At 38.9% G+C, this 576,716-nt stretch overlaps 9 protein-coding genes, 1 non-coding gene and 1 pseudogene across 22 annotated transcripts; 5 read left to right on the top strand and 6 right to left on the bottom strand.

The window, feature by feature from the left end:
* The first annotated feature begins 24,470 nt into the window (after positions 1-24,470).
* Positions 24,471-121,239, top strand: LOC129762140 (J domain-containing protein). The gene is made up of 3 exons (XM_055760133.1): positions 24,471-25,161; positions 93,325-93,426; positions 119,636-121,239. Exons 1-3 carry the CDS (start codon positions 25,072-25,074, stop codon positions 119,972-119,974), a joined length of 531 nt encoding a protein of 176 aa, XP_055616108.1. The 5' UTR covers positions 24,471-25,071; the 3' UTR covers positions 119,975-121,239.
* On the bottom strand, positions 99,293-101,010 carry LOC129762137 (prolyl 4-hydroxylase subunit alpha-1-like). Its single transcript, XM_055760129.1, has 3 exons — positions 99,686-101,010; positions 99,467-99,632; positions 99,293-99,405 (listed from the first exon to the last, which is right to left on the bottom strand). The coding sequence occupies exons 1-3, from the start codon at positions 101,006-101,008 to the stop codon at positions 99,317-99,319; spliced, it is 1,578 nt and encodes a 525-aa protein (XP_055616104.1). The 5' UTR covers positions 101,009-101,010; the 3' UTR covers positions 99,293-99,316.
* Positions 121,240-147,809: 26,570 nt separating the features above from the next.
* Positions 147,810-169,525, bottom strand: LOC129762136 (prolyl 4-hydroxylase subunit alpha-1-like). Its single transcript, XM_055760128.1, has 7 exons — positions 169,034-169,525; positions 160,329-160,560; positions 159,724-160,211; positions 159,241-159,413; positions 158,631-159,182; positions 148,400-148,565; positions 147,810-148,342 (listed from the first exon to the last, which is right to left on the bottom strand). The coding sequence occupies exons 2-7, from the start codon at positions 160,532-160,534 to the stop codon at positions 148,260-148,262; spliced, it is 1,668 nt and encodes a 555-aa protein (XP_055616103.1). The 5' UTR covers positions 160,535-160,560; positions 169,034-169,525; the 3' UTR covers positions 147,810-148,259.
* A 9,634-nt stretch (positions 169,526-179,159) lies between these two features.
* Positions 179,160-191,011, top strand: LOC129762135 (neutral ceramidase-like). 3 transcript variants are annotated; one of them, XM_055760126.1, is made up of 4 exons: positions 179,160-179,380; positions 180,139-180,361; positions 180,421-181,281; positions 189,828-191,011. In XM_055760126.1, the coding sequence occupies exons 2-4, from the start codon at positions 180,209-180,211 to the stop codon at positions 190,932-190,934; spliced, it is 2,121 nt and encodes a 706-aa protein (XP_055616101.1). In that variant the 5' UTR covers positions 179,160-179,380; positions 180,139-180,208; the 3' UTR covers positions 190,935-191,011. The 3 variants fall into 3 exon arrangements, with proteins under 3 accessions (XP_055616101.1, XP_055616100.1, XP_055616102.1); XM_055760125.1 differs by lacking the exon at positions 179,160-179,380 and adding an exon at positions 179,480-179,914; XM_055760127.1 differs by lacking the exon at positions 179,160-179,380 and adding an exon at positions 179,484-179,914 and having other exon boundaries at positions 180,139-180,340.
* LOC129762139 (uncharacterized) lies at positions 186,109-187,543 on the top strand. Its single transcript, XM_055760131.1, has 3 exons — positions 186,109-186,279; positions 186,333-186,516; positions 186,583-187,543. Coding segments are annotated over exons 1-3 (774 nt in total). The 5' UTR covers positions 186,109-186,277; the 3' UTR covers positions 187,171-187,543.
* Positions 187,594-189,386, bottom strand: LOC129762138 (putative nuclease HARBI1). The gene is made up of 4 exons (XM_055760130.1): positions 189,029-189,386; positions 188,532-188,964; positions 188,324-188,468; positions 187,594-188,262 (listed from the first exon to the last, which is right to left on the bottom strand). Exons 1-4 carry the CDS (start codon positions 189,139-189,141, stop codon positions 188,003-188,005), a joined length of 951 nt encoding a protein of 316 aa, XP_055616105.1. The 5' UTR covers positions 189,142-189,386; the 3' UTR covers positions 187,594-188,002.
* A 311-nt stretch (positions 191,012-191,322) lies between the features above and the next one.
* LOC129776655 (neutral ceramidase) lies at positions 191,323-262,484 on the top strand. Of its 6 annotated transcripts, none has more exons than XM_055782432.1 (5): positions 191,323-191,758; positions 253,906-254,203; positions 254,279-255,136; positions 261,122-262,050; positions 262,116-262,484. In XM_055782432.1, the coding sequence occupies exons 2-5, from the start codon at positions 254,057-254,059 to the stop codon at positions 262,291-262,293; spliced, it is 2,112 nt and encodes a 703-aa protein (XP_055638407.1). In that variant the 5' UTR covers positions 191,323-191,758; positions 253,906-254,056; the 3' UTR covers positions 262,294-262,484. The 6 variants fall into 6 exon arrangements, with proteins under 6 accessions (XP_055638407.1, XP_055638399.1, XP_055638415.1 ...); XM_055782424.1 differs by lacking the exon at positions 191,323-191,758 and adding an exon at positions 209,917-210,102; XM_055782440.1 differs by lacking the exon at positions 191,323-191,758 and adding an exon at positions 227,437-227,951.
* A 2,713-nt stretch (positions 262,485-265,197) lies between these two features.
* Trnae-uuc (transfer RNA glutamic acid (anticodon UUC)) lies at positions 265,198-265,269 on the bottom strand. The gene has a single exon. It is a non-coding gene; the product is annotated as a tRNA-Glu (tRNA).
* Positions 265,270-269,992: 4,723 nt separating this feature from the next.
* LOC129762626 (protein lozenge) lies at positions 269,993-395,269 on the bottom strand. Of its 6 annotated transcripts, XM_055761076.1 has the most exons (8): positions 394,759-395,269; positions 372,062-372,106; positions 371,421-371,902; positions 355,499-355,738; positions 325,990-326,103; positions 302,574-302,798; positions 271,048-271,203; positions 269,993-270,986 (listed from the first exon to the last, which is right to left on the bottom strand). In XM_055761076.1, the coding sequence occupies exons 3-8, from the start codon at positions 371,668-371,670 to the stop codon at positions 270,385-270,387; spliced, it is 1,587 nt and encodes a 528-aa protein (XP_055617051.1). In that variant the 5' UTR covers positions 371,671-371,902; positions 372,062-372,106; positions 394,759-395,269; the 3' UTR covers positions 269,993-270,384. The 6 variants fall into 6 exon arrangements, with proteins under 6 accessions (XP_055617051.1, XP_055617050.1, XP_055617055.1 ...); XM_055761075.1 differs by having other exon boundaries at positions 371,421-372,106; XM_055761080.1 differs by having other exon boundaries at positions 269,993-270,974; positions 371,421-372,106.
* Positions 395,270-469,524: 74,255 nt separating this feature from the next.
* LOC129770832 (mitogen-activated protein kinase kinase kinase 7) lies at positions 469,525-575,721 on the bottom strand. Its single transcript, XM_055773940.1, has 8 exons — positions 575,306-575,721; positions 574,931-575,230; positions 574,368-574,874; positions 560,071-560,592; positions 559,949-560,009; positions 470,603-470,994; positions 470,153-470,263; positions 469,525-470,090 (listed from the first exon to the last, which is right to left on the bottom strand). The coding sequence occupies exons 1-8, from the start codon at positions 575,387-575,389 to the stop codon at positions 469,860-469,862; spliced, it is 2,208 nt and encodes a 735-aa protein (XP_055629915.1). The 5' UTR covers positions 575,390-575,721; the 3' UTR covers positions 469,525-469,859.
* On the top strand, positions 518,548-518,719 carry LOC129763834 (U4 spliceosomal RNA; annotated as a pseudogene).
* Positions 575,722-576,716: the final 995 nt, after the last annotated feature.

Raw genomic sequence — 576,716 nt, 5'->3', positions numbered from 1 at the left:
TTCGAGTTATAAGCATTCGAAATACGGGTAGGGCTAGCACACAAATCGGCAGAACAAATGTATGGGAAAAAAGGAAGTTCTTCCAGTTTTTATGAATTTAGACCGTTTAGAGATTAGCGAATTGTAATGTATAGCATATCACACAAATCTTAGAGAATGTTCGATTCGATGGTATGCAAATCATGAGAATTCGTTCACACTGAAAATAGTTATTAACGTTAACTTTATTTCATAATAACGTGACCTGTTTTCTGATTTGGCACCCTTCCTGAAAGACGTAGTTCTACGTCAAAATTTGTGCAACAGTTACCCGAATTCTATTCATCCGAATGTAACAAACACTTTCGACATTTTGGCTGTTTCGACACCTTTTATCCATTCCGGAAGAATGTCGGGAATGTGAATTGAACTCGTGAACTTTAGCGTGAGAGGAACAGATGCTACCACTGCGCCAGATCGCCTCCTCAATGTGACATGTATCCGAATGAACATTTAACCGAATGTAAGATGTGTTCAGTTATTGCCGAATTTACGATCGAATTGCAACCAGATGGCGCAGCAAGTAAAGTTATAATGTTTTGTTTTGACGTAGGACTACGTCTTTCATTTCTATACCGGGGTGTAAAATCAAAGTTTCGAAAACGAAAGCGTTACGCCGGAGACCGAGATTTTGAGCGTTAATAGCTCCTAAACAACTTAACGAAATGGTATGATAAACACTTCATTCGAAAGATAAAATGTCTACGCGTTCTATACTTGTTACTTTCTGATCTAAAAACTTGTTTCAATAGTCTTAAAATTGCTTTCAAAACAGGCTATTGAAATCACCAATCGGTATATAAGCGAGCGCCGCTCGGAAATCCACTCAGTTCTAATTGAACAGCGATTGGAGCATGTTGTCGCTGTTGTGGTGAAGCTCTTCGTTTATCATGAAAGCGCGGATGAACGGTGTCACCAAGAGCCTGTTTGTGCACCTTAGGCCAGAAGGGAATCCATCAGGAGGAGAGTGATGCCACAAACGGTTCCCCGGGAAGACCTCGAAGCAGCCGCTACACACACACACACACATACACGTGCGGAATTCTTTCCGTTTGGATGCCATTCAGCATCGAGAAAGATCCGGAAAATAATCTGGCAGTTCCTCTGGGAATTTAAAAATACATTCATGTGAAAGAGTTTATTTGAATGTTTTCTATTCATGTAACACTGTGACCAAATATGTTTCAATCAAGTGCTGTTAACAGATGGTTATCGAGTTAGCATTAACCACTGGTGGGCTTCCAGTATCGAGGAAAATGTGGAAATATCTAATCGTTACTGAAAATAATCTGCCAGTTCCTCTGGGAATTTTCAATATATATTCATGTGAAAGAGTTTATTTGAATGTTTTCTTTCCATGTAACACTGTGACCAAATACATTAGGTTTTGTGATTTTTCAATCAATCGCAATCAACAGGATAGCTTCTGAAGATTATTTTTCCCCATCAGTAGGATATTTCCGTATCCAATATTGTATGCGCCCGCAATCGATTCTTGCTCTGTCGCCGAAAGTTCCGAGCTCAGAGAGTTCATTCCCCTCTAGTTTGCCTTCCAAATTGCCATCGTAAACCACACCTTCTCTCGATTCAATCACACACAAAAAGCATACTTAAGCGATATTCTGGTGGTGAGACACATTCATTTTTCGTGAGGACATCGACAAGACAACATCGTTGCCTAACGTGCTGGAGGAGGTGGACGGCGAAGGATCGACACATACACGCGCAGAGTTCTTTCCGTTTGGATGCCATTCAGCATCGAGAAAGTTCCGGAAAGATCTAATCATTGCTGGGAAATAATCAGCCAGTTCCTCTGGGAATTTAAAAATACATTCATGTGAAAGAGTTTATTTGAATGTTTTCTATTCATGTAACACTGTGACCAAATATGTTTCAAGCAAGTGCTATTAACAGATGGTTATCGAATTAGCATTAATCACAGGTGGGCTTCCAGTATTGAGGAAAATGTGGAAATATCTAATTGTTACTGAAAATAATCTGCCAGTTCCTCTGGGAATTTAAAAATACATTCATGTGAAAGAGTTTATTTGAATGTTTTCTATTCATGTAACACTGTGACCAAATATTTTTCAATCAAGTACTATTAACAGGTGGTTATCGAGTTAGTATTAACCACTGGTGGGCTTCCAGTATCGAGGAAAATGTGGAAATATCTAATCGTTACTGAAAATAATCTGCCAGTTCCTCTGGGAATTTAAAATTACATTCATTTGAAAGAGTTTATTTTAATGTTTTCTATCCATAAAATATCCATATAATACATTTGGGTTTGTGATTTGTCAATCAAGTACAGTTAGCAGGTTAGCTTCTGAAGATTATTCTTCAGAACAAGGTTTTTCGTATCCTATATTGGATGCATAAAACCTTGTGCCTCCAACGTAACGCTCTCGTTTTCGAAGTCTCCCAAATATTCATTTATTCATTCATTCAGAATGGATTTAGATTCAACTTCAAACAAATGATCTCTAAATCAACGATAGTCCTACGTCACCCTTGCGGTTATACCATAGATATAACCCACTTCCTGTTTTTTTATATGAAATTCGTTTAAATTTGTTAGAAAAATTCGAATTTTCCGTCAAATTTCCCGGATTCAAGTATTCTTTCCACGCTAAAAAGGTTAGAAAATGATCATTTTACAATATGGTATTTATATTACGAGGAATGGCTTGTTATAAATATTGCCACTTTGATTTTTTCCAACTAAGTAAACGATGAGTAGCGTGTTTTGCGCTAAAAACACCGCAAATCCTTCTCATATCGGCCCCTACATAATCAATGATATCAGTCAATTTGATATTATATCGATCCCATCGCAATTATCCATAGTATCAATAACTGGTATGCATTATCAAACTTAAAATATTCGAAGATTGTCTATGACTTTGGTCAAATTGCGTGTTGAAACCATCGTGAATATACAAAACTCCAACTTTCTTACCATATACTTACGACATTTAATGGCTTAAATGAACCTAAGTTGAAATAAAATGAATATGAATATATATCTTGAACTTCATACAATTCAATGTTAGAAAATTCAGTAAAGTATAAATAGAAATTCGCAAAATTATTTACTATCTTTCCGCAAGCTTGTATATTGCTTAGATCGTTCCATCGATGTGAAGCTGAGCAAAATTTTTCATATCTTGTTGCACCCATTGACTTGTTCCAACTTTCTGATGTGGGCAGAGGCAACTGTCAGTGTACCGTGAATTCGTAATTTTTCGCTTGGGAAGTTCTATCTTTCTTCGCTCTTTCGCAAGTGATCCCGCGCTTCGCTCTGATTGGTTGGCGAAAAAAGTTCGCAAACATTCGCATGAATTTGTCTTCATTGTGAAGGATTGAAAAACAAGCTTTATTTCTATGCGCTGGAACGCCCCTAGCTGTCACATCGAAAAATTATTGACAGCGTTTTGATCCGTTTATTAAGTAGTGAAGTAGTGAAGCTGATCTCAATCGATCGGAGATAAAAGAGCAGTGTTATAACACGCGAGATTTTACTGCTTTTGCGAGATCCAAGTACCCGAATAAACAAATAAGAAAACGAATGAGAAAAAAATATTGTAAAAAATTTACATTCAATTTTGTTAATAATCAAAATAATAAATGAAAATCAGTTTAACAAAGAAGCTCTTTCGCCAAAGAAGGAACATCAGTCTGTGATTATTGAATTAAGGTATTTACATTTGATAAATCCAATTCAAATATTTTGAACAAAAAAACGCGAAAGAACTGCTAATGTTTGAAGAAGGAAAGAATAAAATACTATAAAATGTGATACAAATTCAAATATTTCATTTTTGACGTGGAACTACGTCTAACCGGAATTATGGGCGGTAAAATGAAAAACTAAACACAGAATATGCAAGAAAAAATGAAAGATTTCGAATGCTTATATCTCGAACATTTCTATTTTCTTAATAGATCGGAAAGATGTTTGCATCAATTGATAGAAAATATTTCTACGCATCTATCACAATTAATAAAATGTTATTTTCCTGAGATAAGCAATTGAATAACTGTAAAATGTCAAGTGTTATCTAAACACCCTGACTGCTCCGTTTTGATTGACCCGATTTCACAGCCATCAAATCCAAGGTGCCTGGGGAAATTTGTCTTTCTGGTCGCGTGGTTTATCGGGGTGTTGATGTTACATGGTTGGATAAAAAAAATTATATAGCCTAATTCTTAACTCTTTTTATCTTAAATAATTCGATACAAAATTACTCGATTATGATTTCAGATATTCGATTATTAGAATTAATCGAACGATTAACCGACGTCTAATCGCAAATACATGTAAGTTGAGGGAACTTTTGTTCCCGCCGAAATGTGTTCCCTGACACAGCCATCAATACCAAGCTGCCTTACATTACATGGCGTTTGTTCAAATTCTTTACTTACACGGCAAATATGTTGAATTCAATTGGATTCGATTTTTTTTTTCATTCAATCAACAATTTAATCAATACAATCAATATTTCTTGCATTCGTTCGATAACTCGCAAGTAGATCGGATAGGTTTTCGAAACGATCCAACAAAGGTGTTTTTTTCCACATCGAATCAGACTGTGTTTTTTTCATCGGTTGCGCTTGCGAGTAGAGCGAAGCTCAAAGTGGTGCGCGACCGAGACGCAGAGGATACAATTCAGACAGATTTATCACACACGCCACACAGCAGCGGCAAGTATAAGTTTATTTTTCTTTTGTCCTCCTATCATTCCTTCTACCATCTGTGCTCGATTTACACCATTGTTCATCTGTGTGTTTACCAAATCGGCAAACGTTGGCATTAGGGGTGTCTATTTTTTTTGGTTACATTACCGTTGAAATTTTATTGGAACTTTTTTTCATTTTAGAATTTATATAAATAAAATAAATTAATATAAATATTATCCGCAGCATAACCTTATAATATTTTTTTTTACTTATTCATTTTGATAATTATTATATTCTGTTCATATCGAACAGTTGGCCGATTTTTGTAATATGGCTGAGGTCGGAAAGGACCCCCCGTTGACGCAATTGAATATTTCTGATACCGAACCTCCTCCTGAAGAGCAGGAGGATGAAGCAGAAATTGAGGTAGAAAATTCTGTTTACGAAGTTGATAGTTCCGAAGATGAGGAAATCGACGAGAAACAGGATTTTCGTCCTAAAGAATACCCTGAAGGCTCTCCAATGGCCCATTCATTGTGTACTTTAGACGAAAATTCAAACCTCTCAATGTCATTCGTATCTCGAAGGAACTAACTCAACATTTTTCTGACGTTACCGAAATTACACGGATGGGGCCAGACAAACTACGAGTTGTCGTCTCAAGCAGGACCCAAGCGAACAAGATAACGCTCTGCGACCTCTTTGCGATTGAGTATCGTGTATACGTACCCTGTTGCAACGTCGAAATAGACGGCGTAATAACCGACAAGGGTTTGACCCGAAAAGAGATAATCGATGGTGTCGGTCGCTTCAAGAACTCCACACTAAAAACTGTGAAGATTCTTGCATGCGATCGACTGAAATCTATGTCACATAAAAATGACAAAAGAATTCTCAATCGGACAAACTCTTTTCGTGTGACTTTTGAGGGTTCCGCCCTTCCAAATTACGTTGCAATAGGGGCACTTCGTTTACCTGTTCGATTGTTTGTACCCCGGGTAATGAAATGCAACAAATGTATGCAACTCGGTCACACGGCCGCCTATTGTTGCAATAAAAAACGTTGCGCAGATTGTGGAGAGAGCCATGATGAGAATCCTTGCGCGAAAGAGCGCAAGTGTCTTCATTGCGGCGGGATTCCTCATGATCTTATTCAATGCCCTGTGTATAAACAACGAGGGGAAAAACTCAAGCGTTCCTTAAAGGAACGTTCCAAGCGGACTTTTGCAGAAATGCTTAAGAGTTCCGTGCCAACGACACAGGACAATCTCTACTCCATTCTGCAGAACGACGAACCTATTGCTGACGCTCCCAATGCCGGATGTTCCGGTACATCGCAGGGTGCCATCAGGAAAAGAAAAATTACTTCTTTTCCATCACTCCCCAGAAAGAATACCGAAATTTCCCAAGTTGGAATGAAGCCTCGAACTGAACGTGCCGAGAATAGGCCGAAGCAAGTACCTCCCGGTTTACGTGGTCATGCTACCAACCAGGGGTCCTCAGCACTTCCCGGATCAACAACGAACACGTCTGTTCCATTTTCGCGGTCGAAGCAACAGCCACTACCTGGCCTGCTTGCGCTTTCAGACCTTGTGGATAACATTTTAAATGCTTTAAATATAAATGATCCTCTTAAAAGCATAGTATTATGTTTGCTTCCGGTTGTAAGAACATTTTTGAAAGAAAAATGTGGCTTTTTAGCAGCGTTCATTTCCCTCGATGCCTAATTCAGCGCAAGAGGTCAAGGATTTGACCACTGTCATACAGTGGAATTGCAGAAGCATCATCCCTAAACTAGACCAATTTAAATTTTTAGTTCACAGTTCTAACTGTGATGTATTTTCTCTCTGTGAAACATGGCTTTGTTCAGCCGACGAGCTGAATTTTCACGATTTCAACATTATTCGACTAGATCGTAACGACTCGTTTGGTGGCGTACTATTGGGGATCAAAAAACGTCACTCCTTCTATAGAGTCACTATCCCATCGATTACAGGCATTGAAGTTGTCGCTTGCCAGATACAAATCAATGGCAAAGAACTCTGCATTGCTTCGATATATATTCCTCCCAGGACTACGGTAGGCCGCCATCAGTTCTTTGATATTATCGAGGCATTGCCGGAGCCGCGGTTAATCTTAGGTGACTTCAACTCCCATGGAACAGCATGGGGGTCACTCTACGATGACAACCGTGCCACGTTGATTTATGATCTGTGCGACAACTTCAACATGACAGTTTTAAATACTGGGGAAGCAACTAGGATAGCCAACCCTCCTGCACGGGCAAGCATGCTAGACATATCTCTCTGCTCTTCTTCATTATCCCTGGATTGCACGTGGAAGGTAATCCAAAATCCTCACGGTAGTGACCACCTGCCAATAATTTTATCGATCGCCAATAAATCAGGTTCTCGTGAGTCAGTCGATATTGCGTATGACCTCACGAAAAATATTGACTGGAGAAAATTTGCAGAAATAATATCTGAAGCAATCACTTCGATGCATGAACTTCCTCCCCTTGAAGAGTATAATTTTATATCAAGTTTGATTTACGATAGCGCACTTCAAGCTCAAAAGAAACGTGTACCGGCTACCACTTTCCGACGTCGTCCTCCATCACTTTGGTGGGACAAGGAATGTTCAAAGGTCTACCTTGAAAAATCATCCGCTTTCAAAAAATTCAGGAAAACTGGATTAGTGGAATGGTTTCGAAAGTACCAAGCTCTAGAAGCCAAACTGAAAGGTCTGATTAAAGCAAAAAAGCGTGGATATTGGCGAAAGTTCATCAGTGGTTTGTCAAGGGAGACCGCTATGAGCACTCTTTGGAATACGGCTAGGAGAATGCGTGGCTGGAACCATACAAATGAAAGTGAGGAATACTCTGACCGTTGGATTTTCAAATTTGCAAGAAAGGTTTGTCCCGATTCCGTTCCTGCACAAAGCGTCGTACGCGACATTCCGCTCCAATGCGACTATGAGAATTTTTCGATGGTAGAATTCTCAATTGCCCTCCTCTCATGTAACAATTCAGCTCCTGGGTCGGACAAGATTAAATTCAACTTGTTGAAGAATCTTCCCGACTTGGCGAAACAGCGTTTGCTGAACTTGTTCAACAAGTTTCTGGAGCTGAATATAGTCCCACATGACTGGAGGCAAGTGAGAGTGATAGCCATACGAAAACCCAACAAGCCGGCTTGCGATCACAACTCGTATAGGCCGATTGCAATGTTATCCTGTATTCGCAAATTGTTAGAGAAAATGATTCTACTTCGTTTGGACAAGTGGGTCGAAACGAACAATTTGCTGTCAAATACGCAGTTTGGCTTCCGCCGAGGTAAAGGGACGAACGATTGTCTCGCGCTGCTATCTTGTGAAATCCAAATCGCATTTGCTCGGCTCGGAACAAATGGCTTCCGTTTTCCTCGATATCAAAGGGGCATTTGATTCAGTTTCCATGGAAATTCTCTCAGAGAAACTTCATAATCGTGGACTTTCACCAATTCTGAATAATTTCCTGTACAATTTACTGTCAGAAAAGCACATGAATTTCTCTCATGGCAACTCAAAATCTTCTCGTTACAGTTTTATGGGCCTACCGCAAGGCTCCTGCCTAAGCCCCCTCTTGTACAGTTTTTACGTCAATGATATAGATGATTGTCTAACTAGAGACTGCACGCTGAGACAACTTGCAGACGATGGAGTTATTTCCATCACGGGTACTAATCCCGTCGTTCTGCAAAAGTCGTTGCAAGATACCCTGAACAATCTGTTCACGTGGGCCCTCAAGCTGGGTATCGAATTCTCTACGGAGAAAACTGAAATGGTCGTTTTTTCTAGGAAGCACGAACCCGCCCAATTCCAGCTTCACCTATCCGGCAAAACGATCAAGCACTCGATGTTTTTCAAATACCTTGGAGTATATTTTGACTCTAAATGTACCTGGGGAATACACATTGCGTATTTGAAACAGAAATGCCAGCAAAGAATCAATTTTCTCCAAACAATAACCGGAACATGGTGGGGTGCCCATCCAGGAGACCTCATTCAGTTGTACAAAACAACGATATTGTCAGTGTTAGAATATGGCAGTTTTTGCTTCCGATCAGCTGCCAGGATTCATATTCTCAAGCTGGAGAGGATACAATATCGTTGTTTGCGTATAGCCATGGGGTGTTTGCATTCGACACATACGATGAGTCTCGAAGTTTTGGCAGGAGTACCCCCGCTTACTCTTCGGTTCGCAGAATTATCCTACAGATTTCTCATCCGTTGCAAGATCATGAATCCATTGGTGATTGATAACTTCGAAAATCTACTACAACTGACTCCTCAGTCAAGTTTTATGTCTTTATACCATGAGTACCTTACACACGACGTGCACCCTTCACCAGGCATCTCCAACCAAGTTTGCTTCCCATACTTTTGCAATTCCTCTGTCATTTTTGATCTGTCCATGCGACAAAAAATCCATGGAATCCCAGATCACCTGCGCTCCAATGTTATTCCGTCGATATTTTCGGAAAAATATGGGAAAGTTGGATCTGATAAAATGTTCTTTACTGACGGTTCATTCATAAACGAGTCCACTGGCTTCGGCATCTTCAATGAAAATTCCAGTGCCTCTTTCAAACTCAAAGATCCTTGTTCCGTGTATGTCGCAGAAACGGGTGCGATATACTATGCTCTAGGGATCATTGAAACACTGCCCATCGACCATTATTTTATTTTTTCAGACAGTCTCAGCTCAATAGAGGTAATCCGCTCAATGAAAGTTGATAAACGCTCATCTTATTTCCTAACAAGAATAAGACATCTATTGAGTGTTTTGGTCGAAAAATTATTCAAGATTACCTTAGCATGGGTTCCCTCTCATTGCTCGATTCCGGGGAATGAGAAAGCGGACTCGCTAGCTAAGGTGGGCGCTTCAGAAGGCACACTTTTTGAAAGGCAAATTGCCTATAATGAATTTTTTCACATTCCTCGTCAGGACACACTCGTTAGTTGGCAGCGCATGTGGAGTGAAGATGAGTTCGGTCGTTGGTTACACACGATTATCCCTAAGGTCTCGACGAGTGCATGGTTCAAGGGATTGAATGTAGGTCGTGATTTCATTCGCGTGATATCTCGGCTTATGTCCAATCACTACAACCTAAACGCGCATCTCTATCGCATTGGGCTCGCAGCAAACAATCTTTGTGATTGTGGCGATGGCTACCACGACATCGAGCATGTTGTCTGGTCGTGTATCCGGTTCCATGCTGCTCGCTCTCAGCTCTCTAGAGCACTGAGAGCACAAGGCAGACAATCGGATATCCCCGTCCGGGATATCTTAGGTAGCCGGGATCCTGATCTTCTGCTTCATCTATACCTGTTCCTCAGAAACGCCGATGTCAACGTTTAATGATGTTTCCTTCGTTGTGTCCCCGTTTTATATCCCTCCTATCCGATCGATAAACTTTTACTTTGTCGCGGCAATATATACACACACTCTTTACAGATGCACGGGCCGAAGGTTGTGCAGTCCACTGATCATTCAACAAGAGCCAAAGGTTGTACCGCTCATGACAACTCTACACGAGCTGATGATTGCGCCGGTTAGTGACCATTCTATCCTGGATTTCTCGAGTCGAGAAAGACGCACCACGCTAGATATGGGGTACAGACTAGGGAGCGTTGCTGATTAATGGTCAGCTGCATCCCAATAGGAAGTAGCCCGTGTCGGGCACACGTACAGAGCATCGAAGACTGCAACATACCAATTATGAGAACACTTGTAATACTAACCTCGAGCCAACCGCGAGTAATCGGTTACATATTACTAACATAGTTGTAAGACAAAAATTGTCAAAATATTGGACTCCCGGCCCCGTCAGGCTAACGCCACATGTGCCTTAATAAAAAATTTATTTTGGGAAAAAAAATATTTTGGGAAAATATTTCTTGCCGATTTTTGACGTAGGACTACGTCTTTCATTTCTGTACCGGGGTGTAAGTTCAAAGTTTCGAAATCGAGAGAGTGACGCTGGACTGCAAGGTTTTGAACGTTCATACCTCTTTATCGGCTGAATGGACTGGCACAATAATCACTTCATCCAGAAGATAAAATGTCAACGTGTTATATGATTGTCACTTATTGGTCCAAAAAATCGTTTCAATAGCTTAAAAATTGTTTTGAAAGCAAGCTATTGAAGTCATAACAATCTAGCTCATTGATGATGACTGGTGATCGCAATGTGTTCCCGAACACGGACGCAAAATCTAGGCACCTGGAGAAACCGTCATAGCGAATTCATGCAAGCTGTGATTTTTTTTTCTCGCTTGCATTAGTGTTTGGGAAACCATGCAAGGCGTGAGTACTTTTACTCGCATCAGTTTCTGTTCTGCTTTCGCATGGGACAGCCATGAACAATTTTTTTGCGTGTGAATGCGTCCGAGCTTAGGAATATTCGCACCTATTTCCACATTCGACTTGATGTTCCCGTGATGCAATCCGATTGGCGATCTAACGTACAAATCTACACCTAGGCGGCGCTGCGGTGAGAGTGATGATGGTTTTAAATTTTGCCATGTGAGCTTATGGAAGGTTTGTAGTTCTTTCCATAAATTACAATGTTATAATCATAAAAGATTATTTGATTGCGATGAGTTTGTAAGAAATTTAATTCTGCGCAATTTTGTATATATCATGTTATTTATTTACCTCTTTCAGTAGTGGAAACTATAAAAATGTTGACAATGGTTGAATTAAAGAAGGAAATTCGAGAGCACAATCAAACACAAGTAGAAAAATGTACGATTCCTGCATGTGAAAACACCCTGGAAAGCCCGGAAGTAAAATATCCGTGATTTGTTTTTGAGTTTTAGGTTACATTAGCATCATTTTCTTAGTTCAATTGGCGATCTAACGCAAAACGTAAACGATCGGTGAGACATTGTTTTTGAACTAAGAAAATGATGCTAATGTAACCTAAAACTCAAAAACAAATCACGTATATTTTACTTCCGGGCTTTCCAAGGTAGTTCTCACATGCAGGAATCGTGCATTTTTCTACTTGTGTTTGATTGTGCTCTCGAATTTCCTTCTTTAATTCAACCATTGTCAACATTTTTATAGTTTTCACTACTGAAAGAGATAAATAAATAACATGTTATATATAAAATTGCGCAGAATTAAATTTCTTACAAACTCATCGCCATCAAATAATCTTTTATGATTATAACATTGTAATTTATGGAAAGAACTACAAACCTTCCATAAGCTCACATGGCGAAATTTAAAACCATCATCACTTTCACCGCAGCGCCGCCTAGGTGTAGATTTGTACGTTAGATCACCAATAGCATCAGTTTCTGTTATGCTTTCGCATGGAACAGACGTAAAAAAATGTTTGCGTGTGCAAGGTTATATAGACTTTATTTCGTTTTCACCATGAAATGGCGCCCTCAGTTTCTATCCTGCGCATGGAGTGATCATGAAAAATCTCGTGTTATTCTCACGAAAACAAAAATCAATCACGTATCAAATATCTTCAGTTGCTTTTACAAGGCTACTCAAATTTCATCGGTTCGTTTCGGGACCACCAACAAGTTCGAAAGAATTGAATTTTATGTTAATAACAATTCCACAATTCCAATATACTCATCAACCCACACACTAAAAAGAAAAACTTTCAGCAATCTTTCAAAATATTTATTCATTCATTAATAAAGAATTGATTAAGATGCAATTTCAATTGAATAATTACCGAGCCAACGGTAGTCCTACGTCTACCTTGCGGTTATATCACAGATATTACCCACTTCTTGTTTTTTTCACATTTTTAAGACATGTATGCTTTATAATTATTTATGGTTAAACCTGCTACACTATCGATTTTTTTTCCAATTTCCATATTAATTTATAACAGATCTCGTAGCCTTAAAGAGCAATACGAAAAGGAAATGAGAATGCATGCTTATTGTACCCACACTAATTTCCAAAATGAATTAGGGATGTTCCCGCATTATTTTAAAATTGCATCATTACAAATTTTCATTTTACTGCGTAATTTTGTTGTTTTCTCGTGTTGTATTGATTTAATCTTCATTTATCATCAGGAGATTCGACAAAACTCATAACTTGGTACGTCGAAATTTTTCCTCCTTGATTCGGGTAAATGTCGCGTTCGGATATTTGTTACATTTGGGTACCTGTGCTTCGGGTGATCGTGTTTCGGATAAATGTTACACAACCTCAGAAAGTACTTAAAATCATGTTGTCGAAACAGCAAATAAATCGCATAAAAAACTATGCTTGCAATGTTTTTGACGTAGGACTACGTCTTTCATTTCTATACCGGGGTGTAAAATCAAAGTTTCGAAAACGAAAGCGTTACGCGGGAGACCGAGATTTTGAGCGTTAATAGCTCCTAAACAACGGAACGAAATGGTATGATAAACACTTCATTCGAAAGATAAAATGTCTACGCGTTCTATACTTGTTACTTTTTGATCCAAAAACTTGTTTCAATAGTCTTAAAATTGCTTTCAAAACAGGCTATTGAAATCACCAATCGGTATATAAGCGAGCGCCGCTCGGAAATCCACTCAGTTCTAATTGAACAGCGATTGGAGCATGTTGTCGCTGTTGTGGTGAAGCTCTTCGTTTATCATGAAAGCGCGGATGAACGGTGTCACCAAGAGCCTGTTTGTGCACCCTAGGCCAGAAGGGAATCCATCAGGAGGAGAGTGATGCCACAAACGGTTCCCCGGGAAGACATCGCTACACACACATACACGCGCGGGATTCTTTTCGTTTGGATGCCATTCAGCATCGAGAAAGTTCCGGAAAGATCTAATCATTTCTGGAAAATAATCTGCCAGTTCCTCTGGGAATTTAAAAATACATTCATGTGAAAGAGTTTATTTTAATGTTTTCTAACCATATAACACAGCGATCAAATACATTTGATTTTGTAATTTTTCAATCAAGTGTAATTAGCAGGAAAGCTTCTGAAGATTATTCTTCCCCATCAGTAGGATATTTCCGTATCCAATATTGTATGCGTACGCAATCGATTATTGCTCAGTCGCCGAAAGTTTCGAGCTCAGAGAGTTCATTCCCCTCTAGTTTGCCTTCCAAATTGCCATCGTAAACCACACCTTCTCTCGGTTCAATCACACACAAAAAGCATACTTAAGCGATATTCTGGTGGTGAGACACATTCATTTTTCGTGAGGACATCGACAAGACAACATCGTTGCCTAACGTGCTGGAGGAGGTGGACGGCGAAGGATCGACAAATACACGCGCAGAATTCTTTCCGTTTGGATGCCATTCAGCATCGAGAAAGCTCCGGAAAGATCTAATCATTGCTGGAAAATAATCTGCCAGTTCCTCTGGAAATTTAAAAATACATTCATGTGAAAGAGTTTATTCGAATGTTTTCTATCCATGTAACACTGTGACCAAATATTTTTCAATCAAGTACTATTAACAGGTGTTTTTTTTTATCCAGTTCATTTATTTGTAAGGCTCAATCGCATAAGCTTTGCGGAGCCGCTAATTCAAGGTTTGTTTATACAAAGTTTCAACTAATTTCTATGTTTAGTAGGATTCGACCGAATACTCGCGGTTTACTCGAGGTTAAAAGGGCAACATTTTTGTGGGACGGGTCAGGTTGGAGATATGGATATGAGGTATCGTTGTCTCAACCGAGGGTTGCCGCACGCACTGTAGCATTGTGCATAATGACCAGGGATAGCATCTGGTGTTCGACTAGCTGTCGAGGGTGGGCGACGGTGAGATGGGAGGACAAGACAAACAAACTAATAACGAAAAAGAAAAACACAAAAGCATTAAATACTTATACTAGACCGTTTCACAAACATATAGATCAACTGCATATAGCAAATGTCGCGAGTTCCCAACACGTCTCTAACAGGAACATAGGGTTGTCTTCCTTGGGCCTCAAGGGCATTCAAAAGGTACTCTCTGGCTGCGTAATTATCCGTACATTGCCAAACTGCGTGATCGATGTCATCGTAACCGTTTCCACACCGACAGACGTTGCTTTGAACAAGATTTATTCTGTGGAGATGCACATCTAGCGAGTAGTGGTTGGACATAAGTCTACTCATTACACGAATGAAGTCACGACTTAAGTCCAAACCTTTGAACCACGCTCTCGAAGAAACCTTTGGAATAATTGAATATAACCACCGCCCAAGACTTCCAGTGTCCCAATCGGTTTGCCAACTCAAGAGGGAACTCTGACGCAGTAATTGGAAAAATTCATCGTATGAAATCTGTCTATCAAACAACTCGCCTTCCTGGGCACCCACCTTTGCGAGAGTGTCCGCCTTCTCATTGCCAGGAATTGAGCAATGAGAGGGGACCCAAACAAAGGTTAACTTATAAGATCTTTCGATCAGTGCACTCATCTGCTGTCTCACTTTTGTGAGGAAATAAGATGGGTGCCTACTAGTTTTCATCGACTGGAGAGCCTCAAGCGAACTGAGACTATCCGAGAAAATGAAGTAATGGTCTGCAGGCTTGTTGGAGATCATCCCCAATGCGAAGTCGATTGCTGCCAGCTCAGCAACATAAACGGAACAAGGTTCCTGCAGTTTACGGAAGGCGCTCGAATTTTCATTGAAAACACCGAAGCCAGTGGATCCATTGAGGCGAGACCCATCAGTGAAGTATCTTTTCATGCAATTGACTTTTTGGTACTTTCGGTTAAAAATACGGGGAATGAAAGTTGGTCGAAGCTGATCTGAAATCCCAATTATTGCTTGTTTCATCGACAGATCGTATTCAATTGAGGAACTGCTGATGGTGAAGTGAGCACGGTCTGGAGTAAACGATGGAAGACAAATATCTGATGAAATATAGTGATGATAAATTCTCATAAACCGAGATTGTATATTTAGATGAAGCATTTTATCAAAGTTTTCAATCACAAGTGTGTTCGTGATACCGCATTTCACCAGTATTCTGAGAGAAAGTTCCCAGAATCGGTTCTGTAGAGGAGTTACTCCTGCCAGAACCTCGAGACTCATGTTATGCGTTGAGTGCATACAGCCGAGAGCTAATTAACAGGTGGTTATCGAGTTAGTATTAACCACTGGTGGGCTTCCAGTATCGAGGAAAATGTGGAAATATCTAATCGTTACTGAAAATAATCTGCCAGTTCCTCTGGGAATTTCAAAATACATTCATGTGAAAGAGTTTATTTTAATGTTGTCTATCCATGTAACACTGTGACCAAATACATTTGGTTTTGTGATTTTTCAATCAATCGCAATTAACAGGATAGCTTCTGAGATTTTTCTTCCCCATCAGTAGGATATTTCCGTATCCAATATTGTATGCGCCCGCAATCGATTATTGCTCAGTCGCCGAAAGTTCCGAGCTCAGAGAGTTCATTCCCCTCTAGTTTGCCTTCCAAATTGCCATCGTAAACCACGCCTTCTCTCGATTGAATCACGCACAAAAAGCATACTTAAGCGATATTCTGGTGGTGAGACGCATTCATTTTTCGTGAGGACATCGACAAGACAACATCGATGCTGATGGTGCTTGGTGGACGGCGAAAGATCGAGATCTGCCCGCAAACAAACGCAAGCAGTTTGTTTGAAACTGTGAGGGAGCACAGAGAAGCCGATCCTTCAGGAGAAGAGAAGGTGACCATCGAAGCAGCCGCTACACACACACATACACGCACGGGATTCTTTCCGTTTGGATGCCATTCAGCATCGAGAAAGATCCGGAAAATAATCTGCCAGTTCCTCTGGGAATTTAAAAATACATTCATGTGAAAGAGTTTACTTGAGCTCGCGCAGTCCGAAGACATCGGTCGCAAATTTGTTCGCGTCTATACCGTTATCAGTTCGTGGCTGGTGAAGTTATTTCGCCCTAACGGGGTTCTCTTTATTGCGCGAGTGAGGAGAGCAGCAATCACTACCAGCGTGAGGAAGAAGTCCTCCACGGCGGACGCGGTGCGTGTGCCGTATCATCGCTGTGTGTGCTTTAGCATCGTCATCGATTCCATCATCGTGTTGTGGTGCGATATACCGTTGCATCTGTGCCGAGCGATTGCCACGCGGTTCGATTGAGACACCGCTTCATTTCATTCGCATTGGTGTGCGATTTAGGTATAATATATATTAGGTTTAGAAATACAAAAAAAATAAGAATTATATTATTTTATATCTGCCGTAATGGCAGAAGGTCATGTTGACATGGAGATTGAAACTACTGTTTCCTCCTCACTAGCTACAAAGGGGGCTGGGAAGTCGCTTAAACGCGTTCCCCCCTCAGAAGAGAAAGAGGTAATCTACCTTAACAAGCCCCCCTCAAGAAAATTGGCAAACTTTTCCTCTTCGCCCCCTCAATCTCCCGCTCCCGCTTCCGCTCTACTACCGAACTTGCCTCCCAGCCCTACTGATACCGCTCCCGTTCAACAATCGACCTCGTCCTCCCCCTCAGTTGTTTCCTCTCCTCGTGTCAAGGTCTATCCAGACGATGCACTTGGAGCTGGTCCATGGGTTGTTTTTTTCCGGCCTAAACCAAAAGGAAAGGCAATTAATGTCATTCAGGTTTCGAAAGATCTGGCAAGATTATATTCCTCCGTGGTCGAAATCTCTAAGGTTAGACCGAACAAACTGCGTGTTGTCGTGAGTGATCGGAAACACGCGAATGCAATTGTGATCGACGAGAGATTCTCCCTAGAGTATCGCGTCTACGTGCCCTCCCATGACGTAGAAATCTCGGGGGTGGTAACTGAAACTGGTCTGACGTGCGAAATGATAAAAGAAGGAGTTGGTAAATTTAAAAGACTCCCGTTGGTGGGTGTTAAAATTTTGGACAGCCGCCAACTAGGAAAAGTATCCCAAGAAGAGGGAAAAACTAAATTCACGCCGTCAGACTCGTTTCGAGTAACTTTTGCTGGTTCCGCTCTACCTGACTACGTCATGGTGGGCAAATTGAGATTGCCTGTGCGACTCTTCGTGCCAAAGCCCATGACTTGCCAAAAATGCAAGTCAGTTGGTCACACTTCAGATTATTGTGCCAACAAGGAGCGCTGTGCCAACAAGGAGCGCTGTGCCACTTGCGGAGAGCAACATGAGGGGAAATCCTGCAGTGCGACTGAGCATAAATGTCCATATTGCGGGGGATCCCCACACGAGCTCTCAGTTTGTGAAAATTACAAGAGTCGCTGGGAGAAACAGAAGCGCTCTTTGAAGGAACGCTCGAAACGCACTTTTGCGGATATTTTAAAGGGCGCTTCGCCACTGGCCCAACAACAACAACCAATCAACACACAAAATGTCTTCGCCACGTTGCCCGTTGACGAAATAGAAGCGGACACAGCTAACGGGGGCACACCGTTCATTTTCCAAGGGAATCCCCGGCGCAAAAATGTGACCACTCCCAAAGTTCAAGGACAAGCCCCTCCGGTGATACCCCCTGTTAGCATGCCTAAAAAATCGAGTGCAGCGGACAAGCAAAATTAGGTTCCTCCTGGTTTCCGTGGGAATAATTCACCTTCGAATGGCCCAGCACTCGAGGGGACATCAAAAACCCCAACTGTCCCTGTTTTTCCGTCCAGTTCAACTTCCCAATCGGGATTTATAAAGTTGTCTGACCTTTTGGACCAAATCTTCAAGTGTTTTAATGTTTCCGACTCCATCAGAACCATTGTCATTTCAATGCTTCCAGTATTAAAGACAATTTTGCAACAATTGATGCAAACATGGCCCCTCCTTGCAATGATTATCTCTCTTGATGTCTAATTTAAATAGAGAGGTCGGAGATATCACTGTTTTACAGTGGAATTGTCGTAGTCTTATCCCTAAATTGGATACATTCAAATTTTTAATTCATAAGTTCAATTGTGATGTTTTTGCTCTGTCCGAAACTTGGCTTTCTTCGCGAGATGATCTCTCTTTCCACAATTTTAATATCATACGCTTGGACCGTGATGACAGATACGGAGGGGTGCTATTGGGTATCAATAAGTGCCACTCATTTTTTCGAATTGACCTTCCACCTATTGGAGGGATCGAAGCTGTTGCTTGTCATGCAAACATCAGAGGCAAAGACCTCTGTATTGTCAGCTTGTATTGGCCTCCGAGAGCTGCGGTTAGCCGCAAGCAACTTGTTGACATGTGCTCACTCCTTCCTGAGCCACGATTGATCTTGGGAGACTTCAACTCTCACGGAACTGCCTGGGGGGAACAGTACGACGACAATCGTTCATTGTTGATATATGACCTTTGTAACAGCTTCAATATGACCGTTTTGAACACTGGGGAAACAACACGTGTACCTAAACCTCCTGCTAACCCAAGTGCTCTTGACCTCTCGCTTTGCTCGAATTCACTATCGTGAGATTGCAAGTGGAATGTAATCCAGGACCCCAACGGCAGTGACCACTTGCCAATCAAAATTTCCATCACCATTGGTTCGAATTCTTCTGAATCTATAAACATGGCATATGACCTCACAAGACACATTGACTGGAAAAAATATGCGGACGCAATTGCTCTAGCCATCAATTCCAGAGATGGTTTGCCTCCATTGGAGGAGTATAACTTCCTTTCTCGTTTGATATATGACAGCGCGGTTCGTGCTCAAACGAAACCCATCCCAGGCTCCACTTTTCGTCAAAGGCCTCCCAATCCATGGTGGGATAGCCAATGTTCCAAGCTTTAGCAGGATAAATCGAACGCATTTAAAGCTTTTCGGAAACGTGGAACCATTGAGAATTTTCAAACGTATTTGCACCTTGAAAATCAGTTCAAAAATTTGATCAAAGGGAAAAAACGTGCTTATTGGCGAAATTTCGTGGGAGGTTTGTCACGAGAAACGTCAATGAAAAAATTATGGGAAGTGGCTCGAAACATGAGAAATCGCTCTTGAACGAATGAAAGCGAAGAATATTCACATCGATGGATTTTTAATTTTGCACGGAAGGTTTGTCCCGATTCCGCTCCCGTGCAGAAAATTGTTCGAGATATACCACAAGATAGGTGCGATCTTGATTCTGAGTTTTCGATGGTAGAATTCTCTCTTGCTCTCCTTTCATGTAGCAATTCTGCTCCAGGAACGGATAGAATTAAGTTCAACTTGTTAAAAAACCTCCCTGATGTGGCGAAACATCGCTTGTTGAATTTATTCAATCGGTTTCTGGAGCATAATATTGTTCCAGATGATTGGAGACAAGTGCGAATTATAGCTATTCAAAAACCCGGAAAACCCGCGTCCGACTTCAATTCGTACCGCCCAATAGCAATGCTGTCTTGTATACGGAAATTGTTGGAGAAAATGATCTTGTTTCGCCTTGATCGATGGGTTGAAACGAATGGCCTACTCTCAGATACACAATATGGGTTCCGCAGGGGCAAGGGGACGAATGATTGTCTTGCGTTGCTTTCTTCAGAAATTCAAATGGCTTACGCCGAAAAAAAACAAATGGCTTCAGTATTCTTGGACATAAAGGGGGCCTTCGATTCTGTTTCAATAGAGGTTTTGTCAGACAAATTACACTCTCGGGGTCTGCCGCCTCTATTAAATAATATGTTATATAACTTGCTTTGTGAGAAACAGTTGAATTTTTCTCACGGGGATTCGACAGTAAATCGGGTCTCCTACATGGGACTCCCCCAGGGCTCATGTTTAAGCCCCCTTTTGTACAACTTCTATGTAAGCGACATCGACAATTGTCTTACACAAAATTGCAGCCTAAGACAACTTGCAGATGACGGAGTGGTGTCTGTCGTAGGATCAAACGAATCCGACCTGCAAGGACCCTTACAAGATACTTTGAACAATTTTTCAACCTGGGCCATTGGGCTAGGGATCGAATTCTCCACGGAGAAAACAGAGATGGTGGATTTTTCTAGGAAGCATAGACCAGCAAAACCAAAGCTTCAACTTTTGGGTAAACCGATCACTCATGCTATGTCATTCAAGTATCTTGGGGTCTGGTTCGACTCCAAATGTACTTGGGGGGCCCATATTAGGTATCTGAGTAAAAAATGTCAACAAAGAATAAACTTTCTCCGTACAATTACCGGCACCTGGTGGGGAGCCCATCCCGAAGATCTTATTATGTTGTATCGAACAACTATTCTCTCAGTGATGGAGTATGGCAGTTTCTGTTTTCAATCAGCTGCCAAAACACACCTCATTAAACTCGAGCGAATTCAGTATCTTTGTCTCCGTATTGCGTTGGGATGTATGCCCTCAACGCATACCATGAGTCTCGAGGTTTTGGCAGGCCTACTCCCACTAAAAGATCGCTTCAATTTATTATCTCTTCGGTTCCTCATCCGGTGTAAGGTTATGAACCCATTGGTGATCGGAAATTTTGAGCAGCTTATCGAGCTAAATTTTCATTCAGGATTCATGAGCTCATATCATGAATTCATCTCCATGCAGGTTGATCCTTCTTCGTATACTCCCAACCGTGTTTGTTTTCCTGACTACATCAATTCCTCTGTACATTTTGATCTGTCCATGAAGCAAGATATCCATGGATATTCAGATTACCAACGATCGAGGATCGCTCCAACGATCTTCGATGAAAAGTATGGGGGTATCAATTGTGATAATATGTACTTTACAGATGGGTCCACTATAAACGAGTCCACAGGATTTGGAGTGTTCAACGAATTTTTTAGCACCTCACACAGTCTTCAGAATCCTTGCTCAGTGTATATTGCTGAATTGGCAGCAATACACCGGGCGCTGGACAGCGTCGCCTCACGACCTGTTGAACACTATTACATTGTAACGGATAGTCTTAGCTCTGTCGAAGCTATCCGTTCAGTGGGGCCGGAAAAGCACTCGCCGTACTTCCTTGAGAGAATACGAGAAATTTTGAGTGCTTTATCCAGACGCTGTTATGTCATTACCTTTGTCTGGGTCCCTTCACATTGCTCAATTCCGGGTAACGAGAGGGCTGACTCATTGGCAAAGGTAGGTGCAATTGAAGGCGATATTTATCAGCGTCAAATCGCTTTCAATGAATTTTATTCTTTAGTCCGTAAAAATACCATCGCTAACTGGCAACGTAAATGGAACGAAGATGAATTGGGCCGGTGGTTTCACTCGATTATCCCTAAGGTTAGCCTCAAACCATGGTTCAAAAGTCTGGACTTAAGTCGGGACTTTATTCGCACCTTCTCTCGACTCATGTCCAATCACTGTTCGTTAGACGCGCTACTCTTTCGTTTTAATCTTGCCGATGGCAATATCTGTGCTTGTGGCCAAGGTTCCCACGACATCGAACACGTTGTTTGGTCGTGCGAGGAGTATCTTGTTGCCAGATCGAATTTAGAAAACTCTCTTCGGGCTAGAGGAAGGCAGCCCAATGTGCCGGTGAGAGATATGTTAGCTGGTTTAGACCTTGATTACATGTCCCAAATATATGTCTTCCTAAAAGCTATCAATCTTCGTGTGTGATTGTCCTTATATCCTCATATTCTCCTTTTCCTTTCCCTTCGCGAGAAATCAAATCCCTTCTTACTAACAATAGAATAAGGTGAAATGTAAATACATGTTAGATATAAGATAGGCTTAAGAATTGAGTATGATGAATGTGAGTGCGAATGTGAGTGTGAACATTGTCAACATATCCTTATATCCCATCCTTTTCCTGAAACAAAATGTCACCCTTCTAAACTCGAGCAAGCCGCGAGTAATCGGTTCTCTACTTCATTAACATTAGAATTAATAAAAAATGTTTATATATACTAGTAACTATACAAATAGGAGTTTGGCTCCTTTAAACTTATGTAACTGAGCCTGTAAAAATAAACGATTTAATAATAATAAAAAAAAAGAGTTTACTTGAATGTTTTCTATCCATGTAACACTGTGACCAAATATGTTTCAATCAAGGAAAATGTGGAAATATCTAATCGTTGCTGGAAAATAATCTGCCAGTTCCCCTTGGAATTGAAAATTACATTCAAGCGAAAGAGTTTATTTTAATGTTTTCTATCCATAAAATATCCATATAATACATTTGGGTTTGTGATTTGTCAATCAAGTACAGTTAGCAGGAAAGCTTCTGAAGATTATTCTTCAGAACAAGGTTTTTCGTATCCTATATTGGATACATGAAACCTTGTGCCTCCAACGTAACGCTCTCGTTTTCGAAGTCCCCCAAATATTCATTTATTCATTCATTCAGAATGGATTTAGATTCAACTTTAAACAAATGATCTCTAAATCAACGATAGTCCTACGTCACCCTTGCGGTTATACCATAGATATAACCCACTTCCTGTTTTTATTGTCAGAAGCTTCTCTTCGATTCATCACCAAGAAGCTTGGAATTGCAAATACAACCGTGTCTCATGTGAAGGGTCCGAAGCGGCTGAAGGGGCCACCCCACCACGAATGCGAGGTGTCAGGCTGCTTTGTCCCGGAGAGTATGTTTATGAAGTACAGAAGGCACCAAACCGGTAAGAGAAGCAAAATTCCACTGCAAAACCCGTACCTGGAGACTCTACACGTAGTTCCACATCAAATGGTGTTGCGTCGCGATGGAAAACGACATCTTCTTCAAGGTTGATTTCCATATAATTCCTGGATAGGAATATTATGTAGCAATGTCCAAATTTGAGGTTTCGAGGCATATAAAAAAGGCGATTTTTTCCAGGAAACTTTTGAGCTGCAAAGTGATTTAATATGGCAGTAGTTAGCGCGCTGGTATCCCTCATTCGGAACTATAAACGGTCAGATATACAGGCAAGAGTGTCTTCAGATGCGTCTTTTGCCATTTCTAAAGAAGCACGTGGGTTCAATTTTATTTTGGTACGCTCGAAACGTATTATTGAGAAAGAGTTGGAGTTGAAGAAAGCTTGAATGGATACCATTAAAAATGGATAATTTGTTGTCTAAAAATTTGAAGGGACCAATAATGAAATAAGTGCCGGTATTCTGAACTCGCATTTGGAAAACTGAATAAAATTGAAAGGCGAAAAATGACTAAAAAGGCGTAATTATTAGTGAGAATTTTTTTCGAATACACACTTAAATGAGACATTAACATGTTTGTTTCGATACATATTCGGTTTCAGCCACAGTAAATTCAGTATCCAACCGGATACTAAAAAATGACCTGAACCTCGTATTGAAAATCAGATAAGATTTGGTAAACAATATGCGAAGTTACATTGTACAGATACATGATTGTGCATTATAAATGATAGGCACAAAACCACTTACAATTTTGCTGACTCATAGTATCAGCAGATCGCGTCTCAGTCAGACGGGAATTAAATCAATCACTCCCCCACTAGATTGGTATTTCACAACGTTCATTGTTACTCAAAGCTCTACAAAATGTCGAAGATAACTCGGAAGAAAGCACCCCAAATGTAAATTTTCCCTGCTTAGAATGCATTTATTCATACCATACATAACGAATTTCCGCCTGAATGAGAACTTTCTGTGGCGAAAAATAGGTCAAACTTTCCCCCGGTGAAGAATGCAACGCCCAGCATCCTCCACAACTGGAGCATTCTCGCGCTTTCCCAGCATCCCATCATCCTGTTGCTTACCTGGTCCAAGGAAACTGGGAAACCTCTCACTGCCTCGCATTCTCGAACGGAGTCGACGTGAGTAAAGCTCAATGCAGCCGCTCTCGAACACAGAGAGAGAGATCGAATGGAGCAAATGGACGGGCTTCGGAGAGTTGAGTTTCACTTCACGACGTGGGGCGATAGGGGCGTGTGGATACCACGCCGAAAGCTCACCATCTCAGTCAGCCTTCGAACGTCGTCGCGTTTGCACAGCGGATTCCGGTTCTCCTAGCCAAGTCGAGGCAACACACAGCCAGAGAGAGAGAGGAAAGGCAAAATTGCAAAAATTCTCCAGAAGTGATCGGATAGTTTCACTTTGTGCCAAGGTCCCCCAGTGGTGTTTCGATTCGCACACCCTGGAAGCTTACTCTGATCGTCGATTCGCCTTCAGAATCGAAACGCACCGCGAGCCAGCGACCTTCCAGTTTGTGTGTTCGCTCGGTGAATACCTAGTTCCCCTGGTTCACAAGTTAGCCCCACTGTTGAGTGAGTGTGAGAGAGTTTACTTTATTGTTGCGTTGTGTATAAGCACTGTTTCGGGTCATCTGATTACCGGAGCTCTCGGGGAACACCCGTCGTCCCGATCGAGACGCTGTTCGAAAGTGTGCTGTTGGTTTGACCTGTGGTTGTCGACCAACCGATTGGGACTTACTTATCAGCGGAAGAGCTAAGTGTTGTTTTGGTTCGAGCCTCCCGAGTTTTTTTTGTTTACTTCGAACGCGTGTCAATCACATCTCAGTAAGTCACCAGCTTTATTAGGGCAAGATGAGCGGCGGAGTCGACGAGATTCTCACCTATAGACGCAATCCAGATGAGGATTTTTACGCGATGCTCAACTGCGACGAGAACTCGACGGTAAGTGACGGGTTCAGGGATGCTTTTTTGCGAGTTTAAGCGTGGATAATGTTGGGTGCTGTATGAGTGTGGGTGTGTGATCACGGAGCTCAGGAATTCCCCACTCGCGGAATAGCGCAAATTAGTTTCAGTGCATCGAATCAATATCTCCCCGTCATCATTTTTAATGAGTTCGTAAACAAAGAATATCTGAAGCAGCGCATTCACACCGTGGATTTGCTTATTTGATCTCGTATCACCGCATTTGAGTGTTCACACTGACGATTATAAAAGAATTTGCGTGTTATCTTCTATCGAAAACGATGAACAGATTACGAACTAAAGCCTTTGATTACTCGAAGTTTGTTGAATTTTTTTCCTATCTTTAAATATATTGCGTTTAAACACATTTTCCAGGGTGTTTCCAAGCGCGACAATCCCACCGACATACTCAAAGTGATGATTTCGACCTAGCCCATTAGATGGCTCTGTTTCAATTGAAACCAATGTTTGTTACACAATAATTCCATGAAAAAAAAGGTCCGATATAAGATTTTTTGGAAACCTGGCCTGGCTTTTTCATATAACATAGAAACAAAATCACGAAGGTATGCATTTACATCATCGGGATATTTTTTCCTTCCAATATTAAGTCATATGTTTTATTTAAAATAAACCATAAAAACTTTTTTTTTTGCAAAACATTGCATAAAAGTAAGTATAATGCGGGTACCCTAATTCATCAAGAAGTAGAGGCGAATGAACTGAAAAGTTTAAAGCCTCTTTAATCCAACATCATCATCATCAAGAAGTTCACTGGTATAGCTTTCTTTTGTTGTAACACGATGTAACATTGGTTAAACGATTCAAAAATTAGAAATTTTCAAAAATGAACATATTTTTCAGGGCACTCTAAATCATACGCTAGTAATTTTTTCATATAATTGCTGAATTAACATTAAAAATTGAAAGTTTTAACAGAGAGATATCGAATGGAGTAAAAATGACAAAATGACAAAATGACAAAATGACAAAATGAATACAGAATTGAAGTCAAAATCAAAAACATGAAAAATTAAGAAATCGAAAAGCTAAATTCAAAAATACCAAAATTCAAGGCGAAAATCCAAAAAAAAAAAATACAAAGATTTAACAAAATGGAAAAAAAACTAAAATTGTTGAGATAAAAAAATCGAAATATACGACAAAATGACAAATTAAAAAGTTGAAAAATAAAAAAAATTAAATAGAAAAATAAAAAAACTGAAAAAAAAATTAAATTTAAAAATCTCAATAATTAAATCTAAAACTAACAATTCAAAAAATTGTGAAACGGAAAAGTTTGAAAGAGCAAAAACTCGAAAGACAAAATGACAAAATAAATATTGAAATGAAGTTTTAGAATAACCAAAAACTTGAAAAATTGAGTAATCGAAAAGCGGAAAAATCAAAAACATGAAAATTCAAGGCGAAAATTCTAAAAATAAGAAAAATCTGAAATCGAAAAAAATAATTTGAGATAAAAAATCGAAAAATATGAAAAATGACGAATAAAAAATTTCGAAATAAAAAAATTAAAAATCGAAAAAAATAATTTTTGAAATAAAAATATTAAAACAGAAAAAAAACAAGAAAAACAAGAAATAAAAATTGAGAAATCGAAAAACTGAAAAGTAGAAAAATTGAAAAGTAAAAAAATCGAAATGGAGAAGTTGAAAGAGCGTGGAATCAGAGATATTAGAGACCGAAAAAGCGAATATTCAAAAGATTGAAAATTGAACAAATTCGAATGATTGAAGGAACGTAAAATAAAAAAAAAATCGAGAAATCCAGAAAAACGAAAAAGCAAAATATGAAAGATCAAAGTAAAAAACAAACGAATATTCAAAAGATCAAAAAGTAAACAATTAAAAAAGTAAAAATTCGAAAGATTGAAGGATCTAAAATAAAAAAAATAAAAAATAAAGAATTGAAAAATCTAAAATAACAAAAAAGAAAAAAATATGTGGGATCAAAGTAAAAGTTGAACAACTGAAAAAGCAAAAAATCAAAAGATTGAGAAATCTAAAAATCTGGAAACACTAAAAAGCAAAAATATGAAAGATCGAAGTATTACAAATAAAAAAATTGTGAAATTTAAATAGAAAAGTCGAAAAAACGAAAAAATAGTTTGATTAAACGAAGAATGCGTAACATCAAAAATTTTAAAGTTCGAAAAATAGAAAAATCTCAAATATTACATTTAAAAAAATAAAAATTCGATAGATCGAAAAACAGAAAATTGAAAAGTCAACAAATCAAGGAATGAAAAATAAAAAAATTATAAAATGAAAATAGAATCTCAAAATCGATTCTTTGAAAAAGTAAAAACTCAAAAGATCGATAGATTGAAAAATAAAATATCGGAGTTTATAATCGAACATTTAAATTGAAAAAGCAAAAATTAAAAAATCCAAAAATAAAAAAAAACTGGAATACAAAAATTGAAATAAACCATTTTTTTAAGATCAAAAATCAAAAGATATGACAAAATAACAAATTCAAAAAAAATAAAAAATAAAAAAAAGATAAAAATCGAAAATCTGAAAACCGAAAAGTAAAAAAAAATATACAATAGAAAAATGGAAGAAGCAAAAAATTGGATGATCGAAAAATCAAAAGTTCGAAAAATTCAGAAAAATAAGTGAAAAGTGAGAAAGCAAAAATTGAAATATCAAAAAATCTAAAAATTGAAAAATGGAAAAGTAAAAATATCGAAAAATTGAAAATACTAGAAAACAATGCATAAAAATCGACATTTAAAAATTTAAACAATAAAAATTTGAATATTTGAAATTGCGAAGCAAAAATTCAAAATTATTAAAATGTATTAAAATTGAAATAGAAAAAAATCCAAAAAATCCAAAAATAAAAAAATTTGATATAGGAATATCTAAAAAAATGATTTCTAAAGATTAAAAGCAAAAATATGACAAAATGACAAATTGAAAAAAAAATTAAGTTTAAAAAAAATCGGAAAAGTCGTAAAAAAGAAGAATTGCAAAGGCGGGAAAACAGAAGTTTAAAACTCTGAAAAAATTCAAAAGATCGAAAAAGCAAAAAATGCAAAAGAGTGAAGAGTCGACAAATGAAAAAAAATAGATCCAAAAAATCTAGAAAAACGGAAAAGCAAAAATTCTAAAGATCAAAGTATCGAAAAAAAAACAAAAAATTGCAAAATAGAGACATTTTAAATAGAAAAATCGAAATAGCGAAAAATCCGAAATACAAAAAATCAAAAAACGAATATTAAAAAAATATAAAAACGAAAAACACAAAAAATCAATAAATTGATTAAACAAAAAGGCGCGATATCAAAAACCTGATAAATCGAAGACAAAAAAATCTCAAATATAGACATTTCAGAAACGAAAATTTTATGGAACGGAAAACGAAAAACTGAAAAATCAACAAATAACAATAGTATAAATTCAGAAGATCAAGACATCGAAACAAAATGAAAAAATCTTGAAATCAAAAAAATTAAAAATTCCAAATAGAAAATAGAAGAAGTGAGACTCGAAAAAACTAAAAAATAACAAAATCAAGAAATTAAGAAAATAGAAAATTGAAAAAGTAAAAGATTTAAAATTTCAAAATTTGAACGTTTAAAAATTTAAACATTCAAAACTTTGAATATTTGAAATTGCGACGCTAAAAAACGAAAAATCGAAAAATCAAAAACTTGAAAAATATAAACATTTTAAATAGAAAAATTGGAAAAGTGAAAAATCAGAAATATAGAAAATCAAAAAGCGAATATTAAAAAAAATATATAAAAACGAAAAAAAAATATCAATTAATTGATTAAACAAAAAGGCGCGATATCAAAAATCTGATAAATCGAAGAATAGAAAAATCTCAAATATAAACATTTCAAAAGCGAAAATTTTATGGAACGAAAAACGAAAAAACTGAAAAACCAACAAATAACAATAATATAAATTCAAAAGATCAAGAGATACAAAAAAAGAAAAATCTTGAAATCAAATAATTTAAAAATTCCAAACAGAAAACAGAAAAAGTGAGACTTGAAAATAAAAAAAAATAACAAAATTAAGAAAAAAAAAATAGAAAAAGTCAAAAAATTGAAAATTTCAACATTTAAAAATTTGAATATTTGAAATTGCGAAGCTAAAAAAACGAAAAATAGAAAATCAAATAAAAAGATCAAAACATCAAATACCAAAAAATCGAATAATAAAAAAAAGGCGAATAATAAAAAAAATATTATTCGTCGCAAAATCGAAAATATTTGAATAAAAACAAAACAATAGAAAAAACAATAAATCAAAAAATTAATTAATCAATAAGATTAAAAAAATTTAAATAGAAAATCGGAAAAGCGAATATTTGAAAGATCAAAAGATTGATAAATCGAAAAATTTCAAATAGAAAATCGAAAAGCGAAAAATATGGAATAAAAAAATCGAAAAAGCGGAAATTCTAAAAATCTTAACACATTAAAGACCGTACGTTTTGGAGCAAGCTTGTACGCTTCATTTGTTCGGATGCTACGAATGAGATCGTTTTCTTCGGTGTGGATGAGACGAAGGCGAACCATCGGTAGGCCTTGTGAGATTCTTGGTAGACCATGGATTTAACCATCATGTGTAGAAAACACGCGTTATTTCGTGTTCCATCCGTAACAGACGGAACGCGAAACACGAGAAATCTCGTGAGCGGTCTGCAAAGTGTTAAAACGAAAAAAAAATCCAGAAATCGATTAATCGGAAAATCTCAAACAGCAGTCGAAATATCTAAAGATTGGAAACTCGATAAATCAGAAAAATATTAAAATCCAATCCACCAATCAATTTGGGCACGTTAAAAAAATCTATTTCAGTGTAGATAATTATTAAATTTTCGATAGTTAATGTAGGGCAATTCCACGCCAAATCAGCCTGCCTCTGACCAGACCTTCTCCATTTTTTTTTTTTGAAAATTGGTACTTATGATGGAAACAATCGTAATTTTCATCATCATTGGACCAATTTAAATTACGACTGAGTTTTTAAAAAGACTTAAGGGACGTAAGATGATGCTTGACCAAATTGTTGCAATTGAACTATCAAGGAAAAATTCACGGAAAACGATTTAGATGCAAGTCTTACTCAAAAATTGAATTTTGATATCTCAAAACCAGAAAGATGGGAAAATGATGCGGCTAGTACTCATTGTAGCAGTGAAATATCAAATTGAGACAAAAAGTCGGCGGATTTCATTGGAATTAATAATGCCAACAAAATTGGTAAAATTGCTGGCAAAATTTTGAGTCATCAGCATCTGTTACATGCGAATAAAGAGAAGATTATCAACTAAAAACCACTTTTAGAATGAAGAAGCTGGGTTTAGATTTTTGATCATGAAAAAAGCATTCGAAGTGATACTGGATTAGGTGCAGTTCAATTCCGTTGATTGCTGATTAACAACTATATGAGTAGTAACGAATTGAACCTCCAGCCAGCCGTGAATGAAATAATACACCATACTAAAACTGTTATCGCAGTTGTTGATACAGTTGTTTACAAACGTGAGTAAAGCAACTTATGCAAGACCCTTCAAACTAGTGGCAATGAATTTGAATGTATGAATGCAGTTATGCTGGTTATATATATATGCAAGTAAACACCTCGTTTGTGGATTGAACCATAACTATGATGATGCCCGCAGAAAACAGCAACTAGTTCAGAAATGGATAGTAATTTGAAATGTGAAATATATGAAATAAAAGAATTCACGTCTCACAAATAGCTTATGATCAGAGACAAAAATGCCATCCGCAATAAGTATGGAACTCGTTACTCGTTAGGGTCAAGTGTGTAACTATCGCTCCAACCATCATCCAGCTCCGCCGTGAGTCAGCAGTCCAGTGAACTTTCGCTCACCTTGGTTATCATACCTGCATACGCGCAGCACTAACAGGTGAAGGTGGCAGCATCGATTAGCTATTCTTAGACCATAAAACACAGTCAACGTCATCGATGCATTGCCGCCTAGCAGCTGACAGCTTTCCGTACGTTATTTACGCTATGCTTTTCAGGTTTCAGAGTGTGTAAAACTGTGCCGTCCGGTTCAATGGCGTGTGATATCGACCAAGGTGAAATGGTCTGAGAGTTGCGAAGTAAGGTATGGGTGAGCATGAACGTTTACGATCATGCTCACCAAAATACGCTGGAGTGATGAACCGGTTCACTGAGGAGTGAGTTTTTCCCGAAATTGCTCCATCTGTGGAAAACTTTTGGCAGTTCCATAAATAAATTGAACCCAATCGAGGGGAAGTTTAGATGATATCATCTCGGGTTTGAATATTTTATCACTCTCGGGGAAAATTATTTGATAACATCTATGAAGCGCGTGAGACATCCATGAAACCAGCCGATGGCACTAATTTCCCAGTAGATGTGCAAACCCCTTTCAAATTTCCATCGATGAACAGGATGGGAGGAGTGGTTAACATTTTGGCCGATCAAACAAATTTATCGCCCCTTTGAAGTGAGAGGAACTTTCCACCACAACCGTTTTATCGCTATTTCTGGAATTCCATCTCAATCATGCCCAAGTGGGCGGGGGAAGAAGGAGACCAGGAAAAGCCGCGCAATGCGAAGCATCAACTTTACAGTCGACTTCCTGAGCTTATCTTTTGCATGCCCAAGAATGGTGATTGAGGAATTGAGTGAATTTTTCACCCCACTAATCCGAGGGGATCGAGGGAAGTAAGCCACGGGGGAAAACAAACCATCATCAACAGCTTAACGTTTCTTTTGCCCTTTCCCTGTGTTTACAACTTTTCTGATGAAGGAGTTTTTGCCTGCGAGTGTTCATAAAGGACAGTGCTTCCGAATAATAATAAAACAAAAACAAAGCACAGCCAAGTCGTTATTTGGCGTGAGATTTCTTTCATCTTTGAACCATGACTTCGCTCCAACAAAAGACGCATCGAGATTGAATCCGAGTGAACGGTTTCCGCCTCGAAATATGATGACCCAAGTTTATTGGATTTGCTACGAGATGCCATTGTTCTGCTTGGGGGGGAAGTGACTTATGGTGGGCGTGAATAGCAGTTTTCGCACAGTCCCGGTATATTTCCAGAAACAACCATCGACCGAGATTGTGGACGGTTCATAATCTACCTTTGATTGGTCGTTAGCTGGGATAATTGGTGGCTTACACTGAATTAAGTTTATCGAGAGCCGAATGGAACGTGACTTGCTGCATCTTCCAACCGAAAGGTTTCGAGCGAAGGTGACGAATTATGAGCAATAGCTCCCAATTTTACCCTTTCCTTTACGGCGGTATCGGGACGACGAGAACACTTAGCTTTTTCATCCATTCACGAGCGCTTCCTTTTCTTCCTTTCACGAGCGCCGGATATTACTATTCCAGCGAAAAGGGACCAAATTGTTGTCTCCAATCAAAACCGTTCCACCCTACCGGTCCTCTGTTTGGCTTTATTCCAAAAATGTTTCGTCAAACGAAACATGGGACCCATTTCAAGGATTACAAAGAGTGGACATGTGAAAATCCTTGAGAAATGAGAAAGTTAACCTTTGCTTTCTCTATGTTGTTTCTTTCCACATTGACCATAACCTAAGACTGGGTCACCTTCTTCATCGATGACACTAACTTTCCTAGAGGAATAACGCCGTTATAAGTACTCAGTTGAGATTTCGATGCTAAATAAAACACTTTGAATGCATTTTGAGTAACCATTTCGAGAAAACGCGTGTATCTGTGCAAGTCGGAAGAAATTTTCTTGTCGAAAATCTTGAAAATTTTGATAAATTGAAATTTTCGTAATAAATTCAAGTTTTTGATTTTTTAGTCTTTAGAATTTTATTTTTTTTTAATTTTTCGAATGTTGGTTTCTCGATTTTTATATTTCAAATTTTTCTATTTTTTGTTTCTTTTTATTTTTTGAATGTTGATTTTTCGATTGTTCGATTTTTAGTTTTTCTTTATATGGCAGACTTATCTCACTTCTTAACTAGGCGAACCTAGCCAGAATTTTCACCTGCCCCCGGGCTTCTGAATGCCAAAGGGGGACTAGGCTCTGCGGAATGCACGTATCTGCATGCTCGTGCTGTTTCAGTCCTGACCGAGAAATTGTCGGACAATCGCGCAGGTGCTAAGGATGACCGACTTTTGGATGCCGGCCAATTCCTTCTCCATATTCAACACCTTTAGCGCTTCCAGAAGTGTCTTCGGGACAATTCCAGTTCCAGAGAGAACGACTGGAACAATTCTTGGGACCTCCCTTAGCCCCCACAGTTCCTTGAGCTCCACGGCCAATGGTCGGTACTTGCAGATTTTGCGACCGTGGGTCTCCTCCAGATTCTGGTTCAGTGGAATAGCGACATCGATGATGGTGACTTTGCGGTCGCTCTTGTCGTAAACCATTATATCTGGGCGGCTGTGGTGGATCGAGAGGTCGGTCAGAACAGTGCGATCCCAGTACAGCTTGAAACGGTCATTTTCCAGGACAGGTGCAGGCAGGTACCGGTAGTTTGGTACGTTGTCTTCCAGTAGAGCACATTGGAGCGCCAGATGTCGATGAACAATACGGGCCACGTTGTTGTGGCGCTCGGTGTAGGCTGCGTTGGCCAAAACGGGACAGCCTCCCATAATGTGCTCTATGTTTTCACCTGGTTGATGGCACATCCGGCAAATGTCATCAACGTCTTGATGCCAGACGTACCGCCTGCAGTTTCTCGTCGGCATTATCCTGTCCTGGATGGCTATCATGTCGGCTTCTACTACCGAAGAGAGTTCACCACGCGTTAGCCACAGATTAGATGCGGCCTTGTCGACGTGTGGCCGATCCAGTTGATGGGGGTGGGCACCATGCACTGCCTTCTGCTTCCAAGCTGCAATCTTCTCCTCCACTGTCTGCAGATTGCAGTTGGTACTCCGCTTGCGCCAAGTGCAGAGCGCTGTATCCTCTGTCGGCGGCGCAGACAGCCCGGTATAGCGCGTTTTGGTTGGCGCGTTCTGCGAAGTACTCGCGCAGTTGTCGTACCTGGGCAACACACAGTGCAGATATGTCGACTATTCCAAGTCCCCCTTCTTTGCGTGGCAGTGAAACTCTCTCCAGTGCCGATTGAGGATGGTGCATTCCGGCCTCTTTAAATGCTTTCCTCATCCTCCTCTCAAGGTCCTCTAGGTCAGTTTTGCTCCATTTGACTACACCAAAACTGAAGGTCAGCAGGGGAACCGCGAATGTGTTGATCGCGCGTACCTTGTTCCCCGCGTTGAGGAAAGTCCTCAGGACACAGTTCACTCGACTCAAGAACTTGTCTCGCAGCTCCGTCTTGATGTCGGAGTGGCGAATCCCGGTGAGCTGTCGGAATCCAAGATATTTATAGGATTCGCCACGAACCATGTCTCTTATGAACTCGCCGTCATAGACCTCGTAACCTCCGGATTCGGTAAGCTGCCCTTTCAGCATATGGACACAGCGGCACTTGTCAAGGCCGAACTCCATGCAGATGTCCCTGCTTATGTCTTCGACAACCCGGATAGCTACACCTAGACGCTGACGTGAATCAGCGTAGACCTTGAGATCATCCATGTAGAAGGTATGGGTCACTTCTTCGTGGGCGCCGTCGCCATACCTTATTTTATAGCCATGACCGTTTCTATTGAGCGTCCTACTGAGGGGGTTCAGTGCCAGACAAAACCAAAGCGGGCTGAAAGAGTCGCCTTGGAATATCCCCCTCTTTATCTGCAGCGTTCTAGACTGCAACACATTTTCCCCATCACTGAGGTGCAGAGACGTACTCCACTGCCTCATCGCATGCTGCAGGAACCTAACGACGATGGGATCAATTTTGTAGAGCTCCAATACCCGGACGAGAAACGAGTGAGGTATGGAGTCATAAGCCTTCCTGTAATCGATGTAGGCCATACTTAGGTTCCGCTGGTTATATACCGCCTGGCCGACTATGGCTGCGTCGATGATGGCCTGGTCTTTGCAGCCATGCGTATTTTTCATGCATCCTTTCTGCTCTTCTGCGATGATGTGATGCTGTTCGCAGTGAGCAGAAACTTTGGCGGTAATTATGCTGCTCAGTATTTTGTACAGACTCGATAGGCACGTTATCGGTCTGTACTTTGATGGGTTCAATGTGTTGCTGTCTTTCGGGAGGAGGAAGGTGACGCCACGGGTGGCGAATTGAGGAAGGTTGTGTGGGTCACGTAGCACCTTGTTGAAGCACTTAGCTATCTTTGGATGTGCGACGGTCAGCTTCTTGTGCCAAAAGTTCTGGACACCATCGGGGCCCGGTGCTGCCCAGTTCCTCAGGTACCGCGAGGCTTCGCGGACATCGTTCTCTTCGACGATGATAGCTGGCATCTCTCCAATTTCACCACAACTCTCTTCCTCCCGTCTTAACCACATTTGCCCGTCGCGATGTTCTACTGGGGTCTCCCAAATACCAGCCCAGAAGTTCGTCACATCGCTAATATCTGGCAAACCTTCGCGGTAGTCGGGCTTCTCGTCGCTAATGTGGTCGTAGAACGCTTTCTCGTTATCTCTGAACATCCGATTTTGTTCCTGGCGCTTTGCAGAGTCAGAGTAACGTTTCAGCCGTTTTGTAAGGACGCTCAATTGCTGTACCAGTGTGTCGAGTTTTTCCGTCAGCTGGTGAGCTCCCAGCTGGCGAAGTTCAGTAGGCCGCACGATCACAGCAACTTGGCGACATAATTTCACCGATCTGCTGCCTCTTTTGTACGCCATCAGTCTTCCAATTGCGGCGCGCTTGTTTAGGATCCGTTGCTCCAATCTCCTTCGCCATGGAGGCTCACGCCTTTCACGGAGATGTTGGAGCAGTCCGCCTCTTGGCCTAATACGGTATCCTAAACTTTTGGCGGTCGCCACAGCAGCACAGTAAACTTTCAGTTGCAGCTCCTCCATGTTCTCAGCATCAACCAAGTGCAGCGGAAGAACGTGCTCGTTCATGAGCTTTACTGCACTTGTCAGCCTGCGGGAATGCTGCAACTTCGGGATCCTGGGGCGCGACAAAGGGTCCGTGTCGCGGAACTGTGAGATCGCCTCGTCGTAATGGAAGACCAGATCGCGTAGTAGTTGTTGATCTTCCGGCTCAGAGGGTTGTTGTACTGTGGCCTCCACTGGTGCTGATTCGCGTGCCCCACTCGCGAATGAATTGCTCAGCCGTACTGAACTTCGTCTCGACACATCGCTTGCTCTGCTTGTTCTGGAGCTTAGTTCTCTCTGCACCTGCTGCTTGATCTCGTCGACTTGCGTTTGGGAGAGCATATTGTTGCGTACAATCGCTCTACGCCTCGCGTTCATCGCGTTTTGGTCAAGCCTCCCGACGAACTCTGGATACGCTTCCTCGAACATTGCGAGTATTCGAGGGCGACCGCTCATGTCCGTCTCCAAAGCAGTGCAGATGTAATAGGCGCGGATCACGAATTCGTTCATTTCGTGTGTCCACATGATCCGTCGCCTAGTAGTACCAACAAGTGTGGACGACTGTCGTCTGACAGTCGCAACACGCCTCGTAGGCGCAGCGTTTCGTTGGTGATGTCGATGGCTGCTGTTTCCGTGTGGCGGTAGCTCTTCGAGTTGAACCCGGCTGGTGGCCCGCTCTTGCACATCGCCCTCCAGCCGCTGGCCGCTCGCTCTTACGCCCGTTCCAGGACCAGCTCCAGTTCGGGGACCCTCCTCGGGTGATCGCATTCGTAGTATTCGTCTTGACCTTAGCTCCATTGTCTGGGTGTATCTCCTTTGCCCGGGAGACAGCGGGTTGGCAAGGCCTCCATGACCCGGGAGGCCTTCCCCGGGAGAGATATAGCGCTCTGACTCGCTCGCACCCCCTCACTTAGCCACTTTCGACACCCGTTCTCGGAGCCAAGACCAGGTGTGTGTTTCCAGTTCACGCCCGATCTAAAAATGTCGTCATATGATCTTCGTGGAGGCGTGAGATAGGAACATTTGAGACCAACAGGTAGGCTCCTACCCTAGTGTTGATCCCCATTTGAGAACCTAGCATTTTAGTTTTTCTAATTTTTCAATTATTTTATATCTCTGTTTTTTATTTTCCTATTTCCCCGTTATTTGTAATAATTTTTCGATATTTCCTCCCTCAAATTTAAAATCAATCAAATTCGATTTTAAAATTTTTCAATTTTCCCAATTTTTAGACTTTTTGCTTTGTTGATTATTAAATTTTCCGATTTTTTTTCGATTTCTCTATCGAATTGTTTCGAATTTTTGTATTTTCCGACTTTTGGATGTCTGAGTTTTTTAATTTTTTCATTTTCACATCATTTGATTTCGCTATTTCAAACTTTTTGATTTTTCGAATTTTTAATTTAAGTTCTTCGGTTTTTCTATTTTTGAATTTTTCTTTCGATTTTTCAAATTTTCGTTTTTCGTTTTTTTTTCAATTTGCGCCCTTTGAATTTTTGGATTTTCCGAATTGTGGGGTTCCAATTTGGATTTGAATTTTCCATTTTCATTCTATTTTTTATTAATTTTTTGATTCCGTGTTTCTTTTTACTCTCCGATTTTTTTATTTTGTTTCAAATTTTGGTATTTTCCGACTTTTGGATTTTTTAGTTTTTTGTGTTTTTAGATTATTTGAATTTAATAATTTTTCGATTTTCTTTAAGAGGTTTCATTTTTTCGGTAGTTTTATGTATCGATTTTTCGATTTCTGGATTTTTCCCTTTTTGGATTTTTTGATTCAACAATTTTTCAAATTTTCGTTTTTTCGATTTCGCTATTGCAAACTTTTTGATTTTTTGAATTTTTTATTTGCAATTTTTCCATTTCTTAATTTTTCGATTTTCCGATCCTTTGAATTTTGGAATTTCCGTTTTCTAGATTCTTCGATTTTTTAAAATATTGCGATCGAATTCTCCGAATTTTCGATTTTTTGATCTCCCGAATTTTTACCTTTTCGTTTTTCCGATTTTACTTTTTACCGATTTTTATTTTTATTATTTATCGAAGAATTGAACGATTTTTAGATTTTCCAATTTGTAGATTTTTTGCTTTGTTGACTTTTGATTTTTCCGATTTTTAGTTTATCTCTCGATATTTTTTTTTCAAATTTTTATGTTTTCCGACTTTTGGATTTTTATTTTTTTTTATTTTTGAACTTTGGGATTTTAAAATTTTTATTTTAAATTTCCCGATTTTTCAAGTTTATATAGTTTTCAGTATTTTTATTTTTCGAATCTTCCTTCTTTTTTCTTAAATTTTTTGTTTTTTTTTAATTTCGCTGTATCAAGTTTTTTGATTCTTGGAGTTTCCTATTTTCAATTCATCGATTTTTCATTTGATCTTTCGAATTTTTGTTTTCAAGATTTTTCGATTTTCTTTTATTTTTTATTCCCTGTGACCTTCAAACGAGGATTTTTGGATTTTCGGAATTTTAGAATTACAATTTGGATTTCAATCTTCCAATTTTTCGAACTTTCGATTTTTCAACGATCCTGTGTGCTTCTGTAGTCTCCGATTTTTCGATTTTCAAATTTTTCCTATTTTTTTTTGTTTTAATTTTTTTTATCAATTTTTCGATTTTTCAATTCTTCGATTTTTTTATTTTTTGATTCAAATCTCCGAATTTTTGTTTTCAAGATTTTTTGATTTTTTGTGGCCTTTAGGATTTTCAGAATTTCTGAATTCCAATGTGAATTTGAATCAATTTGTCGATTTCGTGTTTTATTTTATTCTCTGATTTTTCGATTTTTCCATCGTACGAATTTTAGCTCCTTCGCTCTTTCAATTTTAGTCAGCTTTTTTTACTCTCAGATCTTTCGAATTTTCGCTTTTTTGATCTTGCTATTTTATATTTTTCGATTTTTCGATTTTTTGCTTTTAGAATTTTCTTTATTTCGATTTACGGAAGAAATTCACTTGTCGAAATAAAATTTTCTTTATTTCTATTTTTCCATTTTATTTTTTTTCAATTTTCAGATTTTAGGATATTGCAGATATTTTTTAGATGTTTCGATTTTTCAATTATGATTTTTTGTTTCAATTTTACCGATTTTTGCTTTTTCGATTTTTCAATTTATCGATCATTCAAAATTGCTTTTCCCAATTTCCGATTTGATTCACTGACTTTTGAATTTTAGATTTTTTTTTCTTTTTTGTTTCATTGTTTTCTTGACTTTTTGATTTTTAGATATTTCGGATTTTTAAATTATTTTGATTTTTTTACTTTTGGGTTTTTTGTTATTTTAATTTTTTTGATTTTTTGATTTATAAATTTCTGTACTTCTTGATCTCTTAAATTTTCGATTTTACTGATTTGGATTTTTAATTTTTCAGATTTTACTTTTTTCTATTTTTAAAATTTTTTGATTTTTTCATTTTTATACTTACAGATTTTTCGAATTTTCGCTTTTTTGATCTTGCTATTTTATATTTATCGATTTTATATTTTCTATTTTGATTTTTGTTTATTTTTGAGATTAAGGATTTTCTGATTTTCCGATTTTCCAATTTTTGCTTTGTAGATTTTTCGTTTTTTCGGCCTTAGGATTTTCGGAATTTTGAGATTGCAATTTTTATTTCCCGATTTTCCTATCTGTCGAATTTTCGTGGTTTTTTTATATTTTTTCTATTCTTTAATTTTTCTATTGTTACATATTTCGATTTTTTGATCTCTCGAATTTTCACTTTTTCGCTCTTTTCGATTTTTCAATTTTAGATTTTTCGACATTGATTCTTTTCGATCTGTTGAATTGTTGCTTTTTTGATTTTGATATTTTAAATTTTTCGATTTTTCGAATTTTATTCGATTTTTAAATTTTTTTGATCTTTCGATTTTTTTCTTTTCGGATTTTTCTGTCTAAAATTGTCCGATTTTTAGATTTTTCAATTTTCCAATCCTGCAATCGTTGTAATTTTTGATTTTTCAATTTTTCGTTATTCTGAATTTTCCTGGATGTTTGAATTTTCAATTTACCGAATTCTTCTGAATTTCTTTAATTTTTTTGATTTTTCAATTTTTTTTTATGTGAGATATTTCAATTTTACTATTTAAGGTTTTTCGATTTTTTATTTATTATTTTTTTTTTTAATTTTACCAATTTTTGCTTTTTTGCTTTTTATATTTTAGATTTTGTTGTTTTCCGATTTTTCAATCTATCCATCTTTTAAATTTTCTTTTTCCATTTTTCAATATTTTGATTTTCCGACTTTTGAATTTTTTGGCATTCTCCTCGTTTTTGGATCATTCGAATTTTCTCTTTTTGATCCATTGATTTCTCGACTGTTAGATTTTTGGATTTTTAGATTTTTTTGTTATATTTTGATATTTTAATTTTTTTGTGTTTTGTTTTGATATTTAGATTTTTTGATTTTTCGATTTTGCTGTTTTAAGTTTTTTTGTATTACATTTTTTGTGTTTTCTTGAATTTTCAATTTTTAAGTTTTAATTTTTTTTCACTTTTTTCTTTTTTTTTGTTTCTTCGCTTTTTAAATTTGTCAGTTTTGTATTTTTCAATTATTTGGATTTTTCATCATTAGAAAAATTTCAAATTAGAAAATTTGAAAATGCAAATTTGCAAATTAAAAAATTTGAATGCATATTTGAAAATTTGAAACCTAAAATTTTACTACTTTCAAAACATAATAAATCCATAAATTAGAAAAATGATCTGAAAACTAAGAAAAATAAACAGATTCCGAAGTTGGAAAATCTAAAAATCCGACAATTCAAAAGTCGGACAATCAAAACATTGAAAAAAGCAGAAGCAAAAATTCAAAAGATCGTTTAAAAGTAACAAAATCAAAAAAGTGAAAATTCGAAAGATGGGAAAGTATAAAAATCTAAAAATCCAGAAATTTTAAATAGAAAAATTGAGAAGCGAAAAAGCGAAATTTAGTTAGATCAAAAAATCGATGCATTAATAAATCGAAGATCCGAAGAATAAAACAAATAAAAAATTTAAAAAGATAGGAACAAAATCGAAGAATTGCAAAATGAAATGAATAAAATGTTAATAAAACTAAATAAAGAGATCAAAAATGCTATAATGGAAAAAAAATTGAAAAATTGGAAAATCTCATATAGAAAAATTGAAAAAATCGAAATATCTAAAACAGGAAAATCTAAGAAATTTTAAATAAATCTAAAAATCAAAAAATCAAAGAATCGAAAAATAAAAAAACTCTGAAGAAAATACAATCTAAAAATCTAAAAATCTAAAAATCTAAAAAGCGAAAAAGCGAAATTTAGTTAGATCAAAAAATCGATGCATTAATAAATCGAAGATCCGAAGAATAAAACAAATAAAAAAATTTAAAAAATAGGAACAAAATCGAAGAATTGCAAAATGAAATGAATAAAATGTTAATAAAACTAAATAAAGAGATCAAAAATGCTATAATGGAAAAAAAATTGAAAAATTGGAAAATCTCATATAGAAAAATTGAAAAAATCGAAATATCTAAAACAGGAAAATCTAAGAAATTTTAAATAAATCTAAAAATCAAAAAATCAAAGAATCGAAAAATAAAAAAACTCTGAAGAAAATACAATCTAAAAATCTAAAAATCTAAAAATCTAAAAATCTAAAAATCTAAAAATCTAAAAATCTAAAAATCTAAAAATCTAAAAATCTAAAAATCTAAAAATCTAAAAACCTAAAAATCTAAAAATCTAAAAATCTAAAAATCTAAAAATCTTAAAATCTCAAAATCTAAAAATCTAAAAATCCAAAAATCTAAAAATCTAAAAATCTAAAAATCTAAAAATCTAAAAATCTAAAAATCTAAAAATCTAAAAATCTAAAAATCTAAATATCTAAAAATCTAAAAATCAAAAATCTAAAAATCAAAAAATCAAAGAATCGAAAAATAAAAAAACTCTGAAGTAAATACAATCTAAAAATCTAAAAATCTAAAAATCTAAAAATCTAAAAATCTAAAAATCTAAAAATCTAAAAATCTAAAAATCTAAAAATCTAAAAATCTAAAAATCTAAAAATCTAAAAATCTAAAAATCTAAAAATCTAAAAATCTAAAAATCTAAAAATCTAAAAATCTAAAAATCTAAAAATCTAAAAATCTAAAAATCTAAAAATCTAAGAATCTAAAAATCTAAAAATCTAAAAATCTAAAAATCTAAAAATATAAAAATCTAAAAATCTAAATATCTAAAAATCTAAAAATCTAAAATCTAAAAACCTTAAAATCTAAAAACCTAAAAATCTAAAAATTTAAAAATCTAAAAATCTAAAAATCTAAAAATCTAAAAATCTAAAAATCTAAAAATCTAAAAATCTAAAAATCTAAAAATCTAAAAATCTAAAAATCTAAAAATCTAAAAATCTAAAAATCTAAAAATCTAAAAATCTAAAAATCTAAAAATCTAAAAATCTAAAAATCTAAAAATCTAAAAATCTAAAAATCTAAAAATCTAAAAATCTAAAAATCTAAAAATCTAAAAATCTAAAAATCTAAAAATCTAAAAATCTAAAAATCTAAAAATCTAAAAATCTAAAAATCTAAAAATCTAAAAATCTAAAAATCTAAAAATCTAAAAATCTAAAAATCTAAAAATCTAAAAATCTAAAAATCTAAAAATCTAAAAATCTAAAAATCTAAAAATCTAAAAATCTAAAAATCTAAAAATCTAAAAATCTAAAAATCTAAAAATCTAAAAATCTAAAAATCTAAAAATCTAAAAATCTAAAAATCTAAAAATCTAAAAATCTAAAAATCTAAAAATCTAAAAATCTAAAAATCTAAAAATCTAAAAATCTAAAAATCTAAAAATCTAAAAATCTAAAAATCTAAAAATCTAAAAATCTAAAAATCTAAAAATCTAAAAATCTAAAATCTAAAAATCTAAAAATCTAAAAATCTAAAAATCTAAAAATCTAAAAATCTAAAGATCTAAAATCTAAAAATCAAAAAATCTAAAAATCTAAAAATCTAAAAATCTAAAAATCTAAAAATCTAAAAATCTAAAAATCTAAAAATCTAAAAATCTAAAAATCTAAAAATCTAAAAATCTAAAAATCTAAAAATCTAAAATCTAAAAATCTAAAAATCTAAAAATCTAAAATCTACAAACCTAAAAATCTAAAAATTTAAAAATCTAAAAATCTAAAAATCTAAAAATCTAAAAATCTAAAAATCTAAAAATCTAAAAATCTAAAAATCTAAAAATCTAAAAATCTAAAAATCTAAAAATCTAAAAATCTAAAATCTAAAAATCTAAAAATCTAAAAATCTAAAAATCTAAAAATCTAAAAATCTAAAAATCTAAAAATCTAAAAATCTAAAAATCTAAAAATCTAAAAATCTAAAAATCTAAAAATCTAAAAATCTAAAAATCTAAAAATCTAAAATCTAAAAATCTAAAAATCTAAAAATCTAAAAATCTAAAAATCTAAAAATCTAAAAATCTAAAAATCTGAAAATCTAAAAATCTAAAAATCTAAAAATCTAAAAATCTAAAAATCTAAAAATCTAAAAATCTAAAAATCTAAAAATCTAAAAATCTAAAAATCTAAAAATCTAAAAATCTAAAAATCTAAAAATCTAAAAATCTAAAAATCTAAAAATCTAAAAATCTAAAAATCTAAAAATCTAAAAATCTAAAAATCTAAAAATCTAAAAATCTAAAAATCTAAAAATCTAAAAATCTAAAAATCTAAAAATCTAAAAATCTAAAAATCTAAAATCTAAAAATCTAAAAATCTAAAAATCTAAAAATCTAAAAATCTAAAAATCTAAAATCTCAAAATCTAAAAATCTAAAAATCTAAAAATCTAAAAATCTAAAAATCTAAAAATCTAAAAATCTAAAAATCTAAAAATCTAAAAATCTAAAAATCTAAAAATCTAAAAATCTAAAAATCTAAAAATCTAAAAATCTAAAAATCTAAAAATCTAAAAATCTAAAAATCTAAAATCTAAAAATCTAAAAATCTAAAAATCTAAAAATCTAAAAATCTAAAATCTAAAAACCTAAAAATCTAAAAATTTAAAAATCTAAAAATCTAAAAATCTAAAAATCTAAAAATCTAAAAATCTAAAAATCTAAAAATCTAAAAATCTAAAAATCTAAAAATCTAAAAATCTAAAAATCTAAAAATCTAAAAATCTAAAAATCTAAAATCTAAAAATCTAAAAATCTAAAAATCTAAAAATCTAAAAATCTAAAAATCTAAAAATCTAAAAATCTAAAAATCTAAAAATCTAAAAATCTAAAAATCTAAAAATCTAAAAATCTAAAAATCTAAAAATCTAAAAATCTAAAAATCTAAAAATCTAAAAATCTAAAAATCTAAAAATCTAAAAATCTAAATATCTAAAAATCTAAAAATCTAAAAATCTAAAAATCTAAAAATCTAAAAATCTAAAAATCTAAAAATCTAAAATCTAAAAATCTAAAAATCTAAAAATCAAAAATCAAAAATCTAAAAACCTAAAAATCTAAAACCAAAAGTTTTAAATAGAAAATTAAAAAAAAAGGAAAATCGAAAGACCAAACAATCGAAAAAATGAATAAAATTCGAAACATAAAAAAATCAAAAATATCAAAATCGAAAATGCGAATGTTCATAATATCGAAAAGGATGAATGTCGAAAAATTCAAATATGAAAATCTAAAAAAGCGACCAAGCAAAAAATTCGATTATTTTTTTCAATTTTTTCATTTTTCGGCTTTACTTCCATTTCGAAGGAAGAATGTCGAGAGGGAGAATTGAACTCGTGATCTCTAGTGTGAAAGACACGGACGTTAACCACAAAGCCAGATCACCTTCTAGGCCCGGCTAATTTCATAAATGTACATGTACCTACTATTTCAACAATGATTCAAACAAATTTGGACAAGAAGCAAAGCATAACTTTTTCCCATTCAGCATGATATGTGCAAGTGTCTATTTTATTCACACCAGGCGACCACTTCAACCCCGCACTAGAACAATGTTAGATTTTACAACTTTTTTTTTCTTATAATGAAAAATGCACTATTTTCAATTCTTTTTTTAGTATAACAAGTATCACCCACTGAATGTTGTCTTCTCTGTCATTTTCATGATACACACATACAAACCATCCTTCGAATTGCTTTAAAAACAACATGCTGTCTAAACATTCCAGAACCGCCCACCTGCAAATTAGTTTTTTAACGAAATCCACTCATATTATTGAATTTGAGCTCGACTCTTAAGCGATTGTAGATTCTCAAGCACCTAGTCGTTACCATATGCTCACTAAGACGAACAGGTAGCAATACCTAGTGCGATTTTTGATGTAGAATCACTGTAAATAGACCCTCCCTCATTCCCTCTTCCAGGTGCACAAACTTGGAAAATTAAACATGCAAATGCTTTTTCGCTACTCGTCATTGAATTAATGAGGGCCCCGGAACTGGTCTTGCAAATTGCGAATAGCCGTTTTGCAATAAAAGCATAACAAACACTCGCAGCCCTCCTCTCACAATGCGTGCAAGTCTATAAAAGCCCCATTTTAGCTAACCCCAAATATATGTAGAGCCGGGATAACGCACCCTTGTAGTTGTTTATGTGCTTTCGTTACCGTATTCCCGGAGCCAAACCCACCTTGACACATCCACTTCTCGTTGGCGCTGTCAGAGCTGCACTAAGTAACAGATAATTGGATAGACAAAGTGTAAGCCACTTCAGAGGTCCCCCCTCTTCAGAATGTTTCCCGTCCTAATGAGTATGACTCGTCTCTGTCAATCTCATAATCCTTGATTTGATTTAGCATCACTCACTCTCACGGGCTCTCACGCCCCCCCCCCCATCTCCCGTGAGCTGTCTGCTCAACGTGACAAGGACGAATAACCTGGATGACGAAATTGATTACGGAGACGATGGCGATGAAACTTTCTCGCCATGCCCTGGAATAATAACTTTTTCATTACTCGAGAAACAAAAACTTACATGGATAACAGCGAAATAGAGGTAGAATGAGTCAAACCATGTCGCAGAGGAGAGGAGGATAGTGTCAGCCCGGTTACGATGTTAATTTCCTGCCCGTCCCAATTCTCCCTCATTTGTGTGGGCGTCACTCGAAAAATTGAAACAAGCACGGAAGCAGGCGGGCTCCGGTACAGAATATCATTGGACCCTGAAAGTGCTGAAAAGTTTTCCCTTGCTAGAATTTCCGCATCGCCTGTTGCTGCCTGGTGCTTCGATATGAGGCTGTACAAGAAGAGGTCTTCCCCGGTGTATCCCAGAAACGTCCCTCGTCTTCTGGTATCAAACCATCCATTAGTTTATGACTTGTGATGTCTCCTGGTTCCGACCTCCATCCCTGCCAGTCTGCGTCAGGGGGGGCGTCAGGCGTATATTGTTTCCTTTCCTGCCCAGAGGAAATTCAATTTGCAAGTTTGGTCCTCCTTTTTTGGGGGGGTGAGGTAAAACAGGACGATTGTTTTTCCAATTGACATCTGAATAACAAACAAGGTGTGATGTGAGAAAATTCATATTTGCGAAGAAAAAATCGATGATTGTTCAAGGTCGATCCACAGGTGTGTTGGCCCTCGATAAATACACATACCCATGGCGGAAATAGACATACAAAGCAACACCCGCAAATGTTCCACCCGCAATAATCGTAACAATAACAGTAAATGTTAATACTCCTTTAGCGCTCTGTTCCCGTTTAACGTTACACACGCCCACATATACTTGACACATGAGAGTCATGAAATGATGATAATAGAATCGTTGATGTTTTTCCTTGAACACAGTAGCACAAACCTTCCACGATGAGCTCGAATTTTAGTCCCATTTCTATCAGACACGTGCCACAAATATATATTTCCATTGATTTGATTTGTCGACAGTTTTTCAGTATTTCGATTGCCCTAAATTACTAACTGAATTGTGAAACAAGATAGGTGCGATCTTGATTCTCTTGCTCTCCTTCTATGTAACAATTCTGCTCCGGGATCGGATAGAATTAAGTACAACTTGTTGAAAAACCTCCCTGATGTGGCGAAACATCAATTGTTGAATTTATTCAATCGGTATCTGGAGCATAACATTGTTCCAGATGATTGGTGACAAGTACGAGCTATAGCTATTAAAAAAAACCCGGAAAAACCGCGTCCGATTTCAATTCGTACCGCCCAATAGCAATTCTGTCTTGTATACGGAAGTTGTTGGAGAAAATGATCTTGTTCCGCCTTGATCGATGGGTTGAAACGAATGGCCTACTCTCAGGAACACACTATGGGTTCCGCAGAGGCAAGGGGACGAATGATTGCCTTGCGTTTCTTTCTTCAGAAATTCACGCCAAAAAAAAAGACAAATGGCTTCAGTATTCTTGGACATGAAGGCGGCCTTTGATTCTGTTTCAATAGAGGTTTTGTCAGACAAATAACACTCTCAGGATCTGCCGCCTCTATTGAATAATATGTTATATAACTTGCTTTGTGAGAAACATTTGCACTTTTCTCACGGAGATTCGGCAGTAAGTCGGTTCTCTTACATGGGCCTCCCCTAGGGCTCATGTTTAAGCCCCCTTTTGTACAACTTCTATGTAAGCGATATTGACAATAGCCTTACAAAAAATTGCAGCTTAAGACAACTTGCAGATGATGGAGTGGTGTCTGTCGTAGGATCAAACGAATCCGACCTGCAAGAACCCTTACAAGATACTTTGAATAATTTTTTAACCTGGGCCATTGGGCTAGGTATCGAATTAACCACGGAGAAAACAGAGATGGTGGTTTTTTCTAGGAAGCATAAACCAGCAAAACCAAAGCTTCAACTTTTGGGTAAATCGATCACTCATGCTATGTCATTCAAGTATCTTGGGGTCTGGTTCGACTCCAAATGTACTTGGGGGGTCCATATTAAACAAAGAATAAACTTTCTCCGTACAATTACCGGCACCTGGTGGGGAGCCCATCCAGATCTTATAATGTTGTATCGAACAACTATTCTCTCAGTGATGGAGTATGGCAGTTTCTGTTTTCAATCAGCTGACAAAACTCAAACAGCAAAACTGACAGCTCATTAAACTCGAGCGAATTCAGTATCTTTGTCTCCGTATTGCGTTGGGATGTATGTCCTCAACGCATACCATGAGTCTCGAGGTTTTGGCAGGCGTACTCCCACTAAAAGATCGCTTCAATTTATTATCTCTTCGGTTCCTCATCCGGTGTAAGGTTATGAACTCATTGGTGATCGGAAATTTTGAGCAGCTTATCGAGCTAAATTTTCATTCTGGATTCATGAGCTCATATCATGAATTCAGCTCTATGCAGGTTGATCCTTCTTCGTATACTCCCAACCGTGTTTGTTTTCCTGACTACATCAGTTCCTCTGTACATTTTGATCTGTTCATGAAGGAGAAAATCCATGGAATTCCAGATTATCATCGATCGGGGATCATTCCTACGATCTTCAATGCAAAGTATGGGCGTATCAATTGTGATAATATGTACTTTACTGATGGGTCCTCTATGAATGATTCCACAGGATTTGGAGTGTTCAACGTATTTTTTAGCACCTCACACAGTCACAGTATCCTTGCTCAGTATATATTTCTGCATTGGCAGCGATATACTGAGCGCTGGACAGCGTCGCCTCACGACCTGTTGAGCACTATTACATTGTAACGGATAGTCTTAGCTCTGTCGAAACTATCCTTTCAGTGAGGCCGGAAAAGCACTCGCCGTACTTCCTTGAGAGAATACGAGAAATTTTGAGTGCTTTATCCAGACGCTGTTATGTCATTACCTTTGTCTGGGTCCCTTCACATTGCTCAATTCCGGGTAATGAGAGGGCTGACTCATTAGCAAAGGTAGGTGCAATTGAAGGCGATATTTATTAGCGTCAAATCGCCTTCAATGAATTTTATTCTTTAGTTCGCAAAAATACCATCGCCAACTGGCAACGCAAGTGGAATGAAGATGAATTGGGCCGGTGGTTTCACTCGATTATCCCTAAGGTTAGCCTCAAACCGTGGTTCAAAAGTCTGGAATTGAGCTGGGACTTTATTCGCACTTTCTCCCGACTCATGTCCAATCACTGTTCGTTAGATGCACTACTCTTCCGTTTCAATCTTGTCAGCAGCAATCTCTGCGTTTGTGGCCAGGGTTATCACGACATCGAGCCCGTTGTTTGGTCGTGCGAGGTGTATCTGGTCGCCCATTCGGTGATTCAATCATATACAAACACTCTTCACTTAACGGTATAGAAACCGACGCTAAGTATGCTTTCATTGAGTCTCCATTCCGGGTTTGAGAACAAAAGTTAAAAAAAAAACAGAACTGCAATACAGCTTCAAAACTTTCATTCACAACTCTCCCTCCGAAAGTCCAATGGTGCCTCAAAATACTGTGCTGTGCCGATGCCATTCCCATGCTACAGCATATGTTTACACTAAAATCATCTAGTTCTGACCTATTGATTGCAATCCCATGAACCCTCTTCAATTACATTTATTTTTCCTTGTCATAAGCCACCCGAAGTGACACACTCCTCTTCATCGAATCCATATATAATTTGTAACGTGAAAAGTCCCAAGCGCCGTTTTGCATTAGATACAGTTTTTTCTACGTGATTCCAAATATATATATATATATTTCATATTTTTCCATTTGTAGAGTCCGCTTAGTTTTTTATACAGTCTGTTAGTTCCAATACGAGAGTGCTCCCGTGGCCGAGCGGCTAGCGTCCCACATTATCATGTGGGAGGTTCGGGTTTGATTCCCGTTCTGTTCGGGGGTTTTTTCGTCAAAGAAACTTCTTCCGACTTGCACTGTGGTCGCGCGTATTCCAGAGTGTTCCACTCCAGAATACATTGAAGGCGTGTTATCCGGCATAGAAATCATAAGGTTCTACTAAAAAAAATTAGGTAAGTAATGCCTATGTTGAGAAGGAAAAAGTTCTACTGGGAACGTTAGTACCGTTCAAGAGGATCGTTCCAATATGTCCTCATTTTAATTTCATCTTGGTTCTGTATCACGCACTTGGGTGTGTACAATATTATTTGCAAGTCTTTTAGTACGTTGTTACAACTTTTCTTGAAAAGCTGCACGCTGCATAGTTGGAATATTACGCTTGATAACGCCAGAGCTATCGCGTTAATTCTCAATTTTTCGGAAATATTTTCAACTTTTGGTAATACATTCCGCAGGGTTTCGTTATGATTGCTCGCAATTTTAATTCTCGTCGACGTGATTTCTTTAGAACCTGCGCGTCTATGTTCATGACTCTCACGGATTTCGATTATTTCGCTAGCGTTTCTCGTTTTGTTCATCTCCAATACGCGTTCGAATTGGAGTTTTGGTACGTTGTACCATTCATTTAAAGGGTGTGTCGCATCAAATTGCATCACGGAAAAAACGCTATAGAAATTCGCCCAGTAGACCGATCCTTTTGAAAATTTTAGACAGTAAAATAAAAACTATTAAACAACTTTTGGCACTTTCTCATTTTATTCATACTTCGAGCCCAAGCCCGTATGCTCGCACCTTCCTCTTTACCCCGTCCATAAGGTTCTGTACAACGTCAGGTTGTAGTTTTTTTTGAACAGAAATCCATTTTCTCTTGAAGTCCGCCTCCGATTTGACAACTTTTGGGTTCTTCCGGAGGGCCTGCTTCTTCTTCTTCTTCTTCTTATATGGCACTAACGTTCCTAGAGGAACTCCGCCGTCTCAACGTATTATTACTTGCGTCATTTTCATTAGTACTTAGTTGAGATTTCTATGCCAAATAACACGCCATGAATGCATTCTGAGTGGCAAGCTCTAGAATATGCGTGACCACAGTGTAAGTCAGAGGAAATTTCTTTGAAGAAAAATTTCCCCGACCAGAACGGGAATCGAACCCGAACCCCCGGCATGTTAGGTTTGACGCTAACCACTCGGCCACGGGCCTGCTTCATAATCGCCCAATATTTCTCTATTGGGCGAAGCTCCGGCGCGTTGGGCGGGTTCATTTCCTTCGGCACGAAGGTGACCCCGTTGGCTTCGTACCACTCCAACACGTCCTTTGAATAGTGGCACGAAGCGAAGATGGAAGATGGTCGGGCCCTCGTGCTGCTTCAATAGTGGTAGTAAGCGCTTCTGTAGGCACTCCTTAAGGTAAACCAGCCCGTTTACCGTGCCGGTCATCACAAAGGGGGCGCTCTGCTTTCCGCAAGAGCAGATCGCTGCCACACCATGTACTTTTTGGCAAACTTGGATAGTTTCTGCTTGCGAATCTCCTCCGGAACGCTGAATTTGTCCTCTGCGGAAAAGAACAACAGGTCCGGCAGCTGACGAAAGTTCGCTTTGACGTAGGTTTCGTCGTCCATTACCGGGCAATGCGGCTTCGTCAGCATTTCGGTGTACAGCTTCCGCGCTCGCGTCTTCCCCACCATGTTTTGCCTTTCGTCGCGGTTAGGAGCCTTCTGAACCTTGTATGTACGCAGGCCCTCCCGCTGCTTAGTCCGCTGGACGAATGAACTTTACAAATTCAGCTTATTGGCGACATCCCGGACCGAACTTCTCGGATCACGTCTAAACTGCTTAACTACGCGCTTATGATTTTTTTCACTGACGGAGCATCCAGTTTTGCCGTTCTTCACCTTCCGGTCGATGGTTAGGTTCTCGAAGTATCGTTTTAGTACTCTGCTGACCGTGGATTGGACGATTCCCAGCATCTTACCGATGTCCCGATGTGACAACTCCGGATTCTCGAAATGAATGCACAGGATTAATTCACGACGACATTTTTCCAAATTTACGAAAAATTGAAAGTGAAGCATGGCCAACGTGATCTATACACTCTTATCTGATTATAAGCGAAAGCTGGAGATATAATTCCTAAAAATTAAATTTCTACAGCGTTTTTTCCGTGATGCAATTTGATGTGACACAATTTTAATTCAACTGCTTCGTACGCTTTGAGTTGATCAGGCTCATTGCTTTCTATAGAAGTGGTCCCTTGTTGTGTTTTATTTTTATTTTCGTTCAGTTTTTTGGTCATTCCTCTTGTTTGAACTGTTACGAGGGTCACTATTTATATTTCGGGAATAGGAACAAAAACAAATAGTTAAGCTGCGAATATATTTTTATTGTTTTTCAAAGTACTCGCCACGATGATCGATACACTTTTGCATGCGCTTAAACCAATTTTTAAAGCATTTATTCCAATCGACACGAGCCTTTTTTTTTTTGAGCGATTGTCAAATTATGTGGGATCCAACGTGAACATAATTTTCGCACAACTAAGTGTTCATGTAAAATCGCATATATGCTGGTGGAACTAATGCTTAGGGATGCCTCAATCTCACAATAGGTTACATGACGATCTTGCTTAATCATTTCGTGCACAGCATCGATGTTTTCTGGCACTACGGTCGATTTTGGACGACCTTCACGAAACTCGTCGGACAACGAACTACGACCACGATTGAATTCACTATACCAGCGATACACAGTGGTTTTTGATGGAGCTTCATCGCCAAAAGTCAAATTGAGTTTATTGACGCACTCTTGTTGTGATAATCCACGTCGAAAGTCGTAAAAAATCATCGCACGAAAATGTTCACGATTCAGTTCCATTTTTTTGCCGAGACCAAACTTTCAACTAAATATAAAATAAACAAATAGCGTCCGTATGACAAAATGTTCTGAGTACGTATATCGTCAAAAATGTCAGCCAGTCAGCTTAAAAATCCCCGCTCCGCTGCCGTAACGATCATTCTCATTCAAACCGTACACCACATCGGTTCGCATCACAACACATCAACAAACCAACCAAAGCAGCCATGTCTGGACATGGTAAAGGAGGAAAACTGAAGGGAAAGGCGAAATCCCGCTCGAACCGTGTTGATATGGAGTTCCCCGCAAAGGTAGCTAGGCCGAGCGCGTTAGTACCAGTGCACCAGTCCACCTAGCCGGCGTTATATAGTTTCGGCCGCCGAAGTGATCGAGTTAGCTGGCAAAGCTGCTCGCGACGATAAGAAAACCCGCATTCGGAACAGAACACATTCGGTTCGGTGGACATCAAGACAACAACAGGCAGTAGCAGCGAGTGGCGAGTGGCGAACGCAATCGCAAAACGGCATCAGGTAGCAGAAGAAAAAAGTTTGTTCTTTTTACAAACTGCTTTGGTGGCAAATCCAGAACAAGGCGGCATCGAGGGCGTTCGAAATGGTTTTTTTCAAAACCACGAGTACTAAGTTTTCTAAATTGGAACCATTCCATAAAACAAGGCGCTTTTCAGGGCCATTAAACCTTCCAAAAAAGAGTTTAGGAAATAAAGTTCAATGCGTTCTAAAACATTATCCAAAATAATAATAAAACACAAATTGATGTTTTCATAATTTGTTTGCCAGGATCTGATGAGTATGTGAATTTGGCAGTAGTTCTGAGCTTATTGATAGTTGGGGACTTTCAAGATTATTCAATTTTCACCAACTCTTAAATTGTTTCCAGATTGAAAGTACAGTAATTTACAATTAGTTCGACATTTAGCTGATTGGACGGACATGTAATGCGACTTATTTAGTTGGACATTTTTGTAAACATAGAGATCCAAATTATGACCGCACACTGAAAGTCGACACTGTACCACTGTCATCGCAAATGTTCAATTACAGGTTCAAATCGCCTCCAATGCGACACTGAGTGGCGCTTCGGTACGTTGCATTGAATGTAATTTACTGTAAAATATGTCAGAAGCTGGATGGGAAGAAATTTTCCAACTGTGAAAGCTGAGGCGAGTGGCAAATGCAATCGCTAAACAGAAAGGTTTAGCCGAACAAGATGGGGATATCGAGTGACAACAAAACAATAAACTCTTTAGATTAAAGATAATTTTGTGATCCTGAAAAGGACCCTTTTTAGCCTGCATGTGAATCCAACGAGCGAACAAATCGTAATGAATGTATTTTTTTGCCATCGCTCCCTTTTAACGCTCATTCGTTCGTCTCGTTGGACTCGCCCCTCTGGCTGAGTCTGCCGATTTGTCTCTATCCTGTGAGTGTGTACCGCTAGAGTATAAAACACGCGGACCCCAAAAAATATCTTATTTTCTTTCAAACCGTAAACCCGTGTGGTTGTACGGCATCGGCATCGTGGACGTAACAAAGGAGGACAAGTTAAGGGAAAGGCAAAGTCTCACTCGAACCGTGCAGGTCTCCAGTTCCCTGTTGGTCGCATTCACTGATTGCTCCGCAAGGGTAACTAGGCCGAACGGATTGGTGCCGGAGCACCAGTATACCTAACAGCGATTATAGAGTTTCGGCCGTCGGAGTGCTCGAGTTGGCTTGCAAAGCTGCTCACGACAATTAGAAAACCCGCATCAAGAACAGAGCAGGTTCGGTTCGGCGCTCATCAAGGCAACAATTAGTTTCACTGACAGAGAAACTGCTGGAAGAAGCAAAAATTCATTTCCATTTGAATGCGAAGACCGATGTCTTCATAGTCTCCTGATTATCCTCACTTGAATATGACTTTGCCGAGCCCTGGTAGTATTAATATTGAATGCAAATGCTACTGAATTTGAACATCATTCCAAAAGTCGGTAGAGTATTTATGTTGGGATCTAGCCAAAGAAACGATTAAAAAAAAATTGCGACGGAAGGCAAAAAAATGTTAATGGATATCTGTCGCAGTTTTTAGTTCAGATAGTCAAGCAAATGAGAAAGAGATCAGATTTAAATGATTCGGCCCCCCAAGGCTGTTGCAATGTTGAATATCACAAGCTCTTCCAATCTAACCAGTGTCAGTAGTATTGGAAGCTTTCCAGATTTTTACGATATTCAAGAGCAGGAGAACATATTCCATGAAATTGCTTCGGAAGAAAATTACAGTTACAGAAACGAACATTTGCAGGATTGGTGGACAAAAGTTGGATATATGAAAAGAATTGATGGTTCGTTTTGCGCTGGAATATTGTTCTCCTATTGATGCAAAGTTCAAATCAGCCCCGAGTGGCTAGTCTTTCCAAAATTTAGCCTAATCCATCCGATGAGGAACGTTATTAGTTCAGCTTCCTCATCGTGTCAAGGGTTTATATCACTGAATGAGATCAGCATGATATCATTCAGTGTATCATTGGACAATGATGGGAAAAGTTTCGAAAAGTTATTCATGTTGAATAACTGAATTCGCATGGGTAAACATTTTCATCGGTACATTCGTCCGTGTAATCATTTCGTTCCTCAGCCACGTGGAATTGTTCATCCAATGGAGCAGTAGAACAAAGTACCACCGTTAATCACATGTTACATTTTTCCTTCTCTCACATTTCCCGCCCCATAATCGTGTTCCTCGGCGAGCTCTTGGTCATTATTGGTTCCTCTAGGCGGCATCCGATGACGATGGCTGATCCGGCTGAGACTCACTTCATCTGCGTCCGAACACCGCGCACTCAGGTCGTCTCATTACGTATTCAAACATTATCCTCCATTTGCATAAATCCTGAGCGAGGACCAAAGCTCTCAAGGCCAGCTCCGAGGAAAGGTGCCGAGGAGGTGGGCGCTCGCCCCTTGTCGGGGGCTACGGCAGCGATGATAACCATGCTGATGATGGTGATGGTGCTATTTTCTCCGCATATGATTATCCCGCCCAGCATCCGTATTGCAGCTTGTAAATCTTCATCAATAGATCCTTTCGTTGGATGGGTTCGACCACAAATCCAGCACAGAGGGAAGTGATTGCGCCGTGTGCGCTGGTATGGTGTGAGCATTTGTGGATCCAAATTCCAGAAATGATTGTTGATTCTGATTTCATACTTACGTTTCTGAAATTCTCATTTGTGGGTTCGATATTTATAGTCCACCTCAAATTACACCTGTGGCTATGTGCTGATGCAACTTTGCTTCGAATTGCTACAGACCGTGCAAACTGTACCCGGTCTGAAGCAGTGAACAAAGGCACTCTCACCTGACCGAGAGCCAGGATTTGAAAAGCTGAAATAAGAACATTGCTGGATCCGTATAAAACTCGATTTGGTCGTATCTCCAATGCTTTAACCTATTCAGGCTTCAGTGTCTCGGACAGAGAAAATCTTCTCTGAAGTGTGGATGGCATCAACCCCTGCTTCGTTTTATGTTCTTCCCGCCGCATGGAGTCTATCGCCCCAAAAAAGGCAGAGTGCAGATTTGATCAAATAATAATCTTCAATTTCTATTCTGGCAGCAGATAGATTAATGTTACGAGTGGGGTGAAATTTAAATCTGTTTTTGCTCCCCCCGAAAAAAGAATCCACAGCAATTCTCAGTATTTAATAACAGCCCGGCCTGATGGGAAAACATGCCCCGCGGCGCAGAAAAAAAAAACAGATGTTACGTATCAAACAATAATTTTCAATTTAATGCTTCAATGACAATAATCCCTCGGCCAGTGGGTTGAGGCACAGAATTGACGAATTTACGTTGGATTTACAACCAGATGGCGCAGCGAGTAAAATGAGGATGTTTTGTTTTTTTGATATGAACTTCGTTCAAATTTTCTAGAAAAATCAGAATTTATCTTCAAATTTCCCGGTTTCATGTATTCTTTACACGCTGAAAAGGTCAGAAAATCATCATTTTACAATGTCCTATGTACATTACGAGGAATGGCTTGTTATAAGTATTGTAACTTTAATTTTTTTTCAACTAATTAAACGATGTATAGGGTGTTTTGCGCTAAAAATACTGCAAATCCTTCTCGTATCGGCCCCTACATAATCAATGATATCAGCCAATTTGATATGATATCGATTTCATCGCAATTATCCATAGTATCAATAACCGGTATGCATTATCAAACATAAAATATTCGAAGATTATCTATGACTTTGGTCAAATCGCGTGTTGAAACCATCGTAAATATAGAAAACTCCAACTTTCTTACCATATACTGACGACATTCAATAGCTGAAATGAATCTGAATTGAAATAAAATGAATAATCACCACCGAATCTTGCTTTTCAGTGCGTAAAATAAACAGACACCCTCATTTTTGTGGTTCTGAGCTCTAATGTAGATGTCGCATGAGCTGATTCAGCTTTGCGTAAATTCGTCAAATGAGGTAATGCTACACTCAGAGAAAAATTGCTACACGCAGTGTTCGAAATCAAAATTGGGATTATTTTGCATAAATTGCATTTTTGATTTTCAATACCCAGCAAAAAAGCCAAAGTGTTAAAACTCAAAGCATAGCTCAGTTGTTTTGATATGAGAAAAGGTTCACTTCAAGTCAAACATAAACAATAAAATTGAATTTAATTGGGACATGTGATTGATAATGAACAAAACGTCTCTTAACGATTAATGTCAATCGCATTGACATTATTTCTACAAGGTTTTTGAATTTATGTGGATCTGCAGATTGCACAAAAAAAATCAGTAATGAAAAACGCTGGTTTTCTTCGCACTGGTATCGATAATAGCCCAAGAATCTCAATTAGATTGGTGCTCTTCCGTGAGCTTCAAAATGGATAGGTTTTTATTTAAGGATACAAGGAATCCCTGCTTCGATGCAATTTTGACAACTTGGGAAAATGTCAACGTACAAAAGAAGGAGTATTCACATTTCTTTAGTTGCATGATTCATAAAATGCCATTTTTTTTTACTGTTCCACCCTTCATGTATGAAAAATTCAATGTTTTGTATATTTCCTAATTAATTCTAGTTTTCTCAGTGTTGTCCATGTTCATTACATAACCAAAATTTTCTCTTAAATTAATTTGAATATCATGTATGTTGCATTCAACGCAATATGCCATCAAGCTGAGACAAACAGTAGCAATCGCCACCCAACAAGTGGTATACATACAAGCACAATGGCCAGAAAAAACTCCACTTCTCGTTTGGTGGTCATCGGAGCAACATCGTTGCCGGCGAGCGTCGAGTGGTAATGGATTGTCTCTCTTAACACTTCACACTTCAGCGGTCCGCGAAATTTCTCGTTTTCGCGTTTTTTCTTTACGGACTTGTTTGAAATTAGCGGATAAAAGCTTTTGTTGCGTGCAAGTTTCTGTTCAACGTCTTGCGGGATTTAATGAATAACGAATTATTTCAGTTGAAATAAATTGTTGTTTATTTGTTTTGTTGTCAATTAGTCGCGGTACACCATAGTAGTTTCCATAGTTTCCAAGCCTATTGAGAATGGGGAAAAAAAAAGAAAAACTCATTTTTTCACTATAGCTCTTATAGTGAACCATATAGGAGAATTATCTTATTATTATCTGAAAAAAATCACACATATCTATAAAGGGCTTAGGAAAACATTGAAATTATGGTTATTAATCATTTTGAAATTATAGTTATAATAGAATTATAGTAGTACTGAATCTCTAAATCCTCAAAAAAAATTCAATATTCCAAGACTTTTTTTAGTTCTTCAAGTTTTTTGGAATTAATTTTTTGATTATATTTCCCGATATATCATAGTAAGATGCACTTTCAGTATTTTTTTCAATTTATTTTTATATTGAAGCTTTTGAGGATGGCGTGCTAAAAAGTGAAAGGTACGTTTTTCGTACATCCTATGGTGAATTACATAGGGATTCGAAAATAGTCAAAATTTTCTATACAATAGAAATTTTTACTTCCTTTTTACTTTTCACTTCCTTAGCCAGCCAGACCCTTTCCCCCGTACAACTCGTGAACGTTTTGACCAATAACTTTTCTCACACCCTTTTCGGACCAATGGAAATTTGGCTAAAGATAAATAAAAATATTCTTTATCGAATGAGTACTATATCGAAAATGTGTTCTTTAAATTAATTTATTTCACCCATACAAGTTGTACAGGTTTTAGCCTATAACTTTTCTTTTCCCTTTCTTGGCCCTTTTTCGACAATTGAAAATTTGACTAAAGATAGATAAACATATTCTCTATCGAATGAGTATTATATTTTCAAGATAATACTCATTCGATAGAGAATATTTTTATTTATCTTTAGCCAAATTTCCATTGGTCCGAAAAGGGTGTGAGAAAAGTTATTGGTCAAAACGTTCACGAGTTGTACGGGGGAAAGGGTCTGGCTGGCTAAGGAAGTGAAAAGTAAAAAGGAAGTAAAAATTTCTATTGTTTTGTGTTTTGCGTCCTTTCAAATAACTTTTTCCAATTTTCTTTGAATTTATTAATTTCTCCCACACAAGTTGTATAGGTTTTGGCTAATAACTTTTCATAGACCCTTTTCCGACCAATCAAAATTTGGCTGAAGATGAATAAAAATATTCTTTATCGAATGAGTACTATTTCGAGAATGTGTTTTCTTTTCATAACTTTTTTCAATTTCCTTTAAAATGATTAATTTCTCCCATACAACTTGGCCTATAACTTTTCTCAGACCTTTTTCCGATCAATAAAATTGTGCCTGGAAGATAGGTAAAATATTTCCCTATCGAATAACTTCGTGAACTCTATTCGAACAACTTTTTTTGATTTTCAAAATTCTGTATATTTTCCTATACTGACCCATGCTCACGTTTCAGTCTATAACTTTCCTCTGTCACGATCAAGAATAAAATGAATTATGTGGAAAGATGAATGATTCAGTTCCCTATCTAATGAGCATGATTTTGAAGGTTGTTACTTGATAAACAATCAATTTATTTCAACTGAAGTAATTCATTATTCATAAAATCCAGCAAGACGTTGAACAGAAATTTGCACGCAACAAAAACTTTTATCCGCTAACTTCACACATAGAGGCGAATGAACTGCAAAGTTCAAAGCCTCTTAAAAACTGGCAAGCAAAGCAAGCAACTTCATACAAGTCAAAACGTGTGGTCTCAGGCGTATGTCTAACAGATTTCTTCCCGGACCTTAAAGTGTTAAGACAGGTGCAGGAGGAGGGGTGATGGAGTAGTTTTTTTCCCATAAGGGCCTTCCTCAGGGCTAGAGACAAATGAACTGCAAGGGTTTAAAGTCTCTATAAACCATACAAGGAAGGAAGGAAGGAAAAATTCATTCGCATTCCAAACTCTGTCTACAATAGACGGAATTCCGTATGCGTGATAATGTTTGTACCATCGTACAAATAAGGTTCCGTTTCACCTGTGCATACCATTCCTTGGTTTCTTTGCATGTACACGAGCTATAATTCATATCATAATAAGCAGCGAGTAAAAGAGGCTGATTTCCTTAGTTTGGCAGTTGTACCATGACGAAGGGGCAGCGTATCCGTGGTTTGTCCCACGCAAAAAGACATTTCAATAGCTGTGGGAGTGTTTCGTTGGACCGAGTAAAGAAACGACAACTATCCGCGAAATTGGCCACAGGTCGTCCGAGGTCAACTCGGATTCCAAGGGTTAACGCTGCTATCAAATGGAAGATTCGAGCGAATCCAACGTGTTAAATGAGGAAAATGGCGCCTCATAAGTAACACGAGGTCAGCGACTTTACGGCATGAAAGATCGTAAAGGAGGATTGCGAGGCGGAGTCGAGAGTACGGAAAAAATTCACATGATTACCAACCTCAGTCGGGAACTACGAGCCAAGTGATGTAAAAAATCTTGAACTTCCTCAAGCGGAAAAAATCCGGTAATCCTCCAACATGGTTTGACATATTCTACGGGTGAGCTAGATTGTTTGTATATCGTACACGAAAGATACTCACACATTTATAGGACCTTTATAGCATACCTGGTAACTGTCTAAGTTCGTTGGTTTGAGAGACAAGAGACACATTGCAAATAAGCACGCATTAAGGTGAAGGTGGAAGCTAGCCATTGTAGTAGTATAGGTAAACCCACGTGTAAAAATGGGGTAATAGTGTTTGTGAGAGAAGAGCAAAGCACACGTAAATAGATCAATTCACTTATCAGACTGTGTGGCGTCTTTGAATACATTTACAAAAAAAACAATTCAATACTAAAGTAAAATGTATGAACGATATGTTCCGATGAACAATTGCAAATATAAATATATATAGAAGGTGTATTTGCATATGAAGTAAAATTCTGATTAAACGCGAGCGTAACATGAGCAAATTTATAACACATGCGAATTGGGGCTCTTTTATCCGTGGCAGTGTTCCGAGCTTTGCAATACAATTTTCTTACCCAATGTTAAAGTCGCTAAAACTTACATTATAGACCCATTAAACGCTAAAATAATAATTGTATTGATATCAACACAATTTTATTCTATTGATTTTCATGACATGAAACGCCATGACTCAGGAAAGGCTGTATGGCATCCGCCATGATTTTGGTGCGTACATCTTAAACGTCCGAGCGTACATCAAATTAGTTCGAAGTTCTGAAGTTTTTTCAATATTTCTCGATTTTAAAAGTTCTAAAAATCCTGAAAAGAGACAAAATCGCAAGTCGTGCCGACGGTAAACACGATAATGTACCACTTTTTCAGTGCAAGTAAGTTTTTATGTGGTTTCTTATCGATTTCATACTGAACAGGTTTTGCTTACTTCAGTTGTTACTACAAAATGTTGAAGTACCACGTCCCGCGATGCCGGAACAGAATAATTTCGAATGAGGTAAACTAATCGGAGATGTTTTCAGCTATCCCATGCATTCGCTCCATGGATCGGGAACGGGAACGACACTGCTTCAATATAACCTCTCAACACATTTGTTTATCGGATTGCATTATTTTTATAGTACAGGTGCGATAATTTTACAGTTTTAAATTTTAAAATAATTAAGTAAACTGCTATTTCATCATTTCGAAACATTTTTGGAGACAGTTCTTGTATTATAATTTGAAAAATTAAAAAAATGTTTAAATTTATATGGATCCGATCGATGGTTTATTACTATATCTTGCTTTTTTCCTTTGCCTACCACAACAGGCTTGAACAAAGCAGCGAGTAGACTACCTTCTTATTCCACGTACTTTGTTTCAAAACAGCGATCCGTGTTGACGGCATTGAGCTTCGTTTACTAATTTAGGGGAGCGTCAAAGAATAGCTGATTTTCAGTTGGAATGAACGTTTTCAAAATATAAAATTATGAATGAAAATGAGCTTTTCTGTATCAAATTAGTATTCTATTTAAATTAAAAACATTTTTGTTTGCAGGTGGGTAAAAAGTCTCATACGAAAATTGTTTATGAAGACAACTTTATTTTATAATGGAAAAAAATCAGTAACAATGTTGGAATTGTATAGCCATATGGTTGAATGAAAGTCAGAAATAGGTGTTTCAAGTTATTAAATAACATGATGCGAAAATTTTCATTCAAATTTCAAAATTTAAAAACCGGCTTCGTGTCTTCTAATCTGATAGAGATTACACTAACGAGTTTGGGACCCAAATGATGGCCCTAATTTGAAGTCGCCACCAGATATCGACACCTTGTCACTGTCATCGCGAATTACCAATTTACCACCATCTGACATATCGTGATGTCGATGATGTACTTTTTCAGCAGAGAGATAGTGAGATGGGCGGTGACGGTAGATAGAGTGAGATGGCGATAATCGTGCCATACGGCTGCTCAGTAATAACATTTTATTGAGTGGTTTTCATAGTTGTTTCGATGATGTTATCCGGCATCAGTGTCGAAATAATAACGATGCTTTCACCAATACAAACAAAACCATTGCCGAAAATTGAAAAATGAAAATTTAACTTTCATAGCTCTAGCTCGAGTATTCCGACGTTTTTCACTATACAGTGCGACAGCAGATGAAAATTCAATATCTTGTGAGTAATCGATTAGAGTTTGGTTGATATTACTTGATGGGAAGTGTGCAAAACGATAATTTTCTTCACACTGTTTCGCAAAATTATTGATTTTCGGGCGAAGGGTGTGGGAGGGAGATGAAAGAAATGAGCGCCATTGAGGCAGCCATTTGTGGCTAGCTTCCACCTTCACTTTAAAACGTTGAATTTTGGGAACGTGCGGGATAGATTCTTGACGCGCTTGTTCCGGTGACGCCATGATGTAAACAATTGCATTCTCGCTCAGAAAAAATGTGTGATTTTATACACTTATACACAAATACTGTGATTTTATGCACTCTAAACACAATTCAGTGGAATTTAGTGAAATAAATGACAGCATTTTTCGTTTAAGAGGCGACTTTTGACAGGTACATTGTGCTGTAAATCTCCCCGTGCATCGCAAGTCCCGAACGTCCTTTTTCGCTGATGGTTTGTCACAGAAGCAACTGCATTGGGAAGTTGGTGCGGGGGACGTTCAGTATCTGGTTCCCTGTCAGTCATAGCCATCCAGCATTTAGTACATCTCGTAGCCCATGAAGACGGCGACGTTTCACTTCACCGGAAAAATTCAATTCTCCTTCATGTTCAGCCTTAGTTTCTGGGTTGTGGCTTGCTGTTCCTATACGGCCGGCCTTGACTTACGTTTCCGCATGATGATGTCCATCTTCGCTAGGTATTTTTTCACTGTCTGACTAGACAAATCCCGGAACGATGTAGTCACCTTTTCCTCTGTCTTCTACTTTAGTTTTAGCTGCAGTTTACGATCGCGTAGAACCGTCGAACAACCGGAACGAGGCAATGCTCTCATTTTCTCATTTTCCGGAACGTTCAATGCTCTCATTTTCTCCAGCAGTGTTAGGATATTCTAGATACCGGAGAGGGCGTATCCGACGGGCTCAAAGTCCTTAACGATTCCCACTTTCTTCGGGATGGAGCTCCCAGTATGCACAAGCCATGGATCTCAGTTGATTTACTGTTTTCGATATCACTTCTGCAGTTCAACTGACAGCGCTGTCAAATTTTGTTTGAAAACACTCAAACAAAACTTCTCAAGCGAAAAAAATTGTAAGGGGTTGTATCTAGGACACGACCGCACATTACCGACGTGAACTACGCAATTATATTATGCAATCCACTTGTTTACCACTTCGAATATTATTTTAGAATGCATTAAAATTTTTGTAATAGATTATTTTCTTTGTTACAAATAAATTTGATGAACGTCCTTTTACGTTTGATACGATGCCTAGGACTACCAAAATATGCGAGCGGAAGAATTGTCAAACGATCATTGCATTTTACATTTCCCTCTGAAATTATTGCACATCTCATGTTTACGTAGTTCTCGAACCGCTAAAGTTCATTTAGAGACGTCGGTTAATCGTTCGATTAATTCAAGTAATCGAATATCTTCAATTTTAATCGAGTAATTTTGTATCGAATAATGAAAAATCAAAATATAAATACCTCGAATTATTATAAAAGTAATCACGATTAATGAATAAGGAATAATTTTTTCAAAAAAAAGACGGGTGGGTAATGTCGGGGACATAACCGGAGTGACGTAGGACTATACAAAGGGGACAGCTTTTGTTAAATATATATTTTAAATATATTGTTTTATTTTCTTCTCCTACGTGAATACCTACCTATCTACCTGAAAAATGGATTAGTTTACTATTTACTCTTTATGAACATGTTTTTTTTTTTTTTTATAAATTCGTTTATTTTTACAGGCTCAGTTGCATAAGTTTAAAGGAGCCGAAATCTTAAATATATTTTTAAAACTATATATATGAACAATTTTCTTAAATCTATGGTTAGTAATGTGGGAAACCGATTACTCGCGGTGAACTCGAGATTAGAAGGGTGACATATTTTTCTCAGGAAAAGGATGGGGTATAAGGAAATTATTACAATGTTGATAATCACACACACTCAATTCTTAAATCTATTCGTACATCTATTGTGAATTTACATTTCATTCTCCTGTTTATAGCAAGCGGACCAATTACTCATAAAGGAAGAAATGGAGGGTATAAGGATATAAGGATAATCACACACGAACATCGATAGATTTAAGGAAAATATATATTTGGGACATGTAATCAAGGTCTAACCGAGCCAACACATCTCTCACCGGCACATTGGGCTGCCTTCCTCTAGCCCGAAGGGAGTTCTCTAAATTCGATCTGGCAACAAGATACACCTCACACGACCAAACAACGTGTTCGATGTCGTGGTAGCCTCGGCCACAAACGCAGATATTGCTGCCGGCCAGATTGAAACGAAAGAGTAGCGCGTCTAACGAACAGTGATTGGACATGAGTCGGGAGAAGGTGCGAATAAAGTCCCGACTCAAGTCCAGACTTTTGAACCATGGTTTGAGGCTAACCTTAGGGATAATCGAGTGAAGCCACCGGCCCAATTCACCTTCGTTCCATTTGCGTTGCCAGTTAGCGATGGTATTTTTACGGACTAAAGAGTAAAATTCATTGAAGGCGATTTGACGCTGATAAATATCGCCTTCAATCGCACCTACCTTTGCTAATGAGTCAGCCCTCTCATTACCCGGAATTGAGCAATGAGAAGGGACCCACACAAAGGTAATGACATAACAGCGTCTGGATAAAGCACTCAAATTTTCTCGTATTCTCTCAAGGAAGTACGGCGAGTGCTTTTCCGGCCTCACTGAACGGATAGCTTCGACAGAGCTAAGACTATCCGTTACAATGTAATAGTGTTCAACAGGTCGTGAGGCGACGCTGTCCAGCGCCCAATGAATTGCTGCCAATTCAGCAATATACACTGAGCAAGGATTCTGAAGACTGTGTGAGGTGCTAAAAAATTCGTTGAACACTCCAAATCCTGTGGACTCGTTTATAGTGGACCCATCAGTAAAGTACATATTATCACAATTGATACCCCCATACTTTTCATCGAAGATCGTTGGAGCGATCCTCGATCGTTGGTAATCTGAATATCCATGGATATCTTGCTTCATGGACAGATCAAAATGCACAGAGGAATTGATGTAGTCAGGGAAACAAACACGGTTGGGAATATACGAAGAAGGATCAACCTGCATGGAGATGAATTCATGATATGAACTCATGAATCCGGAGTGAAAATTTAGCTCGATCAGCTGCTCAAAATTTCCGATCACCAATGGGTTCATGACCTTACACCGGATGAAGAACCGAAGAGATAATAAATTGAAGCGATCTTTTAGTGGGAGTAGGCCTGCCAAAACCTCGAGACTCATGGTATGCGTTGAGGGCATACATCCCAACGCGATACGGAGACAAAGATACTGAATTCGCTCGAGTTTAATGAGGTGTGTTTTGGCAGCTGATTGAAAGCAGAAACTGCCATACTCCATCACTGAGAGAATAGTTGTTCGATACAACATTATAAGATCTTCGGGATGGGCTCCCCACCAGGTGCCGGTAATTGTACGGAGAAAGTTTATTCTTTGTTGACATTTTTTACTCAGATACCTAATATGGGCCCCCCAAGTACATTTGGAGTCGAACCAGACCCCAAGATACTTGAATGACATAGCATGAGTGATCGGTTTACCCAAAAGTTGAAGCTTTGGTTTTGCTGGTCTATGCTTCCTAGAAAAAACCACCATCTCTGTTTTCTCCGTGGAGAATTCGATCCCTAGCCCAATGGCCCAGGTTGAAAAATTGTTCAAAGTATCTTGAAAGGGTCCTTGCAGGTCGGATTCGTTTGATCCTACGACAGACACCACTCCATCATCTGCAAGTTGTCTTAGGCTGCAATTTTGTGTAAGGCAATTGTCGATGTCGCTTACATAGAAGTTGTACAAAAGGGGGCTTAAACATGAGCCCTGGGGGAGTCCCATGTAAGAGACCCGACTTACTGCCGAATCTCCGTGAGAAAAGTTCAAATGCTTCTCACAAAGCAAGTTATATAAAATATTATTCAATAGAGGCGGAAGACCCCGAGAGTGTAATTTGTCTGACAAAACCTCTATTGAAACAGAATCAAAGGCCCCCTTTATGTCCAAGAATACTGAAGCCATTTGTTTTTTTTCGGCGTAAGCCATTTGAATTTCTGAAGAAAGCAACGCAAGACAATCATTCGTCCCCTTGCCCCTGCGGAACCCATATTGTGTATCTGAGAGTAGGCCATTCGTTTCAACCCATCGATCAAGGCGAAACAAGATCATTTTCTCCACCAATTTCCGTATACAAGACAGCATTGCTATTGGGCGGTACGAATTGAAGTCGGACGCGGGTTTTCCGGGTTTTTGAATAGCTATAACTCGTACTTGTCTCCAATCATCTGGAACAATATTATGCTCCAGAAACCGATTGAATAAATTCAACAAGCGATGTTTCGCCACATCAGGGAGGTTTTTCAGCAAGTTGAACTTAATTCTATCCGATCCCGGAGCAGAATTGTTACATGAAAGGAGAGCAAGAGAGAATTCTACCATCGAAAACTCGGAATCAAGATCGCACCTATCTTGTGGTATATCTCGAACAATTTTTTGCACAGGAGCGGAATCAGGACAAACCTTCCGTGCAAAATTAAAAATCCATCGATGTGAATATTCTTCGCTTTCATTCGTTGAAGAGCGATTTCTCATGTTTCGAGCCACTTTCCATAATTTTTTCATTGACGTTTCTCGTGACAAACCTCCCACGAAATTTCGCCAATAAGCACGTTTTTTCCCTTTGATTAAGTTTTTAAATTGATCTTCAAGGGCTAAATACGTTTGAAAATTTTCAGGGGTTCCACGTTTCCGAAAAGCTTTAAATGCATTCGATTTTTCTACATAAAGCTTGGAACATTGGCTATCCCACCATAGATTGGGAGGCCTTCGGGAAATGGTGGAACCTGGGATGGGTTTCGTTTGAGCGCGAACCGCGCTGTCATAGATCAAACGAGAAAGGAAGTTATACTCCTCCAATGGAGGTAAACCATCTCTGGAATTGATGGCTAGAGCAATCGCGTCCGCATATTTTTTCCAGTCAATGTGTCTTGTGAGGTCATATGCCATGTTTATAGATTCAGAAGAATTCGACCCAATGGTGATGGAAATTTTGATTGGCAAGTGATCACTACCGTTGGGGTCCTGGATTACATTCCACTTGCAATCTAACGATAGTGAATTCGAGCAAAGCGAGAGGTCAAGAGCACTTGGGTTAGCAGGAGGTTTAGGTACACGTGTTGTTTCCCCAGTGTTCAAAAGTGTTCCCCCAGTGTTCAAAAGTGTTCAATCCCTCCAATAGGTGGAAGGTCAATTCGAAAAAATGAGTGGCACTTATTGATCCCCAATAGGCAGCGAAGCGAAGACATTGTTTGCGGTTAAAGGTTGTTGCTGTTGGGCCAATGGAGAAGCGCCCTTTAAAATTTCCGCAAAAGTGCGCTTCGAGCGTTCCTTTAAAGAGCGCTTCTGCTTCTCCCAGCGACTCTTGTAAGTTTCACAAGCCGAGAGCACGTGCGGAGTTCCTCCGCAATATGGACACTTTTGCTCAATCGCACTGCAGGATTTGTCCACATGTTGCTCTCCGCAAGTGGCACAGCGCTCCTTGTTGGCGCAGTAAGCTGCTGTGTGACCAACTGACTTGCATTTCAGGCAAGTCATGGGCTTTGGCACGAAGAGTCGCAGCGGTAGCCTCAATTTGTCCACCATAACGTAGTCAGGGAGGGCGGAGCCAGCAAAAGTGACTCTAAACGAGTCGGACGGCGTAAATTTCGATTCTTTCCCTTCCTGGGAGACTTTGCCGAGTTGTCGGCATTCTAAGATTTTAACCTTAATCAAAGGCAGCTTTTTAAATCTGCCATCTCCTTCCATAATTGATTTGCACGTCAGACCCGTTTCGGTTATCACCCCCGAGATTTCTACGTCATGGGAAGGCACGTAGACACGATATTCCAGGGTAAACCTCTGGTCGACGACAATACCGTTTGCGTCTTTCCGATCAGCTACGACAACACGCAGTTTGGTCGGTCTAACCTTCGAAATTTCTGTCACGGAGGAGTATCTTGCCAGATCTTTCATGATCTGAATAACATTAAGTGCTTTTCCGTTTGGCTTAGGCCTGAAGAAAACAACCCACGGACCAGTTCCAGGTGCATCTTCAGGATAGACCTTGACACGTGGAGAGAAGACTACAGGACGAGAAGGAGATGACGAGGATTGAAGGGGATCGGGGACAACAGGATGGGGAGGCGAAATCTGAGCTGTTGTAGGAGCGAGGGGGGTTGGAGAGGAGGTATTTGCAGGTTTTTTAGAGGGGGGCTTGCTAGAGTTAGCAGACTCGTCCCCGGACGAAACATCCTCTGATGTAGGAACGCGTTTAAGTGTCTTCGCTGTTCCTTTATTAGAACTTTTTTCAACCAGAGGGGAGTCATCATCAGAGATCTCCATATCTGGAGATCCTCCCCCTCCTTCTGCCATTCTGTAATTCGTACTTATATTCTAATAATTTGTTTTTAATAATATTAATAATAATTAAAAAAAAAAATTAAAAAAAAAATAAATCTTATATCTTATTTATTTCTATTCACCACAATGCACCCCAGTGCTGATGAACTGGCAACCGCTGCTTGCTTCTCAATCGGAGCGCTTGAGCGCTCGGCACTATCACACACCACTAAGAAGTGATGCTCTCCTTCACACTGCTGTAAGTTAGCAGCGAATCGCGCTGGTATTGTGTGCGTGCAACTGACCACCGATGTCCGACTTCGACTGCGATGGCGACAAATCGGCGATAACTGAAAGCCGGCTGGCCTTGCCAGGCTTTGACGATTCAGCCTTTCTCACCAATTCCGAGTTCACACTGCGTTCCACGATATCTCGAACAATTGGAAAACGCGCGAAAAAAGCACACCCGGGCGACAAAAAAAAATAATAACAGCCAACGGTAACCGAAAACAATGCTTCAACGGAGACGCTCACAGCACACGACCGGTTACTCGAAGCTTATGCCGAAGAATGATTTATGAACATGTTGATGGTTCTGAAAAGAACCTTTGGTGTTGTGTTATTGTTATCACTCGATATCCCCATCTTGTTCGGTTAAACCTTCCTGTTTAGCTATTGCGTTTGCCACAGCTTTCACAGTTGGAAAATTTCTTCCCATCCAGCTTGTGACATATTGTACAGTAAATTACATTCAATGCGACGTGCCGAAGCACCACTCAGTGTCGCATTGGAGGCGATTTTAACCTGTAATTGAACATTTGCGATGACAGTGGTACAGTGTCGACTCTCAATGTGGGGTCATAATTTGGATCTCTATGTTTACGAAAATGTACAACTAAATATGTCACATTACATGTCCGTCCAATCAGCTAAATGTCGAACTAATTGTAAATTACTATACTTTTAATCTGGAAACAATTTAAGAATTGGTGAAAATTGAATAATCAGGAAAGTCCCCAACTATCAATAAGCTCAGAACAACCGCCAAATTCACATACTCATCAGATCCTGGCAAACAAATTATGAAAAAATCAATTTGTGTTTTATTATTATTTTGGATATTATTTTAGAATGCATTAAACTGTATTTCGTGAACTCTTTTTTGGAAAGTTTAATGGCCCTGATAAGCGCCGTGTTCTATGGAATGGTTCCAATTTAGAAAACTTAGTACTCGTGGTTTTGAAAAAAACCATTTCGAACGCCCTCGATGCCGCCTGGTTCTGGTTTTGCCACCGAAGCAGATTGTATAAAGGACAAACTTTTTTCTTCCGCTACCTGCTGTCGTTTTGCGATTTCGTTTGCCACTCGCCACTCGCTGCAACTGCCTGTTGTCTTGATCACCGAACCGAATGTGGTCTGTTCTGAATGTGGATTCTCTTATCGTCACGAGTAGCTCTGCCAGCTAACTCTTCGGTGGCCGATACTTTATAACGCCGGCTAGGTGGACTGGTGCACTGGTACTAACGCGCTCGGCCTAGCTACCCTTGCGGGGAACTCCAGACTAACACGGTTCGAGCGGGATTTTGCCTTTCCCTTCACTTTTCCTCCTTTGCCATATCCAACCATGGCTGCTTGTGTTGGTTTGTTGATGTGATGTGATGCGAAAAGATTTGGTGTACGGTTTGGATGAGAATGATCGTTACGGCAGCGGAGCGGGGATTTTTAAGCTGACTGGCTGGCTCGAGAATTACGCATGTGTGAGACTGCGACCAATGTTTCGTTCATTTTTTTTTCTTTTTCCTTTCCAATCATGCTTCAATCTATTTCGCTGCTGCTCTGATTGCCCGTTTTGGTCGGTACGATTTGAGGAGCACAAAATGGACCAATCAAAAATGGGCACATAGTGCATTTGGACAATGCTTGATATTTCACAATTATTCAATTATTTATCTCAAGAAAAATGAAATGTTATTCGTTATGATAGATGCGTAGATATATTTCCTATCAATTGATGCAAAAACCTTTGCGATCTATTGAGAAATGCTCGAGTTACAAGCGTTCCAAATCTTGCATTTTTTCCTACTTGTTCAGTGCCTAGATTTTCATTTCACCCCCTATATCTTCCGGTTAGACGTAGTCCTACGTCAAAATACAGTGCTAAAATTGTTGAACCGTCATGGTGTTTCGTCTGCAGGACTGCAGGTGTGAAATGCGGACTTGAAGAAGGTGGTCTCAGCTCCCGTTCTAAAATAGTAGTATTCAAATTCAGAGTGCCAAAGAAAATATACCATAGTAGTGGTCAATGATTCTATAAACATACTTCTTTTGAACTAGTAGCTATAGAGCAGAAATATTCAAAGAAATCAGCTATTTCAACAACATTCGAAGAACAGGTAATTTTGAACAGAAAAAAAAATTGTGCATCATTTTTATGGTGTGCTCTTTTCTCAATCGTCCTCAAAAAATCATGAAATGGTTAATTTATCAATATACTGGAAATCATTTCATTCAAAAACCATTATTCTGCACCATGTTTATTTCAAAATTATATTTAATGTAACTTTCAAAATTATGACTTCATATTTTTTTTTATTATAAACGTCTGTTCTTTTTGATTACTAGAAATAAATATTCGCTCGATTAATCGAATACTGAAACACAATTATTCGAATGAATCAAATATTTCCAAATGAACCCACGATTATTCGACAATCGAATAAGTGAAAAACTTAGACATATCTAAGTTCATTCACCTCTAGTATACGATTTTCCCAGGCTTCTCAGTTTAAAAGTACGTTATAGGGAGAAATATTCCGGTCTGCACAACGTGAAGCGAGTACAAAAGTACTCAACACCAAAAAATACCCCCGACATGCATGTATTTGCAAAGCGGATTCCGCCAGGCACATTATTTTGAAGTCCGTGTTAGGGAAACACAGCTCAGTGGAAAAAAAACACCTTCGACTTGCATGTTTTGACAAAGTGGATTCCCCCAGGCACATTGATTTAGAAGTCCGTGTTAGGGAAACAAAGCTCGGTGGGAACAAAAATACCCCCGACTTGCATGTATATTTGCACAGCGGGTTTCCACAGGTACATCGATTTTGACGTCTATGTTGGGGAAACCGTAAATCGGACCAATCAAAACTTGGCAGTTAGGGTGTTTAGATAACGCTTGACATTTTACAGTTATTCAATTGTTCATCTCATGAAAAATAACATTTTATTGATTGTGATAGACGCATAGAAATATTTCTTATCAATTGATGCAAACATCTTTCCGATCTGTTAAGAAATGTTCGAGTTATAAGCATTCGAAATACGGGTAGGGTTAGCACACAAATCGGCAGAACAAATGTATGGGAAAAAGGGAATTTCTTCCAGTTTTCATGAATTTAAACCGTTTAGATTAGCGAATTGTAATGTATAGCATATCAAACAAATCTTAGAGAATTTCCGATTCGATAGGTATGTAAATCATGAGAATTCGTTCACAGTGAAAATAGTTATTACCGTTAACTTTAATTCATAAAAACGTGACCTGTTTTCTGATTTGGCACCCTTCCTGAAAGACGTAGTTCTACGTCAAAATGAGAACATCCCTCCTTAAGCAATTTCCATGACGGTCCCTCGATTGCATGTCAAATCCCAATTCTGTATCTTTCTTTTATATCGACCACAATGGCCGAAGGGAGGTGCTTAACGTTTCATTGGATGTACCTCGAGCGGAACCGTTCGGATCGGATGCTGGCGATAAATTTATTGCCAAGCATGTGTTCCAAGAGAAACAGAGCGATAAAGTGGGGTGCTAGTATGAATATAAAAATTAATTCCGCTTTAAAGAGGATCACTTATTTCTCTTTCCCAGCAAATATTCTATCATCGTTTTTCACCATTTCACCTTCGCTTTTCACTTTACCAATAATTACTAGAAATATGCCATTCATTGTCTGCTTTTTTTACGCCAATCAACGAGAACATTCCAATCAAATCCAATGTGGGCGCGGAGGTTCGCACAAAACCAATTTTATAAATCAAATCCTCCCTCTTGTCCCATTTGTCCGGGCGTTGATTGCCGCAGAGGTAGATGTTTGTGTAAATCCGATCAGCCAAATCCGGCATTGATCCTCGTATTCGGGATATCGTATCGGGACGAATGCAACCTCACAAAATGGAGTTATCTCCGACATTTACCTTGATAATTATCAATTGATACAACAATTTGGCCTCGTGTTGGCGTTATCCGGCCAACCCTGATGGATAGCGCCACGTTCGCACGCCTGACAGCGTGCAATAAAATTTGGTCATCCTACCAGAATATGGTGGGGTGGGGTGTGGCACGGATCCACGTGCAAATATCCGCACACATGTATGTGCACTAGCGGACGCCATCGGATCGAAATATTTGAATAATTAATGAATTCACGCCCAGGTTTCCGCTTCGTTCCGCGAAGCAGTAAATGAATACCATTCTTTCCGTATCATTGGACAGGGTAATAAATATTTATTATCGCAATTTCCCGCGGCGAAATATTTTTTCATTTCGTTTCGCTGGCAGTTCCAATTTGCAATCCATCTCGAGCGAGATTCTTGAACTTCAATCATAACTGCAAAAAGCAAGGAAAAACAGCTCGCGCGAATGCCGAAATTAATTTAAATTTTTCATGATGTATTGACATAATTGAACGACTCACAAGAAGTGCTTTCCAATCGTGCTCTTCCTTTCACCATCACTTGAGAGGGACAAACAGGCCGCCAAGATTGGGACGCCAATCCGCCGTTCCCAAATTCAATTTCTCCAAGGTCAAACGGGGCTATCCCGTTGACGAGGGTAAGGTCACAATGCTCGATCCTGCCTTCCACGGATGGTAGTTATTTCGAGCAGGCAGCACAAACCGAACCCGCCGCCGCTCGTCATTTAATAACAGACCGAATCACACCTGCAAGCCCCATTTTCTGCGTTCGACACCGTGGGACCCATCTCTCGCATCAAATTAGAGGAATTACGGAGCATTTTTGATTCGACAGCATCTGGAGAATTTGACTTTTCCGCTCGGTGGAAGGGGAAGGATGGGTTGCGCTCATTTTTTTGCTGCCGGACTTTGATGGAGATGTATTGTGGATGACTCCAAGGGGTTGAAAATCACGATTTTGAGCTGTCTCAATTGGAAAAGATACTCAGCAAAATAGAGTGATTGATTTTGTCTATGTTTTGTAAAGTTTGATTTTTATGTGTCAAAAGTTTGACCATAGTAAGACAAGAAATCTCTCTCAGTATACTAATACTAGTAAACGTACAACGGAGACACAATGCATTTCCATGAAATTGTTAACATTAAATCTAAATTTTTATCAATATAAATTTCAATATCTGTGCGATTTAATTTCACGTTTGGACAGATAATTCGTTGAGAGAGATAGGAGGTGTCTTGTGTCAAAAGGACGTCCAAAAGAAATTCCAAGTTTCGACGTTCGACGATTGGAGCGAGATTTTCAAGATACATTCGATGGTCTACAAAAGTCACAAGAAGAAGAAAAGATGTTTCAATATTACAAGATTTCAATAGGTAAGGTCTTTCGGTAAATTGAAAAACAAAAATCAGTCACATCGCGAAAATTGTTCAAATTCATGCTCTTATTGCTTTGTAATTTTCCGATGGATTTAAAATATATTTGCTTCAATTATTTCGGGCACTCTCTAACAATCAATAAAAATGATGAAAAATATATATTACATGGAACTAACCATCAAACAATTGTAGAAAGCAAAACATTACTTGCAAGAAAATCTCGCGTTCTGATTGGTCGAGCACAAGCAACCATTCTACTTCAATACGAATATAATACTGTGCAATGATATCCAAAATTAATATACAACGAATAATCTAACGTAATCCGTCATCATCTGAGGTCGTATTGGACACAAACCTCCTGTAACTTTTTGGAAGAGAATGCATAAGGACGTAAAAGCATTTGTAAAATAATGCCTGATATGTCAACTGTCAAAAAAATCAAATTTCAAACTAACATCAATAATATATTTATTTTATCAGACATGACGGTTTCACAGTACACTCACAATAAATATTTATCCATTTTCTTTGACAACCTCATACATTACATTAGATCAGTGGCGTGGCGTGACCGGGTGACATCCGGGGTGGTTGTCCTAGGTGTCACCCCTCCAAATAAACATTGTGATCAAGTCAAGTTAATTTATCGAACGCGGAAACATCTTTATTCTAATATTGGATAAAACGGACAAGAAATCACAATATCTTCACGCGTCTAGTATTAACAACAGCAAATTTTCTGAAGACAGCATCATACCACATATATTCTCTCTTCTCAAAAAAAAAAAAGGAAAATTGAATAAAAAAAAACACGAAAACAACAAATGCATGTGGATTTTTTGTCAGTCTGTTTTCCTTCACAGAAAATATTTGAACCACCTTTGGGATTTATGAGCTAATTGATGACGTTTAACTAACAAAATATCGAGTCATGTTCTGTTCTCCATACGGTCGTCCTGATTCTTATTGTCGCGAGCAGCTTTGCCAGCTAACTCGATCACTTCGGCGGCCGAAACTATATAACGCCGGCTAGGTGGACTGCTGCACTGGTACTAACGCGCTCGGCCTAGCTACCCTTGCGGGGAATTCCAGATCAACACGGTTCGAGCGGGATTTTGCCTTTCCCTTCACTTTTCCTCATTTACCATGTCCAGACATGGCTGCTTGGATTGGTTTGTTGATGTATTGTGATGCGAACCGATGTGGTGTACGGTTTGAATGAGAATGATCGTTACGGCAGCGGAGCGGGGATTTTTAAGCTGACTGGCTGGCTCGAGAATTACGCATGTGTGAGACTGCGACCAGTGTTTCGTTCCAATCGTGCTTCATTCTATTTCGCTGCTGCTCTGGTTGCCCGTTTTGGTCGGTACGATTTGAGGAGCACAAAATGGACCAATCAAAAATGGGCACATAGTGTATTTTGACAATGCTTGATATTTCACAATTATTCAATTATTTATCTCCAGAAAAATGAAATGTTATTCGTTATGATAGATGCGTAGATATATTTCCTATCAATTGATGCAAAAACCTTTGCGATCTATTGAGAAATGCTCGAGTTATAAGCGTTCCAAATCTTGCATTTTTTCCTACTTGTTCAGTGCCTAGATTTCCATTTCACCCCCTATATCTTCCGGTTAGACGTAGTCGTACGTCAATAACTATAAGCCTTCCATAAACTCACATTGCAAAATTTAAAACCATCATCACTTTCACCGCAGCGCCGCCTAGGTGTAAATTTGTACATTAGATCGCCAATAATCATAAAAGATTATTTGATTATGATGTGTTTAGAAGAAATTTAATTCTGCGCAATTTTATATATAACATGTTATTTTCCTACCTCTTTCAGAAGTGAAAATAAGTGTATAAATGTTGACAACGGTTGAATCAAAAAAGGAAATATTAGAGCACAATCAAAAACAAGTTGAAAAATGCATGGTTCCTGCATGTGAGAACTACCTTGGAAAGCCCGGAAGTAAAATATACGTGATTTGTTTTTGAGTTTTAGGTTACATTAGCATCATTTTCTTAGTTCAAAAACAAAATCCAGATGTCTCACCGATCGTTTACGTTTTGCGTTAGGTCGCCAATAGTGGAGTCACCAAATGTATTTTGCAACATTTTCAACGTTTCGGCACAAGGAATTTCTTTTGCAACTCCAAATTTCACACAATATTTTGAACCAATAGAACTATCCATATCGAAAATCGCCGAGCAAAATAAAAAAGCTAACTTGTTCTTAATGACGCTTTAAACGAACTAAATGATAGATCACGCTCAAATTTGACATTAAAACCACTGATAGTAGTACCAACTTTAAAAAACCGAAATATGTTCAGCGGGAAGATTTTAAATTACATATTCCCGGATATATATTTGACAGAATGTTTATCGATCATTGTTAGGTCTCATCCGAGAATAATGTTAAAAGATGGACAATTTGAATAATTTCATCCAGCTTACATGAGGAGTAAAACATCACATTAAACACATTCAGTATTTAGGACCTTCTCCTTTCCACTCATTTTTTTTTGCAGCACCAAATCCCATTCCGTCCCGTTGTTATTCTTGTCCCGGTTACCCGGTATGGTCTTTTCCATCACGGTTTGATGAGGGGCCGATGCATGACAACAAAGGAAAAAACCGCTACCAATTGGGTGTGCTGTTACAGACCCTCGCCCTCCCCCTTTCCCCAGCAGTGACTGTCAGCGACAGTTAGCACTACAACGGACTACAACCTAGCAGCAGCCCTTCGGTCCCATATATGGTGGTTACATCTCGAGCAGTGGCCGGAAAATCGTTTTGCAGATTTGCTGTGGTTCAGTGGGTTGCACTAGCTTGGCTCGGATTTCATCCTGCCAACGCCGGGAGGCCCATCATTGTGTGTGCGTTTTTTTGACGTAGGACTACGTCTTTCATTTCTATATTCTATAATAACGAAAGCGTTACGCCGAAGACCGAGATTTTGAGCGTTAATAGCTCCTAAACAACTGAACGAAATGGTATGATAAACACTTCATTCGAAAGATAAAATGTCTACGCGTTCTATACTTGTTACTTTTTGATCCAAAAACTTGTTTCAATAGTCTTAAAATTGCTTTCAAAACAGGCTATTGAAATCACCAATCGGTATATAAGCGAGCGCCGCTCGGAAGTCCACTCAGTTCTAATTGAACAGCGATTGGAGCATGTTGACGCTGTTGTGGTGAAGCTCTTCGTTTATCATGAAAGCGCGGATAAACGGTGTCACCAAGGGCCTGTTTGTGCACCCTAGGCCAGAAGGGAATCCATCAGGAGGAGAGTGATGCCACAAACGGTTCCCCGGGAAGACATCGCTACACACACATACACGCGCGGAATTGTTTCCGTTTGGATGCCATTCAGCATTGAGAAAGTTCCGGAAAGATCTAATCATTTCTGGAAAATAATCTGCCAGTTCCTCTGGGAATTTAAAAATACATTCATGTGAAAGAGTTTATTTGAATGTTTTCTATCCATGTAACACTGTGACCAAATATTTTTCAATCAAGTACTATTAACAGGTGGTTATCGAGTTAGTATTAACCACTGGTGGGCTTCCAGTATCGAGGAAAATGTGGAAATATCTAATCGTTGTTGGAAAATAATCTGCCAGTTCCCCTTGGAATTGAAAATTACAGCGAAAATTTATTTTAATGTTTTCTATCCATAAAATATCCATATAATACATTTGGATTTGTGATTTGTCAATCAAGTACAGTTAGCAGGTTAGCTTCTGAAGATTATTCTTCAGAACAAGGTTTTTCGTATCCTATATTGGATGCATAAAACCTTGTGCCTCCAACGTAACGCTCTCGTTTTCGAAGTCCCCCAAATATTCATTTATTCATTCATTCAGAATGGATTTAGAATCAACTTCAAACAAATGATCTCTAAATCAACGATAGTCCTACGTCACCCTTGCGGTTATACCATAGATATAACCCACTTCCTGTTTTTTTGTGTTTGCTCGTCCTGAAGAGACATGAGCGATGAGAGATGCCACAGCTTCTAACTTTGTTGCAAAATCATGTCACAGACACGATTTGGGGTGGAATCGGACGGATGTGGTGAATTGTTGTTTGCTGAAATTTGTTTGAGTTGAGATTCGCATCAGGCAGGATACAACCCGATTCTGTCGTGTATGCAATATTCAACGGAACATGCGAGAGGTTCACGTAAAGTAATTTCTTTTTTATTTAGTTTCCTGACAAGAGTTTTCGACGCTCGTGTCAGGTGAAGTTTCTTTTCCCGTTTTCTTGCCAGAAAAAGTAAACAAACTTTTCCATCGAATCGTGAGAATGTTTCGAGCGGAAAATCGACAGGAAACATCTTGGAAGTAAAGGTAAGTTGTACCAAAGGCTTGTTGTTCCGACAGCGTCTTTCAATATCGCGTCTGCAATTCTATACAACGAGCGGAAATATTTGATTACGCGCCTTAACGGAAACGACACTGCGTTTGCAAGTTAGAAGCAATATTCCAACTCCATTACCGCGATGATATCCTCGTGGAGGATGACACAATTTGAATTTCTCACCCCCTTTTCAGCGTGGGCAGACAACGGACAACGTTTGCATAGCAATGGAAGGTGCCACAGTCACTTCAGTCCCGATGGTTATTATTAGCGAGCGATGTGTCCGTCCCGTTGCGTTGGTTGGTTCTCGGGAAACACATTCTCACTATTTTCCGCAAAGGTTGCACATCACCACGAAAGTGTTATCGCTGCGAAAACACTCGACTCTTCCACTCGCCATATTTCCATAATTCATCACAACTGTTGCACACGCGACATACGAACCGGATGGGGCCCAGCAATGGAAGCATTACTATTCATTCGGTGAAAGAACACAGTTTCACTCAATCCACCAAGCCCGGATATAGTTGCACACCCCACTCATTGGGGATCGCTCGTGGGCGAGGATCGGGCTCACGGACTGTTATCAGGGCGAAAGCCTTTCACAGAGAAAATTGAAATTTGTTCATCCGTAAGGGGGGCAAAATAAACTCTCGCAAAGCCGACTCATTCGAAAAAACAGGACTCTCCCTAACCCTTCTTCCTTGGCGCATTGAGTGAAAACGGAGAAAGAGTTATGATTTCAATTATTTTACTTTAATTAACATTCCGTCAGTGCAACTTATTTATGTTTTCCTGTTCTGGGCTCTGTGCAGCGAATGCCAGAACTGGATCTGGAGTATTGGTTGCACGAATGCTCCCAGGAGTTCTGAGTCCGCCAATTAGGTTGTGGCTTACTGAGCTAATTAACCGATTCGCTATGATGGTTCTGCGTTCGTTGGGTGGATAAAACAGAACTATGCTTGAAAATGGCACACATTTTTTGCTCCAGGATCTATTCTCATCGGATTTAGCAGACGCAGACGCCGGTTCAGGAGAATAAAATATTAATGGCGATTCCGTTGATTTGTTTTCGTGTTTTCAAGTTTTAAAAAACAACGCTTGGTTTTTTCTTAATCCTTTCGGTATTTTTCTGTTATCTAGAGTTTGCTTGCTACTAGTGATCCCCGATTTTTTAAATAAATCGTTCATCAGCTAATCGAATACTTTTCAGCAGTTTGTTATTCGATACGATTAATCGCCCCAAATAATCGATTAATCGATTAATCGTCGCACTGAGAGAACGAATTCGTTAGACTAATATTTCTTATTTGCTAGAAAGCCATCCGGAGCCGAAAAAGTGTTCATCCCGCCTGAAAATCAATTGAGGGGCTTAGAATGCAAGGGGTGTAAGTGACTTGATCGATTTCTCTTCATCAACTTTTTCTTTAGTTAATAACTCAATTGCAAAAACGATCCAATTTAAGTTTGCTATAGAATCTGATAGGTGAGGTTCTGACCTATCTTCCACATTGCCAAATACAGCTGGGAATGTATTTGAGGCTAAGCTATGACCAAAAGAGAGAGTCGATGTAGATGAATCGATCAAATCACTTACACCCCTTTCATTCTAAGCCCCTCAATTATTATCTTTTACGCTCCCCTAAACTCGTAAACGAAGCTTAATTTACCAGTTAGGGGTGCGTCAAAGATTATGATTGATTTTCAGGATAAAACTGCAGTGGCCGTACTTTTTTTTTCTCTGGGTTTGGATCGATTAATCGACGTAAATTATTCGTTCGCTTCGATTATTGGCAGCGCAGTATTCGTTCGATTAATATTCGATTTCTGTAGGAAGTATTCGATTAATCGATTAATCGAACGATTATCGGGGATCACTACTTGCTACTCAGGCGACTTGTCAAAAGTCTTATTCGATTCTTTATCCATTTCACTCCTGACCAGATTTTGTCATTTTCTTCTTCTTCTTCTTTTTGGCTTTAAGGTGAAGGTGGAAGCTAGCCATTGTAGTAGTATAGGAGTTAACAACAACATCTAAGCCAGGATAACCCAGCAACATAAACAACGAGCCACTCAACATCATCACTCCATTTCTTAATATAAACAGAAAACCGCTTAGCTAGCCGATGGATAAATAATGCCAAGAATCAATTAGTGAAATGATAAACAATCTCACGGTCATCGCGAAAGAATAAACAATCTCACGATCAGGATTAGACGCGAATATCGCGTATGAAATAATAAACAATCTCACGGTCATCGCGAAAGATAAACAATCCCACGATCAGGATTAGACACGAATATCGCGTCTTACTAAAATCTGTTATAAATATCAGGGCAAATGAATTGTAAGTTCAGTATTAGTCAGTATTAGTATTAAGATAGAAGTGAATAAACGCACAGTGGTGCAGTGAAAAGAAAGAAATTGTTTTTTTTAGTTAGTTTTAGAGTATAAGAATTAACTTAGGTAAACCCTCGTGTAAAAATGGGGTAATAGTGTTTGTGAGAGAAGGGCAAAGCACACGTAAATAGATCAATTCACTTATCAGACTGTGTGGCGCTTAATTGACACGAGTCTTTGAATACATTTGAAAAAAAAAACAAATAACAATTCAATACTAGAGTAAAATGTATGAACGATATGTTCCGATGAACAATTGCAAATATAAATATATATAGAAGGTGCATTTGCATATGATTCTGATTATACGCGAGCGTAACATGAGCAAATTTATAACACATGCGAATTGGGGCACTTTTGGTATGAACAAGTTCTTCCGCAGGGAGGGAGATGAAAGAAATGAGCGCCATTGTGGCAGCCATTTGTGGCTAGCTTCCACCTTCACCTTAACAGGGTTTAAACTTTTCAGTTCATTCGCCTCTATTGTCATTTTCGGAATGAAGAAATGTTTAATCATTCATTTCATTTCGACCATTGTCATTTCCGATTGTTTCATTTTAGTTTATCGTGCCGAAGTAAAATCGGTATATTACTTCAATACTTCTGTTACGTTAATTTATGCTGTTATTTCTTCTTATTATGAAAAGCAGAAACATTAATCATTAGCGATTGGATCTACTCGAATGTGCTCTATTCATTTTCATTGTCAAAGTGCTTCATTTTGAATGCGAAAGGACGCTTGCAGCTATTCCATACCAATTCATTCAATTTCACCAAAGTGGATCATCTTCCAGGAAATATAGAATCAATCAGGGCATACTATCATAAATAGTTGCTAATTCTATTAACCCTCTATGGCCGTGGAAACTAGACAACGAATATACTCCAACTTCAGAGGACATAATCCTTACATGAGGAAGAACACATATTTACCTTTGAAATTTTTTGACGTAGAACTACGTCTTTCATGAAGGGTGCCAAATCAGAAAACAGGTCTCTCAGTTTTTATGAAATAAAGTTACCGTTAATAACTATTTCCACTGTGAACGAATATTCATGATTTGCATACCAATCGAAACGGAAATTCTCTGAGATTTGTTTGATATGCTATACATTACAATTCGCTAAATTCTAAACGGTCTAAATTCATGAAAACTGGAAGAACTTTCTTTATCCCCATACATTTGTTCTGCCGATTTGTGTGCTATCCCTACCCGTATTTCGAATGCTTATAACTCTAACATTTCTTAACAGATCGGAAAGATGTTTGCATCAATTGATAGAAAATATTTCTACGCGTCTATCACAATTGATAAAATATTATTTTTCATAAGATGAACAATTGAATAACTGTAAAATGTCAAGCGTTATTTAAACGCCCTCACTGCCTTTGGTGTTGAGTGCTTTGCACTCGCTTGTCGTTATGCAGACCGGAATATGTTTCCCTAAAACGTACTTTAAAACTGAGAAGCCTGGAAAAATCGTCATTTCATATACAAGAGGTGAATGAACCTTCGCGGTTCGAGAACTACGTAAACATGTGAATTTTCTGCCGGCGCTCTAAAATCGTTGTTTTGTTACATAAAAATGACTCCAAAATTAATATTGTTCATTTTTAGCAGCCCAAAAAAAAAGTATTGCCAGATACCTTTAGAAGGTTTTGGCTAAGTAAAATGTTGAAATAATATTCCAAGTGCAGCGAAAAGAATATTTTTTTGTTGGTGGCAATATAGTTGCCAGTTCCCGTAAAAGAGTTAAACAACTCGCACATCATCCGCGGATTTACCGATGAGTTGTCATAAACAGGCAGCTCATTGAGGTCATTAAAAATCCGATGATTGTTGAACTTTCCAATAAACATGAGCGTAAGTTTGGGACTTCGATCCATGTTTGCAAATGATAATGTGATCTTATTCATTTTTGCCTAAGGAGCATTTAACGAGTCTGCCACCGATACGACTGGAAAAACTCATTCCCGGTTTATCACAAGTATACCCTACCGTTTGATACATTTGTCAACGTACTCACGACCATATTCACCCCCTCCAACCATTTGATAGTGAAACTTTTGAACCTGCACTTACAGTACCTTCGCGTTTTTTTTTTTTTGAAGGAAACAAGATGTATAGCACCTCGTCTACCTCCGGATGCTAGGCCTTTCCGAAACGTTTCCGTTTTGCTGCAATACAATTGGCGAATAAACTGACTGTTGAACGCGATCTTATGTTGTACTTCCGCATAATTGACTTCATTTCTTGATCCGCATCCTCATTTTTTTTTAAAACGGTGCATAGATCAACAGATCACTTCCGATTTCCCCTCAGAAAAGTCTTTTTGAACTTTCGAAGACATTTTCATTGAATACATTTCATATTAATGATAAACTCAAATCAATATATCATAAACAATGCAGTGCTACCAACATAGAACAATGAAACAAAGTATTGACGTCGTATTTTGAAACAACAATTTGCACCTTTATTCATCAATACAAGTGTACAGATATTTTGAAACATGCAAAACACGAGAAATTTTATGAAAATTCCAATACTCTAATTGGATCACAGGAACCTATACCGAGGTCACCAAATCACCTCTGTAAACCTGTAAGATTGATAGTATTATTGAATTAATTGTTCTTGGAACTCTAAGTATCGATTCTGTAGTGAATTTTGACATGTTGAAAATGTGTACGTTCCCACAATCCAGTCGACGAACAATATATTGACCTAACATGGAACGATCAACTTCGTGAGTTTTGCAAATGAGTGGCAAAACTAAATAGCTGAGCAGAATGGCTAATCTTTATCTGTAATAAAATGACAAAAATATGGGTGCGTTATATCTATGATATAACCGCAAGGTTGACGTCTTAGCTTCGTTAGGTTGACTATCTTAGCTTAGTAACCATTTGTATGTATTGATTGCAGTTTGCATGTATTTGCAATGGCGATTTCCCCAGACACCTTGGTTTAGAAGTCTTTATAGGTAATCAGATTTCAGTCGGAACAAAAATACTCCCGACCTGCATGAATTTGCAATCCCAATTTCCCTGGACACCTTGTTTCTGAAGCCTGTGTTGGGGAAACATATTTTAGTCGGAACAAATTGCCCTCGACTTGCATGTATTAGCAATGCCAATTTTCCCCCGCTCCATGGATTTGAAGTCTGTGGTAGGGAAACACATTTCAGTCGGAACAAAAATGCCCCCGAATTGCATGTATTTGCAATGCTAACTTTCCCACGCTCCTTGGACTTGAAGTCTGCGTTAGGGAAACGCATTTCGGTGGGAACAAAAGCTGCCCCTACTTTCATGTATTTGCAATGTCGATTTCGCCAATGCTGCTTGGTTTTGAAGTCTGTGTTAGGGAACATATTTCGGAGAGAACAAAAGTCCCCCTACTTTCATGTATTTTCAATTCCGATTTCCCCAACGCTGCTTGGTTTTGAAGTCTGTGTTGGGGAAACCGTAAATCGGGCCAATCAAAACGAGGCAGTTAGGGCGTTTAGATAACGCTTAACATTTTACAGTTATTCAATTATTTATCTAATGAAAAATGACATTTTATTAATTGCGGTAGATGCGTAGAAATATTCCCTATCAATTGATGCAAACATCTTTCCGATCCAGTAGAAAATGTTCGAGTTATAAGCATTCGAAATCTTGCATTTTTTCCTGCATGTTCAGTGTTTATGTTTTCATTATACCCCCCATATATTCCGGTTAGACGTAGTCCCACGTCAAAAAATTGTGAGGGGTTGTACCTAGGACACGACCGCATATTTTCGACGTAGCACAACGCAATTATATTATGCAATCCATTTGTTTATCACTTCGAATATTATTTTAGAATGCATCGTTTTTTTTGTAATAGATTATGTTTTTCGTTACAAATAAATTTGATGAACGTCCTTTTACGTTTGATATGATGCCTAGGACTACCAAAATATGTGAACGGAAGAATCGTCAAACGATCATTGTATTTTACATTTCCCTCTGAAATTATTGCACATCTCATGTTTACGTAGTTCTCGAACCGCGAAAGTTCATACACCCCTAGTATCTGAAATGACGATTTTCCCAGGCTTCTCAGTTTAAAAGTACGTTTTAGGGAAACATATTCCGGTCTGCACAACGACAAGCGAGTACAGAAGTATTCAACACCAATTAATACCCCCGACATGCATGTATTTGCAAAGCGGATTCCCCCAGGCACAACAATTTTGAAGTCCGTGTTAGGGAAACACAGCTCGGTGGGAACTTGCATGTATATTTGCAGAGCGGATTTCTACAGGTACGTCGATTTTGTAGTATGTATTGGGGGAACCGTAAATAGGGCTAATCAAAACGCTTGACATTTTACAGTTATTCAATTGTTCATATTATGAAAAATTATATTTTATTAATTGTGATAGACGCGTAGAAATATTCCCTATCAAATGATGCAAACATCTTTCCATTCTGTTAAGAAATTTTCGAGTTATAAACATTCGAAATACGGGTAGGGTTAGCGCACAAATTGGCAGAACAAATGTATGGGGAAAAAGGAAGTTCTTCCAATTTTCATGAATTTAAACCATTTAGAGATAAGCGAAATTTAATGTATAGCATACCAAACAAATCTTAGAGATTTTCCGATTCGATTGGTATGCAAGTCATGAGAATTCGTTCACAGTGAAAATAGTTATTAACGTTAACTTTATTTCATAAAAACGTGACCTGTTTTCTGATTTGGCACCTTTCCTGAAAGACGTAGTTCTACGTCAAAAGAACTATGTTTTTTTTCTTATTTCATTTCAATAACAAACCAATACAAACAAGAGGCGAGCAGTGCTGAAAGCAGCGCTGCAAGCAGGTCGACGCCTTGCACATGTTGGCAAGAAAGTGGCGTCAAGTTGTTCGATGAATGCATATTGAAGGTCGATAAATCGATTGCAAGGTGGCAGCATTTGAGGTCGATTGTTGACATTCCATCGACCCAATCTTGGCAGGCAAAACGGAATATGCGTAATCTCTGACGTCTTGTTATGCTGGAGATCGCCTGAAATTGAATGAAATAATTAATTAATAAATTAAGAATTTATTAATTTATTTATTGAGATGTAAAAATATAGGTTAAAATTGAACACGAAGAATCGAGAATGAAAAGCGGAAATGCAGTAACATTCGAACCGTAACCTGAACTCACCTGTCTTGTTAATCTCTCAAGGATTGTTTTGCTGAAGATTCCCTGAAATAAAATGAAATAATTAATGATAAAATTAGAAATTAATAGGAAGCAAAAACAAATTCTGTACTCACCAGTTGTATGATCTGTGGTTTTGTATGAAATGACAGTTCATCGTTGAAGAAAAAGCAACCACCAGTGATGCAGTTTCGTTTCATAAATTGTTCCTTATTTTCGACCAACAAAGAGCTTTACGGTCAATGTTAGATCGATGTTTTTTCGTCGATTGGATTGTGGGCAATAATCGAAGTGAACGAACAATTTACGTCGATTAATCGATCCAAACCGAGCGGCAAAAAATCCACTGCAGTTTTATCCTGAAATTCAATCATTATCTTTGACGCTACCCCTAAACTGATAAACGAGGTCCAATGCGGTCAACGAGAATCGGGCTTCGTTTACGAGTTTTGGGGAGCGTAAAAGATAATAATTAATTTTCAGGCGGAATGAACACTTTTTTGATTCCAGTTGACTTTCTAGCAAATGAGAAATATTAGTCTAACTTATTATTTTTCTCGGTGTGACGATGAGTCGATTAATCGATTATTGGCGATTAATCGTATCGAATTACAAACTGCTGAAAAGTATTCGTAAAGTAAGTAAGTAATTTCAAAAATCGGGGATCACTAACCACTCATATTGACAGTGCAGTGCTACCAAGATAATTGCTAGATCAACATGTCAAAAGGGTCTATCTCCTTTGATCGTTATTTACATCTCAAGTGGATTCATAAATCGAGGATTATAAACTTCACACAAAAAATTTGAAGTATTTTTTGGAACGTTTTAAATTTGGGATGAATTATTGCTGAGTTATACCTCATTTTAAAGCCAGAAGCAGCTACTTCTGAAATATAAAACGTACATATTTTGAACTTGATGTGTGTATGTGCACTAGCTCATAACTATTCGTCAGTCATTCTGACTCGCGTGTAGCAATTGGGGTAAAGGTGGAAAGAAGCCATTGTAGTAGTATAGGTAAAACCGCGTGTTTTCATGGGGTAATAGTGTTTGTGAGAGAAGAGCAAAGCACACCGTTTGTTTTGGTTTTGTTACGTAAATAGATCAATACACTTATCAGGCGCTTCACTGACACGAGTCCTAGCATATATTTGAAAAAAAAGTCACAGAAGGTTGTGTCCGAGACACGACCGCATAGTTGACGTAGGATTACGTTAGGCTATCTGTCGCATGCTGATTTTGGATGTTTGAAAAAATATATTGTTAAACTCTTTGATAATGATCTGATGGCCCTGAAAAGGGCCGTTTGGTTTGGTTGTTGTGTATTTTTTGTTCATATCACCAGTGTTACAATCGAGCTTTCGGTATCAGTGATAGAAAGTTGTTTCAGCTCCAAGGCACGTTTACGAGATTGGCGCTCATATTGCGTGAACATATATTTCGACATATTTACTTGCGTAAAACTTTATGGAGCAACAAAAACAACAATTCACTTCTGTTGTTTTTTTGGCAGCGGTAGATTTTTCGGAGCCGCTGCTGCTTATTTCTGTTTTTATTTTGGTGGTTTTCGTTGACACCATCACGTCGAGCTAAACGGCGAATAGCGAGTTTGATACACTGGATATTGTCATGTAAAACCTTGCGATACGCTTCGATCCTCTTTTGCCTTCCTTGCCGCATGAAGTCATGTTGGTTGATGTTGATCTGATGTGACCACACTTAAAACACTAAAAACATATATGTTTACCGATCTGAGCGTCGAACAAAATGAGAAACCTGACTGAGCAGCAGCATCAGCAGAAAGAGAGAACATGCCTGAAACTTTCTGCTCATGATGTTTGCTGATGCCATCAGTACTGGACCGATGCGGGACACAGCTCGATTGTTGATGTTAAGCCTCGATGTTTACCGCCGCTGCTGCTGCTACTGCCACTTAAGTTCGATATGAGACACAGCTCAATTGTTAGCCGCTCAGATTCGATGCTCGTCTTGAAGTTCACTGCTGCACTTTCACGATTCCAAGAAGCGTGTGCTCGCACTTCTGATGGAGAGAGCGTGCACGAAATGCTCCGCTCGCGATGCTTGCTGCTGCCACTAGTAGAGTAGTAGTAGTTTGCCGCTGCTTATACTGCCATAGAAGCTTGATGTGAGGCACAGCTAGCCTATTGACCACATAGCTGCGATGCTCGTCTATATATTAGCCGCGTCCACTGCTGCTGCTCTCCACTGTTGTCCGTTCCACGTCCGTTGTAAAAATGAATAAAATCCACGAACGCTCCATCCTTTTATATCATTTGGTATGTGTGAAGTAGGCGCCTCCTACTCGATTGTCATGCAGCTTGCCGCTGAACGAACGAATCGGGCGCGAAAAAGAAATGACGTCAATTTCGATCAATCAGGCCTAGGTATCTTCTGTTTGGATGGTGGTTGAGATTTTTTAATTGTTCGATTGTTAGTTACATGATATATATTATTTTATTCAATGTGAAAAATTATTATGGAGTGCCGACAACGTATGATGTAAACATCTCATCAATCCATCATGAAATGAATGAGTAACAAGCGTTTGAAATTGGACATTTTTCACGATGCGATCGATTTTCATTTTTCAATTTGTACCCCAATATGTTCCCGAAAGACGTAATCCTACGTCAAAAAAATAACAATAATAACAATTCAATACTGAAGTAAAATGTATGAACTATGTGTTCTGATGAACAATCTATATAAATAAAAATGTAAGGCAAAATCTGTTGGTTGGAAACCCCGAAAAAGGAATGGTCCGATTTTAGCCTCCTGTATTTTTTTGTATTCGTCTCTTCCAGTAGATCAATATAGAAAAAGAAGAGAAAAATCGGAAAATTTTCGGAAAATCCTGAAGGAAGGTCGGAAAATTCGGAAAATTGAATTCCCACATGTTCGAAAATTACATTATAATAAGCGTTGTTAGTCCATTCGATGTTTGCGCTATCGAAATTGATCTTTGTTCGTAAGTGGAAAACGATTTTCAGACGGAATAACGCATTCCTATATCTTCTATCTATATAAACAAAAATGGAAGGCCAAATGTGTTGGTGTGCCCTAGACCCTAGGAAGAAATGGTCCGATTTGAGCTGTCTTTATTTTGTAATATTCTCTGTATCAAACACGTATTCCATGCAACGGAGAAACATGTTATTTCCAAATGCTTGAAGAATCTTGAACGAGAATTGTGTCTGAAAATAATGTTATATTATAAAGACGAATTTTTGTAGAAGTACTAGACAATTTATAGTGAAAGGAAATTGTAAAGGGTCAAAGGGTAATTAATTAATGAAGAGTTCAGTGATTGGACTCATTAACGTTCACTTTGTAAGAAAACGTGGATGTTTGAAAGTATTCAAATCAAAAAATCTATTTTGGGCGGGACGAAGTTCGTCGGGTCAGCTAGTTGCAAAATTAAATATACAAAAATTCCATGCCGATATAGTGGTTCTCAGCTTTTAGTGAAAAGTGGTGATTTTGTTCTTTATCACGAAACAATCCCCGTATTTTTTATTTTTTCGTTAGGGTGACCATTTCCATTTTAGTGTGGGTCGAAAAATCAATTATTTCCAAAAATCACCAAAAATGACTTTTTCAAAAATTCATAACCATTGAACCGTTGTAGATGATCGACATATCAAATTGAAGCCAATGAGTTAGCCTTTTATAACCCAGCAAAAAAGGGTTTTGTTTTCGTAATTATTGATTGTAGGCGTTTTTTGTTGTTTTTTATGGCTTTGGACTAGAGGACGATATATATTAGGCTGTCAAAAAAGTCCTGCGGTATTTTTTTTGAATTTTCATTTGTTCATAAAATTAGTTACAATCATCTGTTTTAAGTCAAATATGCGCCGTTTTGTTCGATGACTTGTTCCCAACGAGATGCCAACTTCATAATACCCCTGTTATAGAAGCTCGCTTCCTTATTGGCAAAAAACTCGGATAGCCAATTTTCACAGGCCTCTTTTGTGGCTAACTTCTGACTACCTAGCTCGTTCGCCATGGACAAAAACAGATGGTAGTCACTTGGTGCAAGGTCCGGACTATACGGCGGATGCAAAAGAACCTCCCATCCGAGCTCCCGGAGCTTCTGGCGCGTCACCAAGGAAGTGTGTGGCCTGGCGTTGTCCTGATGGAAGACAATGCGGCCTCTGTTTATCAAAGATGGCCTCTTCTTCATGAGTGCTACCTTCAAACGGTCCAGTTGTTGGCAGTACAGGTCCGAATTGAGCGTTTGGCCATAGGGAAGCAGCTCATAATAGATTATTCCTTGACAATCCCACCAAACACACAGCAGAACCTTCCTGGCCGTTAATGAAGGCTTGGCCACCGCCCGAGCCGCTTCAGCGGGCTTCGACCACGACCGTTTGCGCTTCACGTTGTCGTAAGTGACCCACTTTTCATCGCCAGTCACCATCCGCTTCAGAAACGGGTCGATTTTGTTGCGATTCAGCAGCGATTCGCATGCGTCGATACGGTCAAAGATGTTTTTTTGCGTCAACGTGTGTGGCACCCATACATTGAGCTTCTTTGTGAATCCAAGCTTCTTCAAATGGTTAATAACGGTTTGATGACTTATCCCCAGCTCTTGGCCGATGCTACGGCTGCTACTATGCCGGTCTTTCTCGGCTAATTCAGCGATTTTGTCGCAATTTTCGACGACAGGCCTTCCGGAGCGTGGCGCATCTTCGACGACCTCTACACCAGAACGAAAACGTTGAAACCATCGTTGTGCGGTGGAAATGGAAACTGTATCGGGTCCATAAACTGCACAAATTTTATTGGCAGCTTGAGATGCATTTTTGCCTTTGTCATAGTAGTACTGTAAAATATGTCGGATTTTCTCTTTATTTTGCTCCATATTTGCGACACTATAACTCACTAACGACTTAACCAAACAAAACACTGTCAAGGACTGTATTATAGCGCGCCTTTATAAATACCTTTCCAACAAGCTATAGTATGACTCGATACAATGAATACAACTAGAACTACGCGCTTACAACGACACCTCGCGGAAATACCGCAGGACTTTTTTGACAGCCTAATATTTTTCTATATTTTTTCTTGAAAGCTGAGGATTTTTTACATAACATATCTCGATTTTTGAGATATGATTTTTTAAAGTTAGTTTCAAGTTTCAAAGAGCACTAGCTCGAGGTTTCCGATGTTTTTCATTATACATTGCGATGGCACATGAAAATTTAATACCTTGTGAGTAATCGATTAGAGTTTGGTTGATATCACTTCATGGAGAGTGTGCCAAAACGATCATTTTCTACATACTGTTTCGCAAAATTATTGAATTCTTTTGCATATCGGGCGAGGGGTGAGGGAGGGAGATGAAAGAAATGAGCGCCATTGTGGCAGCCATTTGTGGCTTCCTTCCACCTTCTCCTCAAGATTAATCATTACGTTCTCAACTTTTTGGAGGATTTCGAGCGAGAATCTAAGAATGAATATGAATCGGGTGTTGTAAAATGAGAATAAAATTAGAAGATGAGTAAATGTATTCCTATCACACTCTCGTGAAGCCAGAAACACATTGTTAAATTGAATCATTTTCACCATGGTTAATATCTATTTGTCTGTAGTGCTAGTGCAGCAAATGGAAATATAACTGATGTCTGTTCTGAGTTGAGTTTCATAATAACTGAATCGATCTCCTTGACGACTGTTTCAAATATCCACAGACAATGCTGGCATATTATCTACCGTTCTGAATCATATTTCGGATACTTTGTTCTAATACCTTCCAATTCATTAAGCATAATATGATATGATATATGATGATATAACTATAAAATTAATATCACAATTGCTTCTTTAGAGTAATCCCTTGGTTTCACTATCATTTCATATGAGAACTACATTTGAATTATAACATAATCGGCAAAAATATGACAACACTACTCATTATCGTTTGTATTGACGTTTGCTCAGCGTGAGCACGTAGAATTTACCCGTTCATCAATATTTAAATTTCTCCCGTGTTTCATTAGTTCTCATCATCGTTAACAGTTTACTGTGACAACTCTACACGAGCTGAAGATTGTACCGCCCAGTGACTATTCTACCCTGGATTCTTCGAGTCAAGAGATATGCACCACGATTGATATGAGGTACAGACTAAGGGGGCGTCGCTGATTAATGGTCAGTTGCACCCCAATAGGAAGTATCCCGTGTCGGCCACACAAACAGAGAGTCTGCAACATCCCAATTATGAGAATCTTTGTAATACTAACCTCGAGCCAACCGCGAGTAATCGGTTACATATTACTAACAAATTTGATTTAGTGTCCGTAGTTTGATTCTTATTCGCTTCATTTGAGAAGCGCTTTATTCGATGATTTTTTAATGTTAGGTACAAATAGGTACCAACGTAGAAAGCTTAAAAGCAAATTGAACTAATATGTTAAAAATATCAACCAAATAATCCCTGTGCAAAAAGTTTAGATCTGTTTCCTGTATCATATGCCTTAAGCGTCCGAAATATGATTTAGAACGGTATTCGTTTCCTTCGAAGTAATGTCTAATTGCCAATTCTTTCGCCTCATTTCCCACAGGTCGAGCAAATCCAGGCCGAGTACAAAGTGCTCGCACTGCAGTACCACCCGGATAAGAACGATGGCGACAAGGATGCTGAAGCCATGTTCCAGAAGTTAAAGGTAATGATAGTTACAAGTAGTAAACCAACACACACACACACACACACATCTGCCTGTGGCATCGTGCACAGCACGTGCCATGGATGGATGCGCCATGTCTGACAATCGACAGCAATATGCTGAAAATTTCCCTAAGGACCTCTCGGAACGGAAGGGGTGCGTGCCTGTCACGCGGTCGACACTAATTAAATTGCATTGCGGTGATAAATGTTGTGATCTCTGAACTTTCCGTTTGGTGGTTATTCTCTTTCGATGGCCACAGAAATAGAGCATACTTTTAATGTTTCTTTCGGAGAATAGAAAAAACAAACGCGCCACGCGGTTGGGGGTTCGACGTCCAATTAATAGCCAACCTCCCCCGGGGAATGATGAGCATTATCTTATCGATGGTTCAGATGTTTGTCCTGCCTCTAGCGATAAAATAATTATGTCCGTGTCGAGTTGATGAGCGAGAGCTATGTGTAGCCAATTGGCAGTTGCCATTTCTCATTGACTCGATGTCCACTGTTTTCCGTGTTATTTATTTACGCCTCTGGAAATACATCTTCCACGGACGTGGACAGGGTTTCGGAACAATTTTCCGACCGGATAATTTTCCATCGCCCACACATCGATGAAAGCTATTCCCAAAGGGAGGGGAAATGTTTGTTTAGGTTTTGGAGACGGTTTCGATATTCGTCTCGACGCAGGGAAATATTACCGCATGGAAGCGCCTGGTAGTATGCTATAAACGGTACGGCACGAAGCACTTGAATGCAAATTCGTATGCAATGAACTGTCGTCTTAAAGCTGGAAATAGGAGGGAGCTGCATAAGTTGAATAAAACGGATCCTTCCTTGGCTCGGAAGTCTTCTATTCCTACACCAGAAAGTACATACACAAAGGGATCCAAAGTAAGAACCATATTCTATTCCGGTATGAATTGGCTCACAAGAACACACAGAAATCGCACACCCAGCACACGAAGCAGAACCCGTTCTCTGCTGGGAATGATGAGGAGAATACCCCACGCTCCCATCGCAAACGCCACAAAACGCCTTTCCTTGGCAACCCATTCACATACCTGATTTGTTCATGACTTGAGATGTCCCTCTCCTCACTGCAAATTACACATGCGATCATGAGCTCACTCTTTGTTTGCTGCTACATACACAGGCAGGAGTTTTCCAGTGAAAGATACACAATCCTCTAGAAGATTAAACATGGGTGGATAAACGTCCACGCGTACGAACCACGATTAATACATTGTAGCATGTTTCTGAATTCCCAGAAATCAAGAAAACTGTCATCATTGGCCTCACAAAAGATGTACACCCCAGGGGGTGTGTGGGTGTGGGCTCTTATTTTTAGCATAAAAGATTCAATAGAGCAGGAGCCTCCGCGTGAGAGATGGAGAAGCACACAGTTCAAACAGGATTCGTCTCGACGTTTTATTCGAGCCTAATTCAGCGAAAATGCACAAACATCACACTGTAATATTCGGAGGGTGGAAATCCATACGAACCATTCACTATGATTCTACGTGTTGAACTTCGTTTAGTCAATTAACTGATTTGATTTGATTTGATCGCACAGATATAGTACATTGATTTGCCGAAAAGTGACAGTAAGGGGTCGGTCATCATTACTGGCATCATCACTCGGTAGACACTGGTGGAGTGAATAAACAATACCCAACAACCAAACAAAACAGCCCATTCCAGAGCCACCAAATCATTATCAAAGAGTTTAACGATGTAATTCTTATAACGTATCCAAAATCAACAGATAGTCTAACGGAATCCTACGCCAACTAGGCGGTCGTGGCTCGGACACAACCCTCCTGTGACTTTTTTTTATAACATGAAAGTGAGCGCTCAACTTTGTATTTTTGACAGAGACAGTTTTGTCTATAATATCTCCCACATATTGTTTTGAATAAATATCTCCCACAAAGTTGTTTTTAACGCTTTCTATCTAAGTTGCATTAGGGTAACTATGAAAAAGCGAGTTTTTTTACTCTAACTTTTATATCTAAAATTCTACATCAAAATTGTCTTCGAACGACTTTTAGAGCTTATCAATACCAACACTTTGCGAAGCAGAATTTGTCAATATCTTAATCCTGCTCAATGTTATTGATCTGTTTTCATCCAAAAACCTATGATATCAATTTTAATTTACTCAAACACAAAAAATAACATAGTTTTGAAATTCACATATTAATAGAGTGGAAGCTGTTCTTTCAAATTCCATCAACAAACATTTTTTATGTTCGCCCAGAAAGAATGACAAACAAATGAAAAGAGCATGTTTTTTTGCGAAGAAATATCAATAACTTTGAGTAAAGTTGAGATACTGACAAGTTCTGCATCGCAAAATGTTTGGATTAGTTAGCTGTAAAAGTCTTTCGAAGACAGTTTGCATGTAGAATTTTAAATATAAAAATTGGGGTAAAACATTTTTTTCATGGTCACCCTAACGCAATTTAAAAAAAGCGCTATATCGGTTATTTCAAGAGATAGAAAAAAAACTTTGTTCTAAACAGATGTATCAAATAACTGGGGCTACAACATTGTCGAACTATGTTTTGCTCTATTTATAAAGATAAGAAACTTATATTTTTTATTTCATCGAAAATTTACGTCACCCTTTTTTAATAACATAAAAATGAGCGCTCTTTTGGCGATCTAACGTACAAATCTACACCTAGGCGGCGCTGCGGTGAAAGTGATGATGGTTTTAAATTTTGCCATGTGAGCTTATGGAAGGTTTGTAGTTCTTTCCATAAATTACAAAGTTATAATCATGAAAGATTAAAGGGTGTGTCACATCAAATTGCATCACGGAAAAAACGCTGTAGAAATTCGCCCAGTAAATAGACCGATCCTTTTGAAAATTTTAGACAGTAAAATAAAAACTATTAAACAACTTTTGGCATTTTCTTTTTATTCATACTTCGAGCCCAAGCCCGTATGCTCGCACCTTCCTCTTTACCCCGTCCATAAGGTTCTGTACGTTTTTTTTGTAGTTTTTTTTTTTTAACAGAAATCCATTTTCTCTTGAAGTCCGCCTCCGATTTGACAACTTTTGGGTTCTTCCGGAGGGCCTGCTTCATAATCACCCAATATTTCTCTATTGGGCGAAGCTCCGGCGCATTGGGCGGGTTCATTTCCTTTGGCACGAAGGTGACCCCGTTGGCTTCGTACCACTCCAACACGTCCTTTGAATAGTGGCACGAAGCGAGATCCGGCCAGAAGATGGTCGGGCCCTCGTGCTGCTTCAGTTGTGGTAGTAAGCGCTTCTGTAGGCACTCCTTAAGGTAAACCTGCCCGTTTACCGTGCCGGTCATCACGAAGGGGTCGCTCCGCTTTCCGCAAGAGCAGATCGCTGCCACACCATGTACTTTTTGGCAAACTTGGATAGTTTCTGCTTGCGAATCTCCTCCGGAACGCTGAATTTGTCCTCTGCGGAGTAGAACAACAGGCCCGGCAGCTGACGAAAGTCCGCTTTGACGTAGGTTTCGTCGTCCATTACCAGGCAATGCAGCTTCGTCAGCATTTCGGTGTACAGCTTCCGGGCTCGCGTCTTCCCCACCATGTTTTGCCTTTCGTCGCGGTTAGGAGCCTTCTGAACCTTGTATGTACGCAGGCCCTCCAGCTGCTTGGTCCGCTGGACGAATGAACTTGACAAATTCAGCTTATTGGCGACATCCCGGACCGAACTTCTCGGATCACGTCTAAACTGCTTAACTACGCGCTTGTGATCTTTTTCACTGACGGAGCATCCATTTTTCCCGTTCTTCACCTTCCGGTCGATGGTTAGGTTCTCGAAGTATCGTTTTAGTACTCTGCTGACCGTGGATTGAACGATTCCCAGCATCTTACCGATGTCCCGATGTGACAACTCCGGATTCTCGAAATGAATGCACAGGATTAATTCACGACGCTCTTTTTCGTTCGACGACATTTTTCCAAATTTACGAAAAATTGACAGTGAAGCATGGCCAACGTGATCTATACACTCTTATCTGATTATAAGCGGAAGCTGAAGATATAATTCCTAAAAATTAAATTTCTACAGCGTTTTTTCCGTGATGCAATTTGATGTGACACACCCTTTATGAACTAATCGGTGGCTTATGGTTATTTTTTACAGTTACAGTATCGGGGATATTTTTTTATAATGTATGAGTTGAACAATATCGACGAAAAAACGAGTCGCAGAAAGTTCCTAAATATACTTTTATATTATCTTTTATGCCCCATAAAAAACAGGCATTAAGTTTTTGTTAACCAAGAACACGAAAACAAAGAATATTAGAAATATGAAAACTTGAAATTCCAGAACCTTTATCATCTGGTAACTATCTAGAAGGTCGTTATATATTCTTCTCTTCGAAAAAAGAACCGAAAAACACGCTACGCTTGTCTCGAGCATGCAGTTATGGTATGTTCTGATTCTTACACCAATAAAATCTAAATCGATAAATACGTTTTAATGTTATTTCATAGCTCTTTATACTTTCATGAACTATATTCAGTTGCTTACTTTCAATTAATAACAGGAAAAAAGTCAAATTTCGTTATTTGTGTTGGAGTACCAAAAGTTACTCTGTTTTAAGGAGGCTAAATTAGATAACTATTAAAGCCGAATGAAAATGAAGAAAACTTATTTTCTGGAGTTTTTTCATTCAATTATACCCTCTTCTCCAGATAAATGCCAACAAAGCCTATAAAATATACAATAGCAATTTTATAGAGAAGTTCAACTTTCGGTCTGTGACACCGTGCGCGAGTATACGTGTTATGATTTTGCATGCGAGTACAGGAGGGTTAATAACTCAGCGGTAAAAGCATTTCCTAATCTGTTCGACGATCAGAAGTATAGAAGGGAAAACTGGTGCAAAATCTGTCTGCAAGGCCGTGGTTATCGAAAGAGAAAGTCACTGAAGAGAATCGCTCAAAACAGATTGGTCCTGTGGGAAAGTTGAGTTTTAAATCCTTTTTCACAAGTGGTACACGATCGAGCGGTGATCACCTTCTTTAGGTAGTCGATGAACTTACGCTACGTTTTTGCTGAAAAACACATTCTCCATTTTAACTATACAAATAAAAGTTACTCACGAAGATATGTTTTGTAAAATAACTGAATGTTATCAAGTAGTCTCATAACTAAGACAACAGTAGCAGACGCGCCAGTGATGACTACTGTAGCCCGAAACTAGGTTAAGGTCCTTATAAGTAGATGCAATTGTGGCTAATTTTATTGTGATAACATTTCCTTCATATAGAGAATTGCTTCACTTTCAGCGATATTTATATTGTGGAATAACACGAGCAATTCAACATGCTTTTCATCTTATCGCAAAGCTACATTCACCTGCGCTCCGGCACAATCGGGGAAATTTCTGTGAACTTTATGTGGCATGCGAAATAAGTGTCTCGCTCAAGCAGTGCCCCTCAGAATTTTCCATCGCAACTCCCAAAGCTGCAGTTGGGGAAACATCCTTCACGTCCTAATCCGTATGCTCTCTTCTTTTGCCAAATCCCATTCACGGGCGGACGGATACAAGATGTGTTTGAACTTTTCGAAGTAAAACAAGATAACTTCAGCGTTGGTTCAGTTTTCATCCCCGGCCCGTAAATCCAACTTTTCTTCTTTATAGTTAAATTTTTTGACTCAGAGGGAGAAACAAAACAATAAGAAAAAAACAGATTTGCCGGCAGCGAAGTGTCCGGATTGAATAGGATTCAATTTTCTGTTTTGTTGGGGGAGGTTTCTCGAGAAATACGCAATTTAACGAAGTTGACGCTCTGAAAATTGTTTGTTGTCTGGAGGGGTCGATTGGCTGTCTTTTATACAAATACATAAAATAAATAATAATCGGATCTGTTTATTGGAGCGTTTGTTACTTGGAATCGTTGCTTGTGCTGCCCGAAGACAGCTCGCATGGTCTCAAAAACTCCTGATGAAATTCGCGAACCCATTTGTTGGCCACTAAAAGTAACGAACAAGGAATTTTTACTCATGTCAATACCGATGGAACGCAATGCCGTACCCCATTTGGATCCCTGAAGCACCGGACAGGCTCCGTGTAGTGTCCGATCGTCCCCGGTTCCGTTGTGGTGCAAATTGTACCAGAAGATGGCCGACCCCTTCTTCGGAAACACACCAACTCCGAGTCGTGGAAATACTGTCGCTCCTCCCTGCTCCACATCGGACAGCTGAAACAGCGAACAATGGAGTCTCGGAACTCCTAAGATGCAATGTTACTTACATAGAACATCAATGTTGCGATACGATTGCCCATCCCCATATATCCTTCCGTCTTCTCCTGGGTCCAATCGTAGTGAGGCAGGTAGTGTCCCCCGATTCCATAGTTATTCACCTGCAGCTCCTCGGCGGCTCTCATATTCAAACCACTCATATCTGCCGCCCGAAGGGTCAACCTCTGGACAACAGGATGGTCGTAATCTTTGAGCCAACTATTCTGGCTAGTGCGGCTTGTGGAGATCTCTCTCGACTCGGGTCCTTCGCCAACCATCGATCGCTTGAGCAGAGGTTTACCCATCACGATCAGCTGTTTGATTTCCCCGTCGGATACCACATCGTGATACAACACGATCAACGGATCCAAACTCAGTTCCTCTAATTTGAAGGGGGCAATCCGGATGAAGGGACTTTTACTGCGCTCATACCGACAACGTAGCATTGAAGATTCGGCTACGGGACGCTGATGTTCACCACGACACAGTGGTTTGTACAGAGACCATTCAGGTTTGACAGATCTCGGGGCCGGTCCGTGGACCTCGACATACTTCAACCAGTTTTCGATGGTCTCCTTTCGCTTCAGACCTTCCTCATGGGTAGGGTCTAATTTAAGCAACTGTTTAACAACACTCAGAGCCTCTTCGTAATTGCCATCCATGAAGATCGTGTATGAAAGATAGGCCAATATCTCGGATTTACTTACGCCGGAAGTATCCCCCAGTGTCCAGCGGCGAAGTGCCTCCCTTAGCCACGAAGTGGCGTACACAATCCCTTCATCCTTGCTAAGTGCTGCGCCAATCTTGTAACACTCTTCAGCCGTTAGCTCTCTGCTTACGGTACGGCCACGAATTTTCCCCCCAGCCAGTTCGGCTGTATCCAGCTGGTACGTCTCCTGCAATCGTCCGAGCGCCTCCACCACCCCGTTGTAATCCGCGTCGCTGGGAACCATTGACGAATCATCGATCAACTGCACACCCAACCCCATCTGCATTAGCTCGTCAAGCTTTCGATAGTGCACCAGAAAACGCCTCGTCAGCAGAAAGGCGTTGATCGGATTCGACACGTAGCCAACTTTATCGGCTAAAGCTTCTCCGATATCGACCATCAGCTTCTCCTTCTGACGTCGAAGGAATCGAATCTTCTCCTCGGCCAACCGGATGTACTTGTCGAGCCGCTGCAAAATGTGCTGCTCACTTTCGACCAGATACGCCATATTAGTCACGGAGGTGTAAAACTCGCTGTGGCCACTTTTCGCCGGGGTTGCTCCGACCAGCAGAAGCCAGCAACTTCCAAGCAGCAGGAATGACGCGGAACCACGAACGGCAACCATTGTGGAACGTTTCTTTCGGTAGACTGAAAAGCTATCGTCGCATCGTCGACTCGACATCGTGAGTAGGTCAGTAGTGGTAGCCAACAGGGGACTTATCGGAAAGATTCGCCGACGGCGATAAGTCGCAGGAAGGCTTGAGGCTGCCAGCAGCGGTCTTGTCGCTTTCAAATTTTGACAAACCATTGAACACACTTGTCAATTAAAAGGTCATCGATAATGACGAATTTCGGCGTTCGCACTCTCGATAAGATGCGCTTGGAAAGTGGCGCATCAGATAAGATAGCCGAACCCCGAGCGGTATCGTGGTATTCGGAGGGGCATACAACGTTCGTCACTTACCGGTATTATTTTTTGGTCTGAAAAACTCGCAAAGAAATCTCTCGACATATCTCATAAACATTCTCTTGTTAAGAAGTATTCGTTATGTTTCACGAGCATATATGTGTTCAATCGGAGGAAAGACAACTCGACTATTCATAATTTTGTAATCATCAATGCGCGGTTGTTTTGAGAACTGATAACTGTTGATAACTGTTATTTTTAAATCTTGAGTAGAAAATCGAAATCCGATATTGGTATCAGATAAAACTCTCGTAATCCTCGATTACATATATGAGCCTTACCGCAGAGATAACACTATGTAAGCAGAAAAGCTGCAGAACTAGGAATACCATCCGTTCTGATTTAGCAGGACATTTCCTAATTTATAGTTAATATATTAACACTAAACCTTTCAATTGCATTTTCTTAGGTTTTGACGTCTATTTGTACCAGTATGTGAGCATGAATACAACACTTCTAGTATGTTGCATAGTTATTCACTTGTTATTTTAGCACAATGGAATCACAAAGAAATGCAATAAGCATCAACACTTCCCAAGTGGAATATTCAGATACATAGCTTGTATTCAGAAGTAGCCTCACTTCATTGAACACTGATGAAACTGTTGGTTGAACCATCCCAAATAAAAAGTTTCCTCTTTTATTACATTAATTTGGTACGACCAGAAGTCAGAAGGTTCAAAACGGCCGCTAATTATGAAGCTGTAGGAATAGTAGTGCTTCTGAAAGTTGGTTGGAACACGGTTGTATCCGAAATATTTTCAAATGCTTCTCGACTAAGCCTTGAATACTACCGAAATATTAAACCAAAAAAATAAACAAACAAATTCACTCATTTTCATTCAGCGATAGAGGGTTCCTGTTATTCCTCAGCTCCCACCTCTGTGGAATAAGCGTACATTTCGCAACCTTTTCTTCCTAATCACAATTCTAATATAATATCAAATTGAATTTGTTTTTCGGGCTTTTTTATCTTTGCAATAGCTGTGAACTTTGCTTTGTTTACGAACCCAAAAATTTGACATTTCTCTTCGAGACAAAGGGCCTGGCCGGGTAAGGGAGTAAAAAGTGCCCCCAAACCAAATCACTAGCTGTATGGCAAATATTGTAAAGGATATTAAATAAGAAATTTTGGTGGTTTATTTGAACCCCTATGTGGTTTGACGTAGGATCTATAGTGAAAACGTACTTTTTCGTTTATTTCACGCCATCCTCAATAGATCCGAGATAAAAATTTGAAAAAAATACTGAATGTACATCTTACCACGGTGTATCAAGAAAAATTATCAAAAAAAAATTTCATCAAAAACTTTAGTACTAAAAAAATATTTAAATTCTGAAAAAAAAAAATTGGGATTTAGAGATTCAGTACTGCTCTAATTCATATTTAAATGTGCTCTTACGGCTTTTCTAGATTGATAAATATCTTCAAACTGTTTTTTTTTCAAATATCTAATAATAAAAAAAAATAAAAAAAAAATACACAGTACAAAAAAATGTTATAGATTTTCTGGCATTTCGAAATTTTGAGAAAAAAATAACTTTGAGACCCACTCCTGCTCAAATGTTGAGACCCACTCCTGCTCAAATGTAGTTGTTTAGTTGCTAATCTTGTTGTTGTTAGTGAAAAAAGGAAATATGTATATGAAAATATGTATAATCATTCCATAACGGTTCCTTAACCCATAAATGATTTAAATTAACGAAAATTGGAAGAATACACATTTTCCTATTGTGATTCCGTGGCCGAGTATGCATCAGCGAGAAACAATATTCAAATATCACTGCTAATCAAAAGAGCGTAAATCGGTCGCTTGAAATGCAAATGCAGCATTCGCTCTACGGGCAATATGGATAAAGCAAGTATTGCAACATAGGCCCCGCCGTATTCTATTCAGCAAGTATAAACAAGACATTCGCGATTCAAAATTAAAGTATTCACAGTTCATTAGTCATCTGGCTATCAGACTACAGCGAGTCTTTCGAAATGACCTTTTTTTAAGGTCGAATGTTTAGTTTAGTGTTCCAAATTGGTCCTTCTCAAGGATAGAGGCGAATGAATTGACGAATTTAAAGCCTCTATAATCCAAAACATCATCATAATCATAATTCAAGTCGTCTCGCTCTAGTCTTCCTAATGCTGATGCCACACAAACATTTCACTCGATTTAAGATGAAGGCGGAAGCAAACCTTTGTAGTAGTATACGTAAAACCACGTGTAAAAATGGGGTAATAGTGTTTGTGAGAGAAGAGCAATTTGTTTCGTTTGTTTTGATCTTTGTATGTAAATACATCAATTCACTTATCAGACAGTGTGGCGCCTCACTGACACGAGTCTTAGAATACATTTGAAAAAAATAACAATTCAATACTGAAGTTAAATGTATGAACAATTGCAAATAAAAATTTATGTATAGAATATGTATTTGCATATGAAGTAAAATTCTGAGCGTAATATGAGCAAATTTATAGCACAATCGAATTGGGGCTCTTTTGTTATCAACAAGTTCTGAACCTTGTATGTACGCAGGCCCTCCGCTGGACGAATGAACTTGACAAATTCTTGACAAAATCTTGACAACATCCCGGACCGAACTTCTCGGATCACGTCTAAACTGCTTAACTACGCGCTTGTGATCTTTTTCACTGACGGAGCATCCATTTTTGCCGTTCTCTACCTTCCGGTCGATGGTTAGGTTCTCGAAGTATCGTTTTAGTACTCTGCTGACCGTGGATTGGACGATTCCCAGCATCTTACCGATGTCTCGATGTGACTACTCCGGATTCTCGAAATGAGTGCGCAGGATTAATTCACGACGCTCTTTTTCGTTCGACGACATTTTTCCAAATTTACGAAAAATTGACAGTGAAACATGGCCAACGTGATCCATACACTCTTATCTGATTATAAGCGAAAGCTGAAGATATAATTCCTAAAAATTAAATTTCTACAGCGTTTTTTCCGTGATGCAATTTGATGTGACACACCCTTTATTCATGGTTGACATGGTGACATGGTTGTATAACATTAATAGCACACACAATTCGCGTTCATAGTTCTTTAGTCAACACAAACCTCAACTTCGTCAATGAATATTTCAATTGGACTAACAGCGAACGATCTCTCGAGTTTTGCGTTTAGCAACACATTTGGCGATTCATTTTTATTTAAATACACTCGACAAAAAAATTAGAGGAACAGAGTGTGAAGTCGAATTTTTGTTTGTGATTTTTGTAACACTGTAACTTCGAGAAAAATCAATGTAACGAAAATGGGATATTCATCATTTTAAAGCTTAAACTTTGGAAAATTATGCGGACAAATTTTCGACTTGGCGGAAAAAATCAAAAATCAAATCAAAAAAGATTTTTTGGACTAACACAATTTTTTGTCCACTAAGTCAATGGCAAATCCAAATCCAACACATCTTGCCGAGTGTAAATGATGAGTTATTTTGGAAACGTCAGGAAATGTATGTCATTGTCATTCAGTAATTATTTTCATTCAAAATATATGAATCTGTATCTGCCTTCGGGCGGATCAATATGATAGTATATCTTTCTTTCACGCCAACTTCAAGATTTCATAAATGTGGACCCTGTACCTTCAAAAACGCTTCTTCTTCTTCGGTTCTTTTTCAGAGGCTTTCAACATTGGCAGGGATCCTCGTATATTTTCGCGGGTGATTTTTATTTTGATAATATAATAAGTGCAAAAATCGGGAGAAATCAGGATCATTTCAGTAAAATCAGGATATCAGGGAACGTATGAAAAAGTTGGTTGGCGTTGCTGCGAACTTGATGTTCATTCATCATCCAGTAAATAAAAACTACTATGAAATTCAAATACTTCTCAACCATAAACGCAAGCCCAAGCTCTCCCTGAAAATAAACGTTTTGATCATAACCTCTCGGTACAATTCGGGGAGCAAACACCACCTAAGGCCGATAAATTTAAGCAAATCTACCATTCATCAAGTCATCATCCAATTGCCATGACAGTTTCTTGTCGAAGACCTTTTTGTGGACTATTTTCGATAACCGGCGTATTGACACTATATTTAAACACTAATTAAGAAGCACCAGAAAACAAGTTGCCGATACTCAATGAAAATATTTTTTTCAAATACTCCGTCCGCACTTGAAGCATAAATCCCTGGAAACCGTGAAATTACGTTTATAATGAGTTCACCCACATTAGTCTACTTTACTGTTCCGTGGACGTTACTGGCGGAAACGGAACGCAGAAATATTTCCAAGGTGATTGCAGTTTGCAAATTTAACCCTCATGGTGGGGGGGGGGGGAGAGTGCATGCATATGCGAACATATTCATATGGGGAGAATTGAGAGCGTTGTTTTCCAAACTACCTATGTCACGCCGGTGCTCATCCACGTCTCTTCCGGAAGGTTAAAGATTGTCCTTCCGGAAAACGTAAGCTCTCAAGGGTAAGTGGTGTGAGCAGTGAGCAGTATGGAACAGAATGTGTGTACGATTTGTTCAACAATTAGCTGAGTGACACAATACGGAATCAGGGTTGGTCTGTTGCAAGGGGAGGCTATTTGGAATATAATTCTTCATTCTCATACTGTATCAAACTGAACCACTTTATTTCGATGTAGTATTGTGTTACATGTAAGGCCCCTGAATGATGGAAAACAGGATGCGAAACATCCACTTCATCCATGTTGACGTAAGAAATTTGTGCTATTTTTACCGTCGGAAACATTTCACAAATCATTCCGATTGTGCTGCCTGCAATGTACCTTTTCCGTCCAAAAAGAGCACGTTTTTCCACTCATGAAACCGAGGAGTGACGGGGAATTAAAGCGATTCCACTTTGGCGGTCGCTCCGTCAAGTTGGGCTTCTCAAGATTCCCGTTGTTATTCATCATCCTTTTACGTGAGATTATTGCTCGCAGTTGTGTTTCCATTGTGGTGCGTCTCAATGTCCGGTAGATTATGTGCATAGTTTTGTATGAAGTGTTCAAATGTATATATTTTATATAAAATGTGTTTCAGTTATAGCGAATTCGTTTTCGTTCAGTTTCAACCCCAGTGTCACACTAACTGCTATCAAAACGTTTTTTTATTCACTCAGTTTCAACCTAGTTTCGCACTAGGTTCGCCCTGAAAGCTTTTGGTTTCGCACTTAGATGTTTCACGGGTTGGCACTCGAGTTCACCAATACAACTATACTGAACTGTCAACTTCCGAGTATTGTTTTGGAAAATCTAAAAATAAAGACTATGAAAATGAAAAACCTGCTGCTTTTGCTTTTGTATTATTTGAATCGTAATCCAATTCGGAATCTGATTTTGATGAGTATATGATGAGCCTACGCAGCCTATTCAGATGGAATTAACATGCTTTTTGCAAAAACATATTGAACAAAAACTGTGTCTGATGATTATATATTATAATAGTGATTATTTGGGGAACAAACAGGAAATGCATCGACAAATGGTTAAGTGAGTGCCAGGACTAAAGGGTGTGTCACATCAAATTGCATCACGGAAAAAACGCTGTAGAAATTTATTTTTTAGGAATTATATCTTCAGCTTTCGCTTATAATCAGATAAGAGTGTATAGATCACGTTGGCCATGCTTCACTGTCAATTTTTCGTAAATTTGGAAAAATGTCGTCGAACGAAAAAGAGCGTCGTGAATTAATCCTGTGCACTCATTTCGAGAATCCGGAGTTGTCACATCGGGACATCGGTAAGATGCTGGGAATCGTCCAATCCACGGTCAGCAGAGTACTAAAACGATACTTCGAGAACCTAACCATCGACCGGAAGGTGAAGAACGGCAAAAATGGATGCTCCGTCAGTGAAAAGGATCACAAGCGCGTAGTTAAGCAGTTTAGACGTGATCCGAGAAGTTCGGTCCGGGATGTCGCCAATAAGCTGAATTTGTCAAGTTCATTCGTCCAGCGGACCAAGCAGCGGGAGGGCCTGCGTACATACAAGGTTCAGAAGGCTCCTAACCGCGACGAAAGGCAAAACATGGTGGGGAAGACGCGAGCCCGGAAGCTGTACACCGAAATGCTGACGAAGCCGCATTGCCTGGTAATGGACGACGAAACCTACGTCAAAGCGGACTTTCGTCAGCTACCGGGCCTGTTGTTCTTCTCCGCAGAGGACAAATTCAGCGTTCCGGAGGAGATTCGCAAGCAGAAACTATCCAAGTTTGCCAAAAAGTAAATGGTGTGGCAAGCGATCTGCTCTTGCGGAAAGCTGAGCGCCCCCTTCGTGATGACCGGCACGGTAAACGGGCAGGTTTACCTTAAGGAGTGCCTACAGAAGCGCTTACTACCACTATTGAAGCAGCACGAGGGCCCGACCATCTTCTGGCCGGATCTCGTTTCGTGCCACTATTCAGATGACGTGTTGGAGTGGTACGAAGCCAACGGGGTCACCTTCGTGCCAAAGGAAATGAACCCGCCCAATGCGCCGGAGCTTCGCCCAATAGAGAAATATTGGGCGATTATGAAGCAGGCCCTCCGGAAGAACCCAAAAGTTGTCAAATCGGAGGCGGACTTCAAGAGAAAATGGATTTCTGTTCAAAAAAAACTACAACCTGACGTTGTACAGAACCTTATGGACGGGGTAAAGAGGAAGGTGCGAGCATACGGGCTTGGGCTCGAAGTATGAATAAAAAGAAAATGCCAAAAGTTGTTTAATAGTTTTTATTTTACTGTCTAAAATTTTCAAAAGGATCGGTCTACTGGGCGAATTTCTACAGCGGTTTTTTCGTGATGCAATTTGATGTGACACACCCTTTACATGTGTTAGGTAATCAAACAATATGAAGTAGAAATTTTCATTCAAACTTTTATATTTTTACACTGCACTTGGCCCTTCTGATCTGATAGAGAATAATTTACCTCCCAAGCACTAATATCGCCACCAGACGTCGACACTGTACATTTGTCGTCGCAAATATAAACAAATCACCAACAAACCACCGCATTCGTGAAATTGAAAACTTTTTTTTGTTTATTACAGTGTCAGTTTGGCACTAACACAGTTTTAAAAACGAATTCGCTATTGACTAATTTACGTTAGATTTACGTAAATTAGATGTTAGATGGCGCAGCGAGTAAAGTGATGATGTTTTGTTTTTTGACGTGGGACTACGTCTTTCATTTCTATACCGGGGTGTAAAATCAAAGTTTCGAAAACGAAAGCGTTACGCCGGAGACCGAGATGTTGAGCCTTAATTGCTCTTAAACAACTGAACGAAATGGTATGATAAACACTTCATTCGAAAGATAAAATGTCTACGCGTTATATACTTGTTACTTTTTCATCCAAAAACTTGTTTCAATGGCCTTAAAATTGTTTTCAAAACAGGCTATTGAAATCACCAATCGGTATATAAGCGAGCGCCGCTCGTAAACCCACTCAGTTATAATTGAACAGCAATTGGAGAATGTTGTCGCTGTTGTGGTGAAGTCATTCATCATGAAAGCGCTGATGAACGGTGTCACCAAGAGTCTGTGTGTGCACCTTAGGCCAGAAGGGAATCTATCAGGAGGAGAGCGATGCCACGGTTCCGCTTGAAACATCGGAGCAGCCGCCACGCACACACATACACGCGCGGAACTCTCTTTGCTATCATCGTTGCTGAAAAATAATCTGCCAGTTCCCCTGGGAATTGAAAAATACATTCATGCGAAAGAGTTTATTTTAATGTTTTCTATCCATATAACACTGCAACCGAATACATTTGGTTTTGTGATTTTTCAATCAATCGCAATTAACAGGAATGCTTCTGAATATTATTTTTCCCTAATATTGGATGCATAACATGAAAAACGGAAAATGTTTCACATCGCGAAAATCATGTAATTTCCGAGCGATTATTTGCTTTCTACTCATATAATGCTGCAACCAAATACATTTCGTTTTGGATTTTTCAATCAAGTGCGATCAACGTAAGACCACGTCTTTCGGCAATTTATTAGAGGTGCAGTGAATCTTAAGGAATTCCCGCTCTACGCGCACTGGCGCACGCGCACTCAACAATTTCTCAAACGAGAAATGGGTGTTGTGAGAAAGGATTAGCGAACACAATAACGACAAACGGGAGAAAGAGATGTTTGGAGGTTGAAGGAAATTGGCAGAAAACATCTTCATTTTATCTTTCGAATAATGTGATTATCATTGTACTTCCTTTTGCCCTAAAGAGATTAATAACGCTCAAAGGAGGAATCGAATCCTCCGAGGAAATACCCAGCGCAAATCAGAATCGACTATGCATTGCGCCATTAGTACACAAATAATTTTATAATGCAGTTTCATCAAAGTGATTTCTTCGATATGCGGAAATATTCAATGATGTATTGAATATTTGAATATATGTATTTCATATTCTTCACTATCAAATCCATATCCATGGCACCTATCGGTATCGAATTGTCATCGACACCACGATTTTCGCTAAATGCTCCTTTCAGTTCGACCTGCAAAATTTTTTCCTGAACTCTAATCAATCAAATTTGGAGCCCTGAAAAGGGCTGTTGATTATATGCTAAGCTAATAGCACGCTCTCCAAACGCTGCAAAGGTAGCTTACGTGAAGTTCCCGGTCGATAGCGATGTGACTTCTTCACACTTCCTGCGGCTGGTGCGCTTATCCGAGCTGCTTTCGTGGTGCCTTACCACCGAAAGACTAACGAGCTGTCTACTTAGTCCCGATGACACGAGTCCTCAGGGTGCGAGAGTAGAGTAAGAAATGAACGAAAGCAAAGGAAGCGTGATATTATATACCATAAGAGAATTGAATGTAAATGTATGTCTTATGAATTGAATGTAAATGTATGCCGAACTGAATATTTTTCAGTCGAGTTATCCCTCTTTTACAGTAATGCTTTTGAATCCGGACACTTTGCGTTACATTCAATATCATACCGCAGCCACAACATTTTGTGCATGTTGAATTAATGCGATTGATTAGTAACTATCAAGCATCTATCAGTAACTATATTAGTAACTATTAATCGCATAAATTCAACATGAAAAAATGGTATGGCTGTGGTATGATATTGAATGTAATGCAAAGTGTCCGGATTCAAAAGCATTACTGTAAAAGAGGGATAACTCGACTGAAAAATATTCAGTTCGGCTTGCAAAAACGAAATTAATTGGAAGAGTACAGCATAATGCATAGACGTGAGTATGAGCTTCCCCATCTCACATTCCAATAAGATTAATGGGTTTCCTAGTGGGCGCGCTACATACGGATACGAATGATTTCAATAATCTTTTTTCGAAGTTATTATTAAGCTTTTGAAACAATTTTTCGAGTCAATAAATAGCAATCATATAACTCTTGGACATTTTATCTTTTGTATGAAATGATTATCATACTGTTCCGTTAATCCGTAGCAGAATGAATCACGGTTAAAGAAGGAATGGATTTTCGAGGAAAATCTGGAAAAATCTAATCGTTGCTGAAAAATAATCTTCCAGTTCCCCTGGGAATTGGAAAATACATTCATGTGAAAGAGTTTATTTTAATGTTTTCTAACCAAATAACACAGCGACCAAATACATTTGATTTTGTGTTTTGTCAATCAAGTGCAGTTAGCAGGAAAGCTTCTGAAGATTATTCTTCAGAACAAGGTTTTTTGTATCCAATATTGGATGCATAAAACCTTGTGCCTCCAACGTAACGCTCTCGTTTTCAAAGTCCCCCAAATATTCATTTACTTATTCATTCAGAATGGATTTAGATTCAACTTCAAACAAATGATCTCTAAACCAACGATAGTCCTACGTCACCCTTGCGGTTGTACCATAGATATAACCCGTAGATAATCTTCAAAAATTTTAAGCTTGCTAATGAATACCGGTTATTGATACTATGGATAATTGCAATGAAATCGATATCATCTCAAATTGGTTGATATAATTGATTATGTAGGGGCCGATACGAGAAGGATTTGCAGTATTTTTAGCGCATAACACGCTACCCATCGTTTACTGAGTTGAAAAAAATTAAAGTTACAATACTTATAACAAGCCATTCCTCGTAATATACATAGCACATTGTAAAATGATGATTTTCTAACCTTTTCAGCGTGGAAAGAATAAATAAAACCGGGAAATTTGAGGATAAATTCTGATTTGTCTATAAAATTTAAACGAATTTCATACCAAAAAAAAACAAAACATCCTCATTTTACTCGCTGCGCCATCTGGTTGTAAATCCAACATAAATTCGTCAATTAGAGTTTGGACGCTTATTTTCATTCACTACAGTGCCCCTAGTTGTCACATCGAGAAACTATGACAGCGTTTTGATCCGGATGGTTTGTTTATTCAGTAGTGAAAATTACTGAAATTCCCAAAATCGACTGTAAATACCGTACTCATTCGTTAACGGGAGACCCTTACGTTGGTCGGGCGAAACAGTTTTGCCATCACCACCATTACAACACTGTTTACTGGAACGATTGCATGAAAACGATAAGTGACGGTTTTCAGTATTTTTCGCAGAACGGCAACCGAAAATTCGAAATCGTTTGCTGGCGGCAACTATAGCAATCGCAATGGAACGAATTTTCAGCTCAGTTTCCGATCGAAGAACACAGCTCTTATTTTTGGAAAATTTCTTCCCATCCGGAATTCGTGAAAAGTGACCTCAATCACATCAACACCTCAAAACGATCCAAAATAAACACAAGCTCTCCCCAAGCAAACAAAAATCAGTTTACTTTTCTTATTATTTCGGATATTACTTTAGAACGCATTGAAATGTTGCATTGAATTGTGTTATAAAACCGTTTAAAAATAAATGTTGAAATGAATTTATTCTTGTTCTCGCGATGTCGAAATGTGTGTTCTTATTTTGCCAATGCACAGGCAATTTTGCATCTGTTTCATACCTGGATCGATTAGACGAAAGCGATGAGTGACGATTGTCCGTTTGATGGCGGACAAATTAAAACAGTTACCCACTGCTGATGATGATGTTCGTGGTTATGCTGGAATGGAGCCCTTAGAGTCTCCGCAGGCTGCAGATCTTCTATCGGCTAATAGTTTGATCGGTTTCCTAATCAGTATGAACTCAGTTTCCAGAAAGCAACTGCGAAATTTATCGGATCTGACTGGTGGTAGATTCTGCTGTTTCTTTGGTTGATTAACATAATAACATCAATTTATAATTATTTCTAAAAGGCGCATCAATAATTAATTTAGAATGCGCAAACTGGGTCGAATAGTTGGAAAACAAAAAGTGCTTCAAAATTGTATATTTGATCACACGCTTAATAAAATAATTCATTTTCAGTCTAGTTACGGGGAAAAGATTCTTCCTTTTTATCAATCATTTGTGATGGAATACCAGATTCGAGCGCTGCAAGAAGATTTTAAATTTTCTTGATCGCAAAAACCCGGTAATCTTGTTCACAGAGGAGGTAGCATCAGTTGGTACAAAAATGGACCCGGTATTTATTCCAGAAGGCGATAAAGTGCCCACGGAAGTGTATATCGGTAGTAAATTCGTACATCCATGGGTCACGAAGAAAAATGAATCTAATATGTGGTCTATTCATTCACAGAGAAGATTGGAGGAACCTTTGTCGTTTTTGGTCAAAAGATGTGTGGCCCCCATCCAGTCCAGATCTGAATCCTTTAGATTATTCCATATGGCGCTTCATGAAGGCAAAGGCCTGTGCTAAGCGCCACTCGAACACGACTGCTATAAAGCAAACTATACCACGAGCCTGGTGGGAAATTGATTCAGAGAATGTTATCAGACCTTGTAGATCGTTCCGGAAGCATATTAAAACAGTTATTGCTAATGAAGGAAACCCACTCGATGATTAACTTAGTTTTAAGCCCAGTACTAAGTCTATTAGAGGAATAAAGGAGAAAAACAACTAGAGAAATATGCTAAACAATAAGGACACAAATCTTGTGTATTGTTCTCGCGAGAACAAGAATGAACCATGAATCAACCAAATTCGGCTGCTTCTATTAAACTACGCAAATGTTTTGAATTATGGAATTATGGATTTCTCAGTTCATGAAAAGGCCTTGAAAAAGACCAATTTGGAAAACTAAACTAAACTCTCGGCCTCAAGAAAGGCAATTTGCCGTCATTTCATTTTAAATCGTTATAGTAGTAGCTTTGATCCTTTTCGCAAAACATTAGACCCGCATTTTCTTTGATTTCTTCAATGGGGTGCTCATTTTCATTCTAGGGTGGACCAAAAATCAAAATTTATACAAATGAAACACAAAATTCTGCATTTCTCGAGAATTAATCAAGCAAATGAAACCAAATTTGGCATATGGAGGTTTAGGGTACAATAAATGTTTATATGGTGGTTAGACACTCCACCCCCTCTTTAAGGTGGGGGGGGGCTGCCATACAAATGAAACAAAAATTTCTGCATTACTCGAGAACTATTTAAGCAAATGGAATTTGGCATGTGGAGGTTTTAGGGTACAATAAATATTTCTATGGTGGTTGGATACTCCTCCCCTCTTTCTGCCTTACAAATGAACACAAATTTCTGCATTACTCGAGAATTTATCAAGCAAATAAAACGAAATTTGGCCTGTGGAGGTTTCAGGATGCAATAAATGCAGTCTTCCATGTTTCACAAAAAACACTACGTCCGGGATAAACATGTCCACGCTGCTGTTCGCAGTTTTGTGTTTGAATACAAACATGATTTTATCGTACCTATGTTTGAAAATGTGACATGTTTGTATTCGTAGTATGTTTGGACATACGATGTTTAATCCTAATGTTTCACATGATGTTCGAACATGGTGTACAGTTTCTCTTGCATTTTCACCCCAAGCACCGGCAGTGCGTAGAATGTAGAAAAAGCGAATCGGACACCACACCACCACCACTCAACGCGTGGTGTGTTGGTATGTTGACATGGAAAAAATGCTCACTAGCGAAAACCATGTTCGAATTCAAACAAAAACATGGAATTTTCACATCGCGTGGACATGTGAAAGTGTTTTTCGGAAGACTGAATAAATGTATCTATGGTAGATCGACACTCCATTCCCCCTCTCTAAAGGGAGGCTTCCATACAAATGAAACACAAATTTCTACATAATTCGAAAACTATTCAAACAAATGGAGCCAAATTTGGGATGTGAGGGTTTTCGGATACGAAAAATGTTTCTATGATGGTATGACACCACTTTCTTCTCTGGAAAGAAGAGGGGATCTCATAAAAATAATGCACATATTTCAATCAAAAAACAGGAAGTGGGTTATATCTATGGTATAACCGCAAGGGTGACGTAGGACTATCGTTGATTTAGAGATCATTTGTATGAAGTTGAATCTGAATTCATTCTGAATGAATGAATATTTGGAGAACATCGAAAACGAGAGCGTTACGTTGGAGGCACAAGGTTATATGCATCCAATATTGGATACGGAAATATCCTACTGATGGGGAAGAATAATCTTCAGAAGCTATCCTGTTGATTGCGATTGATTGAAAAATCACAAAACCTAATGTATTTGGTCACAGTGCTACATGGATAGAAAACATTAAAATAAACTCTTTCATATGAATGTAATTTTAAATTTCCAGAGGAACTGGCAGATTATTTTCAGTAACGATTAGATATTTCCACATTTTCCTCGATACTGGAAGCCCACCAGTGGTTAATGCTAACTCGATAACCATCTGTTAATAGCACTTGATTGAAACATATTTGGTCACAGTGTTACATGGATAGAAAACATTCAAATAAACTCTTTCACATGAATGTATTTTTAAATTCCTAGAGGAACTGGCAGATTATTTTCCGGATCTTTCTCGATCCAAACGGAAAGAATTCCGTGCGTGTATGTGTGTGTGTGTGTGTGTAGCGGCTGCTTCGAGATCTTCCCGGGGAACCGTTTGTAGCATCACTCTCCTCCTGATGGATTCCCTTCTGGCCTAAGGTGCACAAACAGGCTCTTGGTGACACCGTTCATCCGCGCTTTCATGATAAATGAAGAGCTTCACCACAACAGCGACAACATGCTCCAATCGCTGTTCAATTAGAACTGAGTGGATTTCCGAGCGGCGCTCGCTTATATACCGATTGGTGATTTCAATAGCCTATTTTGAAAGCAAATTTAAGACTATTGAAAGAAGTTTTTGTATCAGAAAGTAACAAGTATAGAACGCGTAGACATTTTATCTTTCGAATGAAGTGTTTATCATACCATTTCGTTCAGTTGTTTAGGAGCTATTAACACTCAAAATCTCGGTCTCCGGCGTAACGCTTTCGTTTTCGAAACTTTGATTTTACACCCCGGTATAGAAATGAAAGACGTAGTCCTACGTCAAAAATTCCAACCAAACATGACAATTGAAAATTTTCGGAAAACTCTGAAGGAAAATGGAAAATTTCGAAAAATTCAATTCGCATGTGTTCTACAATTAAATATTGACAATTGTTGTTAGTCCATTTGATGTTTGCGGTAACGAAATTGATCTTCGTTCGAAAGTGGAAATGTATTTTAATGCGATAAAACGCACTCATATATCGTCTTCTATCCATATACAAAAATGGATCACCGAATGTGTTGATAAGAGCAAAACTCGAGAAAGGAATTGTCCGATTTAGAGCTGTCTTCATTCTATCATATTTTCTGTATCAAGCATTTATTCCATGTAACGAAGAAACATGTTATTTGCAAGTGAATGAAAAATTTTGCACGAGACTTGTGTCTGAAAATAATCTGATATTGTATTGTCGAGTTTTGGTAGAAGTATTAAAATTTTATAGTAAAAAATCAAATATACTGACGTCACGATTTGAGAAATAGTCATCAATAGCCATTTTTCCTGTATTATAGTAATTTTCAACACTTTTGGCTGGTTTGTCACTTTTGCTTCCATTTTCGTAAGAATGTGGGGAGTGAGAATTGAACTCGGGACCTTTAGCGTGAGAGGTATGGACGTTACCATTACGCCAGATCGCCTCCACAAACTCCACAATCTTCATTACCTTTTGACGTAGGATTACGTCTTTCGGGAACATATTGGGGTACAAATTGAAAATCGAAAATCGAGCACATCGTGAAAATTGTCCAATTTCAAACGCTTGTTGCTCAGTCATTTCATGATGGATTGATGAAATTTTTGCGTCAATCGATGTTGGCACTCCATAACAATTTTCACTTTGAATAAAATAATATATGAAACTAACTATCGAACAATTGATAAATCTCAACCCCTATCCTAACGGAAATACCCTCTTTTGATTGGTCGAAATTGACGACACATACGGCGGTTCCCTAACAGAGACATCAAAACCAAGCAGCCTGAGAGAAAACGGCATTGCAAATACATGAAATAAGGGGGAGATTTTGCTCCTACCGAAAAGTGTTCCCTAACAGAGACATCAAAACCAAGGTGCCAGGTTGAACTCGGCATTGCAAATATAGTCGGGGGCATTTTTATATTGCAAGTAAGCTGTGTAGTATTCGAGCAGCAATTAAAACACTTGATAACTTTTATAAAATCGAGTTATATTTTTCCGACCCTTTCCATCCACGTGTGTTCACTTCTCTCCCTGTCTGTCAATCTGCTTTCTTTCTACTTCTGCCCAAACAGCATTCTATCCTGTCATACAATGCCACGAGGGGCCCGATACTACAATCCCCCTTTTATTTAATTTTTTTTTATTTTCAATGCGGTACGTAATCTTGAAATTTTGTTGGTTCTTTCCTGCTTCTCTCAAAATTATGCTCCCCGTCGACAGGTACACTGACAATTTCCGTTTGTTCCATCTCTGGGCGTGAATCACCAGTTTCAGAATTCACCGGCTGGACTTCTTCAGGTAGATGTTCATCTTGCAGCTTCTTCAAGATCGCTATGTTTCGTCTATACTCCTTACCGCTCTCCTTTGATCGAATAGTAACGTTTGCACCGCTTCTTCTGATTACTATAAATTCCTCTGGTAAAAAGTCCGTGCTCAGCTTGTTATCTTTCCAAAATCTCTTTACAAGTACCAGGTCTCCAACCACGATATCGTTCTGACGAGCACGTCGTTTCTTGTCCGCGTAAACTCTCCCTTTCTCTTTCCTCAGCCGATCACAGTCAGTTGCCTCCTCATCAAAATGGACTTCACGAGGAACCTGTGGAAGTTTGCTACGAATCCTTCTTCCGAACATCAACTCAGACGGCGAACGGCCAGTAGTACGATGCGGAGTTGCATGATACGATAAGATATATTGATCAAGAATTTTTCTCCAATCTTGTCCTAATTCTTGTGCGATTTTCAGTCTCTTCAATATAGAACGATTTTGCCTTTCAACCTCTCCGTTTTGCTGTGGCCAGTACGGAATTGTATTAACCAGACGAATAGCCATGTCATCACAAAACTTTTTGAATTCTTCACAAGCTACGTTCAACTGCGGACCATTATCTGCTCGCAAAGTCATTGGTACGCCAAACCGACGGAAAACCCTTGATAATTGCATAATAGTTTCTTTAGCAGTAATTTGTGCCATTTCACAAACCTCAATAAAGCGGCTGTAATAATCCACTATGACAAGAATCCATCTTAGGCCACCATACAGCGCTGCGAAGATGAGACTTCATCATGCTCATCCCAACATGACCTTCATGGGCTACCAGCAGTACCTTGTTGCACAAGGCAGCCGGAATCACAATCCTATCCGTTCTCAGAAGAACATCACCACATCTACATAGTTCGCTGGCAACAACCCGAAAAGATATTGGTAGCTCGTCAACATGATCGTTTTCTAAACACTCAATTATCTTCCGTATTTCCGAATCTTGCTGTGAAGTTGTAACAATTTCGTCCCAATTTAATGCAGTCGTCGTTGCTGCTGCTAACGCTACTTGCTTGATAATCAACTCCTCTGAAGGATCGAATGGTACAGCACTGAGCGTACCTAGACGCGACAAAACATCTGCTACATTCTTTTCGCTTGGAATGTAGATCACTTTGAAGTCAAAAGCTTGTAGTCGTAAGACCCATCTCTCTATTCTGGCACAGGGTCTGGAACGTACGGTGAATAAATATTCCAAAGCCTTGCAGTCGGTTAGTATATCAAATTCACTTCCATACAAATAAACGTCGAATCGCTCAACGCTCCATACAATCGCCAGAGCCTCCTTTTCAGTCTGACAGTATTTCTTTTCGGTGTCCGTTAACGATTTGGATGCACAGTTTACGATTCTGCTGCTCCCTGAAGCATCTGTTTGCAACAGTAATGCACCGAGTCCAGTCGGACTGGCGTCTGCCATTATAGATGTTCGGTCCTCTTTATTGAAAAATCCTAATTTTTGTGCTCTTGACATTTGCTCTTTAATATGCTCGAATGATCGATAGTCCCAAAAAACCAAAAAACTGCGAGTTTCCGCCTCATTTTCTGGACGTCGAAAAGATAAAATAGCGTCAATCTTGTCAGTAATCGGGAATATACCATCAGCAGAAATCGTGTGGCTAAGGAATTCAATTTTGTCCACACGGAAAACACACTTGTCCCAATTTAACTCCACATCCCATCCTCGTCGCCAATTGTAGTATTCGAGCAGCAATTAAAACACTTGATAACTTTTATAAAATCGAGTTATATTTTTCCGACCCTTTCCATCCACGTGTGTTCACTTCTCTCCCTGTCTCTCAATCTGCTTTCTTTCTGCTTCTGCCCTATCAGCATTCTATCCTGTCATACAATGCCACGAGGGGCCCGATACTACAAGGTGAGTGGTGAGTTGAGGTGGTAGAGTGAACAAACAATGCCGAACAACCAAACAAAACGGCCCTTTTCAGGACCACCAAATCATAATCAAAGAGTTTACCGATGTAATTTTTCCAACATATCCAAAATCAACAGATAGCCCAACGGAATCCTACGTCAACTATGCGATCGTGTCTCGGACACAACCCTCCTGTGACTTTTTCCAGGACATTGAATAAAAACGTATCAAATGTTTGAGAATACTTGTCGATACTTAGGTGGAAATAACGATGGACGGTGTCCCATTAGTGAATGAACCTGCATTTATGATTGAATCTGTGCTTGAATTTGATATAATGTAAATTCTAGTTGCTGCGACATTATTTGGGCAGCCAACAAAAAAACAAAACCTATATTGGAAAGCATAAATTACAATTGCTTACACAGTTTGATTCTTGTGAAAATTATTGCTGTAGACCCTTTTTCTCCATACTTATTACATAAGTTCACAATCCTACAAATCTAAAAAATCGCTAACCAGTTTTCCTCCATTTTTCTCCTCTCGTCCATCCAACCCCACCAGGAAGCCAAGGAGATCCTGTGCGACCCGGAGAAGCGCGCCAACTACGACAAGTGGCGTGGCAGCGGCATCCACATCAGCTACAAGAACTGGGTCGGCATGAAGGAACACGTCCAGCAGAGCATGCACTGGGCCACACCGAAAACCAAGGACCGTATGCTGCCGGAATCGGGCGGTGCGGGTGCGGGTGCCGGCAGCGGCCTGAGCGCCGCCCAGCCAAACCCGGCCCACCGACGGGCGTCGGAGGGAGGCGCTGCGCTGTACTACGGCGGTCGGAAGGGCGAATGGGGCTCGGAGAATCCGAGCGAGGTGGTCAACAAGTTTCGTAATTACGAAATTTAAACTGCTGCTGCTGCTGTTGCTGGTTAAAAATTCCTTATGTTAAAGTTTTTGTTGGTTACGTTAGGGACGAACTTCGGGGGCTTTTAGGCCAGCGCCGGATGGCCAATAAATCCACTGTGCTCCTTTTTACCGCGGTCCGATCGATGGACTGGAAGGCTCCGACGGTTCGAACGTTATTTTGTTCGACTTCTGTGGCAGCCACAATTACTGTGTAGCAGCTGTTGACCCTCATTTCCGCAGATGTGGACCCCTTTTTGACCCGTATGGGGTTGTTAAATCAAAATAACATTGTAATGGACGATCATATTTATTATCAGTATATGAAGCATTTTCCACTCTAGCCGATAAAAAAATGTTTGCTGTTTGATGAACTGTTGTGTCACGTTATTTATAAATCATAAGCATAAGCAGAAACTTATTTAGCAATGTTGACAAGAATAATAACGATCTATGTTGATGTATGTATGTGACAACCCCGAAACAATTAGATGTGTTGATATTTATTATGTAAAACAGAAATCTCTAATAGCATATTTCATATAGTCAATTTATGTTTGTTGTGAGAGAAAAAAAGAAGAAGCTGAAAAACAAGCGACAAAAGAGAGTAATAATTTCCATATGGACGCAGAGATGAATCGCGGAACTTCCATCTCATTGCGGGAGAAAGCAAATAGCTTAGATATAAGAATCAAAATCAGACTTAAATAAATAAACAATCGTTTGTAGTGACACAACCAGTATACATGTGAAACGCTAGTGAAAAAAAAAGATGAAAAAACTCTAAAAAGATAGCTCATAGTGTTGACTGGCGTTTTTTATATAAGTAGACTATTTTACCCCCTCACAACCAGTGGTTAGGATTACGGAATCAAGAGAGCTTGAGATGTGCGGCGGCGGTAAGAGCGATCCTCAGTCCAGAAACATAGCATTACTTCTCCCAACAAATTTTACACGATGAGTTTTGTGTGAAGAGACAACCGACCTCCCACTGGATCCTTCCGAACTATGTGAAACGCCTTTGACTCTCCTACCTTTCCCCTTCTTCGGGGGGGTAAATTGTTTTATAGCAGATTTATATACATGTACACACAAACCCATCCACTAGCGGACAGGAAACTGAAACTGAAAGGTGTCTCTATTTCTACAAGATTGTATTGTATTTTCTCCTCTCTTTATAAATCATGTACCGGAAAAGCACTCTACCTGTAGCTGGAATCTTTTTTTATTGAATAAACTTTTTCAGATGTTACCATATACAAATCAAACAGCAGAAGACCACTTTTGAACAATACTAGAAAAGAAGCCAAACAAAACAAGCCATCTTCCCGCTCCCGATCACCATCCATCCCCCCGGTCACTGTTTCCATCGTTGCATCGTAGCAAAATAAATGAATATTTATGAAGCCCATGGTTTGGGGTGGGGATGAGAAGCAGAAGGAACAAACCAAGCGGAACTAATAGAAATATTGCTCCCCCCCTCCCCTGTGGGGTTGGCTGGAGTCGAGGGTGGAGCATCGTGGGAAAGTTTGTCTGTTGCCTCCAGATGTTTGCCGTGTGACCCAGTGGGAGTGGTAAAATTTTCCGTGCAAAGTGCACGGGTTGCACATTTAGCAAAATTGCAACAAAAGCATATTTACCCGCGCATTTGAACCGAACTTGTTGACAGGCGGAGAAGCACAATTTATCTGCTGTTAGGGTACGTTGTGGCTCCGAGGGGATTCTGGAGCTGAACACTGAGTTGAGCTACGGGAAAATTCCATAGAATCCTGAAAATAATGGTAAACTCAAGTCATAGATGTCAGCCCTCAGTAAGGATTGTTTATTTAACCCCGTTATCTATGGCGGAGCGCTGACAAACAAAAAATAGTCTTCGGTTAGGCCTCTTTTGGAACGCTACACAGATTTAGGCCTCGGGGGGGTCTCCGTAGCCACATTGGTTGCGCGTTCGCTTAGTAAGCGATCGATCGTGAGTTCAAAACTCAGGACCCCCTCATTGACCATCTTTGTGTTGTTACAGAATAGCTTCGTCCACGCAACAATCATCAGCGATGGAGATCGATCCACGGTCGAAATAAGATCGATTCATCCATACAACTGCTCTGCTCTGCAAGACACATCGGGCTGCTGTTCTATAAATAACTCAACAATGATCAATCAACTGTCTCCGCTGTCCGGTGGTCCAACTTGGATAATGGAAGAACAGACAGAATACTCTTACGCCTAAACGGCTACTGTGTAAATGTACCATATGTAATGGTATAGAAGGAATACTGGCGAACGGCAACTGTGTAATGTGCTAATTATAGATATGATAACCATGTGACATGTACACGATTAAAATTCGGCTCTGTTACAGCTGAAATGCTAATGAGCCTTAAATAAATAAATGGGATAAAAAAAAAAGATTTAGGCCTTAATTATCGTATTTTTTTAATAATTTTCATATTTTTCAACATTTAATCAATGGCTTTAGGGAGAATAAGTCATTGGAATGAGAGATAAATTCTTGCTTTAGACGAATGTTTGTTCCCTTGGAACTTTCTAGGATCAAATGGAGCTTCCGCAATAGTTCGTCTCACCTGGGGTGACATTGCGTATTTCGAAACGAGTAACTCGTTTCGAGATAATTCAAACTCGAGTCGAGTTGATTTTAGTATCTTTTTCGAGTTAATATTTTCAGTGTACTAGATTTCGAGCAAAATTTGTCTCGAAGAGAAATGTCACATTTTTGGGTTTGTAAACAAACCTCTACATCTATTTTAAATACCAATGCTGTTCCGGTAAAAATAAAAAATGCCCGGTCTCGATAGCGAATAGCTTCAAGCTAAAAAATACATTTATTTTTATTTATATCCATTTACTTTTATATGAATTACTTACAATTCGGTGCACTTCTAGGCAAATAAATCAAATTCAATAGTCTTTACAAATTTTAGATTTCAGTTGTTAACGCTTCTCTGTCACTATACAAAATTGTTTTATAAAGTGATTCTCTATAGACTCTTGTGCTTTAAACCATAATCTAATTAATTTCAGGCAAAGCTGCCAGAGTTTCAGTTCGTGTGGCGACATTCTCCCTCTCGTGGAACCCTCCTCGGGTCGGGGTTTCACCAGTTCTTGTTACTTCAATTACAGCCAATTTCGAAACGGGACGTCGGAAAACTCCTCCTGCTGTCTGTACAACAGCCTGCCGTACTATGCCATCCTTACCAGGAATCACTTCAAGAACGCGACCTCTTACCCATCCATTTCGTTTCGTGTCGTCAATGATAAGAACGAGATCGCCGTCCTCAACATTTTTAATCGGCTCGAACCACTTAGTGCGCTTTGTGAGAGTTGGTAAATATTCCCTTACCCAACGCTTCCAAAAATGGTCCAACTGTTTCTGTATAGCTATCCATGAACTCTTAAGGATTTTGCTACAGTTTCCATCGGTAGTTTTTTTTTTTATCCCAATTTTTTATTTAAGGCTCATTAGCATTTTAGCTGTAACAGAGCCGAATTTTTTAATCGTGTACATGTCACATGGTTATCATCTAGGTAGTGCGGACTGAATCAAAACGGCTGTCAAAAAAGATCCAATTGAAATGTCAAAAGAGATCCAACGATCAGGAGTGTTATTTTTCTTATGATAATCAACACTATGAAAGAGGTATTGTTGTCAAGGGCAAAAATAATTAAAATTATAAAATGAACGAACTACATTTTTCCGTTAATTGTTTAATTAACCATTGCATCTCTGAAAGAGCATCTCAGTCTTTCACTAAGCAACGCATTTTTAATGTCCCCTCTCTTTGACATAACGTTTTTCCGAACGAAATGAAAACAAACGAAGTCAAAGTCACGTAAATGTTTACTCCTGCGATTTGAAAATATTCGATAAAAAGTGGAAGGAAGAGATGCCAGATGATTTAAAAAAAAAGTCTGTAAAAATATGTGAATGTCTGTTAAAAATGTGGAAAAGTCTGTAAAAGTGTGCAGATCTATAGAAATGTCTTTTAACGTTAATTTTCACATATTCATTAATACTTTGTACATCGCGATGCACGTAAGATTGTATTTTGTATACATATACAGCCATTCCATGCCAAACCAATATAGTGGTTCTCAGATCTTCGTCAAAAGTGGTAATTTTGTTCTTTATCGCAAAACATTAAACTCGTGTTTTTTTTATTTTTTCATTGGGGTGCCCATTTCCATTTTTTCCACTTTTCCCAAAATGACTTTTTTCAAAAATTAAATCGGTTAAGTGGTTCGAAAGTTATAAATTTGATCGACATATCAAACACATATCAAATGTGATCGACATATCAAATTGAAGCCAATGAGCTTTAATTGAGAAATATTGAACTTGCAGATAATATGGATCCTATTTTCGTAATTATTGATTGTAGTCGTTTTTTAATGTTTTCATGGCTTTGGACTTGGGGGCGCTATATTTTTTTATATGTTTTCTTGAAAGCTGAGAGTTTTTTACATAAAATATCTCAATATCAGAGATGCTATTTTTTTCGTTTTTGAAATATTCAGAACGAATCGATGGTTCGAAAAACAATTTTCCCCATTTTTCCCACTACAAAAAGTCATAACTTATGAACTATTGGACCGATTCATATCATCGACATATCAAATTGAAGCTGACGAGTTATTTTTCTTTGAAAAAATATTACTTTTGAGAAAAATTTAATTTTTGTTTTTGTAATTATTGATTGAGTTAGTTTTTCATAGTTTTCTCGGTTAAAGATAGGAGCGCTCTATTTTTTCTTATATTTTTTTATGGAAAGCTGAGGATTATTTACCAAACATATCTCGATATCAGAGATGCTACAATTATCGTTTTTAAGTTATAATTTTGTAAATTTAACATGTTTTAAGTCTTCGATCAATATTCATATGTGACTAAACTAGACCTATGCTACTAGAATCCAATCTTCCCGCAAGTGTGATATTTTTCAAATTATGCTTATTGGCTTCAATTTAATATATCGATCATCTAAATCGGTTCAGTAGTTCAGACGTTATGATTTTTTGCGGAAAGTTATTTTTGGACAAAGGGGGAAAAATGATTTTTCGAACCACCGGTTAACTTTGAAAAAATCATATCTAAAAAACGAAGAAACAGCATCTCTGATATCGAGATATGATATGTAAAAAATCCTCAGCTTTCAAGAAAAAATATAAAAAAATATAGCGCCCTCTAGTCCAGAGTCATAAAAAAATAAAAAACGACTACAATCAATAATTACTAAAATATAATAATTTTTTCGCAAGTTAAATATTTTCCAATAAAAGGCTTTGTCATTAGTTTCAATTTTATATGTCGATCATCTAAATCGGTTCAGTGATTCAAAAGTTAATAATTTTCATTTGTCATTTTTGGGAAAATGTGAAAAGAAATTGATTTTTCGGACCACTTAATAACTTATGTGTTGTAAGTGTGTTTAAATATTTCAACGATCTACACATACATACGCGCTGTTAATTTTTATAAAAATCAGTATTTCTTCGTTGATATATTGGACATCCACCAAGGCTTGCGGTCTTTTCGTTGATGAAATTTATAAGAAAATGCAGTGTATATTTTCCATCCGCCATGCAAGGCTATACAAGTTTTAGATCACCACACGGCCATGAATCATGTCTGTGGTTACAATATCGAACAGTAACCCATATTTCGTCATAAGCAGACCCGAAAGCGAATGTAAGTTGTTGAAAATAGAATGAAAATTTTTATTCGATGTTGTTAAAATACTCAGAAGACATAGTCCTGACCCTAACTTAACTATTTTTCAATAAATCTCCTTGCATTTCAGCAAAACAATCTTATCTAGAACAGAATATAATTATCAGAGACAATTTTCGTTCAAGATTTTTCCTTACCTGCAGAGAATGAAATTTTTCATTAATTGTGAATAACCGTATACTCTCTTTCGTCTGCAATGATGTCAGGGCCAAAGTACTTATGTGTGTGAGTTCCAAACTAAACTATGGAAAAATGTCATATGGTGAGTGAAATATCTTTGATGTGATGAATAGAGCCTCTTATTTTTTCAAAAACCTGTGAAATATTGTTATATCCAAAAAGTCTACAACAAAAATAAGTGTTTTACAGATATGTCTGTAAATTTACAAACATGTTTGTAAATCTGGCATCCCTGGTGGTCTGAAAATTTATTGCAAGAAATCGCTTGAAAACATGCATGAATTTGCTTGAAAATGAAGTGGATTGAGTCCGCACCACTAGAGACGAATGAACTCTCAGAGTTTAAAGTCTCTCTAATTCAATACCTTCCTTCCTTCCGCACCACTTAGGTTATCATATATCTATAATTAGCACATTACACAGTTGCCATTCGCCAGTATTCCTTCTATACCATTACATATGGTACATTCACACAGTAGCCATTTAGGCGTAAGAGTATTCTGTCTGTTCTTCCATTATCCAGTTGGACCACCGGACAGCGGAGACAGTTGATTGATCATTGTTGAGTTATATATAGAACAGCAGCCCGATGTGTCTTGCAGAGCAGAGCAGTTGTATGGATGAATCGATCTTATTTCGACCGTGGATCGATCTCCATCGCTGATGATTGTTGCGTGGACGTAGCTATTCTGTAACAACACAAAGATGGTCAATGAGGGTCCTGAGTTTTGAACTCACGATCGATCGCTTACTAAGCGAACGCGCAACCAATGTGGCTACGGAGACCCCCTCCATCGGTAGTTCGCATTGGTTGACGTACACCCGATGAACTTCCCACCAAAAAATGATTTGGTGTGAGTGACTCTTGCTCATCTGAATCCAGCGGCAGATAGGTGAGCGGTCTGCTATTGACGATTGCCTCCGCTTCAATCAATAGAGTCAGAAGATCTTCGTCATTTAGTCTGCCATTATCGTATCCATCCTGTAGGGCCACGTGAGGTGCTCTTGGGGGAATGAATCGCCATGTCGTCGTTGAATTGGTATAAGTTTCCGCTAATCCTTCGTTGATCTGTTCCCGTAAAAGTCGTTCGGCTCCCTGGAAATTGGTCCCATTGTCGATAAATATTTCAATTGGGGAACCACGACGATCAATGAACCGTCTAACACATTTGATACACGAGGCAGTACTTAAACTAAATGCTACCTCCACATGCACCGCTCTGACGGTCAGATATGTGAAAAGGGCAACCCAGCGCTTAGCTTGGCTACGACCAACTTTCACTAGAAGTGGCCCAAAATAGTCCAAGCCGACGTAGCTAAACCGGCGCACATAGGAGGAAAGTCTGGCCTGGGGAAGTGGTGCCATTCTGGGAACTTTCGGAGATGTTCTTCGTATTTTACAGATCTGACAATCCCGCGAAACTTTCTTGACCAACGAACGAAGTTGAGGTACACAGAAGCGTTGCCGCGCCTCATTGACCACCGTTTCATTATTTCCATGGTGGTATTGCCGGTGGAGATGATCGATGAATAAAAATGTTAAACGATGGTTTTTGGGCAGGATTACAGGGTACTTTACGTCAAGCGCAGCATATCGTGCTGCTCCTATCCTACCGTCGACGCGCAGAATTTCATGTTCATCCAGCATCGGAGAATATTTGTATAAAGGACTACTCTTTTCCAGAGGAGTACATTTTTCTGCAGGCAGATGTTGATTTGCTCAAAGCGTAGCAACTTCGTCTGCGTAGTAGTCCCACTGAGCCGTTTTAAACAGCGTTCGTTCGGCCAGCAGGAACTCTTCTCGTGTTAGTGGACCTGACACGCGATTTTCTTGTGAAATTATTTTTACGAAATTGCTGGCTACACGGTGAACGTAGGCCATAGAACGCAGGACACGACTCCACCGAGAAAAGCGATTTATATCGATAACAGGTAAAGCGAAGTTTACTTTCCTATGAATGTGACACGCACGCAGCTCTTCGCGGTTTTCTTGTGGCGTTTTCCACTCTGGCCACTTATCTTCTGTATGATCCAAAAAAGCGGGACCGTTGTATCATGAACTGCGGTTATTGGTAAATGGATCGTCACCCCATCTGGTGGCTTCATCAGCAGGATTCAACTTTGAGGGTACCCAGCGCCACTCATCTCGGCTTGTCAATTCGAGAATTTCTCCCACTCTATAAGCAGCGAACTGACGGTATTTTCGGGGGTCAGCTCTGATCCAACTTAGTGCAGTGCTTGAATCGGACCAGAAATATCTTCTGGATATCTGATACGTATGGCCTTCGACGATATATTTTGCCAATCGCGCACCTTGTACACACCCTTGAAGCTCTAGACGGGGAATCGTCATCGGTTTCACTGGTGCTACCTTCGCTTTTGCCATGATCTGCGCGACTTCCACTGTGCCGCCAACTTGCTGGATTCTAAAGTACGACACGCATGCGTAAGCGAGCTCGCTCGCGTCTACAAAAATATGCAATTGTATGTCATGCAACTCTCCACAGCTTCTTCTTCTTCTTCAATGGCACTAACGTTCCTAGAGGAACTTCGCCGTCTCAACGTAGTATTACTTGCGTCATTTTTATTAGTACTTAGTTGAGATTTCTATGCCAAATAACACGCCTTGAATGCATTCTGAGTGGCAAGCTCTAGAATACGCGTGATCACAGTGCAAGTCGGAAGAAATTTCTTTGACGAAAAAATCCCCCGACCAGAACGGGAATCGAACCCGAACACCCGACATGTTAGTTATGACGCTAACCACTCGGCCAAGAGAGCACAAAAACCCCCGAAACAAAACTCTCCACAGCTAGTAGGAGGATAATAGCAGCGGGGGATGGTAATATTATTAATCTTGCTCTGAGCATGCGAGCCTCGACCCATTTTTGCCATTTATCAGGCAATTCGACGGGAATCTGCTGATCCCACTCGACTCCCGCTCGCCATACATCCTGTACGACCATTTTACCTTGGATTAAATATGGTGCAAGAACACCCAACGGATCGAAAAGCGTCATGACACAGCGTAGAATCTCTCGTTTAGTAGGTTTCCTTCCGCTTTCAATTAGTTCAGCTATATCGCATCGCATCGTGGTAGAAAAACGAAGTACGTCCGTTTTGGTGACCCACAGCATGCCCAACACACGCTCCGATTGATCTGTTCCGCTGTCCGAGTTGAGATCTTTCTCGACAGTTTCCACCTGTTCACCGAGGCCCTCTAGTACACTAGGTCGATCGGAGCACCAACTCCGTATGTCGAACCCACCGTGTTTGTGAATTGCTCGAACCTCCTTTGCAATCCGCAACGCCTCACATTCCTTCTGGAAGCTATCGAGGTAGTCGTCCACATAGTGGTTGAAAACGATTCCCTCTACCGCTCTTGGAAATTGATCTGCAAACTGCTGCGCGTTCCAATTTTTTACATATTGCGCGGTGGCCGGGGAGCTAGATGATCCAAATGTTGCCACATCCATTATATAGATGTCTGGAGGCTGCGATGGATCGGTCCGAAATATGAATCGTTGGGCGTGTCTATCTTCTGACCTGATTCCAATTTGATGAAACATCTCTCTTATGTCAGCGCTCACCGCCACCCGGAACTGGCGGAATCGGAAGAGCACTGATGGTAACGAAGCCAGTTGATCGGGCCCTTTTAGGAGGAACGTATTAAGGGAGAGACCATCCACTGAGGCTGAGGCGTCCCAAATCAGACGGATTTTATCCGGCTTTTTCGGGTTCACCACCACACCCAAAGGCAAGTACCACGTGCGACGGGGGTTTGCAGCCATCAACTCATCTTTTGTAGCGCGATGAGCGTAGCCCTTGATCAAATACTCGTCGATCTTTTTCATTAGCTTTTTTTTTCATATCAGGGTCTTTCGCCATTTTTCGTTCTAGGCACTCAAGCCGCCGGATAGCCATCGGTAGATTGTCTGGGAATTCAAAATCATCGTATTTGAAAATGAGTCCCGACTCGATGCGATCATCTACTCGCACGGTTGTCTTTTGGAGAATATCCATCGCTCGCTTCACATCTTTTGACACATTAGTTGTCTTTGGTTGAACACCCACGTCTTCAGTAGTGAAAAAGGCCTTCAGAGTCGAGCGATCATCGTTGCATTCGCATAGATGAAAATGACATAGAGCGTCTGGCGAACGTTTGCCACCATACAAGCACCACCCAAGCCTTGTCTTCACTGCGGTTGGTTCATCATATTCCCCCTCATGCGACTTCAATGGAACGGCAAGCCTGAGGTTGTCCAAACCAATCAAAAATTGCGGTTTCGCCTCGCTGTAACTTAACTGGCAGTCTCCGCAAATGCTGATATCTTTTCGTCAGTTGATTGAATTGTAGACTCTGGGTTGGCAAATCTAACGATTCGATAGTTCCCACGTCTGTTACTAAAAATCTCCTTTTTTCTCCTAAACCAGAAATATCAAACGAAACACGTCTGGAGTTTTTCTCCTGTCGCGACATGTTGGCCGTCCATTTCAAACGAAGTGGGTAATTATATCCGTCAACACCCAACTGCGTTGACAAGCTATCCTCGATCATGGTGAACGACGATCCTTCGTCTAAGAAGGCGAATGTGTCTATAGAAGTTGTCCCATTGTAAAGGGTAACCGGGAGTATTCGAAAGAAAAGAGTGGGTAACGTTTGATGAACGTGATGATCAACAGACTGCTCTTGCTTTGATGATATTGGTGATCTAGTAGTTGAATGTAGAAGAGGGTGATGTCGTGCCTGGCATCCGTCAGAGACGAATGAACTCTCAGAGTTTAAAGTCTCTCTAATTCAATACCTTCCTTCCTTCCTTCCCTGGCATCCGTCGATTTCACATCGCAACGTGCTGCGGCAAGCTCTCCGACCATGTGCAAATAAACAGGTTCGGCAGAGACTTAAGCACTGAACTTTCTTCCATCGATCATCGATTGATAACGATTTAAAGAACTTACATTCCCTTGCTTTGTGGCCTTCCTTCGCACACACTGAGCATTCCAGTTTTCTAGATCGTCCTCCTTTATAGGAGTCGGTTTCGTCGACTCTCTTATTTCTTTCGTTCGCGCTTGAGTCGGTGGTGTGTATCAAACTGCGATCTGGTTGCTTAGACTTTCCACGGCGATCCAAGCTCCCAGGTCCAGAATATGAGGAAACACTGTATGCGTCTACAACGGTTTCGTCCATAAAACTAGCGAAAGCCTTCAAATCAACGGTTTCTTTGTTTTCTTCTGAAACTTGCCCATTTCATACGATATTCTGCCGGCAACTTCGCCACCAGATCCTTCAAGAGACACGGATTGGACAGATGATCCAGCATGTCGGCCGCGATTCTATGGTCGCACAACGCCTGTACAGTCGTGCCGAATTCAATGATCGTTTCTAACCGATCGGCTTTTGGTGTTGATGACGATTTTACTTTTTCGATGAGTGACTCTATCAAGAGTTCCGATCGTCCATAGCGCATCCGCAAAGCCTCAATGACGTGAGGAACTGAACCTGGGAGAATCAGCCTGCTCCTTACAGATTCCCAAGCAGCCCCTTTGAGACAACGTTGCAGCCGGATCATATTTTCTCCTGCGCTGTACCCACATCTATCGATAGTGTAATTGTAATTACTTATAAACACGGGCCAATCAGCTGGATTGCCCGTGAAGGTTGGCAGGTTCCGTGGTAAAACCTGCCGTGCTGCTAGCTGATCTGGCGTCGGTCTAGAATGATAAACTTGTGGTAATATTGATAAATCATTTCTCTCACCGCGTGGGTATCTATTTAATGTTTGATACGAGGGCGCGCTAAGTCGCTGCTGTTCTGGTAGGATTGTATCACGAATCGGCACGTTGAGTAGCGGCATTGGATCTAGGCCTAGGGCGGGTCGCTGCTGCTTCAACGGAAATTTAGATTTTATGTTAAGTTCTTTTTCCAAGCGCACTTTCGGGCCTGGCTGCTTAACACCGTCTGATCCAGGTTCTCCTATACGATTTTTCCCTGGATTGACATCGTTCGTTCGTATTTTCGGAATGGCTCCTTTGTTCGTCGGTATCATTGTCGTTGGCAATTTATCCTCCGGTACCACCTGCAGTTCTTTCCGCTGGTCGCTCAGCTGTAGCGACATTAGTTGAGTTTGTCGTATCTCCAATGGTAATTGTCCTACGTTCAGTTTCGGTTTCGGATGTATCGATGACGTGTTCTGCTGGGATTCGTTTGCAATAATACAGTCTCCTCCAACCGCGCCTTCTTGTTCCACTTCCTTCCCTGGGTTAGACACATGGCTATTCTCATTGATCTGCTTCTCCATTGACTCTTCTATTCGCTCAGTTCCTGCTCCACCAACTCCGACGGATTTCTGCACCCACTCGTTCACCGCACTTTGCTGCTCCAGTCGGCTCATAGCATTACGTTGACTTCTGATACTCCGTGTTTCTTCTTCTTCTTCTTCCAACGTTTGTTCCATCAGGCGATACTTTTCCTCTATATATTTCTTCTCCAGTTGCAGTTCTAGCTCTTTTTTATCTAACTCCTTCTTTTCTGCCAAACGCTGTAAATTCAGCTCCGCGCGTGCCTTCCTGGTAGATGAAGAAATTGTCGACAACGACACTGGTGGCAACGATCGCAAGCCACAATATCATCGGCCGCGTTTGGTCTTTTACATTCTACACAGTAGAAAGATGTATAAGGATCGGATGTTTCATCGAGGTTAGGATTTTCGGCCATCGTTGCGAATTCTTGAAGAAATGTTCCGGTAAAAATAAAAAATGCCCGGTCTTGATAGCGAATAGCTTCAAGCTAAAAAATACATTTATTTTTATTTATATCCATTTACTTTTATATGAATTACTTACAATTCGGTGCACTTCTAGGCAAATAAATCAAATTCAATAGTCTTTACAAATTTTAGATTTCAGTTGTTAACGCTTCTCTGTCACTATACAAAATTGTTTTATAAAGTGATTCTCTATAGACTCTTGTGCTATAAACCATAATCTAATTAATTTCAGGCAAAGCTGCCAGAGTTTCAGTTCGTGTGGCGACAAATGCCGAAAAAACAAATTTAATTTGATATTATATTTGAATTGTGATTAAAAAGAGAAGATCGTGAATTTTTTTTTGACGACAGCGATAGTGAAGAAGAGAACTCGCCTATTCCACAGAGGCGGGAGTTGGGGCGATAACAGTGACTCTCTTTCGCTAAGTGAAAATGAGTTAATTTGTCTTATGAACGTTTCCGATATAAATGATAATAACTATTCTTTTGTTTCAAGGTTTCGGCAGTATATCAGACTTAGTCGAGCAGCATTTAAAAATATTTCGCATACAACCGTGTTCCAAACAACTTTCAAAAGTACTGCTATTCCTGCAGCTTTGAAATTAATGGACGTTTTGAATGTTCTGGCTTCTGGTCGTACTTAATTAATGTAATGAAGGAAAAAACTTTTTACTTTGTATGACTCAACCAACAGTTTCATCAGTGCTCGATTAAATGATACCACTTCTGGAAAAAAAAATTATGCGAAAAATAGATCGAATTGGATACAACATCGTTTAATGAAACAAAGCAATAGTTATTCGACAAATTCAATACCCTGTGTATTGATGGTACTTATATACCCATTGTAAGGCTTACGGAAAATAAATGTACTGCAAATGTGATGCTCGTTGAATTTCTTTGTGATTTCATAGTGCTGAAATAAAAGTATTGTATTTATACTCACATACTTGTACAAAAAGACGTCAAAACCAAAGGAAATGCAATTGAAATTCTCTTCAATGTAAGGTTTAGTATTAAAATGGACGTTTCACTAGCATTTTCCCATACGACGATGAACCATTTGTTGTCGAGACATTTGTTTTCGTTTCGAGTTAAAGAATGCTCGAACACATTGTTACATAATGTCAAACTTTGCTCGAAACTCTACTACTGCCTTATTCATTTCGCTCGTTTCGAGCTCGCTTCGAAATTCATAATGGCAAGAGTTGACGAAACGAACGAACATCACTCGTTTCGAAATGCGAAATGCCACCCCTGGTCTAAGCCTCGAGAACAAATGCATGCGGCTTCTTTCGAGACGAATTCGATCTTTTTGTTCTTGGGCTTGAATTATAACCACAACTTTTGAATGCATGCTGGTATCAGCTGCCTTTTTTTCTTCCCCTTTCAGATTTTTTTTTTTATATATGGTCAGACATTCTCCTAATAATTTCATCGCACACCGTAATCCTGATATAATTCAATAGCTCAGCTAGCTCACGAGCGGATAGCCCGAGGTTTCATTGGGAGCGTGCCAACTCGATTCAAGACGCACTAACGCCATTATATCAACCAATGAATTCTGCCCGACAAAAATAGAGTCATTCGCACTGCAAAGCTTAAAGCCTCTTTAAAACAAAGAACTGAACTGAACCTGACAAAAAAAAATGCCTACTGTGATTCTATACAATAATTCATGACCGTAATGCATCGAAATCCGGACATTTAGACATTTAGGTGATGTTACTTGAACTACTAAAAATAATGAAAAATTACTGTTCTCATAGAATTAGAAGGCATTCATGTAAGTTATGAATCACAAAATTCTACAAAATCATGTTATATTTGTTCAAAACTTGTAAATTTCTTCATTGTGCCGCAGTTTGAATTCCGGACATTTTTTTTCAAATCTCAATCAATAGTTATTGATATTTATAGAGCATACTAGTTGACCCGGCATACGTTGTTCTGCTATATAAATTATGTCTAGGTTTCGACGTTGTCATTCAATCGAGGGGTATTCACATCGATATTCTGAATTTGAAACACAGCCAAATTGCTTAAGTTATGTATGGACATGCGAAAGTATTTATTGCTCTCCACCGAACCACAAAACTCAACATTAATATGCGCATTAAATGTTTTGCTCAACTGGGGCGATCTTGACTGCGTTGTTGATATTTGTGGATGATTGATCACACCTTAGATATCCGCCTACGCTTTTGATCGTGTCGTTGGTGAAACACTCTGTACTTTTTCTATCATGCAAAGCGATAAAAGTTGTTACCACTACGCCAGAGCACCTCCACGGCCATGAACCTTGTTTGTGGTAACAATATCGAATCTCACAATTCGATCGAGCATTCTGAAATCCGTTCGACTCAAATTCAGTCGTTTGATGAAAATGTGACAACCTTGCTAGATCAAACGTCAAAATAATTCAGCCGCATTTTTGGAGCAATGTACTCTCTGTCAGAGTAGCAGACCGAAAGCAATTTTAAATAGTTGTATTTTTGAAAATTATTACGTGAAGTTATTTTAATATATAGAACACACTGTCCCTGATCCAAAATGAACCGAATTAACTTATTTTCCTATACATTTGCTTGCATTTCCGCCAAAACTTTCTCTATAGTAAAAAAAAACATTATCAGACTCTATTTTCGTTCAAAAATTTTCACCACCTGCAGAGAATGTGTCACTTTTGTACATAGAACACATAAGGAGCTGTCCACATACCACGTGGACAGAAAAAGTACGATTTCAGACACCCCCTCCCCCTCCGTGGACAAACATGGACATTTTCTATACCCCTCCCCCTATTGTCCATGTGGATATTTCTCCATTTCATGGAAAAAATTATCGTAAAAATAGTTGAATTGCGCTCAAATTTAAGTTTATGTTTGTTTCTATTCTCTATTCTATGTTTGAACAGTATAAACATGTGAATATAATTAAAGAGGCAATTTCCTCTCAATTTTTTGAACAGCTTTGGGGAACAACAACTCGGGAAGCTATTTGTATTGTTGTTTGTTTTCTTCCAAATTTCATTTACCATGTGATCACGTAATAAAACATAATATTTACATTGTCATCATTAAAACATCACATGTGAATCTAATCTCGGACATTTTCTATCATAAACCGGCACACGCTGGCTGAACTGTGAGTTTTCGATAAAATAAAGTGCTTCGTAAATGGAATACAGTGATTGAAAATCATAACATGTATAAGGATATAGACGTGATGTGTTGTGCTATGTAGTTTTGGCGAGTTTAAATCCAAAATTGCCGATCAAACTAATAGATGTAAGTCAGTGCCTAATAACTGATGCCGTTCATTTAGCTGATCCACAAATTCATCATCCCATTAAAACCAGTTTACTATTGCAAAATCTTTCCTCGCCTGGGCTTCAATAATAAGTCCCCGCGATTCATCCTCCAATGATTTGTCTTCGTTCAAATTGATAAATATTGAATAATATTGAATTGGAATAATCATGCCGATTTTTAAGAAAAAATCGAAAGGAAAATACAAAGGCGTACATCTTCTTTTTTTTCTATGTGCACCGTTTAGTTTCACAATCTTTCGTCATTCTTCATGCAACTTGCAGAATTCATCATCGCAGAACTTCTTTGATTTCTCGTCAAAAAACTGTGTCAAATGAGTAGAATTTCTTTTTTTTATCCCATTTGTTTATTTATTTAGGCCCATCAGCATTTTATCGTATACATTAGGGATTGCATTACCGTGCCAAAATTTCAATAACCGGTTATTCGGTAATGAAAATTTCATTACCGGTAAAACAATACATTGAAACAAAACCATTTTCTTGAAGAAACGGCTTTTATTGATAATGATTAGTTTACAATAAAACGTTTTACAGGATTTTCCAACTTAGTTTGTTCAAATTCAAATTCAAATTAATACTAAAGGACACAAATAATGTTAAGTTTGTCATCTTCTAATCTAAATCGCATCTCATTAGGGGAAATCAGGTTAAAACCGACCCCCTAAGGATTTCCATATATTTCCAATACTTCCCATGTTCCTCCGACTTCAAATCGTTGCAGAACCTCTCTTCAACTATACATGAACTATTCTACAGTATCTGTTGATTATTTTTTGAGAATTTTTGAATTTTGATAGAATACAAAAACTGGTGTTTTCAGGTGAAATAAATGAGAGTGCGGGTGAAATCGTCACCCTGTCGGGTTAAAACCTTTAGAGAAACGAATGTAAACATGTTACAATAAGCAGGTGATGGACAAATTGCTACTCCTGGTCCGGAGTAAACACGAGAGTTTTGATTCCAGCTTGGGTGAGCAACCACGGGGGTTGTGCCGGTGAGCTTTGAAGCTCTCCCAGGCTTTTTTTTTGTTGACAAACCCTATTCAACGTTGGTTTTGACTGTTTTATCAATCCTGTTCTGTACAAAAAGAGGGGGTCTTCGTAGCCACTTAGTTACGCGAAGAGCAGAATGAAGATAGCTGTTCTAGCATAAATTTCAATCCGACGTCAGTTTCATAAAGGGTGCAGTTCTTCCGGCCTAGCAGTTCTACAGTGACCAGAACTGGTTCGAGTGCATCAAGTATCGAGATCGAGCAGCTATTTCTGAACAGAAGTTCGGAGGTCGTAGAATCGGCGCAACACTGCCAGTTGGATTTCTCGACTTTATTTAGATTCTAGAGTAATATTTTAAAGCGGCATAAAAGCGAATATTATTTATGATGTAAAAATTAAAATTACCGAAATTACCGGTTATCGATTGTAAAATTACCGGTAATTCGGTAATGGAAAATGACCCGGTATTACCGGTAATACCGGTAACGGTAAACCAGTTAACAATCCCTAGTGAATATGTCACATCTTTTTGTCGAATCTATGCATAGCGCTTTACACAGTTACCATATTAGGCGTAAGAGTGTTCCTTTTATACCATTGCATATGGTACATTACACAATATCCATTGAGGCGTAAAAGTATTCCTTCTGTTCTTCTTTTGTCCAGCTAGACCACCGAACAGCGGAGACAGTTGATATGATCATTGTTGTGTTTTTAATAGAACAACAGCCCGATGTTTCTTACGAAGCAGAGCAGTTGTAAGGATGAATCGATCTTATTTGGACCGTGGATCGATCTCCATCGCTGATAATTGTTGCGTGGACGTAGTTATTCTATAACAGCACAAAGATGGTCAATGAGGGCTCTGAGTTTTGAACTCACGATCGATCGCTTACTAAGCGTATGCGCAACCAATGTGGCTACGGAGAACCCTTCGTGCGACTCGATGTTGTAGGTGAAATGGTTAACTTGGATGTTGACTTTAAGTTTTGCATAAGAAATCGTGTTTGGGATGAGGCACCTTGGTGGCTACGTCAACAAGCTTCCAGAATGCTAGGTCCGAAAATGCCTTAATAATGAACCGAACTCAATAACCATTTTTTGTGGCCGGATTTCGAGAATATAGGTACGGACGGTTTTTATTTCTGAAGGGAAAAAATAAAAACAGAGAAACAATCGATTTATTGCGCACGATTCTACCTGGTCCCATATTGTGGAGTCGGCCGTCGTCCGAGCATCACGGAGCCGTCGAAAGCACGTCTTACCTGTAGAACTGCTGATGAAAAGAAGGCAGAGCCAGAACGATGCAAGGGAGATGTAAGGCGTCGTTCGGTTGTGTGCTGCCTCGAGCATTGGTGTGTGACAACTTTCGTGCACACAGTTGAACTGATAGTAGACCCTCATCGGGTTGTCTTGCCTATGCCCCACACATATCAAAGTCATCCATTAGCCACCTAGATTCTGATATTTAATACAACTCCTTTTCTTGTCTGTATTGAGAGTAACTTCAACGCCAACCATTTCCAAATAGTTTGAATACGAACAAGATAGATAGTCCCCATGCCTCCACTTCGGGGACAAGAAGAAGAGGAGTCCACCGAGCGAGGTGATTGGACCAGGTGAAGCTAAACTTGGGAAGTATTGATGGAGGACTGCAGTCATGGACCGGGTTTACGATCATGGTTGAACAGCTGGTAGTAGCTCTTCGATTTAGTGCCGGGTTTGATGATTTTCCAATCTTCTGAGTCGTCCTGAGCATCTAAATGGGCGAAGTGTGTTCAATACTATGCGAATAAATTACTAATGGTGCTGATGATTTCATAATTACAATAATAATTACATATATAATATAATATATGTAATTATTATAAATATTATAATTACAATATTGTTCTGTGTGCACTGCCGTAACGCTTGCGTGACTATTTCTGGCTCCGTATTCAAAGTTGTTTTTCAACCTGTTTTATTACTTTGATAGAGCTGAATTTTGTCATTTTAGCTTACTGTGTTATCACTTATTGTAGTTGTTATTGTGCCAAGTGTATTGCATCAATTTATGCGTCTTCATTTGTGCACCTAAGTGCCTTTGTTTCCGTGTGTTTATTCAATCCATATCATCTGAGACTTTCCTACGCACTGTTTCTCTCGAAGTGCCATCTTTGTGCAAATACTGTAATCTTCGTTTCGCACCACAATCGCCTTTAGTTATTCTATTTGCGTACATTAAAGCTCGATCATGGACAAGAGCTGCTATGAATGCGCCGAACCAATCAAAAACCTTAATTTGATAAAATGCTATCTGTGCGATTCTGTTGCTCATATAAAATGCTTCGGCTGGATTCGTTCAAATCTCGATTTCGTCAACGGACAATCGAACTTATTATGGTTCTGCGCTGATTGCCGAAAATCTGTCGATCAAATGAAAAATCATGCTTCGCAAGATTTAAGCAATGCTGTAGTCTCTTCAGTATCTGATGTGATCAGTTGCTGCATGAATGGTATAAAAGATGAACTTGCGCAAACCAATGCATTCATGAAATCTGTTTCCGAAAAATTGTTGTCCGTTGCAACGCCTGCTATCTCATCAAATCATCGTACAAACAAACGTCCAAGAGTACGTTCACCGGATACTACACCGAAACAAGCGAAATCCAATAAAAATCTGTTTGGTGGTACCCTGTCATCTGATGAAGTTTCTGTTGCCATTGAAACTGTACCTAAACCAGTTGAAAAATTCTGGTTATACCTATCACGTATTGCCCCTCACGTTACCGAAGCTGAGGTTGCTACTCTTGTGGTGTCATGTCTGCCTGGTGCTCAGCCCATTGTTAAAAAATTAATTAAAAAAGACGCTGATCTGAAGTCGCTTGCCTTCGTGTCATTCAAAGTCGGTCTGGATTTGAATATGAAGGAACTCTCACTGGACCCTTCCACTTGGCCACAAGGAATTTATTTTCGAGCATTTGAAGAGCGAGGAACCGGTTTCCGGGATTTTTGGCTTCCCAGTGCAACGGTACTTCCACGAATCGACCTATCAACGCCTATTCTTTCATCACGTCAGCCAGCTCAAATTTGAATGATCATCCATCGGTGGACTCTGGGGGCCACCGGGCCCCCAATCCAGTTAAGTTGATGCCTTCTATAAATTTGCAAAAAGATCATTATGTCTCTTTCAGCCATAGCTCATCATTCGCTGACGTCGCTGGACGTCTGCCTCAGTCGAGCGTCCCTGCTCCTGAGCCTACGCTTTTCTATTACCAGAATACTCGAGGTCTTCGTAGTAAAATTTCGGAATTCAGACTGGCAGTATCGGAATCACCGTATGATTGTATCGTTCTCACCGAAACATGGCTTGACTCACAGATTATTTCTAACCAGCTGTTTGGTGAGGACTACACCGTCTTTCGTACTGATCGCAGTCCAGTTAACAGTAATAAGTCATCTGGCGGTGGCGTGCTCATAGCAGTTCGACGTTGTTTTTCGTCTGCTTTATTATTCAATGCTACGGATGAGTCACTTGAGCAACTATGGATATCTATTTGGAATGGAACCTCGAAGTTGGCGATTGGAGTTATTTATGTTCCACCTAACTTATACATTGAGACTGAAGTAATCGAACGTCATATATCGTCAACTATAAAAGCGAACGAGGCTCTGAACCCTGATGATGATCTGTTACTGTTTGGTGATTACAACCGCGCTGGTCTATCCTGGAAATTGAACGCAAACAACAGATATTTAGTGGTCAATACTCCGCATTCTCATGTTAATGCTGGCAGTTCCTGTCTTCTAGATGGCGTTGCTTTAAACGGTCTTCACCAAATCAATTCAGTGGTTAATCACAATGGTCGGCTCTTGGATCTTATTTTCGTCAATCATAGTGCTCTACAAGCTTGCTCAGTGACAACGGCACTTGATGTGCTGTGCAATATTGACTCTCATCATCCCCCCCCCCCTCATGGTTAGATACGACAAGCCTATCGGTGCTTTATTTAACGACGAATTTGATCCCAATACGTTTGACTTTCGGCGAGGCGATTATGATGCAATTAATACTGACCTTTACAATGCTGATTGGACATTTTTGACGAGCTGTTCTGATGCTGATGATGTAGTTGATAACTTCACCGCTATGATTCAAGAATTAATCTTTCGACATGTCCCTCGGGTTCGTCCACGCCGTAAACCTGTATGGGGAAATCAGGAACTTAGCCGTCTAAAACGCCGCAAAAATGCTTGCCTTCGCGCTTATCATTCAATCAGAAGTGCTTATAATTGTCACCTTTTCAAATTGGCTAGTCGGGAATATAAAACCCTCAACAAAGTGCTATACTTTAACTATGTGCGTAACACAGAACGTAATATTCATGGCAACCCTAAGCATTTTTGGCGATTTGTTAATAATAAACGCAATGAGAATGGCTTGCCGTCGACTATGTTCCTAAATGATGAAGTGGCGTCTTCCACCAGTAGTAAATGTGCTTTGTTTGCGAAATACTTTTTGAGTGTATTCAGCATGGAATCAATACCACCTGATAATGCTTTGCGTTACGTTGCTAGCGACGGATTTTCAGTCGGAACTCTTTCCGTTGTTGCAGAGGATGTTGATTGTGCGGTTTCCAAATTGAAACAATCTTATTGTCCTGGGCCTGATGGTATTCCTGCTGCTTTATTGAAAAAATGTTGTGAAACACTAAAATCTCCGATCGCTACAATATTCAACATATCTTTACGAAAGAACAAGTTTCCTGAAAGTTGGAAATCATCATTTATGTTCCCTGTGTTTAAAAAAGGAGATAAGCATAGTGTGGAGAACTATCGTGGAATCACTTCCCTGTGCGCTTGCTCTAAGGTGCTTGAGGCCATTGTTTATGATCATTTACTGTTTCGGGTGAAAAGCTACATTTCTACTGCACAACATGGGTTTTACCCTGGTCGATCAGTTTCAACAAATTTATTGGAATTTACATCGCTATGCTTGCGTACTATGGAACAGGGTAATCAGATCGACACTATTTATACCGATCTGAAAGCGGCATTTGATCGTGTTGATCATGGAATTTTGCTTGCCAAACTCAACAAATTAGGAGCATCATCTAGTTTGCTTTCGTGGCATGTTGAAATCTCTAATTAACATACTAGTGCTCTTTATTTATTTCTTCTTATTTGCCATTGCTTTATCCAATCCTAATGGCTAGTCGGTCCAATGCCAATGCCTCCACGAACCTGTGTTTGCCGGGGACTGTTATGAAGTGTGCTCTTCATCGTGGAAAATTATCTGTGTGTAGTGTCAATAGTCAGAGTCTTTGTGCTCGCAAGCTTTGTAAGTTAGATGAACTGAGACAAATACTTCACCTTGCTTCAGTCGATATCGTCTGTGTTAATGAGACCTGGCTCAATGAACGCATTGATGATTCTGTTTTAGGAATTGAGGGTTATAATATGATCAGGCATGACAGGAAAGGACGTCTAGGTGGCGGAATCATGATGTATATGAAAGCTGGACTGAGGTATAAAGTTATAGATGTTTCTATTTATCAACCTGGTATTCCGTGCTCTGAGTATGTAGCAGTCGAGATAACGTTGGGCAACGAGAAAATTTTTCTCTCTGCATTCTATAATCCACCAGAAGTAGATTGTGCTGACACAATTGATAAGTTGTTGTGTAACTATGGAACAAAATTCGAAAACGTACTCTTAGTAGGTGATTTCAACACGAATCTTCTTGACCACAATTCAACCAAGACATCTAGATTCAAATCTATCCTGTCTATCCACAAGATGTTGAGTTTAGGTTGCGAACCAACATTTTTCCATAAAAATGGCGCCTCCCAATTGGATCTTATGTTGGCTAACTGTTATTCCCGTTTGCTTCGCTTCAATCAAATCGACGTGCCTGTTTTCTCAAATCACGACTTAATTTTCGCATCACTTGATTTTGAAATATTACCAACTCCAAGACAAGTTGAATATCGAGACTATTATTCAATGGATGTAGATGGTATTTTTCAAGTCTTTCAATCTTTTGATTGGTTAAGTTTTTATCGATCAAATGATCCTAATGTATTGCTTAAGTTTTTCAACTCAAATATAAAATACTTGCACGATAATTTTGTACCTATTCGAACACTCATACCGGATCAAGCTAAAAACCCTTGGTTTAATGATCGCATCTGTAGATCCATCATTGATCGTGATCTGGCTTACAAAAAATGGAAAAATAGCAAAAATCCTAATGATCATAAAGTATTCAAAACACTTCGGAACAAAGTGACTCTGCTTATTCGTCAGGCGAAGGAAACGTTTTATGGTAGCCGGATTGACACCAATGTTCCTTCTAAACAATTATGGAAGAGATTGAAAATCTTAGGGCTAGGTGAATCTAAGAAATCACCTCCTGTGTCATTTGATTCAAATGAAATAAATGAAGTTTTCGTTAGCAATTTTTCTGAAAGATCAAGTTTTGTTCAAAATGACAACAATCAAGCTTTTATTGCACGAAATTCATTTTATTTCAATTTAATAAGCGAAATTGATGTCGTAATTGAACTATTCCACATGAAATCTAATGCAACAGGTCTTGATTCTCTTCCAATCAAATTTCTGAAGGCAATCAATCCACTTGTGATTAAACCCATAACCCACTTATTCAACTGCATCATAACAACAAGCATTTTTCCCGAGGGTTGGAAGAAGTCGAAAATAATTCCGATCAAAAAGAAAGCTAATTTGGACAGTATTCAGAACCTACGTCCAATAAGTATACTTTGTGCGTTATCTAAGGTATTCGAACGGATTGTCAAAAACCAAATCTGCACTTATATAAATCAAAATAATCTGTTAAGTTCAATTCAATCCGGATATCGTCCTAAACACAGTACAAAAACTGCTATGCTGAAGGTATTTGATGACATTGGGATGGTCTTGGATAAGGGACGACCAGTTGTTCTATTACTTCTGGATTTTTCTAAAGCCTTCGATACAATTTCCCACGAAATGCTTTGCAAAAAATTGGCTCAAAACTTCAATTTTTCTAACCATTCAACCACACTTATTCAATCATATTTAACAGATCGAACCCAGACAGTTTTATGTAATGGAGATTTTTCTAGATTCCTTCCTATATGCTCTGGAGTACCTCAGGGCTCAATTCTAGGACCAATATTGTTCTCCTTATATATTAACGATCTTCCTCAAGTGTTGAAATTTTGCAAAATTCACATCTTTGCGGACGATGTGCAAATTTACTATGATTGTCAGGATAATTCGGCAACAATGGTTTCAAAGAAAATCAACGATGATTTAGCCAGAATATATGCATGGTCGAACATGAATAAGCTTGTGTTGAATTTTAATAAAACCAATGCTTTATTCATAAACAACTCTCAAAATAACATCATACTAAAACCGACGTTGCAGTTTAACAACTCAACAATAGAATTTGTTGAAGATGGTGTCAGCCTTGGCATCACTATTCAATCCAACTTTAGTTTTGATAAATATATATTCAAACAATGTGGGAAAGTGTATGCTGGTCTTCGTACATTGTATGCTACTACATCTTTCCTCAGTGCGGATATGAAACTCAAGCTTTTCAAAAGTCTTGTATTACCTCATTTCATCGCTTGTGATTTCCTGCTTTCCGAATCATCAATGTACGCTCAATCGAGATTACAAATAGCATTGAATGCATGTGTACGATATGTATTCAACTTGAATAGATTTTCCAGGGTTTCTCATTTACAGTATCGTCTGCTTAATTGCCCATTTATAAAGTTTGCGCCTATGAGATGTTGCTTATTCTTATTTGATCTTGCGAGAACAAGCCATCCTGGCTATTTACACGAAAAATTAAATATTTTGAGAACCGCGCGCGCAAGGAAATATGTTATCCCTCGACACTCCACTTCCAAATACATTACCCAATAATCTTACTCTAATGAATTCGAAATTTGCATTTAAGAAGAAATGTTTAGAGCACTTTAACCGTTAAATTAGTAGAATTAGTCAAATTGAAATCATAAAAGTTATATTAGTCACGCACTGTTCTGTATACAAATCATTGTAGCATTTAAATGAGACCGAAGTCTCAAGTTACATAATACAAATTAAATAAATAAAAATAAAATAAGCACATATCTACGCGGTCGCAAAATTTCCGTGAGAGTGGGTTCCTCCCAATCGAGGTGGTTCCAGAATGGTTCCGGAGTACCGCAAGGTAGCATTTTAGGACCTTTGCTATTCTCGCTGTTCGTTAACGACATCACCCGACTATTGCCTCATGGAACAAAGTTATGCTACTCTGACTTCTGTTCTTAATAAACGGAAGGAGTTGGGATCTTTCTTGGGAACCGAAACGAGGAACTGGTCCTGTATTTTGTCGCGTAATTTTGGTTGGTAAGTATGCCTGGAACGCATTTTTTAATGAATGACTATTGTTTTAACTGTAGATGTGATAAATTTCTTCGAACAATGGAAATAAATTATAATAAATGGATTGAAGCACTGGATTGGATTATTTTTTCTTAAAGCTTTGCCACTTTCTTTTTTTTTGCTTGGGCTTAATGTTTTGCCCGGCACTGTATAGTATTGTTGGGTGGACGTATTTTTTCTCTGTTAACACACAAAGGTTAATTGAGGGTCCTGCGATTCGAACTAGCAAGCAACCATTTCGGTTACAAAGACCCAAAGGAAGCTGGTTGCTTGTTATTCTACTATATAGAATATCTTTTTGTTACAGAAAAGATTATTTTTCCGTTTATGATTTTTATTTTTGAAATATGCTTATTCCTCGCGGAAATCCTTCACTCCGTTTCTCTCAGCTTGGTGCCGAATTACACCCCAAACAGCTTCGAGATAACCATATTTTTCGATCCACTACATCCTTTTAAATGTTGTCGAAGTTGTCCACGATGTTAGATGTCAACTGTAGGTTATCAAATTAAGCGCGGCGCAATAAATACTTACAGTGATTGGCAAAATAAAGTGCCCTCGCAATTTTCTTCACTTTATTATTCTTTCTAATTGAAATGTGTTCACACATCGTAACCTTTTTTAAAATGTAATCTATTATGTTCTTTTTAAGTTCCATTAATGTTGCACTGATAAAAAAGAAAGTTTTTATCATAGGAAAAAAAATTGTGTTCCACAAAAACAGTGACAAAATAAAGTGTCCACTGTAAAATTCGACATATTTTCGATAAGTTTCTATCGTGGAATCCCTCGATTGTTTATGTTTTGAATATGTCGGCATTTAGAAACAACTCTAGAGCATTTATACACGTGTTCGCACCTGGTGAAGTCGAGAAAAATGGAGAACGTAATTATTTGAAAAACGATTCTCTTGTGCATCCGAAAATTGGTCGTTCGAGATGTCAAGAACGACGAATCGGACCGGGCGGTTGTCGAGAAATACGACATCATCAAGGCAGCGATCAGTAAAATTCTTATGAAACTGACGTTCGAATCGGTGGGGGCACTCAGCCAGAGGAAGGAAAAGCGAAACAAATGCCAGAACAGACAAGACGATCATCCGGGTGAAGTGAAGAAAAATCCAAAAGTTATCATCCGGCAGATCCAATATGAGCTTCAGCTTTTGGATTTCGCATCGAACTGTTCGTCGTCGCATCAAAACGCATGGATTCAGCAGCAGGTGTTGAAACGGCATTTCAATAGCAAGGCGAACAAGACCAAATGGATCAAACGGCGCCAAGGAGCATGCTGATTAGCTGCTGGAGTACTGGAAAACGGTACTGTGGACTATGAATCCAGATTCGAGCTTTTCAATCGAAAGGTGCGGGTTCGTGTGTGGTGCAAGTCGGGTCAAGAGCTGCAGTAGCGTTATTTCAAATCGATGGTTAAGCATGGTGGAGGCAACGTGATGGTGTGGGGGTGCTTTTCATGGGTTGAGGTGGGCAGCTTGATGAAGATTGACGACATCATGACGGCAAAGTCAAGATGGACCTTAAAGAGTGCTTCGTTTTTCAGCAGGATAACAATCCGAAGTACACGGCCATGGTAAGAAAGTCATTTTTCCGGTCTTATCACATGGAAAGTACTCATAGAGAGCATACAGAAGCGCTTACAGGTAATTTCAAGTTCAAACATAGCAATAATGGGTCAATCATACGAACGTTTTCCACCCCGACAAGTTAGTGTCAACGCACTCGATCTCATTCGCAGCAGTAGCGATCTTGTTGGAACTGGCACTATGTATTACGGAAGATTATTTTGATACTGGAACAGTGATATTGTACCAAACATGGTTCCTTCTGTTCTGCCATGTGCTTACAACATACATTTCCTCCTATTTTAAACACTTTTCTACCCTTCTCTTTTCCCCAACAATCAAATCCATCGTTCACAACCATGTCAAATCAGGGCTCGCGAGGGATAGGAACGGTCAGGATGGAAAAAAGTCTAGCTAGAACAAATTGAGAGCTTTTTTTCTCTAAACACTGAAATTACCAAAACGCTCAGCGTGATAGTTATTAAGGGAAACCCCAATGTAACGTTTACCAATTGATGTATACCTCTTCCAGCAAATGATGTGTAATGAACAGAGCTCAAGATGAAGAATTAATAAATCATATTAGATCAAATGATTAAAATGACAAAACTTTTGATGCAAACACACACGCATATATAAGATTAAATGTGATCAATTATACGATGAAAACCATACACACTTTCAACACCATTTTATCTAACAAGTTGATATATATGCAAACACTTTGAACAGAACAAATAAAGAGACAACAAACAACTTCTAATGGGCCGGCGTTTCTCTTCAACCCTAGGAATAATAGAGAACCTCTTTGGGTTGTTTATTTTTTCTGTACTCGGAACGGTTTTATTATTTACAAAGAGCCGCTTCTCTTGTGGGTGAGTGAAGCCGCGAAATTCACTAGCTTATGGCATACTGGTAATCATTTAAATGCATCTGGAAATTCTGTTAGTCTTAGCAGTCTAAACTAAAATTGTAAAGAAGAGAGAGCATAAAATATCCAAAATGAGAATAATTGAGTGAGAATTTTTGTGTTCAATTGGTTTTTTCCTATAAAAAATATACGTTTGTGTGTATATGTTGTATACGTATATGCTATGCCCTATTTGGTAGATAAAATCCAGATCCCGATCGCTCGGGATCGGGATCATTCAGTTATGGCCGCTCCTAGAAGTTTTGCCCTACTTCCTCTTCTTCCGCATCCGCCTCCGCCTCGAGCAGCGAGACGAGTTCCTCCAGTTCGTCCTCGTACACTATCCGCTGTCAGAATTCTTCCGGATGGTCCGGATAGAGTTCACAGGGCCGTAGGAATTCCTGTCCCCGCTCGTGGATCCATTTGTTGGAAACTATAAACTCAATAGTCGATTATTGACTCAGGAGGAAACGGAATTGCGATCACTTACCCCACTTGGTGCCCGTTAGGACGGGACAGGCGGCATGTCGAGTGGCATAGTCTCCGTTGCCAGATGCGTGCAGGTTGTACCAGAAAGCGGCCGTTCCTTTTTTGGGCCTGAGAGCCACCCGTATGCTGGGGAAGACGGTGGCGCCGCCTTGCGTTACGTCGCTCATCTGAGGAGAAAACGGCAGAGAAAAAGAGATAAGTGAGAGGTCTCAGCTTCAGAGTTAGAAAGGATGGCCAGCGAATGTGAATGCCAGTTCAGTCAACACTGTTTAAGGAAGTTTAGAATCCGCGTTCAAGGCATAGATTCCTAGGTAATGTTAGACGTTTCGCGACATCATTACCGAGGACGACAAACCAGACAAAGAGACGATGCTATATCTATGTTGCGTTCATCTTCCTTTTGGCGCGCTGTTGCTCATTTTTTGCCTATTACTTCGTTAATATGACGTCATCCGTGAAACCAACGTTCTTTACACTCCAGTGTTAACACAGCATCATTTATTTATTTTATTCATTTACAATGGTGCTACAAAATCCCTTGAAGTGACTGGATCACTTCTGGACTGGATTGTTCCGCCAATGCACTCGGTTCATAGCTGCAGTTCTAGAACTCCCGATTCTTGCCAAGTCCAGCTCCACATGCACCAACCCCATCACTCGCTGGAATCCTCTCTTTATTGTTCCTACCGGATTCGATGCGAACACCACCTTCCATGTCCACTGTCCATGCTTCGGGCCCATAGAGAACAACCGGTTGAATTAGGGATTTGTACACGGTACACTGCGTACGGAGTTTGTTGGACCTTAAGGATTTGCGGAGCCCATAGTACACGCGACTTCCATTGACTATGCGTCTTCAAATTTCACTGCTGTTGTTGTTATCAGTAGTTATCAACGAGCCACGGTAAACGGTAAACAAAACAGATACACTGACTAGACTTGTTGAAAATCGTGCCCGCATGTTGAAGCCTGCTCTCCGCATAACACCTTCCAGCGCCACGTTGAAGAGCAGACAGGAGAGTCCTTCGCCTTGTCGAAGTCCCCTGTGAGTGTCAAATGATTTCGACAGCTCACCTGAGATCCGCACACCGTTCATCGTTGCCTGAATCAGTTTAGTCAGCTTTCTTTCAACCGTGTTTGTCCATGATTCACCATAACTGTCGTCGGTTAATTGTATCAAATGCGGCCTTGACATCGATGAAGATGTGGTGCATAGGGACCTGATGCTCCAGCACTTTCGTAGGATCTGCCGCAATGTAAAAATCTGGTCATTGTCGAGCAACTGGGCATGAATCCGGCCTGAAAACTTTCCACAAATTTGTTTACTATTGACGATAGAAGGCGAAAGAGGATCTGAGACAAAATTTTGTACGCACCATTCAGTTTGTCACCCTTTTTATCTATGGGGCAGATTACCCCGTCCTTCCACTTCTCCTGTTCTGTGTCCCATATCCTGACTGTCAACCGGTGCATACACTCCACAAGTTTTCCCGGACCCCCTTGAAGAGCTATACTGCAAAGCCATCCTTAGCATCTGCTTGGTGGTTCTTTAGCTGATTAATGGCTTCCTTAATTTCACCCATCGTCGGGGATAGTTCGTCGTCGTTGTTCACTGCACCGGTGTAGTTCTCATCAACACCGTCTCAGTCCCCTGTCTGCACGTCGTAGTGCTGCCTGCACCTTTCGATCACCTCACATTCGTTCGCCAAGATGCCTCCTTCCTTGTTCCAGCACATTTCGGCCGCGGCATAAAGCCTATGTGCGAAGCGTTTAGAATCATGAAGAACTTCCACGATTCTCGAGAACGAGAAAGCATCACCATCTTTCTCTTCCAGGCGGCGTTTTGTTTTCTAAAGAGACGTGGTTTCTGTTTATGTCTTCAGGCTCTCAATATTTTCGAAAGATTTCGAGTACTCGCAAGAAATTTGAAAGACTTGCAGTTCCATGTCCCGAGTTTCCAATTTTTAGTCCGATAGTCCTGTCTCGAATTTCTTTGTGAATTTTCCTGTGCGTTTAATTTTTATTATATAATTTTTTATAAATGGCTTGTAGGAACTGTACCAACTTGTCTCACTGGAGAACCATCGTGCACAGCTCTATTTAGGGTCCGCATTGGCACGAGGACGGTGATCAGCCTGTAGTTTGTGGGTCAATAAAACAGTACACTCCGCGAATTACATACGTTTATTAGCTAAGTATACAAAATGGATGAACACACGTTTCTCGAAGCGTTTCTATCGGAATCATGAAGATTGCGGAACAAAAAGAAAATGACGGCAAGCAGTGCTGCCAGAACGACAATAACTACAGGCTGTTGGAAAGCCATAGATAAACAGATCGGCTACACTCCTCCTCTTTCCAAGCCTAGTTGATCTCGTAGTCGTTCGAAGGATGAACGAGATACAGCCTTCGTGAAGATGTCCGCCTTTTGTTGTTTCGATGGTATTTACCGTAGATCCACTGCCTTTACCCAAACTTTCTATCGAACATAATGGAACTTTACATCAACATGTTTTGTTCTTTTCGATTCCGGATTTTTGGACAATGTATTCCCTGGTTATCGCAGCAATGTATTCAGCTTCGGATGTAGACAGTGCAACAACACCTTGCTTTTTTATAGCTCAAGACACAGCATTTCCAAACACTTCGAACACATACCCTGTTGTCGAACATCAATCGCCCAAATCGTTGGCCCAGTCGGAATCCACGTAGCCCTCCAACGGATTTACATTTTCACGTTGAGGTTAATAGCATAACAAAGATCAGGTCTCGTTCTAAGCATGCGATACATTAAACATCCAATTGCTTGGCGATAATCAGCATTCTTGCTATTTCCTGTCACTTGATCCAATTTTGTTCCTGGTTCCACGGGTGTCGATTACACGATTCTATTCCTGGGCGCAGAAGAATACGTTCGGCAAAAGCTGTTTGATCAATTGTAACCCTGCCTTTCTGACTGTCAACGTTGATTCGCATACCCATGAAATGCTCGACCTGCTCTAGATCTTTCATTTTAAATTCTGACGATAATCCTCTCTTCAATTTTCCAATTTGGTCATCATCGCTTCCACAAGTAAGTAGATCATCCACGTACAAGAGAACGTAAACGATTGAGTTACAGGTTTTCTTCATGTACAAACAGTAGTCTGTAGTCGATCGATTGAATCCGGGGCTAACCAGAAAATCATGAAATGTGTTATTATTACACTTGGATGACTGCTTCAGTCCATAGAGAGATTTCTTAAGCTCAGCAACCTTTCCTGTGTCTACCTGCATTCCAGGAGGCGGTTTCATACAAATCGTTTCGTTTAATTTACCATAAAGAAACGCAGTGGTAACATCCATATGGTACAACTGGAACCCAAACTGCACTCCTGCTAGCAGATATTGAACTGTAGATAGTTTTGCAACAGGGGCGTAAGTTTCATGATAGTCGATACCCATTGTTTGCAAAAATCCTCGGGTAACGAGTCGCGCCTTGCATCGCTCGAGTGCTCCATTCTTGTTCAACTTTTTCTTAAACACCCACTTCGATGTTATTGACTTAACTCCTTTCGGATGGGGAAGCAATACACCATGTTTGATTCTCCCCCGACGCATCCAACTCGTCACGTACTGCTTGTCGCCAAACAGCAGAATCCGTAGGTCTATCAATATCTTCGTACGTATCAGGTACGTATCGTCAATGCCACTGGCATACAAGGAAGATGCATCTATTACAAAGTCATCGTGCCATACCGGAGGATGTCTTTCACGGGATGGACGCTGATTCTCTGCAGAACTCTCCTGCATTGAATTCTCTTCAAAGCCATGCAACGTGGATTCTCCTTCATCGATATGTATCTTCGGACAAGCTCAAACTTGCGTCACTCGGTTCAGCTCTCAACACCTCCTCGTTGTCATGCTCCGACACACAGGACATTTGCTCACTGAATTTCTACGCATACCATTTGTTGATTAGATAAAAATTGACAACCACTTGGTGCGATATCGCCTATTGATTGAACAACATGCGTTCGACGTACATGTCAAAATCGAAACTGAGTGCCTGACGTTCATCAAATCAAGCAGATCCACGGTTCGAGAAGTACGTACACTTGAGAGATGTCAACTTCAGAGGGAAATGCAAAATTAAATAATCGTTTGGTAATTCTTCCGTTCACATATTTTGTCCTAGGCATCATATCAAACGTAAAAGAACTGTCCTTAAAATTACTTGTTACGATGAACATAATCTATCACAATGCATGGATTGACCTTACATGGCATTAATTCAATCTCTTTATTCACAAAGCAAATATATTGTATTCGATTGAATTCGGAAATTGTTTCATTCAATCAAAAATTTAATCAATACAAACAAATGATTGCTAAGCTAAGGTAGTCCCACGTCAACCTTGCGGTTATATCATAGATATAACCTACCCATTTTTAATGTTACTTACGTCACTTCGTTTGTACACGTAGCTATGTGTGCGTGCAAATTGGCGTGTTAAGGTGAAGGTGGAAGGAAACGACAAATGGATGCCACAATGGCGCTCATTTCTTTCATCTCCCTCCTTCACCCCTCGCCGAAAATCAATAATTTTGCGAAGCAGTGTGAAGAAAATGATCGGTTTCGCACACTTCCCATCAAGTAATATCAACCAAACTCTAATCGATTACTCACAAGATATTAAATTTCCATATGCCGTCGCAATGTATAGTGAAAAACGTCGGAAAACTCGAGCTTGTGCTCTGAAAGTTAAATTTTGACGTAGGACTACGTCTTTGATTTCTATATAGGGGGATCACTCTACGAAAAAAGTAACGTTTATTAAGAGTTTTCAAATGCATATTACGCAGAATCGCTCTTACAATATATGTTATAATATATACCATTAGAATTTATCCAGCATTTTCATCGCCTGAGACATCAACAGTGGAAATAATAAAACAAGTGAGCAATTTAACAAATAAAAGAGGTATGTTTTGCGAGCGGATGCGAAGGTAAATCATGTATTATGCATTCTTTCTTCCAACTTCGTTCCCATGAATGTTGTATGTAACACAAAATTGCGTGCAATAATTCGTTCTATCTAACAAATTAGCAAGATGTTAAAGTAATCAGATTCAAGATTTCATGCATCACTCAAACTTCATGCAAGATTTCATCAAAGCAACGAAGAAAGTGTCACCCATACAGTGATCGTTCAATAATTAGGAGGAAGCAGCGATCATCATGCGAAGACTAATTGAGACCGGCATTACATCGCATCACAGAAATAAAACGAAATGAAAAAATAACCTTTTGCGGTCGTTTGTCTGCTCTCAGCCATAATTGCGAGGAATCATATTAAATATTTTATTCAACTATAGTTTACATTTTTTCTATGCGAATTTTAATGTCTACTGAACGATACTCGGTAAAAACAAAATATTAGGCTGTCAAAAAAGTCCTGCGGTATTTTTTTTTGAATTTTCATTTGTTCATAAAATTAGTTACAATCATCTGTTTTAAGTCAAATATGCGCCGTTTTGTTCGATGGCTTTTTCCCAACGAGATGCCAACTTCATAATACCCCTGTTATAGAAGCTCGCTTCCATATTGGCAAAAAACTCGGATAGCCAATTTTCACAGGCCTTTTTTGTGGCTAACTTCTGACTACCCAGCTCGTTCGCCATGGACAAAAACAGGTGGTAGTCACTTGGTGCAAGGTCCGGACTATACGGCGGATGCAAAAGAACCTCCCATCCGAGCTCCCGGAGCTTCTGGCGCGTCACCAAAGAAGTGTGTGGCCTGGCGTTGTCCTGATGGAAGACAATGCGGCCTCTGTTTATCAAAGATGGCCTCTTCTTCATGAGTGCTACCTTCAAGCGGTCCAGTTGTACAGGTCCGAATTGAGCGTTTGGCCATAGGGAAGCAGCTCATAATAGATTATTCCTTGACAATCCCACCAAACACACAGCAGAACCATCCTGGCCGTTAATGAGGGCTTGGCCACCGTCTGAGCCGCTTCAGCGGGCTTCGACCACGACCGTTTGCGCTTCACGTTGTCGTAAGTGACCCACTTTTCATCGCCAGTCACCATCCGCTTCAGAAACGGGTCGATTTTGTTGCGATTCAGCAGCGATTCGCATGCGTCGATACGGTCAAAGATGTTTTTTGCGTCAACGTGTGTGGCACCCATACATCGAGCTTCTTTGCGAATCCAAGCTTCTTCAAATGGTTAATAACGGTTTGATGACTTATCCCCAGCTCTTGGCCGATGCTACGGCTGCTACTATGCCGGTCTTTCTCGGCTAACTCAGCGATTTTGTCGCAATTTTCGACGACAGGCCTTCCGGAGCGTGGCGCATCTTTGACGACCTCTACACCAGAACGAAAACGTTGAAACCATCGTTGTGCGGTGGAAATGGAAACTGTATCGGGTCCATAAACTGCACAAATTTTATTGGCAGCTTGAGATGCATTTTTGCCTTTGTCATAGTAGTACTGTAAAATATGTCGGATTTTCTCTTTATTTTGCTCCATATTTGCGACACTATAACTCACGAACGACTTAAACAAAAAAACACTGTCAAGGACTATATTATAGCGCGCAAAAATACCTTTCCAACAAACTATAGTATGACTCGATACAATGAATACAACTAGAACTACGCGCTTACAACGACACCTCGTGGAAATACCGCAGGACTTTTTTAACAGCCTAATAGTATTAGTATGGAAAGATAAGAGGATTTTTTTCAAGGGAAATTAATTCCGACCGCAAAGGGTTAATATTCTTCATGACTCATATTCATAATTATGAATGACTTAATTCCTTTAAGGATAGATTGAGCAATAGAACCAATACGACTTGATTGTGATAGTATGTAAACGAACATTATTTCACCTACAAAGCTACTGCTCTCGATGCCTTAGAATAATATTAATAATAAGAATAAGACAATGGAAAAAATCACAATAGCATAGCTATCCATTGAAAATAAAACAGCTTCATGATTTCATGTGTATTTCACATCAAAATATCACGAAATCGTGAGTATTTTCAACTTGTTTTTTCGTTTCTTCCCCATTAATTTCATATTCAATGTAATTAATGACGATATAATTTTTTACCGATTCACATATACTTCATCTACCATTCCAAGCTGTTATGTGTCCCACTGATATTCCTTAATCATTTTCAATTAGACAGTTGAACAACCTGCCAGAAGGTTATTGTCTTTCTTTGTTCGTTATAAACCGTATGAGCACAAACAACGAACGGTTTTTCTCAGGGTTACTATTTAGAGTTTGAAAAAAAGTTAAACTAACAGATTTCTGAACAATGAAAAGAATTACATTTAAAATAACCAAGTGTTCTGAACAATCACAGTCCTATGTCAAACTTCCGTCCGTGCCCCTAGGCTCAGACCCTTCTACTTTTTGACGTAGGACTACGTCTAACCGGAAGATATAGGGGGTGAAATGGGAATCCAGGCACTGAACAAGTAGGAAAAAATGCAAGATTTGGAACGCTTATAACTCGAGAATTTCTCAATAGATCGCAAATGTTTTTGCATCAATTGATAGGAAATATATCTACGCATCTATCATAACGAATAACATTTCATTTTTCTTGAGATAAATAATTGAATAATTGTGAAATATCAAGCATTATCAAAATGCACTATGTGCCCATTTTTGATTGGTCCATTTTGTGTTCCTCAAATCGTACCGACCAAAACGGGCAACCAGAGCAGCAGCGAAATAGAATGAAGCACGATTGGAAAGGAGAAAGAAAAAAAATGAACGAAACATTGGTCGCAGTCTCACACATGCGTAATTCTCGAGCCAGCCAGTCAGCTTAAAAATCCCCGCTCCGCTGCCGTAACGATCATTCTTCGTGTGGACACCGACTGGACAACATCGTTGCTGGACGGCGAGGGATCGAGTGCCTTTCTCAAGGCAAGAGGGCGGAGGTGGTAGCGCTGGAGTAGAATAGAGTAGAGTTTTCAAAGGGCCTTTCTCAAGGCTAGAAACGAATGAACTGCAAAAGTTTAAAGTCTCTATAATACAATACCTTCCTTCCTTCCTTCCGTAACGATCATTCTCATTCAAACCGTACACCACATCGGTTCGCATCACAACACATCAACAAACCAACCCAAGAAGCCATGTCTGGACATGGTAAAGGAGGAAAAGTGAAGGGAAAGGCAAAATCCCGCTCGAACCGTGTTGATCTGGAGTTCCCCGCAAGGGTAGCTAGGCCGAGCGCGTTAGTACCAGTGCACCAGTCCACCTAGCCGGCGTTATATAGTTTCGGCCGCCGAAGTGATCGAGTTGGCTGGTAGAGCTGCTCGCGACGATAAGAAAAACCGCATTCAGAACAGAACACATAAGGACAACAACAGGCAGTTGCAGCGAGTGGCGAGTGGCAAACGCAATCGCAAAACGGCATCAGGTAGCAGAAGAAAAAAGTTTGTTCTTTATACAAACTGCTTTGGTGGCAAATCCAGAACAAAGCGGAATCGAGGACGTTCGAAATGGTTTTTTTCAAAACCACGAGTACTAAGTTTTCTAAATTGGAACCATTCCATAAAACAAGGCGCTTTTCAGGGCCATTAAACCATCCAAAAAAGAGTTTAGGAGATACAGTTCAATGCTTTCTAAAACATTATCCAAAATAATAATAAAACACAAATTGATTTTTTCATAATTTGTTTGCCAGGATCTGATGAGTATGTCAATTTGGTAGTTGTTCTGAGCTTATTGATAGTTGGGGACTTTCCTGATTATTCAATTTTCACCAATTCTTAAATTGTTTCCAGATTGAAAGTACAGTAATTTACAATTAGTTCGACATTTAGCTAATTAGACGGACATGTAATGCGACTTATTTAGTTGGACATTTTTGTAAACATTGAGATCCAAATTATGACCCCACATTGAAAGTCGACACTGTACCACTGTCATCGTAAATGTTCAATTACAGGTTGAAATCGCCTCCAATGCGACACTGAGTGGTGCTTCGGCACGTCGCATTAAATATAATTTACTGTAAAATATGTCACTAGCTGGATGGGAAGAAATTTTCCAACTGTGAAAGCTGTGGCGAATGGCAAATGCAATCGCTAAACAGAAAGGTTTAGCCGAACAAGATGGGGATATCGAGTGATAACAAAACAATAAACTCTTTAGATTGAAGATAATTTTGTGATCCTGAAAAGGACCCTTTTTTAGCCTGCATGTGAATCCAACGAGCGAACAAATCGTAATGAATGTATTTTTTTGCCATCGCTCCCTTTTAACTCATTCGTTCGTCTCGTTGGACTCGCCCCTCTGGCTGAGTCTGCCGATTTGTCTCTATCCTGTGAGTGTGTACCGCTAGAGTATAAAACACGCGGACCCCAAAAAAATATCTTATTTTCTTTCAAACCGTAAACCCGTGTGGTTGTACGGCATCGGCATCGTGGACGTAACAAAGGAGGACAAGTTAAGGGAAAGGCAAAGTCTCACTCGAACCGTGCAGGTCTCCAGTTCCCTGTTGGTCGCATTCACTGATTGCTCCGCAAGGGTAACTAGGCCGAACGGATTGGTGCCGGAGCACCAGTATACCTAACAGCGATTATAGAGTTTCGGCCGTCGGAGTGCTCGAGTTAGCTTGCAAAGTTGCTCACGACAATCAGAAAACCCGCATCAAGAACAGAGCAGCTTCGGTTCGGCGCTCATCAAGGCAACAATTAGTTTCAGTGAGTGGCAAAGTGTTTCTCCGGCACGTCGCAATCAATGTAATTGACTGAACAACATGTCACAAGCTAGATGGGAAGAAATTTTACTGTGAAAGCTGTGGCGAGTGGCAAACGCAATAGCTAAACAGGAAGGTTTAACCGAACAAGATGGGAATATCGAGTGATAACAAAAACACAACACCAAAGGTTCTTTTCAGAACCATCAACATATTCATAAAGAGTAAACAGTAAACTAATCCATTTTTCAGGTAGATAGGTAGGTATTCACGTATTCAAAATAAAACAATATATTTAAAATATATATTTAACAAAAGCTGTCCCATTTGTATAGTCCTACGTCACTCCGGTTATGTCCCCGACATTACCCACCCGTCTTTTTTATCTGGTTCTCGATGATTGTAAATCCCACGCGAGATAGAATCTTTTCATCCAGATTTAATCTGCTAACCAACAGACTTTTCACATTGGTTCAAAATCAACTTCTATAAAAGTTACATAGAATTCATACTCACATAAAACAACACCGTCGCGATCCGATTGCCCGTCCCGAGGCTCTTAAACGCATTGGTCTCCTCCCGCCGAGCGAAATCGAAGTGGGGCTCGTAGTGACCTCCGATACCATAATTTACCACCTGCAACTCTTCTGCCGTCGCCATGGTGAGCCCCGTCATATCCTGGACCCGCTGCCCGATTGCCCTGATGTACGGATGCTCATCGTCCTTTAGCCAGGCTGATTTACTAATCCTATAGTTGGCCACCTCCAACTCACCGGTCTTATAGTTCTGAACCGTCGCTCGCCTAAATCTTGGTTTCGCCAAACGCTTCACTAGCTCGATTTCGGCATCCGCCATGACATCGTGGTAGATGACAATGTACGGTCGCAGGTTCGCTTCCTCCAGCTTGAGGGGAGCAATCTTCAGGAACGGGGATTTATTCGTCACGTAACGGCACTTCAGCACCGACATATCCGCAGCCGTGCGGTTGACTTCCCCTCGGCACAGCTGCTCGTACAGCTTCCGCTCCGATGAGTCGTACACGCTGGGATTGGCTCCTTTGTTGATGTTCTGCAAAGTGAGAGTGACAATAATGAATTGTCTCCATTCTGACAACGAATCAACTTACAGTGGATGTGTCCACGGGAACATCCGGACTGCCATCGTCCCCACGGAGTGCCTTCTGGCGGGCATCTTTCTCGAGTTCTTTCTCATAGTAAACCTTATTCCCAACCGCGCGCTCGTGATCCGGTACCAGCTCGAGCAGCTCGTTGGTCATCAGAAGAGCCGTGTGGACATTCCCTGCAAAATACAAGCACCGTTGAGTCAAGTCTCGCACGTGAAATCATCAACAATCGATTGTGAGAACTTTATTGCGCAAAAATTGCACATTCTCGGCGTTTATGCATGCTCGCTACAAATAGAAAGGAGCAGCCTCACGTTCAAAGCTTGCACAATTTAGGCGCAGCCTTCGCTCTGCCTCCAATGGGCTCGGCGCGAATCAAACCATGTGGAAGCGATGTGTTTAGTTGGATTGAACTTTTCGATTATTATGTTTTGCCGTCGTTTTCGTTTTGCAGCGAAACGAAAAACAAACAGCCGTTCAACATACCTTGCTTAAAAGTGGAAAAGGCCAAATACTCCAACACATCTGCCTTCGTTGTGGTACGATTAACCTCATGCGAGAGACGATCCATCGCCTCCCGCATCCACAGCACGGTGTGGTAATAATCCCCATTGAGATACGTTTGCCTTCCCAGCTCGAAACAATCCCCAGCGGACATTTCGGTGCTGTACTGAACCCCATTCAACTCGCCACGCGCAAGCGATGCCGTCTCAAGATTGTAGGTATCCTGTAGCCTCATCAGCGCCACCGCCGCCCCGTTCAAATCCTCATCCGAGGGGAATTTCAGCCCGCTTCGGAAGTTGGTAACGTTCTCCAGAAAATCCGCCCCCACATCGCGCGACATCAGCTCCTCCATCTCGCGCCAATCGGTCGTCAGCCGTTTGGTTAGCAGGAATGCATTCACCGGGTTGGACAGATACCCGCTGACGTCTTTGGCCGCTTCCATGTGTTCCCGCTGATACTCGATGCTTTTGCTGAAACATATTGAAACAATTTGAATTGAACATGATCGTTTGAAGCATCCGCAACAGACCTTGGAGGTCTGTTGATATAAACAATAAACAACAATAAACAGCAACAACTAAACCTACTGTCTCAATCGCGTCAGCTTATATTCCTGGGCCTGGATGTAGCTTTCGAGATTCGCTATCAGGACGGCTTCCGTCTCCATGAGTTCCTCCATTTCGGCCAGCGCCGTAAACAGCTCGGAGCTGATCGAGCGAAATTTCACCATGGAGAGCAGCAGGGCCAGCAGGACCACTGGCAGGACGTGCGGCGATTGCGTAAAGTACCACATGATTGTAGATTAGTTTGTTATTTTTTCTGAAAAAAAAAGAAAATGAAATGAATTCCAATCTGGAAATACGATTTTCTGAATTGATAGAGATATTTGATCAATGGTCCTGCCTTTGTTTTATAACATTTAACTCTATTCTAAGCCACGAAAAATATCTAATTTGTAATCCAGCACTGACTGCAAGCATTGTAGCATTGAGTATTCTTACAAATCTCCTTAGCCGCTCTCTTGATCCCCGCTTTATTTGTCGGATTTTCATTCTTCAGACGGTATATAATTAAATAATTATTTTCGATTTTTTCTAATTTTTATTATTCTATTTTCAATTCATCAATTTTCCGCTTACCCAATTTCCCAATTTTTCGTTTTTTTTTAATTTTCGAGTTTCAATTTTTTGAAATTTCATAAAATTCGAGTTTTTAAATTCTCAAATTCGCGAATTTAAAAAAAAAATCAACTTTAGATATTTTTAATTTGCAATTTTTTAACTATCGAATTTCCGAATTTTTGAATTTTTTAGTTTTTAAGTGCCGAATTTTCTAATTTTCAAAATTTTAGAATTTTTCGATTTTTGGAAATTAAAATTTTTGGTTTTTAATTTTTTCAACTCTTCGATTTTCCGATTTCTGAGTTTCTCGGGTCTTTGAATTTTGAGTTTGATTTTTCGATTTTTTTTTTGTTATTCTGAGTAGCCGCCCGAGCGGTCTAAGGAACTTTCTTCCCTCTAATAAATAAAAACTACTTTTTCTATCTAGCTGTGAGCTCAGACTGTTGTTTATTTCTTCAATTTCTCTTAACGAAACATTCTTAATCTTAATCCCTACCGACTGAACTCCACAGGCGAAGTTTACTTATTCTAACCTATTTAACTCTCTGCCGCTCTTTGTAATGATTTATGGCATTTAACAATTGCATGGAAAATTCTGATTTTTTTATTAGTTTTTAAATTTGACAATTTAGTAATTTCAGAATTTGTAAATTTTGGAATTTTTGAATAGTTTAAAATTTTAATTTTTCATTGTTTTTCAAATTTTTGATTTCCGAACTACAAAAGTTCTAAAATTTCAAAAACCGCAAACATCAAACCATCAGATTTTTTGAATTTTTTAAATTTTCAAATTTTGGTTTTTTTTATTTTTCGCAATTCGAAAAAAAATCGAAAACTAAAAAAATTAAATTCAAAAGAAATCTAAAATTTCAATTATAAAATTCAAAACTTCTAAGATACTGAAGTTTAAATATTAAAAAAATTAAAAAATATAGATTTAAAAATTCTAAAATTAAAAATCGAAAATTTGAAAATTCAGATAACCAAAATATAGAAAAATAGGAACTCAAAAAATCGATTGATTATTCGAAAAATTGCAGAATAAAAAAAACAAAAAATTGAAAAATCAGGAAATCGCAAAATAAAAAAAGCGAAAGATCAAAAGCTCGAAAATTCAAAATATAGGAAAATTAAAAATAAATCTAAAACTAATCTAAACACAGGAAACCACAAATTCAGAAATAGAGAAATCAAAAATCAGAAAATTGATAAACTCGAAAAATTAAAACATTGAAAAAACAAAAATCCAGAAATCAGAAAACTAGAAAAGAACTTCTGTATTGTTCTTTTCTAGTTTTCTGATATCTGGATTTCTGGAAGTAAAAGAAAACAAAAAAAAGCAACAAAACAAAAAGAAAAGCAAAACAAAAAAAAATTAAAAATTTAAAAAAAAAAATCGAAAAATTTAACGATCCACAAATAAAATATTCTAAACTTTTAAAATTTCGAAAATAAAAATTTGAAAAAATCAAAAAATTCAAAACATCGAAAAATTTAGAAATAGAAAAAATTAAAAAATCAAAAGTTAAACAATAAAAAAATCGAAAATCCAACAAACCAAAAATTTCAAAATAGAAAATTCTAAAATAGAAAAAGCGGAAGAACAAAACATCAATAAGTCAAAAATTGCAACAAAAAAATCCAAAACCGGAAATTTAAAATTCCGGAAATTCGAAAATTTGAAAAAAAGAAACTAAATATAAAAAAAAAACAAAATTGAAAAATCGGCAAATCGAGAAAGCTGACATTTGAAAGATTGAAGTATCAAACACTTATTTCATAGATCATAGATTGTAGATTTTTCAATCTTTCACTTTCTTGATTTTGAATCTTTTTCGGTTTGTGGTTGTCGATTTTCGATATTCGATTTTTCCGATTTTTTGATCATTAAAACTTTGGACTTTTTGTTTTTATTTTTTTTCGATTCCTCGATTTTTCGATCTTTTACTTTTTCAATTCAGATGTTTTGATTTTGTGATCTCTCGATTTTCGATTTTTAATTTTTTTTAAATATTTTTTTTGCGTTTTAGAATTTTCCAAATTTTCCATTTTTCAATCGTGAAATTCTTCGACTTTTTTATTTTTTTTTAAATTTTCGATCTTCCGCTTTTTCTATTTCGATTTCTTTCTATTTTTGAATTTAAGAATTTTAAAATTCGGAAATTTTGAAATTCAAAAATTAAAAAAAAAATATAAATTTTCGAATTTGGAAGACCAAAAAAATCCGAAAAGCTAAAATTGGAAAAATCAAAAAATCAAATAATCGATACATCTAAAAAAAAGCAAAAAAGTGGAAATTTGAAAAATTGAAAATTCAAAATTGAATCGAAAAATCGAAAAATTCTTTAAAATAAAAATTAAAAAAATCAAGAAATCGATGAACAGCGAATAGAAAAAGATAAATATCAATAAATCTAGAAAAATATCGAATAATTTGACGATCGAAAAATCAAATCGAAAAATTGTAAAATTCAGAAATCAATTAACGGAAAATAGAAAAAGCGGAAGATTGAAAAATCAATAAAAATAAAATTAAAAAAAGAATAAATCGAAAATCGGAAAACCGAAAATTTTAAAATTCGGGTACTCGAAAACTAAAAAATTCAAAAAAACTGAAACTTAAAAATCGAAAAAATGGAAAATTTGAGGAATCGGAAAATCTAAAAAATCTAAAATATAAAAATCGAGAAACCTAACATTTGAAAGATCGAAAAACCAAACAATTCATTCTACAGATTATATTTAATAGATTTTACAATTGTTCAATTTCTCGGTACCTCGAATTTCAATTTTTGAATCTTTCTCGATTTTTCGATTCTCGGTTATCAATTTTTCGACATTTTAAATAATCGATCGTTAAATTTAGATTTTTTTTCCATTTTGCAATGTCTCGATTTTTAATTTTTCAATTTTGAAAAAAATGAAAAATAAAAAATCGAGACATTGCAAAATGAAAAAAAATTAAAATTTAACGATCGGTTTTAAATTTTTTAATTTTTTGAAAAAAATGATTTTTCGATCGTTCAATTTTTCATCATTTTTTCATTTCTCTATTTTTCGATCTTTCGCTTTTTCAGATTTCTCCGATTTTCCGATCCTTCGCTTTTTCTGATCTCTATTTTCTATTTATCGATTTTTGACGTACTACGTCTACGACTACGTTTAACCGGAAGATATAGGGGGTGAAATGGGAATCCAGGCACTGAACAAGTAGGAAAAAATGCAAGATTTGGAACGCTTATAACTCGAGCATTTCTCAATAGATCGCAAATGTTTTTGCATCAATTGATAGGAAATATATCTACGCATCTATCATAGCGAATAACATTTCATTTTTCTTAAGATAAATAATTGAATAATTGTGAAATATCAAGCATTATCAAAATGCACTATGTGCCCATTTTTGATTGGTTCATTTTGTGTTCCTCAAATCGTACCGACCAAAACGGGCAACCAGAGCAGCAGCGAAATAGAATGAAGCACGATTGGAAAGGAAAAAGAAAAAAATGAACGAAACATTGGTCGCAGTCTCACACATGCGTAATTCCCGAGCCAGCCAGTCAGCTTAAAAATCCCCGCTCCGCTGCCGTAACGATCATTCTTCGTGTGGACACCGACTGGACAACATCGTTGCTGGACGGCGAGGGATCAAGTGCCTTTCTCAAGGCAAGATGGCGGAGGTGGTAGCGCTGGAGTAGAATAGAGTAGAGTTTTCAAAGGGCCTTTCTCAAGGCTAGAAACGAATGAACTGCAAAAGTTTAAAGTCTCTATAATACAATACCTTCCTTCCTTCCTTCCGTAACGATCATTCTCATTCAAACCGTACACCACATCGGTTCGCATCACAACACATCAACAAACCAACCCAAGAAGCCATGTCTGGACATGGTAAAGGAGGAAAAGTGAAGGGAAAGGCAAAATCCCGCTCGAACCGTGTTGATCTGGAGTTCCCCGCAAGGGTAGCTAGGCCGAGCGCGTTAGTACCAGTGCACCAGTCCACCTAGCCGGCGTTATATAGTTTCGGCCGCCGAAGTGATCGAGTTGGCTGGTAGAGCTGCTCGCGACGATAAGAAAAACCGCATTCAGAACAGAACACATAAGGACAACAACAGGCAGTTGCAGCGAGTGGCGAGTGGCAAACGCAATCGCAAAACGGCATCAGGTAGCAGAAGAAAAAAGTTTGTTCTTTATACAAACTGCTTTGGTGGCAAATCCAGAACAAGGCGGCATCGAGGGCGTTCGAAATGGTTTTTTTTCAAAACCACGAGTACTAAGTTTTCTAAATTGGAACCATTCCATAAAACAAGGCGCTTTTCAGGGCCATTAAACCATCCAAAAAAGAGTTTAGGAGATACAGTTCAATGCTTTCTAAAACATTATCCAAAATAATAATAAAACACAAATTGATTTTTTCATAATTTGTTTGCCAGGATCTGATGAGTATGTCAATTTGGCAGTTGTTCTGAGCTTATTGATAGTTGGGGACTTTCCTGATTATTCAATTTTCACCAATTCTTAAATTGTTTCCAGATTGAAAGTACAGTAATTTACAATTAGTTCGACATTTAGCTAATTGGACGGACATGTAATGCGACTTATTTAGTTGGACATTTTTGTAAACATAGAGATTCAAATTATGACCCCACATTGAAAGTCGACACTGTACCACTGTCATCGTAAATGTTCAATTACAGGTTGAAATAGCCTCCAATGCGACACTGAGTGGTGCTTCGGCACGTCGCATTAAATATAATTTACTGTAAAATATGTCACTAGCTGGATGGGAAGAAATTTTCCAACTGTGAAAGCTGTGGCGAGTGGCAAATGCAATCGCTAAACAGAAAGGTTTAGCCGAACAAGATGGGGATATCGAGTGATAACAAAACAATAAACTCTTTAGATTGAAGATAATTTTGTGATCCTGAAAAGGACCCTTTTTTAGCCTGCATGTGAATCCAACGAGCGAACAAATCGTAATGAATGTATTTTTTTGCCATCGCTCCCTTTTAACGCTCATTCGTTCGTCTCGTTGGACTCGCCCCTCTGGCTGAGTCTGCCGATTTGTCTCTATCCTGTGAGTGTGTACCGCTAGAGTATAAAACACGCGGACCCCAAAAAATATCTTATTTTCTTTCAAACCGTAAACCCGTGTGGTTGTACGGCATCGGCATCGTGGACGTAACAAAGGAGGACAAGTTAAGGGAAAGGCAAAGCACTCGCCACAGCTTTCACAGTAAAAACGCAATAGCTAAACAGGAAGGTTTAACCGAACAAGATGGGAATATCGAGTGATAACAAAAACACAACACCAAAGGTTCTTTTCAGAACCATCAACATATTCATAAAGAGTAAACAGTAAACTAATCCATTTTTCAGGTAGATAGGTAGGTATTCACGTATTCAAAATAAAACAATATATTTAAAATATATATTTAACAAAAGCTGTCCCATTTGTCTAGTCCTACGTCACTCCGGTTATGTACCCGACATTACCCACCCGTCTTTTTTGAATTTTTAAGTTCATTTTTTTTTTTTTTTTTCGAGTATTTGATCTTCCGCTTTTTCTATTTCAGATTCTTCTATTTTGTGTTTTTGGATTTCAATTTTTTTTCATTTTTCAATTTTTCCATTTATCAATTTTTTGATTTTTTGATTGCGAATTGCGAATTTCTAGATCTTTCGAATTTTCGATAATTTTTTTTGTTATTCGATTTTCCGATCTTTTGCCTTTTTTTATTTTAGATTCTTACATTTCTTTATTTTTCGATCTTTCCATTTTTTGCTTCTCTTAATTATCATTTTTTTAAAAGTTTTTCAATTTCAAGTTTTCGATTTTCCGAATTTTTGAGTTTTGAATTTCAAAATTTACGAATTTTTCGATTTTTTAATTTTTTGATCCACCGCTGTTTTTGTTTTAGATTTTTCTATTTTTTATTGAAAACTTTTGGATTTTTCAAATTCACGATTTTTGTACTTCTCAATCTTTGATTTTCCGAATTTTTTTTTGTTTTTCCATTTCTCGATTTTTCAGAAATCAAAAAAGCTGATATTGGAAAGATAAAAAATAGAAAAAAAAACACAAAAACCAAAAAATCTAAATATCGAAAGTCTAAATATCGAAAAAATGAAGAATCCATGAATCAAAAAACAGAGAATAGAAAAATCTAAATTTTTCTATTTTCTGATTTAAAATTTCTGGATTTTTCGACTTTCCGTTTTTTTTATCTTTCGATTTTTCCATTTTACGATTCCTCGATTTCTCAAATTCTTAGTTTTTTGAACTTCCAAATTTTTCAATTTTAGATTTTTTTAAATTCTCGGCTTTTCTAATTTTCAAATGTTGGAATCCACGATTTTAATTTTTTTTTTGAATTTTAAATCTTCGAATTTTCAAGTTTCGATTTTTTTTTAATTTTCGATTTTTAAATTTTTTGATTTATCAATTTTTATATTTATCAATTTTTTGATCATTCGATTTTTACATTTTTTTAATTTCAGATATCTTGAATTTTAGAATTATTAATTTACGAACTTTTAAATTTTCGCATTTGAAAAATAAAAAAAAATCGAAGATTCAGAAATTCAAAAATTTCAAAATTTGAAATTTTAAAAAATCAAAAATTTAAACATTGAAAATTAAGAAGAAGAAAAAAATGATAATTCGGAATATGGAAGAATCGAATAGTCGTTGGTTGGACGCTCACAATGACAATCTCGAACTATTCGTTCTTAAGTTGACTGATAACTCGACATATCCCAAATTCGCAGTGATATCCTGTAACGATCTTGAGAACGTCTAACCTTCCCAATCATCATCATGATTGATCATGGTCTGGAAGTTTCAAAAACTGGAAAATGAATAACTAATTCTCACATTCCTGAAGATCGGAGGAAAAAATGAATTGGATTAAAATTATTCAAAATGTACAAACAAGTCGCAAAATGTTAACTGTACATTAAAATACGCAAACACTAGCTCCGAGGACAGAGTTCCTCAAACAATCTCAGTGCAACCGAAAGAAGAACCTCCGATAAATCGCGCTATTTATATCGAATAATTACGGTGTGAAAATGATATATTTGCGAACAATTGTAATCGCGATGTAGAAGCATTGAAAGACAACGATCATTGATACGCTTCTATTGTTGGCGGGCAAAAAATCTCTCTCATTACCGCGGCATCAATTCTTGCCATTTCAATTTTATTTCAATAGACGAATGCCTCCAAGATCGTCCATGACCTGTGCGTGATCGTCACTTCATTGATAGGGCGACAGCAGATAGCGAAAAAAAAACGCTGATGTTTTATTGAGGATTGAGATCCCAGCATCACATTTGCAATTGGTTCCCTTTCACCAACCTGAGATCGAAGGCAATAAACTAGATTCCCGAATCAATAACCTCTACCCGCAAACGTGATCTTCTCGGACTACGTGGCAGATGAAATTCTCGTCTATTCTACCATTTTCTCCCGCTTCTAATTTCTGGAGAATGTCGCGATCGCAGGTTTCTAATGCTTTTGCCACATTTTGTCCTCATCATCTACTTCTCACACTTCGTTCTTGGATGCTTTTGATTTCGTAAAGTTAGAACTGCGATAACCGCGCCGCGCAGTAATGCTTCTTCCGCCCGGGTCAGCTGGTAGTGTTAACAGCGATGGCATGGGAATGATTCCAAATTCCAGATGTAAGCATACATCTGGCGGAGCAGTTTAGAAGACCGGGCGGAGGAGCGATTGCTTGCGGCGGCGCAACTAACAATTATCGCCGTAATTATGGTTTCACTTCCATGAATGGCAATCTGATGTTGGTCTGGAATAGAATCGTGCGTTGAAGAAGACCGCGGCGCTTGCAATCGAACGTTATTATTACACTCAATTATTATTCTGTGCCTACAAACATACATAGTGTACAATTTGTTTCACTCAATGAACGCAAGTTGGTCACAGCATCCATTGTGGCACCCGGAAAGCGAATCTCGCTCACTAGAGAATCTGATTGCCGCGGCATGCATTGGCATTCAAATTTGTATTGTGTCATCAGTATTGTGTTAGTAGTAACGGTTTGGAACGAAAGAATTCTATGGTCCCGTTCCGTTATTCTACCGTTATAGAAACCTGTTTCCGATAACAAAAACCAGATATGATCTATTTATAGACTAATAATACTTACATTTCTATAGCTTTATGAATACTGCATAAAATTTGCATACACAGCACTGTTCCCGTTCACAAGAACTTTCGTTCTCTCGGATGATTTTTCTAGAGTCGTACCAACAGCATACACAGCTTCTGCGTAATATGAGATCACTGTTCATCAACACGATTCGAAGCCTCTGATGTGCTTCATTTTCTATGTGAATCAAACGAAGAATGACAAAGAAAACTAAAACACTTAATCGCTAGGACAGATACTTTTCCCGATTCCAAACTCTTCCAGAAGCAGCACTCCTTCTGGGTTTGTTTATCTCCGCACGAGACGAGAACAGTCCGATACACTGTGGTCACTAACCCGATGTCACTGGTGCGAGCGAGAGAGCACCGAAAATCGATAACGCATTGCTGCTGCTGCTGCTCTCAGAGGTTTGCTATTTATGAATGAACTGCCGGCTGCGCGCACAATTCACGACGTATCGCGACGGAGGATGGACTGCTAATGATTGAATGAACACGAGAGTTCTGCGCCGAAGCTGCCGGCGCGGTTGCCGGTTGTGTCGAGCGGATCGGGCGTGGGAACAGTGTGTGCAGATTGCATGTAAGTATCTGAAAGTAGAACCACGACTATTTTTAACCAGAAAATCTGAAAAAATCGTTTTCATGAAATAGTTCCAACAGTAATAAATCTATCTATCTATCTATCTAAACATTAGTTTGATACCATTATACATTACGATTTCTCGTTCCGTAAATAGTTCAACGAAACGAAAATCAATAGCATTCTCATTTGCTCTGTTCTTTCCTGAAAGACTCACCCATAGGGTCTGTCCACATACCACGTAGACGACTTTTGGGGGGGTAGGGGGTATGAAAATGTCCACGCTTCTCCACGGTGAGGAGGGGAGGGGGTATAGACTATGTCCACGTGGACACGAATAATATATGTCTTTTTACGTAGGACTACGTCTTTCATCTCTATACCGGGGTGTAAAATCGAAGTTTCGAAAACGAAAACGTTACGCCGGAGACCGAGATTTTGAGCGTTAATAGCTCCTAAACAGCTGAACGAAATGGTATGATAAACACTTCATTCGAAAGATAAAATGTGTACGCGTTATACACTTGTTACTTTTAGATCCAAAAACTTGTTTCAATAGCTTTAAAATTGCTTTCAAAACAGTTATAAATGAACAGCGATTGGAGCATGTTGTCGCTGTCGTGGTGAAGCTAACTTCGTTTATCATGAAAGCGCTGATGAACGGTGTCACCAAGAGCCCGTTTGTGCACCTTAGGCCAGAAGAGAATCCATCAGGAGGAGAGTGATACCACTGAAAAGGCGACCAAGAAAGTACCAGCATCGAAAATTGGTTCCGCTTGAGGCATCGGAGCAGCCGCCACAAACACACAAATACACGCGCGCAACTCTTTTCGTTTGCTGGTTATCGAGCAGAATCCAGAAAGATGTGATCGTTGCTGCAAAATAATCTGCCAGGTCCCCTTGGAATTGAAAATTACATTCAAGCGAAAGAGTTTATTCTAATGTTTTCTATCCATACTGATATTGATACTGATACTGCGACCAAATACATTAGGTTTTGTGATTTTTCAATTAAGTGCAGTTAGCAGGAAAGCTTCTGAAAATTATTCTTCCCCATCAGTAGAATATTTTCGTATCCTATATAGGATGTGCGCGCAACGGAAAATGTTTAGCATCGCGAAAATCATATCATTTTCAATCGGTTATTGCTCAGTCGCTGAAAGTTTCAAACTCAGAGAACTCATTCGCCTCTAGTTTGCCTTCCAAATTGCCATCGTAAACCACACCTTCTCTCGATTCAATCACGGACAAGAAGCATACTTAAGCGATATTCTGGTGGTGAAACGCATTCAGTATGTTTCGAACTGTGAGGGAGCGCAGAAGAGCCGATCTATGAGGAGGAGAAGAGAAGACGACCAAAAGAGTATCAGCATCGAAAATTGGTTCCGCTTGAGGCATCGGAGCAGCCGCCACAAACACACAAATACACGCGCGCAACTCTTTTCGTTTGCTGGTTATCGAGCAGAATCCAGAAAGATGTGATCGTTGCTGCAAAATAATCTGCCAGTTCCCCTTCGAATTGAAAATTACATTCAAGCGAAAGAGTTTATTCTAATGTTTTCTATCCATATAATACATTTGGTTTTGTGATTTGCAATCGAGTGCATTTAGCATAAAAGCTTCTGAAGATTATTCTTTTCCATCAGTAGAATATTTTCGTATCCAATATTGGATGCATAAAACCTTGTGCCTCCAACGTAATGCTCTCGTTTTCGTATTCATTCATTCAGGAAGGATTCAGATTCAACTTCAATCAAATGATCACTGAATTATCGATAGTCCTACGTCACCCTTGCGTTTATACCATAGATATAACCCACTTCCTGTTTTTTTTCAAATACAATCACCGATACATTCTAAATTAAATGAAAACTGTTCCGTATTCAAGACTTTAAAAACATTCTGCCAAACCTGAGAATTCCATATTTATCAATAAACGGATTGAGCTGCCTGCTTGATATATTTTTACTAATATCATTCCTCTTCATTGAAATACATATTCTGAAAATAACTCACGTAAACTGTGAAGGACCGAGCTATTTCCTATGATCCTATGACTTTTATAGATATGGGTTATGCATAAACGTTCATAGTCCAACACTATGAAAATTAAGCGATTCCATTATGGTTGAGTTTTCATGATATTAGGCATATGGATTTTTCATCAAATATAATTTTCTATAGATTTTTTTCTATCTCGAGCAAAGTTGGCCTTAGGATAATAATGCCTGTATAGTTTTTCATGCCGAATTACGTGTAAAATCAATTTTCTGTATTGTTTTCAAAGACTTGCAATTTTTCAAAGTATTGGAATTTCGTCGATTTCTAGGAATTAATATTTACATTTGCGTAAAATGATCTATGCACCACTAGTCGTCAAACTTCAATCAATTGACCTAGTATTCTAATATTTATTTTTCTGAAAAATTCGCATAGAATGCAGATGTAAAACATTTAATTTGATGGATTAAGGTACCTTTAAGAGGTGAAAATAAACTTGAAATTTTTCGTTTTATAATGGTTTTCATTAATTTTCTGCCAACAATACATGAGAAACTTGATTGCTTCTATCAACAAAATTGAATCTGTTTCCCGCAATTTTTTTTCATCTATCGAATGAATGCAAGTAAACCGTTCTAAATAGCGTACTTTTCAATTTAAGGCAAAAAATAGGTCTCAAGAAATGTTCAATAATTCTTTCTTCGTTCAGAATTGAGCTTGATTTCATAGTTGGGAATGCATGAATCGTGAGTTGTCGGATTCCATTTTCCCCACTTTGGAAGTCATCTAAACACTCAATGCAGAATGTTCGATATGGATTTGAATACCCTTAGAAAATTATCCGAAATATGGCTGAAAAGGTTTCGTATTGCGTTACCGACTAAAGATGAATCGGAAATACAGAGTGAAGATTAATCGACATTTGCAGTGATCGATCATATTCCGGAGTGGGCAAAGAACTGCACTCAATAAAAAAATAAAGGAGCAGCATGCGACATCGTAAATTGTGGGTGATTTTTGGAACGCTGTAACTCTGCCACGAAACAATGCATTTGTCCAAGAAATGACTGTATATTGTAATATTTTCAAGCTTTCACAACCGTCCATTTTCATCTTTCACAACTACGCGATCGTTATATCATGAAACATTCATAATCCAAAGTGAAAGGATAATTTTTCATTCGATCAAGTATATCTCTGTAGTGAAAAGTTCTGCTGAAATTTCAATTGAACCAAATATGAAACGAATCAATCAGGTTATTTGCATTATTACTGGCGAAGATGTTGATGGATTTCCAGATGGAATAAGTACTCTTCTGAAATAAAGCCGTGTACGTAAGTTGATTTCATGTATCAAATATGTACAATACGAACGAAAGTCACGTCACTGAAGTGATGTTCGTGATCAGTTTTTAATTGTTTTAATAAAAATAAGAAAAAATGTGCACGTGGACATACCATGATTTTTTACTCCCCCCTCCCTCTCCGTGCACAACCGTGGACATTTTCAGACACCTCTCCCTGTTGTCCACGTGGACATTTTTTCTTATTTTTTTAGAATAATTTAGGAAATGACATGATTGCGCATAAAATAAATTTTAATTCTATTTAAGTTTATTTTGTTTCAAATTTTACTAGATGTAACCTGCCACGCTTTGCTGTAGCACATTGAGGTTTTTTGACAGCGAAATGAGTAGCAAAACAAAGCATGTGTTTCATATGAGATTAATTTTGAAATACTTGTAATACTTCGTTTTTCTTTTATCTGCGAAGTTATAAAGCCTATCTGGTTTGCCAACACGGAAACGTGCAAAATACAGTTGAACAAGTTTTTGTAAGTTTCGAGTTTTTTTAACGAACAGAACAATTTTATATGCACAGATTATTTTTTTATCAATTAAAAATAATTTCAAGAAAAGATAAAGCGTTTTTGGTTTGCTTTCAAAGCTTCTATAGATTTTGAAAATGTATTCTCAACAACAATTCTATCAACCTGGTTATTTCGCTTCCATTTGATTCATATAAAGTTTTAGTAAATATATATATATATATATATATATATATATATATATATATATATATATATATATATATATATATATATTACAGAGGTATTCTCTATCGAATGAAAAGTTCTCCTTTAATTTTGAATTGAGAATATTTCATGAAATAATGAACGCATAGCAAATCGATAGTCAAATCTGCCCATCGCAAAATTAAAAGTATTTTATACAAGGTTCAATTGTTGCTTTGACGAATGCATTATTTTATAACAGAGCTACAACGTTGCAAAAATCACTCAAAACTTTCGATGTTGCATTTTGCTCCTCTATTTTTTTTTGTCGAGTGTAATTCTTTGCCCACTTTGGAATACGATCGGTCACAGGAAATGTCGGTTCATTTACACACTCGATTCACTTTTAGTCGCCAGCGTAATACGAAACCTTCTCCACAATAGTTCGGGGACTTTTCAGAGAGTACTAATAGCGTATTAAAATATTTTCAATATTTATTTTCAACTGCTCATTCACCATTCTGCATTGAGTGTCTAAGTAGCATTCTACGCAAAATTTCCTCATCTTTCGAATGAATAGTATAATTATTCTAAGTAGCGTGCTTTCTAAGTGAGAGTCTCAAGACATAAAATTAGGCCCAAGAAAAGTTCAACAATATCCTTGTTGAGAGTTGACCATATGCGTAGGATTTTTTCATCAAATATGATCCTCTATCGCCTCCTAAAATATTCCGAATCAGCTACCTAATTACATGTATATTTTTATCGGAACACTGGCTCAATTGTTTTAAGATGACGACTAGTGATGCATGGGTAATCTCATTCAAATGTAAATATTCTTTTCAATACTATGGAAAAATGATTTTACACGCAAATATGTATATTTTTTCAGACATTATTATCCTAAGACTTTGCAGACATTATTATCCTAAGACTAACTGTTCTCGAGATATTACAAAATGTTTAGAAAATTATTTTTGATTAAAAATCATTTACGCATGTCATCAAATCTCAACCATTATGGAATCGTTTAATTTTTATAGTTTTGGTATATGAGGATTAGGGTGGCAATGGATATGGTATGGAAAAAAAATCATCATCGAATTTCAAAAACCGACCATGTACAATATGTTTAATGGCCCAAAATAATGACCTGTGCAAAGTTTCAGCTCAATCGGACATGATTTAGGGGTGCCTCAAAGCGCTTTTTGATGCCAAATGACTTAAAAATGCATCGAACGTCGAGATCTGGTGTCATCTCGAAAAAAAAATTTTTTGACTGAAAATCGACCTTTTGGGACTGAGAATGCATGAAACGTCGAGATCTGATGTTATCTCAAAAAAAAAAAATTTTGGCCGAGAATCGACCCTCTGGGAATGCGAGCCTGAGAGGCAATGAAGGTAGTGAAAAGGAATCATCGAATTTAAACAACCGACAATGTACAATTTGTTTATTGGCCCAAAAAAATTACCTGTGCAAAATTTTAGCTCAATCGGACATGATTTAGGGATGCCTCAAAGCACTCAAATTTTTGATTTTTTGGCCACTCAGGCTAAGTCCCAAAAAATCTATTTTCGGCCAATTTTTTTGTTCGAGATAACACCAGATCTCGATGTTTTATACATTTTTAAGTAATTTAGCATCGAAAAAAAATTTCGATTTTTTAAATTTTCATTACTCCCGCCTTGGAAGATTTTCGAGGATCAAAACAGGAAGTGGGTTATATCTATGGTATAACCGCAAGGGTGACGTAGGACTATCGTTGATTTAGAGATCATTTGTTTGAAGTTGAATCTGAATTCATTCTGAATGAATGAATATTTGGGGGACTTCGAAAACGAGAGCGTTACGTTGGAGGCACAAGGTTTTATGCATGCAATATTGAATACGGAAATATCCTACTGATGGGGAAGAATATTGTTCAGAAGCTATCCTGTTAATTGCGATTGATTGAAAAATCACAAAACCAAATGTATTTGGTCACAGTGTAACATGGATAGAAAACATTAAAATAAACTCTTTCACATGAATGTATTTTTAAATTCCCAGAGGAACTGGCAGATTATTTTGCGGATCTTTCTCGATACTGAATGGCATCCAAACGGAAAGAATTCCGTGCGTGTATGTGTGTGTAGCGGCTACTTCGATGGTCACCTTCTCTTCTCCTGAAGGATCGGCTTCTCTGTGCTCCCTCACAGTTTCAAACAAACTGCTTGCGTTTCAGGGCAGATCTCGATCCTTCGCCGTCCAGCACCCTCAGCAACGATGTTGTCTTGTCGATGTCCTCACGAAAAATGAATGCGTCTCACCACCAGAATATCGCTTAAGTATGCTTTTTGTGCGTGATTGAATCGAGAGAAGGCGTGGTTTACGATGGCAATTTGGAAGGCAAACTAGAGGGGAATGAACTCTTTGAGCTCGGAACATTCGGCGACTGAGCAATAATCGATTGTGGGCGCATACAATATTGGATACGGAAATATCCTACTGATGGGGAAAAATAATCTTCAGAAGCTATCCTGTTAATTGCCATTGATTGAAAAATCACAAAACCAAATGTATTTGGTCACAGTGTTACATGGATAGAAAACATTAAAATAAACTCTTTCACATGAATGTATTTTTAAATTCCCAGAGGAACTGGCAGATTATTTTCAGTAACGATTAGATATTTCCACATTTTCCTCGATACTGGAAGCCCACCAGTGGTTTATGCTAACTCGATAACCATCTGTTAATAGTACTTGATTGAAACATATTTGATCACAGTGTTACATGGATAGAAAACATTCAAATAATCTCTTTCACATGAATGTATTTTTAAATTCCCAGAGGAACTGGCAGATTATTTTCCGGATCTTTCTCGATGCTGAATGGCATCCAAACGGAAAGAATTCCGCGCGTGTATGTGTGTGTGTGTGTGTGTAGCGGCTGCTTCGAGATCTTCCCGGGGAACCGTTTGTGGCATCACTCTCCTCCTGATGGATTCATGTCTAGCCTAAGGTGCACAAACAGGCTCTTGGTGACACCGTTCATCAGCGCTTTCATGATAAACGAAGAGCTTCACCACAACAGCGACAACATGCTCCAATCGCTGTTCAATTAGAACTGAGTGGATTTCCGAGCGGCGCTCGCTTATATACCGATTGGTGATTTCAATAGCCTGTTTTGAAAGCAATTTTAAGACTATTGAAACAAGTTTTTGGATCAGAAAGTAACAAGTATAGAACGCGTAGACATTTTATCTTTCGAATGAAGTGTTTATCATACCATTTCGTTCAGTTGTTTAGGAGCTATTAACGTTCAAAATCTCGGTCTCCAGCGTAACGCTTTCGTTTTCGAAACTTTGATTTTACACCCCGGTATAGAAATGAAAGACGTAGTCCTACGTCAAAAAAAAGGTGGGTTATATCTATGATATAACCGCAAGGTTGATGTGGGACTACCTTAGCTTAGCAATCATTTGTTTGTATTGTATTAAATTTTTGATGGAATGAAACAATCCCCGAATTCAATTGAATTCAATATAATTGCTTTGCGAGTAAAAAGATTGTATAATGCCATGTAAGGTCAATTCATATATTGTGATAGATAAAGTTCTTCTTTATAAGTAAATTTAATGACAGTCCTTTTACGTTTGGTATGATGCCTAGGACAAAATATGTGAACGGAAGAATTATCAAACGATTAATCTATTTTACGTTTCCTTCTGAAGTTTGCATCTTTCAAGTGTACGTACTTCTCTAACTGAGAATCTGCTTGATTTGATGAACTTCAGGCTTTCAGTTTCGATTTTGACATGTACGTCGAATGCATATTGCTTAATCAAAAGGCGTTATCGCAGCAAATGGTTAACAACATTTTGCCTAATCATCAAATGGTATGCACAGAAATTCAGTGAGCACAAGATGTGACGACATATCCTTCAATGCAATAATGAATAACCGAGCAAAAGCGTTGTGTTCGTACCCGCTTTTGTAATCAGTGTTAGGAAAACACTTTTCGGAGTGCAAAAAAAAAGCGTGTGCAGAACCACCCCCGGCTTGCATGAATCAACAACTTCAACTTCTACTTTATATACTATAGAGGCTTTAAACTTGCAAGTTCATTCGTTTCTAGTGTCTGTACGATTTTCCCTAAGTTTAGGAGACCATGTTAGGGAAACATATTCTAGTTTGCACAAAGGCAAGCAAGTATAAAAGTACTCGAAATTTGCATTTATTTGCAGAGCCGATTTTCCCAGACACCTCGGTTCTGAAGTCTGTGTTGGGGAAACACATTTGCAATGCCGATCTCTGCAACGCTCCTTGGTTTTGATGTCTGTGTTAGAGAACATACTTTGGTGAGAACAAAAGTCCCCACACTTTCATGTATTTGCAATGTCGATTTCCCCAAGGCTGATTGGTTTTGATGGCTGTGTTAGGGAAACTGTAGATCGGGCTAATCAAAATGAGGCAGTTAGGGCGTTTAGATAACGCTTAACATTTTACAGTTATTCAATTGTTTATCTAATGAAACATAATATTTCATTAATTGCGATAGAAGCGTAGAAATATTCCCTATCAATTGATGGAAACATCTTTCCGATCCAGTAAGATATGTTCGAGTTATAAGCATCCGGAATCTTTCATTTTTTCCTGCATGTTCCGTGTTTACGTTTTCATTTTGCCCCCCATATACTCCGGTTAGACGTAGTCCCACGTCAAAAAATCGAAACATTGGGCCCTTTGAGACACCCCTAAATCATGTCCGAGCTGTTCTTGGTCGGTTCTTTAATTCGACATTATTTTTTTTCCATACCTTCATTGCCTCTCAGGCTCTCAGTTCCAAAAGGTCGATTTTCGGCCATACATTTTTTTTCGAGATATCACCAGATCTCGAGAGTTTCATGCATTTTTAGGTCATTTGGCATCGACATTTTTTTTCGATTTTCCAATCTTTCTTTACTCCCCTTAGGAAGATTTTCGAGGATCAAAAAATCAAAACTTTAAGCGCTTTGAGGCACCCCTAAATCATGTCCGATTGAGCTGAAACTTTGCAAACGTCATTTTTTTTTGGCCAATGAACAAAATGTACATGGTCGGTTTTTGAAATTTATTTCAAATTTTTTTTTTACCATTTTCGCTGCCACCCTAGTGAGGATCTATGCATACCCCGTAACTATAAAAGTTCGATGATAGGAAATAGTTTGGTCATTCACGTCAGATACTTTTCGTATCTATCGTCAGTAGTTTTCGTATTCGCAGCTCATTTTTAGTCCTTTATTGCGTTATCCGCGATTTTCTTTATTCGCGGTGATCTTGCCAGACTATTCCGCGGAAAATCGGGGTTCTACTGTATTTGTTTCGTTATTATACAAATTGTGTATGGATACATTCAATGTATGAAACACACATGCTCATACGCGCATTCGCGTTACGCGTTGATTGGATACTTCACTAGCACTCCCTAGGTGGCAGCAGAGGTCCCGTCGAGGGCGGGATTTATCACGCCGGAAGGGAGAACAGTGAATCAAAACAGAACTGAAAGAAATGCGTGATGCTGATAGCATGACCGCCGTCCCGCATTGGAAAACTAACAACTTCAGGAGTGAGGCGCAATTGTGATAAGTGTAAAAAGTGTAAACAAAGAGCACTGGTGACCTATTCTGTGCCATCGACTCACATCAGATGGAGGTCACTTATGTAACACGGGTTGCTGCAGCTTTCTTCCTATCGTTGCTGGCCATGACGATATCCACAAGGTAAAGGTAGGTAAAAATCGTAGCCTTTCAATGTCAGTGTTATTTCCGCATTCGAAGCTCCCAATAATCCTGTAGCCATGATTCACGTTTGCTCAGAAAAGCGCTGCACACAATTTCACCCAAGCATGATTCGCGCGATCAAAGAACAGCGTCTAGAAGCGCACCGCTTACACAAAGAATCCACATCCGCTGGAGAACTAGCACAGCTTACAGGCGCACCCACACGCGTACACGCCTACGCGAGAACGCCTGGGGACGCACAGAGCGACTTCGAGAAAAAGGAATCAACCCCGCAGTTCAGCTGAGCGTTTCGATGACTCCGGACGACAAGTGCTTTTGCGCGAAAAGAAGCAGTGTTGAAAGAAAAAAGGGGTTTGTGTTTGTTGTGTGGGGTTTTGGGTGTCCCATTCGCTTGTTGATTGCAATCACCATCGTGTGATATTCGATATAAATCGTTAGTGAGAAGCTTCATCGGAGAAAGCACAACCGTTTTGTTTTGATTGGTGTTGGGGAGTGCAAATTACACATCGGACAGCATAAGTAAGTTTATGCAATTGAGTGATTTGCAAATTATTGCAAACATTTATCACATGGAGTGCAATCATTCATATATCGGACGAAATGCTTCGATTTTATCTAATCTGCAGCTTTGGTCGAATAATTTATTCCATCGGGATCGATTCGCCTTATCGGGCTAATTCGTTTTTGTTTTCTTTTAAAACCTAAAACTCTGCTCTCGTTCTCATTACCCGTTTCTGTGGCAGGCTACAGGAATCACGCTTGAATGATCGAAAGTGTTTACGGGTCGGGTCAACGCGCTGCTGACGGATCCAGATGACGCAGTTCGAGAAACTACGCCTGTTTCTAGCGGGTTTCCTTGTTTGCTCGACAAATCTAGCGGTAAATGCGTACCGAATCGGCGTGGGGCGAGCGGACTGCACCGGTCCACCTGTTGAGATAGGCTTCGTAAGTGTGCTTGCACTAGAAGTGATGTGTTTATTTATGCACGAAGCGTTTCAGCGTTAACAGAAGCACGTTGTTTTTAGATGGGCTACGCGGAATTCTCTCAGCGAGGTCACGGCATCCACTTGCGGCAGTACTCCAGGGCTTTTATCTTCGAGGATGACCTCGGCGAAAGGATCGTTTTCGTTAGTGCCGATGCGGGAATGATGGGTCATGCCGTGAAGCGTGACGTGGTGGATTTGCTGCAACGGAAATATGGAGACATGTATCGATTTGAGAATGTGGTGCTCAGTGGGACCCACAGCCACAGTGTGCCTTCGGGATTTCTGATGTCGTTCCTGTACGACATCGCATCGTTGGGTTTCGTACCGCAGAATTTTAACGCCCTGGTGGAAGGAATCACACTGAGTATTGTGAGAGCTCACGAAAGTGTGCGAGATGGGAGCGTATATGTGGACGAAACAGTGGTAAAGGATGCCAACATCAATCGGAGCCCTCGCGCCTACGAGAATAATCCAAAAGAGGAACGGGCGAACTACGTGGACAACACCGACAAGAAGTTGGTCCAACTAAAGCTAGTTGACACCAGCGGACGAATCATAGGAGCGATCAACTGGTTTGCTGTTCATCCCACGTCGATGAACAAAACGAACCGCTATCTATCCAGTGACAATGTTGGGTACGCCTCGTTACTGCTGGAGCAGGAAATGAATCCGGGCAGTCTGCCGGGACAAGGAGAGTTTGTGGGAGCCTTGGCCGCATCCAATTTGGGGGACGTTTCCCCCAATGTAATGGGACCGAGGTGCGAGAAAACCGGACTGCCATGTGATTCGCTTACATCATCCTGTCCGGATGGCACTGGAGCGTGCATTGCCTATGGTCCTGGACAGGACATGTTCGAGAGCACAAAAATTATTGCAAAAAGGATCTACACTGCCGCATCGGTAAGTTGATAGTTAAAATGTTTTAATGTTAAAATGTCTGCCATACACACGAACCACAAATTTCTGCACTACTCGAGAATTAATCAAGCAAATGAAACCAAATTAGGCATATGGCGATTTTAGGGTGCACTAAATGTTTCTATGGCGGTTAGATACTCCTCCCCTCTCTCTTAGGGGGTGAGGGGGGGGTGGTCTGCCATACAAATGAAACATAAATTTCTACATTACTAGAAAATTAATCAAGTAAATGAAACGAAATTTGGCATTTGAAGGTTTCAGGGTGCAATAAATGAAAGGTGGTTAGATACTCATCCCTCCTCTCTTAGGGGGGGGGGGGGGGGCTGGGGGGTCTACCAAATATGGAAAAGTTCATTCGCTCATTTCTCCACACCTGATTATAAATCACTTATGTATCTGCTTGGAATAATCATGGCGAAAAGAATGCAGCAAACAATCGTGAGATTGCGCGATGAATCATTTTTCACTCCCCAACCATCTTCATTCGGGACTGATAGAAAACATAACAAAACAAAGAGTGGAAAACACCATTCAATGAATCAATATTCCTTCGGAAGGATCGCACGAAACAAAATAACAAGTGAGTCAAAATAGATTGAATCTGCGTGTATATATTATTTTATTTTCCCTTGTACTCTTTTCCATGTCAGCATTCAAGTGCACATGAATCCACCGCTCACCAATAACTTGCGTTAATATGATCTTTTGCGTTGGTTTAGATTGTTTCATACTAGAAACAAGAAAATGTCATTGCAATAGTGCACAGGAAACAACTCGATTTCAACTATCTATCTATATTTTACTGCCGCGATTGAGGCTCAATGATTGCTATTTGAGTGAAAAACGAATGATTTAACAGAGACATTCGCTGGCTCAAGCAAAAGTTTCTAGTTTGATTCTATCACCATCATTCCGAGAGGCAAATGAGGGAATGCAAAAACTTCTGAGAATAGAAGAGCGGAATCGAGACAGTATTTTTACGTTCTAAACGAGAATAAACTTTGCGAAGAGTATAGGTGAATGTTTTCTGTCTCAAAAAAAGTGAGGTATAAACGGAGAATAGAAGGGTGAGTTTTATCTGTGAATGAGTGTTGTTGAACGAATTTCGATGCGATTTTGCCCATACCTGGGGGCTGCCATACAAATGAAACACAAATTTCTGCATTACTCGAGAATGAATCAAGCAAATGAAATTAAATAGAGCTGGTGGAGGTTTTATGGTGTAATAAATGATTCTATGGTGGTTAGATACTCCTCCCCCTCTCTTAGGGGGGGCTGCCATACAAATGAAACACAAATTTCTGCATTACTCGAGATTTAATCAAGCAAATGAAACTAAATTGAGCTGGTGGAGGTTTTATTTTTTTTAAATCGATATAGTGGTTCTCAGATTTTCGTCAAAAGTGGTAGTTTTGTTCTTTATCGCAAAACATTAGACCCGTATTTTTTTTATTTTTTTCTTAGGGTGACCATTTCCATTTAAAGGTGGTCCGAAAAATCAACTTTTTCCTCTTTTTCCAAAAATGACTTTTTTCAAAAAAACTTTTGAACTACTAGACCGATTCAGATGATCGACATATCAAATGAAAGCCTACCAGCTAGATTTTTTTGAAAAAAAAACACATTTGCCAATTATTGGATTATAATCACATACATCCAGCACGAAAACTGAAAACATGTTAACTTTGAAAAATCATAACTTAAAAACGAAAAATAACACCTCTCTGGTATTCGGATATATTATGGGAAAAAACTCAGTTTTCAGGAAAAAATATAAAAAAATATGGCGCCCTTGGTTCCGAAACGATGTAAGCTATAGAAAACAAATATAATCAATAATTACGAAAACAAAATCCATTTTTATTCAGAGTGTAATATTTTTTTCAAACAAGACTAGCTCATTGGCTTTAATTTGATATGTGGATCATCTGAATCGGTCCAGTAGATCAAAGGTTATGATTTTTCATAGTGGAAAGATGGGGAAAAAATGATTTTTCGGACCATCGATTAACTTTGAAAAACCATAACTCAAAAACGAAAAAAAAACGCCTTCCTGGTTTCGACATATGTAATGTGAAAAATCCTTAGCTTTCTAGAAAAAATATGAAAAAAATATAGCGCCTTTGGTCCCGAGACTATGAAAACAATAAAAAACGAATACAATCAAGAATAACGAGAGCAGAATTCATATTTTCTGCAGGTATAATATTTTTTCAAAAAATACCAGGTGATTGTCTTTAATTTGATATGGCGATCATCTGAAACTGTTTAGTAGTTCAAGAGTTACGAGTTTTTGAAAAAAGTCATTTTTGGCAAAAAAGTGAAGAAATGGTTTTTGACGTAGGACTACGTCTAACCGGAAGATATAGGGGGTGAAATGGAAATCTAGGCACTGAACAAGTAGGAAAAAATGCAAGATTTGGAACGCTCATAATTCGAGCATTTCTCAATAGATCGCAAAGGTTTTTGCATCAATTGATAGGAAATATATCTACGCATCTATCATAACGAATAACATTTCATTTTTCTTGAGATAAATAATTGAATAATTGTGAAATATCAAGCATTGTCAAAATGCACTATGTGCCCATTTTTTATTGGTCCATTTTGTGCTCCTCAAATCGTACCGACCAAAACGGGCAACCAGAGCAGCAGCGAAATAGAATGAAGCACGATTGGAAAGGAAAAAGAAAAAAATGAACGAAACATTGGTCGCAGTCTCACACATGCGTAATTCTCGAGCCAGCCAGTCAGCTTAAAAATCCCCGCTCCGCTGCCGTAACGATCATTCTCATTCAAACCGTACACCACATCGGTTCGCATCACAACACATCAACAAACCAACCCAAGCAGCCATGTCTGGACATGGTAAAGGAGGAAAAGTGAAGGGAAAGGCAAAATCCCGCTCGAACCGTGTTGATCTGGAGATCCCCGCAAGGGTAGCTAGGCCGAGCGCGTTAGTACCAGTGCAGCAGTCCACCTAGCCGGCGTTATATAGTTTCGGCCGCCGAAGTGATCGAGTTAGCTGGCAAAGCTGCTCGCGACGATAAGAAAACCCGCATTCGGAACAGAACACATTCGGTTCGGTGGACATCAAGACAACAGGCAGTTGCAGCGAGTGGCGAGTGGCAAACGCAATCGCAAAACGGCATCAGGTAGCAGAAGAAAAAAGTTTGTTCTTTATACAAACTGCTTTGATGGCAAATCCAGAACAAGGCGGCATCGAGGGCGTTCGAAATGGTTTTTTTCAAAACCACGAGTACTAAGTTTTGTAAATTGGAACCATTCCATAAAACAAGGCGCTTTTCAGGGCCATTAAACCTTCCAAAAAAGAGTTTAGGAAATACATTTCAATGCTTTCTAAAACAATATCCAAAATAATAATAAAACACAAATTGATTTTTTCATAATTTGTTTGCCAGGATATGATGAATATGTGAATTTGGCAGTTGTTCTGAGCTTATTGATTTTCACCAATTCCTCAATTGCTTCTAGATTGAAAGTACAGTAATTTACACTCATCTCGACATTTAGCTAATTGGACGGACCTGTAATGCGACATATTTAGTTGGACATTTTTGTAAACATAGAGTTCGGGGTCCAAATTATGACCCCACATTGAAAGTCGACACTGTACCACTGTCATCGCAAATGTTCAATTACAGGTTAAAATTACCTCCAATCCAATACTGAGTGGTGGTAATGCGACATGCCATTGAATATAATTTACTCTAAAATATGTCACAAGCTGGATGGGAAGAAATTTTCCAACTGTGAAAGCTGTGGCGAGTGGCAAATGCAATCGCTAAACAGAAAGGTTTAGCCGAACAAGATGGGGATATCGGGTGATAACAAAACAATAAACTCTTTAGATTGAAGATAATTTTGTGATCCTGAAAAGGACCCGTTTTAGCCTGCATGTGAATCCAACGAGCGAACAAATCGTAATGAATGTATTTTTTTGCCATCGCTCCCTTTTAACGCTCATTCGTTCGTCTCGTTGGACTCGCCCCTCTGGCTGAGTCTGCCGATTTGTCTCTATCCTGTGAGTGTGTACCGCTAGAGTATAAAACACGCGGACCCCAAAAAAAATATCTTATTTTCTTTCAAACCGTAAACCCGTGTGGTTGTACGGCATCGGCATCGTGGACGTAACAAAGGAGGACAAGTTAAGGGAAAGGTAAAGTCTCACTCGAACCGTGCAGGTCTCCAGTTTCCTGTTGGTCGCATTCACTGATTGCTCCGCAAGGGTAACTAGGCCGAATGGATTGGTGCTGGAGCACCAGTATACCTAACAGCGATTATAGAGTTTCGGCCGTCGGAGTGCTCGAGTTGGCTTGCAAAGCTGCTCACGACAATCAGAAAACCCGCATAAAGAACAGAGCAGCTTCGGTTCGGCGCTCATCAAGGCAACAATTAGTTTCAGTGAGTGGCAAAGGGTTTCTCCGACACGTCGCATTAAATGTAATTTACTGAACAACATGTCACAAGCTGCATGGGAAGAAATTTTCCAACTGTGAAAGCTGTGGCGAGTGGCAAACGCAATAGCTAAACAGGAAGGTTTAACCGAACAAGATGGGAATATCGAGTGATAACAAAAACACAACACCAAAGGTTCTTTTCAGAACCATCAACATATTCATAAAGAGTAAACAGTAAACTAATCCATTTTTCAGGTAGATAGGTAGGTATTCACGTAGAAGAAGAAAATAAAACAATATATTTAAAATATATATTTAACAAAAGCTGTCCCCTTTGTATAGGTGTCTATTCTGTATTTCAATCGATTCGAAATATTTCGAACGACTTGGTAAATTCCATTCCCTGTTTCGTTCGAGGTGTTTTCAAATTCGAATACCTTTCGTTCGGACTGTTTTGTTTTCGAACATCTTTCATTCGAATCAAACCAAACGTCAAACCCACTTTGTTTATGAAGGAGTGAATAATTTCCGCAGCGGATGAGCGGTGAACTGCAAAAATGTAAGCTAATTTTTAATCATTTTTTTCTTTAAATTAATTTTAACGTTCAACAGGGAAAAAAACAAAAACAAAACAACCACTAAAAATCAGTTCGAGCGGATTGTGCTGCTTCTGGAGCAAGAGCCGGACATAGCAAAGGGTTTCTCCCGAGGAAATTCCGGACCCTTCTGGGATGATCTGGCGGCAGAAGTCAATAGTTTGGGACCGCCTATTCGCGATGGAAGTGGATGGAAAAAGGTATATACTAAAACGAATCCGAAACATATGTTTATAGTCTTATTTTTGCCCTGGTTTTCTGTGTAGGTTTGGGCGGACTATAAGTCCGGATTAAAGCGAAAACTCGCTCACAACAAACGGGAGCAGAGGGCGACAGGTGGAGGACCCAATAAAATTATCAATTTGTCCGAGCTGGAGGAGCAGGCAGTTCTACTAACTGGGTTACTTGCGACCGTGGAAGGAATCCCGGGTACCTCATCTCATGGAACACAGTTGGGTTCGCCTTCGGGTGAACCTCAAGCTGCAGACCAGGAAAATTTTATATATTATGGTACTTCCGACGACGGTATCAATAATACCATTCACTTCCAGCCCTCTCAGCCGAAAAAATCCAGACCTTCTACCACGAGGCTATTAGAGCTGCAAGTCGAGCAACAAAACAAATTTCACACCAATGTGAAATCCCTGTTAAAAAACACAAACAAGAATTTGAGTGATCTGGTTCATTATCAGCGCCAATCAGCTCGAGCGATTCTTTCCGTGGATGCCACACTCAAAGAACATCTGAGTGAACAAAAACGACATAACCACGAGATGGAGAAGATCGCGCTGGAGAAATCAATAGTCAAGCGACAAATCCTTGAAACGCAGATTGCGTATATTTCAGAACATTAGAATAATGTTTCAAAATATCAGTGATCTGATTTTTTATCTTTATATTGTAACTCAAGTATAAAAAAATGAAAAGAGTTCTAATCGTATTTTTATATCTTTCCATGGAAGAAAAATCTTACTTAATTTTTTCTTTGAAGTTTGTTTGGAATAGCATCAAAATTATATAAACTTTTTTAAAATTCACGAATTTCGCCTATAGTTTATGGAACTTCCTTAACCCCTTCACGTACAACATTGAACTTCACTCGTTGTTTCTCGATGTGAAATAATTACATAGCTTCAGGCATATGATGAGGATACCGACAACTGAAGATTATCAAATTTCCGTTATTTAAAAAAAAAATTGAATGAGCTAAAAATATAAAATATAATTTGAATATTATAATTAAAATAAAAACGAATGAGTTAGTACGTAGTAATAACTCCTTCGTTTTTATTTTAAACACAACATGTATTTGCTCATCATAGGGCACCCATGTTAGATACCCACACTCAGCAGAGTAGCGGAACGACTCGAAGTGCTCGTTTTGGGCCGTGCTGTTGGAAATTAAATCGTACAGCAAGGGGTTAAAACAACGCAAAAAGTATTAATAATGGTTATTTGAATACTTGGCCTGCTTACGAGAAATCGATAATGACATGTTCTCAAAGTGTTGGCAGGAATAAGAGTAAATAATTCTGCCGAAACCATAGTTAAGTAAGGAAGACACTTCCTTTTCCGGTGGTTGTTATTTATTTGAGCATTTGCAAACAAGTTAGATGAAATTTAACAGTCATAAATATTAATTTAAACAAAAGTTTATTATGTAAACAGCTGCATAACATATTATAACTACTGAGAACGACCAAATTCTAAGCATATATTGTGAAGTGCACAGCATACATTTATAATTTGAGCGCATTTAGTAGGATTGTAGTGAAGTTGTCTCGCGCCAAGGATGCATCTAAACCGATTTTTTAGTAAACCAATTGTCCGCTCGACGATAGCACGACCCAAGGCATGCCTGCGATTAAAATCGCTCTCCAAACTCCCTTCCTCCGCTGCTCTGAATGGCGTTACTAACCAAGGTTCCGATGGATAACCAGCATCACCTGAAAATATTTTATCACACAGTACATACAAGTATACTAAAATATTGTAGTTGAACATTACCTAGAATCTTAGTATTAACTTCACCATTTTGGTGAAGCTGCTCAAAGTGAGTTCTTGCAGGGCTTACACGCCATATATGAGAGTCATGATTAGATCCCTGGAAGGTAGGATCAACGAAACGAATCCTTTGCTGATCGTCACAAACCTATGTTGATAAAAAAGAGTATTTGTTCATTGATTTGTTAATTCAAATACTAATAATACTTACAATCAGAACGTTGAGACTATAAAATCCCTTCCGATTAAAAAACAAATTTCGATTCAGCTTAGGTGGAATAATTTTTACGTGGGTTCCATCCAAACACATAATAACACCCGGAATTGATGTTTTCTGATAGAAGTGTAGTTTAGCACGCCGCTGTTCGTCTTCCGTCATATTTAGGGAAATCCATTTCTTACACAGTGTCCGCTCCAGAATGTTAAGCATTTCAGTCAGCACCTTGGAAAATGTGGGCTGTGCTATGGCAATGTGATAATCTTGCCCTGCTCCATGTTGATAATTTCCTTCAGCAAAGAATCGCAAACATGCTGCGAGTTTCACCTCCGTGGATAGACCACCTTTCCTTGTGGTAAGGCAGTTCTCAATTTCCTCTAAAACGTACCGAAAAGCTTCCTTACTTAGACGAAAACTTTTGATGAATCTGAATAAGGGCAAAATTAATCAATAAGAGAAACAAACATGGGATTTTTGAGACGGATACTTACGCTTCATCAGAAAGTTTCATGAAGTCGGTTGATTTTCGGTGGTTTCGCCGATGGTAGCAAGGCATTCCAATTTCTTCTTGCTCCGCCAAAATCGGTAACAAAACGGAATCCATTGAACGAGAAAATTTTCTCACAAATTTCTCTTAGGATCAAAAATTAACTGAAATTCAACTCGCACTCGCCGCTATTTAATACGGTGTTTCTTTTTGTTTATCGGTTTTTGACAGATCGATGCATATTCGAAATTTTCTAACACTTTCGTTCGAAACGAGCAAAACGATTGGAATAGGGAATGGTAAATTCGAAAACGATAGAAATATCACTTTCGAACGAAATAGAAATCCGTCGGAATACAGAATAGGCACCATAGTCCTACGTCACTCCGGTTATGTCCCCGACATTACCCACCCGTCTTTTTTTGGACCACCCTAAAATGGAAATGGTCACCCTAAGAAAAAAAAAATACGGGTCTCATAATGTGCGATAAAGAACAAAACTACCACTTTTGACGAAATTTTAGAACCACTACATCGGTTTGGCATGGAATGACTGTATAGATTTATCAGAATCTCGTCATTAACGCGTTTGGTTTAGTTTGATCGTTCAAAGTTGACTGAAAGTCCCTACATGAACGTAAACAACCTATTCCTATTTAGAAAGGTGAACTCAACTTGAATTGGATTAGTAAAGATAAAGGGTTCCAATCTCAACCCCATAAATTATTCCGATGAATCAATATCGCTCTCAAACCTTTTAAAATCCTGCACACCCTAAATAACAGCTAATTTTTTCTCCACAGAAACTGCTCAACTCCAACGAGGGCCGCCCCCTTCGCGGCCCGATAGCCTACGCACATCAGTTCATCGACATGAGTCAAGCCTTCGTGCCGTACTACAATCGTACAACCCACCGGACGGAGCTGGTACGTGGCTGCTCGCCCGCCATGGGATATAGCTTCGCAGCCGGCACAACCGATGGCCCGGGAGCGTTCGACTTTCGGCAGGCCATGCTGACGGACACCATGTTCTGGAACACGGCACGGGATTTCATTGCCGTGCCCACCGCCGAGGACAAGGAATGCCACGCGCCGAAACCCATCCTGCTGGCCACCGGACGCACAACGTTTTCCTACGAGACGCAGCCGAAAATTGTTCCAATCCAGATATTGTTGCTCGGAGAGTTTGCAATTGCGGCAGTCCCGGCGGAATTCACTACCATGTCGGGCCGGAGACTGCGGAAGGCCATCCAGGAAAGCTCGGTTGAGGCGGGAGGTAAGCGGGTGACCGTGGTAATAGCTGGTCTGTCCAATATGTACACCAGCTATGTGGCCACTCCAGAGGAGTACGCAATCCAGCGGTACGAAGGGGCTTCCACTCTGTATGGGCCACATACACTGACAATGTATTTGCATCACTTCCGCAAGCTGATGGAAGCGATCGTGGGAGGGGACTATGTGCTCAAGGGACCCGAACCACCGTTCGAGGATTATAAGCAGATTACCTTATCCACCGGTGTACTGTACGATGGACATCCCTATGGGACCCATTTCGGGGCAGTCTTGGTAGAACCGGAGGAAACATACGCCAAAGGGGACGTAGTTAGGGCTTCTTTTGTCGCGGGAAACCCACGGAATAATTTGATGCACGAGAAGACTTATTTTACAGTTGAGAAAAAAACTGATGAGGACGAGTGGCGGGTTGTGGCGACGGATGCAAACTGGGAAACCAAGTTCAGATGGATCCGAAAGTCGACACTGTTCGCTTACAGCGACGTCGAGTTCGAATGGGAAACCGGAGAGGACATCGACGAAGGAATCTACCGGATTCAGCATTTTGGTTATTGGAGGTCTATCCTTGGTGGAATATATTCGTACAATGGAACAACGAGGAATTTTAGTATTTTATAGAAGATAGTTTAGCGCCATTACGAATACTTTTGTATTGCATTGTGATAGAAATACAGGAACACAAGCTAGTCACATAGGACGAACAGAATGCTTTATTCAGTAGACACAAGATGACAGCACCTTAAGCGGCGGGATTGAGCGCGAGATCGTGAGCGCTTCCTCTTTCTCTCGGATCCATTGTCCGCTCCTTCTCTCTCGAGCAGTTTGTTTTTATCCGCGTTCCTTTTTAGTTTCGTTTTTCGCTTGCCTGCTCAAAAAGCCGGTTTTATGACAACAGAGACGGACGCTATCTTCACCTTTGCCGGACACCCACACGAAAGCACCACCAAATGGTCACGGAAAGAATGCAACCAGAACCTTGTCTATGCTGCCCGCGGCTGTCTGACCAAACAAATTACGTCTGTTTTTGTTTCCTTTCCCAGATTGTCTGCTTCTCTGCTTCTGGTGGTGATATGCGATTCTCGACGCTGATTGATTCGATTCAGTCGCGCTTTACGTTCCGGGCGGTTAACAACACGTTGAATAGTGGTGTGTTTTGGTCGGATTTTGCGTGTTTGTGATTGAAGAAAAGTGGCGTGAATCAGCAAAAATACTAATAACCAGTTCGATAATAGGAAGTAAGTCGTTGTTGATTTGCGTGCTGCTGCCGTATATGGGAGAGGAGGAACAGGTGGCGAAAGCAGGAAGAACAGTGCGGTGCTCTCTTACGGTTGAAAGTGAAACAGGTTCGATCGACTTTCGCATTGCTGCCGGTCGGCAACGGATGAGTCACGGCTTCGGAGAGTTTCTTTGTGGATCACAGCCGCTGCTGGTGACAGAAACAAGTAAATAATTGTCTTATTTATCAATAGTGGGTATATTTTTAGAATGATAAATGCAGGCAGTCTGCCTTCGAGTGACAATGGCTAAGTCAAGAATTGTAGTTCAGTGTCTTGTAAATGCTTATTTTGAAATAGTTCTACCAAATAAAACCTCAGCATAGCTTGCTTTCTCCGGCACGCGTTGAAGTTGACGTTGAAATATATGTTTCTTCAAAAGTACTTTATACTATACTAGCTGACCTGGTGAAATTTGTCCCACTCAAAATTGATTTTTTGAAGTGAATACAGGTTGGACTCGGTAATATAAGATTCGATTATATAGAATTTTAGACTCGATTATACCCAGCAAACATTAAATCGCATAACAAGCGTATATATAACATCATATGCCCTAAAATTTGGTTGGCATATAATGTGCCTAACTGGCATATGCATGCAAAAGTGGAGGCCATATACATACATGGCAAATGCTTACCGAATTTGTTTGGATGAATATGCAACTTTGACCGGCTATAATAACGATTATGTTGAAATTGAATTGCGATTTAATATGAATATATTCATGAATTGTCAAAGCACCAAATACGACTTTTGCCGTACTCATATACGATTTATTACAGATATGAAAAAAAAACAAATGGCGCAAAATATTTTCGTGAAATGTTTATTATAGCCTCACGAATCGCCATTTTTATATATGAGTATTTATGTTTGTAGAAATAATCATTGTTTGATTGACTTGTGTTGGGAGTGGAATATGAATGTTTAAAATGGCACAGATTGATGTTTGGTGAAAACTGCCCCGATGTGGGTTCGAACTCCGGTCATCTGGATTATTGGACTACCAACTATCTCGCGCGGCTATCTGAAATTTAATTCAACAGCGGTTAAAACTTCTTAGAAATCTCTTCTCAACGCGTGTGTTTGTGATTTACATTTCCCCTAGCTTCGTCTGACCGATTGAGAGTTGCTAATGAATATTTTTCTCGTGCTTTTAAACGAATTTAATTTTGATAAGTCCGAAACTCCTGCATCGTAGTGGTGGTGAGAGAATTACTGTCATGGCTTGCTGGGCGAGCGGATACGTGAGCTAAGTATTATGTTTTCTTCATCTCTCTAACATGTGTCGTTCGATTTGCAGTTCTGTTCGATGGTAGATTCGAAGTGGGGAAAGGTGTTCTCATGTATATGTATGTGTTTTTTTTCAGTTTTTTCCTGTTGCAGCTTTGATTTTTATATGGTGCGTCATCTTTCGTTCCGGAGTTGGATTCTGAATTCGGATTTTGCATGCAGAGTGGGAGCTGGGGTGATGGATGTTACTGTTGGATTCGTTCTCCGGTGACAGCATGCGGTCTCGTATTGAGAGTTGGAAGCTGGATTCTTGTTTTTTCTCTTTTTAGACTTGAGATTTGGTGCTTCAATTTTGCATTTGGTTTATACGGTGACCTTCTCAGGTTTCCCAAAAATAACTTTCCGTCATCGCGATCGAAGTGTGATATAGAGAGTCTCATTACGAGCGTCGCTGTGTGGTGAGGGCGAGATGATTTGTATGCAAGGTTATATACACTTCATCTCGTTTTCACTGTGAGGTTATGTTCGTGATCAGGCTCAGAGTAGGTGTGATGAATAACAGAACATATCGCCAAACTCCTCCAAGGCCAACCGATCGTTTTCTCGGTTACCTTCTCAGGTTTCCCACAATTGAATTTCCGCCAGCGCGATTGACTTTCGATGAAAAGTACCTGCAATGAATACTAGAATATATTATTATAATATTTTATATAAAATGTACCGATTTTGCAGGTTTTCCTTCTCAGGATACCTAAAGATAATCTCTGCCGCGTGTTGTAACACATAAGATTTTCGGATTTTTGTTTTATCGAGAGGTCAATTTTCACATTTACATAATCACATCACTTACCGCAGTGAATCCTGATTTTTCTTAACCATTCCCACTAACAACTATCCCTTCCATGATAAACGCTAGGGAACCACGCTATAGAGGCGACCCTTCTGGCCTTCGGGCGGCGAATATCATACTAACGTTCCTTCCCTTCCTCTGGTGACTGTAAGGACGTGGCCGGCGTCGTTATTGACCATTTAAAGCTCGAATCATCGAAAATTGCACAACGAGAATGATTTGCTAGTCCCATGCGTCATTCTGTGTGTTCTTTGTGCAATTTGGTTGGTTCAGGTCAATCACGGAGAGCAACTACGAATTGTACAGTCTACCCAAGCTCAAGCTCAAGCTCAACAGCGGTTAAAACTTCCGAGTGCATCAGCATTTCATTGACATTTCAATATGATGTAATATGTTCCTTATTAGGATCTAATATGATTTACTGTTTCATGATTTTCTTCAGCATGCAACACGATTTACTATAGTACTGAATCGATTTAAATTATACACTTATACGACACACAAACTGCATCAGCGTAATATACGCATATGATGCGGATTACATATATTTTACGACAATGTACATCATAAAATTTATGTTTATTATACCGATATGCGACTTAATTTGATAATGGTATATAAAATCGAGTTTTTACATTTTATGCGATTTCAAATATACACGAGTCATACTTTGATTGATATTATATGCGATTATGATTTATTCGGATTTCTTGTAAGACTTGGCACGTGCAAAATTATACGATTTAATGTTTGCTGGGTATACATCATATTTCATTATTCCAAATATGACTTTATTTAAGTGAAAATGAAACCATTCAAGTTTATTACGTATTGTTCGAATAAAATTTAGAATAACACCTTAAAAACCACTGATTTCATATATCCCATATTTTGAGTGGTTAACTGGCATATACATGTAAAAATGAAGGCGATATTCGTACATCCTAGATTGTATACCTATATAAAGCCGTATATAACGATACTACGACGCTTGTTTCACTGCCATTTGGCCCGACAATATATGAAACAAATAGAATTTAAGTGTATACTTAATTATTCAGCAAAAGGCCCCGGTGGCCTGTGCCAGTCGTCTCCATTCATCTCGGTTCATGGCTGTTTGTCGGCAACCATGCAGTCTGCTCATTTCTTCATAATATATCAGTATATCAAAAAACAAAATCAAGTTCAATTGTCCCATGTTGATATTCTAGGCATAACAGTCTCACCATGAATTTTTAAACCCGTAATCAAGCTTGATTGATTCAGTGAGGGGATCTCATCTCATTTCTTTAAACAATAGTATAGTGCTTATAAAAAACCCGGTGTATTGCTAACTTGAAATGCTTAAAGCTTTCGGTAGACAAATATGCGAGAAAACTTTGATTGCGTTTTTCTCAATTGCTGATTTTGGAACATGGGACAACTATGCGTAGAACGGCAGTTCGCAGAATATAAATCTCATTTTTATTAGACATTCGCTAACAAGGTGTACACGTGCTCTGGTAAACTTTTTCTTATTTGTTTGAGAATTAAAGGGCGAACACGAAATTATTGCGACACCGAAAATGTCATGCCAATTTTCTTATAATGTTTAGAATCAAACCAAAATTTTAGGGTAGTTTTATACATATATTTACTTCAAAAATAAAAAAAAAAAGTTAATCGATGGAGCCTTGAATGTAAAATTGAACGCATTTTCGCTTGATGCCCTCCATCAAAGTCTTCACAGTGTGATCCGGTACCAGTTTCTCAGTTTTTTTTTCCATTTTCTTAACATGTTCTTCTCGTCTTTGACTGTCTTCTTGCTCTTCCGAAGTTCCCGCTTCATTATTGCCCAGTACTGCTCCACCGGGCGCAGCTTCGGACAGTTTGGCGGGTTCATGTCCTTTGGAACAAAATGGACAGAATTGGCCTCATACCACTCCAGGACACTTTTAGAATAGTGGCATGATGCCAAATCTGGCCAAAATAGCGGAGCTTCGTCGTGCTGCTGCAAGAACGGCAAAAGGCGCTTCTCGAGGCACTCAGATTCGTAGATCTCGCCATTTACTGTGCCCTTTGTCACGAAAAGCTCACTCCTCAGTCCGCAAGAGCAGATGGCCTTCCAAACGAGATATTTGGAGGCGAACTTCGACATTTTCTTCTTCTTAAATATGTCGTCCACATCGAACTTGCTCTTGCCGGTGAAAAACTCTAACCCCGGAATTTGCTTAAAATCGGCTTTTATATACGTTTCATCGTCCATCACACAGCAGCCATATTTTGTCAGCATCTTCTCGTAAAGCTTCCGTGCCCGAGCTTGAGCCGTCGATTGTTGCCGCTCATCGCGGTTTGGGAAGTTCTGTACCTTGTATGTATGTAGTCCAGCTCTCTTCTTTGCATTCTGGACGTAGCTCTGCGACATGCTGATCTTTTTAGCCTCCTTTAGCCTTTTTAGCATCCGCTTCACCTTTCCCTCCGTCTTTTTGTTCTCCGGTCCCGGTTTTCTTCCAGCTCCTTTGCCGTGGTCCAACGTCAACCGCTCCTGGAACCGCTTCAACACTCTGGAGACGGTTGAATGGTGAATGTTCAACATTTTTCCCAACTGCCGTTGCGACAGGTCAGGAAATTCCAGGTGTTTGGAAAGAATTTGTTCTCTCGACTCGCGTTGGTTAACCTCCATTTTCGTTGAATCGAAAAACACGACTTCGAGTTTGACAGCATGTAGACAATACACATCAATGAGAAAGTGTGCAAAATTTGGTTGATTTTTACCCAATGGTAAAAAAGTTATGCCCTGTTGAATGTGTCGCAATAATTTCGTGTTCGCCCTTTAGTTCGTTCTTCCAAACCAGAAATGAGTGCATTAGCCCTGCTGAAAGTGTGACATGAAATTTTTGTACTTGAACCGATTTATTCGATATGGATCTACAAAAAAGACGGGTGGGTAATGTCGGGGACATAACCGGAGTGACGTAGGACTATACAAAGGGGACAGCTTTTGCTAAATATATATTTTAAATATATTGTTTTATTTTCTTCTCCTACGTGAATACCTACCTATCTACCTGAAAAATGGATTAGTTTACTGTTTACTCTTTATGAATATGTTGATGGTTCTGAAAAGAACCTTTGGTGTTGTGTTTTTGTTATCACTCGATATTCCCATCTTGTTCGGTTAAACCTTCCTGTTTAGCTATTGTGTTTGCCACTCGCCACAGCTTTCACAGTTGGAAAATTTCTTCCCATCCAGCTTGTGACATGTTGTTCAGTAAATTACATTTAATGGGACGTGCCGGTGAAACACTTTGCCACTCACTGAAACTAATTGTTGCCTTGATGAGCGCCGAACCGAAGCTGCTCTGTTCTTGATGCGTGTTTTCTGATTGTCGTGAGCAGCTTTGCGAGCCAACTCGAGCACTCCGACGGCCGAAACTCTATAATCGCTGTTAGGTATACTGGTGCTCCGGCACCAATCCGTTCGGCCTAGTTATCCTTGCGGAGCAATCAGTGAATGCGACCAACAGGGAACTGGAGACCTGCACGGTTCGAGTGAGACTTTGCCTTTCCCTTAACTTGTCCTCCTTTGTTACGTCCACGATGCCGATGCCGTACAACCACACGGGTTTACGGTTTGAAAGAAAATAAGATATTTTTTTTGGGGTCCGCGTGTTTTATACTCTAGCGGTAATAACGCGCTCGGCCTAGCTACCCTTGCGGAACAATTGGCGAATACATCTACGGGAAACTGCAGTCCAACACGGTTCGGGCGGGATTTTGCCTTTCCCTTCACTTTTCCTCCTTTGCCATGTCCAGACATGGCTGCTTGTGTTAGTTTGTAGATGTGATGTGATGCGAAACGATGTGGTGTACGGTTTGGATGAGAATGATCGTCTGGCTCGCTCGAGAATTACGCATGTGTGAAACTGCGACCAATGTTTCGTTCATTTTTGACGTAGGACTACGTCTTTCATTTCTATACCGGGGTGTAAAATCAAAGTTTCGAAAACGAAGGCGTTACGCCGGAGACCGAGATTTTGAGCATTAATAGCTCCTAAACAACTGAACTAAATGGTATGATAAACACTTCATTCGAAAGATAAAATGTCTACGCGTTATATACTTGTTACTTTTTCATCCAAAAACTTGTTTCAATAGCCTTAAAATTGCTTTCAAAACAGGCTATTGAAATCACCAATCGGTATATAAGCGAGCACCGCTCGTAAACCCACTCAGTTATAATTGAACAGCGACTGGAGCATGTTGTCGCTGTAGTGATGAAGCTAACTTCGTTTATCATGAAAGCGCTGACAAACGGTGTTACCAAGAGCCTGTTTGTACACCTTAGGCCAGGAGGGAATCCATCAGGAGGAGAGTGATGCCACGGCTCCGCTTGAAACATCGGAGCAGCCGCCACACACACACATACACGCGCGGAACTCTCGTTGCTATTAATCGTTGCTGAAAAATAATCTACCAGTTCCCCTGGGAATTGAAAAATATATTCATGCGTAAGAGTTTATTTTAATGTTTTCTATCCATATAACACTGCCACCAAATACATTTGGTTTTGTGATTTTTGAATCAATCGCAATTGACAGGAAAGCTTCTATTATTTTTCCCCATCAGTAGATAATTTTCGTATCCAATATTGGATGCATAACATGAAAAACGGAAAAATTTTCACATCGCCAAAAATCCAAATACATTTCGTTTTGAATTTTTCAATCAAGTGCAATCAAAGTAAGACCACGTCTTTCGGCAATTTATTACAGGTGCAATGAATCTTGAGGAATTCCCGCTCTACGCGCACTGGCAAACGATGTTTACTCAACAATTTCTCAAATGAGCAATGTGTGTTGTGAGGAAGGATTAGCGAACGCAAAAACGACAAACGGGAGAAAGAGATGTTTGGAGGTTGAAGAAAATTGGCAGAAAACATCTTCATTTTATCTTTCGAATAATGTGATTCATACCACTTCGTTTTGTCAGGAAGAGATTATTATTGCTCAAAGGAGGAATCGAGTCCTCCGAGGAAATTACCCAGCGCAAATTAGAGTCGACTATCGATTGCGGCATTCGTACACAAATAATTTTATAATGCAGTTTCATCAAAGTGATTTCTTCGATATGGGGAAATATTCACTACATAATGTCATGTATTTCATATTCTTCATTACCAAATCCATATTCATGGCTCCTATCGGTATCGAATTATCATTGACACCACGATTTTCGCTAAATGCTCATTTCAGTTCGACCTGCAAAAAACTTTTCAGAACTCCTATCCATCAAATTTGGAGCCCTGAAAAGAGCCGTTGATTATATGCTAAGCTAATATAGCACGCTCTCCACGGATACGATGGGCCAGCTGGATGTCCTTGGGCATGATGTGACGCGTTTTGCATGGATAGCACACAAATTGGTATCTTCGAATAGGCCTCCTGCAGTGTCATAACCGCGGAACTTTGGAAGCGCAAGTCGGTTTTGAAGTCCTGAGCAATTCCACGAACCAAATGCTGCAAAGGTAGCTTGCGGATCAGCAATTCGGTCGACTTCTGATAGCGACGAATTTCACGCAAAGTTCCCGGTCGATAGCGATGTGGTCACACTCCCCGCGGCTGGTGCACTTATCCGAGCTGCTTCCGTGGTGCCTTACCACCGAACGACTAACGAGCTGTCAGCTTGGTCCCGATGAAACGAGTCCTCACGGTGCGAGAGTAGAGTAAGAAATGAACGAAAGCAAAGGAAGCATCTTATTATAAGCCATAAAAGTCCAGAATGTAAACCCCACCCTCTTTATTATATAAGCTTACTGTATACTTACTTCGATGTTATTCGTTTCTCTCTCAGAAAAAGCTACGAATATAATAAGGGTGGGGTTTACATTTTATACTTTTATGGTTTATAAAATGACGCTCCCTTTGCTTTCGTTCATTTCTTACTCTACTCTCGCACCGTGAGGACTCGTTTCATCGGGACCAAGCTGACAGCTCGTTAGTCGTTCGGTGGTAAGGCACCACGAAAGCAGCTCGGATAAGTGCACCAGCCGCGGGGAGTGTGACCACATCGCTATCGACCGGGAACTTTGCGTGAAATTCGTCGCTATCAGAAGTCGACCGAATTGCTGATCCGTAATCTACCTTTGTAGCATTTGATTCGTGGAATTGCTCAGGACTTCAAAACCGATTTGCGCTTCCAAAGTTCCGCGGTTATGATGCTGCAGGAGGCCTATTCGAAAATAACAATTTGTGTGCTATCCACGCAAAGCGCGTCACATTATGCCCAAGGACATCCAGCTGGCCCATCGTAACCGAGGAGAACGTGCTATTAGCTTAGCATAAAATCAACTGCCCTTTTCAGGGCTCCAAATTCGATGGATAAGAGTTCAGAAAAGTTTTTTACAGACTAAACTGAAAGGAATATTTTCGTTTGGACGCCATTCAGCATCGAGAAAATTTCGGAAAGATCTAATCGTTGCTGAAAAATAATCTGCCAGTTCCCTGAGAATTGAAAAATACATTCATGCGAAAGAGTTTATTTTGATGTTTTCTAACCATATAACACAGCGACCAAATATTTTTCAATCAAGTGCTATTAACAGGTGGTTATCGAGTTAGCAATAACCACTGGAGGGCTGGAAAGAACTAATCATTGCTGAAAAATAATCTGCCAGTTCCCCTGGGAATCGAAAAATACATTCATGTGAAAGAGTTTATTTTAATGTTTTCTATCCATGTAACACTGCGACCAAATATTTTTCAATCAAATGCTACTAACAGGTGGTTATCGAGTTAGTATTAACCACTGGTGGGCTTCGAGTATCGAGGAAAATCTGAAAAGAATTGATCGTTGCTGAAAAATACTCTGCCAGTTCCCCTGGGAATTGAAAAATACATTGATGCGAAATAGTTTATTCTAATGTTTTCTATCCATATAACACTGCAATCAAATACATTTGGTTTTGTGATTTTTCAATCAAACGCAATTAACAGGAAAGCTTCTGAAGATTATTCTTCCCCATCAGTAGGATATTTCCGTATCCAATATTGGATGCATAAAACCTTGTGCCTCCAACGTAACGCTCTCGTTTTCGAAGTCCCCCAAATATTCATTCATTCAGAACGAATTTAGATTCAACTTCAAACAAATGATCTCTAAATCAACGATAGTCCTACGTCACCCTTGCGGTTATACCATAGATATAACCCACTTCCTGTTTTTTCTTTTTCCTTTCCAATCGTGCTTCATTGTATTTCGCTGCTGCTGTGGTTGCCTGTTTTGGTCGGTACGATTTGAGGAGCACAAAATGGACCAATCAAAAATGGGCACATAGTGCATTTGGACAATGCTCGATATTTCACAATTATTCAATTATTTATCTCAAGAAAAATTAAATGTTATTCGTTATGATAGATGCGTAGATATATTTCCTATCAATTGATGCAAACACCTTTGCGATCTATTGAGAAATGCTCGAGTTATAAGCGTTCCAAATCTTGCATTTTTTCCTACTTGTTCAGTGCCTAGATTTTCATTTCACCCCCTATATCTTCCGGTTAGACGTAGTCCTACGTCAAAAAAGACATGGTGGGACAGTTATGAATAGAATATCAACATGGGACAATTGAGCTGGATGTTGTTTTTTAAAAGCTGGGAACAAACTATATGTTTTTTTGTGTTTTTCTGTAAGATTATGCATAAAAACAACGTTTTATGAAGAAAAGTGGAAATTCCTAACAAGTAACATGGGACAACTATGCGTAGAACGGCAGAGCTGGTGCTGGTGGTTGTTCGCCTTCTCCACATTCCGTCATCCATCTGCACTTCGCCGTAGATGGTGCGCAACACCTTGCTTTCGAACACACTAAGGACGCTAAGGACGCGTGGTCCACATTATCTGGAAAGGTACGGATTTTTTCGTTATTTTTGGTACAGATTCTGTACGGTACAGAGTACAGATTTTCTTCAAAAAGTACAGATACAGATTTTTGCCGCGGGTGAAACTTCATACATTTCAACAAAGCTACATTAAGATACATGATTATTTTTACGCCGTAGTATCGCTTGGTGCGGCAGCTTGAAACTTTTAATAAATGATAGTATGCAAACTAGATTCAGTAAAACTACATATAAACATAACCAAACACACGAATGACGAATGAAATGTAAATGTGATATTTGTAATAAATAAATGAGTAGTTTTTATGCCAGTAAAATGGGTTTTTCTCTACAACGAATATTTTCGATGGTACAGATTTTGACGTAGGACTACGTCATTCATTTCTATACCGGGGTGTAAAATCAAAGTTTCGATGTTTAGAGGCGAATGAACTGCAAAGTTTAAAGCCTCTTAAAAACAAAAAAGAAGAAGAAGAAAGTTTCGAAAACGCAAGCGTTACGCCGGAGACCGAGATTTTGAGCGTTAATAGCCCCTAAACAACCGAGAGAAAAAGTATGATAAACACTTCATTCGAAAGATAAGCCAAGAGCCTGTTTGTGCCAGAAGGGAATCCATCAGGAGGAGAGTGGTGCATCGGAGCAGCCACCACACATACACATACACGCGCGGAAGTATTTTCGGTTGGTTGCCATCAGTATCAAGAAGATTCCGGAAAGATGTCATCGTTGCTGAAAAATAATCTACCAGTTCCCATTGGAATTGTAAAATACATTCATGCGAAAGAGTTTATTTAAATGTTTTCTATCCATATAACACTGCAACCAAATACATTTGGTTTTGTGATTTTTTTAATCAAGAGCAATGAACAGGTGGTTATCGAGTTAGCATTAACCACTGGTGGGCTTCGAGTATCGAGGAGAATCTGAAAAGATGTTATCGTTATCGTCAAGTGCAATTAGCAGGAAAGCTTCTGAAGATTAATCTTCCCCATCAGTAGGATATTTTCGTATCCAATATTGGATGCGAGCGCAACGGAAAATGTTTCGCATCGCGAAAAACATAGTTTTCAATCGATTATCGTCGCTGAAAGTTTCAAACTCAGAGAGTTCATTCGCCTCTAGTTTGCTTCCAAATTGTCATCGTAAACCACACCTTCTCTCGATTCAATCACGGACAAAAAGCATACTTAAGCGATACTCTGGTGGTGAAATGCATTCATTGTTCGTGAGGACACCGATAAGACAACATCGTTACTGAACGAGCTGAACGAACTGAACGAGATGGACGAGCTGGACGAGCTGGACGGCGAGGGATCGAGGGATTCATTACCTGGCTTGACTTGACCTAAAACCCATTCAGTTTGTTTGGAACTGTGAGGGAGCGCAGAAAAGCCGATCCATCAGGTGGAGGAGAGAAGGCGACCAAGAGAGTATCAGCATCGAAAAACATCGGAGACATCGGAGCAGCCGCCACACACACACATACATGTACGGAGCTATTTTCGTTTGGTTGCCATCCAGGCTCGAGGAGATTCCGGAAAGATGTTATCGTTGCTGAAAAATAATCTGCCAGTTTCCTTGGAATTGAAAATTACATTCAAGCGAAAGAGGTTATTATGTTTTTCATTCATATAATATTGCGACCAAATACATTTGGTTTTGTGATTTTTCAATCAAGTGCGATCAACGTAAGACCACGTCTTTCGGCAATTTATTAGAGGTGCAATGAATCTTAAGAAGGAATTCCCGCTCTACGCGCACTGGAAAACGAGACTTATTTGATGCAACAGATATTTTGTCTATTGGAAATGGAATACATATTATATCACAATACAAGAAATGTATTATGTATTATACAACTTTCGTGTGATTGCTTCTTTTGCTGAATATTGTGCCTTCAACGAAACGCTCTCGTTTTCGAATTCCCCCAAATATTAATTTATTCATTCATTCAGAATTAATTCAGATGCAACTAAAACTAATGATCACTAAATCAACGATAGTCCTACGTCACCCTTGTGGTTATACCACAGATATAATCCACTTCCTGTTTTTGGAAGAAAAAGTACAGATGAGTAAGATTTTTAATTCCTCTGGTACAGATTAAAATGTGGCAACAATGGCCATGTGTAAAGCAAATTAGAAAATCAATCAATGAATATTTCTAGGATTGGACCCACGAGCAATCGCTAAGTAAGAAAACGTGAATGTTCGAAAGTGTTAATTTCAAAAATCAATTTTGAGCCGGACGAAGTTCGCCAGGACAACTTCACTCTGTCCAACTTCTATAAGACCACCCTGATTCTATTTCGTTGCATCACAAACAGTTAGAATTTCAACAAGATACATTCATACATTGTTGAATGCTTAGAATAAAGTATATTTAACGTCAATTTCGTTCAAAAGAGTTGTTTGTTTATTTATTGTGCTTAAATATGATGATTTCAGCTGTCCAGTTTCTATAAGACCACTTCAGAATTCATAACTATTATCAATGAAAAATTTAAAACGATTGGCTGATTTACATGTCAATAATTGGTAACCTTGCCATTTCGACTAATTACCTTGAAAATTCGTGTTGGAATACTATTTACCAAATTCTGCTGAACGGATTTCTCGATATTTTCTTCTATTTTCTCGAAATTACGACCTTGAAACCATGTGGACAATCCAAATTGAACTTTTTTTCGTCAGTGAAGATAACCTATACATTGAAGAACTTTTCGTTACGGTTTATAGCAAAATGTATTCTTTTGGAACAATTCTTTGTCACAACATACCATGTCCCACTGTCGGTTCTCAAAACAAAACTCGGCAAAACTCAAACGTCTTCCGATGTGACATAGTGTGAGAGGAGGAGTTTTAACCTTTTAAGACCTCTTTATGTGAGGATTTTTTACCAAAATTTGACGAATTGCCACCCGAGCAGTTGAGTAGTTGAGATATTCGAACCTGTTCTAGCTATTTCTCGCTTATCCCGGTCAGAGAGCTTTGATTTACGTGGAGATCTCTCTTTCTTACCGTATCCTTGAGGATTCGCCAAATAAATGAGCACTACTTGTTGGGATCATCCAATCCGGCGAGCAATTTCTCCGATACCAATATTTTCTTGGTGAAATGCATCGATTTGTCTTTCTTCTCTCTTCGTGAGCACTTTTCCCTCCGGCATTTTCCAGATTTAATTGATCAATACAACTAAAACAATCGAAAATGTAACTGGTCTTATAGAAACTTGACAGTTGAAAATACGAAAACATCGTTTACGCTCAGCGTTTGCACACACACATATGAAAATCATACAATGTATGGTGGACACTAATACCTACACACTTGAATTGTTTGTTTACAATGACACAAAGCTGCAAGATCATCACATGGTCTTCTAAAAGTTGGACAGAGAGTAGTAACTGTAGTAACAAATAGTAGCTATAGTAAATTGCTAACGAATTAGTAATATTAGTAATTTGTACAAATTATTTCTCTGGCTGTTTTTTGAGAAGATTAATCGGATTTTTGAATTTTTTAAATAGATTAATCGTATCAGCTGAACAGCTATACAGCTGAAAAATATTAGATTATTTGATGAACGATTAATTTTAAAATTCGGAAATCACTAAGTGCCAACATGAAATGAATCAAAAGTAAACGTGTCTCTTCCGTTATGATTTTCGTTCGCTTGATTGCTTGACAACCTGTGTTGCTATCTGGTATAACCATAATGACAGATTGCTACTTCCACAATATTAACACGATAAACGTAGAAGTCCCGGAAAAAAGCCTGAAGCGAGTCAAAGCGACAGAAATAATCGCAGCGAGAAAAGTGTAACGTCACAAACAGCCTACGAGAAATTCTCCGACGCGGAAAAATTTTTTTGGGTATCAATGCCTCACAGAAAAAAGTCACAGGAGGGTTGTGTCCGAGACACGACCGCATAGTTGACGTAGGATTCCGTTAGGCTATCTGTTGATTTTGGATATGTTTGAAGAATTACATCGTTAAACTCTTTGATAACGATTTGGTGGCCGTTTTCTTTGGTTGTCCACTCGATCAGTGTTTACCAAGTGATGATGACAGAAGGATGGTAAACAGACGTTGGATGGAGCGTATTAGATAGAAGATAACCGAATTGAAACGAGATATGACGAAAACCGCACTCTGTGATCCTAGAACAGTGCTGCAATTTGTCACAGTCACTGCGTATTTTCGGACTACTATGACGACCATTGCAACATTACCACCAAACGACGTGCTACAAAACAAATTCCTTACTCTTTGATGTTAAATAGTTTGTCAGTGTTTTGACCATCAAAGCATGTTACAAGTCAGCGCACTATGATCGTCAAGACAAGAAATACCATGTCACCTGATGTAATGGAAGTTTACACTTTTACCAGGATGCATTTGTTCACTTTGCTACCTGAATACCATTATTATATAAAATGCCAAAACATCGAGAAGAACAAAGGATATAAATGAGTCCAAACGGAGTTTCAAATACGTGAATTTCGATATCGGGCAGAAATTACAACGAAAAGAGAAATTTCTTCATTATTTCAGCATGTAGAGATTGTTCAAGCTTTGGTCAATTATATATTCCGTTGCCTAAAAGGTTTGCAATCTCTCACACGTTATCGCGTGTTAGACATAGTATTTACTTCAGTAAATACAAGAAACAACAACCGGAATGAAAATCGAAGCTTTGCTCGATGAAAATAAAATGCAATCTGCGACAATCATCAATTCATTATGGACAATTTTACCGCCTTCTTGATCGGTCAAAACGTATTGACAAAGCTCAGTAACAGGCATATTGTTGCGTTGTACTCTGTCAGCCACCATTTGATCGAGATTTTTGCCAGTAGGAAATGACTAGCGTGCCTCGTCAGTTGTAAGTTACATAGATGAAAACATGCAGGTCTGTCCTAGACGAGATGTCTCCTTTGGTATGTATGAATGCAATAAAGAAAAAAAAACTCACCAATGTAATATAAGATAATTACCAATACCGAACACAATTATCAATTTTTCTCCTCAGTGAAAACATGTTACATATTTGAAATGGAAAAGGTAATTTTATTTTAGAATTTTTACCTAATAAGTGTTTATTCAACCCAATGCGAATTTTAATTGGACTAACAACACCTAATACTATATGTAGAGCATATGGGGAATCACTTTTTTTAATATTTCTTCACTTTTCCAATCTTTCACGCCGTATAAACTTTCCTTGGGTGAAAATGAACACAACAAAACAGACAGCTTAAACCAAACGACCTGTTCTCGAGCGGGAACACACCTTGGTTTTTATTTATAAAAATTGAAATAAGTCGTTTCATATATCAAGTCATTTTTAACAAAACTGCTTCCATATACAAGTTTACACTTACAGTTGTGCTAAATTTTTCACAATACACGATCGGTCATGGATATAAAATTTCACGAAGCAACCAACATTAAAGTTCTAAGATTAAATTTTATTTGCTAGAATTAATCGTATCACTCACCTTAATTGCAATATAAAAATGCCCCCGACTTGCATATAGTTGCCATGCCGTTTTCCTCCAGACAGCTTGGTTTTGATGTCTCTGTTAGGGAATACATTTCGGTAGGAACAAAAGATCTCCCTACTTTCATGTATTTGCAATGCCGATTTCCCACAGGCAGCTTAGTTTCGATGTCTCTGTTAGGGACCCGCCGCATGTGTCGTCAATTTCAACCAATCAGAAATGGTTATTTCCGTTGGGATAGGGGTTGAGATTTTTAAATTGTTCGATAGTTAGTTCCATGACATATATTATTTTTTTCAATATAAAATTTGTTATGAAGTGCTGAAATCGATTGACGCAAAAATTTCATCAATCCATCATGGAATGACTGAGCAATAAGCGGTTGAAATTGGACAATTTTCACGATGTGCTCGATTTTCGATTTTCAATTTGTACCCCAATATGTTCCCGAAAGACGTAATCCTACGTCAAAAACCATTTCGAACGCCCTCGATGCCGCCTTGTTCTGGATTTGCCACCAAAGCAGTTTGTATAAAGAACAAACTTTTTTCTTCTGCTACCTGATGCCGTTGTGCGATTGCGTTTGCCACTCGCCACTCGCTGCAACTGCCTGTTATTGTCTTGATGTGTTCTGTTCTGAATGCGGGTTTTCTTATCGTCGCGAGCAGCTTTACCAGCCAACTCGATCACTTCGGCGGCCGAAACTATATAACGCCGGCAAGGTGGACTGGTGCACTGGTACTAACGTGCTCGGCCTAGCTACCCTTGCGGGGAACTCCAGATCAACACGGTTCGAGGGATTTTGCCTTTCCCTTCACTTTTCCTCCTTTACCATGTCCAGACATGGCTGCTTGGGTTGGTTTGTTGATGTGTTGTGATGCGAACCGATGTGGTGTACGGTTTGGATGAGAATGATCGTTACGGAAAGAAGGAAGGAAGGTCTTGTATTATAGAGACTTTAAACTTTTGCAGTTCATTCGTCTCTAGCCTTGAGAAAGGCCCTTTGAAAACTCTACTCTACTCTACTCCAGCGCTACCACCTCCGACCTCTTGCCTCGAGAAAGGCACTCGATCCCTCGCCATCCAGCTCGTCCAGCAACGATGTTGTCCAGTCGGTGTCCACACAAAGAATGATCGTTACGGCAGCCGAGCGGGGATTTTTAAGCTGACTGGCTGGCTCGAAAATTACGCATGTGTGAGACTGCGACCATTGTTTCGTTTTTTTTTTTCTTTTTCCTTTCCAATCGTACTTCATTCTATTTCGCTGCTGCTCTGGTTGCCCGTTTTGGACGGTACGATTTGAGGAGCACAAAATGGACCAATCAAAAATGGGCGCATAGTGCAATTGGACAATGCTTGATATTTCACAATTATTCAATTATTTATCTCAAGAAAAATGAAATGTTATTTGTTATGATAGATACGTAGATATATTTCCTATCAATTGATGCAAAAACCTTTGCGATCTATTGAGAAATGCTCGAATTATTAGCGTTCCAAATCTTGCATTTTTTCCTACTTGTTCAGTGCCTAGATTTCCATTTCACCCCCTATATCTTCCGGTTAGACGTAGTCCTACGTCAAAAAGCGTAATGTTTTCATTAACCAAACATTTCTAAAAATAGCTAAATGTCCAAACTAAAATACCTATAAGAGTGGAAATCACTTCAGATAATGGTGCAAATTAACCGGGCACCAGGTAACCATATGCCGTCCGACAATCGCTACAGCTCGGATCCTACCAAAGGATCGTAACCTATGTTTCAAACTAACCGGGCAATCAGTGAAACACGGGTTTGCTTGCGAGAGGCTGCCGCTTCCGACAGCGGGTGGGCGGCCGACTCGGATTGCGTCACCTTAACGGCTTGGGGCCGCCTCGATTCCTTGTCCTCGCTAAATGTGGACCTCGCTTCCATTGCATTGACCTCAAAAGGAATTTCGTTACCAAAAAATTAATTCATATTAAAAATTACGCTTTTTTCAGTGTGACATTTAAACCCATGATGGTTTTTTAGCATCAGAGTATTTCTAGTAGACTGCCATTAGGGTTTTTTCTCTGCGGTTATCTGCGGTGTTGCTTTTATTTCCTGCCCGATTTTTTCCGGTCACGCAAATACAGTCTCATATCAACTGTCTCCGCTGTTAGGTTCAATTGAATAGTGGGACGAAAGAAGCAACATCCTTACGTCTTAAATGCGATATTGTGTCAGTTACCATATGTTATCGATATTTTGTATCTGTTTCAAGAACGGAGCGCATTCCAGGCATAAGCAGACATAATTATCGTCATTGAACTTCCAGCGGTTGCAAATCCGATTGTAGCACTGAGATCGATCACGATCATGAACTATGACACTTCCGCAACCTCGGGGAAGGTAAGCTGTGAAAGGAATTGCAACACCATGCATCGCTTCATTCCCTCGACCGACATTGAGAGGTGCCACCGATGGGTATATGTTAATAAGTCCAATAAAAGTTCATCGGTCAATTTTCCAGTGATTTCAAAACACGTTGACGCACGCGGTAGAGGGTGAAGCCAGCTTTTCGCGGTACAATCAAACCCATGTTCCGCACCGATCGATCGTATCGTGGTTGAACTCTGTTGACATATTTTACCTCTCGAGAGGTATCTATGTGCCTGAAATAGAAGTCCATTGCGACTCTGGTACCGGCAAAACACTTATCTTGCAAATCATCGCCCCATCAGGGGCGCGCTATCGCCGCCACCCCTGTGTATCGCCGGTCATCACCGATAACGGAGTACATCGTCTGGTAATTGCTGCCGCAAGTGGATCCGCACAGAACGAAAACAAACGACGACCGCCAGGACTCTTTATATAATCCGATACCGAAGGTCGGTAGCCTTAGTTCTAAACAGTCGCGACTGCCTCGAGGAGTTGTGCTCGCCGGAGTGAGAACCCACCCTTAGAAACCAGTTTGTGTGCAAGTGACGAACAATTTGTTATTGCATCAGTTCTAATTGACGTTTTGCAACAGTGTTGTAAACCAGCGCAAAAGACATCTCGCGTGCAGGACGGTAAGTCTTGATTGGAACATTTTGCTCGGTTAATTACGCATCGACCTGTGTACTTGGAACTGATTTCGCATGACTTTGAAGGAGATCATGTGCACCAATTGCATAAGGCTTCTGCGAGTGAGTTTGAGGGAAAGAATGAAAACCGGATTGGATCTAGCCGCAGAATCCAATAGTTGAGGTTTTTGTCGTTTATGTTTACCAGAGGGAGAGTTGATCAATTGCACACTTCAATGACCACTTGACGGTTCTGTCGTTACAACCATTTTAATGGAACGACATTGGACATCCAGGAAGCAGTATTATTTGGAATGTTTTAGAGATTTGCGACAGCTTTGTAAAATCATTGAGTTACTACCTAAGGAATTATTTTGGTTTTGGTCATAAGTTTTTATTACAATTGACACTGAATCAATTGCTGATGGAGCAGAGTGTAGATTATCCGCCCAAATAAAAAAATGATTTACCAAAGTTCGCCAAGCAGATGAAAGATAATGCACCACGTTTTCGTTAAAAAAAAACAATGGCAACGTTCTGCAGTATTTTATATTGATATACAAGGTCTGCCAATCCGGACATATGAAATGTAAACACCTGTTTGACAGCGACTTCATTTTTTCGTTAGTTTTTATTCTTCGTTCAGTCTGAACTGATTGTTCTGCAAGAAGTCGTATATAACTTTATAATAATAACTTTATTGAAAAAACTGCAAAAAAACAGATCGTAAAAAGAACGCTTACAGTGAAAAACTTATGAACTTGTTGCTTCTACAACGAAACTGAACAGAATTCTTTTTCGGCGCTCTAAAATCGTGTTTTTTTTCAGATGATCGACATATCAAACTGAAGCCAATGAACTATCCTTTTATTAAAAAAATATTGAGCACAAAAAATGGATTTTATTTTCGTAATTATTGATTGTAGTCGTTTTTATTTTATTGTTTTCATGGCTTTGGACTAGAGAGGGGTATATTTTTTTATATTTTTTCTTGAAAGCTGAGGATTTTTCACATAACATATCTCGATACCAGAGATGCTATTTTTTCCGTTTTTATATGATATTATTTTTCTAAGCTAACCGATGGATCGAAAAACAAATTTTCCACCTTTTATCCACTACAAAAATTCATAACTTTTGAACTACTAGACCGATTTAGATGATCGACATATAAAATTGAAGCTTACGATTTAGATTTCTTTAAAAATATTACATTTGCGAAAAATTTGGATTTTTGGTTCTGTAATTATGTAATCATTAGTTTTTCATAGTTTTTTCGGTCAAAGATAGAGGGCGTCTTCGTTCAATATTCTTATTCCAATACTAGACTAGACCTATCCGACTAGAATTCAATCAAAGCGCAAGTGTGATATTTTTTCAAAGAAGCTAGCTAGCTTATTGGCATCGATTCAATATGCCAATCATCTGATTCGGTTCAGTAGTTCAAATGTCATGAATTTATGAAAAAAGTCATTTTTGGATAAAATGGAAAAAAATATTTTTGGACCGATGGTTAACTTTGAAGAATAATATCTCAAAAACGAAAAAAATTGCATCTCTGATATCGAGATATGTTATGCAGTAGTCCTCAGCTTTCAAAAAAAAAAAAATATGAAAAAAATAGCGCCCTGTAGTCCAAATCCATGAAAACAATAAAAAACGACTACAATCAATAATTACAAAAATTCAATCCATTGTTTTTGCAAGTTCAATTTTTTTAATGAAAAGTTCATTGGATTCAATTTGCTATGTCAATTATCTAAATCGGTTCAGTTATTCAAAAGTTATGAGCGTTTCAAAAAACTCATTTTTGGAAAAAAGTGGAAAAAAGTGGTTTTTCGGACCACCCTAAAATGAAAATGTCACCCTAACGAAAAAACAAAAAATACGGGTCCAATATTTTGCGATAAAGAACAACACTACCACTTTTCATGGAAATCAGAGAACCACTATATCGGTTCGAAAAGGAATGGTTGTACAAAGTATTATAGTAGAGGTGGGCAAAACGGTTCATTTCAGTGAGCGGCTCAGAGCCGCTCGTCCATTAAAACGAGCCGGCTCATTTGAGCCGAGACTCTTTTGAACCGCGGCTTTTTTTTTAGCCGAGACTCTTTCAAAAAGCGGCTATTTTTGAGCCGATACTCTTTCAAAGAGCGGCTCTTTTTTGAACCGCGGTTTTTTTTTAGCCGAGACTCTTTCAAAGAGCGGGTTTTTTTGAACCGAGACTCTCCCAAAGAACGGCTTTTTTGAACCGCGGCTTTTTTTAAGCCGAGACTCTTCCGAAAAGCGACTCTTTTTTGAACCGCGGCTCATTTCTAAAGAACCGTGGATCGTACGCTCGTTCTGACGAACCGGTTCAAATGAGCGACTCGTGAGCGCTCGCCCATCTCTATTCTACAGTGCGTTTCATTTCCAGTTTGTAATAGTTCGTTCTTCTAAAATTTTTTAGGTCTTCTAGTTTTTAGGTTAGTTTTATTTTCGCAAAAGAAGTTCGAAAGAACACAAAATTACAAAAAAATGTTAAGACGAAAACTATAATATCTAAACAATTTTGGTCAGCGAATAAAATGTATGGAATTGCTTTCATTAAAAGCTATCAAACAATTTAGGAAAAAAACACTTAAATATTTTTTCATTAAAATCAAAATTAGTTTTTCTCAAATACATTTTTTTTTAAATTAAAAAAAAATACTGAATAGCCCATACAATAACCAACAAGTTATCCATACACCGGCTGCACCAAATATTTCTTTCCTGTAGAGGAGCACTTCTGCAGATAGAAAAGTTTTTCTAACAACTTTAACATGTTTCCTTTGAAAAATTACTATTAATACTTCACTCGTAACAGTTTTGTGTGTAAATTTTCAAGATTAACATGTTCTGCAAACAAACCAGAATTTACGCACAAAAATGTTACGAGTAAAACAATAGTTTTTAAAGAGTCTCAATGGAATAATGCCATATATTTCGAAATCTATGAGAAATAGGAAGTTGGTGTTTTTGCCAAAAGTCTATATTTTTTCAATATTATCTAAAACTTGGCCGAATATACTATATTGCTATCTCGACTTCGAACGACTTACTTAGAATTAGTTGTAATTTTCTCAAAGAAAACATGAAAAAGTTGTTGCTAGTAAAACTTTTTCCTATAGAAGCGTCCATTTTCCGATTCCGATTTTATTGAAAAATACGTTTTTGAGAAAAATGAATCTTAATTTAAATATTTTTATTTATATTTTTGATATTTTTTAGTTAGAAATTCTTGTGAAAATTTAAGAAAAAAGAAAAAAGTAATAAGTTTGTTTTTTTTTTCAAAAAGGAGTCCTATGTCTATACGCCCACAACGTGCAATCTGAGATGGTGCTGCCTACTCCTAAGAGACGAGTTGGTTAAAACTCGACATCTGCGACTTCCAGCCACTTGTTTGTACTTATTGATCACTAGCTGACCAGGCGAGCTTTGTCCCACCCAAAATTCATTTTTTGATATGAATGCTTTAGAGCATTCACGTTCATCTACCAAGCGATCGATCGTGAGTTCAAAATTCAGGACCCACAAAGATAGTCAGTGTTGTTATAGAATAACTACGTCCACGCAATAATCATCAGCGATGGAGATCGATTCAGTCCTGATCTCTCTCTTTCCATATGCAAGCTTTGCTTGTCACGGGAAGTAACATCGAACTGTTGTGCTATTAATAACACAACAATGATCATATCAACTGTCTCCGCTGTCCGGTCTACTGAACAATAGAAGAGAAGAAGGAATACTCCTAAATACACTCTAATGGCTACTGTGTAATTTACAATTTATACATATCATAAACAAGTATATGTACACGATTTAATCCGGCTCTGTTGCAGCTAAAATGCTAATGAGCCTAAATAAATGAAAAAATGGGATAAAAAAAAACGACATCTATGACATAAACATGTATATGTACACGATTTAATCCGACTTTGTTGCAGCTAAAATGCTAATGAGCCTAAATAAATGAACAAATGGGATAAGAAAAATCGACATCTACGGTTGTGATAAACAGTTAACTCTAACAGATTAGCAAGCTCGAAAGCAGTTTCAAATTGTTTATTACTGTATTCCATTTTCTTTCTAAATTTTTCCAAAAGAAATCATTTTTTCTCACTGTTATATTGATCTACGGTCAGAGTGGGATACAACAAAATAAAGACAGCTCAAATCAGTAGTATGTAACGAGTTTTTTACGACCACGATTTGCCGATTCATTTTCATTTTCCGTCTGAAAATCTAGCATTATTTTCACGATAACGAAACATGAATCTCAGTGTCGTCAAAGTTATTCCAATAAAAAAAAAACACCAGTTGGACAAACTTATCATTGTAATCGTTTTTTTTTCGATCTCACTTTTCACTGCAGTGCATATGCGTAGCCAATTTTCATTTGTAGAACCATCATAGAACCATTTCTTGCCGCTTTTAAATCTTCACAAGCTGAATTTGGTTCCATTAGTTCTCGAGCTATGCAGAAATTTATTTGTGTTTTGTTTGTATGGGAAACCTCCCTCCCAGAAGGGGGGAGGTGTCTCCAACCATTATGAGAATCTTTTCGGGACCCAAAACCCCTACTAACAAGTTTTTACACTTAATGGTTCAGGTGGTTTAGAAGTCTGTGTTAGAGAAACATACAGATTCCAGCGATCGTACATCAACTGCTGCGCAATCATAACTGAGTGGATTTTCGAGCGGGCATTCGTTTATTTACAGATTTGCTTGATTTCAATAGCCTGTTTTCAAAGCAATCTTTAAGCTATTGAAACAAGTTTTCGGGTCAATAATTGACAATCATATAACTGTCGGACATTTTGTCCTTCGAATAAAGTGATTACCATATCACTCCGTTCAGCCGGCAAAGAGGTATTAACACGTTGAGCCCTGCGTCGGTCCCTAGGAGTCGACGTTGAGTTTTTTGTTTGGCAGGAAAGCGCTGACTGACTGGGACTGACAGTTACAAAATAAGAAAATAAAAATAATTACGGTTTGTTCTCGGGTGTTTCAAAAAATTGGAATGCTTTCTAGTCGAATTTCTGACTATTTTCTATCTATACAATAAGTATCTTTGGGAGCTGGGACCGACACTGATATTGTGCAAACGCTCGTGATACGAGCTGAATGGAAAGCACAGCGAGAAAAAATCGAGGCCCAACGTGTTAACGTTCAAAAGCTTGCACTCCAAGCGTCACGATCTCGTGTCCCCGGTACAGAAATGAGAGACGTAGTCCTACGTTAAAAATATGGAAAACCCCTACGATATGGGTATTGGGTGCAAGGGTCGTAGGGTGGCATAAGACGAACATCGTTTTCCGATGCCATTTTGAAATCGAAGATGATGTCTTCCGGTTCGTTAAAAATGGCTTTAAAAGTCCGGAAATGCTATGAAATCCTACAATACGATCGGGTACGATAATGTTAGCATGTATGAAAAATGAAAAAAGAAATAAAAAGTTTCATGGTAAGCGGATAGGACTTGAGCGAAAGGGAGATAATGTTAGAGTGGGAAAAACTTAGCCTTAGAGCGACGCGTGTGGCGTTAGACCAAAAAGTGCACATACAAATGCAAACGTTAATGGTCAACGTCGACTTCATCTCCATCATGCTAACATAAACGCCCTTTGCACAGGTACGCGCACATGCACATACATAGAGTTAATCAAAAGTGTCTGATAGTAAAATCAAATGAATGTGGTAGTGAGCGCCGCCCGATGAGCCAGGCTTGTGCGATCCATTGATGGTAAGAACGTGTCAAATGATTACGGAGTAAAAACTGGAGGTCGGTTTTTGACCACCTTTTGCAGGATTAGATTGAGGATCGGCCCGATTTTTTTCAAATAACGGTAAGTCGTGTACTAGAGGTAACAAGTAGGTTCAATTTATATTACTTATTTTGATGAACATACCATAAGCAATTAAAATTGCCTTGTTAGGTAATGCTCCGCAATCTAAAAAATTATTGAACTAATTTTCCCTCAGGTCAGAAATATTTCGCCAAAACGCTAGAATGAAGAGAGCAAGAAACAAGTAACCATATTGACAAACTGTCAGCGTTGTGACATCTTTCATTTCACCGGTCGGGTTAGGACCACTTTCCCCATTTGGAAGGAGAAGGGGAGATCTCAGAGGAAAGTGAGAAGTATTCAGGATAATAACTTACATAAAAAATAGTATATAGCTTGCTACAATACAATCATATTTAATACACTATAGAGGAACTGGTACAAATTCGGTACCCCATTTTGTTTTTTTAGACTTAGCTCTTGGCCAATGCTCGGAATTTCTTCATATTGCGTCAGCTTATGAAGGGATCTATTGCGGACATTTCCCCGCAAACCGATTTCAAAAATCTTTATTTGGCTTGGAGCTTTGAGCATAGAAGTGAAACAATTCAAATTCGAGTACCCGAGATGCCTGGGTATGAATTTGGCACCCCATTTTTTTATTTCTTCAAATTAAAAGAATCGTCCTGAATTACTGAAAAATTTATTTTTTGACTATGAGTCAAAAACTATTTACGTAAATTAACTCAACTTTGACAAAAAAGCATGCGGCGAAAAAAACAATGTTGCCAGACCAGGTGGGTTTTTATCCCCAAATCGGGTGAAATTTAATTTTGCTGCATGGTTATGCAATACTTAGCATAGTGTATCTTCAACACTATGTTTACATTGGGGTGCCAAATTACCCGCATACCGATTTTTCACTTTGGAATGAAATCTATGAAATTTGTGATTAAAATCTCGATACATCTACTCGAATTCGTTGAAGAACATTAATTTCTTCATCCAAATCAGCTTTAATATTTAAAATCGGCTCACTATTCGATTTTTAATGATTTTTCAAAAGACGCGCATGAAAAATTTTAGAGATTTCAAAACCAACAAACTTGATTTTTTTTTAAAAAACACAGATATTTTGGGTTTTTGGCATCTGACGTTTGTTACTACATTACTAGAACACTTTATTCGCCACCAGAGTGCTGGGGTACGGGGTACCGAATTTGTACCAGTTCCTCTATTGATTTTATGACGTGACAATGCTTCGTGGAGACTGTTTTCCTGTACAGAGCGTGTTGTCACGTTTTCCAACTGATGATTCTTGTAGGAAGTTTTCTCAATTTTACTTTTACATCGTTCACTTTTTGGGAATCGTGGAATTTATACATGAAAACGAGAGAAAAAACTGTTTCTAGTGAGTCAAAACGTTGTCACGTCATGCTAGAATGGGTCATGGCGTCATGGCCTTTTTCCAAAAATGGCTTTTTCCAAAAATTCACAACTTTTGAACTTACTGGACCGATTTAGATGATCGACATATCAAATTGAAATCAATGAGCTAGACTAGCTATTGCTAGTCAAAGACCAGACTTCCGGACAAATTGGATTCTAGTTGCATGAATTGGCTGTATAACATAGGAACAATTCATGTCCAATCAGTCTTATTACCTTCAAACCCTCTATGGACAACCAGTTGTTGCAGGGTCCGTGTTGCTAGAGTGTTGCGATGATGGCTTGAGTCCATATGTGACTGCAAGTAGTTCGTAGACATCTACGGCCCTTCTTCTGTGAAACGGTAAAATATTCTTAGACGATTGTCCTTGATGCTCGCAATCACCAAGCTAACTGAACGATGTATCGACCGTTTTCGACTCTTCAATGCGTGCTTCTAAAGTCCTCCTCGCAGTCTTGTTCTTCTTTAGGCTAGTCTGCTATAGACTCTCATCACCATGAGAATTGGTAATTTCGGACCCAAGGTCGTACTTTTTACCTTTCTTCCCTGCAAGGAAACTGAAGAAATGTTTTGCGCTCAGCATCGATTCGATGTGGCTGCTGATATTGAAGTGAGGATCTACCATCTGTGGACTAAAATGAATACTTTAATATGATATCGGTACGGTTGACGGAGGAAGTTCAGCGGTTACCCGATGTAATTCTAATAAATCCAATCCAATTGAGTAATCGCCACAACAGGCCCTAATTTGTTTTGATATCGTCAAACGCCATCCAAGTCCCTTCGAAAGTGTGAAAATGACCTAAGCTAACCTAGCTCAGTAACGCATTGCAATTCCATTTTTTTTATCAGTTATGGTAATGCCTCAGAGGCAAACACCGATCATTAAACCTTTTTCATCCGAAACATGATTTGCTCAAAACGCAGTTGATTGTTTTGCTATTATGAATGTATCCGAACAAAGTCAGTCAATCAATTGTTGGCTGAACAGTATAAACACCGTTTCGTTTATGTTATCTCTTATCTCCACGAGTGATATTTTACCGTTTCAACTACCCCTGTTTTTGTTCGCATTCCTTACAATCTATCGTTTTTCTATCGAAGGGGATTATTACTGTTTCTTGTTGCAAAGGCCGAAGGAAACCATTTGTCGCAATTTTTGACAGCCGTTTTCGGATGACTTTATTAGTTGCTTACACGAAAAAAAAAACATTTGCTCCCTTTTTCAATAATAAAGGGTGTGTCACACCAAATTGCATCACGGAACAAACGCTGTAGAAATTCGCCCAGTAGACCGATCCTTTGGAAAATTTTAGACAGTAAAATAAAAACTATTAAACAACTTTTGGCATTTCTTTTTATTCTTACTTCGAGCCCAAGCCCGTATGCTCGCACCTTCCTCTTTACCCCGTCCATAAGGTTCTGTACAACGTCAGGTTGTAGTTTTTTTGAACAGAAATCCATTTTCTCTTGAAGTCCGCCTCCGATTTGACAACTTTTGGGTTCTTCCGGAGGGCCTGCTTCATAATCGCCCAATATTTCTCTATTGGGCGAAGCTCCGGCGCTTTGGGCGGGTTCATTTCCTTTGGCACGAAGGTGACCCCGTTGGCTTCGTACCACTCCAACACGTCCTTTGAATAGTGGCACGAAGCGAGATCCGGCCAGAAGATGGTCGGGCCCTCGTGCTGCTTCAATAGTGGTAGTAAGCGCTTCTGTAGCACTCTTTAAGGTAAACCTGCCCGTTTACCGTGCCGGTCATCACGAAGGGGGCGCTCGTGATCTTTTTCACTGACGGAGCATCCATTTTTGCCGTTCTTCACCTTCCGGTCGATGGTTAGGTTCTCGAAGTATCGTTTTAGTACTCTGCTGACCGTGGATTGGACGATTCCCAGCATCTTACCGATGTCCCGATGTGACAACTTCGGATTCTCGAAATGAATGCGCAGGATTAATTCACGACGCTCTTTTTCGTTCGACGACATTTTTCCAAATTTACGAAAAATTGACAGTGAAGCATGGCCAACGTGATCTATACACTCTTATCTGATTATAAGCGAAAGCTGAAGATATAATTCCTAAAAATTAAATTTCTACAGCGTTTTTTCCGTGATGCAATTTGATGTGACACACCCTTTACTAATGACCAGATATGACACTAATGTTTTCGAATTTCAAAGTTTAGCCTAAGGCCTGAACTAGTGAAAGCAACAAGCCGAACGTGTTCTTACCGACCTGGGCAACCTCCAACTTACTCAAAAAAGATTATTTATTTTTTCGAGTATTTGTCAAATATCGGCTTAGCGGGAAAATACCGCAATTTGTATTCCCCGCAACCGTGTGGGGCGGCCCATCGATATTGGAACGTGAATAATGTTCCGTTGGTTGGCTGATGAGCTTCCAAACCGCGTTTTTTTTTTTGAAACGCCATTGACATTCATTTTGTGATGCAAATGTGTGGCCGTTTGGAAACCGTGCGGCTTGTTATGGTCCACCAATGCAAATCGATATCATTAGAACTGATTCATCATGGACGTTATCACTCTCACGTAGGCGACCCTTGTAACTGACCTTCGAAACCCACAGATGAGCCGCGCTTGATAAATACGGAAGTTTGGGATGTTGCACACCAGTTTACAAGTAGCAATTGTGACAACCTTGGCGCGGGTTCGGAATGCATGTACTATGTTTATGGACGCACGAGAGTTTTAATTACCAGCGGTTATCATTGCGAAGTATTTCTCGGTGCAGATGATGAACGCAGTTTTCAACTTATACTCAACGATTAAAAAAATTGTGCAACGGTAAATACAAAAGGTAAATGATTATGGCAATGAAATGGGTCTGTTATTAGAGCCCGTTGCGATAATTTTCTCACCACAGATGCCTATCATTGCTTCAGCACGTGAAAACAAAAATACGTCGTCTCTATATTAAACTTGATTTCTGAAAATAATCTTCCTCACCAAGCTGACTCGCTCACAACTGCCTTCGGAAAGGTTACATACTATCGATAACTAATGATTATGATCAGAGGGACGATAACGATCTGCCGGCTGCCAAAATTTACATAGGTCCGAAGACTACTGACCCATAAATTAGCATTTCGAAGCTTGATTGAACATAAAAACGGAAAATTAACACCACGCGCGAAGCCATTTCAACGGGTCCGAACTTGTCTGAATACGAATCCTCCAAAATTTCCCTCCGGTGGACTTTGTTTCCTGATGGCCATTGGTATTAATATAAATGAGTTTACAACATTTATAACATAATTTGGTGTATAAATCAAACAAATCTGTGACGTTCAAGACAAACGAATGAAAAAAAATGAAATCAAAATTAAAAATCCGAATCTTGAAAATTACAGAAATTATAAATTCAGAAAATTAAAAAAATTACAAAATTCAAAATTCAGAAAATAGTTAATTAAAAAAAATGAAAACATAAAAAAATTGATGATTCAGAAAAAAAAATCAAAAAATTATGAAAAAATTTGAAATTTCAGAAAATTCTGATTATGATAATAATGATGATGATGATGGTCCCGCCTCCTTCCCCTACAGAGATTTGAGCAAGTCGAGTTATCTAAAAGATATTTTTTTATCAGCATTGAAATTAGTTTAGCAAAAAAGATTTTTTTAAATAGGATGCAGAATATTTAGAAAATTCAAAAAGATCAGAAAATTCTAAATATTCTGAAATTAAATTCTGAATATTTAAAAAAATCGGAATATTCAAAAAAAAATCTTAAAGAAGTCGGATACCTCAATGAATTTGGAAATATAGAAAATTCAGAAAAGTTAAAAACTCAGATAATTCAACAAATTCGAAAAATTAAAAAACTCGTATTCAAAAAAATCACAAAATACAGAAAATTAAACAAAAATCAGAAAATTTTGAGAATCCAGAAAATTCGACAAATTCAAATTAGGATAATCTGAAACATCTTAAAAATTTAGGAAATAAAAAAAATATATAAATGATCTCAACATTTGTAAAATCTGAAAAAGGGCTTTCAGCCTGATTAAATTCTAATTTTGATTAAATCAGAAAACGTAAAAAATCCGTAAAAATCAGAACATTTAATTATTTTTCAAAATAAACTGAGAAAAGTCAAAAAAATTCTACAAAATAAATAAGTGAAAAAAAAAATCTGAGAATTTAAAAAAAATTGCGAAATATGGAAAATTAAAAAAATTAGCAAAATTTGATAAATCTCGAAAAACAATAAAAACCGGAAACATAAAAAAAGGGAAAAAACTGAATAAAAAATTTAAAACGAAAAAAATCCGAGAGATCACAAAAATTCAAAGATGAAACATATATTTTAGGAAAATCAGAAAAAACAAGAACAGAAAAATTCAAAAAAATTTAAATTTGAAAATTAAAAAAAAAATAAAAATATCAAATAATATCAATACAAATCTCATAATTAAAATCCCTGAAATAAAAAAATAAATTAACAAAAATAGAAAAATCACAGGAAAATGGAAAATTCAAGATACAGAAAAAAATCTTCAATTTAATAAAACAGAACAATAAAACTCGGAAAATCCACAAAATTAAAAAAAATATATTATTAAGATCAGGAAATGCGAGAAAAATTTAAAAAAAATATTTAAAAGTAAATTTTAAAACTTAGAAAATATCAGCAATATCAGATTTTTTTTTAAATTAGAAAATGCAGAGTATTTTGAACATTTTGAATATTCAGAAAATTCAGAATATGAAATTGACATTCTAAATATTCAGAAAATTCAGAAAATTTGGAAAATTCAGAGAATTCAACAAATTTAGAAAATTAAAAAAAATTCAGAGAATCCAGAAAATTCACAAAATCCAGAGATTAAAAAAAACAGAAAATTTAGAAAATTCAGAAAAATCAACAAATTTATATCAGAAAAATCTGAGACCTCAGAAAATGCAGGAAATTAAAAAAACCGAAAGATCTCAAAAACTCAAAAAATCTGAGGAATGGTTTCCAGCCTGTTTAAATTCTAATTAACATCAGAATCAAAAAACATAAAAAACAGTAAAAATCTGAAAATTGTATTATTTTGAAACAATTTTGAAAAGTCAAGAAAATTTAAAAAAATAAAAAGAGTAAAAAACAATTTGATAGTTAAACTCAATCAAAATATAAAAAATAGTAAAAAATGGATTTTTTTAAATTCAGCAAAATCTGATAAATCTTGAAAAACAATTAAAAAATTTAAAAACAAAAACGAAACACCGCCAATCTCAAACATGAAACTTCTATTTTACGAAATAAAAAAAAAACTGATAAAAAAATAATTAAAAATAATTCTGTTAAAATCCGATTTTTTAAATAAGCAAAACTCAGAAAAGTCAGGAAAACCCTAAAAAATAGGAAAAGGAAAAAAATAGTAATATCAGAAAAAATTGAGGAATAAAAAAAGATTACTTAATCTGGAAATTTCAATAGAAAATAGGAAAAACTGTCGAATCCTGAAATAAATCTAAAAAAAACTATAAAATGCGCAAAAAAACCTGAGAAATCTAAAATGTCTAAAAAAATTGGACAAATTAATATATTAAAAATTTAAAAAATCAAAATTAAAAAATTCTGAAAATTTGCATTTTATTTTCTGTATAAAAATTAAAAAAAAACAAATAAAAATCTAAAAAGTTTAACTAATTAGAAAGATTTAAAAAACCTGAAATTTGAATAAAAATCAAAAATATGAAAACAAAAAAAAATTAAGTAATTCAAAATCTGCAAAAACTAAATAATCTTTAAAAATACAGAAAAATCAGGAAAATTAAAAAGATAATTCAAAACTGAGCGTACTCGAGCGAGAAAATAAAATAATACTCAGAAAAAAATCTAAAAAATAAAAAATTATTATTTTTTAGAATTACATTAGCGACGAGAAGCCCGACTACCGCGAAGGTTTGCCAGATATTAGCGATGTGACGAACTTCTGGGCTGGTATTTGGGAGACCCCAGTAGAACATCGCGACGGGCAAATGTGGTTAAGACGGGAGGAGGAGAGTTGTGGTGAAATTGGAGAGATGCCAGCTATCATCGTCGGAGAGAACGATGTCCGCGAAGCCTCGCGGTACCTGAGGAACTGGGCAGCACCGGGCCCCGATGGTGTCCAGAACTTTTGGCACAAGAAGCTGACCGTCGCACATCCAAAGATAGCTGAGTGCTTCAACAAGGTGCTACGTGACCCACACAACCTTCCTCAATTCGCCACCCGTGGCGTCACCTTCCTCCTCCCGAAAGACAGCAACACATTGAACCCATCAAAGTACAGACCGATAACGTGCCTATCGAGTCTGTACAAAATACTGAGCAGCATAATTACCGCCAAAGTTTCTGCTCACTGCGAACAGCATCACATCATCGCAGAAGAGCAGAAAGGATGCAGGAAAAATACGCATGGCTGCAAAGACCAGGCCATCATCGACGCAGCCATAGTCGGCCAGGCGGTATATAACCAGCGGAACCTAAGTATGGCCTACATCGATTACAGGAAGGCTTATGACTCCATACCTCACTCGTTTCTCGTCCGGGTATTGGAGCTCTACAAAATTGATCCCGTCGTCGTTAGGTTCCTGCAGCATGCGATGAGGCAGTGGAGTACGTCTCTGCACCTCAGTGATGGGGAAAATGTGTTGCAGTCTAGAACGCTGCAGATAAAGAGGGGGATATTCCAAGGCGACTCTTTCAGCCCGCTTTGGTTTTGTCTGGCACTGAACCCCCTCAGTAGGACGCTCAATAGAAACGGTCATGGCTATAAAATAAGGTATGGCGACGGCGCCCACGAAGAAGTGACCCATACCTTCTACATGGATGATCTCAAGGTCTACGCTGATTCACGTCAGCGTCTAGGTGTAGCTATCCGGGTTGTCGAAGACATAAGCAGGGACATCTGCATGGAGTTCGGCCTTGACAAGTGCCGCTGTGTCCATATGCTGAAAGGGCAGCTTACCGAATCCGGAGGTTACGAGGTCTATGACGGCGAGTTCATAAGAGACATGGTTCGTGGCGAATCCTATAAATATCTTGGATTCCGACAGCTCACCGGGATTCGCCACTCCGACATCAAGACGGAGCTGCGAGACAAGTTCTTGAGTCGAGTGAACTGTGTCCTGAGGACTTTCCTCAACGCGGGGAACAAGGTACGCGCGATCAACACATTCGCGGTTCCCCTGCTGACCTTCAGTTTTGGTGTAGTCAAATGGAGCAAAACTGACCTAGAGGACCTTGAGAGGAGGATGAGGAAAGCATTTAAAGAGGCCGGAATGCACCATCCTCAATCGGCACTGGAGAGAGTTTCACTGCCACGCAAAGAAGGGGGACTTGGAATAGTCGACATATCTGCACTGTGTGTTGCCCAGGTACGACAACTGCGCGAGTACTTCGCAGAACGCGCCAACCAAAACGCGCTATACCGGGCTGTCTGCGCCGCCGACAGAGGATACAGCGCTCTGCACTTGGCGCAAGCGGAGTACCAACTCAACTGCAATCTGCAGACAGTGGAGGAGAAGATTGCAGCTTGGAAGCAGAAGGCAGTGCATGGTGCCCACCCCCATCAACTGGATCGGCCACACGTCGACAAGGCCGCATCTAATCTGTGGCTAACGCGTGGTGAACTCTCTTCAGTAGTAGAAGCCGACATGATAGCCATCCAGGACAGGATAATGCCGACGAGAAACTGCAGGCGGTACGTCTGGCATCAAGACGTTGATGACATTTGCCGGATGTGCCATCAACCAGGTGAAAACATAGAGCACATTATGGGAGGCTGTCCCGTTTTGGCCAACGCAGCCTACACCGAGCGCCACAACAACGTGGCCCGTATTGTTCATCGACAACTGGCGCTCCAATGTGCTCTACTGGAAGACAACGTACCAAACTACCGGTACCTGCCTGCACCTGTCCTGGAAAATGACCGTTTCAAGCTGTACTGGGATCGCACTGTTCTGACCGACCTCTCGATCCACCACAACCGGCCAGATATAATGGTTTACGACAAGAGCGACCGCAAAGTCACCATCATCGATGTCGCTATTCCACTGAACCAGAATCTGGAGGAGACCCACGGTCGCAAAATCTGCAAGTACCGACCATTGGCCGTGGAGCTCAAGGAACTGTGGGGGCTAAGGGAGGTCCCAAGAATTGTTCCAGTCGTTCTCTCTGGAACTGGAATTGTCCCGAAGACACTTCTGGAAGCGCTAAAGGTGTTGAATATGGAGAAGGAATTGGCCGGCATCCAAAAGTCGGTCATCCTTAGCACCTGCGCGATTGTCCGACAATTTCTCGGTCAGGACTGAAACAGCACGAGCATGCAGATACGTGCATTCCGCAGAGCCTAGTCCCCCTTTGGCATTCAGAAGCCCGGGGGCAGGTGAAAATTCTGGCTAGGTTCGCCTAGTTAAGAAGTGAGATAAGTCTGCCAAAAAAAATAAACTGAAAAAATCTGAAGAATCTTAAAAAAAAAGATTAAATAATAGGAGAAAAATCAGGAAGTTCACAATATAAAAAATACAGAAAATATTGTATAAATAAAAAAAAAATCAAGAAAAAACAAAAAAATACCAGAAAAACAAAACAAATCTAAAATCAAAATCTTTGAAGAAAATTTGGAAATTTGAAACAGAAAAAAAAGGGAAAATCGGAAAAATCTGAAATAAAATCAAAAGAATCACAAAAACTGAAAATCACAGAAATACGGCAAAATGAAAAAAAAATCCCCTAATTAAATAAAACAGAACAATACAAAAATCTGAAAAATCTATTAAAGAAAACATAAAGACTCGGAAAATTCCGAAAGTTAAAAAAAACATTAAATATTATTGAGATCAGAAAATACGAGAAAATTTAGAAAAAAATGATAAATTAGATTAAAACCAGGAAATCATTACACAAATTAATTAATTAAAAAAAAATGAAAAACAAAAAAGAAATGAATTCAAAATATCTGTGTTAAAAAACGGGATAAAAATCTAGAAAATCCAAAATATCTATAAAGTAAAAAATAATAATATCAGAAAAATCGGAAGAACATGTGAAAATAAAAAAAACCTTAAAAATAAAAAAAAACAAAATCAATGAAATCAGACAATTATCTGATAAAATTTAGAAACATAGAAAAATCATTGCATTAAGAAAACAGAAAACCTAAAAAAACAAAAAAAAATCCAAAGAATTAAAAAAAATTGAAATAAATATTTAAAAAAAAAACAATGAAAAATAATTATAAGAAATTTGTGAAAAGGGAAGGGAAAATACGGAAAATTATAACCAAAATAATTAGAAAACGAAGAAAAATTTAAAAAATCAGAAATATTTGTTTTTCAATCCTGAAGAATCAGAAAAAAAATTTAAAAAAATATAGATATAATATAGAAAAAAAATAATCAAAAAATTTGGAAAAACAAGAAAAATCTAAAAACCAAATCAATCAGTAATATTCAAAAATCAGAAAATCAGCATGGATGTCGAAAAAAAAGAACAAAATTCTCTCAATAAATAACTTTTTAATTTTATTTATAATTATCCTCCAACTGGATTTATCTTTATAAAAAAAACCTGAAAATAATCACTGAAACCCATTGACTCGAGTTAAATCCTGATATCCGGACGCCAAATTATTTTTTTAATAGATACACAGATTACACGTGCAGACTAGTGCTCAATAGAAGGAATCTTTACTTTTCAGGGAAGTTATTATTAAGGACGATCTGGCTCAACGTGATTAACGTCCGTACCTCTCACGTTAAAGTTCACGAGCTCAATTCTCACTCCCGACATTCTTCCAACGGAATGAATCCATTGGTCCAAGTGACGAACCAGCTAAAAGTCACTATAATACAGAAAAAAACTGTGTCCATACTATGACCATACTAAGATCATCCTCATTTAAGATTTTTCAAGAACTGGTTCAAATTGTCCCCTCTGCACGGTACGACCCGCTTGGTAGGGGATCACAATGCGCAAAACAAATAAAATGCAAACTTGCACTTTTTTCTTTCCCTCTCCGGAGCGAACTTTCCGAACTCTTTTTTTTCGACCATTTTCTTCGATGCAGTCAGTCATCGGTACCTGCCGGGGAGGTTGGTCTCCTCTGTTTCTCAGTATCAACCGTGGTCTCGCGTCTTGCGTACGCGCGTATTCAAATTCCTCCCACATCTGGTCGGTCGGTCGTTCGGACGGTTGTGATAAGTTCAAGACAAGATTGTGTACTGCCAATTTGGCACAGGACCCCCGGTGATGACGCCACTCAATAGCCTGGACAAAGGATGACCTAGATCCGGAGCGTTCGGCAAAACCGTGAAGAGCAGAGATGCGACCCGTGGTTGTGTGTGCTGTTGTTGTTGTGGTGGAGTAAAGGTGTAAAAATGCTGGAACCGGAGCACAGGGGTTATATAATGATGCAATAATAATATGTTACTCGCGAGTGACGGATGAAAAAACACCGATGTATCGAGCGAAGCTCAAAGTGATTGAATTTCTTGGGATGCCAAGATGTGATAATATATACACAAAAAAGTGTTGCATACGAGCAGTGCAAAGTACACTCGCAGAAACCCACATCGTAACGAGTTTTTCGAGTGAGATGGTAATTCTACTTGGGTCAGTTATGGGGGTCGTTTTGGATCGATTCCATGGCAAGTTTTTGTTTCAATGGAGTACGAGTTTAAACTGCAAAGTTTGATGCTGTCGCAACCCTGTTGAGCGGGTAGCCGCGTGTGCGCGTGTGATAAGTCCCAGGACTGGTGGTGCTGTGTTGTGATAGCAACAGGTGGGGGCACGCATTGAATTAGTCCGCGAACCGTTAGCCGCGCTAATCGCGTGCAATGCAACCGCTTTCGACGATAGCTTTGGAGTCTATCAAAACAGTGAATTGAATTGATGTTTATTCAATGCTCGCACGTTCCGTTTTTTTGTTTGTTTGTACATGGCCAATCGTTGGCGGCAGGTGCTGACGATAAAGGAGGCTAAGGTCAGGGTCGCCGATTGAAAGAAGAAAAGGTTTAATTTGCTGTTGATGATGTGTGCATCAGTGTATACAAATTTTATGGGTGCGGGTTTAGGTGAGAGTATTTTTATATATTTTATTCGATGGATATTAATGAGTAACCACAGTAAGGTTAGGTATATCTCAAGGAAATGCAATCTATACAATGGGTTTATTTTTAAAGTTATGTAGTTCATTTCTCTCAGAGACCTATCGGAAAATTTCAATCTCAAGTCGTTTTCCTCTGCAACTAATAAAGTTGGGCTCGTTTGTGAAAATGTTTGTTCCATTTCATTAGGTTCATCGTCAATCAGCTTAGAAAGTATATCAGGAAATCGATAAAGCTTGCTCGGATTCGAAGAATGTTCGATTGACTGTTCTCTTATGACTGATTGTCATGAAGCAGGTTGAGGTATTCTTCCCTTCAGCTTACTCTGATCTGATGGCCTTCTTTGATGGACCCCCTGTCGACATGGTGATATTACTTGGGGCTTAACTTGTAGCCCAAGCAACCGTAGTCCAATAGTGTCTGCTCCGGCTCATGTTGCTCAAATCGACAGACCAAATTTATCACCGGAGTTTTAAATTGTTTTACTGAGTTTGCGAACCCCGGCACATTCGCACATCTGTTCCATTTAAATTTGCAAATTGCTGTCGATTTTTCGATATCGAAAACCGATTGTGCCCGAAACATCTTTCGATGAAAACATGGAAATATTTATTTCCTTTATTCGATTTGACTCAAGAGGAAAAACTGTCGTCACCTATCAAACATTTTTTTATTGACTTGAATACTACTTAAACTATGCGGGTCTATCGGAGACTTTTGGTTTTCGATTTACATTCATTTACAAACTTTCATATGTACAGATCATATATAACTCTGTTCCGGATTATTAAAAACCATGTTCCAAATTACAGTTTTAGTATAGCTTGTACAATTGCAAGGCACTCTGACAAAAAACTATAGAATTCCTCAGTACAGTTCCTACTATTATAGCCAATCATTTTTTTAAGAGGCATTGTGAATTGGAATACTCTACCAACTTCTATAAAACTACTTAATTCAGCTAGCTTCATGAGAGATCTCCTACTGATATTTTTGTGGTCGTAAATATGGAAGAAGTAAAGCGAATAATGGAAGGGGAAAGCCAAACAAATAAACATAAAAAAAATTAAGTAAAATACATTCAATATTCAGCCATTCCATGTCAAACCGATATAGTGGTTCTCAGATTTTCGTGAAAATTGGTAGTTTTGCTCTTTATTACAAAATATATAGGCCCATTTCAATTTTAGGGTGGTCCGGAAAATATCTTTTTTCCTCTTTTTCCGAAAACGACTTTTTTTTTAAATTTCATAACCTTTGGATCGATTCAAATGATCGACATATCAAATTGAAGCTAATTAGCCAAATATTACGCATGCCAAAAATTTGGATTTTGTTTCCATAGTTGTTGATCCTACAGGGGAACTTCGATACAACGTGCATTTCAAATTTTCATCGTCGAAAGATACAGGTTTTCCGAACAATTTGCTGTCAAAAGATTTTAGATACGCCTACTATGATCGCTGTTATAAATTGAACAATGATTGCGGATTCGAACTGAATCAAACCTTAATGGTAAATGCATAAAATGACAGCTTGCACCTATATTCTTCAGCACAAGTGTTCAAGCCTCATTTCAGAGCACCTAATGCAAAAATGCAAATTTTATATGATAGTCCTTGTGATGCGCTATGGTTTCGGACATAAGACTATAATCACTATAAAATGACTATAGAATGAAAAAATAACACTGTACTTCTTACATGGTTTTTAAAAAAATCCTAGAATTTTTTAATAAATCGCAAAAATGTTCGCATAAATTGATGGGAAATGGTTCCCGGAATAAATCGTTGCAGACAACAACTGCAACAGAAACAACCACTCAGAAAAAGTGTAGTAGGCTAGAAATATTGTGGCGCGGTATTGTATTTTTTTCGCTAGGGCTAGGTCTTACATTGCTAAAGTATCCTATGTCTTCCAGTAGACGAGATGTGATAGGTAAGAGAACAGTTAGTTTTAGTAGAACATGAAATCGAATAACCTTATTATATCCACATTGTGGTATTGAAAAAGATTAATATCTTCGTTACGAGGTTGAAAAAAATAATAATAACGATGTAATCTAATGTGAAGCTACACCCAAACTAGCGTTGGCTGAAAACATTTCATCTTCTGCAGAAATTATGCCATTCCGTGTGCTGGAGAGTCAAGTGCGCAAATAATGAGCTGTTTCAACAGCTTAAAATAGGTTTGTATGTATGCGAGCATTTAAATGTGTCTCCTGTTTCGCTTGCTCATGTTGGCTCTAGCATATATATTATACAAATGATATACACGTATTGGGGAGTAGAACATTTTCTGTTATTTTTCGGCTCATTTAATGTAATAAATCGGGATACCATAACATGTGCTAAAAACTAACTTTGGCTGTAGCTAGAAACATTTTCGTAGAATTAATATGGTTATATTTTGAAGCAAAAATATAAGGGATTACCGATGATCGAAGATGATCTCACAACGAATGTTGGCGGCCCTAAAGAGGTCCGATGGTTTGCGTGGTTTTGTGGAAGCAACTGAAAATGGTGGATTCGTAAATCATTTTTGCCCTCATGAGAAGAATTTATATGATGACCGACTGACTGCTCGATGACTGAAGAGAGACTAGACATACACCCCTATGTGTTGTATTCTGTTACCCGAAAAAAATCGACTTCTGCATTTTAAAATCCATCCGTGATTTAAATTCCATCGATATATGCAAAAGTGACAATATTGCCTTGACCTGGACAAAATTGTGTCTGATAATAATTTTATATTTTTGATGAAGTTAAAAAAAATTATAAAAAAATGTTAAGTTAGGGTTAGAACTACCAGTTCAAAGTATTTAAATAACATTAAGTGATAATGTTCATTCGAATTTTAACAATTAAAAACTGCATTCGGGCCGATTCTGATAGGGAGTAAATAGCTTCACGAATACGGATGAATTATATCGACATTAGTTCGCGTCGAGGCAATGTTGTTACCTTTGCATTTATCGATTGGGTTTGAATCATACACGGATTGTAGAATACAGAAGTCGATCTCGAATGGATTGCGAAGTTCGGAACCCGATCTAGATCCGGAATAACTTTCACCACCCGAAGAAAATAGCTCTCACTTTTGGAAAATTCGACTGGGAATTCGCTGTACCTTGACGCCACTTTGAACTTGGAAATAATGCATGAAAAATTGAATGATCGACAGCAAAAAATTGCAGATTGCATCGCACTTTTGACGTAAAACTACATCTTTCATTTCTATACCGGAATGTTAGTTCAAAGTTTGTTGACCCAAAAACATGTTTCAATAGCTCCAAAAATCACACAAATCTGTTTATATAAACTGGTACCCACTTGGAAATCCATTTAGTTGTGATTGCGAAGTGACTGGAGAAAGGTTCCACTAATTCGCCTTAGGACTATATTTCCAATCCCGATTCTTTTCTGCCGCCTGATTGAATGGAGGCTTTAGCGAAAAACGAATTATTGATGATAATACGATACATATTTGGATGGATAATGTTTCACCATATCCAATAAACCGCATTGCTTGATGAAAGCAGCGATCGATGGTCCAGATTGTCGGGAGAGGAGTATTATTTGCGCGGGGTATACCAGAGGAGGATTAATTCCTCCTTTTAGCGTTGATGATTCTTTTCTGAATGAACGAAGTGGTAAGATAATCACTTAGTTCGAAAGTTAGTTAAAATGTCCAAGAGTTATATGATTGTTATTTATTAACCCAACAATTTGTTTCAATAGCTCAAAAATTTCTTTGAACGCAAGCCATTGCAATCAAAACAATCTAACTGATTGACGATGCTTGCCTTTTGCAGTGAGCACTTTTATACTCGCTTCTCTTTGTGGTAATCGAAATCGATTCCCGAACACGGACGTGTGTTGTTCTCACGAGAACAAGAATGAATCATGTATCAATCATCTTAAGTTGCTTCAGAAAGTTACGTAAACAGTTTGCAGTTTTTTTTTCAGGATCATCAACAAGTTCAAAAGGGTTTAATTTTACATGTATCCCTGCAGAAATATTTCCATGCTCCACACACTAACAAGAAAAACTTTCAGTAATCTTTCAAAATATTCATTCATTCATTGAACTGATTCAGATGCAAGTTCAAACAAATGATAGCTACCAAGCTAGCGGTAGTCCTACGTCTATCTTGCGATTATATGACAGATGGGCAATTCCGAAAGAAATCGTCCTAAAAATTCAGATTTTAAATATGTATTTTTGATTCGAATGAAAGTTTGTATTCCGTTTGGATTGGAGGGAAAATATGAGTTTTCCACAGCAATTGGGATTGTTTGACTCAAGTGTAACTTTTGAAAAGGACGTTTCTACTCAAAAACTATGAGTCGTACCGAAATGGTGTCTTAGAGAGTGTTATAGAGTGTTTATGTTAAAATGTGAAATAAATATACACTGAAAAAAAAATTAGTACTGTTTTTTTATTTACGAAAAAAACAACTTCAATTTGCATTATCTAAAATATGTATTTTTTCCTAATATTTTCATCTAAAATAGAATTCATGTAGAATATTTAAAAAATCAGTCCAAGATGGTAAAACAATTTTTGACGAACTTTGCGGAACATCGAATTTTTATGAATTTTCGAAACTTCGAATTTTCGTATGTTAACAATCATTTTTAGCCACAAATTAGGAATCCTGTTGTGATTTAAAACAAAAAAGCTCTTCATCAATCTCGAATCAAAAATACTCATGTTGTCATTTGTCGATTTCATTTGGAATTGCTCAGATATAACCAACCTCGAGTTTTTTTTTTAAATAGCTCTTTAGTGGATGTTTTGAGAGACCTTGGCTTATGTGAGTATTCTTGTTCATTCCTGTTCCAAAAATATTGCATCACTGTGTGTGTTGGATCGACCGTGGAGACTCACGGCTCTCATCTGGACAACAGTAAAATTGAAACCGGTTTGCCTCTGTTACTGCTGCTAAGATTCTAATGTTGCTGCTTTGCTATGGTTGATTTCAGCATTAGAAAAGACTCCTGTTTGCTCGCTAGCTAGTGCGAGACCGAGGTCAACAAGAGTGACACCAGAAGTTATATGGAATCTTCGTTTTCTTATTCTTTAAAATTTCCTTTGGATAGAATTATATGAACGGTGGATAGCTACGATTGTTCTCGCAGTGGTATTGATGTATTCAAACAGTATTTCGTTGCTAGTCGCAACTTTTGGTCGATACACACAAATTAGGCACACAGTTAGGTCGATAGCACAAATTAGGCCAATCAATAAGAGGAAGTTAGCGCATTCAGACAATGCTTCACATTTTACAATTATTCAATTTTTTATCTCACTTATTCTATTTTTTATCTAAAGAAAATTAAAATTTTATTTATAGTGATAGATGCTTAGAATTTTTTTAATCAATTGATGCTAACATCTTCGCGATTTATTAAGAAATAATCCAGTTATAAGCATTCGGAATAAAAAAAAATATATTTTTTCAGATACCTACCACATATTCTTGCGTCCAAAACACACAAGTGCTCTCCACCAGAGAGAATGGAAACCGATCTTAATATCATTTAATTGTGCCTCCACCTTGAATATGAAGTTATGAACAAAATCATTTTCCATTCACAACATACTATCGGGTCTTCTGATTTCTCTCTCGTACTTCGTATCAAGCAAAACCACTGAGTATCAGGGAAGACTGTTCACATCTCGCTGGAGCTGGAGCTCGCTCGCTGTGTAATAGAAATAGTAGTGTATTAGTGTTGAATTGCAAAGACTTTATGCTTTTTCAATTCAGTCGCTCCTAGCCTTGACGAATCCAAATAATCCAAAATAATCAAGTAATCCAGGGCTTTACAAACAGCTTGTCATCAGGCAAATTTGTGTTCACAGTTCCCAGATTAAACAAAGTTTATCTGAATGATATTCAATAATGGGAATGAATTATGGGAAACAAATTGATTGTATAATTGTTTCTGATTCATTTGTGATAATTAGCTTATAATTCCTTTCCGCGTTATGTTCATGACTCTTTCATCCGTGAACATATTCAAGTCCAAGGCCAAACGTGTTGTGAGTGAAATTATAGAGGAAAGCTCGAAGAAGAAACACGGTTCGTTACTGGCTTTTCGACGCTTCTTATGGGCTTATTATCGCATTTTGTTCTTTCTTCCGGGCAATGGGGAAATGGCAAACATAATTGTAATCACCTTGGTTTGGGTCAGCAATTCGAGTCAACATAAAAGCATTTCGAGATAGTTTCGAAATTGAATCTTGAACCATCTCCTAGAACCCAAACTGCGACATAGTGAATCGTACAACCGTGAACCTCTGGAACAAACAAGAACCATTCTTGTGCCATTGAGATTTTACACATCAGTCCTGAAGGTAGGTGCATGGGTGTCAAAAGAATTTCCAGATGGGAGTCCTTTTATTGATGGCAAAATTGCATGAATTGGGCTCCGAATTGCTCCCGCATTCACCGTATTGTCCAGATCTGGCCCCCAGCGACTATTTTCTGTACGCGAACCTGAAGAGAATACTCGCTGGCAAGAAATTTAACCGTTTCACGTAAAACATCGAGTCGCACTCGATATGGAATGATTGTGCCACAATGTACAATATCGAGTCTCTCTCGTGGCGTGCTTGCATATCACAAGGCACTAAGACGCTCAACAGAGTAGTGAAGTTACTCGATGCGTGACCCATCGAAGCGTTTGCATTTGGTCCGCTCTTTTGAAAATTAAATCGTACGGGAAGGAGTTAAGACCGATGATGAAGTGATTACCGGAACTGTGGCCTATTTTGAGGAAAAACCGAAAGAGTACTATAAAAATGGTATCAAGTTGCACGATCGCTATAATCGCTGTATCGTCCTCGAAGGCAATTATGTAGAGTAATAAAATTGAATTTTGCAAAAAAAATAGTTTTACTGTGTTACCTTATAAACTTTTCAGCCGAACTGTTAGTCTAGAAATTACAAAAAAAACAAATGAAGAAACAAAAAAAAAATACAAAAACAATATGAAAAGAATTTGTCTCTTCATATTTCTGAAGTTCAGACATTCGAGAATATGTCTTTGGAAAAAATTTCTTTGTAAAATCGCATTATTTTCCGATTCATGGCCGTTTTAATGACGCGATATCTAGTCTAGTACTTTCCTCATTCAAAACTTTTAACCTGTTTTTCTCGAAACTTCTTGTTCCAAACTGGCGTATACGATATCTTAAGTTCTACTGAACATTCTCATTTCAAATTTGGTATGATCGTTCTTCATAAATCTCTTTTTCGCATGAATCAATGAAAATTTTGTTTGATCGATCTTACTTTTTAAAAAAAATGGATATCGTCATAAAAAGTATGCTAATTTTTTTTTCCAAGCTGCCGCCATTTTGGCTCAAACCATTTTTGGGCTTTTTATTGGGCTTGTCAAAGGCTCATACCATAGCGCCTTCAGTAAAGACTGATTAAAAACATATCATTTTTTTATGTTTCGGATAACCAGAAATTGCTGCAATTGTGTATGCCAGGGCACTAATTTTTTCAATTACCTCCTCGTTGCATAGTTTTGTAACTTTTTAAATTTTTAATATTCTTTCCCATTTGGCTAGTTTTGTATTCTTAAAAGATTAACCCTCCTATACTCACGTACACGGTCTGACGGACCGAGAATCAATGATATTTTGTGGAGTTTTTTTCATTCATTTGTTTTAATTGTTCGGAGCTCTACAGAACATCGAAAATTCATGACTCTGCACTAAAAATACGTCTTAGAAAAGGAGGTCTCTTGCAAGATTTCTCATTACTACTTTTGCTGAAACAATGCTGATAGAAAAAAGAACCTTGTAGAATATTGTTTCAAATTGACATTTGGTTTATAAGATCCAATTTCATTTTATAGTGTGGTGTAATATTTTTGTACATTGATTTGACGGCACCAGTGGCTGTGTGGAACAGTCTTACAACCCAGCCGGCCTCGGTTCGATCCTTGCTTGGCATCGTTGGGCTTTTTTTGGGTACAATTCCAAGCTGACAAGCATGACATCTGAGAGAATGAGAGGTCGTCTGCTCCATACACACCAACGCTTTTTAACACTCTTACAAACAGGTGCTTTGATTTGTGCATTTGTCGCTATAACACAATAGAACACATCTTTCATATCAAGGCGTGGGACTACGTCTAACCGGAATATATGGAGGGTAAAATGAAAACCTAAACACAGAACATGCAAGAAAAAATGAAAGATTTCGAATGCTTATAGCTCGAACATTTCGTACTGGATAGGAGAGATGTTTGCATCACTTGATAGGGAATATTTCTACGCATCTATCGCAACTAACAAAATGTTGTTTTTCATTAGATAAACAATTGAATAACTGTAAAATATTAGGCGTTATCTAAACGCCCTAACTGCATCGTTTTGATTTGCCCGATTTACGGTTTCCCTAACACAGCCATCAAAACCAAGCAGCCTAGGGGAAATCGGCATTGCAAATTCATACAAATCGGGGGTATTTTTGTTCCGATTGAAATGTGTTTCCCTAACACAGACTTCAAAACCGAGGTTTCTGGGGAAATCGGCTCTGCAAATAAATGCAAACTGCGAGTACTTTTGTCCTCGCTTGCCTTTGTGCAGAGTGGAATATGTCTGTCCTAACATGATCTTCTAAACTTAGGAACCTGGGAAAATCGTGCAGACACTAGAAGCGAATGAACTTCCCAGTTTCAAGCAAATTCGAGATTCGAGAAGTATGTACACTTTTGGGATGTAAACTTCAGAGGGAAATGTAAAATAAAATAATCGTTTGATAATTTTTTTTTGTCTTTATTGGAAAGATTTTCAGCCTTAGTCTGGTTCATCAAACGTTTGATAATTCTTCCGTACATATATTTTGTTCTAGTCATCATACCAAACGTAAAAGGTCCGTCATTAAATTTACTTGTAACGAAGAACAATCAATCACAATAAATGAATTGACTTTACACGGCATTTGTTCATTTTTTTCACTCACAGAGCAAATATATTGAGCTCAATTGAATTTGGAAACTGTTTCATTCAATCAAGAATTTAATCAATACAAACGAATGATTGCTAAGCTAAGGTAGTTCCACGTGAACCTTGCGGTTATATCATAGATATAACCCACTATTTTTTTTTTGCCAGTTTGGGCGTAGATTCGTTACATAGGCTTTAAGGTGCCAAACTCTTAGCTATATTTCAAAAACTATTATATATATATCATGATTTTCACTTATTTTTAAGGTGAATAGAATACAAAACCGATTACTCGAAATCGACTCGAGTTTAGTGGGGTGACATATTCTTCACGAAGAGGAGGGGATGGTTGTTTCTGTTGTCCGGTATTCTACTATCATGTCCTGACCGTGGCATTCGTTCAGTCTTGACGTAGATCGCCTTGGGGTGCCCTTATGGGTTTTCTCCTCGAACAGGAACTTTAGCTTTATTGAGTGGCCGGTAGACCGGTCTAACGAGATTGCCATTCACAAAAACCCTTTTATACGGGACGATCTCCGCTTAGGTAATTACGTTAGGGAACGCATAAATATAACCAAGACTCGACGCGATACTGGGTTTAATCATGGTCCATTTTCAACCCTTCGGAACAGCCGCAAGTTGACGGCACTGAGATATATAAAACAATACGAAATTAGTCCTAAATTGGTTATGACAGATCACACATTCGTTGACCGGTTTATCTGTGCAAAACTGCTGTAGGTTATTAGCGAAAGGGCTGATTGGCGTGGGAACCATTTCCAAAACAATCTAAACCTGCATTTCTTGAGGTCTTTCAGAATCTCACCACATTTAATTCATTCCCCCTGCAGCATTTGACAAATTGAGTAATAACTTTATAAAAAAAACTTTTCGATGAAACTATGAATGATTGCTTTTCATCAAATCAATCTCTGCGTAATAAAAAATCAGCACTGAGGTTAAATATCCCCAAAACTGTTATTACTGTTATGCAATCAGAAACCATTGCCTACCGTTCGAACGGTGAGTTTTGAAGCGGCGCGCCAGATGCAGATCACGACGACCCAAGCATCGAAAAACGTTATTTGACGATTGAAAACCGGTCTTTCCCGGCACAGCACAATCGATCACCACCAGCTGCCTCTCGTTTGCCAATGTGTGACCGATGAACCGCGGCTCTGTCTGTTGAGCCGAAATGCTCATCATCATGCTTCGCCTTTACAGTTATCTAATATAGAGGGATCTGTTGTTGCTTTGACCTTGGCTAAATTGTTGAGCGCGATGAGCCGTGCGGAAGAAGAATTCGACATATTTTTCGAGTCTTTATTACATCCAATGGCGGTTTGTGTTCAGAAGTATTGATTTATTTCGATCGGAAGCTATTTTTATTGGGCTTAGATCATTTGAAATATTTAGGTGACTTTCATGGCTCAATGGCGCAATTTCAATTCTTCATTCCGAGTATTGAGTCTCCTGGTCGGGTCGGGAAGTTAATGTGTTCGATATTTGAAGGTCGCTCAAAATTTCAGATGTATGACATTTTCAATAAATCCAAAAGTCTAAAAAGATGTTAGTGTGGAACCATTTATCATCTCCAGTGTAGTGTATGGTTATTATGATATGATCGAAACCTTGAGAGTTCTGTGCTTTCAGTCGTCAGTAATAAAAATAGCCACAATAAATATTACGTCGCGACGGCGAAATTCCCATAAATAGTGAAGTGATATGAAATTCCAATCAGAAGAAGAAATAACACTAGGTACGGGACAGCAACGGACAGTTTCGGCGGCGCCGTCGTTCCCCACTGGAATGTTTAACAACTTTGATTTGAAATGTAAATTTTTGCCTATCTTATCATGTTACAATTAGACCATACATGGGTCTATTCGAGTTTAATTGTTTACGATTTGCATTGCGGCTAAGGCCGGCTCGGATTGAAGAAACTGTCTGAAACTAACATTCTTGAAATATGACCTGGAATCCTACAAAGTGTATTTTTCTCTTGGCTTCGGATTAAATTTTTGAAGAATAGGGTGTTTGGTGTGACTAGCCTCTACTGCTGAATATATGCTTATGGTATTGATGGTAATTTTGAAACTTACCGAAAATGAAGGACTATTTATTTGTGATTATTTGCTTTATTTATTCTATTCAATTTTCTCTCCTATTCCGAATGACCGCACTTTTCTCTTCACTTGTAGAGTTGTAGTGGTAGAACAAATTCGAAGTCATTCGTTATTAATGCTGTCTATTTTCAATAGTAAACTGTAAAAATTATCAGCGAAACATGAAAAACTCGACATTCTTTGGTTTTTTTTTTATATTGATGTTCAACCATTCTGTCAAATACACATACAAATATGTGTTTAAAACAAAAATTATTTGTCATCAAAATGTCTTTTATCACCTTATAAATAAGCACTTTCTGAAGCAATACACTTTTTCCAATGAACAATCCAGTAATCGAAACATTTCTCATAGCTGTATTCAGGAATTACCTTCAGCTCACGCAGCGAATTCGTTTTTATGTCTTCAATGTTGTCAAAACGGGTCCCACGAAGCATTTTGAAAATAGAAAAAAAGACAAACCCATTCCTCGTCGTCAGTAACTATGCGTTGGATGAACATGGGATCAGAAATTGATCGTTCAAGCATGTCTTCAGCCATTTTATGAATTTTATGAGGGAATTATGCTCTTTTGACACTAGTCATGCTGAGATTTTTCTCGTGCCCGAAACATCAACCAAAGTATGACGAACGGTCTCGTGAGAAATATCTAATTCACGGGCTAGCTCTTTCAAACTTAAATGACGATTCCCGAGCACCATTTCCTTTATTTCATCGATGTTTTCATCAGTTGAAGAGGTGGATGGTCGTCCTTGCCGTGGCAAATCGTTAATCTCTTCTCGGTCGTCCTTGAATGTCTTATACCATTCATATACCCGTGTTTTCGACATAGTTGAGTCACCAAGTGTATTCTACAATATTTTCAACGTTTCGGCAAAAGAAATTTAGTTTGCAACACAAAATTTCACACACTATCTTTGACCAATGAAATTATCCATATCAAAAATCACCAAGCAAAAAAAGTTAACTTGTTTTTAATGACGCCGTAAACAAACTAAATGACAGACCATGGGCTACATATTATGGAATCCATATTTCGAATTTCATATTCTTTTTCGTATCTGAGTTATATGTTGGTGTGGAGTGCATGTGCATGTAACATATTGAATATAGGCTTGTTCATATGGGTTCAAATAAAGGATTCCTTGATACTGTTGGATATTGAATTCTGTGGAGTCGGTTTCTATTCAAATTGCTTATCATTGTTAATGTTATGGGTGTATGAAGATTCTATTGAAATGATTAGCGTGCAGTTTGAGTTTCATGTGGTATGTGACGAATGCTTCTCTGTGACGTTGTGTGTATACTCCACAGGGTTGTTGATCTAACGGTGTATTTCGAAATGTATATATTCAGCCATTCCATGCCAAACTGATATAGTGGTTCTCAGATTTTCGTCAAAAGTGGTAGTTTTGTTCTTTATCGCAAATTATTAGACCCATATTTTTTTATTTTTTTGTTAGGGTGACCATTTCCATTTTAGGGTGGTCCGAAACATCCTTTTTTTCACATTTTGGCCAAAAATTACTTTTTCCAAAAATTTATAACTTTCGAACCACTGGATCAATTCAGATATTCGACATATTAAATTAACGCCAATTAGCTGCTCTTTTTTGGAAAAAAAATACTACAGTTGCAGAAAATTTGAATTATGTTTTCGTTATTATTGATTGTATTTGGTTTTTATAGTTTTCATGGTCTCGGGACCAAAGGCGCTATATTTTTTTTATATTTTTTCTGGAAAGCTGAGGATTTTTCACATAACATATCTCGAAACCAGAGAGTCGTTTTTTAGTTTTTGAGTTATGAGGGCAAACATTCCGATATTCAGCAGATCTGTTTTCATATTCATACACAAACGCACACAAAAACGCACAAAATCCAGTTTAAAAGTATGTTTTAGGGAAACATATTCCGGTCTGCACAACGACAAGCGAATATAAAAGTACTCAACACCAAAAAATACCCCCGACTTGCATGTATTTGCAAAGTGGATTCCCCCAGACGCATTAATTTTGAAGTCCGTGTTAGGGAAACACAGCTTAGTGGGAAAAAATCCCCCCAACTTGCATGTTTTGACAAAGCGGATTCCTCCAGGCACAATGATTTTGAAGTCCGTGTTAGGGAAACACAGCTCGGTGGGAACAAAAATTACTCCGACTTGCATGTATATTTGCTAAGCGGATTTCCACAGGTACAACGATTTTGAAGTCTGTGTTGGGGAAACCGTAAATCGGGCCAATGAAAACTTGGCAGTTAGGGCGTTTAAATATCACTTGACATTTTACAGTTATTCAATTATTCATCTCATGAAAAATAACATTTTATTAATTGTGATAGACGCGTAGAAATATTTCCTATCAATTGATGCAAACATCTTTCCGATCTGTTAAGAAATGTTCGAGTTTTAATCATTCGAAATTATTTATCAGAATCATCAGAATTTCCCCGAACTTTACATTTTTCCATTTTTTTTTCAAGTTGAGAAAGTTTAGTACAATTTTATTAAAACAGACACGGCACCGCTATGTATATTATGTTTTTTTACTTAATGTTTTTGCTAAAACTTAACATTTATGTATTTTTCAAGTTGAGTAATTTTGCACTATTTTACAAATTATTTTCGTTAAAAAAAATACAATTTCGTAACTTTCATACTTAAAAATCTAAGTTTTATAACTAATAAAAACTAACACGGCACCGCTTAACATTCTAATGAATGGAAATTGTTAAAAAATAATATTTCAAAATTGTATAGGGAGTCCATTATGTTTTGTAATGACTTGCTCAACCTCAACATTTCTCTATTTTTCAAGTTCAGAATTTTAAGTACTTAAATTAGGGTTAGCACACAAATCGACAGAACAAATATATGAGAAAAAGGAAATTCTTCTAGTTTTCATGAATGTAAACCATTTAGAGATTAGTGAATGTTAATGTATAGCATATCAAACGAATATTAGAGAATTTTCGATTCGATTGGTATGCAAATCATGCGAATTCGTTCACAGTGAAAATAGTTATTAACGTTAACTTTATTTCATAAAAATGTGTTTTCTGATTTGGCACCATTCCTGAAAGAAGTAGTTCTACGTCAAAAAAATAATTGATTGAAAAAAAGCCGAGAAGAACAAATACATGTGGGTTTTGTTTCAGTGTACTTTCCTTCACACAAAACATTTGGATCACCTTTGGGATATATGAGCTAATTGATGACGTTTAACTAACAAAATATCGAGTCAAGTTCTATTTTTCATACGGTCGTCCCAATCTGCAAATAATGTTACTTCCATTTTCAGTACGGTCGTCCCGATCCGCACTCTTATCATTATCATTTTTTATCCGGCCGTCCTGAGCCGTATTTGTTCTGCATTTTTGCACCGCACGGTCGTCCCGATCTGCATTTCTTTTCATTTTATGTTGTACCCATACGGTCTTCCCGAGCCGTATGGGTCGTCTCGATCCGCGCTTATCCACTTTTATTCTACAGGTTCATCGTACGGTCATCCCGATCCGTACTTACTATAAAAGATTTATCTATTTTTACCTTCCCATATATGATAAAAGGGAACATATCGGTGTTGATAATGTGTTCGTTTCCCTTGCGCATCTTTAGAGAAACACTCATTATTAATATATGACTCGTAATATTGAGTTTCAATGCGTTACTACGAAGTTATTGCAAAGGACTTACAAGACTGATGTGCATCAGTACTTATTTTTTTAAATATCGCCTATTACACATAGAAACATAATTAAAAGAAAAACATTTTGTTTTGTGACCCTTTAGCAACCAAAGTATCGAGCTGCATTAATTGAAAACACCAAAAACACCTTCGGAAACGTGCAACTTTAGTGTCACTTAATTCCCACGCAGAGTCCTTGAAAGTATTTCGGTTCAAGTCGGTTTCCGATTATCCCGTTTAATTCTCGCTCCTGGTAGGTTCGCCAAAATGTGTGCCCCGGTGCGTCTGCGGGATGATAGGGACCAATCGATTGGCATAAATTGCTAAATAGCGCAATAAGTTATACAATCTTTCGTCGGTCGAATTTACCAAGCAGGGACTCTCTCTTAGCCTTCATTGACCATCTTTGTGTTGTTACAGAATAATTACGTCCACGTAACAATCATCAGCGATGGAGATCGATCCACGGTCGAAATAAGATCGATTCATCCATACAACTGCTCTGCTCTGCAAGACACATCGGGCTGCTGTTCTACAAATAACTCAACGATTATCAATCAACTGTCTCCGCTGTCCGGTCTAACTGGATAATGGATGAAAAGAAGGAAAACTCTTACGCCTAAATGGCTACTGTGTAAATGGGTACCATATGCAATTGTATAGAAGCGAATACTCTAACGCCGAAAAATGGCAACTAGATCTAGAGTAGATCTAGAAGAAGTGTTCGTGGGTGGTCATAGTGCATAGTAATTGATTGAAAAAAATGAAAGAATAAAAAAATATAACTTTTAGGATGTGTAAAAATTCCAGTTTCGGAATCGACCCTAGTAAAGTTCTCACTATTTCGACATCTACCTTCGGCATTTTAGATCCTTGGAATTCCGATAGAATGATCCTCACTTTCTCCAACCCATGACGGCCGTGGCCGCGATGCGAACCGAAAATCGCCCCCGGTTGACACTAATTCTCGTCCTCGCATTGACCAAAGAATCGTCGAACCGATATAAATATGGTTCGATGGAAGACAACAGTTTCAAATTTAAATTTCAAATCAGTTATAAATACTGCGATGGGATTCGAGAGCCTTGAGGGTGAATGTCTGCTATTATTTGCGGCTTAGTGCTTTTCTTTGACCGCCCTGAGGCTGTATTTATTGCGGCTTTGTTTTTATTACTGGCGTGACTGACCGCTTGTTTTTTCATGAACCGTAATCCTTTGAGTGCACATTTGTATCAGGAAAATGGATACAAGTTTATACAAGCGTTCAGCGCAAAAAATAATAATTTCACCTACGGTGAAATGATTGTCGTTTACGTCACGTATAACCGGTGGATGAGGATGTCAAACATTACATCAGAACCAAATGTTGGTCAATGTTACGCATGAAGAAGAAATGTAGCGTGAGAGTCTGCCTGAGCCAGACAACAATCGTATTTTAAAAATTAACCAGGAAGTTTAGAACCCGTTTTATGGAATGAACAATAGAAATTGATTTATTGGACCATAAACCGAAAAATTCTCATAAAACGGTCAAATTACGACCAGTGCTTAATCGGAACGACTTTCGTTTAAATTGAATCATCCTTCAACATACGACAGTAAAGTAGGAGAGACATATATTGGGTACTTTTACCGCGTTTCCCAATTTGGTCAAGGTTTGAGCAAATGCAGATTCCTCTGTGGTAGGTAACTAGAAACCCAAATCCACTATGCGGTCCGGTTGACAGTGCCACAGTTCAGCGGTCCCATATTGGCAGCTAGAAGCAGCTTGCCGGGAGAGACCGGTTTAGTATAGCGATAGCGTTTTATTCGGTGCCTAGGTCATCGTCATCTGCTGGGTCAGTCACGCATTTGAATGTTTCCAACGGTAGTCGTATGTACGCATTGATTTTTGATTGCATAACAATAAAAGAGTTTGAAGCCCTTCTGTTTTTTTGTAATCATGATTCCATGGAAAGATGTTTGTGACCATTCAATTCGTCAAAAGCTGTACGAGAAATGAAATGAATATGGTGTGCATCAACGAAAATTATACCTTTGTACAACGCTTTTTCAAACCCATTATTGAGGGCATTGTTGCAACAAAATACAATTTTAAGAAATGTAAGTGAATTATATCACCCATTTTGATTGCATTCAGCGTGAGAACACTAGATATGCAGAATGTCCAAAAAGCGCTTCTCTCAGTCCAACGACGGCACAATCCATCATAACAAATTAAAATATAATTTTCCTTTTTAGTATCACTGAGTGGCACCAACCGGTGTCATTTCAAACCATTAATAGCTAGAAATAGCTCAGTGGGATCATGATCAAGTGCACGGCCACGTCAGGCTGAGCTTATTTGTGGGTCTTCTAACGTTGTTCACCTCAGGGGTTGTCAACTTGTATGCATAAAGGGCTCCTATGAATCGCACGCTCATTAGACCGGGTAGGCAGGCTACGAGAAGGCGGAATTTCCTAGTCGAGGAGAACCTCCGAGGTCAGCAACTTGGGAGATCCTCACCATTTAGTATGTTTTGCATATATGAATCAATAATTTGAGGGCCTATCATGAAATAGTTTAATTTATAATAACAGCTATTTCATGCCCAGCCGATATAATGGGTCCCAGGTTTTCATGAGAAGTGGTAGATTCGTTCTTTGTCACAAAATATTAGCCCCTATTTTTCATTTGTTCATTGGGGTGTCCATTTCCATTTTAGGGTGGTCCGAAAAATCCATTTTTTCGCCTTTTTACCAAAAATGACTTTTTTTAAAATTAAATTCATAACTTTTTAACTACTCGACCGATTCAGATGATTGATAATTCGAATTAAAGTCAATTATTTAGCCTTTTTTTGAAAAAAATACTACGCTTGCCGAAAATTTGAATTTTGTTTCCTAATTATTGACTGTACTTGTTTTTTTGTTGTTTTCGTGGCTCTGGACTAGAGGGCGCTTTATTTTTTTTATATTTTTCCTTGAAAGATGAGATTTTTTACATAACATATCAAAAAATGTGATTTTTTTCGTTTTGAAGTTATGATTTTTTTCTGGGTAAAAAAATCAATTTAATCAATTGTTAGAATATGGGTTACATTTTAAACTGATAATGTTAGGTTTTTACACGGATTTTAAAATTTACGCAAATGTTGGAATTAAGGCAGTTTTTTTTCACGCCGTTTTGAATTTTAAAATTTAGACCGAATTTTGAAAAGTCTTGAAATTTTATTGTTATGAAACGAAATTAGATTTGTACTAAATTGTACTTAAAATTCTGAACTTGAAAAATAGAGAAATGTTGAGGTTGAGCAAGTCATTACAAAACATAATGGACTCCCTATACAATTTTGAAATATTATTTTTTAACAATTTCCATTCATTTGAATGTTAAGCGATGCCGTGTTAGTTTTTATTAGTTATAAAACTTAGATTTATAAGTATGAAAGATATGAAATTGTATTTTTTTTAACGTAAATAATTTGTTAACATTAGTGCAAAATTACTCAACTTGAAAAATACATAAATGTTAAGTTTTAGCAAACACATTAAGTAAAAAAACATAATATACATAGCGGTGCCGTGTCTGTTTTCATAAAATTGTACTAAACTTTCTCAACTTGAAAAAAAAAAATGGAAAAATGTAAAGTTCGGGGAAATTCTGATGTTTAGCGGTACCGTGTTTTAATTTTGTTTTCCAGTTTTCGACCAAAATTGAGAACTTCAAGAAATGCTCTTTTTCAACAAAAATAAAGTTCACACATGATTCAGCATGAAAAAAAGACTGATATTATTTTTGTGCTAATTTGACAGAACACATCAAACAAAAAAGAAAGAATAATTCAAATTTGTTGATCCGAGTTAAATTGTGACATATGGACACCAAATTTTGTTTTATTTATATAAATGACTGAGTTCAAATTAGTCATGATAACCAATAAATTTAGCATGAATCACCTCTCCTGTCCATTGATTCTACATTTCTTTTCTGGTACCTAAATCTGAATCAATAAAATCCGCTCTCGAGTTGAATAGTGGCATACGGTTTCCTGCAGAAACATTTATTCCTTTTTTTGTTTCTGGTACAGAGAGCATTAAAATCATTCATTAAAAAACCAATTAGAAAGGAAAATTAAGCACAACTCTTACATAGCCTTAAAAAAGGCCATTTGAAAATGGTCAAATCTACTCATACTTTTAAGAAAAGCGTTGTGGACTGATCACTGGCCAGGCCATGAGACTTGTTGGCGGTTGATGAATGCAAGCAAATGCTCGCTGCTCCGAAAGTCGAATGAAACACATGGATACAGGAGTTTCTTTTGTATCAGGGCATGCATTATTTTCGAATTGGGTCATTGAACGGTGCGGTGCCGATTGCTATAAAAAACTCAAATTATAAAATTTAGACCAAATTTTGAAAGGTTAAGAAATTGTGGAAGAAACATGGAATATATTAATGTTGTTTTGCATCAATTCGTATTTAAAAGTTGATTTTTCCAAATTAAATCAATTTAGTACAAAAAATAATTTAATCTCTACACAATAAAAATCGAGATTTTGATTCTTAATTGCGCATTATTCGACCAAAAAATTTATAGTATGATTGTACTAAATTGTACTAGAATTGTTCAACTTGGAAAAATAATCAAAAATAAAAGATTCAGTTTGATGTGATTGAATGCAAAATATTCTGGACTCTTCTACAAACAATTCTGAATATACATTTTTCTGTTAAAAATTTATAGTTTGATCAAAATATAAACTTTACAAAAAATGTGGGTTGAAAATAAAATTATGGTTAATGAACAAAATTTGATATGAACTTTGTACTGAATTGTATTACAAGTACGTTACTTAACACCAATGCAAAAAGATAACCTATGGGTAGTGCATTTAGCACAAAAATCAGTTGATTATATCAAAATTTTGGGAAATCTAATAAACAAAATCCTCTGATGGTTAACGGTGCCGCTTCTTTTTTTTTTGATATTAATGTTTTGAGTTAAAAATGTCAGATAAATTTCGAGAGAATCAATTTCAATTTTCAATTTTCAATGTTTGTACTAAATTGTGCTAAAATAATGTAACTTGGAAAAGGATTCAGTTTGATGAAATTTAGTACAAACCATACTGGATTCCATAAACAAATGTGAACTAAACATATTTGAATAATTATTATGTTGAGACTAAGCGTCTTAGCAATGCGAGATGAGTTAGTTTTTCTCTTGGCATTATCACTCATGAGTCGGAGACTTTTTGGAGAAAATCATAACTTCTGAACAATTGGACCGATTCAGATGATCGATACATCAATTTGAAGCCAATGATCTAGTCTTCTTAAACAAATATTACATTTGTAAGAAAAATGGACTTTCGTTTTAGTAATTATTGATTGTGTTTGTTTTTCTTCAATTTTGGAACAAAAGGCAAAAAATGATTTTTCTGACCATCGGATGACTTTGAAAAATCATAACTTATAAGCGAAAAAAATAACATCTTTGATTTTTGGGTATGTATATGGCATGTTATTCAGCTTTCAAGAAAAAAAAATATAAAAAAAAACTAGCCGACCGGGAAACGTTGTTCTGCCAAATAAATTATTTCTAGTGCACACCTTGGATGTTAAATAAAAGTTAACTAATGTATCGTAAGTGTGTTCGAATGTATTAATGATCTATAAAATTAATCGAATGTGATTGTGATAGAAAAAAACGAACGTATGGAAAAAATAATTATCGTATTTAAAGAACCGACCTTGTACATTTTGTTTATTGGCCCAAAAATGATCTGTGCAAAATTTCAGCTCAATCGGACATGAATTAGGGGTGCCTCAAAGCACACAAAGTTTTAGCTTTTTGGCCACTCAGGCTAAGTCCCAAAAGGTCAATTTTCGGCCAAACATTTTTTTTCGAGATGACATCAGATCTCCATGCTTCATACATTTTTAAGTCATTTTGAATCGAAAACAAAATTTCGATTTTCTAAATTTCTAAAAACTTGGAAGATTTTCGAGGATCAAAAAATCTAAACTTTGAGCGCTTTGAGGCACCCCTAAATCATGTCCGATTGAGCTGAAACTTTGCACAGGTCATTTTTTAGGGCCAATAAAAAAATGTACATGGTCGGTCTTTGAAATTTGACATGACCATTTTCGCTGCCACCCTAATGTACATAGTATTAGGTTGTCAAAAAAGTCCTGCGGTATTTTTTTTGAATTTTCATTTGTTCATAAAATTAGTTACAATCATCTGTTTTAAGTCAAATATGCGCCGTTTTGTTCGATGACTTGTTCCCAACGAGATGCCAACTTCATAATACCCCTGTTATAGAAGCTTCCTTCCTTTTTGGCAAAAAACTCGGATAGCCAATTTACACAGGCCTCTTTTGTGGCTAACTTCTGACTACCTAGCTCGTTCGCCATGGACAAAAACAGGTGGTAATCACTTGGTGCAAGGTCCGGACTATACGGCGGATGCAAAAGAACCTCCCATCCGAGCTCCCGGAGCTTCTGGCGCGTCACCAAAGAAGTGGGTGGCCTGGCGTTGTCCTGATGGAAGACAATGCGGCCTCTGTTTATCAAAGATGGCCTCTTCTTCATGAGTGCTACCTTCAAGCGGTCCAGTTGTTGGCAGTACAGGTCCGAATTGAGCGTTTGGCCATAGGGAAGCAGCGCACAATAGATTATTCCTTGACAATCCCACCAAACACACAGCAGAACCTTCCTGGCCGTTAATGAGGGCTTGGCCACCGTCTGAGCCGCTTCAGCGGGCTTCGACCACGACCGTTTGCGCTTCACGTTGTCGTAAGTGACCCACTTTTCATCGCCAGTCACCATCCGCTTCAGAAACGGGTCGATTTTGTTGCGATTCAGCAGCGATTCACATGCGTCGATACGGTCAAAGATGTTTTTTTGCGTCAACGTGTGTGGCACCCATACATTAAGCTTCTTTGTGAATCCAAGCTTCTTCAAATGGTTAATAACGGTTTGATGACTTATCCCCAGCTCTTGGGACAAGCTATAGTATGACTCGATACAATGAATACAACTAGAACTATGCGCTTACAACGACACTTCGCGGAAATACCGCAGGACTTTTTTGACAGCCTAATATAAGATCAGATGAATAAAAATGAATTTAATGTCAAAATATGTCATAAGTTTTATTACATTTGATTTGAAATAAAGACCTCTAAATCACTCATTTAACATTTTTATTATTATATTTTTTTTTGTTCTGAGTCGGCTTTCTGCACTGAAAAAAGAAATAAACTTAATTTCAATAAAATATTAACAAAGTTTTTGTTAGAAAAACATTTTTTTTCTAAATGTTCACAAGGTGCGATGTATGGAAGAGTTGTAGGGCACATATTTATCTATCATTTAACTACCATTACATCAAAATCTGAGATGACCATTTTGAGAAAATCGACTTTTAGTTTTTGGAATCGATTTTTTTTTTCGGTGTAGGATTTCAAAACATCTTTTTTAGCAGTGGAGGCGATCTGGCGTAGTGGTAACATCCATGCCTCTCACGCTAAAGGTCACGAGTTCAATTCTCACTCCCGACATTCTTCCAAAAATGGAAGTAAAAGTGACGAACCAGCCAAATGAGTTGAAATTCACTATAATACAGATAAAAAAAAAAAAAAAAAAAAAAAATCTTTTTTAGCATTTTTTCTGAAAATTCAATTCTTTTTCTAAAACTCTTCCATAGATCACTTTTTTGTAGGGCTTACCATTTTCGAGTAAAAAAATTTTTATAAAAAAAACAGGAAGTGGGTTATATCTATGGTATAACCGCAAGGGTGACGTAGGACTATCGTTGATTTAGAGATCATTTGTTTGAAGTTCAATAAACTCTTTCACATGAGTTTAATAATTCAAATAAACTCTTTCACATGAATGTATTTTTAAACCAGAGGAACTGGCAGATTATTTTCAGTAACGATTAGATATTTCCACATTTTCCTCGATACTGGAAGCCCACCAGTGGTTAATGCCAACTCGATAACCACCTGTTAATAGCACTTGATTGAAACATATTTGGTCACAGTGTTACATGGATAGAAAACATTCAATTAAACTCTTTCACATGAATATATTTTGAAAATTCCCAAAGGAACTGGCAGATTATTTTCAGTAACGATTAGATATTTCCACATTTTCCTCGATACTGGAAGCCCACCAGTGGTTAATGCCAACTCGATAACCACCTGTTAATAGCCGCGCGTGTATGTGTGTGTAGCGATGTCTTCCCAGGGAACCGTTTGTGGCATCACTCTCCTCCTGATGGATTCCCTTCTGGCCTAGGGTGCACAAACAGGCTCTTGGTGACACCGTTCATCCGCGCTTTCATGATAAACGAAGAGCTTCACCACAACAGCGACAACATGCTCCAATCGCTTTTCAATTAGAACTGAGTGGATTTCCGAGCGGCGCTCGCTTATATACCGATTGGTGATTTCAATAGCCTGTTTTGAAAGCAATTTTAAGACTATTGAAACAAGTTTTTGGATCAAAAAGTAACAAGTATATAACGCGTAGACATTTTATCTTTCGAATGAAGTGTTTATCATACCATTTCGTTCAGTTGTTTAGGAGCTATTAACGCTCAAAATCTCGGTCTCCGGCGTAACGCTTTCGTTTTCGAAACTTTGATTTTACACCCCGGTATAGAAATAAAAGACGTAGTCCTACGTCAAAAAAAGTAAAACATATTTGGCCCTTTCCATATGTTAGTTTAGATAAATTTTCCGAAAATTAAGTATGCCAAGTTGCTTAATTAGGTAAGGTCTTCACGCCCTAGACGAATACTGTCTAAGATGATTGAAAATGGGAAGTTTATGCTTTAACATGTTTGCCGTGCAATCATATTCATGCCTGTAATAGATGGCAGAGAGTTTTATGCTGAACGCAGTTAAATGTTTATGCGGTTCCAACCTCACAACCCTTCTCGCTCGTAGAACTGTTAATTGATTGAGAAATATTTCGAAATTGTGCAGTCATAGTGAACCAAATCTTAAAAAATGCTTCATTTGGTTCAGTCAGAGTGGATCATGTACGTATAGGCAGCCAAATAAGTGCCTTTTTTAGCATGATACTTGATGTTTTTTACAATTATTATACGTCAAAGTATTGCCAGAGAGTAGCTAACATTTCTGAGAACAACGAGAAAATTAAATGCCTTGAAAATTGCAGAGCACTGAACTTCAAGTTCGTTTTTTTTTTGGGGGTCTCTGTAGCCACATTGGTTGCGCGTTCGCTTAGTAAGCGATCGATCGTGAGTTCAAAACTCAGGGCCCTCATTGACCATCTTTGTGTTGTTACAGAATAGCTACGTCCACGCAACAATCATCAGCGATGGAGATCGATCCACGGTCGAAATTAGATCGATTCATCCATACAACTGCTCTGCTCTGCAAGACACATCGGGCTGCTGTTCTATAAATAGCTCAACAATGATCAATCAACTTTCTCCGCTGTCCGGTGGTCTTACTGGATAATGGAAGAAAAATACAATACTACTGTGTAAATGTACCATCATATGCAATGGTATAGAAGGAATACTGGCGAATGGCAACTGTGTAATGTAATGTGCTATAATTATAGATATGATAAACATGTGACATGTACACGATTAAAATTCGGCTCTGTTACAGCTAAAATGCTAATGAGCCTGAAATACATAAATGGGATAAAAAAAAAGTTCGTTTTTCTCGAAATCATGAAAATGTCACATGGTCCGGTCTGACCCAACACCAACCAATTATCTTCAATATGAAAAGAAATTAAAAGGTGTTTTTACGAAGAGTTTACCTATGGCTAGTAAAATTTAGCCAGTGCACAAACCTTGCATAAGGAAAAACACAACCCATTGATAAATGCAGCTTCCAACAAACCGTCCGGGAATTCGGAACTTTTCGTTAGTCCCCCTAAATCAGAAACAGTTTAAACAAGGAATTAGATAAATTTCCCCGTAGTCTGTTGCATTGAACATAAACATAACATTCATACCACTTGCAAGACTTACTCAAAGATGGATTCTGCATCAACTATTCAACTTGCCCTGCAGTAGATTTTTTATTACATTGCGGTCAACGATTCAGCCATAAATAGCTCCCCAGAAATATTTCATGGTCAACAACAGTCGATATAGACCGTAGGTGCATTTTCGAGCGAGAGAAAAACATTAAACATAACCTTCACTGATCTCCGAGAGTTCACGTTCATGGACCCTTCCACCTGTGTCGAAGGTACGATTTTGTTTTGCTGAATAAGCAAAACATTGAATAAACCCCCTGACTAATTGTACAAGCTTATCGCTTGTCATCGTTCTTTGATGGAGCGCTATGGAGCTTTTTTTTTCCATTTCAGTCCATATACTCATTGAAGTCACTCAGGCAGTAACGATAAAAACGTGTCAACGATCGGTTAATCTCGGATGCATTGAACACAGCAGCCATAGAAGAACTTCCTGTTTGCTAACGCAAATAACGGATTCTGATCACAAACACAAGCTTTTTTTGCTGCTTCTCAATGCGCGGAATAGTGTTCTATCTGATGATGCGAGGCAACACACATTTCCTCTCGTTCGAGTGGCACGCCATTTGTGTACCTCTAACGCTCGACAACGGTTCACTAATTTGGTATTCTTCTCATTTTCACTTCCCCAGAGACACACACCCAGCAACTCTGGAAAGGTTCTGAAGACAGCCAAACCGCTTCAACGCTTCGGCGCGTTCGCAAACACAAAGACGAGAGAAGGAGAAGCTTAGGATTCAAAACGACACCCACAGTTACGGACTTCATCAGATAGTGTGAAATATGATAGATATTCAACGGTTGAGCTGGATATGTTGCGTGTACGTACTGTTAATTAGTGTGACAATGCTGACGTCAAGTCGGGCAGTGGCTTATCGGGTCGGGGTGGGACGCGCGGATTGCACCGGACCGCCCGTTGAAATTACCTTTGTAAGTGGCGAGTTTTTAATTATGGTTATGATATTCATCTGGCGTTCCGCTTCTCCGCTCTTCCTTTTTTTTTAGATGGGCTACGCGCAGCTATCCCAGCGCGGTTACGGCATCCACCTGCGTCAGTTTTCCCGCGCCTTCATTTTCGACGATGGCGTCAAGCGGGCGGTCTTCGTTAGCGTCGATGCCGGAATGATGGCCCACGCTGTCAAGCGAGACGTTGTCGCAGTTCTGCAGCGGAAATATGGCGATCTCTACTCGGTAGATAACGTGGTCCTCAGTGGTTCCCACACCCACAGTACCGCGGGAGGTTTCCTCATGTATTTGTTGTACGACATGACCTCGCTCGGGTTTGTCGCGGAGACCTTCAATTCGTTGGTTCGAGGTATTGCGCAGAGTATTATAAGGGCCCACAACAATATGGTCGAGGCGGATGTTTACCTGGCGGAGATCGATGTGCTCGATGCGAGCATCAACCGGAGCCCCAGCGCATATGATAATAATCCGGCGGAGGAGCGGGCGCAGTATACGGAAAACGTGGACAAGAAATTGGTTCAGTTGAGAGTGGTCGACAAACGCAACGCTGTGATCGGTGCCATAAACTGGTTTGCGGTTCATCCGACTTCGATGAACAACACCAACCGGTACGTTTCGAGTGATAATGTAGGTTATGCGTCTGTCCTGCTGGAGCAGGACCAGAACAAGGGTAGTCTTATTGGGAAGGGCGATTTCGTGGGTGTGTTTGCGTCCAGCAATCTGGGAGATGTGTCGCCGAACATCATGGGACCGCGATGTGAGAGAACTGGACTTCCCTGTGATCTGCTGACATCTTCCTGCCCCTCGGGAGCAGGCGCTTGCTTCGCCTCCGGTCCCGGGAAGGACATGTATGATAGTACGAAGATCATCGCGACTCGGCTTTACACTGCTGCATCGGTAAGTGCATTGTCATTCAGCTCGACGCACCTTTGACCTCTTTTGTATTGCGAACACGGTAGCTTGTGTACAAATTGCTAAGCTTAGACAATATACCGTTTCGTCTCATATTCCGAACAGTCTCAAATTCCGAACACTTCATTTTTAAATATAAAATGACTAAACTTTTATGTTATAAATAATTGTATAATGGAAACACACACATTTTTTGAGGTATAGGCTTCATTTTGACATCATTTACAGGTATCAATACAGCCTATAATTTATAATATTAGACATTTGCCAAAAAGTGACAGTCAAAACCAATGATAAAATGTTTGCGTTAGCAAAATCCGTAAAAAACAAGCATTGCTCAATTTTCACTTTTTGTAGTTGTTTCAACTGTTTTGATTGCTGTTTTCATGTTAAGTGCTAGAGAATGTAAGAACCTACAGTAAATGGGTGAGAAAAATATATTTTATGCAGAAATCTTCATTAAAATTAATATTGAAGTAGTGTTCGGAATATGAATCAAGTTTCTACACATGATTCAAATTGCGAACACTTCATTTTTCAACGTGAATTTACTGAACTTTCATGTTATAAATAATTTAATAATCAAAACCTTGACATTCTTTTGGTTATAGACTTTATTCTAACATCATTTACAGGTATCGATACCGATACCATCCAGAAACCATGTAAACTATAAAAAAGCAAATATAATCAATAATTACGAGAGCAAAATCCAAATTTTTCGCGAGTATAACTTTTTTTTTAAAATAGACCAGCTAATTGACTTTAATTTGATATAACGATCGTATGAATCGGTCCAGTAGTTCAAAAGTTATGATTTTTTTTAAAGAAATGCATCTTTGCTGTTCGGAATTTGAGACAAAAGTGATAAAACTAAGAAGGCTTCACTGTATCTAAAAATCAATTTAACTTCGCGAAAGAGTACCAGTTTGAGTAATGAGACAGTGTTTAATGACCATCAAAGCTTAAGTGTTCGGAATTTGAGATAAAACGGTACACTCGATAAAAAAAATTAGATGAACAGAGTGCGAAGTCGGAAATTTTAAGTGATTTTTGACATGCTGTAACTTCGCATATCGTTGGGATGCGCTACAACTTTCAGGTATCAGAATATTTAAGTAGATATTTTGACGTAGGACTACGTCTTTCATTTCTATACCGGGGTGTAAAATCAAAGTTTCGAAAACGAAAGCGTTACGCCGGAGACCGAGATTTTGAGCGTTAATAGCTCCTAACAAACTGAACGAAATGGTATGATAAACATTTCATTCGAAAGATAAAATGTCTACGCGTTCTATACTTGTTACTTTTTGATCCAAAAACTTGTTTCAATAGTCTTAAAATTGCTTTCAAAACCGGCTATTGAAATCACCAATCGGTATATAAGCGAGCGCCGCTCGGAAATCCACTCAGTTCTAATTGAACAGCGATTGGAGCATGTTGTCGCTGTTATGGTGAAGCTCTTCGTTTATCATGAAAGCGCGGATGAACGGTGTCACCAAGAGCCTGTTTGTGCACCTTAGGCCAGACATGAATCCATCAGGAGGAGAAGGATGCCACAAACGGTTCCCCGGGAAGATCTTGAAGCAGCCGCTACACACACACACACACATACACGCGCGGAATTCTTTCCGTTTGGATGTCATTCAGCATCGAGAAAGATCCGGAAAATAATCTGCCAGTTCCTCTAGGAATTAAAAATTACATTCATGTGAAAGAGTTTATTTTAATGTTTTCTATCCATGTAACACTGTGACCAAATACAATTGGTTTTGTGATTTTTCAATCAATCGCAATTAACAGGATAGCTTCTGAAGATTATTCTTCCCCATCAGTAGGATATTTTCGTATCCAATATTGGATGCATAAAACCTTGTACCTCCAACGTAACGCTCTCGTTTTCGAAGTCCCCCAAATATTCATTTATCCATTCATTCAGACTGGATTCAGATTCAACTTCAAACAAAGGATCACTTAATCAACGATAGTCCTACGTCACCATTGCGGTTATATCATAGATATAACCCACTTTCTGTTTTTTATCTTGGTGTGAGTAGATGTAGTGAGCAACAATATCGGGAAGAAATGGAAAATCGATTTTTCTTTGTTTTTTCAAGAATATTCTGGACTAACACAATTTTTTTGCCAACCAACTTAATAGCTATTCCAATTAACCTTATCAACCAGCTTTTATTTGGTTCCAGGAACGTTTCTGTAGGACCTTCCCACACAGAGATATTTCAGTTTGAATGAAAAATTACCCCTTCGTCTTCGATGACGAATAGTTTTGAAAACTCCAATTAATTCTGCACAAGGATAATTTGTTACTTTGACGAAAAAAAAAAATATTTTTTTTGCATTGATTTCAAAAAAGTACAAAAAAAAAAGATTTTTAAAGTGCTTTACAAAATCCACCGTAATTCTGCAAATATCGCAGTAAGTTCTAATGTTTGCAGGCAAATTTTTAGCCTAGTGTATTCCCTAAACATCTGTGAACGTTTCATATTGATACGTTCAGCCGTTTTTTTCTAGCCGTTTTTTCAAAGATTGGACTAAATTAGAGGAGCATTTACTCGCAAATCGTACCAGAAGCATAAAATCATATGCGACTCTTAGAATGAACGATTCGTAACTTTCGTTTTTATGCGTTTGTTTCGTAGCATTATAAAATAATATCCGCAGTTACAAAAAAGCGACTTGAATTAAACTACAACATAGTTCTACGTCAACAATGCGGTCGTGTCTTGAACACAACCTTCTATGTTTTTAAATGGTTTTATTTAGTTTGTCCTGTAATCTGTTTGTGTGTTTGTATGTTTGTAGCATGTTTGTCTATAGCGCTGACCCAAAGTTGATCCCCTTCCTGTTGACCAATTGATCTGAAATTTGGAACACACCTTTATCTCTGTAGTCATTATAAAACTGCGCATTTCATGATCTTGAAAATTCAAGATGGCGGCCGCTACAAAACGGCGGATTACATATTTTCACACAACCTTATCAATATGGGTTTTTCCAAAACCCCATCAATATGGGTATCAACGAGCACGTTGGATTTCCATTATCCACAATTAGCGACTTCATCATATGTCCCATGATTTTATTTTAGTCTTATCAATGCCCTAGACTAATGAAGGAGAGGTGTGATAACTGCTAACTGCTACTTGCCTGATTATTTTCTAGCTTTTAGTACATTATTATGTTTAATCACAATTAAACCGTTTAACTTAAAAAGTTTTTATTTCACGTATTTTATTTCCTGTACTGTGGCATATCTCTCAGAGTGAGTCTCTACTGGGAACTTTAGGATAGCGGGTTCCATTCCCGATCAGTCAAGGATCTTCCCGGGTTGGAAATTTTCTTGACAAGTCTTGGGATGCTATTTTTCGGATTCCGCTTATTGTCCGTTGTTCTGTTGATAGCAAATTTATGTCTGCAACAAAAGAAGCCCTTTTTTGCATACTGGTTTTCATGTATATTCTTAAGAGGGGGCCTCTGTCTGGAAGGTCAGAAAATATTGAGTTTTCGTGATTTTTGACGTAGAACTACGTCTTTCATTAAGGGTGTCAAATCAGAAAACAGGTCACGTTTTTGTGAAATAAAGTTAGCGCTAATAACTATTTTTGCCGCGAACGGATTTTAGCGATTTACATACTAAACGAATCGGAAATTCCGTAAGATTTGTTTAATATGCCATACAATAGAATCCCCTGGTTAGTAAATGGTTAAAATTCATGAAAACTTTAAGTGTTTCTATTTTCCCATACATTTGTTCTGTCCATTTGAGTGCTTTCCCGAACAGATAACTTTCCCGAAGATCAATAACGAGCAACTTATCGATGACCAACGGAGGGGAAATCGTAGGATTTAAAGTCTCCGTGAACAAAGGAAAGAAGAAGAATGAAGGGGAATACTTGCCTAGAGTATAAACAGTGGAGCTCGCTGAGGCAAACTTTCATTCGGCATCAAGCTGTTGAGTAATCCAGTTCACTTTGCTTTCGCTGCGCTTCGAGCTAAGATTGGACCCCACCAGTGGTAATCCAACTTGGAAATCGTCGTTTGATTTTTCGGTTCGTTTTTCGCGTTATTCGTATCGTGTGTTCTTCTTTCCGCGTCATAAATTGGACGCTTCGCGTAGTGTGCGATGAGAAAGAAGAAGAGGAAGGCAGGCTCGAGCCCTGCAGAAAACGAACGCATTGCCAGGGGCAATAAAATTTCGAGGTAAGCGTCATCTAATGATGCACGCGGTGTTGGTGCAGTGAAAAGCGCTCGCACTGAACCGAGCCTTCGCAAATGTGACACCGCACCGAACAACAACGAAGTAGGCGATTTCGACGCGTCGGTCGAAAATGTAAACGCCCAGGCAGCAACCAAAATCAAGCTCCCTCCGCTGGTGGTGAAGGCGGTCGCTCTTGACAAACTCATCAGCGAATTCGAATCGATGGGTGTTACAGCAGAGTACAAGTTGTGTGGCATAATTCAGTCTTTTTCCAAGCAGTTAACATTGTTTATTTTCCGTCTTCATAAGGGCTTCGTTGGTGCCTTTGAGAATGCATCAATGCATTAAACTGACGTTATGGCGAAGCAGACGTTAAGGTTGTGCACCAAAAAATTATTTGGGAATACCAAGCATCTTGAATGTCTTACTGGAATGTCTTAAGTTATTTGGGTTCGCGTGCCAGTCGCAAAACTGCCTTCAACTAGGACTGCATTTGCACTACTTTTTTCGAGATTGTTATTAACAAAAAAAGTTTATGCATGCTATGGTGAACGTTTGTTCGGCGCTTGGTTTACGCTTAGTTTGTACGAACGATGTCTAGAGGTGCGATTCCTTTGAGGCAATACTAAATAACATGTAGCATGATATTTGATACTTGCAAGTGTTGTCATTGTTGTTGTTTACATACGGTGCCAAAGATATATTGATGTAGTTATGAGATATGGAATAATGGTGCTGGTGCAACATGTATATAATCGACTGTAGCCGAGTCTATGTCAATTTCGAAAAAGCCCACCGGAATAGCCTTCGAGGTAAATTTTCAATGCATTGACATGAAATAAATTGTGAAATACGATTGTTTTGCGAGGGCAAGAATGAATCATCAATCAATTATCGTCAACTGATTCTACAATGAAAAAATCATTTCAGAGATTATTCTACTAAGCAGTTGTTTCTAAAATCTCACAGCATTATAGAATAATATCGGAAGGTATAAACAAGCGACTTATATTAAATAACAGCGTAGTTCTACGTCAACAATGCGGTCGTATCTTGGACACAACCTCCTATAATTTTTTTTTCGGATTTTACGAATAAAATGAAGTGTTCGGGTATTTTGGTTATTGTTATGAAGCAACGGGGTGTCGTAAAACAAATTCCAATGAATATTTTAAAGCTTCAGGACAATACCTAAAGCGCTACATAGGGGTTTTAAAAAATTCGAAAAATTGCCAAAATGGCGGTTATTTTTGTTAAAAATGAGCTATTTTGCATGAAAAATCGCTTTTTAGAAGCTCATAAGAAATCGAAAAAATGCGATATTATAAAACGGCTATGTAACGCTTTAAATAAACCATTTTTACATGCTGATAAAAAATTTCAGCCAAATTGGTCGAGTAAATCCTGAGATATCGATACCACCAGTTGGAAAAACATGATTTCGAGAAAAACACGTTTTAAAATTCGTACAGCAATACTATATCCCTTGAGGTGACTTCATGCTTTGGGCTGTAACTTTCGAACGAAATCAAATATCGAAAAATCCTTTCAGGACAGCATTTCTGAGGGCCTAAGCTTCCAAAAAGAAAAAAAAACAAAAACTCGATTTTTTTCGATTTTCCAGACCGGGTCCCCCCTTAAATCCTTAATAATCTTGAAGATAAGTCGTCCAGCTCAATCCTTTGTAGGGGTATGAGGTGGAACCTTCAAAATCATAGTCATTATTCTAAAACAACTATTGCTTTTTGCAGCAACTCCTAAACCAAGGTGGTGGAAGGCGACTTACCGGACCGGTGAACTTTATCCATCAGTATGTCGACATGCCCAGGGCCGAAGCGTCCTACCGCAACCCTATAACTCGCGAATCACAAACGGTGCGTGGTTGTCTACCCGCTATGGGATACAGTTTCGCTGCCGGAACCACCGATGGACCGGGAGCGTTCGATTTCACCCAGGGAACGGTCACCGATAACGCTCTGTGGAACATTGTGCGTGACTTCATTGCCGAGCCCACGGCGGACGACATCGAATGTCAGGCGCCGAAGCCTATTCTGCTCGCCACTGGACGGGCAACCTTCCCGTACGATTGGCAGCCGAAGATTGTCCCAACACAGATTCTGACCATCGGGAACCTCGCCATCGCCGCCGTTCCAGGGGAATTCACCACGATGTCCGGCAGGCGGGTGCGCAGTGCTATTTCCCAGGCTTCGGTGTCCGCCGGTGGTCCCGAACTGCAAGTGGTCATCGCGGGCTTATCGAACATGTACACCAGCTACGTAGCCACTCCGGAGGAGTACGAGATCCAACGTTACGAGGGAGCTTCAACCATGTTCGGACCCCACACACTGACCATCTACCTTCAGCAGTACGGCAAACTTATGCGAGCGATGGTTAACAATGAGTCACTGGACGCTGGACCATCCCCACCGCATCTGGACGACAAGCAGATATCGCTCACGACGGGAGTCATATTCGATGGGCACCCGATTGGGCGAGAGTTTGGAACGGTACGTGTCCAACCGCTCAATAGCTATGAGCGCGGGGATACTGTCTTCGCGACATTCATCGCGGGAAACCCGCGCAACAATCTGATGCACGATCGAACATTTTTCAACGTCGAACAGAAGCAACCGGACGGAAGCTGGACGGTAGTGGCCACCGATGCCAACTGGGAGACGAAGTGAGATTTATTTCTGCCAACGTGAATTCGTGTTTGCATCTTTGATTGCTGTAACTACATTTTAGGTTCAAATGGGAGCGCCAGTCGACGATTCTTGGCTTGAGCGATATTGAATTCGCGTGGGAAATCGGACGAGATGTGGTGTCCGGCACGTACCGCATTCGGCATTTTGGTTACTACCGGTTCATTCTGGGTGGTGTATTCCCGTACACCGGATCGACCCGGACCTTTATCGTGGAGTAAGCAGTGCATTTTAAGAGGGAGATACGAGCGAGTGCAGTGAAATGCGATGAAGTGAAAATTCAGTTTTCAGTTTTCAGATCCTTTTTTCGAGTCTATTGGAAATTCGAACCAAAAAACCTAGTCACCAGCAACTATCTGTAGAGAGTAGTCAATTAAGAGTTGTGCTACAATTATTATATTGTTGAGAGATACCGTACGGCGTTTTGTGGTGGTGGCGATATCACACCCTTTTCAGTTGTTTCCAACCTTTTTTTTATTAGCGAGGTTCCTTTACTTTCACAGAGCCAATTTCAGTCTTGGAAGTAAAATTTATGCCCTATGTAAGTAATACAGTTGAAACTATTTTTTTTATTTATTTATTTTGGCTTAACGTCTTTACAACATGGCCTGATTCACAATTTTCCTACAACTAACTCGGTTCGTTGCTATCTCTCTCCAATTCCGCGAGCATCCCGTGCCCACCATGTCCTGTTCCACTTGGTCTAACCAGCTTGCTCGCTGCGCTCCTCGTCGTCTCGTACCAGCCGGATTTTCGATGAACACCATTTTTTGCAGGACAGTTGTCCGACATTCTTGCAGCATGTCTTGCCCAGCGTGTCCTTCCATCTTTGATCATTTTCTGGGTGCTGGGATAGACAGTGAGTTGCGTGAGCTCGTGGTTTATCCTTCGCCTCCATACGCCGTCCTCCTGTACACCACCGAAGATGGTTCTTAACACCCGTCGTTCAAAGACTCCGATGGGTCGCAGGTCCTTTTCGAGTATTGTCTAAGTTTCGTGCCCGGGACAACCGGTCTTATGAGCGTTTTGTACAGGGAACATTTCGCACGACTGCTAAGTCTGTTTGACCTCAAGTGTTTGTGAAGACCATAGTAGGTACGACTTCCATTGATAACTCGTCTCCGGATCTCGCGGCTGGTATCATTGTCAGACGTTACCATTAAGCCAAGTTAGACAAATTGGTCTACTACCTCGCACTCATCGCCGTCGATCGTTACACTACTATCTAATCGGATCCTGTCGTGCTCGGATCCGAAAGCCAGCATGTATTTGGTTTTAGACGCATTGATTTTCAGTCCAATTCTCTCTGCTTCGTGCTTAAGTCTGATGTAATATTCAGCTACCGTCTCAAATGTTCTGTCGACAATGTCTGCGTCATCAGCGAAGCAGATGAATTGACTGGACCTATTGAAAATCGTACACGCTCGTCTCATAACACCCTCTAGCGTGATGTTGAACAGTAGGCAATAGACACCATCACCTTGTCGGAGCCCCCTGCGAGACTCGAATGAATCAGATAATCCACCCGACAGCACTGTATCCCATTCATCGTAGCCATAACCAGTCTTGTCAGCTTCACGGGGAAGCCGTTTTCGTCCATGATTCTTCATAGCTCTTTCCGTGTTATTGAATCGTATGCGGCTTTAAAGTCGATGAATAGATGGTGCGTAGGGACTCTGAACTCACTGCATTTTTAGAGAATCTGCCGCAAGGTGAAGATTTGGTTAGTAGTAGACCGACCTTCGATGAAGCCGGCCTGATAACCTCCCACGAATCTGTTTGTCAGTGGCGATAGACGACGGAAGATGATTTGGGAAAGCACCATGTAGGCGGCATTCAGGACGGTGATTGCGCGAAAGTTTTCACAGTCTAGTTTGTCTCCTTTCTTGAAGAAAGGGCAAATAACCCCATATTTCCACTCCTGCGGTAGTTGTTCTGTTTCCCAAATTCTGACAATCAGCCGATGCAGATAACTAATCAACTTTTCCGGGTCCGTCCTGATAAGTTCCGCTCCGATGCCATCTTTGCCAGTTGATTTGGTGTTCTTAAGCTGTTTGATGGCATTCTTAACTTCACCTACTGTTGGGGGTGATATATCTTCATTATTTACTGCACCAACGTAATCGCTTCTATCGTCATCTAGGTCCACTGCCTGTACGCCATTCAGATTTTTATCGAAGTGCTGCTTCCACCTTCCGGTCACATCACGTTCGCTCGTCAGTATACTCAGTATATACAGTATATACAGTGTACAGTTGAAACTAACATTAAGTGATTTTTACAAGCGACCATGGCTGTTAGTGTTCAATGGTATGATTCGTTCCAGAAAGTTATCGTCACTAGGATGAAACTCAGTCATTGAGAAACAACGCTAAATTCAACCGTTAGGTATGATGCTTCAGGAACACTGAAATCTAGATGATATGATATATGATGCTTACTTTTGGTTATGTTTATTATTTTAATTTTATGTTTAAACCTCAATGAGTTAGGGATGTCAGGGACAAAATTCGTTTAGCCTTTCCGAAATGATCAGGTTGGTTTGAATTGTAGTCTTACGTCACTATAATTCTAACTAGGACCCGGAAAAGGAAGAGATTGGAACGTAGTTTTGCGATTCCCAAGAAGAAGACTTAGATGCCACCTCATCCATCATGAACTAAACAACTCTCAAACGTTTGAAGTCAAACGACCGCTCAGAAAAAGTGTAGTAGGCTAGAGATATTGTGGCGCGGGAAAAAAATATGATGGATATAAATGCCTCACAGATAAAAAAGCGTAATTTCTATTAGAAATAAATATTCGGCGGCCCAAGCCGATCCGAGTCCACCGCCGATCCGTCGTCCGAAGCGGCGGTGATACGACCGAGCTTTAGCGAGTGTCATTACGTTTGCGCGGCGCAAAATCATTACAAAATCATAACCAATTCATACTCGCGCACGGTATCACAGTCCGTCTTCAACTCACGATGTTTTTGCCGCGCCACAATATACCTAGCCTACTACACTTTTTTTGTGCGGTCATTCCAGTTGCAGTTGTTATCTGCTCTTAGCATTATCAGCTTTCTTCCTTTCTCGTATTAGAGAGGCTTTTTACTTGGCAGTTCATTCGCTTCTAAAAAGCTTTTCCCATACCGGTAATCGAACCCTGACCTTCTGGATGAAAGCCAGATATCCTAGCCACTAGACCATATGGGACCACATATATCAGCTCTGCTTCGCGGTTAGAAAATGAATTATATTTTCGGAAAGCAACTGCGAAATTTATTTGATTCGAATGGCGGTAGAATTCCAAGGGGAGTAGCTTACGATTCAATGTTTTGCTTGTTTTCAAATTATATTCCGCGGTTACTCTGGTTGCTCCTTTTGGTCGGATCCATTTGAGAATCACAAATTGGACTAATCAAAACGAGGTACATAGCGCGTTTGGATAATGCTTGACATTTCACAAAACAAATGTTATTCATCGTGATAGATGCGTTGAAATATTTCCTATCAATTGATGCAAACATCTTTGCGATCTATTAAGTAATGTTTGAGTTAAAATCATTCATTTTTTCCTACTTGTTAAATGCCTAGATTTTCATTTTAACCCCTATATCTTCCGGTTAAACGTAGTCCTACGTCAAAGATCAATCAGGAAAAAATTGTATTCTATTATGACTATAAATTACAAATGCTTGAACAATGCCCCATAACACCGAAATCTCATCCAAACAAATTTCCGAGTCAGTCCAAAGGAATTTTGGAGATGCCGTCATCAAAAGAGGAAGAGGAAGTGTTTGTGAATTGTTCCAGGAATCGTTCAGCAGTGCCTTCGTTAGCAAATGCCTCAGTACAGAGCCAGTTTCTGCACCCATCAGTAACGTTCCCTGCTTCTCATCTGTCGGAGCCTATCTTGGAACACACGCAACGGTTGCACAAGATGTCTGCTGTAAATTCACGATATTATAATCTGCTGAGCCCGACGGTATCTTGTCTGTAATGCTTAAAATGTGCTCTACTACTCTCTCGTTGACTTTTAGCACATTCGTGTTATCAAGCTGTATGCTGTAAAAAGAGGTACGGAATTACAATCATTTACAATTACAATTACACTCTTCCGACCTTATTCCTGCGACTGTCCGGAACTCCTTCAGTTGTTTAATTTCAATATGCATCGTATTTTTCGCTCACACAACTTCCTGCATCTCCAACCTTCACAATCTGCCGTGTATTCAATCGGTGCTGGTCCTGTTGCGAATATCATCTATCTCGTACATCCCTCGAAAGCTATATTAAGGTGATGGTGGAAGCTAGCCATTGTAGTAGTATAGGTAAACCCACGTGTAAAAATGGGGTAATAGTGTTCGTGCGAGAAGAGCAAAGCACACGTAAATAGATCAATTCACTTATCAGACTGTGTGGCGCTTCATTGACACGGGTCTTTGAATACATTTGAAAAAACAGGAAGTGGGTTATATCTATGGTATAACCGCAAGGGTGACGTAGGACTATCGTTGATTTAGAGATCATTTGTTTGAAGTTGAATCTGAATTCATTCGGAATGAATGAATATTTGGGGGACTTCGAAAACGAGAGCGTTACGTTGGAGGCACAAGGTTTTATGCATCCAATATTGGATACGGAAATATCCTACTGATGGGGAAGAATAATTTTCAGAAGCTATCCTGTTATTTGCGATTGATTGAAAAATCACAAAACCAAATGTATTTGGTCACAGTGTTATATGGATAGAAAACATTCAAATAAACTCTTTCACATGAATGTATTTTTAAATTCCCAGAGGAACTAGCAGATTATTTTCCGGATCTTTCTCGATGCTGAATGGCATCCAAACGGAAAGAATTCCGTGCGTGTATGTGTGTATGTAGCGGCTACTTCGATGGTCACCTTCTCTTCACCTGAAGGATCGGCTTCTCTGTGCACAGTTTCAAACAAACTGCTTGATTTTCAGAGCAGATCTCGATCCTTCGTCGACCAGCACCCTCAGCAACGTTGTTGTCTTGTCGATGTCCTCACGAAAAATGAATGCGTTTCACCACCAGAATATCGCTTAAGTATGCTTTTTGTGCGTGATTGAATCGAGAGAAGGCGTGGTTTACGATGGCAATTTGGAAGGCAAACTAGAGGGGAATGAACTCTCTGAGCTTGGAACTTTCGGCGACTGAACAATAATCGATTGTGGGCGCATACAATATTGGATACGGAAATATCCTACTGATGGGGAAGAATAATCTTCAGAAGCTATCCTGTTAATTGCGATTGATTGAAAAATCACAAAACCAAATGTATTTGATCACAGTGTTACATGGATAGAAAACATTCAAATAAACTCTTTCACATGAATGTATTTTTAAATTCCCAGAGGAACTGGCAGATTATTTCCCGGATCTTTCTCGATGCTGAATTGCATCCGAATGGAAAGAATTCCGCGCGTGTATGTGTGTGTGTGTAGCGGCTGCTTCGAGATCTTCCCGGGGAACCGTTTGTGGCATCACTCTCCTCCTGATGGATTCCCTTCTGGCCTAAGGTGCACAAACAGTCTCTTGGTGACACCGTTCATCCGCGCTTTCATGATAAACGAAGAGCTTCACCACAACAGCGACAACATGCTCCAATCGCTGTTCAATTTGAACTGAGTGGATTTCCGAGCGGCGCTCGCTTTTATACCGATTGGTGATTTCAATAGCCTGTTTTGAAAGCAATTTTAAGACTATTGAAACAAGTTTTTGGATCAGAAAGTAACAAGTATAGAACGCGTAGACATTTTATCTTTCGAATGAAATGTTTATCATACCATTTCGTTCAGTTGTTTAGGAGCTATTAACGCTCAAAATCTCGGTCTCCGGCGTAACGCTTTCGTTTTCGAAACTTTGATTTTACACCCCGGTATAGAAATGAAAGACGTAGTCCTACGTCAAAAAAAATAACAATTCAATACTAAAGTAAAATGTATGAACGATGTGTTCCGATGAACAATTGCAAATATAAATATATATAGAAGGTGCATTTGCATATGAAGTAAAATTCTGATTATACGCGAGCGTAACATGAGCAAATTTATAACACATGCGAATTGGGGCTCTTTTGGTAATAACAAGTTCTTCCGCATAGTAACTCGATGTTGATAATTCCTTAATATTTTCCTTCGTTGATCGTATTGTTTTCACATATTCACGTTGGAGAGCCTTAACCCTTCTCTTCGTAGGCCGAGGCATTTTTATTGAATGTAATACTTTTCCGTTTACTGTTATAGGCAGCCGTGGCAGTGTTCCGAGCTCTGCAATACAATTTTATTACCCAAAGTTAAAGCTGCTAAAACTTACATTATAGACCCAATTAACGTAAAAATATTAATTCTATTGATATCAACATAATTTTATTCTTTTGATTGTCATAACATGAAACGCTATGACTTAGGAATAACATTTTATTGAGTGATTTTTATAGCTGTTTCGATGATGTTGTCCGGCATCAGTGTCGAAAAAATAACGATGCTTTCACCAATACAATCAAAACCATTGCCGAAAATTTAAAAATTAAAGTTTAACTTTCAGAGCACTAGCTCGAGTTTTCCGACGTTTTTCACTATACAGTGCAACAGCAGATGAAAATTTAATATCTTGTGAGTAATCTATCAGAGTTTGGTTGATATTACTTGATGGGAAGTGTGCGTAAACGATCATTTTCTTTACACTGCTCCGGAAAATTATTGTTTCGGGCGATGGGCGAGGGGGGAAGATGAAAGGAATGAGCGCCATTGTGGCAGCCATTTGTGGCTAGCTTCCATCTTCACCTTAAATCACTTTTTCATAGCCCTATCGAAATAGGTAGTATTAGTAGTTAGTAGTAACAATATACTCGTAAGTGAATAATCGTAAATCTATTTTTAACGAAAAACTATGAATGGATTATACCTATGATATAACCGCGGTTTGCAAAAATGCAAGCGAGTGCAAAAGAACCCGCAGCTTGCATCTGTTTTGCAATGCCGATTTCCTCAGGCTCCATGGTTTTGAAATCTGTGTTACGGAAACATTCCAATTTGTAAAAACGCAAAAGAGTACAAATGTACTCGCAGCTCGCATCTATTTTGCAATGTCGATTTCCCCAGGCTTCATGGTTTTGAAGTCTGTGTTAGGGAAACATTCCAATTTGCAAAAACGCAAACAAGTACAGAAGTTCCCACTGCTTGCATATAATTTGCTATGCCAATTTCCCTGGCTCCATTATTTTGAAGTCTGTGTTAGGGAAACATTCCGATTTCCAGAAACGCAAGCGAGTACAAAAACACCCGCAGTTTGCATCTAATTTGCTATGCCGATTTCCACAGGTTCCATGGTCTGTGTTAGGGAAACATCCATTCATTCCAGCGATCGTTCCTCAATCGTTGCGCAATCATAACTGATCGAGTTTCCGAGCGGCACTCGCTTATATACCGATTGGTGTGATTTCAATAGCCTGTTTTGAAAGCAATTCTAGAGCTATTGAAACAAGTTTTTGGATCAAAAAATAACAAGCATATCACGCGTAGACATTTTATCTTTCGAATGAAGTGTTTATCCTACCATTTCGTTCAGTTGTTTAGGAGCTATTAACGCTCAAAATCTCGTTCTCCGGCATAACGCTTTCGTTTTCGAAACTTTGAACTTACACCCCAGTATAGAAATGAATGACGTAGCCCTACGTCAACAGTATTGAGCATAGTTGCTTGTATCTTTTTGTTATGGCTACTACACATAAACTGATAGCGCTGACGACGGGGAAATCGCATGAAAAATTTCTCAGACCATATTTTTAATGCATGCTTTAAAGAAACATGTTTAATTTTCCTAAGTGCATCTTCAGTGAGGAATTTGTGGCCTAAAAGTGATACATTTTGATTACTGATACAGAATAGAATGAAAAAGAGTAAAGATACAGATTTATACAAATATTTATTGTAAATCCACCCAACATTTAGCTAATTTGCCATCTCTTTTCGCATTTTACCTATATTACAGAAAATTTCCATAGAAGAAAAAAACCCATCTCTATATTCTGCGTATTCACTTGATAACTGAGATTATTTCAGATGGAATGCAATATTTGTAAATCTATATGAAAACAGTTCTGCTAGTTCCTTACATCATATATAAATTATTCTAAATTTACTAGTACAGTAAAGTACGACTAAGTATCTCTACGAACGTAAACAGTTTGAGCGGTTGGTTCCAGTTGGTGCACAGAAAGTAAAACATACGAAACAAATCATCAATTGACACTAAACGAATCGAAAATCAGTCTAGAACACGCCTAAAACTCGTAACATCAGTAGGGCCGCCAGACGCTGCTCGGATCGCCAGCGACGGTTTCTTCCCGGCCCTCTGGTGGCTCGCTACCATCTCCTGCGCCAGCCGCGCCAGGATGCGCTGCGGAGTGATGCTGCTGCTGCTGCGCTTGCTGATCCGCTTCGTGGACCATCAGGGCGCTGTCGTGCGTTCCGATGCCAATCTCGACACCTGGTGCCGGTGGTCGCATCGTCCCTGCGGATATGGAGTTGATCGTGAATCCGTTGTCCGAACCGAGGTACTGCTCGAGCTTTTCGCTCCCGGTGCCGTGCAGATGGACGTGGATTTGGTTCTGGTTGACGGTGCTGAACATCTGCGGGCAGAGCACCATGGCGGGAGTCGTCGAGGGGTACTGCGTTTGTGGCGGGGGTGGTGGCAGCGGCGGAGGGCACGGGGAATTGTACTGATAGCTTCCGTATCCGTTGGCCCACTGGCTGTACGGACCGTAGGAGGCATCCAGCTCGGACCCTTTGGACACGTACCCGTGGGGCATGGATTGGTGGGGAGTCGAGCTTGAGGCCGGCGGAATGGCGTAGTAGTCCTGGTACGCGGGGGCGGTGTCTGGAAGAACTGGAAGATGATCTGCGTGAATTGAGGAAAAAGCTGCTGTTTAACAAATACTTAAGCCGGGCTTAGGTGTTACCTGTTGGAATGCTGTAGTTTGGATGCTCTGCCATTGGGCAAGGATCGTATCCACCGTAGGAGGGAGGCGTCGTTTGGAGGGGCGAGTAGTTGCTGACGTAAGCCGTCGCCGAGGAAGAATTAAGCCCATTTGGCCAGTCGCCAGGATTGCTGTAATCTGCGAGGGGGAAATGGAATGTGGCATTAGTATGGTATATGTGTGTGAGGTCGGCATAAACGAGGGAATAAGTAATCAGCGGCGAATTTTGATGTGGGCGTGGGATATGTTGTCTCGCAAACGATCATTTCCTGGATGCCGTTTAGCAGCCGGCAGCCTCCCAAGAAGAGGCGGTTGGCATTTGATCGTATACCGCTAATCGGTTTTTAATTTTGGTGGTCTTAAGCTGTTTGCTAACAAGCGCCTTCGGTCCCTTTGCCTGAGCAGAAATGTGTTAAGCCTGAAAATGCTAATTTGAAAAATGAACAATCTGAATTGGAATAAAATGTTGCTTATGTATTTAGTGGAAAGTGGACTTCGAACCAAATTATGTTCAGCAGGTGAGAAACTGAAACAAGAAGTTTGTTCGAGTTGAGTGACTAACACTGTATTCGACGCAATATTTCATCCTCATTCAGACTGTGAATTTTTGTGCAAAATTAGCATAATAAAGTCCCGCTCATTTTGACTAAGGGGGTACTCTAGTGTAGAGGCACGAATTTCCGACGTTTTTTCAAGCTCCGGAAGAAATAAAAGAAAGTATATTTAAACTACCCATTATATTATTATGTGTTTGTCTATATTTTAACAATAAAACAAAAATTCAATGGAATTTTTTTTCGTAATTAAAATAGTTACAAGCTGATAAAGTGAGAGGGTTGAAAAAAACTTGTGCTATGGCGTACACGATGACAGCCCTTCTGGTTATCTGAAACAAAAAAATCAAACAATTTCTGAATCAGTAAAGATGCCGCTATCGCATGAACCTCGTACAAGTCAAAAACATGTTTTTTGAAAACATGGCGGCCATTTGAAGAGAAAAACTCTTTTAAACGTGTTTTTTACGTTTCCCGATTTTTTAAAAACAGTAAAATTAAAAGAGTGTAATTTTTATTGGTTCATGCGGTAAAGAGATGCATACAGTTTGTATTCATATCAGTGTTTGCCAAATGATCCACTCATTGAAAAAATCGCTTTCGTTCGTTTAAATATGATCTTTCAGGAAACATTTCTCCCAGCGGTATTCTATTATTGTTATGTGCTGCAAATCACGACACAAAAGAGAACGAGACAACTCTGCATCGGCTCGCACTTCATTGCACACCAGCATGCAAGCAAAGCTATCATATACGCTTTCAGTGCAGAAAGCATATTTTCTTCTTTGCCTCTAACATATGCATACCGACCTCTCCATGCATCATGAAACAGCAGGATCATACGGACAACGCAAAGCGAAAGATTCATATTCAGCTAATGTAGCAGATCCTGATTATTAAGTCTCAGAGAGTGCAAACTATATGATTATTTAGCTCGATAGAGGCTAAGGGAAGGGTAGTCAGATTATATTTTCCATTTTTAACGTCGCTATCCCTTGAAATGTGTATATTCATATAGACCGCATAGTTTTACTAGCAACACCGCTCCAGTGAGAAGCAAAAACTCTCGTGTTTTATCTCTTTTCCCATTCGCTGCTCTCCGCAAATGGTGACGTAATGATGACGTAATTTTTCTAGTATCATTTATTGCTTTACACTTGTCTGTGCAGTGGGTTTCGCTATAGTAAAATGAGACGATATATGCGGTTCAAACTTGTATGCAGGCTTCGAAAATAGTGTGCCATGTTTGATACAACTCGAATATGCAAACAACAGTCTTCGTTCCTCTCTTAGTTTAATCACTAAATGTTACAAAAGTGATTGCTGACATTCATACAAGTATCTGAATGATCCTCTCATATTTGGTTATATGTTCGTGAGAGTTTACTTGCATGACACATTGTGTATCATTTGATTTTGATCGAAATCCAAACACTGATTCATATAAATTCGACATAAATCGGTTCAGTAGAACTTGAGATATCGTGTACGCCAGTATGAAAAAAATAGTTGCGAGAAAAACGCGTTTGAAATTAATTGTTATAGCCGTACTAGATTACATATCGCATAACTAAAATGGTTATAACCCGGTAAATACTGGGATTTTCGAAAATTGCTTTCTAAGGTATATTCTTGGATGCCTAAACATCAGAATTATAAAGATATTTACGTCTTTCATTTCTATACCGGGGTGTAAAATCAAAGTTTCGAAAACGAAAGCGTTACGCCGGAGACCGAGATTTTGAGCGTTAATAGCTCTTAAACAACTGAACGAAATGGTATGATAAACATTTCATTCGAAAGATAAAATGTCTACGCGTTCTATACTTGTTACTTTTTGATCCAAAAACTTGTTTCAATAGTCTTAAAATTGCTTTCAAAGCAATCTATTGAAATCACCAATCGGTATATAAGCGAGCGCCGCTCGGAAATCCACTCAGTTCTAATTGAACAGCGATGGGAGCATGTTGTCGCTGTTGTGGTGAAGCTCTTCATTTATCATGAAAGCGCGGATGAACGGTATCACCAAGAGCCTGTTTGTGCACCTTAGGCCAGAAGGGAATCCATCAGGAGGAGAGTGATGCTACAAACGGTTCCCCGGGAAGATCTCGAAGCAGCCGCTACACACACACACATACACGCACGGAATTCTTTCCGTTTGGATCGAGAAAGATCCGGAAAATAATCTGCCAGTTCCTTTAGGAATTTAAAAATACATTCATGTGAAAGAGTTTATTTGAATGCTTTCTATCCATGTAACGCTGTGACCAAATATGTTTCAATCAAGTGCTATTAACAGATGGTTATCGAGTTAGCATTAACCACTGGTGGGCTTCCAGTATCGAGGAAAATGTGGAAATATCTAATCGTTACTGAAAATAATTTGCCAGTTCCCCTTGGAATTGAAAATTACATTCGAGCGAAAGAGTTTATTTTAATGTTTTCTATCCATAAAATATCCATATAATACATTTGGGTTTGTGATTTGTCAATCAAGTACAGTTAGCAGGAAAGCTTCTGAAGATTATTCTTCAGAACAAGGTTTTTCGTATCCTATATTGGATGCATAAAACCTTGTGCCTCCAACGTAACGCTCTTGTTTACGAAGTCCCCCAAATATTCATTTATTCATTCATTCAGAATGGATTTAGATTCAACTTCAAACAAATGATCTCTAAATCAACGATAGTCCTACGTCACCCTTGCGGTTATACCATAGATATAACCCAATTCCTGTTTTTTTTTATGTTTTTCAAATTTCCAGACTAGAATACGGTCTTTATCAAACGGATTCATTGAGATTGCTAGCAGGCTGCATGGGACAACCTATGGTGAATGTAGCACTGAAACATAGGGCCCTATTATAGAAATCGAGGCGATAAGAATTTTGCTCGTTAGACCTATTTTATTATTATAGAAATCGAGCAATTCGATAGCAACGAGCGAGTGATAGCTATCGATGCAAGTGTTAGAACATTTCAAGTTGTTTGGTTCACTTGTTGCATATCTTCAGAGAATTATTTTGTTTGGTTGCGGTTTGGTTTGGTTTGGTTGATATTTTCCTTTAGGAAACATTTCAGAAACGTTTAAATATATGCAATTTTCAACACATGTTCGTTTGTTTTGATCAGTATTTGTTTTACGGTGCTGCCAAGATTTACAAGAAATCGACGCTAAAAGAGAATTACATAAAAAAAAGTTTTCCTTAAAAAAGTGGAATTTATGTGTGACTCCTCACGGAATTCCATAGATTGCAGTTGTGAAAATAAATGAAAAGATTCGTTTTCTAATAATTATATTTTTTGTAAAGCAAATTGTTCCATGATATCGTTTTTATTACACATCTATGCATGCATTACGCCTATTAAGCTTCATTCGTTGAGGGAATATCAGTTTTCTCCAAAACATAACCATATTAACACTTTTGGAAATACATTTTCATAGCAGATGCTTCAAAAAAAGATTTGGCATCCTTTCTATAGTGCTTCGTGAAACATTTCAAGCTTGTATCAAAATATTTCATCACAACGGCTGACATTCGAGCCTGCTAACGAATCGAGCAGTTTTCCTCGATTTCTATAATTCCAGATTTTACTCGGTGCGATAGTGATAGTGATTGTATCGAATCCTCGATTCGATTTCTATAATAGGGTCCATAATTTTTATAAGATACAGGAAATTGGGGAATGTATTGAAGTACTTTTTCTATTATAACCGTAATGTTGCAATTTTATTTTTGTTATGCCTTCTCTGATGGATGTGAGACAAATAGACATATAGAAATATTTAATAGTGTGTTATTTGCACACATGAAATTTATTTCCTCGCGTTGATTAAACCGTGGTGTTGAAGTCTGTGTTAGGGAAACATTCCGATTTCAAGAAACCCAAGCGAGTACAAAAGTACTCGCAACTTGCATCTATTTTGCAAAGCCGATTTCCACAAGCTCCATGATTTTGAAGTTTGTCTTAGGGAAACATTCCAATTTCCAGATACGCAAGCAAGTACAAAAGTACCCGCTGCCTGCATCTATTTTACAATGCCAATTTCCAATGGTTCCATTGTGTTAGGTGTTTGTGTGTTAGGGAAACATCCATCCATTCAAGCGATCGTATCTTAATCGTTGCGCAATCATAACTGAGTGGATTTCGTTTTTTTCGGTTTTTGATTATAGAGACATTAAACATTTTCTGTTCATTCGTCTCTAGCTTTGAGAAAGGGCCTTGGAAAACTTCACTCTACACCAGCACTACACCTTCACCCTCATTGCCTTGAGAAAGGCACTCGATCCCTCGTCGTTCAGCTCGTTCAGCAACGATGTTGTCAAATCGGCGTCCACACAGAGAAAGAGTGGATTTCCGAGCGGCACCACTCGCTTATATACCGATTGGTGTGTTTTCAATAGCCTGTTTTGAAAGCAATTTTAGGGCTATTGAAACAAGTTTTTGGACCAAAAAGACGGGTGGGTAATGTCGGGGACATAACCGGAGTGACGTAGGACTATACAAAGGGGACAGCTTTTGTTAAATATATATTTTAAATATATTGTTTTATTTTCTTCTCCTACGTGAATACCTACCTATCTACCTGAAAAATGGATTAGTTTACTGTTTAATCACTCGATATCCCCATCTTGTTCGGTTAAACCTTCCTGTTTAGCTATTGCGTTTGCCACTCGCCACAGCTTTCACAGTTGGAAAATTTCTTCCCATCCAGCTTGTGACATGTTGTTCAGTAAATTACATTTAATGCGACGTGCCGGAGAAACACTTTGCCACTCACTGAAACTAATTGTTCCCTTGATGAGCGCCGAACCGAAGCTGTTCTGTTCTTGATGCGGGTTTTCTGATTGTCGTGAGCAGCTTTGCAAGCCAACTCGAGCACTCCGACGGCCGAAACTCTATAATCGCTGTTAGGTATACTGGTGCTCCGGCACCAATCCGTTCGGCCTAGTTACCCTTGCGGAGCAATCAGTGAATGCGACCAACAGGGAACTGGAGACCTGCACGGTTCGAGTGAGACTTTGCCTTTCCCTTAACTTGTCCTCCTTTGTTACGTCCACGATGCCGATGCCATACAACCACACGGGTTTACGGTTTGAAAGAAAATAAGATATTTTTTTGGGGTCCGCGTGTTTTATACTCTAGCGGTACACACTCACAGGATAGAGACAAATCGGCAGATTCAGCCAGAGGGGCGAGTCCAACGAGACGAACGAATGAGCGTTAAAAGGGAGCGATGGCAAAAAAATACATTCATTACGATTTGTTCGCTCGTTGGATTCACATGCAGGCTAAAAAGGGTCCTTTTCAGGATCACAAAACTATCTTCAATCTAAAGAGTTTATTGTTTTGTTATCACTCGATATCCCGATATCTTGTTCGGCTAAACCCTTCTGTTTAGCGATTGCATTTGCCACTCGCCACAGCTTTCACAGTTGGAAAATTTCTTCTCATCCAGCTTGTGACATATTTTACAGTAAATTACATTCAATGGCACATCGCATTACCACCACTCAGTATCGGATTAGAGGTAATTTTAACCTGTAATTGAAAATTTGCGATGACAGTGGTACAGTGTCGACTTTCAATGTGGGGTCATAATTTGGACCCCGAACTCTATGTTTACAAAAATGTCCAACTAAATATGTCGCATTGCAGGTCCGTCCAATTAGCTAAATGTCGAGATAAGTGTAAATTACTGTACTTTCAATCTAGAAGCAATTTAAGAATTGGTGAAAATCAATAAGCTCAGAACAACTGCCAAATTCACATACTCATCATATCCTGGCAAACAAATTATGAAAAATTCAATTTGTGTTTTATTATTATTTTGGATATTGTTTTAGAAAGCATTGAACTGTATTTCCTAAACTCTTTTTTGGAAGGTTTAATGGTCCTGAAAAGCGCCTTGTTTTATGGAATGGTTCCAATTTAGAAAACTTTGTACTCGTGGTTTTGAAAAAAACCATTTCGAACGCCCTCGATGCCGCCTTGTTCTGGATTTGCCACCAAAGCAGTTTGTATGAAGAATAAACTTTTTTCTTCTGCTACCTGATGCCGTTTTGCGATTGCGTTTACCACTCGCCATTCGCTGCAACTGCCTGTTGTTGTCTTGATGTCCACCGAACCGAATGTGTTCTGTTCCGAATGCGGGTTTTCTTATCGTCGCGAGCAGCTTTGCCAGCTAACTCGATCACTTCGGCGGCCGAAACTATATAACGCCGGCTAGGTGGACTGCTGCACTGGTACTAACGCGCTCGGCCTAGCTACCCTTGCGGGGATCTCCAGATCAACACGGTTCGAGCGGGATTTTGCCTTTCCCTTCACTTTTCCTCCTTTACCATGTCCAGACATGGCTGCTTGGGTTGGTTTGTTGATGTGTTGTGATGCGAACCGATGTGGTGTACGGTTTGAATGAGAATGATCGTTACGGCAGCGGAGCGGGGATTTTTAAGCTGACTGGCTGGCTCGAGAATTACGCATGTGTGAGACTGCGACCAATGTTTCGTTTATTTTTTTCTTTTTCCTTTTCAATCGTGCTTCATTCTATTTCGCTGCTGCTCTGGTTGCCCGTTTTGGTCGGTACGATTTGTGGAGCACAAAATGGACCAATCAAAAATGGGCACATAGTGCATTTTGACAATGCTTGATATTTCACAATTATTCAATTATTTATCTCAAGAAAAATGAAATGTTATTCGTTATGATAGATGCGTTGATATATTTCCTATCAATTGATGCAAAAACCTTTGCGATCTATTGAGAAATGCTCGAGTTATTAGAGTTCCAAATCTTGCATTTTTTCCTACTTGTTCAGTGCCTAGATTTCCATTTCACCCCCTATATTTTCCGGTTAGACGTAGTCCTACGTCAAAAAAACCAAGTCCCAGTGTTCAGTTCCACACCGACCGAACTGAAGTGACAGCATCTCGCGACATGCAGAATTTGCACACCCCACCACACACCACGAGTTACCCCTCCCACATTGCAACTATGAGCCAGCCATCGCTAAAGCACGCTGTGCTCGACGGCATAAAAATGCAATGCTTGTCGCGGCACGGCATTCAGTTTCGCGTGAACAGTGATGCAGTGCACATCGGAGCCAGCAGCAAGAAGAAGGCCAACACCAGTAGCAGCAGCAATGAAACTGCGCCGATGGCAGTAAGAAGTTACACCGTCGGCAGGAAGAAGACCGCTTCGGTGCCACAATAAAAATAACGCGCCCACTGCGGAGCGCATCAGTCGTCATAAAACCATCGAACAGTGAACATCACAGTGAATTCAAATAGAAACAAGAAGAGAAAAGTTGTAAATAAAATGAAAGTGTAAATAGTATAAGTCTCCAGTGTTTGCGTCCGATCGCCGGAACATCCAGTCCTCCACCTCTGCCGCACCAAAAGAGTAAAAGTTTTCTAAAAGAGTTTTGGGAAAGCCTTTCTCAAGGCTCATCGAGTAAAAGCGGTTGCTGCTAGCTAGTCCAGTCCAACTGCGACGTTGGCTTCATGAGGCGAAGCCAACCCAAGGAATCTGGCCCAGTTGCACTCCTGGGAAGGAACACAGCGGTTCCTGCTCCCATCCGGCTCGGTTCCCGCTGGGTACGCGAGCACCCTTATCTACCGGCGCAATTACAGTCCACTGTAGCCCCAACACCCAGTGAGTCAAAAAAAAAAACGAGTTGACAGGAGATCACGACGTTTCATGCAATGATAAGATATTAGGTCGTATGAATAAAAAAAAGTATTTACTTATTCTGCCCGTTTCCAAGTAAAGTAAACTTTCCTAGTATTTACTTGAATCCGTATGAATAAAAGTTTACTTTACTAATTTGATTTTCGAATTCGAACATAGTTTTTACTTTGTCAAACATCTATCAACTGATTGTTTAGGTTTCGTTTCAAAACGTTTTTTTGGACAAAGCGTGAATTCGCGATGAAAAAGGAATAGTGTCGACGTCTGGTGACTTTCAATTAGGGACCATAGTTTGGGTCCCTATCTCGTTAGTGTAATACCTATCATATTAGAAGACACGAAGCCAGTTTTCATATTTGAATGAAAATTTTCACATCATGTTATTTAATCACTTAAAACACTTTTTTCCGACTTTTATTTAACCATTTGTCTATACATTTCTAACGTAATTACTGAAACTTTTCATTATAATATAAAGTTGTCTTCAAAAACAATATTCGTACAAGATTTTTTCACCACCTGCAAACAAAAGTGTTTTTCATTTAAACAGAATGCCAAATAGGTACGGAAATATTATTTTTCATTCATAATTTAAATTTTGAAAACGTGTTCATTCCGCCTGAAAATCAATCAATTTTTTTACGCTCCCCTGAACTAGTAAACGAAACTCAATGCCATCAATGCGGATCGTTAACTTGTTTAACTTCAAGCGCAAGATAGCAGCATTAAACATAAATCGGATATGACATCAAAACGAATGATAGTGTTTTCAGATCCAAAGTTTGCTCATGAGCATACTTGATAATAACGAAGTAAACACTTGATGAATGCTGTTTTATTCATACGAAATCAGCTAAACATCCATTTTCGAAAAGTAAATACTTTGTTGTTTCTTTTATTCATACCAAACGTAGTAAAAACTTAATCTCACTGCTCGACTGCTCGAATGAAGTAAAGTAAAGGTGAATTTTGTTTTTATTCATACGGCCTATTATATTTGGCATCCTTTTTTCGAAAACACTAAACACCAATGATTTTTTTTTTCAACGGTTTACTCAATATTTTCTGATGAAAACATAAATGATTCCCTACATTTAATTCTTGACCTAAAATTTTGTACGTCTGATAGATTTTGCTTGAGAAATTAAATGAAATTTTGAGTTTTTTCCAACTATTTTTTTTTGAAAAATCCAACTTTAAAAACTATAACATCTACAAAATGTTGGTCAAAGAATGAAATGTAGAGTTTTTTTTTTGTTTTCATCAAACAATATCAAGCAAATTTCAGAAAAAAAATATTATGAAAACAAAACTTATTTTTCTCGAAAACATGTTTTTCTTTAAATTCTTATAAAATAGATATGAATAGGTCTTACAATTCATCCATACATCGGAAGATGGGCACTTTTATAGGGAAAAAGTTTATCGAACAACAACTTTGTCACGTTTTTCATTGAAAAATTACTATTAATGTTTAATTCGTAACATTTTTATGTATAAATTATAGCGATTTACATCCTCTGTTAACTTTTTTCTATTCAAAAACTAGACAAGAACATGTCAAATGCGAGAATTTACACAGAAAAATGTAACGGGTAAAACATTTTTTTTTTCAGGGGTATCCATATCAAAATGCTGTATATTTCAGAAACTATAAAAAATGGAAAGTTGATATCGTCGACGAGAGCTCATATTTTAATAAGATCTAAAACTTTGTCGAATACACTATATTGCTCTCTAGGCTTTAAACAAAATAAGAAGTAGTTGTAATTTTTTCAAAGAAAACATGAAAAAGTTGTTGTTAGAAAAACTTTTTCCCTGTAAAAGTGCCCATCTCCCGATGTAAGGACGACTTGTTGGAAATTGTAGAAGCTTTTCATATATTTTTTTTAAGAATTAAAAAAAAAGTTTTTGAGTAAGGTGAAATTTAATTTTTTAAATCATTTTTTTTATAATTTTGGAATCATGAAAATTTAAACAATTTTCTACATTTTATCTTTTGACCCGAATTTTGTAGGTATTATAGTTTTTGAGTTATATTTTTTGTAAAAAAATCAAGAAAAATTTTTTGGCCCTTTTTGAAAGTAGTTCAATTCTTTTTTGAATATTTCAAGTATGCAAAGTTGCTTTAACACGTTGAGTGCCATGGTTCTATAGCAACTCTGTGGAAATTTGGTAGGTAGGGTAAATGATCTTGGTTTGTCCGATTCAGGGTGTTTTCACGCAACTAGTAAATGCAAATCGATTTTTCTTCATGAAAATCACATGTAATCGATACGAGTTTGGGTTTGTTGAAAAGCCCCAAGTTTCTAGTTGCTAATACTACCATAGGGCGTTGAAATTATTCAATTTTTTATGTTTTTTAACGATTTTCCTCAGAGAGAAATTATGATCATGGTTTGTCCGGTTCTAGAAATCACCATTTTTGAATGAAAAAAAATCTAATTTCCAAGTAGACGTTGCATTTATCATTGCTTGAGTTTACTGTCATCATATTGATCCATTCATAATTTAGGCTTTCTTCAGGATATTGTATTTTCTTGGGCATTTGAAAAGTGTTCACCTCAACACACTCAACACAGAGAATCTTTATTTCTGCTATGCGCGAAGGACACAATAAACAAACTGCAGCGCGCCAAGCGGTTGCCATAGAAATCATGTGGCCAAAATAACATTATTGAATTGGACAACTCATGATCAGAATTGAGTTCATCAAAATGCGTTAATTTAATGGTTTAGCTATGTAAATCTGATACAAATGGTGTGCAAGCATGATGTTTACAATATTTGTAAGTGTTATAATCCAGAAAAGGTCTGAATACGTGCCAAATAATCATCTGGTGAATAATTGAAAGTTAGCTCAAATGAGGGGCGCATTGACACCAATAGAATGTGGATTTTATAATCCTTGAAAACATGTGAATCCGAAAGAGACAATTTTATTCATATGTTTTGAAACATTCGAATACCTAATTTGACACAGGTGAGCTGAATTAGAGCATTCAAAAAAGTGGACAAACCCTGATCATATTTTCGACTGGACACACCAAAATCATTTACCTCAATAGGAAATTTATAGAAAAAATATTGAGTAATGGTCAGAACTACCTCTTTCAAGATTTCAAAGAACATGAAGTAATAATATTGTTAGAGTAACAACTGCTTAACACTGCGATAGATGTCGACATTGTTCATCTCTCATCGCAAATGGTTTATCAGCGATATTGGTACAATGATCCACCTTACTAGAACGGCTTTCCGAATTGATACTCTATACCACTTCATTTAGGCCTATTCAATTGTTTATGCAAACGATACTGTGTCAATTATGATGATTGATTAAAGTATACAAAATCGAGACTATTTCCAAACGTCAAACCTATGTAGTGTTCCTTTCCTGCGTCACGCCGGAACACGTCCACAGGTGTGGAGCGCTACGTGCGGTTCATCAGCAGCCTCAACTAATTTAAATTCTGAATACGCGAAAGGAAACGATTCCATTCTCTCGCGCGGATGAATTGGAATGCAATCTTGCAAGCAATTGATCCCCCGGGTTACAACATGTCCCACCACTTGGCGAAACTATTCCCAGCGGTGTTTACGTCGATACGGACGGTTGTCAAACTAGTGGCCGCGCGCACTGACCGGACACCGGACCGGGTAATCATCGCTCGCTAATCGAAGCAGCGCGCGCGGTCGTGTCCGGCGTCGATCAAGCGCGAAATAAGAAATTCCAATCGAAATTGGTACACACCGAAGCTGAAGCTTCTCAAAGTTTTATGAATGGATAGGAAAAAAGGGAGCTCTCAATGAAACATGTATTCATTCACTCAGTCACGCGAAGCTATCGAAGGAATTGGGTTGCCCGGGGGTCTGTGGGGGTGCCAACGGACCAACGGATCCAATCAATCACGAATAAGTCATTACAAGGAACCAGAGCCACAATATATAAGTATCGGCAGGTAGCCAGCAAAACACACAGCCACATGTTCCACGCTTTTTCGTTCACATTTCCAACCCGGGCGATGTAAAATTAAATTAGTCTCTGAAACCCACCGATCCCACCGATTGACTCCGAGAGTGGAACGATAGCAAATAGGCGAGAACGGAAATAAATAATCACTTTTGCGGTCAGTATCGAAATCATATACTCGCCTCTCGAGTTCTTTTTTTTTTATCTCCCCTCCGCGTGTATTAACATATTTTATATTTTATCTCCACGGCTAAGCCGCAAATAACAGTAGAACGAACATCGTGTTAAGTTTTGTTTTCCTTCCCTGCTCCTGGCTCGAGCGTAGATGTCACATTCCGGTTATGATGTGCTTCCAGAATTTTGCATTCCATCGGTGTCAATCTGTCCAAAGAGCGATTATTAATAGGAGCGAGCTTGATTTAGTCTGAGCTAAAAACTTGGGCAAAGTTTTCCCCGTGAAGCGCACGTGTTCCAGCTTTGATCTCAAACGATACATTCCTACTGTTTTCGATTAGCGAAACATATCACCGCCTGGAGACACGGCTTCTGCATGTGTTGCCATGACATGCGACAAGTTTCGGAAGGACTCCGACTTCAACTGTGTGCCAACTGTGCGCGCGATACGAAGATTGAGATTAATTAACAACAATCAAATTATGTTCTCGAAAGATTGTCTGCCCGCCCAACTCCCGACCCCACGCACCGGCAAAAGGATTCCGCGCTTTGTTGTTTGGAGCTAATGGATTTCGGAAATACTTTCATTTATCATTCGCAAGTCGTCGCTGGCTGCCTGAAGATCCTATCTCCAATGAGATAGGGAAAACTATTTGATGAGAAATTAATGCTGCTGGGAATGTTCTGCGTGCATCCTCCGATCCGATTGCGTGTTTTTAAACAAACACAATCACGACTGCTCTGACCGTCGTTCGGTCGTCGGTTCGTGTTAAATTACACAGAACATAATTGACTTCCCTTTTTGGATCCCTGTACCGATTCTTCCTTTTTTCGTTTATTTCGGTGAAAACTCGCACAGGAAGACTCATAATTCACAGCACCCTTCTACTGCAGCGGATCGCGGCATTGCTTGAAACTAATGATCAGCACCTGCTGCTGCTGCTAAAATTGGTAAAGCTGAGCACCGGTGGGAAACGTTGCTGCTAAAATGGGCATTATCTGCAGGTCGAGTCGAGCCCCTTGATCAGACCTTTTTTTTCGCGTGTTGACCTTCGAAGGTACCATAGCGCGCAATTGATGTAATTGGGATAATGATTCTGTAGAGCGAAGAATTGGTGTTCGATGTTTTCATTCATGAAACGATACAGCATCGCAACACTGATAATTGTGCGCTGGAAAAAAACCAATCTTAGAGGAGACAGTGTTAGACATCATTAGTTTACATCATTAGCTTCCACTTGTTTATTCCAAAGTTGAAAGAATATAGGTATAACAGTTCGGCTGAAAAGTTTATAAGGTTGACGTCTAGATGATGCCTCTTGCAAAAATCTACTTGACTATCACAAAGCACCATCTTCCAATGGATACGTGTCAAAATTTGACAGCAATCGGTCGATTGGTTCGTGAGTTACAGCTTTGAGAGTGAAGCAACTTTTGTTATTGTGAAACAAAATTGAAAAAACACAAATCAATGAAAACCATGGCAAAATTGCATGAATTGGGCTTCGAATTGCTTCCGCATCCATCGTATTCTCCAGATCTGATTCCAGCGACTATTTCCTGTTCGCAGATCTGAAGAGAATGCTCGCTGGCAAGAAATTTAAGACCGATGATGAAGTGATTACCGAAACTGAGGCCATTTTTGAGAAAAAAAAATGGGTGGGTTATATCTATGATATAACCGCAAAGTTGACGTGGGACTAGCTTAGCTTAGCAATCATTTGTTTGTATTGATTAAATTTTTGATTGAATGAAACAATTTCCGAATTCAATCGAATTCATTATATTTGCTTTGTGAGTACACCCATATCTCGTTCTACGGCCTAGATACATTCCACGAAAATCGCCCGCAAAGCGAAAAGCCGTATAACGAAACAATTATTCTAATACAAGTTCATACAATTTCAATCGGATTGGCTCCAAATTTGTTTGTAACATGGTTTGTCATTCTAAATGCACTTTACATTTCTATTTCATTTGAATCAAAAATACATTTTCAAAAAACCTTTTTTTTCGATTTACAAAAAAAACTCAAACTTTGACGGCTGTGCGACACAAATAAATGAAGTCCGATTGAGCTGATATTTTGCACAGGGTAGCTTTTCGAGAGAATCAACATCGTTGGCACTCTAATATAAACCTTTCTAGATATATCGACATCGAAAAAAATATTTTTTGCCGTTATAGCGGAACATTTTAGGCCGTAAATCGAAAACGTGCCCTAATTCAAGGGAGCCGCTGTAGCGAAATTCCGTATAAAGAGCGGCCGTATAGCGAGGTATGGGTGTAAACAGATTGAATAAATGAAATGTAAGGTCAATTTATGCATTGTGATAGATTATGTTCTTCGTTACCAGTAAATTTAATGACAGTTCTTTTTCATTTGGTACTATGCCTAGGACAAGATGTGTGAACGGAAGAATTATCAAACGATTATTTTATTTCACATTTCCCTCTGAAGTTTGCATCTCTCAAGTGTACGTACTTCTTGAACCGCGAATTTGTTTGATTTGATTTCAATTGGAACAAAAGTACCCCTGACTTGCATGAATTTGCAATGCCAATTTCCCCACGCTCCATGGATTAGAAGTCTGTGTTAGCAAACACATTTCAGTCGGAACAAAAATACCCCCAACTTTCATGTATTTACAATGCCGATTTCGCCAACACTGCTTGGTTTCGAAGTCTGTGTTAGGGAACACATTTCGGTGAGAACACTTTCATGTATTTGCAATGCCGATTTCCCCAAGGCTGCTTGGTTATGATGGCTGTGTTGGGGAAACTGTAAATCGGGCCAATCAAAACAAAGTAGTTAGGGCGTTTAGATTACGCTTAACATTTTACAGTTATTCAAATGCTTATTTAATCATAAATAACATTTTATCAATTGCAATAGATGCTTAGAAATATTCCCTAACAATTGATGCAAACATCTTTCCGATACAGTAAGAAATGTCCGAGTTATTAGCATTTGGAATCTTTCATTTTTCCCTGCATGTTCTGCGTTTAGGTTTTCATTTTACCCCCCATATACTCCGGTTAGACGTAGTCCCACGTCAAAACCGAAAGAGAACTATAAAAATGGTATCGAAAAGTTGCAAGATCGCTTTAATCGCTGTTTCGCCATCAAAGGCAATTATGTTGACAAATAAAATTGAATTTTGCAAGAAAAATTTGTTTTACTATCTTACCTTATAAACTTTTCAGCCGAACTGTTAATACGTACCTATCATGCAAAATGACCAACTTCAATTTCTCGAAAATCAGCACAAATACAGGGTTTTCCAACTTTAAATTCCGAAAGTAAATTGAAATAAAACACACTTAGAAATCGAATTTCGATGAAACTTTTATTTCAAATTAAAGTTTGGTTTATGCCATTATGTGTGAAATACAACATCATTCAAATGTCCACCTAGGGCTTCCTCGCACACCTTGATCCGGAACAGGAAATTTTCGATGACTTTTCGGCACATATGGGGCGGTATCTCGGTCATAACTTCACGAATGTTGTCTTCCAAATGTTCAAGAGTTTGCGGAGAGTTGGCATAGACACGGTCTTTCGCATAACCCCACAAAAAAAAGTCTAGCGGGTTCAAATCGCATGATCTGGGCTGCCAATTGGCATCATCAAAACGCGAAATTATGCGTCCCTCAAATTTCGTTCGCAATATGGCCATGTTCGGTCGTGTTGTGTGGCACGTGGCGCCGTCCTGCTGAAACCACATGTCATCCGTATCCATATCTTCAATTTGTGGCAAAAAAAATCGGTTAACATGCGGCCATAGCACTCACCATTCACAGTTACCGTCTCGCCGTCCTCATTTTCAAAGAAATACGGCCCGATGACTTCAGCAGACCATAATGCGCACCAAACAGTGACTTTTGGCGGATGCAATGGCCTCTCAACAATCACGTGTGGATTTTCTGAGCCCCATATACGGAAATTTTGGGTGTTCACATAGCCACCGAGCTCGAAATGTGCCTCATCTCTGATGAAAATTTGATGCAAAAATTCAGCATTTTGCTGCTGTTGTTCGTTCACCCAATCGACGTATGCCCGACGCATTCCATGGTCACCACGCTCTAATTGTTGTACCAGTTGGACTTTATATGGATGTAAGTGCAAGTCCAAATGCAAAATTCGCCACAATGAGGTGTTTGACAAGCCCAATTGCTGAGCACGCCGTGAAATCGAAACATTTGGGTCATCCTCCACACTGGCAGCAACAGCAGCAATATTTTCGGCCGAACGCACATTACGATGATGTACAGGTTTCACAATATCCGCTACGGATCCAATTTGTTCGAATTTACGCACTACATTAGCGATTGTGTGTTCTGTAGACCGTCCATGACGACCAAAATCCGTCCGTAATGCTCGAAAAACATTTGCCTGTTTTTCATCATTTTTATAGTATAATTTAACAAAATTAACCCGTTGTGCGATGCTGAAACGATCCATATTGTAAAATGGCAGACATTCAACTAACGATACGACGCTTTGGTTGACAGCTATGTCAAACGGTTGTCAGCGCAGGGCTGTATACTTTCGGAAGCCCGAAATGGAAAACCCGGTATAAATGCAAATGTTATGGACAAAATCCAATGTCCTGGAAAAAAGGTAATGAAGATGGTAGAGTTTCGAGCGATATAGCATGCGCTGCCTCAACTATTTCTCAAATAGTGACGTCAGTTGTTGTGTTTATCTTTAATTGCACACCACATCCATGTGAAAGTGCTATTTTCAGGAAGTAATTTATCAATTAAAAACGTAGATTCTTTTAAAGTTCCCGCTGAACATGGGGATAATGCGATAGCGTGCAGTGAATATTTGTGAAATCACGGCGAAAAAGACAGATAAAAGTGATATTTCTATGTGCCATTTTCACTCCCCCACGTTCATAGAAACAAACGAAGTTTCATTATTTTAAGTTACGAAGTTGATGTTCCGAAGGCTCTCAGTGTGGATGTATATGTTGTGAAAGAATAATCGCCAATTAATCAAAATTTCACCTAAAATTATACTGCTTTCGAGAACTAAGCATACGACTGCTCTCTGGACCTTTTTACCATATAAATAATCGAAATAAGGCACAATACAATTGTCATCTGTTAAAAAGGAAACCGTTGAATGATTTCATGAGAATTTTGGCTCAAATTATCATGCAACCGTGAGTACTTTGAACATTGTTTTGTTTCTTCCATATACATTCCATATTGAATGCAAATAATTACGACACGATATTTTGCTTGCCAATGCGGATATACTTCGCCTACTGCTCCACCTCGATATGTACCTCATTGGAAAAAAAATCATAGCATCCTACTACGCAACTAACGGGTGTTCTTTTGTGTTTGGGGTTTCAGCGCACTGTTTTTGACACATCACACGTAATTCCATTTGTCTAAAGTAAACTTGTGTATTTTTCATTGCCATTTCATCATGGAAAAGCTTACAAACTCATGGAACAACTCTTACAAATCAATGACCAATGATATAAATTATCAAAGATTCCTCCTACTAAAGTTGATACGTCCTTTTCAAAAGTTACGCTTGAGTCAAAAAATTCCCAATTGCTGTGGAAAACTCGTATTTCCTCCAACCCAAACGGAATACAAACTTTCATTCGCATCAAAAATACACGTTTTTAAAATATGCATTTTTTGGACGATTTCATTTGGAATTGCACGTTTGTGTTTTGGATGAATCATTGATCCGCACCAGAGATGCCAACCAAATTTTTGAAAAAGCTAGATAAATTTGGAAAAAAACTGGAATAATTTTAAAAGAACTGACAAAAGCTGGAAGAATTGGTTTTTTTAAATTTTTTTTTCTCAATTTTGTTTATATTAGCAATAAAAATTAGGATATACAGTGACAGTGTCAGTATATAACATTGGTACTTATGTATTGACGCCACCGGAGCGAAATTTTCACTATGAATTTCATTATTTATTATTTTTTTTTTTTAATGAAATTTATTCTGAGGCCAATGTTGAGGCCACCTTGGTTCCTTATCCTCGTTAGATGAGGACTTGACCCCCATTACATAAACAACAGAATATATTTTCTTGCAAAATTAAATTCACAAAAAGATGCACTCCGGTGGCGTCATACATTTTAAAATTATACTTTTATTTTTCATTTTGTCATTTTAAATAATCCTGACTGTTCTTTATGCATGTCTACATAATGTATGGAAGCTAGAATTCCTCGTACAGGTCTTATTCCTGTTCTATTACTTGGTTTTGTTTTGTTCGAATTATGTTCTGAAAAGAATCGTTCAAAGCGATTCAGATGATCGACATATCAAATTGAAGCCAATGAGCTAGTCTTGTTTGAAAAAATATTACACACTGAAAAAAATGGGTTTTGTTTTCGTAATGATTGATTATACTTGTGTTTTATAGCTTACATCGTTTCGGGACCAAGGGCGCCATTATTTTTATATTTTTTTCTGAAAGCTTATGAATTTCACATAATATATCCGAATACCAGAGAGGTGTTATTTTTCGTTTTTAAGTTATGATTTTTCAAAGTTAACTTGTTTTCAGTTTTCGTTCAACATTTCTATGCGACTAGACTGGATGTATGTGATTATAATCCAACTAATAGGCAAATGTGTTATTTTCTCAAAAAAAGCTAACTAGTAGGCTTTAATTTGATATGTCGATCACCTGAATCGGTCCAGTAGTTCAAAAGTAGTAAACTTTTGAAGAAAGTCATTTTTGGGAAAAAAGGGTAAAATGATTTTTTGGACCATCTGGTAACTTTGAAAAATCATAACTCAAAAACGGAAAAAAACGCCTCCCTGGTTTCGAGATATGGTATGTGAATAATCCTCAGCTTTCCAGAAAAAATATAAAAAATATATAGCGCTTTGGTCCCGAGACCATTAAAACTATAAAAAACAAATACAATCAATGATAACGAAAACACAATTCAAATTTTCTGCAGCTGTAGTGTTTTTCCAAAAAAATTGGCCTTAATTTAATATGTCGAACATCTGAATTGGTCAAGTGGTCCGAAAGTTATGAGTTTTTGAAAAAAGTCATTTTTGGCAAAAATGCGAAAAAATGGATTTTTCGAACCACCCTACAATAAAAGTTATCACCCTAACAAAAAAAATTAAAAAATACGAGCCTAATAATGTGCGATAAAGAATTATTGCACACGTGATTTATGTATGAATGAATGATGATAAATTCAAAAAATAAGAAACATTTCTATTTCGTTTCTCAGTATGTCAGACAAGTCAAATTTGTAAATTTTTCAATTAGGGGTCATTCAATCATTACGAAACGCAAATTTTCTGCTATTTTCTACTCCCTCTTCTCTACGTAACACGTAAAAAGTGGCCATATCCATGAAATTGTTGACATTTATTTTGATTTATTTTTAAATCAGATTCCACGAGGCATTCCCTCGTTCTTTCCTAAATGCTTTGCGGGGCAAGTTGAAACGATGCTTATGAAGACTAAAAACTTTTTGGATATGATTTTTTTTTTTCTGAACATCCAGTGTGAATCTATATTTAATTTTTTTTAAATCACCTGTCATACCTTGTTTATGCTGCAAGACCGATTTAAACTGAGTCATTTTGTAATTCTTTAAGATAGCTTTCAAGTTCAACTTCGAAAAAACCGTTTCAACTTACCCCGGTTTTATGATAGAAAGGACGAAACGTTCTAAACGTCAAATATTGAACAGAGTTCACAAAACGTGCACAAGCGTATTGGGTTGTATACAAACAAAATACAGTATATTTTCAAGATGGGGGTGCAAAGCGGTTTTGACATATTGGCCACCTATGGATATAGTTCTCAGCACTTTGATTAAAGGGTGTGTCACATCAAATTGCATCACGGAAAAAACGCTGTAGAAATTTAATTTTTAGGAATTATATCTTCAGCTTTCGCTTATAATCAGATAAGAGTGTATAGATCACGTTGGCCATGCTTCACTGTCAATTTTTCGTAAATTTGGAAAAATGTCGTCGAACGAAAAAGAGCGTCGTGAATTAATCCTGCGCACTCATTTCGAGAATCCGGAGTTGTCACATCGGGACATCGGTAAGATGCTGGGAATCGTCCAATCCACGGTCAGCAGAGTACTAAAACGATACTTCGAGAACCTAACCATCGACCGGAAGGTGAAGAACGGCAAAAATGGTTGCTCCGTCAGTGAAAAAGATCACAAGCGCGTAGTTAAGCAGTTTAGACGTGATCCGAGAAGTTCGGTCCGGGATGTCGTCAATAAGCTGAATTTGTCAAGTTCATTCGTCCAGCGGACCAAGCAGCGGGAGGGCCTGCGTACATACAAGGTTCAGAAGGCTCCTAACCGCGACGAAAGGCAAAACATGGTGGGGAAGACGCGAGCCCGGAAGCTGTACACCGAAATGCTGACGAAGCCGCATTGCCTGGTAATGGTCGACGAAACCTACGTCAAAGCGGACTTTCGTCAGCTGCCGGGCCTGTTGTTCTTCTCCGCAGAGGACAAATTAAGCGTTCCGGAGGAGATTCGCAAGCAGAAACTATCCAAGTTTGCCAAAAAGTACATGGTGTGGCAAGCGATCTGCTCTTGCGGAAAGCGGAGCGCCCCCTTCGTGATGACCGGCACGGTGAACAGGCAGGTTTACCTTAAGGAGTGCCTACAGAAGCGCTTACTACCACTATTGAAGCAGCACGAGGGCCCGACCATCTTCTGGCCGGATCTCGCTTCGTGCCACTTTTCAAAGGACGTGTTGGAGTGGTACGAAGCCAACGGGGTCACCTTCGTGCCAAAGGAAAAGAACCCGCCCAACGCGCCGGAGCTTCGCCCAATAGAGAAATATTGTGCGATTAAGAAGCAGGCCCTCCGGAAGAACCCAAAAGTTGTCAAATCGGAGGCGGACTTCAAGAGCAAATGAATTTCTGTTCAAAAAAAACTACAACCTGACGTTGTACAGAACCTTATGGACGGGGTAAAGAGGAAGGTGCGAGCATACGGGCTTGGGCTCGAAGTATGAATAAAAAGAAAATGCCAAAAGTTGTTTAATAGTTTTTATTTTACTGTCTAAAATTTTCAAAAGGATCGGTCTACTGCGTGAATTTCTACAGCGTTTTTTCCGTGATGCAATTTGATGTGACACACCCTTTAAGCCTTTCGCCTTCGGGATTACTATGGCTCGAGCTTTCGCTTTCGTTGGTCTAAGATAATCGACTTTGCATGGTAATGTTAAATAATACCTCAAAAAAATCTCTTCTTCGAACGTGAATATTAATTCGGAATGGGCCCTTCCGTCAATAGTTCACTCTTTTCGAAAATATGACCCACAAGTGGAATCATCATCACATGTTTCGCCCCGTGTAAAGATGCAACAATAACTGATAATAACATACTGCAGGAGGTAATCACTGCATCTGGCTCATAAGTGCACGAACAATGCTCCCCAATCTCCGCCAACATCGGTAGCATATGGCCATCATGCACGCCATCAGAGCGGGGCAATTGCTGCTGAACCCATTGACTTCGGCACCGTCCGCCAGGCTTCTGTTTCTTTGACCCTTACGGAGTGCACTCTCCATTGGTCAGGTTATTATAACTCCGAACTCAAAGGGGCGAAATCATTTCTGTATGAATGAATCCATGCCTTCGAACACGAAGCCCGATGAACTCTCCGGAGCAATCGATCCGTCAATGATGGGTTGTAGAATGGTTCTTTGTGATTCGTCTTCCTCGCCGAGGTTCCAAGGTGAGGTATCGTTTTCGCTTCTTCAATGGATAATTTTCCTCACGTTTCATATGCTTCGCTTTACTTCCATTGTTCGAGTTCCCTACTGATGATCCTTTCATGGATACCCAAGACAATTTCAGTGGTAATATCGAGCATGTTGAAAATGTAGAGCGATTTTGTATTCTATCGGCTTTAAACAGAGGTCAACATCTGCACACGAACTGGAACGTGAACTACGGACTACACAAAAAAATGGTGGATCTGTTAAATCGTGTTGAACGAACAATTAATGTCATGATAAAAATTAAATAACTGACCAATTTTACGGATAACTGACGATGCAGCCGAAACGTGTTACACAAGTTATGATGTCCCAAACTTTTGCCTCCCCCATTTGCTGTCAACGATAAAAGGGGATACCCTCCATAGAGGTGGCCCCATTCCGTGCGAATGCCAAGGATGCCTTTTCGCGTGTACCACTCGGCTACATTATGCCCATGAAATTTTATCAAAGTTTTAGTCTCCGCTCCATTCGAACCCATCAGTAGTGGCCTCCGACAACGCAAACACAATGTTCATACAACGATCTCAGCTGGAGCAGTCTCCGCTTTTCGCATGTCGAAAGCTTTTCATTAGCCGGAATCAGATTTTCAATTTCCAACTAGTTTCCTAAACTAAATTGAGGCTTTTAATTCCAGTTCTAGCCGCTGCCTCTTGTAGTTGTTGAGGCATCGAAGACGATGGCGAACGACAAAACTCTTTCGGCCGGACGGAGGACACACGATTTATAATTGTAATCGAAAATTATATTTCTAGCATTCACTGGCCAATGGGAGAGACGGGGGAGGTTTTGCACCATTGGGATGCGATGCAATCGTATGCTGCCAACTCTTTTATGCAGAACCAAGCGCAATCTGCAATGCTGCATCCAGGATGTGCAGGATGCGTTCGCTCTCATTCCCTCTCTTTTCCGTGGGCCATAATTGGGGCTGAATGATGGTACTTTTGCGTGTGTCCAGTGTCGGCGTTGTGACTTGTTGTCATACTGAACAGATCCTACGCACGAACGCACGGAACGGTGTTCTGTTATCATGTTGTGCCGGGCAAAAGGGTTAAATGTCATCGTCAGAGTACGAACAAGGGTGATTATCCGATTTTATCCTCTATTTAAAATTAAACAAGAACTCTATTTCGCACAGGAGCGCCTCCCAGCCGGGGAGGTTGGCCGAATGGTCGTATCACACTTCCGGATACAATGGTAGACAGCGGATGGACATTCCACAACAGTAGCGTTTACGGATTTCCGACAGATTTACCGAGGAGTGGACTCGAGATTTCTTATTGCTTGAATTACGAATAGAGAGCTCAACTAAATATCGTTATCAAATGTACTTTTGCGTATATGAAATGGATACTTAATTGGCAGAATTCTTATTTGATGCTTACCAGAAATTGTTGCAATTTTTTACTAGCAAAAACGGCAACGAAAAAAAAATTGCGGAGGATTTAGATTCTGTAAAGGAATAAAAGAAATTACTCCGGTCCGGCTTATTACGGCATATGATTGAATTTGGTGATCTGATCGAATTGGACTTTTGCGTTTTGCAATCCTTACTCCTACTTAAATTTACTCGCTATGAAATTAGCAGGGCCGAAGTTCTGCTTGAAATTTGAGTGAACTATTGCTTGATGTTGTTTGAACACTTAAAATACGTAGTCAAGATCTTTGCTCAACTATTTTTAGTTGAATGCCCTGATATTTCTGCTAAAAACTCTGCTTTAATGACGCTTGGGAATAGCAATCCATTCTCATTGTACAAGTTTCGGTGATTCGAACTTCAAGTAGTTAATTCGGGACATCGAAGCTGAGTGAATAATGAATATTCTAAGTAAAACGAGTTTTGTACAAGTGGTAAAAAAATCGTGGGCGAAAACAGTGTCTAGTAATGATTTATTGCGCGTTTTCTCAGGAGCCATTATTGAGAGCAAAAGTAACTGGCAATGTATTTGTGGGCCTGGCCATATTTCAATGGTCGTTTGGTCGTCGAGGATAATTTTACATACTCGATGGAAGGAAATGCAACGCGCTGATGTGAAGATTTCAGGCACGGTTGGTTATCAACGACTGAATCTATTCATTGATACTATTCGAGATACCGGGTTTGATTAGTTTTCGATGAAAGGTTACAATATTTTTGGTTAATATATTCATTTATAATCAGTAACGACTATACGAATCGAGCGACAGTTCAGCGCTACGGTCATATTTTTCAGTATAACTAATAACAGCAATATTCTTATTGTTAGGGCAATTCGTCCAACTTTTGGCGTCCACTTTTGAATGGTTCTGGTGAAAAGATTAAGGAGTTCTTTTAGTAATGATTATATACGGTTCCGGACTATGTCACCTGACTATGCAAACAACATTTCATAATAATTTTCATTCAATGATTTAAAATTTACAACTGCCTTTGAGTATGCTAATCCCAATGGAGGTACTTTTATTCGATATTTGGTTCTTGAAGTGAAAACTGCTTTACAAAGCTCCACTCTATCATTACGTATTCGTTTTTTTATAAACTACAAAAGAATTCTAGAAAAAATAACACTCAAAGTATAGTTGAAAAACACACGGTTTGTTTACTTTTTCCTCATACATCCATAAAATCCGCTAGACGGCGACACCATACCTTCTATGACACGAATACCTGAGAGAGAGGAGCCAGCTGAATGACAGATAGTTTGTTTTCTCATTATTCTTTTTACGCATTCTCATCAAGAAAATATCAATCTGACAATTTCAATCGAGCAAGTTGTTGTCATTCATTAAGGAGAAAAGTGTTCAAACTTGACGTGAACCTTTGTTTGTGAGTACATTCGTGCCTACGAATCCCCGATTTGATTTTTGACGTAGGACTGCGTCTAACAGGAATATATGGGTGGTAAAAAATTTGAACACTGATCATGTAGGAAATAATAAAAGATGTACCAGGTCAGTCCACATCATGACTTCCAGCAGCTTCGGCACATTCAAAAAATTTTTTTTTTTTACTTTTGATAATTTCGATATAGTTGCCCTAAAGAATTATTTCGATGATTTCTAAAACAATATCCGAAATAAGAAGCAAACTGACTTTTGTGATTTGTTTGTCGGTGGAGATCTTGTGTGAATTTATGGGTGTTTTGGGCACATTTGTGACTTTTTCCGATCGTTCATTCAGTTTTCGCGAATTCTTTCATTCTTTCATTGGTTCCAGGTTGATATATTGCTGCAAGCTCAGTGAATCGATTTTTGCAATGTGGGCGATGATTGTATATTATCCGATGCAATTTGAATATGCAGCGTTTGTGGAATATATAAAATAAGTGCTAAGCATCCAATGAAAGGAGTCAACATTGATTTCTCTCAGGTGAATTTTGAGGGAATTTTGTTTGTGTCCGATGGAAATAATAATAAGTTGACTAAAAAGGATGCTGTGTCTGCATTTTTAACACGTAGTGATCACGATTCGGATGAAGATGAGAATTATCCTACCAGTCTCTCGTCATCTTTACCATGATATTCCTGCCCATCACTGATGAACCATTCATATGCAAATTTTAAATTTGACATGCAGGTCGCTAATCAAGGCAATAGTATCACTGAAGATCCAATCGAATTGACCGATAGTGAAGGTGAACCAATTAGTCTTGTCCACAAAACTAAAAGGGTCAAGATTCTTTCTCCCCTTTATGTGTGATATAATTTGTATACCATTTCCCATAGACAACATATCTGTCGCTTCTAATCAGTCTACATAAATGTTGCGCTCACTTTGCCCTCTCTCACAACACCCACCTCCCCGTTTGTAACATTGATGAGTGAACATTTTTTGTGCGAGTGTCGAGCAGGAATGAATTGTCTTTCTCAAGATTCATTGTACCCCTAATAAGTGCTCGAAAGATGTAATCTTACGTTGATCGCACTTGATCGAAGAAATCACAAAAAGAATGTATTTGACCGCAGTATTTGATAAACTCTTTCTGAAAAGAACAAGCTTGATTTGCTGAAAACATTATCTTGTTTTCTCTCGTGTTGTGCGTTATGTGTGGCGATGGTAGTTTTTTTCGAAGCTGCTGCTGATTTCTATGGGTTCGGCGTTTTCGGCTTGCATGCAGCGATTTTTGAGAATTTGTTTGACTTTTGCTTTCGGGCAGCCACACCAGCAGTAGCAGCAGCTTTCTTCTTGCTAGTCGCCTTCTTCACAGCAACAAGCTTGTTTTTTTGCAGCAGTAATTGTTCCAAAATGCTCTAACCGCTGTACAATAATAATTGAGTGGATTTCCGAGCTGGCACCTGCTTATATACAGATTTTTGTTATTTCAATAGCTTGCTTTAAATTTTTGAGCTATTAAAACAAGTTTTTGGATCAATAAGTAACACACACACACATATGTTTCTCCAATGTAACACTCTCGTTCTCGAAGCTTTAAACTTACACCCCAGTATAGAAATGAAAGATGTAGTCCGTCACCAACATTATTTTCACATAAAATGTCTTGCAAAAAAATGTCATGTTGAAATTTTCTACATATTTCAATACTTCCCCTTGGTTCACCGTGACTGGTTCGCGCTGACACAAGGGCGATCACAACAAACGCGAGCTGTCTCCTCTCTCTCAGGCGAATACTAAGCTGAGACGAGACATGACAATAGGGGGCCGATTCCGGACCACCACTTCTGTCAAACTCGGACCACTTGCAACTCGCCTTCTGATTGGCTAATGAGTAAAATAATTAACAAAGATAAATATACAAAAATGGGATTTCCAACATTTTCACAGTGTTGCCAAATATATTCAAAATTGAATAATTGTTGCATTCACATTTCAATTTAGCGATAATTTCTATAATGGATTTTTTTTGTATATTTTCGTTTCTATTACGTCCGGTGTTCAGTTCCCGAAGAGAAGGAAACATTGCATCGGAATTTCCACCCTACATCTTTTCGGGATTCTTTTGCCATCTAGCATAGCATAATAGCAGCGACCTAATAGAGAAGAGCATTCAATTATTTTCCAACCGTAAAGCAGTTAGCAATATAATTATAATCTAATAACAAATAACAACTAAGGCAGCAGAAAAGTATTTAAAATCATATTGGAACTTGAATAAACCATACATACCTACAGAAAAAAAACCTGAATAAACGCTATGTTGACGTGGGACTACGTCTAACCGGAATATATGGAGGGTAAAATGAAAACCTAAACACAGAACATGCAGGAAAAAATGAAAGATTTCGAATGCTTATAGCTCGAACATTTCGTACTGGATAGGAGAGATGTTTGCATCACTTGATAGGGAATATTTCTACGCATCTATCGCAACTAACAAAATGTTGTTTTTCATTAGATAAACAATTGAATAACTGTAAAATATAAGGCGTTATCTAAACGCTCTAACTGCATCGTTTTGATTGGCCCGATTTACGGTTTCCCTAACACAACCATCAAAACCAAGCAGCCTTGGGGAAATCGGCATTGCAAATACATGAAAGTAGGGGGACTTTTGTTCTCATCGAAAAATGTTCCCTAACACAGACTTTAAAACCAAGCAGCGAAATCGGCATTGCAAACACACGGAAGAGCCTAGAGGCGAGTGAACTGAAAAGTTTAAACCCTCTTAAAGCCAAAAAGAAGAAGAAGAACACACGAAAGTAGGGGGAGCTTTTGTTCCCACCGAAATGTGTTCCCTAATAGAGATTTCTAAACCAAGGTGCCTGGAGAAATCGGTATTTCAAATTCATGCAAGTCGGGGGTATTTTTGTTCCGACTGGAATGTGTTTCCCTAACACAGACTTCAAATCCATGAAGCGTGGGGAAATCGGCATTGCGAATTCATACAAATCGGGGGTATTTTTGTTCCGAATGAAATGTGTTTCCCTAACACAGACTTCAAAACCGAGGTTTCTGGGGAAATCGGCTCTGCAAATAAATGCAAACTGCGAGTACTTTTGTCCTCGCTTGCCTTTGTGCAGAGTGGAATATGTCTGTCCTAACATGATCTTCTAAACTTAGGAACCTGGGAAAATCGTGCAGCCACTAGAAGCGAATGAACTTCCCAGTTTCAAGCGAATTCGAGATTCGAGAAGTATGTACACTTTTGGGATGTAAACTTCAGAGGGAAATGTAAAATAAAATAATGATAATTTTTTTTTGTCTTTATTGGAAAGATTTTCAGCCTTAGGCTGGTTCATCAAACGTTTGATAATTCTTCCGTACATATATTTTGTTCTAGTCATCATACCAAACGTCCGTCATTAAATTTACTTGTAACGAAGAACAATCAATCACAATAAATGAATTGACTTTACACGGCATTTGTTCTTTTTTTTCACTCACAGAGCAAATATATTGAACTCAATTGAATTTGGAAACTGTTTCATTCAATCAAGAATTTAATCAATACAAACGAATGATTGCTAAGCTAAGGTAGTTCCACGTGAACCTTGCGGTTATATCATAGATATAACCCACTAATTTTTTTTTTCAATTAGCAATAATCGCACTTCGAATGTTCCTCATTGGGTACGATATCGCCGCCAAATCCCAATTCAGGTCAATTCATGCATTATGATAGTGGTTATAGCAACAAATAGTTATCAACATTTTGCCTAATCATCAAACGGTATGCGTAGAAGTTCAGTGAGCTGGCGACATGAAGGGGCATGTAGTCTTGAATAACCGAGCCAAAGCGTTGCATTTGTACCCGCTTTTGTAGACCATGTTAGCAAAACGCATTCCGGAGTGTAAAAATGCATGGGGGTATAGAAAGTGCTGCCGAGATCTGGAATGCCGATTTTCCCAACTTATTGGTTTCGTAATCTGTGTTGGGAAAACACATTCCGGTTTACAAAAACGCAAGCGAGTACAAAAGTACTCGCAGCTTGCATCTCATTTGAATACCAATTTTCCCAGGCTCCATGGTTTAGAAGTCTGTGTTAGTGAAACATTCAAATTTGCAAAAGCGCAAACGAGTACGAAAGTATCCGCTGCTTGCATCGACTTTGCAATTCCGATTTCCCCAGGCTCCATGGTTTTGAAGTCTGTGTTAGGGAAACATCATTCATTGCTGCGATGGTACCTCAATCGCTGTTCAATTATAACTGTGTGGATTTCCGAGCGGCGCTCGCTTATATACCGATTGGTGATTTCAATAGCCTGTTTTGAAAGCAATTTTGAGACTATTGAAACAAGTTTTTGGATCGAAAAGTAACAAGTATATAACGCGTAGACATTTTATCTTTCGAATGAAGTGTTTATCATACCATTTCGTTCAATAGTTTAGGAGCTATTAACGTTCAAAATCTCGGTCTCCGGCGTAACGCTTTCGTTTTCGAAACTTTGATTTTACACCCCGGTATAGAAATGAAAGATGTAGTCCTACGTCAAAAGTATTTTAGTAATGTAGTAACAAACGTAAAATGCCAAAAACCCAAAATATCTTTGTTTTTTAGAAAAAAATTTCAAGTTTTGTTGTTTTTGAAATTTCGAAAATTTTTCATGTGCGTCTCTTGGAAAATCATTAAAAATCGAATAGTGAGCCGATTTTAAATATTAAAGCTGATTTGGATCAAAAATTGATGTTCTTCAACGTATTCGAGTAAGTGTATCGAGATTTTAATCACAAATTTCATAGATTTCATTCCAAACTGAAAATTAAGTATGCGGGTAATTTGGCACCCCACTGTAAACATAGTGTTGATGATACGCTATGCTAAGTATTGCATGCCCATGCAGCAAAATTTAGCTTTACTTCACTTTTTTAGTTGGAAATAAATCGAGATGAAATTTGTTCACTTTTTCTTGGAAAATCGTTTTTTGTTCCTCTTTGTTTTGTAAAATTGCATGCTTTTTCGTCAAAGTTGAGTTAATTTACGTAAGATAGTGTACTTCACTTCTATTTTGTATGAAAATGACAAAAAATACATTTTTCAGTGATTTCAGGACGATTCTTTTAATTTGAAAAATAAAAAAAATGGGGTGCCTATTTTATACCCAGGCATCCAGGGTATTCGAATTTGAGTTGTTTCACTTCTATGCTCAAAACTCCGAGCGTCGGAACCGATTGCGGAACATAGTTTCCCTCAGAGCGGTATCTCTAGATAGTTCTTTGATGTGCTTCAACTGCCGTTTTCGTTGAATGATACAAGAAAGTTATCACTTCGATAATTGACAATGACGATAATTTGGCACAAAATTATGCATTTTCATACAACCAAAAGTAAATGATGAAAACAAAATCACTAACGTATCCAAGCAGTTTGTTTTCCATATGTTTGTGCTTTGGTTCTGACATTTTTGATGTTTCGAAATCAACCAGCATTTACTGCTGGAGCTACCTATTGACGAACTATAGATTTTTTTTTACATGTGACACTAATCTAATAACATTGAGGCTCTAGCCCATAAACGATCTCGAAGTTCACTTGAACACAGGGTGAAATTTCAACGAAACCATTGAACAGAGAATCAAATTCCGTATAATTGTTATGGTTCCGCATTTTTGTATTCAGGAGCACTTCTAACGGAACCCGCTTGCATTCTTCAAGAGAAACGCTTAAATGTTGATGTTATCCTTAAAATTCAACTTGTAGAAGTTTGGTATTAACAATGATTCAAGCCGGTCTCAGCCCAACAATCGGTTCTTCACCCATTTGTTATTTATGCTCCTCACAAATTGACGACGACGATTCGAATGCCCACAATCCCGCAAACCCACACACGGATCCGCCAAAAGAGCTGTGAAATGTGCGAGGTTGCCCATAATGACCTATGATTGGCTGGCCAAGGAGCTGACCACAGTTCAACAGGTAGCAAACGGGCTGTTTGGGGTCGCATTATATGATGCATCGGTCACACCAACCAGCAGCAGCAGCGTGGTATGCAATACGTGGTCAGAGGGGAAGGGAAGTAAAAGAATCATCATCGATCGTGTGAGGCGGAGGGGGACATGGGAAGGAGAAAGGTAGGTAAACTCGAAATCAATTTCCACTGCGCTTCTCATGGGCTTCTGTTTTCTTCTTTTCCACAGGTGATTTGCAATTCGAATTGAAATCGGAGCCTTTTTGCGCCTTTTGTTTGTAATTCCAGTGCATTGCAATATTATGCATAGTAATTCGTTCGCGGGGTTTCGGAATTCGATGTTTTCCCCATAAAATAAGACGCTGAAAACGGTGAAACGGGAAAAATGGTCCACTTTCGGGGGCACCGAACTTGTGAATTGCGTGGAGGTAATCAATTTCGTACACATAATTACGGACAGGGGCCATGCAGATGCAATCTTCGGGCGGACTGATTGAAGCGGAATTGTAATTTCGGCGCAGTTCCGATAAGCAGAGCGCCAATACACTAACCTGGCAGGGTAAGATTGGGTTTGTAATCGCTGGAGGATTCGACGCTGGTGTTCAGGCTGGAACTGCCACTGTTGTTGCTGTGGTGGTGATGGTGATGATTTGTACCTGAGCTGTAACTGTTGATGGAGGCTTTGTTGGACGTGGAACTGAACCGGGCCGGGAAGTGGGCAAACGCCGGCTGTTCCAGAAACCGATGCAGGGGAGGCGGCCTTAGCTGAGGGATATCTGCGGAAAGATGGAGACAGAGGGAGAGAGAGAATTATTGCAATATTCATTCGATCAAAAACAGATTACAGGAAGAGACGGAAAAAAGCGGGATCAATAATCAAATGGGGTGTGATAATTACCCCTAAAAGTGTAATTATATCCTGAAAATCAATTAAGAAGGACTCGAGCGAAGGAAAACAACAAACCGGTCGACTTTTTGTTCCTGTTTTGGTTACCAATTTTGGCACCCCGCTTTGTTCTTCAACACGGCACCGCCTGTTGCCCTATTTTGGGATGCGTGTGATGTGTCGGGCGGTTTGTTTTGACAGGTTGATTAGGATATTATCGAAGATCTAGCGCCTAACACTTAACTGCTGTGAGATCGTAAGGCCACCAGTGAGCACAACACAGAGTGAATAATCGCTTCCCGTTATCCCGCCAACCAATGTTCATTCATTCATGGCCCACAAATTCGAACTCCGAGCGCCCGAGTTGAATCCTGGCTGCGTCTAAGCTGACTCCGCGGAACATTAACCACTGTCACACGGTGCATCGTTGTCGTCCACTGTTTGGTTGCCGAAGGCAACAGATAGCGAACGTTCACGGGACCCAAACAGACAAATCGGAACGGAAATGGTGTTTTTTTTCTCCGGAATCACAGTCACAGGAAGCCAATTCTGTTGACTGGGTTACCCTTCGATGTCCAGAGCGTCCGCAGCGAAACAGGCAGACAATCCGCGAATCAGCATCATTGCGGTCAGCGATGTTTAGGCTGGTGCTTTTCCGCTGTTTTGGGGCCTACCGCAAGTTTGTGTGAGGCCGCCAACTAACTGCCGGAGGATGATCCGGTGGGTTTTGCTCTGGTTTCATATGGAATGAAACATACGTGAATGTGTAGATAAATGTTTCCGCAATAGTCCAGGTGAGCAGGCAATGTTTAAATCAGAGGATTTGCTTGTATTTAAGCACATTTTCTAATCTTATTTTCGATAATATGTTGGCAATAATTTCATATAATTACTCAAAAATTATGTCGTCCGTTTTATTGATCTTAGACCATTTTAGACTTTGCAATTTTCCTTAATATACTGAAGGACTTGTTTGGGGTGCACCACGTTTTCCTCATATGGGCAAACCTAGATAGTTTACGGTTGCACACAAATCAGTTCGAGCTGTAATCGAAGCATACATTAGGCATACATTAAACAGCTCACTAGCTCTCGCTCCTCATCCCCTTTCTCCAAACGCAGGCGATTTTTCATGGGGTTTACATAACCTAGAACCATCTTAACGAGATTTCAAGATATCCCTTCGAATGATCTTCATGATGCCTCCTAATGATTATAACTGGAAATTATCGAACGGCCAACCAGATTCTTCCACTACTAAAATTCATCAAGATGAATTATAAAGAATTGCTTATTAAGTTTTCCATTTAAAATACATTCTAAAGAACCATCTGATAAAGGATAAGTCGATAATTATTGCGATTCTCTCAAACTTGCGTAACTTTTCTTCATATTTAACCGAAATTAACAAAATTTTGCTCACTTTATCTTTAGAGTGTTTGTTTACATCCGCTCAGTTTTGCAGTTGTCAGTGAGATTCCGGTCGAGATGGAAGAAATCGACCATTCGCGGAAAGGGTTTGTTCACTCTCATGCAAAATTGTGGGTTCCCGCACCACGCCTTGGGAAAACTGCTGAAAATATTATAAATTATGTTTACCATAATGATGTATTTGAAAGTTGAAAATTTTATGTTGAAAATTATTAGAATTCATTCAGAATTCATAGAATTTTATGAACATGACGGTATAAGGGCGTCGTGCATAAATTACGTAACGCTGAAAATGCGTCCCCCCTATGTAACGAAAAGTAAAGAAAAGACAAACCCCCCTCCCTCTTCTGTTACGTAACGCTAACCTTTACACGAAGAGAAAGTCGTTCGTTCAACATAAAAAAAATAGATATCTGTCCAGGCCAGAATCAAATGCTCTTACGGAAGTTCCTTATGTGCAAGTAGTGACATCGGAAGAGGTTTCGACAATTTCATAGAATTTTGAACAAACATAGATGGAAAATCAATGCTGACATCAGTTAGGATTGGTGCTTTCAACCCATCTGGCGTTAAGCTTATGAGGAACATGGACTGATATAAATTGATGTTGGTTTACACTACTCCTGATTGATTAATGCCGCAGTTTCTGTCATTACATTTTAGTACTTGCAGAAGCCCTGGGATGTCCTTACGTGACGAACAAACCACTCGGCTCAATATAGTACTAATTCCGCTTCATCGATTTTGGAGTTTGCAAACTCAATATATACCTTTTTTAAATTAAACGGTTCCTTTGTGATTAAATATAATAGTAATACAGACAATGTACTAAAAGCCATTTTATTTGATACCTATATTGTGGGGTTCTGAAAAAATATATAATCCGTCAGATAATGTACTAAAAGCTAGAAAATAATTAGGCAAGTAGCAGTTAGCAGTTATCATACCCATTCCTTCATTAATCAAGGACATTGATGAGACTAAAATAAAATCGTGGGGTAAATGATGAAACCATTAAATGTGGATAATGAAAATCCAACGTGCCCCACGATTTTATTTTAGTCTCATCAATGTCCAATTAATGAAGGAAGAGGTATGATAACTGCTAACTGCTACTTGCCTAACTATTTTCTAGTTTTTAGTACATTATCTGTATTATTATTATGTTTAATCACAAAGAAACCGTTCAACTTAAAAAGTTTTTTTTACTAATTTTATTTTCTAGTATTTAGTACATTATTTTTATCATTAGTATATTTCTCTATAATAAAACCTATTCAACTTTTTTCTTAATTTTTATTTCTCACATGATTTTCCTCGGAATATTTTTATGATGTCCTATATTCTATTCAAATCATTTAATTTAATACCGACATTGAGGGGATTGCAAAAATACATGGTACCTACTCCACAAACATTCAAATATATATACAAACAGGTCAAGATGAATGAAACCATTTCAAAAAGTAATTGGTTATTTGGGGACTGCGGCCATCCTGGATGTTTCATGATCTACTACGTTCTAATAGCACTTTCATTCGATACCCATATTGATGGGATATTGAAAGAAAAGTTCACCGTTTCACCGTTCTGTAGTGGTGGTCATTTTGCATTCGATTTTTTTATAAATAACTTTGTTCTACTAGTCAGGTTTGATACCTATATTGATGGGGTACTGAGAAAATATATAATCCACCATTTTATTGCGGCCGCCATCTTGGATTTTCAAGGCCATGGAATACGCAGTTTTATAATGACCGCAAAGATAAAACTGTGTTCCAAATTTTATATCAATCGGGCAACATGAAGAGATTTAAATTTATATTAATGCGGGAAAACGCTACAAAGTTACAAAGTTACAATGCTACCAAGGTACATACAAACAGGTGAAGCTAAATAAAGCCGTTTAATGCTAAAAAAAAACCCAAATTAGAAATGTTTTTTCAAACATCTCGAAAATGGCTACGTTTAGAAGAAGATTGATAAAGAGCTTTTTATTTTAAATCACATTAGGATTCTTAATTTGTGGCTAAAAATGATTGATAACATACAAAATTTCGAAGATAAAAAAAAGGCATAAAACATTCGATGTTTTATTGGTCAAAAATTGTTTTACAATCTTGGACTCATTTTTTTAATTTTCTAAATAACTTCTTTTTATTTGAAAAAATTTAAAAAAAATTAAAAAATATATATTTAAGATATGGCAAATTTATGTTTTTTTTTTGGAAATAAAAAAAGAGTACTATTTTTTTATCAGTGTAAATTTTTTTCACATTTTAACATCAATACTCTATAGTTCTTTCTAAGACACTATTCCGATACGACTCATAGTTTTTGAGATATAAATTATCAAAGATTTCTCTTACTAACATCAATACGCCCTTTTCAAAAATTACACTTGAGTCCAAAAAAAAATACCAATTGCTGTGGAAAACTCATATTTCCTCCAACCCAAACCATTAAAGTGGTGGTTTACCATTAAATTAACGCATTTTGATGAACTCAATTCTGATCATGAGTTGTCCAATTCAATAATGTTATTTTGGCCACATGATTTCTATGGCAACCGCTTGGCGCGCTGCAGTTTGTTTATTGTGTCCTTCGCGCATAGCTGAAATAAAGTTTCTCTGTGTTGCATGTGTTGAGGTGAACACTTTTAAAATGCCCAAGAAAAGGCAATATTCTGAAGAAAGCCTAAATTATGAATGGATCAATATGATGACAGTAAACTCGAACAATGAATAATGCAACATCTACTTTAAAAATCGTTTTTTTTTCACTCAAAAATGGTGGTTTTTGAAACCGGACAAACCATGATAATTTTCTGGACAAACCATGATCATAATTTCACTTTGAGAAAAATCGTTAAAAAAAATAAATTTTGAATAATTTCAACGCCTTATGGTAGTATTAGCAACTAGAGGCTTTGGGGTTTTTCAACAAACCCAAACATGTATTAATTATATGTGATTGAGAAAAATCGATTTGCATCTAGTAGTTGCGTGAAAACACCCTAAATTGGACAAACCAAGATCATTCACACTATACCATGAGAATAGATTAACCGATTTGTCGTGAGAATTACTAGACAATCAAAAGTGGTTCGTGTGTTTATTATCGTAACGAATAATTGAAAATCCGATATGTTTCCATATATCTCAATCAACAATATTTACTTGCCAAATTTAACAGCTCCTACACCCCAAGTTAAGTTTTAGCACATGTTATCCCATCCCAATTTATTACATTAAATGAGCTGAAAAATAACAGCAAATGTACTACTCCCCAATACATGTATATTATTTGTATTGTATATACGCTAGAGCCAATATGAGCGAGCGAAACAGGAGACACATTTAAATGAAAGCATATGAAAGCTTTTCGTATAGTTTGCCAAATGCACGGCCCAGACAGAGAACAATATATTCTCGTTCATGTTCTTCTTTATCCTCTTAGTAAACACTTTCCAGCTTCATTTTATGATGAGGTGTAATATTAGGCCGTATGAATAAAAACAAAATTCACCTTTACTTTACTTCATTCGAGCAGTCGAGCAGTGAGATTAAGTTTTTTACTTTACTACAATACTGCATCCCCAAAATTTCATAGATATCTCAAACAAAACAATGAAAAACTCGCAAGAAAAGCAAGTCAATGGTTGAATTTCTGTTTAAACTGCAAAACTAAGTAAAACTTTATCGAGGACGGAAAATAATGGACATGCATAAAACATTTTCCTACGTGGCGATTGTTGTGTTTTTAAAACTTTGTTCTCAAAAGCAAATAAAGCAAATCGACGGTTAGTTTACTGTGGGAATATGAGTGGGAATTATTCGTTAGTATGCATTGGGCTGGAGTTTTTCTTCTACACAACTATACAATTCCCATCAGAATATACCGTTACCATACGATATTCAACCATGATCTAACACTTATGCTCAAGAAATTTTAACGAATTATAACCAGATAATAAAAACTTTTGGATAAAAGATATAACAAAGGATGAAATTGATTAGAATTGATTAGAAAACTTAGCTGTGAGATATATTTTCTTGACAATTTAACTACTTGTACAGCTATTATGTATCCGGTTATCGTGATAATACCACTCGAATAAAATTCGATTATATATCTTGCTGCCACCAAGCCATTTACACACGATTCCGCTTTGTTTATGAACAACTCACGCACACACTAACACTTATAGCTTGCATCACTCGGTGGAAGAAAAATAAACATGATGGAACATGAAAATGACCGAGTCAACCGGAAAGCGGTCCCGGTTCACATGAGGCGAAAACGCCTAATATAGATTTAACTCATAGACTTTGATCTTCCACTTTCAATATATTTCATTTCACTCTACGTTTGGTATGAATAAAAGAAACAACAAAGTATTTACTTTTCGAAAATGGATGTTTAGCTGATTTCGTATGAATAAAACAGCATTCATCAAGTGTTTACTTCGTTATTATCAAGTATGCTCATGAGCAAACTTTGGATCTGAAAACACTATCATTCGTTTTGATGTCATATCCGATTTATGTTTAATGCTGCTATCTTGCGCTTGAAGTTAAACAGGTTAACGATCCGCATTGATGGCATTGAGCTTCGTTTATTAGTTCAGGGGAGCGTGAAAAAATTGATTGATTTTCAGGCGGAATGAACACGTTTTTTAAATTTAAATTATGAATGAAAAATAACCTTTCCGTACCAATTTGGCATTCTGTTCAAATGAAAAACACTTTTGTTTGCAGGTGGTGAAAAACTCTTGTACGATATTGTTTTTGAAGACAACTTTATATTATAATGAAAAGTTTCAGTAATGATGTTGAAAATGTATAGACAAAGGGTTACATAAAAGTCGGAAAAAAGTGTTTTAAGTGATTAAATAACATGATGTGAACATTTTCATTCAAATTTTAACATTTGAAAACTGGCTTCGTGTCTTCTAATATGATAGGTATTACACTAACGAGATAGGGACCCAAACTATGGTCCCTAATTGAAAGTCGCCACCAGACGTCGACACTATTCCTTTTTCATCGCGAATTCACGCTTTGTCCAAAAAAAAACGTTTTGAAACGCAATCTAAACAATCAGTTGATAGATGTTTGACAAAGTAAAAACTATGTTCGAATTCGAAAATCAAATTAGTAAAGTAAACTTTTATTCATACGGATTCAAGTAAATACTAGGAAAGTTTACTTTACTTGGGAACGGGCAGAATAAGTAAATACTTTGTTTTATTCATACGACATATTATCACGCTTCTAAAAAACAGCACTGGCAGCTATGTGGATAGCGTAGTCGTGTGAAATAGCTTTGTATTTCAGCCGGCCTTGGTTCGATCCCCATTGGCGTCGTATGGACTTTTTTTTGCACAATCCCAAATGAAATGAGAAAAGAAAACAGCAAACAAAATGGCATCATTTCTGCCGAAGATGAAATGTTTTCTGTCAACGCTAGTTTGGGTGTAGGTAAAAGAATACGCAGTAAATGCAAAGTGCATCCAGCATCCCCCGGGAACTCTTCGCCCAATCTTCAAACGATTGCAGCTAATGGTTCCTGCGAACGCAGCAGCATCAGAAAATCATCAAACAACCAAGCATTTCCCCAAATTGGTCCCCAACAGGGGTTATTTTGGTTAAATATGCAACCATTTAAATTTGCTCTTCCTCCTATTTTTTTTCCAGAACAAGACCGGTCTGCTTGTTTTACATCGAAATGTACCATTTGTAGTGATATGCAGTTGCGAAAAAGGCTTCCCTGTTCAAATCACCAAATCACCAAATCACTAGTGAACATCGTTGTTCCAGGTAAGATAAAAATCGAGGCAGCCTCTCTCGGTCCAGCAGAACGCATCATCTCGTCCGTATTCGTCCCGGGCTCGTTAATGGAGCCTGGCAGGGGACACACATCCGACTCGTCTCTGCTCGTTTGAATCCAAAACTAAATCGGAGAACAGGACATTCACGAGGGAGACTACTATAGTTTCCTACAGTCGGTATAAATAATTTGGTACCCCAAATTTCAGCCTCCATTCTGCTTTTTGGTGACACTCATTTCATCCGACGTCGACAAGAGCCGCATCCTCGTGGCTGTCCGTTCACCACCCGCAAGAGCACCTGAGCCGAGGGATTGAATTCCGAATCCCGCTGTGCATTTCCGACAATGTCGTCCGGTCGAACTGTGTGTTTCAGCCGTCCGAGAACGAAAAGGCTATTACACAATTTTTCCTCCGGTTCACCGTGAGGGGGCGCGCATCTCCGTCGAATCATGAAAATAAATGTTGGTCATTCAATATTATGCTTATGGGCGCCCCATTGGTGGTCGGTTTCGGCGGCTACCAGAATATGTCTGAGGTGACACGATGTGTTCTGGAGCGCTGTTGGCTTGCAAGTGTGGCTTCGGTTCGGTGCGACAGAGCGTTCGCGTTTAAATACATAAACATATTCACAGTGATTTTACTCGCGCATAACTCTCACATTTATTGCACGCTGATAAAAGTGGATAGCGAATTCGCGCAGAGCACGGCGATCGTGGGAATCCGTCCGAGTGCCAATCTCTGCTGCCAAGCGGGAGAAAAAAAATCCTACACAACTATAATGGGAACCAAAATAAGCTCTCCCCTAAAAGATAAGAATACGATCAAAATAGTTACAACTTTGTGGTTTGCCGAAGTCCCTCCGCTCGCTCCGGGACGGGACTAATCAGCGGTTAATGAGATTGCCCACTTGTGGGAAACCAGATAAGCATCTCTGTTCCAATGGGTCCCGACCTCGACACTTCGAGCCATTGACACTTACGGAGGGGTGATCGAAACCTATTCGGGTGGTGAAATGGGTTCGGACTTTTTTTTCCAGTCTCGCCGTCAATATGTTATCTCAGTGCTCTCAGGAAGCACTTGTGGTGGTGATTGAGGACGGTTCCGTTTTCGCAAGACGGTGACTACTAGCAATAATTGTCTGGTTATCGTTATCACTTGGCTGCCTCAAAAAAAAATTGCCGACAAAACGAAACGGGAACGCGAACGTTGAGAACCGTCACAAACATGTTCTGTCCATAGTCGGGGTATCGGAGATTGCGTTCGGAAGATGCTGTCCCTCCCACTTTCTCTTCATCTTTACACTGTTGCTTGCCTTCAATATTATTGTTCCCCGCCCACCGGCGCTGGACAATTTTGTCAGATAGCCATAATTAGTCCCTATGATATTCGTGTATATGTATGGATATGACAAGCCCCGGGGGGTATTTTGACGAGTGAGAGCGCCGAGAGCGGCCGGCTGGAGCTGATAAGCCTCCGGTCCTTATCTCATTCCTTGGCTTAGAGTTAATTGAATGTCAGGATTTGACACTTTCCACGGGAGATTAATTAGGATACATGATGGTGTGCGGGGCAGCATTCGCCCGCTTTCTTGAGGGCCATGTTTTGTCGTCGGATCGTGCAGCTGTTCAAACAACGGCAGCATAATTATTGGTGCCGGGTTTTTTCAGCAGGCTTCTGCTCATTCTACGAATCACATGTGCGCGAAGCGAAGCTGTGTGTGCCTTTCAAAAAATGCGAAACCACAACGTCAAAATTATATTTTCGATTACACAAAAAGAACGACTCAAAGTTTGAAGGTTGAAGCCTTTTTCTTTGTGCCAGGAACATCTTCTGCGCCATCGTTTCTGAAGGCGAAAAATTAGAGCAGGGAATGGTGCCATTCCCCCGAAACCGCAACCCAGCAGCATATGCCGTATATGGGGTGCGTTTCGATACGAGTGTGATGTATTATGAAATGGGCTGCCGATCGTATCGAAATAGGGGAAAGTAGGTAAAGACGGACACCCTAAGATGTAATCTCAATTTTTACACATATATAGCTTTCATGATCGCAGTTGTTGTACAAATTGAAACTTCAGGTCCTTTTCTATCATAATTACCGCTGATACTAGTAAATTTATTCCTACATTGATGTATTCTGGTTCATGGAAAAAAAAGCATCGACATACTATTTCTTCACATGGTCGGGAAAGACGGACATCTGGAATGGGTAAGACGGACACTAAGGTGGGAAAGATGGACACTTACGGAAAAGTTGTAGTTTTTGTACGTATTTTAGTGTTTTCAGCATTGGGGAGTGTTCTTGAATTACGCTACGATTCGAAAGGCTACTCATGTTGTTCGTGGACAGTTTCATCCTTGGAAGGGAACGACAGAAGAGGTCAAATACATACACTCCATGCAAAAATTTCTGGATTTTTGCGGGCCATTGTCCTCGCAAAGGAAGGAAAAGGATCTGAAATAGCCAACAACCTGTACACGCATATTTGAAATGATCTCCTAGGAAGTCGATAATTCATTTGTAAAGTTTAATGATGTACTTAAAAATATTTCAAAACGAAAATTTATTTATAAAGCATTCAAAACAATTCATCGATGGTTTAAGTTCATTTGAGTATTTAAATTAATTCAATTTTCAGTGGGAATAAAAAAACAAGAAAAAAAGAAGAATCAAGAGCAGTTCTGACAAATAGTTGCAGCAGAAGTAAAGCATTCAGCGTGGAACCATGAAAGGCATTGTAAGCATATTGTCCAACCTGTCCCGAAATCTGAATCAGAAAACTGGCTTCCGCATTTCTCGCATAGATTATCAGATGAGGTGTCCCCTTTGCCCTTATTTTGCTTAGGCTTCTTCGAAGAGCGTTGTTTTTGTTCTTTTTTGATGGATTTAATGTCTTTCGATGCTTTCGCCTTCTTCAAAGTGTCAGCGTATTGAGCAGACGTTATGTCAGCTGCCGTTTCTGCTTGGCGTTTTCTCTTCGTGACCTTCGGGGTGACCATTTTCGGTAACGGAAGTATGATCGACGGAGATATTTCAAACACCGGGTTATTGGCCGTTGAGATGCTAGTGTGAGGTGGTAAAACTAGAACCTTAACAAAGTTAGCTCTAGCTTTCTCGGTAAAAGCTAGGTTCTTCGTGTGCGACGAGTGACCATCAATTATGAGTAAGGCAGGACTGTCTTCAGAAGGTTTTACATGCTCAAAAAAGTGATCGAACCACTCATTGAATATTTCGACCGTCATGTAACCCGATGCATTACAGGCAAATTTGCTTCCACCTGATGCCCCTTTCTTCAAAGCTTTGTGCATCCGCATGCGAAGAAAAATGAAGAACGGCGGAAGGTGCTGTCCGGTTGCGGACATGCACATTACTGCCGTAGCTGTTTCTCCGCGTTCCGCAGATGTAATACCACCAACCTGTTTTTTGCCTTTCAATGCCGCTACCTTAGACTTCTTCGGAGGAACCTGTAAGAAAGCATGAATAAAAAATTAAACTGATTTTTAAACTAACTACAATGCCAAAACAAATACTAACGGTACAAACACTAGTCTCATCGGCGTTCAAAACACGATCTGGCATCAATTTGGGATCTTTCAGTGCTTCTTCCAGCAAATCGTAAAACGCAGATACTGCTAGCTTATCGAAGCCTCTGGCTCGGGCGGCAGAGGTAGCTTCAGGTTTACGGAACGACAATTTGGGATTTCGTTTCAGAAAATTGCTTAGCCAAGCTTTTCCAGCCATCTTGGTAGACTTGTTGAACGGGTGTGGCAATCCATTTCTTTCGGCCAGATCAAAAGCAAGCTTTCGAACATTAGTCATCGTTATTCCATAGAACCTCTTTTCCAAATCCAACAGATGTTGTACCAGCTCCACTTTTTGTTGAGAATTGAATACGGAATCAAGAGGTCCTAGCCGAGTTGATACAGTTGGACTTGTGAGGTGGCGAATCAGTGTGGATCTTGGAATTGCGTAACTTCTTGCTGCTATCTTCACCTGCGATCCACTTTTTACAGCCTTAATGGCTTGTTCCAACTGCTGCCGGTTGCTCTTGCGCTTGTAATTTGTAGGCATCTTTATAGTAAAACCAAAAAGTTTTGTTAAATACCCTAGGAAAATACTAGTGTCCGTCTTTCCTTACCTTAATGTGTCCGTCTTGCCCGAACTGGCAGCTTTTTTTTCGAATGACCGTAGCTCTTCCTATAAGCGTTGAAAAACCTCTGATTTATCACAGGATAGTTAATGATGGACTGAATAAACACTTACCCGTTGGAGGAACACGTAAAAAACAAAAAATCACGAACTTTGCGCTATTTTCTACGGAGTAAAAATTACATCGAATGGTGCACCCGCGAAGATAATTTTTGTTTTGTTTACAAGCTTGACAGTTCGCTCGCTGGAAATCAACAGTGTGTCTCGAAAGTATTGATACATTTTATTGAAAGTATTTGCATAACTAAAATATTTCAAAAAATTTTAGTTAATGAAATATTAAAAGTGTCCATCTTACCCGCAGTGTCCGTCTTTACCTACTTTCCCCTATGTACTGCGAGAGTTCAATAGCCTAGTCGCTACTGCAGGAGGAAATGTGTTTTCGTGCCGCCTTCAAGCAAACTGAAGAACTTATGGACTGTTATCAATTATATATTTTTTTTTTCCCAAAATATATTTTTTATTAAGGCACATGTGGCGTTAGCCTCACGGGGCCGGGAGTCCAATATTTGGACAATTTTTGTCTTACAACTATGTTAGTAATATGTAACCGATTACTCGCGGTTGGCTCGAGGTTAGTATTACAAGTGTTCTCGTAATTCGGATGTTGCTGTCTCCAATGCTCTGTACGTGTGCCCGACACGGGATACTTCCTATTGGGATGCAGCTGACCCTTAATCAGCAACGCCCCCTAGTCTGTACCTCATATCTAGCGTGGTGCGTCTTTCTCGACTCGAGGAATCCAGGATAGAATGGTCACTAACCGGCGCAATCATCAGTTCATGTAGAGTTGTCATGAGCGGTACAAACTTTGGCTCTTGTTGAATGATCAGTGGACTGCACAACCTTTGGCCCGTGCATCTGTAAAAAGTGTGTGTATGTATTGCCTCGACTAAGTAAAAGTTTATCGATCGGATAGGAGGGATATGAAACGGGGACACAACGAAGGAAACATCATTAAACGTTGACATCGGCGTTTCTTTTGTTATATTTTTTTATTTATTTTTTTTTTAGCAGACTTATCTCACTTCTTAACTAGGCGAACCTAGCCAGAATTTTCACCTGCCCCCGGGCTTCTGAATGCCAAAGGGGGACTAGGCTCTGCGGAATGCACGTATCTACATGCTCGTGCTGTTTCAGTCCTGACCGAGAAATTGTCGTACAATCGCGCAGGTGCTAAGGATGACCGACTTTTGGATGCCGGCCAATTCCTTCTCCATATTCAACACCTTTAGCGCTTCCAGAAGTGTCTTCGGGACAATTCCAGTTCCAGAGAGAACGACTGGAACAATTCTTGGGACCTCCCTTAGCCCCCACAGTTCCTTGAGCTCCACGGCCAATGGTCGGTACTTGCAGATTTTGCGACCGTGGGTCTCCTCCAGATTCTGGTTCAGTGGAATAGCGACATCGATGATGGTGACTTTGCGGTCGCTCTTGTCGTAAACCATTATATCTGGGCGGTTGTGGTGGATCGAGAGGTCGGTCAGAACAGTGCGATCCCAGTACAGCTTGAAACGGTCATTTTCCAGGTCATATTGCAAAAAAATAATCAAAAAATCTTTTTTCTGTACTCTGCTTTTCATCATACAGTGGTAGATATTCGTTTAGCCGCACCCTATTTTTCCTCAATATTTTTAAAAATAATTCAATTTTTTGTACAGTTTTGCTCATAAAAGACGATTATTGTTTATTTTCATCGAATTCATTCTAAGAAAAAGGATAAATTCACTTTTTGTTTTCTAAGTAACTTTTTTTTTTTTTTTTTATATATCTGTATTATAGTGACTTTCAACACTTTTGGCTGGTTCGTCACATTTTACTTCCAATTTTGGAAGAATGTTGGGAGTGAGAATTGAACTCGTGATCTTCAGCGTGAGAGGTATGGATGTTACCACTACGCCAGATCGGCTCCACTTCTAAGTAACTCAAATATGTGGAATCAGGGTGGACATTCGTTTAGCCGCATTCTAAAATTTCAATAAAAGTAAATTTGTGCGGCAAATTTCGAGTCCAATCGGTAGCTATTATTTAGTATGTCCACCTCCATTTCGGATCACTTTGAAAACTCGATTTGGCATCGAATCAGACAGCTGTGAAAGTGTTGCCATATTTATTATATCCCAACACTCCTCACTTAATGCCTTGAGACTGGAAAGGTTGTCAAATTATCATCCGTTTGCATAGACCATCTCGGCCAAGATTCTCCATAGGTGCTCTATGGGATTGCAATCGACTGCCAGCAGGTCATTCAAGAAGCGGAATGTCCTTCTCGGCAAACCATGCCTTCGATTGCTTGGAAACGTGGATCTATGCATAATCCTGCTGAAAAAACGACATCCTCGTCAAAACGTCCTCCAGTAATTGAAGATACTTTTCGGAGTTCATTCGGGTGAAAATGAAACAAATGAGAAGCTTGCTGTGATAGGAAACGGCTCCCCACACTGTCAAACTTCCGCCCCCAAAGTTTCGCTTCTATCTCACGACATGTCGTTGACTTAAATTGTACCAATAGCAACTGTAACAGTCCGAACCATCCAAATTGAACTTTTTTCGCCGGAAAATACAACATTTCTCCATTCTAGTTTCCATTCCTTGTATTGCCGGGCGAATATGAGATGGTTCTGCTTATGCGTGGCGGTCAGTTTCGGCTTCCCTTGTTTCTTCCACATGATGTTTGGTGACTCATTCAAGATGCGCGTAATACGCCTCTTCGTTACTGGAACAACCGATTCTGCCTTAATGCAGGACATCGTTTCCTGGTTGCTTCGTGTCTTCGTGTCTTCGTGTTTTCGTGTCTCCGATGAGCTGGAAGCCTTTTTGAATGAGCACAATGAGTTATCGAAATTCTTCAAATCACATTTGCTCGGATTACAAAATGACAATCACGCTATTGCCATCAACCCTGATAAAACATCAGCTGGACAGCACGTGTGTAGATCCAACGCACAAGCGCTGTGGAATCATGATAGCACGGTGACACGAGAAATTTAATGCGAAGAAAAAACAATAATCTGGAATTCATCGTTAACACACACCGTTCATACGACCCTCGCTATGTTCTTCTTCAATGGCACTAACGTTCCCAAGGTTTGCCTTCTCAAAGTAGTACTACTTGCGGCATTTTTATTAGTAAATAGGTGAGATTTCTATGACGAACAATACGCCTTGAATGTATTCTGGAGTGGCAAGCTCAAGAATACGCGTGACTACAGTGCAAGTCAGAAGGGTTTCTTTAACGAAAAATCTCTTGCATAAACATTAGACCAACGAGACCCCGTCACAGATACTTAATTCATTATGAACATCATTTCTCATTTTGATTTAATATTTATGAACATGCGACGAAACAAACAGAGGGCGCGCTCGAAGGATTTTTATGTTTATCATATGGTGATTTGACATGGTCAAGAAACGCCAATTCAAGATATCGTAAGCTGTGCCAACAATTTATGGTCGACATATACGCAAAGGTAGAGATTGGACGACTGCAATTCTTACTACACAATCAACAAAAGCGGTGCGAGGAATAATACATTCACTTGCGAGACACTATCATGAGCAACACCGACACAGCTTTAGTTATAGCCAGGCCAAAGCGCAATGCATTGTCATGATATTGCGCGTGTGTTCAAACACAAAATGAAGTTCGATCGTATTCGTCCCCACTTATTGTTGGTTGTATTCTGTTGAATGGAAAAAGCGCAATTTTGCATTCTGTTCAAGCTCAAGTCCAATCGAATTGAGCAAATGTGACAACCTTGCCACGCAATTCGACGTAAACAACATTGGTCTCCATGTTCCATTTCTATGAAGCAAAAATAGTAATGGTTTTTCGGGTGGAATAAACACGCAAAATTTAGCATTCAAACACATTCAAAACAAATTTAGCATCCAAATGAAATCGAATAATAATTTTCATTCAAATTTCAACAATTTAGAATTATTTCCGGAATTATGCCGATCAGATAGAGAGTAAATTGAACCACAAATACGGATGACTTATTTTGACTATTGTTTCGCGACAATGCGAACGAATTTAAGAGTGTAAAAGTCGATTTCGATCGAATTGTAAAATGCGATCACTCATATGCATATATGAATATTGAGTTCTACAAATCGGTGAAGAGTAATAAACACATCCATGAATAAAGGAAGCAATATGGCTGTGTTTCAAACTTAGATTACCGATGTGAATACTCCTCGATTGAATGACAACGATAAAATAACGCGATTCCAAACAGGCCGATTAATCAGCTCCATTGAAGTTAGCTGGCGTATCGCTGTTTTCCAATTTATGAACGAGACCAAGCTATTATAAACTAAGCCATGTTGAAAATCACATGCACGTATTTTTTAACAAGGAGACAGCAATAAATATTGATTTTCTATATTTCATTTTTTCTACTTTACGACAAACTTATATTACTTTTTTTCAGTTGACGTTTAACTTTTAAGAGATCAAACATGTCAGTTACGTTAATGAAATACACCAAGAAACATCATATAACCTTTCGTTCAAATCATTTAATTCGTTTTTTTATAGTTCACACATTCGATTTATTTTAAAGATCGTTGAAATATTCAAACACACTTACAATACATTAGTGTTTTTTATTCAACACCCAAAATATTCACTAGAAATAATTTATTTGGCAGAACAACGTTTGCCTGGTCAGCTAGTATAATATAAAATTATGACGTCTCAAATATGACCATTCCTTCCTCGAGTTTTGTGCTTACCCCTTGATTCGTTTTCAGGGTTATGCAGAAATGTATGACAATCCCTTGAAGTCCCTTAAAGAGAGGGGACGAGTGTCGCACCACAATAAGACCATTTCTGGCCCTTTAAAACCTCCATATTCCAAATTTGGCTCCGTTAGCTTGCTTTCTTCTTGAGTTATGTGACGCCGTTCTGTGTTCTCAATGCTCAAGAATAGGAAAACGTTATTTTTTACTAGTGCGGAAAGTGAGTTAAATGTTCTTGTAGATGTAAAAAAAATTATAAAACTAGGCAATTTAGATTGCTTATGGTCTACCCTTCAAAACAAGCTACGTAAATTGAATCTACCTGCTGCCTGTAGTACACGGCACGCCGTTATTTGAAAAAAATCAGAAAAAACATTACCTTTTATGATGTGTATGTACAAGTAGCCGCATCGTTATTGGTGAGGAAATACGTTTCAGAAGTTAATATTCCTCAATAGAAACTTTCTGAATTCAAAGTCAATATAATAGAAGTACCGGTAAGTTTCTTCGTTTTTTTTTCAAAAAAATAATTCTTTATTCTCTAAAAATGGTTACAAATTTAATATTCAAAGTATTGCCCATCGCTAGTCACAACTTTTCCCCATCTTTCTGGTAATTCACGGATCACTTTGCGGAAATAATCGACCGGTTTGTCGGCTAACCACGAATCGATCCAATTTTTGACTTCATCAAAATTGGAGAAGTGCTGGTCAACCAGGCCATGTTGCATCGATCGAAAAAGGTAGTAATCGGACGGAGCAATATCTGGAGAATACGGCGGGTGGGATAGGACCTCCCATTCCAGTATGTTTCCAAGTATGTTTTGACTGGTTTCGCGACATGCGGCCGAGCATTGTCGTGCTGCAAAATAACTGTATCGTGTCTTTGCTCGTATTGTGGCCGTTTTCCTTTAGCGCACGGCTCAAACGCATCAAAGTGTCGTCGGTAGAGGTCCCCCATAATGGTTTTATTCGGTTTTGGCAGCTCATAGTACACATAACCTTCTGGCCGTGAATATTCCGCGCGGCCGTCGATTGTGATGCATGGCCGGGGTATCTATACGTTGACGACGTTTAGGATTGTCGTAATGGACCCACTTTCCATCGCCAGTAACGATTCGATGCAAAAACCCCTATCTTTTATGCCTTTGGAGCAGTTGTTTGCACGTGAAAAAAAGGCGTTCGACATCTCGTGGCTTCAATTCATACGGCACCCAATGTCCTATCTTTCGGATCATTCCCATTGCTTTTGAACGATCGGATATGGTTTGCTGAGCTACTCCAAATGTATCTGCAAGTTCTTGTTGCGTTTGTAAAGCCCCCAATTCTTCATGTTCAATCTTTTTTGGCAGTCTGGAACGTTTTTCGTCTTCCAAGTCAAAATTACCACTGTTAAACCGTGCAAACCACGTCTGACACGTTCGCTCAGTTGGAGCATGATCCCCGCAAAAACACTCTCGTTGGTACGAAATTCGACATATTTGAAGTGGCAAAAAACTATGTTGTTTACGCTTCAACTTTTTAACATATACTGAAAAAGGCGCGCACTGACAGTAGCTTTCCAACGAATGTCTGGAAATTTGATTCACTGGAATAATAATCAAGTTACGCCATCTGTTGTGAAACCGAAGAAACTTACCGGAACACCCGATAACATTTTGTGTAACATTTTCTCGTCAGATTCGAAGAAGAATCAAATTTGATTGTGAAATTATAGTAAATATACAGCCATTCCATGCCAAACCGATATAGTGGTTCTCGGATTGTCATGAAAAAATGGTAGTTTTGTTCTCTGTCACAAAATATGAGACCCGTATCTTTTTTTATTTTTGACGTGGAACTACGTCTAACCGGAATATATGGGGGGTAAAATGAAAACCATAAACACTGAACATGCAGGAAAAAATGCAAGATTTCGTATGCTCATAACTCGAACATTTTCTACTGAATCGGAAAGATGTTTGCATCACTTGATAGGGAATATTTCTACGCATCTATCGCAATTAATAAAGTGTTATTTTCCATTAGGTAAATAATTGAATAACTGTAAAATGTTAAGCGTTATCTAAACGCCCTTACTGCCTCGTTTTGAACGGCCCGCTTTACGGTTTCCCCAACACAGACTTCGAAACCAAGCAGCCTTGTGGAAATCGGAATTGCAAATACATGAAAGTAGGGGGACTTTTGTTCTCTCCGAAATGTGTTCCCTAACACAGACTTCAAAACCAAGCAGCATTGGCGAAACCGACATTGCAAATACATGAAAGTAGGGGGAGCTTTTGTTCCCACCGAAATGTGTTTCCCTAACACAGACTTCAAATCCAAGGAGCGTGGGGAAGTTGGCATTGCAAATACATGCAAGTCGGGGGTATTTTTGTTCCAAATGAAATGTGTTTCCTTAACACAGACTTCAAATCCATGGAGCGAGGGGAAATTGGCATTGCAATAACATGCAAGTCGAGGGCATTTTTGTTCCGACTAAAATATGTTTCCTCAACACAGGCTTCAAAACCAAGGTGTCTAGGAAAATTGGGATTGCAAATTCATGCAGGTCGGGAGTATTTTTGTTCCGACTGAAATCTGATTAGCTATAAAGACTTCTAAACCAAGGTGTCTGGGGAAATCGGCATTGAAAATACATGCAAACTGCGAGTACTTTTGTACTCGCTTACCTTTGTGCAGACTAGAATGCGTTTCCCTAACACGGTCTTCTAAACTTAGATACCAGGTAAGATCGTGCAGACACTAGAGACATTGCATTTGTTCAATTTTTTTCTCACAACGCAAATATATTGAAATCAATTGAATTCGGAAATTGTTTCATTCGATCAAAAATTTAATCAATACAAACAAATGATTACTAAGCTAAGGTAGTCCTACGTCAACCTTGCGGTAATATCATAGATATAACCCACCCATTTTTTCATTAGGGTGTCCAGTTCCATTTTAGGGTTTTCCCAAAAATCAAGTTTTACCTGTTTTCTCCAGAAATGACTTTTTTCAAACATTCAAAAGTTATACATTTTAGCGGTGAAAAAATAGGGGGAAAATTAATTTAAAACAAAAAAACTCAAGAACAAAAAATAACGCCTCTTTGATTTTTAGATATATGTATTATGTGAAGAATCCTCAGCTTTCAAGAAAAAAAAAATATAAAAATATGGCGCCCTTAGTCCCGAGACCATGGAAACCATAAAAACAAATGCAATCAATTATAACGAAAATAAAATTCAAGTTTTCTAAAGCTGTAGTATTTTTGAAACAATTTATCCACTGCTGATATGCTTTCCTCCGTTGAAGATTTCGATGGCAAAAACTTCAACTTTATGATCAGAATAAAAAATTCGAGAAAACAAACATATTCTGGAAGGATAGAATGTTTAAGCTGTCTGAAAGATGGCGAAAGATGGCAGGAGATTGTAGAATTTAAGAATGTAGAATGCAGAATAAAATTAAATATATCTAAGTCTGCTTATAAAAATTATGTTTTTTTCCCTGAAAATCGGCTCGAACCTTCCGGACAACTCAATATGAGCTATCCTGATTCCTTCCTGACGTTTATTTTAATTCTTCCTGACTTTTGAAAATTATAGTTGGCAACCCCGGCGTTAAGCGTTAATCGTTAACCGTTGAGCGTTAAGCGTTGCGTGTTAAGTGTTGAGCGTGAGCGTTAAGCATCAAGCGTAATATATGTTAAGCGTTAAGCGTTTCGTTTCCGTTTCCGTTTCCGTGGTTGAAAATATCATTCTCGAATATCGTTGATTACCGTTTCGATGCGACAGTGACCAGATCGATAAACGGTAAACGTCACAAGATGACTTTTAGGCATGTTGTTCTTTGTTGTTTATGAGATACAACGCGTTACTACAGCGGCTTCCGATACTTACTACTGCTGATTTGTCTACAAAAAGATTGCAAATTCAGTTCTTGTTCACCTAAGTAATGATCTCTGAAACAGAGCTGTGTCGATTTGCACGCCATTGTCGATAGCTTTGACGCAGAGCGATGAAAAATCTACATGATTCGTGTTGAGCGACCTTCCTTTGAAGATGTTAATCAGCTGAGATGTACGATTCGACGGTGAATTTCTAATGGTTTGGATCCAGCGCATAGGAAAGTTGCGTCAGGATAGGTAGCAGCTGGCAGCAGTGTTTGTCGATTGAACGCTTCTGAAAAACTCCCTTTAGGTTGTTCTTGCAAATGTCATTTCCCCCTAGTGGCATTCGTCTCTTGTTATATGCTACGAACCATGACATAAAAGTGAATGAGAGAACTCCGCTACGACTAACACTCAGCGAACCAGTAAACATGCGAACCAAAACGTCATAATCGCTTTCGGTGCTGAAAGTTTGTATTATTCTGAGCCTCTCATTCGCGCGTTTAAACTCGCGAAGCTGAGGTTTCGACAAAGAAGATTTACCTCGGGGGCGCGGGGAAATTGTTGAGTGAGCGTGATCGCGAACATTGAAAAAGTAACATCGATGTCGTTGTCAAGAAGCTGGATCTAATCGCAGCCAACACTAGCACGACTAATTTAATCGAAATTTGCTTTCTGAAAATCAAATCACATATCATCGATGGAATCATCGTAATTTACAGGTGCATTCTGGCGACAACGGCAAGATGAAACACGTCAGATCCAGTGAGAGGTTCGAAAGCCTCGATCACGGTTCACTCCGAAACAGCCTCTGCGTTGATATATGCCAGACACAAGGTATGACCTTTGTTATTTTTCACGTCATTCATTTATTTCAGGTTTATTGTAGACATTCCATCGACAAGATAAGCGCTAGAAGTACAAAATTTAAACTCCAAAGAATCAGCATATAGAAATTCAGTAGTAGAATGCAACCAAATAAGGTAAGTTTGATTTTATCTCCGAAAACAAGAGGAGACTTAGTCGGTTTCAATGAATAGTCAGAACGGACTCAAAGTGTTTCTCGCCGATGTCGACATCAAACGTAAGTTCTGGCGCCAAATATACCGCTTCAACAACAGCAATGATACGATCTGATTTATGTACATTCACTCAAAGATGTTCCACTGCATCATAAAATAACAGCTTTGGTAATGAGTACTCCGTATTAAATGCAGCTAGAAACAGGTCGTTTATTTTGGTACGAAGTCCACTCACATTCTGTAGTAAACTCACTTATACTGCCCACGTTGTAGCCATCGTCATAATGCTGCACGTTTCGTGTGCTCTGGATAGATGCTGCTGACTGAGGAAAAGCGTATTGTTCGAAGTGGATGTGTTTTCGCCTTGAAAGCACTCTGACCGTTTCGTATAAACAGACAAAGGACCGGGACGACTGCGAAGACTGAACCGAATCGATCTGATTTCAGAGAAGAACTGGTTGTCTGATCGGGCTCGACTGTTCTGAACACAGAAGAGGCTTCCACCGTATCTATTGAGGTGCGTCCCGGCAACTGCTCAACATCTGCGATGTGATGTGATACTTGTTGATAGCAGCGGTTGTTTGCAAACAGTTCTGCTCGTGCAGGAGGACCATCAACTGTTGGATATTTCTAAAAGTACTGTGGCGTGATTGATTAAAAGGAACACAGTGAGAGGTCTGGCGATCACGGTCGCCATGGAACGAAGCAAACGTGTAAAACTCGGCACTCCACCCGAAGCAGTATCAGAAAAGATAGAAAATTGGCGTACCTTCCCGATCAAAGAGTTGTCGGAAATCATCCAGAAAACCAAACTCAACTCAACACCCTCAATTGAGAATAACCGCGTCCACACAATAATCATCAGTGATGGAGAATTGTTCCACAGTCGGAATTGAGCATACTGTTTCGCCGAATTGGATATTTTGTAATTTACCATATGTGTAGATATGATAAACCTGTAACATGTACACGATTAAATCCGGTTCTGTTACAGCTGAAAATACTAATGAACCTAAATAAATAAACAAATGGGACAAAATAAATCGACGTGGGTTTAAGGTTTCGGATCATCTTCAACTCATCAGTTCTGGGTTAGAATTCATCATATCATAATTCATTTGGGTTAGAATTCATCATAGAAAAAATCTGTTTAAGGTTCTCAGTGCGATCGCTGCCTGGAGGGGATTCCTTTGAGTGAAGGAACATGAATCCTTACTTCTTGAATATACCTTATATATTGAAGAAATTTAAACCAATAATAACGTTATCTGACGGCGATCATGATCGCAATGTTCGCAAAGATTGATGGGCAGAAAATTTCAATTTAATTATGCATTTCAACCGATCGCATTACATCAGTGTACCTCTCGAGTCGTGCTGAAGAGTTCTTTCATCAGCCTCGATGATGGAAGTTTTACATGATGCACTGAGTGTAATGAGAGCAGCTCAAAGTAGCAATACAATAATTACGCTTCAAGATCGAAACTATCAACCAAAACTTCTCGAACGTGATCCTTGATTGATGCCGCCATATGTTGCTAGTCTTTTCATACCTTTTCTGTTAATTCCACCTTGCTTGCACCAGGTTTCCGAGGTTCATTCTTCTCATCCCGTGGCAGGTAATAACCCACATTTACGCCTCATCCAACAGAAGCGCCCATAACTTAATTCCTTTTACCACTTTCCGTTTACATTGGAAAACGAACTGGCCCTGTTACAGTGTGTGCATCCTGCTATCGTCAGGGTGAAGGCGAAAAGTCAAAGCCGGGAGCCTCATTGTAAGGTGCTTTTGTTTGGTGTGACTTCACCCCAATCACGCAGATGGCGCTCCTCGGTGGGGATAATTACTGGCAACAACTTACTTCTGTCAGTGGTTCGATGATAACAGACAGAAAGATACAGAGAGGGAGCGAGGGACGAATAATCGATAACAAAAGAAACACTGCGTCGAATGTGTACTCACTGGTTTTTGAGCGGGGTTCCCTCGGGCCGTCGACGGTCACTTTAATCGCCTTGCCGTAGGTTGTCACCTGGGGAGGGGTGGTGGAAACCGTAATCGTCAGTGTGAAGCTTTTCCCTGTGGAAATACAAAATGCAAAACAAAAAGTGAGTAAGATGCAGAGTTCGAAGTAAAGAAGGCGGTCTGTAGGACTGTTAAAATGTTGTATGATGCCGATGGCAATAAAGTTCAAATGTATGCACAATATTTCTTCGATTTTTATTATTGTTTTCCGACCGTTTAATGGCTATTGAATCAACATTTACGGCGTTGTTTCACGCGGGAGTCTCAAGGATTGTTGCAAAGTTTTCATGATGGCGGGATGAGACAGATTCAGGCTTGGTGATTCGACGGCTGTCAGTGTATGACAGTCTGAAGTTAGCTGCCGAAAAAGAGCTGTTCTTCAAACAAAACAATTCATCTTGACCGACCTTCGGGGCGAAACGTCAACAGTTCGGATTAACCGCACCACCGAAGGAAGAGAAAAACCGAACGGTTACGGTTTGGTTTCATAGCTAATTGATTTTTCATCATTTCTCGCTGCGTGTTGAAAGCAATGTAAACCAAAACAAAACACAACGACAACTGTGGCAGTAGATTACGATAATGGCGTGCGGTGTGGCCGCACTTGAGGTGGGTTGAACTGCGGCCGCAAACTTTGATTTGCACCTATAAATTACAAAATTTTTGGGTTTGAGGTTTTTGGAAGCTCCCCATGCTCTGTCGGAACACACGCCAGAGCAAAAATTTTGAAAGGAGTAACAAAACAGAAAGAAATGGGACGTTAATTGATGTAGCAGTTTTACGAGTTGCACTTCCCGACTGCAGGTCGATGAAATATGGGAGCTTCTGCGGAACAAGCTTTATAGGGCTCAGCTCTGACATTTGGCGTTTCGTGCCAATCAAAGAATCCCATCTCCTGTGTGTTCACCGATCCCTCTAATCGATTACAAAGAAAGCTGCACAGGGCGTCCATAAATTACTCACCACGACGCTACAAAGCGTTAAGATGAAGTGTTAATGCTACTTTAATATTTTTAAATCGCAGCTTAAATCATTTTTACGACGACGAAATCCGCTCACACTTTGCTACAATTTTATCCGGCCGCTTCCTTTGAGCGAACATGCGCGCGCGCCTTTGTTCGTCTTTGCGTCGTCTCGTCGGATGCACCCTTGAGCTCGGCCGCCAGCATCCCGAAAGGCTTCGCCGCCGAACGCTCTTCCGTTGCACGGGCAAGAAATAATTAATGGTCGTAATTTACTACAATGAAATATATTCCCCGCTTGCCGTGGTAGCGAACGACGAACGTAACCAACGTTTAGCGGTTTCGAAGGAACCGCCTACAGCGCAATAACTAGCCGCCGGATCAATGCCAGCCGGGAATGATTCCGAGCTGTGTCGGGGCGCGTCGGATGAGCGCGCGAGATGCGACCGCCGGTCGCTGCCATAAAGTAGCAAATTAAGTACCTCTCAAACGTTGGCACCGATAGGTGCGATACCTGGTACTAATTCTAATGAAACGAAACGAGGCGGGAGATTTAACAACACGTGTAGAGATAGAAGATGAAGCTGAAATTCACTGGAATCTAAATACTTGTTTTGGAACATGGAAGTAAAAATAGTGCCAAACTAAGTATACCATTTGTTGAACCCTTCTGCATCTCTGGCTTAATTTTTGAATAATTCGGATGAACAAGTTTGTAATTGGTCCTTTTGACAAATGAACAAAAATTTCAGGAAAAATCTCTAAAAAAGGATTATCTTCGCAAAAAAAAATATTAAATATCGCTTGCCTAGTATTTCGCGTATAATAAATTATGCACCACTTGATTTTCAGTTTTATCTGGATAAACATTTTGATGAATTAAGGTGGGACCAGAATGCCGCGCCATGCGTCGCGTTGCGACAATTGTGCTTTGACAATTCATTTTAAATAGGTGTGTTTCCATTTAGTCGAACACAATAACACGTTGCGTCATTAGCATCGTTGTACTAAACGCTAACATTTGTTCTAAACTGCTTGCGCCGAATTCACGATGACAATGGCATGGTGTCGACGTCTGGTGGCAACTTCAAATTAGGGCCATAATTTGGGTTCCAAACTCGTTAGTTTAATCTCTATCAGATTAGAAGACACGAAGCCGGTTTTTAAATTCTAAAATTTGAATGAAAATTTTCACATCATGTTATTTGATTACTTGAAACGCGTGTTTCTGACATTCATTCAACCATATGGCTAAACAATTCCAACATTGTTGCTGAATTTTTTCATCACAATATAGAGTTGTCTTCATAAACAATTTTCGTATGAGACTTTTTCACCACCTGCAAACAAAAATTCTATCGATAGAAATGGAATACTCGGCATGTGTTGTGTATCGATAGAATTGGAATATTCTTAGGCCTAAACAGCTACTGTGTTATACATAAAAAAAAACAAATGTTTATCGATGGATAGGAATCTGTATACGAATAAATTCGGCTCTGTGACAGCTGAATTGCTAAATGAGCCTAATAAACGGATGGGATAAAAAAAAATGCAAACCTTATTAGACGGAACTTGATTTTTAAAAAGCAAAGTATCCGCGTTGACGGCATTGAGCTTCATATTACGAAAAGGGGGAGTAGGCATGACAATACGGGTTTGCAGAAGAAATGAACACGCTTTTGAAATGAAAATTATGAATGATTATTTTTTCTAAATCAAATTAGTACTCTATGTAAAAAAAAATCACTTTTGCTTGCAAGTAATGAAAAAATATCACACAAAAATTATGTCTAACGATAATTTTATATTATAATGGTATATTTTGGTGAGAATATCGGAAAATTCATAGAAAATACTTTAAGTTAGGGTGAGAACAACGTACTTCTAGTAGGTAAATAATGCCAAGAAAAAAATTTCATACAAATTTTAGCAATTTAAAACTACCTTAGGGCCGACTAATTTGATAGAGAATAGTTGGCCCCATACAAACTAATGTCGTATCCAGATGTCGAAACCATCCCGCTGTCAACGCGAATGCGTTGGTGTCCAATTTTCAGTAAAGTCCCCCATTCGTACTAACACAATTATTCTACACTCAGAGAAATAGTTAGTAAATGTGAATAATCTTTCAATAAATAATACCATTTCTAAATAATTTTCTACTGTTCTAATTGATCGCATATTCTACGTGAAAAATTCATAAGTTTAAGGTTTAAAATATGTAGTAGTAAATTTATCCAAAGTCGCCTCAAAAGCCAAATTTTTTATGTCGAATTATATTTCTATTGTTGTTGTTGTATTTCCTGTTTTTGCAATAATGACGCTGAATGGAAGTTTTTATTTTATTGATTTTGTTTTTCATAAAATAGAATTTGAACGCACAAAGTGACATTGTTTAATTTGATACGCAGAAATTCGAAACATGCTTACATCCTTATCCATTCCATCTGAAAACTGATGATCCGAGGCCAATTTTCGTGCCAGTTTTTGTTTGGCTCGCAACAGTAAAAATGCACTGTAATGCAAAATTGATCGAACACGACCCAAAAAATTTGGAAGCTCGTTCGTAGAATTGAAAATAAATTATTTTCATGCAAACAAAATAGTCTTCTATACTCGTACATTTATAGCCCAACCATCCCCGTTGTCAGAAGGCATTTGGAAAAATAAACAAACAAAAAAAGATAGGCTGTTACTTTGAAAAAAATGTGCAAAAATAATCGGACAGCTAGTGTCAATGTAAGTAACGGGGAGTCAATCAAGTTATTTTACTTGAAGTTTTTTGTAGCAACTTTTTTTCCGTCCACTATCTGTCAATTTTTTTCGGATCAAATTTTTTTTCGAACAAACGTTTTCGTGACTGGAACTTTTTTTAATTTTCGTTTATGTTCGAAACAGAATTTTATCAAAAAACCAGTCATTCGATATTGAAATTAGCCGCTATACTGTTTTGCTACAGATCCTAATAGATAAATTACATGATTGTCCTTCTGCAGAAATCATTTTTACGTTGTGACGTTGAGTTCCTGATACAGGCAACTGAAGGAGAAAGGTATCGAAAATTCAGGAAAATGTATTCAAAATATTTACATTCATTTAGTTGATTTAATTTAATACAATTTCCTTACTGCCACGATTTGAAGCGCTTTTTTATAAAATCATTTTGACAACCAATTTGAATCGCACAACTAAGGTGTCAACAATAGACATCACTTTACCAGAACTGTGTTTATCAATAGTTTGAGTGCATGTGCTTAGCTAAGTTTGACAGCTACTTTTCATGAAACATATTTAAACAAAACGGACAGCAATTTTAAACAAACAGTTTTACACTATCAATAAACTTTATCGAAATTCGTTCAACAACACTCTTTCACAGATAAAACTCACACTTATATTCTCCGTTTATGCCTCACTTTAATTGAGACAGAAAACATTCACCTATCTATCATCCTCGCAAAGTTCATTCTCGATTTGAAAGGAAAAATACTGTCTCGATTTCGCTCATCTATTCTCAGAGAATTTTACATTCCCTCATTTGCCTCTCGGAATGACGTAAGATGGTGAGAGAATCAAATTGGAAACTTTTGCTTGGGCCAGCGAGTGTCTCTGTAATATCATTCGTTTTTCACTCAATGAGCGATCATTGAAGCCTCGATCGTAGCGGTAAAATATGGATAGATAGTTGAAATCGAGTTGTTTCCTGTGCACTATTGCAATGACATTTTTTTTTGTTTCTAGTATGAAATGATCTAAGCCAACACAAGAGACCATATTAACGCAAGTTATTGGTGAGCGGGAAGGTTGATTCATGTGCCCTGGAATGCTGACAAGGGAAAGAGTACAAGGGAAAATAAAATCATACATACACGCAGATTGAGTCTATTTTATCTCACTCGTTATTATGTTTCGTGCGATCCTTTCAAAGGAGTATTCATTCATTGAATGTTGTTTTCCACTCTTCGTTCTGTTATGTTCACTCTCAGTCCCGACTGAAGATGGATGGAGAGTGAAAAATGATTCATCGTGCAATCTCACGATTGCCTGCTGCATTCTTTTTGCATTTCGAATGAACTTTTCCATACTTGAAGGTAAGTGTTAAACGAAAGTATAATGTACATACTGCAAAGCGTTTTTTTTTGCTGTATAAAATGGCGCTTTCTCTGCGGCGAGAAAAATACGCACATCTTCAGGAATAAAACTATCAATTAAAACAATAAAACAAATTCTCCGTATTGAAGGGGTAGTACAGTATAAACACCATAAAACAGTATAAGATGTTCGCGATTTTTTTCAACGAGAAAATAAATTACTATGATTAATCTGATATCACAGTTTTATTAGCTATATATTACTTAACAAACGAAAAAAAATGGTGTCGATTAGACTGTCCCTTGTATAGCCGCAACCGGTTTGTTGAACACTTGCAGCCAAAATCTTGTAAACTGGTTCTTCTACAAGTTTTTCTAGTGGACCGATTCCAACCATTGATTTCTTTACGTAATCTTCGATATATTTTATATTTTATATATATTTTGTTTCAAAAATCGAGGCAAAAACATTTACCAAAATTTTTATTTGCGAAATATAAAAAAAATCCTACGTACGTTTTTTTTTGACGTATCACGATCACGTCTTTTGGGAACATATTGGGGTACAAATTGAAAATCGAAAATCGAGTACATCGTGAAAATTGTCTAATTTCGAACGCACAGTCATTTCATGATGGATTGATACAATTTTTGCGTCAATCGATTACGGCACTCCATAACAATTTTTTATATTGAAGAAAATAATATATGTCATAAAACTAACTATAGAACAATTGGAAAATCTCAACCCCTATACTAACGGAAATACCCACTGCTGATTGGTCGAAATTGACGACAAATGCGGCGGGTCCCTAACAGAGACATCCAAAACCAAGCAGGCTGAGAGAAATTGGCATTGCAAATACATGAAAGTAGGGGGAGCTTTTGCTCCCATCGAAATGTATTCCCTAAAAGAGATATCAAAACCAAGCTGCCTGGATGAAAACGGCATTGCAAATATATGCAAGTCGGGGGCATTTTTATATTGTATGTAAGGTGAGTGATACGATTAATTCTAGGAAATAAAATTTAAATTCGGAACCTTAATGTTTGGTTGCTTCGTGATATTCCATATCCATGACCGATCGTGTATTGTGAAAAGTTTAGCACAACTGTAATTGTAAAATTGTATATGTTAGCAGTTGTGTTAAAAATTACTTGATATATGAAACGATTTATTTCAGTTTTCATAAATAAAAACCAAGGTGTGTTCCCGCTCGAGAACGGGTCGTTTGGTTTGAGCTGTCTGTTTTGTTATGTTCATTTTCACCCGAGGAAAGTTTATACGGCGAGAAAAATTGGAAAAGTGAAGAAATATTAAAAAAAGTGATTTCCCATATGCTCTACATGCAGTATTAGGTGTTGATAGTCCCATTAAAATTCGCATTGGGTTGAATTAACACTCAGAAAGTAAAAATTATAAAAGAAAATTACCTTTTCCATTTCAAAAATGTTTTCTCTATATTAAAGTAACATGTTTTTACAAACGAAACACCAATTTCTGCATTACTCGAGAATTAATCAAGCAAATGACACCAAGTTAGGCATATGGAGGTTTTAGGGTGCAATAAATGTTTTTACGGTGATTAGACAGTCTTTTCCCCTCTCTAAAGAGGGGGGTGAGAGGGTGTTGAACAACTCGAGAACTAAAATCAAGGTTTTGGGGATCGATAAACGTTTTTATGGTGGTTCGACACTCCTCCCTCCTTTCTAAAGGGGAGGGTCCCATACAAATGAAGCACAAATTTCTGCGGCGTAAAAGTCGTCATGTTGCTTTGTTCAAATGTTAGAAATTTCACGCGTGGAAAAATCTGTACCAATCTGTACTTTTTGACAAAAATCTGTACTCTGTACCGTACAGAATCTGTACCAAAAATAACGAAAGAATGGACCATTCCAGATAAATCTGTACGTGTGGCAACACTGCCTCCAATTTTCGTTAATTTAAACCGTTTACGGATTAAAAAATCATGATGTATAGCAAATTGAACCATTCTTAGTGAATTTTCGATTCATTTGGTGCGCAAATTACCAAAATTAATTCGCAGCGGAAGTGGTTATCAACATTAACTTTATTTCATTGGATCGTGGTCTGTTTTCTGGTTTGAAGTTGTAGTCCTACGTCAAAAAACATATAAAAAACTACATAGTGTTCACTTAAATATAAATAAAAAAAAAATAAATGATAAACTAGTCGCGAAAACGGTTTGACGAATTTGGAAGAATCTTTGTGCATGGTCCGTTTTGGGCCAGGCGCGTTTTTGTCTACAACAATAATCATATACATTTAAAAAAAAATACATTAAAAAACTCACACAATTTTGCAATTTTTCACGAATGATTCAATTCAACATCAGCGCAGGGGAAGAACAATTTGCTAGCATTCACAATAACTTCATGTTGTATCGTCTTTGTATAAGTTAGTTTTGTGCTTTTCAAATGAGTTTAGAGTGATTCAATCGTTGATTTCATTTGAATCCGTACAATTTTTAGTCGAGGTCGAGGTGACTGATTGCAAACTAAGTTGCCTAATATCAAACAAACGCAAACATGCTGTAATTTTTCCATAGTCCCGAACAACATTGAAACATTCAATTAAAAATCCCAGGTTATTCATTATTCCCCACACCCAACTAACACCAGATTAGCCCTTAGCCCAGACTGACCTAGGGAGCAAGCAATTGTAACCTACTTTAATTGAATATCGAACCCAAGATTGCGAGAGTCGTTGTCTTCTCCCACCCTCAACTACCCACAACTCCCACAAACCGCTATTGAGGCTCACCACTGGGCTGGGAGTCTGTCTCAGGGCTAGGAGTGGGGGGTGTACCCAAAGCCACAAAAGAAGAAGAAGGCAACAAGCATAGGCATTTGAGCCGTCCAAAGGATGCACTTTTAGCATTCATCTTCTCAGCATAGAATCGGGCTGGAAAGATTACCCAGTGCAAGACCACGCTGAGGTGATAAAAGCAGCTGGAGGGGGGCGCTCTATCACCGAAGATGGAAATTATCAACTTCGACCACAACGTAAAGACGTCTTGTAGTTCGGCTGGAAGGTTTTGTGGGGGGGGGAAGTTGCAAAGACTAGCTACACAGCTTCTAATGTGGGCTGGCGAAGGATAATAATAGTTTTTGAATTGTCTGTGTATATCTTCTCGACATTGTAAATCGTTTCCCGTGGTATCGTTTACAGTAAGAAAGTTGAACTCCTAAAATCTGCTGCAAGTTGCATCGGAATTAAGCGTTCATATGACGTGAAGCTCGCCCCGTTGAAATTCTCCGAATGCAAACGGCAGTGATTGAATCGAGCGACGGTGCGCTCAGGTCGTTGGAAGCAAATGTCATCAGCAGAACGTTCATTATCGTTTTCCATTAAATTGACACAAAATTCCCGCGTATGGTACACCCCCGCCAGCCGGCCGACCGACTAGCCGAGAGCACCGATCACCCGCCGTTATCATTCTGATTCATCTGTTATTATATATGCCATTGGGTAGTCGCCATATCGTTTTTAAGCCGATCTCACTGGATGACGACAACAACGAGGTAGTATAATCGGTTCATATTTGAGTTTGTTAATAAAGTGATTACATCAATACACATCGGCTTCATTACTGCACACGTTTACCGACCCTCGACGACCGGGCGGGACAAGGGGCTCAGCTCAATGAGCCACTTTATTACCAACGTCTAGCACGACAATCCGCCCGAAAGGGGATTGTGGGTGAGCGTATGCCTCCCGTCCCCTCGTTGCATTGTACGTATGACCAACCGGGTGCTTACCACCGTGTACCGGTCGTTTATTCGGAAACCATAATCTTGTTGAAGGCACCCTCGCTTTTTCACTTTTTACTTCAATCGTCATCCAACTGCAGGCCCGGTCCACTATGAACGATTTCCATACAAGCGAGCGGACAAAAATATTTTCATCATTTTATCAACACTTCTCGCGTTTTGACAATTCTTTGATTTCTATATAGGGGGTCACCCTACGAAAAATGTAACGATTCATTAAGAGTTTTCAAACGCGTATTACTCCAAATCGTTATAGCGACATATGTTGATAGGAAATTTATCCAGCAATTTTTTGCTTGAAACACGAACAGCAAATGCAGTAGAACCTCGATTATCCGCGAGCGGATTATTAGCGACAGCAACTTCCATAGCAAATATATAGGCCTTCCCGGAATTTGTCAGTGAGTGGTAGGCTCATGCTCTTTTTGTTTGGTCATGGCTTTTACCTTACTTGGCCAATGGTGTGCACGATCTTATAAATGAATAGTTTAATGATTTATGAATTGATAAAACATAATTCTTGTGCTGAAAAATCTCATTTTTAATCCTTTATTGCGTTATCCGCGATTTTCGTTATCCGCGGTGAGCTTGCCCGACTATTCCGCGGATAATCGAGGCCCTACTGTATGGTAAAAAAAGTCAAACAATTTGACGATTAAAATGGGTATGTTTCTTCAATTGCCCTAACAACTCGCAGTTCACTACGGCAGCTACACGAACTTCCCAAAAGAGCACTCATGGCCATAAGATACTCAGTATACATCACCTGGCTATAAAGTTATTACAATCACCTCAAACAAGGTTCCGGACAACATGGCAATGATGGAGAAAGTGTGATTTTTTTTCCCAAAATATATATTTTTATTAAGGCTCATATGGCGTTAGCCTCACGGGGCCGGGAGTTCAATACTTTGACAATTTTTCTTATTATCTATGTTAGTAATATGTAACCGATTACTCGCGGTTGGCTCGAGGTTAGTATTACAAGTGTTTTCGTAATTCGGATGTTGCTGTCTCCAATGCTCTGTACGTGTGCCCGACACGGGATACTTCCTATTGGGATGCAGCTGACCCTTAATCAGCAACGCTCCCCTAGTCTGTACCTCATATCTAGCGTGGTGCGTCTTTCTCGACTCGAGGAATCCAGGATAGAATGGTCACTAACCGGCGCAATCATCAGTTCATGTAGAGTTGTCATGAGCGGTACAACCTTTGGCTCTTGTTGAATGATCAGTGGACTGCACAACCTTTGGCCCGTGTATCTGTAAAGAGTGTGTGTATGTATTGCCGCGACTAAGTAAAAGTTTATCGATCGGATAGGAGGGATACGAAACAGGGACACAACGAAGGAAAAATCATTAAACGTTGACATTGGCGTTCCTGAGGAACAGGTATAGATGAAGCAGAAGATCAGGATCACGGCTACCTAAGATATCCCGGACGGGGATCTCCGATTGTCTGCCTTGTGCTCTCAGTGCTCTAGAGAGCTGAGAGCGAGCAGCATGGAACCGGATACACGACCAGACAACATGCTCGATGTCGTGGTAGCCATCGCCACAATCAAATAGATTGTTTGCTGCGAGCCCAATGCGATAGAGATGCGCGTTTAGGTTGTAGTGATTGGACATAAGCCGAGATATCACGCGAATGAAATCACGACCTACATTCAATCCCTTGAACCATGCACTCGTCGAGACCTTAGGGATAATCGTGTGTAACCAACGACCGAACTCATCTCCACTCCACATGCGCTGCCAGCTTACGAGCGTGTACTGACGAGGAATGTGGAAAAATTCATTATAAGCAATTTGCCTTTCAAAAAGTGTGCCTTCTAAAGCGCCCACCTTAGCTAGCGAGTCCGCTTTCTCATTCCCCGGAATCGAACAATGAGAGGGAACCCATGCTAAGGTAATCTTGAATAATTTTTCGACCAAAACACTCAATAGTTGTCTTATTCTAGTTAGGAAATAAGATGAGCGTTTATCAACCTTCATTGAGCTGATTGCCTCTATTGAGCTGAGACTGTCTGAAAAAATAAAATAGTGGTCGATGGGCAATGTTTCAATGATCCCCAGTGCGTAGTATATCGCACCCAGTTCAGCGACATACACGGAACAAGGATCTTTGAGTTTGAAAGAGGCACTGGAATTTTCATTGAAGAATGCGAAGCCAGTGGACCCGTTTATGTATGAACCGTCAGTAAACAACATTTTATCAGATCTAACTCTCCCATATTCTGCCGAAAATATCGGCGGAATATAATCGGAGCGTAGATGATCTGGGATTCCATGGATTTTTTGTCGCATGGACAGATCAAAAATGACAGAGGAATTGGAATTGTGTGATTTTCATCCATAATACATTTCTGTAGTCATAGATTCATTTGACATAGGTTTATATTTATGTAAATCTTAACTATTTAGACTTGTGTTTAAAAGTGATAAATGATGACTCCTTGTCTTCTTCTGCATAAGTGAATAAACAGAAGAAAGGGGTAGTGATGGCTTTAATGGTATTTTTGTGTACATTTTGAACAGAATGTGGTTCCGGATTCTACCACGTAAAGGATACAAGTTCATACAGGAAACGGTTTTTTTAGGGTTTCCATTTGATGTATCAAAAGGAAAGCAATTAAAGATTTTAAACAATGCAAAAACTCAATTCAAATGCAATTAGGGTAGATGTACCAGTAATAGTGGGTCTAAGCATTAGTGCTATAAAAAAAAACTAAAATTTTGATATTTATTTTGTGAATTTGCTTGAGGATTTGTATGTGTATGATGTAAAAGTGAATAAATTTTCATATGCCATTAGAATGTTGACATTTTTTTAACAAATCTTATGAAAAAATTAGATATTCGGACTTAGTGTCACGTTCCAAGAATAGAGCCAATATTCCTATAATAGTGGAACATGTTCTAGTAATAGTGGATTTTTTTTCTTAGAGTAGTGTTTCTGTACATGAATGAGTGAGATTGTTTTTTTTCGTCTTCATTATTGCATTACAATGCACCCTATGTGTTCCTTCCATAATCTAGCGTAATGAGTTTAATTTCATATTCTGATACGTAAGGTGAAACTAAAACACGTCCCCCACGCCCTACTTTTACTACATCTTATTTCGAGACAACGAATACCCTACCACTACTTATACCTTTATGAATTTTATGCAAAGGCCCAAAAACCCTTGACTGAATGCGAATCAAACCTGTGATGTACCTTATTGGCAGTTTAATCTATAGAATCTATCATTTATCTTAATGAAGAATAGATTTCACACATAATTTTTTTCCAAATTATTTTCATTTTATTGCACATAACAAAAAAGCATATTTAATAAACATTTCCAATAATAATATCAACGCTTGAAGAAGCTCCAATTTATCTCTTCTCATACCATCGGCTTTCAAATGCTTGAACAGTGTATTTAATTCACGTTCTTTTTTCCTCTGCAATATTTCAAGGTGTTTCTGCTCGCGCAATTCCTCTTTATGTTTTTTAACTGCCTCTCTTCCCGCAGCTTTCTGTAGCTTCATATCATCAGCGTGCTGCTTATTTTTCTTTTTTTGTTCTGTTTTTTCGTTCTTTTTCTTAATAGCATCTTCTTTCGCCTGTTCCAAACACCGGATTTCATTAAGGCGCTCTTCTGCTGTAAGTATTGGAAAAAAAACTTTCGAGTGTAATATCTATGATGTTTGCTCCGTTTTGGTGTCTCGGGAGTCTGTAGAAAACTTGCAATATCGTCAGCCTTACCATCGCGCATAGCATTGGAACAATCTGTCATTGTATCCATCGTTTCTGTATCTCTCACATCCTTACCTTACCTTAGAATACCGCAATTACTGTCAGTGTTTCCTTCATTAGCGAACGTCATTTTATCATCTTTGCACATAACAGTATCATCAGAAATACTCAAATCGTCATGGCCTCGTTCAGCTACGTGTGGTGCAAGTAGCTTTTCATACAGTGATCGAATGATTTTTTCCTCTTCGGTTAAATCAGTTTGAGTCTTGATTCTGTGCAGACGTTCTTAACCTATTTCATCAAATGCTTCCTTGATAGAATCTATTGAAATTAACACTTTATTCCGTGAAGCGATGCACTCTTCATCGGGAACTGATAAGGGATCATTGGTATCCATTGTGATTAGATCCAAATCTGCGGTATCGGAGGGTGATTTACTAGAAGAAGCCAAGCATTTGCTGAAATCGACGTTCTCTGGACCAAAAGGATACAGACCACAGACGCGGAAACCATTAACGATACTGGACTTCTTAATACCTGAGTCAATGGCTTTTTGGAGTGAAGACGGAAAAATTATCAAGGACAATATATCTCCACCGTTGTCTATTCGCCAGTCACAGACTGCTGCCTTCCATGCACTTTTTAATGGTTTAAATATCGTCACATCCGCCGGCTGGGTAATCCGTGTTGTGTTGGGTACAGCGCTAGCAGAATGATTCGCAAATCCAAGCATAAGTATGCTACTTCAACCGCTGTATGCGATGATCGTCCGTCGATAAAGTAGTTGATAGGGAATTCAACATGCTTTTTGAGCAGATTTGGATAAAATATTTTCCTGATGTACAGCATAAAGTTCTCGACATTCATCCAACCATTAGGACTCTTTCCAACTCCCCATTCTCCTGGAATTTGTTGCAGTATTTCAGGACGGATCCTCTGAACCGGCAAGATTATATCCGGCGGAACAACACTACCATCAGCTCCAAAACTGAACATGACATTTGTCACATTTTTGTGCCCGTCAGCATGTTAAACCTCATACACGTTTTTACTTCCCGTTGTAGCCAGCACCGCCTTAGTAGTGGGATGAAGCAAAAATGAAGTCTCGTCGCCATTGTAAATTCTCCGAGGATCTTTGAGGATATCAGATAATCCTTCATTAAGTAGGTAATCTCTAACGCACGTAAACCATCCTTTTATATCCGCTTCTGATACCTTCGAACTTGCTGCAGTCACTTGTTCCGGGGTGCGCAAGCTGATATTATCATGACGGACTAAAAATCGCGAAAACCATTTTCTTCCTGTAATTTGTAATGGATTTCACAATATTTTTAATTTAACTGTCATTTTTGTCCACCTACCAGGAATATTGTTCTTGAAAGGATTAGGTCTTCCGCTGGAATCCAAAAACGCTTTCACTTTGAACAAAAGTGATTGCTTCCCGACTGGGAATCCCTTGCGCTCCATATTTTTCAACCAGGTTATGATTTTCCGTTCCTCTTCCGGCAGGAGTATTGTTGAAGGCCCTTTCGTAGTTTTCCGCTCCATTTACCACTCAAACGGAAGCGGATGGTTGACTCAGGGATTCCATAAAATTTACAAGCACGATAAATCGTTTTTTCACCGTTTTTTATACTTCGGATGCACTGGCGGACAGCATCTTCATCGTAAACATGATGCATGCGGCTGCGCTTTTTCTTCTGCTGCTGCATCCTAAACAAAAACATAATTACTTCGATAGGCTTAAAGTAGAATAATATCTTACCTTCGTGTAGTAGGTGTTAAGACCACAAATATCACGGGAAGTTGAAAATTGCTCGTAACTCACGTACGCACTACGGTTTGTTTATACACTGGAGAAAAAGATCTGGCATTACTGAACCGATTAATCGAATTTTTTGAGTCAATATTGACCCAACATTGGACCAACAAACCGTAGTTGAGCGAGACATTTGTGCCTACTAATTTTTTTTTCGTAGAATGTACCAATGATTAGTAGGGTAGAAAATGACTAGAGAATTGGTAACATGTACTAAAAAATTGGTTATATTTACTAAATATTCCTCTCAGTGTATCTGCACTACCGTTCGTTTCTACGGCATACAAAACAAGGCAGTCTATTCCCGTTAGTAAATAACCGATTTGGATGTAAACATATGACGTCAGCATTATCGGGCTACGTTCATTCGAAAAAAAAACCATTTGTTTTCCAGAACAGAACGATTATATTCGTAGAGTGAAGCAGTCGCTTGCACTTTTACACTGGTAGATTCCAGCGTTTGTTTACAAAACCGATATAAGTGACCTCACGCAAGTGTCATTTTAGGGAATATAATACCTTGTATTTAAGTATACCGTGGTTCGTTTTGATCTGTTATGCAACGAATCTAACCCCAAAATGTAGCCACGAGAAGTACCATTATAATAAGAACAAAAGCACGGAAATTCTTCCTATGATGGAGTTTAAATTTTCTGATATAAATTTAATAGTAACTACTTTTTTTATACAGAATCAGGTAGGAATAATCGTAAAGAAATGTTCATCATACTATTTTTACATCAAAAGAGTGTTTTTATAAGTATTTCACGTTGTGAAAATTTTCTATCGCGTTACAAATTTCGTAAGCCGCATAGAGTTTTGTTCACCAGTCAACTAATCTGTTTAAAAACATTATAATTTGCAGTTTAGAAAACAATGCAGTTTGACCAATTTTAGAAGTATCTCCAAAAAATTGTCACAAATCGTCTAAAAATAGTAAATGAGCCTGTATTAGCGTAAATAACGACGACGGTAGCTTTCCCATTATTATTGGTACACCCACGATTACCGGAGCATCTACCCTACTACACACAATCACACTCCTATGTCAAGATCTCAGACCCATAAACTTGTTTTACTTGTTAAGCGGACCTTACACGGTCAAATTTATTGACAATATGATGACATTTGAGAGCATAATGACAGCTGAACATGGCCGACAACGCAGAAATTCGGATTTTCTGATTTTCGGGCATCAATATCGTGACATTTCATATGGATGCATGATGATGACGTTTTACCTCACGGACTTCCAGACTGAGTTGCCAGATTTGCAAGCGGACATTTAATGTTTGTTAGCCTTTTTTGCGATTGCAATTAAAATTTATAAACTTCTGAAATTGTAGGAATCATAAATGAAAGCTTTTGGTTTGGAAAACTGATACAGTAATTTACATTTAATGCGACATGCCGAGGAACCACTCAGTGTCGCATTGGAGGCGATTTGAAGATTGAAGATGAGAGTGGTACAGCGTCGACGTCTGGCGGCGAATTTCAATGTGGGGCCATAATTTGGGCCCGATGTTTACAAAAAATGTCTAACTGCACGTGTCGCATACAGGTCTGTCCAATTATAAAAAGGTCGCATTAAATGTAAATTACTGTACCTAAAATATCAAAATACAGTACTTTTCGCGATACAAATCAAAACCTCAAAGTAAACTGACAATGTGTTGGTGAGAGAGTGAATGAAAATTAACAACGTCTTAGGAATTTTTTAACATTGAACTCGGTCATTCTTTGCGCTAGCGAGCGGGGCAGCCACTTTAGTCTAAGTTGTGTGTTTCTTCACACTCCGCTATAAAATTTGGAGAAAGAAATCACAGGTAAAAAAACATCACGTGTTAATTCAAGTTACAGTAGAATCCCGATTATCCGCGAATATTCGGGATGATGTTTAAACATAGAAACTATGTTTTATAAATACAGAAATAGATACAGATACAGATAATCGGGGTTCTACTGTCATAGTCTTATTTATCGAATAAAAACATTTGCTTGCAGATAATATAATTTGCATATATTATCGCAATCTAAAATAATCTGGCATCCCTGAAACTGAAAGGATCAGTCTGTATGTGTCTGTGTCTGTATGTGTAAATTATGAATGAAAATTAACTTTTCCAAATCAAATTAGTATTCTATGTGAATGCAAATCACTTTTTTTCTGCAAGTGGCGAGAAAATCCCATACAAAAATTGTATCTGAAACTGACGTTATATAATAATAATAAATTTTAGTAGGAATATCTGAAAATTCATAGAAAATAGGTTAAGTTAGAGTTAGGACTACGCGCTTCAACTAATTAAATAATACCAAGTAGATATTTTCATTCAAATTTTACCAATTGAAAATTGTCTTTTAGCCTTCTAATCTGATGGAGAATAGTTTGGATCCCAAACTCGAATGTCGCCACTAGCCATCGCGGATATTTTCGTTGTTTCGGGTTGAGGGCGATATTGACTGGGTATGGTGGCAAAATATTGATTGAGGTTAGATCGGATGTCGAAAACCATAGCTGTCACGATACTGAAGACATTTATTGTCAATCAGTTTGATCGTGTAAGGTGCCCATTATGATCGAAACAAGTTGCTTAACACGTTGAGCCCCGAATTGTTCTTGCTGCGCTTTCTATTCAGCCCGCATTTAGAGCGTTTGCACAATATCAGTGTCGGTTCCAGCTTCCAACTATATTTATTGTATAGATAGAACATATTCAGAAATTCGACTAGAAAGTAGTCACACTTTGTAAAACATCCGAAAACAAACCATATATATTTTTATTTTTTTATTCTGTGGCTGTCAGTCTCAGTCAGTCAGCATTTTCCTACCAAACGGCTCAATATCGGCCTCTAGGGACCGACGCGGAGCTCATCGTGTTAAGATTATTTGTGACTATATTACGGTCAAATTTTTATAGAGGCGCGTATTTTGACGTAGGACTACGTCTCTACGAAAAATGTAACGTTTATTAAGAGTTTTCAAACGCATATAACCCAGAATCGTTCTTACGATATATGTTATAATATATACCATTAGACAGATAATTTATCCAGCATTTTTCTCGCCTGATACATCAACAGCGGAAATAATGAAACAAGTGAGCAATTTAGCAAGTAAAAGAGGTATGGTTTGCGAGCGGATGCGAAGGTAAATCATGTACTATGCATTCTTTCTTTCATCTTCGTTCCCATGAATGTTGTATGCAACACAAAATTGTGTGCAATCATTCGTTCTATCAAACAAATTAGCAAGACCTTCTACGAGTGTTGAAGTAATCAAATGCAAGATTTCATGCACCACTCAAATTTCATGCAAGATTTCATCGAAGCAACGAGGAAAGTGTCACACATACAGTGATCGTTCGTTAATTGGGTCGGAAAATCAATGCAATTATCGAATTAAACTCGCTAATTGGACTGCTAAACAGCAAAAGCAATACTTCAAACTGAAGATGACATCTATTATTGATACATAACTGCTTTGCAGCCCAGTTAACATACGCCCTGTTATAGATAAGTCCAGTTGGCGAATGACTTCTGTATATGATGGGGTGGAAGAACATTTTTCAGTTCTCCTCTTATTTGCATTTGTTCGAAGAAATTAGAAAAAAAATGTATTTGATCACTGTGTCTGATACACTTTTTCGCTTTAAACAAATTTCGAATTCTGAGAATATTTGATTAATGTGATTCGCTGAAAACAAAACGTTCACGACATTCAAATACGGCGAATTTTAACCTACCTTGTATTGATAATCTACTGTTCGAGCGATGGTTGATAATGATGAAACAACACTATTAATGAAAACGAGTGGGATGAATATTAACATCAACATGCCATGAAGTTTATTTTTCATTTGCATTTTCATTTCCGTCATGATATTCAAAACGTCGAACTTGAAGATCACTGCGTGTTAGTGAAAATCAAAGCGTAAAATTCAACGTCACCCAATTGAGAGTTAAATCGATTAGTGGTAAGGGAAGGCATAAAATTCTTGTTTTTGGTGACTTCGGCAATGTATAGTATAACTGTTTGACTATGTTTTATGAATCTATCCCGATCGTTCGGCCCCCAATCATATGGGTAATGGGTGCAAATAATAGACAAACGGAAAATGAACTTAATCTTCCGGTTTAATGATACTCAACCGCTTACCTCCGTACAACGGCCAACATTCAATAAAACCCATAATGTTGCCTTTTACGTATACCTGGTCCTTTCTTTTTCTCTAAATATGGAAACTAAACACTGCAAATTCACTGCAAGCGATGAGGATCAATTTGGTGATAATCATCTGAAATTATCGACAATAAGGAAAGTGCTTGAATGCAGGCTTTTTGAAATTCATTCGTGCTATTTTCGTTTAATATACTGGACAAAGTTCACGCGTCTCGACTCTTGTGTTATATTCATTATGACAGATATGATGTTGAGCATCAACAGAAGAGAATTCATCCGACACTGGGAAAAAGTTAGTTCCTCCATTCGTGAATAAATTTTGATAATTTGTGGCACTGGTTGTGTGTGATACATAACTGATAAATAACTTTTTTCGCAGTCGCGGCTTCTGTGCAGCGATTTCTGAGAATTTAGTTGACTTTTGCTTTGCCATGGTAGCAGAGGAGAGGTAGCGGTAGATGCTTGAACGAACACGACGCACCAGTGCTCTTTGTTTGCACAAAAATATTCTAGATGGTGACACCGTTCATCAGTGCTTTCTTGATGAACGAAGATAGCTTTGTCACATCAATCTTGCAGCAGCGATGACATGCTTCAACCAGTGTACATTTATAAGTGAGTGGATTTCCTTCCTTTCTTCCTTGTTTGGTTTATAGAGACTTCAAACTTTTGCTATCATTCGTCTCTAGCCCTGAGTAGGGTCCTTGTGGAAAGAAAACTACTCCGCTATTCCTCCTTCGTCTGTCTTAAGAAATACATTCTATCCCCGTTCGACGCTCGCCGGCAACGAGGTTGCTCCGATGACTTTTCCCCCATACATCCATTGGCATCCGAACACATATACATACAGCGATTCTAGGATAAAGAATAGTTTTTTAAGTACTTCAATTTGGCTCAAAATTGGAGCACCTGAAAAGATTGGTCATGTTTTTTTTATTTGCCCATTTGTATGACCAGTCCTTAAATGAAGTGATAAGAAAAAAGCGACATTTGATTTTTTTTTGTTCATTTTCAAACATTTTTAGCAAACTTGGCATACGTTTCTTTTACACATAGAGTGTGATCATTAGAGTATGGGGAAGGGGGCGTGGCCGATGTGCAGCCAATGAAGGAAGAGGGACTTGGTTCTCAATCAAAGTTTGACCAAATTTAGTTGGTATATTTTTTATAAAATCATAGTTTCATTCAAACTAAAAAAGACAAGCCCTTTCAATAAGTTGGTCGTGAAGTATACAGAAATTGTCATAGATGAGAAGTTTCAACCGTGTCAAGAAATATATTTTGGATTTTGTAAATTTCCTATAGGGAGCAAAAATGTTCAAAACGCTCCAAATCATCGTTGCAGCATTCAGAACTCGTTAATATATATCTAAAACTTGAAAAAATTATAGGAGGTTGTGTCCAAGACACGACCACTTTGTTGACGTAGAACTACGCTGCTATTTCGTTCAAGTCGATTGTTCATAACTTCGGATATTATTTTACACACACACACACACACACACACAAACTTATCTCCGCTATCTCCGAACAAGCGATGTTCATTGCTTCGTATCTGGAACGATACTGAAAGTTTGCCTCAGCGAGATCCAATATTTATGCTCTAGGCAAATATTCTCGTTCGTTCTTCTTCTCTTCTTTGTTCACAGACTTTAAATCATTCCCCTTCGTTGATCACCGATAAGTTGCTCGTTATTAACGGCATGGGTAGGGAAGCTCACAAATGACAAATGTATGGAAAATGGAAATGCTTCTAGTTTTCATCATTTTGAATCTATTACACACCAGGGGATTGCAATATATAGCGTAAAAAACAAATCTTAGGGAATTTCCGATTCGTTTGGTATGTGAATCGTCAAAATCCGTACGCGGCAAAAATAGTTATTAACGTTAACTTTATTTCATAAAAACGTGACCTGTTTTCTGATTTGGCACCCTTAATGAAAGACGTAGTTCTACGTCAAAAAAAAACAGGACCCGACTCAGTTCATTTGCCTTCTTTATTTTATCTTTATCTTAGCTTTATCTTCTTATTTTCAACTATAAAGCCACTTAACCACAAGCCTAAACAATAACGTATATGAAAATAAAATAGACTTATAGGTTATTCTGTTATTAACAAAAGTTATATTGGAATATATTTCATTTAGAATTCGCTTTTTCTCAAAACATGCGTTTTTTCCAATTTTTCTCGATACCTCAAGTATAGTACCTGCTACAGTTCCGAATTTCGAATTTATCTTAGTTGAATTATCTACTTTCTATAGGAAATATAGACAAACAGATCGGTGACAGTCATTTGTCTGATTTTTGTCCGCCTGAAAACCCATAGTGCGGTTGTGGCGCTGTATTTGCCGAGCACTGGTGCGGCTAAAGGAGTTAATCAACGTGGTCCGGCTCCTTGCAGTTGAAGTTTATGATTCCCAATTCCTGTCCCAGTTTTGAATGCTACACACGGACGTCAAGTGGAACCGATTTTTTTTCTGGTTCCCAACCTCCTTTGCTCGGACTGAAACGTTTCACGTTGATCCACATATTACACGGATCAAACGCGCGGCCGACGGTTATCTGTTGACCGTCCGGATAGATGTCCAGTTTCGCGACGGGAAACATCGTCGTCGTTCGCCGGTAGGTCGCGAGATGATATCTCTGCTGGTGACATTCAAATGCACATACCATTTAGCAGCGATATCCTTTCCCCCTGTAAATGCTCTTTCGCTGCGGTGATTTCCGTCTGTTGCGTTACATAAATCGATATGCTGAATGCCGGCCAATGAGTTGAGTAATTAGCTTGTGAGTGTGAGCGCTTCATACATCGCCCCGAAAAAAACTAATCTTCAGCTGCCGAAATACAAAGCACTATCTAACATTCCGTCCCATCTCAGTTGATTGAGCGATTCGTTTCAACAAATAGCTCTGACACGCGCCATTAATAATCTTAAATTCTCGACAAAAGAGTTTTACCTCATCAGTGTATACGAGCCCCAGAAGCAACCAAAGGAAAGATAAATCTGCTCAAAACTCATCACTTGAGCTATTTAAACCCCTTCTTTCTCTCCGTTCGCTGTCATCCCCACCAGGGATGGAACAATGATATGCAAGGCATGATAAATAATTATTAGCATTATTAAGACGCTGGCCTGAGCCATATTACTGCTATTCCAGTGCAGTTCATTCGGAGCTCTTTTACCAAAAGGGCCAATTCCTTCATCGTCTGTAACTATCTAAATAACTACCCAAACTTCAGTTCTTGAGCGAGTGCCATTCGAACAGCCCCGGCTAGGCCCTTTATGACCGGCCGAAGATTGATACGTCTTGATTCAGACACGATGTCTGACAGCCGGGAAGAAAAGCACGAAGGCGCGAAAGAAAGGAAAATTTGTTCGGGCGAAAAGTCAATTCGATCCACAAAGGCACACGACGACGAGGACTTCGACGGTCACTTAAGGCACCAGCAGCGCGAGAGCACCTAGCCCCCGGGGGACTGATGTATGGGTTCACGGTTTATTAAAGTGTCATCAATTGTGCCGCCACCAGATGGCAGAGCGCTACGGCGAGGAGGTGAACAAATGATGGCCCAAACTGGTGTGCGAATCTTCCGAGGCGCGACCATCAGGAACCTGCGATCGTTACATCCCCGCACTCTGAGGTCATAGCGTTTGAGCCCATTTGATCTCAGGGGGTACGATAGTGTCACGTGGATCGTGCGGTTTTTAACTGAGAGCTGTGAGTGATTGGTTTGCTTAATGGAGCATGTGTTTTGTTTTTAGAGCTGTGATGGCTGTGATGAGTTGTGTTGAGAATAGTAATGGGCAGAAACATTGTTTACCCATTTTAAGAACAGATCTAAATACTTATCAAAGTTCTGTTCTGAAAACGTAAAATAACATTGGAATTGTTGATGTCCCGATTGAGGGTTGAGCACGAAAAAATCGGGACACACGAAATGCTGCACGAGCACGAATAGACGCAGATCTGTTCTTCTGAATATAATTTACAACTTTTCGGTCCAATTCGGGATTACTTGGTCCGGGTTTTCGTCCACTTCTGCTGAGATCCTCGAAAGAACACTCATTACCGAACCTTGCGACGAGTCGTTTAACACTTTCTGGACAAACTTTGATTTTTATTTTTTGCTATTTTGTGGTATGTAACACCCTTTTTGGTGCACCAACTGTGCATAATTTTCCAAAATTCCAAAAGTTTCCGAATCAATCCGCATCATTTCGAAAACAACTTTATGACCGCGACTAAATGACTTGTACTTCGATTTTTGACATGTAAACAAAGCGTGCTCTGATTACACGACAAAAAAAAATTGTGTGTAATAACGTGTTAAATGTATAAGACTACTTTTCGATACACTCCATATCATAATATGAACTAATCACAAGAATCATATTACATAGTCGGAACAAGGATTACATAGGATTTGCTCAAGTCTGAAAAACAGCCATTCGTTGCTACTTGTTTGAATAAAATCTTTTTCTCTGCAGCCATTTCTTCTAATTGGGGAGCAAATAGCACTCTGAGAGAGCCAAGTCTAGAGAATAGGGGAGATGTCAAACAAGTTGGAACACTATTTGCATCAATTTTGCCATTTGTCGACATCCTAATATCAAACGACGATTCAAACGAATATCAAACACAAATAAACAGACCGATCTGGCTGAAACTTAGCGGAACCAATTCCGTGCCATCAAAGTGAAATTGCTCCGGAAATAAATCATTTTTATATGAAATTAGTTGACCCGGCGAACTTCGTCTCGCTCAAATTGATGTTTTCATACTAAGCGAACGTTCATGTGTTTAATCCTCGAACTATTCGTTAATTGATCTTCAAATTGGTCTTTTTCAAGGCTGGGGCGAATGAACTTTGTATTTTTGGGGGCTTAAGTGCGCACTTATTGAATTGGACCTCTGAGATAACTTGTAACACAATTTAAATGCTTTATCATTACCAGCGAGAGAAGCGTCATTACTAGAGTGTGTAGGCACCATCCAGTGGGGAGTAGGAGAGTGTTGTATGATGTTTTATGGGTGAAGAAGAGTGGGTGTTATGGTCGAACATATAAGATATCTGAGAATGTCCAGAATTCTTTTTATTAACAAACCAAGTTTATAAATACATATATATTAACTTCACCTGATTTATATGAAACTCATTGTTGAAAAATTAAACAATATATATATGAAGATCATTGTGAAAACATAAACATAAACGAAACATAGTGAAAATAAATACAATTTTCATTTGAAATTATTTCGATTTATTTCTAAGCAATCGTTTATTTATTTTTCTTCCCCTCTTGGATTTCGATTTTGAGGATACCGACGCTTTGCCTTGAAGCGCTGTTGCGCTGTTGTGGGGTTCGAAGAGACAGACGATGTTTCCTCTTGAAGCTAGAAGCCCAATTCCTTCCTGTCAGTTTCGCAACTTATTGAATTTGGTGCACTGGTGCATGCAATTTTTCAACTAATCGAATTTGTAAAGAAAAGCTCTCGAACTTTTTCACAATACCGAATACGCACTATTATTTGCTCCAGAATGAAGGTTTCCTTAACAATGTAGTTTAGAACTTTCCGATTATTTTAGGTAACTAAATCACCATCCCCAAAATTGAAAAAAATATATATCAAAATAACGCAAAACTCTTCTTACTCTTTGCCACCTTCATGAAATGTATCTTGTATATATGTGTGAGCTGCTGGTGTAATAATGTGTCAAACGAATACACTTTTGCCGAATTTTGATGCTCGTTTGTTTCTAAAAGGTCAATGCGCGCTTTTACCCCGTGCGCACCTTTGCCTCGCACTTCTTTACTGCCGGTAACCGTATTTGCTATCTTGTTCCACCACTTTTTCATATGAGCTGGTAAAATTCTAAGCGTGGAGAAGAAGCGTGAAAAAACTTGCTAAGATGTATCTGATACGCTTTACATTATGATTCCCTAGTCCGGTTTAGATTAACGAAAATTAGAAGCATTCTCTTTGTTGCTGTATATTTGGTCTACCCAATTATCAATCAATAATCTATGCATATGCGAGATACAATGTTTATATACCACTGCGAATCAAGTGCAACGTTCGTTCTACGGCCAATGTGGGGGAAAGAAAACAATGCAATGTAAGCTTTGTCTATATTCAACTGGTTATAAATAACTCAATCGCGTTTGCAAATCACAGTCTCATTCCAGCTAGCGACCAGAAATGCGGAAATGAACGGAAGAATTGAAGAAATAGCGAACAGCGATGCAATTGTGTGCGATGGCAGCTCCGGGTCGATTTCCATGCCGTTTGGCGGAGAGTGCTTCTGTATTTTTGCATGACACGCACATATTGGTGCTCTTGTGCGTTGCCAAGAATTTGTAATAATGGTTCTGGTGGAACGAATTTATGATTGTCGTTCGCTATATATACTGCGTTGCTGCACTGTTATGAGAAAACATATTGTGATATACGGTCGGCTTGCCTTCGCAGGACCAAGAAACAATCATCAATCAATCACCTTCAACTGTTTCGACAAAACCATCCATCGACCCTTTTCGAGGCCACCAGAACTTTCTACTGAAAGGTTGTTCAAAATGTTTCGATGCACAGTAATATTCTAAATAATAAAAAGATCTGCAAGCTTTCATGCGCCTTTCATTTCGGATTCTGCTTCAATAGACGGAGAAACTATCGTTCGTCAGTTTCGTTGAAAGTTTTCTCCGGAGGAGCTCCCGGTTTATTGTCAATCCAGCCACATCCAACAAAGTTTTGTATAATTGTTAACATTGTTAATTATTGAAACAATAATTGGAAACTTAACAATATGATTATGACATATCAAGACATTTTTCCGTTCCATATGAAGCCATCTGAAAAAAATCATCGAAATACACGCTTAAAAATAAAAGATTAACCAGGGTGGCCAGTTTTCACTGAATTAATGAAATAGTAATGACAACGAAGAATTAATGATACTCAACGCTTGAATGAGGATGTTGTTGTTTCTAGTTCGTTCAACTCTTATGTTTGAATAATGACAAACATAAGAGTTGAACAATTTTCCCTGTGGCTCACTGTGAGTACAATAGATATCATTATCTAAACTTTGTTATCCTACAAAAACATTTTTTAAGATTATTTATTTAAATTTTCGTCCGTGGCTGCAATTTTCAATTTTCGATGATGCTTGGTGATATTTAACTCGATTCACGATTATTTCTTTCTGGATTCGCTATCTTATGAAAATTTTGACAACAATGAAAAGTTTCTAAAATTGAGTTTTATACTCCTCTGTTGAGTATACCTGAGACGATACATGACAATAGGGGGCCGATTCTGGACCACTTTTTCTGCCAAACTCGGACCACTCACAACTCGGCTTCTGATTGGCGATGACAACGGTACGGTGTCGACATCTGGATACAAATTAGTTTTTAACAAGGCTTATTACTCTATTAAAATAGCCGTTTTAAGGCAGTTTTAAATTGCTAAAATCTGAATCATTTTTTTTATTGGCGTTATTTATTCACTTGAAGCACGTCTTTCTTACCCTAACTTAACCTAATTTCTGTACACCTTCCAATATTCCCACTAAAACTAATCATTATAATATCAAATTATCTTCAAATAAATTTTTTTGTGAGAGATTATTTTACCGCAAGAAGAAAACAAAGTTTTCCATTCACATTGAATGCTAATTTGATACGGAGAAGTTAATTTTCATTTATAAGTTCTATTTGAAAAATGTTCGTTCTGCCTAAAAACCCATTATTATCTTCGACGCTTCTTTAACTCGTAAAACGAAGTTCAATGACGTGTCGATCATTTAGTTTTCACCGTGAAGTGTATACGGGAATAAGGCCCATCGTCTCTTGATAAATAAAATGAACCATAAATTTAATTCATGTATTTCAACACATCATACTTTTGCTATCAAATCTACGTTTTCAAGTTTTCTTTGCTCTCTCCACATTTCATTATTTTTTTTGCATGCCAAAATAACAAATAACAAAATTGTTTAACATGTGCGACATTCGGCTGAATAATTAATACAAAAAAAAGGTACAGCTCAGAAAATACATGATACGAGGAACACATGTTTCTCTCATGGGAAAATAATTTTCCGTAACTTTATAACATTGGCAACCTTCACATCACGCTTCCCTATTATCTAGCACTTGATCGACGAAAATGCAGAAAGAAGAGTAGGAAGCCAGTTGTCACGTCTTGTCTAATGGCCACCTTACACGATCAAACTGATTGACAATAAATGTCTTCAGTATCGTGACAGCTATGGTTTTCGACATCCGATCTAACCTCAATCAATATTTTGCCACCTTACACGGTCAATATCGCCCTCAACCCGAGACAACGAAAATATCCGCGACGGCTAGTGGCGACATTCGAGTTTGGGATTCAAACTATTCTCCATCAGATTAGAAGGCTAAAAAGCAATTTTCAATTGGTTAAATTTGAATGAAAATATCTACTTGGTATTATTTAATTAGTTGAAGCGCGTAGTCCTAACTCTAACTTAACCTATTTTCTATGAATTTTCAGATATTCCTACTAAAATTTATTATTATTATATAACGTCAGTTTCAGATACAATTTTTGTATGAGATTTTCTCACCACTTGCAGAAAAAAAGTGATTTGCATTCACATAGAATACTAATTTGATTTGAAAAAGTTAATTTTCATTCATAATTTACACGTTTTTCCTTCTCAAAAACACATAATAACACTCGCTTCACAAATACAGACTGATCCTTTCAGTTTCAGGGATGCCAGATTATTTTAGATTGCGATAATATATGCAAATTATATTATCTGCAAGCAAATGTTTTTATTCGATAAATAAGACTATGACAGTAGAACCCCGATTATCTGTATCTGTATCTATTTCTGTATTGATAAAACATAGTTTCTATGTTTAAACATCATCCCGACTATTCGCGGATAATCGGGATTCTACTGTAACTAGAATTAACACGTGATGTTTTTTCATCTGTGATTTTCCCAGATCTTCTCATTCCCCAAATTTTATAGCGGAGTGTGAAGAAACACACAACTTAGACTAAAGTGGCTGCCCCGCTTGCTAGCGGAAAGAATGACCGAGTTCAATGTTAAAAAATTCCTAAGACGTTGTTAATTTTCATTCACTCTCTCACCATCACATTGTCAGTTTACTTTGAGGTTTTGATTTGTATCGCGAAAAGTACTGTATTTTGCTATTTTAGGTACAGTAATTTACATTTAATGCGACATTTTTCTAATTGGACAGACCTGTATGCGACACGTTTAGTTAGACATTTTTTGTAAACATCGAGTTCGGGCCCAAATTATGGCCCCACATTGAAATTCGCCGCCAGACGTCGACGCTGTACCACTCTCATCTTCAATGTCCAATTACAGGTCAAATCGTCTCCAATGCGACACTGAGTGGTTCCTCGGCATGTCGCATTAAATGTAAATTACTGTATCAGTTTTCCAAACCAAAAGCTTTCATTTATGATTCCTACAATTTCAGAAGTTTATAAATTTTAATTGCAATCGCAAAAAAAACTAACAAACATTAAGGTTTATCCACGGACTTCTAGACTGAGTTGCCAGATTTGCAAGCGGACATGCAAATCTGGCAACTCAGTCTAGAAGTCCGTGGATAAACCTTATCATCATGCATCCATATGAAATGTCACGATATTGATGCCCGAAAATCAGAAAATCCGGATTTCTGCTTTGTCGGCCATGTTCAGCTGCCATTATGCTCTCAAATGTCATCATATTGTCAATAAATTTGACCGTGTAAGATCCGCTTAAGAAATATACCGGGAATTTGTGATTATCAATCTTCCCGCTGAACATTTATCATTTTTTTCAAGTTGGTGCTACTGTCAGCGGTCAATTTTGAGCGCGATCTGTCATTCAGTTTGTTCACATCGTCATTAGGAACCAGTAAACTGTTTCTTTGCTCGGCGACTTTTGATATGGATAATTCTATTGGTCAACGGTATGGAATTGTGTGTTGCAATAAAGCATTGTCTTCAAGTTCCCTGTATATATTTGACAGAATGTAATTACAAATAAACCAGAATTCTGATTTTCGCATCTCCCTTAGCTGTAACAGCGCGTAGCTGTAAAACTCTTCCCTGATAAAAAAAAAGTCTCGAGATGGAATATCTCTGTCAAAGGGTTCATTGGTCACAATCTTTGCCAGGAACTGTGCCGGCGTCACCTGGCAAATATGATTGTACAACTGATCGAAAGAGGCAGCAGCCAAAATAAGCAATCAGTCGAAATGCAAAACAGCAGCAGAAGCCGAAAAACGTTAACTAAACGAGCTAATAATTGACTGCAATTCGTAAACTGTATGATTACATTGCAACAGGAGATAGGGCATTGTTTCTGTCCAACCTTCTTGAGGGGGACTTTCTGTGTGCGTGTGTGCGTGTATGTGTTGGCACGAGGCCCGGTGGTCGCGGTTGTGCGCGTGTGTGAAGACGAAGGTGTCGGCACTTGATAATAACGATTGCGTGTCTCACAAACATCATCTAGGCTAGCGCGGCCCCTTGGAGGGAGCCACCGTCTTGGCCACGAAATGACCGCAAAGGATACGGTTGTTGCCTGAGACGGAGACGGAGAGAGGGCGGTAGTCGTTGGCCGTCGTATGGTTAGCGTATGCGGTCAATCGGTAGTGACGTATAATTATCATCGATACATATTTGGGCTCCCTCCCGTGTTGGCTCGTGCCATCTCGAGCGGAGTCCCACTTGTGACGGCTGACCGAATTTTGAGCATAACAACCATATGGTCACACAACTTAGAATACGAGGAAAAATAATAACGAATTTACGAACTTACCTCGGCCACTTCGGCCCACGAATCTGAGATCATTAAATTTTGCCACCTGGTTTCTCATCACAGCTGTGCAGTTCCGAAGCTCGCCGCAGAAGTTCTCGTCGTTGCCGGCCCGGATCGTCACCATTGTCCCGTCGCAGACATCGCCCAGCGAGACTACCTTGAAGGCGGCCGGCAGCGTCTTGTTCGATCGCCAGTGGTTTGGGAGCGCCGAGCAGAGGAAATAGGGACTACCGGTTCGTACTGAAACGCAAACAAGAAGCGGTGACAAGCATTAATAGAACGGAATGCATACGACACACACACACACATACACGTACGGCTTTGTAACGCGATATCACGTAAGGAGTAATTAGTTTCATCTCATTACATCTCCACGGCAAGCGGCTCGTCATATTCTCGGGACTAAGCGAATTAAAAATAAGATCTCAAGCGAAATCAAACTTCTCTAGCCGTTCTTCGGTTACCGGGCAAAATGAGGCAATTTCCCAGTGAGTGCGTTTCATTCAAGTCTTGGGCAAACACGGCGGCAACTCGTTTTCTATTCGATCATGCAGGAAAATGAGTACGCATGGCACCGCGAGAAGTGGAGTCGACTGCTCGGAGACTGGTTTGGAAGGAAAAAATCAACACGCCATAAGGTTTCCCGCTTGCCGCCACCGAACTTATCTCGAAATGGTCATACGCTTTGGGTTTTCCGAGTGTCGAGTGCTCGACCCTAGAGAGGTTCGATTCAAGCTGGAATCATTCATAAGAGTACTCGTATGATTGATATTTGCTTACGTGAAATGGAATTAGCTAGACGCATTATAAGAACTGGTGGGGTAAGCTAACTTGGCAACTGAGGTGGGTCGTTTGAGATTACATTATGGGTGTTAGGAAACTTATTGGGAATCTCGGATTTCAATAATTTGCATACCGATCGTATTTCTAAGATTTTTCTGTTGCTATTACTACTTTGTATTATTATTATTCGTTAGATCTTACATAGAATTGGCTTCACGATTACTGAATTAAACATCTCACATTGTCTTGAAATAAATTCATAAAAGTAAAAATTTCTCAGATTGGGACAGATTGATTTCTACAATTCCAATGGAAGTAAGTCAACTGAACAACTGCATTTGGTCTAACATAATACACCGCATATATTACATCTACCTCACCAACACTATCGAAGGAGTCTCGCGCATGCAGTTGTCGAATGCGGACGACTTTTGACGTAGGATTATGTCTTCGATTTCTATATAGGGTGGGGGGGGGGCACTCTACGAAAAATGTAACGTTTATTAAGAGTTCTCCAATGCATATTACGCAGAATCGTTCTTACGATATATCTTATAATATACAGGGTGAGTAGTAATAACTGTCAGTAAAGCAAATGGTCACGAAAATTAAACGCTTGAATACATTTTAATTTAGAGTGTATTTCATGTTAAGTACATCCATAACATTTCTCTTAAATTAGTCCAATTCGAATCTTTCTCCCTTTGCTTTAATTACCAGTCGCAATCGTTGTTGGAAAGCGTTACGGCCGGCACGCACGCATTCCAAACCTTCTCCAAACGTTGATTGAAAGTGTCCACTGTCAATCCTTTGGTACTCCCTAGTTTGCCAAGCATGTAACCCCTTGCAGAGAAGTCGAGAGGATTCAAATCAGGCGAAGAGCCAGGCCACTATTTCGAAGAAATAAAATCCGGAAAATTGTCCTCACACCTCACGCCTGTGTAGCTTTTGCCTGATGAGACGGTGCAGAATCTTGTTGGAAGCAGTATGGCGTATTCTTGTAGTGTTTTCTGACAATGGGAAGCAAATGGTTCTTCAAAACATTGTCGATGTAGTATTTAGTGTTGATTTTAACACCAGGTTCGATGAACAGCAAGGGAACCTTCACCCTGGAATCATTTTGGAATCTTTGAACAGCCAGCTTGTCCCGAGGAATATCAGAAAGATGTGCTGCATATATCCGATCATTTTTGTTGATTGTGGTGATCCTGTAACAGGAACAATTTTTCGTCCGAAAACAGAATTTCACAACCACCGTGACGCTTGAGCAGCTGCCGACATCTTTCGACTCTTCCAGCCTTCTGCTTTTCAGTCAAACCGTGCACCCGTTGTCTTTTGTATGGAATCAATCGAAGATCATCTTTCAAAATAGTTTTCATGGTTGACTGCGATATCCCCAGCTCCTTGGCCATCTTACGTCCAGACTGAGCAGGATTCCGTCGAACTCGCTCTCTTACTCGTTTGATGGCTCCCGTACTCCTCACAGTGCGTTTACGACCAGGCTTGGGAAGTATTTTCCAAGAACCATTCTCCTTGTATCGCTTGATGGTACGAAAGATGAATCTTTCGTTGATTCCGAGTGGTTTCAGCTTCATTAAGGTATCACACGATCGAAAACTTTTCAAGAACAGACCTATCACGAGCTCCCTTTTTGCGTCCATGGTTACCACGACTCTTAAACGAATGAAAATTCAAACCAAACTTGCAAGGGATGTTGACATTTGAATACACTCTAAACGAAAAATATGCAGACACATCTGTGATTAACCCATCTTAGATTAAACACGTCTATAAAACACTGACAGTTATTACTACTCACCCTGTATACCATTAGATGGCAAATTTATCCAGCATTTTTTTCGCCTGAGACATCAACAGCGGAAATAATAAAACAAGTGAGCAATTTAACAGATAAAAGAGGTATGTTTTGCGAGCGGATGCGAAGGTAAATCATGTATTATGCATTTTTTCTTCCAACTTCGTTCCCATGAATGTTGTATGTAACACAAAATTGCGTGCAATAATTCGTTCTATCTAACAAATTAGCAAGATGTTAGAGTAATCAGATGCAAGATTTCATGCATCACTCAAAGCATGCAAGATTTCATCAAAGCAACGAGGAAAGTGTCACCCATACAGTGATCGTTCATCAATTAGGAGGAGATCGGCATTACATCGCATCACAAAAATGAAACGAAATGAAATATTAATATTCTTCATCACTCATATTCATAATTCTCAATGACTCAATTCCTTCTATGATAGATTGAGCAGTAGAACCAATACGACTTGATTGAGATAGTCTGCAAACGAACATTATTTCTCATAAAAGTTACTGTTCCTGATGCCTGATAAGACTAATAATAAGAATAAGACAATGGAAAAAATCACAATACCACAGCTATCCAATAAAAATAAAGCAACTTCATGATTTCATGTGTATTTTACCTCAAATATCACGAAATCGTGAGTATTTTCAAATTGTTTTTTTCGATTTTTCCCATAAATTTCATATTCAATGTAATCAAGAACGATATATTTTTTTGGTCTACCGATTCACATATTCACAAATGTGTCGCACTGATATTCATTAATCATTTTCAGTTGTACAGTTGAACTTCCTGCCAGAAGGTTATTGTCTTTCTTTGTTCGTTACAAACCGTTTGAAGGTTATGAGTACATACAACAAACGTCAATTTTCTGGGCTACTATTTAGAGTTTCAAAAGAGTTAAACTAACAGATTTCTGAACAATGAAAAGAATTTCATTTGAAATAACCAAGTGTTCTAAACAATCACAGTCCTACGTCAAACTTCCGTCCGAGCCCCTAGGCTCAGAATCTTCTACTTTTTTCGGTTTAATTTTTCTCTTTTATCAGAGTGTTTGTAGTTCATTAGGCAAAACGTTGTTTCTTGGCCAGTCCGAAGTAGTTCTTCCATCTGAATTAATTTTGGAAAGTGTTTTAGCAATGTGGAAATTCCCCAAAATAATATAGTGATTTCAAGTAATTATGAAGCAAACCAAGTAAAAAGTGAAAGAGTCCGTTTCATGTTGTTACGCGTTCGGGTGCGTTGCTGTGCAGTTTATTGGTCAAGTATCGGGAGAGAGCACGCGTTACGCGAGCGGAAAGGAGACAAAGAGCTAAGTTGTTTTTCATTCTCTGTTTTCTTTATAGAGGAGATGCGTCTAAAAGGCGCCTGCCGGGCAATTTTGACCCGCCTGATTTTCCCGTAAACCAGCAAGAATAGAATCGCAATGGATATAGGCAATCGTGCTAGTCAATGATAGAATCCTACCATGCAAGTTTTACATTTGTAACATGCTTTAAAAAATAAGAAAAATAATTTTCTTTGGAAGCAATTTTCGATGTAATTTTCTACATCATTTCTTTAAGGATTTTGCTGCTTGAAACCGATTCAACCAAACTGTGGGTTATATTTAATGAGTCGAGTTCCCAGTGAATATCTCAGATGAAGAAAATTATAAGATTCATATATTTTCCGCATCAGCTTACCATCGGGCAGTATGGCATACCCTCGATCGGGGCAATTTGCTCGCTTTCGGCCGTAAACATTCTCACGAGAGAAATAGCTTGTATGTGAGGGATGCCAGATGATTTTTTTCAAATATCTCTGCATGGCACGACTAAATGTCTTCAAATGTAATAATAATGAACAAAATAAGCAAACCATCACTATATTTCTAAATCATGTTCGATAAATCACACAAACAATTGTTTTCACATAAAGGTCGGACTCGATTATATATAGTCGACCATTTTTTTCAACAATTATTTTCAAATCCTATACGTAATCGAATCTCAAGAAAACAAATTTTTCATTAATGTATGAATGTCAAACATTAATAGAAAAATAGCTTTTTTGTGATTCGATTATGTATTGGATTCGAAAATTAACGTTGAAAGTGAAATTGCGATTATATATAATCGAGTCCGATATATAAACGATTACAGATAACTGAGGGTTAACTAATCTACGTACTGACGTAGTTGTTACCTTAAATTTTAAGAACACGGTCAAGATAAATCCATTCTCGCTTAGGGGGAGCGTATTACATACTTCTCCTATACTTTATACTCAATGGATGCGTTGAATAGGGTTTTTTTTATATTCTCAACTAGACTCTATGTATGCGTCCAATATAAAAAATAGGATATACGCGTCAGTAGAACATTGTTTGAATATCTTTGCAGAAAGCATACTAAAATTGATTGCAGGTATCGTGTGAAATAGAGGAAATTCTTGGGCGATTTATACGTCTAATGTGAAGTTGTTGCGTCTAGCAGAATAAACTGGACTTTTAGTACAAATAGATTATTTTCAGTGTTTTCGTATAAACATTTTTCAATCGGAAAAATAGTATTTTTTTCAAGAAAATCAACATCAACATAACTTTTGCAGTTTACGAAGCCAATCTAAGATGTCAGGTCGTGCGTTGAATAATATATTATGTAGCCGGTTCAATCAATTTGACAGGTTTTCCTTCTCAGGATACCTAATTGCTGCCGCGAGTTGTGACAGATTTACGGAATTTCGTTCAGTCGAGTAGTCGATATTTAGCATTTACATAATCACATCACTTACCGCAGAGAATCCTGATTCTTACCTCCTCCCACTAACAACTATCCCTTCCTTGAAAAACGCTAGGGAACCACGCTATAGAGGCGACCCTTCTGGCCTTCGGGCGGCGAATGTCATACTAACATTCCTTCCCTTCCGCTGGTGACTGTAAGGACGTGGCCGGCGTCGTTATTGACCATTCAAAGCTTGAATCACCGAATATTGCACAACGTGTATGATTTGCTAGTCCCAAGCGTTCTTTGTGCAATTTGGTTGGTTCAGGTCAATCACGGAGAGCAACTACGATCAATTATTACACCAATGAACCAGGGTTTGTTAGTTTTATTTGATTTGAGGATACGAGTGGGGATAAAGTTATCGTTAACAACTGCATATGAAGAAAGAAAAAAATTCGAGAGGCAGGACTGATCAGTTGATTGATAACCATTGAACCATTCGAGTAGATTATAAGCATGAAACAAACCATCTTCATCCATCGAGTTACAGATACGGAAAGAAATAGGGTCCTATTTCCGTATACACTATACGGTGAAAATGAAATTAAGTTTATCCGCGATGAAAACGGTACGGTGTAAACGTCTGGATGCGAAATTAGTTTTCCACTGAAATTTATCATTATAATATTAAATTATCTTCTGATACAATTTTTGCAAGAGATTATTTTACCACTTGAAAAAACAAAGTTTTCAATTCACATTGAACACTTATTTGATACGGAGAAGTTAATTTTCATTCATAAATTCTATTTGAAAAGTGTTCATTCTGCCTGAAAACCCTTTATTATCTTTGACGCTTCACTAACTCGTAAAGCGAAGTTCAATGACGTGCCGTTCATTTCATTTTCACCGTGAAGTGTATACGTGAATAAGACCCTTCATGTTGGATTTTAATTCCAGAGACGAATGAACTGCGGAGTTTAAAGCCTCTCAAAATCAAATAAGGAGAAAAAGATTTTCTTTTACCTCTTGTCCCAGCCAGCTGGTAGTTAACATGTCTTATCCCTCTACAACCTAACCCCGCTTTTAGACGGGCTTCACGGATTTTTTAAAAATTATTCAGACATTATTTTCAATGTTCACCCATACTAGCTTCAAAGGTAGCATATGTTCCACCCTCTGATGTCAGGCATGATAGAATGGATCATTTTCCAGATACTCCGGAAAGAGGACTTGCAAAAACCCGAGATGCACATCGGAAACGCGAGTCACATACCTTCAATGCGACATCAATTTACAATTGCAGCCAAACCAGAATTGTTTTTATGCTTTCCATAATAAAGAATAGCTACTACGAGCAGTTCAAAAGAAAAATGATTTTCTGAGATACCCAACCCCGCCTTAAGGTGAAGGTGGAAGCTAGCCATAAATGGCTGCCACAATGGCTCTCATTTCTTTCATCTCCCTCCCTCACCTCTCGCCCGAAAATCAATAATTTTGCGAAACAGTCTGAAGATAATGATCGTTTTCGCACACTTCCCATCAAGTAATATCAACCAAACTCTAATCGATTACTCACAAGATATTAAATTTTCATCTGCTTTCGCACCGTATAGTGAAGAACGTCGGAAAACTCGAGCAAGTGCTCTGAAAGTTAAATTTTCGTTTTTCAATCTTCTGCAATGGTTTTGTTTGTGTTGGTGGAAGCATCGTTATTTTTTCGACACTGATGCCAAACAACATCATCGAAACAGCTATAAAAACCACTCAATAAAATGTTATTCCGGAGTCATAGCGTCCCATGTCATGAAAATCAATAGAATAAAATTGTGTTGATATCAATACAATTATTATTTTTACGTTTAATGGGTCTATAATGTAAGTTTTAGCAACTTTAACATTGGGTAAGAAAATTGTATTGCAGAGCTCGGAACACTGCCACGGCTGCCTATGCTTTCAAAAACAGTAAACGGAAAAGTATTAAATTCAATCTAAATGTCTCGGCCAACGAAGAGAAGGGTTAAGGCTTTCCAACGTGAATATGTGAAAACAATACGATCAACGAAGGAAAATATTAAGGAATTATCAACATCGAGTTACTATGCGGAAGAACTTGTTCATACCAAAAGTGCCCCAATTCGCATGTGTTTAAATTTGCTCATGTTACGCTCGCGTATAATCAGAATCATATGCAAATGCACCTTCTATATATATTTATATTTGCAATTGTTCATCGGAACATATCGTTCATACATTTTACTTTAGTATTGAATTGTTATTTGTTTTTTTTTTCAAATGTATTCAAAGACTCGTGTCAATGAAGCGCCACACAGTCTGATAGGTGAATTGATCTATTTACGTGTGCTTTGCTCTTCTCTCACAAACACTATTACCCCAGGTTTAAGGTTTACCTATACTACTACAATGGCTAGCTTCCACCTTCACCTTAAGGCGGATTACTGGTTTGGTGGTATAAATAAAAAAGTCACAGGAGGGTTGTGTCCGAGACACGACCGCATAGTTGACGTAGGAATCCGTTAGGCTATCTGTTGATATTGGAGATGTTTGAAGAATTACATCGTTAAACTCTTTGACAAAGATTTGGTGGCCCTGAAAAGGGCCGTTTTGTTTGGCTGTTGAGTATTGTTTTTTCACTCCACCAGTGTTGATCGAGTGATGATCACAGAGGGATGGTAAACAGTCGTTGGATGGTGCGTATCAGATAAAAGATACCGAAATGGAATGAGATATGATGAAAACCGCCCTCTGTGATCCTAAACGAGATACCTCCTGTGTTATGTAAGGATGAAATAAAGAAAAAAAAACTCAAAACTCATTCGTCGAAGAATTTTCTCACGACGTATTCATGATCTTGACACCCTAGAATACATTCAAGGCGTGTTATCCGGCATAGAAATCTCAACTAAGTACTACTGATAAAAATGACGCAAGTAGTACCTACGTTGAGAAGGCAAAAGTTCCACTGGGTACGTTAGTGCCATCCAAGAAGAAGAAGAAGAACACCTAATACTATATGTAGAGCATATGGGAAATCACTTTTTCTAATATTTCTTCACATTTCCAATTTTTCTCGCCGTATAAACTTTCCTTGGGTGAAAATGAACACAACAAAACAGACAGCTTAAACCAAACGACCCGTTCTCGAGCGGGAAAACACCTTGGTTTTTATTTATGAAAATTGAAATAAATCGTTTCATACATCAAGTCATTTTTAACACAACTGCTACCATATACAATTTTACACTTATACTTGTGTTAAATTTTTCACAATACACATCGGTCATTGATATGAGATTTCTCGAAGCAACCAGCATTAAAGTTCCAAATTTAAATTTTATTTGCTAGAATTAATCGTATCACTCACCTTACTTGCAATATAAAAATGCCCCCGACTTGCATATATTTGCAATGCCGATTTTCCCCAGACAGCTTGGTTTTGATGTCTCTGTTAGAGAATACATTTCGGTAGGAACAAAAGCTCTCCCTACTTTCATGTATTTGCAATGCCGATTTCCCCCAGGCAGCTTGATTTTGATGTCTCTGTTAGGGACTCGCCGCATGTGTGTTCAATTTCGACCAATCAGAAGTGGGTATTTCTGTTAGGATGGAGGTTGAGATTTTTCAATTGGTCGATAGTTAGTTTCATGATATATATTATTTTCTTCAATATAAAAAATTGTTATAGAGTGCTGAAATCGATTGACGCAAAAATTTCATCAATCCATCAAGAAATGACTGCGCAATAAGCGTTTGAAATTGGACAATTTTCGCGATGTGCTCGATTTTAGATTTTCAATTTGTACCCCAATATGTTCCCGAAATACGTAATCCTGTCCAAAATCCGCGATTTTAAAAAATTGCAGTTATTTTTTTCGATTTTCTCATCAAAAATATGATCTACTATGGTTTTTTCACGCGAATAAAAAATTTTGGTTTAGAGGGTTGATGCTAAAAAGTAGTTTCTAAATTTTCAAACATTCATTTTAACGAACACAAAAAAAGTTAGTTTTAGTCATCTAAAAGTTTGTGTGTGCTTGTATATATGTGGAAAGGCGTGAATCGTTTTTTGATATAGGCTTTCGAGGCAAATCGTTGAAAATAAACATTTTAATGAACGATTCTCGCGTTCAGTTTACTGTGGGCTCATGTGGACTCGCGGTATGCTGTCCGTTAATAATCCTGTGAAGCATTCATATATTTACTGTAAAGGTTCCTCAATGTCGTCAGTATAAACCTACAGCGAAATCATCCGACACAGGGAATAAATATTGAGTATGACTTACCGCCTCGACAGCTGTCTGTTGTGAGAGGAAATGATGCCCGATGTATGATTCACTAGTGCTGCCAGTATTAATATCAACATCACTGTTATACTGTCAACTGCGAGGGATAGAACGTTGTGTCTTTCACGCACCTCACAAATCCGAGAGTAATTTACTGCGTAAAAAACTCTACTGAGCTAATGTCATTTCATCCAAATATAATATCATAGAAAAGTAGCTGGATTTGTGCGGACGGAAGCTTGCCGTAGGACTTTAGTTTTGTTTGTTTAATTTGACTAAGTAGGTTAAGAAGCCATCATTTTTTTAGTGCCTTCTCAACCTAAGTTTAAATAATTGAAATAATCATATGATGAGGTGATGCAGATTAGATATCTTACGACCGTGAGTTTGTGTGGCTCCTGTATTAAACTGACCCCAACGGGCGCTGCTCATTTATAGGGAAGGGAAACATACAATTTAAATTGGGGAAGAGTAGTTTGCTAATTTAAATCATTAATACTTTTTAGGAAGAAGTATATAAAGAACATCAACCTTTCACATAATTTAATAATGGCAAGACCTACATGGTAGAGACACGCATTGAGCATGAAATGATTGGACAACGACCATTTCAATAAAATCTTTATCAATATTTAATCCTAGGTTCTCGTCAAAACTTTGCGCATAATTGAGTGTCGCCATCTTCCAAGTCATCTACTTTCCTGTGATTATGCCAACTGATAAGTGGTTGCTGTCGGCAAATTTAGATTAATGCTTAATACGCATCTACTCGCCTTTTGCGCAAAAAAAAAAGACATGTAGGTAGGAACGAATAAGGAAACCAGCCCATAGAGGCCGAATTGTTTGCAACGTGTTGTTTGTTGCACTTTCCCGACAGCTTAAGCAGCGATGAAAATGCAGAAAACATTCCTACTTTATCCGTTAAATTGTTTACTTATGAAGTATTTAGGGGCTGTCCACATACCACGTGGACAGAAAAAGCACCCCTTGCCCCTCCGTGGACAAGCGTGGACATTGTCTATATCCCTCTCCCTGTTGTCCACGTGGACACCTTCTCTTCTTGGAAACAAAATTCGAGAAAGAATGGTATTTCGCCTAAATTCCATTCTAAGTTCGATTCTATTTCAATTCAATGTTTTAAATATGTTAACTTTATCAGTAATAGCAGTTTTTTGTAGATTTTTTTATTTGTTCCCTGGCATTGCCCGTGAAGTTTTTTTGTATCGCTGTTTAATTAGAAACATCACTTGTAGTGTTGACAAAACATCATCTTCGCTAAGCTCAAATGTATAGATTTTCGGGCTAGGTTGTATCAAAAACCCTATATATTCCAAACGAACGTCAAAAATCCAGACAACTTGTGAATATGAGCAAATCAACTTTTGTTCTTGAAAATGTTTCGAAGATTATTTTTCCACCCAGTGTCATTTTCATCTTGATTATTCAAAATGCCAGAATTTAATTTCATTTTAGCCAAATTAATATCAGCTGTTGTTTACTTTTAACCTGAGGCTGCTGTGTGCGGTTGGTTTTTATTTATGCCATTGTTACCGTCTCGCCAAACAAAATCCCGCGCGATTTCTTGCAAAGTTCGTTTCATCGAACTCTTGCGTTTTTGTTCTCTAAATGATCCAGCCTGACTATTTTTTTTATTTTTGAATTTTGACTCAAAATCAATGCCATAACGAATATCGTTTCGAATGTGATGGATATCAATTTGTTGCTTTTGATATCCAAAGTATAAATAACAGTGAAGTTTTGAACCCCACTCAATGCCGCATTCATTCATTATAGCAAACTTGCTCATACATATGAACGATATGAACAAAATGAACTCGTTTGTTATTGTCATCAATATAATGAGGGCAGTGTGTTTCAAGCTGAAAAAAAGTCTGAAATAAAATCATATTCGCTACTCGTGAATATTTGTTCATATTCTAAGACACTGATCACTTGTGAATCTAATCTCGGACATGTTCAATCATAAATCAACTTAGGCTGACTGAGCTCTTTCAGTTTTCAAGGTGAAATGTTGACGACAATGAATAAACCGTGCTTCAACGCGGGAAGCCGAGGTAGTGAAAATGAATCATTTGTTTTCGTTTGACTCAATGCATTCATTATATTCAAATTAGAAGGAATTGCTTTCGTTTGACAATGAACCCATTCGGATCTCAATTGACGAAGTTAACCAATTCTAAACGATCGAGCAATACTTTCTTTGATGATGATTGAGATTGAATTTTCACCGCACTGCTTTACACCCCAGTACAGGAATGAAAAAGTTTCCTCGTTAGACGAAGCTACCCAATCTAGCGAGAAATAAAACGAACTGCTTCGGATACCTCGAAATCATTGTTACGAATAACGCATTCATTGAAATTTCTATTTTCTCGAGAGGTAATTCGTAATAAGGTAATGATGGAACACACCTTAATCTCTGTAGTCATTATAAAACTGCGTATTTTATGATTTTAAAAATCCAATATGGCGGCCGCTTCAAAATGGCGGTTATATATTTTCTCAAAACCCCATCAATATGGATATCAAATGAAAGGACTTGACTAGTAGAACACAGTTATTCATGAGGACTGCAAATCCAAAATGGCCCCCACCACAAAATGGCGGATTACATATTTTCTCAAAACTCCATCAATATGGGTATCAAATGAAGGTGATTGACTAGTAGAACACAGTTATTTATGAAAAATGCAAATCCAAAATAGCCGCCGCAACAAAATGGTGATATATATTTTTTCCCAAAACCCAATCAATATACGTATCAAATGAACGGGATTGACTAGTAGAACACAGTTATATATAAAAAAAATGCAAATCCAAGATGGCTGCAACCACAAAATGGCGGATAACATATTTTCTCAAAACAAACCCCATCAAAATGTGTATCTAGTAAGGGGCTTGACCAGTAGATCACAGATATTCAGGAAAATTCAAATACAAGATGGCCGTTGTAACAAAATAGCCAATTACTTTTTTAATACGGTTTCATTCAACTTGACCTGTTTGTATACAGACATACAAACAGGTCAAGTTGAATGAAACCGTATTAAAAAAGTAATTGGGTTGTCCCTCATTAATAAAAATTTGACCCCGTTCCTTTTGATTTATTGGTCTGAAATTCGGAACAAACCTTTATCCCTGCTGTCATTATAATACTGTGTATTCCATTATCTTAAAAAATCCAATTTGGCCGCCGGTAATGAATGGCTTGACTTGGAGAACACACTATATTATGAACAACATTACACCCATACCTCGCTATACGGCTGCTCTTTATACGGCGTTTCGCTATAACGGCCCTCTTCAATTAAGACACGTTTTCGATTAACGGCCTAAAATGATTCGCTATAACGGCAAAAAACAGTTTTTCGATGTCGATATACAGCCATCCCATGCCAAATCGATCTAGTGGTTCTCAGATTTTCGTTAAATTTGGTAGTTTTGTTCCTTGTCAGATAATGTTAGACCCGTATTTTTTCAAGTATAAGGGTGCCCATTTCTATTTTAGGATGGTATGTGAATGTTTACCCATTTTTCAAAAAAATGACTTTGTGCATCAACAGTAATATCTTTTTTTAAGACTGGCTAAAATTAGCCAGTCTTGTGAACTACTGGACATTATATGTCCAGTAGTTCACAAGTTTTTGGAAAAAGTCATTTTTGGGAAAAAGGGGGAGAAATGATTTTTCCACCCTAAAATGGAAATTGGCACCCTAATGAAGAAATAAAACATAAGAGTCTGATATTTTACGATAAGGTTTACGATAAATTTAACGAAAATCTGAGAACCACTATATCGGTTTGGCAAGGAATGGCTGTATACATACACATATTTTATGTAACATGAAGTTGTTTCATTTTTGTTTATGGTTTATGGATTTTATGTACTTGTTATGTACGTGTTTTTGATTTAAATAAAATGAAAAGAAAACATTTTTGCATTTGAATGACAAACCATGTTACAAATTTAGTAAATTTGGAACCGATCCGATTGAACTTGTATGAATTTGTATTAGAATAATTGATTCCTTATACGGCTTTTCGCTTTGCGGCCGAGTTTCGTGGAACCAATCGGAGGCCGTAAGGCGAGGTATGGGTGTAAATCAAAAAGGTGTATGTATTTTTTGTGATCCCCTCAATATCGGTTTATTTTTATTCTTTGTTTGAGAGGCTTTCAGCCTGCTGGGCTGGTTCGCCTAAATATCGGTATCGAATGAAATGATTTGACTAATAAAAGATTGTTTGCTGCGAGCCCAATGCGATAGAGATGCGCGTTTAGGTTGGACATAAGCCGAGATATCACGCGAATGAAATCACGACCTACATTCAATCCCTTGAACCATGCACTCGTCGAGACCATAGGGATAATCGTGTGTAACCAACGACCGAACTCATCCCCACTCCACATGCGCTGCCAGCTTACGAGCGTGTACTGACGAGGAATGTGGAAAAATTCATTATAAGCAATTTGCCTTTCAAAAAGTGTGCCTTCTAAAGCGCCCACCTTAGCTAGCGAGTCCGCTTTCTCATTCCCCGGAATCGAACAATGAGAGGGAACCCATGCTAAGGTAATCTTGAATAATTTTTCGACCAAAACACTCAATAGTTGTCTTATTCTTGTTAGGAAATAAGATGAGCGTTTATCAACCTTCATTGAGCGGATTGCCTCTATTGAGCTGAGACTGTCTGAAAAAATAAAATAGTGGTCGATGGGCAATGTTTCAATGATCCCTAAAGCGTAGTATATCGCACCCAGTTCAGCGACATACACGGAACAAGGATCTATGAGTTTGATAGAGGCACTGGAATTTTCATTGAAGATGCCAAAGCCAGTGGACCCGTTTATGAATGATCCGTCAGCAAAGAACATTTTATCCGATCTAACTTTCCCATATTCTGCCGAAAATATCGGCGGAATATAATCGGAGCGTAGATGATCTGGTATTCCATGGATTTTTTGTCGCATGGACAGATCAAAAATGACAGAGGAATTGCAAAAGTATGGGAAGCAAACTTGGTTGGAGATGCCTGGTGAAGGGTGCACGTCGTGGGTAAGGTACTCATGGTATAAAGACATAAAACTTGACTGAGGAATCAGTTGGAGTAGATTTTCGAAGTTATCAATCACCAATGGATTCATGATCTTGCAACGGATGAGAAATCTGTAGGATAATTCTGTGAACCGAAGAGTAAGCGGGGGTACTCCTGCCAAAACTTCGAGACACATCGTATGTGTCGAATGCAAACACCCCATGGCTATACGCAGGCTCTTAATATTGTGAATCTTCTGCCGCCGCGAGATTCGAAAACCGATACTTCAAATACCTGCCCTTATCCAGCTAAACATTTTGGGACAGACTGAACCAGACAGCCAGACGACGACGACGGGCGCAGAACCAGTTACATTTTTGCCCAAACTATCGCGCGACACCTCCAATCATCTCGCCCATCGGTCATCGGTCGGATCATCGGACCGTCCATCATCCGTCCAAAAATATCAATCTTTTGCTAATTCAGTTACGCTCTTTGCACGCGCTTCTCGGTTCTCGGTTACCAAAGCGCCCGCCTTCGGCCGCCACTCTGGGGAATGGCCAATTTTTTTTTGCTACCCTGGAGGAAGAGTATCGATGGTGGTGGGTGGCGGGACGACGCAGCAAACTCCCAGAAGAAACACAAGACCACAGCCGGGGTATTGAATATTGTGTAGTTACGGCAAAAGTTCATTTCGCTGTTCCCGCTACCTCGATCGATCGAGTGGCCGCCAACCCGTGTGCCGTGTGGAGGGAAAATATATGCTGGCCGCTTCTCCGAGAATATATGAAATTCGAAACCCTCAGAAACATGTACCGGAGGAAGAAGGACAAGGGCAGAAAAAATGAGGCAGCTCACAAAAAAAAAACATGAAACTATATGAAATGAAAGAAGGTGAAACAATGCTTGAGTAGAGTTATTTTTTTTTCGTTCGCGTTATGACCCCATCTCCATTCACAAAAGAGGTGAAAATGAACCAGAATAACTTTTCGGGTGCATCGATATCAGTTGGGGAAGAAAGTTAATAAAATGTTGTATGGTTTCGGATAGCTATCCGAACGCGTCCGGCGTTGCGTTGTTTTTGCTGTGATTGAAAGCGAATACGTTGTGCATCGTCTCGATCAATCGAGATGGTGATGAATCAGATTCCTAGAATATCGATTCAAGGTGGTAGCATGTAATTGGAACCAACCTGTTAGTGTTTTTTTTTTGTTGCTTGAATGAGGAAGATAAGGAAATGGTTTACCTAATTCTCCGGGATATTCCTGCTGGGCTTCGATCACCAACCGTTCGATCCACCAGAGGTCCCCAGAACCTCCCGGACTGGGTGAGCTGTTCTCCGCATTGTTGCTGCTGCTGTTGCCGCCGGCAGGTGGTTCCAGCATTTCCTCGTCCTTGTAGATGTCCCACTCGGTGGGAGCCGTCGGCGTCGCGCTGGCGTCGGTCGCACTGCTCGGAGTAATGGTGACCGTGGTTGCACCGCAGGGCAAATGCATTCGGAACGATGTTTTCGGCGCAATTTTGGAGGCCTTTCACGCGAGACGCTGTGTGAACTGGGAAGTCGAAGGCTGACGACGACGATCGAGGAAGATCCACGACACGATTAATCACTCACTCGCGACTCGTTGGCTGGCTAGCCGATTCCAATCGTAACGGAGCACCGTGCGGAATATTAACTAACTTTCGCGTTTTCTCCTTCAGCCTTCCGTCGGCACCACTCTCTATTCACTATTGGCACAATCGATTATTATTAGTCACTTGGGTTTATTTGGCGGCCGCCGGTATTATTTAGAACTCTTCCTCACACACACACACACACACACACACACACACAGACACATGGGCACGTGATTCACAGATCATAGCATTGTTCGCTCGGTGTCGCACTTCGCAAATAAACCACTGTTTCACTGTTTCAATTCCGACCAGGAACTGTAACCGGGAATAGGAAGGTATCACTTATTAATTACTGTCGTTGCACATGTTTGTCTCCACTGCGTGTCGACCACTCTTTCCCTCTCTCTAATCGATAATATTTGTTTAGTTGATGCGTTTTTACATCATCCATTTGCGAGGGCGGAATTACTGACGAGAAGGGCGTGGGTAACTTACCCACAGCATAAACCCCAAACCAGCATTCGTCGGTCAAACAGAGATGCGTGTGGAGCTGCTGGCGTTGGGTGCCTTCAAGTGGGTTAGTAGGTTCACATTAAATGTCATCAACTTTTTTGACGTAAGACTATGTCTTTCAATTCCGTACTGGGGTGTAAGTTCAAAGTTTCGAAACCGAGAGCGTTACACATGGAGTACATGGTTTTGAACGTTAAGACCTCTTCCTTCTTCCTCTAATTTGAAAACAGACATTTTGTGGTCTGCCCTAAGGTGATTCATTGCAAATTACAAACAATTACATCTACAGAAAAAAGGTACCTCACTTAGCGAACACTTCTCACGCTCGCATAATATTGGTCTTGTCTACCGCAGTCCACCTGAGCAGCAAGTGGAGTATTGCATTCAAAATCATGACACAATACCATCGCACCGTCCAAATGACCGAAAAATGAATATGATTCACTCAGCCATCAAACTGAATAAAAATATTAAAGCCCCCGGTTTTGACGGTAGCCCATTATTAAGAAACTTAATGATTAAATTTGTACACTTCTAGTCATGGCTTGGAAATATTGAGCTTATTGAATAATATTGAAAACTATTTTTTTTCAGCGCTTATTTATTTTGCTTCTCGATACTACTATCATTCATTCGATGTCGAACAAATTTACGATTGTGTTCATTCATATTCATTCTGTTCCATCTGAGCTTCCTTTAAAGCTCGGGTTATGAGACTTCATTCACATTCATTCATTGTCATTGAATTGTCAGGAATTTTGTGACTGACCATTTTTAATATACAGACAAGTGTCGGATTTTCTCATTGAGATAGTACTCTACTTATTCTGAAGTCAGTTTTTTTTCTGATGTTACCCCGAACTGGCAACGCAAATCAGTGGTTCAAGAGTAAATGCCAACAAGAGAGCAAGATCTGCAATCAAATTCACAGAAGTCTCTAAGGATTAGCGAACATGCTCGACGCGAAAGACTCTGGCCAGTAAAATGATCATTGAGCTCAACAAAGATGTCTTCGTTTATATACCGCCAACAATGTATAAGTGAGCTTTTGTAGACTCGCATGCTTCGATGTTTTCATTGTAATATTTTAAAAAAACGATTTTCATTTAGATGTTTCGTAAATAATTTTATTCAAACTGCAACTGAATTCACTTTTTTGTTTAGTTATGCGATCTTGCATGGTCTTTTTTAAACCAATTTGAATTTGCTGTTTAATTTTCATCATAGAACTGGGTGGAATTGCATATTCACTATTTAAAAAGAAAGCATTTTAACTGAAACAGAAATCTTACTTGCTCGAACTTAAAAAAGCCTCTTCCTAGGCTTACGCTGTCGATTTCTATAAACTCCGCAACGCTACGCTATTTTGTTGACACTATTATGAGTTTTCAGTTCTGTATTGTCTTAGTTAAAGAATTTTACCGTTTCGTTTCCGAGAACGATGCGGTCGAAAATAATGTCCCTTCAAAGAGATCCTCTTATATTTCAATACTTATAATATTTTGTTTATACCGAGTACCGTTACCGATTGTTCATGGAAACTCCGTATACATTCGTGAAAAAGTTCACTAGACATTACAATTCGTTTAGAAAAAATGTAAACAATTACATCGTTGAATAAAGTATTTAGTAGCATTCTTTGCTGTGGTGGCTGAGAGCAAACAAACGACCGCAAAGGGTTAATACCAATGAATGCCAAAATAACGGATATTTCCTATTGTTTACATTCCGTGAACGCCGAGCAGAACGATAGAGGGAATGAACGATAGTGAATGAACCAACTATCAGTGGCTTTCTGTTATTGTGGAGCTTGGAGTTGGTTCATTCTTGGGATCTCGAATATAATGACTATAACAAATATAATGATCGCATGTTGTCTGAAATTCAGATGAAAAGATCGATGTCAATTTGATATTCCCAAGTACTGCTCCTGGCCAACATTTTCAACGGATGTATGGAGCTTCATTACTATCCATCTGCGTGGAAAGTGACGAAAATAATACCTGTGGTCAAACCGGGAAAAAAGACCCCACATCCCCCAATCTATAATCTTGCTCTCAGCAATCAGAAACTTCTCTCAACCGTTTGTGCAATTCGTTAATGAGAATTATCTTATACTCCCATAGCAATTTGGATCAACAATCCATTAACTGTTAAGGCTCAAAAATAAAATTCTCTAACGTGAAGCAGTATCCAAGTCCAAAACGAGGGAGGTTGGCGAAAAACCCAGCCAAGCTAATGGTGAGTAAAAAAATTAGACTAATTTTTGAAAAAAGCTAAAACATTTTTCTTAATTTTTTATAAAAAATTATAACTTAAAAATTATGATACCTATAAACTTTCGGTTAAAGGATTCGATGTAGAAAATTGTTTAAATTTTCATAAAAAATAAAATTTTTTTAACAAATTTCGATGAAAAAATTTAAAAATTAAAATTCATGTTTCGTTTTTTTCTTTTAAATTCCCGGAAAATATATATAATAGCCCTTACAATCTCCAACAAGTCGTCCATACATCGGAGGATGGACACTTTTACAGGGAAAAAGTTTTTGTAACAACTTTTTTCTTTTTGAAAAAAATACAACTAATTCTAATTTAGTTTAAAGTCAAGATATAGTGTGTTCGACAAAGTTTTAGATCTTATGAAAATATGAATTTTTGTTGAAGATGAGAACTTTATATCTTTTTTAGTTTCTTGAATATAAGGAATTTTTGTATGAAGACTCCTGAAAAAATAATGTTTCAATCGTAACATTTTTGCGTGAAAATTCTCGCGTTTGACATGTTTCTAAATAGAAAAAAGTTAGCAGAATATGTAAATCGCGATTATTTTTGCATAAAAATGTTACGAATTAAACATTAATAGTTTAAAAAAAAACAACAAAATGTTGTTGTTCGGAAATTTTTTTCCATGTAAAAATGTCCATCTTCCAAAGTATGAGTGACTTGTTGGAAGTTGTAAGTGCTTTTTCTGTATATTTTTTCCAGAATTTTAAAAACACATGTTTTCGAGAATGATAAATTTTTATTTTCAACTTTTTTACAAAAAATTGTTTGAAATTTTTTAATGAAAACCTAAATAATTTCCAACACTTCATTCTCTAACCAACTTTTTGTAGAACTTATAGTTTCTTAATTACGATTTTTCGAAAAACAAAACTCGAAATTACATTTATACATGGAAAAAGTTTCACGAACAACTTTTTCTTGCTTTTCTTTGAAAAAATACGATTAACGTTTAATTCGTAAAATTTTTTTGTATGAATTATCGTGATCCACATGCTCTGCTAACTTTTTTCTGTTTAGAAACATGTCGAGAACATGTCAAACGCGAGAATTCACACGCAAAAATGTTACCAGTAAAACATTATTTTTTAAGGAGTCTTCATACAACAATGTCTCATATTCGAAAAACTATAAGAGATGTAAAATTGACATCTTCGACAAAAGATCATATTGTGATGAGATCTAAAATATTGTCTAACACACTATATCGCCATCTTGACTTTAAACAAAATTAGGATTTGTTGTAATTTTTTCAAAGAAAACTTAAAAAAGTTGTTGTTAGAAAAACTTTTTCCCTGTAAAAGTGCCCATCCTACGATGTATGGTCGATTTGTTGGAAATTGTAAGGGCTATTCATATATATTTTTTTGAGAATTAAAAAAAAAGTTTTTGAGAAAAATGAATTGAAAATTAGATTTTTTTTTTCAGTGGAATTTGTTTTTAAAAAAAATGGTATTTTTCATGAAAATTTAAACAATTTCCTACATTGCATCCTTCGATCGCTATTTTCTAGGTATCATAGTTTTTGAGGTTATACATTTTTTTAAATAAAGAAACATTTTTTGGCTTTTTTTCAAAAATTAGTCCAATTTTTTTCAAATACTTCAAATGACTCGTATCTTTACACTCACAACGTTTCATTACTATCTCAGATGGTGCTGCCAACTCGTAAGACGAGTTGGAATAAAATTCGTGAATTCAAATAATATAGACACCGAAGATGAAAAGCGAAATGTATCACTTGAAAAAAAAAGATGTAAATACCCAATATGATGAACAAAAATTAGTCTATTAGACTTTTCCACACCTATGCCAGAAATAGAAAACCTGTAAAAAAGTTGTCGCTAACTCGGTGGAATGCAAAACTGGAATGGCTTGATGTATATGTCCTGGCTGACGGTCCCGGTCGCGATGAAAGCAGTCGCAGGTGCAGATGGTCTGCCAAACCAGGTCTGTTTGGAGAACATGGATAGTTTTACGATCTCGAAGATGTCTGCCACCTTTCCCATTTCCGTCCTCGCTGAAAACTCCTATCCCGGAAGCTGCCAGAAGTTCGATTTTGGCAACTGCGCATGCGAAAAGTCATTTCAAGAACTGAAGAGCAAACGTCAATATCAAAATATGGGAATAACATTGTGGCCAAACTCAATGTGCTGGAAATTTTTCTTGCTACTGAATGAACAATCTGGTTGGAAAGGACATCCAAAAGGTTTTATTACAATTCAACTATTACAGATTTGTTACTGAGAAGAGTAATCGTCGTAAGAGAACCAAGCTAGGTAAAACTTTCCGGTCCCGGGCTAACAAAAGAGGCGGGAATTATGGCAGAAATGTTGGAGTGCATCGGCTGTTTTCATCCGGAATAACAAGAGCGGTTCAAGCTCGGCACATGTTATTAGCATCTGTCAGTGGATCGGAATTGTCGATTCTGTAAATGACAAATTCCTAGACGAAACTTCCAAAAGTGAGCGTTTGCTAGAGATACCAAGATTCCGTAGACATTTGAAGGCCGTTGAAATTAACAGAACAGACACACTTGAATGAATTGTCTTTGTTGTTAAAATTTTTAATGGATATAGGTTTTCGCACACTCGAGCTCCCAAGAGTAAAGAGAGTGTAAGAGAGTGTGACTCATTCGCATCTAGATTCCTCCCAAAAAGCGCACACAGACAGACTTATATATTCGCCGGTGAATAGGAATAGCGCATGGTTTCTCCTTGGTGAGCAGTCTTTCATGTTTCACAAAAAACACTGCGTCCAGGATAAACATGTCCACGCTACTGTTCACACTTTTGTGTTTGAGTACAAACATGATTTTTTCGTACTTATGTTTGAAAATGTGACATGTTTGTATTCGTAATATGTTTGGACATACGATGTTTAATCCCAATGTTTCACATGATGTTCGAACATGGTGTACAGTTTCTCTTGCATTTTCACCCCAAGCACCGGCAGTGCGTAGAGTAGAAGAAGCGAATTGGACACCACACCACCACCACTCAACGCGTGGTGTGTTGGTATGTTGACATGGAAAAAATACTTTCCTATCATGACAATGGGTGCTTCGTCTAAAATATTGGGCAAATAAAATAAACTTCTTTTTCTGTTCTGAACAAAATAAACATCGATTGAAATCAGAGTTTTTCACATTTGATATCATTATTTAGTGCACGCATCAATTTATATATTGAATTCATGTAACATTCGCTATTATTAGCTATCTGAACAAATACTAAAATTGAATTATTCGGCAGTGAAATGTTAGGCGTGACGCTAACCACTCGACCACGGGAGCAACAATTTTGGCTGGATCTTTGAATACAAATGGCCAATACTGCTTGTTCGCGACGATCGCGACCCGAGCTATAAAACGAGCGAAGAAGAGGAGAAGAAAGGATGATGCAATCGCATGAATGTAGTGCAGTGTAAGTGTAGCTTTTAGGTTTTTCCTTCATTCAGTTTGTGATAACATCGAGAAATTAATGGTGTGTTTTAGCCGCTGAAATTTCTCTGCTGGTTCTGCTGTGTGCCGCTGAAGGTTGCATCTAAAACTAATTTTTGGGTATTTATTTTTTTGGTCAGTAGTACAAATACGTCGCCCGCTGTGCAGTCGGCTCCCCAGAATTTAATTGCCAACATGCACGCAAAAAAAATCTCATAGAAAGATTCTTTCTATTCAGAGAATTTTTTCTTTGCACATAACCAAGGATTATTTTATCAGACTTGCAAAATATGCATGAATTCATAGCCTCTCAGTTCGTGCAATTTTTGAAATGCGAGCTAAATTTCAAGTTCGTTTCTGTGAAAAAGTATTCTACGAAGAAATGTTTTGGGATGAATAATTTCTTTCCGTGCATGAAAACAAACGAAAGCAATGAATACTGCGACATCGGGTGATATGTTTGTACATGATGTTCTTGAATTATAAACATTGTGTTTGTTTTCACATGTTTAGGTTTGGGTATCATTGTTCGTGTTTGGGATAGACATTCAACACTAGCGAAAATCATGTTCAAATTCAAACAAAAACATGGAATTTTCACATCACGTGGACATGTGTAAGTGTTTTTCGGAAGATTGTTGGTGAGTGATGACTGTATCCTCGGTTTAAGCATGAAATTCCCGCGCGGGTATATCATTTCAGTGAAAATGCCATCACTGGTTGTGGGGGTTGTTGTTTTTATATGTTGACAAATATAAAATCCTGTGTGAAGGCAGTATGTATCTCTAGAAAAAGAGATACATACTGACAATAAGGACAATCTCGTAGATTATTCTCACATCTACAAGAAGAACAAATTCTCAAAATATCCACACATTCATTGTGAGATGCAACTTCAAACAAATGTTCACTAAGCCAACGGTAGTCCTACGTCCACCTTGCGGTTATATCACAGATATAACCCACCTCTAGTTTTTGTTCCTAGAACTATCGTAATTTGTATTTCATAATCCCATTCCCGACTCTAATGATTCTAACGAAAAACACCTCCAATCTTCCCGATGGATCAGGGTTTCCCTGTATGCAGATCGTTCGCCAGAGACTAATGTCAGAGGGGGCGCAACAACAACGGCAGTATTACTCAACACAGCTTAACACGCTCTGTTTATTGTTTACTCTTATGCTGGAAGGCGACAGCAAGAAGTCGCTGAAAGTTCGGTCGCGCCGGGGGCCCCACCGTTGATCAGATGATGGGGAGGCATGTCCGCTGATTCGTAATTAAAGGTGATTACTCATTCACGCGCGAAAGAAGCAAGCGCAACAAGTAAGCAAAAAAAAAAAATAACAGCAGAGAAATAAACTTGATCGAAACAGAAAAATCCGCTGCCGAGCAGTCGTCTACTTGGGGAGGTATTTCGTCACCAGAGCCAATCACCAGGTCTCGGATCAGAAGGGCACAACGCGTCAGTTTCCCGAAGCGGCGGCAGCCACTCTTGCTGCCGGGTTAAGTCATTCAGGACTGGCTTTGTAAACAAATGGTAGATAAGTTTGTTTTCGCCAGGCCCGGTACGCATGTGAAAGAAGACTAATGTCGATTGCTGGATTTTTCGGTAACACTAGTTACACATTGAATGATTCATTTCACCCAATATTCCAAGGATGGTGCTAGAAACAGTGCCTCTATAGTTACTCATGTACCAGGTGTGCGAAATTAAATCGTCCGGTTTTTTCGATGAAAAAAAAACACATAATTATCAGGAGAATCTCAAAATATTTTATTCGAGGTAATTCCCTTTTGATTCTACACATTTCGCTCAGACAAATTGTGGATTCCTTCCCAATAAATAATTTGTTTACCGAACCATTTTCCGACATCTTTGTATTCGTCGAAGCGCTACTCCGCGAGTACATGTCCTATTGAAGCCAATAGATGATAATCTGACGGGCCAGGTCTGGAGAATACGGCGAGTGTGATAACGTTTCCCAGTCAAGGGTTTTTATTGTGTTCTTTACGGATTAAGTGGTGTATGCCGGTCGGTTACCATACTACAATATACCTTTACCGAGTCTTTCGCCGTTTTTCCGTCAATGTAAAATTCAAAATTATTATTTATTTTCGGTAGCGATTTATATTCACTGTTCCACCCAGTTTTAGTAGCTGATGGTACACCATCCTGGTCCCACCACATACAGACAGGGTTTCCATATTTAATTCTGTAAAATATTCTGAAAAAAATCTGATATCTGCATTTGTATAAAAAAACTAACGGAAAAAATAGCAAGAAAGGTTTATTTTGATTTTGAATTTATCTTTCTTATTTATTGGTTGTTGAAGTCGTGTCAATACAACAAAATAAATCATCAATTTAAATTGTATGGTGTTTATACATGGATTTGTTGAACTTTGCCTTCGTGTTCTACCTTCTTATTCTAACAAATGAAAATATGGTATACGGTTCTACTTTTTTTTTTAATCAAGATATCTTCACGACTCAACAAAAAAAAATGTTTATTGTTAAGTAGCTAGATAAAAAATGAGCTGTAATAATTTTAGTATTGAGAATTGAATTCAAGAATATCTGTAAATTTTGAAAATCCTGAAAGTTTTGCTTAACATCTGTAATTCTGTATATACATCTGTATCTCAAATATGACGAAATATGTGTAAAATACAGAATATTTTGTATATGTAGGAACCCTGCATACAGAGCATGCTCTATTGGCCGAAATTGTTGTCACACTTGGTACGGTTGGCACGATTGGTACAGTCGGTACTGATGTTCCGCTTTGGTACGCAGGATCAAATCCTTTAAAAAAAACAACAAATTCGCACAGAACAAAAACAATGTTTGTTATTTGGTCAAATATAAATTCACAGTTTCTGTGTAACAACATTATTAATTGCAGCTTACTTATAAAGGATGTGTCACATCAAATTGCATCACGGAAAAAACGCTGTAGAAATTTAATTTTTAGGAATAATATCTTCAGCTTTCGCTTATAATCAGATAAGAGTGTATAGATCACGTTGGCCATGCTTCACTGTAAATTTTTCGTAAATTTGGAAAAATGTCGTCGAACGAAAAAGAGCGTCGTGAATTAATCCTGCGCACTCATTTCGAGAATCCGGAGTTGTCACATCGGGACATCGGTAAGATGCTGGGAATCGTCCAATCCACGGTCAGCAGAGTACTAAAACGATACTTCGGGAACCTAACCATCGACCGGAAGGTGAAGAACGGCAAAAATGGATGCTCCGTCAGTGAAAAAGATCACAAGCGCGTAGTTAAGCAGTTTAGACATGATCCGAGAAGTTCGGTCCGGGATGTCGCCAATAAGCTGAATTTGTCAAGTTCATTCGTCCAGCGGACCAAGCAGCGGGAGGGCCTGCGTATATACAAGGTTCAGAAGGCTCCTAACGACGAAAGGCAAAACATGGTGGGGAAGACGCGAGCCCGGAAGCTGTACACCGAAATGCTGACGAAGTCGCATTGCCTGGTAATGGACGACGAAACCTACGTCAAAGCGGACTTTCGTCAGCTGCCGGGCCTGTTGTTCTTCTCCGCAGAGGACAAATTCAGCGTTCCGGAGGAGATTCGCAAGCAGAAACTATCCAAGTTTGCCAAAAAGTACATGGTGTGGCAAGCGATCTGCTCTTGCAGAAAGCGGAGCGCCCCCTTCGTGATGACCGGCACGGTAAACGGGCAGGTTTACCTTAAGGAGTGCCTACAGAAGCGCTTACTACCACTATTGAAGCAGCACGAGGGCCCGACCATCTTCTGGCCGGATCTCGCTTCGTGCCACTATTCAAAGGACGTGTTGGAGTGGTACGAAGCCAACGGGGTCACCTTCGTGCCAAAGGAAACGAACCCGCCCAACGCGCCGGAGCTTCGCCCAATAGAGAAATATTGGGCGATTATGAAGCAGGCCCTCCGGAAGAATCCAAAAGTTGTCAAATCGTAGGCGGACTTCAAGAGAAAATGGATTTCTGTTCAAAAAAAACTACAACCTGACGTTGTACAGAACCTTATGGACGGGGTAAAGAGGAAGGTGCGAGCATACGGGCTTGGGCTCGAAGTATGAATAAAAAGAAAATGCCAAAAGTTGTTTAATAGTTTTTATTTTACTGTCTAAAATTTTCAAAAGGATCGGTCTACTGGGCGAATTTCTACAGCGTTTTTTCCGTGATGCAATTTGATGCACACCCTTTAAATTCTTGAAATTAAAATTTGAAAGATGGTATCCGGTACACAGCTATTTGAAGCTATTTGGATATTGATGATGATTTGATGAATATTTCAGATACTGGAGAAGGACTTAACGTTAAACAATTTGGGCAAACGCGGAGTCAGTTACAAAAAAAATCAGATGCGATGAGTATTCCAATGTAGACAATTCTCGGGAATGGTATGGCGATTCATTTTTAATGAAAAAAATCGATTCTGGTTTCCAAATAACAATTTGACCTGGTATCATTCTTCGAATGTCTTTCATTTTATACATTATTCAATTGCATATTGCCCTATGATTTGGTATTAAATAGAATGCGATTATGTAAATTTTGGATATTTTTTTTTACTTCTCGTTTGAGGGGTGACCCCTCTCTGTAAGGTCGAAAAATAATGAATATTCGTGATTTTTTTTTAAGTTAGGTGTCCAAGTGAAGTGTTTGGGTATTTTGATTTTTTTCAAAGGTACATTTGAAAATGTATTTTCCATTTTTTGAGGGCACCAGTAATGATTATTAGGCTGTTCACAACTGGATGCGTAGATGTTAGCTGAAAATCGGTACCGTCATCCGGGATAAAATTGATCAAACGTAGTATTGAAAACAAGTCGAAATTTTTAAAGGCATTATTTAATCAAATTTAAAACTTTTATATATGACACGTTCAATAACCATCTGTAGGTTTTTTGCGTCAGTGGTTCTTATCGAATCGCTTATTGAATTGCATAACAATTTACCTTTCTCTGAACAGCATTTTCGTTTCCATTTCCAAGCACTATTTCCAGACGCCAAACATATGAATTCACATCCTGCTGATCTTAACAGATTGAAAAAGTAATCATTTGGTTACAATTACTATTAAAACAAGTGAGAAAAATAAATTTTATAAAAACGCACCCCGAAAGACATTTTTTTTCTTAACCAGACAAGCAATGTTGCTGTTCAGTTTTCTCAGAAATGGTTGAAAATAATAGGATGCGGCAAATTTCATCTGAAAGAGCCCTTTAGAGTATTATCGGAATCGGTCCAAGGGTTACGGAGATGGCCGAAACAAGTTCCGGGGTCATAGATTCCAGAAACTAAAAATACACAAAACCCGCCATTTGGGAATCAAACAACATTATTTTCAAAACTAGCTTGTTTGTGACGAATTCAAGTCTAGTTTGCATCATTGACTTCAATCGAACTTGTACATGGTTTGTCAAAACTAGCTCATCGATGACCATCTCAAGGGTTTTTGACCACGTTCAGATAACCCGGATGACCTTCGGATGACTTGCAGATTAAACTTTAGATCGAGATATGAGAATGGTACGATAGGACCTTTAAGTGGATTAACTCAGTTTTCATATCTTCAACCTCTTGAATAATCATTCAAATGGCTGTAGCTAACAGAATCGGAATTTTGTATAATTCTAGTGCATAGAAAATTATGAAAAAATAGATCAATCAATTTCACCCCAAAGCTATTAGGTGTACTGGTAAGTTTCTTCGGTTTTACAACAGATGGCGTAAGTTGATTATTATTCCAGTGAATCAAATTGTCAGACATTTGTTGGAAAGCTACTGTCATTGCGCGTCTTTTTCAGTATATGTCAAAAAGTTGAAGCGTAAACAACCTAGTTTTTTGCCACTTCAAATATGTCGAATTTCGTACCAACGAGAGTGTTTTTGCGGGGAGTGTTACTTCCCGTATGAAGAAAAAAGCTGCGAAAAGTGGTTTGCACGGTTTAAAAGTGGTAATTTTAACTTGGAAGACGAAGAACGTTCCGGACCGTCAAAAAAGTTTGAAGATGAATAATTGGAGGCTCTACTCGATCAAGATCCGTTACAATCGCAACAAAAACTTGCAGATACACTTGGAGTCACTCAGCAAATCATATCCGATCGTTTAAAAGCAATGAGAACGATCCGAAAGATAGGACATTGGGTGCCGTATGAATTGATGCCACGAGACGTCGAACGCCGTTTTTTCACGTGCGAACAATTGCTCCAACGGCATAAAAGAAAGGGTTTTTTGCATCGAATCGTTACTGGTGATGAAAAGTGGGTCCATTACGACAATCCCAAACGTCGGGCAACGTTTGGATACCCCGACCATGCATCACAATCGACGGCCGCGCGGAATATTCACGGCCAGAAGGTTATACTGTCTATTTGGTGGGACCAGCTGGGTGTGGTGTACTATGAGTTGCTAAAACTGAATGAAACCATTATGGGGGACCACTATCGACGACAATTGATGCGTTTGAGCCGTGCAATGAGGGAAAAACGGCCACAGTACGAGCAAAGACACGATGAAGTTATTTTGCAGCACGACAATGCTCGGCCGCATGTCGCAAAACCGGTCAAAAATACTTTGAAACGCTGAAATGGGAGGTCATATCATACCCACCGTATTCTCCAGACATTGCTTCGTCCGATTACTACCTTTTTCGATCGATGCATTTTTCTGTAAATTGTGATCAAAAAACGGAAAGGGACCGCACAAAATCAGGTTTGCCTGTATTTGATCTGATTGAGAACTATAGATGACCTACGAATTAGAAAATTATTGTAAAATCATGTGAAATTGACGTTAGTTTTGTATAGGGATGAGAGTTTTCGTCTGGTTCTATAGTTATGAAACATTGGAATTTTAGTTTTTTTCATTGTTTCGCGCCTGAACACAACAATTAAGTTCAAATGGCCAGTCTTTTCAATGAAGATAGTTATTACATCCTACACTATATACTTCAATTCAACCGACTTCTTACATATCTCTGGTAACTCAGAAAAAATGAGTGGTTCTATAGTTGAGAAACGCAGTGTAGAATATTTTATACTTAATACGTTATGGGAATCAAATAAAAGCTGATTGATAAGGCTAATTGGCTTTGCTGTTGAATAAGTTGACAAAAAATTGTGTTAGTCCATGTGGATTTTTTACACAAAATGTCGAAAAATCAGATTTGTGTTTAATGTCTAACCACATAGAATCATTTATTGCACCCTAAAACCTCCAGGTGTCTAATTTGGTTGCATTTGCTTGATTAATTCTCGAGTAATGTAGAAATTTGTGTTTCATTTGTATGGCAGTATTTTACACATAACATAGCGAAAAATCAGAGATGGGTTCTCTAATGAAAAAAATTAAAAAATATACGGGTCTTATATATAATATAAATGATTCTATGGTGGATACAAATTTCTTCATTACTCAAGATTTTATCAAGCAAATGAAACCAAATTAGGCATATGGAGGTTTCAGGTTGCAATAAATGTTTCTATGGTGGTTAGACACTGCACCCCCCTTTCTAAGGGGGGGCTGCCATACAAATGAAACGCGAATTTCTGTACTACTCGAGAATAAATCAAGCAAACGAAACCAAATTTGGCATGTTGAAGTTTTAGGATGCAATAAATGATTCTATGGTATACTCCTTCCCCCTCTCTTAGAGGGGCTGCCATACAAATGAAACACAAATTTCTGCATTACTCGAGAATCAATCAAGCAAACGAAACCAAATTTGGCATGTGGAGGTTTTAGGGTGCAATAAATGTTTTCACGGTGGTTAGAAACTCCAAAACTAATCAAGAAAATACCAAATTTGGTATGCGAAGGTTTTAGAGGACACAAAACGTTTCTATGGCGAATAGACACTCCTCCCGTCTCCCTGAGGGGGGAGGGGGGCTGCCATACAAATGAAGCATACATTCTCGCGTAATTCAAGAATCAATCAAGCAAACGGAACTAAATTTGGCATGTGGAGGTTTTATGTGCTCCCTTGGCCGAGTGGTTAGCGTCATAACTAACATGCCGGGTGTTCGGGTGCGATTCCCGTTCTGGTCGGGGGAATTTTTCGTCAAAGTAATTTCCTCCGACTTGCACTGTGATCACGCGTATTCTAGAGCTTGCCACTCAGAATGCATTCAAGGCGTGTTATTTGGCATAGAAATCTCAACTAAGTACTAATAAAAATGACGCAAGTAATACTACGTTGAGACGGTGAAGTTCCTCTAGGAACGTTAGTGCCATTGAAGAAGAAGAAGAAGGTTTTATGGGGAAGAAACATTTCTAAGGTGGTACGACACTCCTCCCTCTCTCTAAGGGAGCGCTCCCATACAAATGAAACACGAATTTCTGCATAACTCGAGAACTAATCAAGCAAACGAAACCAAATTTGGCATGTGGAGGTTTTAGGAGGCACGAAACTTTTCCATGGTGAATAGACACTCCTCCCTGCTCTCTAAGGGGAGAAGAGGGGAGGGGTCTGTCTTTATTCTATCATATTTTCTGTATGAAATATTTATTCCATGTAACGGAGAAACATGTTATTTGCAAGTGGTTGAAAAATCTTGAACGAGAATTGTGTCTGAAAATAATCTGATATTATTATGATGAGTTTTGGTTGAAGTACTAGGAATTTTTTAGTAAAAGGTAAATTCAACGGGGTCGATTAGAAGATCAATCAATGGACAGTTCTGCGATTGGACTCATGAACTTGCGCTTAGTAAGAAAACGTGAATATTTGAAGGTATTGATAACAAAAAACAAATTTTGGGCGGGACGAAGTTTGCCGAGATAGCTAGTAATGAGAAAAAGTGGGTCCAGAAAACTGCCTTGTGGAGTTTGGAAGTCCTGAAATGTCGCTTGAAAATCACCGCGGTGAAAGTCCTGGGATCTGGAAAGTACGAGTACAGCCATTCACAAACACATAATGGTAATTCTACGTGATTCAACTGTTCTATGATGATATTTAGCGGTGTTGTATCGAAAGATTTGGCAATCCAATTGGCGTTTTAATTCCAACACACGTGATACTTCTGACACATCACACATAAGATTGGATGACGTTCTACAGACCTGTACAAAACTGTGTGGGTCAGTTTATCGAAGACTTTATTGAGACTGCAAAGTACGGATGCACCATGATAATTGGAGACACAATTGTAATTCCTGGACATATGAATCGGTACCATGGATGTCATTTACCATGCCAATTGGAGTACTCTGTTTTGAACGAGCGTTTGATAACTATAACTGTTTTATAAAGGATGTGTCACATCAAATTGCATCACGGAAAAAACGCTGTAGAAATTCGCCCAGTAGACCGATCCTTTTGAAAATTTTAGACAGTAAAATAAAAACTATTAAACAACTTTTGGCATTTTCTTTTTATTCATACTTCGAGCCCAAGCCCGTATGCTCGCACCTTCCTCTTTACCCCGTCCATAAGGTTCTGTACAACGTCAGGTTGTAGTTTTTTTTGAACAGAAATCCATTTTCTCTTGAAGTCCGCCTCCGATTTGACAACTTTTGGATTCTTCCGGAGGGCCTGCTTCATAATCGCCCAATATTTCTCTATTGGGCGAAGCTCCGGCGCGTTGGGCGGGTTCATTTCCTTTGGCACGAAGGTGACCCCGTTGGCTTCGTACCACTCCAACACGTCCTTTGAATAGTGGCACGAAGCGAGATCCGGCCAGAAGATGGTCGGACCCTCGGACTGCTTCAATAGTGGTAGTAAGCGCTTCTGTAGGCACTCCTTAAGGTAAACCTGCCCGTTTACCGTGCCGGTCATCACGAAGGGGGCGCTCCGCTTTCCGCAAAAGCAGATCACTTGCCACACCATGTACTTTTTGGCAAACTTGGATAGTTTCTGCATGCGAATCACCTCCGGAACGCTGAATGTGTCCTCTGCGGAGAAGAACAACAGGCCCGGCAGCTGACGAAAGTCCGCTTTGACGTAGGTTTCGTCGTCCATTACCAGGCAATGCGGCTTCGTCAGCATTTCGGTGTACAGCTTCCGGGCTCGCGTCTTCCCCACCATGTTTTGCCTTTCGTCGCGGTTAGGAGACTTCTGAACCTTGTATGTACGCAGGCCCTCCCAGTGCTTGGTCCGCTGGACGAATGAACTTGACAAATCCAGCTTATTGGCGACATCCCGGACCGAACTTCTCGGATCACGTCTAAACTGCTTAACTACGCGCTTGTGATCTTTTTCACTGACGGAGCATCCATTTTTGCCGTTCTTCACCTTCCGGTCGATGGTTAGGTTCTCGAAGTATCGTTTTAGTACTCTGCTGACCGTGGATTGGACGATTCCCAGCATCTTACCGATGTCCCGATGTGACAACTCCGGATTCTCGAAATGAGTGCGCAGGATTAATTCACGACGCTCTTTTTCGTTCGACGACATTTTTCCAAATTTACGAAAAATTGACAGTGAAGCATGGCCAACGTGATCTATACACTCTTATCTGATTATAAGCGAAAGCTGAAGATATAATTCCTAAAAATTGAATTTCTACAGCGTTTTTTCCGTGATGCAATTTGATGTGACACACCCTTTATTTTGCAAAAATTGAATTCTCGGCAATGAAATCATTATTTTTTCGCAAGTGGACCAATCATCTTTTTAATTATTGTATTTCTTCCAAATAAAGTGCTGTTTAGCAAATCTGTGCACTTTCAGTATAAATATTGTAGATGATAATTGGTTGAACCAAAGTCTGAAAACAGACGAAAGTTGCAATCGGTTTTGCAGCACCATCAAAATCACTTCACCGTGTTTCTGCTGCTATAGCGACCGTTTTTCTTGCAACATGCCGATCTAGTGCTTCAATCGTAATTAATAATTACTATTTGTGATTTAAATAGAATAAAAATTAAAAACTGGAATAGATATTCCAAAGGAGCCATGTCTCAGCTTGTTTCGACAAGCCTGGATTTTGCAGCATTATCAAAATGTTGTCATATGTCATCTAAATGATAAAGCAGCTGTTCTGACTGATATTCTGAGAGAGTGTACCAATAAATTAGTGGTTGAAAAATATATTGAATTAAAAAATTCCAACAGCTGGTACTCTTTTGATCTGCTGCGTCTCAAACGCAAAAGAGATAAAAACTACAGAATGTTTATAAGGACTAATTTAAAAAATGATTGGAGTAGGTACACCTTCGCGCGAAACATATATTCACAGGCCTTGAAAAGGACTAGAAGTGAATATATACAGAGGAAAATCGATGAACATCAAAGTAATAGCAAAGAACTATGAAAATTATTGAAAAAATTATTAAATTCTAAAAATAGTGTATCGCGATCCATAATTTTCGAAGGGTCAGAAGAGCAGTCAGACCAAACTATTGCCGATAAATTCAACAGTTATTTCGTCAATAGTGTTCTGCTGATCAACCAAAGTATTGACTTGGTCAGTGAACCTGACGAAATAATACAGCCGATTAATATCAATTGTAGACTGGATTGTTTTTCACCCATCACTTTTGCTGAGTTAAGAGATATTTGTTTTTCATCGCAAAAATCGGCTGGTATCGATAATGTCAACGCAAAAGTGATACAAGATTGCTTTCATGTCATTGGACACGATCTACTGGACCTAATAAATGGATCTCTACGAACTGGGCAGGTGCCAACGGTTTGGAAGGAATCCCTTGTGATTCCGATCCCTAAAGTTAATGGGACGGATAAAGCCTAGGAGTACCGCCCTATTAACATGTTGCACATATTAGAAAAAATGTTAGAACTTGTTGTGAAAGTCCAGCTGATGCATTTTATAGATAACAACAATTTGCTAATACCGGAACTGTTGGGATATCGAGAGGGACACTCTTGTGAAACCGCTCTGAATCTGGTGTTAGCAAAATGGAAAGAGAATATCGAGGCGAAAGAGACTATATTTGCGGTATTTCTGGATCTTAAACGCGCTTTTGAAACAATTTCTAGGCCCTTATTGTTACAAACATTGGAGCGCAATGGAATTGTAGGAATGTCGTACAAATGGTTCGAAAGCTATTTGTGCGACAGGACTCAAAAGACTCGTTTTAATGATTCATGTTCCGGTCCCATCGGCAACTCACTCGGGGTGCCGCAGGGAAGTGTCTTAGGGCCCATTTTGTTTATTTTATATATAAATGATCTGCGACGGGTTTTACGATATAGTGACATTAATTTGTTCGCGGATGATACTGTTCTGTTCATCGCAGCTAAGAATATAAAAGAAACCGAGGGACACATAAACGAAGATTTGCATTCTCTGGCTCAGTGGCTTAAATTCAAACAATTGAAATTGAATGTTGTCAAAACAAAATACATGCTAATTTCTTCAGCAAACTCCAGTATCGATGTAAATTTTGAAATAGATGGTGAGACATTAGAACGCGTGAATGAAATCAAATACCTAGGAGTTATCATTGATGACAATTTAAATTTCAAGTCTCACATTAATAATGTCATCAAGAAGATTGCGAGAAAGTACGGCGTTTTGTGTCGTTTGAAAAAAGAACTGACGGTGAACAGTAAAATTAAATTGTATAAATCATCGATCTCACCGCACATAGACTTTTGCTCGTCGATCCTATTCCTTGCAAACAATACACAATTAACGAGATTGCAGCGTTTACAAAATAAAATTATGCGTTTGATTTTATGATGTAGTAGATACACTTCCTCTAATTTGATGTTGGACGCGCTACAGTGGCTATCTGTGAAGCAAAGAATTTACTATTTGACAATGGTGTTCATCTTTAAAATTTCAAACGGTATGCTGCCTCGATATTTGTGTGATCGAATTGAAAGAGGAAGTGATGTTCATAGATGCAATACTAGAAACGCGGATGATGCAAGAACACCTAACTTTATATTCAGTAGGTCGCAGAACTCGTTTCTGAAGGGTGTGTCACATAAAAAATTGCATCACGGAAAAAACGCTGTAGAAATTTAATTTTTAGGAATTATATCTTCAGCTTTCGCTTATAATCAGATAAGAGTGTATAGATCACGTTGGCCATGCTTCACTGTAAATTTTTCGTAAATTTGGAAAAATGTCGTCGAACGAAAAAGAGCGTCGTGAATTAATCCTGCGCACTCATTTCGAGAATCCGGAGTTGTCACATCGGGACTTCGGTAAGATGCTGGGAATCGTCCAATCCACGGTCAGCAGAGTACTAAAACGATACTTCGAGAACCTAACCGTCGACCGGAAGGGTGAAGAACGGCAAAAATGGATGCTCCGTCAGTGAAAAAGTAGTTAAGCAGTTTAGACGTGATCCGAGAAGTTCGGTCCGGGATGTCGCCAATAAGCTGGATTTGTCAAGTTCATTCGTCCAGCGGACCAAGCACTGGGAGGGCCTGCGTACATACAAGGTTCAGAAGGCTCCTAACCGCGACGAAAGGCAAACATGGTGGGGAAGACGCGAGCCCGGAAGCTGTACACCGAAATGCTGACGAAGCCGCATTGCCTGGTAATGGACGACGAAACCTACGTCAAAGCGGACTTTCGTCAGCTGCCGGGCCTGTTGTTCTTCTCCGCAGAGGACAAATTCAGCGTTCCGGAGGAGATTCGCAAGCAGAAACTATCCAAGTTTGCCAAAAAGTACATGATGTGGCAAGCGATCTGCACGGTAAACAGGCAGGTTTACCTTAAGGAGTGCCTACAGAAGCGCATACTACCACTATTGAAGCAGCACGAGGGCCCGACTTCGTGCCACTATTCAAAGGACGTGTTGGAGTGGTACGAAGCCAACGGGGTCACCTTCGTGCTAAAGGAAATGAACCCGCCCAACGGAGCTTCGCCCAATAGAGAAATATTGGGCGATTATGAAGCAGGCCCTCCGGAAGAACCCAAAAGTTGTCAAATCGGAGGCGGACTTCAAGAGAAAATGGATTTCTGTTCAAAAAAAATTACAACCTGACGTTGTACAGAACCCTTATGGACGGGGTAAAGAGGAAGGTGCGAGCATACGGGCTTGGGCTCGAAGTATGAATAAAAAGAAAATGCTAAAAGTTGTTTAATAGTTTTTATTTTACTGTCTAAAATTTTCAAAAGGATCGGTCTACTGGGCGAATTTCTACAGCGGTTTTTCCGTGATGCAATTTGATGTGACACACCCTTTATACAAAGGAATACATTTTTTCAATTCGATGCTCAGGGAAATAAAACGAGCGGCAACAATATGGCAGAGTTTAAGTGAATGTGTATTCCCCACGTTAAATCTGGGTTTCGAAAATTTTTTTGTAAATTAATTTTTTATGTTTATTAATTATTGAAATTTAAAAAAAAATTACAGGTATCTCAAACTGCCATGTTCGTACTGATGATGATGATGTTTTTTTTTATTGTTTTGTAGATTATTTAAAAAAAGAAAAACGAACGTTGTCTACGAAAGTTTGAGCCTCGCGCGCGTTTGGTGGGCCTGGACTAATGTTAATAATGAACACTGGCAGTAAACTGACACACAATGAAATTTTATGTAGGGTCTGAAGTGGAAACTGGAATTGGGATAGCTCATTCAGAATTGTCGTAAAGTATCTTTCACCAGATGGTGGTATCGATTATTTCTGATTGTAGCAGATCTCTTTTATGTTCTAAGTTGAAACTTTTGGATATTGGGTTCAATTCCCAATCAGTCAAGGATCTTCCCGGGTTGGAAATTTTGTTGACATGCCTTGGAAAAAACTTTGGGCCTGAAGTTGAGACTATGACTATGTCAATGTCGATATGGATAGGAACATTGTTTTTTCGCAGTTTATGCCTATTTTTAATGTTCTATTGATATATATTTATGCCTGCAACAGAACCAGTTTGTTTTTGTTTTTATAATACTGGCTTCTTGATACGTTTGAAAATAAATATTATCTAAAGTCTGCTTCATTTAATATTGGAACAAATTCTTTTGCTCATTGTGGCGCTCCTAGTGGACGGATTTGGAAACTTTTTTCACCCACGTGTCGGGAAATTCATTACCTTTCACCATGTATTTATGTCATAACATCAAACGATAGCATTTTGTAAACAACCGCCATGGAAGCCGAACGGAGAGATAAAATTGTGCACAGTTTTCTTGAAAACCCATTGTTGTCGGCATCTAAGCTAGCTAAACAGCTTAAAATGCCCAGAAATACCGTATGGCGTGTTATCAAGCAGTACAAGGAAACATTGACGACGGCTCGGAAGCCGCATTCGAAGCGTCGGAGTGGAACTGTCGACCGGAAACTGCGTGGGAAAGTCATCAAGGCCGTCAAGAGGAATCCCAATCTTTCAGACCGCAATTTGGCCAATAAGTTCCAGGCCGCTCACAGTACGGTGCGACGAATTCGTCTCCGGGAAGGAATAAGGTCATTCCGAGCCAGCAAACAGCCAAATCGGACGCTGAAGCAGAACAATGTGGCCAGCATCCGTGCTCGAAAGCTGTACGACCAAGTGCTGACCAAGTTCGACGGATGTATTCTGATGGACGATGAGACCTACGTGAAGGCGGACTTTGGGCAAATCCCAGGTCAAACATTTTATTTGGCGACGGCTCGGGGGGATGTACCTGCAAAATTTAAGTTCGTGTTTGCGGATAAATTCGCCCGCAAGTACATGATTTGGCAGGGGATATGCAGTTGTGGACAGAAAACCAAAGTCTTTCTCACTGACAAGACAATGACATCAGAAGTCTACAAAAAAGAGTGCCTACAGAAACGGATTCTGCCGTTTATTCGTGCCCACGACCGTCCAGTAATGTTTTGGCCGGACCTCGCAAGCTGCCATTACAGCAAAACGGTTATGGAATGGTACGCAACGAACGGGGTCAGCGTAATACCGAAGGACCTCAACCCCCCAAACTGCCCCCAGTTCCGGCCGATAGAGAAATACTGGGCAATCACGAAGCGGAGGCTTAAGGCAAAGGGAAAACTTGTTAGGAACATGACTCAAATGAAGAACTGGTGGAATTAAATCGCCAAAACGGTGGACGAAAAGGGTGTGCGCCGCCTAATGTGCCGTATTACGGGAAAAGTACGAGAATTTCTTCGAAACAGCAATGAATAATTTTTTTTATTTTTTTTTATGAAAGAGTAAAGAAAATGCTACATTTGTATGAAAAACAAATTATGTATTCGTTAATAAATGACTGAACTACACGCAATTGTTTGTGTTCCAATATTAAATGAAGCAGACTTTATAAGATAAATCGTACTGCTCAAACCTTTGTAGGGGTATGAGGCGGGCCATCATCATCATCATCATTTTGTTCGATTGGGCGATCATTCAGACTCGTTTCACTATTCTCAGCGAAATGAGGTGCAATATGATTTAGAAACATACAATTGGAGTGCAGTATATAATAAAATGTTCTGACAAAATCTGTATTATTGCTGAGCTGATACATCGTACTATCTCTCTAGGACACTTTTTGTAATAGAAAACAAAGTTTTTCCTTTCAGAAATATTTGTTTTCTGTTTGAAATGAGTTCGTTCAAACATTCCAACAACCCACAACCCAAAGTAAGTATCATTACCATCGCAGGTTGTTCGGATCATTTATACAAGGTTAGCGAAAAATAAATTCATTCACTAGCACAACACAATTATTTCACATTTCATTCTCAAATATTATTTTGAGTATCAAGCTTTCATGGAGAGTCATTAACTGTATTCGCGCATCAAGTTTTCTGCTATAAATATTATCGATCAGAGTACTAGTGTATAGTTGGCATATTGATTCACACAAATTACCAGTCATCAACCAAAAAATTTCACGAATTTTTCCCTCAACAAATTTTCCCTTTTGTATTCGCTGAGCTTCTTCTACCAGTTGGAGTTCGAAATAACGATCACTTTGGCACACACAATACGACCCGATTTGAATTCGGAAAACAGTTTTCTTATCCACAGAGTGGCGCTTAGGATCTTTAAGCCCGGCCACCGGGTCAAGTTCCGGACACTACCACTGATTCCACAAAAAAAAATCAACAAAATACCCCTCAAAACAGTACTCCGATATCTTGAACACGTTTACTTCCTCACTGACTCCTGATTGTTCGGATAAAACCGCTCATCAACCGCGAAAACAATATGTGCACCACATAAAACACACACCCCCACCCTCACTCACTCGCGGCACGCGCACTCTCTCCCAGACACACCCTCACTCGGCGGGATGATGCTCAAACGGTGCTTTCTTCTCGATCTCGAAAAACGACGGGCCAAACGGGCTTGAACTTGAGCCGAATGTCTCGCTACATCCAGCAACAACCGAGAACTGATGAATGGGAAAAGACACAAAGCGTACGCAACCACAAAATCCTCGCCCCCCAAACCGATTCGAAGTGCGCGCGGTGTGCGGGAGTGAAGCGCTCGGAGTGTGTGGTGTGTTCTGTGTGTGACTGAGCGAGCGAGAGAGCGAGAGGATGCGAGGAGCTTCTGGGTTCATTCCCTGTTCACTCCTATTGGTGCACAGCACTGTGCGGGGTGTGTGCTGTTGCGCTGGCTGAGGGCGCGGTTGGACGCGCGGGGTCCCTATCTGTTTATGTTCACTCGCACCACCCGGCCCTGGGAAGCTCCACAGATGAACTGAACGGATGAAGCGAATGAATCGTCCCATCAGCCGGAGTGAACTTGATGTTTCTGTTTACGTGAAATGTGTTTTGATGAGATTGCTGGGAATTGTTGATCTTGGAGGAAATTCCAGCATTAGTATCTTAGCGATGATAACTATTATGAGTATGGATATCGACAGGGAGAGATTGTAAGACAGAAAAAAAAGAAATACTGGCTGTTAAATAATAACATTGCATGTTTAGCATCTAGCACACTGAGTAGGCTGGTAATAAATTTATGAAATACTAGGTGACCCGGCAAACTTCGTCCCGCCCAAAATTTATTTTTGTTATCAATACCTTCAAATATTCACGTCTTCTTACTAAGCGCAAGTTCATGGGTCCAATCGCAGAACTGTCCATTGATTGATCTTCTAATCTACTCTTTAAAATTACCTTTTACTATAAAATTCCTAGCACTTCTACCAAAGCTCGTCATTACAATATCAGATTGTTTTCAGACACAATTCTCGTTCAAGATTTTTCAACTTGCAAATAACAATTTTCTCCGTTAAGGTAGGTTTAGAGTTCCCGTGAACGTGAACGCGGACAAACACTTTTTTGTTAATAATTCATCAATTCATCCATAAAACGCGAGGTAAACATCGTGAAACGATAGGAAGGAACATTTTCTAGTTGAAAAACATGTTTAAACACAATTCATATTGATAAAAGTAGATGAATTCAATATTCCACAACGATTCTGAATTTCCACCCTGGAATCGAGATGTTGGTGAACTCACCATAGTTCACCGACTTCGGTGAACGTGAACGCGAAAAAGTGGTGAATATAGACGTCAAAATATTTCCCCGTTCACGTTCACGTTCGAATGTTCCAAGGCATTCTGAAAATTATTTCATCGTGAACTGCTATTGTTGTTGTGCTTTGATAGTGAGTTATGAATGCTTTTTGTGACGATATTGTTATCCAAGAAATGGATATAGAATTGGAAGAAATCGTCCAAACGGAAAACAGGTCCGTATATGATGTTTCTCCAGCGAAGTACAATAAAAATATTATGCTGGAGGAACAAAAAAAAAGAAGTTGCCAGACAAGTAAAAACGTATTCCTGCCTGTGGGATAAAAAAGATAAATTGGACAGGAATGTATCAAAACGTAATGCTGCTTGGGGAGATATCGCAAAAGCGATGAAAATATCAAGTAAGTTTTCTTATAATAATATCAAACATTTGCATTCTGCTGACATTGGAATTTTTAATTTTCAGTTGCTGATGCTAAAAATGTCTGGAAAAAAGCTAAAGATACGCATCGTTACCTCCTACAAAAAGTTAAAAATTCATCGAAGACTAAAAGTGGTGATGCGGCCCCAGAAGAAGTTGACGACGATCTAGAGGAATCACAAGAAGTGGGAGAGTTGCGTGAAGCAATGGCGTTTTTGGAAGAAAACTTTGCTTCCAATTTACGCCAGACTGTGTCATTGGGAGGGGACGATTTTATAACTCCTCGTCCGAGCTCATCTGCAGTGTCAGATCTGCACAATAATGACGCTGCGTCTACCAGCAGCGATTACTCATATATGACAAAAAAAAGAAAGCGTGATCGTGACGATCCATCGATGGAAGCCGCTCTTTTAGTTAGCCGATCCATTAGTTCGTTCATCGAGAAACGTGGTGAAACAACCCAGGAATTGAAGCATCAGCACATTTGGCTTCAAATGGAAAAACTTTTTGAACAACTTGACGAAGATGTAATCACGGATTTGAATGTTCAATTCATTTCAATGACGTATAACGTAAGAAAGAAAGAAATGGAGAATGAATATGGAAAATTATTAAATAAAACTAATTGCGTTTATATGTCTGATACTTTTATTATTTTTATTCTAATTTGAATAAAACGACAACTTTTACATGGATGCCGTTTGCCAAGAAATGCTGCCAGCAGAAGAATTAACGTTGTTTTTAACTCATTGCGTATCTCTTTTGCTCTGTTTGAACTTCGTCTTCCGGTTATTTGCAATGGTGTCATATCGTGTCCCGTTGTTCTCCATCTTCCTTCCATTAAATTGCCATTTGCATCATAATAGTCAGCAAATCCTGCTGGACAGTATCTCTTGTTGTCAATAAGCAAATTATGGAGAACGCAGCAGGTTAAAATTACCTTTGATGCACGCTGAGGCTCCAACCTAAGTGGATGACTTAAACACAGCCATTTCCGTGTCAGTATTCCGAACGCATTCTCGACACAACGGCGAGCTCGGCTCAACCTATAGTTGAAAATTCTTTCTTCCGGTGCGAGTGACTTCCCTTTTGATGGCACATAAGGCATCATTATTCGGGACTGAAGCGGAAACGCATCATCTCCAATGAAGAAGAAAGGTAGTTTGTGTCCATTGATTGTGCTTTCTTTAAGTAATGGCAATTGATCATTGCAGATCTTTTTCCCAATGGGATCTGCAGCAAATACTCCACTATCTCCTTCACTTCCAAATGCTCCTACGTTGACGTACAAAAATTTGTATTTTGCATCACTCATAGCCATCATAATAATGGAAAAAAAATTGTAGTTGTAAAACAAGCTTCCAGAGTTGGGTGGACATACTATTGGAACATGTTTACCATCGATTGATCCAACAGAATTTGGAAAGTTCCATCGATAGTTGAATTCATTTGCAACATCCAACCAATTTTGTTTTGTGAATGGTATAAACTCGCTTCGAAACTCTAGCACAATAGCATCACAGACCTGATCAATAATATGACAAAATGACGATTTGCTTATGCGGTATACTGATGAAATATGACGACATATCGTACCAGATGCCAAAAATTCCAAAACAATCGCCAATCGCATTTTCGAAGGAATTCTATCATTCGGTCGAGTGTTCACTAAGCACTCCAAGTGTTTTTCGACCCGTGTAAAAATCCGATTGAATGAAATTACATCCATATGGAAGTTTTCACAGAAAAATCGAGAGCTGCTCAACATATCCTCGAAGGCAGTTCTAAAACGTCCGCATTCATTTCTTTTCAGTAAATATGGATGTACCCGATAAAGACGTCGATTTCGCCTTCTTCGTGTGTTCAGTATGGATAGCAAAACAACGAAAGCGCCACCAAGAATAAGTGCATTACTCAAATCATCCATATTTACGTAGCCAACTGTATATTTTATCCGAATTGTTTTTTTGAAGACGATATTTGTTTATTTCACGTTCACTGGCGAGCATTCAATGTGAACGCGAACGTGAACGTGAACGTGAACGTGAACAAAAATATTCTATTCACCATAATTTTTCTGAGATGTTTGTCCGCAATGTTGTTCACCGTGAAATAATCGTACTTTTTCACCACCTGTTCAAGTTCACGTTCACGGGAACTCTAAACCGCCCTTTACATGGAATAAATGTTTGATACAAAAAAAAAATAGTGGGTTATATCTATGATATAACCGCAAGGTTCACGTGGAACTACCTTAGCTTAGCAATCATTCGTTTGTATTGATTAAATTCTTGATTGAATGAAACAGTTTCCAAATTCAATTGAGTTCAATATATTTGCTCTGTGAGTGAAAAAAATGAACAAATGCCGTGTAAAGTCAATTCATTTATTGTGATTGATTGTTCTTCGTTACAAGTAAATTTAATGACGGACCTTTTACGTTTGGTATGATGACTAGAACAAAATATATGTACGGAAGAATTATCAAACGTTTGATGAACCAGCCTAAGGCTGAAAATCTTTCCAATAAAGACAAAAAAAAAATATCAAACGATTATTTTATTTTACATTTCCCTCTGAAGTTTACATCCCAAAAGTGTACATACTTCTCGAATCTCGAATTTGCTTGAAACTGGGAAGTTCATTCGCTTCTAGTGGCTGCACGATTTTCCCAGGTTCCTAAGTTTAGAAGATCATGTTAGGACAGACATATTCCACTCTGCACAAAGGCAAGCGAGGACAAAAGTACTCGCAGTTTGCATTTATTTGCACAGCCGATTTCCCCAGAAACCTCGGTTTTGAAGTCTGTGTTAGGGAAACACATTTCAATCAGAACAAAAATACCCCCGATTTGTATGAATTCGCAATGCCGATTTCCCCACGCTTCATGGATTTGAAGTCTATGTTAGGGAAACACATTCCAGTCGGAACAAAAATACCCCCGACTTGCATGAATTTGAAATACCGATTTCTCCAGGCACCTTGGTTTAGAAATCTCTATTAGGGAACACATTTCGGTGGGAACAAAAGCTCCCCCTACTTTCGTGTGTTCTTTTTCTTCTTTTTGGCTTTAAGAGGGTTTAAACTTTTCAGTTCACTCGCCTCTAGGCTCTTTCGTGTGCTTGCAATGCCGATTTCGCTGCTTGGTTTTAAAGTCTGTGTTAGGGAACATTTTTCGATGAGAACAAAAGTCCCCCTACTTTCATGTATTTGCAATGCCGATTTCCCCAAGGCTGCTTGGTTTTGATGGCTGTGTTAGGGAAACCGTAAATCGGGCCAATCAAAACGATGCAGTTAGGGCGTTTAGATAACGCCTAATATTTTACAGTTATTCAATTGTTCATCTAATGAAAAACAACATTTTGTTAGTTGCGATAGATGCGTAGAAATATTCCCTATCAAGTGATGCAAACATCTCTCCTATCCAGTACGAAATGTTCGAGCTATAAGCATTCGAAATCTTTCATTTTTTCCTGCATGTTCTGTGTTTAGGTTTTCATTTTACCCTCCATATATTCCGGTTAGACGTAGTCCCACGTCAAAATATGATAGAATGAAGACAGCCCTAAGTCGGACGATTCATTTCTCGAGTTTTGCTCTTATCAACACATTTGGCGATTCATTTTTATTTATGTAGATAGAAGACGATATAGGAATGCGTGTTATCACATTAAAATCCATTCCAACTTTCGAACAAAGATTAATTTCGTTAGCGCAAACATCAGATGGATTAACAACGCTTGTCACTATGTAATTGAAGAACGTATGAGTATTACGAGAATTATGCTATTTTCCTTCAGAGTTTCCCGGAAATTTTCAATATGTTCGGTTGAAATATGTGTATTATTTTTAATGGGACCCTCTCCCCATTCCAGAAAAGGTAGGGGTGTCATATCATCATAGAAACATTTTTTCGTATCCAAAAATCCTCACATCCCAAGTGTGGCTCCATTTGCTTTTTTAGTTCTCGAGTTATTCATTCTCTTTATAGAGGGGGGTGGAGTGTCTAACCACCATAGAAACGTTTATTGCACCCTAAAACCTCCATATGCCTAAGGGGCTGTCCACATACCACGTGGACAACTTTAGGGAGGGTAGGGGGTAAGAAAATGTCCACTCTTGTCCACCGAGAGGGGGGATGGGGTATAGACTGCGTCCACGTGGACAGGAAGAATTTTCTCTCCGTATTTATCAATAAACGGATTGAGAAGCCTGAGAGTGCTGCCCAGTCAAACGTTCATATATTTTCTCTCATATCATGGATCTTCTTCAGTGAAATCTGTATTATAAAAATATCTCACGTAAATTGTGAATGACCAACTATTTCCTATGATCGAACTTTTATAGTTACGGGGTATGCATAGCCCTCATAGCCAAAACTATAAAAATTAAACGATTCCATAATGGTTGAGATTCCATGATATGCGTAAATGATTTTTATCGAATACAATTTTCTATACGTTTTGTTATATCTCGAGAACAATATATGATAATAACGTATGTATAGTTTTTCATACAGAATTGCGTGAAAAATCATTTTTCAAAGTATTTTCATTCCATTAATTTCTAGGAATAAATATTTACATTTGCAGGAGATTGTCTATGCATCACTAGTCGTCAACTTAAAACAATTGAGCCAGTGTTCTGATAAAATATAGAATATTTCAGGAGGTGATAGAGGATCATATTTGATGAAAAAAGCCTACGCATGTAGTCAATTCTCAACTAGGACATTGTTGAATTTTTGTTAAGTCTAATTTTATGTCTTGAACTGACTCTAATTTAGAAAGTACGCTCCTTAGAATAATTATACTGTTCATTTGGAAGACAAGAAAATTTTGCATAGAATGCAATTGTAAAACTTTCAAATTAATAGAACCCAGGATCAACTTTTAAATGTAAGGAACCAACTTCAAATTTTGTGGTTTTAATTAATTTTCCAAAAATGCATGATAAACTGTAAGCTCTCCAACCACTCTACAGTTCCTTCCTTGACACCACACTATTATCCTTCTTGTTATCTTCCACTAATTTAAATGTGTTCACAACATAATTTTATGCAAGTTTTCCTCAAATGAAAGCATCGTGCGCACTTTTTGAATTTTCTGTTCAGTCATTTTAAGGCAAAAAACCGGTCTCAAGGAAAAGTTCAATAATTCTTTCGTAGTTAAGATTTGATCATCAGCGTTCGAGATTTTTTATGATCCCCTATCTCTTAAAATTTTTCGGATCAGCTACCTAATAACCTATATATAATAATATTATTTGAAACAGATATAATAGTTTTCGATATTTTATTCAATTTATGAGAAAGTTTTCTCAATAGTTTGAACATATATTAAAAAAAAAATAATAGAAGGTTAATGAATTTCTCAAAAAAAATGTTTCAATCGGGCAACAGGCTTCAGGGCCATTTTTGGAAAAAAAAAAATGAACAAAATTTCAATAAAATGGGGAGGATCGGGACAGCGGAGGATTAATTTGGCGTTGAATTGCTCCCTGGTAAACTGTGACGTTTTAATAAGGATTTAAGTGGAGGAAAACTAAAGAGCAATACAAATAACTTATCGTGCAAGATTAGTAAAAAATTATTGAGTCGTGAGTTTTCTGATGTTTTTTTCCCCACGAGCATCTTGGAAGCTATCTAGACACGCAATGCAGGATTGTCAATAAGCAGTTGAAAAATAAAAAAATATACATAGATATTGAAAATATTTTTAATAAGGTATTAGTACCCTTCGAAACTATTGCGGAAAAGGTTTCTATTGCGCTGATGACTAAAAGTGAATTGATTGTGTGAATGAACCGACATTTCCTGTGGCGAAATGTAGAAAATGTTTTGAGTGATCTTTGAAACGCTATAACTCTGTTACAAAATAATGCATTCGTCAAAGCATCAACTGGACCATGTATTAAATATTTCCAAGATTGCGATGAGTAGATTTGACCATCGATTTGCTGTGCGTTCATTATTTCATGAAATATTCGTAATTCGAAATCAAGGGATAGTTTTTCATTCGATAGAGTATACCTCTGTAGTAAATAGTTCTACTAAACTCTCTATGGATGCGAAATAATCATGTTGATTGGATTGCTTTTAAGCATATATTCTCAAAATATAGAGAAACTTTGAAAACAAACTATAAACGCTTTATCTTTTCTTGCAAAGTATTTTATATACAACACATATACACATGAGACGGCGCCAGTGGTTGTATGGTTAGCGTAACAGCCTCACAATCCGATCGGCCTGGGTTCAATCCCAGCTGGCGTCGTTGGGATTTTCTGAGGCGAAAAATCTCTGGTTACGTCTTCCTTCGGAGCGGAAGTAAAAGAAGTTGGCCCGGCTCATGAGTTGTTGAGTCTGATAGGTAGGAACAGGTGGAGTCGCCTCCCTGATGTCGGTGATTGGCACTAAAGTGGCGGAAATAGGCCGACGAAAAATAAGCGAAGATAAAAAAAAAAAACACATATACACATCACACACTAGAAATTTGTAGCTTGAAAATGTTGTATTTTTTATCTTAATGTCATCGTTTATATCGAAGTTACAGGCGTTCCGAAATCTTTGAAAAATTTCGACCTTTTACTCCTCATCCTTTGTCAAGTGAGGATCTATAGATATCAGTACATGCTTCCTACTTTATCTTTTCTTTTTTTTAAAATTCTTTTTAAATGATAGAAAAAGAGTCTATGTATATAAAATCGTTCTGTTCGTTTTTGAGCGCTGCAAAAACTCGAGCTCTGATGGAGCTCATATTATAACACACCATACGAGCCACTTCAAAAATTGTTGTTGCTACTGCCAACGCCTCAAGAAGCTTTAAGATTTCCAGATGAAATGAGCACACTTCTGAAATAAATCTGTGAAAATAAATTAACTTTCTAGTATTGAATATGTATTCTATGTGACAGCAACACAATTCTTTGCATGTGTTCAAAAATCGTGAGCTTGAATTGTATCTGATAGTGATTTTAAATCTATTTAATTTTATTCGATTGGCTTTGCTCAAGATCAATCCTTGGAATTTTGTAATTTATATTCGGATGCGGATTGTTCAACTGGATATTGCGCGTTTCCGTGTTGACAAACCAGATAGCATTTATATCTTCGAAGATAATAGAAAAACAAAGTATTACAAGTATTTTAATTAGAGACGAATGAACTGCAAAGTTTAAGCCTTTTAAAAACAAAGAACAAAGAACATACAAGTATTTCAAAATTAAACTCATATGGAATATTTCCTTTGTTTTACTACTCATTTTTCTGTCATAAAAAACCAATGAGCAACGGCAAACGTGGCAGGGTTCAGCAAGTAAAATTTGAAACAAAATAAACTTAAATGGAATTAAAATTTCATTTATGCGCAATTCAGTTATTTCCCGAATTATTCAATTAAATTAGGAAAAATGTCCACGTGGACAACAGGGGGAGGGGTATGAAAATGTCCACGCTTGTCCACGGAGGGGGAGGGGGGAGTTTAAAATCGTGCTTTTTCTGTCCACGTGGTATGTGGACAGCCCCTAATTTGGTTTCATTTGCTTGATTATTTCTCGAGTAATGCAGAAGCTTGTGTTTCATTTATTTGGCGCAATATTGACTGACTCACGGGAACTTGATTCATTGGCGATCGATAAAATTATTGGTAGGTGATCACTACCGTAGGGATCTTGGATTACCTTCCACATGCAATCCAGCGATGAAGAAGAAGAACAGAGAGATATGTCTAGCTTGCTTGCCCGTGCAGGTTGCAGGGTTGGCTATTCTAGTTGCTTCCCCAGTATTCAAAATTGTCATTTTGAAGCTGTCGCACAGATCATAAATCAAAGTGGCACGGATGTCATCGTAGAGTGACCCCCATGCTGTTCCATCGGAGTTGAAATCACCTAAGATTAGCAGCGGCTCCGGCAAGCCCTCGATGATATCAAAAAACTGATGGCGGCCAACCATAGTTCTTGGAGGAATATATATCGAGGCAATGCAGAGGTCTTTGCCATTGATTTGTGTCTGGCAAGCGACAACTTCAATGTCTGTCATCGATGGGAGAGTGACTCTATAGAAGGAGTGACATTTTGACGTAGGACTACGTCTTTCATTTCTATACCGGGGTGTAAAACCAAAGTTTCGAGAACGAAAGCGTTACGCTGGAGACCGAGATTTTGAGCGTTAATAGCTCTTAAATAACTGAACGAAATGGTATGATAAACACTTCATTTGAAAGATAAAATGTTTACGCGTCATATACTTGTTACTTTTTCATCCAAAAACTTGTTTCAATAGTCTTAAAATTGCTTTCAAAACAGGCTATTGAAATCACCAATCGGTATATAAGCGAGCGCCGCTCGTAAACCCACTCAGTTATGATTGAACAGCGATTGGAGCATGTTGTCGCTGTTGTTGTGAAGCTAATTTCGTTTATCATGAGAACGCTGATGAACGGTGTCACCAAGAGCCTGTTTGTGCACCTAAGGCCAAAAGGGAATCCATCAGGAGGAGAGTGATGCCACGGTTCCGCTTGAAACATCGGAGCAGCCGCCACACACACACACATACACGCGCGAAATTCTCGTTGCTATCATCTTTGCTGAAAAATAATCTGCCAGTTCCCCTGGGAATTGAAAAATACATTCATGCGAAAGAGTTTATTTTAATGTTTTCTATCCATATAACACTGCAACCAAATACATTTGGTTTTGTTATTTTTCAATCAATCGCAATTAACAGGAAAGCTTCTGAATATTTTTTTTCCCCATCAGTGGAAATTTTCGTATCCAATATTGGATGCATAACATGAAAAACGGAAAATGTTTCACATCGCGAAAATCAAGTCATTTTCGAGCGATTATTTGCTTTCTACTCATATAATGCTGCGACCAAATACATTTCGTTTTGGATTTTTTCAATCAATGCGATCAACCTAAGACCACGTCTTTCGGCAATTTATTAGAGGTACAATGAATCTTTAGGAATTCCCGCTCTACGCGCACTGGCAAACAATGTTTACTCAACAATTTCTCAAACGAGAAATGGGTGTTGTGAGAAAGGATTAGCGAACGCGAAATCGACAAACGGGAGAAATATACGTTTGGAGATTGAAGGAAATTGGCAGAAAACTTCTTCATTCTATCATTCAAATAATGTGATTCATACCACATCGTTTTGCCAGAAAGAGATTATTAATGCTCAAAGGAGGAATCGAGTCCTCCGAGGAAATTATCCAGCGCAAATTAGAGTCGACTATCGATTGCGGCATTCGTACACAAATAATTTTATAATGCAGTTTCACCAAAGTGATTTCTTCGGATATATTCACTACATCATGTCATGTATTTCATATTCTTCATTAAGAAATCCATATCCATGGCACCTATCGGTAACGAATTATTATCGAAACCACGATTTTCGCTAAATGCTCCTTTCAGTTCGACATGTAAAAAACTTTTCTGTACTCTAATCCATCAAATTTGGAGCCCTGAAAAGGGCCGTTGATTATATGCTAAGCTAATATAGCACGCTCTCCTCGGATACGATGGGCCAGCTGGATGTCCTTGGGCATGATGTGACGCGTTTTGCATGGCAACAGCCACAATCTGGCTTGCTTGCGCTATCTGACCTGGTGGACAAAATTTTAAATGCTTTAAATATAAATGACCCTCTTAAAAGCATAGTATTATGTTTGCTCCCGATTGTGAGAACATTTTTGAAAGAAAAATGTGGTTTTTTAGCAGCGTTCATTTCCCTCGATGCCTGATTCAGTGCAAGAGGTCAAGGATTTGACCACTGTAATACAGTGGAATTGCAGAAGCATCATCCCTAAACTAGATCAATTTAAATTTTTAATTCATAGATCTAACTGTGATGTATTTTCCCTCTGTGAAACATGGCTTTCTTCAGCCGACGAACTGAATTTCCACGATTTCAACATTATTCGCCTCGATCGAAATGACTCGTTTGGTGGCGTACTATTGGGGATCAAAAAATGTCACTCCTTCTATAGAGTCACTCTCCCATCGATGACAGGCATTGAAGTTGTCGCTTGCCAGACACAAATCAATGGCAAAGACCTCTGCATTGCCTCGATATATATTCCTCCAAGAACTATGGTTGGCCGCCATCAGTTTTTTGATATCATCGAGGCACTGCCGGAGCCGCGGCTAATCTTAGGTGACCTCAACTCCCATGGAACAGCATGGGGTTCACTCTACGATGACAACCGTGCCACTTTGATTTATGATCTGTGCGACAACTTCAAATTGACAGTTTTGAATACTGGGGAAGCAACTAGAATAGCCAACCCCCCTGCACGGGCGAGTATGCTAGACATATCACTTTGCTCTTCTTCGTTATCCCTGGATTGCACGTGGAAGGTAATCCAAGATCCCCACGGTAGTGACCACCTGCCAATAATTTTATCGATCGCCAATGAATCAGGTTCTCGTGAATCAGTCGATATTGCGTATGACCTCACGAAAAATATTGACTGGAGAAAATTTGCAGAAATAATATCTGAAGCACTTGTTTCAATGCATGAACTTCCTCCACTCGAAGAGTATAACTTTATATCGAGTTTGATTTACGAAAGCGCACTTCAAGCTCAAAAGAAACGTGTTCCTGCTACCACTTTCCGACGTCGTCCTCCATTACTTTGGTGGGACAATGAGTGTTCAAAGGTCTACCTTGAAAAATCATCCGTTTTCAAAAAATTCCGGAAAATTCATCCGCAATGTTATCCTGTATTCGCAAATTGTTAGAGAAAATGATTCTACTTCGTTTGGACAAGTGGGTCGAAACGAACAATTTGCTGTCAAATACGCAGTTTGGCTTCCGCCGAGGTAGAGGGACAAATGATTGTCTCGCGCTGCTATCTTCTGAAATCCAAATCGCATTTGCTCGCAAAGAACAAATGGCTTCCGTTTTCCTCGATATCAAAGGGGCATTTGATTCAGTTTCCATGGAAATTCTCTCAGAGAAACTTCATAATCGTGGACTTTCACCAATTCTGAATAATTTCCTGTACAATTTACTGTCAGAAAAGCACATGTTTTTCAATCATGGCAGCTTGAAATCTTCCCGATACAGTTTTATGGGCCTACCACAAGGCTCCTGCCTAAGCCCCCTCTTGTACAGTTTTTACGTCAATGATATGGATGATTGTCTAACTAGAGACTGCACGCTGAGACAACTTGCAGACGATGGAGTTATTTCCATCACGGGTACTAATCCCGTCGTTCTGCAAAAGTCGTTGCAAGATACCATGAACAATCTGTTCACGTGGGCCCTCAAGCTGGGTATCGAATTCTCTACGGAGAAAACTGAAATGGTCGTTTTTTCTAGGAAGCACGAACCCGCCCAATTCCAGCTTCACCTATCCGGCAAAACGATCAAGCACTCGATGTTTTTCAAATACCTTGGAGTATATTTTGACTCTAAATGTACCTGGGGAATACACATTGCGTATTTGAAACAGAAATGCCAGCAAAGAATCAATTTTCTGCAAACAATAAACGGAACATGGTGGGGTGCCCATCCAGGAGACCTCATTCAGTTATACAAAACAACGATATTATCAGTGTTAGAATATGGCAGTTTTTGCTTCCGATCAGCTGCCAGGATTCATATTCTCAAGCTGGAGAGAATACAATATCGTTGCTTGCGTATAGCAATGGGGTGTTTGCATTCGACACATACGATGAGTCTCGAAGTTTTGGCAGGAGTACCCCCGCTTACTCTTCGGTTCACAGAATTATCCTACAAATTTCTCATCCGTTGCAAGATCATGAATCCATTGGTGATTGATAACTTCGAAAATCTACTCCAACTGATTCCTCAGTCAAGTTTTATGTCTTTATACCATGAGTACCTTACCCACGACGTGCACCCTTCACCAGGCATCTCCAACCAAGTTTGCTTCCCATACTTTTGCAATTCCTCTGTCATTTTTGATCTGTCCATGCAACAAAAAATGCATGGAATACCAGATCACCTACGCTCCAATGTCATTCCGTCGATATTTTCGGCAGAGTATGGGAAAGTTAGATCTGATAAAATGTTCTTTACTGACGGTTCATACATAAACGGGTCCACTGGCTTCGCATTCTTCAATGAAAATTCCAGTGCCTCTTTCAAACTCAAAGATCCTTGTTCCGTGTATGTCGCTGAACTGGGTGCGATATACTACGCACTGGGGATCATTGAAACATTGCCCATCGACCACTATTTTATTTTTTCAGACAGTCTCAGCTCAATAGAGGCAATCCGCTCAATGAAAGTTGATAAACGCTCATCTTATTTCCTAACAAGAATAAGACAACTATGGAGTGTTTTGGTCGAAAAATTATTCAAGATTACCTTAGCATGGGTTCCCTCTCATTGCGCGATTCCGGGGAATGAGAAAGCGGACTCGCTAGCTAAGGTGGGCGCTTCAGAAGGCACACTTTTTGAAAGGCAAATTGCCTATAATGAATTTTTTCACATTCCTCGTCAGTACACGCTCGTAAGTTGGCAGCGCATGTGGAGTGGAGATGAGTTCGGTCGTTGGTTACACACGATTATCACTAAGGTCTCGACGAGTGCATGGTTCAAGGGATTGAATGTAGGTCGTGATTTCATTCGCGTGATATCTCGGCTTATGTCCAATCACTACAACCTAAACGCGCATCTCTATCGCATTGGGCTCGCAGCAAACAATATTTGTGATTGTGGCGATGGCTACCACGACATCGAGCATGTTGTCTGGTCGTGTATCCGGTTCCATGCTGCTCGCTCTCAGCTCTCTAGAGCACTGAGAGCACAAGGCAGAAAATCGGATATCCCCGTCCGGGATATCTTAGGTAGCCGGGATCCTGATCTTCTGCTTCATCTATACCTGTTCCTCAGAAACGCCGATGTCAACGTTTAATGATGTTTCCTTCTTTGTGTCCCTGTTTCGTATCCCTCCTATCCGATCGATAAACTTTTACATAGTCGCGGCAATACATACACACACTCTTTACAGATGCACGGGCCGAAGGTTGTGCAGTCCACTGATCATTCAACAAGAGCCAAAGGTTGTACCGCTCATGACAACTCTACATGAACTGATGATTGCGCCGGTTAGTGACCATTCTATCCTGGATTCCTCGAGTCGAGAAAGACGCACCACGCTAGATATGAGGTACAGACTAGGGGGCGTTGCTGATTAAGGGTCAGCTGCATCCCAATAGGAAGTATCCCGTGTCGGGCACACGTACAGAGCATTGGAGACAGCAACATCCGAATTACGAGAACACTTGTAATACTAACCTCGAGCCAACCGCGAGTAATCGGTTACATATTACTAACATAGATAATAAGAAAAATTGTCAAAGTATTGAACTCCCGGCCCCGTGAGGCTAACGCCATATGAGCCTTGATAAAAATATATATTTTGGAAAAAAAAAAACGGAACAGTGATAATCATTTCATACAAAAGATAAAATGTCCAAGAGTTATATGATTGCTATTTATTGAGTCGGAAAATTGTTTCAATAGCTTAATGATAGCTTCGAAAACAGGTTATAAAATGACGCTTCCTTTGCTTTCGTTCCTTTCTTACTCTACTCTCGCACTGTGACGACTCGTTTGTTTGGGACCAAGCAGATAGAGAGTTAGTCTTTCAGTGGTAAGGCACACGAAAGCAGCTCGGATAAGCGCACCAGCCGCAGGATAGGTGAAGAATCCACATCGCTATCGACCGGGAACTTTGCGTGAAATTCATCGCTATCGGAAGTCGGCCGAATTGCTGATCCGCAAGCTACCTTTGCAGCTTTTGGTTCGTGGAATTGCTCAGGACTTTAAAACCGACTTGCGCTTCCAAAGTTCCGCGGTTATGACGCTGCAGGAGGCTTATTCGAGGATACAAATTTGTGTGCTATCCACGTAAAACGCGTCACATCATGCTCAAGGACATTCAGCTGGCCCATCGAATCCAAGGAGAGGGTGCTATATTAGCTTAGCATATAATCAACGGCCCTTTTCAGGGCTCCAAATTTGATGGATTAGAGTTCAGAAAAGTTTTTTGCAGGCCAAACTGCAAACGAGAATTTTCGTTTGGATGCCATACAGTATCGAGAAAATTCCGGAAAGATCTAATCGTTGCTGAAAAATAATCTGCCAGTTCCCTGGGAATTGAAGAATACATCCATGCGAAAGAGTTTATTTTAATGTTTTCTAATTATATGGCGAACACAGCGACCAAATACATTTGATTTCGTAATCTTTCAATCAAGTGTAATGAGCTGGAAAGCTTCTGAAGATTATTCTTTCCCATCAGTAGGATATCTTCGTATCCAATATTGGATGCATAACATGAAAAACGGAAAATGTTTCGTATCGCGAAAATTATATAATTTTCAATCGATTATTGCTCAGTCGCCGAAATTTTCATACTCAGAGAGTTCATTCTCCTCTAGTTTGCCTTCCAAATTGCCATTGTAAACCACACCTTCTCTCGATTCAATCACGCACGAAAAGCATACTGAAATGATATTGTGGTGGTGAAACCGATTCATTTTTCGTGAGGCGTCGTGCACAAATTACGTAACGCGATGAGGGGGGAGGGGGTAGATGTTGCGTTACTTTCTGCTTATTAGAGATAGGAAATTGCGTTACGAAAGGGGGGGGGGAGAGGTGGTTCAGAATTCGGATTTTTAGCGTTACGTAATTTGTGCACGACGCCTGAGGACATCGACAAGACAACATCGTTACTGAACGAGCTTAACGGCGAGGGATCGAGGGATTCATTACCTGGCCTGAACTGACCTGAAATGCAATCAGTTTGTTTTAACTGTGAGGGAGCGCAGAAAAGCCGATGCTGATAGTCTCGTGACCAAGAGAGTATCAGCATCGAAATACGGTTCCTCGGGAAGACATAGAAGCAGCCGCCACACACACACACATACACGCAACTCTTTTCGTTTGCTGGTTATCGAGAGGAAACCTGGAAAGAAATGATCGTTGCTGAAAAATAATCTGCCAGTTCCCCTTGGAATTGAAAATTACATTCAAGCGAGTTTATTTTAATGTTTTCTATCCATATAATACTGCGACCACATACATTTGGTTTTGTGATTTGTCAATCAAGTGCAGTTAACAGGAAAGCTTCTGAAGATTATTCTTCAGAACAAGGTTTTTTGTATCCAATATTGGATGCATAAAACCTTGAGTCTTCAAAGTAACACTCTCGTTTTTGAAGTCACCCAAATATTTATTTGTTCATTCATTCAGGATGGATTTAGATTGAACTTCAAACAAATGATCTCTAAATCAACGATAGTCCCACGTCACCCTTGCGGTTATACCATATATATAACCCACTTCTTGTTTTTTGATCCTCAATAGTACGCCACCAAACGAGTCATATCGATCGAGGCGAATAATGTTGAAATCGTGGAAATTCAGCTCGTCGGCTGGAGAAAGCCATGTTTCACAGAGGGCAAAATACATCACAGTTAGAACTGTGAACTACAAATTTAAATTGATCTAGTTTAGGGATGATGCTTCTGCTATTCCACTGTATTATTTTAGTATATTATCTGTATTATTATTATGTTTAATCACAAAGAAACTTAAAAAGTTTTTTACTTATTTTATTTACTAGTTTTTAGTATATTATTTGAATCATTAGCATATTTCTCTATAAGAAAACCATTCAACTTTGTTTTAATTTTTATTTCTAACCTAATTTTCCTCGGAATATTTTTATGATGTACTGAAAAAAATCACCGTTTCACCGTTTTATAGTGGTGGTCATTTTGGATTTGTTTTTGACGTGGGACTACGTCTAACCGGAATATATGGGGGGTAAAATGAAAACCTAAACACAGAACATGCAGGAAAAAATGAATGATTCCGAATGCTTATAACTCGAACATTTCTTACTGGATCGGAAAGATGTTTTCATCAATTGATAAGGAATATTTCTACGCTTCTATCGCAATTAATAAAATGTTATTTTTCATTAGATAAACAATTGAAGAACTGTAAAATGTTAAGCGTTATCTAAACGCCCTAACTACCTCGTTTTTATTGGCCCGATTTACGGTTTCCCCAACACAGCCATCAAAACCAAGTAGCGTTAGAGAAATCGGAATTGCAAATACTTTAAAGTCGGGGGTATTTTTGTTCCGACTGGAATGTGTTTCTCCAACACAGACTTCAAATCCGAGGAGCGTGGAGAAATTGGCATTGCGAATACATGTAAGTCGGGAGCATTTTTGTTCCGACTGAAATGTGTTTGCCTAACACAGACTTCAAAATCAAGATGTCTGGGTCTGAGGAGGCTGATTTAGATGACGTTTGATTATTCTTCCGTTCAGATATTTTGCCTTAGGCATCATACCAAACGTAAAAGGACTGTCATTAAATTTACTTGTAACGAAGAACATAAACTATCACAATGCATGAATTGTCCTTATATGTCATTATACAATCTTTTTACACACAAAGCAAATATATTGAATTCAATTGAATTCGGAAATTGTTTCATTTGTGGAGGCGATCTGGCGTAGTGTCACGAGTTCAATTCTCACTCCCGACATTCTTCCAAAAATGGAAGTAAAAGTGACAAACCAGCTAAAATGTGCTGAAAGTCACTATAATAGAGAAAAAAAATAGTTTCGTTCAATCAAAAATTTAATCAATACAAACAAATGATTTCTAAGCTAAGATAGTCCCACGTCAACCTTGCGGTTATATCATAGATATAACCGACCCATTTTTTTTATAAATAACGATGTTCTACTAGTCAAGCCCTTTCATTTGATATTCATATTGATGAGGTTTTTTAAAAAAATATGTATATTGTGCCATTTTGTGGTGGCAGCCGTTTTGGATTTGCATTTTTTTATAAATAATTGTGATCTACTAATCAATCCTTTTCATTTGATATCCATTTTGATGGAGTTTTAAAAAAATATATATATGACGCCATTATGTGGTGGCGGCCATTTTGGATTCGCATTTTTCATAAACAACTGAACACAACACTGCTCGCTATTTTATACGTGTGAGTAATTTTCTTGTACGATACAAAAAATTTAGTGGGTTATATCTATGATATAACCGCAAGGTTGACGTGGAACTACCTTAGCTTAGCAATCATTCGTTTGTATTGATTAAATTCTTGATTGAATGAAACAGTTTCCAAATTCAATTGAGTTCAATATATTTGCTCTGTGAGTGAAAAAAATGAACAAATGCCGTGTAAAGCCAATTCATTTATTGTGATTGATTGTTCTTCGTTACAAGTAAATTTAATGACGGACCTTTTACGTTTGGTATGATGACTAGAACAAAACATATGTACGGAAGAATTATCAAACGTTTGATGAACCAGCCTAAGGCTGAAAATCTTTCCATTAAAGACAAAAAAAAATTATCAAACGATTATTTTATTTTACATTTCCCTCTGAAGTTTACATCCCAAAAGTGTACATACTTCTCGAATCTCGAATTTGCTTGAAACTGGGAAGTTCATTCGCTTCTAGTGTCTGCACGATTTTCCCTGGTTCCTAAGTTTAGAAGATCATGTTAGGACAGACATATTCCACTTTGCACAAAGGCAAGCGAGGACAAAAGTACTCGCAGTTTGCATTTATTTGCAGAGCCGATTTCCCCAGAAGCCTCGGTTTTGAAGTCTGTGTTAGGGAAACACATTTCAATCGGAACAAAAATACCCCCGATTTGTATGAATTCGCAATGCCGACTTCCCCACGCTCCATGGATTTGAAGTCTGTGTTAGGGAAACACATTCCAGTCGGAACAAAAATACCCCCGACTTGCATGAATGTGAAATACCGATTTCTCCAGGCACCTTGGTTTAGAAATCTCTATTAGGGAACACATTTCGGTGGGAACAAAAGCTCCCCCTACTTTCGTGTGTTCTTTTTCTTCTTTTTGGCTTTAAGAGGGTTTAAACTTTTCAGTTCACTCGCCTCTAGGCTCTTTCGTGTGTTTGCAATGCCGATTTCGCTGCTTGGTTTTAAAGTCTGTGTTAGGGAACATTTTTCGATGAGAACAAAAGTCCCCCTACTTTCATGTATTTGCAATGCCGATTTCCCCAAGGCTGCTTGGTTTTGATGGCTGTGTTAGGGAAACCGTAAATCGGGCCAATCAAAACGATGCAGTTAGGGCGTTTAGATAACGCCTAATATTTTACAGTTATTCAATTGTTTATCTAATGAAAAACAACATTTTGTTAGTTGCGATAGATGCGTAGAAATATTCCCTATCAATTGATGCAAACATCTCTCTTATCCAGTACGAGGATTTTTTTCATCAAATATGGTCGTCTATCATCTCCTGAGAGAATCTTTTTGACGTAGAACTTTCATTTGTAAAATCAAAGTTTCGAAAACGAAAGCGTTACGACGGAGACCGAGATTTTGTGCGTTAATAGCTCCTAAACAACTGAACGAAATGTTATGATAAACACTTCATTAGAAAGATAAAATGTCTATATACATTTCAAAATAGATGCAAACTACGAGTGCTTTTGTACTCGCTTGCATTTTTGCAAACCGGAATGTGTTTTCCCCATACAGATGCCGAATCCAAGAAGTTCGGAAAATCGGCATTGAAGATACATTCAAGTCGGCAATACTTTTATACTCCCAAACATTTTTACACTCCGGAATTCGTTTTGCTATCACGGTCTACAAGAACGGGTACAAATGCAACGCTTTGGCTCGATTATTCAAGACTGCATTGGAAGATAGCCCTTCATGTAGCCAGCTCACTGAACTTCTACGCATACCGTTTGACGATTAGGCAAAATGTTGATAACTATTTGCTGCGATAACTACTACCATAATGCATGAATTGACTTAAATTGGGATTTGTTTGCAATTGAATTCGTATATAGTTTCATTCATTCATTAGTTTGAACAATACACACAAAAGATAGCTCTGCGCAGCGGCGATATCATACCCAATGAGAAACATCCGAGGTGGGATTATTGCTAATTGAAGAAATACAATTGATTAGTAAGCCATCGGCAGTCCTACGTCAACCTTGCGGTTATAACATAGTTATAACCCATCCATAGTTTTGACGTGGGACTACGTCTAACCGGAGTATATGGGGGGTAAATGAAAATATAAACATAGAACATGCAGGAAGAAATGCAAGATTCTGAATGCTTATAACTCGAACATTTCTTACTGGATCGGAAAGATGTTTGCATCAATTGATACGGAATATTTCTACGCTTCTATCGCAATGATTAAAATGTTATTTTTCGTTAGATAAACAATTGAATAACTGTAAAATGTTGAGCGTTATCTAAACGCCCTAACTACCTTGTTTTGATTGGTCCGATTCACGGTTTCCCCAACACAGCCATCAAAACCCAGTAGCCTTAGGAAAATCGGCATTGCAAACACATGAAAGTATGGGGACTTTTGTTCGCACCGCAATGTGTTCCCTAACACAGACTTCAAAACCAAGCAGCGTTAGAGAAATCAGCATTGCAAATACGTGAAAGTCGGGGTATTTTTGCTCCGACTGAAATGTGTTTACCTAATAAAGACTTCTAAACCAAGGTGTCTGGGGAAATCGGCGTTGCAAATACATGCAAATCGGGGTCATTTTTGTTCTGACTGAAATGTGTTTGCCTAACATAGACCTCAAAACCAAGATGTCATCATACCAAACGTAAAAGGACCGTCATTGAATGTACTTGTAACGAAGAACATAATCTATTGCATGAATTGACCTTACATGGCATTATACAATCTTTTTACTCACAAAGCAAATATATTGAATTCAATTGAATTCGGAAATTGTTTCATTCAATCAAAATTTTAATCAATACAAACAAATGATTGCTAAGCTAAGGTAGTCCCACGTCAACCTTGCGTTATATCATAGATATAACCTACCCTTTTTTTTATATATATTTCAAATATGACTTATTTCACGAAAAATTATTACCTTCCAACGTTAAGGTGAAATTTAAGTGGCTTATATATTTACAGTGCACAATGGTCCAGGAGATGCATTTAAGTTGAAATTAGCATTTAGAGCTCGACAGTTATTCTCTAGACAAATATAGTCTTAGACGAAGTTTGTACTCATGATAGAGCGCTCGTTTTTATGTTATCAAAAATAGGGTGACCAAATTTGTCGATGAAATAAAAAACCTAACTTTCTTATCTCTATAGATAGAGGTAAACATAGTTCGACAATGTTGTAGCTCCAATTGTTTCAGACATCTTTGTAGAACAAAGTTTTTCTCTATCTCTTGAAATAACCAATATAGCGCCTTTTTCCTAAGTTACGTTAGGGTCACCATGAAAAAAATGGTTTCTTTGCTCCTACTTTTATGTTTAAATTATACATGCAAACTGTCTTCGAAAGACTTTTAGAGCTTACTAATACAAACATTTTTCGATACAGAACTTGTCAATATCTCAACTTTACTCAATGTTATTGATATTTCTTCCCAAAAAACATGCTCTTTTCATTTGTTTGTCATTCTTTCTGGGGCAAACATAAACGAAGTTTATTGGCGACATTTGAAAGAACATATTTCACATGATGTGTGATTTTCAAAAATATGTTATTTTTTGTGTTTGAGTAAATTAAAATTGAAATCATGAGTTTTTGGGTAAAAAACCATCAATAACTTTGAGCGGGATTAAGATATTGACATGTTCTGCATTGCAAAATGTTGGTATTGATAAGCTCTAAAAGTCGTACGAAGACCATTTTGATGTAGAATTTGAAATATAAAAGTTAGAGTAAAAATACCGTTTTTTATAGTTTCCCTAATGCAACTCAGATGGAAGGCGCTAAAAACAACTTTGTGAGAGATATTTATTGTTTAGACAAAAGCTGTCTTAGACAATGTTATTACATATGATAGAGCTCTCATTTCTATGTTATCAAAAATAGGGTGATCAAAATTGTCGATGAAGTGAAAAAAATAACTTTCTTATCTTTACAGATAGAGATAAACATAGTTCAACAATGTTGTAGCCCCAGTTATTTTAAACAACTTTGTAAAACAAAGCTTTTTTCTATCTGTTGAAATAATGAATTTAACGATTTTTTTTTAAGTTGCATTAGGGTGACCATGAAAAAACGTGTTTTTTCTGCTTTAACTTTTATATTTCAAAATCTACATCAAAACTGTCTTCGTACGACTTTTAGAACTTATCGATACCAACATTTTTCAATGCAGAAATTGTCTATATCTTAATCCTACTCAAAGTTATTGATGGTTTTTTACCCAAAACTCATGATTTCAATTTTAATTTACTCAAACACTGTATTTGTCTAGAGAATAACTGTCGAGCTCTAAATGCTAATGCCACTTAAATTCATCTCCTGGACCATTGTGCACTGTAAATATATAAGCCACTTAAATTTCACCTTAACGTTGGAAGGTAATAACTTAATAATCGTGAAATAAGTCATATTTGAAAAATATAAAAAAAAAACTATGGATGGGTTATAACTATGTTATAACCGCAAGGTTGACGTAGGACTGCCGATGGCTTACTAATCAATTGTATTTCTTCAATTAGCAATAATCCCACCTCGGATGTTTCTCATTGGGTATGATATCGCCGCTGCGCAGAGCTATCTTTTGTGTGTATTGTTCAAACTAATGAATGAATGAAACTATATACGAATTCAATTGCAAACAAATCCCAATTTAAGTCAATTCATGCATTATGGTAGTAGTTATCGCAGCAAATAGTTATCAACATTTTGCCTAATCGTCAAACGGTATGCGTAGAAGTTCAGTGAGCTGGCGACATGAAGGGCTATCTTCCAATGTAGTCTTGAATCATCGAGCCAAAGCGTTGCATTTGTACCCGTTTTTGTCGACCGTGATAGCAAAACGAATTCCGGACTGTAAAAATGTTTGGGGGATAATAGGATTGCCGACTTGAATGTATCTGCAATACCGTTTTTCCGAACTTCTTGGTTTCGACATCTGTATTGGGAAAACACATTCCGGTTTGCAAAAATGCAAGCGAGTACAAAAGCACACACTACTTGCATCTATTTTGCAATGTCGATTTTCTCAGGCTTCATGGTTTTGAAATCCGTGTTAGGGAAACATTCCGATTTGCAGAAATGCAAGGGAGTACAAAAGGACCCGCAGCTCGCATCTATTTTGCAATGCCGATTTCCACAGGCTCCATGGTTTTGAAGTCTGTGTTAGGGAAACATCCATCCATTCCAGCGATCGTATGCAATCGTCCGACCGGCACTCGCTTATATATCGATTGGTGTGATTTCAATAGTCTGTTTTGAAAGCAACTTTAGGGTTATTATTATAAAATCAATTATCTCTTAAAGCTACCGATCTTCGTGTGTGATTGTCCCTATATCCTTATACCCTCCTTTCCTTCCTTTGCGGGTAATTCGTCCCCTTGCTATAAATAGTAGAATAAGTTGAAATGTAAAAACACTATAGATATACGAACAGATTTAAGAATTGAGTGTTCATCAACATTGTTACAGTTTCCTTATATCCCATCCTTCTCCTAAATGTATGTCACCCTTCTAAACTCGAGTACACCGCGAGTAATCGGTTTTCCACATTACTAACCATAGATGTAAGAAAATTGTTTATATACATAGTTTTAAAATTATATTTAAGAATTCGGCTCCTTTAAACTTAAGTAACTGAGCCTGTAAAAATAAACGAATTAATAAAAAAAAAAGAATCAATTACAATTAATTTACAATTACAATAATTGGGGGGGTCTCCGTAGCCACATTGATTGCGCGTTCGCTTAGTAAGCGATCGATCGTGAGTTCAAAACTCAGGACCCTCATTGACCATCTCTGTGTTGTTATAGAATAGCTACGTCCACGCAACAATCATCAGCGATGGAGATCGATCCACGGTCGAAATTAGATCGATTCATCCATACAACTGCTCTGCTCTACAAGACACATCGGGCTGCTGTTCTATAAATAGCTCAACAATGATCAATCAACTTTCTCCGCTGTCCGGTGGTCTAACTGGATAATGGAAGAAAAATACAATACAGAATACTCTTACGCCTAAATGGCTACTGTGTAAATGTACCATATGCAATGGTATAGAAGGAATATTGGCGAATGGCAACTGTGTAATGTAATGTGCTATGATTATAGAGATGATAACCATGTGACATGTACACGATTAAAATTCGGCTCTGTTACAGCTAAAATGCTAATGAGCCTGAAATAAATAAATGGGAAAAAAAACAATAATTGCATCAAATTACTGTCATCAAATATTAATACACATAAAAATAATAATCACGTGGCAGTTTGTTCTGTGAAGAAAGAGCTAAATCTCCGACGAAGAAGCGCTTGGGATAGATGGTAATCGAACAGCCTGGCTACCCTGTTGAAAAGTCTTTGCAGACCACTAAATCCACCGAACATGCCGTAGTTTGTACGTTGTGCGGGCAATCGTAACATCGAGTTAATTCGGAGAGCGCGAGGTCGGACGTTGAAATTTATTTTTTCAGGAGAACGGGACAATCGATGCGTCCTTGTAAGGTATCGGCTATCATCAAAGCTCTGGCTGTGTCTCTACGAACCGACAAAGGTTCCAACCTGATAAGCTGACAACGACTCTGGTAACTCGGTAATCGGAGGGGGTCAGTCCACGGCAACCTGCGCAGAGCGTATCTTATAAACCTTCGTTGAACTGATTCGATTCTTTCGACACCGTTGTTGTAATGTGGAGTCCAAACAGCTGCACCATACTCTAAGATGGAGCGAGTGAGGGAGCAGTAGAGAGACTTAAGACAGTAGATGTCGGTAAAATTTTTAGCAATCCTGAAGATGACCACCAGAGTTCTGGATGCTTTATTGACCATGAATGTGATGTGCGGTTTGAAAGAGAGTTGCATGTCTAAAATGACACCCAGGTCCTTGACTTCGTTGACACGCTCAATTTCTGTGCCGAACAGGACATAGTTGTGTAATATGGTCTGTCGCGTGCGCGAAAACGAGATGACGGAACATTTAGCGGGGTTTACCTCGATTCGATTAAGAATACACCAATCGGCAAAAAAATCCATCTGTCGTTAAAGGAAGCGACAATCTTCAATCGAGCTGACCTGAAGGTAAATTTTTAAGTCATCAGCATATGATAGCCGTGGACCTTCAATTGCCAGATTTACGTCATTAAAATATATCAGAAATATCAGGGGGCCCAGATGGCTACCTTGTGGTATGCCAGACGTAGCAGCAAAAAAAGAGGATTGGCAATCACCTATAACGACGGCCAGTGAGATATGATTGGAACCATTGCAGAAGGTTGCCGTTAATCCCAAGCCTGTCGAGTTTGGCGACAGCTATACGGTGGTTCAATTTATCGAAGGCTGCAGTCAGATCGGTATAAATTGCGTCCGTTTGGGCATGCTTCAACATGCTGTCGGTGATGTAAGAGGTGAGGCACAGTAAATTTGTGGTGGTGGAGCGGCCCGTCGTGAATCCGTGTTGGTCAGTACTTATGTACGGTTTGCTGAGAGCGTCTAGCGGTTCCAAACAAACGAGCTCAAACAGTTTTGCCAAAGCGCAAAGCGAAGTGATGCCGCGATAATTGTTAACATCTCGTCTATTTCCTTTCTTATGGATTGTGAACATATGCGATAGTTTCCAACAGGTCGGAAATACACCAGTGGCTACAGAAAGTTGGAATGTGTGGAGCAGCGGGATCAATAGGTCATTCATGTGCGTTTTGAGGAAAGCTGAAGGAATACCGTCGGGTCCCGGGTTGAACGACGTTTTGAGCTTTGAGAATGACCGTGAAATCATATCCGTATCGATGTCGAATCTACTCAGAGTTTGGCTAGAATGGGGGAGGTAGCTAGCGGCATGCCTGATATGATCGTCGGTCAATCTTTCATCGGTGAAAACACTGGCGAATTTTTCTGAGAATAGGATACAGATATCCAGTTGATGACGATGGCAGGCCAGCTTCATGGCGCTGTTCGTTGACGAAATTCTAAAATTGTTTGGGACGGGATTTAAGTTTCCTCTATATTCTGTATTCTACGCTGATAATTCAGGAAAGATTGTTTCGCAATGCGTGTGTATTCGTACTTTATTCTCGCATATTGCCATTGAAAAGTTTGTGTGCGATATGTGGTGAACTTTCTCAATGCGGCCCTCTTTATGGATTTCATTCGTCGAAGTTTGCGTGTTTGCCATGGTTTTCGGGACGTATGCAGGCATATAACACGTAGACATTTTATCTTTCTAATGAAGTGTTTATCATACCATTTCGTTCAGTTGTTTAGAAGCTATTAACGCTCAAAATCTCGTTCTCCGGCATAACCCTCCATTTTCCAAAACTTTGAACTTACACCCCAGTATAGAAATGAAAGACGTAGTCCTACGTCAATATTTTTTCAAACTGTATATAATCGAGTCTCAAATTGTATATAATCGAATCACATCTAATCGTGTCTGTATATAATCGAGTCCGACCTGTAGTACATTTTAAGCAGTCCTAAAAAATGGCGTATTGTCAAATACCTTTAGAAGTCTTTGGTTAAGCAAAATATTGAAAGTATACTCTCCGAGTCTGTAAGAATAGTGTACAATATAGATCAACTAACAGGTCGACTAGTTTCATGAGCTCACAGCATAGTATCCCAAATACTAATAGATCTGCACAACTAAGGGAATAAAATTGCACCCGTGAGAACGAATCCTCGCTGCATCCTGCAGCGCAGCGGAAGTACTGGCTCGTAAAATATCGATATCCCACCCAGTAACCGGTTGATGGTTGTCATCAAAATTCACTCTTCTCTTTTCACTTTGTTGCTCCACCATTTTAAGGGGTCACACAAAAAAAAAGATTCATATCCCTCCATAAAAAGCAACGACATGTGAAACACAACCCGCGCTGCACATGCTGATAATGATGGAATGAAACTCTAATCTGCGCACCGAAAAAGAATAATAATAATGAACTGCAAAACAGACCTTCAAAATGGAAGCAGAACCCGAAATAATAAAAAAAAAATGATGACAACGACGACGGAAGAAAATAAACAACAAATTTTTGGACAGATTTTTTTTCGTTGTTTCCTACAACTCTGCGGTTTACCGCTACCGCTTTGTTATATGGTGTACGATCCTAACAAAAATAATATTACACACCAAGCGATGAAAAAAACGACGACCCGTTTTCACTCTCCCTCTCGTTTTGGTGGAACAGTTTATTCTTCGTTTTTATATTTCTTTTTTTTTTTTTGCTGCTGACCAGATCTGATTTCGGGAACTTTTCAGTTTCAACTTTTATATTCCCTCTGTACTTACGGTCTTAAGTTCCCAAAGCCTGCGAACGTAATGAGAGGAGTGTCCTTTTATGGAAGGGAGAAAGACCGTTTGGGCAGTGCAGCGGGGGGATTGGGATATTGACAAAAGAAGGGTTTCTGTCCCACCTTGACCGGCCCTCGGAGGGAGAATTTCAACTTGTAACGGGTTGTTTTAATTACCGACAAGCGTCCTTCGCAGCGGGACTCTCGTTAAAAAATCCCATGTCGAATGAATAAAGCTTCGCAGCGCAGTTAAGATTCATCAAAGACTAACCATTTTTACCATTCTCCCTCCAATATAGGGTAATTAGTTACGAGAATATAGAGCTTATTATAGCTTAAAGTTCAAAGTTGCACTCTCGATACAAGAGGATTTTTCAACTCTTACTCAGTGTTTCTCCGGCCACAGTCACAACTAACTTGATGAAAGTTGCACATCAGTTCATCTTTCCATCTCGGAAGCAGGAGAGAAAAAAAAGAAAACCCGCACTCGATTGCGACATCAACAAGTTGCACCCCCGTCAGCAAACAAAACAAACAAAGCCAAATAGACACCAACCAGCCAGCCAGCATGGAGTTTGAGACGAAAAGCGCAAAACAGAATCCTGAAAAGAGGCTGGACCGGACGGATGGATGGATGAACTCAATCGCGTATGATGCGTGGGCAAAGGTACCGCCTACTTTTTGTTTCGGGTGAACCAAAAGCAAATAAGCTTCCGCGGAAAGGTCAAAAGCGCAGGTGCGAAACTTTCCTCCCACTCGGGTCGGGAAGCTTTGTTTACATCTTGCTTGTTTCGGGGTGACAGATGCGAGGGAGGATGCGAGTGTGAGCATCGAGTGGTTCATTCTCATATGTTTGCCACTTGTTGAGCTGGGCTGAGATGATGCCCGTGTATGAGTATGAGTGTTGTAAGTTGCACTGATGCCAATTGAACCACGAACTGGCGCAACTCTACGGCGAACCCAGCATTCAGAAAGTCGCCAAGGCTGGACGAGTGCGATGGGCAGGGCATGTTGCAAGATTGCCGGACAGCAGCCCTGCAAAGATGGTGTTCGCATCGAATCCGGTAGGAACAAGAAGGAGAGGAGCCCAGCGAGCGAGGTGGTTGGACCAGGTGGAGCAGGACTTGGCAAGAATCGGTGCAGCCGGGAGTTGGAGAACTGCAGCCATGGATCGGGACTATTGACGAAAAATTGTGAAGAAGATCTAATCTCTCAATGGGATGTAGTATCATTATAAATAAAATAAAAAAATGTATTTTTTTTTAGATAAAATTGTACCCCGAAGGAAGCATACTGGCGTTCGTTTACAGTGGTGTCAGTAAAATCCAGGATTCGGATCTCCATAAATTCATTATCAATTTTCTGGATATCATTTCGATCGTGCTCTGTAGAAGAATTTACATATGCTTCCCTTCTATGGCAATAGTTGGATCAATTATCGCCATGTTGATGATTAAAGGATCATTTGAATTTAAAAACTTTTTAGAACTTGAGTGAACCGGAGTAGAATTCTCACAACAGGAAGAAAAGAATATAATTTTGAGGAGTAAAAAACTTGAAAACACCGGAAAAATAAAAAAGGCTGGATAAAACTATGAAAATTTAAAAAAAACTGGAGATTTTTTGCCTTTGGCTGTTTCGCTGGCATGCCTCAAAATAAGTATAAATGGAAAATGTGGCTCCAACATTTTTACGATAAAGAAATAATACACAAGATTAGTGTAAAATCGAAGCATTTAAAAAAATATGTTTCTCTTTGGAGACGAAAAACCATTGACCGTATAAAACGATATATGTTATTCCTATATTTATCTCCTGCAGTTTTTTTTTAAAGTACAGTTTTGAAAACGAACTTGTACTTAGATCAAATTATGATAAACGAAAATTCATCTAATAGAGGTTACCCTACGGATCACTTCGCGGCTCAGCAAACCATGTGTGACTCGATCACATGACACACGCGATGCACTATTTCCGTTGCAGTCACGAGCAGGGCTCGGCATAGTCACAGTCAACTGAGAATAGTCAGCTGACTATCCGACTGACTATATCCGTATTCAGTCGGAAATGACTTTTGACTTCTTCACGCAGTTTCTCCGCCAAAACGACTAAACAGTCGGGCGTTCAGTCGCTATTTCCCTCTAACGACCCGACTACAGTAGAACCCCGATGATTCGCGAGCGGATGATCCGCGGTGCGTATTATCAGCGAAAACGAGTTATCGGGTTATCCGCGGTTTTCGGTATTCGCGGTGGTCTTACCAGACTATTCCGCGGATAATCGGGGTTTTACTGTATATCATTCCATTTTACCTAGTCAAATTGGGCCTGATCATCGTTCCTCTCTCTCTCTCTCTCTCTCTCTCTCTCTCTCTCTCTCTCTATCTATCTCCTCTCTCCTCTCTCTCTCTCCCATGCATGCATCGATGTTTGAGTTCAACATGGTTCGACATATTCTAGTTTTTTGACGTAGAACTACGTCTTTCATTAAGGGTGCCAAATCAGAAAACAGGTCTCGTTTTTATGAAATAAAGTTAACGTTAATAACGATTTTTGCCGTGAACGGATTCTGGCGATTTACATACCAAACGAATCGGAAATTCCCTAAGATTTGTTTGATATGCTATACATTACAATCCCATAGTTTGTATATGGTTTAAATTGATGAAAATTGGAAGCAATACCATTTCCTCATACATTTGTTCTGTCCATTTGTGCGCTTTCCCGAACAGAGCTGTCAATAACGAGTAACTTATCGACGAGCAACGAAGGGGAAATCGTAAGATTTAAAGTCTCCGTGAACAAAGGAAAAGAAGAAGAACGAAGGGGAATATTTGCCTACAGTATAAACAGTGGATCTCGCTGAGGCAAACGTTCATTTTTCGTGGGGACACCGACTGGACAACACCGTTGCTGGGCGAGCTGGACGGCGAGGGATCGAATGCCTTTCTCAAGGCAATTGGGGTGGAGGAGTAATATGAGGAAAGAGTAGAGTTTTCCAAGGACGTTTTTGAAGGCTAGAGACGAATGAATTAAAAAAGTTTAAAGTCTCTTTAACTCAACAAGGAAAGGAAAGGCAAACGTTCAGTATCGTTCTAGATACGAAGCAATGTGCATCGCTTGTTCTTCCTCGTTTTGCGCCATCACATGTCTTCGTTTCGGATCGAGCTGTGTACGCGACCAAGTTACCCACTCGCTGATGTTTCTGGCATTGCAATCATTGCATCAAACTGACACCTTTGCATCATATTGACGCCGTTTTGAACTACACAATTGTGTGAGGAATCATCAAGCTAAGCTATCATCGGCTCACCTAGGAAATAATTGTTCTGGAATTCTGCCTGTGATTTGGTTTCGCATGGCGGTAGCAAAACTCTTTCCACCAAGGATAACAGCTAAGCTAATCTAGACAGGCAATGTTAATGCTTCTGTTGAGAAGAGCGCAAAACGGATATAAGTGTGTGTATATTTAGATGCTTTAAGCCATCGATATATGGATATGTGTGTGCGTACATGCGTGCATCATAATCCGTACGTAAAAATAGTGTATTTTCGCTACGCTGAAACCCCATTTGTGTATTGGTGTTGCAAATTATGCAGCCGTATTGATAAATTTAAACAAGGAGGGGAGATAGCGGGAGGGCAATATTTGCGCTAGGGTATTAGTAATGAATCTCTGCTGAGGCAAATATTCAGTCTTTTTCCAAGCAGTTAACATTGTTTGTTTCCCGTCTTCATAAAGGCTTCGTTGATGCCTTTGACATTTCATCAATGCATTGAACTGATGCTATGGCGAAGGCGTTAAGGTTGTGCGCCAAAACATTATTTGGGGAATACCAAGGATTTTGAATGTCGTGCTGGAATGTTATAAGTTATTTGGGTTTGCGTGCCAGTCGCAAAACTGCCTCCAGCTAGGATTGCGTTTGCGCTAGTTTTGATCATAATGAAGCAATGCTACTCTTTTCGAGGTTGTTGAGATTAACAGAAAGAGATTATTTCGTTTATTTAGTCACTATTAAAGTAAATGTCGATTTTGTATGTGATTTGGTTTCGCTCGCCGGTAGCAAAACTTTCTCCACTAAGGATGACAGCTGCGCTTATCTTGAGCATGAGAAAGTAATGCAACTTTTTTCGAAGCCAAACATATTAACAGAAGCGTTTCTTTCGAGAATAGCGCAAAATGATGAGCAGTGTTTGTATTTCTAATTAAATTGTAAAAATAAAAAAAATAATTTCTAATAAAAAAAAAGTTCTAGTCCAAGCGAAGCTACTGAGAGTAGAGTCGATCTTCATTTTTCACCTCCGAAGATTTCGGGCCCTTGTCACGAGTAATCCGACTCTCAGAATTTCAGACGCTCAGATGCCATTTTACATCGAAGTGAGAAATCTCACTTATACTAACGTCACTCTCCGATTTATCTACAACGTCAACATCACGGAATGTGCCTAAAGATGATCGTATGGTTCAGGGGCACGATGTAAAAAATAGTTGATTTTGTTAAGCGACAAGATTTGGTAGTGGTAGGAATGAATCCCACCTTTTGACATTCTGATAACAGATTCGTGGATCTACAGATATTTCCGTAGATCAGGGATATTTATGGCAGTTATGTACACAAAGATGATTTATGTCGATATTCATGGTTGACAAATCAAATTCAATCTGTTCGGTGTAAGCTCACAAATGTCCACCTATTTGGGAATATGATGCGTTCTAGTCTTCCGAACGAGAAGATCGATTGATGGAAGCTATAGCTAGATGGGTGCCAATCAGGAATACTCTATTTGATAAATTTTATAATCCTGATCGGCGACGCAGACCAAAGTTCCTTGGGCTCCAGAATAGCCTTATCAAGGTGTTGAAGTCTGCGTCTAGTTAGAGCTCCACAATTACAGAGCAAATGTTCCGAGGTTTCGCTATCGGTATTACAAAAGCGACAAATATCATCTTGCGCTAAACCTATGTTTTTGAGATGGTATTTACTCGGACAGTGTCCTGTTATAAGGCCAATGATTGTGATGAAGTCTTTCTTATTAAGACTCAGCAATTGTTGAGTAATCTTAATACTCGGCGTGATAAATTTTTTTGACTGGTTAAGTTGTACCGCCAACCAGTTGGCTAACACTTCCCGGTCTTCCCATTTCTTCAGCTCACCTTTCAACACACAGTCAGAAATTCCACAGAATGGTTCTGGCCCAGTAAAAGGTGAGCTTGAGCCGTTCCTGGCAAGTTCATCTGCTCGCTCGTTTCCCTCTATGCCGCAATGGCCAGGAATCCAGTACAGTTGTACCGAACTTATCCGACTTAGTTGCCGTCAGAGGAGAATGCATTCCCGGACAATTTTTGAGGAGCATTTAAAAGCATTTAAAGCTTTAAGTGCCGCTTGACTGTCTGAGAATATGCAGATGTTAGCATGTCTATATTTTCTTTCACGACAGATATTTGAGCATTCTATTATCGTAGCTATTTCTGCCTGAAAAACTGTTGGCCAGTTTCCCATAGACGGATTTCACGCCAACTCGTCTTAGGAATTGGCCGCACCATATCAGATTGCAGTGAAACGTTTTGGGTGTGAAGATATTGGTCATTTAAGCAACTTTGCATACTTGAAATATTCCAAAAATAATTGGACCACTTTTTGAAAAGGGCCAAAGTTTTTTTTCAAAAATTTCTATCTCAAAAACTATAAGACTTACAAAATTTTGATCAAAGAAGAAATTGTAGGAAATTGTTCAGTTTTCATAAAAAAAAAATATTTAAAAATTTATTGTTTTTAATTTACACCAAATTTTTTTTTTCAAAAACTCAAATCCAATTTTCTCAAAAATGTATTTTTTTTAAATTCTCAAAAAAATTGTGTGAATAGCCCGTACAATTATCAACAAGTCGTCCATACATCCAAAGATGGGCACTTTTACAGGAAAAAAGTTTGCCTAACAACAACTTTTTTATATTTTCTTTGAAAAAAATACAACTTATCCTAATTTTGTTTAAAGTCAAGATAGCAATATAGTTTAATCGACAAAGTTTTAGATCTTGTTAAAATATAATCTTTTGTCGAAGACGTCAACTTTCTATTTTTTATAGTTTTTAGAATACAAGTCAGTTTTGTATGAAGACTCCTGAAAAAAATAATGTTTTGCTCAAAACATTTTTGTGTGTAAATTCTCACGTTGGACATGTTCTTGACATGTTTCTAAAAAGAGAAAAATTTTCAGAGCATTCAATGCGATAATTTATACATAAAAATGTAACAATTGAACATTAGTAGCATTTTTTCGAAAAACACATGAAAAAGTTTTTGTTCGAAAACCTTTTTCCATGTAAATGTGTCCATCGTCCCGTTTATGGAAAACTTGGTGGAAATTTTAAGGGCTTTTTATATCTATTTTTTTCAGAATTTTAAAAGCATATGTTTGCGAGAAAAATTAATTTTAATTTGCAAAATATTTTTTTTCAATGAAATGAAAAAAAAAATGAAATTCTGAAGACTATAAAAGATAGAAAGTTGACGTCTTCGACAAAAGTTTATATTTTAACAAGGTCTAAAACTTTGTCGATTAAACTATATTGCTATCTTGACTTTAAACAAAATTAGGATTCGTTGTTTTTTTTCAAAAAAAACATGTAAAAGTTGTTGTGAGAAAAACTTTTTCCTGTAAAAGTGCCCATCTTCGGATGTATGGACGACTTCTTGATAATTGTACGGGCTATTCACACAATTTTTTGAGAATTTTAAAAAAATACGTTTTTGAGCAAATTGAATTTTAGTTTTTGGAAAAAAAATTTTTAGTGTAAATTAAAAACAATAAATTTTTAAATATTTTTTTATGAAAAATTGAACGATTTCCTATAATTTCTTCTTTGACCAAAATGTTGTAAGTCTTATAGTTTTTAAGATATAAATTTTTGAAAAAAAAATTATAAAAAACTTTGGCCCTTTTTAAAAAGTAGCCTAATTATTTTTGGAATATTTCAAGTATGCAAAGTTGCTTAAATGACCAATATCTTTACACCCAAAACGTTTCACTGCAATCTGAAATGGTGCTGCCAATGACCAGTTGAGTTGGCGTTAAATCCGTCCATAGCTATAGAGATTTTTGTTCTGGGACCATACACTCCAGCACCTGTTCTGATTCCCATTTTTGACCCATCAGTGTAGAACATGATTGAACTATTACGAACACTGGGACCGCCTTCATCCCATACTGACCGAGAAGGTTCGATTACACTGTATGGAATGTCGTAGTTAGTCCTAGGTTCCATCCAATCACTGTTCATCTCGGAGGATGGTCCTACGGGTAGGAGATTCAGGATGCTCAAGTGACCAATTTTGTCTCCGTCTAGTATTTTTTTCCATTGTTTAAGCTTTAGAGCGCTTTTCTTAGCCTCTAGTTGAACATGTTGGTTCAAAGGTAGCAAGTGAAGGATAGCCTCCAGTGCCTTCGAGGGTGTGCTTCGCATTGCTCCAGTAATTGCAACGCATGCGAGTCGTTGGAGTTTGTTTAGCTTTTTTGTAGCTACAGTCTCCTTGGTCTTTGGCCACCAGACTAATGAGGCATAGGTTATCCTAGGTCGCACAATGGCAGTGTAGACCCACATTACCATTTTTGGTTTAAGGCCCCATGTTCTTCCTATCATTTTAGAACATGCCCATAGGGCAATGTTGGCCTTACTGATAATTGCATCTAAGTGTGCGTTCCAGTTTAGTTTAGCGTCTAGGATTACGCCTAGATATTTCACTGAAACGCTGCATTTTATTTCCACTCCCCCAAGATATAAAGACTGCAGATGCTGTTTTTTTCTTTTTGGTGAATGGAACAATTGTTGTTTTTGAGGGATTTATGCTCAGACCTTCTGTGGTACACCAAGTTTGTGTAAGGTTTAAGGCCATCTGCATTCTGCTCGATATCACGTCGTCGAACTTGCCTCGTATCATTATGACTAGATCATCGGCGAAGCCCACAATTTCAAAACCTTTTGCCTCTAAACTTGCCAGAAGGTCGTCAACTACTAGTGACCAAAGGAGAGGAGATAGAACGCCTCCTTGTGGGCAACCCTTTGTTACAATCACATAATTAGACGACCCGCCCAGCTCCGAGGTGATTTTTCTGTGTGTGAGCATGCCATGGATCCATTCGACTATACAGTTATCGAAGTGTCTTCTTCTCATTGCCTGTGCCATTGATAGATAAGAAGCATTATCAAAAGCACCTTCGATGTCAAGAAACGCGCATAATGCGGTTTCTTTTGACAAGAGAGATTTTTCAATTTTTGTCACAAGCAAGTGTAGTGCTGTGATTGTGGATTTGCCTGATTGGTAGGCAAACTGGTATTTGGATAGTGGGTGTTTGGACATGAATACAGACTTTATGTATTCATATAATACTTTTTCCATAGTTTTCAACAGTATTTTTTTTATCTCATTCGTTTATTTCAGGCTCATTAGCATTTCAGCTGTAATAGAGCCGAATTTTTAATAGTGCACATGTCACATGTTTATCATATCTATAAATAGCACATTACACAGTTGCCATTTTTTTTGGCGTTATAGTATTCCTTCTATACCATTGCATATGGTACATTACATTTCACAGTAGCCATTTAGGCGTAAGAGTATTCGTTCTGTTCTTCCATTGTCCAGTTAGACCGGACAGCGGAGACAGTTGATATGATCATTGTTGAGTTATTAATAGAATAGCAGCCCGATGTTTCTTGCAGAGCAGAGCAGTTGTATGGATGAATCGATCTTATTTCGACCGTGGATCGATCTCGATCGCTGATGATTGTTGCGTGGACGTAGTTATTCTGTAACAACACAAAGATGGTCAATGAGGGCCCTGAGTTTTGAACTCCCGATCGATCGCTTACTAAGCGAACGCGCAACCAATGTGGCTATGGAGACCCCCCTTTCAACAGTATTGATGATAAACTAATTGGTCTGAAAACCTTTGGAAGTGATTTGTCGCGTTTTCCCGCTTTTGGGATGAAAACTACTTTCACAAGTCTCCATATCGAATAGGAATGTGCTCTAGTATCAGACTTGCCTTAAAGATCTCGATTAGAGATGGAATTAGTTTTGATTCTCCATTTTGAATCAGGGCCGGAAAAATCCCATCTGCACCTGCAGATTTGTAAGGTAGAAAGGATCTCACCGCGTTTACTACCCTGGCCCTCGTGAAAGCTTATCCAGCAACTATATTTGCGACATCCTTTGCACTTTCGGGTCCTATGAGACGCCTTCGAGAGCATATTGTGTCGCCATTATAGCCAGGATTTGTATCCGAGTGGACAGATGTAGATCCCGGAAAGTGAGTCTTCATCAGTAAGTCTAGTACTTCTGAGGGGGTTTTTGTGAACGAACCGTCATCCTTTTTAAGCGATCCAAGCCCGTTCGAGTGGTCTTTTGCCAAAGTCTTGTTGAGTCTAGCAACGATTGGGATATTTTCAATGCTTTCGCAGTTATATACCCAGAATTTTCGTTTAGATCGTCTCAGTTCTCTATTGCACTCAGTTAGGGCTCTCTTATATTGAGACCAGTCCGAGGTAATTTTTGCTCTGTTGAACAGTTTACGCGCCGTTTTGCGAAGCCGTTCGAGCCTTTTCTTCCACCAAGGAACGTTTCTTGTCGAAGAAACTTTTCTCAGTGGGCAATTACTGTTGTAGGCAGAGACTATCGTTTCATTTAATTCTTTTGTAGCTGATTCAAGCTGCTGCATCGACCTTATTTTCGAGTTTAGAGTTTTTGACTCGAGTTCAAGTGCATACCGATTCCAATTGTTTTTTTTTTTTGGATCTCGGTATTCTCAATGAACTTCCATGCCACCATTCCATTCAAAAATAATGTGTCTATGATCAGACAAAGACGCCTCTTCGGAAACGTGCCAGTTATGGATATTTTCTTGAATAGCCGGGCTGCACAGCGTTAGATCTAAGACATCTTGTCTGATAGCGTTAGTGAAGGTTGGTTCATTCTCTTTGTTAGCAATATCTATGTTGTTTGACGAGAGAAATTCTAAAAGACGCTCACCTCGGTAGTTAATATCCGTACTTGCCCACATAATGTGATGAGCGTTGGCATCACATCCGATAATGAAGTCCTTGTTAATTTCCCTGCAGTAGTTTACAAACGCCGCTACCTCTCGTGGAGGAACCTCAGGAACGTCGCCTGGAAAGTAAGCCGACGCAATTACGATGTCGGCCCTTCCTTTGGCGGTAGGAACTTCCACCCTGATCGCGACGATGTCCCTTTGAATGAACTCTGTAATAGGAAAGCATTTAATGTTTGCATTTACTAAGACAGCAGCTCTTGGGGAGTCATGCTTGTCGTCATAGAACAACTTACATGAACCTGTTTGAATACCTAGTTTTCTTCCTTTGTGAACCCAAGGCTCTTGTATAAGAGCTAGATCCACAGCGTCTTTTGTAAACCTCCTGGATAGCACGCTCGACGCTGCTTTGGCGTGATAGAGGTTAATTTGCAGAACTTGGATGTTCTGCATTAGGTTGGGTTGTCCGATCTGGTGGTTCATCTGGGCCAAATCCATAATCGTACCCCACCATGCAGATCTCTTTTCCCTTCTTTTGAAAGTCGAAAACAAGCTTTCGGAACATATTTAGAAAAAGTCATAGTGTCATATGAGAGTTAAAAGGTATGCTATATAATGGTTATTTTTTTTTTATATCTGTATTATAGTGATTTTCAACTCATTCGGCTGGTTCGTCACTTTTACTCCCATTTTGGAAGAATGTCGGGAGTGAGAATTAAACTCGTGACCTTCAGCGTGAGAGGCATGGATGTTACCACTACGCCAGATCGCCTCCACACAGAATAATGGTTTTTATTTCTCCAAAAATGACGAATGTAGGGGAGATGGGGGTAAGACGGACATGTTAAGGAAAACTTCATTTGTATCTCAGGGAACTCATGTTTTCCAAAGCTTAAAAGCAGTTTCTTACAGTTCAAAACACTGGTTTTCGAAATAATTGGCCAAATGTTTTATAAAAATGTGTTTTTTCATGTTTTTTTACTGAAATTAAAACAAGCCGAAAAGTAGAATATTTTAACTTATTGTGGTCGTTTGTCTGCTCTCAGCCACCACAGCAAGGGACCATGCTAATCTTATATTTTACTCAACCAAGTATCAGTTTATGCTCTTCCTAAACGAAGCTTGATGTCTAGTGAACCTGTTCACGAATCCATACGGTGCTCCTATGGGTAATAGATAACGGTAATCAGTATCAAACAAAGTAGTCACCCACACAAGACAACGCACAGTGCGTTGAATACATAGGAATGTGGGATAAAAATTATAACAGCAGAATTTAGCCATTGTAACACTTTGGTCTGATGGAAAAGATTGTTCATAAGTATCAGAACTACTGGTTGCATAGATGTCTTTTTTTTTAAATCATTTATTTTCAATTGGCTCAGCAACGTTAAGAATCAATGAGCCGTGTTTGTGAATAGGGAAAAGCCCTTGTGAGTAGAACTATGCAAATGTTCTTTCTCAAAAAGGCATAAAAACCCTATAGTTTTTTCAAGAAATGATACAATATAAATAATTATATAACAATACATAATAAAATAATATTTGAGGCTTCTTCTTGAGGATTTTTTGATAGAGATAACCACCTCCTTGAAGATTGCGTGCGAATGCGTGAATCTGAATGTGTTTAAGTTCTGAGGGAAATAGTTGGAGAAAAATGAAAACATTAAAACCATAGATTATTGGTAAATAATAGAATTATTAATAACAAAAAACAAAAAAAGTTGGAAATGTAAACGATAATTAAAAATAACAGAAAAAATACACACATACTCATACTTGAAAGTGTATGGACTTAATATATAATATATCAACGAAATAGCATCGAGATTGCGTGTAGCCAGAACGTCGCGGATCGAAACATAGGGTGTCATTCCCTTTTCGCGGAAATTTTCTATTAAAGATAACCTGTTATTTTGAAAATCAGAGCAATACCACACAATGTGATCAATATCGTAATAACCTATACCGCAAACACATAAGTTACTATCACTAATATTAATTCGGAAAAGATGTGCATTCGAGGAATAATGATTAGACATTAGTCTGCACACTACCCGTATGAAATCACGAGAATAATTATATCCTTTGAACCATGATTTGAGGGAAACTTTAGGAATGATAGAATACAGCCACCGACCTTTATCACTTCCATTCCAACTTGTCTGCCAAGATTCAAGTGCACGTTCACGAGGAATATTGAGATATTCATCAAAAGTAATGGGCCTATGAAATAAGACTCCTTCCATTGCGCCCTCTTTAGCTAGAAAATCTGCTTTTTCATTTCCTGGTATCGAACAATGAGAGGGAATCCATACAAAAGTGATATTAAATGATCTACTCATCAAAACACTTAAAAGCTGTTGGATTCCAGACAAGAAATCCGAAGAATATCTAGACCTTACCGAACGAAGTGCCTCTAAAGAGCTGAGACTATCAGAAAAATGTAAATTAGTTCGGGTGACAAGGACTGAATATGTTGTAAAGCAGTGTATATAGCAGCCAATTCCGCAACAAACACCGAACAAGGTAAACTAAGCTTACGGAATGTGGAGAAGTCAATATTAAATACCCCAAAGCCTGTGGAACCATGAAGACTGGATCCATCAGTAAAAAAAGTTTTAGTTGAGTCAATATGTTTATATCTTGACAAGAATATTGCAGGCATAACTATTTGGCGGAGATCACCTGAAATACCACTAACATAAACTTTTATTGTCAAGTCAAAATTAATAGATGGATTGAACAAAATTGAAGGAATGGATTGGAAACCAGATGAATCCGATGGGCTTTCCAGGGTCAGAAATTCATGATATAGTAACATTCGCTTAGATTGAGTACCTAAGTTTAGCATTTTTTCAAAGTTTGCTATCACTATCGGATTGAGTGTTTCACAACGAATCAAAAAACGGAATGATAACTCGAAAAAGCGCACAGAAAGAGGAAGGATGCCAGCTAAAATTTCTAGGCTCATTGTATGCGTTGACTGCATACATCCTAGAGCAATACGCAAACAGCGATATTGAATTCTCTCCAGTTGCAGAATATGAGTACGGGCAGCGGATCTGAAGCAAAAATTTCCATACTCCATAACAGATAGAACGGTTGTTTTATACAACCTAATTAAGTCGTCAGGATGGGCCCCCCACCAAGTCCCTGTTATGGATCGAAGAAAATTTATTCGTTTCTGACATTTTTGTTTCAAGTAGCCTATGTGTTTACCCCATGTGCCTCTGGAGTCAAACACAACTCCTAAATACTTGAATGACAAAGAGAGCCTAATTGTTCTACCCAAAAGTTTAAGTTGCAGTTGAGCAGGATGGTGTTTTCTTGAAAACACAACCATCTCTGACTTTTCAGTAGAAAACTCAAAACCCAATTTACAAGCCCAATCAACCAAATTATCAAGAGAAATCTGCAAGAGATTATACAGATCAATACTGTCTTTGCCCATTACCGACACTACGCAATCATCTGCATATTGTCTCAAAGTACAATTACCTGATAAACAAACATCAATGTCATTTACATAAAAGTTGTAAAGGATTGGACTAAGACATGAGCCTTGAGGGAGACCCATGTAGCTAATTCGTAAAACTGACGAAGAACCATGGGAAAAGCTCATATGTTTTTCACGCATAAGGTTAAACAGAAAACTATTTAATTTTGGAGAAAACCCATTTAGATGAAGTTTTTCAAAAAGAACCTCAATGGAAACTGAATCATCACCCTTGATGTCTAGGAACACTGATGCCATTTGTTGCTTTTTACTCAAGGCGATGTAAACCTCTGATGAAAGCAGAGCAAGACAATCATTAGTTCCTTTGCCTCTACGAAACCCGAACTGCGAAGGTGAGAGAAGGTTGTTGGATTCTATCCAGCTGTCTAAGCGACTTAGAATCATTTTCTCTAATAATTTGCGAATGCAAGAAAGCATTGCTATTGGTCTATAAGAATTATAATCAGACGCAGGTTTACCAGGTTTCAGAATAGCTATAACTTTGATCTGTCGCCACTCATGTGGAACAACGTTCTGCTCAAGAAAAACATTGAACAATTTTAACAAACGTTTCTTCGCATTATCAGGAAGGTTTTTCAATAAGTTGAATTTGATCCTAACTGACCCCGGAGCCGAATTGTTACATGACAGAAGTGCAAGCGAAATTCAGCCATACTGAATGGAGGAGCAGTATCATCAGATGTCTCCAGGAAGGGAGGTGGAGCGGGGGCTGAATCTGGGCATATCTTCTTGGCAAAGTCAAAAATCCACCTTTCAGAATATTCAATCTGTTCATTTGAATGAGAATAATTTCTCATTTGTCTGGCAACTCTCCAAAGAGTGCTCAAGGAAGACTCTCGGGAAAGCCCATTCACAAAATTACGCCAATAGCCTCTCTTTTTGGCTTTTATGAAGTTTTTGAATTTACGCTCCAGATAAATGTAATTGTCGTAACGTTCGCAGGAACCCGATTTACGCCAATCCACTATGGTCCAGGAGGTGCATTTGAGTGGAAATTAGCATCTAGAGCTCGACAGTGATTCTCTAGACAAAAACTGTCTTCGACAAAGTTGTTACATATAATAGAGCGCTCATTTTTAAGTTATCAAAAATAGGGTGACCAAAATTGTCGATGAACTGAAAAATCTAACTTTCTTATCTTTATAGATAGAGGTAAACATAGTTGGACAATATTGTAGCCCTGATTATTTTAAGTAACTTTGTGGAACAATATTTCTTTCTATCTCTTCAAATAACCGATATAGCGCTTTTTCTCTAGGTTGAGTTAGGGTTACCATGAAAAAAAAGGTTTTTTTGCTCTAACTTTAATATGTAAAATTCTACATCAAAACTGTCTTCGAATGACTTTTAGAGCTTTCCAATCCACGCATTTTACGGTGCATAACTTTTATGTATCTTAATTCTACTCAAAGTTATTGATGTTTTTCCCCGAAAACACGACCTTTTCATTTGTTAGTCGTTCTTTTTGGGGCAAACATAATAAAAAACTATTGATGGCATTTTAAAGAGCACATTTGATTCTACATAAGATGTAACTTCCAAAAGAGTGTTATTTTTTGTATTTGAGTAAATTAAATTTGAAATTATGAGTTTTTGCATATAAATGAACAAGTTGCAATTTACAAATGCATAAAGTAAGCGTAAACTTTAAAGCAGCATCACTTCAGTTCAGTCTTATAGCCACTCAACATGGAGGTTCAAAGAAGACACATTGTTGATTTCCTTTTTCGGTGGACGAAATATAGAAGACGTTATACAATTATTACGAGAAAAATTTCTGACTGTTTTCTTTTCCTACAATAAAATATATTTATTGTATAAAAAGAAAAGCGGGGACCGACAAATTTTCAAATGCTTCCAAATGAAACCGTATGAAGAACAACTCAGGGGTCGACGTGTTATTTTTTAGTAATATATTGACATATTTTACTGGCGATGAGTTGATTGATGACATTATTTTACCAAAATTTTGTTGTTCCTATTGTTTTATTCAAATTTATTTTTATAATCTTCCGTATGTACATATTAACCTGTTTTAGTTGTTATAATGGAAATTAAATTCATAGTAATAAATAAAAATCATACAAATAAAAAAGTACAAAATCAAATGCTTAACATTTTCCGGAATCAGAAGATCGGAATACTCTGGTGTTTGCCTATTACTAAGAGATAATACTGGATCCGAAGCTTTTGCGAAGCCCAGTTCTTCAGCAGAAAATTTTTCTGTAATCTCCCGAACACGGTTACGCTTCATCCTTTGGCTCAGCATTTGGCATTTCAGGCACTTTCTGGTACTCAAAACACATATATCTTGGCATTTTCCTCGTAATAATTGTATAACGTCTTCTATATTTCGTCCACCGAAAATAAAAACAAAAATGTGTCTTCTTTGAACCTCCATGTTGAGTGGCTATAAGACTGAACTGAAGTGATGCTGCTTTAAAGTTTACGCTTACTTTATGCATTTGTAAATTGCAACTTGTTCATTTATATGCAAAAACTCATAATTTCAAATTTAATTTACTCAAATACAAAAAATAACACTCTTTTGGAAGTTACACCTTATGTAGAATCAAATGTGCTCTTTAAAATGCCATCAATAGTTTTTTATTATGTTTGCCCCAAAAAGAACGATTAACAAATGAAAAGGTCGTGTTTTCGGGGAAAAAACATCAATAACTTTGAGTAGAATTAAGATACATACAAGTTATGCACCGTAAAATGCGTGGATTGGAAAGCTCTAAAAGTCATTCGAAGACAGTTTTGATGTAGAATTTTACATATAAAAGTTAGAGCAAAAAAACCTTTTTTTTCATGGTAACCCTAACTCAACCTAGAGAAAAAGCGTTATATCGGTTATTTGAAGAGATAGAAAGAAATATTGTTCCACAAAGTTACTTAAAATAATCAGGGCTACAATATTGTCGAACTATGTTTACCTCTTTCTATAAAGATAAGAAAGTTAGATTTTTTATTTCATCGTAAATTTTGGTCACCCTATTTTTGATAACATAAAAATGAGCGCTCTATTATATGTAACAAATTTGTCGAAGACAGTTTTTGTCTAGAGAATCACTGTCGAGCTCTAGATGCTAATTTCCACTTAAATGCACCTCCTGGACCATAGTGCAATCCTTGAACGCATTCGATTTTTCTTTATAAAGATCTGTGCAATCTTGATCCCACCACAGATTAGGAGGACGACTGCGAAACGAATTCCCAGGAAAACGTTTCGTCTGAGCATCAATAGCACTATCATGAATTAATCCAGCTAGAAAATTATACTCTTCTAACGGGGGTAACTCATGAACTAATGCCACTGATTCTGAAATAATTGAAGAATATCTCTTCCAATCAATGTTTCTAGATAAATCATGCTGAACATTCATAGTTCCTGACGATTCAGAATAATTCGAAATAGAAACGGTGATTGGCAAATGATCACTTCCATGTGGATCTTGGGTAACCTTCCAATAACAATCTAATGATAAAGAGGAAGAACAAAGGGATAGATCTAAGCGACTTGCGCGGCCTGGTGATGGAGCAATTCTTGTTATATCACCTGTATTCAAAATTGTCATGTTGAATTCATCGCATAGATCATAAATAGAATTAGCTCTGCGATCGTCAAAAGACTCACCCCAGCCAATTCCATGTGAGTTGAAATCTCAATTATATTCACAAGGTTTCGATAATTAAGCATTGTACTTGGAGGAATATAAATAGAAGCAATGCACAAATCTCTAGCCTTGATACGTGCCTGACACGCAAGAATTTCAATTCCTGTGACTAAAGGCAAGGGAATCCTGTAAAATGGATAGCATTTTTTAATACCTATGAGAACTCCTCCATAGGAATCATCACGGTCTAAACGAATAATATTGAAATCATGGATGTTTAACACATTGTCCGAACGAAGCCGTGTTTCAGATAAAGCAAACACATCACAATTCAAAAAATGGAGCATTTGCTTGAAAGAGTCAAGTTTTGGTAGAAGACTTCTACAATTCCACTGTAAAATAGTAGATTTCTCTGACTCATTCAATAAATTAGGCATCGAAATTAATGAAGGAGAGGAGGGGCCACTTTGAAACCATTTGCTTAGCTAACTGACTGATAGTAGGGAGCCAAGCAGAAATGAGACATTTCATTGAATCTGAAATTCCGAAAATATCAAAGATCCATCCAACAATCGAAGAAAAAGAAATACCTCCTGTAAATGATTGGGGTTCAGGAGCCGATTGAGAAGCGAATCTGGAATGACATGACAATTCAGGGAAATGAACGTCATAGTTAGAGGATCCCCAACCAGGAGGGTTATTGTTGGAAGGAGCAGAAAAATGAGAAGAAGCTTCTGGTTGATTAGAGGAAACCTTCTTTTTTTAGCAGGCTTTTTTTTATCCCTTTTGGTTTTAGCAGGCTTGGAGGTGGAAGTATTTTTTCTCTTTCTAGCTCTTCTCGCGATTATTGGATCCAAAGTAGTATCCGATTCATCATCCTCTGATAAAACAGAGAAACGATTTTCTGAAACCTCGGATACCTGAGGTGAAGCTGCCTTAAGTATATCAGCAAAGGTTCGCTTAGAACGATCCTTAAGTGATTGTTTAAGTTTAATAAATAGAACGGAATTTGTATTTTGGACATTCCTTAACTGTGTGAGGAACACCTCCACAAAGAATGCATTTATCAGCATCCTTATTGCAAGTGCTTTCATCATGGTCGACTCCACATTTAGAACATTTAATTTTATTGCAACAGAAGGTTTTAGTGTGACCTAACTGTTTGCAATTAGTGCATGTCATAATTTTGGGAGTAAATAATCGAACTGGAAGACGAAGCTTATCAATGAGCACATAATTTGGAAGAGCTGTGCCCTCAAAGGAGATTCTGAAAGAACCAGATGGGAAATATTTCTTTTCGTTACCATCCATTAAAAATAAATTCAGGGATCTTACTTCCAAAATTTTCACATGAGGAAGTTTTACATCATGAAAAATACCCTCTGCGTTTTCCAAATCTTTTAGTTGGAGAGATTTTTCCGAAACCACACCATCGATTTCAACAATGTGTGCCGGAATATACACTCGATATTCATCAGTGAACAAAGAATTATTAACAATCGCATTAGCGTCTTTGCAATCCGAGAGCACAACACGAAGTTTGTCTTTATTCACTTTTGTAATTTCCAATACACTTGAGTACTTAGACTTCAAGTCTTTGCAAATTTGGGTCACCCTTAAAGGTTTCCCTTTGGGACGGAAGAATACCACCCAACGTGTTTTCGATGATCCCGAAACGTTCTGGTATTGTCGAATTCGAGAAAGATTCTTGGAAGGAACATTCTCAATGATTGAATGCTGAAGAGAATGAATTGGATTTTGAACCGAGGTGATTGAAACAGGATCATTTGTTGGATGTGTAGAATTTTTTGTTGGGTTGGGTGTCGAATTTGACAGTAATTGATTCTTCTTTTTCTTTGAAGGACGAACTTCAGAAAAACAATCATGAGGAGTATCTACGATGGTCATATCAACATCGGAGGTTTCGTTCCCCTCCATTTAGAAAAATTTGTGAAACAAAACTGAGAGTAGAAAGAGCATAAAACGTCTAACACGCACAGAAGTTAAAATAATTATATATGTATTAAAAAAAATAAATAATTAAATAAATAAAGAAACAGATAAATAGAATAAAACAAAACAAAAACATAGCTGCTTTATATTTTCCAGTGGCAAGAAATCTTCAAAAATTCTGTTCCAAGGTTCAATACAGCTTCACACACACCGAAAGTACTTGAAAATGCAAAAATCGAATATCTTCTTCGGGGAATTTCACACGCTGAACAAATGGGTCCAGTAACTGCACTATTTCTTCCGGAAAAGGTTTTCAAAACGCTGAAATGTCTTAGAGAAAGAAAAATCACAAAGAAAATCTGAAATATTCGTTATGATGAAAATTATACGTCACCTTTATTCCACGGCTTGCTGATGTATGCATAGATGTCTTATGTTATTTAAATAATCGCATAAGTGTCTCAAGCGACAAAATTTTTGTTCGTCTAAAGCTAAACGTTCTAATCATTTCGGATACGCAGACATCATTATTTGAGTAACTTCTGGTTCAAATTATATTTAAGTAATTGTTTTTAAAGAGCTGAATAATTCTTTGGATAAATGTCTTATGTCATCTGAATAATCTAATGTAAAAAAAAATTATAGAAAAATCACCCAAGGGTGGAAATCGGGTTTTTGAAAATTTTTTTTTGTATATTTTACTTCCGGGCTTTCCAAGGTAGTTCTCACATGCAGGAGCCATGCATTTTCCAAATTGTTTTTGATTGTGCTCTCGAATTTCCTTTTTTGATTCAACCATTGTCAATATTTTTACAGTTTTCACTACTGAAAGAGGTAAGAAAATAACATGTTTTATATAAAATTGCGCAGAAATAATTTTCTTCCAAACTCATCGCAATCGAATAATCGTTTATGATTATAACATTGTAATTTATGGAAAGAACTACAAACCTTCCATAAACTCACATTGCAAAATTTAAAACCATCATCACTTTCACCGCAGCGTCGTCTAGATGTAGATTTGTACGTTAGATCGCCAATTGAAATTTGAGCATGTTTTAAAATGTTAATACATTACGTGTCATAACGTTAGAACCACTCGGTTTTTGACGTAGAACTACGCCTTTCATTGAGGGGGTCAAATCAGAAAGCAGGTCACATTTTTATGAAATAAAGTTAACTTTAATAACTATTTTTGCTGCGAACGGATTTTGACGATTTGCAAATCAATCGAATCGGAAATTTTCTAAGATTTGTTTGATATGCTATACATTACTATCCCACAGCTTGTATATGGTTTAAATTGGTGAAAATTGGAAGCAATCTCATTTCCCCATACATTTGTTATGTCCATTTGTGTGCTTTCCCGAACAGAGCTATCAATAATGAGCAACTTAGGGGTAATCGTCAGATTTAAAGTCTCCGTGAACAAAGGAAAAGAAGAAGAACGAAGGGGAATACTTGCCTAGAGGATCGAGTGCCTTTCTCAAGGCAATTGGGGCGGAGGAGTAATATGAGGAAAGAGTAGAGTTTTCCAAGGGCCTTTTTGAAGGCTAAAGACGAATAAACTAACGAAGTTTAAAGTCTCACTAATTCAACAAGGAAAGAAAAGGCAAACGTTCGGTATCGTTCTAGATACGAAGCAATGAACATCGCTTGTTCTTCCTTGTTTTGCGCCATCACGCGACCAAGTTACTCACTCGCTAATGTCTCTGGCATTGCAATCATTGCATCAAACTGACTCCATTGCATTAATGTTTTGAGCTACACAATTGTGTGGGGAATCATCATGCCAGGCTATTGTCGGCTCACCAAGAAAATAATTGTTCTGGAGTTCTGACTGTGATTTGGTGTCGCATGGCGGTAGCAAAACTCTTTCCACCATGGATAACAGCTAAGCTAATCTAGACAGGCAATATTAATAGGAAGGACTTCTGTTGAGAAGAGCGCAAAACGGAGATAAGTTTGTGTATATTTAGTTGCTTCAAGCCATCGATATATGGACATTTGTGTGCGTACGTGCGTACTTCATAATCCGTACGTAAAAATAGTGCATCTTCGCTACCTTGAGACCCCATTTTTATCTGCTCCCGTGTGTATTAGTGGTGCAAATTATGCAGCCGTAATGATGAATTTAAACAATGAGGGGAGATAGCGGGAGGGAAATATTTTCGCTAGGGTATTAGTAATGAATCTCTGCTGAGGCACATATTCAGTCTTTTTCCAAGCAGTTAACATTGTTTGTTTTCCGTCATCATAAAGGCTTCGTTGGTGCCTATGCCATTGCATCAATGCAATGAACATACGCTATGGCGAAGCAGGCGTTAAGGTTGTGCGCCAAAGCATTATTTGGGGAATACCAAGTATCTTGAATGTCGTGGTGGAATGTTATAAGTTATTTACGTTCGCGTGCCAGTCGCAAAACTGCCTCCAACTAGGATTGCATTTGCGCTAATCTTGATCATAAAGAAGCAATGCTACTCTTTTCGAGGTTGTTGAGATCAACAGAAAGAGATTATTTCGTTTATTTAGTCACCATGAAAGTAAATGTCGTTCTGGAATTTTGTATGTGATTTGGTTTCGCTCCCGAGTAGCAAAACTTTCTCCACTAAGGATGAAATCTGCGTTTATCTTGAGCATGAGAAAGTAATGCGACTTTCTTCGAGGCCAGTAATTTTAACAGAAGAGTTTCTTTTGAGAATAGCGCAAAATGATGAGAAGTGTTTATATTTCTAGTGAGTTTGAGTCTACAATAAAAAAAAACCATTTCAAGGCGATCAAACCATTCTACTAAACAGTTATTTCTAAAATTTCACAGCGCTATGAAATGATTGAGATTGATTGAGATTGAGAAATGAGATTGGTAATTTAAATTTTATTGTTTTGGTCACGAGCGAAACATTCGAAAAACGAGAACACCAATGTTTCATAACTACAGAACTAGATAAAAAACTATCACTCATTTACAAAATTAACAGCAAATTTCGCACGAATTACAACAAGTTTATAATTCGTAGGCAATCCTTAGTTCTCAATCATTTCAAACAACGTATTCGGCAAAACTACGGCATGAGGAAATTTGAATCTCGCTCCACACAGAGGAAACTGCTCGTCTGAGCTCCATTAAACTCCCATACTGACTGTTAGCTACATCTACTCTTTGTACGATCACTCTACACAAGTTATCGATTGGGGTCGGAACTGGTAAATAAGCGTGATAGTCCAAAATCTGAAGCCCCAGTATTAAACCATGTAATGGACTTCCGTCTTTTATGAAATCAGATAGGATATCTCATCACTCAAATGGCTATAACTTGGTAAAAAATGAGTGGTATATTCTTAAATGTCTAAATTAGAGAAATATGAAGAAAAAAATTGATTTTTTTCAAATTTCTAGACTAGAATACCCTCTTATAGAACGCAACATTGTGTTTATTTCAAATCTGACCGGATTTGTGAGGGGGTTCAAATAAGGATTTATTTTATCGAAAAACACTTGAAGGGACTTATCTCAATCTGCGGTTCGTTTCATAAACACCACGAAAATACATATTTGTAGCGAATTGTAAAGGGCAAATTATTCACAAGAATGTTGAGTTAAAAAAAATTAGCAAGTGAATGGAACCCCGAAGCAGGTTTTTGCTTGAAGAAAGTTATGACTGGGTCTGGTAGGACTGGAAGAAAATCTATATCATAAGCTTCCACCAAGCCACTAGTTTCGATAAATTCCAAAAAGTACTGCTTGCAGCTGAACGTATGAAAATCAACGATCCAGAACGTTTATAGTGCACTTCTAAAACTCCACCCGCCTTACACACAAGGGGTGACATTGCGCATTTCGAAACGAGTGATTTTTGTTCGTTTCGCCCACTTTGACTTAGCTTTATTTACGAACCCAAAAATTTTACATTTCTCTACGAGACAAATTTTGCTCTAAATCTAGTATACTGAAAATATTAGCTTGAAAAAGATACAAAATACTAAAACCAATTCGATTTGAGTTCGAGGTTTCTCGAAAAAAGTTACTCGTTTCGAAATGTGCACTGCCACCCCAGATGTTGCATCTTCAGATTATTAACTGTTAAGGTTCTTGTAAGAACTTCAACTTACTGCATATCATAAGTTCTGAGAGGATGGAATTCTCATGTTGCATGAAGGATGCTGAAATATTCAGGAAAAAACGGTGCATCTATGATCGAACAGATGTATATCTACAAAAATATACTTTTGGTTTTTTCTTTAGAATCGGCACGAATTTTTCAGGACAATATTTAGCATGATTTAACAATTAAGAGTTGTAGGTCAACGGAATCATCGATCACGACGATACTGCAGATGTTTTGTTTTTACTAGGTTCATTTTAGCCATCAGGCACTACCAAACCTGTAAATGCGAAAGTCATTGATGTTTAGACGTGAAAATTTTGTTTTCAAACAAAGTGCCTGATTTCATTATCTGATTTTTTGAAAACTCAAAGGGCCAGCCAGCTTTAATAGAAATTCTCGAGAATAAGCTCACAATCGATATTTTAAAATGGATATGGAGATAACGTCAATGGAATTCGGAAGAAAATGATGAGCTCCCGGACAATGTTGAAAAAAACTGAAATTTTCACGACAAATCGTTACCATTGGTAAGGCTATAATTTTATATGGAATAGGAAATAGAAACAAACTTGAAATGAAATTTAAGCGAAAAAAATTGAATTTCTTGATTTTTTCCTCAAAACCGGAGGAATGTCCATGTGGACAACAGGGGGAGGGGTATAAGGAATGTCCACGCTTGTCCATGGAGGGGGAGGGGGGTATATAAAATCATGCTTTTTCTGTCCACGTGGTATGTGGACAACCCCTAAAAACACCGCACAAGATCCACAAATTCTGAAATAGCCTAGCATATTTGTTGGCAAAGTTTTGGTCCAATCATAGTTCTGCTTCGAAATGTGGGAAAATTGTTCACTGCGTTACGGCATCAACTCGAAATTTTGAATTTAACGTTGAAGCGTTACGTTACATATTAGTTCGTAGTTCGATGCAAGGAATTTTTAAATACGGTGGTTCGGTAAGTTGAGATTTTCTTTCTCTAAAATTCTTCGTTTTTTCAATCACCCATTTCGAGAACTGTAGTCCCCGGATTGACAGTATTCCCCTTCATTCCGCGCGGCGAATGGCGTGAGATGTTCAAGTAACGGTTTTCCCGCAGGCGAATAGCGTGACTATATTTTGTCAATTAGGTGAGATTTGAATGAATAAACTAATTTTATTCGTTGGTGGAGAGACTTTGTGAAGCAAATTGAGATTTTAGGAATTGTATCATAGAAATTGTCACATTCCAGATCGATGTTTTGTCCGACATTGAGTCGCGACATTTCCTTTGCCCACACAATGTTCATCGTCCAAAAATACTGTCAACTGGTCCGTTACCACCAGGCAGACACAAAATATAATTAGTAATGTTCGCGAATTTCTTACACTCTAGAAATTTATTTTCCATTTCTGAAAATATTTGCACCAAACGATTTACAACAGATTTTTTGTTCCTACTTTCTATCGCTATTATTATAATTCCTCTGATCATTGTCTACTAATCATACAATATGTTTTTATCTATCTCAATTGAGAGTGCTTTTTACGAATGCTACTTTCAATCTCCGTTCATTCAGGAATGGGCTTTAATGCAACCTGTAGTGTTTATCCTAGGCTAGCCTTTCATTTTTCAATATAGTCCAACACAGTATCGTAGAAATTTTTCATAGCCTTTGAGAAATTTAGCCTCCTGTATTTAGTTTGAATCAACTAGACTATTAAGAACACTAATTAAATCTTTAGAAATAACAGTAAGTAAAGTGGTAAATGCATCATCTTTTTTAACAAGCCAATAAAAATATTTGAAAGGTCACCAACTGATCTCTGGTAGATGAGGTAGTAGTTTAACGCATGGAGTTTCAAATTCATCGCGCAAGATATTTCTCCTTTGGAAGAAAATAGGAGCACAATCCGTCAAAAAAACTCCTCTCGATAAAAGATCCAAGATTTAATGGTTTCTCTAATCATGTGTTACCATGCTCAAGCAATTTAGTATACTGTTTACTGTTCAACTCTTCAATCTTTATACAGGGTGGGCCATTTAAAGTGGAAGCATCTGGCAACCCCATAACTTTTGACAGAGATGTCAGATTAACAAATGTCATACCGCGTTGGAAGCGTCATTTCAGTACAATTTTAACCATGGAACAATACACACCTAAACAACGCGCTGAAATTGTTCAGCTGTACATTCAAAATAACTTCTCAATTGTGTTAACTAAACGTGCGTGGAAAAATAAAAATAAAGTTAAAACATCGCCAGGAGACAACACTATACGTCGATAGTTGGTAATGCCAGTCATCTGTCCAGACAACGACCAAGACGTTTCGACGAGAATATTGATGCCGTTCGACCTAGTGTTGCAGAGACTCCATCGACATCAGGTCGCCATCGTTCGCAAGAGTTAGGCATCGCTCGAACCACTCTCCGACGCATAATTCGTGTTGATTCCAACAGGACGGCGCTACATGCCATACAGCGGCTGCCACGACCAAATTATTGCGCGAAATGTTCCCCGGAAGATTAATATCGAAAAACGGCGATTATGACTGGCCACCGAGATCACCTGATTTGACGCCTCCTGACTTTTTTTTATGGGGATATTTAAAATCCAAGGTATACACTGGTAAACCAAGGACCCTGGTGTAGGAGATGTGACGAAGACAATTGAGGAAATTATTGAATGATAAAAAAAGATGGGTGGGTAATGTCGGGGACATAACCGGAGTGACGTAGGCCTATACAAAGGGGACAGCTTTTGTTAAATATATTGTTTTATTTTCTTCTCCTACGTGAATACCTACCTATCTACCTGAAAAATGGATTAGTTTACTGTTTACTCTTTATGAATATATTGATGGTTCTGAAAAGATCCTTTGGTGTTGTGTTTTTGTTATCACTCGATATTCCCATCTTGTTCGGTTAAACCTTCCTTTTTAGCTATTGCGTTTGCCACTCGCCACAGCTTTCACAGTTGGTAAATTTCTTCCCATCCAGCTTGTGGCATGTTGTTCAGTAAATTACATTTAATGCGACGTGCCGGAGAAACACTTTGCCACTCACTGAAACTAATTGTTGCCGTGATGAGCGCCGAACCGAAGCTGCTCTGTTCTTGATGCGGGTTTTCTGATTGTCGTGAGCAGCTTTGCAAGCCAACTCGAGCACTCCGACGGCCGAAACTCTATAATCGCTGTTAGGTATACTGGTGCTCCGGCACCAATCCGTTCGGCCTAGTTATCCTTGCGGAGCAATCAGTGAATGCGACCAACAGGGAACTGGAGACCTGCACGGTTCGAGTGAGACTTTGCCTTTCCCTTAACTTGTCCTCCTTTGTTACGTCCACGATGCCGATGCCATACAACCACACGGGTATACGGTTTGAAAGAAAATAACATATTTTTTTGGGATCCGCGTGTTTTATACTCTAGCGGTACACACTCACAGGATAGAGACAAATCGGCCGACTCAGCCAAAGGGGCGAGTCCAACGGGACGAACGAATGAGCGTTAAAATGGAGCGATGGCAAGAAAAATACATTCATTACGATTTGTTCGCTCGTTGGATTCACATGCAGGCTAAAAAGGGTCCTTTTCAGGATCACAAAATTATCTTCAATCTAAAGAGTTTATTGTTTTGTTATCACTCGATATCCCCATCTTGTTCGGCTAAACCTTCCTGTTTAGCGATTTGTTGCCACTCGCCACAGCTTTCACAGTTGGAAAATTTCTTCCCATCCAGCTTGTGACATATTGTACAGTAAATTACATTCAATGGCACGTCGCATTAACACCACTCAGTGTCGGATTGGAGGTAATTTTAACCTGTAATTGAACATTTGCGATGACAGTGGTACAGTGTCGACTTTCAATGTGGGGTCATACTTTGGATCTCCATGTTCACAAAAATTTCCAACTAAATAAGTCGCGTTACATGTCCGTCCAATTAGCTTAATGTCGAACTAATTGTAAATTACTGTACTTTCAATCTGGAAACAATTTAAGAATTGGTGAAAATTGAATAATCAGGAAAGTCCCCAACTATCAATAAGCTCAGAACAACTGCCAAATTCACATACTCATCAGATCCTGGCAAACAAATTATGAAAAAATCAATTTGTGTTTTATTATTATTTTGGATAATGTTTTAGAAAGCATTGAACTGTATTTCCTAAACTCTTTTTTGGAAGGTTTAATGGCCCTGAGAATCGCCTTGTTTTATGGAATGGTTCCAATTTAGAAAACTTAGTACTCGTGGTTTAAAAAAAAACATTTCGAACGCCCTCGATGCCGCCTTGTTCTGGATTTGCCATCAAAGCAGTTTGTATAAAGAACAAACTTTTTTCTTCTGCTACCTGATGCCGTTTTGCGATTGCGTTTGCCACTCGCCACTCGCTGCAACTGCCTGTTGTTGTCTTGATGTCCACCGAACTGAATGTATTCTGTTCCGAATGCGGGTTTTCTTATCGTCGCGAGCAGCTTTTCCACTTCGGCGGCCGAAACTATATAACGCCGGCTAGGTGGACTGGTGCACTGGTACTAACGCGCTCGGCCTAGCTACCCTTGCGGGGAACTCCAGACCAACACGGTTCGAGCGGGATTTTGCCTTTCCCTTCACTTTTCCTCCTTTACCATGTCCAGACATGGCTGCTTGGGTTGGTTTGTTGATGTGTTGTGATGCGAACCGATGTGGTGTACGGTTTGAATGAGAATGATCGTCACGGGAGGAAGGAAGGTATTGTATTATAGAGACTTTAAACTTTTGCAGTTCATTCGTCTCTAGCCTTGAGAAAACCCTTTGAAAACTCTACTCTATTCTACTCCAGCGCTACCACCTCCGCCCTCTTGCCTTGAGAAAGGCACTCGATCCCTCGCCGTCCAGCTCGTCCTGCAACGATGTTGTCCAGTCGGTATCCACACAAAGAATGATCGTTACGGCAGCGGAGCGGGGATTTTTAAGCTTACTGGCTGGCTCGAGAATTACGCATGTGTGAGACTGCGACCAATGTTTCGTTCATTTTTTTTCTTTTTCCTTTCCAATCGTGCTGCGTTGTATTCCGCTGCTGCTCTGGTTGCCCGTTTTGGTCGGTACGATTTGAGGAGCACAAAATGGACCAATCAAAAATGGGCACATAGGGCATTTTGACAATGCTTGATATTTCAAAATTATTCAATTATTTATCTCATGAAAAATGAAATGTTATTCATTATGATAGATGCGTAGATATATTTCCTATCAATTGATGCAAAAACCTTTGCGATCTATTGAGATATGCTCGAGTTATAAGCGTTCCAAATCTTGCATTTTTTCCTACTTGTTCAGTGCCTAGATTTCCATTTCACCCCCTATATCTTCCGGTTAGACGTAGTCCTACGTCAAAAGAAATAAATATGCAAACAATATAATCTGTATAAAAATAAAATAAAGAATCGACTATAAAATTCTTATGTTTCATCTGCCCCATGTATCTGTGATCTATGGTACACATTGGACATTTGCGCAAGTAAATTTTTGGACTCCCCATATACGCAAGCAAGACGTGGAACAATCCTTCATAAACACGGAGAGGGAAATAATATAAGCGCGAAACGAAAAAACTCTCCAATTTGTCTCTGTTCGTACCAGCGTTGCCAAATGACTTTTACAATAATCAGGATGCAAGAGAAGTAAAAACTAGAAAAATTAGGAGCATTGGCACCATTGGTCTGAAAGAGACTCGGATAGCACTAGTTCGACGGAACTTCATTGTCTCGAGTAAAGTGTTGAAGAACGGTCGCAAGTTGTCGGTTCGGTCGGACGTTTGGCAGGATGGCAAAGAGGGAACACGACACCTGGCTGCGCTGAAAGACAATATCCGACAAGAAGTTGCTGCCATATCGGCCGAAACATTGGGCAAAGTGATGGAAAATGCCGAAAAAAGGGCACATTTTGCGGTCAAGGCCAGAGGCAGTCATTTACGAGATATCATAATCAAAAAGTAGTTAGAACAAATCTCCTTGGACCAAAATAAATGAATTTCAAAAAAAAAAAATTTTTAAATTCCACTTCTTTACTTTGCTATTGCAAAAACAAATCCTTCCACTTTAAATGGCCCACCCTGTATATAAAACCGACCGATCAATCAAGCAGTTCATCTCTGCAATCAAATCGACTCAGTTCCAGTCTACGCAGTCGTCCCGGTCCTGTGTCTGCTGCTACGGAAGAGGTCTTCCAGCCTGCTTTTCAAGGCAAGAACATATCCACTTCGAACAATACGCTTCCTGATTCATTCGTCGTTCACAGATTTCCAACAGTATCTGACCAGAATACACGAAACGCGCAACATAATGACGATTTCTACAACAGGAGAAGCATAACGGTTTTCTATCAGAATGTGAGAGGACTTCGTACCAAAATTGATGACCTGTTTCTGGCTGCATCGAATACGGAGTATGATGTTATTGTTCTCACCGAAACATGGTTGAATGATGATATCCACTCCGCCCAACTATTTGGTGACTACTATACGGTGTTTCGAAACGATCGTGACTCAATTATGACAGGGAAAAAAAGAGGAGGCGGCGTACTCATTGCGGTATCGAAGAAGTTTAGCTCCTCAAAAACAGTGGCGCAAGTTAGCGATTTAGTGGAGCATCTTTGGGTGAATATACATGGACCAGACAGTATTATTATTGTTGGAGCGGTATATTTGGCGCCAGAGCTTGCGGGTAATGCTGACATCCTCGAAAAACAGAAAGTGGGTTATATCTATGGTATAACCGCAATGGTGACGTAGGACTATCGTTGATTCAGTGATCCTTTGTTTGAAGTTGAATCTGAATCCATTCTGAATGAATGAATAAATGAATATTTGGGGGACTTCGAAAACGAGAGCGTTACGTTGGAGGTACAAAGTTTTATGCATCCAATATTGGATACGAAAATATCCTACTGATGGGGAAGAATAATCTTCAGAAGGTATCCTGTTAATTGCGATTGATTGAAAAATCACAAAACCAAATGTGTTTGGTCATAGTGTTACATGGATAGAAAACATTAAAATAAACTCTTCCACATGAATGTATTTTTCAATTCCCAGAGGAACTGGCAGATTATTTTCCGGATCTTTCTCGATGCTGAATGGCATCCAAACGGAAAGAATTCCGTGCGTGTATGTGTGTGTGTGTGTGTGTGTGTGCAGCGGCTGCTTCGAGATGTTCCCGGGGAACCGTTTGTGGCATCACTTTCATTCATGTCTGGCCTAAGGTGCACAAACAGGCTCTTGGTGATACCGTTCATCCGCGCTTTTATGATAAACGAAGAGCTTCACCACAACAGCGACAACATGCTCCAATCGCTGTTAAATTAGAACTGAGTGGATTTCCGAGCGGCGCTCGCTTATATACCGATTGGTGATTTCAATAGCCTATTTTGAAAGCAAATTTAAGACTATTGAAACAAGTTTTTGGATCAAAAAGTAACATGTATAGAACGCGTAGACATTTTATCTTTCGAATGAAGTGTTTATCATATCATTTCGTTCAGTTGTTTAGGAGCTATTAACGCTCAAAATCTCGGTCTCCTGCGTAACGCTTTCGTTTTCGAAACTTTGATTTTACACCCCGGTATAGAAAAGACGTAGTCCTACGTCAAAACATCTTGAGTCCGTTTCCTGTATCACTGAATCTTTGAAACCAAGTGATTCTCATATTCTTCTTGGAGATTACAATCAACCTCACCTTGTCTGGTCGAGTTCCACTACTGGATTTCTGTATGCTGATCATTTAGAGTCCAGATTTTCAACATCTAGCGAGTATCTCGTCGATGGAATGTCTACTATGAACCTGAAACAAATGAATGACGTCAAAAATAACAGAGGCCGTACATTGGATCTGATATTCATAAACGCAGAGGCTGTCTCCAAATGCACTGTGACAGAGGCTCCCGAACCTCTCATTGAAGCTGACGTGTTTCATCCTGCTGTTGTCGCTAGAATGCATTTCCCAGAGCCTGTGAGTTACGATGATTCCATAGATGATGTGAGATTGGACTTTCACAAAGCAAATTTCGATGAAATTAGTCGAGCTATTGCTAGCTGCGATTGGATCCAGCTTCTTGATAACAATATTGACGTGGCTGTCTCCATATTCACCAACACGCAATTATTTCGCCGCTTTGTGCCCCCTAGGCGCCACCGAAGTATACCCCCATGGTCGAATCACCAGCTGCGCGAACTGAAACGCCAGAAAGCGGCTGCTCTGAGCAGATATACTATTCACCGGAATCCAATAGAAAAACAACAGTTTAATGCTGCCAGTTGAAGATACCGCACTCAAAACCGGCTACTCTACTCAAGGTACGTAAAACTCAAAGAGAATGATCTCAAACGTAACCCTAAAAGTTTTTGAGCTTTTATGAATGAAAAACGCAAAACGAGCGGTCTTCCAAAATCTACGTTTCTTGATGATAGAGTAGCTGATTCTCGTATGGGAATTTGCGATCTGTTCGCTAAGCATTTCTCCAGCGTGTTTGAAGCGAATTTCATCACGGATCAAGCCATGGGCCTGGCACTAGAAAATGTACCCAGAAACGTAATTGAGATGGGAAATTTCACATTTACATTTACAAAGCGTTCTTGACGCGATTCGCAGATTGAAATCTTCCTCGGCCGTTGGACCTGATGGAATTCCACCGATCGTTTTTAAAAAGTGTGCTGAGACTATTGCTGCTCCGTTGTCAATCATCATCAACAAGTCACTATCAGAGGGGAAGTTTCCGGAGAAATGGAAAGCATCAGTGATGTTTTCTATCCATAAAAAAGGTGATAAACGTGACGTGTCTACGTATCGTGGCATAACCTCTCTATGCGCTGGGTCTAAGCTATTCGAGATACTTGTTGGTGGCGTGCTTTTCAATGCCGTCAAATCATACATCTCGCCTGATCAACATGGTTTCTTCAAAGGAAGGTCGATTAACAATGAATCACGAATCCCCAATTCACTGGGTTTACGACATTGGTGGATGCCAGATCGAGAGAGCCAGCGTTGTAAAGGACCTTGGAGTTCATCTCGATTCACAGCTCACATTCAGAGATCATTACTCTAACATAATTAATAAGGCGAACAGGAACTTAGGTTTCATAATGAGAGCTGCAAACAACTTTCGAGATCCTTACTGTCTCCGATCGCTTTACTATGCCCTTGTTCGATCTGTCCTGGAGTCGGCTTCAGTGGTATGGAGTCCATATGCGCACGTGTGGATAAAAAGAATTGAAGTTGTTCAATCTCGATTCATTAAATTTGCATTGAGATTTCTACCATGGACTAACTCGGCTGACCTACCACCATATAAGGACCGTTGCCGTCTGCTTGGGATAGAAACTCTGCATCAAAGACGTAGCTCGGCAAAAGCTTTATTTGTCGCCAAAGTACTACTGGGACATACGGACTCCTCCCACATTCTCGAACAGTTTAATTTAAACGCACCGACTGTGGTCCTACGATCAAGGGAATTTCTGCGACTAGAATTCAGACGAACCGAGTACGGAAGAAATGAACCGATTGTATCGATGTGTCGTGAATTTAATTATGTGTTTCATTTCTGTTGTTCCGTGGATGAATTTAAGTACCGTTTGAAACGTTTCAACTTGACAACTTGATGTTTTATGTTTTCGACTATTTATTTACATTTAATTATAATTTCATATTCATGTAGACTGTAAGTCAGATGGATCAAATAAAATAATAAAAGTCGAAAAAAACAAGGATTTTCCCACGTACGAGTAAAATATCATCACAGGGGAACGGCTGATCAGATCAGCACGGTCTGTATATTTTTTGAGTTTGTCTTCACCCAAATTAGAATGAAAGAGTACTTTGGAAAATATTTGAGATGATCAGAAAAATTCGAAAAATTTATATATATATATATATATATATATATATATATATATATATATATATATTTATATATATATATATATATATATATATATATATATATATATATAAATCTCCGGTGTTTATTACCGAACTTCTCCAAAACGACTCGAACGATTTTGATGAAATTATGCACCGAGTTTTTGAAGGCGTGAGAATAGGTTGTAAACTTTACACGATATCGCTAGAATACCGATTACTAAATATTCAACACCGATTAATGTGCCTCTGTGCATGAAAAAAAGCTGAATATTCTTTTTGTTAATCAAATAATTGAAATTGAATTGACAGATGGCGCTAGATCGAACTTTCATCCACCCATTTGCAAGGAACCTTACTTCGTCTAAAGCCAGGCGTATCGGCGGCGAGCTGGAAGTATTTTTGAATGAGCACAACGAATTATTGAAATACTTCAATCACACTTGCTCGGTTTACAAAATGACAATCACGTTATTGTCATCAATTGTGATAAAACATCTGATGGAGAGCTCGTGTCTAGGTTCAGAGCGTTACTAAAATAATAGAAGGCGTCTGCACAATGACGCGAGAAATTGTGATTCGAACAAAAAACAATAATCTGGGATTCACGTACATCGTCTCATACGCACATTTGACTCTGTCCATGTCTTCTTCAATAGCACTAACGTTCCCAACGTTCGCTTTCTCATCGTAGTATTACTTGCATCATTTTTAGTAGTAGTTCGTTGAGATTTCTATACCAAACAACACGCCTTGGATGTACTCTGAGTGGCAAGCTCTAGAATGTGTTTCACAATACAAGTCAGAACAAAATTTTTCGACGAAAAATGCCTGACCGTTCAGAAAGAACAAGATAAGTTCAGCACAAACATTAGAGATTGTGATTCTGCCACAGATCCTCCATTCATTATGAACATCATCACTCATTTTGAAAGAATATTTATGAATAGCTATATCAGACAAATAAAATAAAGCAATGCGCTCGATGGATTTTATGTGTATCGGATGATGTCATTATATGATTTCGTTAGCTGTACCAACAATTCATGGTCGATAAGTAAGCGAAGGTAGAGAGCGAACGACTACCATTCCTACGACTTAATCAACATAAGTGGCTCGAGGAAGAACACATTCACTTGGGAAACGCTATCATGAGCAACGCCGTAACAGCTTCAGAGTCAAAATTATACGAACGGGTTGCAATTTTGCATTCTGAAATCCGTTCGACTCAAGTCCAATCGAGTTGTGCAAATATGTCCACCTTGCCTCGCATAAGACATCGACAACATTGAGCTTCGTGTTCCATTTCTGTGAAGCAAAAACGCAAAATGGATATTCGGGAGGAATGAACATGTTTAAAAAAAAAATTTTTAATGAAAATTGATTCTACATATCAAATATGCCTTGGATGTGAAAAAGCAACACATTCTCTAGAGTTGGGGGAAAATTCTTGAACGAAAATTGTATCTGACGATAGTTTTATGTTATGGATAAAGTTTTGGTGGAAATGAAAGGAAATTTATAGAATTTATAGACAATAAAGTCAAGTTAGGGTCAGTAATATGTCAGGGTCAGAGTCTATTTCAATCGAATCGTGAAATTCGATCGAGTTTCAAACCAATCGGAGCAATATGGCTAATTCAAAATTAGAATACCGATGTGCATACTCCTCGATTGAATGACAACTACGGAATAATGCGGTTCCAAATAGGTCGGTACATTAGCTTCATTGAAATTGTCTGGCGTATCGTTGGTTTCTCAATTCATGAACGAGACCCAGCAGTTATAAATTTATCCGTCCATATTGAAAACGAGAAGCACGTATTTTCCTTCAATTATTTAAACTTTACGACAAATATATATTAATTTTTTTTTATTTACATTGCACTTTTAGGAGATCAAATATATCAGTTACATTGATGGAATACATTGCATCAAGAAACATCATACAAACTTTCCGTCGTTTCATTCGTTCTTTTTATTGATCACATTCGAATAATTTTAGATTAATGATTTTAGATTCAAATACGGTTGCAATACATTAGTTATGTTTTATTTAACATCCAAAATATTCTCTAAAAATTATTTATATGGCAGAACAACGTTTGCCGGGTCAACTAGTTGTGTGTGAAAATATTTGTATACTATCACAGCGAAATTTTCAATTTCGAATGCCAAACATTCGATTTTATGTCAATGACAGCTATGTAAAATTTCTGAGAATACAATGAGTAAAATTTAAATCCAAATTCAAATTCAAAAAAAGAAGGGTGGGTAATGTTGGGGGCATAACCAGAGTGACGTAGGACTATACAAAGGGGGCAACTTTTGTTAAATATATTTTTTAATATTTCTTATTGTTTTATTTTCTTTTCCTCTCGATGGGGGCTGAAGGGAAAGCGCAGCAAGAAAATTTCGGGGCTCAACATGTTAAAACAATTGCTTGTACTTTTTAAATTCAAAATTTTCAAAAGCTGAATGATCTATCTAAATAATCCCAACCACCAACAAGCTCAAAGATACGTCTAAATGATCACAGGCTCTCGCAAACAAAAATCAGTTTATATATTTTGCTTTTTTATTCGGATATCACATTAAAAGTCATCGTATTTCGTAAATAACTTTTAACTCTTTTGTAAATGATTTGGTGGCCCTGAAAAGCGCCAATAGATTTCGTATCGTTCTCACGATGCCGAAAGTTTTGTCCTCCTTTTGCAGAAGCACTTTTCTCGACAGACTAAATGCAGTCACAGACCCTGGTGTGCTGATCGATTCAGTTGGGTCGGTGTTTGGACTAGCTCAAACCGTACAAAACTACCGGCCGATAAAATGCCTGCAGTCTGCCGAGGCTCTTAGAGTATAATCGCGACACAATTAAAACTCGTTGTCCGCTTTCGCCATTGCCATCGCTACGCTCCTGTCGCTCATGACACTGCTCCACCCTCTCCTGTCGTTGCTGCCGCTCCATAATAAAACGATTAGCACATCCGTTCTGCTCCGTGGTTAGAGAAAAATGATGTTTTTGGAAAGCAACAGCCAAATTTATATCATTCGATTCGAGTAGAATCACAAGTGGAAGTGGTTTACAATATGATTCTTCATTTGTACCCAAATTATATTCCGCTATTACTCTGGTTGCTCGTTTTGGTCGGAGTAATTTGAAGAGCACAAATCGGACCAATCAAACAATGCGTTTGGACAATGGTTGACATTTCACAATTATTCAATTGTTCATCCCAAGAAAAATGAAATGTTATTCATTGTGATAGACGCGTAGAAATATTTCCTATCAATTGATGCAAACACCTTCGCGATCTATTAAGAAATGCTCGAGATTTTTTTTTTTTTTAATTCGTTTATTTTTACAGGCTCAGTTACTTAAGTTTAAAGGAGCCGAATTCTTAAATATAATTTTAAAACTATATATATAAACAATTTTCTTACATCTATGGTTAGTAAGGTGGAAAACCGATTACTCGCGGTGTACTCGAGTTTAGGAGGGTGACATATTTTTAGGAGAAGGATGGGATATAAGCAAATTGTAACAATGTTGATGAACACTCAATTCTTAAATCTATTCGTATATCTATAGTGTATTTACGTTTCAACTCATTCTATTATTTATAGCAAAGGGACGAATTACCCGCAAAGGAAGGAAAGGAGGGTATAAGGATATAGGGACAATCACATACAAAGATCGATAGCTTTAAGGAAAACATATATATGGGACATGTAATCAAGGTCTAACCGAGCCAACACATCTCTCACCGGCACATTGGGCTGTCTTCCTCGGGCCCGAAGGGAGTTTTCTAAATTCGATCTGGCGACCAGATACACCTCGCACGACCAAACAATGTGCTCGATGTCGTGATAACCTTGGCCACAAACGCAGAGATTGCTGCTGGCAAGATTGAAACGGAAGAGTAGTGCATCTAACGAACAGTGATTGGACATGAGTCGGGAGAAGGTGCGAATAAAGTCCCGACTCAAGTCCAGACTTTTGAACCATGGTTTGAGGCTAACCTTAGGGATAATCGAGTGAAACCACCGACCCAATTCATCTTCATTCCACTTGCGTTGCCAGTTAGCGATGGTATTTTTGCGGACTAAAGAATAAAATTCATTGAAGGCGATTTGACGCTGATAAATATCGCCTTCAATTGCACCTACCTTTGCCAATGAGTCAGCCCTCTCATTACCCGGAATGGAGCAATGTGAAGGGACCCAGATAAAGGTAATGACATAACAGCGTCTGGATAAAGCACTCAAAATTTCTCGTATTCTCTCAAGGAAGTACGGCGAGTGCTTTTCCGGCCTCACTGAACGGATAGCTTCGACAAAGCTAAGACTATCCGTTACAATGTAATAGTGTTCAACAGGTCGTGAGGCGACGCTGTCCAGCGCCCAATGAATTGCTGCCAATTCAGCAATATACACTGAGCAAGGATTCTGAAGACTGTGTGAGGTGCTAAAAAATTCGTTGAACACTCCAAATCCTGTGGACTCGTTTGTAGTGGACCCATCAGTAAAGTACATATTATCACAATTGATACCCCCATACTTTTCATCGAAGATCGTTGGAGCGATCCTCGATCGTTGGTAATCTGAATATCCATGGATATCTTGCTTCATGGACAGATCAAAATGCACAGAGGATTTGATGTAGTCAGGGAAACAAACACGGTTGGGAATATACGAAGAAGGATCACCCTGCATGGAGATGAATTCATGATATGGACTCATGAACCCAGATTGAAAATTTAGCTCGATCAGCTGCTCAAAATTTCCGATCACCAATGGGTTCATAACCTTACACCGGATGAAGAACCGAAGAGATAATAAATTGAAGCGATCTTTTAGTGGGAGTAGGCCTGCCAAAACCTCGAGACTCATGGTATGCGTTGAGGGCATACATCCCAATGCAATACGGAGACAAAGATACTGAATTCGCTCGAGTTTAATGAGGTGTGTTTTGGCAGCTGATTGAAAACAGAAACTGCCATACTCCATCACTGAGAGAATAGTTGTTCGATACAACATTATAAGATCTTCGGGATGGGCTCCCCACCAGGTGCCGGTAATTGTACGGAGAAAGTTTATTCTTTGTTGGCATTTTTTACTCAGATACCTAATATGGGCCCCCCAAGTACATTTGGAGTCGAACCAGACCCCAAGATACTTGAATGACATAGCATGAGTGATCGGTTTACCCAAAAGTTGAAGCTTTGGTTTTGCTGGTCTATGCTTCCTAGAAAAAACCACCATCTCTGTTTTCTCCGTGGAGAATTCGATCCCTAGCCCAATGGCCCAGGTTGAAAAATTGTTCAAAGTATCTTGTAAGGGTTCTTGTAGGTCGGATTCTGTTGATCCTACGACAGAGACCACTCCATCATCTGCAAGTTGTCTTAGGCTGCAATTTTGTGTAAGGCAATTGTCGATGTCGCTTACATAGAAGTTGTACAAAAGGGGGCTTAAACATGAGCCCTGGGGGAGGCCCATGTAAGAGACCCGACTTACTGCCGAATCTCCGTGAGAAAAGTTCAAATGCTTCTCACAAAGCAAGTTATATAACATATTATTCAATAGAGGCGGCAGATCCTGAGAGTGTAATTTGTCTGTCAAAACCTCTATTGAAACAGAATCGAAGGCCCCCTTTATGTCCAAGAATACTGAAGCCATTTGTTTTTTTTTTGGCGTAAGCCATTTGAATTTCTGAAGAAAGCAACGCAAGACAATCATTCGTCCCCTTGCCCCTGCGGAACCCATATTGTGTATCTGAGAGTAGGCCATTCGTTTCAGCCCATCGATCAAGGCGAAACAAGATCATTTTCTCCAACAATTTCCGTATACAAGACAGCATTGCTATTGGGCGGTACGAATTGAAGTCGGACGCGGGTTTTCCGGGTTTTTGAATAGCTATAACTCGTACTTGTCTCCAATCATCTGGAACAATATTATTCTCCAGAAACCGATTGAATAAATTCAACAAGCGATGTTTCGCCACATCAGGGAGGTTTTTCAGCAAGTTGAACTTAATTCTATCCGATCCCGGAGCAGAATTGTTACATGAGAGCAGAGCAAGAGAGAATTCTACCATCGAAAACTCGGAATCAAGATCGCACCTATCTTGTGGTATATCTCGAACAATTTTTTGCACAGGAGCGGAATCAGGACAAACCTTCCGTGCAAAATTAAAAATCCATCGATGTGAATATTCCTCGCTTTCATTCGTTGAAGAGCGATTTCTCATGTTTCGAGCCACTTTCCATAATTTTTTCATTGACGTTTCTCGTGACAAACCTCCCACGAAATTTCGCCAATAAGCACGTTTTTTCCCTTTGATCAAATTTTTGAACTGATTCTCAAGGGCTAAATACATTTGAAAATTTTCAGGGGTTCCACGTTTCCGAAAAGCTTTAAATGCATTCGATTTATCCTGATAAAGCTTGGAACATTGGCTATCCCACCATGGATTGGGAGGCCTTTGACGAAAAGTGGAGCCTGGGATGGGTTTCGTTTGAGCGCGAACCGCGCTGTCATATATCAAACGAGAAAGGAAGTTATACTCCTCCAATGGAGGCAAACCATCTCTGGAATTGATGGCTAGAGCAATTGCGTCCGCATATTTTTTCCAGTCAATGTGTCTTGTGAGGTCATATGCCATGTTTATAGATTCAGAAGAATTCGACCCAATGGTGATGGAAATTTTGATTGGCAAGTGATCACTACCGTTGGGGTCCTGGATTACATTCCACTTGCAATCTAACGATAGTGAATTCGAGCAAAGCGAGAGGTCAAGAGCACTTGGGTTAGCAGGAGGTTTAGGTACACGTGTTGTTTCCCCAGTGTTCAAAACGGTCATATTGAAGCTGTTACAAAGGTCATATATCAACGATGAACGATTGTCGTCGTACTGTTCCCCCCAGGCAGTTCCGTGAGAGTTGAAGTCTCCCAAGATCAATCGTGGCTCAGGAAGGAGTGAGCACATGTCAACAAGTTGATTGCGGCTGACCGCAGCTCTCGGAGGCCAATACAAGCTGACAATACAGAGGTCTTTGCCTCTGATGTTTGCATGACAAGCAACAGCTTCGATCCCTCCAATAGGTGGAAGGTCAATTCTAAAAAATGAGTGGCACTTATTGATACCCAAAAGCACCCCTCCGTATCTATCATCACGGTCCAAGCGTATAATATTGAAATCATGGAAAGAGAGATCACCATCTTTCTGAAGGTTTCTGAAGGTATCCAAAAAGAATCACCGTATGATTGTATCGTTCTCACCGAAACATGGCTTGACTCACAGATTATTTCTAACCAGCTGTTTGGTGAGGACTACACCGTCTTTCGTACTGATTGCAGTCCAGTTAACAGTAATAAGTCATCTGGCGGTGGCGTGCTCATAGCAGTTCGACGTTGTTTTTCGTCTGCTTTATTATTCAATGCTACGGATGAGTCACTTGAGCAACTATGGATATCTATTTGGAATGGAACCTCGAAGTTGGCGATTGGAGTTATTTATGTTCCACCCAACTTATACATTGAGACTGAAGTAATCGAACGTCATATATCGTCAACTATAAAAGCGAACGAGGCTCTGAACCCTGATGATGATCTGTTACTGTTTGGTGATTACAACCGCGCTGGTCTATCCTGGAAATTGAACGCAAACAACAGATATTTAGTGGTCAATACTCCGCATTCTCATGTTAATGCTGGCAGTTCCTGTCTTCTAGATGGCGTTGCTTTAAACGGTCTTCACCAAATCAATTCAGTGGTTAATCACAATGGTCGGCTCTTGGATCTTATTTTCGTCAATCATAGTGCTCTACTAGCTTGCTCAGTGACAACGGCACTTGATGTGCTGTGCAATATTGACTCTCATCATCCCCCCCCCCTCATGGTTAGATACGACAAGCCTATCGGTGCTTTATTTAACGACGAATTTGATCCCAATACGTTTGACTTTCGGCGAGGCGATTATGATGCAATTAATACTGACCTTTACAATGCTGATTGGACATTTTTGACGAGCTGTTCTGATGCTGATGATGTAGTTGATAACTTCACCGCTATGATTCAAGAATTAATCTTTCGACATGTCCCTCGGGTTCGTCCACGCCGTAAACCTGTATGGGGAAATCAGGAACTTAGCCGTCTAAAACGCCGCAAAAATGCTTGCCTTCGCGCTTATCATTCAATCAGAAGTGCTTACAATTGTCACCTTTTCAAATTGGCTAGTCGGGAATATAAAACCCTCAACAAAGTGCTATACTTTAACTATGTGCGTAACACAGAACGTAATATTCATGGCAACCCTAAGCATTTTTGGCGATTTGTTAATAATAAACGCAATGAGAATGGCTTGCCGTCGACTATGTTCCTAAATGATGAAGCTATCTTCCACCAGTAGTAAATGTGCTTTGTTTGCGAAATACTTTTTGAGTGTATTCAGCATGGAATCAATACCACCTGATAATGCTTTGCGTTACGTTGCTAGCGACGGATTTTCAGTCGGAACTCTTTCCGTTGTTGCAGAGGATGTTGCTTGTGCGGTTTCCAAATTGAAAAAACAGGAAGTGGGTTATATCTATGGTATAACCGCAAGGGTGACGTAGGACTATCGTTGATTTAGAGATCATTTGTTCGAAGTTGAATCTAAATCCATTCTGAATGAATGAATAAATGAATATTTGGGGGACTTCGAAAACGAGAGCGTTACGTTGGAGGCACAAGGTTTTATGCATCCAATATAGGATACGAAAAACCTTGTTCTGAAGAATAATCTTCAGAAGCTAACCTGCTAACTGTACTTGATTGACAAATCACAAACCCAAATGTATTATATGGATATTTTATGGATAGAAAACATTAAAATAAACTCTTTCGCTTGAATGTAATTTTCAATTCCAAGGGGAACTGGCAGATTATTTTCCACCAACGATTAGATATTTCCACATTTTCCTCGATACTGGAAGCCCACCAGTGGTTAATACTAACTCGATAACCACCTGCTAATAGTACTTGATTGAAAAATATTTGGTCACAGTGTTACACGGATAGAAAACATTCAAATAAACTCTTTTACATGAATGTATTTTTGAATTCCTAGAGGAACTGGCAGATTATTTTCCAGCAATGATTAGATCTTTCCGGAACTTTCTCGATGGTGAATGGCATCCAAACGGAAAGCGTTCTGCGCGTGTATGTGTCGATCCTTCGCCGTCCACCTCCTCCAGCACGTTAGGCAACGATGCTGTCTTGTCGATGTCCTCACGAAAAATGAATGTGTCTCACCACCAGAATATCGCTTAAGTATGCTTTTTGTGTGTGATTGAATCGAGAGAAGGTGTGGTTTACGATGGCAATTTGGAAGGCAAACAAGAGGGGAATGAACTCTCTGAGCTCGGAACTTTCGGCGACTGAGCAATAATCGATTGCGGGCGCATACAATATTGGATACGGAAATATCCTACTGATGGGGAAGAATAATCTTCTGAAGCTATCCTGTCAATTGCGATTGATTGAAAAATCACAAAACCAAATGTATTTGGTCACAGTGTTACATGGATAGAAAATATTCAATTAAACTCTTTCACATGAATATATTTTGAAAATTCCCAAAGGAACTGGCAGATTATTTTCAGTAACGATTAGATATTTCCACATTTTCCTCGATACTGGAAGCCCACCAGTGGTTAATGCCAACTCGATAACCACCTGTTAATAGCCGCGCGTGTATGTGTGTGTAGCGATGTCTTCCCAGGGAACCGTTTGTGGCATCACTCTCCTCCTGATAGATTCCCTTCTGGCCTAGGGTGCACAAACAGGCTCTTGGTGACACCGTTCATCCGCGCTTTCATGATAAATAAAGAGCTTCACCGCAACAGCGACAACATGCTCCAATCGCTGTTCAATTAGAACTGAGTGGATTTCCGAGCGCCGCTCGCTTATATACCGATTGGTGATTTCAATAGCCTATTTTGAAAGCAAATTTAAGACTATTGAAACAAGTTTTTGGATCAGAAAGTAACAAGTATAGAACGCGTAGACATTTTATCTTTCGAATGAATTGTTTATCATACCATTTCGTTCAGTTGTTTAGGAGCTATTAACACTCAAAATCTCGGTCTCCAGCGTAACGCTTTCGTTTTCGAAACTTTGATTTTACACCCCGGTATAGAAATGAAAGACGTAGTCCTACGTCAAAAATCTTATTGTCCTGGGCCTGATGGTATTCCTGCTGCTTTATTGAAAAAATGTTGTGAAACACTAAAATCTCCGATCGCTACAATATTCAACATATCTTTACGAAAGAACAAGTTTCCTGAAAGTTGGAAATCATCATTTATGTTCCCTGTGTTTAAAAAAGGAGATAAGCATAGTGTGGAGAACTATCGTGGAATCACTTCCCTGTGCGCTTGCTCTAAGGTGCTTGAGGCCATTGTTTATGATCATTTACTGTTTCGGGTGAAAAGCTACATTTCTACTGCACAACATGGGTTTTACCCTGGTCGATCAGTTTCAACAAATTTATTGGAATTTACATCGCTATGCTTGCGTACTATGGAACAGGGTAATCAGATCGACACTATTTATACCGATCTGAAAGCGGCATTTGATCGTGTTGATCATGGAATTTTGCTTGCCAAACTCAACAAATTAGGAGCATCATCTAGTTTGCTTTCGTGGCTAAGCACATATCTACGCGGTCGCAAAATTTCCGTGAGAGTGGGTTCCTCCCAATCGAGGTGGTTCCAGAATGGTTCCGGAGTACCGCAAGGTAGCATTTTAGGACCTTTGCTATTCTCGCTGTTCGTTAACGACATCACCCGACTATTGCCTCATGGAACAAGGTTATGCTACGCTGACGACGTTTATCGGCCAATTGAGAACACCAGAGACTGTTTGAGACTTCAAAGCTTGATTGATTTATTTGCGGAATGGTGCAGCTTTAATCATATGACAATCAGCATTCAGAAATGCACTATTATCAGTTTTACCCGAAAAAAACAACCAATAGTTTTCGATTACAGCATTAATGGCTCGTCACTCCAGCGAAGTGATAACGTGACGGACCTAGGTGTTGTTTTGGACAGCCCAATGTCGTTTAGACAACATTATACATTCATCATCAATAAAGCGTACCGTCAGCTCGGAACAATCTTTCGAATCGGTAGAGAATTTTGCGATCCTGGCACTTTACGAACTCTCTATTGCTCATTAGTTCGTTCCATCCTTGAGACAAGCTGTGTTGTTCGGAATCCGCATTATGAGTAATGGATACTTCGAATTGAAAGGATACAAAAGTGCTTCATTCGTAGAATTTGCCGCATGCTGCCTTGGAGAAATTATGATAATTTGCCACCTTATGAGGATCTTTGTCAGCTAGTTGGCATAGCTCCTCTCGAGCAGCGACGCAAGGATATTACCGTTAAGACCGTCCATAAAATCCTATCGTATCGGGATGCTTTGATTGCCCTGCTGTTCTGTCGCGACTTCAGCTGTACTGCCCTCTTCGGCCTCGACGGAACCAACATCTGCTACGGGTTGATGCGCATCGCACTAATTATGGTCTTCAAGAACCTATTCGTCAGATGGCGTTAGAATATAATCGTCGTGGAAATTTATTGTCCTTTTAGAATATTTTGTGTGCAACTGTGAAATGTATGCGTAGTATAGTATTGTCATAATTGTTATCCATCTTTGTTATTCGCCTAGTTTTTATGTCATTTTATTTTGTATACCATTGTGAAAAGATATTGGGTTTTTATGCCGCTTTGAGTTCGAATTTAACGTTTGCTCAAGGTGGCTTTTCCCAATCTAAGTTCCTTTTTTTTTACCATTAAGACTTATTGTCGGATGGTTTCGAATAATAAATAAATAAATAAATACATAAATAATTCTTTGTAGGTCTTTTTGTCTGTGCTTTTCTTCGAATAGATTATTAAATTGCATAATAATTTATATTTTTTTCTGAATAGCATTTTTGTTTCCATTTTTGGGCATTGTAAAGGAACATATTTTCAACAAATCGAAACGATATGTATAGACGCTAAACATAATAATTCACACTCAGCTGATTCTTTACGAGTTGAAATAGTAATCAAATAATTACAATTACTATTTAGAAAAATCAATTTTACAAAAAAAAAATGAAATTAAATAGAAGCCGGAAACGGCTGAACTGAATCGAACGCAACTAGTTTCATTTGGCGGGAACACGTTTAGGGCCATAGATTTAAGATCCTAAAACAACACAAAATCCGTTATTTGCATTATCAAACATCATGTTTTTTCAAAACTATCTTATTCGTGATTAATTCAAGCATGTTCGACCTCGTTGACGTAAACCGGATATGTTCTGGATCAGGGTTTTTTCAAGGGTTTTGGCCACCTTAGGATAACTCGTACGGTCTCCGGATGACCAGCAGCTCAAACTTTACATCTAGATATGAACAAGGCACAACTACAACTGTAGCTTGATGCAATCATATTAGGTATCCTAAAACCCTAGAATTATGATTTATATTACCACTAGCTGACCCGGCCAAGTTCGTCTCACCCAAAATTTATTTTTCGTCATCACATCCACGTTCTCTTACTGGGACCACCTCTCCATTCCAGAGGAGGGAGGGGTGTCATACCATCATAGAAACATTTTATGTACCCTAAAACCTTCACATGTCAACTTTGATTTCATTTGCTTGATTAATTCCCGAGTAATGCAGAAATTTGTGTTTCATTTGTATGCAGTCCCCCTTTAGAGAGGGGGGAGAGATCTCGAACTATCATAAGAACCTTCCCCGACCCCGAAAACCTCTACATACCAATTTTCATGTCGATCGGTTCAGTAGTTTCCGAGTCCATAAGAATCAGACAGACAGAAAGACAGACAGACATCACTCCATTTATATATATATATATATATATATATATATATATATATATATATATATATATATAGATAGATAGTTCAAACTCAAGGTCATCAGATTTGTGCCGAAGCCCATAAAAAAAACCATAGGTAGAGCTTCTGGCAGAAGAAAAGTTGAATTTTTGCAGCACTGTGTTATTGAAAATAATGACAAAGAAAAAAATATTTTTTCTTTATACTCAAAATACGGTACAAGTTGATAAAAAGACGGGACAATCAAAAAGGGTCGCAAATACGGTACTGTCCCGTTAAAACCGGTACGTTTGGTCAGCCTAGGATTACCTCAATGGAGGATGCTATTGTTCGTATCTGGATTGATCGCATTTCTTTAATATAACGAGAACAAATTCCATAAATAATGGGAGTGTAATAAAATCTTTATTGCACCACAATTCCGATGAAAATAAATCGTATATACTTAACCCTACATACCTATATACAAAAACAATACAACAATTCTACGTGATCTGATTCGGTGTAACCTACGATGCATCGGGGGAAAAAATATGCTGCGTGTTTGAAAGAAACACATCATCACTTGGGCTTGAGTACCCACTGCACCTCGACGGAGGGCAGACACGGATATGCGATCCGCTATGGCACTTGGATTCCACAGCACAGCGAAATACTGTCTCCGTGGTCGTGTTGTTATCACAAAATCTATTGTCGGGGAACAACTCAAACGTTTCAGCTTGGATTGTTCCCGGTGGCACCCTCCTCCGGGGTTATTATCACCCAACCCGCTTCGGATGTTGAATCCTGTCGGGTGAGGCTGGTAAGCGGTGCCGGTGTGGATTGCTGCAACTGGTTCTGTTGATGCTGGGACGATCCGGGGACGTGCAGCTGACCGCCGCAGGCCGCTCGCTTCCGTTCGTCCAGTTGCTTCTGGAGGTTGGCCTTAAATTTGAGCAGGGCTTCCTGTGGGAAAAAATCAATACTGATACACCAGAAATTATAGAAATTTGATGGCACAAACAAACTTTTTCTTCGAGCTTCTTCAAGTACTCCTTCTTTAACCTCAGTTCCTCCGTCGACATGTTCATCTGCAGACTGTCACGATGAGCTTGGTTGGTAACTATTTGTGTTTGGATCTAAAAATGCACAAACATATGTTGTTATAGAGAGAACACAATATGGGTTTTTTTTATCTTCGCTTATTTTTCGTCGGCCTATTTTCGCCACTTCAGTGCCAATCACCGACATCAGGGAGGCGACTCCACCTGTTCCTACCTATCAGACTCAACAACTCATGGAGCCGGGCCAACTTCTTTTACTTCCCCTCCGAAGGAAGACGTAACCAGAGATTTTTCGCCTCAGAAAATCCCAACGACGCCAGCTGGGATTGAACCCAGGCCGATCGGATTGTGAGGCTGTTACGCTAACCACACAACCACTGGCGCCCTCAATATGGGTTTATGATCAACTCTTACCTCCCAATACTCCTGCACAAGCTGCTTGTGCTCATTGTGAATCTGCTCGGACCGGGGATTGCCGGGCAGGGGTGTGAGTGGCCGCAAATTATCGTCCAAAATACTGTCCAGAGATTTATAGTCGAGGGCAGCATCCATCGTGGTGGTGGTTGTGCTGGTTGAAGTAACAGTCTTTGTGTTGCCACTGCTGACAGCAGCATCGGCAGGCGTGGGGTGTCCTCCTGACGTGCTCGTCGAAGTGATGTGATGACTAGTGTTGAAGTTGGCTGAGCTCGAGCTCAGCTTTCCGGATGTAACTCCCCCGGAAGGAGCTGCTGCACACGGTAGGCTGTTATCCATTGGTCCATTGTTTCTTCTGGTCACAACCAGTCTCTCAGTTCCTTGGTTGTTCGCTTAAAAGGGAAGAAACGGAAGGGAAATTACTTAGAAATGCTTAGATGAATAGTTAAAAATTAAAATTCATCGATAACAACAGTCATGATTATCAATCGTGGTTTACCGTGGTATTATAACCACTTCCATAACATATGTCCGCTTCAATTCACTCTTTGTTTTTAAGATGCTTTAAACTTTTCAGTTCATTCACCTCTAAAATGTCCGCTTGATTGATTTATTCATTGGTCTTTCAAAGTGAAGTATTTTTTTTGGTTACGCCACTTATTGCTTGTCATTTTTTTCAGACTTCGAGGAGACCTAAATGTTCCCTCCAGTGGCGTAGCGTGGCCGGGTGTCACCCGGGGCGTGTTTCTAGGGTGTCACCCCTTCAAATATACTTTGTTATTTATATTTTTTTCGATTTCAATGAAAAATTAAATTTATCAAAACAAGAAACGTATTTATTATAATATTAGATAGAACGAAGAACAAAATTTCACGAGTTGGTTGTTTTTAATTGTAAAAATGTGACTCTTTTATAGTCGAATTTCAGACTATCATCTTGTTTACAAATGACATTTGGGAAAAAAAATGAAATGACAACATTTGGGAGTTGAGATCGATATTGTACAAGCGCTTCCCTTCAATTGTGACCGCGAATTTTTAATCAATCTTCAAACGACATCACAGCTTTAAATTCAAATTCTGCCCTGGAAGCGATTCTTGGAAGTCCCACTTCATAGTGAACTGTAACACTAGTGATTGACATAGTTGAGGTTCATTTCAGTGGCCTTCAAATGTCTACGGAATCTTGGTATCTCTAGCAAAAGCTCGCTATACGAAACTTCCTAGTTGCCAGTTTGTCGAATCGACATTTTAAAGGATGTAAAGACGGATACCTTAAGTAAAAGTTGTTTTTTTTTCGTGAATTTCACAAAAAAAAATAGCTATCTCACCCCAAAATAATAGTCTAGGTCTCTTTTAATAATGAAATTTGTATTTGTGGCAGAAATTTTGGAAAAAATTGATGTGTCCGGCATCTTTGAAAAAATAAGATTGAGTCGGGAAAGGTGGACACTTACTGAAAATTCAAGTATATGTACTGAATAAGTTTTGGAAGTCTTCAAATATGCCTCAAAAATGATCTAACAAAAAGGCTAGAATAAAATCACCTAGAAGGGCTTGTCATTTTTCTCATTTTGTCATGGCTAAAACGTCCGGCATTCGGAATGACAAATTCGGATTACCGCTCTTCGCGTCTATTATTTGTGGTTGCACTTGCAAACGTAGTCAGTGAGTATCTGTTAATAAAAGAAGGAGGAGAAAATCAAATTGTTTTCAAAAGAAAATGTTTGTCTTTTGTCGGGGAAGTGTCCATCTTACCCGACTTGATTAGTGTTTTTATTTTCGTCAATGTTTCTGGAGTAAAAATGAGAAAACTTCACCGCTGATTCGATAAACTGGAAAAGGAGTGATGGTAAAACATTCACGTAACGAAAAATACCCCAAAAAAGTAGAAGGGTCTGAGCCTAGGGCACGGACGGAAGTTTAACGTAGGACTGTGATTGGTTATTTTAAATGAGCGGCTTAGAATGAAAGGGGTGTAAGTGATTTGATCGATTTGTCTAAATCGACTCTCTCTTTTGGTCATAGCTTCGCTGCAAATACATTCCCAGCTGTATTTGACAATGTGAAAGATAGGTCAGAACCTCATCTATCGGATTCTATAGCAAACTTAATTTGGAACGTTTTTGCAGTCGAGTTATTAACTAAATAAAAAGTTGATGAAGAGAAATCGATCAAGCCACTTACACCCCTTGCATTCTAAGCCCCTCAAATGTAATTTTTTTCATTGTTCAGAAATCTGTTAGTTTAACTCTTTTGGAACTCTAAATAGCCGTTTGTTGTATGTACTCATAACCTTCAAATGGTTTGTAACGAACAAAGAAAGACAATAAGCTTCTGGCGGGAAGTTCAACTGTCTAACTGAAAATGATTAATGAATGGTGGAATGGTAGATGAAGTATATGTGAATTGGTAAACAAAAAAAAAATATATCGTCATTGATTACATTGAATATGAAATTTATGGGCAAGAAACGAAAACACAAGTTGAAAATATTCACGATTTCGTGATATTTTGAGGTTAAATACACATATAATATAATAGCTCTGGTATTGTGATTTCTTTCCATTGTCTTATTCTTATTGTTAGGCATCGGGAGCAGTAGCCTTTTCGGTGAAATAATGTTCGTTTGCAGACTCACAATCACAATCAAGTCGTATTGGTTCTACTGCTCAATGATCATTCCGACTAGACTAGACAGCAAGAAACAATTACCACTGTATAGAATCTAATCGCAACGTTACTCCGAAGAAAATAAATGTGGGTTATATCTGTGATATAACCGCAAGATTAACGCAGGACTACAGTTGGCTTAGTAATCATTTGTTTGAAGTTGATTTAAAACAAATCCCAACGAATGAATATTTTGTTTTCCCTTGGAATTGTTTTGTGGTCTGTTCAAATGTATACGAAATAATATTCTTTCGCTTGTGTACGATATCGTTGTAGAGTGCAGAAACGACTGTCAAATGACAGAAACTAGCAGTGTCCGAGCGAACCGTTTTAACGATTGTACCGATTTTGCATGTCCGTTCATCACGGCAGCAAAAAAGAAACTGAAAGAGGTTGATCAGCCAACTCATCTTGTATCAAATATCAGCCGCAGACTAATCGAGACTAAAACAAAATTTCAAGAAGTTATTTATATTTCTAATAATTTAAATAGTTCACTTTCGAAGAAGTTTTGAGCTATTGAAACATGTTTTTGCGATCGATATATAAAAAAAAACATCACCCGTAGACCTTCTTTCGAATAAAGTTATTTTCATACCATTTTGTTCATCCGGAAGACAGATATTAACACTCAAAGCCTTGTAATCCGAACGCAACCCCCTCGTTTTCGAGATTTTGAACTTACACTCCAGCACTGAAACGAAATGCATAGTTCTACGTAAAAACCAAGAAGGATTCTATAATATGAACTTTTCCATAGTGACTTGTTTTGTTAAATAATACCATAAATAATAACCGATTATCTTCATACAAAATCACGATTTTTAAAACATTTTTTTATTTATCATGGTCATGGGTGTCACCCCTTTAAGGGTGACACACGGGTCGGAACGCCCCCTCCACCCTCCCCTACACTACGCCACTGGTTCAATCCGAATGCAATACAAGTTCTATTACATTTCTACCAATTTTAACTGAGATTTCGATTAGTCAACTGGTGGTTGCTTTAATTCTTATTCAGTGTGGTCACCCAGAAACGTTAATATTGGGTTGGGGAAAAAGAAATGTTGTAAAGGGTGTGTCACATCAAATTACATCACGGAAAAAAACGCTGTAGAAATTCGCCCAGTAGACCGATCCTATTGAAAATTTTAGACAGTAAAATAAAAACTATTAAACAACTTTTGGCATTTTCTTTTTATTCATACTTCGAGCCCAAGCCCGTATGCTCGCACCTTCCTGTTTACCCCGTCCATAAGGTTCTGTACAACGTCAGGTTGTAATTTTTTTTTGAACAGAAATCCATTTTCTCTTGAAGTCCGCCTCCGATTTGACAACTTTTGGGTTCTTCCGGAGGGCCTGCTTCATAATCGCCCAATATTTCTTTATTGGGCGAAGCTCCGGCGCGTTGGGCGGGTTCATTTCCTTTGGCACGAAGGTGACCCCGTTGGCTTCGTACCACTCCAACACGTCCTTTGAATAGTGGCACGAAGTCGGGCCCTCGTGCTGCTTCAATAGTGGTAGTATGCGCTTCTGTAGGCACTCCTTAAGGTAAACCTGCCCGTTTACCGTGCCGGTCATCACGAAGGGGGCGCAGATCGCTTGCCACACCATGTACTTTTTGGCAAACTTGGATAGTTTCTGCTTGCGAATCTCCTCCGGAACGCTGAATTTGTCCTCTGCGGAGAAGAACAACAGGCCCGGCAGCTGACGAAAGTCCGCTTTGACGTAGGTTTTGTCGTCCATTACCAGGCAATGCGCCTTCGTCAGCATTTCGGTGTACAGCTTCCGGGCTCGCGTCTTCCCCACCATGTTTTGCCTTTCGTCGCGGTTAGGAGCCTTCTGAACCTTGTATGTACGCAGGCCCTCCCGCTGCTTGGTCCGCTGGACGAATGCACTTGACAAATTCAGCTTATTGGCGACATCCCGGACCGAACTTCTCGGATCACGTCTAAACTGATTAACTACGCGCTTGTGATCTTTTTCACTGACGGAGCATCCATTTTTGCCGTTCTTCACCTTCCGGTCGATGGTTAGGTTACCGAAGTATCGTTTTAGTACTCTGCTGACCGTGGATTGGACGATTCCCAGCATCTTACCGATGTCCCGATGTGACAACTCCGGATTCTCGAAATGAGTGCGCAGGATTAATTCATGACGCTCTTTTTCGTTCGACGACATTTTTCCAAATTTACGAAAAATTGACAGTGAAGCATGGCCAACGTGATCTATACACTCTTATCTGATTATAAGCGAAAGCTGAAGATATAATTCCTAAAAATTAAATTTCTACAGCGTTTTTTCCGTGATGCAATTTGATGTGACACACCCTTTATATTGTCAATATATGGCAACACTTAAACATATCTTGTGTTGTACTTATCGCATCGGATCATACTATACGGCTATTTAAAGACGACAATCTGTGCTACAAGTGTCGTTTTGACAGTGTTGTGATTGTCCTTTTCAGTATCAATTTATAGCGCGTCAAAGATGGAATCCACCAAGCAAGAAATTCGCCATATTTAACGTTTTTACTACCTGCGAGGTAAAACTGCAACGAAGGCGGCCGAAAAAATTCGTGTAGTTTATGGACCCGATACTGTAACGAATCGCACAGCACAGCGTTGGTTTGATCGATTTCGTTCTGGTGTAGTGGCTGTCGAAGATACACCCCGTACTGGTAGGCTAATCGTCGTGGAAACCGATAAAATCGTTGAAATCATCCAAGTAGACCGGCATGTGAGCACTCGCTCGATTTGCCAGGAACTGGGTGTAGACCATAAAACCGTTTGGAACCATTTGCAGAAGATTATGGGTGCCACATGAGTTGACGCTAAAAAAGACGGGTGGGTAATGTCGGGGACATAACCGGAGTGACGTAGGACTATACAAAGGGGACAGCTTTTGCTAAATATATATTTTAAATATATTGTTTTATTATCTTCTGCTACGTGAATACCTACCTATCTATCTGAAAAATGGATTAGTTTACTGTTTACTCTTCATGAACATGTTGGGGGTTCTGAAAAGAGCCTTTGGTGTTGTGTTTTTGCGTTTTTTTTACAAGCTTTCTCAATTTTTTCTCGCTGTCTTATAGTTAATTCTTGATTTTTTTCCGAAGGCTTTGTACTTCTTAAATGTTCAACGCCGGGCATCTTTCGGCGTATGCACATATCGTACAATCAAAATGATGGCTGTGATAGGGGATGCATAGGTGGCCATCAGCTCATTCACTATCATATATTTCACTATTGAGCACATTACCGTACCTTAAACTGTGGCTTCGGAGACGAATGAATTGTAAGATTTGTAGTTTCCGCAAACAAAGTAAATAAAAATGAAAAAGAACTGAGGTTCTGGAGACGAACTCTACGATCTGTCGAGAAATAAACGAACTATAAGCGTTCTGAAAAACCAACAGTAAATACATGGACGAATGACCTTCGGATTAAAGCCCTTTAAAATAAGAACAGATCAGCAGGAAATACATAGGGGCGAATGAACTGCAAAGTTCAAAGCCTCTTAAAAACAAAGTAAGAAGAATAAGGAAATACATAGCTCATCATGTTGCTCCTTAGTTATTTTTCTATACAATGCAGATGTAACGTCATTCATTTTTCAACATCAGTTATCAACCAAAGAAAGCAGTTCTTGCTACCGAGAAAATTCGTTAATGCCATCCTGCATACAATGTGTTGTAATTTGAAGCCATTTTTAATTCGGAAACCATGCATGGGTTTGTGAAAACTGAATGATCAATTTAAAAGACCTCAACCACCAATAAGTTCAAGAACAAGATAAACAAAATAAATCAGTTTATATTGTATGTCATATTATGTCTCTTTAGAATGCATTGGTATTGTGAAAAACTTTCAATAACTCTTCTTTGAAAGGTTTAATGGCCCTGAAAAGCGCCGTGTTTTACGGTGGCTGGTTTTGCCACCAAAGCTGTCTGTATAAACAAACTTTTTCCTTCTTCTACCTTCCGTTTCCGTCTTCCGTTTTGCGATTGCGTTTGCCACTCGCTGAAACTAGTTGTTGCCACCGAACCGAATGTGCTCTGTTCTGTTCGGTTTTGCGGGTTTTTTTTATTGTTGTGAGCAGCTTTGCAAGCCAATTCGAGCACTCCGGCGGCCGAAATTCTATAACCGCTATTAGGTATACTGGTGCTCCGGCACCAATCCGTTGATGCGATGTGATGTGAAATGATGCCATACAACCACACTGATTTACGGTTTGAAAGAGAATGATATATTTTTCAGCGGATCCGCGCGTTTTGTACTTTAGCGGTACACGGTCACAGGATAGAGACAAATCGGCAGACTCAGCCAAAGGGGCGAGTCCAACGAGACGAACGAAAGAGCGTTAAAAGGCAGCGATGGCAAAAAAAAATACATTCATTACGATTTGTTCGCTCGTTGGATTCACATGCTGGCTAAAAAGGGTCCTTTTCAGGATCACAAAATTATCTTCAATCTAAAGAGTTTATTGTTTTGTTATCACTCGATATCCCCATCTTGTTCGGCTAAACCTTCCTGTTTAGCCGTTTGTTTGTGGCGTTTGCCACTCGCCACAGCTTTCACAGTTGGAAAATTTCTTCCCATCCAGCTTGTGACATGTTGTACAGTAAATTACATTTAATGCGACGTGCCGAAACACCACTCAGTGTCGCATTGGAGGCGATTTTAACCTGTAATTGAACATTTGCGATGACAGTGGTACAGTGTCGACTTTCGATGTGGGGTCATAATTTGGACCTCGAACTTTATGTTTACAAAAATGTCCAACTAAATATGTCGCATTACAGGTCCGTCCAATTAGCTGAATGTCGAGATAAGTGTAAATTACTGTACTTTCAATCTAGCAGCAATTTAAAAATTTATGAATATTGAATAATCGGGAAAGTCCCCAACCATAAATAAGCTCAGAACAACTGCCAAATTCACATACTCATCATATACTGGCAAACAAATTATGAAAAAAATCAATTTGTGTTTTATTATTATTTTGGATATTATTTTAGAAAGCATTGAACTGTATTTCGTAAACTCTTTTTTGAAAGGTTTAATGGCCCTGATAAGCGCCGTGTTTTATGGAATTTTAGAAAACTTAGTACTCGTAGTTTTGAAAAAAAAACCATTTCGAACGCCCTCGATACCGCCTTATTGTGGATTTGCCACCAAAGCAGATTGTATAAAGAACAAACTTTTTTCTTCTGCTACCAGCTGCCGTTTTGCGATTGCGTTTGCCACTCGCTGCAACTGCCTGTTGTTGTCTTGATGTCCACCGAACCGAATGTGTGCTGTTCTGAATGCGGGTTTTCTTATCGTCGCGAGCAGCTTTACCAGCCAACTCGATCACTTCGACGGCCGAAACTATATAACGCCGGCTAGGTGGACTGGTGCACTGGTACTAACGCGCTCGGCCTAGCTACCCTTGCGGGGAACTCCAGATCAACACGGTTCGAGCGGGATTTTGCCTTTCCCTTCACTTTTCCTCCTTTGCCATGTCCAGACATGGCTGCTTGGGTTGGTTTGTTGAAGTGTTTTGATGCGAACCGATGTGGTGTACGTTTTGAATGAGAATGATCGTTACGGCAGCGAAGCGGGGATTTTTAAGCTGACTGGCTGGCTCGAGAATTACGCATGTGTGAGACAGCGACCAATGTTTCGTTCATTTTTTTCTTTTTCCTTTCCAATGGTGCTTCATTATATTTCGCTGCTGCTCTGGTTGCCCGTTTTGGTCGGTACGATTTGAGGAGCACAAAATGGACCAATCAAAAATGGGCACATAGTGCATTTGGACAATGCTTGATATTTCACAATTATTCAATTATCAATTATTATTATCTGAAGAAAAATGAAATGTTATTCATTCTGATAGATGCGTAGATATATTTCCTATCAATTGATGCCAAAACCATTGCGATCTATTGAGAAATGCTTGAGTTATAAGCGTTCCAAATCTTGCATTTTTTCCTACTTGTTCAGTGCCTAGATTTCCATTTCACCCCCTATATCTTCCGGTTAGACGTAGTCCTACGTCAAAATCTTTTAAACCGAATGAACGCCTGCGATGCACTGCTGAAACGGAACGAACTCGACCCATTTTTGAAGAAGATGGTAACTGTTGATGAAAAGTGGATCACGTACGATAACCTAAAGCGAAAAAAGTCGTGGTCGAAGTGCGGTGGGCCGGCTCAAACCATCGCCAAGCCCGGATTGACGGCCAGGAAGGTTTTGCTGTGTGTTTGGTGGGATTGGAAGGGAATCATCCACTATGAGCTGCTCAACTATGGCCAAACCCTCAACTCGGTTCTCTACCGTGAGCAGCTTGACCTTTTGAAGCAGGCGATTGACCAGAAACGACCAGAAATGATCAATAGGAATGGTGTTGTTTTCCACCAGGACAACGCTCGGCCTCACACATCTTCGATGACCCGCCAGAAGCTACGGGAGCTCAGATGGGATGTCCTATTGCACCCACCGGCCTTAAAAGAGGCTTGCGAAAACTGCCTGTCTGAGTTTTTTGCAAATAAGGAGGTGGGTTTTATAAAGGGGGGGGGGATAATGAAGTTGCCTTCTAAATGGCAACAAGTTTGCGAACAAAACGGCGCATATTTGACTTAAATTGGATAATTTTAAGTATGTTAAATAAAGCGTCAAATTTCAATCAGAAAAACGACATTTCTTTTTCCCCAACCCTATATTACCCAATTCATTCCTTTTTCCTTTTTTTTTGGTTAAAATAAAAAAAAACAAATCAGAAAGAATAATTTCATTCTTAAAATCTTATTTATTATGTTCGTTTTGAATTTGAATTATGTTGCACTGAGAAAGATAAAAGTTTTTCTTATAAAGAATACAGTGACAAAAAAGTGCCTTGATCAGAACAGCTTCAAATAAGCTTAACTAAAGGCAAACAAGTATTTTCCAATAATTGATTTGTTCTTCTTTAACTCCTTTAGTAGGACATATTTTTTTTTCTGTATTATAGTGATTTTCAACTCATTTGGCTGGTTCGTCACTTTTTACTTCCATTTTTGGAAGAATGTCGGGAGTGAGAATTGAACTCGTGACCTTTAGCGTGAGAGGCATGGATGTTACCACTACGCCAGATCGCCTCCTCATTAGTACGACATATCAGCGTGCTCCTTAACGAATTTGAGCCGTTTGGCCTTGTTCTTCTCTTTCCGGGAGATCTTCTTGTCTGTTCCGGCATCTGTTTAGGGTTTCCTTCCTCTGTTTGGTCAATCCAACACCCGGTGCGATTCGCCGTTCTCGACACCTCGAAGGAGAAATTTTCGGACGCAAAAAGGAGTCCTTTTTACGGAGACGAATAAATAATAAGATTTAAAGTCTCTGTAAACAAAGGAAAAGAAGAAGAAGAAGTCGTTTTTACAATAACTGCGTTCTTCTTTCTTCTCAACATCACCAAATGCGAATACGTGTACAAAAGCTCCAGAGCTAGTCAATTGTTTCTGAACGTCAAAATATTAGAAACATAAGCAATCGAGGGATCTCACGATGGAAACTTATCGAAAATATATCGATTTTCACAGTGGGCACTTTATTTTGTCTCTGTTTTTTTTGGAATGCAAACTGCTTTATTCCTGTAATAGAAACTTTTATTTTTCTCAGTGCAACATATAAATAACATTATAAATAAGATTTCAAGATGAATTACGATACTTTTTATTTTAACCGGAAAAATGAAAGAAATGGAAAAAAAAGTTGCTGATCACTGTATCATCGTCCATATATTCCAGATCTGGGTTTTAGTAACCGGTTTATATCATCAAAACTTTCCAACCAAGCTTTAGGAGTTTCTGGTAAATCATTATTGACGTAAGATGGCTGACGTTATCTTGATGGAACACAGAACCTATTCTGTTGGTAATTTTGGGCTGATACTGGCCAATCGCCAACTTCGTACGGCCCATTCACGGTCATAATAAATCATTGCATTCCAGTTCTACCGAATGCACAGGACTGCCATACAAATGAAACACAAATTTCTGTATAACTCGAGAACTTATAAAGCAAATGGAAACAAACTTGCCATATAAAGGTTTTAGGTTTCCATGGTGGATCGACACTCCTTCTATCTTTCTAAGGGGCAAATGGCAAGCAAATGGAGCCACATTTGGGATGTGAGAGCTTTTGGGTACGAGAAATGTTTTTATGATGGTATGACACCCCTCTCTCCTGTGGAATGGAGAGGAGGCCAAACATGACAATTGAAAAATTTCGAGAAACTCTGAAGGAAAATTCGGAAAATTCAATTCTCATATGTTCTAAAATTACATAGTTACAAGCGTTGTAAGTCCATTTGATGTTTGTGCTAACGAAATTGATCTTTGCTCGAAACTGGAAATGGATTGTTATGTAATTAAACGCACTCCGTATTTTTATTTATATAGATATAAATAAAAATGGTTCGCCGAATGTGTTGATAAGAGCAAAACTCGAGAAAGGAATTGTGCGATTTAGGGCTGTCTTTATTCTATCATATTTTCTGTATCAAAAATTATTCCATGTAACGTAGAAACGTGTTATTTGCAAGTAGTTGAAAAATCTTGAACAAAAATTGCGTCTGAAAATAATCTGATATTACAATGACGAGATTTGATAGAAGTACTAGGAATTTTATAGTAAAAAGTAATTTTAAAGGGTAGATTAGAAAACAATCCAAGAACAGTTCTGCGATTGGCCCCATGAAGGTGCGCAGGGTTGCCAACAATAATTTTAAAAAAATCAGGAAGAATGAAAATAAAAATCAGGATAAATTAGAATAGCTCATATTGGGCTGTCCGGAAAGTCAATGTCGATTTTTGGGAAAGCAAAACTACCACTCGAGGCATTGTAAGTGAAACTCATGGAATATTTCAGTGGCAATTATCTTACCATCAACCTCACTAAAACAAAGTATATGGTCTTCCATTCGCCACGAAAAAAAATACCTCAACACCGTGATTCATGTGTGGGAATCCTGACTATTGAAAAAGTCTTCTCTTTCAAATACTTAGGATTGTATTTAGATTCTGCCCTTTCCTGGGATACTCACATTAAACATGTATCGAGTAAAGTTGCAAGTTTATGTGGTCTCATGAAAAGAGTACGCTGTTTTATACCAAAAAGAGCATTGTTACAGTTTTATTTTGCATGCATCCACTCCATCGTCCAATACTTAATTGTAGTCTGGGGTCAGGCTGCCAAATCAAAATTGAAAAAAATTCAAACGCTGCAAAATAGATGTGTGAAAGTAGTTTTCAATCTTCCTCACTTATATCCGACAGTTGCGCTTTACACTACTGTACAAAATAGAATTATTCCTATTTCAGGCCTATGTGATATTCAAAGTATCATGTTTGTTCATAATGTTTTGCATAACCGTAATTTTCACCATAATATCACATTCCCTACTCGAATAAACCTTCTGAATACGAGAAATGCAAATGACTTAATGAGAACCAGAGCTTTTACGAAATTGGGACTCACGCGCATAAAAAGTTACGGTCCATTAAAATTCAACGTGCTTCCCAACAATCTGAAAGCAATAAGCAATAAACATATTTTTTGAAATAAGCTGAAACAGTATATGACGATCCACATAAATCAATATATTCTGTAAATGTGCCGACCATCTTATGTATAGGTATGCTTTGGTTAATAATATTTTCCGTCATTTTTTCTTTTTCCTGCGTCGTTCTAATGTTGTATAATATGGTGGATCCCTTCCAAGGAACTCTAATGTTCCACTGGGATTTCACATGTTTTGTTTTCTTCGTTTGTTGTTATATTCTCCGCTATCTCTTCTTATGTTAGTTGTCTGTTAGCAAGAGTCCACTACCAGGGGCTCTCTATTCGAGCTTTCTGGTGTGGGGGTTAGTGGAGGGTATTAAAAAAAAAACATGTTTGCTTCCTCATCGAAAACTGTTGCGAGTCATACTTGTGAGATGACAGGTTGCTTACCATAATACAGAACCCATTCCAAATCCCACATTGTCGTAAATCACATTTTCATCACAAGTCACGATTTTATTCAAAACGTCATTTTCGTTACGTTTATTAAACGATTATCAGATTGTAACAATGTACGTAGCCAATCTTCACTGGATGCTAATTAACGATAATTTAAGATATCATCAGATGTTTTTTTTTATTGAATGTGGATTCAAAATTTTTCTCCTGAGTTATTTCACATTCTGAGAGGTATTCCTACATTATTAAGTCTGGGACTAAATTTACATACACATTATCCTCAATATAATTTCATAAATTTATTTTGAAAAGCCACGAAACATTGAGTGTAGAGATAAAAAAAAAGTTGAGTACAGTTTCGCATCAAGAGAATTTAACTTAATGTAAGGTGGATACAAGTGCGGGACCGGAGAGCTATTATGACAGTTCTCATTTACAACCAAGAAAACTTTGGCATATAATCCAGTATATTTATTCCGGAAAAAAATTCATTCTGAGAAAGTAAAAAGTACAAAAATCGGTGTTTGTTAAGATATCAGGGAACGTGCTAAAAAGTCTGGGAAATCCAGAAAAATCAGGAAGGTTAGCATCTCTGAACGTGCGCTTAGTAAGAAACCTGTTAAGTATGACCATAATCAATCCGCCAATCGTATAATGACTCGTTTAATCGATCCTATAACTAAACGGATTATGCTGTTCCTAAGCTTTGTTCTACCGCTCATCAATAACGTTGCAGTTTTCAAACAGAAAGTTCTGAATTTTGCAAACTTTATAATGAGACAAGGATGTTATTGTTGATCATGTTTTGTAACTTTTGTTTGTAGAGCACCGTGCAACAATTCGCTGATGCTGACCTTGATGTGAACGATTTTGAAGACTTTCTGAAGAAGCTTAAGTATGTTTACGTTGGTATCGATGCAAAAGAAGCTGAAAAAGGATTAGATGCAGATAGAAAACTGACCTTCAAATCTATCTGTCATGATTCCTATATTGAACTCGTGAAACAGATTTCAAGGAGATTTGAATTCAGCGATCAGATTATCAAAACTGCGGACTTGATGAACCCTCGAAAGTTTGTCAAGCTACCAAACCTTAATGATTTGATCCGCCAATTTTCTCAATCCGTTGAAGCAGGTAATAGACAAGACTTGGATAACGAATTCAGGTTACCCGAGACGAATTTTATGGGGCAAAAATCAGGTGACTCAGATACAACTTGGTTCCAGATATTGGATGTCAAAAGGCGTGATGAGAAGTTTTTGTATCCATTGCTAAGGTCGTTTGTAAGACACTTGTTGATTCGTACAACATTGATTGTCATCAACGTGTGTTGTACGAATATTTTCGCTTTACAATGCCAACTAAACAAAGTTCGGAATGAAATGGAAACCGATGTTGGCACCCATAACTATAGACTCTATTTTGAAAACGAAGTACTATGCATCGGCTCAAGCAGGAGCTTCAATGATGAAATTGACGGAAAATGTGGAGGCAAAGTTCAACAAAACCATGTATAAACATCATACAATTCAGGGGATTAAGAGAAAACCATGATTTATTTATATGGCAAAGGGAAAGTCAATTTTCATTCATTATTTTTACTTCCAAATTGTGTTCAATCCTTCTGAAAATCCATTGTCACTATCGCTTTCCAAACGTGTCGAACGAAACTTAATGTCGTCAACGCTAATGAAATTGAATAAGTTCGAGTATCAGTAATATGCTGTAATATCAGTTTTGAATAGGCAACTAAAACAATAGTCCTGAATAGATGCAATAGCAGTTAAATATGAATTAAATTTTTGAATATTAAGTTCAGTGGAAATAAGTTATGTCAATTCCAATTCCAACGCTAATGTGAACAGAAATATTGTTACAAAATCAATCAGATAGTAGAAAATATTTTTAACGTGGGACTACGTTTTTCATTTGTGTACTGCGTATAAGTTCGAAGTTTCGACAACGAAAGCGATACGTTGGAAGTACAGGGTTTTGAGCGTCAATACTGGTTGAACGAAATGGTATGATAATCACTTCATTTGGAAGATGGAAGGTCTAGGAGTGATGTTTTATACTTATTGACCCAAGAACTTGTTCCAATTCCTACGTTAGCAACGTGGTATTATCTTGGCACCACCCTTCTGGTTTTTCTGGACGAGAAAATTTGTTCTATTATTACAAAAAAACGGAGTCATATTCCTAGAGCCTACATACTTGTGCGTCTAGAGTTCAGAGTGTCGGGTTTACTGTTACAGAAAGCCTGTAAAACTGTCGAAATTTCTCTATCGGGAATACCGGTACCGCTTGATTTTTTCATCGAATGGAAAAGTGACGTTCACCTAGACCATATAGATAAGCAAAAGTTTGATTTTAGGTCAGCTTTTTGAAGCACTATGTCGAACGAATTTCGGAACGAAGCTTATTTGAATCTAAGTGGTGCGGACTCAATCCACTTCAGTTTCAAGCAAATTCATGCATGTTTTCAAGCGATTTCTTGCAATAAATTTTCAGACCACCAGAGATGCCCGATTTACAGATATGTTTGTAAATTCACAGACATATCTGTAAAATACTTTTTTATTTTTGTTCTATACTTTTTGAATATACAGTAATCTACATTCAATGCGACATTTATCACAACAAAGATATTTGTCTCACCGTATGACATTTTTCCATAATAATAAAGATACATAAACAGTTTTTATATTTAGTTTATATCAATACACATTACGTTACACCAATTTTTTGAGATATTCTTTAACACTTTGCCGTCCGGTGTCACCACAGTGGTTACGTACGCAAAATAGGTCGCACCGCAGTGGTGTCTGAGCATAGTATCGCTCAGTGGCCGACGACAGTACTTCAGTATCTTTTGTATTCTGTTGGTGTTTTGTTTTGTAACAATATCTTGTACACGTCAACGTTTTATGATTTTTGCCCTGACATCATTGCAGACGAAAGAGACGATATGATTCTTCACGATGAATGAAAAATTTCATTCATTTTCTATACATAATATACATTTACTATACTTCGAAATTTCATGCTAAAAAATCATAACTTTTGAACAACTGAACCGATTCAGATAATCGACATATCAAATTGAAGCCAATGATAGATCTTCTTTGAAAAAATATACATACTTGCGAAAAATATGGATTTTCGTTTTTTTTTTTTATTAATTCATTTATTTTTACAGGCTCAGTTACTTAAGTTTAAAGGAGCCGAATTCTTAAATATAATTTTAAAACTATATATATAAACAATTTTCTTACATCTATGGTTAGTAAGGTGGAAAACCGATTACTCGCGGTGTACTCGAGTTTAGGAGGGTGACATATTTTTAGGAGAAGGATGGGGTATAAGGAAACTGTAACAATGTTGATGAACACTCAATTCTTAAATCTGTTCGTATATCTATAGTGTTTTTACATTTCAACTTATTCTACTATTTATAGCAAGGGGACGAATTACCCGCAAAGGAAGGAAAGGAGGGTATAAGGACATAGGGACAATCACACACGAAGATCGATAGCTTTAAGGAAAACATATATATGGGACATGTAATCAAGGTCTAACCGAGCCAACACATCTCTCACCGGTACATTGGGCTGTCTTCCTCGGGCCCGAAGGGAGTTTTCTAAATTCGATCTGGCGACCAGATACACCTCGCACGACCAAACAATGTGCTCGATGTCGTGATAACCTTGGCCACAAACGCAGAGATTGCTGCTGGCAAGATTGAAATGAAAGAGTAGTGCATCTAACGAACAGTGATTGGACATGAGTCGGGAGAAGGTGCGAATAAAGTCCCGACTCAAGTCTAGACTTTTGAACCACGGTTTGAGGCTAACCTTAGGGATAATCGAGTGAAACCACCGGCCCAATTCATCTTCATTCCCCTTGCGTTGCCAGTTAGCGATGGTATTTTTGCGGACTAAAGAATAAAATTCATTGAAGGCGATTTGACGCTGATAAATATCGCCTTCAATTGCACCTACCTTTGCTAATGAGTCAGCCCTCTCATTACCCGGAATGGAGCAATGTGAAGGGACCCAGATAAAGGTAATGACATAACAGCGTCTGGATAAAGCACTCAAAATGTCTCGTATTCTCTCAAGGAAGTACGGCGAGTGCTTTTCCGGCCCCACTGAATGGATAGCTTCGACAGAGCTAAGACTATCCGTTACAATGTAATAGTGTTCAACAGGTCGTGAGGCGACGCTGTCCAGCGCCCGGTGTATTGCTGCCAATTCAGCAATATACACTGAGCAAGGATTCTGAAGACTGTGTGAGGTGCTAAAAAATTCGTTGAACACTCCAAATCCTGTGGACTCGTTTATAGTGGACCCATCTGCAAAGTACATATTATCACAATTGATACCCCCATACTTTTCATCGAAGATCGTTGGAGCGATCCTCGATCGTTGGTAATCTGAATATCCATGGATATCTTGCTTCATGGACAGATCAAAATGCACAGAGGAATTGATGTAGTCAGGGAAACAAACACGGTTGGGAATATACGAAGAAGGATCAACCTGCATGGAGATGAATTCATGATATGAACTCATGAATCCGGAGTGAAAATTTAGCTCGATCAGCTGCTCAAAATTTCCGATCACCAATGGGTTCATGACCTTACACCGGATGAAGAACCGAAGAGATAATAAATTGAAGCGATCTTTTAGTGGGAGTAGGCCTGCCAAAACCTCGAGACTCATGGTATGCGTTGAGGGCATACATCCCAACGCAATACGGAGACAAAGATACTGAATTCGCTCGAGTTTAATTAAGTGTGTTTTGGCAGCTGATTGAAAACAGAAACTGCCATACTCCATCACTGAGAGAATAGTTGTTCTATACAACATTATAAGATCTTCGGGATGGGCTCCCCACCAGGTGCCGGTAATTGTACGGAGGAAATTTATTCTTTGTTGACATTTTTTACTCAGATACCTAATATGGGCCCCCCAAGTACATTTGGAGTCGAACCAGACCCCAAGATACTTGAATGACATAGCATGAGTGATCGGTTTACCCAAAAGTTGAAGCTTTGGTTTTGCTGGTCTATGCTTCCTAGAAAAAACCACCATCTCTGTTTTCTCCGTGGAGAATTCGATCCCTAGCCCAATGGCCCAGGTTGAAAAATTGTTCAAAGTATCTTGTAAGGGTTCTTGCAGGTCGGATTCGTTTGATCCTACGACAGACACCACTCCGTCATCTGCAAGTTGTCTTAGGCTGCAATTTTGTGTAAGGCAATTGTCGATGTCGCTTACATAGAAGTTATACAAAAGGGGGCTTAAACATGAGCCCTGGGGGAGGCCCATGTAAGAGACCCGACTTACTGCCGAATCTCCGTGAGAAAAGTTCAAATGTTTCTCACAAAGCAAGTTATATAACATATTATTCAATAGAGGCGGTAGACCCCGAGAGTGTAATTTGTCTGACAAAACCTCTATTGAAACAGAATCAAAGGCCCCCTTTATGTCCAAGAATACTGAAGCCATTTGTTTTTTTTCGGCGTAAGCCATTTGAATTTCTGAAGAAAGCAACGCAAGACAATCATTCGTCCCCTTGCCCCTGCGTGATTTTCGTTTTAGTAATTATTGATTGTGTTAGTTTTCCATAGTTTTTTCGATTGAAGATAGCTATATTTTTACATTATTTTTTTTTTTGAAAGCTGAGGTTTTTTTACGTAATGTATTTCGAAACAAATGAAACTTTTTAGTTTTTGAGGTATGATTTTCCAAATTTAAGTTGTTTTCAGTATTCGTTCAATATTTCTATGCAGCTAGACTAAATATATGCGGCTGGAATCGCAAGTGCAATATTTTTTTTTTAAATAAGACTAGCCCATTGGCTTCAATTTAATATGGCGATTACCTAAATCGGTCCATTAGTTCAAAAGTTATGAATTTTTGAAAAAATAATTTTTGGAAGAAAAGGCAAAAAAATGATTTATCGATTTTTCAATTTGAAAAATCATGACTCATAAATGACAAAAATCATATTTCTGATTTCTGGATATGTTATGTAAAAGACCTCAGTTTTCTAAAAAAATATAAAAAAATATAGCGCCCTCTAGTCTGAAGCCATGAGAACATCAAAAATCAAATACAATCAATAATTACAAAAACAAAATTTTTTGCAAGTGTTTTTCTAAAAAAATATCATCTAATTTTATTTAATTTGATATTTCGATCATCCAAATCGGTTCTGCAGTTCAAAAGTTATGAATTTTCGAAAAAGTCATTTTTGGAAAAAAAAAAAAAAAAAGCGAAAAAATGAATTTCTCGGACCACCCTAAAATATGAATTAGCACCATAATGAAAAAATGGAAACATAAGGGTCAAAAAATAATTTTTCGAGTAACCGGTTAACTTTGAAAAATCATATCTCAAAAACGAAAAAAATAGCATCTCTGAAATCGAGATATGTCATGTAAAACGTCCTCAGCTTTCAAGAAAAATATAAAAAAATATAGCGCCAATGAAAACAATAAAAAACAACTACAATCGATGCGAAATGAAATTAAACGAAATTACGGAAATGAAATTATTTTTTTTTGCAAGCTCAATATTTTTCAATAAAAAGCTAGCTCATTGGCTTCAATTAGATATGTCGATAATCTAAACCTATTCAGTGGTTCTAAAGTTATGAATTTTTGAAAATGTCAGTTTTGGGAAAAAGTGGGAAAATGATATTTCGGACCACACTAAAATGGAAATGGTCACCCCAACGAAAAAATAAAAAATATGGGTCTAATGTTTTGCGATAAAGAACGAAACCACCACTTTTCATCGCAATCTGAGAACCACTATATCGGTATGGCATGGAACGGCTGTATATATATACAATTTATATAATAATATACAAAAGACAATCTTACGTGCATCGCGATGTATAAAGTATTAATGAATCTGTGAAAATTAACGTTAAAAGACATTTCCACATTTTTAACAGACTTTCACATATTTTTACAGACCTTTTTTAAAAATTATCTGGCAACTCTTCGTTCCACTTTTTATCGAATTACTTCAAATCGCAGGAGTAAACATTTACGTGACTGTGACTTCGTTTGTTTTTATTTCGTTCGGAAAAACATTATATTAGGGAAAGTGGACATTGAAAATGCGTTGCTCAGTGAAAGGCTGCCCGAATCCGGGTAAAATTGTTAGCGTAAGCTTTTATCGTATACCTTCGGAAACGTTTTTACAGACGCGCTGGGTCGATTTTTGCGGAGACAACAAACTAGTTCCGAATAAGGGTTCCCGTATCTGTGGAGTAATTACGATGTTTGAATTATTGAAAACCAAGTGTAGCAAACCTTTTCATACATATTTTCAGGATCGTTTTGATAGAAATACATCGTTTCGTTTCAACTGGAAAGGAAACCTCGTGAGAAATTGTAATGTCTTCCCAACAATTAAACCGGCATTTGACTCGGAGGATTACGTCCATCATCAACAAGAAGTGCAGATTGCTTTACCGTTATATTCATCATCAGCACTAGCGGATCATAATTACGCGGATTCCATTCGGTCAGCTTCACTAGAAAGGCTTTTTTCACCGACGTTAGAAAAAAAACATTTAACTTTTGCTATGTATTTATGTAAAAAAAATATATATATACCTTGCATTATGAGATGTTCTTTCAGAGATGCAATGATCAATGGAACCATTGACGGAAAATGTAGTTCATTCATTTTATAAGTTTAATTATTTTTGCTTTTGATAACAATACCTTTTTTATAGTGTTAATTATCATAAGAAAAATAACACTCCTGATCGTTGGATCTGTTTTGACATTTCAATTGAATCTTTTTTGACAGTCTTTTTGATTCAGTCCGCACTACCTAGATTTGAATCACTAAGAGAGTAAGAAATTCTACCATTATACCAATGTTTGGAATAATCTATCCAAAGAACCAAGGCTCCAATATGAACAAACTGTAGAGCTTCTGCTACGAATAGTCATGGAAAATGAACCAGAATAGACAACATCTCGTTATTTGCGACATAACGAAGTCATCATTTAACCCTCTACCGCCCAAGTTTTTTATTTATCTAAAAAAAACCTACTCCACTTTTATCTCGAATTTCCGACTTTCAACATAAAATACTCCTAGCAGAAAGCTGCCAGCATAAAAACAATGTGTATGTGTGATATATGAAAATGTTCCAAAGACGTTCTAGTGGGAGTGAACATGGAAAATAATGTCTGAATAATTTGAAAAGAGAATCAGCAAGTCAACTCTTGTTTTCAGATGTTAAGAACGGGTTCCACGGAACCATATTCCAGAACAGCTGACAACGGTATCGAATGCGGGTGGTATTTAACGCATGACGCAAACATTTATGTCGATCATTGTTTATATTAAAACCGAATGAACTGAACGGCGCAAGAAAACGAAAAAAAAAACATTTTAAACAGAAAGCAAAACACACACACTGAAATTTTCCACCTACAGTATACGATCCAGCAGCTCTGCAGATTGCTGGAAGTGCTGGTGGAAAGCACGGTCGCCGTGACGCTATCACACATTTTTCCTTTACACTTAGTACAGGATTCCAGGGGGTGGTCACGGTGGGATGAATTGTTCACTGGTTCCGCCTGTGTTGAGATCAATCTTTGCGAATGTATTGTTCCATTAAACAGTCAACAGTCAAGATTCACATTGTGTTTGTTTGTTGTTTCGTTTTTTTTTCTTTGTTTCTTCCAGACTAACTCATTCCAATGTTTGCAAATGGACGAATGTTTTGATTGCACACCAATTGCACAATGCTGAGCCCTCTGTCTTCTTACATAACATAATTCTCGTCTCCTCGGGAGGAAAAACGGATTTATTTATTCTCACTTATGTTGTTGATTCCCGTTTCCGCATGAGGCGTAGCGTATCTTTGCTTCGTGCAGTCATAAAGCCCCACCGAGCGTGTTCCGAGTGTGGCCAAGATGACGAGTCCGCGCGGATATATTTTTAGTTGATGAAGCGGTATAGAAACAACAACAAGAATTGAGAGAAAAAAAACTGTATATTTGGTGAAGTTTTGGCTCACGGGGAACGGAACGGTCGTAAAATATCCACTGTTTAGATCTTTTTGTTAGCCAATTTTGCCTAGCACTATTTCGGTTCGGGTCGCCTGCACTTGCACTGCTCAAGATTGCCTTTTTCCGAGCATCATCACTGAGAAAGAAGACACAGTTCGAAGTCTGAATTTCGTCTCGTTGTTCTTTATGTGTCACTATGTTCTAATGCGTTTCGAGAATAACACTGCCACGCGGATGACTCATAGAATCACTCACACCCGCACTCACAAACACACGGTTTTTCACGGTAGCAATAGTAGACGCGCGAACGATAACCGCGCGAGATGGACCACGCGCGTACATACCCGGGATGACGATGAGACGGAATGCGACGCGCGGAGACAAAAAAAGGCGCGGAGGACGAGATGAATCCGAGGGACCACGGTTAGGTTTGATGTTGTTTCGAAAGGGCCGTCTAACCGACTGACGCGCGCTGCGAGCCGCGAGACCGTTGGCGGCGCAAAACAGAGGAAAATGTTTTTCTTTTTGTTGTTGTTGGGCGGCACTCTCTCGATCGCTCTGCTCGGCTCCGATACTCGCGTTTGCGGGATGTTCAACAGGTTCATCAATGGAAGGCAGCGCTTTGTGTGGAATGTAGTGATCAAGAGGCCTTATGTTTGGTGCAACAAAATATTTCACGTCAAATTTCAATTTCCAAGAAAATTGTTTTTTATGTATACTATCTATCTCTAATGACACATCGAAATTTGGCGAATATTAACAGCTGGTGGAATGCGTGACTCAAACGGCTTCGTTTTACGTTTGTCTGAGCCCGAAACTTGTAAATAACCAGATTTCTTAACACTGGGCCTCAAACTTTGCAGTCTTTCGCCTTTAACTACTGGAACATTACATAATAGATCGGAAAAATGTTTGCATCAATTGATAGGGAATATTTTTACGCGTCTATCACAATTAATAAAATGTTATTTTTCATGAGATAAACAATTGAATAACTGTAAAACGTCAAGCGTCATCTAAATGCTGAGTATTGATTGGCCCGATTCACGGTTTCCCTAACACGGACTTCAAATTCAATGTGTCCCTTTGCAAATATATGCAAGCTGCGGGTACTTTTGTATTCGCTTGTCTTTCTGCAGACCGGAATATGTTTCTCTAAAACATATTTCTAAACTGAGAAGCCTGAGAAAATCGTTATTTCAGATACTAGAGGTGAATGAACCCTCGCGGTTCGAGAGCTACGTAAACATGAGATATGCAATAATTTCAGAGGGAAATGTAAAACACAATGATCGTTTGACAATCCGAGGCATCAATCAAACGTGAAAGGACGGTTATCGAATTAACTTGTAACGAATAACATAATCTATTACAATGCACGGATTGATCTTACATGGCAGCTGTTCAAACTTTTACCTACAAAGCAAATATGTTGGATTCAATTGAATTCGAAAATTGTTTCATTCATCCGATAATTCAAATCAAAACTTTCGAACATAGATTAATTTCGTTAGCTGAAACATTGAATGGACTAACAAGGCTTATCATGATGTAATTGTAGTACATATGGTAATTCAATTTTCTGAATTTTTCGACCTTTCTTCAGAGTATTCCGATTTTTCTATACTGATCCAAGGGAAGAGACGCCTACAACAAAATAAAAACGGCTTAAATCGGACCATTCCTTTCTCGGGGTTTTCGCTTACCAACACATTTGACCTTCCATTTTTATTTATATAGATAGATAATGAGCAAGTCGATAGCATCAACCGAGTGAAAGCTATCGGTGCAACTGTGTGTGTACTTTATCGAGTTATTTGGTTTGCTTGTTGCATATCTTCAAACCATTACTTTGTTTTGGTTTGCGTCCCTGATATTTTCATTTGGGAACCATTTCAGAAACGCTCAAATATATGCAATTTGCAACAAATGAAGTTCGAGGAAGAACTCGACTCGGCAAAATAATCTCGATATGAAAAAATAAGAATTTTTTCTCGGTGTGATAGTGAAGCGATCGACCTTCCGACTCGATCTACATGATAGGACCCACTACCTCTATCAATGGTTCAAAACATGATTAAACTTGAAATTGCTTTGTGTATAGTTTTATGTTGTTTGTTAGTAATTATTAAAAGGCTGCTGTAAATGCTGTATTTATCCCTCAACATAAAGGGTGTGTCACATCAAATTGCATCACGGAAAAAACGCTGTAGAAATTTAATTTTTAGGAATAATATCTTCAGCTTTCGCTTATAATCAGATAAGAGTGTATAGATCACGTTGGACATGCTCCACTGTCAATTTTTCCTAAATTTGGATAAATGTCGTCGAACGAAAAAGAGCGTCGTGAATTAATCTTGTGCACTCATTTCGAGAATCCGGAGTTGTCACATCGGGACATCGGTAAGATGCTGGGAATCGTCCAATTCACGGTCAGCAGAGTACTAAAACGATACTTCGAGAACTTAACCATCGACCGGAAGGTGAAGAACGGCAAAAATGGATGCTCCGTCAGTGAAAAAGATCACAAGCGCGTAGTTAAGCAGTTTAGACGTGATCCGAGAAGTTCGGTCCGGGATGTCGCCAATAAGCTGAATTTGTCAAGTTCATTCGTCCATTCGACCAAGTAGCGGGTGGGCCTGCGTACATACAAGGTTCAGAAGGCTCCTAACCGCGACGAAGGGCAAAACATGGTGGGGAAGACGCGAGCCCGGAAGCTGTACACCGAAATGCTGACGAAGCCGCATTGCCTGGTAATGGACGACGAAACCTACGTCAAAGCGGACTTTCGTCAGCTGCCGGGCCTGTTGTTCTTCTCCGCAGAGGACAAATTCAGCATTTCGGAGGAGATTCGCAAGCAGAAACTATCCAAGTTTGCCAAAAAGTACATGGTGTGGCAAGCGATCTGCTCTTGCGGAAAGCGGAGCGCCCCCTTCGTGATGACCGGCACGGTAAACGGGCAGGTTTACCTTAAGGAGTGCCTACAGAAGCGCTTACTACCACTATTGAAGCAGCACGAGGGCCCGACCATCTTCTGGCCGGATCTCGCTTCGTGCCACTATTCAAAGGACGTGTTGGAGTGGTACGAAGCCAACGGGGTCACCTTCGTGCCAAAGGAAATGAACCCGCCCAATGCGCCGGAGTTTCGCCCAATAGAGAAATTTTGGGCGATTATGAAGCAGGCCCTCCGGAAGAACCCAAAAGTTGTCAAATCGGAGGCGGACTTCAAGAGAAAATGGATTTCTGTTCAAAAAAAACTACAACCTGACGTTGTACAGAACCTTATGGACGGGGTAAAGAGGAAGGTGCGAGCATACGGGCTTGGGCTCGAAGTATGAAAAATGGAAAATGCCAAAAGTTGTTTAATAGTTTTTATTTTACTGTCTAAAATTTTCAAAAAGATCGGTCTACTGGGCGAATTTCTACAGCGTTTTTTCCGTGATTCAATTTGATGTGACACACCCTTTATTCATGCGAATTATTTTTTGGGAACAATACAGTAACCCAGATTCAAACACAATAGATTTGTATAGACATAATTACATGTTGAATTTTAATCAGATAAAATATTTTGAAACAGTTCTGTTTGTCTATAAGATAAAAAATAATATACTTATGAGCAATGTAAGTTTGCAAAGCAGAGGCGAAATTCACAGATATGAAACACGATCAATTGACCATCTTAGAGTGTCAGTCCCGAAAACAAATTATCTCAGAATGGGCTGTATCTACATTGCAATAACAAATTACAATAATCTGCCAGTAAATATAAAAAACATCCATCCACTTCCAAGATTTAAAAAAGCTTTGAAGTTGTTCGCTTTTCATAACATTCCATGATAGTTGTTATTCATAATATTGCAAATATTTGTTTTCCATAATTATGTAATTACATATTATTCCAAGTTCTAATTCGATTGGATTCTTGAGTGCAAAAATGAATATAAAAGAAGGACCTCAATATCAGTCATTTTGACTGCCGAAGGTCTATTATTTTGAATGCTTATATTGCATATATAAGGGAACTGAAGATATACAAGCATATTGTAAAAATAGTTTAAGAAGAATATTGTACCGATTATATGCAGGGGTTTTTATGCCAAAGATGTAATATGGATAATGTATTTCCTCTGTGGCTTTTCCCCTTTTGAAAAGATCCAATAAATAAAATAAATAAATAAAAAAAAACTACGTCCACAGCTTCAATAAATTAATTATGTGGGATTGAAGTTAATCGATTTTGTATAAATTCGATCTTAAATTTATTTACCAAATGTGTTCCTACATGAAACACGCATATACTCTATGAGCTGTATCGGAGGATTTTCGCAACTTCGCCAATCGAAACCCCTTTCCGTTCATGTTGAGCGGAAAAATCGGAAAATCGGACGAATTGTTTTCCTTTCAAAATTGTGTTAATGATGATACGTCAACGGACGACGCTCTCGTTCCCCAGCCGTCTGCTCCTGTTTTTTCGCTGTGGGGCAAAATACCTTAATCCTTTCCACCGTCAACATTCTGATTCCGAACATATCTTCGGATGACGAGTGAACACCCCGCAAAGCTGTCATCTCCAAGAGTGACAGGGGAAACGCTGCTCGTCGTCTTCTCTCGAACAACGCGGAAAAAAAATATATGAAGAAACCAGAAGATTTACCAATTTATGGCGGTTCAACAGTCTGTGATCGGTGGGAAAAAGGCAGAGAGATAGATCGAAGAAAGAGATGGTCTATCCGCGGCCATATTTCGGCCGCCGCGAGGAAAACAGCCGAGCAAAGCCAAAACACAACACACAATCGTACTCTAATTTACACAGATGTAAATCTATTTTCGAAAACATTTCACAGCAGTGAGTCACTCGCATTTGTACGTGTTATGCCAACTTCACTTTGAGTCGACCAGCCGAGAGTACGTTTGCTTTGGGTTTGGAGGGTGTGGGAAAACCCTTCGTTCACCTCCGCGGACAAGTTGTTCCTGGTGTGGATAACAAAGTTAACCTGACAGGAGAGAGCGAAAATTATGGCGTAGAATATGGTCCACAGCTTCCCACCAAAAATGATAAGTGGATTAATCAATTAACCTTCTGTGCTCCTCCCGGTCATCATTCGGTGGCCAGCTCAGCGCGTTTCGTGCCGAAGCCGTTGTGATTTATTTTTGTAGTACCCTTGTTACACATTGCTTAACCCAATATCTCACGCCCCCTTGCTCACCAACCCGCTTGCAGAGACTCACACAAACACCTATTCGCTTGGGGATTGTATGGCCGAACAGATGAGCAACAGATCGAATCCATCGTTTTTCAAGCGGAAAAAAACAGCGAATTTGTTATTGTTGTTGTTATTGGTCGTGTTTCTTGTTTGTCTCGAGCCGCCAAGAATGAAAGTGAAAAGCATCATATTGCGTCTCCATTTCTGCCACCCCACGGAAAAATCCCATCATCCCACGAGATGAGAAAAGCCGGCAGAGCGGCGAACGATGATGATGATGAAGAGGAACATGGGTGACCGGGTGTCATCACCATCGACCGACCGATAGATGAAAAGAGGAAACACTTCTTTGAGTCATCCCCGGGAGATTGAGATATTCCAGCAGATGGTTTTCTTTTTGGTCGCATTTTTTCCCGCGCATTTCGATGATGACTCAGCTGGAGATTGCGTTTCTTCAAACGCTACCTGGGAACCATGTTGTCATCGGTGATGTTCAATAAGTGGGTGGATGCCCTAGCAGCAGGGTTCGGGAAGAATTGGGCTTGGAGCACGACATCATTTGCTTTTATCTGTTTCAAAGCTCGTCATCTAGATCAGGGATTAAGCAATGCATGCAACGTCTTGAATCCCCATCGCAGAATATGAAGAGAGCTAGTAGAGCATTGCTGCAAATGTCGCGTCCGCCGTCGATCTAAACAAGATAAGACTTGTAGATGCACGATGTGTAGCAGCTTCATAAATCACCCCGAAATATCATCAAGATATTAAAAACATTTCAGAGCATCCATTACACAGAGCCTGCCCGATTTATCCTGCCAGATGAGCGTTCCTCATCAATTTGAAACGGGCAATATCTCACGACGAATGTGAGCGCGCGGAGACAAGAAGGTGTTTATGATTCATCGTTTGATCACATGCTCTCATGCTGCTGCTGCTGCAGATGAAGGTTAGATGGTGAATTCTTCGAATAGATGGGTGGAAAAATGTTCTAATTGGTTGGAAAATTTATTGTTCGACGCACACGAAGCCGTTCATGTTATTCTATCCTTGAGCATTCTTTCTCACTGCTGCATCGGCTGCTGCAAGCAAGTCTCAGCCGCCTCGCGCGAAGAACCGTTTCATCTAGCGCGTTAGGATGCGATCAAAAAACGGTTTGTTTATTTTTATTTTTAATACCCGCGCGTATATTTATATAATTCTCGTCACTACATCATCGCCAGGCATCATCATCTCGGTCGCTCAAGCGTGTGAACGCGAATCGTGCGTCTGTCCGCTGGCGGGGATTGGATGGGTTTTCTCGCTTGCCAGGTTGCGAGGTGGCTCCGTGTTGCAAGGGAAAATTACCTAGCTGTAAAGGAGCCATGTTCAATCCGTGGCGTGGTGTTCACTACACGCACCGCCGATAGCACGCGCGCACTGCGGGGCCGTGCGATCACTGAACTCTTGGCTTGCTACGACGCAGCGGACACTCTGGGACATCGAGTCTCGCGCTGCGATGAGTCATTGGCGGAACAGTGAAAGGCCGGTTTTTTGACCAGAGTTTTCTCATAGCTTTCAAGATTATTAGTGACACATAAAGAAGACGTCTTTTTTGGCCTTGGTACTTTGGGTAATGGTGAATCGCAACCCCTAATATGCGTGTCATGCTCATAAACCCGTGCTTCGTGTTCAGTGGAGATGCGCTCGATGAATGCTGGATCGAATTAACACTTGCAACTGATGATCGCTTGCAGTCGACGTGGCATCATTTCCGATAGATTCCCATGTTATCTGACGAACTTCAATTAGTACATATTTACTGGTTATCTATTTATCGATAACTAGCTGACCCGACAAACTTCGTCCCGCTCAAAATTTATTTTTCGTTATAACATTTACGTTTTTTTTTACTAAGCGCACGTTCATAGGTCCAATCGCAGAACTGTTCATTGATTGATTTTCTAATCTATCATTTAAAATATCCTTTTACTATAAAATTCCCAGTACTTATACCAAAACTCGTCATTATAATATCAGATTATTTTCAGACACAATTCTCGTTCAAGATTTTTCAACCACTTGCGAATAACATGTTTCTCCGTTACATGGAATAAATGTTTGATACAGGAAATATGACAGAATCAAGACAGCCATAAATCGGACAGTTCCTTTCTCGAGTTTTGTCCTTATCAACACATTCGGTGATCCATTTTTATTTATATAGATAGAAGAAGATATAGTAGACGAATTTCATGCCAACTCGACTGGCCGTTGGCAGCACCATCTCAGGTAGTAGTGAAACGTTGTGGGTGTTAAGACATGGGTCATTTAAGCAACTTTGCATATTTTTTTTTTTTTATTAATCCGTTTATTTTTACAGGCTCAGTTACATAAGTTTAAAGGAGCCATACTCCTGACTATATTTCTACTAGCATATATTAACATGTTTCCCTAATTCTATGGTTAATAAAATAGGAAACCGATTACTCGCGGTCGACTCGAGTTTAGAAGGGTGACACATTTTCATTAGGAAAAGGATGGTGTTAACGCGTTACGTAATTTATGGAACTACTACTGCTCGAAATCATTGTTATCGATATTGTATCGCCGGATGTTTCAATAATTGCCTGTGTAGTAGTTTTCCCGCATTACTATAAAAAGCCAAACTGCACAGTAGTCGACCTCTTAGTGGTGAATAAATTCGCATACGCATCACACCGAATATCGTAGTACATACTTATACTCGGCGGAGCAATAAAGCTAAGTATTTTCGCAACGCTAATCTAGAGTACTTATTTTCTATTTCGCAAAACCCGAAGAATCGCGGTTACAGATGGGATGTAAGGAGATGTGTTAACACTCACACTCACATTCACATTCACATTCTCATTCACACTGACACTTCACACTCAATTCTTAAAACTATCCTTACATCTAATATGTATTTACAATTTAACTTATTCTAATGTTAGTAGGATGGGATCCGATAGCTCGTGAAGGACAAAAAGGAGGGGAAAAGGATTTATGAACACTCACACTCGAAGATCGATAGCTTTAAGGAAAACATATATTTGGGACATGTAATCAAGGTCTAACCGAGCCAACACATCTCTCATCGGCACATTGAGCTGCTTTCCAGGAGCCCGAAGGGAGTTTCCTAAATTTGATCTGGCGACAAGATATAACTCGCACGATCAAACAACGTGTTCGAGGTCGTGGTAACCGTGGGACTTTGCATACTTGAAATATTCGTAAAATACTTTTTGGAAAAAGCTAATTTTTTTCTTAATTTTTTACAAAAAAATTATAATTTAAAAATTATGATACCTACAAAATTTATGTCAAAGGATAAAATGTAGAGAATTGTTTAAATTTTCACAAAAAAACACCAACGATTTTTTGGACAAAAAATTCGCTGACTAAAAAGTTCCTTTAAAAATTAAAATTCATTTTTCTCAAAAACGTATTTTTTTCAAATTCTCAAAAGTATATATATATAAATAGCCCTTAAAATTTCCAACAAGTCGTCCATACATCGGAAAATGGGCTTAGATTGGGAGAAAGTTTAACTAACTACAACTTTTTCATATTTTCTTTGAAAAAAATACTTATCCTAATTTTGTTTAAAGTCAAGATAGCGATATAAAGTATTCGACAAAGTTTTAGATCTTGTTAAAATATGAACTTTTGTCGAAGACACTAACTTTCTATCTGTTATAGTTTTAGGAATATAAGTCATTTTTGTATGAAGACTCGTGAAAAAAAAAAGTTTTGTTCGTTACATTTTTATGTGTAAATTCTCACGTTTGACATATTCTTGACATGTTTCTAAATAGAGAAAATTTAGCATAGCATGTAAATTGCGGTAATTTATACATAAAATGTTACGAATTAAACATTAATAGTACACTGAAGTGGCTTTTTTGCGCGGTTTTATTTTACGCGCCTTTTTCTACGCGGTTTTAGGAATTTACGCGGATTTCGAAATTTACGCGGATTTCGAAATTTACACGGTTTTTTTCACACAGCACGTATCAACCGCGTAAAAATTCAATGTGCTAATTGAAGTAACTTTTCACGAAATAAGTCTGTATTGTATCACTGTTTAGTAACTGTGAAATAAAAGGAGATGCAAATATCATGATTGTAGCATGCAAAACAAATCAGTTAATCAATTGTTAGAATATGGGTTGCATTTTAAACTAATAATTCACTGTTTGTTAGATTTTCATACAGATTTTGAAATTTACCCAGTTTATTTTTACGCGGATTTTGGAATTTGCGAGTTTTTTTTTACGCGGATTTCAGAATTTACGCGGATTTTGGAATTTACGCGGTTTTCGTTTACGCGGTTTTTGTTTACGAGGCATGTATCCCCCGCGTAAAAAGCGACTCCATTGTATTTTTTCAAAGAAAAAATTAAAAATTTGTTGTTCGAAAAACTTTTTGCATGTAAATGTGCCCATCTTCCGATGTATGGGTGACATGTTGTAAATTTAAATTTATATCTACTTTTTTTTCAGATTTGACATTTCAGACACATGTTTCCGAGAAAAATTAAGTTTAATTTTCAAAATAATTTCAATTATTTATTCTTCAAAAATTTGTTCGATATTTTTTAACGAAAACCTAAGTAATTTCCTACATTTCATTCTCGCACCAACATTTTGTAGGTCTTATATTTTTATATTAAGATTTTTCGAAAAAAGTTGAAAAAACTTAAAAATAAAAAAAAATGTTTCAGACCTACAAAACTTTAGTCAAAGAATGGAATGTAGGAAATTATGTTGGTTTTCATTAAAAATTATCAAATATTTTTTTGGGAAAAAATTTAATTGAAAAAAAAAATTTTGGAAATTAAAATTCATTTTTCTCGAAAACATATGCTTTTAAAATTCGGATAAATGTATATATAAATAACCCTTGAAGTTTCCAACAAGTTTTCCGATGTATGGGCACATTCACATGGAAAAAGTTTTTCGAACAACAACTATTTCATGTTTTTTTTTGAAAAAATGCTATTAATGTTCAATTCACTACATTTTTATGTATAAATTATCGCATTTTAAATGCTCTGCTAACTTTTCTCTATTTAGAAACTTGTCAAGAATATGTCAAACGTGAGAATTTACACACAAGAATGTTACGAGCAAAACATTATTTTTGTTCAGGAGCCTTCATACAAAAATAACTTATATTCCAAAAACTATAAAAGATAGAAAGTTGATGTCTTCGACAAAAGTTCATATTCTAACAAGATCTAAAACTATGTCGAATACACTATATCGCTATTTTGACTTCAAACAAAATTAGGATAAGTTATATTTAAAAAAAAAAAAAAAAACATGAAAAAGTTGTTGTCCGAAAAACTTTTTACCTATAAAAGTGCCCATCTTCCGATGTATGGAAAACTTGTTGGAAACTTTAAGGGCTATTTATATCTATTTTTTTTTCAGAATTTTAAAAGCATATGTTTTGTTGGAAATGTTAAGGGCTACTCATATATAGCGTTGGGGAAAAAGAAATGTCGTATTTCTGATCGAAATTTGACGTTTTTTTTAACATACTTTAAATTATCCAATTTAAGTCAAATATGCGCCGTTTTGTTCGCAAACTTGTTTCCATTTAGAAGGCAACTTCATTATCCCCCCCCCCCCTTATAAACCCCCTCCTTATTTGCCAAAAACTCAGACAACCAGTTTTCGTAAGCTTTCTCCCGTAGCTTCTGGCGGGTCATCAAAGATGTGTGAGGCCGAGCGTTGTCCTGGTGGAAAACAACACCATTCCTATTGATTATTTCTGGCCGCTTCTGGTCAATCGCCTGCTTCAAACGGTCAAGCTACTCATAGTAGAGCACCGAGTTGAGGGTCTGGCCATAGTTAAGCAGCTCATAGTGGATGATTCCCTTCCAATCCCACCAAACACAAAGCAAAACCTTCCTGGCCGTCAATCCGGGCTTGGCGATGGTTTGGGCCGGCTCACCGCGCTTCGACCGCGCTTAGGTTGTCGTACGTGATCCACTTTTCATCACCAGTCACCATATTCTTCAAAAATGGGTCGAGGTCGTTCCGTTTCAGCATTGCATCGCAGGCGTTGATTCGGTCTAAAAGATTTTTTTGCATCAACTCGTGTGGCACCCATATATCCAGCTTTTTTGGAATCCAATCTTCTGCAAATGGTTCCAAACGGTTTTATGGCCTATACCCAGTTCCTGGCCAATCGAGAGAGTGCTCACATGCTGGTCTACTTGGATGATTTCAACGATTTCATCGGTTTCCACGACGATTGGCCTACCAGTACGGGGTGTATCTTCGACAGCCACTACACCAGAACGAAATCGACCAAACCAACGCTGTGCTGTGCGAATCGTTACAGTATCGGGTTCATATACCACACGAATTTTTTTGGCCGCCTTCGTTGCAGTTTTACCTCGCAGGTAGTAAAAACCTAAAATATGGCGAATTTCTTGCTTGGTGGACTCCATCTTTGACGCGCTATAACTTAAGACTGAAAAGGACAATCACAATACTGTCAAAACGACACTTGTAGCACAGATTGTCGTTTTTAAATAGCCGTTTAGTATGACCCGATGCGATAAGTACAACACAAGATATGTTGAGGTGTTGCCATATATTAACAATTTCCTCAACCAATTTCTTTTTCCCCAACCCAATATAATTGCGTATTTCTACGTCGAAAATATGCGGTCGTGTCCTAAATACAACCTCTTACAATTTTTTAATTGCTCCTCTTACTTCTGCCAGAGTCATTTTCGATTGATTTACATTGTTTATCGTGTTGAACTGAGATCTACGCATGCTGAAACATCAATTCTTCTATTTCGTTTATTTCGAAATTGAAAGCCAGAAGCCGCGGCGACTACAACAAACGGTTTTCAAGTTTTCAAGCGGAATACTAACCTCTCCGCCCGATCCAGCTAGAACTAAGCCGGTTTGAAATTGAAACTGTCAACGTCTGCTGCCTTCCCTGAAGTAACACTATTGTTCTGTATGTCCGGATTTCGTCCTTGCAGAAGACATATCTCGTAATACATCGATTTCCAACAGTCTCACTTGTACTTCTTTCGTACAACAATTCAGCTCCTGTTTCCGATGGAATCAAATTTAATCTTTGAAGAACTTTCCAAACATCGCTAAGAAATGTTAAAATGTTAAATGAAAATAAACTTATTGAATAGCCTCAATAATTCAATAAGTTTATTGAGAAAAATATTACCCCTATCGAATGGAGACAGATGGAAGTAATAGCCGTTCAATAATCGAATAAGCCAGCTTCCCACCATAACTCATACAGACCTATTGCCACGCTATCTTGCCTCCTTAAGTTATTGGATATTGGAGAAAATGATCCTCCGACGCTTAGACTAATGAGTCGAAACGAACAACTGTTCTTAGATACGCAGTTTGGTTTCCGCAAGTGCAAAGGGACAAATGATTGTCTCGCGTTGCGAATTTTTTCTCTATTATAGTGATTTACAACACATTTTTGAGTCGGGACTTTATTCGGACCTTCTCCCGACTCACTGTTCTTTAGATGCGCTGCTTTTTCGTTTCAAGCTTGCCGACAGCAATCTCTGCGTTTGTGGCCATGGTTACCACGACATCGAACACGTTGTTTGGTCGTGCGAGCTATATCTTGTCGCCAGATCAAATTTAGAAAACTCCCTTCGGGCTCGAGGAAGGCAGCCCAATGTGCCAGTGAGAGATGTGTTGGCTCGGTTAGACCTTGATTACATGTCCCAAATATATGTTTTCCTTAAAGATATCGATCTTCGAGTGTGATTGTTCTTACATCCTTTCCCCCCCATTTTCTCCTCCTTTTCGTCCTTCGCGAGCTATCGGTTCCCTAACATTAGAATAAGTTAAATTGTTAATACATATTAGATGTGAGGATAGTTTAAGAATTCAGTGTGATGTGTGAGTATGAATGTGAAAGTGAGTGTGAGTGTGAGTGTGAACATGGTTACAATCTCCTTACATCCCATCCTTTTCCTAAAGAAAATGTGTCACCCTTCTAAATTCGAGTCGACCGCGAGTAATCGGTTTCCTATTTCATTAACCGTAGAATTAAGAAAACATGTTAATAGTAAAAGTATAGTTGAGAGTTTGGCTTCTTTAAACCTATGTAACTGAGCCTGTAAAAATAAACGAATTATAAAAAAAAACACATTTTGACTGGTTCGTCATTTTTACTTCCATTTTTGGAAGAATGTAGGGAGTGAGATCGTGGTGATCTGGCGTTGTGGTTGCTTCCGAAATTCATACGACCTTTGGTCACAAAAAACAGATGGTGTCTCCGTCCAGATAGGTTTCTAAGCGGAGTTCCAGTGATGAGTAAAGATGAGTAGACTGGCTACCCGATGAATGAAAAAAGAGGAGATCGAATACAGCCAAAGCTGACCTATATTGCTCGGTGGTTTTATTGCGACTGAACCTGCTCTGACCTTGACCTTCTTTGTTTAAAAGAGGCTTTGAACTTTCCAGTTCATTCGCCTCTAACAGCTCTGAACATTTCGTGTCCTATTTATACGATTGGCCTATAGTCATTTGAATGGCGTTTGTCTGGATTGCGTCTGGAATATTCGCTATTCGCGTTGACGGCGGAATGGCGGAACATTAGTTTGTATGAGGCCAACTATTCTCTATCAGATTAGACGGCCCTAAGGCAGTTTCCAATTGCTAAAATTTGTATGAAATTTTTTTCTTGGCGTACCTACGAGAAGTACGTTCTTCTGACCCTAATTTAAGCTATTTTGTATGAATTTTTAGATATTCTCACCAAAACTTACCATTATAATATAAAAATATCTTTAGACACAATTTTTGTATGATAATTTTTCACTGCTTGCAATCAAAACCATGGAGCCAGGGAAAATTGGCACAGCTAATTAGATGCAGGCAGCGGGTATTTGTGTACTCGTTTGCGTTTTTGCAAATCGGAATGTTTCCCTAACACAGATTTCAAAACCATGAAGCCTGGGGAAATCGACATTGCAAAATAGATGCAAGCTGCGGTTACGTCTGTACTCGCTTGCGTTTCTGGAAATCGTAATGTTTTCCTAAGAGCACACTGCAGACTTTTGACGTAGAACTACGTCTTTCATTAAGGGTGCCAAATCAGAAAATAGGTCACGTTTTTATGAAATAAAGTTAACGTTAATAACTATTTTTACCGCGAACAAATTTTGGCGATTTACATACCAAACGAATCGGAAATTCCCTAAGATTTGTTTGATGCGCTATATATTATAATCCCATAGTCTGTATATGGCTTAAATTGATGAAAATTGGAAGCATTCCCATTTCCTCATACATTTGTTCTGTCCATTTGTGTGCTTTCCCGAACAGAGCTGTCAATAACGAGCAACTTATCGGCGAGCAACGAAGGGGAAATCGTAAGATGTAAAGTCTCCGTGAACAAAGGAAAAGAAGAAGAAGGAAGGGGAATATTTGCCTAGAGTATAAACAATGGATCTCGCCGAGGCAAACTTTCATTCTTCGTGAGGAAATCGACTGAACAACATCGTTGCTGGGCGGGCTGATCGGCGAGAGATCGAATGCCTTTCTCAAGGCAATGGGAGTGGAGGAGTAATATTGTGGATAAAGTAAAGTTTTTCAAGGCAGGGTGTCGACTCAAAACCCGAAAAAAAATTCCCTGATTTTCCCTGATTTTCCAGTGATTTTTCAGAAAATTTCCAGATGTAGACTAGTCAAATTTTCTACTAATTCTGTAGTTGTAGTTCTAAAAACATTTGATTGGCTAAAACAATGAAATTTATGAACTTAGATTTATTAACACAGCTTAAAGTTAACTTGAAGGATTCCTAAGCACTAATAGAAAACGAGTCATTTTCATTTTGATTCGGATCAATTTCCCGGAACTTTTATGATTTTAACGAAACGATTTTTTCTTACAATCATTCGGCTTCCTTATTTGTGTTTTCCAAATTTTTTCTCGTTTCGCCTGGGGAGATTTCGCTTTTTCTCGTAGCCTTTACATCAACTTTAATTCATTTGACACAAAAGCTTCTTTCTTCGGGCTTTCATTATCTTTTAGATAAAAAGAATGAAAATTTCACACTCGTTGAATTAACTACTTCAAAACAATTCAATACTTATTCTATTTGCATATCATACAGATATGGCTTATATAGCAGTACAAAGCAATAGCCAATAGGCCAAGTATTCTTTTGTTGGTGGACAGTGTCCGTTTCGTCTGCTGCTGCTGCGAGTAGGGTAGTGTCGCACATTCTGGTGCGAAGTACAACCATTTCCTCACGCATGTTTTCATAAAAACATTTGATGTTAATGGGAAAGCCCTCTCATTGTTGGGGTTCTCACACGAGAGCCTGGAGACCATTTTTACTGTGGTAAAAAGTTCCGTGAACATATTGTGCAATTCCAAATGAAATCGAACTAAAAATGCAGATAAAAACATGTAATTTTGATTCGAACGAAAGTTTGTTTTCCGTTTGGGTTGGAGGAAATATGAGTTTTCCACAGCATTTGGGAATTTTTTGACTCAAGTGTAACTTTTGAAAAGGTCGTATCGATTTAAGTACGAGAAATCTTTGATATCTCGAAATCTATGAGTCATACCGAAATAGTGTTTTAGAAAGTGTTATAGTATGTTGATGTCCAAACGTGAAAAAAATATACACTGAGAAAAAAATAGTACCTTTTTTTATTTACAAAAAAAAACTTTACAGTATCTAAAATACATATTTTTTTATTTATTTATTCAATTTTTTCATATAAAATAGAAGTCATGTAGAAAATTTAAAAAATGAGTACAAGATGGTAAAACTAGTTTTTGACAAACTTAGTGGAACATCGAATTTTTATGAATTTTCGAACCTTCGAATTTTTGTATGTTAACAATCATTTTTAGCCACTAATTATGAATTCTGATGCTATTTAAAACAAAAAAGCTTTTTTTCAATCTCCTTCCAAATGCAGCCATTCTCGAGATATTTAAAAAAACATATTTATAATTTGTTGTCTTTTCTATAGTAAATAGGTAATGTGTTTGTTGTGTTATACCGTTATACTGTTATATATGTTCATGAAATTTTATGACTTTGCTTAAAATTTGCAACAACTTTTCCAAATACATCATTATGGTAAAAAATATGTATTTCAGATATTGCAAATACAATTGATGACTAAGCCAACGGCAGTCCTACGTCAACCTTGCGGTTATATCATAGGTATAACCCATCCATAGTTTTTCTTTATTGGTGAAATAAGTCAAGGTCCAAACACGATCAACTTAAAGTGAACTTGTTCTCTTATATAATCTTTGGGCTTTCAATGTTATGATGGAAATTTCCGGCATTGTGCAAAGAAGGGTTTACGGATTTCTTTTCGAAAGAATTATCACAGAACCTCATGCCAATGAAAACAAAAAATACAGCGATCTTGCGATAAATATGACATAAAGGGCGAACACGAAATTATTGCGACACATTCAACAGGGCATAACTTTTTTACCATTGGGTAAAAATCAACCAAATTTTGCACGCTTTCTCATTGATGTGTATTGTCTACATGCTGTCAAACTCGAAGTCGTGTTTTTCGATTCAACAAAAATGGAGGTGAACCAACGCGAGTCGAGAGAACAAATTCTTTCCAAACACCTGGAATTTCCTGACCTGTCGCACCGGCAGTTGGGAAAAATGTTGAACATTCACCATTTAACCGTCTCCAGAGTGTTGAGGCGGTTCCAGGAGCGGTTGACGTTGGACCACGGCAAAGAAGCTGGAAGAAAACCGGGACCGGAGAACAAAAAAACCGAGGGAAAGGTGAAGCGGATGATTAAAGCAAATCCCAACGTCTCAAGCCGTGATTTGGCTAAAAAGATCGGCATGTCGCAGAGCTACGTCCAGAATGCAAAGAAGAGAGCTGGACTACATACATACAAGGTACAGAACTTCCCAAACCGCGATGAGCGGCAACAATCGACGGCTAAAACTCGGGCACGGAAGCTCTACGAGAAGATGCTGACAAAATATGGCTGCTGTGTGATGGACGACGAAACGTATATAAAAGCCGATTTTAAGCAAATTTCGGGGTTGGAGTTTTTCACCGGCAAGAGCAAGTTCGATGTGGACGACAAATTTAAGAAGAAGAAAATGTCGAAGTTCGCCTCCAAATATCTCGTTTGGCAGGCCATCTGCTCTTGCGGACTGAGGAGTGAGCCTTTCGTGACAAAGGGCACAGTAAATGGCGAGATCTACAAATCTGAGTGCCTCGAAAAGCGCCTTATGCCGTTCTTGCAGCAGCACGACGAAGCTCCGCTATTTTGGCCAGATTTGGCATCATGCCACCATTCTAAAAGTGTCCTGGAGTGGTATGAGGCCAATTCTGTCCATTTTGTTCCAAAGGACATGAACCCGCCAAACTGTCCGGAGCTGCGCCCGATGGAGCAGTACTGGGCAATAATGAAGCGGGAACTTCGGAAGAGCAAGAAGACAGTCAAAGACGAGAAGGACATGTTAAGAAAATGGAAAAAAACTGAGAAACTGGTACCGGATGACTCTGTAAAGACTTTGATGGAGGGCATCAAGCGAAAATGCGTTCAATTTTACACTCAAGGCTCCATCGATTAACTTTTCTTTTGATTTTTGAAGTAAATATATGTATTAAACTACCCTAAAATTTTGGTTTGATTCTAAACATTATAAGAAAATTGGCATGACATTTTCGGTGTCGCAATAATTTCGTGTTCGCCCTTTAAGATTCATGAACATGGGATGCATGTCGCTCGCAATGCATTTCCGCAAAGGCTGAGTGCTTAGACTTGAAGTTATAGTCTATTATCTCGAACTTTAACATATGAGTAAGGCCCATGTGAGATCCAGCGATTTTGCTCGAACGGCTCTCGCTGGTAAGCGTCGAACACAGGAGAAACTTGCTCTGAAACCGTATCGCAGTGTGTGATGAGTCTCATGCATATCCCATTATCAAGCCGCCTTGCTTACCACACGGTTAGATTAAAAATAAACCCGAATTCTTATACCAAAGATGCATTAATCATTCCGGAGGGGTCTCAAAAATAGCTGAGCGAAAAAAAATGACACGAAGAAGAGGGCAACAGATTGCCATTTTTATTACCTGTCATGGTTCCCACGTATACATCAATCTTCCAAACAGGGTGATATATATATCGCACTTTTTTTCGAAACTAAAAACCAAATAGCTATCCAAATGTAACAAGACAAACGTCACATTAGCAACTGATCAGCGCGGGGTCCTCGCCGCTAGACAAAAGTGTGTAACCGGCAGTCAGTTAGTTGATCGTTTATGTGTGTGTGTGGGTATCGAAATGTGCAAATGTCTTTCAATTAATTATTTAATTAAAACTAATTAATTTGCCGACGATGGTCCTTTTTCCTTAGGCACTGTCCCCTTTAGGCGCGCAGATTGGGTGACAGGTTGGTTGACTCAACTGTTCGCAGAGTTTGTCATCGCCGTCACGTTACGCCGTTTTTAAGGACCGGAACCGAGGAGCAGAACACGCGTGAATATGCCAACTCCCAGTCAAAGAAAGAAAAAAAAACAGTGTGTCTACCGGGACGCGGTGGGGTTTATTTTTACGCATGCCACCGAATTAACATAGTTCTCCTCTGGTTACTAATGTCCGCTGAGGATTACAAGCCGACGGAACCGAGGGCCGGATGGGGGATCGTCAAAAGCAGAACATGTGTTCTGTTTATGTTTGAGTGGATCTTCGTACTCCCGACGGAGACAGACACGACATGCAGCATGCAGCAGCAGTAGCAGTCATAAGTTACCAGTTGATCGGACCGTTCATCCTAAATCTGTACCAAATAGAATGAATCGAGGAGACCATTGCCAGCCGTACCATGTAGCGATTTATTTCGCGCTTGGACAACAATTCTGCAAGCTCTTCTCGAGGTGATGAACTGGCGTGGTGATTTATCGTTCAGTAATGCGCGTGAGGAGGTATTTCGTGTCACTCCCCTCCAATGTGCCAAGGTGCTGCTGCTACTACTGCTGCCGTTTGTTGTCAGAACCGTGGATGGTTCGAAGCTAAGTCACAATTTGTTCCTCTGCTCCGCAAGCGCGCGCACACGCACGCCACCGACTTTGCACTTTCGCTGCATTTATTGCTCATGCGTACCGAATTCGCACACCAAACTGTCTCGACCGACTACGGCGAGTTGGAGGGATAAACTACACGTACCGTGTACATCCCGCTCGTAGCCGCGTAGTACACACCCGAGCCGGGAGCCCCGGGAGTCGGGGACAATCGAGTGGTTGGTTGTTGACGTGTTCTCGGTGTTTGCTAATGAGTGGAGGAGAAAACGCGGGGTGATGGTTTGGGACTTCGGATGAGTCACGTTACCGAGGTAGGGGAACCCGGGGCAAGAGTGCCCAGCTGTTTTTGTTTGCCTATTTCCATCTTTTAAAATTATTGAGCTTCAGAACTATGTTTTATACAGATACTGTAAATACCTCACAAAGTATCAGCTAAAGGGTGTGTCACATCAAATTGCATCACGGAAAAAACGCTGTAGAAATTTAATTTTTAGGAATTATATCTTCAGCTTTCGCTTATAATCAGATAAGAGTGTATAGATCACGTTGGACATGCTCCACTGTCAATTTTTCCTAAATTTGGATAAATGTCGTCGAACGAAAAAGAGCGTCGTGAATTAATCTTGTGCACTCATTTCGAGAATCCGGAGTTGTCACATCGGGACATCGGTAAGATGCTGGGAATCGTCCAATTCACGGTCAGCAGAGTACTAAAACGATACTTCGAGAACTTAACCATCGACCGGAAGGTGAAGAACGGCAAAAATGGATGCTCCGTCAGTGAAAAAGATCACAAGCGCGTAGTTAAGCAGTTTAGACGTGATCCGAGAAGTTCGGTCCGGGATGTCGCCAATAAGCTGAATTTGTCAAGTTCATTCGTCCAGCGGACCAAGCAGCGGGAGGGCCTGCGTACATACAAGGTTCAGAAGTCTCCTAACCGCGACGAAAGGCAAAACATGGTGGGGAAGACGCGAGCCCGGAAGCTCCGAAATGCTGACGAAGCCGCATTGCCTGGTAATGGACGACGAAACCTACGTCAAAGCGGACTTTCGTCAGCTGCCGGGCCTGTTGTTCTTCTCCGCAGAGGACAAATTCAGCGTTCCGGAGGAGATTTGCAAGCAGAAACTATCCAAGTTTGCCAAAAAGTACATGGTTTGGCAAGCAATCTGCTCTTGCGGAAAGCGGAGCGCCCCCTTCGTGATGACCGGCACGGTAAACGGGCAGGTTTACCTTAAGAAGTGCCTACAGAAGCGCTTACTACCACTAGCACGAGGGCCCGACCATCTTCTGGCCGGATCTCGCTTCGTGCCACTTTTCAAAGGACGTGTTGGAGTGGTACGAAGCCAACGGGGTCACCTTCGTGCCAAAGGAAATGAACCCGCCCAACGCGCCGGTGCTTCGCCCAATAGAGAAATATTGGGCGATTATGAAGCAGGCCCTCCGGAAGAACCCAAAAGTTGTCAAATCGGAGGCGGACTTCAAGAGAAAATGGATTTCTGTTCAAAAAAAACTACAACCTGACGTTGTACAGAACCTTATGGACGGGGTAAAGAGGAAGGTGCGAGCATACGGGCTTGGGCTCGAAGTATGAATAAAAAGAAAATGCCAAAAGTTGTTTAATATTTTTATTTTACTGTCTAAAATTTTCAAAAGGATCGGTCTACTGGGCGAATTTCTACAGCGTTTTTTCCGTGATGCAATTTGATGTGACACACCCTTTAGAACCACAAAGTTTTTGATGTAGGACTTTCAGGGTCTTTAATTTCTATACTGGGGCGTTAGTTCAAAGTTTCGAAAACGAAAGCGTTTTGCCGGAGAACGAGGTTTTGAGCGTTAATAGCCCCTGAACAACTGAAGGAAATGGTATGATAAACACTTCATTCGAAAGATAAAATGTCTACGTGTTATATACTTGTTACTTTTTGATCCAAAAACTAGGGCTATTGACCTAAAATTGCTTCCAAAACAGGCTATTGAAATCACACCTATCGGTATATAAGCGAGTGCCGCTCGGAAATCCACTCAGTTATGATTGCGCAACGATTGAGGTACAATCGCTGGAATGTATGGATGATTCCCTAACACAGACTTCACAATCATGAAGCCTGGGGAAATCGGCATTGCAAAACAGATGTGAGCTGCGGGTACGTTTGTACTCGGTTGCGTTTTTGCAAATTGGAATGTTTCCTTAACAGAGATTTCAAAAACATTGAGCCTGGGGAAATTGGCATTGCAAAATAGATGCAAACTACGGGTACTTAAATCGAGTACATCGTTTGCATTTTTGCAAACCGGAATGTGTTTTCCCAATACAGATTCTAGAACCAAGAAAATCGGCATTGTAGATACATTCAAGTCGGCAATACTTTTATACCCCCTTGCATTTTTAGACTCCGGAATTCGTTTTGTTAACACGGTCTACAAAAGCGGCTACAAATGCAACGCTTTGGCTCGATTATTCTAGACTGCATTGGAAGATATCTCTTCATGTCGCCAGCTCACTGAGCTTCTACACATACCGCAAAAGGTATTTTATCTTGATAACTATTTGCTGCGATAACTACTACCATAATGCATGAATTGACTTAAATTGGAATTTGTTTGCAATTGTATTCGTATATAGTTTCATGCATGCACTAGTTTAATCAATAGTTTAATCAATGCACACAAAAGATAGCTCTGCGCAGCGGCGATATCGTACCCAATGCGGAACATCCGAGGTGGGATTATTGCTAATTGAAGAAATACAATTGATTACTGAGCCAACGGCAGTCCTACGTCAACCTTGCGGTTATAGCATAGATATAACCCATCCATATTTTTTTTGACGTAGGACTACATCTTTCATTTCTATACCGGGGTGTAAAATCAAAGTTTCGAAAACGAAAGCGTTACGCAGGAGACCGAGATTTTGAGCATTAATAGCTCCTAAACAACTGAACGAAATGGTATGATGAACACTTCATTCGAAAGATAAAATGTCTACGCGTAATATACTTATTACTTTTTGATCAGGCTCAAAACAGGCTATTGAAATCACCAATCGGTATATAAGCGAGCGCCGCTCGGAAATCCACTCAGCAGGGTTGCCAATAATATTTCTGAAAAAACTGGAAGATTGTTCTTAAAAAAACTGGAAGAAAACTGGATCCTGTAAAACCTTTTTATTTTAAGAAGACCGACTATGATTTATCTAAATAAATTTTTTATCAAATTCAATGCTTGAGAAATAGAATGCTTCGTGTAATATTTGTATGTAGTTCATAAAACTGTAACTGTAATTACTGTGAAACAATATTTGAGGGATGGTTTTATTTGGGCAAAACTTGAAGAGTTTCGTAATTATCGCTTCATAAAATCCATGAAATCGCTGATAGAATAGCGTAGCAAAACTGCGTATAGTTGGATACCTCAGAAAGGTACGGAACAGCATGAGATACGAGGTAAAAAAAAATAAAAAAAAAATACCATAAACAACTCAATAGTGTTATTTCAATACTCAAATAACCACAAACAACGTTGCTCAAGTATTACTTTGGTATTATCAAATTTTGGTATTGAGAAGCTATTTCTCTCAATTTTTTTGGTGTTATTCATTGCTAATTTACATCGTATATTAGGTTTGCACAAACCAAATTTCGGTATCAAGATCAAGATGAGGGACCCTTAAACATTTCCTCTAGCTCGAGAAAGTACTTTTGAAAAAATATGCATAGTATGCTTTTTTGCAAATCTACACTATGGTTCACATGCATTTTATGCAAAATGTGCATTAGCTATTTAGGGGAGTTTTGTTTGCATTAATTAAATTAATTAAAAAAATTCCTTTGAGTGACTATGAGATACTAATATCCATTTGTTGTAAACGAAAGCAAGGTTACTTGGGTTTTATATTCATATCAATTAAAGTCAATGGAAACTATTCACTTTATGACCTTCTGAACTTCAGAATGTTTTGGAGGATCTATAACATCTGATGTTAAATCTGTTCAATAAAGTTAACAATTGAGTGATACCCTGTTTTTCAAGTAGTTTGATAAGTTTCCACCATTCGGGAAAGCTCTTCGTTTTAGAATTTTCGACAAAACACCGACGGATTGAACAAAATGGAAAGAACCGAATTACAACCTCGCCAGAGATCGATCCAAGGTCGAATGATAAATTTCAGAAAATAAATTTACATTAGGAATAGGAAGAGGGAGGGACAGATAATATTTATCATTGTAAATTTATTTTATATACAAATGGGTAGGTTATATCTATGGTATAACGCAAGGATGACGTGGGACTACATTAGCTTAGCAATCATTTGTTTGAATTTATTAAAATTTTGATTGAATGAAACAATTTCCGAATTCAATTGGATTCAATATATTTGTTTTGTGAGTAAAAATATTGTATAATGCCATGTAAGGTCAATTCATGCATTAGATTATGTTCTTCGTTACAAGTAAATTTTATGACGGTCCTTTTACGTTTGGTATGATGGCATCTTGGTTTAGATTAGAGATGGGCAAACCGTTCATGAACTGTTCAAAAGAATTAGTTCATCAAAAAGAGTGAACGAACGGTCGTTCTTTTTTACTGGGCAACAGTTCACATGAACTGCTTACCCAGTTCAGAACGAACTGTCTAGGAAGACCGCTGGCTGAACTGTGTATGTACAATCTTTTTGAACAGCATCTAAAAATATGTGACACTGATATGAATTGTTTCTATATTATATCAGATTGTGCTCGATAGTTTCGAGGAAGTCGTTCGCGTTTTGGTACAGTTTTGCTATATCAGTTATTGAAAAACATCGTAAGAAAAGCAGTGCAACGCTAGTTTGTGCTGAGAAGAATGAATCACAGCTCAAACTAAATCAAAATTTCAAAATCATAGTTTGATTTTCTATTCTGCTAAGATATTTTTAACAAAATTCGGACGTATAATTATTTGCTAACAAAAAGTATTTAATGAATGAACAGAACAGTCCTACATAACATCTCACACTTTTTTATACTTGCTTTGGTATATCCCTCTAATGTACGAAAGAGTGAGCGAACTGTTCAAAAGAACTAGTTCACTTAAGTGAACAGTTGGTCACCGAACGGTTCATTAAAGTGAACCGTTTTGTCCATCTCTTGTTTGGATGTCTGTGTTAGGCAAACACATTTCAGTCAGAGCAAGATGTCCTCGAATGCCGATTTCCCCAGATACCTTGGTTTAGATTGGTTTAGGTAAACACATTTCAGTCGGAACAAAAATACCCCTGACCTGCATTAATATGCAATGCCAATTTCCTCAGACACCTTGGTTCTGAAGTCTGTGTTAGGGAAACACATTTCAGTGGAATACCCCCGATCTGCATGAGTTTGCAATCCCAATCTCCTTAGACACCTTGGTTCAGAAGTCTGTGCTGGGGAAAAACATTTCAGTCGGAACTAAAAAGCCCCTGACTTGCATGTATTTGCAATGCCAATTTCCCCACGCTCCATGGATTAGAAGTCTGTGTTAGGGAAACACATTCCAGTCGGAACTAAAATACCCCCGACTTTCATGTATTTGCAATGCCGATTTCTCTAACGCTGCTTGGTTTTGAAGTCTGTGTTAGGGAACACATTTCGGTGAGAACAAAAGTCCCCATACTTTCATGTGTTTTCAATGCCGATTTTCCAAAGCCTGCTAGGTTTTGATGGCTCCAACATAGCCATCAAACCGTAAATCGGGCCAATCAAAACGAGGTAGTTAGGGTGTTTAGATAACGCTTAACGTTATACAGTTATTCAATTGTTTATCTTGTGAAAAATAACATTTTATTAATTGCGATAGAAGCGTAGAAATATTCCGTATCAGTTGATGTAAACATCTTTCCGATCCAGTAAGAAATGTTCGAGTTATAAGCATTCGGAATCTTTCATTTTTTCCTGCATGTTCTATGTTTAGGTTTTCATTTTACCCCCCATATACTCCGGTTAGACGTAGTCCCACGTCAAAATGGATAAAACTAGGGCACACATATGAAAAACTGGATAAAACTGGACGATATTCCAGAAAACTGGAAGATTTTAGGGTTCAACTGGATGACAGGATCGAGAAAAAAACTGGAAGAATCCAGTTTAAACTGGAACATAGGCAACGCTGCCACTCAGTTATAATTGAACAACGATTGAGGCACCATCGCAGGAATGAATGGATGCTTCCCTAACATAGACTTCAAAACCATGAAGCCAGGGGAAATCGGCATTGCAAAATAGATACAAGCAGCGAGTACTTTTGTACTCGTTTGCGTTTCTGCAAATCGGAATGTTTCCCTAACACAGCTTCAAAACCATGGAACCTGGGGAAATCAGTATTGCAAATTAGATGCAAGCAGCGGGTACTTTTGTACTCGTTTGCATTTTTGCAAATCGAAATGTTTCCCTAACACAGATTTCAAAACCATGAAGCCTGCGGGAATCGGCATTGCAAAATAAATACAAGTTTCTGCAAATCGGAGTGTATCCCGAACACAGATTTCAAAACCACGGAACGTGGGGAAATTTGCATTGCAAATGGATGCAAGCTGCGAGTATTTTTGTACTCGCTGCCTTTTTGCAAACCGAGATGTGTTTTCCCAACACAGATTCCGAAACCAATAAGTTGGGATAATCGGCATTGCAGATCTCGGCAGTACTTTTATACCCCCATGCATTTTTTACACTCCGGAATTCGTTTTGCTGACACGGTCTCCAAAGGTGGGTACAAATGCAACGCTTTGGCTCGGTTATTCAAGACTACATGTCCCTTCATGTCGCCAGCTCACTGAACTTCCTCGCATATCGTTTGATGATTAGGCGAAATGTTGACAACTATTTGCTGCGATAACCACTACCATAATGCATGAATTGACCTAAATTAGGATTTGTTTGCAATTGAATGCGTAATATGTTTCATTCATTCATCAGTTGAATCAATAATTTAATCAATACATACAAAAGATAGCCCTGCGCAGCGGCGATATCGTACCCAATGAGGAACATTCGAAGTGCGATTATTGCTAATTGAAAAAACACAAATGATTACTAAGCCAACGGCAGTCCTACGTCAACCTAGCGGTTATATCATAGGTATAACCCATCCATAGTTTTTTTTGCAAATTAGATAAATACTAACTGTGCTTCATACAACTGTAATCTATATAAGAACGCACAGGTGCAAATTAACTGAATATCACCAGTTTCTGTATGTTTACATGTCTCCGCCCGTAACCACAAATGAACTAATTTAAATAATACTCATTTATTTCAATAACAATAAATTTATTACCTCTCAGCTATCGGAGCAAACAGACCCTTTATTACCGGGGCAAAAATGCTATAGCCCTAATCTCGAATTTGATCTGTCAAACGCAAATAGTGTAATCGTGGTTGTGTTTGTTGTGAACATGGTCCGTGAATATAAACGGATTATAAACGGATTTCCCGGAACCAGTGGCGGATGGCAACCACGGTTGCACGGAGGATTATCTGTTAGACGAGCTGCGATGGAATATAGTTTGTCTAGAACAGAGTTTCTTCAAAGTGGTCGATATGGACCCCCTAGGGTCGATTCTGGTTTCCCAGGGGTCGACAAAAACGTAAAATGATTTTGGGGCTCGACGAGGTCTGAAAATCGACCCCTATAAAATAACACAAGTTCTTATTTCAAATATTCAAGATGCTGCATAATTTGTGTGACGTGAACCACTTTGTTATTAGAATGACTAATATTTTAGTAGAAAGTATTATTGATGTATATTTCAAATACTCAACAAGATGATGGGCGTGCGCAAGATGGAAAGAAAAAAGTGCAAAAAGTACAAAATGAGAAATTCGCCAAGTAAAAAAAGACGGGTGGGTAATGTCGGGGACATAACCGGAGTGACGTAGGACTATACAAAGAGGACAGCTTTTGCTAAATATATATTTTAAATATATTGTTTTATTTTCTTCTCCTACGTGAATACCTACCTATCTACCTGAAAAATGGATTAGTTTACTGTTTACTCTTCATGAACATGTTGGGGGGTTCTTCAGATGTAACGTCAGTTAATTTTCAATATCAGTTATCAACCAAAGAAAGCAGTTCTTGCTACCGAGAAAATTCGTTAATGCCATCCTGCATAAAATGTGTTGTAATTTGAAGCCATTTTTAATTCGGAAACCATGCATGGGTTTGTGAAAACTGAATGATCAATTTAAAAGACCCCAAACCAATAAGTTCAAGAACAAGATAAACAAAATAAATCAGTTTATATTATATGTCATATTATGTCTCGTTAGAATGCATTGGTATTGTGAAAAACTTTCAATAACTCTTCTTTGAAAGGTTTAATGGCCCTGAAAAGCGCCGTGTTTTACGGTGGCTGGTTTTGCCACCAAAGCAGTCTGTATAAATAAACTTTTTCCTTCTTCTACCTGCTTCCGTTTTGCGATTGCGTTTGCCACTCGCTGAAACTAGTTGTTGCCACCGAACCGAATGTGCTCTGTTCTGTTCGGTTTTGCGGGTTTTTTTATTGTTGTGAGCAGCTTTGCAAGCCAACTCGAGCACTACGGCGGCCGAAATTATATAACCGCTATTAGGTATACTGGTGCTCCGGCACCAATCCGTTGATGCGATGTGATGTGAAACGATGCCATACAACCACACTGATTTACGGTTTGAAAGAGAATGATATATTTTTCAGCGGATCCGCGTCTTTTGTACTCTAGCGGTACACGCTCACAGGATAGAGACAAATCGGCAGACTCAGCCAAAGGGGCGAGTCCAACGAGACGAACGAAAGAGCGTTAAAAGGCAGCGATGGCAAAAAAATACATTCATTACGATTTGTTCGCTCGTTGGATTCACATGCAGGCTAAAAAGGGTCCTTTTCAGGATCACAAAATTATCTTTAATAATTTTAAGAGTTTATTGTTTTGTTATCACTCGATATCCCCATCTTGTTCGGCTAAACCTTCCTGTTTAGCGATTTGTTGCCACTCGCCACAGCTTTCACAGTTGGAAAATTTCTTCCCATCCATCTTGTGACATGTTGTACAGTAAATTATATTTAATGCGACGTGCCGAAACACCACTCAGTGTCGCATTGGAGGCGATTTTAACCTGTAATTGAACATTTACGATGACAGTGGTACAGTGGCGACTTTCGATGTGGGGTCATAATTTGGACCTCGAACTTTATGTTTACAAAAATGTCCAACTAAATATGTCGCATTACAGGTCCGTCCAATTAGCTGAATGTCGAGATAAGTGTAAATTACTGTACTTTCAATCTAGAAGCAATTTAAAAATTAATGAATATTGAATAATCGGGAAAGTCCCCAACCATAAATAAGCTCAGAACAACTGCCAAATTCACATACTCATCATATACTGGCAAACAAATTATGAAAAAATCAATTTGTGTTTTATTATTATTTTGGATATTATTTTAGAAAGCATTGGACTGTATTTCGTAAACTCTTTTTTGAAAGGTTTAATGGCCCTGATAAGCGCCGTGTTTTATGGAATTTTAGAAAACTTAGTACTCGTAGTTTTGAAAAAAAAACCATTTCGAACGCCCTCGATGCCGCCTTATTGTGGATTTGCCACCAAAGCAGATTGTATAAAGAACAAACTTTTTTCTTCTGCTACCAGCTGCCGTTTTGCGATTGCGTTTGCCACTCGCTGCAACTGCCTGTTGTTGTCTTGATGTCCACCGAACCGAATGTGTGCTGTTCTGAATGCGGGTTTTCTTATCGTCGTGAGCAGCTTTACCAGCCAACTCGATCACTTCGACGGCCGAAACTATATAACGCCGGCTAGGTGGACTGGTACATTGATACTAACGCGCTCGGCCTAGCTACCCTTGCGGGGAACTCCAGATCAACACGGTTCGAGCGGGATTTTGCCTTTCCCTTCACTTTTCCTCCTTTGCCATGTCCAGACATGGCTGCTTGGGTTGGTTTGTTGAAGTGTTTTGATGCGCACCAATGTGGTGTACGGTTTGAATGAGAATGATCGTTACGGAAGGAAAGGTCTTGTATTATAGAGACTTCAAACTTTTGCAGTTCATTCGTCTCTAAAGGATCGTTACGGCAGCGGAGCGGGGATTTTTAAGCTGACTGGCTGGCTCGAGAATTACGCATGTGTGAGACAGCGACCAATGTTTCGTTAATTTTTTTATTCTTTTTGTTTTCCAATGGTGCTTCATTCTATTTCGCTGCTGCTCTGGTTGCCCGTTTTGGTCGGTACGATTTGAGGAGCACAAAATGGACCAATCAAAAATGGGCACATAGTGCATTTGGACAATGCTTGATATTTCACAATTATTCAATTATTTATCTCAAGAAAAATGAAATGTTAATCATTATGATAGATGCGTAGATATATTTCCTATCAATTGATGCCAAAACCTTTGCGATCTATTGAGAAATGCTCGAGTTATAAGCGTTCCAAATCTTGCATTTTTTCCTACTTGTTCAGTGCCTAGATTTCCATTTCACCCCCTATATCTTCCGGTTAGACGTAGTCCTACGTCAAAACATGAAAAGTGAACTAAAATAATGTTATTGAAAAAGAATTTACAAAATGCTTGGTTACCTATGTGCATGACGTAACAAAAAAAAATATTTCAGGAAACTTGAGATGGGTCGCGAATAGGATTGGGCGAACTTGGATCGATATTCAGAAGAACAATATTTTCCTATCCGATTTTTTGGATCGATGCTTTGTCCTTAAAAAAATCACGGAAATCGATCTTACCTATCTTTTTGATCAGCGAACATTAATTTTAATCTCTCCAAACAACCTGACGAATTTCATAAACATTGGATCCCTTTCAAGCTTGTCAAATTAGTGGTCGTAAATTTAGCAGAAGCAGATTGGTAAATTTGGTGATCATAAGTTATATTTACACCATCACGAGACACATTTACATTCTGACAGTGAAAATTGTGACGAAATTGGATGGTGACAAGGGGCTGGAGCCGAAGCGTTCTTTTCTAAAACTGGAACTACCACCAAGATTTCGACTAAATGCCGGCCATATGGCACGGTTGGATTTTATGATATTAGGCTGTCAAAAAAGTCCTGCGGTTTTTTTTTTGAATTTTAATTTGTTCATAAAATTAGTTACAATCATCTGTTTTAAGTCAAATATGCGCCGTTTTGTTCGATGACTTGTTCCCAACGAGATGCCAACTTCATAATACCCCTGTTATAGAAGCTCGCTTCCTTATTGGCAAAAAACTCGGATAGCCAATTTTCACAGGCCTCTTTTGTGGCTAACTTATGACTACCTAGCTCGTTCGCCATGGACAAAAACAGGTGGTAGTCACTTTGTGCAAGGTCCGGACTATACGGCGGATGCAAAAGAACCTCCCATCCGAGCTCCCGGAGCTTCTGGCGCGTCACCAAAGAAGTGTGTGGCCTGGCGTTGTCCTGATGGAAGACAATGCGGCCTCTGTTTATCAAAGATGGCCTCTTCTTCATGAGTGCTACCTTCAAGCGGTCCAGTTGTTGGCAGTATAGGTCCGAATTGAGCGTTTGGCCATAGGGAAGCAGCTCATAGTAGATTATTCCTTGACAATCCCACCAAACACACAGCAGAACCTTCCTGGCCGTTTATGAGGGCTTGGCCACCGTCTGAGCCGCTTCAGCGGGCTTCGACCACGACCGTTTGCACTTCACGTTGTCGTAAGTGACCCACTTTTCATCGCCAGTCACCATCCGCTTCAGAAACGGGTCGATTTTGTTGCGATTCAGCAGCGATTCACATGCGTCGATACGGTCAAAGATGTTTTTTTTGCGTCAACGTGTGTGACACCCATACATCGAGCTTCTTTGTGAATCCAAGCTTCTTCAAATGGTTAATAACGGTTTGATGACCTATCCCCAGCTCTTGGCCGATGCTACGGCTGCTACTATGCCGGTCTTTCTCGGCTAATTCAGCGATTTTGTCGCAATTTTCGACGACAGGCCTTCCGGAGCGTGGCGCATCTTCGACCACCTCTACACCAGAACGAAAACGTTGAAACCATCGTTGTGCGGTGGGAATGGAAACTGTATCGGGTCCATAAACTGCACAAATTTTATTGGCAGCTTGAGATGCATTTTTGCCTTTGTCATAGTAGTACTGTAAAATATGTCGGATTTTCTCTTTATTTTGCTCCATATTTGCGACACTATAACTCTCGAACGACTTAACCAAACAAAACACTGTCAAGGACTATATTATAGCGCGCAAAAATACCTTTCCAACAAGCTATAGTATGACTCGATACAATGAATACAACTAGAACTACGCGCTTACAACGACACCTCGCGGAAATACCGCAGGACTTTTTTGACAGCCTAATATAACAATCATATCACAAAATCCAACCGTACCATATGATATTCATCCAATTTATTGGAGTTCTGGATGAATATTAGCTGTTGAATTTCTGATAATTTTCAATTAATTTATTTAATTGAATAATCCCATGACAATTCAAGTTGAATGCCCTAGGAAGTACTGTTTTTCTGAGCATTCAAGCTTTTTGTGAACTTCATTCTGAGAATTTTACATTCCCTTGATGTTTCAATAGAAATATGAAATGTTTATACCATTTTTGAAGAAAATACAACAGTTATATTGAACAAGTAGATAAATTGGAAAAAAGGCAGATTTTCTGGTACCAATTTAATCAGTGAATCAATCCTTACTTCGTTTAGAAAATCGATCCCTAATAAGTTAATTCGCTATCGCCACTTTAAGGAACTACCAGTATTCTTTATTCTGATTAAGATGACATTATAATACTTATCACTTGAGCATTCCTGATGCGATTCTGGTTCAACAGTCGACGAAATCGGGAAGATCTCAGATTAGACTTCAGACTAAGTGATAGAAGATTCAATTAACGGCTGCGTAGATTTGTTTTGCTTTATTTATCATTAAATTTAATAAAGAGATTTCCAGTCGAAAGCCGAAGATATAACTTTCCTTTACTTTTCATTTTTGTCGATATTCTTGGCATTCTAAGAGCTTCATTCTATTTCGCTGCTGCTCTGGTTGCCCGTTTTGGTCGGTACGATTTGAGGAGCACAAAATGGACCAATCAAAAATGGGCACATAGTGCATTTGGACAATGCTTGATATTTCACAATTATTCAATTATTTATCTCAAGAAAAATGAAATGTTAATCATTATGATAGATGCGTAGATATATTTCCTATCAATTGATGCCAAAACCTTTGCGATCTATTGAGAAATGCTCGAGTTATAAGCGTTCCAAATCTTGCATTTTTTCCTACTTGTTCAGTGCCTAGATTTCCATTTCACCCCCTATATCTTCCGGTTAGACGTAGTCCTACGTCAAAACATGAAAAGTGAACTAAAATAATGTTATTGAAAAAGAATTTACAAAATGCTTGGTTACCTATGTGCATGACGTAACAAAAAAAAATATTTCAGGAAACTTGAGATGGGTCGCGAATAGGATTGGGCGAACTTGGATCGATATTCAGAAGAACAATATTTTCCTATCCGATTTTTTGGATCGATGCTTTGTCCTTAAAAAAATCACGGAAATCGATCTTACCTATCTTTTTGATCAGCGAACATTAATTTTAATCTCTCCAAACAACCTGACGAATTTCATAAACATTGGATCCCTTTCAAGCTTGTCAAATTAGTGGTCGTAAATTTAGCAGAAGCAGATTGGTAAATTTGGTGATCATAAGTTATATTTACACCATCACGAGACACATTTACATTCTGACAGTGAAAATTGTGACGAAATTGGATGGTGACAAGGGGCTGGAGCCGAAGCGTTCTTTTCTAAAACTGGAACTACCACCAAGATTTCGACTAAATGCCGGCCATATGGCACGGTTGGATTTTATGATATTAGGCTGTCAAAAAAGTCCTGCGGTTTTTTTTTTGAATTTTAATTTGTTCATAAAATTAGTTACAATCATCTGTTTTAAGTCAAATATGCGCCGTTTTGTTCGATGACTTGTTCCCAACGAGATGCCAACTTCATAATACCCCTGTTATAGAAGCTCGCTTCCTTATTGGCAAAAAACTCGGATAGCCAATTTTCACAGGCCTCTTTTGTGGCTAACTTATGACTACCTAGCTCGTTCGCCATGGACAAAAACAGGTGGTAGTCACTTTGTGCAAGGTCCGGACTATACGGCGGATGCAAAAGAACCTCCCATCCGAGCTCCCGGAGCTTCTGGCGCGTCACCAAAGAAGTGTGTGGCCTGGCGTTGTCCTGATGGAAGACAATGCGGCCTCTGTTTATCAAAGATGGCCTCTTCTTCATGAGTGCTACCTTCAAGCGGTCCAGTTGTTGGCAGTATAGGTCCGAATTGAGCGTTTGGCCATAGGGAAGCAGCTCATAGTAGATTATTCCTTGACAATCCCACCAAACACACAGCAGAACCTTCCTGGCCGTTTATGAGGGCTTGGCCACCGTCTGAGCCGCTTCAGCGGGCTTCGACCACGACCGTTTGCACTTCACGTTGTCGTAAGTGACCCACTTTTCATCGCCAGTCACCATCCGCTTCAGAAACGGGTCGATTTTGTTGCGATTCAGCAGCGATTCACATGCGTCGATACGGTCAAAGATGTTTTTTTTGCGTCAACGTGTGTGACACCCATACATCGAGCTTCTTTGTGAATCCAAGCTTCTTCAAATGGTTAATAACGGTTTGATGACCTATCCCCAGCTCTTGGCCGATGCTACGGCTGCTACTATGCCGGTCTTTCTCGGCTAATTCAGCGATTTTGTCGCAATTTTCGACGACAGGCCTTCCGGAGCGTGGCGCATCTTCGACCACCTCTACACCAGAACGAAAACGTTGAAACCATCGTTGTGCGGTGGGAATGGAAACTGTATCGGGTCCATAAACTGCACAAATTTTATTGGCAGCTTGAGATGCATTTTTGCCTTTGTCATAGTAGTACTGTAAAATATGTCGGATTTTCTCTTTATTTTGCTCCATATTTGCGACACTATAACTCTCGAACGACTTAACCAAACAAAACACTGTCAAGGACTATATTATAGCGCGCAAAAATACCTTTCCAACAAGCTATAGTATGACTCGATACAATGAATACAACTAGAACTACGCGCTTACAACGACACCTCGCGGAAATACCGCAGGACTTTTTTGACAGCCTAATATAACAATCATATCACAAAATCCAACCGTACCATATGATATTCATCCAATTTATTGGAGTTCTGGATGAATATTAGCTGTTGAATTTCTGATAATTTTCAATTAATTTATTTAATTGAATAATCCCATGACAATTCAAGTTGAATGCCCTAGGAAGTACTGTTTTTCTGAGCATTCAAGCTTTTTGTGAACTTCATTCTGAGAATTTTACATTCCCTTGATGTTTCAATAGAAATATGAAATGTTTATACCATTTTTGAAGAAAATACAACAGTTATATTGAACAAGTAGATAAATTGGAAAAAAGGCAGATTTTCTGGTACCAATTTAATCAGTGAATCAATCCTTACTTCGTTTAGAAAATCGATCCCTAATAAGTTAATTCGCTATCGCCACTTTAAGGAACTACCAGTATTCTTTATTCTGATTAAGATGACATTATAATACTTATCACTTGAGCATTCCTGATGCGATTCTGGTTCAACAGTCGACGAAATCGGGAAGATCTCAGATTAGACTTCAGACTAAGTGATAGAAGATTCAATTAACGGCTGCGTAGATTTGTTTTGCTTTATTTATCATTAAATTTAATAAAGAGATTTCCAGTCGAAAGCCGAAGATATAACTTTCCTTTACTTTTCATTTTTGTCGATATTCTTGGCATTCTAAGAGCTTGAAAAATTGACACAAATTACACATCAAGACTCCAAAAATGCTAGTAAATTGATGACTTGCCAGCTCTGGCACATAAAATCGCACTCGTAGTCAAAACTATAATCCATATGAACTACAAACATACATTTTTCAAGTTTTTCAAAATTTGTTATTTTGTCGAAATCGTGTAAAACAGGTACCGTGTAAATAGGGGGACTCGATTATTTGCTCTGATATATGAGAAAAACGACGAAATCTTGTAAGGGGGATCCTGCTCGGGTCTTCAAAATCTCCGACTTTCGCGCCAGAGGACCACGGCCCTTTGTCGGGATTCAAAGTTATGGTTGCCCGGTTGCCTCGCACTTAAATCTCCGATACTATTACTTCAGCCATTGTTGTTTCCAAACAACCAGATGAGTGCAACCATTGTATGCTATGGTCGCGCACTCCTTTCTTCTGAATTTATTTTTCAGGTTTAGTGCTGAAATCAAGGATTCCAAAGGTAAGTATATGTTTTATTACGTTCTCTAAATCTATTTCTATTTCTGGTCCTATTTTTACTTTCCATTTTCCCTTATATTCAATTAATTCTTTCGTTGTACTCGGGTAAATGTTTTGTTTACTGTTGTTCTCATTGTTTGTCCTGTAATTCAATGATTATATCTATGTTTTTTCCAGCATTAATATGAAAATGGACGGCCTACCCGGGGATTGGGTTCGATGTAACAAAATTACAAACTTCCCCAAACAAACTTACGAAAATGTAATTGGAATGAATGGATTACGCAATGGAACGTATGGAATTCGTAAGTATCTCCGAAATAAGTTTTTTTGTATCTTCCAATAAACGTTCTTCCCTATGTTGTGTACATTTTTCCGCAGAGCGTATTTTCGTATTATGCTTTGTGCGCAACATAGTTTTTGTACATAGCTTGAAATTATAAAATTTTGCCGTTTTTTACGTCTTTTTGTCTTAAGTTTTTTTTTCTTAATTTTATTGTTTATATACATAGCTTTCAATTTCCCATGATTTTTCCGATTTTTCGTATTTTTGGATTAAGCTGTTATGCTTAATATTGTTTTTCTACATAGCTTTCAATTCGTTATTCTTAAATTTTTTTAAGTTGCGAAACGTGATATAATCCGACAGTTTTTCCGTTTAAATCTTCCAATAGATAGCAAAACTCACATACTTTTTTCTTAACAATTGCTTCTACGAATTTCGGTGCTAATTTGGCGTTTATGCCTTTAGCTTTATCTGATAACAGATGATTTTTCCGTAATAGTTTTTGCCCTACGCCAAATTCGACTAGTTTTCCCGATCTCAAATTGTAATATTTGGAATATTTATCGTAAGCAGTTTTCAAATTTCTTCTGACTTGTTCGTAAATTTTCATCATCTTTTCGTTATGGTCTTTCTCACTTGACCCTATTTCACTATTTGTGTCCCTTAATCTTTGGTATTTCGTACCCGAACTTATTTGGTTTCTCCCAAAGTTAGTAAAATATGGAGAAAACCCACTCGACGTGTGTGTCGCATTGTTAATTGCATTAGCAATTTTGTAAATATCCGTTTCCCCGGGCAAAAAGGTCCGGTAATACATGCTTGCTAGTGATCACAGATATCTTCACCAAGTTTGTGATCATTCAGCCATTAAAAGAGGCTAAAGCTAAACAACTAGTATTCTTTTTAGAAAATATGGTGTTTTTGTTATTTGGAGTACCGGAAATAGTTCATTCGGACAACGGGATTCACCTCGAATAAATTTCGTCAGCTTTTAGCAAACCATAACTTTGAATCCCGACAGAGGGCCGTGGTCCTCTGGCGCGAAAGTCGGAGATTTTGAAGACCCGAGCAGGATCCCCCTTACATTGGCGCCCAACTGTTAATTCACGACCCTGTGAACTACGTTTAGGTTAATTTCTTATTAAGTAGTTTTAATATTTGAAATATAGGAAATTTTAGTTGTAAGTAATAATTTGAACTTAGAAAATTTAAGTCTGATTCGATGAGGTAGATAAATTAATAGATTGAATTCGGGCCCCACGTTGGGCGCCAATGTAAGGGGGATCCTGCTCGGGTCTTCAAAATCTCCGACTTTCGCGCCAGAGGACCACGGCCCTCTGTCGGGATTCAAAGTTATGGTTGCCCGGACTAGCGTTTTCGCTTGGCCACGCGACAGTATCCACCTTCAATTGACCTTTCAACCAACTTACAACCGATCCGAAATTTTCGATTTCGGAAACAACCAAATCGACCAAATCAGTTAGATTAACTCACTAAAAATTAAGTGAAATTAAAAAAAAAACTAATCCAGAAACATTCCTTCTTTCAATCGTCTATTTTTTTCCAAATTAAACCTAACTCCTAACGATGACGTCGCTCTTAGCCCTACTCTATGTGTATATCCTATCTCTATAATGGTTTTCCCTACTTGGAAGGGGTTTGTGTGCGCACACTTTTGTTTCAGGGTACTCACGAATCGAACGATGACGTTGCAGCACCGGTGATGGAACGATGAAGCAGCCTGATGTTTGCTGATGCGCTCGCACACCGTTCCGCTCACCGACGTGAGTTTTCGGGAATCTCGCTGGCGTTGGCAGTCTTTTCCCTTGACTGAGGCAAAACCACGGTGGAGTGTTGCCGCTTGTAGCGTACGGCAGCCGTGGGACCGAGCTTCCTCACCGATGACCAACGCACTCCAGAATGGACTATAGTAGTACGCAACTACGAGGCGATAGGCCACTCCGGGGGATTCTACTGACGCACCGATTCACAATGATGAATTGAATATACTCCGGACGCGGAGCCACAAGGCTCCGTTCACTTGGTACGCAAAAACTGCTGCAACCGTATTTCTTGTAGAATTGTTCTACAATAATCTACTATTGTTTTTTTGATTCCACACAAACTCACGATTTTTTTAATATTAAAAAAAAACTCCGAAAATTTCAAAACAACTATTGAAATTTAACACTCCAAGAATCAACTGATTCGCTCGGCGGCTCAGAAGGAAAAGATCGAGTCGGTTTTGTTTCGTGAATTCGAAACCTGTCGAATATTCTAGAATACTTTTTTCTCTCCTTTTTCCTTACTGCTTCCGGTTTCACGAATATTGTTCGTGACTTAATTCCCGCCGCGTAATTTTTTGAATATGGAGTCTACATCGATTTATCACTTAAGTCTGATTCCAATAGGTTGTCTACTACTAGGCGTCAAATCTACTTCAAATCTGCTCGTTTCAATCTTTACTCGGTTATTTCTACACGCTGGAGCTCGCTGACTATCCTGAGGCTCTCGGCATGATTTTCAGCTTTTTTGAACTTGTGTTTCAGTTGCATGGTGACGATTTCAACACGATTGAAACAATATCGATAATATAGGCCTTTCTGACAAAACTTCAAAAACAAGATTCAAGCAGAAAAGAATATTCACATTTGACAAAATTATCACAAAAACTTCAAGACCATGTTGTACAGGGTTTTCTATTTCGGACTTCCGAAAGTATACAGCCCTGCGCCGTATATGGGGCTCAGAAAATCCACACGTGATTGTTGAGAGGCCATTGCATCCGCCAAAAGTCACTGTTTGGTGCGCATTATGGTCTGGTGGAGTCATCGGGTCGTATTTCTTTGAAAATGAGGACGGCGATACGGTAACTGTGAATGGTGAGCGCTATGGCTGCATGTTAACCGATTTTTTTGCCACAAATTGAAGATATGGATACGGATGACATGTGGTTTCAGCAGGACGGCGCCACGTGCCACACAACACGATGCGAACGAAATTTGAGGGACGCATAATTTCGCGTTTTGGTGATGCCAATTGACCGTCCAGATCATGCGATTTGAACCCGCTAGACTTTTTTTTGTGGGGTTATGCGAAAGACCGTGTCTATGCCAACTCTCCGCAAACTCTTGAACATTTGAAAGACAACATTCGTGAAGTTATGACCGAGATATCGCCCCATATGTGCCGAAAAGTCATCGAAAATTAACTGTTCCGGATCAAGGTGGGCGAGGAAGCCCTAGGTGGACATTTGAATGATGTTGTATTTCACACATAATGGCATAAACCAAACTTTAATTTGAAATAAAAGTTTCATCGAAATTCGAATTCTAAAGGGTGTGTCACATCAAATTGCATCACGGAAAAAACGCTGTAGAAATTTAATTTTTAGGAATTATATCTTCAGCTTTCGCTTATAATCAGATAAGAGTGTATAGATCACGTTGGCCATGCTTCACTGTCAATTTTTCGTAAATTTGGAAAAATGTCGTCGACCGGAAAGAGCGTCGTGAATTAATCCTGTGCACTCATTTCGAGAATCCGGAGTTGTCACATCGGGACATCGGTAAGATGCTGGAAATCGTCCAATCCACGGTCAGCAGAGTACTAACACGATACTTCGAGAACCTAACCATCGACCGGAAAGTGAAGAACGGCAAAAATGGATGCTCCGTCAGTGAAAAAGATCACAAGCGCGTAGTTAAGCAGTTTAGACGTGATCCGAGAAGTTCGGTCCGGGATGTCGCCAATAAGCTGAATTTGTCAAGTTCATTCGTCCAGCGGACCAAGCAGCGGGAGGGCCTGCGTACATACAATGTTCAGAAGGCTCCTAACCGCGACGAAAGGCAAAACATGGTGGGGAAGACGCGAGCCTGGAAGCTGTACACCGAAATGCTGACGCATTGCCTGGTAATGGACGACGAAACCTACGTCAAAGCGGACTTTCGTCAGCTGCCGGGCCTGTTGTTCTTCTCCGCAGAGGACAAATTCAGCGTTCCGGAGGAGATTCGCAAGCAGAAACTATCCAAGTTTGCCAAAAAGTACATGGTGTGGCAAGCGATCTGCTCTTGCGGAAAGCGGAGCGCCCCCTTCGTGATGACTGGCACGGTAAACGGGCAGGTTTACCTTAAGGAGTGCCTACAGAAGCGCTTACTACCACTATTGAAGCAGCACGAGGTTCCGACCATCTTCTGGCCGGATCTCGCTTCGTGCCACTATTCAAAGGACGTGTTGGAGTGGCACGAAGCCAACGGGGTCACCTTCGTGCCAAAGGAAATGAACCCGCCCAACGCGCCGGAGCTTCGCCCAATAGAGAAATATTGGGCGATTATGAAGCAGGCCCTCCGGAAGAACCCAAAAGTTGTCAAATCGGAGGCGGACTTCAAGAGAAAATCGATTTCTGTTCAAAAAAAAAACTACAACCTGACGTTGTACAGAACCTTATGGTGCGAGCATACGGGCTTGGGCTCGAAGTATGAATAAAAAGAAAATGCCAAAAGTTGTTTAATAGTTTTTATTTTACTGTCTAAAATTTTCAAAAGGATCGGTCTACTGGGCGAATTTCTACAGCGTTTTTTCCGTGATGCAATTTGATGTGACACACCCTTTAAGTGTGTTTTATTTCAATTTACTTTCGGAATTTAAAGTTGGAAAACCCTGTATGTATTATCATATGTCACTCACTTGGACGCATTACCCAAAGATTTTACTAAGATGTTTCAGGATTCAAAATTTTCAAATTAAAATGGAATGGAATGAGTGCAAGAAAAGTTGATTATCATCAGCACAGATTAGGAGCTCAAGCAGGAGCACAGCCAAGGTTGTCATAAGTTCTGGTTACAACGCAACACTGAAACACAGTATCCTGCGATGTGGGACATTGCTGAAAAATATCTTCTCGTTTTTCCATCATCATACTTTGTCCATAAAGGCTTCAGTGTAGTTACAAACAACCCGGAACCGGAGGAACTATTTGAATACCAACGAACGCGGAGATTTAAGGCTTTAACTAACCAACATTGAACCGTATTTTGATATTTTGGTGGTTGCGGATAGATTGGTCTGCGATTTGAGTGTTATTATAATTTGTGAGTAATTTATATTAGTAATTATTAATTACACTTGATATATACAAAATTTTATGTCTATTTATTTTGTTAAATATGATGAGAAAAAAATTTTTTTTTCTGTATTATAGTGACTTTCAACACATTTGGCTGGTTTATCACATTACTTCCAATTTTTTGGAATAATGTCGGGAGTGTGACTTGAAATCGTGACTTTATGCGCCTCCATCAGAAAATAATGTTAAGTTTACTCATTTTACTAACTGCAATGTTTTTAAATTGATAATTATTCAGTAAGAAAAAACTAAAGATAGTGTTTTCGAAGAAACTTGGCTATGGGGGTCTGAGGTACGACTCCATTCTGGAAAAGGGGTCTCTTGCCCAAAATAGTTTGAGAACCCCTGGTCTAGAAGAACACTGGCCAAATATGTGCAGAAGGAGGAGGATCAGTTGGATGAGCAGCACAGGTTAGGCCGTTTCAAAAGTGTATTTTCTAAACAACAGGAGGAGGAACTCGTGAGCCACATCCTTAATATGGAGAAGGTATTTTATGGGATGACAACACACGATCTCCGGAACTTAACGCATGAACTCGCGGAGCGAAATAATTTATATCACCCTTTCGACAAAAACTCCAAATTGGCTGGAGAAGATTTGCTTGCCGGTTTCCGTGAACGTCACCAGAACTTGTGTTTGCGTTCTCCAGAACCCACATCAGCAGCCCGTGCACAGGGGTTCAATAAAATTTCCGTCGACAGGTATTTTGACATTCTTGAGGAAGCAGTTAGGTCAAAGGCGTTTCCCCCAAGCCGTATCTATCATGTGGACGAAACATCCTTCAAACTTCGTCTCGCCCAAAATTTGATTTTTGTTATCAATACCCTCAAACATTCACGTTTTTTTACTAAGCGCAAGTTCAGGGGTCCAATCGCAGAACTGTTCATTGATAGATCTTCTAATCGACCCCGCTGAATTTACCTTTTACTAAAAAAATCCTTGTACCTCTACCAAAACTAATTATAATATCGGATTATTTTCAGACACAATTCTCGTTCAAGATATTTCAACCACTTGCAAATAACATGTTTCTCCTTTACATGGAATAAATGTTTTATACAGAAAATATGAATAAAAACAGCCCTAAAAAACATTTATTGCAGCCTAAAATCTCCATGTGCCTAAGTTGGCTTCATTTGCTTGATTAATTCTCGAGTAATGTAGAAATTTGTGATTCATTTGTATGGCAGCCCCCTCCTAAGAGAGGGGTGTGGATAGTCTAACCACCATAGAAACATTTATTATACCCTAAAACCTTCACATGCCAAATTTGGTTTCATTTGCTTGATTAATTCTCGAGTAATGCAGAAATTTGTGTTTCATATGTATGGCGTTGGATGTTGGGACCCTTGAAAACCTACTTTTCCAAAGCCATGGAATCGTTTCTAAAGAGTAACCCAGGGAAAGTCGTTACTCTGAACGAAGCAAGTGCTTTGTTCGGAAGAGCCCTTTTACAGGCTGCTTCTGCCTCGTTGCTTGTTATGGGTTTCAGAAATCGAGCATTGAATCATTTCGTGTTTAATGAAGAATCATTTGTTCCATCCAGCGTCACTGATGTTCTTCCGGAGGAACAAGAGCCTAAGAGATTCTCAGAAAATGATGAAAATGGCAACTTCAAACCCCGAATTGTTAACTTGACTAATGAAGATAAGGAGAGTAGCCTGTATAGTTGCACATCAACCGTGCTAAAAGGTCAAAAGGGTTCTTCAGTGAGTCCATCAGTTAGTCCAAATGACATCCAACCGTTGCCAAAGATTTCGCCGAGGAAAATAAAGAAACGAAAACGCGATAAGGCTAATGAGATTTCTCCAGCAGAACACCGCAACACACTAAAAGAAGCTGCCGCAGCGAAGGATATTCAGCAACTCAGGATGGAATCGAAACGAAAACCCAAAACTTTATCCGAAGGACAGATCAAACGACGGCGAAAGGGTATTGCGGCTAAACACTCTAAGGATGTTCTGGTGGACTCCTTATGCGACCGTTGTGGTCTATCATTTCTCACGTCATACAACTGTGTTAGCTGGACTAAACGTACCAGTTGCAATTCACGATACCACGTGTGCTCCGGAAGTACATGTCCAGTATGCGTAATGTAACTGCCATTGTGAAACCTTTTTAAAGAGTAGATTTATAATTGTTTCGGTTCGGGTCAATAAGCAAAAAAAAAATAATTTCCATATCATGTTTTTTTAAAGAAAATTTCAAAAATTTCATGATTTCGCATGCAATAAATGTTTAATTGTTTATGGTATAATGTATTTTATTCAATGAATGAATTGAATGAACAAACAGTTTTTTTTTTATTAAATCGTTTATTTTTACAGGCTCAGTTACATAAGTTTAAAGGAGCCAAACTCCTGACTGTATTGTTACAAGTATATATAAACATTTTTCCTTAATTCTTATGTTAATGGTGTAGAAAACCGATTACTCGCGGTCTACTCGAGTTTAGAAGGGTGACATATTTTCTTCAGGAAAAGGAAGGGATAAAAGGATATGTTGACAATGTTCACTCTCACATTCACACTCACATTCATTACACTCAATTCTTAAGCCTATCTTATTTCTAATATGTATTTACATTTCACCTTATTCTATTGTTAATAAGAAGGGATTTGATTTCTCGCGAAGGAAAAGGAAAAGGAGAATATAAGGATATAAGGACAATCAGACACGAAGATCGATAACTTTTAGGAAGACATATATTTGGGACATGTAATCAAGGTCTAAACCAGCCAACACATCTCTCACCGGCACATTGGGCTGCCTTCCTCTAGCCCGAAGAGAGTTTTCTAAATTCGATCTGGCAACAAGATACTCCTCGCACGACCAAACAACGTGTTCGATGTCGTGGTAACCTTGGCCACAGGCACAGATATTGCTGTCGGCGAGATCAAAACGAAAGAGTAGCGCGTTTAACGAACAGTGATTGGACATGAGTCGGGAGAAGGTGCGAATAAAGTCCCGACTCAAGTCCAGACTTTTGAACCATGGTTTGAGGCTAACCTTAGGGATAATTGAGTGGAGCCACCGGCCCAATTCATCTTCGTTCCATTTGCGTTGCCAGTTAACAATGGTATTTTTACGAACTAAAGAATAAAATTCATTGAAGGCGATTTGACGCTGATAAATTTCGCCTTCAATTGCACCTACCATTGCTAATGAGTCAGCCCTCTCATTACCCGGAATTGAGCAATGTGAAGGGACCCAGACAAAGTTGTTTATTGTTTATTGTTTACAAATTAAGTTTATCTGACATAAATTGTCTTAATAAACACCCGTCACTCAACTAAAGTTTAATCTTCTTATTCTACGTAGAAATTCATTTGTGGAGATATTAAAATCGAACGCGGATTCGATAGATGCAAACACACGAACCATTGCACTTATAGGTTGATTATATCCGTAATGAGTACGATGGAAACTCGGTTGCATCAGGGACCGCTGTCTCAGCATCCTGCTTGATGCACGAAAGTTAAGCAGCGATAGAAGATGAGGGCAATCAACTTCTCCGACGAGTAGTTTGCAAACATAAAGAGCCTGTTGTGTCTTGCGTCTCCGTTCGAGCGTTTCAAGACCAAGCAGTTGACATCGATCTGGATACGCTGGAAGGTTCAAAGGATCGCGCCATGGTAGATTTCGCAGCGCCATACGTATGAACCTTTTTTGGACTCGCTCGATCCTTAGATTCCACGTTACATCGTTTGGTGCCCATACAACTGAAGCATTTTCCAGAATTGGTCGTACGATGGAGCAATATAACACCTTCATGCAGTGTGGGTCTGTAAAATCCTTTGCAATTTTCGAGATGAAGCCGAGTTGACGATTCGCTTTCAAAATTATTGATGCATAATGTGAGTTGAAAGAAAACTTCGAGTCCAATACAACACCAAGATCCGTCACCTGATGCATTCTGTTAAGAATCGTATTATCAATCTGGTAATTGAAAATGATCGGGTCCAAAGAACGATGGAAGGTCATAACATGACATTTCGCGATGCTGATGACAAGTTTATTCTTACGACACCAATGAACAAACGTATTCAGCAAATTTTGTAGATGAAGACAATCTTGGACACAGCTCACCACAACATAGATCTTTAGGTCATCGGCATATACAAGTTTACATCTATGACCAAGTGAAGACGCAGCATCATTGAAAAATATCACGAACAGTAGCGGTCCCAGGTTGCTTCCTTGAGGGACACCGGTCGTATTAGTGAACGGTGATGACATGCATGTTCCGTGCTTAACGTGCAGCGTTCTGCCAATTAAGTATGATGAAAGCCATGATACTAGTCTGTGAGAGGCTCCCAATCGACATAGTTTGCAGAGTAAAATTTTGTGATCTATGAGATCAAATGCTGCTTTTAGATCCGTGTAAATAACATCAACCTGGGCTTTCCTTTCCATCGCCACCAAACAGGTGGTAGTTAAATCCAGCAAATTGGTAGTTACGGACCTGCCAGGGATGAATCCATGTTGATCAGATGAAATATGCGTCTTCGTGGCTCGTAGAATTTGATCGCTGACTATTATTTCAAAAAGTTTAGATGCTGCAGAGAGGCTGGTTATCCCACGATAATTTTTAACATCACGTCGATCGCCACTTTTGTGCACAGGAAACATATAAGACGTTTTCCAACACACAGGAAACTCTCCTCTCTCGAATGAACGATTGAATATGAACGCTAGAACTTCGGCTATTGCTCTTGCGCAGTAACGAAGAACAACAGCGGGTATGCCATCTGGACCAGGAGCATAGGAACTCTTCAGCTTTTTGGACGCCTCGATAATTATTGCGGGGGATATTTCGAACGTGTCAATAGCTACTGCATTTTGTGGAACATTTGATGCAGCATTTTCTGCCTCTCTATCGGACGTTGGCACTGTTTGAAAAACTGAGGCGAAGTGCTTCGCAAAAAAATCACACGCTTCTGCTTCGTTTTCAGATTCTTTTCCACCAAAAACCACATTAATCGGAACTGACTTGTTTTTCCGCTTGCTGTTTACGAAGCCCCAGAAATATTTTGGATTCCGGCGAAGTCCAAACTGCACCCTTAATACGTGTGACTTATAAAGGTCGGCATTTAGTTTTTTGTAAACGTCACTCGCCCATTTAAAGTTATTCTTTGAGGAAGGCGATTTTTGAGTACGCAGGATGCGCTGGCACCGACTGCGTTCGCGTTTTAGTTTGCGAAGGAGCGGCGTGCTCCAAGGGGGTGAGAGAGGTTTTCTTTTCACAGGAACGTTCAAAGTTAACCATTGCAATATGACATTAGAGAAGTTCAACGCCATGCTGTGAACATCAAATTCTTCATAAACACAATTCCAGTCTAGACTAGATAAGTGATGAAAAAGTTCGTCAAAGTCGATTTTACGGTAATTGAGTGCTCTGTAGTCGTTAATCGTCTCTAAAGGTGGGCAAGGGCGTGCATAGGGATCCTTGATGTGTATGTTAAGTGGAGGATGGTGTGTATCCACATGGAGCAAGGGTTCTTCATCCGTGTAAACTACCGTATAACTACCCTCAGACGTGAAAACCAGATCGAGAATTCGATCCAAGTTGTTCAGTTGTGCATTAACTTGGTTCAGGTTCAGGAAATCCATTCCGTCGATTAACGCCGAAGCAGCTGGGTTTAAAAAAGACGCGTTTTCTGGACGTATGCCATCTTCATTTTCTGACCACCTAATGCGCGGTTGATTGTAGTCTCCACATATGAGTACAGTGTCGTCTCGAGAAGCGATGTTACAGAGCTCACGAACGGTAGCGATGTGCTCTTCGATAATGTCGATCATGCGGCTTTTATCAGGGGCAATGTAAACGTTGCACAATAAAACCCGACGCCCTCGTATATTGGCTGAGACACACACCTGCTCCAGCCTCCTACCGCTACGTGTGTCGATGCGTGAACATCCGTGTCGTTCAGCCACGGCAATTAGCACACCACCAAAGCTACGCTTGTCGCTATTCAATGAGCTTCGGTCACATCGAAAAACATTAAATGATGTACCAAAAATCTGCAAGGAGTTGATGCTATCGTCCAGTCCTGTTTCCGTAAGCATGATTACATCGTAATTACAATCGATGGAAGCCAGATAGATGTCGTCCAATTTTGTCCTCAATCCTCTCACGTTTTGATAATATATCAAACTGGTGCAAACGGCAGTAGTAGAAGCGTGCTGCAACACAGTATGAGTGAGTGTAGGGGTAAAGGGAATTGAGCAACAATACTCGCCTGTGATGGGAACCCGAGGGTTCCCACCATCCATAGAAGTACGCGTTGAATGATTTTTCAATGTTGCACTGCAATTTCCGGCGGTGTGACGGATGTCGGTGTCAGGTTTATGACGGGAGATTGCCGAAATTTTTTGGTGGAAAGCTCTTCGAATTCGCGGAACAATATGCCTTCTGGCCAAGTGGATGGCTTAAGAGCGTTTGATTTTAAAGCCGGGTCCAACCCAACTTTAAACGAGATGAAGGTCATCTTGCTGATGTCAGCACCTTTAGCCAATAGTTTTATGACATCTGGATCCTTTTTCAGCTCAAGATTCGCTCGTACCATTGCAGATAATTGTTCGTTGGTTACATCGGGTCTTATGTGGGACAGGTAGAGCCAGAATTTGTTTGCTGGTTTGTCAATAACAGGAACGGATACCACGTTATTCCCTATTGGCTTAGAGCCGGACTGGCATTCAGACGAGTTTTGCGAAAAATCAGGTTCACGAAGTCGTTTGGCGGGTCGAATAGGTTCCATTGTAGGCCATTGCTTAACTGCCGGTGACAGAATAGAAGTGGTAGGCTTTGACGACAATTGTTTTATTTCTATCTGCAAGTTGTTAATCGCTGCCGTGAGAGATGCGAGCGGAGACTGTTCATCCGCTATCTTCGTGATAGAACGAAGATGGGAATTTTCAAATAAATCCGCACAATCATCGCACATCCAGAATAGGTTTTTCCGATGCGATGTGAAGTAGCTCATAAGGGCACGAGAAACACCGGAGCGACCAGAGCATGTCATATGGAAAATACAACCACAGTATCCACGGCAAGCCACAAATTCTATGCCAGTAATTACTTGACTGCATTTTGCACAATTTTTCTCCATGCTCATCTTCGCAGTTGATTCAGTTAGCCTTCAAATAACAACACACACGGCAAGCAGCAGAAACAGTGGCACAAAGGGACGAGTGATTGTACTTATTGATCAACAATAGACCCGTAGAGTTGAACAGAAAATCAATGAAGCTGCACAGCAATTGGAAAAGTTTTAGCGACAAATTCCACAGTAATATTACGTTTAACGATAAGAACTACACTATATTCACATTCAGTCAACAAAATAAAAGTTTATGGTCAATAAATATTAAAAATTGTAGTTATAAAACACATTCAAAAACGGAAAAAATAAGGAGCTCGAAAGCGACACGGCTGGAAACACGGCTCGAGAAGATGATTAATTGATTAATGACATAACAGTGTCTGATTGAAGCACTCAAAATTTCTCGTATTCTCTCAAGGAAGTACGGCGAGTGCTTTTTCGGCCTCACTGAACGGATAGCTTCGACAGAGCTAAGACTATCCGTTACAATGTAATAGTGTTCAACAGGTCGTGAGGCGACGCTGTCCAGCGCCCAATGAATTGCTGCCAATTCAGCAATATACACTGAGCAAGGATTCTGAAGACTGTGTGAGGTGCTAAGAAATTCGTTGAACACTCCAAATCCTGTGGACTCATTCATAGAGGACCCATCAGTAAAGTACATATTATCACAATTGATACGCCCATACTTTGCATTGAAGATCGTAGGAACGATCCCCGATCGATGATAATCTGGAATTCCATGGATTTTCTCCTTCATGAACAAATCATCATATACAGAGGAATTGATGTAGTCAGGAAAACAAACACGGTTGGGAATATACGAAGAAGGATCAATCTGCATAGAGACGAATTCATGATATGAAGTCATGAATCCAGAATGAAAATTTAGCCCGATCAGCTGCTCAAAATTTCCGATCACCAATGGGTTCATAACCTTACACCGGATGAAGAACCGAAGAGATAATAATTTGAAGCGATCTTTTAGTGGGAGTACGCCTGCCAAAACCTCGAGACTCATGGTATGCGTTGAGGGCATACATCCCAACGCAATACGGAGACAAAGATACTGAATTCGCTCGAGTTTAATGAGGTGTGTTTTGGCAGCTGATTGAAAACAGAAACTGCCATACTCCATCACTGAGAGAATAGTTGTTCGATACAACATTATAAGATCTTCGGGATGGGCTCCCCACCATGTGCCGGTAATTGTACGGAGAAAGTTTATTCTTTGTTGGCATTTTTTACTCAGATACCTAATATGGGCCCCCCAAGTACTTTTGGAGTCGAACCAGACCCCAAGATACTTGAATGACATAGCATGAGTGATCGGTTTACCCAAAAGTTGAAGCTTTGGTTTTGCTGGTCTATGCTTCCTAGAAAAAACCACCATCTCTGTTTTCTCCGTGGAGAATTCGATCCCTAGCCCGATAGCCCAGGTTGAAAAATTGTTCAAAGTATCTTGTAAGGGTCCTTGCAGGTCGGATTCGTTTGATCCTACGACAGACACCACTCCATCATCTACAAGTTGTCTTAGGCTGCAATTTTGTGTAAGGTAATTGTCGATGTCGCTTACATAGAAGTTGTACAAAAGGGGGCTTAAACATGAGCCCTGGGGGACTCCCATGTAGGAGATCCGACTTACTGTCGAATCCCCATGAGAAAAATTCAAATGTTTCTCACAAAGCAAGTTATATAACATATTATTCAATAGAGGCGGTAGACCCCGAGAGTGTAATTTGTCTGACAAAACCTCTATTGAAACAGAATCAAAGGCCCCCTTTATGTCCAAGAATGCTGAAGCCATTCGTTTTTTTCCGGCGTAAGCCATTTGAATTTCTGAAGAAATCAACGCAAGACAATCATTCGTCCCCTTGCCCCTGCGGAACCCATATTGTGTATCTGAGAGTAGGCCATTCGTTTCAACCCATCGATCAAGGCGAAACAAGATCATTTTCTCCAACAATTTCCGTATACAAGACAGCATTGCTATTGGGCGGTACGAATTGAAGTCGGACGCGGGTTTTCCGGGTTTTTGAATAGCTATAATTCGCACTTGTCTCCAATCATCTGGAACAATATTATGCTCCAGAAACCGATTGAATAAATTCAACAAGCGATGTTTCGCCACATCAGGGAGGTTTTTCAGCAAGTTGAACTTAATTCTATCCGATCCCGGAGCAGAATTGTTACATGAGAGCAGAGCAAGAGAGAATTCTACCATCGAAAACTCGGAATCAAGATCGCACCTATCTTGTGGTATATCTCGAACAATTTTTTGCACAGGAGCGGAATCGGGACAAACCTTCCGTGCAAAATTAAAAATCCATCGATGTGAATATTCTTCGCTTTCATTCATTTAAGAGCGATTTCTCATGTTTCGAGCCACTTTCCATAATTTTTTCATTGACGTTTCTCGTGACAAACCTCCCACGAAATTTCGCCAATAAGCACGTTTTTTCCCTTTGATCAAATTTTTGAACTGATTTTCAAGGTCCAAATACATTTGAAAATTCTCAATGGTTCCACGTTTCCGAAAAGCTTTGAATGCGTTCGATTTATCCTGATAAAGCTTGGAACATTGGCTATCCCACCATGGATTGGGAGGCCTTCGACGAATAGTGGAGCTTGGGATGGGTTTCGTTTGAGCGCGAACCGCGCTGTCATATATCAAACGAGAAAGGAAATTATACTCCTCCAATGGAGGCAAACCATCTCTGGAATTGATGGCTAGAGCAATTGCGTCCGCATATTTTTTCCAGTCAATGTGTCTTGTGAGGTCATATGCCATGTTTATAGATTCAGAAGAATTCGACCCAATGGTGATGGAAATTTTGATTGGCAAGAGATCACTACCGTTGGGGTCCTGGATTACATTCCACTTGCAATCTAACGATAGTGAATTCGAGCAAAGCGAGAGGTCAAGAGCACTTGGTTAAGCAGGAGGTTTAGGAACACGTGTTGTTTCCCCAGTATTCAAAACGGTCATATTGAAGCTGTTACAAAGGTCATATATCAACGATGAACGATTGTCGTCGTACTGTTCCCCCCAGGCAGTTCCGTGAGAGTTGAAGTCTCCCAAGATCAATCGTGGCTCAGGAAGAAGTGAGCACATGTCAACAAGTTGCTTGCGGCTAACCGCAGCTCTCGGAGGCCAATACAAGCTGACAATACAGAGGTCTTTTCCTCTGATGTTTGCATGACAAGCAACAGCTTCAATCCCTCCAATAGGTGGAAGGTCAATTCGAAAAAATGAGTGGCACTTATTGATCCCCAATAGCACCCCTCCGTATTTGTCATCACAGTCCAAGCGTATAATATGGAAATCATGGAAAGAGAGATCATCTCGCGAAGAAAGCCAAGTTTCGGACAGAGCAAAAACATCACAATTGAACTTATGAATTAAAAATTTGAATGTATCCAATTTAGGGATAAAACTACGACAATTCCACTGTAAAACAGTGATATCTCCGACCTCTCTATTTGAATTAGACATCAAGAGAGATAATCATTGCAAGGAGGGGCCATGTTTGCATCAATTGTTGCAAAATTGTCTTCAATACTAGAAGCATTGAGATGACAATGGTTCTGATGGAGTCGGAAACATTAAAACACTTGAAGATTTGATCCAAAAGGTCAGACAACTTTATAAATCCCGATTGGGAAGTTGAACTGAACGGAAAAATAGGGACAGTTGGGGTTTTTGATGTCTCCTCGAGTGCTGGGTCGTTCGAAGATAAACTATTGCCACGGAAGCCAGGAGGAACCTGATTTTGCTTGTCCGCTGCACTCGATTTTTTAGGCAAGCTAACAGAGGTTGTCACCGGAGGGACTTGTCCTTGAACTTTGGGAGTGGTCACATTTTTGCGCCGGGGATTCCCTTGGAAAATGAACGGTGTGCCCCCGTTAGCTGTGTCCGCTTCCATTTCGTCAACGAGCAACGTGGCGAAGGCATTTTGTGTGTTGATTGGTTGTTGTTCTTGAGCCGGTGGAGAAGCGCCCTTCAAAATTTCCGCAAAAGTGCGCTTCGAACGTTCCTTCAAAGAGCGCTTCTGTTTATCCCAGCGACTCTTATAAGTTTCACAAGCTGAGAGCTCATGTGGGGATCCCCCGTAATATGGACATTTATGCTCAGTCGCACTGCAGGATTTCCCCTCATGTTGCTCTCCGCAAGTGGCACAGTAGTCTGCTGTATGACCAACTGACTTGCATTTGTTGCAAGTCATGGGCTTTGGCACGAAGAGTCGCACTGGAAGCCTTAATTTATCCACCATAACGTAGTCAGGGAGGGCGGAACCAGCAAAAGTTACTCGAAACGAGTCGGACGGCGTGAACTTTTTTTCTTCCCCATTCTGGGAAACTTTTCCTAGTTGATGGCAGTCCAAAATTTTAATTTGTTTCAAAGGGAGCTGTTTAAATCTGCCATCTCCCTTTTTTATTATGAACAAACAGTTAAAAAATATATTTTTATTAGATCGGCTCTCTTGCCCGGAGAGATGGCACTCTTGCCCCGTGCTGGAAAAATGCAAGTCAAAAACATCATTTTTTGTAAATGAATCATTTTCATAGTTAACTTAACTTTTGAACAATTTGATACATAGCAACACCTAAATAGGAGTATAAATGAACAAACCAGCAAAAAACGCAAAATATATATATAACAAAAGACGTAAAACACGTATTAGCTTGAGGTGGCCCTCTTGCCCCGGGTTCCCCTATACTTGTCCGTTCACTCTGGTGTTCGCTGGGGCCCGGCAGTGGTGGTGAGTGGAATGATCTGAATATGAACCATTAACGAATAAATCATCTCCGCAACTTCGGTAGTCTGGCTGGTCATTAATAACAAATAAGGTTGAACGACATTTCACTTTTTTGTTATGCTTCCTTGTTCTTCGTCCCCATGGTATTTTGTCTGTTTTTCGGCAACTTTTGATGTTATTTTTATGTCCACCTAATTTGCTCTCATGGTTTTGCATTTATTTCGGAAAGGAATGCCCGAATTCCTTTGAGTAACTATGTGTGAATCATGTTTAACGAAGTTTTATTTGTCTGATATACAATTGAATACAAAGGATATAATCCGCAAATGGATGGTTAAGATCAAGAAATAGTACGATACCTGATATTTATTTTACAACTGTTACCTTAGCTGTAGTTCAAACTAGAACTACCATTTGGGCCTGCCAATCGAGTCGATGTCTCACGGCCAAGTTGGTTGATATTTGGAAGTCTTTCGCTTTTTTGCGATATTCAAATTAGTGATTAGCTTTCCTACCCAGCTGATCAGGCAGGTCGGGAAGCATCGACATCGAGATGAGATTTTCGGACGTATTTTCTTCCGTTTGAACTCGGCGCAGAGCTCCCCGTATTCTGGTATCAATAGGGAACGAAGAGAGCTTGCTGCCAAGAGCGATGATGTATAGGAGGAGAGGGAGAAAGAGAAAAGAACAGTTTGTAAAGGATCGTAATAAATTATGAGTAAGTATATGTGATATTCATACTACAGAATGATTTTTTTTTAACGACAGCATAACCAAATACACGGCTTACAGAGACAAGGCTAGCTACTCCGGATCAGTCATTTTTTAGTGACGTCATCTGAGTCGTTGAAGTAAACAATGTGTTCTTATTTTTTATTTTTCGTGCTTTGTAAGTTTGTGCGTTGATAATATAGTTGATTATATTTAACACCATGAATAATTTGATAAAACATTTATCCACAAAGAACATAATTTTCGGTTTTTCGGAAAGCGAAAGAATCTTTTTGACGTGGGACTACGTCTAACCGGAATATATGGAGGGTAAAATGAAAACCTAAACACAGAACATGCAGGAAAAAATGAAAGATTTCGAATGCTTATAGCTCGAACATTTCGTACTGGATAGGAGAGATGTTTGCATCACTTGATAGGAAATATTTCTACGCATCTATCGCAACTAACAAAATGTTGTTTTTCATTAGATAAACAATTGAATAACTGTAAAATATTAGGCGTTATCTAAACGCCCTAACTGCATCGTTTTGATTGGCCCGATTTACGGTTTCCCTAACACAACCATCAAAACCAAGCAGCTTTGGGTAAATCGGCATTGCAAATACATGAAAGTATGGGGACTTTTGTTCTCATCGAAAAATGTTCCCTAACACAGACTTGAAAACCAAGCAGCGAAATCGGCATTGCAAGCACACGAAAGAGCCTAGAGGCGAGTGAACTGAAAAGTTTAAACCCTCTTAAAGCCAAAAAGAAGAAAAAGAACACACGAAAGTAGGGGGAGCTTTTGTTCCCACCGAAATGTGTTCCCTAATAGAGATTTCTGAACCAAGGTGCCTGGAGAAATCGGTATTTCAAATTCATGCAAGTCGGGGGTATTTTTGTTCCGACTAACACAGACTTGAAAACCAAGTAGCGAAATCGGCATTGCAAGCACACGAAAGAGCCTAGAGGCGAGTGAACTGAAAAGTTGAAACCCTCTTAAAGCCAAAAAGAAGACCTTGCCTTTGTGCAGAGTGGAATATGTCTGTCCTAACATGATCTTCTAAACTTAGGAACCTGGGAAAATCGTGCAGCCACTAGAAGCGAATGAACTTCCCAGTTTCAAGCAAATTCGAGATTCGAGAAGTATGTACACTTTTGGGATGTAAACTTCAGAGGGAAATGTAAAATAAAATAATCGTTTGATAATTTTTTTTTGTCTTTATTGGAAATATTTTCAGCCTTAGGCTGGTTCATCAAACGTTTGATAATTCTTCCGTACATATATTTTGTTCTAGTCATCATACCAAACGTAAAAGGTCCGTCATTAAATTTACTTGTAACGAAGAACAATCAATCACAATAAATGAATTGACTTTACACGGCATTTGTTCATTTTTTTCACTCACAGAGCAAATATATTGAACTCAATTGAATTTGGAAACTGTTTCATTCAATCAAGAATTTAATCAATACAAACGAATGATTGCTAAGCTAAGGTAGTTCCACGTGAACCTTTTTTTTTTGCCCGATAATGTCATTTTCATAATTTATACACCCGCTCACAGCGCATTGAACCATTTTCGATTTTTCATTTCAGGAACATTTACGCGTAAGTCAGAAAACAAAATACAACTGACGACTGTTTATACTGACGACTCGGATGACGTCATCAAAAAAAATTTTTACTCGCTAAAGAACTAGCCTTGTCTCTGTAAGTCGTGAACCAAATAGTTTTGTTAGAATGCACATCAACACGTTTGGCATGGTTCAATGGAAGTTACTCTTGAACACCACTAACTACGACACTACAGTGATTGGTAAATAAAGTGCCTACTATTTTTTTTTTCATTTCTCTCATCTATTTTGGTTTAAATAAGAAGTAAACACATCGTAATCATTCTTAAAATCTTATTTACTATGTTGTTTTTGAATTCCGTTCATGTTGCACTGAGAAAAAAAGTTTTTCTTATCGAAAAAAAATGTATTCCAGACATTTACAAAAAAGGTGACCAGATCATAAAAGGTTCGAATAAGCTTTACTGAAAGCAAGCCGGAACATTTCAATTCCCACGCGCGCAGCAGGACTTCAAAATAATTGTTTTCGTTGATGACCCTAGCGTCGGAAGATGGCCCACAGGTTTTCAATAGGGTTGAGATCCAGGCTTCGGGGAGGCCATTTAATGGGTTTGATACAACACAACGGGACGAATGACTTTGTTACCTTAGCCGTGTGCTTCGGATCGTTATCCTGCTGAAAAACGAAGCGCCCTTCAAGACCCGTCCTGATGAGGGAGACCTTTCAAAGGCCGTTTCAAAGCCATCCTGCTGCCGAACCCTTGCGCTACGATGCGACGACGAACAGCCCGTTGCGAAACCGAAAACTGAAGCTCTTCCATTTTTCACATCCCGGATGATCTTCTTGTCTGTCGTTTTTTAAATGACTGTGTTCTCTATTTTGCCCGACTTCACCAAGTGCAAACATGTGTACAATTGCTCTAATTGTTGTTTCCAAACGTCAAAATTCTGGCGCACGGTGGGAGATTTACCACGCAAATATGTGGAGATTTTTCCCGAATGTGAGTTACGCTGCGAATCATCATCATCATATCTGCTAAAGTGAGAAATGTGCAGTACAGTCGGAATAGTGTTTAAACGCACATATTTTAGTGATACTGTGTGCAGGCGGAATAAAAACAATAAAAACATAAAGAAACAAGTTTGGATGAAGGTAATAACTTTCGTTATTGTTGTACAATGATGAATTGTGTGTTTTGAGTGTCTTCGAAGTCCGGCGGAGGATATATCGCTGATGGCATCAGAAAAGGAATTGCACGGCACTTAAGACCTCCACATGCTTCCGGAACGCACGGCATGTCCTGATATGTAGCCTGGATCTATTTCTCTTCAGGTACGGGTAATGTTTGTCTGAGGCTTGCTGTACTCGGGTGGCGCTTAGAACAGACCTAGGCTTTCAGAACGCGTCATACTGAGTAATCCAGCGGATTAAGATCGGGGGTGGATTCCTGCAACCACTTCGGAGAGCCCCATCTTGTTGAAATACAACATTTGTCTTCGGGCAGCATTGCTGTTTGATCCACGGAAGAACATGCTCACTTAATATTCCGATGTAGACCTCCGTATTTACTTTGTCGCCTTCTGGAATGAACACTGGGTCAAATTTTTTGCCATCGGAAGCCACAAATCTAAACACCATTACGATAGCAGTATGCTCGGCCTCTCGTCGGTGAACAGGGTTACCGGGTTTTTTCGCTTAAAGAAGTCCTAGATTTTCTAACTTCGCTGGACTCGTAACTCCCGGATGCGGTTGGTAATGATGTGAGTTTTTTTTTCCTTGCACTCGATTTCGCCTCGCAATCTTGCTTTACGATCATCCGTTCCGTAAAGTCACTGATACCTTGTTCCTTGGCCATTTTTCTCATTGAACACGCTGGATTCGCCCAAATTTTTCCTTTGATTGTATCGATAACCCTCGGAATCCCAGCTGACCCCGGACGACATGCAACCTTCGCGGAGCTGTCCTTTCTTCTCTCGGTCCAAGACCCATCTCACGGTCCATCGGGACACTGTCACGGCGATGGAAATGTCTTTTCGCGACATTTGAGCGTTAGACAAATCACGAGTACGCTGCCACTTCGTCATAGTGCAACTGACAAACTAAGGGAATCGGCTTCTTCGCACATTTTAAGCCTATTATAATATGAATTATAGTTTACGCGTGGATTGAGCGATCTCTCGAAGATATCGATCGTTACAGATCGATTTCCTGAACGACGTAGGGATTGATTCACTGATAAAATCGGTACCAGAGAATCGATCATTGGAAAATGGAATGGCTTTTTTCCGACTTATTTACTTATTCTGTATAAATGGATTTTATCTTCGTAATTATTGATTGAAGTCGTTTTGTTTTGTTTTCATGGCTTTGGACTAGTGGGCGCTATATTTTTTAATATATATTTTTTTTGAAAGCAGAAGATTTTTTACATGACATATCTCGATATCAGAGATGCATTTTTTTTTTTGACGTAGGATTACGTCTTTCGGAAACATATTGGGGTACAAATTGAAAATCGAAAATCGAGCACATCGTGAAAATTGTCCAATTTCAAACGATTATTGCTCAGTCATTTCATGATGGATTGATGAAATTTTTGCGTTAATCGATTTCGGCACTCCATAACAATTTTTTATATTGAAGAAAATAATATATGTCATGAAACTAACTATGGAACAATTGAAAAATCTCAACCCGTATCCTAACGGAAATACCCACTTCTGATTGGTTGAAATTGACGACACATGCGGCGGGTCCCTAACAGAGACATCAGAACCAAGCTACCTGGGAGAAATCGGCATTGTAAATACATAAAAGTAGGGGGAGCTTTTGTTCCTACCGAATTGTGTTCCCTAACAAAGACATCAAAACCAAGCCGCCTGGGGGAAATCGATATTGCAAATACATGAAGGTAGAGGAACTTTTGTTCCTACCGAGATGTGTTCCCTAACAAAGACATCAAAACCAAGGTGCCCAGGGGAAATCGGCATTGCAAATATATGCAAGTCGGGGGCATTTCTATATTGCAAGTAATGTGAGTGATACGATTAATTCTAGCAAATAAAATTTAAATTTGGAACGTTAATGTTGGTTGCTTCGTCAAATTTCATATAAATGACCGATCGTGTACAGTAAAACCTGTTTTTGTGCGGTTTTCTGTTCTTGTGCGGTGTATGAAAAGAAGCATATTTGACGAAGTTATCGTCCATTTATTTTTTTTCTCGATGGTTTATATGCATTTCGGTGTGAAAAAAGCATATTTGCGTCTCAATTATCCACTTCTGAAATCATTCCCCTCCTCTCATCAAATGCTCTAAGTTTTTCTAAGTTTTTGAATGACATAATTTCTAACAGCAACACGTTTCGACATGCAACTAAAAGCACAAAACAGCCACGCGCAACCGAAAAGGCAAAGTGTCACATCGCAAAGCAGGGAAACAAAAGGAAATTGAACGGTGAATGGCGTGGATTTTAGTTATTTTTTGGGAGAAACTTTTTTTATGCGGTCCCCATTTACCGCACAAAAAAAGTTTTTTTCAAATTGTGTAACACGATTTTTTAAAGCTGCTGGTGAAGTTTCGCACGATTTTTTTTATGCGACTTTTTTTGTGCTGTCCCTATTCCCCGCACAAAAAAAGATTTGCCTGTATTGTGAAAAATTTAGGTGTATGTGTAAAATTGTATATGGTAGCAGTTGTGTTAAAAATGACTTGATATATGAAACGATTTATTTCAATTTTCATAAATAAAAAATAAGGTGTGTTCCCCCTCGAGAACGGGTCGTTTGGCTTAAGCAGTCTGTTTTGTTGTGTTCATTTTCACCCAAGGAAAGTTCATGCGGCGGGAAAAAATTGGAAAAGTGAAGAAATATTCGAAGTGATTTCCCATATGCTCTACAAATAGTATTAGGTGCTGTTAGTCCAATTGAAATTCGCATTTGGGTTGAATAACCCAGAAAGCAAAAGTTATAGAAGAAAATTACCTTTTCCATTTCAATTATGTTTTCTCTATATTAAAGTAACATGTTTTTACTGATGAGAAAAATTGATAATTGTATTCGGTATTAGTAATTATCTTATATGACATTGGTGAGTTTTTTTTCGTTATTTCATCCATACATAACATAGCAGACATCTCGTCTAGGATCACAAAAGACGGTTTCCATCATATCTCGTTCTCGTTCGGTATCTTTTATCTGATATGCACCATCCAACGACTGTTTACCATTCTTCTGCCATCATCACTCGGTAAACACTGGTGGAGTGAATAAACAATATCCAACGACCAAACAAAACGGCCCTTCACAGGGTCAAAGAGTTTAACGATGTAATTTTTCAAACATATCCAAAATTAACAGATAGCCTAACGGAATCCTACGTCAACTATAAGGTCGTGTCTCGGAAACAACCCTCCTGTGACTTTTTGTTTTTGAGATATAATTCTTCAAAGTTAACCGATGGTTCAAAAAAACCATTTTTCCTCTTTTTTCCCACTATAAAAATTGATAACTTTTATATATATCAGATTGAAGCTTATGAATTTGTTTTATTTTAAAAAAAAATTGTGTCTGCGATTTTTTTGGATTTTAATTTTTATAATTATTGATTGAATTAGTTTTTCATAGTTTTGTCGGTTAAAAATAGTGGGTGCTATATTTTTTTCTGGAAAGCTGAGGAGTTTTTAAATAACATCTGTCTATATCAGAGATATATATTTTTTGAGATATGATTTATCAGGAAAACAATAAAAAACGGTTACAATCAATAACTACAAAAATAAAATCCATCTTTTTGCAAGTTCTATATTTTTTAATAAAAGGCTCTTTGGCTTTAATTTGATATATCGATCATCTAAATCGGTTCAATGGATCAAAAAAATTTAAATTTATGAACCATTTTTCGGACCACCCTAAAATGGAAATGGTCACCTTAACGAAAATATAAAAAATACGGTTCTAATATTTGGCAATTAAGAACAAAACTACCACCTTTCATAGAAATCTGAGAACCACTATATCGGTTTGGCATGGAATGGCTGTATATACAAGATACAATCTTACGTGCATCGCGATGTACGAAGAATTAATGAATCTGTGAAAATTAACGTTAAAAGACATTTCTACGGATCTACACACTGTTACAGAGTTTTCCACATTTTTAACAGACATTCACATGTTTTAACAGATTTTTTTTTAATTATCTGTCATTTCTTCGTTTCACTTCTTATCGAATTGTTTCAAATCGCAGGAGTAAACATTTACGTGACTCTGACTTCGTTTGTTTTCATTTCGTTCGAAAAAATATTATATCAAAGAAAGTGGACATTAAAAATGCGTTGCACAGTGAAATACTGCCCGAATACGAGTGAGCATGTTCGCGTAAGCTTTTATCGTATACCCTCGGAAACGTTTTTACAGACGCGCTGGGTCGATTTTTGTGGAGACGGCAAACTAGTTCCGAATAAGGGTTCCCCTATGTGTGGAGTAAGTACGATGTTTGATTATTGAAAACCAAAAGTATAGCAAACCTTCCATACACATTTTCGGGATCATAGAAATACATCGTTTCAGTTCAACCGGAAAGGAAACCTCGTGAGAAACCGGAATGCCTTCACCACAAATAAGCCGGTAGTTGACTCAGAAAAAAAATACGTCCTTCAGCAACACGAAGAGCAGATTGCTTTACCGTTATATTCATTACCAGCACTAGCGGATCATAATCAAGGATGGAAAACAAGGGAGCATGATGTGATTTACGATTAATCGCAAACTGCACAGATCGCAATCTGTGCAAACTGCGACTAACTATTAATCCTCACCCATCATAACCAAATGATTTTCACTTGGTAACTCTGAGTTGACCAAAGCATTGCTAGACTGAAACTAGTTCGAATAATTGAGTTACTCTCCGTCCTCGTTTTGTTCACAACTCCTGACAAGAATTTGCTCCATGGGAATGAGTGTCTCTATGACGTACGATTCTCGCTCTCTCATCCGGGCGTTCAATTTTCCTTTCCGAGTGCGTTTACTTCGATGAAACTGGGTAAAATAAAAAAAATGCGCTACAGCAGATAGGACGACTTTAATGTTTAATGTTTCACAGAGGATTTCTCAGATGGTGTTTAAATTAATCTACAAGAGACTACAAACAATAATCCCACTCAAATCACTAATTTTATGAGTTAATGTAAATGCGTTATTGGCCAAGGCTATTACGACATCGAACACGTGGTCTTGCGAGATATATTTTTCCGCCAGCCTAAATACAGACCTCTTTTTTCGGGCCCGAGTAAACTGGTGGCTAGAAAAGACCTTGATTACCTTGAATTAATCAAAAAACATAAATTAGCGCAAATATGTCAACATGTATGTTTTTGTGTAAGCACGTAAATATTTGCTCATAAAATTTTTGGATTGTGGAACTCTACATAATTTGTATGCAGATAGACTATCCACAGTTTGTGGGGGGAATACTCATACAACTCAAATGGATAATGATTCTCTGCTATCACAAAGCTGAGAAATTTTTTGACGTATTAATTCATTCAAAAAAAAAGCTTTATTTTTAAATGTTTTCTTATCCTGAGACTGGCTCACCATATTGCACTGCTACTAAAACCGTAGGCTAACTTCAAGGATATTTTTTATTAATTTTCGGCGAATAATCAATAGAGTTCCGTGTTATGAAACATCAGAATAATAGCAAAAAAAAATATTACGATCATAAGGTGTTGGACAGGTTATTCCAGACGACATTGGAATATATTCCATCTGATCATCTTTAGAAAGGTTAATGACCTTCAAAGGATAAATCCTCACAAAGCATATATTCCAATGCCGTCAGTTCACTGAAATTCTTCGCATACCGTTTGATGATAAGGTAGGATGTTGATAATCATTTGCTGCGATACCTATTGTTCCAACAGTATTCATTTGACAAAATGAAGACTGAATACCTGAAATTAAACAGATTTAACCATGCCAAATCTGCGGTCAAAGCAATATGTACACTTGAGAGATGCAACAAGTTTGAAGGGATATTTTTTTCCCTTGTTGGGTGTGAACCACTGCGTCCATTAGTTTGAACTATTGTGGTGAAGGGATATAAAAAAACATTAGTCGTTCGATAAATCTACTGCCAGATATGTCGGAAGTCCACGATATATGTATAAAATACGTCCATACTAATTCATTACATTTATTCGCAACGAAGAACGTAACCACACAGAATTGAATTAATCAAATATGTGATTCGTTTTATCTACAAAATAAAAAAGGGTCTGAAATGCAATCGAATCAGAAAGGTGTTTCGTGAAGTCACTAATTGAATTACTATTGGAAAAATTATTTGGAGAGAACTGTGAATGTTCAGAATTATTGGTATTTAAAAAACGATTTTGGCCGGGATGAGATTCGCCCAAATCTGCTGGTAATAAAATTAATCAATTGCATCCATTACCCGTCTGCTGTTCATCGGGCGGGAGACGACAGCAAAATAAAATCGACACGAGACTGAGTCAGCCACTCACTGCGGTCAGTGCAATAGAGAATTAAAAATCCCTCCACGAGTGTCGTAAGATTTCAGTTGATCGTCTCTTGTTACACTTTCCGATCAAGAACTCATCATCCGCTCTATGGAATGGGATTAATCGTTTGTGGCTTGCACTCACGATAAACCTTGAGTAGTAGAAGTAATGCTTCGAGAGTGCAAGCAGTGGGGATTCCGCTTTCATATTGCTTTTTTGAGATCTTGGTAGCTCACCGTTCCAAGTTTTCTCTCTGTGTACATATGAAGAATAAAAGAGCATCGCCTGCTGGGGGTGATTTAAAAACATCCGACTAGAGGGATATACTTATTCATTGATCGTTGAATGTGATTTTTTACCATCCCTGATCATAATTACGTGGATTTCATTCGGGAAGATCTTAATCCATATTCTGACAACATCGTAGAATCTAATTGTGGAACTCCGAAAGCATCAAAAAGCCATGCGAAGCCATATCCATTTGTTCGAGACAAATTCAAAACATCAAAATGTTGTACTAAATATCAGAGGTAGTTTTTTCGCTTGTATGAAACATATCATTCAGATTATTTTGATTATAGATTGCTTGGTATGTGGCGTCAGAAAGCTCACTCTCTAACATAGCTAAGAAGAAGAGGTCCAACGCTGCGCTGCAAGTTGTTGGTGACAAAATCCAATCAACCTAGTCAGAGAACCACCGGTGTGTTTTTGGCTGGTACCCTGTAGAGATGTGCCATCCGCTCATGAGCTGTTCATTCGAATCGCTTCATCATAGTGAGCAGATTCGGATCGGCTCGCAATCAAAACAACGCAGCTCATCAGCTCATTACGGAGCTGGAGAACTGATGAGCTGCTGAGCTGTTGAGCTGATGAGCTGTTGAGCTGATGAGCTGCTGAGCTGATGAGCTGCTGAGCTGTTGAGCTGATGAGCAGCTGAGCTGTTGAGCTGATGAGCTGCTGAGCTGCTGAGCTGTGGAGCGCAAAAGTTGCAGAGAGTGTGCATTGTGAGACGCGAAAGAATTTTTCGTCTCCCGCGCTTTATGATATGACGTCAGTTTGTTTTCGTGTGTCCCTCTTCGTTCTTTAGCTTTAGCAGAGATGCCAGAGGTTTTGGATTTTGGTTTTTGTTTTGAAAATACTCAATCATTTGTTACTTCATTAATTTTTTCTTACATCGCCAAACAAAATAATAAACATTATTATATGCTTGTAAATAAAATTACTAGATTATATTGTTATTCAAACATGAATGTGGAAAAACATAAATTTATTTCCGCGTGCTGAATCAAAATAATTCAGAAAACCACCCGGCATGAATGCTAATGATTGATAATGGTCCTTTTGTTACCTTTGTCACCGCGAAGAATTATTTCTCGTTGCGCCTTTTAGTGGATTTATTTTTATATCCTTGGATGAAAAAAAAAATATCTCGGTAATTTTATCAAAAAACGTTGTCTCGGCCAATATTTCTGAAGGCATTTCATTAGGCTACTGCTGGTTCTTCTGTTGTTTAAGTTCAGCATATTCTAAGCATCTTCTATGTTGGATTTCAGCATTCAATATTTGTTGTATATTATATTATAAGAATTCATGTTAGTTTTAGTTTGTGTACAATTACAAATTAAATTCTTTTATTTTTTTGCTTTCCGTATATTAAGAAAATGCACACTATAAAATGTCCCAATGATAGTTACGTTTCATATGCAATTGTGTGGACAACTGCAAAATTCAACTGAGCTGAAGAGCTGTTCCAAATGAGCAGCTCACTTGTATGAGCTGAACGGCTCTGAGTCGCTCACCATGATGAGCTGATTTGCCCATCTCTAGTACCCTGCAATATGAGATGCTCTTTCAGAGATGCAATGGTCAATTCAACAATTGATGGAAAAATGTAGTTCTTCCATTTTTTAAGTTTAATTATTTTAGCCTTTGATAACAATACCTTTTTAATAGTGTTGACCAGCTGACCCGGCAAACTTCGTCCCGCCCAAAATTTATTTCTCGTTATCAGGAGGAGGAGTATCAAACCACTCAAGAAACGTTTCTTGTCTCCTAAAACCTCCACATGCCAAATTTGGTTCTGTTTGCTTGATAAGTTCTTGAGTTATGCACACATTTATGCTTCATTTGTACGGTAGCCCCCCATAGAGAGGGGGAGGAGTACAAACTCCTCAGAGAAAGGAAGGAGGGAGTGTCTATGCACCATAGAAACGTTTCGTGTCTCCTAAAACCTTCACATGCCAAATTTGGCTCCCTTTGATTGATTAGTTTTCGAGTTACATGCAGAAATTTGTATTTCATTTGTATGGCAGCTCCCCCTTAGAGAAGGGGGTGGAGTGTCTAACCAGCATAAAGGGTGTGTCACATCAAATTGCATCACGGAAAAAACGCTGTAGAAATTAAATTTTTAGGAATCATATCTTCAGCTCTCGCTTATAATCAGATAAGAGTGTATAGATCACGTTGGCCATGCTTCACTGTCAATTTTTCGTAAATTTGGAAAAATGTCGTCGAACGAAAAAGAGCGTCGTGAATTAATCCTGTGCACTCATTTCGAGAATCCGGAGTTGTCTCATCGGGACATCGGTAAGATGCTGGGAATCGTCCAATCCACGGTCAGCAGAGTACTAAAACGATACTTCGAGAACCTAACCATCGACCGGAAGGTGAAGAACGGCAAAAATGGATGCTCCGTCAGTGAAAAAGATCACAAGCGCGTAGTTAAGCAGTTTAGACGTGATCCGAGAAGTTCGGTCCGGGATGTCGCCAATAAGCTGAATTTGTCAAGTTCATTCGTCCAGCGGACCAAGCAGCGGGAGGGCCTGCGTACATACAAGGTTCAGAAGGCTCCTAACCGCGACGAAAGGCAAAACATGGTGGGGAAGACGCGAGCCCGGAAGCTGTACACCGAAATGCTGACGAAGCCGCATTGCCTGGTAATGGACGACGAAACCTACGTCAAAGCGGACTTTCGTCTGCTGCCGGGCCTGTTGTTCTTCTCCGCAGAGGACAAATTCAGCGTTCCGGAGGAGATTCGCAAGCAGAAACTATCCAAGTTTGCCAAAAAGTACATGGTGTGGCAAGCGATCTGCTCTTGCGGAAAGCGGAGCGCCCCCTTCGTGATGACCGGCCCGGTAAACGGGCAGGTTTACCTTAAGGAGTGCCTACAGAAGCGCTTACTACCACTATTGAAGCAGCACGAGGGCCCGACCATCTTCTGGCCGGATCTCGCTTCGTGCCACTATTCAAAGGACGTGTTGGAGTGGTACGAAGCCAACGGGGTCACCTTCGTGCCAAAGGAAATGAACCCGCCCAACGCGCTGGATTTCTCTATTGGCAGGCCCTCCGGAAGAACCCAAAAGTTGTCAAATCGGAGGCGGACTTCAAGAGAAAATGGATTTCTGTTCAAAAAAAAAAAAACTACAACCTGACGTTGTACAGAACCTTATGAACGGGGTAAAGAGGAAGGTGCGAGCATACGGGCTTGGGCTCGAAGTATGAATAAAAAGAAAATGCCAAAAGTTGTTTAATAGTTTTTATTTTACTGTCCAAAATTTTCAAAAGGATCGGTCTACTGGGCGAATTTCTACAGCGTTTTTTCCGTGATGCAATTTGATGTGACACACCCTTTAGAAACATTTATTGCACCCTTAAACATCTATATGCCTAATTTGGTTTCAGTTGCTTGATTAATTCTCGAGTTATGCAGAAATTTTTGTTTCATTTGTATGACAGCTCCGCCCTCCCTTAGAAATGGGGGGGAGGGCAGAGGAGCATCTAACCACCATAGAACCATTTATTACACCTTAAAACCTCCATCCGTTTTAATTCAATCCGCACTACCTAGGTGTTAATAAGCTCCTAGACGCATAAATCCAGATTTCTTAAACCTTACTTCGTGTTTCAGTTGGGTATACAAGTTTGCATGCATTTGCAAGTTTGAAAATTTCGTTCTCCGCGTGTTGGAACTTGAGCTTCCCATAACACCTTCTAGCTATGTTAAATAGCGGACAGGACAGAAGAGTGCTTTACTTTATTAAAGGAAATAGATGGTTTAGATACTAATGTACATCATAGATCATGATAAACTATTAATAATCAATTCAAAAAACGCTTCAAAACAATAACAGCAATGGCATGTTTGTAGAAATATTTTCTAGGTTTTCTTGTTATTAAATCAGTCAGCGAACAAAACAATCGCTCTAGAAATGAGACAGTAATGTGTTTCGATATAATTTTGTTTTGCTCACCCGAATGAAAATAGAGCACAAATTCGAACTACACAGCGTATACACTTTTTTCTCTGTCAACAAAGTGACGTCAAAAATGACCTTTTTGTTATTATTCAAACATATTTTCGAAAACACCTTTCGAACCTAAGGTTTTACACCCAACCACCCAACACCCCATCGCGGGTGAGACAGCGCATCTTCCTCGACGCGACAGTTCTCAACTCGCTAGCGCAATAAATCTCCCCTCGGTGGATGTTTTTAATGCATCAATAAAATTTCGAACATTTCAGAATTTCTCTCCGCTCCCGATCCGATCCGTCGTGCGCGTACACGACGACCGGCTGCTGATGGCGCAAATATTCGATTCTTAAATAATGTTCAGCTCGTTCTAAAGGCCAACCCAAGAGAGCGAGCGTCGTTGCAAATGAGTCAGAGCTAGCTGACTTGCCCCCGAACGAAACACCTGTTGCGTTAATGTTATGTCAGCCTCGATGCTCGCTGACGATATTGCTGCCAGATTTTTAACATATTTCTGTCCGCATCAACGCGGTCCCACTCAGGTCACCTCGGCTTGTCAGCTTCTGACAAAGTTCGATAACTACACGTGAAACGGTTCATTTGCTTGAAATCGTTAGTCGCTTCAAAAAATAAAATGACTGTAGCTGAGAAAATCTTCTCAAAGTGTCCGTATATAGTCATAAATATATCAAAACTCACATGAACTATCCACCAGGTCCGATAAAGGCTCTCCGCTGTCAACGGTCTTCCAGGTCATGGACTGCAACGAGCGAATTAGCGTTATCAAAAACACCCCCAAACTAGCAAACTGGAATACAAACCTGATCGATCTCCAAGCTGAGGGGACTTTGCAAATGACTAGCATTATTATGACTAAATTTAGCAATAGGAGCCGGTTTAATCAATCCAAGCGAAGACTCCTGCTGCTGCAGTGGCGGCGGAGGCGATTTGGCTCTATACTTCCGGAGGGCCGCATTCCTTACCCCGAGCTCGTAGTTCCCATGCAGTGGGGCGGCCGGAGCAGGTCGAATATTTCTAGCGTAATGCGAACCAACACCCCCGGCGGTGGTATCGTTTCTAATCTGATAGCGCCCATAATCGGAGCCTCTGCTGTAAGCATTGCGGCCGATACTGGTGGACCGATGGTTCGCAGCAGGCGAGGTGACGACGTTGGAACGGAGTGTGTTTAGACGCGGGAAGGCATTGCTGGCGCTCGCCATCGGTGTGCTGTTGGTTGTGTTGTTCGACATTACCGTGCTGTGGCGTCCCTTGCTAGAAATGTTAGAGTTGAATATTGAGCTGCCGCATTGGTTCGAGTCCAGGGTGCTCTCGTAGGAGCTTTGCTGTGGGAGGGAAAATTATAGCAAATTAGAGATATAGTTTTTTGACTATGATGTAGTCCTGTTTATTTGAGTCTGAATTGAATGTGAAGAATTATAAATAAGAATACAGGTCGGATTCGATTATATATAATGCGATTATATACACATTGAAAAAAATTTCAAGGAAAAATGTAATATTTCAACGATAACTTCTTCCATTCCTCGCTAACAACTTGAAGGAGCTGGAAGGAGCTATTCATCACTCCTCAAGCATTGTTCTCGAAGTTTTTTTTTCTCTTCTCCCCAACGAGTTGGTTTTTATTCTCGTGTGTTCTGTGGTGAATTAGTGCCCAAAGTGCCCAAAGCAGCCGGAACCGAGGAAGCAGTGCCTCTGCAGTAGTCTGGATCGGCGTCTGTAGTGGATAACCATAACGGCACCGTCAAAACGTGGTTGACGCTCAGTTGAGTACAACAATAACGTTATTCTTCTGCTATTGTGTTGTCTCCGTAGCGCGTGGCTTTTGTGTCTCCCTTAATAGGGTAACAGAGCGCATATCGGAACAACAAATTTATGTTATTATTTTTATTTTATTGAAGTTTTTTTTTAATTTTTTTTTTAACAAGTGAGATAAATAAAAAAATTGTAAAGGTAATAATCGTTCGTTCTAAGAATGGAGGAGGGTGGGGGTCTAGACATGGACATTTCAGACTCCCCCTCGCTTGCTCAAGCAGGGTGTAGTAAGTCCCTTAAACGGACTCCTATGCCCGAAGATTCTTCTTCTGGGGATGAGTCAACTCACACTACCAAGCCCCCCTCCAAAAAAAAGATTGCAAACCTTTCCCCTGATTCCTCCAATACTTCCACCCAATCATCGACATCCCTTCCCCCCTCTGATGTTACTGTCCCCACTCAAACCTTGTCCTCGAATTCCTCTCCTATTGTTTCCGCTCCCCGTGTCAGGGTTTATCCGGACGATGCGCCTGGCGCTGGTCCTTGGGTTGTTTTTTTCCGGCCCAAACCTAATGGTAAAGCCTTGAGGGTCGTACAGATTATGACAGATCTGAAAAGATACACCTCTGTTCCCGAAATTTGCAAAGTAAGACCGAACAAACTGTGAGTCGTCGTGACTAACCGAAAGGACGCGAACGATATTGTTGCTGATAAGCATTTCATCCTCGAATATCGAGTTTTTATTCCCTCCCATAACGTAGAAATTGGGGGCGTTATATCTGAAACGGGTCTGACGTGCAAAACTATAGAAAGTATGGGAGTTGGCAGGTTCAAGAGGCTTCCTTCGATGGAAGTCAAAATCTTGGAATGTCGCCAACTTGGAAAAGTTACCCAGGAAGGAGAAGAAAAGAAATTTACGCCGTACGACTCGTTTCGAGTCACTTTTGCTGGTGCCGCCCTCCCTGACTACGTTATGGTGGACAAATTGAGGCTGCCGGTGCGACTCTTCGTGCCAAAGCCCATGACTTGCAACAAATGCAAGTCAGTTGGTCATACAGCAGCTTATTGCGCCAACAAGGAGCGCTGTGCCACTTGCTGAGAGCAACATGAGGGGAAATCCTGCAGTGCGACTGAGCATAAGTGTCCATATTGCGGGGGATCCCCACACGTGCTCTCATCTTGTGAAACTTACAAGAGTCGCTGGGATAAACAAAAGCGCTCTTTGAAGGAACGCTCGAAACGCACTTTCGCGGATATTTTAAAGGGCGCTTCTCCACTGGCTCAACAACAACAACCATTACCAACAAACAATGTCTTTGCTTCACTGCCAGTTGACGAATTGGAAGCGGATACAGCTAACGAGAGCACACCGTTTATTTTCAAAGGGAATTCCCGGCGCAAAAATGTGTCCACTCCCAAAGTTCAACGACAAGTCCCATCGGTGGTACCCCATGTTAGCTTGCCTAAAATATCGAGTGCAGCGGACAAGCCAAATCAGGTTCCTCCTGGCTTCCGTGGGAATAGTTCACCTTCGAACGACCCAGCACTCGAGGGGACATCAAAAACCCCAACTGTCCCTTTTTCTGCGTCCAGCTCAACTTCCCAATCGGGATTTATAAAGTTGACTGACCTTGTGGATCAAATCTTCACGTGTTTTAATGTTTCCGATTCCATCAGAACCATTGTCATCTCAATGCTTCCAGTACTGAAGACAATTTTGCAACAATTGATGCAAACATGGCCCCTCCTTGCAATGATCATCTCTCTTGATGTCTAATTTAAATAGAGAGGTCGGAGATATCTCTGTTTGTCGTAGTCTTATCCCTAAATTGGATACATTCAAATTTTTAATTCATAACTTCAATTGTGATGTTTTTGCTCTGTCCGAAACTTGGCTTTCTTCGCGAGATGATCTCTTTTTCCACGATTTTAATATTATACGCTTGGACCGTGATGATAGATACGGAGGGGTGCTTTTGGGGATCAATAAGTGCCACTCATTTTTTAGAATTGACCTTCCACCTATTGGAGGGATCGAAGCTGTTGCTTGTCATGCAAACATCAGAGGCAAAGACCTCTGTATTGTCAGCTTGTATTGGCCTCCGAGAGCTGCGGTTAGCCGCAAACAACTTGATGACATGTGCTCACTCCTTCCTGAGCTACGATTGATCTTGGGAGACTTCAACTATCACGGAACTGCCTGGGGGGAACAGTACGACGACAATCGTTCATCGATGATATATGACCTTTGTAACAGCTTCAATATGACCGTTTTGAACACTGGGGAAACAACACGTGTTCCTAAACCTCCTGCTAACCCAAGTGCTCTTGACCTCTCGCTTTGCTCGAATTCACTATCGTTAGATTGCAAGTGGAATGTAATCCAGGACCCCAACGGTAATGATCACTTGCCAATCAAAATTTCCATCACCATTGGGTCGAATTCTTCTGAATCTATAAACATGGCATATGATCTCACAAGACACATTGACTGGAAAAAATATGCGGACGCGATTGCTCTAGCCATCAATTCCAGAGATGGTTTGCCTCCATTGGAGGAGTATAACTTCATTTCTCGTTTGATCCATGACAGCACGATTCGCGCTCAAACGAAACCCATCCCAGGTTCCTCCATTCGCCGAAGGCCTCCCAATCCATGGTGGGATAGCCAATGTTCAAAGCTTTATGTAGAAAAATCGAATGCATTTAAAGCTTTTCGGAAACGAGGAATCATTGAGAATTTTCAAACGTATTTAGACCTTGAAAATCAATTTAAAAACTTGATCAAAGGTAAAAAACGTGCTTATTGGCGACATTTCGTGGGAGGTTTGTCACGAGAAACGTCAATGAAAAAATTATGGAAAGTGGCTCGAAACATGAGAAATCGCTCTTCATCGAATGAAAGCGAGGAACATTCACATCGATGGATTTTCAATTTTGCACGGAAGGTTTTTCCTGATTCCGCTCCTGTGCAAAAAATTGTTCGAGATATACCACAAGATAGGTGCGATCTTGATTCCGAGTTTTCGATGGTAGAATTCTCTCTTGCTCTCCTTTCTTGTAACAATTCGGCTCCAGGAACGGATAGAATTAAGTTCAACTTGTTAAAAAACCTCCCTGATGTGGCGAAACATCGCTTATTGAATTTATTCAATCGGTTTCTGGAGCATAATATTGTTCCAGATGATTGGAGACAAGTGCGAATTATAGCTATTCAAAATCCCGGAAAACCCGCGTCCGACTTCAATTCGTACCGCCCAATAGCAATGCTGTCTTGTATACGGAAATTGTTGGAGAAAATGATCTTGTTTCGCCTTGATCGATGGGTTGAAACGAATGGCCTACTCTCAGATACACAATATGGGTTCCGCAAGGGCAAGGGGACGAATGATTGTCTTGCGTTGATTTCTTCAGAAATTCAAATGGCTTACGCCGAAAAAAAAAAACAAATGGCTTCAGTATTCTTGGACATAAAGGGGGCCTTCGATTCTGTTTCAATAGAGGTTTTGTCGGACAAATTACACTCTCGGGGTCTGCCGCCTCTATTGAATAATATGTTATATAACTTGCTTTGTGAGAAACATTTGAACTTTTCTCACGGAGATTCGGCAGTAAGTCGGGTCTCTTACATGGGCCTCCCCCAGGGCTCATGTTTAAGCCCCCTTTTGTACAACTTCTATGTAAGCGACATCGACAATTGCCTTACACAAAATTGCAGCCTAAGACAACTTGCAGATGATGGAGTGGTGTCTGTCGTAGGATCAAACGAATCCGACCTGCAAAGACCCTTACAAGATACTTTGAACAATTTTTCAACCTGGGCCATTGGGCTAGGGATCGAATTCTCCACGGAGAAAACAGAGATGGTGGTTTTTTCTAGGAAGCATAAACCAGCAAAACCAAAGCTTCAACTTTTGGGTAAACCGATCACTCATGCTATGTCATTCAAGTATCTTGGGGTCTGGTTCGACTCCAAATGTACTTGGGGGCCCATATTAGGTATCTGAGTAAAAAATGTCAACAAAGAATAAACTTTCTCCGTACAATTACCGGCACCTGGTGGGGAGCCCATCCCGAAGATCTTATAATGTTGTATCGAACAACTATTCTCTCAGTGATGGAGTATGGCAGTTTCTGTTTTCAATCAGCTGCCAAAACACACCTCATTAAACTCGAGCGAATTCAGTATCTTTGTCTCCGTATCGCGTTGGGATGTATGCCCTCAACGCATACCATGAGTCTCGAGGTTTTGGCAGGCCTACTCCCACTAAAAGATCGCTTCAATTTATTATCTCTTCGGTTCTTCATCCGGTGTAAGGTCATGAACCCATTGGTGATCGGAAATTTTGAGCAGCTGATCGAGTTAAATTTTCACTCCGGATTCATGAGTTCATATAATGAATTCATCTCCATGCAGGTTGATCCTTCTTCGTATATTCCCAACCGTGTTTGTTTCCCTGACTACATCAATTCCTCTGTGCAATTTGATCTGTCCATGAAGCAAGATATCCATGGATATTTAGATTACCTTCTATCGGGGATCGTTCCTACGATCTTCAATGCAAAGTATGGGCGTAACAATTGTGATAATATGTACTTTACTGATGGGTCCACTATAAACGAGTCCACAGGATTTGGAGTGTTCAACGAACTTTTTGGCACCTCCCACAGTCTTCAGAATCCTTGCTCAGTGTATACTGCTGAATTGGCAGCAATACACCGGGCGCTGGACAGCGTCGCCTCACGACCTGTTGAACACTATTACATTGTAACGGATAGTCTTAGCTCTGTCGAAACTATCCTTTCAGTGAGGCCGGAAAAGCACTCGCCGTACTTCCTTGAGAGAATACGAGAAATTTTGAGTGCTTTATCCAGACGCTGTTATGTCATTACCTTTGTCTGGGTCCCTTCACATTGCTCAATTCCGGGTAATGAGAGGGCTGACTCATTAGCAAAGGTAGGTGCAATTGAAGGCGATATTTATCAGCGTCAAATCGCCTTCAATGAATTTTATTCTTTAGTCCGCAAAAATACCATCGCTAACTGGCAACGAAAGTGGAATGAAGATGAATTGGGCCGGTGGTTTCACTCGATTATCTTTAAGGTTAGCCTCAAATCGTGGTTCAAAAGTCTGGACTTGAGTCGGGACTTTATTCGCACCTTCTCCCGACTCATGTCCAATCACTGTTCGTTAGATGCGCTACTCTTTCGTTTCAATCTTGCCAGCAACAATCTCTGCGTCTGTGGTCAAGGTTATCACGACATCGAGCATGTTGTTTGGTCGTGCGAGGTGTATCTTGTCGCCAGATCAAATTTAGAAAACTCCCTTCGGGCCCGAGGAAGACAGCCCAATGTGCCGGTGAGAGATGTGTTGGCTCGGTTAGACCTTGATTACATGACCCAAATATATGTTTTCCTTAAAACTATCGATCTTCGTGTGTGATTGTCCCTATGTCTTCATACCCTCCTTTTCATCCATTGCGAGCGATTGCCCCCCTTGGTATAAACAATAAAATAAGTTGAAATGTAAATAGACAATAGATATACGAATAGATTTAAGAATTGAGTGTGATCATCAACATTGTAACAATTCCCTTATATCCCATCCCCTTCCTGAAAGAATATGTCACCCTTCTAAACTCGAGTAAACCGCGAGTAATCGGTTTTCCACCTTACTAACCATAGTGTTAGGAAAATTGTATATGTATAGTTTTAAAAAATACATTTAAGAATTCAGCTCCTTTAAACTAATGTAACTGAGCCTGTAAAAATAAACGATTTATATAAAAAAAAAAAAACGTTAACTTCTTGCCGTACGATTCAGTTTCCAATATCAAGGCCCAAAGGGGCTGTTCACATACCACGTAGACAACTTTAGGGGGGTAGGTGGTAAGAAAATGTCCCCGCTTTTTTTGACGTAGAACTACGTCTTTCATTAAGGGTGCCAAATCAGAAAACAGGTCACGTTTTTATGAAATAAAGTTAACGTTAACAACTATTTTTGCCGCGAACGGATTTTAGCGATTTACATACTAAACGAATCGGAAATTCCCTAAGATTTGTTTAATATGCTATACATCAGAATCCCCTGGTTTGTGAATGGTTAAAATTCATGAAAACTTTGGGCGTTTCCATTTTCCATACATTTGTTCTGTCCATTTGTGTGCTTTCCCGAACAGAGCTGTCAATAACGAGCAACTTATCGACGACCAACGAAGGGGAAATCGTAGGATTTGAAGTCGCCGTGAACAAAGGAAAAGTAGAAGAATGAAGGGGAATATTTGCCTTGAGTATAAACAGTGGATCTCGCTGAGGCAAAATAGAGGCGAATGAACTTCAAAGTTTAAAACCTCTTAAAAACAAAGAAAGAAAGAAGATGAGGCCAACTTTCATTCGGCATCGGTTGAGCAATCCAGTTCACTTTGCTTTCGCTGCGTTTCGATCTAAGATTGGACCCCACCAGTGGTAATCCAACTTGGATATCGTCGTTTGTTTTTTCTGTTCGTTTTCGCGTTATTCGTATCGTGTGTTTTTCTCTCCGCATCATAAATTGGACGCTTCACGTAGTGTGTGACAACTAGGATTGCATTTGCGCTAATATTGATCATAATGAAGCATTGCTACTGTTTTCGAGGTTGTTGATATTAACAAAAAGAGTTTATTTCGCTTGTTTAGTCATCAAGAAAGTAAATGTCGTTCTGGAGTGTTTTATGTGATTAGGTTTCGCTTACCAGTAGCAAAAATTCCCCCACTAAGGGTGACAGTTGCGCTTCTCTCGAGCATGAGAAAGTAACGCAACTTTTTTTGAGGCCAGTAATATTAACAAAAGCGTTTCTTTTGAGAATAGCGCAAAATGATGAGAAGTATTTGTATTCCTATTAGCTTCAAGCCACCAATGTATGGTTCTGTATGCATGCTATGGCGAACGCTTGTTTGGCGCTTGGTTTACATTGTACGAACGATGCCTAGAGGTTCGATTGCTTTGAGGCAATACTAAATAACATGTAGCATGATATTTGATACTTGCAAGTGTTGTCATTGTTGTTGTTTCCATTCGGTGCCAAAGATATATTGATGTAGTTATGATATGTGGAATAATGGTGCTTGTGTAACATGTATATAATCGACTGTAGCCGAGTCTATGTCAATTGCGGAAAAGGCCACCGGAATAGCATTCGAGGTAAATTTTCAATGCATTGACATGAAATAAATTGCGATATACGATCAGTTAGTGTATTGTTTTGCAAGGGCAAGAATGAAGCATCAATCAATTATCGTCAACTGATTCTACAATGAAAAACCATTTCAAAGATTATTCTACTAAGCAGTTGTTTCGAAAATTTCACATCATTATAGAATAATATCCGAAGGTATGAACAAGCGACTTATATAAAATAACAGCGTAGTTCTACGTCAACAATGCGGTCGTATCTTGGACACAACCTCCTATAATTTTTTTTTGTGATTCTTTATCAATTAAAATATTTCGGATCAGCTACCTCAGGGTTTTCAAAAGGTGCTCCGCGGGAAATTTGTGCTCCGCGAAGTTATAGCAAGTGCAAGTGCACTTGAAAACCCACCCTGAAAAAAACATTCTTTATTTTAATTTCAATAGGCATATAGTGTTTTATTTTGTTTGCTCCTGGTCAGATGTTGTGGAACTGCGACGCACAACCGAAACAGAATTGTTCTCAGTTGGATAATACCAATGCAAATAGAATTTGTTTTATTGGTTAATAAATGCAGATGCTCCGTCAAATGTTTTGGCTATAAAAAGTGCCTAATATAACAATATTTTAAACAAATATAATATAATAATTTTCGATATTTTATTCAATTTATGAGAAAGTTTTCTCAACAGTTTAAACATTTCTTCTAATTTTCATAGAAAGTTAATTGATTTCTCAAAATCTTGTTTCAAAGACTAGCAAGACTTTGAAGCAGAAGGCTTCAAAGTTATGAATTTTTGGAAAAATGAACAAATTAAAAAAAAAAGGGGAGAATCGAGGAAGTGGCTGATTAATTTGGCGTTGAATTGCTCTCTGATAAACTGTTCGAATTTTATAAGTGACTAGCTGACCCGGCAAACTTCGTCCCGCCCAAAATTTAGTTTTTGTTATCACATCCACGTTTTCCTCATGAGTCCAATCACAGAACTGTTCACTAATCTACCCTTTAAAATTATTTTTTACTAGAAAATTTCAGTACTTCTACCAAAACTCGACATTATAATATCAGATTATTTTCAGACACAATTCTCGTGCACGATTTCTCATCCTCTTGCAAATAACATATTTCTCTGTTACACGAAATAAATGTTCGATACAGCAAATATGATAGAATGAAGACAGCCCTGAACGTGCCCCCTAAAACCTCCACATGCCAAATATGGCTCGATTTGCTTGATTAGTTCTCGAGTTATGCAGAGATTTGTGTTTCATTTGTATGGGAGCTCCTCTTTAGAGAGGCGGGAGGAGTGTCGAACTACCATAGAAACGTTTCTCGATCCCTAAAATCTCTATATGCTGAGTTTGATTCCATTTATTTGATTAGTTCTCGAGTTGTTCAGCACCCTCCCCCCTCTCCTTCTTTAATGAGGGGAAAGGAGTGTCAAACCACCATAGAAGCTTTTATTGCTTCCGTAAACCTTCATATGCCAAATTTGGTTCCATTTGCTTGATTTATTCTCGAGTTATGCAGAAATTTGTTTCATTTGTATGAAACACTTCTACTACTGAAAAGAGTTCACCACGCGTTAGCCACAGATTAGATGCGGCCTTGTCGACGTGTAGTCGGTCCAGTTGATGGGTTTCCAAGCTGCAATCTTCTGCCAAGTGCAGAGCGCTGTCAGCGGCGCAGACAGTCCGGTATAGCGCGTTTTGGTTGGCGCGTTCTGCGAAGTACTCGCGCAGTTGTCGTACCTGGGCAACACACAGTGCAGATATGTCGACTATTCCAAGTCCCCATTCTTTGCGTGGTAGTGATACTCTCTCCCCAGTGCCGATTGAGGATGATGCAAATCGGCCTCTTTGAATGCTTTCCTCATCCTCCTCCCGAGGTCTTCTAGGTCAGCTTTGCTCCATTTGACTACACCAAAACTGAAGATCAGCAAGAAAACCGCGAATGTGTTGATCGGGCGTACCTTGTTCCCCGCGTTGAGGAAAGTCCTCAGGACACAGTTCACTCGACTCAATAACTTATCTTGCAGCTCTGTATTAATGTCGGAGTGGTGAATCCCGGTGAGGTGTCGAAATCCAAGCTATTTGTAAGATTCGCCACGAACCATGTCTTTTATCATCTCGCCGTTATAGACCGTCGTAGCCTCAGGATTCGGTGAGTTGTCTTTTCAGCAGATGGCCGAATTTCATGCAGACGTCCCTGCTTATTTCTTCGACAACCCAGATTGCTACACCTAGACGCTGACGTGAATCAGCATAAACCTTGAGATCGTCCATGTAGAAGGTATGGGTCACTTCTTCGTGAGCACCATCCCCATACCTTATCTTATAGCCATAACCGTTTCTAGTGAGCGTCCTACTGAGAGTGTTCAGTACCAGACAAAACCTGTAAAAGATGCCCAATACGCAAACTCGGTTGGAATCAACCTTGCGAATCTAGATTGGCACTTTACTGGGTTGAAGTAAGAAAAAGTGTCGAGTGAATTACCCTTGTTCCTGGAACAAACTGAATTGACTGCCTTCGCACTAATTCCCTACGGAACGAGCCACGAACGGAAGCTAACCAGTGTTATTCCTTTCAACAAATTAAACTGACTGCCTTCGCACTAATTCCGTACAGAACGAGCAACGAACGGGAGCAGAATCAATCTATTAAATATCAACTAAGCGGGAGGATCAACGAGTATAAGATCTTCACGAACTCCGAGCGCAAATTATACAACTATTGCTGCTGAAGTTGAAAAACTTGAATCTGAAGAACTCTCGTCAGTCGATTCCATAGGAAGTGTCGGATTTAATCGTACGACACGATTCCAAAGACTACTTACTTTATTCAGAGAACCTTGGGTTTTTATACAATTTTTATCCTATCCTAATTCTAGTCTAAAATCAAATCTAATGTGTGAAGGAAAGAGAAAACTATAAACGTTCTTGCTCCTTTGCTTATAAGTCCTTTACCTATCGCTTATCTGTGATTCACCACATGCAACCTGGTTAGAACTTATCTTTGACTCATAACTGCAATCTAAGGGCAACGAACTTAGCACGATAAGAAATGTCGTTACTCTATTGCATTGGGTTTTATTGCACCAGCTACCGGTAGGAGAGATTATTATCTTAGGATCGTTCACACGGTTCGCTATTATCGAATCATGTTTTCCTTTTGTCCTTCTTTCGATCGTTTACGATATTGAAATTGAATTGCCTAATTGTTTCGATTTCTTACAAAACCAAAGTCGCCTTGGAATATCCTCCTCTTTATCTGCAGCGTTCTAGACTGCAACACATTTCCCCCATCACTGAGGTGTAGAGACGTGCTCCATTGCCTCATCACATGCTACAGGATCCTAACGACGGGGAGATTAATTTTATAAATCTCCAATACCTGGACGATGAACGAGTGAGTTATTGAGTCATAAGCCTTCTTATAGTCGATGTAGTCCATACTTAGGTACCGCTGGTTATATACTGCTTGTCCGACTATGGCTGCGTCAATGATGGCTTTTGCAGCCATGCGTATTTTTCCTGCATCCTTTCTGCTCTTCTGCGATGATGTGACGTTGTTCGCAGTAGGCAAAAACTTTGGCGATTATTATGCTGCTTGATATCTTGTACAGATTCGATAGGCACGTTATCGGTCTGTACTCTGATGGGTTCAAGTTGTTGCTCACTTTCGGAAAGAGGAAGGTAAATTGCTCAACCGTACTGAACATCGTCTGGACACATCGCTTGCCCTGTTTATTTTGGAGCTTAGCTCTTTCTGCGCCTGTGCTTGATCTCGTCGATTTTCGTTTGGGAGAGCATATTGTTGCGCACAATTACTCAACGCCTCGCGTTTATCGCGTTCTGATCGAGCCTCCCGACGAACTCTGGATACTATTCCTCGAACATTGTTAGCATCCGAGCTCATGTCCGTCTCCAAAGCAGTGCATATGTAATAGGCGCGGATCACTAATCGGTTCATATCTGGTGACCACATGATCCGTCGCCTCGTGGTACCCACAAGTGTGGACGACTGTCATCTGGCAGTCGCAACACGTCTCGTAGGCGCAGCGTTTCTTCCTTGGTGCTGATGGCTGCTATTTCCGTGTGGCGGTAGCTCTTCGGATTGAACCCGGCTGGTGGCCCGCTCTTGCACCCGTTTTTTATTTTTTTTTTGAATTTTGACGTAGGATTACGTCTTTCGGGAACATATTGGGGTACAAATTGAAAATTGAAAATCGAAAATCGAGCACATCGTGGAAATTGTCCAATTTCAAACGCTTATTGCTCAGTCATTTCATGATGAATTGATGAAATTTTTGCTTCAATCGATTTCGGTATTCCATAACAATTTTTATATTGAAGAAAATAATATATATCATGAAACTAACTATCGAACAATTGAAAAATCTCAACCCCTATCTTAACGGAAATACCCACTTCTGATTGGTCGAAATTGAGGACACATGCGTCGGGTCTCTAACAGAGACGTCGAAACCAAGCTGCCGGGGGGATTTCGGCATTGCAGATACATAAAAGTAGGGGGAGCTTTTGCTCCCTCCGGAATGTGTTCCCTAACAGAGACATCAAAACCAAGCTGCCAGGAGGAAATTGGCATTGCAAATACATGAAAGTAGGGGCAACTTTTGTTCCTACCGAAATGTATTCCCTTACAGAGACAACAAAACCAAGCTGCCTGGGGGAAATCGACATTGCAAATATATGGAAATCAAGGGTATTTTTATATTGCAAGTTAGGTGAGTGATACGATTAATTCTAGCAAATAAAATTCAAATTTGGAACTTTAATGTTGGTTGCTTCGTGAAATTTCATATCAATGACCGATCGTATATTGTGAAAAATTCAGCCCAGGTGTAAATGTAAAATTGTATATGGTTGCAGTTGTGTTAAAAATGACTTGATATATGAAACGATTTATTTAAATTTTCATAAATAAGCACACCAAGGTGTGTCCCCGCTCGAGAACGGGTCGTTTGGTTTAAGCTGTCTGTTTTGTTGTGTTCATTTTCACCCAATGAAAGTTTATACGGTGAGAAAAATTGGAAAAGTTAAGAAATATTAGAAAAAGTAATTGCTCTACATATATTATTTGGTTTTGTTAGTCCAATTAAAATTGGTATTGGGTTGAAAAATCACACAGAAAGTAAAAATTACAAAAGAAAATGACCTTTTCCATTTCAAATATGTTTTCCCTATATTAAAGTGTTTTTACTGATGAGAAAAATTGATAATTGTATTCGGTATTGGTAATTATCTTATATTACATTGGTGAGTTTTTTTTTTCTTTATTTCATCCATACATAACACAGGAGGCATCTTGTCTAGGATCACAGAGGACTGTTTTCATCATATCTCGTTCCACTTCGGTATCTTTTATCTGATACGCACCATCCAACGACTGTTTACCATCCTTCTGTCAACATCACTCGATAAACACTGGTGGAGTGAACAACCAATACCCAACAACCAAACAAAACGGCCCTTTTCAGGAGGCCACCAAATCATTATCAAAGAGTTTAACGATGCAATTCTTCAAACATATCCAAAATCAACAGATAGCCTAACGGAATCCTACGTCAACTATGCGGTCGTGTCTCGGACACAACCCTCCTGTGACTTTTTTTTCTTAAATTTTTTCAATGCAATACTAGTGATTGACCAGAAACGTTCGGAATTGGCCAGCAGAAGAGGTGTTGTGTTCCATCAGGACAACGCAAGGCTACACAACTCCGGGAGCTTGATTGGGATGTTTTAATGCATCCACCATATATTCTGAATCTGGTACCAAGCGATTACCACCTTTTTCTCGCATTGCAAAATTTCCTGAGTGATAAAAAATAGGGATCAAGAGATTGCAAAAATGAGTTGCTAGAGTTCTTCGTCAATAAGGACCAAGACTTCTATGAGAGAGACATTATTGGAATGGCATCAAAATTTACAAAAAACGGAGTATATTTGATCCAAATCGGACAATCCAAAACATATTAAAAAGAAGTTTTGAAATTATTTTCTAGTTTTGATACTGTCGTTCTCAATGAAAAGGCCACTGTCGGTCCGATGATGCTGGAGAGAACAAGACGAAAAATTCAGTGTCAGTCCCTGGGGACCAACTCGTGTTCCAGCTTCGAGGACAAAATCAACATCCTACAAACAAGTGCGCTCACCTCATTATCCTCGTCCAACTCCACCGGATAAACGATCGGTTCATTCTCGCCGGGAAACAGCTTACACAGCTGATTCATCCTTTCCACCACCTCCTGCATCGCCGGCCTCTCCGCCGGAATCTGATTCCAGCAGCTAATCATCAGCTGTTCGATCGGTTTGGGACAATCGTCGATGAGCGTGGGCCTGCGCCCCTGATGCATCTTCCACATAATTGCGTACGAATTTTCCACATTTTTAAACGGCTGCTCGCGGGCTATCACCTCCCACAGAATAATACCCCAGCTGAAGACGTCGCACTTCTCCGTGTACGTTGATCCCTCGAACACTTCCGGGGCCATCCAGGCGGCACTGCCCTTGTTGTTGGTCATCCGGGTGGACTTATCCGTGACGGTGCCGAAGTCACAGATTTTGAGCACCGTTCCGTTGTTAACCAGCAGCAGATTCGGGGGCTTCAGATCTCTGTGGATCATTGGCTTTGGCGTCATGTCATGCAGATATGCAACACCCTGAAAGAATTTCGAAAACTGAATATTTAAATTCCCCCTGGCGTCGAGAAACGCACCTCCGCACACTGTCTCGCCCAGCTCATCGCGTGAGCCGCCGTATAGAACGGTTTCGGTCTGCAATGCAGCGCCGAATGGAGCGAGCCCCCATCGGCATACTCCATCACAAGGCACACGTTTGGCCGCTTGGTGCATGCTCCGTACAGTCCGATGATATTCGGATGGGCCACTCTCGACAGCTGACAAACCTCGGTGATAAATGCATTCCGCTCGGACTCAAGCTCGATAAACTTAACGGCGACGTAATTGTTCTGCCACTTCGCCTTGATCACGGTTCCGAACGTTCCCTTTCCCACGGTCTGAAACAGATACGTGCAATCAATAAACTGGGGCTTCGAAACCGCCGAAAAAAAAATAACACAAAATCCACAGACCCCGATAGTTTCTATTTCGTTGATGTCGATTTCGGTCACAAACGGTGGCAGAATATTACTTATGCTTTCCCTGTGAGATGCCATAGGAACTGGTCGCCGAAAACCCGCTGCTGAAGATCGACCGTGTGTACCGGATGGTTTGGTGGTGCGATAACAAACGATACACACAAACCGAAAACAAAAATTCTTTTTCGTCAAACTGTTTGAAGATAGAAAAGACTGCACAGAACCCAAGACACTTTTCACCTACTGTCCTACAACTAGTCACATCATTCCATAGGAACCAAACTGGAACTTTGCAAATGCGATTTAAAACGGAACAAAATCCATTATTTACAATAACAAAAATGATAAAACTGCACACGGTACAGGAATTTGGTTTCGGTCTTTGTTGGTTGACGTTTCGTTTCGGTTTCGGCTCGCGTTGCTGTCAGGCGGTGCGCTATCCGCGTTGACGGCATTGAACTTCGTATTACGAAATGGGGGAGTAGGCATGACAATATGGGTTTGCAGAAGAAATGACGCAACTTGAAAATGAAAATTATGAATGAAAATTATTTTTCCCAAATCAAATTAGCACTTCATGTAAATTAAAACCACTTTTGATTGCAAGTAGTAAAAAAATATCATACAAAAACTGTGTCCGAAGATAATTTTATATTATAATGGTGAGCTTTGGTGAGAATATCTGAAAAACCATAGAAAATAGTTTAAATTAGGGTCAGAACAACGTACTTCTAGAAGGTAAATAACGCCAAGAAAAAAAAATTTCATATAAATTTCAACAATTTAAAACTGCCTTAGGGCCGACTAATCTGATAGAGAAGTCACAGGAGGGTTGTGTCCGAGACACGACCGCATAATTGACGTAGGATTCCGTTAGGCTATCTGTTGATTTCGGATCTGTTTGAACAATTATATCGTTAAACTCTTTGATAATGATCTGATTTTAATGTCTCTGTTAGGGAACACATTTTGGTAGGTACAAAAGTTTCCCCTACTTTGATGTATTTGCAATGCCGATTTCCCCCAGGCAGCTTGGTTTTGATGTCTCTGTTAGGGAACACATTTCGGTAAGAACGAAAGTCCCCCCTACTTTCATGTATTTGCAATGCCGATTTCCCCCAGGCAGTCTGGTTTAGATGTCTTTGTTAAGGAACACATTTCGGTAGGAACAAAAGTCTCCCTTACTTTCATGTATTTGCAATGCCGATTTCCCCCAGGAAGCTTGATTTTGATGTCTCTGTTAGGGACCCGCCGCATGTGTCGTCAATTTCGACCAATCAGAAGTGGGTATTTCCGTTAGGATAGGGGTTGAGATTTTTCAATTGTTCGATAGTTAGTTTCATGACACATATTATTATATTCAATATAAAAAATTGTTATAGAGTGCCGACATCGATTGACGCAA

Source organism: Toxorhynchites rutilus, chromosome 1, assembly GCF_029784135.1.
Source record: "Toxorhynchites rutilus septentrionalis strain SRP chromosome 1, ASM2978413v1, whole genome shotgun sequence".
Taxonomy (NCBI): Eukaryota; Metazoa; Arthropoda; class Insecta; order Diptera; family Culicidae; genus Toxorhynchites; species Toxorhynchites rutilus.
Note: the sequence above shows the minus strand (reverse complement) of the source record. Positions and strands in the feature narration are given on the sequence as shown.

Excerpts from the sequence above, each read along its gene's own strand:
- LOC129762140 (XM_055760133.1), top strand. The coding sequence starts at position 25,072 with ATGAGCGGCGGAGTCGACGAGATTCTCACCTATAGACGCAATCCAGAT. Across the intron at positions 25,162-93,324 it reads ACTGCGACGAGAACTCGACG|GTCGAGCAAATCCAGGCCGA; the intron begins GTAAGTGACGGG and ends CATTTCCCACAG. Across the intron at positions 93,427-119,635 it reads CCATGTTCCAGAAGTTAAAG|GAAGCCAAGGAGATCCTGTG; the intron begins GTAATGATAGTT and ends CAACCCCACCAG.
- LOC129762137 (XM_055760129.1), bottom strand. The coding sequence starts at position 101,008 with ATGGTTGCCGTTCGTGGTTCCGCGTCATTCCTGCTGCTTGGAAGTTGC. Across the intron at positions 99,633-99,685 it reads TCGCAACATTGATGTTCTAT|CTGTCCGATGTGGAGCAGGG; the intron begins GTAAGTAACATT and ends TCGCTGTTTCAG. Across the intron at positions 99,406-99,466 it reads GCTTCAGGGATCCAAATGGG|TGGCCAACAAATGGGTTCGC; the intron begins GTACGGCATTGC and ends CGTTACTTTTAG.
- LOC129762136 (XM_055760128.1), bottom strand. The coding sequence starts at position 160,534 with ATGTGGTACTTTACGCAATCGCCGCACGTCCTGCCAGTGGTCCTGCTG. Across the intron at positions 160,212-160,328 it reads AAGCTGACGCGATTGAGACA|CAAAAGCATCGAGTATCAGC; the intron begins GTAGGTTTAGTT and ends AATATGTTTCAG. Across the intron at positions 148,343-148,399 it reads CCTAACGGGCACCAAGTGGG|TTTCCAACAAATGGATCCAC; the intron begins GTAAGTGATCGC and ends TTGAGTTTATAG.
- LOC129762135 (XM_055760126.1), top strand. The coding sequence starts at position 180,209 with ATGACGCAGTTCGAGAAACTACGCCTGTTTCTAGCGGGTTTCCTTGTT. Across the intron at positions 180,362-180,420 it reads TAAGTGTGCTTGCACTAGAA|ATGGGCTACGCGGAATTCTC; the intron begins GTGATGTGTTTA and ends CGTTGTTTTTAG. Across the intron at positions 181,282-189,827 it reads GGATCTACACTGCCGCATCG|AAACTGCTCAACTCCAACGA; the intron begins GTAAGTTGATAG and ends TTTTCTCCACAG.
- LOC129762139 (XM_055760131.1), top strand. Across the intron at positions 186,517-186,582 it reads ATGGAAGTGGATGGAAAAAG|GTTTGGGCGGACTATAAGTC; the intron begins GTATATACTAAA and ends TTTTCTGTGTAG.
- LOC129762138 (XM_055760130.1), bottom strand. The coding sequence starts at position 189,141 with ATGGATTCCGTTTTGTTACCGATTTTGGCGGAGCAAGAAGAAATTGGA. Across the intron at positions 188,469-188,531 it reads ATAGTCTCAACGTTCTGATT|GTTTGTGACGATCAGCAAAG; the intron begins GTAAGTATTATT and ends TTATCAACATAG. Across the intron at positions 188,263-188,323 it reads AGTTAATACTAAGATTCTAG|GTGATGCTGGTTATCCATCG; the intron begins GTAATGTTCAAC and ends AAATATTTTCAG.
- LOC129776655 (XM_055782432.1), top strand. The coding sequence starts at position 254,057 with ATGATAGATATTCAACGGTTGAGCTGGATATGTTGCGTGTACGTACTG. Across the intron at positions 254,204-254,278 it reads CGCCCGTTGAAATTACCTTT|ATGGGCTACGCGCAGCTATC; the intron begins GTAAGTGGCGAG and ends CTTTTTTTTTAG. Across the intron at positions 255,137-261,121 it reads GGCTTTACACTGCTGCATCG|CAACTCCTAAACCAAGGTGG; the intron begins GTAAGTGCATTG and ends TGCTTTTTGCAG.
- LOC129762626 (XM_055761075.1), bottom strand. The coding sequence starts at position 371,670 with ATGCATTTGCCCTGCGGTGCAACCACGGTCACCATTACTCCGAGCAGT. Across the intron at positions 355,739-371,420 it reads GGAATATCCCGGAGAATTAG|TACGAACCGGTAGTCCCTAT; the intron begins GTAAACCATTTC and ends TTTGCGTTTCAG. Across the intron at positions 302,799-325,989 it reads GGAACCCCGCTCAAAAACCA|ATATCCCTCAGCTAAGGCCG; the intron begins GTGAGTACACAT and ends ATCTTTCCGCAG.
- LOC129770832 (XM_055773940.1), bottom strand. The coding sequence starts at position 575,389 with ATGGCATCTCACAGGGAAAGCATAAGTAATATTCTGCCACCGTTTGTG. Across the intron at positions 470,264-470,602 it reads TTGTGCAGGAGTATTGGGAG|ATCCAAACACAAATAGTTAC; the intron begins GTAAGAGTTGAT and ends GTGCATTTTTAG. Across the intron at positions 470,091-470,152 it reads TGAAGAAGCTCGAAGAAAAA|GAAGCCCTGCTCAAATTTAA; the intron begins GTTTGTTTGTGC and ends TTTTTCCCACAG.